Here is a 488268-nt window from a genome sequence, read left to right as displayed (position 1 = left end):
AATATCAAAAAGCTAGGGAATAAGCTGATAGCAGTGAAAAGATATTACTTTATCATGGGAAATAACAAAAACATAAAATTTTATAAGAGTAATTTGAAACTTTTGGTTATCATTTTCCTAAAATGCACCTCTAAGCTTGGTTTTTATTTTGTGATTTCTGTGTTGCTCTCATTTATTCTTGCTTTGGAAAGGAAAAGAGCATTGGAGAACGAAAAATGAAATCTCAGAATATATGATGAGGCTTTGTGAAATGGATACAAAGGCATTTGGATGTAACAACAAAAAGAGTTTTATTTGCAAAGTTATAAGGTCCTATGGTAAAAAATAATTCATCAGGACAATTGATTACAATAAATATTCAAGCACATTCTTGGATTTGAGTCAATGCTTTCTTATATTTATACTGCATTGCATTAATTGTATAAACAATATAACTGTTTCATTACATAATGGATTCTAAGACTAAAGAAATCCTTTAGAAGAGAAAACCTTTCAAATAAAAGTGTTTAAACTTTGGGTCACTTGACATGTCATTTGAAGATAATTAAGACCAATTAATTAATTAAAGTAAGTGGTAGCCGGTACCTGTGCCCACACTAGAAACATATTTAACAGCGGAAAGTTTAGAGCAGATAATTTAAAAGCTGATTTAATGAAAGCCTAAACACAATTTTCTACATTAAACACAAATAATACCCCTAAAACACATTTAATTTTTCAGAAGATTTTAGCAATTCAAAGTTAAATGAAGTAATTAACAAGCAATGAAAGAAAAACACTTTAAAAATTTAGAAAGGAAATTGAAAAATAAAGAAAATCCAAATTTCCGAATATTTAATAAACAGAATAATTAGTATCATCAAATGAACTTTGTCTATCTAAAGTACTAGCAATTTTCTCCTTAAATGAATGATATTCAAAATTCCTCTTACTTAAATGTTTTCTCCAGGCACAGAATTTAATCCAAATTATCCAGGATACATAGCTCCTATAATATTCATTATATAATATTCTACTCATATAGTTGCTTTTTGAGTGAATGAAACATTTTATGAAAGACAAAGGGAATAAATATATACAGAACAAATGAATACTGCACTGTCAAGTTATAAATAATAAAAGCAAATACTAATGACAAGGAAGTTTAGATTTTTTTTTTATGGAATGATGTTCATCAAATTAATTAATTTTGTTGTCATTAATCTACAATTACATGAAGAATATTATGTTTACTAGGGTCCCCCCTTCACCAAATCCCCCCCAAACCCCATTACAGTACTGCCCATCAGCGTAGTAAGATGCGTAGAATCACTACTTGTCTTCTCTGTGTTGCACAGCCCTCCCCATTCCCCCCCACATTATACATGCTAATCGCAATTTCTTTTTCCCCACCCTCCCTTCCCTCCCTTTCTCTGCAGTCCCTTTCCCTTTGGTAACTGCTAGTCCATTCTTAGGTTCTATGATTCTGCTGCTGTTTTGTTTCTTCAGTCTTTCTTTGTTCCTATAGTCTTTGGGTTTGAGGTGAGTCTCTTGTAAGCAGCATATAGATGGGTCTTGCTTTTTTATCCATTCTATCACTCTGTGTCTTTTGATTGGTGCATTCAGTCCATTTACATTTAGGGTGATTATTGAAAGATATGTACTTATTGTCATTGCATGCTTTAGATTCGTGGTTGCCAAGGGTTCAAGGTTAGCTTCTTTAGTATCTTACTGTCTAACTTAACTCACTTATTGAGCTATTTTAAACACTGTCTGGTCATTCTTTATTTTTCTCCCTTCTTATTCCTCCTCCTCCATTCTTTATATGTTGGTTGTTTTATTCTGTGCTCTTTTGTGCTTCCTTTAACTGCTTTTGTGGGTAGTTGATTTTATTTTTTGCCTTTAGTTAGTATTTGGTTGGTCTGCTTTCTTTACTGTGATTTTATTTTCTCTGGTGACATCTATTTAGTCTTAGGAGTGCTCCCATCTAGAGCAGTCCCTCTAAAATACCCTGTAGAGGTGGTTTGTGGGAGGCAAATTCCCTCAACTTTTGCTTGTCTGGGAATTGTTTAATCTCTCCTTCATATTTAAATGATAATCATGCTGGATACAGTATTCTTGGTTCAAGGCCCTTCTCTTTCATTGCATTAAATATATCATGCCATTCTCTTCTGGCCTGTAAGGTTTCTGTTGAGAAGTCTGATGATAGCCTGATGGGTTTTCCTTTGTAGGTGACCTTTTTCCTCTCTCTAGCTGCCTTTAAAACTCTGTCCTTTTCCTTGATCTTTGCCATTTTAATTATTATGTGTCTTGGTGTTGTCCTCCTTGGGTCCTTTCTGTTGGGAGTTCTGTACACTTCCATGGTCTGATCGATTATTTCCTCCCCCAGTTTGTGGAAGTTTTCAGCAATTATTTCTTCAAATACACTTTCTATCCCTTTTTCTCTCTCTTCTTCTTCTGGTACCCCTATAATGCAGATATTGTCCCTTTTGGATTGGTCACACAGTTCTCTTAATATTGTTTAATTCCTGGAGATCCTTTTATCTCTCTCTGCATCAGCTTCTATGCATTCCTGTTCTCTGGTTTCTATTCCATCAATGGCCTCTTACATCTTATCCATTCTGTTTATAAATCCTTCCAGAGATTGTTTCATTTCTGTAATTTCCTTCGGGACATCATCCCTTAGCTCTTGCATATTTCTCTGCAGCTCCACCAGCATGGTTATGAGCTTTATTTTTTTAATTCTTTTTCAGGAAGACTGGTTAGGTCTATTTCCTTCTCAGGGTTTGCCTCTGTGATCTTGGTCTGTATCTTCTGCCTTTTCATGGCGCTAGATATATTTGTGGGGAGCTGGCACGTGTGTTGGGTAAGAGAAAGTCCCTTCTTGCCAGTTTGTGGCCTTCCTCTCCTGGGAGAACAGCGGCCTCTAGCGGCTTGTGCTGGGCAGCTGCGTGCAGACGGGGCCTCTGATCTTGCCCTGCGGCTATGGAGTTTATTTAGCTCTGCAGTTGCTGTGGGCGTGGCCTGTCTCAGGCTGCTACTCCAATATGGCGGAGCCGCATGGGAAAGGGAACAGGCGGGAGGCTGTTTAGCCCAGTGAGGGGCCTCCGAGCTGTGCTGTGGGGGTTCTGGTGCCCAGAGTGCTCCAGGATTCCCAGCTGCTGGGCTAAGTGTCCTGAGGCACTTCCATCCAGCTGTGCGGTCCCTGTCCCTTTAAGACTTTCAAAAAGCACTCGCTTTTCTTTGTCCCAGGTGCCCCGGCTGCAGGGACCCACTCACAGGTCTTACTGTCCTGTTTCCCTAGTTTCCAGCACACCACTCACTGTGTCTGCGCTCTGGTCCGGATGGCTAGGGCTGGGTGTTCAGCAGTCCTGGGCTCCCTCTTCCTCCCTGCTCCGACTCCTTTCCTCCCACCGGGAGCTGGGGGGAGGGGCGCTCGTGTCCCGCCGGGCCTCAGCTTGTATCTTACCCTCTTCGTGAGGCGCTGGGTTCTCCTGGGTGTGGATGTGGTCTGGCTGCTGTCCTGTATATTCTGGTCTCTCTTTTAGGATTAGTTGTATTTGTTGTATTTTCAAAAATATATATGGTTTTGGGAGGAGATTTCCGCTGCTCTACTCACACCACCATCTTGGTTCTCTCTCAGAAGATTAGATTTTAAGCATGCTATCTGTGAGCTATAATAAGTGGAAATTTTATATTTTCTCCATTTCATCATGGAACTCTTTCTGGGTTCACCTAATGGTTAGTTGTACATGTATCTATACAAATGTCCTTAGGGCAAAAAATGTGACTTAACAATTTTTTTATTCACTTAAGTGTTTATCACAGTATTTTGGATGTAGAAATCACTCAATTAATATGCATTGGACTGAAGTGTAAAAGGCAAATCTTGTAGTTTTCCATTTGTATAATTAAAAAGAACAAAAACAAAAATACTTAATTGTATGAATAATTGCTTTACAATGATTATTAACCTATAGTATTGTTTAAATTCACTTACCAAAAAGAACTTTATATTCCAGATTTTGGTAGAATATATATTATAGAAATTATATATGTAGCATAACCTCAATGGATTTTAACTATATATATATGCACAGGAAAAAATGATGAGAAATACACCAAAATGTTGACACTGGCTGTCTTTAAATTAGGGAGTAATAGATGAGTTCATTTAGTCTTTCATTTTTACCTTTCCAAGTTATCTACAATGATCATGTGTTACTTTATAGCCAGAAAAAAAGTTATTTGAAAATATCTATGTAAGATCATGTGCGCTTTATAAACTATTCTTGGGAACTAGAGCCATTTGGATTTTCCATTAAAGCCTGGGGCAGCCCAGTTACCCTTGGGTATTGTTCACTGGCTAGCTGCCTCAACCTGTAACTCATTTAGGTTCCTTACCTGTTGGAACACCTTTTCTTGCCTTTTAGAATGATACTGGCATGACTGTGGGAGAAATGTATTATCCTGACTGCCTAACAGCAATGAAACTCACAGCAGCTATTTAAACTGTGATCAAAAAGCTGCTTAGTGTTGAAAGGCAAGTCAATTGGATTGTTTACAGTTTAGTACCAAAAACAAAATCATTTAACTCCAAGGTTAAAATTAATACAGAATTTGGACTAAAATATGACTTTTCTTCAAAAATTTATTTTTTACATCTTTTCAGTGCTTCCTGCTATATTCTTATATTTATCTATCTCTATCAACAGTGGACACTAGGATATAAGAGAAATTACAGAATTCTTCAGGTTGCATATATAGATAAGCCAAACTATCATTTCCTTGCATCTGAAAGAATATAAGTAAAGTTAAAACAATAAATGTGGAGAAATTACTCCTAGACTATTATCTGGAAAGGGTGCTATGAATAAATAGTTGGCTAGAATCATTTCATACTTATGCAGCTAAATGAAGTTTTCATAGAAACATATTTCAGATTTAGTCCCTATGCACCTTAAAGGAAAGTGGCCAACATTTCTGATAATCCTAAGGATTGGTATACACATACTAAAACTAATTTTCACATATCACAAAGCATTTTGTTCTCTGCAGGAGTGTAATGGGATTTGAGAGCAAGAACAGCCAGAGCTATTCACTGGCCTATAAACCAAGTCTTGTACTTGAGTTTCTATAAAGTTTACAAATATGCCATGAAAAGTCTAAGTGGTATTTTTTTGTTGCTCATGTTTTGTTTTGTTTTTTGTTTGTTTCAGAGCACAGGTTCTAGTTCTGAACTAATGGGTCATAAAAGATATAGTCAGCATTTTGTTAATTATTTTAGTTATTTGCCTTTACTATATCAATGCAACATTAAGGATACCTTTATTAGTATGGTCCTAATAGATAGATAACACTTCAAATAGATGATGGAAGACACTATTTTATCAGCCAGCTCCCTTCTCCTCTTCCACTGATTAAAGTATTTCCTCTGGCAGAGGAACTGCTCCTCCAAATCCAAACAGGGAGGTCTCAGGGGGCTGCCGGTTACAGCAACCTGGATTCCGATGCCACATAGCACATGGTCCAAGCGGGATCTATCATAGTATCTCACACTTCAGTCTCTGTATTTGGTCGATAGGGTGGGAACAGGAATAAATGGCCAGTCAAGATTGTTCTCCTGAGGCTTTGCAAGTGGGAGCTGGGATGGGGGGACCAAGGGGTGAGAGTCAAAAGGGTAAAGAGCTTTCCCCTTAGATGGTGAGTATGTATGGCTGTTAGCTGAAGCTGCAAAGCCAGGTTCTCTGTCAGAAGTCTGTACAAGAATACAAGAAGTCTGTAGAAGAATACAGAATTTGAACTGCAGGCTTTATAAGCAGGTGTTCAGAAAGTGCAACTAAACTTAATTTCTTCAGTGAAATCTTGTTTTACCAACAGATGGAAACTAAACCTCAGTGAATTCAAGTTCCTCTTTCTTTTCCTTAAGTTCTCTTCTAACTTCTAGGCAGGAGACAGTAGAAAAGGTAGCTGGACTGGGGAAAAGCAAAGGTTCTGATCACTGGTCATCTGTTGAATTTGACATCTGATTCCTCATCCTGTCTGTTTTTCAAGTGTTGACCTACATTGGTCCATGCCAAAGGTCACTTCAGGATCAATGGCTCTCCTTGTTTGTCCTTGATACCTTTTTGAAGTGGACTGAGAAGTGTTTTCCAAACACTAATCTGGGCAATGAGCACTTTGGCAAGGTTTCCAAGGCCCAGAAACATATTTATGCTACTCTAGGAATTATTCCACTGCTTCTACAGCTTAGGGAGTCAAACTGGAACTACAAAGCTGCTTCGGATTGGACTACCTTCATCACACAGCCATTCCTACGTGCTGTCGCATGCTACCCCAAGTTGTTGAGAGCCCTGGGGTCTTCTCTCCACACCTAACTCTTCCTAGCATGAGAGGCAATGGCTCTTTTCACATTGTGATTTTTCAGCTCTTTAATTCCCCCCAGACTCATTGAGAGTGTCTATTGCTGCTACTCCATAGGATTTAGTCCTTGGATATCAACTTTATTAGGTGCTTCAAAATGTTCGTTCCACTTATAGATCGGCTGTACTTGATGTTATTAAACACATTCAGTTTAAAACTAGTAAACGCAAATGTCCACTGCATGTTACTTAGCAATGGAATCATCCACTGAGGACAGGGCCTTTTTCTCAAGGGTGCACCAACTTAGCTCTCTAGTTTCTCTTGGCTTCCTTCTTCCCCCTCACTTGGGATAGCTCTCCAAGGACTCAGAGCCTGAATTCACCATGTATATATGTTTCTGAGTTGCAAGAGACTCAAAACATAGTCTGCTATAACATCTCCTTCTGTGGCAATGGACAAAAAAATGCCCATGGGTGGGAAAGAGTTACGGGGTAAATGAATGAAAGTAGTGGGGAAAAACACAGCAAGTAATTTAACATATTCCTCCACAAAGGGCTTGACATCCAGGCTGAGAAGGGGCAGACGCCACATGGGGAAGAGTGAGTCCTGATGGTACCTAACTCCTGTCCCTAGGCTCTGAGTCCCTCCTCGAGTACCTGCTCCTGCCTTCCTGAAGCTTATTTGACCAACTTTCCCTTTAATTCTGTGAGGTACACCAGGATCTTTCCTCAATGGCCTCTTTTCACTTAAGCTAGTTCAAGCTATGGATAACAACAGAATAGCTTAGCCAAAAAGGGAAATTTTTATTTCATGGTATCAGTAAAACTGGAACAGGCAAATGACAGGGAAGGCAAACATGCAGCTGGTCTTCAAGAACCCTAAAACCACTAGTAACCTTCTCCATCTCTTATCTCTGCTTTGTGATATAAGTGGGTTTCGTTTCCTCTTAACAACTAACTCTCTGCACATGGTGGGAATCAGGGCTACTGATCATTCCCAGGTTTGCCATTGATTGGTTTCCACCACCAGAAAAAGGGAGAAATTAGAGTTTTAAGTTTCTTTGAATTTGTTTCAGTAGTAGAAATGTAAAGAGAAAGAAAATTATTTAGTTCACCAATCCTTCTTCTATGTTATATGGACAATAGCTTGTGTTTAGATTTTAACTGTGTAAAAAAAAATTCCTCTCTGTAACTAAGCTCTTCAGCCTTTCTAATGTTCCTTTTTCAAATTGTATAAAGGAAAGAATTAATTTTTTTAAATTGTTTTATGTCTTTTCTCAACCTAGGTGCAGAAAAAGAAAGTAATGGGAATAAAAACAAAAAATGTTTTTAAACAGATGAAAGCTAAAAAAAAAAAATCATGTGTCAATGCCTTTGTAGTCAAAATTAAATGCTGTATGATACAACAAAAAAGGATGTTAGATTCTCAACATAGAAGAATTTCAAAGTCAAGGAAACTGAACTATAATCAATATATAACCCTCATTTTTTTACCCTGCCCAAGCATAGGGCACTTCAAAACTCATTTCAAGTATAGATTGGCTATACGTGCCATTATGAAGCATATTCACTTTAAAATACCAATAAACACAAGTGCCTAGTGTGTGTTACTGTCTTCCCTGAGGGTTTCCACCCCAGGTAAGTTCACTATGGATTTGGGGGGACTGAGAAATGACAACAGAATGTTCTTGGGGTAAAAGGGTTTACACCTGGCTTTATTCTCCCTGCAGTAGGTCAAGAACTAGAATCATGTCTACATCCAGCAATCTGCAGGTCTGCAATCCACCTCTGTCTCTGCCAAAGCAGTGGGCAGAGCTCTTTATATAGTAACTCAGTCAATAATAGCATATTGCCTACGGGTGTGGAAGCAGTAGCCTAGCAGTGGGCCAATTACATCATCAAGTAGTTTAGGGTCAGTTGAGGATCCTGGCCATAAGACTTCCATTTTCCCTACAGTTGCTTAGTGATGGAGCCATCTGTAAGTCAGCTTCTGCAATTATTTTTAATAAAAAATACTTGGAATAGGGCAAATACAAATATTTCTGGATTTGTGATCATGGAAGTTCTAAGTTACTTTCACCAAAACTCCACATCTCGTGGATGATTCCTTTCAACTTCTTGCTAAAACTTCCAGATTCACTCTTATCCTCTTCCTCTATCTCTTCCCGTCAGATTTCCAATGAAATGAAATACTGAAAGATGCTGAAAATAGATACTTTAATTTTTATAGTTCCTTCTATTTTTCCCCTGGTACTATTTCCCTCTTTACCAGGAGTGGGACAATGTTATGCAAACTGAACCCCAGTAACTTGAGTGCCTGCCATGACGACTTTTACATTGGCAACTTTCACCAGATTTGTAAGATTTTTGTGGTAAAATGAATTACAGCTGAATTCCCTTAATGTTTCAAATACACATTTAGATCAATGCTTTCCAGACTCTGAATTTCAAAAGTGAAATTTCAAAAATGTGTGGTGAACCAGCATAGGTTTGCCAACTTTTTCTCTTGCCAAGTAAGGATTTAGGGAAAATAGTGTTCTCTACTAGCAGCATCATTTCACAAAATGAAGGACATCTTCAAGGCCAAATAAATAGGACATGATCTCAAGTTTACAAAAGCCGGGAGAAGGGAGAGTTGGTCATCATTCCCAGAGACAGAGAGGAGACAGCGGCACACTGCCCTCGTCAGAACTCTCTGCACCTCAAAGGGGGACACGAAAAACACTTCAGTGAAATGAATTTACAGAGGTGTGGGCACATTTTTTACAAAATCCAACAAGGGATGGTGAGTTACCCAGAGATAGTCACAGCAGGAAACCACTCCTTCCCTGGGGCCTGACGGGGTGAGGAAAGGGAACAGCGTTTCCAGGGCCAAGTGAGAGCTGGTGATGACAGGAGCTGGACTTGGAAGAACAGCAGCCACTCCTGGAACCATGACAAGGAAGAGAAAGAGGGAGGCTGAAAATACCACCTTCACGTCCTCCAGCCTGCCTGTGTTTAATTGAAAGTCAGAGGGCAAGGGACCTGGTGTTGCAGTCTATAAGTCAGCCTCCAGGAGCACAGAACAGGTCAAAAAGGGTGGAAAATGGAGTCTGGATGTGGGTCCGCTAGAGAATATTGATATTCACTGGTGAGGGGGACTGGCAGAGGACTGAATGATTTTTTTTTTCACTTCAATGGCAGGAAAATTACAAGAGAAATTTTATTTTAAGATATAATATTGCTTGTAATTATATGCTTGATACATTTGTCAATTTGTGGCTCAGTATCTAATAATGTAACATCAAGTGGTGCTCAAATGGGCAACTTGTTTCCATACTTTGTTAACCACACTTGCCATTAAAAGTTCAGCCTCACACAGATATAATATAGAAGCAACACTCAACATTTTCATTTAGTTCAGAATATTTTTAGTGAATTCAGGAATGCCAAAATATAATAGAGACCACACCTCAAAGACTTCTACCCAAGAGGGTCCCAAACTTTGATGCACATTGATACCATCTGAGCTCTCTAAAAAAAATACACTGATACCTAGCCTACACCTCAGAAATTCTGATTTAATTGGTGTGGGTGAAATCTGGCACAGGAATTTTTAAATAAACTTTTTATTTATTTATTGAAATAAAGTTTTCAATATAAAGAAAAGTGGTAAAGATAGTAGACTTCTCAGAGACCTCATACCCCACCTCCCATTATTAACACCTTACAGTAGCACAGTGCATTGTTCACAATCTATTAACCATACTGATACATAATTTTTAACTGAAGTCTATATTTTATTCAGATTTCATTAATCTTTACCTTATGCTCCTTTTCTGTCCGGGGTGGGAATCCAGAATACCACATTACATTTAGTCAGCACATCACCGTAGGCTCCTCTTGGCCATGATAATTACACAGAATTTTCTTGATTTTGATGGCCTTGATAGTATTGAAGAGTACTGGTCAGATATTTTGCACAGCATCCCTCAACTTGGGTCTGTCTGATGTTTCTCTAGTGATTAGACTATAGTTACATGTTATGTGGGGAGGAGAAGTAAAGTGTGCTACTCTCATCGTATCACATTAGGAGGACATACTATCAGCAGGACTTTTAACTGTTAATGTTGACCCTGATCCCCTAGGTGAGATAGTTTTATCAGGTTTCTCCACTGTAAAGTTACTCTTTTTTTCCTCTTCCCATTCTGTACACTGGGAAGAAGTCAGCATGCATCGCCCACACTTAAAAAGTGGGCGGTTATGCTCTAGCTCCTGGAAGGCAAAGGATCTACACAAATTTCTGGAGTTCTTCTGTATGGGAGATTTGTCTACTTCTTCCACAATGATTTATTTATTCAATACAGGTGTCACTATAAATATCAATTTACATCAATATGGACTCGCAGATATTTATTTTATATTCTGGATTATACTACTTTATTTTCTTGCTCACATGGTTCTGTCTTTGGCCACTAGGAACCCCTTCCATTGCCTCTTCTGTCCCTTTGATATGGCCTATCATTGTGGAAATTTTTTTTCACACTTTCATACTTCAGGCTCATCTTATATATTTCCTATATAATCAGCCACTTCTGCAAGGTTCTTCATTCCTTGTATTGGAGAATTGTGTTAGAACAGATACATCCTTGCTTCTAGGCCCTTTCAGCAGGCAGAGCAATATATGTGTATGTGTGTGTGTGTGTGTGTGTGTGTGTGTGTGTGTGTGCATATTTCCATATGTAAACATCTGTATCTATAGTAAGGTAGGAATGAGTTCATACTGATGCCTCCAGTTCTAATCCATAGAACTGCTTCCTCCCCTTGCTTACCCATAAGCTCCTAGTTCAACAGTGAGAAACCTAGCTCCTACTGTCTGATCCATTTCCTTAATGTTTAATTACAGTATTCATGTATAGTGTTTGGAATTACTAACCCATCCTCCCATGGTAAACTTTATCAGCTAGAATACAGTACTTCTGTACAATTCCTTTTTCCTTTGATCTTACAGACTGTATTAATTTCCAAAGGTTTTTTTTAGGTCAGCCAATTTTGCCTCTAATCCCTGCCATGAGGTTTTTTCATGCATTTGTAACATAGTTACATTTTTTTGTCATGTCCTGTATTCCACCCTGGGATCTCTCAGCCTGTTAAATGACTTTTTTTAATTTGCATACATTATGGCTCACTCTTTGTGCTAGAGTTCTGTGGGTTTTGACAAATTCATAGTGTCAGATACCCACCACCATTACAGTATCACACAGAATGCTTTCACCACCATTATCCTCTGTATTTCACTTATTCAACCTTTCCCCCTCCCCAAACTCAAGTAAAGACTGATCTGTGTACTGTCTTTATAGTTTTGCCTTTTCAGAATATTTTATATATTAAAGTCATCCAGTATGTAGCTTTTTCAGACTGGCTTCTTTCACCTCGAAGTATGCATTTATCATTCACCCATATTCTGTGTGACTTGACAGCTCATTCTTTTTTTATTGCTAAGTAGTATTTCATTGTAGGTATGTACCAGACTTTATTTATCCATTCAGCTATTGAAGACATCTAGTTGTTTCCAGATTTTTGTTAATTATGAGTTAAAGCTGCTATAAACTTTCACATGCAGGTTTTGTGTGGACATAAAATTTCAAATCAACTGGGTAAACACCTAATTGATTTCTGGATCAAGTTAAGATTATATTTAGCTTTGTAAGAAACTGTTAAACTGTCTTGCAAAGTGGATGTATGACTTTGAGATTTTTAAGAGCTTCCCAGATTATTCTAATGTGCAATGAAGTTTAGAGACTGAAGCTCTACCCTAAAAGGCTTGAGAAGAGAGCCAGTTAGGGACAGGAGGAGCATTACCTGGGAGGGCTGCAAAAACGGAGCATTGGGACATCCTCCTCCTCGTAACTGGCTACTCATAACTCGAGACACTGACCACACAAACAGCAGTCAGGAATTTATGTGGTGGATAAATCACCAGTAAATCTGGCAGTAAATCCTGGAGCTGCACTATTACACTGACCTACCTTTGTGAGAGGTCAGGTAAATGCCCAGACTGATACATACTCTGAAACGCTACCTGAATAGGAAGATGTAAACAAAAACAAAAGTGAGTAAGAACAGTAGGTTAGTCAGACACTCTGCTTGCAAGTTACAGACTCCCAAGTCAGCTTATGGAGGAAAGGAGTAGCGGGGCTGATTTATTGCTCATGCAGTTGAAATGTGCGGGGCTAGTTTAGTCTCAGGCATACAGCAAGTAATACCAACAAATTGATCTCTTTCTTTCCTCCTCCTCCTTTTCCTCTGTCTACTCTTTCTTCTTTCTTCTTCTCTCTCTCTTTCTCTCCCTCTTCTTATCCACTCCTATCACCATCTCTCCATTCTTTTCTCTATTAACTTCATTTTAAGTGGTGTCTCTCTTTTTCTTCTTATAAGGACAGCAGTCAGATTAGACTAGGGCCCATCCTAACCACCTCTTTGAAGGCTCTATTTCTAAATATAATCACATTCTTAGGTACGGGGCCTAGGACTTCAACATACAAATTTTGGGGGGTGGGGGGGCACAAAATTCAGTCCACAACAACTATGATTTCAATAGGCAATCACTTCTTCTTGTTTTCTATAAGGAGAAAAAGATAAGGACCATTGCATATCTTTCTCATATAACTTCCCCATTTTCAAAGTTGCCTTATTAAAAACTCTTACTCTATTTTAAATAAATAACATTCACTGATTTTTTTTAAAGGAATACATCATCTCAAATGTCTAAAGGAAAAGCTAAGGGGAAGTAGCCATATTCTAGGAAAATACATGCGAAGACTATATCTCCAGCATCCTACTTGGATCCTTGTACTATACCTGTTTTTTGAATCATCATATTTGGCACCGCCAACCTCATTTAGTTTTTTTTTTTTCCTTACTTAAATGATTACTGAGAGAAGAAAGTCTAAAAAAATCACCCTGAAGAGCTCTAATATTTAAGGAAAAGGCAAAAAAGTGTAAGCCCCATTGTTATGGGTCAAACTGTGTCAAAAGTTATGTTCTAATACCCAATACCTATCTATAAGTGATCTTATTTGGAAATTGGATCTTTGCAGATGCAATCAAATTAAGATGGAGTCATTCTTAATTAGAGTGGGCCTTAATCCAAGATGACTGGCATCCTTATAAGAGAAAGTAGAGACGCGAGGAAGAGAACATCACAGACAGAGTAGAGGCCGTGCGAAGACTGAGGCAACAACTGGAGTCATGCAGCCACAGCCAAGGAACGCCGCGGGCCAGCAGAGCTGGGAGAGGCAGGAAAGACCCTCCGCCAGAGGCTGCGGACGGAGCCCTGCCCAAACCTTGGTTTTAGACTTCTAGCCCCCAGAACTGGAAGATAATAAATTTAAGCTGTCTTAAACCATCCAGTTTGTAGTATATTTTTAAGGTAATCCTTGGAAACTAACATACCCTCTAAAAAGACTGAGAAGGGGAAACCAGATAGGTAATAAACCCAGTGCTTCAGAAGTCAGAGGAAGAAAATGGGTGGAGAGTTGTTTGTATTATCACTACTCCAGATCAGTTAAATAATGTCCAGATTGTAAAGTATCCATTGAGTTTAGCATTATACAAGTTCATCGACATTTATTATTAATGTAAGAGGAACTGTTAGGCAGTTTCAGAAATAAAGAGATCTCTTCTGTCTAAAAGATTAGGGAAATTTTCATGGAAGACATGGTATTGGAATTTGAAGCATAAGTAGAATTTCAACATGCAGAGATAGAAAGTACTGCAGTTGGGAGAGGGGGTACATAAGTGAAATTATGGAGATGAAAAAATTCAGGACATGTTGAGAAAATGGGCAATAGAACACAAGATCTTTAGAAAAGAGATGTTATTTGGGGTCCTATCATGGATGTCCTTAAATGCTGAGAAGTTTGAATTCTTCTCTAGAAAATGGGACATGGCACAATATTAGGTATACATTAGGAAGGTTGTATAAAAAATGTTATATAAATACCAGATGGTAAGCAAAATGGACAAACATTAGGAGATGCAGACAAGGAAAATGAAGCCATTAAGAATGTCCAAAGTTGAGATTCTGAAGATCTGAAGTGACAATGAGAATAGAAATGTAGTTCCTATTTTTGAACCCTACTGGCTGCATTATATATGTTGTTGCACTAAACCTGAAAGCCTCCCTGTGGTAAAATTTATCACCCTAATTGTGCATTTGTACAGATTGTGACTCAGAGACATTAAGTGCCTTGCTCAAAGTCACATAGCTCATAAATAGTGGGGCTGACATTTGTATCCGGAAATTTGGTATATATTTAGGTTTTTGCCTCATCAGCTTACCCATCCTACACTTCATGTTGCAAATTTTGGTTACTCAGAAAACTTCTTGAATGCTACTGCACACTTTTCAATTTTGTACGACTCTCTCCTTAACGGGAAGAATATTATGAAAACACAAGAGTTCTCTTTGGGAAATCCACTGTGCTCTTGGCTTGCAGTTTGTCATCTACTCCTCCCCACCCCCATCTTTCCCATCTCCTAAAACACAGTGTTTCACTATCATAAGCATTTAATAGCTTTCCTTTTCCCACTGGTAGCCGCGGACATCAGGTGCATTTTGATACAGTAAAAAAAAAAAAAACCTTTTGAACTATCTATGAAGTGCTGCTACTCAGTGTACATTGGTTTTCCTTTTAAACTAAAATCACTTAGTGTTTCTCTGTCAAACACTCACTGATGACCACTTACCCTTGAGACATACATGAATGAATCAATTTTCCAAAGATACTGAATTGGAAAGAAAAGGGTACCTTGATTCCTGCTTATAAGTCTATTGTAGCAAAATAAAGGTACAAACTTTTAGAAAGGGCACTCTTCTGTGCTTGATGGCATAGGATGCAAGCTATTATATTCTTTGATGAGTTTTCAAAGAAATTCTTCTTATTAATTTTCAATTAATTTTCAACAGTAAAATGTTGTGAAGGCAAGTGTCTACTTGCGCATCTTGGGCAGTTAAGGAAATGATCAATGTCACTGCAATATAACCGGCTCCCATCATTTAAGAATCCAAACTAAACTAAAAACAGGAGAACTGGAGGATTAGGAAAGAAAAGCACAGGACCAAATAACTGCCTTTCCTCCTTCTGTTTATATAATAAATGACTCATTGTTGCCATGGCAAAGGAGCCAGTCTGTTTTTCCCATTCCTGTTTTTACCCATTATTATATCCAACACCAGAAAATGTCATATTTCACCATCATCTTTCTTGGGTTATGATGTTTATCCATCTACTCCACATTTACTACTCTCCCCAGTCTTTTTCATAAGAATAGTTATCTTCGACAAAAAGTGATTTCAGGAAGCAAAGAAGGATGGAAAGGAGGTAAGAGGAAAAGACCTCAGCGATCATTTAGCCAGGAGGGCCTGACTAATTTTGGGAAGCCCCTCAGGTCCAAAAGGATGAAACTCTAAAAATGCAGTTTAAAGGAAAGTCTACCTTGTTGATAAGCTAAACCAGCTTTAGGGGTCTATATTGCTTTTCTAAACACAGATGACCATAATCATGTGGGTCGTATTCTCTTTTGTCATTATTAGGCTGAGCTCATCAAAACATAAAGTCTCCGTTAGGGGAATTAATAATACCCCTGCTCTAAGATAGTCATATAATATATGGAATATTCTGCTCGGTCCATGATGCCACATTCTGTCAGGGACAGTAACACATTAATGTGTTTTCCAGAGATGACAACCAAGGCCTTACACCCACATTCCTCATTCCCCCATTCACCAATTCATTTGTATATTCACAAAATACTTATTAAGGGCATATTATGTGCTAAGACTTTATAGCCTTTTCTCAAAAAGTTCACATTCCAAACCAGCCATGCAAGAAGCAATTGAATGAATATTTTTAGTTTAGAAAAGAGAAGACTGAGTTTGAAGAGATGTCCCTGAGAAGACAGCAAGTTTAGGAAAGTCCCACAATCCATAGGAAGCAATCAGTAAGAGAGATAAGTGGCTTCAACTTGTTTATATGTCCTAAAGCTTAAGTGTATAAGCAAGTAGCTCAAAGGTTTTTCTTGTTAATTTCCATCCCACCAGTCATGAAGGCAAAGGGATGAGGCAGCCTGCCGTTCCTTTTATAGGTCCTTCAGTTGCAGATTATAACATTCCTGGTAAAACAACGTACAGGACAAAGTTACTATGGGACAGCTCAGGAAAGGAAGGGCTCCAGCCCTGAACAATCTAGGAAGACTCCAGCCAAGGAATAACCCAGATTCTGCCAAATATTTGAACAAGTCTCATGTGGAAGGGGGAAAAGACTAGATTTATATAAAGTTTCAAGAAACTAAATTGAAACTGAGTGGATACTATAAAAAAATTAACTTTTAGATGAATAACTTAAAAAACCTCTAGAGTTATATACTTCTCAAAGTTTAATGTGCATATGAATCACTGAGAGATCCTCTTTAATGTAAATTCTGGTTCAGGTCTGGTGCAGAGACTGGGATTCTTTCATTTCTAACAAGATCCCAGGCTGTGCTGATGCTGCTGGTCCTAGGATGATACCTCATGCTCTGGAGTTAAATGACAATGGGGCTCACTAGGACATACTGGGTTGCAGGTTGCTGGAACTACTTGAGCAGAAGCTGAATAACTATTTGTCAGGAATGCAACAGAAAGGATTTCTGTACTGCATGTGAAAGTGGGCTTGATTTTCCTTTTCAGATCTGACTGGTTTGATTCAGGGCTTTTTATAAAAGAATTAAATTTACATGTGAATTTTAAACATTAAAATACTTGCACAAAAATTATGAAGAATATAATGTGATATTTTTTCGCCATATCAATAGATGTAAAAACAGATAATCTTAGACATTAAGCAACTTGCTCAAAATTCACTCTGTCATACAAAGCATCTACTCTTAGTTAAGGTTTGAGAAAACCAACAATGAACAAAATAGACATGATCCCTGCCCTCCAAAGTCTATCTATCACAGTCTAGCTGAATAGCACATAACACACACCTATGTGATAAATCTCATTTGCTATTAGCACATTGAATTGTCAAACAAAGACTCTAGGATCAGGAAAAACTGATTACAATGATAGGCCTAGGGGAAGGGAATCCATCATGAGAAGTTTCAAGTGCCAGAGAAGAGCACTGTTGAATTTTCCGAGCAGTTTTGGCTCTGTTGGTTAGCAAGCATGACCCTGTGCACTTTGACATGCCAACTCTTGATCATCCTTCAAGAAAGGATGATATTGGCAAGAATTAAATCATCTTAACTACTACAAACAAAACAGAAACTGAAAATCCCATTTTCTCTCTTCCCCACCAGCTGACTGACCTTCCCACCCCTAACTTTATAGGATGAGACAGAAGACCTCCCATTAGACCCTCTGGAATCCTTCATGCTGCAAAAATAGTCAGACTGAGACAAGGGAGAAATAAAACTCCACCAAGATATTGTAGGCTGGTTAGCACTTATGTGTTCAGTTTCAGTATAAAGTTAACCCAGAAATTTCTCTGTCTCTTTTTTCAACAGTCCAGTCCAGCAGCACCTTACTGGACTCTTTTCAACTCCCTCAATAATTCCCAGGATGCCCTTCATCAGATACTATCCATCTTTCTAGGACTCAGAGTGCTGCTGGCCCATGATGGATTAATGTCTTATAACTTCTGCCTTATTCTTACTATAAGGTTCTGATCCTTTGATCATTTCCCAATACCATCCTTATTTTCTGTCCTTCAAACTGTCATTCCTACTATTTAAAATTTAAGCTCATACTTAATTTTATTTGAAGTATTTTTATATGTTCCCATGTCCCTTCATTATGTATCAAAGGTTGGGTTTCTGGGGAAACAGACTTCAAGATGGAGATTTGAGTACCGGTGGTTATTTGGGGAATGATCCACAGAAGACCACCTGCAAGGGAGTGAGAGAAGCAGGAGTGGACAGCTGAGAAAAGACCCCAGCAATACAGTTGCCACAGACAATTTCACAAGAAACTCTGAAGCTGATATGACCCTTATGAGATGCCCCTAATTCAGGCAAGGGCTTTGCTTCACCCACATTGATCAGTCATGGGATGTGGATTGCTCCTGAGGTGGAGGCATAATCTTGGATGAGTTGGCTTTCTTTCTCCAAAGGCCAGTCCTAGGGTTGTCCTCATCTGTGAGATGCCAGCCCTCCTGGCAGCTGGAGAAATGAGCTTGGTTTTCAAGGTACAATCTGAGCAGCATAGCACAGCATTCAATACAGTCCACCTCGTAGCTGCTTAAATCCATTTGCTTCATATAAAAAATGCATCTCATCTGGAAATAGCTCTTCCAGAATTCTGGTTGGTCTTTTCTCTCAGAAAAACTTACAAGATGAAGGTTGGTGGGATAAACTATAGCTTTCACCAGTGCAGCTAGTCTCTGAACCATGGTTGATTCTTACCATCACTTTCCTCTACTTCTTATTCTAAATTCCCTTTACTCAGCTAGCATCTCTGCTAATCCAGGTAGTTTAACTGGTGGGGGCCCAGACTATATAGTTGATAAAATTATATCCCTCAGGGTAACAGGCTAACACTTCTGAAACTATTATTCTTGTATACTGGAATTAAACAATTAAGTAAGTGTACAGCACATGGTGATAAGTAGGCTTCTCACTAAGTGGGAAGTTACAGACAACAAAGGGGAAATTACTAGAATAATCCATATGGTAATAGATTAGAGTTGGAGACTGAATACACGTTTAGCTTAATATAGATATAGATGGATACAAATAGAAATATTTATAGAAATGTGTATATAAGGGGTTAGTATATTCACATGTATTTCCTTGCTCTATCAGCTGAAAGAGCCTAGAAGCAATGACAGCCCACTAGCAATGAACACATCTAGCACCTGAATCTTGGTTTCTGATACCATTCTTCATAAAAGGAACCAAGAATCCCTAAAGCGATTCTAGGGCTGGAGCAGGAAATGTGCAAGATAGACCAGATCATCTTATAGTGCCAGAAAGCAAAGATGTGCTAAAACAAAATGCCAGTGATAAGAGCGTGAAAGGAACTAGAAGCCCAGGAGCCAATGGAAAGAGCTCCCAGTGGCCAAAGCTGGAAATATTTGAGCAACAAAATAAAGCAGTACTGAATTATGACTCAGAACATAAACTAAATATCCATGAGTCCACACTGATATAAATGATTTAATAAATAAATTAATGAGAGAGAAATGACAAATCTCCCATGTAGAAGAACTCCAAATCACTTACGTAGTTCCTCCAATCTCAAGGAGGTGGGACATAATTCCCCACTCCTTAGGTGTGGGCTCTAGTTAGTTACTTCCAAAGAGTACAATATGGAAAGGAGGATGTAACTCCAGGAGAAAATTCTGGAGTTAAAATACCTTTGAAACCAAAACAGTCAAAAGGAGAAATAAAGTTTAAGAAACCCATTTATTGCTTAAAAGCAGTTGTCCCACGTCTCACATCTCTCTCCATCAGGCCATGGCAGCAGAATAAAAAACTCCACCCAACCTCCCCAGTGCTTGCCAGCCCTTGTCATTACCTATTGATATGGAGATGGCCTACTTCTCTCTATCCTTTGGAAACACCTTTTGATATGGAGATGCAATAAAGCCAGGGGAGAGATTCTGGAAATAAGGCAATTTTACCCACAAGGTAAAAAAAAGAGTAACTGTACTGTAAAGAAAACTGATAAATGCTACCTCAGCCAACTGATCAAGTCAACACCAACACTGGTAAGTTAATGAAAATCGCACTTTACCTTTGTGATCTTCCTCAAAAAAAAAAAAAAAAAAAATGCGACTCCAGTCTAGTCATGAGAAAACCATCAGATAAATCTCAATTGAAGAACATTCTACAAAATGCTTGACTAGTACTTCTCAAAACTGGCAAGGTCATCAAAAACAAAGGAGGTTTCCATAACTGTCATGAAGAGGAGAAACTATGAAGAGGAGTTATGACAGCTAACTGTAATACAGTATCCAGGATGGCACCCTAGAACAGAAAGGGGACATGAGGGAGATATTAAGGAAATCTGAATAATGTATGGGCTTGAGGTAGTAAACATGTATCAATATTGGTTCATTAATTGTGACAAGTGAACCATACTAATGTAAGATGTTAATAAAAAGGGAAACAGGTGTTAGGTACATGGAAACTCTTCATACTACCTTCAAAATTTTTCTAAAATAAAAGTTTTTTAAAAACAAAATTCCTTTAAAGAAGAAATTATCTTTTTAGTAAAAAAAAAAATGTTTGCCATTATAATGATGGATTAACAGTCTCAGAGCATGATAGAAATCTGGACAAGGTAAACAGATGACTAAATTTGGACAGATTGTGATATTCTAAGAACCAATTAGTACTATTAAGGGCCCAGAGATGAGCAATAAAGGAAATGGGAAGAAATCAATGATACAGAGACTGGGAATTGAAGTGAGATCAGTCCCCAAAATATTTCCAGTGGTAGGAAAGGTTAAAGAAGTTTAAAAGCAGTGGGCCTAATATCTGATTTAAATATTTCTGAACCATAGTTTTGTAATTTAGCTTTGTGCTATCTCTTTCTCCATTTAAATATCTCTTCTAGACAACTGTCTTGAATAAGTAGTATTTTCAAGAATCAAGGAAAATGGGATGCTTTGGGGCACATGTTGGGTAGAGGATAGAGCACAACCACAGGCAAAATGCAGGCAAGAAAAAGAATTCCAGAAGCAGGAAATCAGAACAAGAAGTGACTCTAAGAGACACAGACCCTCTGAGAACCTTCATCTGTATATGCAGGGTGAGCAGAGAGATAATGGGTTTCCCCTAAATCTGGAGAACATGGGTGACATGTCCGGTATAATTCTGTGCGGCTATAATGTAAAGAAACACATTACCAACAGAGTATAAGTTTATAGGCCTTTTTTAAGGTGGGAATTGTGAAAGTATTTGCCACTTGGCAATTTCATGAGTGTAAAATGTCAAACTCCAGTTCACATGGACCACTTCAAACAAAAGGAAGTTGTAATTTATTTGTTACCATCTTAGTTAGAATAATAATATGCCAGCACAGGAACTTCCTTTCAATTAAGTGTTCCCGGCTTTCTGCCTTCTGGAAATAAATAAAATAGCATGGTCTCACCTCCCAGAACAAAAACAACAGCACCACTTAACGGTTAAGGCAAAACCTCCAGAGCAGATGCAATCAACCCCTTGGGCCAATTTCTAACTCTGTTCCTCTCCCCTGCTTAACATATGTGTAAAGGTTTCCAAGACACACTGTTTATCATTGATAGCAGAGTTCAGGTCTGTCAGCAGAGTAGAGCTCCCGTGGAGAGCACCTGAGATGAGAGCTTAGGGGAAACTAGTGTCAATTCAACTTCATGAAGCAATTATTAATTGCTTATACCAGTTAGATAAGGGATACATAAGTCAGTAACAGGAAACCTTTCCATCTAATAGTCACAGTAAAGCAAGCAAATGAATGGCTATTTTAAAACACAAAGACAGATTGCAAGGTGAAAAGAGCTCTGGAGATTGATTGCACAACAATGTGAATTACTCCACACTACTGAACTACTCCCTTAGAAATAGTTAAGATGGTAAATTTTATGTTAGGTGTGTTTTTTCACAATTCATTATGTCTTTTTAATTTTAAAAAGGAAAAAAAGTGTAAATAAAGTAATTAACTGACTACCTCGCCCCTTGGTAGAATAAAGAAGGGAAGACTGGCATTGGTTTAGCCCCAGGCAAGATCAGAAGCTGAAGAGATTGGAACAGAAGCAGGACCTTACCCAAGAATATCCACTTCAAGAAACGAAGCACACAAGTTAATTAAAAAATTCCACTATGGAGACTATCGAGTGCTCAGAGGGCAAATCGAAATACCAAAGGACCATAGATTAGTGTGGAGGTGCAAAGAAAAGAGGACAGAGATGGGCAAAGAACTAGCAGGGTCCAAGAAGAATTGGCAGAAACAAGTCTGTACCAGAAATAAGAGGAAAAGCTTGAGCAATTGCTGTTGACTGCTTTGGGCATCTCTAGCTCCCTTTCTAGGTTGTTAGGCAAATAATTTAGCACGTGTAAGGACAGAGTTTGGATTCCTAGATAGCAAAGGCTAATGCCGGAGAACAAATTCCAAGGATCTGCCAAATAGGAAGGAAGAGGGAGACCAGGAAACATTTCTTGGAAAAAGTGAACATTAATGTGAGCTTTAAAAGATGGATGGATTTTGTCATAATGAGATAGAGCAGACACATGGGACAGGCATTATGATTAATTTTTCCTACCTATGATGAAAATGCTGAGATATAAACAGTATAGTAAGAACAAGAGGGACCCCATCTTAAGACTAAGATTCCATTTTAAAAAGCAGGGAGTTAGGAGGTAAGATTCCTAACATATTTTATGGTAATTAGCCAACAACTGACTGTATCTTAAGGCAGGGCAAGTAGTCCTAAATTATATGTCCCCACTGCTTGAGGATAACCACTATCTTGGAGAAGAATAGGATCAATAAATTCCTTGTGTTAAGTTTACCTGACAGAATTATCTAGAGGACTGACAGTGGATGGTGACATAATGTCTCTCACCAAAGAGAGACATCATGAGACCACATGTCAAGCCTACACCATCCCCTCCACTCTTTGCCCTATTCTTGAGAGCCTTAAAAGACAGAATCCTAAGCCTTTAAGTGTGCCTCCCCTCTGAGGTTGCCTGCACTCCCCTTTCTTTAGGTGTGCACTTTTTGCCTTAAATAAAGGCATCCCTGCTCAATTTACTGTGTTTTGTCTCTGTGCTCTTCCAGGTGGTAAGCATCTTTGTTACTTTGCATTTCATTCAATTTTCTAGACTTAAGCACTTGTCTTCTCTCTGTGTGTTCTACTTCAGACAAGTAGGGAGGGCTACTGAGAGCTCTGATTTGGGCTTGCAAGTTCCTGTCACCTGAGTGACCCAGGCAGGACTGCAGCTGTATGATCATGCTCTTCAGTAGCCTACCCAAAAAACTCCTTTCTTTGCCTTTGCGAAGTTCTCAGAACATAATCTCACTCCATCCAGTGCTCTGAGGCTCCCCCAAATCCAGGGGTATTAGGGGCTTAGTTCTCATGTAGTGCAGATCCAAGCAGACACTGGACTCTGGCTTCAGGTGGCAAGGGATCTGCCCTGTGCCGAGCAGGAGTTCAGTGAGCTTCCCTTTCCAACCTCTGTTCTTCTTTGCTCTCTGCTGCCTGCAAAGCAGCTGCCATTTGCCACTACTCTCACCTTAATGAATTCCTTTCTTACCTACACTAGTCCAGCCTACTCGAGAATTCTTTCTTGTTCAGAGTCAAGAACCCTCCCCCATCCAGGCTGAGGTTCCCCTAGTGCACAGTGAGACACCTCCCCAGATGCAGCTGCCCAATAACAATATGACATGGCAAATTTTTTTAATTTCCATATGAAAAGAACAACATAAGCACTGAAACTGGGAAGGGCCAAGGATCATGGTAATATACCTAGCAGATGAATTTATTTAAAACAAAGGGGAAAAAAAGAGAATATGTGAGATAACCCTGAAAAGAAGACCTGGGCCACACTATTAGGGTCTTGCAAGCCAGACTGAAACATTAAACACAATTAAATTAGCAACAGTTTTTTAATACAATAAGGAAAGAAAATTCATAAAACACCAGTGTAAGATTTTGCAGTGACTCAGGTTAAGAAGACTGTACTCAATATGAGGTTGCATCTTGATTATTGCTGGTATTCTCAGCTGCTTATCCTTAATTCAAAGCAGGTGAATAACAAATGTTTGTTGAATTAATATTTTATGCATAATAAGGAAATATTCAATGGATGAAATAAGAGGGTCTGAGCTAATAATGATGGAAAATGGGGAACAAATAGAAAAAATATTAAGACAAAAACAATAAGATTTAGTATTAGATTAGAAGTGGAAAAAGAACATACAATTCTGAAGTTTGGAGTCTGGGTGCTTTGGCTGTAAGGAAGATGAGTCTTCCATCTCACCCTGTGTACAGAAAAGACTTTTTCCTGTAAATCTTTCTCATTAGAGGTATAAACTATGGTTGAGCTTACTGAATACCTACAGTACAGAAAGGAGCACAATAAGTTGATTATAAGTGACATGAAATTGAATTTATAAATTAACTATACTTTTTGAAATGGTCATAAACACTGTTCTTAACTAACCTAAAAAGGATTCTAAGCAAACTGTATGCTTCAATGAATGGCTAGCTTAGGTCCCAGTCAGCAGAAAATACTAAAAGAAAAAAATGACAATAGAAATACTGTCCTATAGCTCATCTCACAATTTTAGAAGCAATCCATTTTACTTTAACTACTACTAAACAGATACCTTCTAAAAGGCAAGGATACTGAAAAAAATGAAACTCAATGTTCCCAGCTCACAATGTTTCCATTTTCTGCCCTGATGGATGGTAAAATAAGCAAGATAATCTACATACAGCCTAATATTAATATCTGGTTATTTGCTACAAAGGATGTTTGCATAGATCCAACTACACTTCTCTTTGAAGTCTTAAACTAAAGCACAGGCAAAGGATGATGTTTGCTTACTTAATATTCGGTTACTTAGTAACAGTGAGTTTCTTAGTGGGATATTCACTAAGAAATCTCATTTCTTGCTTCAGAGATTTTTCTGAAGCTTTACAGTCTATGCACAAATAGACAGTGACCTATTAGCTGGAAACGGGACCTCTTCTTAGAGCTCTTTGAGCCCCTTGATACAGCCTGTGTATCTAGGAAAAGAATTGCCTGTGCCATTTGACATAAAGAGATTTTAAGTATATGACAAACATTAATTACTTCACATCTTAACCGGCAACAGCAAAATTCTAAGGCCATGAAGATCTCCCTGCCAGCAACAAAGACTTAATTGGAGTATGGAAAGAGAAGCACGTTACACATTGCATATTGCCCAGGCACCATTTTCTATCCTGGAGTGGTAATTTTGTGTTCATTTGGTCTATCCAATCCCCTGCTTTCAGGATAGTGTTCTTTCTGTCCTATCACTAAAAATTGATGGGCATCCAGAATCCTCAGCTTTCTCTGTAAGTTTGGTCCTGTGTTCCACAAACTTGATCGATTCTTTACACTTCTGAAATCAACTCTATGTTCATAGTCCTTTCTAATTTTTAGTTGAAATCTAAGGAAACTCATTCAGGAAGGTGGTAGGAAGATACATCCACAAGTCATCCAAGACGGTGGAGACCAAAATACAAGCACTTCAGACTTTAGAAGCATAGCAGTCGGCTAGTAAGAACTTGTTTTTAAATCCAAGGATTAAAAATACACAGGATAGACCATTTTTCCACAAAATGTCTAAGAAGTGATGAAAAATTATTGTAGAATTATCTGGGGTCCTAAAACACAATGTTCTTTGGGAAGAACTGCCATTTCTCATGCCTCTTTCCTCTAAATACCATTCTTGCCACAACCCAGATTGAAACTACCAGGACTGAAAGGGGAAAAGTTAAGAAAACCCACAATGCGTTAGGGAAAACAGACTCTCTACCAAGAAAACAGAAATTTAAGAAGCACAAGGGTATTTGTTCTCACCAAAAAAGAAACCTGGGATGGTCCTCATAGGACCATTTATATTATCCCCTGGGGAGGCTTCTAAATAAATTGTGTTACCACTGACAAATTTTTAAGATTTTTCTAAACTAACATCAGGACTACCAGAAAATGTACTATGTTCTTATAAAATGCTTCTCTCAGTCCTCTACCTTGCACATTGTTTTCTGTATTTCTCTTCAGGGGCATGGACAACAGAATCTCATAGCAATAAAAGTAACAATAAAAAGCTGTCACCTATTGAACACTTACCAGGTGCCAGGCATTATGCTAAGTATTTTATATACATTAAGCCTTTTAAACCTCATGGCAGTTCCTCTAAGTTGCTAGTATGAACCTTGTTTTAAATATAAAGAAACTGAGATACAAGGGAATAAAAAGAATTGAAGAATTGTTGTAAGGCTGAGAGGTGGCAAAAACAGAATTTAAATTCTTTAGCTTACACCAGATTGTTTTTATTGCTAATTAAATTGGAGGATGGACTGAGTATAAACCAGGCTATTGCCTTGGCATCTGGGCTATGAAAAATAGGTGTCTTCTTCCTTATGACCCTGCTTACCCTTAACACTGAACCCACAAGTGAGAGGGCCACAGGCATCCCATACTAATTGGAATTCCAGAAAAGCAGTTTGGAAATGTGTGTTTAAATGTTGGTTAATTTGGTTGAAATAGTGGGATGGAGGAGATGAATTAAAAGGCCAATGAATGGCCAAGTTTAACCTTCAGTTTTATACAAGATGCATAAGGAAAGAAAATGTCCCAAATACATCTGCTGGTCTGTAAACGCAATCAAGTTTATTTGTTTAAATGTGACCAAATCTCTTCCTCATTATTGGCTTCTGGTGGAAACTTTCCTTAGTTTTTCCTACTAATGTGTGTGTGTGTGTGTGTGTGTGTGTGTGTGTGTGTGTGTGTGTGTGTGTGTGTGTGTGTGTACACACACACATATATATAGATAGATAGAAATGTATATGAAATATGTGTATGTATATATAAAACTACACATAACACTCCAGCTATCCAATATTTATTTACTACACCTTCAACAACCCAGAATCTAAGAAAAAACAGAAAGTAGGCAAAATGTTCTATTTGCACCCAAAATAGATATAGTAAACATCATGTACTTTGAGTGCTACATCATCCCTGCACATGCCCACACGGAGAGTTTAAGAACTTCATTTTACTCGTTACTGTTCACAAGCTTGGTGTTTGGTAACCTGCTTGTTTTTCATTTCACTGCCCATAAGAAGTAAATAAAAAGGGAAGATGATTAGAGGTCTTGTCAGCAGCAAAAAGTGACAACTGACAGGCAAATAATTAAACTATAATGAGTGCATTTGCACATAGTAGTGCTTTGTATACTGTCTTAGAATGAATGGGTGAATGGGCAAACTTTTAAAAAAAAATCTATTATGCAATTAGTCTAACAACAGTTCATGTGAAAAGACCTGGGCATTTTACCTATCCATGTGCAGAATATGAGCCAAGAATTGGTGTTTTATTAGGTGGAATAAACTGTTCTATGCAGTGATAGTTTGATTGCAAAAAATAGAACTAACCTAACCAAGCTTCACTAAAGGCATGTGTATGTGTGTGTGTGCATACATGTGTGTCCGCATACATGTGTGTCTGTCAGTCTGTCAGGGTGGGGCAGTGATTGTTGTAAGGATTCAGAGATCTCACAGAATGAGACAGCTGACCCCATGGACACTGGAGCCAGGCCCTGAGAAGCCATGTCATTCGTAGGCAGCCATGTGGTCCACCTCCTTTTCTCAGTAGGGCTGTCTCTCCGGTGTTCCTCTGTGGAACCGCAATTACTCTTGGTTGGCTCCATGAGGATGTACTTAGTCGTGTCTCTAGTATCAGCCCCAGTGCTGGACTTTTCAGCAACTTCCCCTAAAGATAGGTCATATGTAACTCTGGAGAGGAATATGTTCCCAGCTCAGAGCAAATAACCTTTGAAGCTGAAATCAATCAAAGGGAGAAATAAAGTGGGAGAAACTTGTTTATTGCTTACAAGCAAGTCGTCTACTTCCCATCAGGATAAGCCCTCGCTCCCCCACCCCTTGGAATCACCTATTGATATGGAAATGGAAATGAACTACTTCTCACCACCCCATGGAAACACCTACTGATAGAGAGATGCACTAAGGCCAGGCAAGAGATTCTGGAAATATTGAAACTTTACCCACATTATAATTCCAAATTCCCAGGAGAGGAATCCAATTGACCCAAATAAAATCAGATATTTTACCCTCTTCCATTCAGTTGTGGCAAAGCGTGGCAGGGTCAAATGTTAGATTGTAACTACTTAGAGCAACCCTTAGGCATTTATTAATTCAACCACTGGCTTATCTATTTATATAATATGTGGTTCCTGACCACTGTGATTCTACCATTAGAGAAGAGCTAATGGTTACATTTCCTGTTTCACATTCAAAGAAATAGAATACTTTGTTTCAGTCACTTCATGAAAGATACCAAGAATCTAGACCATGTTCATAAGTGGATCACTAAGTCCATGAGAAATTTAAAAGCCATGTTTTATGAAGAATTGCTCAAGACTCTGAAGCTGCTAGTATAGAAAAGAGAAAACTCCTTTGGCTGTTCATAAAATTTCATGAGAACCTACTTTATTTCCTACACTGTTCTAGATGTTTAGGTTATAACAAAGAACAAAATGAGACCCAATTTTCCCACATAGGAAACCTGCCTCTTGAAGGAAACCCTACAGCTATCTTCAAATTTTAAAGATTTGTCATAAATATAAATATATATCTTTCTTCTATGCTGTTTTAGAAGGCAGTACTCATCAGAGAATGAAAGTTACAGAAATGAAGATAGAAGAATGAACTATCTATTCATGGTGTCTGGAGATGAGATGAAAAATTCCAGGAGAACATACCTCCTCTCCAACTATGGCAAGTGGCTATAACTATCAGGAATATTGTCAGTGAGTCTGGCAGAGGAGAAAAGTTTGCACTAAGATATTTTGAAAGTCCCTTATAATTCTAAGATTCCAAATTAGAGTTTCGTGGCATGGAATTGAGAAACATAATACCACATCTGAACCTCTGGTTTACTTCCAAGAGAGGGCTTCTCACAGGCTTATTTATGTCATTCCCCATCCTTATTCTCCTCAGATGTACTCTCTGTACAGACATTGCAGAAAGGTTCAAAGAGACCCACAGTGGCTCCAAAGGAACATTTTTATAAGTGATGTTGTGGGCTGACTGTACAAATTGGTAATAGAAACACTATAGGATCTATTGTTACTAATCTGTTTTTAGGACAATACTAAAAATGACACAGCTTCTAACTGGAAAGGAAAATAGACCTCTCTGAGTGAGTGTGTGTGTGTGTGTAAGTGTGCATGCCCAGATATGATAGTGATAATGGATGTATGTAAGTGACCTTGAAGATCATCTGCATCCACCTGAAATGCAATGGTCTCTATGGCAACAGTGAGAGGCAATAAAGGCACGAGTTCTACATGCAGACTTCAGAGCCCACCAGATATGAATTTGAGTCCTGGATTACTCATCTCTACTCTATGTTTCCTTATTTGTAAAATGCATATAATCACAACACATTCCATTAAAAGAAATAATAGTACACATAAAGCACTTAGCCCAGTGCAATACTTGGCCCATAGTGAGCATTCAACATACACTAATGATAAAATTTAAAAACAATGACCATGTGGAGAGTGTTCATTTTACATTACAAAAAAGCAGTGTGCTAATTGCTTTACATGCGTTTTTCTCATTATTCTTCCCTGTTTTATAGATACAATAATTGAGACTTAGAGGAGTTAAGTAAATTGTTCAGTCAAACAGCAAGTCCCAAGAAGTTTCCAACTACTGAAAAATGCTTCAAGTGTATTCTCTCTGCCTGGCATCTTTAATATCAGGCTTCTGTCTGAAATGGTATCTGATTGTGGTTTTAATTTGCATTTCCAAGATTGCTAATGAGTTTGCTTAAAAAATGAGCTCGAGAACATTTTCATGGTTTTGTCTTTCCTTACTGATTTATAGAAATACTGTATATTCTGAATACTAATTACATAACTATTTGCCAGATACACACATTTTCCATATATATATGACTATATGTATATGTGTAATATGTGTGTATATATACATACTCACAAGTATATATTATAAAACCTTCAAGTCTTTCCTTTTTGCTGTCTTTATTGCTATTTCCTGATAAACAGAAGTTTTTAATTAATGTAGTTACATTTACCTATCTTTCTCTTTATGGTTTGTGCTCTTTAGGTCTTGTTTAAATAATATTTTCCTACCCCAAGTCACACATATTTCTTCATATTTTCTTCTAAAAGTTTAAGTTTTACCTTCCACACTTACAGCCCAATTCCATTTTTTTCCAAAAATCTCAGCCCATTTGTTGACTATTCCACTTTTCCACTAGTTTGTGTTATATATCAAATTTGTTATTGTTGACTGATCTCTTGGTCCCTTAGTCCTGGTACAAATCACTCACTTATTATTTAATATAACATTATAATTAGACCTGCTTCTTCTTCAGTACTATTTTGGGCATTCTCAGGCCACCGATGTTCCATATAAATTTTAAAACCAGCTTTCAAGTTTTGTTGTGTCACGCTTTCAGTTACAACATACATCACTTTCAGATTTTTATTTTAATGCCATTGACTCTATAGTTCCATTTGAGTAGATACAACATCTTTAAGACAGTCTACTTATTTCACATATATGACATACCTTCTGTTAAATCTAGTATTTGTAATACATTTTAACAAAGTTTATAATTTTCTCCATAAAAATCTTTTTTTCAGATTATTCGAGGGGGTTGTGTGTGTGTGTGTGTGTGTTTGTAAGATTGCTACTGTAGATAGAATTGTATCCTTTTATTTCAAATATTTTCTAGGTTTTTGTTGCTGTAAGACAGAAATACGATAGATTTTTGTATGTAAGTTTTATCCAACAACTTCTCTAAGCTTTTTCATCAATTTTAGTAATGTATGTGTAGATAGTTGTAGGTATTCTATGTAAACAGTCATATAGATTTCTCATATTTATAATTTCTTCTCTTTGTAATTCTGACACTCTTCTTTTTCTTGTTAGTTTTGTTCTATTTATATCATTAAAAAATACCTGACAGATAACACACCCAAAGTTGCACCACTAAGTGTGGTTTGCTGCAACTTTTTGGGAGATAGCCTTTACCAAATTATAAAAATTCCCTTTATGCCTAGTTTTATATGAAGTTCTTTTTTCCCCAATCATGAACAGATATTGAAACATAGCAAGTACTTTTCCCACATATACTGAGATGATAAAAAGTGTTTTTTTCTGATCTGCTATTGTCCTGAATCTTATTGAGATTTTCCAAAGTTGAAGCACATTTATATTTCTGGAATAAACTGAACTTGATAGTGATGCATCGATGACTTGTATATATGACTGGATTTTATATGTATAATTATAAAATATACTGTTCAGGACTTTTGCACCTATGTTTTAAACATAAACCTATACTTTTTAAACACTATTCAATCCACTTTTAGGATGAAATAAGTCAGTCAGCTCTCTCTTATCTTTTTTTCTCTGGACTAACTAAATAATATAGGGAGTTGCTGTTCCTTGGAAACTGTGTTTGAGCTCACCTGTAAAACCAACAGGGACTCAATTCATTAAGGAGTCGGGGAGTAAAAGGGGAAGGTTGATAACCATATTGTTATTAATGTATTTAATTTTCTGTTTTACCTTAGGCAAATACTTTTTTCCCCTAGGAAATACAACATTCTAGACCGTTTGGGCAGAAAATTTGTATGTTGAAGCGCTGACCCCCAGGACCTCAGAATGTGACTGTATTTGGAGACAGAGCCTTCGAAGAGGTGGCTGAGTTAAAAGGAGACCAGTACGGTGGCCCTGATCCGATTGCACTGGCATCCTTGTAAGAGGAAATTTGGGCCCACAAAGCAATTTGACAGCAAGGGTGCTCTCACCCCAAGGAGACACAACAGGAGGACACAGCAAGAAGGCGGCCATCAGCAAGCCGGGGAGAGGCCTCGGAAGAAGCCAAACCAGCTCAGACCTTGAATTTGGACTTCCAGCCTCCAGAACTGCAAGAAAATGAATTTCTGTTATTTAGGCACCCCCAGCCTGTGGTATTTTGTTATGATATCCCAAACTAATACAAAGACTTACACATTTTTTGAAATATAAACTAATTGTTCAAAATATTATTTTTTTCTCTTTTCCTTTTCTATTGTCTATTTTGTTCACTCGTTATCTGCTGTCTCTTTTTTCTCTCCTATCAGACTTGCTCAAGGTTTTCCCATCTTCTTAGAGCAAACCAGGCTGCCTGGTTCACATCCTGGCTCTGCTGTTATCAATTGCATAGCCTTTGACAAACCACTTAACTTATTAGCTTCATTTTCCTCTTTTATAAGGTGGAGATCATTATAACACCTTCATCATGGCGTTGTTATGGGGGAGTTAGCATAAATAAATCACTTAAACCAGTGCTAGAAAATACTAAATATTAGTTCTTTCTGTTGATATCATTATGGTTATTTTTCCAAGTGTCATCTTCAGATATTGTTAACTTTGTGTTGTTTTGTATTATCTACAATATATCTCAAGCTTGTCTATATTATCTGTAGTTTTCCTTGTTTTTTGTTGATAGTTTGTTTTTGTTTTTAGCTTACTCTTCTCTTTTTCTAGGATCTTAAGCTAAAATCTTTGCTAATTTATTTTTCAGTATTGCTCTTTTCCATTCAGAAAATCTACTCAAACCTGTTTATTTCCTTTGTTTTAGCTAATTCCAGGAAATTTTGATGCAAAATGCTTTCAATATCATTCACCCATAGGTATGTTATAATTTCCTTTTAAATTACCATGTACTGCAAGGCTTACTTCGCACCCAGTATTTCTCTCTCAGTATGTTTCCAGAGATTTGGGGCCTTTTATCATCCTCACCTTCTATTCTAGTTTTATTGTAGTCCTTCCTGGACATACCTGTCTCCATCCACTCACTGTACCGGCTCACAGGGCCTTCTGCTCCTGGATCACACACACCACAGCTTCTTGTACTTTTCTGAGGATGCCAACTACTTCTTAAATACTCTTCTGGCTCCCAGAGGAGCCTCATCAGTGTCAGGCCTGATCACGAACGTGGTTATTACCATTAAAATAATGCTGTTGCTGGTGTGGACAGTGTCCTGTATTGAGAGTTGTGAGATGTAGGTCTTTTCTGTCTCTTCCAAGTGAACAATTTTGAGCTTTATTTTCTTCTCTGTGCCTTAATTTTCTCATTTTTAAAATTATAGTGTGGGGTACATGATCTCTCAAAATCCTGCCTGCTCTGATGCACTGAGATTCTGTGGCAGCTGCAGCGACCAACGCCTTGCTCTGTGGGCCCCCTGGGGCTGGAGGCCCCGTGTGAGACTGTATGAAACAGCCGTGTCTTTAAATCCTACAAAGCAGACTGGTCCTGGGACAAATCCCACTGATCCTCAGGTGGCTCCAAGCAAATATATGATGTTTTCAGAGTGCATTTTCTTTTTTTTTTCTTCTTTCTTGCTGTCTCTCTGAAATTCTTTCCCTCTGTCTTAGCTCAGGTTGCTATAACAAAATACCATGAACTGCGTGGTTTATAAACAGCACATATTCATTTCTCACAGTTTTAGAGGCTAGAAGTAAGAGACCAGCTACCAGAACAGTCAGGTTCCGGTGAGGGCTCTCTTCTGGGTCACAGACTGCCTTCTTCTCCTTGTGTCCCCACGTGTCAGAGAGCAGAGACCAGAACGGGGACAAGAAGCTCTCTTCTGGTTAATTAGGGCACAATCCCATTCATGAGGGTTCCACCCTCATGATCTCATCTAATCCAAATAACCCCCACAAAGGCCCCATCTCCTAATATCATGATATGGGGGGCTCTGAGTTTCAACATATCAATCTGGGGGGCACATAAACATTCAGTCCATAACACCCGCCATTTCAAATTTCTGGGTCTCTTTCCTTGTCAACGTGCCCTTCGTCTTCTCCAAATTAAGCTAGAGCCTATATCAATTCCTTGACTAATTATACTTTAGTATATAATATGAATGTTTCATTCATACTATTAAAACATTTTCTCATTCATTACATAATGTAGATCTTTGTTTTCCTGGTAAAAGAATCTCAGGCATCATTAAATAGTCTGAAAGATACTCAGTATTGGAAAGAGGTGAAAATAATTTTACAAAATATACCTCTATAATTTCTCCCACCAGGATGAGGCTTCACCCTCTATATTACCTAAGTCAAGGCCTGACTCCATGACAGCAGATTAATTTTTGCCAGGTTGGTACATAACCTATCATGAGAACCCTCACCCAAACTCCTTCTAGCCTAACCTGCCAGAGCCCACTTCTCTCTTTTCCTGCCTTAGTGTAGGTTATACAGCCATCTCCACTTCCCAGAAGCATAACTCAACTCTACTGTAATCTACTGTCTACTGCAATAATTCCAGATACTTAAAATAATCCTAGGGCCAGGAGTCAAAGGAAGTCTGTCTGATCCAGAGCTAGCATACCTGGTAAGTGTTTAATTGCATACTTGGGAACTGCATTTCCCTAAGTATATTCAGTAAACCTAATTCCATGAAATATGCATGGGCTTTGTGAAATACAGGTGAAAATACTAAGGTCTCATAAATTTGGGAAGTACTATGCTAAGGAAAATCAAACAAGTTTATTTAGAACAAGAGTCCTCAGAATCTTTCATATGCCATTATATATTGGGAATATCTAAGAAATTCCCAAGCTCTTTTAAACACATTCCTGTTTTTTCAAAGAACATTTGTGAAAGTTTGGATTAATATTTAGCAAACAATTACTCCCTCTGCCCCCATAATAGGTGGAGTATACTTCCCAACTTCATTGATGCTGAGCTTGGCCATGTGACTTGCTTTGGTTAATGGAATATTAGGGGTGTGATTGGAACCAAGTCCTTAGATGTGCATGCACAGATTAGTTTCTCTCTTGTACTTCTCTTTGTCCTGAGACCCTGTCTTGATAAGCCACTTGTACCAGAATGATGATGAATGCATAGAGATGACCTGAACCCAACCAGGAGCTTGGAACCAAGCCTAGTGACTGTGACCTTGAAGTAGAGCCTGGATCAGCTGAGCTGTGGTTAAACTGCAGACAGTAAACATGAGAAGAAATGCATATGGGGGATAAGCCACTGAGATACTGAGGTTGGCAGTCAGCAAAAGCTGACTAAATGCATCTCACTGAAGTACTCTTTCACGCAAAACAGTTTGGAAAAGCAAGCTCTGGAGTCTTTCAAAATCCCTTCTTCTATCAACATACCTACCATCACTCTCCAGTGTTTAAGAAAATTAGCACAGCCTTTTAGGTTTAGTAAAATTTTACAGTTTTCATTGCGATTCACATATTTAGAGCTCCACACATCAAAACTTGTGAGTGAGGACGTGCAGCCAAATGGGGCACTTGCAGGGCTAACAAATGGGCAGTGATGTCAGAGGGACCCAAATCTCCTAAGTCCTGGTCCTGGCACTTATCCACTACACCTTGCTACCCAACTTAATTTTTCAAAATGCTCTTCATACTTTTCTGTTTGTTTAGTTCCAAATATCTATTTTCAGATATACTTGTTGATTTAGAAATTCTATAATTACAGAATGACTTCAAAGCAATCTCCAGCTGAACAGTATGAGTGTGGGTTGCATGCCATGAACGTTAATAATACCAAGAAGCCTTCCATTTATTTTGTTGTGCAAAAATAGTCACCCAATGTCCTCTCTCCAAAATGGCCCAGTAACTTTAAAAGCTAGTCTAAAGGGATAGAGAGCTGTGGGAAATGACTAAATAGCCCTGTAAGCAGTGCTCTGATCATAAAAAGTTCAAAAATTAGGCAATCTGGATGGTAGAAAGATATAAACTAAACGAACCCAGACATAGTCCTCAAAGAGTCACAAAATTGATAATAATGGGCAAGTTATGTGCTCAAGCACTGAAACCAATAACTAGGCATGTTTTACAAAAAGTTCCTGTTGAACCTGTTTGAGGGAAGGTGGTGGTCTCTTCAGCATGTCATAGCCCTAGTGTGTGGCGCCTACTGTTGGCCAAGTGGCCCCAGACACCACATGGAGTTTCAGTATTGCAAGGCTCCTGACTCCTGATTCTCTCCACAAAGATCCTAGGAAGCATTCAAGCAATGCCTCAAATTCCTACCCATCAAATATATTTCTCCAACACGGACACTGCCGTATACGCTTATACTAGGAGTGGAAATAGTAGCATTTCTGAAAGGCACTTTGGCAACTTCATTCATTCATTTAACCATTTTTTGACAAAGAGGTATGAAGCTCCCTCTCTATGCCAGGCATTAATCTAGGGGCTGTACATAATGTCATGAACAAAGCAGACAAAACTCTTGGCCTTTTGCAGCTGACATCCTAGTGGTGGGTGAATGGGAGATAAGTTACTCAGGGCAAAAACAAGTGAGTTAAAATATCACCAGTAAGTAGAGGGTAAGAAATTCTATGGTGAAAATCTAATCATAATAGGGAAGCATAATAGGGATGTCAGAGGGACCCAGGTCTCCTAAATACTAGTCCTGGTGCTTTTCCACTCCAGAGACAGTTTTCAGTTTTAAATGAGGTGGTCAGGGAAGATCTCAATGAAAAGGGATCATTTATCCCAGGATCATGTTTATAAGTTTCTAACTACAAAAACAAAAACCAAGTAAAAACACACACTGAATGAAAACATACAAAGTGCTATTTGTGATTATCTTAAGAAGATAGGATTTGTGGTAGTTTTTTGTGTGCTGTGTTCTATACGTGCATACTTGTGTGCTTTTCATTAATTACAGTTTTTGAGAATGTACTTGGGCATCCCTATTTTTAAAAAGTCCCCCTAGGCAGTTCTGATGCACAGCCAGATATAAAACTCTTTTCTTCCCTCCTCAGATGTTGGATTATATGAACAAAAATATCCTGATAATTCTAAGCATATTGAATTCAATACTTTAAGTTACATATTTTTTAAATCTTCCTGAAACTCCCATTAGATACAAAAGAGTCATACATAAATACCTCATGTGCATTGTGAGAAATAAACGATGCAATTCAAGTAAAGAGGTTAGCATCTTGCCCAATAAATGTTTAGCTACCATCTCTGTGTTGCTCTTATTAGGAGAGGCTTCATGGAAAACAATCCATTTGATCTGGACTTTGAAAAAGGATGTGTATAAAGGTCAGATACTGGTTTTTCAAGGCAGAGGAAATACATGGCCAAAGACATGGGCAAGGAGCTCACCATGAGCAAAAGCAAGTCTTCCTTCCTTTCCGTATACATTTAGCAGACTATTATACCACACACTCCACAGGTGCTGGGACTGTGTCCACTTGTTCACTGCTTTATTCCAGAGCTTAACACAGCATGTTACACAGAAGAGGTATTTGTAGATAATTGTTGAATTCTCAAAGTATTTGTACCATAACTAAAAGGTGTCCATTTTTTTATTTGTCTTCAAGCCATTTCTATGATATCAGTCCTCATTTTAATAAGGAACTAACCAAAGCTGTGTGGAGAAAAGAAATTAACCAACATACACTCAAGCTATAAAAATAAAATGTAATAATTTGTTGGATTTGTGTATGATAACAACTCATTTGTCTGGTGTGATTAGGAAATCAGTACACTTGTTAGAATGAAATTTCCCTTTAATGCTAAAATTTTTTAATTTCAAAAAAGTTGGATGGAAATTTAAAAAATTTTTACTACAAATACCTGTGGCTTTTTAAACAATGCCTTTTGAACACAAAATGAATCTTTCCTTTAATTAATCTGTTAGTTATGGATCACAGAATGTGAAGAGCCAAAAAATACCTTTGGCTAACTTAAGCAAAGTATTTTATTGGAATGTTTCAGAGTATTCCCCCAAGTTACAGGAAATTGACAACTACTCTTGCAAAGGTCAGGGACCATGCAGCTCCAAGCATCTATGTGGACAGGAAGAATGGAGGATCTATTTAGGGCACCACCACCAGGATGAAGCAGCCCCAACAGCTGTGAGTCACTCTGTTCAACATGGAAATTCCTGCAAGAAAGCAACTGATCTAGCTTGGACCATGTGTTCAACCTTGTCCAGAAAGGGAGAGGACAACTGAAGCAATGATTGTGCTGGAACTGAGTACAACTTGGGAAGGAAAATCATAGTGCTGCTTCCATAAGAGAACAGAATGAAAGCCGGACACATGAGAAGAGGTCCAACACAAGAATTAGTGATCACTTTGAACATCAATTATAGTCCTTGTTTATAATTCTGTGATGCTCTTGGAACCTAGTCAGCTGTTTAAGGCTGCTTTTCCCTTTACTTAATGAATTCAGACTTCTGTACTTTTCAAGTTTCTCATTTTTATAATTCTTTTGTCTCTCTTTTTAAAATGATTATTTGTTTCTTGCTTTTTAAAATGATTATTTATTTCAATTTGCCTACCTTTCGTACTTTCAATTTATTCACCCTGCTATTTTCAATTTACTTATCTCCTGTACTTGGCTATGGACTAGGAAATGAGAGCACCAAGCTGCTTAGACATATATGTATAATGAGCTTTAAATGAGTTTGGGTTTATGAGTAAATGCAGGTGATAAAAACACAGACCTGGTGTTATCAACATTGTTGCTCAGAAACTTCTCTTGCTGACATTTAGTTGTTTAGCTAATTAGTGACTAGATGAGGAATTCCTCAGTAGATGGTATGCTGTGATTTTTTTTTTAAGAACACAATGTTCTTTTAAAATTATTTTTTTTCATCTTCACCACAGCACTAAAAGGAAGGGAAGGGCAAATATTTGCTCAAGTTTATAAGTATAAAAATGAAGCTGCAGAGAGCTTAAAGTACATGGATGGAAAGGCTAGTGCTAAGCCTCAGGTGTCCCAGTTTCCATTCTAGAAGTTAGTTAATAGATTCAGCTATGTCAATATCAGGAGATCTACAAATAATAGGTCAGAGGCTACTTAAAACCCAAGAGATCACTAGGGGATAGAACAAGTGTATGATACAGACAAAAGCACAGGGAAAATTCCATATGTAGCTGTTGAACATACACAAAATCCTGAGAGCAGTGTAACTAAATGGGAATGAACATGGAACAGCAAAAGTTAACTAAATGGGAATATGCATCTCACTGTGCATGTGCTTCAGCAGCAACTTGGATGAAATACTGAAAAATGTTTACCATTTTCAGGTGACACAGAACTGGGAAGGATTAACATATCACATGGCAGAAGCAAGATTCAAGCTTAAATTACTGGCTAGAATTTAACCATGATGAAATTTAACATGGATTAGATTTTTTTTTATATATTAACATCTAACAATCAAATTTGCAAACAGGGCACAGCAGAAGCCAGGCTTGATAACAGTCATGAAGATTTGGGTTTACTGCAAACAAAGAAATAATAACAATAATAATACTGATATTTACCATTTATTGAACACAATGCTGGGCATCATACTAAGTTCTTTACATGTGTTATATCAGTTTCTCCAGTAATTCTAAAACATAGGCATTATCATTAGCATTATCATCATCATTCCCATCTTATAGGAGAGAAAACTAATAATTTGGGAAGGAAAATACCCAGAGTCCAACAGCTTATCTGTGTTGAAACCAGGATTTAAACCTACCTAACTTTATGTCTTACCTAATATGCAACTGTTACTGTTTAAAAATAAGTGCCATTAGAAAAGATTGAGGGAAGTCTCCTTGCAATGCTCACATCTTAATTGGAGTACTGTGAAAAGTTTTCTGAGGATCAATAACTTTCACATTGATCTAAATATACCTTTTACAGAGATACAACCACAATTTATCCTGCAAACACTGGAAAGCATGCATACAAACTATGAATAAGGAAACAGACCAGGGTTTAAGAGATGTCTTCAAATACACAAACTGGGAACATGAATTATGCACGGTGTTGAGGAAATGGCCTAGGCATTGGATTTAGCCAGACTGGGTCCATAGCTCTTTGCACCATTTCCCCATCTGTAAAATGTTCACAATGATCCCTTCCTGCCACTACCACTGGGAGCAGTAGAAACAATGCCTGTGAGGCTCTTTGATACCACTCCGGGACCCAGAAGTGCTGAAGAGAGTATTATTACTGCTCTTTGTGGAAGGTAAAGAAAAATGGACTTTACCTTGATATTAGGAAGAACCTATTAAAATGGCAGCTGTCAGAAAGGAAATAGCTGCTTTGTGTAAAAGTGAACTGGCATCCTTGAGGGCATTTAGTCAAATTATATATGCACTTTCAGGAAATATTACACTGCATTAGATGAGTCTTTGGATTAGATGTTCTCTGACGCCCCTTTTAAAGTTGCAGTTCTGAATAAGAACAGATGTGCTTTCTTCCGTTTTACAAAGCGTGCTTGACCAACCAGCAGGGGGTGAGTGTGCATGCAGACACGCTCACCATCTTAGTCCCCACTGGACTCAAGGACACACTCTTCCCAGAACTGTGACAAAAGACTATTTGCAATCCCAGGTTGGCAGGCACTCTCTGTATTGTTAAGCAGAGGGCTTCGCCATCAGTCATGCTGAAAAAATAGACAATAGATAATAGATATAGATAGGTGATAGATACAGATAGGCAGTCTTTGCTTTTTACTTAGAGCCGCAGCTGAATGGCCCAGAGGAACAGTCAGTGGAAGAGAGGAGAATGGAAAACGAAGGGCTGCCTGACTGCATGTCAACGCCTTTGGCCACTGCACCCTTCAGCTTTTCTTCCACATGACAGTGCTGTTCATGAATCACAGCATCTGGTCTAAGTTACTTCATTTTACTACTTCACACCATGCCATTGGTGAATTGATTTTCTTCTTTTTTTTAAATGAGTGTTTGGTAGTGCCTCATATTTACATGATGTTCTGAAGACCCGAGTTGCTCTTTCCTTTACCTTTTGAACCAGATTTCATCATAGCATATTTATTGACAAAGCTAGAAAAAAAAGTGTTACTATGTTACTGAAGTCTGGAAATTCATCAGGGATAATGAAAAAACATAACTATAAACTGCCCTCAAGGATTGGAGAAGTGTTTTGGGCATTTTGTTTACAAGCCAGGGAGATGAAAATGGACCTCTTTGAAGTTCCTTCCTCACCCATTTCTTGCCAGTCGTAAGTAAGCTGATGAGAGTTTCTTCTATCATGGGATGCTGAATTTCTATTTTGGACTTCAGAAAAAGTTTCACAATGTAAAATTTATTAAGGTCAAAATAAACTCTACTCCACATGCTACTCGCTACTCCCCCTGCCTAGAAATCTCTTCCCCTCACTTGTGCCCAGAACATTCTGCACTCGCGAGAGCACCCTCTAGGCCTCTGCTTGAAGACAACGCTTCCTCGCAGCGCCTTCCCTGCCCGCCCTGCTCTAGGGCTCCGTGTCCCCTGCTTTCGTAGCGCTCTTCCTTTCTCCTTCTGTGTCTCCTCGAAATTTATAGTTATGTATTAAACTGTAAGATACCACCTCTACCTTGTTTTCTCATCTACCTCAACATTTAGCACAGTTTGGCATGGGGGCAGGTGCTCGATCAATATTTTTGGAATGAATGAGTGCATTCTAACTTTTCATGACATTAAAGAAAAATAACTTGATGTTAAATTCCTGAGATGGTAAGTCTTCTCTGAAAGTCCAACTCAGTCCCTCACTACTGCTTATTATGTTTCCAACTTTGGGCCACATTTCTTACTTGAAAAGTAGGACACTACAAAATTTTGTAAGTACATCCTTCTTGAAAACATGATTCTCTGTTTGCCATCAAAGGTCTGGTCAAAGGTCTTTTGGAAACACAGATCATTTTTTGACTGGCCACGTGGACAAAAGCAGTGACGCACAAAGGTCACGAGCAGCGCAAACACGAAGGCACAAGACCTGGCCCGGTTTCATTACTGCATCCCCTAACATTTCCGGGGACTCTGACGTTGTCAAGAGGGTGTTTTGAGAAGCAGTAAAAATTTAACTCACAAGGTGAGCATATTTTTAACTAATAGCAGTGGTTTCCGATCAATTTGCCTTGAAGGTTTGCTTTTCTGTTTTTTCCATAGCCTGACCTCAGAATCCCACTTTTTTTTTTTGTTTCAGAATAGATCCACGAGGGCAGGAACCAAGTCCACAGTGCTCTCCACCCTACCCTTAGTGCCTGCCGCACAGAAGGTGCTCAATAAGCAATCTCTGAGTCAGTGACTGGATCCTACCTTAAGCATGGTCCTCCTTGCACACAGGTAAATTAAGAATATCAAAACAATAAATTAAAAAACACTTTATATCAGCAGGGGAAGTTTGATTATAAAATAGGTAGCTCTTCCATCCAGCATTACTTGATTACCAATCACCATGAGAATTGTCCTTCTTTACTGCCATTTACAAGAATACCTTTTGAGCTCCTCTGTGTGAATTGCCTTCAAAAGCTGTTTTTCAGCCTCATTAAGGATGACTGTCTCTATTATTACTCCTATGGTGTTTACTGCCCCCAAAAGACTTATCAGATGTTTCAATTATCCACTTTATTCACCATATTTAACTTCAATTAACTTCATTTGGATATCAAGAATGTTCATTATTTAAGTTTTCACATAAACTTTACTTCCTATGACATATACTCTAAAGATTTTTCATTATAAACAATGGCAAAGTCTAAACAATTTTGAGTTATCAGTGGTAAATGATCACAACTAAAATCAGAAATTGCCCTCTTACTGGGGAAGGAAGCAAGGGATTGGACAGGGCCCACTAGAGATTTACACTATTCATTTACAATTTTATTGAGGCTGCTAATATTGCTGTATTAATAAATGTTCTTTAATATAATGGAGATGAGATCAGAGCTCCTCTGAGTTGCCGCAGTGAACAGAACTAGAACCCATGAGTGAAAGCCACAAAAGCACCGACTTTAATTCATTGTCAGAATGGACAATCATTAGCGATATCCTACTTAAAATATGCAGCTGCCAGTTCCTTGGCCTCTGGTTCCTGTGCTTTTACCGTGAGGGCCTTATCATAAATCTCAGAAATGATAATTGATTTCCTTCGTGATGGTGGTGAGATGGGGGTAGTTATTTCAACCTCCTGTGGGCTGTTTAAGAGGCTAGCATTAGAACAATAATAGTTTGAAATACAATACTATTGCTTAGGGAAGAATATGCTCAGCTAGCAGCCCAGTGGAATCGGATGAATTTCAAATAAAAACCATGAACTAGAATTTGGAGGAAAAGATGCGTGAGGGAGAATAAGAAGGGATAGCCATACAATAGCCAAGATATGGAAGCAACCTAAGTGTTCACTGACAGATGAATGGATAAAGAAGATGTGCAATACACACACACACACACACACAAAATAGAATACAATGAATGAAATCTTGCCATTTGAGACAACATGGATGGACCTAGAGGGTATTATGCCAAGTGAAATAGTTAGACAGAGAATGACAAAAACTAGTTTTCACTTATATGTGGAATCCAAAAAACAAAAATGAACAAACAAAACAGAAACAGATTCATAAATAAAGAGAACAAGTGGCAATTGCCAGAGGGGAGGGTGTGGGGCGTTGTGGGTGATGGGTGAAATAGGTGAAGGGAAGTAAAAGGTACAAACTTCCAGTTGCACACCTGAGACTAATATCATACATCAACTATACTTCAATTTAACATTTTTTCATACATTAAATTTCAAACATTAAAGAAGAAGAAGGAAAGGGACAGCCAGGCAGAGAGTGAAAAATTTCCTCCCAAATAAGCCTTTTTCGTGTTGCTGGCTGTATGCCACACTGAAGGTTTCCTGGCTGACTCTGACCTAATCTCACATCAAATATCACTGCTGTGTCCTGTGTGCACAGGTCAGGCATGGGTTTCTCCATTTCAACGGCTCCAGATCACTGAAATAATCCTCAGGAGATCAAGAAGCACTACAAGAGGAACGAGAATGAGGATGAATGTAACATTTGCTTATTGGTTTAATGCTGGGGTGCCTACGGGAACTGTTTTGACGGTGCCCAGACAGCCCAGCCCAGCCCAGTTAGAAAGAGTATGTATGTAGCAAATAACAAAACTGGGCCTATGCACATGCACTCTTGGGTCAATTGTTGTTAATGGTCTCTCTCACCTGAATCCAATTATTCCACTAGACTAACTACATTAATTTACTCTGCCTTGCTTGTTCTGGCTAGAAAGTCCAGGTTTAATGTCAAATGTCTCATTACAGCTCCTGATTTCTGCTCTGTGCTCTTTCAAAGAGAACCTGGGGATTAGTCATATGCTGCTAACAGCATAAAGTTCAAATGCCCAGGCCCATCATAATATAGTTCCGGCCTAACTTTCTAGCCCAATAACTTCTCCTCTTCCTGAATCTGTACTCCAATCATTCCGTCCCCTAAATAGACCCTGCACCATCCTCTCCAGGAGAAGATCAGACATTTATCCCCACAGACTGACCGCGTCATAGCCCTGCACACACAGACTAACTCTGCACTTTGCACTGCCCAAAGCTCTGTCTCCTCTAAGTTGGCCCACCTGGCTCTGTGGAGCCCACGTTTATAAAGAGTAGTTGCAAACTGGCAGTATGTGGGACCAAGGCCAGGCAAGTATTTCCTCTGTCACAGCTTGGGAACAAAAACTTTCTGAAATAGTTGCCACTGTTTTAACAAGTAGATTGATTATTCCACATTATTTTTTAAAAATCTGAATTTCCACGTTCTTTTGAAGTATCAGCAAATACAGCAACTGACCTTCCCTTCCTGCCATTCTTTCACCTGAGGCTTGTCTCTCCTATTTACTGAAGTTCTCAATGATCCCACATTTCACAGATGCAACTCGCTTCACTCACTTGGACCACCTAACTGGATGCTATGGGCATTGGAGTTTGCACACCACCATCCCCTTCACCAAGGACTTGTCAAATCTCACCCTCCAGTACACATGGCTCTATAGAACTATTGCTCTTCCCTGGAAGAGCCATGAGACAGCAGTGCAGAAACAAGCTGGACACCCTAATGTGGCTCAGCTTTTCTCCCAACCAAGTGTCATCTCCTTCCTCCCACACCAGAGAGAATGTAGGTCTTAGTCCTCTGTGAATTTTTTCCAACTCTCTTTTTTTCGAAGGATGCAAGACAGAACTATCACTCCTGCTCTGCCATCCATTATTTTAATAAGCTTTTTGTTTCAGAATAGTTTTTGATTCAAAAAAAAGTTGCTACGCAAAAATTTCAATCATAATACAAGCTGGTCATGGGAATGAGAGTGCAGCATGCAAAACATAGCCAATTGTTCTGTAATATCTTCCTATGTTGACAGACAGCAACTGCACTAGTTGGGGTGAGGATTTAATAAGGTACCTGTTGAACCACTATGTTGTATACTTGAAACCAATAATATTCTGTATCAACTATACTGCAATTTAAAAAAAAAGAAAAGTTGCTAAGATAAATCAGATAGTTCCCAGGTCAAGTTTTCTCTGTTATTAACAACATACATTAGTATGGTTCATTTTTTACACTGTAAACCAATATTAATACATGATTATTAACTGAAGTCCATACTTTTCTCAGATTTTCTTAGTTGTTACCTAACACCTTTTTCTGTTCTCAAGATCCTATCCAGAATACCACATTATATTTAGTCATGATGTCTCCTTAATCTCTTGGCTATAAGAATTTTTCAGACTTTCCTTGTATTCTATAATCTTAACAGATCTGAGGAGAACTGTTCAGGTATTTTATGGACTGTCCCTACACTGGGAGATGCCTCATGATTTTTATCATGATTAGACTGTGGTTATGGGTTTCATTGAGGAAGACAGCAGAGCTAAAATTCCATTCTCTTCATATCATAGCAAGAATATAAGCTTTTAACGTGGACCTCAGTCTCTTGACTGAAGTGGTATTATCAAACTTTTGCACTATAAAAGTTCCTCTTTTTTCTCCTTCCCATACTGTACACTTTAGAAGGAAGTCACTGTGTGCAGCCCACACTTCAGGAGTTATGCTCCACTTCCTTGAGGACCTACATAAATAATTTGGAATTCTCTATGGGGTATTTGTCTATTCACCCCATTTAATTATTTACTCAATCACTTATTTATATCAGCATGTCCTCATTGATATTTATTTTATATTTTGGGTTAAATCCAATACTACTTTATTTATTTTGTTACTCCAAATTTTCTACTATTGGCTATTGGGGACTCTCTTGGCTCCTGATTCCCTTTAACATATCCCATTTTTGTGGGTGGACTTTTTGGTTTGTTTCTTGATCACTTTCTTGCTTTCTGACACTTCTGGTATAGCAAGCTTAGCTTTTATTTCCTGTCCCAGTGCTAGAATCAGCCATTTCTCCTAGAAAACCTGATTCCTTATATTGGAAAATGGTGTTAGAAAAGAAGATTTGCATGTCTGTCATCCATTTTAGATATTTCATTTTTCCAGTACCTAATTTCTAATTTTCCAAGGTATTTCAATTGTCAACTTTTCTATGAAGAGTTCCATGACTACCTTGTCTAATAATTCCTTCTGTAAAAGTATTTAACACATGATCATTCTATATGTGGCAGTATATACACATATGGGTCTGTATCTATGCATACATGATAAATAGACCAGATCCATATCTCATGAAAGCAGAAATGGGTGGAGAGGTGACATACAGTCTAGGCAGCACATAGGCCAAAGCAAGAACTACTTTATTTTAGAAAATCCATTATAATGTGTACATCAAATACATTCTTTCAGCACTCAGTAGGCAAGTGGTACAAAGTTATGGTGATCAGACACACTCTGAGCAGGCAGACCTGAGGTGCCTTGCTTTCCCTGAATTAGGAGATGACTGGCACTTGCTGTATGTGTTCTTGCCAAAGTCACATATCTCTCTGAGCCTCAGTGTCTTCAGCTATGAAATGAATTTCATTAATTCATTCAGCAACTATTTTTTGAGTACTTACTACATGTCAGGTACTCTTCTTGTTGCTGGTGTGTAATGTGGGTCAGATTCCTGTCTTGTTTGGCTTATATTATGTGGTCAGGGAACAGGGGAACATAGTAAAAAATGGTAACAGTGAAAATACTATGAAGAAACCAAACAGGAAAACAACAAGAGGTATCAGGTATCAGGTAAATTTGAGCTCAATTTTAGATTATGTGTCAGGGAAATCCAAATAAGGAGGTAGCATTTTTTAAAGACCCAAGTATTAATAGAGAGCTAGTTATAAAAAGTAATGAGGGGAGAATGATGCAAGCATGGAGTATAGCAAGGGCAAGAGCTCTAAGGAAAGATGAGGTTAGAGTATTCAAATAACAGAGGGAGTGGCTGGAGCTATCTGAAGTGGGCAGAGCAGCATGCAAATAAGGCTGAAGAAGTAGATAGAGGGGACATGACTGGGGCGGCTTCTGGACCCATGTTCTGTGTGTAATGGGAAGTTGTGATAGTTATCAACACATTGACTTTCAGCTCTAAGCTCACCCTTCTTGGCCCTGCCTTGTAATACCGGAGTTGGATCTTGTGAACACCTCCCCTGTGCTAGTTGCACAAAGGTAAGCTTTGTCAGTAGAGGGCACCGAAGGACACTGCAGGGAGACGTACAGAAAAGCACTTCCTGGTTCAAGTGATTTTGTTTGTTTTGTTTTCTCTTGTTTCTGCCATACACAATTGCTAGAAGCAAGACAGACAAGCAGAGGGTGTCCTCCCAGTGAGTTTGCTGGCACCCCAAAGGGTAGTTTCCTAGTCAGTTTGGCCAGCCTCCCACAGGCAGTTTCCGAGTAAATTTCAGGGACATCTCCAAAGGTGACTCCCGAACAAGTCTTGCCAGCACCCTAGAGGGTGACTCTCGGAGGGCAACTTCCCAGAGAATGTTAGTGCCGTCCCAGCTGGCTTCCCAGAAAACTTCACTGACAATATAGCTGGTGGTTTCCTGCTTGCCAGCATCTTGGCAAACTGCATCATTCAGGGGCCCTGAGTCATATGCTGGAGGTAGCAGCCTGTTGCCCTTGTGGCACAGGTGAAGGTCTATCAGAGCTGAGGGAAATGGAAAAAAAATCTCTCTACCCACTGGGGCAGTAGCAGGAATACATGCTGAGCTCCTAACCATATAAACATGGAATCTCACACTAAAGATATATTTACATCAGTTCTTTTATCTGATAAATTATGTCTAGCTAACAGAAATGAAGAATGCCTTTGAATCAGTAAGCTTGAAGATATGTCAATAGAACTTCCCAAACTTCCCAAATAAATTCTTCCCAAAGAAAAGCACAGAGAAAAAAAGACCAAAAAAAAAAAAAAAAAAAGAACAACGTCCAAGAACTGTGGGACATTTATAGAAGGTGTAACAGATGTAATGGAAATAACAGAAGAAGAAAGAATAAAAGGAACAAAAGAAATATTTAAAGTAATTATAGCTGATAATTTTCCAAAATTAATGACAGACACTAAATCAAGATACTACACAGGATAAATACAAAAGAATCTGCACAGAGGTACAGCATATCCAAATTGTAGAATACCAAAGACAAAGCAAAAATCTTGGAAGAAGGGGGAAAAAACATTTTACTTATAGAAGAACAAAGATAAGAACTATATTGACTTCTCTTCAGAAGCCACACAAACAACAAGAAAGTGGAATGAAATATTTAAAATGTTGAAAGAAAAAAGTCACCAACCTAGAATTCTGTATCTAGCAAAATTACCCTTCAAAAGTGAAATAGACATAAAGGCTTTAGTTGACAAACAAAAATTGGTGGATTTTGCCACCAGAAGATCTGCTTTGAAAGAAATGTTAAAAATAGTTCTTCAAATAGAAGGAAAATTATACTGGTTAGAAACTCATATCTACATAAAGATAGGAAGAACATTTGAGAAGGAATAAATAAGTGAGATTGCTAAAGCAGCCTCCAGGATCTCATACAGTAAGACTTTCCCTCCAGTATCACACTAATTTATACCTCAGTATGGATTAAGCTCTGTTAAAAAGAAAAACAGAGATCCAACATGGGGTCACTTTTGCTAGGCCAAGTTGTCAAACCAGGGCTTAATGCCGAACCTAATTGCAGTTTCACCCTTCCCCAAAAATGTCGTCAGGAATTTTCTGGTCAATATGGATAAGATAATCTCACATATGCCCTCTCTATCCCCCAAAGGAATCCACTTAGTAAGATCCTTTTGTCCCCAAATGAAGGTGACCTCACCCCAAAATAATCCTTTTTCTGTTTATAACTTCCCTGTTCTGCCTTTAAAATTCTCTCCCTTTCTGTAGGCCTTTGGAGCATCTGTCTACTTGCTAGATGGGATGCTGACCAATCCATCAATCACTTAGTAAAGCCAATTCAATCTTCAAATTTACTTGGTTGAATTTTCTTTTTTAAGAATTCTTACATTTTTTCATCTCAATTTGGGATTTGGGGTTTGCAATACTTGTCAGTGTTAGTCTCAGCACTGTGGGTGCTCTAGTCAGGGAATCTTATTAACCCCACAGTTCTGGTCTTACAGTATAGATGTCACCCTGGAGGCATATGTTTACAATTTATACCTGACCCTCTACAAATAGGAGTATCATACTGTTGGCATATTTCAATCTGTTTGCCCTACAAGTTTTATAAGCCCCAAACTCTATAAACCAATGTTGTGTCAATTCTGGCCTGTTGGTGATGGTATTCTCAGCTAGGAATGACTGAAGCACTCACCTGGGCCTGTATTATTCTTAGTGAGCTCCCTAGGGGCCAGTGCTGTGGCTGGACTGGCCTCTGTGGCTCTTATTATGATCACAAGACACACTTCCAGCAGAAACCTTCAGAGATCTTTGGGGAACAAGATTTATTACTCACAAGTCCTAGAGGATATATAGCATGCCCAAGGGTCAAACAACAAGGTCATGGATAGAGAGAAAGCACAGACCTGTGACCTACCTTTGTTAGAGTCCAAAGGTAGGATGTCTAGGGTTTCATAGGTTTGTTCTTTATTGGCTAATTTAAAGCATAAGAGCAGGAATTAGGGTGAAGGAAAGGAGACTCACCCACTAAATTATGTAGGTTACCCAGTTGATCTGAAAGAGGGACCTTCATGGGTATGGGGAGCCCTTATTCGTTATCTAGTTGTTTTGCTGATATCTGTGTCATACAGCTGGCAAAATGGTTATTCCAGATGGATATCTTTTAAAAAGGATCTCTCAGCAATCAAAAGCTTAATGTCAGGCACTTACACTATAATCAGAAGTTTAATACCAGGCACTTATACTACACCCAAGTGTATCCAAGTCACATTGAAAGTAAAAGGAAGCTACTAGCCTTTGAGAACTCAAAAGTCATGCTGCCCAGAGTCACTTAACTTGGGTACAAAAGCACCATCAACTTCAGTTTTAAAACTATATGAGTAGTTTCTTTGGGTATGGATTTGGATTCTGTTATACTATTCAGTCATGAAAATGAAACTATGATATTTCAAATAGACAAAGATAAATTTATATGGAAGCAAAAGGAAATCCCCTATTAAATAGGTTTATGGCAAAAAAAAATTGATAAAACTCTAAACAAACTGATCAAGGAAAAAAGAATTTTAAAAAGGGTATCATTATATACCCTGTAGGCATTAAAGAAATAATAAGGAAACCCTACAAACAATTCTGGGTCCAATACATTTTACAATTAAGATGAAATGGAAAAACTCCTCTAAGCCATTGGAATGTCCTGTCTAATAGAAGCATCTTTGTTTACCTCTGGCCTTGGGCCAGGCCAGATTGTCTAGGCTATTTGCTTTAGGAAGGAGGTCTTCAGCCAAGCCAGGTGGTCTATGCTAACAATATGATTTGTGATGGGAGCCTTGGGACACATAGCATCGGCTCAACCTCTGGAGGGGGTGGAGACTAAAGTCAGCCACCACAGGTGGTCAGCCACATCCATGTGACCATCCCCAATAAACACTCTGTATACCAAGGCTTGAGTGAACTTCCCTGATTGACAATACTCTGGGTATTGTAACATATTGTGGCTGGGAAAAATAAATGCCCACACAATTCCACTGGGACAGGATAACTTGCAGATCTGCACGCTCTCTCTCCTGGACCCTGCCCTATTCCTTCTTCCACTGCTGACTTTAATTGAAATCCTTTCACTGTAATAACCACAACTGTGAAAATATTGCTGAGTTCTATGAGCCCTTCAAGCAAATTACTAAACCTGAGTATAGTCTTGGAGACCTCCCAAACACACAAAAGTCAAATTTTTTTTCAAAAATCAATCCTATTTTTCTATATACTAGCAATAAATTGGAAATAGAAAAAAATAATTATTATAAATATATTATATAATAATTATAAATTATAAATTATTAGTAGTATATATAATATACTTTATATATTCTCCCCAAACTGACTTACAGATTCAATATAATTCTAATCAAAATCCCAGCAGGATTTTTTGTGAAACCCTATTTGGGTAAAATTACAATACTTCCAGAGTCTCTCGCCTGGTGTTAGTACATCTCCAAATTAGCGTTTTCAAGGGGGGTGGAGAGAAGTAGTCCATCTCCATATCAATAGGTGATTACAAGGGAGAGAGAGCATATCTGAACCAGAGGTTGGGTGGGGCCCCTTTTGCAGCCAGGTCACAAGAGACATGGGCAAGCAGAAGTAGATGACTGCCTGTAGGCAATAAATGGGTTTATCATACTTTATTTCTCCCTTTGACAAATTTTGGCTTCAAAGGTAACTTGCACCAGGCTGGGAACATACTTTCTCCCTGGAGTTACATCTGGCGTAGTCAACAGGATCTCTGAACGTGAAATCTGTCTTCATGGGTGCAATGCTTGGGCAGGCTGCCCCTAGAGATGGTGGGGAGATACCTGGAAACCCTCCTGTGGATGATGGGGAGACCCCAGTGGCTGCTGCAGTGGGGAATGACAACTCATCCTTACTTCTGGCAGGGGTGGAGGGTGTAGCTTCACCCAGGAATCCCGTATCCATGGGGCTTCCACTTGGGGAGCCCCAAGTGGGAAATTGGTCTAGGGTAAAGCAACTCCTAGATGGGTGGGCCCTTCACCAGAACTAGGGAAGGGTAGAGACACCAGAAGCTGTGGAATTACCCTTCCACGAGATAGAAGACTGCTTAGAGGCCCTGAGTGGCCATGTAGCAGACGAGACTGTGGGATGTTTGTTTCTTGAGATAGTGGAAAGGATAACTGAAGAGAGAGACACACTTCAGCCTCACTTGGAGGAGCTGGGCAATGATGCCCTTATGGGATGCACTTAAGAAAGAGAGAGAGTTATTGAGAAGACAGGTCACGCTCCTGGAAGATACATTCACAGTGAGGGAGGAGGCAACAGAAGAATCTGAGTGGCAGGAGGCCATGGGGGAGGGGGAGGAAAGAGTGGTCCCTTCAGCCCTGGAGATGGTAGAGGAGATACTGAGCAAAGATGAGGTGGTGCAGCCAAGGGCCAAACTGCTGCCGAGGCCACTGCTCAAGGCATCAGCCTCTCCCATATTAAAGGCTCTGCCTGGTTGTAATTAAGAAAGTAAAAATGCAACAACAGCAGGATTCTCAGGGGAGGAGCTGCCACCTCCGCAGGTTGTGGAGTTCTCCATGCTTGGCTCCTATGCCCAGGATGAGCTGGTGGACGTGAGCACCCAGTTTCAGCAGAAGCCATTGGAACCTCTGCCTACATAGCTTTTGCAGCTCTGGGATATTGGGGTGGGAAACATTCTGTCGGGTTCTGAAATGGGTAGATTGACTTCCTTGATGACTCACCATTCTCTCCGGCAGCAGTTGCAAAGTGCCTGTCACACCTCAGGGAATCAGGCACTTCTGGATTGACTGACAGCAGCCATCAGGGCACTTTGGCCTAATCTGGGTGATTTGCCATACTTACCCACTAGCTGGAAAAATGTATGCAGAGTTCCAGCAGGTGTTACAGGAGTTGGGCATGAAAAATATGAGGAGTTGTTCACTGTAGGAATGAGAAATCTGATGCTCCATACAGTTCCCCCATCTCTCAGGTCCCTAGTGACTATTCTTGCCCCCGACATATGGAAACCCATAAGTGAGGCTACTCATACTTTAGCAGATCTGGGGGAAGTTGAAACAATACGAGCACAGAAGGAAGTACTGGCTGCAACTGAAAGGAGAGGTGCAAAGGAACCTTTGAAGGTCTCGAGGACCCAGATGGGGGTTGATTTGATAAAAGTGGGGGTGGTGAAAGAAAAATGTGATGGGTAGCCCATTAGGATCTTGTTAGAACTGTGGCACCAACTAAAGCCAGAGCAGCAGCTCCAGCCACTGAGGTCCAGGACACAGAAGCTGGAGGCAGAGCCCCATGTTCATCCTGTGTCCCTGCAAGAGTTCCTGAGGGACAGTACACAGGCTCTGCATGGGCCCTCACCCCCACAGGATGATGACTGAGCATTGCCGTCTGAGGGGAGGGTCAAGGCCCCCATCTTGGGTGATATGGAGGCCACATGTAGAATTAGCAATCCATTGGTCCCCTGTGAATGTACATGTCCTAGTGCTAGTGGACACAGGAGCTGAGTGTTCATGGCAACCCTGAGCGGTTTCCCGGGACCCCTGCTGTGATAGATGGCTATGGGGTAAGACAATTAGAGTGAAAAAAGCCCAAGTCCCACTGCGGATAGGGAGTTTACCCCCGAAGGAGTATACTGTGTACATTTCTCCCATCCCTGAATATATTTTGGGGGCTGTATCCTGTAGGAACTGCAGTTACAGACCACTGCAGGTAAGTTCAGACTGAGGGTACATGTGGTAAAGGCAGTTCTGAGGGGACATGCTAAGCACCCACCTGTAGCTCTGCCTGTACCTCAGCAGGTGACAAATAATAAGCAGTATAAATTGTGCTGGGAGACACAAGGAAATTGGAGAAACTCTATAGCAGTTGGAGAGGGTGGGCATCATAAAGCCTACTCATAGTCCTTTTAATTCCCCTTTGTGGCCAGTGAGAAAGCCAGATGGCTCCTGGTGTATGACTCTAGACTACAGGGAATTGAATAAATTCACACCCCTTTTGCATGCTGCTGTCCCCTCTATAGCAGCCCTTATGGACACCCTCAGTCATGAATTAGGGGCATATCACTACTTTGTGAAACTTGCTAATGCTTTCTTCTCTATTGACATAGCACAGGAAAGTCAGGAACAGTTTGCCTTCACATGGGAAAGTCTTCAGTGGACATTCACTTCCTTCCACAGGGATAGCTCCACAGTCCCACCATTTGTCATGGACTTGCAGCCCAGGACTTGGCCACATTGAAGAAATCGCAAACAGTGTGGCTGTATTACTACATTGATGATATCATGCTCATGTCTAATTCTCTTGCAGATTTAGAAGGGGCAGTTGCTAGACTGCTGCAACATCTACAGGAGAAAGGATGGGCTGTGAACAGCAGAAGGTTCAGGGACCTGGTTTGTCAGTATAAGTTCTTGGGGGTTGTCCGGTCAGGTAAAACTAAAGTTATCCCAGAAGCAGTCATAGACAAGTTCCAGGCTTTCTCTACCCCTACCACTGTGGCAGTATTACAAGAGTTTTTGGGTCTTTTGGGCTACTGGAGAGTGTTTATCCTGCACTTGACATAAATTCTGAAGCTCTCATACAGGTTGGCACAAAAGGGCATCAGGTGGGTCTGCAATGAAACACATTCAGCTGCTTTTACTGCTGCTAAGCAAGCAGTCAAGGCCATAAAGGCCTTGAGTGTAATGAACTCATCAAAGCCCTGTGAGCAAAATGTTCATGTAACTGAGGATGGTTATGGATGGGGCCTTAGAAGCAGCTTGAACAGACACATCAACCTATTGGATTCTGATCACAACTATGGAAAGGAGCAGAGGTCTGGTACATCTTGACAGGGAAACAACTGGCTGCTGTGTACCACACTTTGAGGGCTACAGAACCCATCACCAGAACAGCTTCAGCCAAGGTAATAACCACCTGTCCCATTATGGGGTAGGTGTGAGAGACTAGACCCAAAGGTCAAGGAGAGACATCGCACAGACACCTACTCTGGCCAAATGGGGTGTATACTTACAGCAATAAAGTCCCTTAACACCTCTCCAATAGCCCCCTCAAGTGGAGAACTCCAATGCTTATTGGGGCCTGTGACCTATACCAGTGGAAAGCAGGAAGAACTTGCTTTTGAGCCATTGGTAGCTGAGAGTCCTTACCAGGAGGGAAAAGCCCCTATACCTGAAGATGCTTGGTATACAGATGGCTCCAGTCATGCACAGCTCACAAAGTGGAGGGCTCTGGCTTTCCACCCTCAGACTGAGACAACACGAATGGAGGATGGAGAGGGAAAAAGAGCAGGCAAAGGGCTGAGTTGCAGGCAGTATGGCTCATGATCACCCAGGAGCCCTCCCCTATAGTTTTCTGCACTGACAGCTGGGCCGTCTATTGAAGCTTGACTCTGTGGCTGACATGGTTTCATGCCAACTGGATGATGGTTGGTCACCGGCCCCTTTGGAGGCAGGAGTTGTAGCAAGACTATTGGCCTCTGGTCAGACTAAGACAGTTACCGTATATCATGTGACTGGCCATTTGCCTTTGGCATCCCCAGGGAATGATGAAGCAGACACATTGGCCCAGGTGCATTGGCTAGAAGGAAAGCCTGCTTCTGATGTAGCCCAATGGTTATATCAGCATTTGTTGCACATGGGGCAAAAGACAGTGTGGGCTGTAGCCTGTTGGTGGGACTTGCTGTTGACCTTTGAAGAAATCAGCAGAGCCCGGAAGGAGTGCCTTGTGTGCTCTAAGAGGGACTTACACCAAGTCCCACAGCAACATGGGACAATAGTAAAGAGGCTGATACCCCTTGCCAGGTGGCAGATAGACCATATAGGGCCTCTGCCCATATCAGGAGGATATTGGTATGCCATGAATTGTGTGGACACAGCTACTGGACTGTTGGTTGCTTTTCCTGCACATTGTGCAGATCAGCAAACCACCAAGAAGGGCCTACAGCATCTCTTTGCAGCCTATGGCTGGCCACAAGTGATTGAGAGTGATCAAGGCACCCACTTTACTGGACATGTGTTATAAGAATGGGTGCAGCAATTAGGAATAAAGTGGAAGTTTCATGTACCATATAACCCTACTGGGGAAGGCATGATATAGGGGCACAATGGTTTGTTGAAATCTGACCAGAAGTTGGGCACTAATAGACTATGGGGCTTGTCAGTTCTCTTATGGAAGTGCTATGGCACTTGAATGAGGAGCCCCAAAAAGGAGCTTGAGCCCTGTAGACATGCTCACACACCTTGCTGCCTCTCCCATACACCTGTATGTGCAAACCAAAGAGGAGTTATTGAAGCCAGGATATGGCCAGCAGAGCAACATCCTGCTGCCAGCCCCAACTGCATTAAACCCTGGAGACTCTGATGAGTGTATGTGGCCCTGGACATTTCGACACATGGACCAGTGATGGCTGGCCCTTCTGGCACCTTGGGGAAAAGCCTGGAAGCTGGCCTCCTGTGTTCCTGGAGTAACAGCAGGGTAGCCCCCAAAAATCAGAGTAGTGTACCCAAAACATCCGGGAGGTAAGAACATCTTACAGGGACATTTCATTTTATCTTTATGGCCAGTGCGTGTACCTTCTGTAGTCCGATATATTGACTCATCTGTAACTTCCACAGGGAAGGGGGTGACAGTCTGCTATACTAGACCAGGATGAGATCCCATTCCTGCCACTGTCCCATCACAGGACCACTCTCTTGCATGCATCCTACCTGATGGATAAGATTTGCCTATGCTGGTGTCATTAAAACATGTATCTAATCACCCTTAAGGTTATTTTCTTCTATAGCCCCTGTGGCCTGGACCCTTTCCCTGACTGCAGCTGCCACATGATCATTGCTCTGAACTCCCTACCCATTCAGCTACTGGTGCCTGTGGAAGGCACGAGCTATTTACTTAATCTGCATGGTTCTTTGAACCTAGCTGGATCCTCTGGCTTGAGGATTATCATGATTTTATTGCTGTTGTTATTGTATGTTATTAGTCTAGTTACAGGGCTCCAGTTTTCTTGTACAGTGACCACTGTAGAAGATGGGTAGTGAGTAGATTGTGAGGCAAGATTTCTGAAGGGGTGGGATATGGGTAAATTTGTAGTATTTCCAGAATCTCTTGCTGGCCTTAGTCCATCTCCATATCAATAGGTGATTACGGGGAGTGGGGGGGGGAGGGGGGCAGGGGCATATCTGGACCAGAGAGGTTTGGTGGGGTCCCTTTTTACAGCTGGGTCGTGAGAGACATGGGCAAGCAGAAGTAGATGACTGCTTGTAAGTAATAAATGGGTTTCTGTCACTTTATTTCTCCCTTTGACTGGTTTCAGGTTCAAAGGTAATTTGCCCCAGGCTGGGAACATATTTTCCCCCTGGAATCACACCCAACATACTATCTGATTTTCAGACTTATTATAGATAGACCTACATTAGTCAAGACAGTGCAGTATTGGAGAAATGGTAGTCATTAAAAAAAAATCAATGGAATAGATTTTAGAGTCAAGAAACAGACCACACATATATATGTCAATTAATTTTTTTATAAATATGCAAAGGTAATTCAAGGAGAAAGATAGTTTTTCAACAGATATTACTACAACATCTGGACATCCACATGCAAAAAAAAGAAAAAGAAACAATCTTGATTCATCATAGACACTGAAAAGTAACTAGTGGTTACCAAGGCCAGGAGAGTGGCTGGGGGTATGGGGTAGGGGGAGGAGGACTGTTGAACCACTGTGATGTACATTTGATTAAAAAAATAAAAGATTTACAGATAATCAGTGCTATAAGCTGATCCAGAATGCTGTCAAAAAAAAAAAAGTATCTTGATTCATTAACTTATACCCTCCACAAAAAATTAACTTATATGGACCATAAACCTAAATCTAAAACTTAAAACTATAAAACTTCAAGAAGAAAACAGGAGAAATTCTCATAAATTTAAGCCACGCAGACTTCTAAGATGATACCAAAAGCATGATCCATCAAAGAAAAAAAAAACTGATTAATTAGATTTCATCAAAATTAAAAATTTTGCTCTTCCAAAGATGCTGTTAAGAAAATGAAAAGATAAGCTATAGACTGGATAAAATATTGATAAATCATGTAAATGATGAAGACTTGCATCAAGAATATATAACACTTTCATAATTCAATATTAAGAAATCAAACTCAATAAAGAAATGGACCAAATATTTCTATAGATACTATTAAAAAGACACAAAGGCCCAACATGGAGTCACTTCTGGAGGGCCAAGTCACCAAACCAGAACCTAATACTTAAAACCCAATACCTCCCCCAGCAATTTAATCAGCCAGGAATTTCTCGTCAGCATAATAGATAAAATACTCTGTCACAAAAGCCCTCTCCATCTTTCCTAAAAGAAGATGAGATAATCTGCATTATAAGACCTCCTGTAAGACCTCCCCCTAAGAGAAAGTGATCTTGCCTGAAACAACCCCTTCTTTTCTTTTGCATATAACTTTCCCTTCACCTTCCTATCTATAAAACCTTCCATTTTGTACAATTCTTCTGTTTTGTGCAATCCCCTATCTGCTGTCCAATTAATAAGCCAGTTAAGTCTGCAAATTTACTTGCATTAATTTTGTTTTTTAACCTAGCCAAATTTTGTTTAACACTTAACAAAATTTTTGTTCTGAATTTTGTTTTATACTTAACCAAAGGTATAGAAGCATAAAAAGATTCTCAACATCACTAGTCATTAGGAAAATGCATTTTAAAACCACAGTGAGATATTACTGAACATCTATTAGGGAGGCTAAAAATTTTAAACTGACAATTCCTTGTGCCAGTGAGTATGCAGAGCTGGGAATTTCACACATTGCTGGTTGGAATGCAAAATGGTATAGGCACTTTGGAAAACAAAATGGCAGTTTATTAGAAAGCTAAGCACACATTTACCAGTCAACCCAGAAAATCTTCTAAGTATCCAACCAAGTAAAAAGACTCATTGGTGTCTCAGACAAGAATACAGTCAGCACCTCAGTCTTATGCACTCTCATTTGGCTAAATAGTATCTCCCCAAATTCCTTGGGATGACATAATTATTTCCTAAGTTGGAAAACAACTTTATCCTCAGGAATTTTTAAAATTAAGCATAAAAATGTTGAAGAGAATCAACACCATAATACTGGTTTTGTATAAATGTGCATCTTTGATACTTCTTGTACTTACAGTGTTGGAAGAGTTTCACTGGTTAGAATTAGTGGTTGATTTAAAACATATAACTGAGCAATTGATTGAGTCTCCTATTTTATATTGAAATTTTCTTACTTATTTGCAAAAATGGAACATGTTTTTAAAAAAACTAAGTTCAACATTTTTATAGGTTAGATTGCTAATATATTCAAAACTGCACAGTCAAGGAAAACTCTGTATTCGATTAATGTAATGACTAAATGCTCCACAGGAAAACAAGTATTAACTGTTCCTAGTAATGAGTTTACCCCCAGATCCACCCATTATCTTCAGTATAAAAGACTTCAAGAAGGAAGATAAAATTACCGTCAGCTCTCATTGTTATTTTACTCACACTGTATTAGACACATGAACAAGAAATGCCATTTGGGGTTAGGAGGACAAAAGAATGATCCTTAACAGCAATTTTGCCCCATGTGCAGCCTATTACCTCGCTAAGCAAGTGCCATTCCTTTGGCAAAAAGCAGACTTCAATTCTTAGTTTACCTTTATTAAGTTATTTATTATTGACTTCAATCAAAAATACTTTAGACACAGGCGGGGGTTAGGGAGCATTTACAATTTCCATAACTTGGCAAAGGGCCTTTAATCTGTGCTGCCCAAAAGAAGTGTTTGGGGAAGAACAAGTCTCCTCTACCCCTCAAGGTTCATCTAGCTGGTCCAGGAATCAAACTGACGTGAGACAGGAGGAAAAAAATAATAAACTAAAGTTTAATTATGTACTTATGGGGAATCCACAGACACGGATTCCAAAGAGAGTCAGGAAGAATGAAGTACATATATCATCCCGAACTAAGGAGAAGGGGGTAGCGGTCTGGGACTTCAAAGGAAAAGGGAAGCAATTCACAGGAATATGAAAAAGTAAGTGTTTTGTAAATAAATGTTTGCTGGGCCACACAGAAACAGTGGGACATGGAGAGGAATTTTAACAGACTCTGCCACATTCCTCCCTGTCTACCACCCCTAGGTTATATTATGATGTACTTATCTCTGGTGATAGCTCTCTTCCAGGAGCAGGTCCTTATCGAAATTCTTTTTATACAGTTGACTGGGGAAAGGCAAATTGTCTGAGTCTTTGAGGCCTTGATTGTTTTCAACTCTGAAATAATCTGCATGTCACAGTGGCACATCTGGGGGTGGCCTGCTCTTGGCCCCTACAGGAGGGTTCCTTTATAAGCAGTTTTCATCCATTTAGGGTGACCATGTCTTAGTTGTGCCTGGGACCATCCCAATATACACCTGTTGTGCCAGCATAATGAGCAGTGCCTACGTCCACTCTCAGAAGTGACCCATTAGGAATCAATCTATAACCCACACATTTAGCTTGCTGTCCTTAGGCTGACATTTGTACAGCACAAAGTCACTATCTTTGAGGTCAGGAAACTTGGGTCTATGTAACAGCCAGTTTGTTTCTTATCTCCAGCAGTGATGCTGCGTTACAAGGACTACATGAAAATATAAGTGAAACAGCTTTGTAAACTGCCTATACAAATACGCATCACTGTAACAATGAAGCAAGTGTATGTTAGCAAAAGTAAAAATTGTAACGGACAGCAATTAAAAATGTTTAAATAATTTTTTGACCCAAGCCACACCACTCAGTTATTCACCCTTTCCTCTTCTTATTCCTTTGTTTTCTTCCTCTGAATACTTTTTGAGTCCCTCCTACGAGCCAAGTACTGTTCTAAGTGCTGTGTGAAGAAAGGATACCGAAACAAGACTAAGATGTGGCCAACACTCATTAGTCATAATTGATGTTGTGATTAATAAATCTGATCATTCATGAAATAATTATTGAGTGCTTACTATTTCATCCCTTAATACTTACAGTGTGTCCTTTTATTCATTTAGAGCTTGCATGCCCTGCAATAAAATTCTGAAAATTTTCTCAAAGTAAGTATTGCACATTTTTTGTAAGATTTATTTTTCTAGGTGTTTTAAATATGTATATATATTCCCTATTGAAAATTCTGGAAATTGTATTTCTGATTAGTTGTTTACAGGTATATAGGAAAGGGATTGCTTTTTATGTTGATCTGTATCTGTTAAACTTGATAAATAATATATTTTTTCTAATTTTTATTCTCTTGGATTTTCTAAGTAAATAATAAGGTAGACTAAAAATAATGACTTGCTTTTCTTTTTTCAGTCTTTCTACCACTTCTGTCTCTAGTACAATATGGACCAAGTGGTAAGAGTTAGCAAAATTAGCCACATTGCTGGAATTGGATTGTTGTTACTAATGTTTGCACATTTATCTGAGCCTTACAATGTGAGGTCCTTGGGATCAGGGCTGATGCCTCCTTCCTGCAGGTCAGTGATTCAGAGCTACATGTCCAAGTATCTATCACAGTCTCCAGTACATGGTCTCTTCATGCAGCTGCCCATGTATGGAAATCCTTCAATGTGTGCTGAATTGAGTTGAATGTGTCACTTCTGCAAAACTTTTCTCAGCTTATTTGAAATTTGTATTTCTAAGTGTTTTTTTGTTTGTTTTCTGTTTCCTTGTTTTACTGAGGTATATCATACTGTGAGGTAACAGAAATATACATATATGTATTGGTCTCTGTACCTAGTTCTTGGCACAGACCTCCTAAATCCCTTGGTATTTCTTGGGTAACAGGTGACTCTTTTGTTCTAACGAGTGGACACGTGCATGGCTCCTGGTTGAGGGCTGGTCACCAGAAAGACCCAGCCATGATTAGAAGCTTGGCAATTTCAGTCTCACCCCATTCTCCCAAGAGGGGAGAGGGCCTAGAAATAGTTAATAATTGATCATGCCTATGTTATGAAACTTTCATAAAAGCCCCCCAAGTGTAGCTTTTGGAGAGCTTCTAGGCTGATGAACAGGAGGAGGTACCAGGAGAGTGGTGTGCCCAGAGAAAGCATGGAAGCCCCATGCCCCTTCCCACATACCTTGCCCTATACATCTCTGCCATCTGGATGTTCCTCTGAATCCTTTGTCATATTCTTTTACAATAAACTGGTAAACAATAAGTAAACTGTTTCCCTGAGTTCTATGAAGTTCTCTTGCAAATTAATCAAACCAGAGGAAGGGGTCAGGGGAACATCCAGATTTTAACCAATCTGTCCAGCCAATATCCTGGATTTAAGATTAGCGTGTGTGGTGGGTTAGAGGCAGTTTCATGAGACTGAGCCCTTAAACTGTGGAACTGGTATTATCTCTAGGTAGATAGTGTCAGAATTGGCTTAAACTCGAGGACACCCATCTGGTGTCTCAGAATTGTTTGGTGTGAGTTCTATGCATCTGGTGTCAGAAGTGTCATGAGTGTGATAGTTGTGTGAGAGTAAAGGAGAAGCACAGGATAGAAAAGTGTACTTACTGTACGTATACCATTCGTAAACTTTCACAAACTCAGAACTGCCAGGTAACCATCACTGGATCAAGAAACAGAACATTCCAGTTTGCAAGAGCCCCCACTTCACGCTCTCCTACTGTTACCATTGCCCCAGGGGCTGAGATTCTCTGTGTCCGCCCCCCCAACCCGGACTCCTCCTCTGGTGTATTCCAGCCCCACAGCCCACCACAAGCCCTGCTCATCCTGATGCAACGCTCAAATTCTTCTTGCTTTGTTAAGCACAACATTTCAAACCCCTCACCCTGTCCTGGGCCCAGCCCTTGCCACTCAAATGGCTTCCCTGGGTTCAAATTAACAAAACACGGTTTTCTTTGCCAGCCTTTAAAACAGAAACTTTTCCCCTGCTCAGTAAATGAATGCAATCCAAAAGCTAATACTTAGACATCACTTTCCTTTTTTTGATAGTTTAAACTAAACCAAATGTGAGGCCTGACAGCAAATAGGCCTCAATTATACCAGTCAGCTCCTAGAATCGCCACGAGAGGGCAGTAGCACGAAAGTATCAGAACATTTCGGGACTCCCCACCCTCATCCCCCCACTATCCCTGCCCCTTCCGCTGCATCCAATGTTCACATCCCCGGCCTGCGTGCCTCAGGGACAGACAACCCAGGATGTCTCTGCCAGAGGCGTGGCACAGCAAACCTAATACCTTGAGGACACAGCTGGGGTTATTCTGGTTTTACACAGCATTCTTTGCCAACTTCATTGAAAACATGTTTCCATGAGACGTCATTTCATTCCACCTACTGCCAGCTAAATTTATCTCCACAGAGTTTAACAACATGGAATGATTAATTAGGGACCAAGCCATTTCCTGGGTACTTGGACATAACAGGTTCTATCACTGTGATTCACCCTCTTCGCTTCAGCCATTTGTCCCTGAACAACATGCATTTATTTATGTTTTCTGCAGTTTATTGGCCTCTCTTTCCTTCTTTCAAAGACAGACACAGTTAATCTGGGAAAGAAAAACTGTTTCCTTTCCCTTCCTTTATAAAATATTTTTAATTAAAATAGAGGAATCCCATTAAGAGCTAATTCATATCATGCTACTCCTGCTCAAATCCCTCAAGTGGCTTTTCATCTCTAAGCAAAAGTCAAAGTCCTTACAATGACCTACAGAATCTGTCTAAATCCTCTGCACATTGTCTTTATCTCCCTCCACTCTTCCCCTGAAAGCTTCATGCTAGCTTACAGGCATGCTCCACCCCAGGACCTTTGTACTTACTTGACCCTCTTCTTGGATCATCTGCCCCCACTGCCACCCCCATAACTATGTTAGTCTTCTTCCACTTCCTTCAAATATCATCTTCTAAGTAAGCCTTTCCTGGCCAGTGTATCTGAAGTGGAAACCACCATTATCCACCCATACTCACACTCACACACATCATCTCTACCTACTCCTTTATGTTTTGCCTTAGCATATCCTCTGACATACTATACATTCTACTTAATTGTGTAGTTTATTCTTTGCTTTCCTACAAAAAAGCTGCATGGGGGTGGGGTTTTGCTTATTTCATTCACTACTATAGACCAACACCTAGAATAACATCTGGTACATGGTAGTTGCTTAGCAAAAATTTATTGAAAGAATGAATAAACAAAACCAAGACTGTACCCCAAAAATAGGTCACATCATGTTTGTTCCTTCTCATTACTCACGTCTCTGCTCAATAATCATCTCCGTCCATCCTATTTAAGTAGTCCTCCCTGCAAGTCATTCTCTATACCTTCACCCCGAGTTTTCTTCAGTATTCACCATTGCCAAATTCTATTACTCAAATATTTGTTTACTTTAAAAAATTATGTCTTATCCATTTGAAGGTAAGCTCTTTGAAGTTAAATAATTTGTCCTGTTCACTGCTGTAACTCCTTAGCTTATAATTTTTTTTTATCAAAAATTATTTGACTATATATATGTGGGTGTACTTCTGAACCCTTGATCCTGTTCTACCGCTCTGAGGGACCTTTCCCCAATATTACATTGTCTTACCAAATGCATAACTTTATAATAAGCCCGAAAAGATGTAGTATGTTAATTGCTCCCAAAAATCTCGCTGGGATTTTGATTGGGATTCATTCCATCTATAGATCAGTTGGGCAGTTTGACATCTTAACAATATTGAATCCAATCCACTCAGAGATATATATTTGAGGATCCTGTAAGCAAAGAGGTCTTATGCCCTATTCCCTGGTAGCACTCTGTGAAAGTAGAAAGATCTGAAAGGGAAAGGACCTTTATGATTCCAAAGCCTCATCAAAAATGCCCTTGCACCAATGGTGACCCCAAATGTGCAGAACACACTGGTCCTAAAGAGACCAGGAAGCAGGGGCAATGCGTATCTCAGCAGTGGCTCATGATGGATAAGTACCAATGATTGGAAAGGTAGAAAACTTGCTCCTTGCCTTAAGGTCTGGGTTCTCTGTGCTGCCCTAGGTAGGAGGCATAGAGCTGAAGTTGATATAAGAAAGTAAGAATATTAGATGTTTTAGTCTGGGTTCTCCAGAGAACAGAACCAATAGATGGATCGATCAATCTACCTACCTATTTATCTCTCTCTCTCTCTCTCTCTCTCTCTATCTATCTATCTATCTATCTATCTATCTATCTAATCTATCTATCTATCTATCTATCTATCTATCTATCTATCTAATCTATCTATCTATCATCTATCTATCTATCTATCTATCTATCTATCTAATCTATCTATCTAATCTATCTATCTATCTATCTATCTATCTATCTATCTATCTATCTATCTATCTATCATCGATCTACTTACTTATTTAATTATTGAGAGAGAGACACAGAAAGAAGGTGAGGGTCAGGGGGACTTCTTTATTATAAAGAAACGGCTCACATGAATATGGGTGCCAAAAAGTCCCAACTGGAGACTGGAGATGGAGGACACCTGAAATTCTGAGAACCAGGAGAGTTCATGGTCTAAGTTCCAGTCCAAGTCTCAAGGCAGGAGAAGACCAATATCCCAACCCAAACACAGAGAGGGCAAATTCTCCCTTACTCAGTCTTTTTTGTTCTATTCAGGCATCCACCTAATTGGAAAAGGCCCACCCACACTAGGCAGAGCAATCTGCTTTACTAGGTCTACTGATTCTAATGTTAACCTCATCCAGAAACACCCTCATAGACACACCCAGAATAATGTTAAATAATAATACTTAACAAAATATCTGGGAATCCTGTGGCAAGTCAAGTTGGCACATAAAATTAACCATCACATGGAGATAATTGTACTCAAATTTCTGGAGTAAGATTCCTTCTTGTAACAACAGAATCATTTCTCTGACTCATTGTTCAAAATGACACAGATCCACAGGCAAACCCCAGAATAGAAAAGTGGAGAAGAGAAAGAAAGGAAATTATAGGAGAAGCTTTTCGCAATTTATCAAAAATGAACCCAATATTATGTTTAGTACACATGGTGTAGGGGCATCACGGGGAAGACAGTGTAGCACAGGGAAGGCAAATAGTGACTCAGAGGCATCTTACTACACTGACGGACAGTGACTGCAATGGGGTATGGGGGGGGACTCAATAATATGGTTGAATGTAATAACCACATTGTTTTTTCATATGAAACCTTTGTAAGAGTGTATATCAATGATACATTAATAAAAAAAATGAGCCCAAGCATTGTTTTTAAAACAGTACTGAAAGTAAAAGGATATGCATTTTTAAATATTAAGAGGACAGCAGAAGAAACTGGACCCCATCATATACCACTCATAAAAATTAACTTGAAATGGATCAAAGACTGAAATGTAAGAAATGAAACATAAATTCCAAGAGAAAAACACAGCGAAGAAGATCTTTGACATGGGTCTTGGCAATGATTTCTTAGATGTCAAAAGCCCAGGCAACAAAAACTAAGATAAACAAGTGGGACATTAAACTAAAGAGCTTCTGCACAGCAAAGGAAACAATAAATTAAAAAGGCAAACTACAGAATGGAACAAAACATTTGCAAACCATGTATCTGACAAGGGGTTGATATCCAAAATATATTAAGAACTCATATGACACAATAGGAAAAAAACAAATAATCCAATTTAAAAACAGGCAAAGGACCAGCATAAACATTTCACCAGAGAAGACATACAACTGGCCAACACATATATGAAAAGATGCTCAACATCACTAATCATCAGGGAAACACAAATCAAAAATCAAACAAGCAGTGAGATGTGACCTCACACCTATTAGGAGATGGCCATTACCAAGAAGACAAAATGACAAATGTCGGCAAGGATGTACAGAAAAGGGTGGTGGGAATGTAAAATGGTATAGCCAATATGGAAAGCAGTACGGAGGTTCCTCAGAAAATTAAAAATTGAACTACTATATGATTCAACAATCCCACTCATTGATAATATACTCCACTAACCCTTCACTAAGAAACTCCATATCAATTAAATTGCCATTTCATATTCAGAGTTCCTACTATGTACTAGCTGTATTTTTCCTGATTAAAATATTTCTCAATCCAAATAAAGAAATCCAAATCCAAATCAACTTCACCTGATACAACATGTGAATTTAAGCTCTTCTAATTGCTAATGCTGCCCAGAAATAGATGAGATTCAGTAGTTCTCCAAAAGCTTTTGAGCACCTGCATAATCACACGGACGCTCTCCTACATGACGGCATCTGTAATCCAAATGATTTGGCTTAGAATTCAGAAAGTCCCTAAGAACTTACTGTTTTCAGCACTTTGCAACCTACATGAGGATAATTTCAGATAATGAAAAAGTGTATCAAGATAAAAAAATAAAGAAGAGGGGGGAAAATGGGAAAACATTCCAGACTTTGCCTTCATTAGTCCTCAACCATTAACAGTCACTACAATTCAGGTACCAAGTGCTATACTGCCTCACCCATCTATGAGGACCACCTTACACTCCAACTCAACCCTCTCTTCCTTATCCTTGACAGTGACCTGGCCAGACTCCAAACTCGCACATCACTGCCTAGACCAAGAGCTATTTTATTTACACTTTTTATTTCTCAATCTATAAATGCCAAAGTTAGTTGGAGTGTATCTTTTGGTGAAGAAAAGAAGTAAAATCAGTGCAGACTTACTCCACCAAATTTAAAATCATATTTATTATAAAGCTATACACTTTTTTAAAATGTGGCACCATTTCAGGAATACCTAGGTCAAAAAAGAGCAGAAGAAAAAAATCTAGAAATAAACTAGGTGGATATAAATTTCTACTATATATTAAGAGTGATATTTGAAATTAAACCACTTATTTAACCAACTTGTTAACCAGGTGAAATACCTAGTAAAGATATAGGAAGAGATACTCTTGCATCATATCAATTTCCCAAGTCAATCATAGGTAAATTAAAGATAAATGTATTTTTAATGAACCCATAAATGCTTTAGAATATATTTTCCTTTCCTCGCAACAGAGAACTTCGTAAGAATACATAATAACCCAGATTTATAGGAGAAAGATAATGTATTTGGCTACAAAACTCAGAAAATTTTGTAGGTAGGAAAATTATATAATCAAAGTTTAAAACCACAGATTAGCGTTTGCTGGCTGGTTATATGATTTAAAAAATATATTTGCAGAATAAAAGAACGACAGTACTTAGAATCTTACTATAACAAAAACTCTTTCAAATCAATAAAAAGATGAATACCCTAAAAGAAATGTAGGGAATTCACAAAAGAGAGAGAAAAAAAAAGTATGAAAAAGAACTCAGTGTCATCAGTTTTTAAACATATGTTCAATTCAAAATAGCAATGGAGTTGGGGTTTCTTCTTCTGAGTAAGTTAGCAATTCTTTTCAAATATGAAAACATTCTGGGGGGGAAAGAGCATTCTCAAGAACTGGTGAGCAGAAAGGTGATCTGACACCATGAAGTATGTGCATACTCTTCAACCCAACTTTGCTCCTCTGGGAAAGCATCTTAAAGAACTAAGGAGCCATGTGCACAAAGATTGACTTGTACCTCGGAATCCACACAGCCCTTTCTCACCTCTTTTGGGTCTAAACTCAAATGGCTTCCTCACAGTGAGGGCTCCGTGCTGCCCTATTTATAGTTGTTGGGCCCCACATGCTACTAATCCCCCTTCCCCACTACATTTTCCCCCTATGGCACCTTTCATGGCATGTATTTTATTTATCTAGTTTTTGTTTTTCTTCTCCCACTGAAATACAAGCTTTATGTGGCAAGTATCTTTGTCTGTTTTGATCACTGTTACGGCCAGGTCCTAGAGTTTGTGGAGTCTGACACTTAGACAGTTTTGGGGTCCCCCACAAAAAAAGAGAAGTATTTTTTAACTTTGTTTTAAAGTTTAAAAGCTAAAAAATAAAACAAATATCACAAAATCTAGGAGAATATCAGTGCAGGTACATTAAACTCTCTCATAATCTCAATTATTTTGGTATTGTTCGGATTCCTAAAGATATATCCCCACAAAGCCTGGGAATAATAAATTTTTTTGTAGTCCAAAGAGAGTTCAAACAGTCATTATAGTTTGAAAATTTATTGAGATACAATTTAGTATCATAAAATTCACCCATTTAAAACATACAATTCAATGGTTTTTAGGACAGTCTCAGAGTTGTGCAAAGACCTCCACAATCAATGTAGAACCACTTCATCACCCGTGATGTCTGGGCCACACTTACCAGTTGGTTAGATATTTGGGTTGTTTCCACTTTGTTTGATGTTCTGTCTTTTGCGTTTTTTTATTGAGATGAAACTCATATACTACACAATACACCTTTTAAAAATATATAGTCCAATTACTTTTCGTATATTCAAAGAGCTGTGTAACTAGCTCTAACCCACTAATGCCAGACATTCTCATTCCACCAAAAAGAAAGGGTGCCCACTGGCAGTCATTTCTTGTTTCCCTTCCCTCAGCCACTGGCAACCATGTGTCGACACCCTATGTCTATGGATTTGTTTATTTGGGACATTTCAGATAAATGGAATGATACATGGGCTTTTGTGACTGGCTTTTTTCACTTAACACAAACTTTTCAAGGTTCACCCCTCCATGTTATGAAATGTATCAATATTTCATTTTTTCTTATGGCTGAAAAACATTCCACTGTATGGATAGACCACACTACCCATCAGTTGAGGGCCATCTGAATTGTTTCCACTTTCTGGCTATTATGAATAATACTGCCATGAACATTTGGGTACATGTCTTTGTATGATGTGTTTTCATCTTTCTTGGGTATATGCCTAGGGAATGGAATTGCTGGGTCATATGATAACTCAATATTTAACATTTTGAAGATTTGCCAAAATTTTCTACAATGGTTACATAATTTTACATTCTCACAAGCAATATGCAAGAACTCCAATTTTTCCATATTCATGTCAATACTTGTTATTTTCTTTTGGCCATCCTAGTAAAGTGATTATCTCATAGTGGTTTGGGTTTGCATTTCTCTGATGTCTCATCATGTCGGCCATCTTTTCATCTGCTTATTGACCACTTGTTCATCTTTGGAGAAATGCCTACTCAGATCCTTTGTCTATTTTTTTAACTGGGTTGTCTTTTTATTCTTAAGTGAGATAGGAAGCCATTGGAGCATAGGAGTGACATGATCTGATTTACACTTTAGAGGCTCTCTCTGACTGCTGTGTTGAGACTAGTCTCAAGGAGGAAGAGGACAAAAGCAGGGAAACCAGTTAGGAGACCAGAGCAATAACCCAGCCAAGACATGATAATGTCCATTTTTAAACCACAGTGGTAGCAGTGAGGTACGAGAAGTGTTTTCATTCTGGATACATCTTGAAGCTCCAAGTGCCAAGATTTCCTGATGGACTACATGTGGGACATGTAATAATGAGAAGTTCTGAAACACTCCAAGTCTTGTTTGTCCTGAGAAACTGGAATGATGGGAATGTCAGTAGTTTGATTTTGGAAATGCTAAGTTTGAGATGCCTATTAGGCATCCAAGTGGAGGTTGTGTTAGCAATTGGATATACACAGCTCTGGGGTTTAGAGAATCCAGGCTGGAAAAAAATGTGTAAGCTGCCTACAAAAGGTAAATACCTTTAAAAAGTCATGAGATGAGATCACCAAGTCAGTGAGTGAATAGAATAGAAAAAGTTTTTGTTGAATAAATGAAAAGTTTACTCACATATATGTGTGTGTGTATATTTTGGGGGAAGTGTATTAATCCTGTAGTTTCTCATGCCACTAATTAGCCTATAAATACATTTTGTGTGACACCTTGCATTCATCTTAGGTCAAAAGTCCCAGCTTCAAACAGTGTGTGTATCTGCCCCACAACCTTCAACTTCCCCTTATTGATAAGCTATTGATAAAACTGAAAATTTTAAGAGCCACTTTAGGAAGTGCAGAGGAAAATACTTCCCAATTACAATTATTGGACAAGACCTTTCACATTCAGCTGACAAAAAACAAACAAGAAAGTATTTTTTTAAAACCTCAAAACCATTTGAGATGCTATGTTGAAATATCAAGTACGTGATTTCTCCAGACACATCCCTTTTCAGCCCTGATGAGGTATCGCATACAGCTAGCATGAGTTCTAAATGAAAATGCTTATGTACAAACCCTTGAACCAGAGAAGTTTCCCTGGGGGGCTGTTTTCTCTTACGGGGATTTTACAGTTATGTTGGTCTTATAAAATTACTTTACACTTAACTTAGTTGGGCAACACAAAGAAATAACTAGCTCAGTTCCTTTGTAATCTAGCTGTCTAAATCCGTCTGGAAATGCTTTGTGCATGAAGAGGACACACTCCTTGGGTAGTATTTTACATCGGTGCATTCTTTTCTGTACTGCATAGAATCTTCAGAATATGTACAGCACTTTTTAAAAGTGTTCAGCATTCCTCCCTTTTCCAATACAACAAATTCTTGATTAACCATGTCCCCTATACCGACCTCCAGCCCTGAAAGTGTTAGCCACAGCAAAGTTGTAATAAGGGACTGGATTTCTTCCAGGTCTCCCGCTCCTAGACTGCTTCTCCTCACCTACAAATGTAGGTTTGAAATTAGTCACATTCACATTAAGATCATCCAAACAGAAGCACTGAGAAAATAAACTGTTGGTCTCCTTTCCAAATAAAATGCATCTCAATGTAACATACAAATGTTTTAGTTTAATAATATGCATAAAAGTATTTGTTAAAGTATGAATGACAAGTTTTATTTAGAAAGTAATCATCCTCATCATACATGTATAATGAACTCTGTAAAGCAATCTTGGAGATCTGTCACATCACATTTGGGGTTACACGTATCACTGGTCTATTCCAGTAGCATGGCCACTCAAAAGCAGATTATAATTCATGAGCTATTATATACTAGGATTTTTACAAATAAGGTACTTCAGGAGGCAAAATGGAAAAAGAAATTAAAATGCACAACTTATATTCATCTATGGAAGTAATAGTCCCCAGTTGTGAACTAATTACTATGCTTGGAAAATGCTAGCATCCTCATGAATATATTGGTTAAATTATTGTGCAAAATCTGAATTTTGCAAACTTTGAAAAGGCAGATTTTTGTGACATCTCTTAAGCATTGCCCTGAGAGCATAAGGAATGTTATTAACTAAATGAAACATTTCAGCCACGAAAGGATTCTTCTTCAAGGGGATACCTCAGAGGTAAAGACTTCTTAAGGACTCTAAGAAAAATCTGTAAGTTTCTAAGTAGAGGAAAAGAAACAACTATGAAAAGTGCTCCAGCTGAGAACTCACCCTGAGGATGGGATGAGATGTGACAGGACTGCTCCTGCCCCAAAACAGTATTCTCTTTCTATGAACTGCTGGAATGCTTTTTGCACTTTGCTTGGTAACACTCTGAACATTTTTCTGTGAATGTGTCATTTGGTTCTGAGGCATTCCCATGTAAAAACGCAGCTGCAGCACTGTGTGCTAAATGCAGGACTACATAGGTACTGGTAAGGGTTTCAGATGTGGGGAAGATGATCCCATGTCATTAATTCTTTCTGGGAAGGATTTTTATTACATTGCCTTCTTAGCACCAATGTGTAAATTTCTCAGCTACACCAAGAAAACTGATTGGTAGGAGTAGAAAGGTGGGTAACTTTGGAATGTGAAGAACCTCGGGGGGCAGGGCAGCCTAGGAGGAAGGTCCTAAGTTGGAGAGGAGGCCAGCAAACCTCACAGGAGTGTATCTGGACTCCAACGGCACTTGGGGATATGGAGGGCTGCAAAACTCTCAGAGAAAGACCTTGTCCTTGGGAAGAGGTGGAAATTTACACTTTGCGTTCTCCAAACTGTTCATACTATCTTCTTTCCAAGACCCAAAACTCAGGCAGGTACCTTGAGCGTTATAGATCAGCTACATTAGGGTTAAGCCTGCCTCAGATGGCTTGGCCTGGGAACTCAGTCACCAATTCATAATATTGTTTCTGTGGGAAAGTGTTTTCAAAGTCCACCTGTAAGCCAGTTGTTCGGAATGTGATAGAATCCTTTCATAAAATTACTTACTTGTATGCAATTTTGTATGCATATTCTTAGTTTTAGAATGTAACCAATGTGCTTTTAATCTCCAAACTATATTGTAGTATATAGGAAAAAAGATCAATCTCTCGTATAAGGAAAAGATAATGTCCAATGTTCATGTGACCAAGGTGAAACTTCTGTGTTGCACATTCATATATAGCAATACTTCCTATTCACGTTTATTACTTAAATGATACATAGGCACTGCAAAGTAAGTGTCTCTGTTTTCAGACACATAACAAATTCAACCACCTACCACTTCAATAAACCATTCCCTTATTAGAGAATAGCTAGAAATACTCTATTTGGAAGTACTTTTTATCATTTTGGAAATACAATCAAAAGGCAATGCTTTAAGGCTACACATTAAGTCTACCTTGACCTTGGCTATTTGAATTGTGCACAAGGAACAAAGCCACTTTTGCAAAAGGTAGTGTAACTATTTCTACCTTAGGAAAAGAAAAGTTATTACAAGCCAACTAGACATTTAAAATGATATCTTAAAACTTATTGCTGTTATATTATTGCAGGACAGATGATTGCTCAAAACTGCCCATTTCAGATTACCAAGAAATTCTAACTTTTTTTTTCTTTTAAGCAAGGTTACATTAGAATAAAGACTTTTAAAATTAATCTTTTCTTTTGTGTTAAAAGAAATTTATTACAGTAAGTGCAAGTGTTATGAAAAATGTTGCTTAAAATTATAAAGTGTCTACATAATTATTCTAATATAAATATTGGGAATAACAACTTTAACAATTCTATATGTACACAGAACACTGAAAACAGAAAATCATGCACAAGGCCAAAATAGAACTTTGCACATTATCCTTTTAGGTCTCACTTTTATCTTCTAGAGCCAGCAACATTCTAGGATATGAAGGGGTCTGTAATTACTCAGATTACAAACTTCAAGGTTTCCGTGTTTCAATGTATGTCAGTTATCACACATCAACAACGCTTTAACATTTCTTATATTCTGATCAAGTGGTTTTAATTCCCATAGCCCCTTTCTTAAAAGGTCTTGGACCAAAAGTTGAACTACAAAAACTGTGATTACAGAATCCAGCATGACATGTATTGTCAATGATTCATTTAAAAGTAGTAAAAAGTATTACATATAAATACCTATAGGATGTGAAAGACAAAAAGTACATCAACATGTAAATAAAATTAAGCAGCTCCCTCTACTTGCTTACTGGGCTCCGTGTCTCTATGGAAAGGAGAGGCCAGAGCCGCGAGGCAGTGAGAGCAAATCAGAGCTGCTGGGAGTGTTCCGCGGGAGGCGGGACAGGGGCGGGGCCAGCGCGAAGCAGCACAGGGAAGGAGGTTATACAGTATCACCCATTTCTCCCTATACAGCTGAAGCGGGGACGGGTTCCAGCCCAGCCTCCCTCCTTACATCCCAGTGGGGTGCTGGGGTTTTTCGGTCCCCCGAGAACTGTGAAAACAGCGTGCCTTTCAGGCAGTATGAAGGCACTGCTGTTCCCTACTGAGAACACTTCATAAATTTGAGGGACAGCCTATATATTACAGGTTTGGACATTTTGCAAATACCAGAGAGTTTGAACTATAGGCTTCAACATGAGAGTAGTTGAAGTAATTTCTACAAATGATCAGCTAATGCCCAGAGAGGTTATGTTGCTCAGCCAAGAGGAAGACAAGGAAGCCCGGTGTGATGCTTGAAGTCCTCTGCAACAGTGCTCGTCAAACTTTAACATATATACAATTCACTTGGGATTTCAACAAGACAACACTAGGTCCAGGGTAGGGCCTATGATCATGCACTTGTAATAAGCTCCTAGGAGATACTGATGCTCTCAGTCGATGGACCACACTTTGAGAAGCAAGGGTCCACACCACAAAGAGTCTACAACACAAACACCTCTGCTTCCCTGAGCCACAAGGATATCTTGCAAGTCCTGAGCGGCACTGAGACCTGCTCCAGTGTTATCTGCCTACCAGAGCACATCTCTCAGGCAAAAGGTGTGGAAGCACTGCAAAAGTGAACAGGTGTCTAAAAACTACGTAATATATTTTCTGAAGCACCATATCAACAGCCAAACAAATAATGTAATTCAACTTGAATAAATGGAGAGGTCTCTTTGCTGGGAATAAAACTAAACTTTTTCTCATGTAGTCTTCCTTGAAGTGAACATGATATTAAAGGTATAAAAAACCCCAGCATATGAAATTTCATAGTAAAAGGCCACATGTGCACATATACACATATAGTATGAATTCTAAGAAATCAAATGCATTTTCTCAGAACAAAGTGCTACCACTGCTCCCAGCTAAAATCATCTCCTCTTCCAAATACAAGGAAAAAACCTTGAATTGTAAGGAAAATGACTGCATTGCCTGCCAGCACAAGGCCACAGGCTCCCCATTTGATCTGAAACACAAGAAAAGAGGATTAAATCTTTACTTTCTTCATATTGTACTTTTGGCAAATCTGTTAGTTTCTACACTTAAAACATCCAATGAAATATTACAGAAAACTGACAAGAGGTTTAAAAATGTAATAGGAGGGAGACAGTGAACTATTCAGTAATTAGTCTAATTTTTTCAAGGTGTTTGTTAATTAAGTCTAGTATCATCCTTAACATTTTCCCCAATTAGACATATTTCTCTACTTGTTTTCAGTAGATGACTGCCTTGAATAAAATACATGCAGCAAGATTATAAAGGGTCCAATTACAACATTGGGTACTGACTATTCAGTACACATTGCCTTCTCTCATGAAAATAGGAATCAGAGAGTTATAGATTGGTTTCTTTTCTAAGCAAGGAAAGACTTTAAATAATAATCTGCACATAAATGAAAAAAGCGTTCCAGCATAGCAGATGGTTTTAGAGGTGCAGTTGGGGGTGAGAGTGCCCTCCAGTGGGGAATTTTTGTGTTCAATTTAACCAACAGCATCAGTTGAAAGGTTCTTCATGATACATGATGCATAAAAACAGAAATCACTACTGCAAAAGTTAAGAAGTACTAGTCTAAAGCACAAAAAGAATTAAGGTCATAATTTTTCATTCAAAAATGTGCAATGTTTTTTTTTATTATAAATCTTCCCTATCTTTTTTTTATTATAAATCTTTTTTATAAATAAATCTCCATTATCTAGACAGAGTTCAAAATGACATGGCATTCAAGACCCTTCCCAATTGGGCTTCACCAACCCTTCTAGCCTCAATCTCCACCAAGCACTTTTTGCTCCATCATATTGGACTGTTCATTATTCCACATACTGCATTTTCACACTTAAGGGCCATTGCTTAAACGGCCTTCCCTACTATAATCAAAACCCTATTTTCCCTTTGAGGCCCATATCAAATGCCAGTTGGAATTTCTGTTATTGGTAATCCTATGGAATTCTGATCATGCTTCAATTATGACACATTAATAGACTTATAGTGTACTTACCCATCAGGCTAGTTTCTGTACTCTTTGGGAACAGAGATGGTATCTGGCTCTTATTCCTGGTATCTTACAAATAGCAGATGTTTCAAAGACACTTACTGAATGAAGTAAGACTTGTGCATATCTGATATTCAATGCACCAAATAAGAATTTCATGAAATTAAAAAACTATGTAGTTGGTGGATTAAAAGCAAATAGTATGAAAGACAATGAACATCAAAGAATTGAATAAATTATACCCACAATGTGCATTCTGGAGACAAAAAGAGAAATTTTACAGTGATGTGAAGATGTAATCTTATTCACTATATCTTCCCTATCTTCAGTTTTCTCTCAATAGACGCCTATTGTATTGAATTGAAAATTGTGTACATGATCCTACTTGCAGGAGAAGAATTTGATATGATGTTCATTTTGGAGCTAGCAAAATATTGCTATTACAGTCTCTATGGATTGCCCTGAGATAAAGAGGCAACAATTTAAGAACAATTCCAGAAAACAGCTTACAGTAGAAAAAAAACAAGAAATCCCATGGGCTGGCTAAAAGCTATAAGAGAAACAAAACATTCTGAATACATGGCCAAGATGCTGACAGGTAGATCTAAAATGGAAGAACTGAATAACTAAAAATGCAGTTGGATTTGAGCATGATGCCTAAGCCTTGGAAATGAAATTGAGGCTCCTGACCCAAACCTTTGAAGTAAACTTGGCAACAACTGGGCAAAACAATTGAAAACAAAACTTACCACAGCCACACGAGCAAGAATAACAGGAAATCCAAAGGCGGAAACAACAATTCCAGTAGTGAAAAAATATGCCAGTTCCCGACAGGCACTACTTGCTGCATCAGAGTCATACGTCGCTCTTTTGGCAATGAAATGGGGAATGGGAGAGATGGCGTGGAATAGCAGGACAAACAAGGGCCAGTACACGCTGCCATTGTACCCAGAAGAAACCCAAAGAAAAGTGTTACAATTATATTTTAAATTAAAGATACACTACTATTTCAAAGTTATTATTATTTTAAAAGTCCAGGTCAAAAAATTATTTACCCAGTTGTCAATAGAAGTACATAAGACGATTTCTATCAAGAAAAGTAATGGTAATTAAAAATTACTAGTCCATTAACACATATATAGCTTGTATCGTGTTAATAAACAACTATTTGCTCTTCCTATAGAACAGAGTGGGTGCCTCGCACATGCTAATTCAACAGAGATCTTTCAAGTGCATGCATGTTGGAAATGTTTCAATGGCTTAAAATAAACCCCAGATTCTTTGCCCTGTCCTACAAGGCCTTACATAATCTGGTCAACTTCCATTCATTCTGTATTATTTTTCCTTCATTCCCTCAACCTGCAGCCACAACAGCCTTCTTTTCCATTCTTGAAACACTTGAGTCCGACCCTGCCTTAGGGCCTGTGTCCCGCCCTCTACTTGGAAGGCTCCTCCTCCCGACCTTCTCATTGGCTGGCTCCTTTTTATCAGGCAATCTAAACGGAGAGGTCTCCTCCAAAGCGGGCTCAACCTGACCATCTACTTCATATACACCACATCACTTTGAGCACATTGCTCTCTTAACTTTCTGCACACCACCTATTCCTATTTGATACTTTATTGCTTATGAGAACAAGCATCTGATTTGTCATAATCAACCACCATTTACCTCCAGGGTTTAGAATGAGGTGCTCCATTAATACTTAGTTAAATGAACAGAATAAATGTATTTTTAAGTATAGAAGTCATAAAAATAAGTATGCTTACTAGTAAAAACTTTAGCTGTACTCTCATCTTTATTGTAGGAGATCACAGTCATACTATAAAGCAAAAAAGTTATTTTCTTCCCAAATTTCAGCATGTTGCATTTACTAAAAATTGCCATCTTTTTTCCAATTACATTTGCTCCACAAATACTTCAAAAATATTTTTCTCCATCAGTTAGACAATTATTGTGCTTTACTCCTTGAGGAAGAAAAAAGGATAGTCTCTACTCATTTTTATATATATACCCACATCACAGTAATACGTATCACCACGATATCATGACAGCACAGATTCACCCAGCCAGCACCTCCAAGCAGAAATTGTGGCAAAGCCACACTGTAACGAAACCTCCCTGTTTCAACCACAGACCTAGCAGTGCAGGATGGTAACCAAAAAGCAAGAGGGGAAAGTGACCTTCATCAAGAGGACTCAGGATGGAAACACAGAGTTTGAAATCCTAACTTCAAACTAGATGAATTAAGATACGTTTCAAAAATCATCAAACAGCATTTTGTTGGAAGAAGCTTTTAGAGATTCTTTAGTTCAAAACTTTTTTTTTAACCTGTGAGGAAACTGAGATAAAGTGAGATACAAAGAAGAAAAAAGGTTTGGGACAGATCCGGCTGTCACCTGACATGCCCCAGACAGTTCTTCCTAGAATAATGTTGTTTTTCTGAAAAACAATCTAAAAGACTACATTCCCACTCACAGCAAGCCATCAATATTCAACTAAGAGAACGGTAAATGTAGAAACAATCTTGTTTATATACACAAGTTAAGTATGAAATGCTACAGTAAACATGTAGACCAAGGGTTGGCAAACTGTCTGTAGAGGACCAAACAGTAAATATTTTAGACTTTGCAAAACACAAATTCTCTTTGTCAGCCATTCAACTCTGCCACTGTAGTACAAAAATAGCCAAAGATAATACATAAACAAATGGGTGTGTCTGCGTTCCCATAAAACTTTAATTACAAAAACAGGCAGCAGGCTGTACTTGGCCTGTAGCCCAATTTGCTGACTCCTAATATAGTTGACAATCCTGGGTCACCATTACTGAAGTACAACATTAATTTCTATGTAGTAGCAGTAATGGGTCATTGTCTTACCTTTTAGTGATAGTGTATCACAGAGAATTAAAACAACTGAATTTAGAGTTGGCTATGGAATAATGGAAAACCCTCCGGTCAAGAGAATCAGAACATGAGTTCCACTTCCATTTCTGCCACTTACTGCTGTGCAATCTGGGTTAAGTCTGCCACTCTGTGCTCTTGGTTTCCCAGTGAGAAATGACGATAATAAATTACATCCCTAAAGCTAGACTAAAGTAATAGCTACGAAAGCTCTGGACAAATACAAGTTATTGCTTATAACTGGGTCCCTCTTCTGTTAAATGATTTCTGTGACAGTTGGTGGGTACTACAGTGATAGACTTAAACTTATCAGTGTCATGACTACTAGCTCCACTTGATCTAAGTTAGTCCCATGATCTTCCATCCAGTTGCTCAAGCCAATCACGAGACATTCAAGACCTCTCTCCCCTGCTGAACTCTGCTATCCATTAACAAAACTCAGTGGTTCTGCTGCCTAGATCTTGCCTCCCTTTCTTTCCATTCCTACTGCCCCAGCCCTAAATTTTGCTGGATTTATGTAGTCCCTTCCTTCTCCCTGACTGCACTGCTAGCACTCTCCTATCTCGTCTCACATTTCAGCCAGATGGACCTTTTTTTACCATAAACCCTCAAAAACTGTTCTTGAGCTATTTTCCCAGCTCCTATTGCTTGAAGTATAAAACTGACCTCCTTCATACAGCATACAGAGCCCTAAAGACTGACTCTACACCCTTGCCCAACCCTTCTTTCCCATCCCAGCTACAATTCATGCTCTACAATAATGAACCACATGTGATTTCGTGAACAGACTCATGCTGTCATGCTCTGGGCCTTAGCCTATGGCTTTCCTACTGCCTAAAGTCCTCTTTCCCCAAGTTTCTGTATGGCCTGCTTCCTCGTTTTCTTTACCTTTCTGCTCACATCACCCTCTCAGAGAGGTCTTCGACTGCCCTCTCCCCAACTTCTATGCCCTTTATCCTTTATTCTTCATAACACTTCAACCTCTCATAGAGCATATTTTTTAATCTGTGTACAGTCTCCCCACTGAAAATATAGACTCCAAGACAGCAGGATCTTTGTTTTCTTGTTTCTTAATCTTCAGTTCCTATAATAGTGGATAACATATGGTAAGCACTTGACCAACAGCTGCTGAATAAAGAAATTTACTCACTATTGCCTCTGCTCAGAATGCCTTCCCCTAACCCCTGACACGTCAGCCTGATAAACTCTTATTTATCCACCAAGTATCGGCTTTAAGACATCTTCTGTGCAGCGCCCCCTGCCTCTCCCAAGGAAGCTCAGATGCATGCCCAGGGAGGAGCTCATGGTATCTGCATACATCTCCACAGCAGCTATCAACCTCATGGACTGGACCATTTGCCTGCCTGTCCTGGCACAACTACACCTGTAAGCTCCTCGAGCACAGGACTGCATCTCTTCATTCTTGTATCCCCAGCTGGTTCACAGTAGGTGTTCATAAATCCTTATTAAATTAATGCTTCAATTTTAAGAAGAGTTTTCTCTGAGCAAATACAACTGACCTATGAAAGCACTGGGTTCATAATGTGGACTTCACAAATTCATTGGTTAGAGCTCGGTGCTAAAGTGAGCAAACTAACACCCTGGTAGAGACAGAGATACAAAGAGAATAGTTCTTTTTGAAATGACCACTTACCCGTAACCTTCTAAGGCACATCCCAGCATGAGAAAAGTCAGCCCAATAGCCCCACTGAAGGACAGCGCCACAAGAGCTGTGGAAAATAACACCAAGAGTTAAAAAGTTTCCAGATCAATGGTTGCCAGAGGATCAGGGGGGAGTGAAGGAAAGGGGATAACAGAGTTTTTTGGAGGGTGATGAAATGTTATGGAATCAGTAGTGATGGTTGCACAACCTTGTGAATATACCTAAAACCACAATACTACTTCAAGTACTTGCAGATTGTTTTCATGTCTTCACAGAAAATGATTCCCAACCAGCGTCTACTGAATATTTACTCCCTGCATCTGTTGGACACTAATCTCTGAAGGGACAGGAACCTATTTCTCCTTGTCATGCTACTAAGTGGGAGACAGAATATATCAGGGTTGTTTAAAAATCTTGAACATTGGATAACCACCATGGGTTCCAACCCTGACCTGCCACCAACTGGTTGTATGCCCTTGGGTAGAAGGCAAACCTCTTTAAATCTGATTTCTCACCTGTAAAATGGGGGCTTATGGGAATTAAATGAGATAATGTATGTTAAAGTGCTTGGCATAAGGAGGTGCTCAACACATGTTGATTAATGAAAGCATCTGTTCATTTTACTAATCATCCTTGATAAAGATATGAATCAAAAGCACCAGTTACAGTATTAGCCACATTTTCTTCTGAAAAAACCCACAATACTCAAAATTAGTCACTGACTAAACTAATTAACATTCTGATTGCTTCCTTTTAACTTAAGAGGTGATTTGGGTGGGCTGTTTTATAGGAAGATGCCAAGGTGTTTTTAAAAACATCTGTAGTATACAGATGTTAGGGGACAAGGAAGGACTATTAATTTTATATATTTTTTCCATTTAGTATCCATTACGTTCTAGAAGAAAAAATGCACAGAAGTAACGTTTCACATATTGTTTCATTACAGATGATCTTTTCCTTACAGGTGGTGTCTTGCCAATGGGTTTCAGCCCCAGGCAAGTTCGCTATGGATTCAGTGTGACCAAAGAAAATGACAGCAAAACATTCTTGGCGTGAGAGGGTTATACCCAACTTTATTACCAGGTGGCAGGTCAGTCACTAAAATCCCGTTCACTCAAGGTGAGTCTGCGTGCAGCAAGCCGGTCTCTGCCTCTGGGCCCCTCTGTCTGCACAGCCGTCCCACACAGCCATCCTCCAGGCCTCTCTGCAGTCGTCCCGCATAGCCGTCCTCTGGGCCTCTGTCCTCGGTGCTGCCACCACTCCAGCCTCTGCTCTGCTCTCCTGCAGCCTTGCAGCCCTGCCACCGTGTCGTGCCCAGAGCACTGGGCGGAGCTCTTTTTATAGAGTCAACAGCCATGTATTGCCCACAAGTGTGCTGTCAACCAGGGCCAGGTGAGAATCCTGGCCACAGGAACTCTCATTTTATCCACACTCCACCCCTCCAGGATTCTCTCCTCTCAATCCATGTGCCCTTAGTCTTCTGCAATGGTCCCTGTGCAAGGAAGCTCAAACATTGTTATCCAGCCTCTCCAGCAAAATGTCTTACAGACACACAGGCTGGACTCGTGACTCTGTCTCTGGCCTCTGCCTCTTTGGTCTTAATGGCTGGAACTGCTGCTCTGGTTTCAGTTGTTGCCATAGCTCCAGTAAGATCCTATTTGGGTTCCCGTCTAATTTCCTTCCATCTACTCCCGCCCATATCAAATCAACCCACATCTGGGTCCTATGTAACCCTTACAGGGCCCCTCAAATTCCTCCTGTAACAGGTCTTATTTTTTCTGGGTTCTCGTTGCTTCAGCTACTGTACGTGCCACCTCGCATTTTGTAATCGCTGCCTCAAGGCAGGCTGCACAGTCAGGAAAGACAGATTTCCCATCTCTGATCCCGACAGAACAATTCCATCCACCCCTAAGTCCCACAGCCACTGGCTCAGCCTGAGTATAGGGGCAGAGCACAGAGTGCCCCACGCCCTGGGGAGGGGGCTGCTCCTATCCTTGCGGAACTTTCAGCTGCTGGGTCTTTATTTTCTTTACAACCGCTGGGTGTGCTTTCAATACAGGAGGGGACAGTGCCTCCAGCATCACCCCTTCATCCTTCTCCAGCTCCTCCATTTCTGAGGCTGATGGCACCTTTGTCTCCACTTCCCCAAGTGCCTCCTCTGCTACAGTGCCTCGCAGCCATGCCAGCTCAGTCTTCAGAAGCTCTCTTACCTTCAGCTCAGTGCTTCACAGCTGACGCTCTCGTGCCACCTTCACCTGTGCTTCCCTCAGGAATTTGTCTTTTCCTTGATGGCCTCTTCCTCCTTCAGAGCACCTGGCAGCGCTGCTGTCTCATCTCCAATGGCACCTTGCTGCTGGTGCTCTTGGGTTGCCTCCTCTCGTATCAATGCCATCTCCTTCCTCAGGGAATCCACAGAAGTTTGCAGCTCGTGTTCTAGTGCCACCCTTTCTTGGGTCTCCTCTGTAGACCTTTTTAAGACTGTGAGAAGCAGCCAACCCACAGTCCCCACTGCCTCGCAGGCACTCTGCTTCTCAAAGGATCTGCTTACTATACCAAGGGCCACCCCTACTGCCGCAGGTGTCACCTCCACTTGCCTCCAGTCCTTGGGTGGGGCCCAGTCCTCTAGGAGGCAAGCCACCTCAGACCACATACCCATTGGGGGACGACGATACACTGTCTCCCCATTCAAAGGGGCAGCCTGCTGAAGCACCCCTCCCATAAGGGCAGCCTGTTTTTATCCTTGGTCAACAGTGAACCCTGCTGACCTTCGCCAATTGTCTTGCCAATGGGTTTCAGCTCCGGGCAAGTTCGCTATGGATTCAGTGTGACCAAAGAAAATGACAGCAAAACGTTCTTGGGGTGAAAGGGTTATACCCAACTTTATTTTCAGGTGGCAGGTCAGTCACTAAAATTCCATTCACTCAGAGTGAGTCTGCATGCAGCAAGCCAGTCTCTGCCTCTGGGCCCCTCTGTCCTCACAGCCGTCCTCTGGGCCCCTCTGTCTGCACAGCCGTTCCGCGGGCCTCTCTGCACAGTTGTCCCACACAGCTGTCCTCCAGGCCTCTCTGCACAGTCCTCCCGCACGGCTGTCCTCTGGGCCCCTGTCCTCGGGGCTGCCACCTCTCCAGCCTCTTCTCTGCTCTCCTGCAGCCTTGCAGCCCTGCCACCGTGTCGTGCCCAGAGCACTGGGCGGAGCTCTTTTTATAGAGCCAACAGCCATGTATCGCCCACAGGTGTGCAGTGAGCTAGTCAACCATGGCCAAGTGAGATCCTGGCCACAGGAACTCTCATTTTATCCACAGTTGGCGTTGCCCACTCCCTGTGCCTGACCATCTGCACCACTCCCTCCTCCAGGGGACCTTTCAAAGTCAGGAACCACAGATCTCTTTCTGTTCTCTGATACCAACCTGTCAAGGTTTACAACCACATCTCCAATGGATTCTTTTTTATTTATTTTCCTCTCTTCAGGAATCACATCCTCTGCCATCTCTTAAAGTTGGAGCTAAAAAAGGGAATTCAATTTCATTTCGTTCCACTCTACATTCTTGCTGAAAAATTGCATTTAGCTGAAAGATCCCTAGTACCACAAAGTCCTGGCCATGTCTATGCTGCAACTCAGAGCAGGTCCTAAGAACTAAGCACTTCCAACTCCAACCTGGACTTCTCTGCCTGTAGCCAACAAGGACCTCAAATTCAACATGTGTGAAACTGAAGCAGCCTCACAACCCCCTGCCAAACACAAGCTTATTCCCCTTGAAGGCTCTATCTTGAATGACCAAGACCATCATTGCCCCTGCCTTATAGACTATCAGCAAGTCAAGGGGATACCTCACTCAACCCCACTGGTCCCTTCACCCCAAAATTCATGTTAAATCCTAATGCCCAATGTGATGGGTATGTAGAGCCTTTGCGAGGTGATAAGGTCACGAGGCAGAGCCCTTATGAACGGGTGTAGTGCCCCTATGAAAAGGACTCCAGAGAACTCGGTTGCCCCTTTTGCCACTGAGAATACAGCAAGAAGCCAGCTCTCTGTGAACCAGGAAGCATGCACTCACCAGACACTGAATCTGGGGGCACCCTGATGTTGGATTTCTCAGTCCCCAGAACTGAGAAATAAGGGAGTGTTGTTTAAACCATCCAGTTTATGGTATTTTTGTTTTAGCAATCCTAAAAGACAAAGACATCCACCTATTTCTCCTGAACCCTCTGCTGCAGCTCTAGCACAGGCCCTTATTATCTCATGCCTGCCTCCTCCTGTGACTTCCAGTCCATCCTCCACACAGAAGTGATCTCCCCAATAGATAAAGCTAGTCTCACCCCTTCATAGCTGCTCTTACAGCCTGCAAGTCGTTCTCACATTCCAGGTGCACCCCTGCTCCACATCAGGTGGTGTTCCCTTCACTTGGAATAAACTGCCCTTGCCCCTCTTTACTAGGTCAAGCCTTACTGATCCTTTTAGCTTCTACTCAAGGGCAGCCTCTTCAGTGAAGCAGTCCTCTTTCTCCCTGGAGCAGAGTTAAGTAATCCCAACTGTGTAAGTTTCCTAGAGTAACTATTAACAATGTACCACAAAAGGGATGGTATGGAACAACAGAAACTAATTTTCTTACAGCTCTGGGGGCTTGATGCCTGAAATGTAGGCTCTATGGGAAGACTCCTTTCTTGCCTTTTACTAACTCCTGTGGCTGCTGGCAATGTTCGGTGCACCTTCACCTCCAGCTGCCTCATTCACTTTCTGCCTGTCTTCCTATGGGGTTCTTCCTGTTTGCCTCCAGGTCCCAATTCCCCTCTGCTTATAAGGACACTGGTCACTAGATTAAGGCTCACGTGAATCCAGTATCATTTTAACTTAATTATGTCTGCAAAGACCCTATTTCCAAATCAGATCACATTTGAGGTACTGGGGTTAGAACTTGAACATGTATTTTCGGGGTGGGGGGCACAATTCAACTCACAATACCATCAGTGGCTCCCTCTGAATCTGAACACACTTTAGACACTTAAACAGTAAGTAACAGTGTTATTTCCAACTCCGTCGCTCAACAACTTCTCACTAACCTATTTTCCCAAGTCTCAGAAATACAGTACTCTTTCAATAAAGGTTGAATTATCTGCAAAATGCTTCCTTCCATTTTATAGTCTTTTTTTTTTTACTACATCACAATTTCGAACACGTTCACATACGAACATTATTAATGGCGTGAGAGTTTCTGCACATGTGTAAATGCAGCAGTGACCAGATACTACTTGTCATCTGTTTTCTGCATTGGCTTCAAATGGCTTCCTTAGGCATTGGACAATGTCCAGGTAAACCACCTTTACGGAACTGATGTTGAAGATCGGTCAGCCAGAAAGAAAGAATGATAAAATGTGTCTGCTGCTAAAACACTTCACACACCCAAGATAAATTTCACAGTGAACCGCACATGCATGCAAATATACTGTATACATGTTTATAGCAGATACTAACTGGGAGGGAAGGTCTTTACGAAAAAATTTCAAAGATGAGAGGAACTCCAGCATAGAAACAAGTTATTGTCCTCCATTCAAAAGATGAGAAATTAGTGGTTTCCTACCAAAATAACAGGAAGTCTTCCAATAACCTCTCCCACCGCTGCCATCCCCCATTCCTCTGAGGCATAAAGATAAGGGAAGCGGTGTTCTCGGTGCACCTTTTTATCAACTGCCCCACTCAAAAGTACAGTGCACAAACCCTACTTTGTCCACAGATGAATAAACACTGAAGAAAGTAGCGGTAACAAGCCACCAAATCTACTCTCTCCACAATGACGAGAGATAAAGCATTTCTGGGCGCTTTCCGTTGACACCAGCTTGCAGTCAACTCTGCCTAATTGTTAAAAATCATTAGGAACTAGCGGATTAAGTGCCCCAGTGCGAGGAGCACTAGATACAACGGTCCCCCTGGAAGAGATGGGAAACTGCGGAGCGGCAGGAAAGGGAAGAGGCGTCAGGGTGGATGTGTCAGGACGCGGAAACCCGGGCAGCCAGGTCCAAACCCGGCATAGGTCGGGGTGGGGGGCGCTCCGAGGAATGGAGGAGCCGCGGAGGTGATGCTCCCGGGTCTCCCAGGAAGGCACGGGTCCCGGGGACGCGCGCAAGAGCCTGAAGGCCCACGGCCTCGCAAAAACGGGACGAAGGTCCCCGAAACGACCCTCTACCCGGAGGGAGCGGGCAAGCGCCTTCCCACCGCAGAGGCGGGAAGGGTAGGCGGGAAGGGTGGCCGGGCTGGGGGCGCCGTTCCCGCCCCCAAGCTGAAAGGGCAGTTCCAGGCTTAGCCCAGAGCGGAAACAGAGACCGACCGGAGGACCAACGAGCGGGGGAACCGCGGATATACCTTTAACGCCCGCCATGTCTCCGAGCTGGGGCCGCGGCTGCTTCCGGCTTCCTGCCACGGCCCTGCTCCCTCTCAAGCCCCGCCCCGGCCGGCACCGCGGGTCCCCAGCGCGCCTCTCCACGCAGAGCCCCGCCCCTACCGGGCTCGACCTCTCCAGAGCTGCCCCGTAAAGCACCGCCCCTAAATGGTCCCAATCCCAGCCCCGCCCCACAGGCCCCTCCCCTAATAACCCAGTCCCACCCCCGCCACGCAGAACCCCGCCCCTTCTCGCCCGTGACTCCACCCCCAGCTCTCAGAGCTCCGCCCCACCCCGTGATCCTGCTCCAGGGCCTGCCGGGTAAACCCACTTCCTCAGTGTAACCCGACCTGCGGCCGCGAGCCTCTGGGGAGTTTCAGAGCCCCCCCCCCCCCCTCCCCCAGGCCCTCCACCCCCGCCCCCACCCCCACCTCGGGCCCCGCCTCCGCGTAATCCCTGAACCTGCCCCATGCTCCGCCCTTCAGTCTGCGGGTTGGGACCTTGCCTCCTCCTGAACCGCCTGGTGTGTGGTCGCAGACGCTCTTCCGCCACCAAGTCAGGACGCGCCAAGCGCAGCTCAGGCGTGGCTGCGCGGTTCCTGGCTGCAAAGAATGCTGCCTGAGGGTGGAGGCCAAGAAAGTGGGGGTCGGAGAAGTAAGGGGGCAAGTTACTATCGGTGGGGAAGGAAGGCGAGAGCCGCTTACCTGCACTGTGTTCTCTGAGCCCCGCTCCCCGTGCGTGTGTGTGTGCCCGTCTGTGTTTGCTTGACTGTGGCAGAGGTGGGGATGGGGGCACCTGAGAACAGGCCTGGAGCTGACATCCCTCGCGAAGATCTTGGCGTACATTGCTTAATACCAACTTTAGCACCTTTCCAACATTAGCGTTTTCTTCTTTACACCCAAGTTTAAAGACAAAGACCATTAAGATATTTTGCGCCCAACACTTTCATGAACCTTTAAATAAAGAGCTATTTTTAAAAATGCCTTGGGGACTCAAAGTCTGCAAGTAACCAAAGTCAGTTTAGACCTCAGAGAGCCGTTTAACTCCTTGTGGGAATGGAGAGTTTTCTCATGGTGGGAACAACCTGGAAGAGACCTTAAAAGCAGTCTAGTCCAAGTGCTTCTGCAAAGAGTCTCAGAGGGTAGGACTTGCCTGCTTCATACAGCTCTTTGGAGGAGGCTCAACTACCCCTGGCTGAGAACCACTCCACTGTATGCTGCTACCCCTCTTCTCTTGCTTTTTCTTAAATTTCAACGGGACTGAAAGATAAAGGGGTTCCTGGGAACCCACGTTCCTCTGCCTACCTGAGAAGTATAAACTCTAACCACCAGTCATTCAGGATCCCTGCTCTGTTCACTTTTTCAAAACTGTGCAGTGAACATACTGTCTCAACACATGTTTACTTGTGAATTTATTTTTCTAGCTCCTCCCATTTCTCCTCATAGACGGAAAGTACACTTACTAAAAATAATGCGTTGCTAATACCGGCCTCACTGCAGACCCTTGGAGATCCAGAATTATGCTGCACTCACTCTGCTTTTGTAGCCTGCATCTATTCAGAATCTTTGAGAACATGTTTTTCTTTGAGTGTCACGTTCTTTCCAATACCTATTAAAGCACTCGGGGGAAAGCCTAAAACACTGGAAGCCTGTCCTTTTTAGTTCCCTTTCTGTAGTGCCAAGCTGCTCTCAGGAAAAAGTTAACCACTTTTTCCCCCTTATTAAGTGATGAGGATCTTCAATAGTGTCAAATCTCCCCATTTTCTTTTCCATTCCCAACCATCCAGCATGTGTCTGGAAAGCCATTTAACAGAGTTTGTTGGAGCCTTCCAAGTAAGCCTGATGCTGTCCCACAGAAGGGAAATTATTTTGGAGAAAAGTGACATTACTTCAGAGTCATAGCTTGGTTGAGCACCTACAGGTGAGGCTTAGCAGTAAGAAGCTGAAAGATGGTGAGGAATAAAACGGTGAAGTGTTTGCCCAAGGGTAATGCCTGGAAACAGGAAAATACAGAGACAGTATTTGTCTCTTAAGTTTCCTGGATCTACTCCCACTTGTGGGGGCATAGTGGGGGCTTCCCAAACAACAACAAGCAATTCTCAGACACCAGAAGGGTGTCCTACAAGACTGCCTCCCACCCCCTTTCAAGGCCAGTGACCAACCGGCTGTAAACTGAAGGTTCCCACGACCTCCTCCCTTGGACATCAGACACCAGTGACAAGTTCGGGTTGTCACCTGTGCTACTGAAAAACTGATCGGAGGTTCCCAGGCCCTCCTTCTCAGGTTCCATTAATTTACTAGAGTGGTAGTTCACAGAAGTCAGAGAAACATTTTACTCACTAGATCACCAAGTTTTTTATATAAGGCGATTAACTCAGAAACAGCCAGATGGAAGAGATGCATAAGGCACAGTATGTGGGAAGGTGCTAAGCTCCCATGCTCTCTGAGTGTGCCCCAATCCCTAAATCTCCATGTGTTCACCAACTCAGCTCACTGAACTCTGTCCTTTTGGGTTTTTATGGAGACTTCAGTACATAGGGAGGACGGATGAAATCATTGGCCATTGGCAATAGGTTCAACTTCCAACCCCTCCACCCTCCCCAGAGGTCAGAGGATAGGACTGAAAGTTCCAACCCTCTAAGCACAGGGTTGCCTCCATTGGCAACCAGCCCACATCCTAAAGTGCTTTCCAAAAGCACCATTAATACAACAGAAGACTTTATCACTCAATGCTGAGAAAATTCCAAGGGTTTAGAGAGCTATGAGCCAGGAACAGTATGAGAAATATATTTTGATCATCTGAATAATCAAATATCTGTCTTAAAAATCACTGTCTCCAAGTTCATCACAGTCTCCAACAAGTTTCCTGCCCACACCAGTTGGCCTTTCGAGTCTGCTAAACACTTTATAAAGAGAAAGCTATCTTGACAGAGGCTTCACATCTCCTGAGAAAATCTGCTATCCTCTTGACAGATGTTGCACTGAAAAATTGTTCCACTTACTCATTCCACATTACTCAAGAAAAAAAGTCACCAAAAATAGAAAGTAAAACCTTAGAAGCTGAGCCTCATCACTGATTTGCCTTCAATATCGTTTTGGATTATAAGATCTGTGTCCTCTGACAGATTGCCAAGGTATACAGGGGACTTTGGATAAATGTTTATATTCCTTCTTTGCATAGAATTCTTTTATACTATGAAGTAAGTTTTATTATCTCTATTTTACAGATGGGAAAACTAAGGGTCAGATAGTAACCAGTGAGTAGGGAAGCTGAGAGCAAGTTCAAAACTGTTCAACTCTACAGTCAACATTTGTACTATTCCCCACAAATCTTGTGCACCAGGAGGCAGGAACTGTCCTAGAAATTAGAAATAACAGCAACCCCTGATGTTTAATGGGCAACCAAATCCATTCATTAATTTTTATTTTTCCTTTACACATCTATTAGTATCTTGCATACAGTATCTGTTAAATATAGTTAACAAGATTTTGTAAGTTCACTATATATAGTATCATCTCTCCTTATCCTACAGAAAAGATCTAGCCTTGAACCACAGTTCTGGGTAAACCTCTCCATGCTTCCATCTCCTGAAGTAAGATTTACAAAACCTGCCTCCCAGAACTTCTTGAGAATTAAATGAGAAAACTAATGCATATAAAATAGCCCCTAGGGCAGTGCATGCCAGATGAACGCAGCAGCATCATATCTGCAGCGGGGTAGGCTCTCAAGTCACTGCTTAAGTTAAAATTATGATGCAACACTACTGAAATTAGTGTTAGTTTTCCTTCTTCACTCTGAACCACTTCTTTTCACATAGCTATTCCTTGTACAGAACCTACAATTCAAGTCTCTGCCATTTTATGCAGACACATCTTACCAGCCCAAGGAGATGAAAATAAGGGCCAAGGCACAAGATACTTTTGATTACTTTTCCCTACTCATGTTACCCACTCACCACAACCAGATGACCTTTCAGTGTAATTCCAGTCCCATCACTGACCCACAGTGATGATATACTTTGTCTTATGGACTATCAGTAACGATAACAATAGCTACTATTTAGTGAGTACCCACTTGATAACAGTTCATATACACAGTCCCTAACTCCTACAGTGAAGAGTTGCTGGAATTATCTCTATTTTACAGGTGGTAAAAGTAAGACAGTGTTTAAGAAATTTGCCCAATATGACAGACCTTAGGTGGAAAAACCAGGATTCAAACCCAGTCTATTGGTCACAAGCTAATACTGTACCACTATGCCCAAAGAAGTCCACTATAGTTCTTGGTTATCTTTAGGACAATCAAAACTCATTTACTTGACCTAAATTACCTGATAGATGATTCTAGCAGGGAAACTGTCCTGCTACTGTGATACCTGTTTCCAGAATTCAACTTTTGTGTTCATTCTTTATGCAATGTTTCATCAGTGGTACGAGCATCCAACTTGAACAATCTTCCAGGGACAGTACAGTGATGGTTTAAATGCTTTTGATTTGCAGCATATGCTTCTAAATGAACATGCTGCTTCTGTCCATAAAGAACCAAAATACATTCTCTATGACAAAGTCCCTGACTCCCAGGATCAATCCATTTGCCCCAGCATGCAAATGAAGTTTTGCAAATCCTTTAATATTCTTCTAGGATTCTCACTAGGATTTCTATGCTAATTCTTTTTGAAACATGGTATTCAAGTACAGTGATCAAAAATGTGTGTGTGTTTGGTGGGGGAGACAGAGAGAGACTGGCTGCAAAGAGTGTCAGTGGGGGTGGTTAAAGTATAAATACAGAAATCCTGTTAAATCACGTTTTGGTGCAAACGTATTATATGCTTGTCATATTCTTCCCCCACAACGTTCCTAAAAGTGAATCATGTTGGAAGATGTAATTCAAGCTTGTCATTATATTCCTACAAGTGCAAAAATAACTTAGGTTCTACAAATATTTTTGAGCCTTTTAATATACATTACAAATATTTTAGACCAATCACATTTTGTTGTGTAACATATTTACAAAACAAAAAATATATTACAATAAAAATGAATGAAACAGTGCATCTGATCAACAACAAGCTCTGTCACAACCAGATATTTAAAAGGAATGCAAAAACCTCTTGGTCTGTGTGTAAGAGTTTTGAGATAAATAGGGGTCCAGAATTATGTATCTGGAAAAGAGATGGGAGAGCCCCCCAATTTAAGTTAGGTAAGATTCTTTCTCATTGCTAATTACATAATGTTTAATGATGTTTCAAACTGTGAACATTGATGAATTACCCAAACATGATACAAAGATAATATAGTTCATTTCAAAATGTACGTGACATTCACATAATAGTCTTTTAATTATTATCATTATATACTGTAGTTCACACAATATCTACAGGTGTATATGAGAAAAGATACAGGTCACAGCAACATGTCTCACATTCCAGTTTTAAGTAAGACAAGCACATACTGGATCAAACATTATTTCATAATACATTAATAAATAACACCTATGGTTATGGTTACCATGAACAGTTTACAGCTGTATATTAAAAAGAGAACATTTTCTGCAAGTTTCACATTGTCAGTAAAAGGTAAAATAAATAATGAGCCTTTATAGCCAAAAAAGAGAAAGAAAGAGAGAAAATTATATATAGAACATAAAGTATTTTTGACATGCTGCTTTTCTGGTACAGTTTGCCACAAGAAAATTAAAATAGAAACAAAAATGATTGTCTTTCAAAAACAACTTTTGAAAGCTTTTCACAATATTGAGCATGAACCTTTTGAGATTAGCATGGAAATCTTTTTGTCCATCTGCTTTGCATATATATACTATGCACATTTTGTATGTGCAAAAGAGACCTGCTAAGGCCCACAGATAGCAACTAGCTTCCCCCTCAAATTAGAAACAGCCAAAACACTGAACCGAAATGCAACCAGTGTGTGGTCTACAAAGGTTGCATTCCTATCTTGCTTTCACAGACGTCCCTGTGTGAATGTTGTTCCTATAGATTCCCAACTACTTTAAAGCAATAAACCTCACTGTAATAATCCAAGGGGTTCAGTTTCACCTGGTGGGGAGAGGAACCTGGTTTCTCAAAGTGTACTCTGACAAGCCACCAACCCGGGCTGAAGGCAAGGTTTTTCTATCAGGTCTCTCACTGCAGCTCTCTTTACTGCAACTGCGCAGGTCTCGGTACCAGTGGTCAGTGTTCTATCCTCTACTGCAACCACTCAAAAACCTTGGACAGGGACTCCACACTAGACACTGGTCCTCATAAATGATAACTGCGCAAAACTGCTTTTCAGCCTGTTTCTAGCTAAGAACATCACGCAAAAGGAAGAGCATTAAGCCTTATGGCAAAATTAGAAGTTTGTTTCACATCAGGTGTAGTAGAGTTGTTGTTACGGTATTAAGACATTTTCTTTAATCAACCACAACTTTTTAAAGAGAAAGGAAGGTAGCAGTCCAAATTTCTGACCAGGAATGAAGATTTCTATATCACAGAACCCCTATTTTCTTAAGTCAGCATTTTCACTAACTTTTAGCTTATCTAGGAAGAGTTGGTGGTAATCACTAGGTTATAGTATAATCACCTCCCACAATTCAAGTTCTTTTACGTCTGTTAGTCCTCTTGACCCAAAGAAGTATACACATTATGCTAAAGACCATAGCAAATTTCCATAAAAATAAAATACTTGGTGGTCCTATTCCTGGAATCTATGTAAAGCCATTGCTCAAATTATATCTTTCCAAGAAAATTTCAAAACCATTAGTTAAAATCCATCAGGTAATCCTAGTATCATGACTTTTGCTCATTACTCCTATTCCGAGACAATGAGATGGGTGTTATGAGTTCAGAAGCCTCTATTTTCCATTTTCCCACAAAACGCTGAGTAGGCTTCCCAAAGGGCAGGCTGGAATGTTATAACTCTGCGAGGTCATCTGGCTAAGTTCCTCTTCTGCTTTGGGACTTGAGAAAACAAACATCCACATTCCTTATGAACAAGGAATTAATTCACAAGTAATTTCACAGTTTAGTACTGGATACATGTTACTGAAGTTTTTGGTTCATCTGGGAAAACCTCAGAATCGTGATATACACTAAGCATTAACACAGGTCTGCAGCAGAGATGGAAAAGCACATAAATTAGTACAAGGGCTTCTGGCCTTGATTTTCAAATTCAGACCAGGCATCATTGAGCTCCATGAAAATCATCTTTGCATACTGTTCATAGGGTTGCCCAGTAGCCTATAGAAAAAAACAACAACATATACCCACACACATTAGATACTACAGATGAAAATTTTATTTACACTAAAAGTTTCACTGCTAATATTTAGACTCTAAGTAATTAAAATGTTTCTCTATTAGGTAATTATTCTTTTTACAGCCCAATATATGTGAACCTGATTACTATGACCTCCTCAAAACTCCCTTTCCTTAGAAATTCACATATGGTTGTACTAATCAGTCAATAGGTAGAAAAATGAGAACTTATTAGGCAGCAAGAGATGTATCCATTCTCCAAAAGTATCTACCAAATGAGAAAGGCTCATGACAGCCTATCCCCAATTGATTGTCTGTATTCTAAACTGCCATTTTTCCATTTCTAAAAAGAGTTAAGTTCTTGGAGACCCATAACCTAGGTATACAGTTTGTGGATTTTTCTGGACTCCTAGTTCTCTTTCTCTTTCAATTCATTGAAATGCAGTGTTTCTCATTAGTTTTTCTATTCATATTAGCCACAAAAAGTGGCGAGAGATGAAAATCAAATACATCAAATTCAAGTGTGTGTTCCTAAGTTTGAATCATAATCTCAACATCATAGGACTGGCATAGTCCACATCACAGCAAGACAACTCACTCCTGTTGAGAGTTTTCTATGTATTATGATGTCAACTGGGCCATACAATAGCTGAAGTTTCTGACAATGTAGAACACGTATATGTGTATAAACTTCAATGAAAACATAAACTGGCATAAACAATATAGTCATGCATTTAGTTCCATTTCAGTTATTTTGTTAATTCTCACTAATTTTGCCATCTACATTCTAAAGCTTTTTCATGACAATCCTGGCTAAATATATTGCTGTTATCTCTCTAGGAGAAAAAAGTGGGTTCTTAGCCCATCCCTACTATTATAAGTCAGGACACAATTTACTTCTGATCTCTAAAAATTAGTGGTGAATCATACACCACTCTAGATAAAGCCCCCATTTTGTTATTTGCAGTATGTAGTTTGATTTCTTTTCTTCCACTTTATTAAGTATAACTATTTGTTTATATACCTGATTTTATCCAACAGAATTGACATTATCACATAAACAGCCTAATATCCAGCAAATTGAAAGTATGATGTTTTAATACACGTTCATAAACTAATGAAATGAGGACCAGACAAGCGATCCAATACGGCCAGTTACACTCACTTTATCTGGGTGCACCACCAGCACAGCCTTCCTGTACACCTTCTTCACCTGCTCTGGTGTGACCAGGTCTGCCATGCCGACTGGTTTCCACTTGGTCTCCCCAGCCCACAGCACAGTGTGCATCGTGGACAGAAGTGCTCTGATATTTCTCTCTTTGCCTTCAATCCATTCCAGAATCTGTACATGGATGGAAATTAAAACATTCAAATGTTTTCGATTCCAGACGGTCTCCCCCAGGACTCTGGAAACCCTTCCACTCCAGCAACATGGAGCATGTGGGGCTCCCTACCTACTCCAAGCTGTTTCCTTTACCTGGAATGCTCTTTCACCTCCAGCTGTTTAACTCTTCATCACCCTTCAAAAGCCTGCTCTGGAATTTTATAGTGTTCATCTTTGAGTTTGAATTTCTCCCTCTCTCCCCACCCCAGCATTAATTACTCATTCCTAAAGCAAAACTCCATAAGGACACACACCACATCAAGTTTGGTCTCTGCTGTCTGCCCCTGTCTAGTATAATGTCAGTACACAGACACTAAATATCCCTTGAAAAAAAGGAACAAATTTTTCTGGGCTACTTAAACGTGTTGCTATCATAACATGTGCCACACTTTATTATAATTGCCTGTGTGTTTGTCTTTCCCTGACTTTAGGCAGAGCTATTTGAAGAATGGCACTGTTTCTTATATATCACTATATCTCAGGAACCATATATAACTTACCTAGCTCAAAATGGAGCTAAAAATTAAAAAGTTCAAAAATTGTTAAACGATTTAATCCACTTAGTCTTTCATTCAAGCTATAGGCATTCATAGTTTGTATCTTCATAGTTAGAACAAGTGAGGGCATTAAATTGAAGGGTTTGTAGTAATGCATCAACATGTGGCACATCATAGGAGCTCAGCGCGTATTTGCTGGTGAGTGAATGGTTTTGTCAAGGTTAATGATGCCTCTTCTCCCAAAGAATTAAATAACCGGTACTAACTAAATAGCCTAGCATGGTTTAAAAGACATAAATTACTTTTTTTTATAGAAAACTGTCAAGAGTTTGCCTAATGAGCAAAGTTTATCTAGATGGAGCACAAAGTTTTTGGAAGGAAAGTCTCTGGACGTTATATAAAGTGAAAAATACATGCAAACAGAGGATCCTGTATTGTACTAAAAAAGATATCAAAGAATCTATATATTATCCTCAAAAAGGTATCAAAGAAGCTATACGTCTTTAATGAATGTTTGACTCTGTCTGGAAATATGTTATATTTAATATTTTCAAAATGTGTAAGATTGCCTGGCTGTGCTAGTCCTGATTTGGGGAATGTTTTAATGTAGTAACAGACTAGACATTCATCTTCCAGTCAGTTACAGTGTCAACATATTTAGTATTTTGTCATGCAGGAATTCAACCTGTCCTTCTGTGAAGAGGATTATAATTCTCTTGATCTTTACAAAGTATCTCACCGTCTCACACAATTCATCAACACAACCACCATTTTGCTTCCAAGCTAACCTGGGTCCATCTGTCCATACAATAACCTTATCTTTCATGAAATAACATCTATTTCAACATCTATCAAAAAAAGGAGCTAGATTAGCTGGTTTGCAAACTTAAAAAAAAATGGAGAAACATTCTTTTTCCCTAAATCACATCTTACCTAGACTTCCAGAATCAGAAACAAATAAAGGTAGATGGGCTCTGGCTAAAAGTGGAGGGCTACAGTGAGAAAGCCAGGCACCAGGAGTGCTGATGGCTCCACACACATGACCTTGTCACATGCCTTTGTCATATAGGATAATCCCACTGGGGTAGGTGCTCACTTACCTTTAATTTCTCAGGATCCATTTCCTTAGCCATTTCCTCCTTTCTCATCTCAGCTATTGTTCGAGGCCCCTTTTTGTCCTTGTGGGCATTGAAACCTTGACCAGAAAGTAGGTCTTCAAAGTCAGCTGCTTTTTGTTTCCCTTCTGCAATATAATTTTTGAAAAATAACTTTAGTTTTAACTCTTAAACATAATATTATATCATTATCTTGTAACACTTAGAGTCTTCAAAGACTTTTCATGTATTCATTCCCTTAATCCTCACACTTACCCTGTGAGTAGGGTATGAGACTGTCATGTCTATTTGACAGATGAGGAAAGTTAAGTCTTCAGAATCATATACCGTGTCCATGGCAAAAGCTATGGGCTAGATCATTAGACTAAATCCAATTCTGTAATACTGTCTCTACTGTACCATCTATTTATAGATGACAGTACTCATAATGCTGCCCCCTGCCCCCGACCCTGCTCATGTAACTAGTTAGTATCAGTGATGGGACTATGATCTGAGTCTAGTACTTGAAATCCATGGATGCCACCACTTTTCAGCTGCCAGTTTTAGGCCATCATAGGGCTCTTTTTCTCCAAGTCTAGTTATGCCCTCACAATCTTTCCAATGTTTGGAGAGCAGCCTAGCATGGGGGTAGAGAACCAGAATCCCCAAGTTTGAATTATAGCTCTGCTACTTAATAGCAATGCAACCCTAGGGCAAGTTACTTATTATCTCCATGCCTCAATTTCCTCATCTGCAAAATGGGAATGGCATTAACAGTATTATTTGCCTATTAGTTGTAAGAATTGATATGTTAATGTTTTAAAGTGGGTTGAATAGTGCCTATTTAAATGTTTGTTAAGTTAAAACAAAACAGAACCAAAACACAGCAGTCCATGTAGTGAATGCCCATCAACCAAAGTTGGTGTCTGAACTGAACTCCATTTGTCATCTCTACTGTGAGGCATTCTGAACACACACTTGCACATGTACACGCTAAAATGTACATACTCTGGGGCTAGAGATATTTTCTGTCTTGTTCTCTGCCATAATCTCCAATGTTTTTCTACACTGCAAATGCCCCATTAAATATGTGCTAATTGAAAACACCCATATCTACTCAAAACAAAAAATGGAGCTCAAAACAACAAAAAAATAAGCCACATGACTTTATGGAATTGTCCAAGGAATGCCCACTAATAACCAAGGAAAATACTAAATATTCCCAACAAAAGTACCCCTACTATGTTAGTTTGTGAGAAGGCACCCATGTCATACCCAGTAGAGTGTGGCAGTTAAGAACAGGGATTGTGCAACATGAATGGAGCTAGAAGGTATTATGCTCAGTGAAATAAGCCAGGCAGAGAAAGATAAGTACCAAATGATTTCACTCATCTGTGGAGTATAACAACAAAGCAAAAACTGAAGGAACAAAACAGCAGCAGACTCACAGAACCCAAGAATGGACTAACAGTTACCAAACGGAAAGGGACTGGGGAGGATGGGTGGGAAGGGAGGGATAAGGGGATTAAGGGGCATTATGAGTAGCACATATAATGTAGGGGGGAGCACAGGGAAGGCAGTATAGCACAGAGAAGACAAGTAGTGACTCTATAGCATCTTATTACGCTGATGGACAGTGACTGTAACAGGTTATGTGGTGGGGACTTAATAATGGGGGAAATCTAGTAACCACAATGTTACTCATGTGATTGTATATTAATGATACCATAATTTAAAAATAAATGAATAAATAAATAAATAAGAACAGGGATTGTAGAGCCAGATTGCCTGGGTTCAAATCCTGGCTCTGTCACTTAAAAGCTGTATGGACTTAGGAAATTATTGATCTTTGTCACAGGTTCTTTATCTACAGCATGGTGATAATGTGAAGATTATGTGCAGTAATACATGAGATGGCTTAAAACAGTACCTGACATATACTAAGCCCTAGAAAAAAGCAGAATTTTCTTTCCATATTCCAGAGAAAGAAAGTCCTATTTCCTCATCATGTCCCTATACATTCTTAGGTATGATCAAATCAACTGAAATATAAAATATATCTTAACAGGCCATTTAACAAATGCAAATTTAACCATCTCTGCTATGCCAAATATATTATTTTTTACTTATTATCAAGACTCCCATTCAAAAAAAAAAATCCCATCTGGAATATCCTCCAGCTTTAGCTGTTGCCCATTTTGTGTTCTTTTAACTTTCTTTTCAGAATAGAGAAAAAGAAAATATTCTCAGTAACAGAGAAAACCCAGTGATCTCAGGGACATCCACGAACCAGAGAACCAGAGCACATGCAAACATCTGAGACATAAGCTCCTCTAACCGGGATCCAAGGGCAAACATGAATGCCGTGCTTGAAAGGCTCTCAACCCTTCTCCTCTACCCTCTCTTCCAAAGAAACTACAGCTTCCAGCTCCATGCACCCCTCTACCACGTCCATTCGGGAGCCAGAGTGCCCACAGTGTGCCACGCTCTGGGCTCGGCGCAATGTGGCAAACAAGACAGAGCCCCTGCCCTCCGTCTGTCTAGGTGTGAGGAAAGACAGACAGGAGAGCCAGCAGTCACAAACTATAGACAAGTGACAGAAGTGGGTAAACCCAGGTGCTCCAGGCAGTGTTGGAGTGAGGGATCTTTTGTGTCTCTACAACTATAAGATGGACTCAGAAACCACTGGAATTGTTTTCTGTCTCTTTCTTTGGACATACATACATACAGGCAGTATGACAACACAGGCCTCCTTAGAGCCAGGCTCTGTATCATCATCCTTACCCAAATTAGTTGGTCCTTTCCCACGTTCATTCTGCCCCCCAGGCATGGCTGAGAAGCTGACATTGTAGTTGGGTCGGTTCTGGGGAGAGGAGTGGGGCATGCTGGGCTGTGGCTTAGACTGTGTCTGTTGCCAGTTGTAGCCACCTGCCTGCTGCCATCCTCCACCCATAGGCTGGGGAGATGCTTTCTGTGGTGAGCTGAGAGGTGGAAAGCCTCCACCCAATCCAGTTGGTGTGGAGGGTTTGCTGGCAAATGAAGAACTACCTACAGGAAGAAAAGGGAGAAAGAAGGTCATGCTCTTTTGAGTAGCTTCTAACTTTTGTTTCCCACGGTATTATTTGCGGTAACTTTGGTGAAAATTGCCTTGACTGACAGCACAATTAACCTTCTTGACAGTTAAAGAAACTGCAGGTATATATTTCCCTTGACTCCCACAGTGACATTTTTTGGTGTATATTAATAGCCCCATTTTATTTCTTTAGAAGAGCAAACTGCAGCTCAGAGCAGTTAAGTAATTTTCTCAAAGTCACACCGCAAGCAAGTGGCAGAAGTGGGACTCAAATCCAAGTCTTTGACTCCATGCCAGAAGAGCCCTGGCTCTTCCCACCACGCCATCCTACCCCTCCTTCCTACAGTCTAAGCCGATTGTACTGCTTCACTGGAGTAAAAACTATCAATTGACAAAAACAAGAATAAAACAAAATACATTCACTCATTAAGGTCTCCTTAAATTTCAGTGATCAGATTAATCATTGTTTGTTATAAGTACAAGCATGGTTATTGCCCAAGAATAAACAAAGATGTTTTGAAATTTCATAAACAGGTTTCAATTTCACACTACTTGCATTTCACTGCAGGACAGTAAACACAGCCAACACGCTGACAACTTTGAACATGGCAAAAGATCTTATTCAAGCTTGAAAAATGATATTAGTTTGTGCCAGCAATTTAAGCAGAATCCTGATTCTGTAATCTCCTAACTTTTAAGTTCTCACTGCATACATGCTGGGCTGTTTCCAAAATATGAAGACCAGTTGTGACTTGTGTTTAAATAGGTAAAATGGGAAACTGAAATGTGGTGATCTTTCATGCACCAAATCCAAGGTAACAGTGATAATAAAATAACTAACATCAATATAGCTCTTTACAAAGTATGTTTCATGCTCTACATGAGTTTACAAAGTATGTTTATGTATGTTTTACATACTTTAGAGTTTACAAAGTATGTTTATGTATGTTACTTCCTTCAGTCTACACAACACTATTAGGAAGTAGGCAGTATTATTGGATCCATTTTAAAGATGAGGTTATCAAGGCTCAGAGAAGTTTAATGTGCCCTTGATCACACAGCTAGTTAATGGAGCTAAAAGTTGACCATAGGTATCCTACCTCCAATGTCACGCTCATTTGCTACACCCATAATCCTAATTCTTCCCCAAATCTCTGAGCTTTCAGTACAATTCATCCCTTACTTAGTGTCTCTTCTTTCTATAAATACTTTCCCTCTATTCTGATATGGGATCCCTCTTTTCTTTCCACCCAGGCATGTTGAATTGTGGCCATTGGACTTGGAACAATCTGAGATTGAGTCTCAATTCTGTCACTCAATTATGCATTTCTTTTTGCATGCATTTATTCATTCATTCCTTCATCAGTATTTGTTGAGTACCTACTATGTACCAGATATGGTGTTGGGTACTGGGAATATAGCTGAAAACAGTCTATAGAGAATCCTTGCTCTTCTGAAGCTCAGTGAAAAACTTCCTCCTTGAGCCTCAGTTCCCTCACCTATAAAATCAAAACTACATCTATATTACAGGTATACCATAAAGACACAATGGTTCTAAGAAAGTGCTTCACAAACCCTGACTTAACTGAATTAAGAGGCATTGAATACTATAAAGTAAAGCAAGTTCATATGCCTAATACATACTGGTACATCATAAGGGCTCAATAAATGGTAATAGGAAAAGGCAATGACAGAATTCATACTCTGAAGCTTGGCACTGCCCTGCCATCTGTAACTCAGAGCATGAAGCCTCTCTACATGAGTCCAGCCCTCCCGCCAATGGCATGTCAACATACACTTTAGGCTAGGTATTTGTTCTGCACTGGGATTTTATTTTATATCTTAAGGATGCTTACTATCTTCTTCTGAATGTATTTACTTATATGTTTATTATTTTAAAACTTAGTAAACATGGGAAAGCCTAAAAATTAAAGAAAAGCTTCCATATTCCCATCATGCTGTCATTGTTCATTCATTTCTGAAGCACTATTGGGCATCTTTCACATGCTAAGCTGCAGACACAGTGGTAAAAAGGCAGATGCTGACCCTGCTCTCAAGGGGCTCATCAACATTGTAGGACTTTCTGATGTCTACTCATACATAATGTTTTCTACCCATGCTCAGCAGTTCTAATTTTTAATGCTACTGAAGCAGAGAACTGACAGAAATACAAAGCAGCAGATAAACCCAGAGGCCACTGCTCTCCTCATTAAAAGCTAAAGTAGTGGTTGTCAGTCTTGGTTGTGCACTGGAATCACCTCGGGAGCTTTTAAAACTCAACATACTCAAGCCACAGTCAGACCAATTAGATCAGAATATCTACGGCGTTGGTGTTTGTATCAGAATTGTTCAATGTGGAAATACTTTACAGTGAAGAACACAACGGTCTTTTGTCTTTTCTGAATTGCAGCTATGCAATTTGGAAGCTTAATTTTTACTCTCAAGGCAATTGACTAGAAGTAAAAAATCTGGCTTATAGCCCTTGATGGTTCCTGTTCACTGTGTGGCTTTTGCAAAATTATTTAATGTTCCTAAGTTATGTGACTTGTAACCTGAAAAACAGGGAAATTTAGGAAACCAGGTTCCTCAGCAATTGTAAAATTACTTGATTTCGAAAACAACAAAGAACTCAAACTCCTGGTAGGTTTGTTCTAGTGATATGGGTGTAGCTACTCTGAAACTATTTTTGTTGTTATATATTGATGTTGTGACCCAGGGCAATGGAAGATACACACATGCAATAGGGGAAAGCAAGGAAGAGCCCTTTGGGACTGGATGGAATCACATATACAGACGTACCCACTCATCTCCTATCTCTATTTCCTGAAAGGCAGAGCAGTGATACCCACCCCAGTACCAATGAACACACTTAGCACACAGATTTTGTCTTCTTAAATACCATTCCCTTAAAAAAGGAATGAAGATTCCTTGGAGATTGACTGATGCCAGGACTAGAGTGTAAAAATTTCAAGACAAGCCTGAAATACATTGCTGTACCATAAAGAAAGAAAGTTCTCAAAAAATGATGGACTCAAGTAAAAGGACAGCAGCTAGAACAAAGGAGCTTTCACAAACCAAATCTGACTAATGTGAACATTCAAGGAAATAATGACAGTAATGGATGATAACCCACTGACTCAATAAGGAATCCATTAGTCCATTCTGATGACAGAGAAAGAGACAGATATTCTTCCTTACAGTGAAGTGCCAATTAATATATGTAGAAAGAAGGACAGAATCAGAAAACCATGATTTTTGCAAACATCACAGCAATAACTGCTTCAGGCAAGAATCATTAATGAGGGTCAAAATCTGTGAATAAAAGCCAGATCAAAAAAAGGATACTCTCAAATAGAACTACTTAAAATAGGATAGTCTCAAATAATCTCCTCCATATTGCTCATCAATTACAAAAGCAAAAATGATAACTTCAAAATGAAGAAACCTGGCAGACACCAACTTATTTATCCAAGGGACCAAAGTTAACATCAAACCCAAACTGAGACTTTCTCAACTGGCCTGTACCTTTGAAACATCAATTTCATGAAAGACAAAGAAAAGCTGGGGAATAATTTTAGATTAAAGGTATCTAAAAAGACATAGCAGCTAAATATAAAACATGATGTTAGATTTTAAAAAAGAACTTCCTATAGAGGTCATATGTTCAGAGAGGTCTTATCTATTCCTTGGTATCTAAAATAACACCCCAACCATCCGTCACTCACCCTCCCTTCTCTGCCTTACTTTTTTCTATAGCACTTAGCCTGGGGGTGAGGCAGGCCCCAGAACCAGACCTCATGGTGCTGAAACCTTGTGACTTGAGCATGTTGCTTTGTGTCCCAGTTTCCTCATCTGCAAAGTAAGGATAGCAGTCCTTGCTTCGAAAGCTTCTTGGGAAGACTAAATGAAATGATTTATGTAAAGTTTTTATAACAGTGCCTGGCATATAACAGAGCCCTCAGTAAACATTGCTATTTTTATTATTTGAATTACATTATGTATTTATTCATTTACTGCTTGTTTCCCTTCCTAGAATCTAAGCATTAGGAAGGGAGGAATTTAGTTTTAGTTTTGTTTGTTTGGTTGGTTTTTATTAAACACAGTTAGCTCCTAGAAGGCACTTAGTAAATAGTTGTGGGATGAAAAAAATGGATAAAAAAATGAATAGTGAATGAGATTTTATTTGAAGAGAACTTCACCTGATGTTATTTTAAGATTTGAAACTTACATTAAGATACAAAGAAGGAACAGAAAAGAAAAAAGAAAAACGAAAGAAGGCCTACCCCACCCTTATTTCACAACTCTGCATGGCTCAGAGGAGGATGGGAAAAGGAAGAAGGAAAAGTATCAGGAAATGCTAGCCCAATGAACTACTCTTTAAAAAAAATGTTCCTTGGTGAAATAGTTTGAGAACCCTAGAACTGTATCCCTTTTGAGGAGCATCACCTTGAACACTGATTCTCAGAAATTTTTGTAGTAAGAAAAGTCCACTGAACCTCGTATTTTCAAAATTACCTGCTTATGGAACATTTACAGTGATTAACATATGATGAAAAACACTTCGGAAATATTATGCAGAGAGTCCATTTTCTATATGGAATTTTATAAACTGACCAGAGAGCACTGTAGTCAAAGGGGAGAAGAGGGGTAACAGTGTGAGGATCTCACTGTTAACATCACAGGAAGGCCCGTGTGCAGCTGGTTCCATGAAGCACAAATCTATCTGACCAGCCTCGTCTCTTGGTATTTTGCTACACCTTCATTACTTTTGCTGCAGTCAGACTCTGTTGTTTGCTCCTGGAAGTTCTAACTTTATTCATGCCACTAATCCTAAATTAGGTATTGGAGAACTGGATTAATAGGGGTTAATTCCAATCCAACATTTGATGCCTGTTTCCATTTTAGTAAAGCCAGTCCCAGGTTTTTGTGTATAGCTTAAGAATACACACTCCTTTAGGTCCCAGATAAGGACAATACCAGCTTATTGTAACACCAAAGACTTAGATCTGAAGCTCTGTAGCCAGATGTAAATGTTATTTATATCTTAACCTGCTAAGTTTGTACCTAGTGTCCCGAGGTCAGCAAAAGGATCCAGAGTCTGGGGTTTGTTCTGGTGGGTGGGCGTGCCCTGAGAGGATCCTGTTGGGCTGGTGGCAGCTGACCTGCTTCCCATCCCAAAACCTCCTGAAAAGAAAAAAGATCATTGAAGAGGAATTAGTTGTTCGAGGCTGAATTCTGGAATTCAGAAGTACAGAGCTACTGCTCCTCGTCTCCAACAAATTTGCAGGTATGTTAGAATTTGCTAGAACTTGTTTCTCTGACTTAAGTGAATAGTGGCCTGGAGCAGGGACGTGAACAGAGAAGGCACCTGTCATTTCCTGGCCACCCCTGTGAACATCCAGTGTTTACTTCTCATGTCATCTGACTTCATTCTTTTCTATGGGATTTGGGGTCAGGCCTTGATCTGAATTCTGGCTCTGCCACTTCTAGCTGAGTGACTTTAGCATATTGCTTAATTTCTCTGAGATTCAACATTTTCTCATTGGTTAAATAAGCATCTGCTTCAGAAAGCTAGTGTAAGAGCATATGAAATGTGTGTGTGTGCGTGCATATGTGTGTGTATAATTGGCCAGCATTGGAAACTCAATCACACAAGATGGATCTCAAGAAATACCAAATTAGCCATGACAGAGAAGGCTTATTTACTACAGACAAATTGAGCCCTAAAGTAAGTCCTTTGAGAAGAAAGAAGACTATTCAGATTATTCAGAATTTATGCTAGGCCAGAAAATTTCATATACGTTATTTCAGTTAAACTTACACAACTGTGTGGAACAAAATTATGAACCCTGTTTTATAAATAAGAAAATTGACATGCAGACTTGTAAAAATCCAAGGGCTTCTAAGCAGTTTAAGTTAAACATAGCCCCAGATTTCTCCAATTCTATAGTGATGACAGATATTCAGCAAATGAGACTTAACAAAGTTAAATAACATGAACACATTGCACTATCATGCCATCAAGGGCAATGTGGAAAGTTCTGCCAGAATGTGTCTTTAGGAAATTACATAGATGGGCTATGATAATCTGTAAGTACTCACTTCAACTTGGGTGAAGGGTTATACTTTAGCAGTTGGTTAAATGTGCACAAAAATAACCTGTTGACCTTTACCTGGTTTAGCATGCCAGTCCCAACCTCCCGAAACATCTGGTTGAATGTTCACAGCAGGTGTGCTAGAAGCTGCAAATGGAAAGAAGAAAAAAAAAATCAGGACAAGATCATTCAGAACCCACTTTTCTGAGTTCACACAGAAAAATGCTATCCTTTCCATAAGGCCTGCATGACCTACCAAGGTTCCAAGTGAGTCACTCTCCTTCTGCGCTCTCCCCACAATGGGCAACATTGACATTTTTTGTGCCTTCATCTGCGGTTACTTACATGAGGGTTGGTAGAAACCATACACTGTTTGTGTCTGTTCCTTTTTCTCACCTTTATTTTACCTCACATCCACACTTTGAATTATAACTGGGCATTTGTCTGTCTCTATTACATGGGGCAAGAATTATCTGCCTCATCTTTGTGTCCCACAGTGTAAGGCAATAAGAAAAGGTGAAAAAAAACTTAAACACAATTTGCCTTAAGTTGACATTAACATGTGTACAAGAGGCATGGTCAACTTAGACCATGTTTTGTTTTTCTAAATTTTCTGCTGTGATGTGAATTGAGAATCATGAGTCAATTAAAACACATACGGAGCACTGATTGTACACCATCCACCATGGTGTGGTCAGAGATGGGTCTGTTGTTATTCAAAACAAACTCACTGTGGCTTTAAAATAGATCATTCTGGTCCCTCTCAAAGTTCTAAACGTGGAATTTAAAAGAAATGTTCAGCTACAGATAATCAGTGAAATAGGTGAAGGGGATAGAGAGGGACAAACTTTCAGTTATAAAATAAGTAAGTCACAGGAATGTTGGGGATAGCCTTTGTCTTCTCACATGTTTGTAGGCAGAATGGGAAAGCACCTTCCCCCATGTCTGAACGCAGCATGGGAAAGCACAAGCTTGAGAACAACCGGTGCAGTCCTTGGAAGTTATCTGCCCACAAAAACATATCTTGTCCTTGAAGACGAGCCAAGACTCCTCACTCTGAAAACAGGGAGACCTTGAGGATGTGTGAAAACACTGCCACTGCTTACCAGGCAGCTTCTAAGAAAATCAATAAGGTGCTCTGGCCTGTCCCCCACTGAGATGAGAAAGATGAGTATAGCACTTAGCTGAAGTCCGAGAAAGGCAGTATGAAAATAAAAGTGCTGCGCCACATCGGGGCTGCAGCCATTGTCTGTCGGTGTTGTCTGTGTTTTTTGTTCTCTCATTTCACCCAAAGAAGATGAGCGACACGTTACATCTGGCGCCCATCATGGGGCGTCCTCTCAGAGTGAGTTGTACATATATTCAGCTCCACGCCTCCCCTTCAGACTGTTCGATTTTGACGGCAGGCACCGTCAAGTGGCGCCCGAACAGGGACCTGAAGTACGGAGGAGAACGTGAGAGCCGCCGCGGGATAACAGTGCGCCCACAAAACAGGTGAGGGACAGTGAATCATTTAACCTCTGAGAGTATCATGGGGGCCGGAAACAGCCGAGTCCTATTTGCACAGATACTTAAGCATATGCTGCGGATGCGCAGCACAAAGCCCCCTGGACTGAAGCTGTCAAAACCTTAACCCAGTTATGTAAACTGCTTGCCCTTAGAGTGTATTCATGAAAACTGAAGTACTTTTAATCAAATAAACTAAGAAGAAAGAAGGCAATTGAATATTAGAAACTCAAATCTTTGTCAGTTTGTCTGTGTATATGTTTTTATATGAAAAGTGTTGCTAACTGTAGTCATTATATCTCAGTCTGTATGTTTGTGTGTCTAAGTGTGTAAATAAAAAATATTTTCTACCTCCGGAGGGTATTAATAAAATTGATTTAAAGACAAGCGCTTGTGAAAATTGGGCATTCTAAAATTTCCAGAAAATCTAATAAAAAATATTATGCATTAATGATAATTTAAGCTTAACTGATATGGACATGTCCTTATAGTTATTAGCTGCCAAAGTTTACTTTAAGTCATTTAAGTTAATGTTACCTGTTAAATATTTCAAGAAAATGCTTAAAGAAAAGCTTGACTTTGTCTAATGTTTGGTAAAAGTTTTATAAGTAATCTGTCATGGTTGCTAAAAATAAGTAAAAAGTGTAGCAAATAAACTTTTTAATAATAATACTGTATTAATGTAAAACAGTGTATATATCTGCAAACAGCCTGGGAATTTTTGTGGTAACCAAAATTCTTAAAGTTTTGCTGTTATATAGACATATTTTGTACTTAATGAGAAATTGTGCTATAAGGCACATTTCTAAAAATGATAAAATATGTTCATAAATGTATCAATCTGAAGAATGCTAGTGTAACAGTTTACCATAGCCTATTTTTCAGTGTTCACTGAAAGTTAAAGTATCAAATAGTTTTAAGTTCTAATGAAAACTACTTAATATAATAAAGAAAATATTTCTGTATGCTAAAGATGTATGTTTTAATAAGAGAAAGTATAAAGAATGGAAATTTGTTTTGTTGAGGGTAAAAGAAAGTAATTGTTCTAAAGTACAGCTATTTATTTAAAGGGGGAGAACACCGAATGTAAAAAGAAAGTTGTAGAAAGCTTGTAGAAAAGTTGATATAGTCATGCTATGTGAAATTAAAGCAAGTGAGTCTTGATATCGAGTACACAGCAAAATTGGAGTTTTGTTTTCAGTTGGAAAGACAAAGTTTTCTTTAACTGTTAGTCTACTCTTAATATTGAAAGATTACAAAGAGTTCTCTAATTGTTTTATTAAAAGTTTCTTATGCTTAAAGTCTTAATGAATTGTCTGAGTGTTTAAGAAAATGAGATCTTAATATTTAAAAGACTAAGCTAAGTGTTGTTAACTATGTAACCTTCTACATTTGCTTTAAACTTTCTTATTATCATTCTGGTTAAATAATAAGTGTTATTTAATAACTATAATTCTAAGGGGCAGAAGATGGCGGCGTGAGTAGAGCAGCGGAAATCTCCTCCCAAAACAACATATATCTATGAAAATATAACAAAGACAACCCTTCCTAGAATAAAGACCAGAGGACACAGGACAATATCCAGACCACATCCGCACCTGAGAACCCAGCGCCTGGCGAAGGGGGTAAGATACAAGCCCCGGCCCCGCGGGAGCCGAGCGCCCCTCCCCCCAGCTCCCGGCGGGAGAAGAGCAGGCAGAGCGGGAGGAAGACGGAGCCCAGGACTGCCGAGCACCCAGCCCCCGCCATCCGGGCCAGAGTGCAGGGCGCTCGATTCTAGGAAAACAGGGCAGCAAGAACAGTGAGCAGGCACTGGAGGCTGGGCGACTGAGGGCATAAGAAAAGCACGCGACCATTTTTTTTTTTCTTTTTTGCTGTTTTCTTTTGGCAAGCGCTTTTTTGGAGTTTTAAAGGGATAGGGACCCCAATACTAGGGAAACAGGGCAGAAAGACCGGTGAGCAGAGGCCTGAGGCTGGCACCGGAGAATAAAGAAAAATGAACGACCACCTTTTTTTTTTTTTTTTAATTAAAAACTTTTTTTTTTTTAATTAAAAAATTTTTTTTTTCTTTTTTTTTGGTGGGCGTTGTTTTGTTTTGGCGGGTGCTTTTTGGAAGTCTTAAAGGGGCAGGGCGGGTCACTTAATCCAGAGGTAGGGAATCCGGGAGCTCTGGGCACCCTAACCCCTGGGCTGCAGGGAGCAGGGAGGCCCCTTACGGAGATAAATAGCCTCCCAGCAGCTCCTGCTCCAACGCGACTCCACCATTTTGGAGTAGCTGCCCGAGCCAGGCCACGCCCAGAGCAACAGCGGAGATTAACTCCATAGCAGCCGGGCAGGAAGCAGGAACCCTGTCTGCGCGCAGCTGCGCAGCACAAGCCACTAGAGGCCGCTGTTCTCCCAGGAGAGGAGGGCCACAAACCAACAAGAAAGGAAGTCCTTCCAGCCGTCACTCGTCCCAGTTCTGCAGACTATTCCTATCACCATGAAAAGGCAAAGCTACAGGCAGACAAAGATCACAGAGACAACACCAGAGAAGGAGACAGACCTAACCAGTCTCCCTGAAAAAGACTTCAAAATAAGAATCATAAACATGCTGACAGAGATGCAGAGAAATACGCAAGAGAAATGGGATGAAGTCCGGAAGGAGATCACAGATGCCAGAAAGGAGATCGCAGAAATGAAACAAACTCTGGAAGGGTTTATAAGCAGAATGGATAGGATGCAAGAGGCCATTGATGGAATTGAAATCAGAGAACAGGAACGCATAGAAGCTGACATAGAGAGAGACAAAAGGATCTCCAGGAATGAAACAATATTAAGAGAACTGTGTGACCAATCCAAAAGGAAAAATATCTGTATTATAGGGGTCCCAGAAGAAGAAGAGAGAGGAAAAGAGATGGAAAGTATCTTAGAAGAAATAATTGCTGAAAACTTCCCCACACTGGGGGAGGAAGTAATCGAACAGACCACGGAAATACACAGAACCCCCAACAGAAAGGATCCAAGAAGGGCAACACCAAGACACATAATAATTAAAATGGCAAAGATCAAGGACAAGGAAAGAGTGTTAAAGGCAGCTACAGAGAAAAAGGTCACCTATAAAGGGAAACCCATCAGGCTAACGTCAGATTTCTCAACAGAAACCCTACAGGCCAGAAGAGAATGGCATGATATATTTAATACAATGAAACAGAAGGGCCTTGAACCAAGGATACTGTATCCAGCACGACTATCATTCAAATATGACGGTGGGATTAAACAATTCCCAGACAAACAAAAGCTGAGGGAATTTGCTTTCCACAAACCACCTCTACAGAACATCTTACAGGGACTGCTCTAGATGGGAGCACTCCTAGAAAGAGCACAGCACAAAACACCCAACATATGAAGAATCGAGGAGGAGGAACAAGAAGGGAGAGAAGAAAAGAATCTCCAGACAGTGTATATAACAGCTCAATAAGCGAGCTAAGTTAGGCAGTAAGATACTAAAGAGGCTAACCTTGAACCTTTGGTAACCACGAATTTAAAGCCTGCAATGGCAATAAGTACATATCTTTCAATAGTCACCCTAAATGTTAATGGGTTGAATGCACCAATCAAAAGACACAGAGTAACAGAATGGATAAAAAAGCAAGACCCATCTATATGCTGCTTACAAGAAACTCACCTCAAACCCAAAGACATGTACAGACTAAAAGTCAAGGGATGGAAAAACATATTTCAAGCAAACAACAGTGAGAAGAAAGCAGGGGTTGCAGTACTAATATCAGACAAAATAGACTTCAAAACAAAGAAAGTAACAAGAGATAAAGAAGGACACTACATAATGATAAAGGGCTCAGTCAAACAAGAGGATATAACCATTCTAAATATATATGCACCCAACACAGGAGCACCAGCATATGTGAAACAAATACTAACAGAACTAAAGGGGGATATAGACTGCAATGCATTCATTCTAGGAGACTTCAACACACCACTCACCCCAAAGGATAGATCCACTGGGCAGAAAATAAGTAAGGACACGGAAGCACTGAACAACACAGTAGAGCAGATGGACCTAATAGACATCTATAGAACTCTACATCCAAAAGCAGCGGGATATACATTCTTCTCAAGTGCACATAGAACATTCTCCAGAATAGACCACATACTAGGCCACAAAAAGAGCCTCAGAAAATTCCAAAAGATTGAAATCCTACCAACCAACTTTTCAGACCACAAAGGCATAAAACTAGAAATAAACTGTACAAAGAAAGCAAAGAGGCTCACGAACACATGGAGGCTTAACAACACGCTCCTAAATAATCAATGGATTAATGACCAAATCAAAATGGAGATCCAGCAATATATGGAAACAAATGACAACAACAACACTAAGCCCCAACTTCTGTGGGACACAGCAAAAGCAGTCTTAAGAGGAAAGTATATAGCAATCCAAGCATATTTAAAAAAGGAAGAGCAATCCCAAATGAATGGTCTAATGTCACAATTATTGAAATTGGAAAAAGAAGAACAGATGAGGCCTAAGGTCAGCAGAAGGAGGGACGTAATAAAGATCAGAGAAGAAATAAATAAAATTGAGAAGAATAAAACAATAGCAAAAATCAATGAAACCAAGAGCTGGTTCTTCGAGAAAATAAACAAAATCGATAAGCCTCTAGCCAGACTTATTAAGAAGAAAAGAGAGTCAACACAAATCAACAGTATCAGAAACGAGAAAGGAAAAATCACGACGGACCCCACGGAAATGCAAAGAATTATTGGAGAATACTATGAAAACCTATATGCTAACAAGCTGGGAAACCTAGGAGAAATGGACAACTTCCTAGAAAAATATAACCTTCCAAGATTGACCCAGGAAGAAACAGAAAAATCTAAACAGACCAATTACCAGCAACGAAATTGAAGCGGTAATCAAAAAACTACCAAAGAACAAAACCCCCGGGCCAGATGGATTTACCTCGGAATTTTATCAGACATACAGGGAAGATATAATAGCCATTCTCCTTAAAGTTTTCCAAAAAATAGAGGAGGAGGGGATAATCCCAAACTCATTCTATGAAGCTAACATCACCCTAATACGAAAACCAGGCAAAGACCCCACCAGAAAAGAAAACTACAGACCAATATCCCTGATGAACGTAGATGCAAAAATACTCAACAAAATATTAGCAAACCGAATTCAAAAATACATCAAAAGGATCATACACCATGACCAAGTGGGATTCATCCGAGGGATGCAAGGATGGTACAACATTCGAAAGTCCATCAACATCATCCACCACATCAACAAAAAGAAAGACAAAAACCACATGATCATCTCCATAGATGCTGAAAAAGCATTTGACAAAGTTCAACATCCATTCATGTTAAAAACTCTCAGCAAAATGGGAATAGAGGGCAAGTACCTCAACATAATAAAGGCCATCTATGATAAACCCACAGCCAACATTATATTGAACAGCGAGAACCTGAAAGCATTTCCGCTGAGATCGGGAACTAGACAGGGATGCCCACTCTCTCCACTGTTATTTAACATAGTACTGGAGGTCCTAGCCACGGCAATCAGACAAAATAAAGAAATAGAAGGAATCCAGATTGGTAAAGAAGAAGTTAAACTGTCACTATTTGCAGATGACATGATACTGTACATAAAAAACCCTAAAGACTCCACCCCAAAACTACTAGAACTGATATTGGAATACAGCAAAGTTGCAGGATACAAAATCAACACACAGAAATCTGTGGCTTTCCTATATACTAACAACGAACCAACAGAAAGAGAAATCAGGAAAACAACTCCATTCACAATTGCATCCAAAAAAATAAAATACCTAGGAATAAACCTAACCAAAGAAGTGAAAGACTTATACTCTGAAAACTACAAGTCACTCTTAAGAGAAATTAAAGGGGACACTAACAGATGGAAACTCATCCCATGCTCGTGGCTAGGAAGAATTAATATCGTCAAAATGGCCATCCTGCCCAAAGCAATATACAGATTTGATGCAATCCCTATGAAACTACCAGCAACATTCTTCAATGAACTGGAACAAATAATTCAAAAATTCATATGGAAACACCAAAGACCCCGAATAGCCAAAGCAATCCTGAGAAAGAAGAATAAAGTAGGGGGGATCTCACTCCCCAACTTCAAGCTCTACTATAAAGCCATAGTAATCAAGACAATTTGGTACTGGCACAAGAGCAGAGCCACAGACCAATGGAACAGACTAGAGAATCCAGACATTAAACCAGACATATATGGTCAATTAATATTTGATAAAGGAGCCATGGACATACAATGGCGAAATGACAGTCTCTTCAACAGATGGTGCTGGCAAAACTGGACAGCTACATCTAGGAGAATGAAACTGGACCATTGTCTAACCCCATATACAAAAGTAAACTCAAAATGGATCAAAGACCTGAATGTAAGCCATGAAACCATTAAACTCTTGGAAGAAAACATAGGCAAAAACCTCTTAGACATAAACATGAGTGACCTCTTCTTGAACATATCTCCCCGGGCAAGGAAAACAACAGCAAAAATGAGTAAGTGGGACTATATTAAGCTGAAAAGCTTCTGTACAGCAAAAGACACCATCAATAGAACAAGAAGGATCCCTACAGTATGGGAGAATATATTTGAAAATGACACATCCGATAAAGGCTTGACGTCCAGAATATATAAGGAGCTCACATGCCTCAACAAACAAAAAACAAATAACCCAATTAAAAAATGGGCAGAGGAACTGAACAGACAGTTCTCCAAAAAAGAAATACAGATGGCCAACAGACACATGGAAAGATGCTCCACATCGCTAATTATCAGAGAAATGCAAATTAAAACTACAATGAGGTATCACCTCACACCAGTAAGGATGGCTGCCATCCAAAAGACAAACAACAACAAATGTTGGCGAGGCTGTGGAGAAAGGGGAACCCTCCTACACTGCTGGTGGGAATGTAAGTTAGTTCAACCATTGTGGAAAGCAGTATGGAGGTATATCAAAATGCTCAAAACAGACTTACCATTTGACCCAGGAATTGCACTCCTAGGAATTTACCCTAAGAACGCAGCAATCAAGTTTGAGAAAGACAGATGCACCCCTATGTTTATTGCAGCACTATTTACAATAGCCAAGAATTGGAAGCAACCTAAATGTCCATCAATAGATGAATGGATAAAGAAGATGTGGTACATATACACAATGGAATACTACTCAGCCATAAGAAAAGGGCAAATCCAATCATTTGCAGCAACATGGATGGAGCTGGAGGGTATTATGCTCAGTGAAACAAGCCAAGCGGAGAAAGAGAAATACCAAATGATTTCACTTATCTGTGGAATATAAGAACAAAGGAAAAACTGAAGGAACAAAACAGCAGCAGAATCACAGAACTCAAGAATGGACTAACAGGTACCAAAGGGAAAGGGACTGGGGAGGATGGGTGGGTAGGGAGGGATAATGGGGGGAGAAGTAGGGGGGTATTAAGATTAACATACATGGGGGGGTAGGAGAAAAGGGAATGCTGTACAACACAGAGAAGGCAAGTAGTGATTCTACAACATTTTGCTATGCTGATGGACAGTGACTGTAAAGGGGTTTATAGGGGAGACCTGGTATAGGGGAGAGCCTAGTAAACATAATATTCATCATGTAAGTGTAGATTAGTGATACCAAAAACAAAGCAAAAAAAAAAAAAAGGGCAGTTCCTGTGTGGTAACCTCCAATGAGTTCTACACAAGGGTATAAAGGGCATATAAAAGTGTAGGCAAAGGGTCTGTTTGTGTTTATACAGAGGATCAAAGCCTAATTGGGCTACCCCGAAAATGAACTAAGATACGATATGAAAAAGAACTTCCAACATCTGCACTCTCTGGAAGACTCATGCCAGAAGATGATCATCAAAAAACCCCAACAAAGATCCACGCACTGCTACAGGTGTAGATGCACTCATCCCACCAGTTCCTGGACTTGCCATGGGAATGAGGAAGGAGATATCTAAGCTGGCCTGTGCATACAGTAAAACAACAAATTTGACTGGATCTATACTGTTGGAACTCAACCAAGAATTTGGAGAAGTGCAAATTGTATCGCTCCAAACTCTTACAACTACAGACTATTTACTGTTAAAAGAACATATGGGATGTGAACAGTCCCCAGGAATGGGTTGTTTTAATTTGTCTGATTTCTCTCAGACTGTTCAAGTTCAGTTGGACAATATCCACCATATCATAGATAAGTTTTCACAAATGCCTAAGGTGCCTTAATGGTTTTCTTGGTTTCACTGGAGATGGCTGGTAATTACAGATATGCTTTGGTTATGTAACTATACTCCTATTATGTTAATGTGTGTGCGCAATTTAAGTAGTAGCTTAAAACCTATATACGCTGAAGTTACTCTACAAGAAGATATGTCAAAGAAATAATCAATCTTCCCATGTTTTCTTCCGCCTGCTACTTCTATAGCTTTTCTTCTTCATTCCTAATTACAACCCTTAAATAGAATTCGTGCCTCATATCAAATTTACTGAGTATCATAACTCCTCCAAGTGGTAAAGATACCTCAAGACAAATGCTGGGCATAGAAGCCACAGGGCATAAATATGCAAAGAAATAAAAAGCTAACCTTTTCAAACAATAAGGCTTCTCTCTCACTTACCAACTCTACATTTCCCTGTATGGCCCCGGAAGACGACTGGTTAGCCAGAGACGGGTAAGATTCCTCAAGGGAGGAACAACCTAAGACAGGCACAGTTGCAGGGGGGCCATCAGGTGAGAAATTGGGGATCAACAGAGGTGAGGCTTAGAACCTCACCCCCCCCTGTTCTGAGAGAAATCTTCTGCATACGTGGATGTTTTATTGCCCTGGTCTAGCTTGGATTAACACATAGTCTACAGGCACACACCTGATCATCTACATTTGCTCTCTTACAACACTAAACTATGTTTTCTACCTTTATCTTGTATCTACCTACCACTTCAGCATTTTATTAAAAATAATAATAATAAAGAGAGAAATGTGGTATCCACATATAAATCAAGTATAAAAACCAAATGAGTATTCATATTTGAACTGACTGTTTAGAGTTCATAATGCATGAGCAAAACCAAAAGTTTCTGTGATGACTGCCCTTGTACTGTTCACCATGTAACTTATTCATTATGTAAGAATTTGTTCTACATGTAAGAACTTGTTTGTTATGCCTCAGAAGATTGGAGACTGACGAAAATTAGGCTTGGGGTGGATTAATGATTGTGCATTGAGCATTAACTCCCCTATACAGAATTTTATTGTCGTTAACAACCATTTGATCAATAAATATGAGAGATGCCCTCACAAAAAAAAAAAAAAAAAAAGGACAGACTTCCAATGGTAAAATAAATAAGTAACCGGGATGTAATGTATAGCATAAGGAATATAGTCAAGATATTGTAACAGCTTGGTAGGGTGATAGCTGGAACCTAGAATTATGTATATAAATGTTCTACCACTGTGTTGTACACTTGAAACTAATGTAATGTAATACTGTGCATCAACTACCCTTCAATAAAAAATAATTATTTAAAAAAAAAAATAACTATAATTCTATTTAAGCAAGTGCCTTAAAAACTTTTGACAACTTCCCAAGACCAAATTTAAAAAGGTATTTTTACCTCTCAATTAACTCTGATATTTTCCAGAGGGCCCCTGGAACATATCAGTGGAATTTCTTCTCCTCATCAAGGAAAATATTTGACTAATTTGACTTATTTACCTGATATATATTTACCTAGAAAGCATTGTCAAAAAGAATAATGCTAAACTTTATTACTGAATGTTTTATGTTACAGAAATGTCACTCTTCCCCCTAAGATGCTTACTCCTGATGCCCAATTAAATTTACCTGTTAGCACTACTATAATTACTGATTGTGTATGTATTAATTGTACTCATGTAGCCTCTTACTGTAATTGTGCAATCAATGTAAAATAGTCTTCTAGATATAGACTTCCAAATAGTTGAGTATTTTTGTGTGATAATGAAACATATCAAGCCCTCTCTCCACACTATCAAGGTGTTTGTAGTGTGAGATGCATTCTTCCTGCTCTATATCCTGAATATAAGCGCAAAAGGCTTCTCTGAGCTCTGCCATCTGATTATCATGAAAACTTAAAACTGAGATCCTGCCGCTGTTGCAGTTGCAGCTGCATTCCTCCTGCAGGTCCCTAGAGTTGTCATTGGAATGCTAAAAGAAATACCTAAGCTGGCCTGTGCATATAGCAAAACAACAAATTTGACTGCTTCTGTATTATCTGAACTCCACCAAGAACTGGGAGAATTGCGAGCTGTGGTGCTTCAGAATCGCGCTGCTGTAGACTGTCTGCTATTAAAAGAGCATGTAGGATGTGAACAGTTTCCAGGAATGTGTTGTTTCAATTTGTCTGATTTTTCTCATACTACCCAAAATCAATTAGATGATATCCATCATATTGTCAATAAGTTTTTACAAATGCCTGAATTACCTAACTAGTTTTCTTAATTTCATTAGATATAACTAGTAATTGTAAGTCTGCCTTTATTATGTATCTGTATTCCTATTCTGTTAATGTTTGTATGCAATTTGACTAGTAGTTTGTTAAAACCTATATATATATATATATATACAAGTTATGTCTGTCTTTTGACATGTTTGATCTCAGCCATGTAATGCATATTTCACACAAAGCTAAGATACCATATAATCCACAAAGCCAAGGCACTGTGAAGTGTGCCCATAGCACCCTTAAAGCTCAATTGGAAAAAACAAAAAAGGGAGAGTTATATTCCTGGTCACCACAGAACCATTTAAATAATATCTTATTTGCAGCCAAAACTGCATCTGATATATTAAATCAGATAAAAGACATGTGCAAAGAACCCCTGAATAGTCTCTGGCACACTGTCACACCTCTCTTAACCCTAAGCATTTTATATCTTCTATTGCTGTTACTAGGGCCTTGTGTCCTTCGCAGCATGTGGAAACTCATCCAACAAGCCTTAAGAGACCTGCATCATTTGAAATTGCAGACGGCCCCCCCACTTGTAAATCATAAGTTCTAAAGTCAAGTATGGTAGCCAATGACGGGTAAGATACAGTTGAATTGTAAATACCAACCTTAGACAGGGAGTGGTCGACAGGACTATAGCCCCATGACGGGTAAAGATTTACTTCAACCATACAACCTAAGACAGGCACATACCTTGACCCAGTCTGAGTTAGGCTGGTTGTTTTATTAAAGAAAAAAGGGGGAGATGTTGGCGACGGCCTTTGTCTTCTCACATGTTTGTAGGCAAAATGGGAAAGCACCTTCCCCCATGTCTGAACGCAGCATGGGAAAGCACAAGCTTGAGAACAACCGGTGCAGTCCTTGGAAGTTACCTGCCCACAAAAACATATCTTGTCCTTGAAGACGAGCCAAGACTCCTCACTCTGAAAACAGGGAGACCTTGAGGATGTGTGAAAACACTGCCACTGCTTACCAGGCAGCTTCTAAGAAAATCAATAAGGTGCTCTGGCCTGTCCCCCACTGAGATGAGAAAGATGAGTATAGCACTTAGCTGAAGTCCGAGAAAGGCAGTATGAAAATAAAAGTGCTGCGCCACATCGGGGCTGCAGCCATTGTCTGTCGGTGTTGTCTGTGTTTTTTGTTCTCTCATTTCACCCAAAGAAGATGAGCGACACGTTACATCTGGCGCCCAACATGGGGTGTCCTCTCAGAGTGAGGTGTACATTTATTCAGCTCCACGCCTCCCCTTCAGACTGTTCGATTTCAACGGCAGACACCATCACAGGAATGAAAAGTGCAGTATAGGGAATATAGCCAATAATATTGTAATAACTTGTATGGTGACAGAGGGCAACTACACTTCTTGGGGTGAACATTTCACAATGTATATCATTGTTGAATCACTGTGTTGTACACCTGCAATCAATAAACTACTGTAAATAAACTATACTTCAATAAAAAATTTTAAGTGAAAAAAAAAAAAGAAAGAAAGAAAGAAACAGGATGCCATGAGAAAGAATTTCTTTCCAAGGCACCTCTAGGTTCTTTGCAAGAGCAAAGAGGCCAGTATGGTTGGAAGGGAGAGAGCAAGAGGGAGACAACAGGAAATGAGGTCACAGCACTGGGATGCTAGAGCACCCAGACCTACGTGGGTCATTCCAGGATTTTGGCTTCCACACCAAGCAAGATAGGGAGCCATTTTGAACACAGCCATGACATGACTTACGTTTTAAGTCAGTGAGCAAAAACAACAGCTTTAACCTATATCCCTGCATCTTTCCTCTCAGGGTAACCAATTTGCAGTCAGGATATTCTCTTAAGGGTACACTACTCAAAGGTGAAAGATGAACTTCATGGATATGGTCCTATGGATCCACTTCAAATGATTTGAGATTTAAGACCAATGGGAAATCACCCATCAAAGTTACTCCTGGACTGATTTCTCATTTTTAGTCAATGTTTCACTAATTTTACTCAACAGTTTGACCAATATTGCACAATTCATCATCCTTTTGCATTTGTAGGGCTTCCATGAAGTCAAGCTGATAATTGGCTTGCATTCTCCAGTGCTTGGGTGCCTTCAAAAATACATGTGCTCTAGATTGAGGCCAATGATGTTCAACACCTCCTACATCAGGATTGAGCTGCAGTTCTCTAGTCCAAAGCCATTTGTCCTTCACTGAAGAGCTCCAGTTTTAGTCAGTGTTACCTAAGTGATACCCTTTTGCACTTAGAAATGTGTATGTACATTTCTTTCCATACAACCTAAGTCTCTAATATAGAAATATAATGGGGCCACATATATAATTTTAAATTTTCTAGAAGTCACACTAAAAAAAATTAAAAGACCCTGGTGAAATTAATTTTAATAATATATATTTTTTAACCCAATATATTCAAAGTACTATCTGGATAAATGATCAATATAAATAGTATTAATAAAATATTTTATATTGTACTGAGTTTTTAAATCTGGTATGTATTTTATACTTAGAGTGTGTTTCAAATCAGCTAGCCACATTTCAAGTGCTCTACAGCTACATGTGGCTAATGGCCTTGTATTAGAGTAGATCTACTACATCAGGGTATTGTCTTTTAAACTTTGTTCTGTGGAATAGTAATTTTGTGGAATGCTCATATCACATTTTATTAACTTCAGACTCACATTTTTCTACATTTCAAAGATTTCTCCAACTAGGATCCATCTCCTAAACAACTAAAAATTGCAGGGCTTATTTTTATTTCTCATCAGTACATTAAATAAAGATACATCCTACAATCAATGATACTTTATAAATCTGTGTATGCATCTGTAATGCAAAAAGGAATTCCACAGTCAAATAAGTTTTAGGCAAATAAATAAGCTGAGAAAAACAAAGTTAATCAGGCTTGTTTACTGTAAGATATCCCAGAACTTTTAATATGGAAATAGGAATTGTTAATTTCCAAAAGAGAGAAGTATTATGTAGCTTTGCCAACATAACAAAACAAACACCCACAGGATGCTTTTACATCTAAGTACCAACTGAAATCTTGTGGAAAAAACTATGTTCCACCGAACACAATATAAAATACTTCCTTACCATGCACTGTAGGTGAAGGACTCCTCGTAGGCTGAAGAAAGGGGTCACTTGAAGCACTGGATGTGTTCAGAAAAGAACCCAGCAAATCTTGACCCGATGGTTTAGAAGGTGTTCCAAATGGATCAAAGGGGGCACCTAGGAAACAAAATGGAAAATGTATTCTTTGTCCTAGGAGTTCATTAATTCAGTAAGTATTGAAGAGCTGCCCCCATTGCCAGGCCCTAGGCCAAATGCATGAAAAATGGAGTTGAAGCCTGCCTCCTGGGCCACTCCGCAGACCCATAATATTCTTACAACTTCCTCCAGGGCCAACAATGGATCCCAAGGATTTCTGACCACACATGAATAAACCCCTCTTTGTGGACAAAGGAGGACGCTGGATTTATTTGGTGGATGAGCCATAAATACTATAAATGAGGACTCACTGGGCCTTTGGGCATCTTAAGAACATGAAATGTCAACCAAGCTTACAGACTAGCAGAGAAGAAAAGGTCAACACAGATGAATCAATGAGTGGCAAACCCATGGCTGGGCCATAGATGATACTCAGTGAATGAATTGTGCTCACACTGAATGAATTAGTGGACAAATACCAGGCATGGGCTGGGGGGTGGGGGTCTGCTATTAAAGAGCTCTGCTTAAATTTTGTTTTGTGTTTTTAGTGGTTTCTGGGTCACTTGAAAATTAAAAAGAGAGGAAAATGAATATGACAGAAACTGAACTCATCATGTCTCTGTCCCAGGGAACTCAAATGTTTCCAAAATACTACCTCTTAACAACTTGCTAGAAACTAGGTGCAGATTCGGTGAAATGAGGAAAAGTTTGTCAAGGAACCAACACTAGAATAAAGTGGGCAGCTGAGGTTTCCAGCAACAAGGCAACAATACTGACATTGTATCATTTTTCATGGTTTCCGTCCCCTTTCATAAAAAAATATCTCAACTGATCTTCAATCTCTCCGTCAGACAGAAGTGGTATTATCTTCACCCTATAGACAATGGAACTGAGGTTCAGAAAGCCAAGTTTCTTGCAAAATATCAACTGATAGGGCTGGAACTCATGCTCAAGTCTTCTCACTCTAAATTCCAGGAGTTTCCCAAAGGCACCATCTCACATTCCTCACAGGCATGAAACGTATGTGATGAAAACCATACAGAGCTGCATGCATATAACTGGTCTTTAATTTCTCATTATTGGGCAAGGAACAAAATTCCTTTTAGCTCCCTAGACTGAGATGTCACTTCCTAATCTATAAGTATCAAGCTAATGGGCCAACTGCTTCCTAGAATGATTGACCTACTCTAGGAATTGACCTAGAATCAAACAAGTTAATGAGAAAATCCCACTCTCAAATCCAGGTTGGTTATGTGGTTTACTGTGTGTTCAGCTAAGACATCGCTGACCCACAGTGCTCTCCTATCATCTGTTGGCAGCAGATTAGCCAATGCAGCAGCAATGATACCAGCTACGTCAGGCACTCTGTTTCATGATGTACATCCTCTACCTCATTTAATACTCATAAAACTTTATTCCTTCTATGAAATGAGAATACTGAGATTTATAGAGTAACTATAAGGGTTAATACCTCTGTTACATCTAAGTTTGAAGCCCACCAGTGGAAGATGCTAAAATCTTTTATTATTTGGTACACTTTTAATATCAATTTATGTTAAATTAGAGGCATTCTCAAATAACTAAAAGTGAATTTCCCAACACCACAAGAGCTCAAAATTTAGTTTTTACAACAATGTTGATAGATAAGTATTGTTCCCACTTTACAAAGAAGGTTAAGATTTTTAAATAAGGCTATACAGATAGTTGAGTGTCAGTCTGGGATTCAAGTCCAGACCCTTAACTCTGGACTCAGTGTTCTTGAAGGACACTTCCTCTTGAAGGACAGAATACATGAGTTCTAGATCTAGATTTGCCACTAATCAGCTGTGTATCCTTGAACAAGTCAATCAATATATCTAGGCTCAATTTCATTTATAACCTAAGGCACTGGTTTAACTAATTTTTCAAAGGCCCCTCTGGCTCTGATACTGGAACATAACTGTCTGGGACTATGATGAATTAAATCACTGAAGGTCACACAGGTATATGGTCTTAAAACATGACTGAGTACTATGCTTTCTTAGACCTTGGGGATTTTTTTTTCCAGACAGAGCTTTCATTCACTTTGGTGAGTAGGAACTGGATGGAAGGAAGTGAAGTATGGAGGAAATAGTCTGGGATTCAGGATCCCTGGGTCCACACCCTGACTCCATCAATAACTAATCTAGGAGCTTGAGCCTCAGGACCTACATTCTATGATTCTGAGACTCACTCTTAAGAAGAATGCCTCAGTGTCCCTTTATAGTTACTCTATAACTCTCAGCTGGGATACTATAAATCAAGACCAGCCCAAAGCCTTCTGCGAACTAGAGGATGAGCTTGGGAAAGAAAGTTCTCACAGGTTACCACATGCCTGAAGAGGTATTTCTCTTTACTCTTCCTAATTGATGTCATCTTGGTTAATAGTGACACGAAGAATGGGCAGTTGGTTCTTCAAAAGTTGTAAGTGACCTGTGCTTACCCAGCAACACTGTCTTGCAAATGTCAAAAAATTGTCAATGATCTGTCATATGAAAAGGTTGGGTCTGTGCAATGAGCAAAGTGAAGCTGAGTTGCTTGGGGCTCAAACTCCTTCCCTGGCACCAGCCCCTCTGCTTCTGTCAGCAGTGCTGCTGGCTTGAGTCCCTTAAATATATCCTGAGGCAACCAAGTACTTCTCTGCACAGCCAACGGGCATTCAGAAAATTACAATTACAGGAGGGCATTACAGGAAGACTTAGGGAAAGCTCTCAAATCAGATGGCCTGGTTTGGGACACTGGCCCCATCTAGTACTAGCTGTATAAATATATGCTACTAATTTGATCCTAAGTCCCCATTTCCTCAGTTAAAAAATAGGGATAATAACTGTACCTATTTTCTGGGTTTTTATAATAATTGAATTCATATTTAGTGTTACATTCCATGTTTAGCAAATTGTAAGGACCTCACAAATATTAGCTATTTTTATTAATCAAGATTAATCAGTCTATGTCTCTATGCAAAAGTACCTGAAGCTTAGGACTGAACCTCTGAAAAAAAATAAAGGTGAAGAGTTCAAATATTCACTCTTAGACTGTCCTACCAAAATGGACAAAATTTCTATTTCCTCATGTTCCCCATTTAAAGGAAGATATATAGACCTTTAAGGAACTTTCAGGAGAGCAGAAAAGTCTAGCATATTAGGACAGTTCAGTTCTACCTGGTTGGTCCAAATGTTATAATTCAAAACTGAGAGGTACAGAGCCACATAGAGAAAATTACCTTCCCCCACTTTCAGGGTTGGAGACGCAGAGGAGGTGGCAGGCCGACGTGGTGTTGACTGGGCGGACGCAGGTCCACTTGGCTGAAACACATCTTCCATCCCTGACTGTCCAGCCGGGGCAGGGCCAGCCGCACCTCCAACCCCAAACAGGTCACTCAGCAGTTCGGAATTGGTGGGAGGAGCCACCGGCGGTGAGAACTTCTTACTCACTGCGGACCCTTCCAGGCCGAGAAGGTCTGCCTCTTCAGGGGGTGCAGAGGCAGCTGGCTCCTGCTGCTTTTTGCTGGGCCTCTTGGCTCCGTGATGTCTGTCGCCATTGGCATTGCCGTGTGGACTGGAAAGGGCTAGCAGTTCATCGTCCGACTGCTCACTTTCCTGATTCACTAGGGCAGCGTGATCTTCCTCACAGAATGATTTCTCTGATTTCTGATCTGGGGAGGGCCAGTATGGCAATAAACAGTGAGTTACTGGCTATAGCTTTTTTGGGTTTTGTTACAGTGTATGTACATAATGCCCAAAAGAGAGAAGGAACAACCCTAAGCAAACAATGCTTGAGACCCGTACCAATGGAAAACTTCAAGCATTTCACATTACATTTAATCACCATTTGCAGAGCACCTGAGAGGCAGCACAGCATAGTGGTGCAGAACAGGGACTCTGGAACCAGCCAGCCTGATTTGAATCCTAGCTCTCCAACCTACTGGGTCTGTGACACTGAGAACATTACTTCCCGTTTTTACGCCTTGGTTCCGCCCTCCACAAAATGGGGGTATTGAATAAATAATACCTAACTCACGTGGCTGCTGTGAGACTTATACGAGATGATACACAGAAAGTATTCATATTGATGTTAAGTATGTAAATGGTTAAGATTATTATCTTCCAGGTGCTATGCAAGGAGCTTTGAAAAAAAATACATTATTCCCTATTCCTTTGCTGTCTCCTCTCACTGTCTTTTATCTCTTCATGCGGCTTGCAATCAAGAGCAAGGCCTTTCTCCCACAGCCCAGAGCAGAGGTGAACCATACACTTAATAAGTGAATAGAGGGAATGGGTCAGCTTAGGATGGGCCTTACCCTTACATCAACTGAAAAAAGATACTTTCAGCACAAAATGGCCAGCAAGAAAGAAGTCTTTTCTGGGGAAGGAATGGAGAAGCTTAGAAATGGACCTTTTTGAGACAGATCCTTCTATGAAGCTTTGTTACTTAGTGTCAAGTAGACCCACATTCCAAATCAAGCACAGATCCACATCCCTTATCTCTAGTTCTAAAATATAAAAAGCTATGAAAATGGAAATGTTTCCCTAAGTTTGGTGCAAACCCACATGCCAGAAAAATCTGACCAGAACTGATGTGAAAGTATTTATAGTCTTCATTTATCTTACTCTAGGTTATTTATATGTCTCACTGCAGAAACATTAATATACTTGATTACAAGTTGTCTGAGACACTACTGGGGATGCTCAATAATATGCAGTTTATGTACCATATCACCTTTCTAAAATCCAAAATATTCTGCAATTCTAAACACATCTGATTCTATGAGGTTAAGATAAGAGATTGTGTATTTGTCCTAAAACCTATAACAGGAATGATTACTAAACAATGATAACTACAGTGGCAGAGGAGAGGTAAAAGTGAAGTTTTATTAGACACCCTTATGTGAAGAGGGTAAGATATAGGAGAAACCAAAGGAGGATTGAGAAATCTACCTGCTCTCTAGACTTCATGTTTACTTTTATGAAACTTTTTATGTTATTGACTCTATTCCTCAACAGAAAATTCTGAAAGAAAACCTTTCAATTCAAAGGAATTTTATGAACAATTTTTTTCATCAAACAGAAAACTCTGTGCAGGCAGTGGAAATATTCTTAAATTGACACAGCAGAAAAAGGTCAATCAAGAGAGCTGTAAGTAGACCATCGCCAAAACCATTTTCCTACCCTTCTTAGAGAAAGTCCTTACTATTCAATTCTACATTGACCCATACAGTTAACCCCAGCAAACACTAAAGCAAGATGGCAAAAGGGTATCAATTAGAATGCCAAATGCCAATGTATTGATAGCAGCGATCTAAAGTGTTATGTTGGGAAGATATCTCCAGGTTTGGCTGAAAAGGATACTGTAATCGAGCCTTTTTCTTGCCATGGTTGTTAAAGCAAGTAGCAGAGACATATATGCAAAGTGTTTGCCTTTTCTCTGCACCAAAGGAAGCTCAGATCTGCTCTGTAGTGGTGAGAGCCCCTGGAAGAAATGCCAGATTTTATACCTTTGTTAATTTGCATGTCATCAGTGTAAAGGGAGATCCTAGAAAATACCATGTTTACTCATAAATCCAGGAAAGATGTGATCCAAAACACAGCATAGAGAGAAAAGGTAGAATTCAGCATACACAAAAAAATGGCCGCCTTCATCTGTTTAAGAGTATACCAGGAGCTCAAAGTAGAGAAGTAATTTCAAATTCCCGATTTGAAAAGGGAATGAGCCAGGAGGGTAAGAAATAAGAAGAATTGGATAACTTCTTTATTTTAGGCTGCTTCAAGGACTAGCAATCTTTGGAGAAGAACCGTGTAGCTAAGTCACCTAACCATGTAACTTAAAAGAATGGTGGGAAGTACCTTGCCAACAGAGAGAAGAAAAGAAGCCACCTTGCCCAAAATGCCTGGGGTTGTCTGGAGGGATATCAATCGGAGCCTGTCCTGCAAGACAAAAAGCCACACAGTATCAATGACACACAGGAAATAAGTCAATGTGATAAAAAAACAGAGATTTCCTCCTGAAAAAAAAAAAGTCACCTCCAGGTGACTCATACCTCCTAAAACCAGAGTATCTTGATGCTCCTGGTGAGAAGAGAAGAGGATGCTGGGATTGACATCTTTTGTGCAGTAATGTTCCCACGGTGGAGTTAAGTCTATCACTTTGTCATGGGGCTGTAGTTCTATATCCAGAGTCACCTGGAATAGCTGAGGATATTTTTCTGGTACATCACATGCATCTAACTCAGGCCTAAGTAGGGATTTAAAAGAATAAGATCAGTGGAAAAACAATGGAACCAGATGATATTCAGTACAGAAACTTTCCTAGGTTAAATCTGAGGCTTGTTTTCCAAGGAAAAATCAATTACTAACTAGGTAAGTTGCTTTAATGTTTTGAGCCTCAGTTTCCTCATCTAGAGAAAAGAGGAGAATAATGTGGATGAATCTGAAAGAATCTGGATACTGCTACACATGAGAGCATTCTAGAAAGCAGGGCTGCTCCATCCAGCTGGTGTGCACCGGCAGGGCCAAACCAGTCACTAAAACAGTGAAACAGGCCCTTAGCTGCCCCCCTGAGCTCTTGAATATCCACCCCTACCCTGACCCCGGCAATTCCCACCCATTACCCCAGCTTCAGCCACCACTCAGCTCCCTAAACTACACTGTAATAGAGCGACTAAGGATCCATATCTGGTGCAGAGGGGCCCCCAGGGCCCTGCTTTAGTGCTGTGGACTGGGGTCCATCTGAAGCGTCATTGCTCCTATCATGTTACCGATTAAACTACCATTTCTGTTGAAAAACACAAAGGGACACCAGATGGAAAGGATCACAGTATTGATACTTTGTTCCTTCTCGTTCCCTCACATGGAAGTTTAGACCTTTCTATTTGAAGTCTTTGATCTATTTGTATTCTGTGTTCAAGACAAATCATACCCAACCGCAAGCTGTAAAATACAGCCAGTCTCTCAGTGTGGCTAAGCTACGCTCCGCCATCCCGCAGCACCGATCAGGGATGCTGCAGCCCTCGCACTTGGTCCCCAGCATTTCGCAGCTGCTGGGAATGAAGAGGGTTTTGACCCAAGCAGCACTCACTTGGTGAACTTTAAAACTGTTGTTTCCAATGGTATGAATCCAGTATGAAACTGAAGCTGGAATATCTGAGTGTTGGTCACCTAAAAATACATTAGAAAAGCACATTACAATTTGTCAGTGAGAAGAGAATTAGATCAAAAGATTATATTTGGGGCAGCCATGTACCTTCAACTGTTTCAACTTCTGAATCTTTGTTTTTACTATGAGCATTAAACAACCTCCCCCTTCGGAACCAGCCCAATGTCATCCATCTCTAACCTCTCCCCTCCATGAACTCTGTTTTGGCAAGCCATTTCCTCTTCTGATGGTGTCCCATGTTCTTGCACACTGCCATACTCTGACTCGTTCCATTCGTTCTATTGAGAATGCCCCTGCTCCAACCTGGTAAGATCATCCTTAAGGCCTACCTTGGAAGGTCATTATCCTCTCTGTAGCCTCTTTGGGCCACCTCTGTCTAAAACAAACCACTCTCATTACACCATCTTACCCTGCCTCTACTATGGCAGCAGATAACTGGACATGTGTGAATTTCCCCTGCTAGACTGAGTTCCTTAGAGGCAGAGGCACAGGCCTATTCTTGTCAATCCAAAACCCGTAGGCAGTGACTAGCACAGAACATGCACTTAGCAAATATTGGATGAATTAAAATACAATTACTTATAACATTATTTGTAATATCCAAAAATGGCAATAACTCAAATGTCCACCAACTGAAGAAGAGATTAATAAAAGGTGGTATAGTCATACACTAGGATATTATTTGGCTGTATAAAGGAATGAGCTACTGATACATGGTAAAAGATGGATGAACCTCAAAAACATGCTAAGCCAGTCACAAAAGACCACATAATGCATGATTCTATTTATATGAAATGTCCAAAATAGGTAAATCTATAGAGACAGAAAGTAGAGTGGTTGCCTAACAGATGGAGGAGTGGAATGGACAGTGACTGCTAACAGGTATATGGTTTCTTCTGGGGTTGATGAAAATGTTCTGGAATTAAATAGTAGTGTTGCACAACCTTTTGAAAATATTAAAAACAACTGCACTATATACTTTAACAGGGTTAATTTTATGCTGTGTGAATTTTGTCACAGTATAAAATTGAAAAAATATAATTACTTAATCCCACATCCTCATTTAGAAATAGCCCCCACACACAGATTCACATGGGAAACTATAAAAAAGGTACAAGCTTCTAAAGAGCTAGAAGTTCTAGGACTGCCAGCTTCAGGCAATCATCATGCCAAGGACTTGGGGTAAGTCACAACCTCTCTGAGTCTCTGTGAATGTCTCTGAATCTCCCTGTAAAATGAGGGAGACAGTCATAAGTAAACTTAAAGGCTCTTTCTAATTCTAAAACTATAAGTTACTCAAGCCCAAAGTGATGTAGAGAAAAGACTCTGAAATACTTCTATTAAAGACTGAGGAACTCATGTGATGATTCTTCCTGAAACCGTACCTTAGCCTGCAGCCTGCTCCCAATGGTTGACCTCAAGTGATACATGGAAACGACCACATCTCCTTGTACAGTGATGCTCAAGGGAATGAAGATTTTTCCATCTTGGACACGGTATTCTCTTTAAACAGAGACAAAAGTATACGCTGAAAGAGAGTCCAGTCTGATTTAATCATATAGGTATAGTCCTTTGTGGCTCTGGCCAAGGGAGCTGTTTGCCCAGGCCTGGACCCAGGAACCATTTCCTACCTTGAGCAAAGGTAGTTGCAGCCAAGGCTAACTGGGTGCAAACTGGTTCTGTCATGGGATGGTGCTGGTCTGACACCAGGCTCTCTCCCCAGCCCTCCCATCTGGATTTCCAGATAAATCAAATGCTCATCCCTACTTTGTAGGTCTCGTTTTCCTCAAATACACACAACCTTGATGTACCTGCCTTTCCCTAACTTTAAATTAATAGCAAAAGCACAAACAGGGGAACAAAAATGTCCAACCAAGATCAGTAGAGAAACTGCAATGCCATGCTCTGTAAGGGTCTGGGTACGAATCCCTAATTTCACCCTATTGCAAACTAATTTCATTTTATGTTACCATCCACTCTCTTCTTTCCATACCCTCTACCACCTTCCACTGGCACCTGATTTTTATTGTTATTGTGGATTCTATACCATCTTTAATTATATCATCATTTACCTAGTTGTTCACCTAGAAACTTCATTCATCCCTGATTCTTCCATTATTCTCACTGAATGTCAGTCCTCTGTCCCTCACCACTGTCTTACCTGTCATTATAGCTAATGTTAATCCCTTAGTTTGTATCACTGTTTGAAAGAGGGCTATGACATCCCTTGACTTAGGTGTGCATTTCTATGGTTTCTACCTATGTTGAAAAAAAATTTTTGTATCAGCCATTTCACAATGATGTAGTCCTCACAGGGAGAATATGATCCAACTTTCACAAGAATTTAGCAGTTTACAAGAAGTTAAGGAAAGTATCATGACTTACTTCATTCGTTCAAAATCTGCACAGGTTGTATATATCTTGGTTTCTCCAATCAGTACATCACAGTAAGGACGACATCCATTTCTCTGTTTGTTAAAAAAAGGAACTGGACTGACAGTGATCGACTTAATCGTGAGTGGCTTGAAATGAGGATGGTAGGGTTTGTCTGCTAGGAGGTCACACATATAGCCCAGGTATCTAAACAGAAGATTGGCATTCTGTGGGTGCCGCTACACCAGACAATGAGGCAATCAATCTTTGCTATGAAGTTTCTTCTCAGAAGTGATTAATGTATAACAAAAACTTACTGTGCTAATTTTTTAAACATTAACTAGCAAAAGAGAATGCACCCAATATATATGAAAGTTTTATCTAGTGATACTGCTGTACTCCCCCCAGAAAACTAATAGAGGATATTTATTAAGTGAGAAAGCTTATGGGAACTATATACTAGCTCAGTATTTTAACTCTTTTACTATCTGATTTAGCAGATTAACTTTATCAATTAAAGACAGGTTTTAGAAAAATTTTTGAATTTATTATCAGAAGCACATTTAATCCAGAAGAAATTAGAAGAGGCAATTTAAATAAGAGAAAGGAAGAAACTATGACTAATGGGAAGATAAGCCAATTACCTAAAGGTTTTTTTTTTTTCTTTTTTAAGTACATGATACCAATTAGACCACATCTGTGCCTACCCCTCGTCTAGCTTACTTTACCTCCTGTGGGATGGCGAAAGTCCAATGCCTGGTCGCTTTGCGTATAACAACCGGACAGCGGGGCCAGGAGTAGAGTAGAGATTACAGAAAATGAACATAGCACCAACCAGAATTGACGATGCTGCCCGTCCATCCTGCCAAAGAAAATGCTTGTCATCAACATGGTCTGGTCAACCACTCACCACTGAGAATGGCTTTACTTGCAAATAAGAGTGTGGAGGAGAGGAGGAAAAAAATCCTCTCAACCAGGGGTAGCTTTCTGTTCAAAACTGTTCACTTGAAAACTCAAATCTGTCCCAGCTATATAAGTCACAAAGCCCAAGGAAAGGCTTATTCTTAGGATAAAATTGACTCTCTAATAACCTAAGAAACTCTGCAATATAAATGTGATTTGCATGTATTTACTGAAAAATATTCTTCAAAGTAAGTTTGGACTTGTAGGATCAAAATAATTGAGGTCTCTTGGTTTAAGGCCAGAGATAAAGAGTTCAAAAATTAGGTAAATACTGCTTTTTGGAATGTGCTATGTGTATATTTCACCCAAAATATGTTCCTAGATTCATAATAAAATAAAGATGCTTCACTTGATTCAACCACATTCAATGGAGGAATATTTGCAATACCATTCCTGACAGATGGTGACCCAGACTCCCCTGAATACTTTAAGTGACAGGAGCTCACTTCCCCTGATGGAGCCCAGTCCAGTTTGCAAGGATACTAAGTAGGTCGAGTTGATGTCTCTTCCTCTCAATGGACTTCATTCTTCCTTCTGTCAGGACAAAAAATAAACCTACTCCTTTCTCCCTGGGACAGCCCATCACAGACCTGAAATACCCTCCCTTTCCATCAGCTCTTCTATTTTCCTGGTTAAAAACACACCCAATCTGTGATGGTTAAGTTTATGTCAACTTGACTGGGCTAAGGGATGTTCAGATAGCTGATAAAACATTATTTCTAGGTGTATGTGCGAGGGTGTTTCCAGAAGAGATCAGCATTTGAGTCAGTAGACTGAGTAAAAAATGACCCATTCTCACCAGTGTGAGTGAGCATCAGCCGATCTGTTAAAAGGCCCGAATAGAAGAAAAAGGCTAAGGAAGGGCCCAAATCTCTAGCTTTTTTGGGCTGGGATGTCCGTCTTCTATCCTGAGACATCAGAGCTCCTGGTTCTCAGGCCTTTGAACTCAGACTGAATTATGCCACCAGATTTCCTGGTTCTCCAGCTTGCAGACTGTTAAGTTATGGGACTTCTTGGTCTCCATAACTGCATGAGCCAATTCCTATAATAAAGCGCTCTCTTTCTCTCTCCTTCTTTCTCTCTGTCTCTCCCTCTCTCCTATTGGTTCTGTTTCTCAAAAGAACCCTAATATATAATCCCTTTGTTTCTTTCTCATCTGATATCCATTTTGAGAGATTTCCTCTGAACAGTCTCCAGTTTAAAACAACAACCTTAAATGTGCTGCCCAAATGTGAAATGCAAGAGAGGAGATGCATTCTGACCCAACTAGAGAGGAAATACCATCTTAGTCTGGACACTATGCTTTTATTAATATAACCCCAGGCCAAACTGGTTTAAATTCAGGCTAAGTCACACCATAAGCTCTTACTGATTTTTCTATCCACTAAAATCCTAGTTCTTTTTCAGGTGATGTGTTAAGCTAATGAACAAATATACTCAAACTTTTAGAACCAGAATTCAGGATTTTATATTTATCCTGTGTTTATTTCACATTGTTAGTTTCTGTTAAATAGCCAAACTGTAAAAAGTTTTAAAATACAGATTCATTATATGGCCTTCCCAGGTTGGAGAAAATTGTTGTTTGAGCTCCATATCTTCATAAAAGTTGTTAATTAAAAGAGCAACCAGATGCAACCCTCTCCTGGAAGGATACTGATCCATTAACCCTTTACCTTTGCAGGCAGATGTTCAGCCACAATCCAACTAAATGATAACAACCTAGCCCAAATTTCTCTATTTAGATCATAAGAAATTGGGAAACATCTTGCAGGAATCCAATTAACTATCAATAAACTATCTCTACTGATTTGTCTTGTTGCAAGAAGTTCAGCTGGTTTGAGATGTGTGTTCATAATGAACCAATGTGGACTTTCTCCTAAGTTTAAAATCATCTGTGCAAGAATTTTTATTAGAATTTTGCCTTGAATTGCCATTAGGTTCACAGGCTTGTAACTTCTGAAGAGCAATCTACTTCATCTTTTGGAGGAACCTATTCTCTTCGCTTGCCTACACCTCTTCTTGTTTCCTCCTATTACTTAAGGAATCCACAGTTCCCTTTCCAAGTGCTTTCAGCATTCTGTCATGTAATTTAAGTCTAGAGAGTTGATTGTTTTTAAGCACCATAAGGCTCTCTTCTCACTACCTGTCAGCTTTGTCTTAATTATCACTGTTGCTCCCTTTCTAGTTTTGACATTTGTTTCCCCTGAAAAAGGAAACAATAAGGGAGTTAAGATTACAACATGTGCCTCAAGCATTTCTTGTCTTTATACCAAGGATAGTTGTCTTTTTAAGATGTTTTTCTCAATTTTGATTATTTTTACATTTAGACTTCCTGACATGTTTAAAGTGTTCATGACCCATGGATATGTTACCCCTCCTTTTACCTGCATGTCTTTTTAAGTTTTATTGGTTTTTTATTAAAAGATGATTATGTGCTTATTATTTTTAATAAAACAGCAGTATAAATAGGATTAAAATAAAAGCTTCCATCTCCTACTTCAATTCCATTTCCCAAAGACTTGGTGCAGACTTCCAACTCATGCACACCCTTCTCATTAGCCTAGAGAGTAGCCTATGGAGACATAGCCCTTTGTCTGCCTCTTCTTTTTTCTTAGTTGGTTTTTTATTCTTATGATTGTATCATGAGAACTGGAACCCTCAGGGCTCAAGCTACCTTTCCATACAAAGCTGTCAGACCTAGGCTCTGAACTTTTAGAAAGTTCTTGAGTGAACAGAAAATCACCAAGGTGCGTAAAGGCTGCTTAGTCCCTGAAAGCAATCTGTTCTATTACACCATCTGCTGTTCCTTCGAAAGGAAAACCCTTTGGCCTTTCACATTAAACTCCTACGAACACCAAGTGCCTTTCCTCTGTTGCCAAGAATTTGGTGATGTGAAACAGGAAGAAGAAAACATGCTCTTCAGCATTCTTCCTTCCTTTAGCCAACTTGCTCTCAAGAAGGAGGGGGAAAATTATCAAATAATCCTATAACAAAAAAGTACACCCCGAAGTTTATAGAAGCAATGAATAGTTTCAATACTATAGTTGCATGTTCATCTGTTCATGTATTCAATCACTTATTCAAGCCTTTAATACCTAGAGGATAATGATAAAGAAGACCCGTTCTTTCCTGCAAGATGCTCATAATCTAGTGGGAGAACAGGCAGGTCACCAGAATATGATGACGCACTGTGTTAAATGCCACAGGAGACAGACACACAATGGAAGTGTCCATATTGTGAAAATACTCAAAAGAGAAAGACTTAACCAAATGTTGAGTTTTAAACACTAGGTGAGAGGCCTCTGGAGGAAGAGCTGGAGAAAGGGACTCCAGGATGTCAATGGTCAGACAAGTCATCAGTCCCACTGGGAATTGCTGCAAAATAGTCATCTATATGACTGCTTACCAGGGCATAGGTGTCTTTTTATTTCATTTTTATTCAAACCAAAATTTAAAAATAAATATTCCAATGTGTTTACAGCAAACTTTTTTCACACAAAATTCATTGGCATTTTTGCCTGTGCACCTACAGCACTTGTTTCTACCACTTTTATAATAGCTATAGAGGCCCTATATTATGGGTACATAACTCCTCTCTCACTAGTACTCAAGCTTTAAGGCAAGAATAAATTCTTCCTCCCTCATTTTTATATCCCACACACCACAGGCTAGGTTTTCACCCCCTAAGTAGGGACTCAATAAGTGCTTATTGAATGTGAATGTTACCTGTTCACCTGTCTGTACAGGGCTGGCTGCTCTGACCAACCCAAACCACCACAAATGACAACAACAAAGGTTACTCACCAAGCAGTGCACAACACACACGTTTTTGGGATTCTGCAGTAGCCAGTTATACATGTTCCGACACACAGCAAAGAGGTTGTGCAGACTGGGGGCCTGCCTAATGGGCCAGCTGCACTCTGAGACCTACAGGAAATGCAAAAGGAAATGAATTCCCAAGCAACTTCCTCTCCATAACAGGTGTCACCCAAACAGCTGCTGGAATGTGATAGCACATTCTCTTTTCATACAGCCAGAGAGTTGGGAACAGGGTCCAAACAGCGAAAGAAGAGTTGTGTTTAATACAGGCGTGTTTTTATTTTAAAATTCTTTTTTAGTAAAGGTATGAAACACATCTTTAAAAAGGCTTTAAATTAAACTAGACCATGTAAACTACATATTGGGATTCTTTTTTTATTCTTTGAGGTTACATTAAATTTAATTTCTATTAAGTATAAAATAGTTTGACCTATTAGGTGCTTAATGTACAAAATCACATTTTTGAAGTACATTTAAATTCAACTAGATCATTTAAACTACATATTTGATATTTCTTTTTTATAGTTTGTGAGGTTACCTCAAATTTAATTTTCATTAAGTATAAATTGTTTTGAAATGCCTATTAGATTCTTAATTACAGGATTATCCTCTAAACCCTGCACTCTCCCTAGTTTTATTCCAGCTCTCATGATAGTATGAAAAGTGCTGTAGAGTGAGCCGAAGGCGCACTTGTTCAGAGCTCTGATTTCTTTCTGTTTTAATGAAGGGACCCATGACACCATGGGGGCGACCTCGGGCATTTTCACTCTTCTAATACATTCATTCAAAACATTATAGGGCACTACCTATGTTTTCGGAATTCTGTTTGGCTCTGATCTGTACAACAATCATGTAAGACAGGTATTAATATGATCCTCATTTTATAGATGAGAAAACTAACTCTCAGAGGTTATCTTGTGTAAAGTCATCCTTCTGGTCAGTACCAGCATTGCAACCAGGTCTTTTGAATATATATCATTGTGCTATAACAGTATGCTGGTTAAGATTATCACTTGCTTCAAAATACCAGACATAAGCCCCAATTGATTACATATTTACTAATTTAACTAATAAAAAATGAGGAGAAATTTTTACTTTCTTCATAAAATACAGTGAATTCTACTCACCCTACCTACCTCATAGGGTTGCAGCTATTACATGAGGATATATTTCAAGGGCTTAGCTCAGTATCTGACACAAAGTGATTAATAAATGTTAGCTATTATCATTATTATTTTATCATGGCCAATGTAAAGTCCTAAGTTAAGATAAAGCCAGCTATGTTTGAATAAAATGAATTAAACCATGTATGGCAGGAACATAGACTGAAGGGCCAAATTATACAAGGCTTTGTTAGGAGCTGGGAGATGTATTTAAGGAGATGACTCTCATTTGCAGTTTCCAAAGACCTTTCAAGATCCAGTATGGAGAATGAATGTGGATGTGGATGATATAAGCATAGTCAAGGAGACCAGTCAGGAGGTTGCCGAGGAGTCCAAATAGGACATAACATGGCTAGATGAGTGACAGTGGGGTACAAATAGACTTGGAGGATTCAAGGAATAAAGAAGCAGTAAAATACTCATACACAAGACTTGGTGACTGATCACAGCTGGCAGTGTGTGAGTGTGTGTGTGGCATGTTGTACTTAAGAGAGAGATGGGAGAAAAAAGTCAGGGATGATTCCCAGGTTTCCAGCTTTAATAGCTGAATAAAGGATGGCAGGTGCAATATACTGCAATAGGGAATTCTGGAGAAAGAATAGGTTTTATATGGACAGTTTCATCAGAAAGTGTTCTGTAACACTAACATCCCACTGACCTAAGAAAACCCAAGTATCTCAAATCCCTAATGTATAACAGCAGGGAAAGGGAGGCAGGGGCAATCTGGTTAGTTTCCCTTTTCTGGTAACCAGATAATAACCATTCAAAATAAAAATGGGAAATTATGTGTGGTCTCTGTAGAGCTGACATCTGAAACCAGACGTGTGAGTTTCTCTCACTGGGGCTGCAAAGAAAGCTCTTTCTTTTAGGTTAATTTGTGACTTTTTCTACAAGATGATTGTAGAGTACTGGCAGGGGATCTTCCAAATTACTCCTTTTCTTATACCTTTGGAAATGACAGGTGTGGTTTATTATAAAAAGTAGTTGAAATGCTTGACAAAACTACCAGACAATCCAGGGGGGTCCAGTTTGGGGCCTCTGTTAATTTAAACTTCATAACAGCTTGACCGCTATATCCAACATGATTCACTGCTAATTCTGGCCCATTCTTTACCCCCAAATAGATTCCCCACCAATGTGTTCTCAAGGAATGGAAATGATATATTGATTAAAAGAAAAGAATAATTGGGAAAATAAATTTTGTCATCAAAATGTACATTTGTACAAGCTGCTTCTTGTCTGCAATGCTTTTTCTTCCCTTGGTAAATTCCTGTTCATCCTTCAAAACCCAACATCAAGTGCTCTCTTGCTCTAACACCTACAGGCAGAAATGCTGAGTCAATTTAGAAATCTTTGTATCCACGCCTCTGTCCACTTTCACGCAGCTTTTATCTGTAGAGCAACATGGTTAAGCCCACAGGCTAGGTTTTCACCTTGGCTTTACCACTCACCACCTGACTAACCTCAGGCAAGTCACTAACCTGTCCAAGCCTCAGTTCTCTTGTGTGTAAAGTGAAAATGGGCATTAAAACATTGTTGTAAGAATTGAGTAGCACAACATAAACACAGGAAGTGCCAGGTCATTGTCAAGTGGATTCAAACAAAGTCTTGATTTCTGTCTCCCCCTTTAGACACTAAGCTCCATGAGAAGAGAGACCATAACTTTTTCACTTTTGTAACCCCAAAGTCCAGTGTCCATGTGCTAGTCAAACAGCAAGAGCTCAGTAGGTATTTGCTTAGTGACTGAATGAGTGAAGGAAAGAAGGAATAAGCCCACTTGGCAATCACTTCCTGTAATAAGATTTGTCTACATGTACAATACTTGAGGAAGGAATAGGTGAATCAGTTTGTTGCTTTTTTAGAGTGCAACCATGTAAAGTGTGGGAAATTTGTTTTCCCACACAGTATTTTTAAATCATTTAGAAACTGTATGTCACCCACACAAACACTAAATGTCAATATCTGCAATGAGTCTCAGTAAAAGTTGGCTAAATTGTTCTTGGCACAATAGGCTAATAGCTCCAGAATCATTAAATCAATCAAGTAAATAATATTAATTTAAAGTACTCCATAATTACATATTTGCTTGATATATAATTATATACCATTAAGCAAACATACAATTAGAATTTTTTAAAAGCATGTGTTCTCTCTAAAGGGGAAAAACATTAAGGCATAAACAAAACCAAAAATATTTAAAAAAGAAATTCAATCATTGCAAGCTATTTTTGTAGCTCTCTGGGGTTTGCAGCATCTTGCAGTAGGTACAATCCTTGGACATGTGACACTTCACAATGCCATATTCAGTCTCTCTGAACACCTCCTGGAGCCACTGAGTGTCATAGAACACCATATGGATGACAAGGCTGGCATGATACCACCCAGCAGGAAAAGAGACCAAAGCAGCACCAGGGCTGGATGCCATTCCATTTTCATCTCTCATCACTTCAAGTACAAAGTAAGATGGCATAAGCATCCCATTTGCTGAGCTTAAGAGCAAAAGGTGCTACGAAGAATCAGATTGGAGAGCCATATCCAGCATTTTAGGGGTCTGACACTGTTTTTGGAGGATGGGGTATTTCAGTCAATCATTTATTGTGGCATGTTATTATTACTAATGTTAATCACAATTACAACTTAGTGAATGCTTACTCTCAGCGAGACATTTCTATCAAATGTATTCCTTACAGCAAACCTACAGAAAAATTTTCTAAGTATTTATGGAATAGGTATTCTCATTATCTTTCCATTTTATACAGGAGAAACCTGAGTCTGAGATGGGGTGAAGTGACTTTCCCAGAAAGAGGAACAGTTGAGATGAGAGCCCAAAGGAACTTCTAAAGTTCAGAATTTGTATGTATTATATGAATTTCACCTCAATAGAAAATAATAAAATCTGTGTACTTTCTACTATACCACATTGTCTGGTGATTGATTATTAACTGCAATTCCACCTTACATTTGTGGGGTGGTTTTGGCTATAAGTGATGGTTATATTTTACCAAGGTGAAGATGTTTAATTCACTAAAGCCTGAATTGCTAGACTGTAGGGGTCCCTGGTTCTCTGGCTCCCAGATAAGGGATTTTTTTTCTACTTCATTTTTTCCTGTCCTTACACCAATGCACGGTGTCAGAGGGAGAGATGAAGTATAAGATGTAAAGTTGCTCTTCTAGAGCCAATGCCCTCCACTAGCCGGTGAACCAAAGCAGAAACTGGGAGCTATAGTGACCTCTTTGGTGAGCTCTAAGAAGCCCAAGCTGATAATCCATATCCCAAAATCAAGTTGTTCCCAAAACATTAGAAATGATACTAGATCATGTTGTTTAGAAATGTTCAGATGAAGGAAGATTCCAAAAGAATCAACTGGGTTTATTTTTCTTGTGCTATTAACAGGCTCCTTAGCACTCCTTTCCTGGTTGGGCAGGGGTACAAGACACTCAAAATGGCACTGGAATACATTAACTGGAACATAAGAACTTTAGGGCTAGGCTAAAGTTGATGGCCATTCATCCAAACTTCCATTTGTTGCTAGCAGCAGTGCCAAGAGATATATAAAGAGCAGTGGCTCCTGATATTCTGGAGCAGAGCTATAAACTGTGCAGAAACTGAACTAGTGACCTCCCACATACACCCTCTCATGTTTGTGTAGAGGAGGATGAAAAGGTTTGCATATAGATAGTGGTGATGGTTACACAACTTTGTGAATATATTTCATGCCACTGAATTGTACACCTACAAATGGTAACAATGATACATTTATGTTACATATATTTTACCACAATAATAAATTTAAAAGAGTGGAAGCAAATGGTTAAACTCTAAGGCCCAGCCATAGATCTAAACACATACTGGATGCTTGTCTTTTTAACTCACATTAAGAACATCTAGTTTAGATGATGAATCTCATTGGTCTCCAGGACTTTATTGTCAACATTGGTACTTTTATCTCCTCAAGGTGGATACTGGCTAAGAAGTGCCAAAAAACTGATGTTCAATGCCTCCTTTGCAGTTCTGAATAGGTATTCTAGCACCTCATTTGGAACGCAGGGCTATTGGCCATGGGTTGTTTTGAGTTGGATATGAACCCTCTGCTAAAACTAAGACTAAACACAAGTCCTATGTTAACATTCTGTTATACATGCAAATAGTAAGAAAACTGCTATTTGATTATCTCAAATGATTCTTGTCAACCCATTTGAGTTCAGGTTTCAGGACACAGAGATATAAACAGAGCTGGACTCCTGTGAATCTGTAAATATAATCTGTCTTGTGTTTGGCCTTTCCTAACACTGACATTATGGAAGATTCTGCCATGTACATTTGTTAAAATAAGATTTCATTCAGACCTAGTACTTTATTATCCTGGAAGAAGGAAGAAATGGGTCTAGTCCCCATGGACTGAAAAATGCGAACCAAGAAAAGACTTATAAGTAATGCAACAATGAAATGCAAATCAATTCACAATGTTAGTGCTACAGAGAGAAAGGACTAGGGCCTTGCAAAGTGATGAAGCCAAATAAAAAACAAAGCTAAGATGAAAATCAAAGGTTTTTGGACTGTCTTCCTGAGATGCAGCTGAGGGTTGAAGAAGCTAGGTCAGAGGGCCCAGTTCCATTCTGCACAGTTCTGGACTTTCTGGGAAGGGCTACAGATGTAGTGCAATCCTGTACTTTAGGAGAAAGAGCTGGAAAACCTGTGTCATGTGGAAATCATCCCCTTAGCAAAGTTAGGCTAACAAAAATGGGTGGGAGTATGTGGCAGGGTGGCCTTTTATGGAGGGGGAGCAGCTTGTGCAAAGAGGTAATGTGTGTCTCCCTAGGCTGGAGCGTGAGGTTTTTAGGGAATGGAGAACAGGGCAAAACTGAAGTTGGAGAAGCAGGCAGAGGCCAAGTCACAAAGAGCTTTGTAAGACACATTCTACAATTTTCACAGAGAAGACATAACCCCACTGTGTTCACCTAAGCTCATGCTTCAAGGTCCAGTTCTCACTGCTGTCTCCTTTCGCTGAGCTCCCTTGGTAGGTTTCAGAAATATTTGCATTTGTCTTTAGAATGTCTTGGGTTCTCCCTCCAACTAGGATTAAGTGCCTTGAGAACAAAAACCAAATTTTTTTTTATATCTATGTATTTAACAATTCATGGCACATTCATTCTTCTCAGAAACATTTACTAGCCATGCCAGGCACTGTTCTAGGTAGCAACTAAAGTAAACATGCTCCCTGCTCTTCTAGGGCAAATGAGAGCAGCCCTGGGCAGACGCTCAATATGAAATTCCTGGCTCCTCTGGTAAGACTGTTAAGACTGGGCACAAAATGTGCAGTTACACAAATAGAAGTCTTTCTTTAAACATCTTTTATAGAGATTGCTTTTATAAATGCTATACATAGAGACAGCTTCATATGTATGAATGCTTCTAAAATGATATTACATCTTTATTTACTTTGAAAGGGAAAATTTTCCAGACTATCACAGATCTTTCGAGATCAAATGAAATTTCTATGAAATACTGTGCAGGATGTTCCACAGTCCTTCAGTTAGGAAAATGTTGACATTAAGTGTCCAAACAAGAAAAATCAATTCAAAAGATTTGCATCCTAGTTAGAAACAGTTATCTACCCACATTTTTGTTTAATGTTAATTCGCTTGCTCTGAATTAGGCAGCAAATGGAATAAGCACTGGAAGGACAGTTAATTACATGGAATTTAAAAGAGCTGCATTTAAAATCTCCATTATAGAATGGCAATTTAGACCAGCAGCCTCAGAATGGTTTTGCTTCTCAAAGAGAGGCCCCCAAGGAAACTGGGAGCAGAACCAAAGTTGCTAGCAATACATTTTCTCACCTCCAGCCTGTTCTGCTGAACTAGAAGTGCTGGTCCAGGGTGTTTAACCAGGCCTCCAGGTGATTCGGATGCACACTAAAGTTTGAGAATCACTGGGTTACCTCTTGCATTTCCTGGGAACATTCTGAGCAAAGAGAGTCCTTAACAGAACTCTCCCCTACCTTATGAAACACTAGGGCAGGAGGAGGTTTTAGAGAGCATACAGACCTGGTAATCTCTGAGGCCCAGAGATTAGCAATGGCAACTGAAATTTGGGCCAAAATGCGTTCCAGCATCGAAGTTGAGATCCTAGATACATGGTATGGACAACCAGCTATCATTTTGCTTATTTGAAATCAAGTTTCACTTTTAAAGGGTCCAATGTGTAGAAAACCCTTGATATTTATTAATAGACCCAGATGTAGCTGTAGAACCAATTATATCTGAAGGCTAAATTAAAATGTTTGAAGATGTTCTTGAGAGAGAAAAAGCCTTAATTTAGTGAGTAAATCAAGAATCCAGAGGCCAGAAATATCAGGCTCAACATCAGATTCAAACCTAAGACAGTTCTCATAGCCTCCCAACCAGCCTGAAACTTGGAATATTTCTCTGCCTAGTTCCAAAAGCTCCTTAAGAGGATAATCCAGCTTTTCTAAATAATACTATCACACCAGCTTGTTAAGAACACATGCCTCAGGCCATTTACTAGTTGTGTGGTCTTGGGCAAGTTACCTCACTGCTCTATGCCTCAGTTTGTCCATCTACCTCAGAGAACTGTTGAGAGAATTTAATGAGATATTGCACGTAAAGTTCTCTAGTGCTCTCTAAAAGTTGTCTGCTGTTGTCATATATCAGTAATAGTATTGCCAGACCTAGCATGTGGATTGTTTATGTGCTATCCTTCCTTTATGAAAGAGGCATCTTGACTGAATGTCAGAGAGCTACTTCTCTTAATACTGGTGTGTCTGTACTGGTCTCGCCATGCTGCCTCATCGTGGCCAGGATGGTAAGGAAAGGTTAAAGGCATAGTAAGTGCTACAGGTAAGCATCCCTAACTGCCCTACATAGCAGTTAGGTCTCCAAATGGGCTTCAGAGTAATGTGTCCTAACACCTGAGCAACCAGTCACAAGTGATTTGAGGCCCCAGATTATATGGTATCTCATTGACCGATAAGCTTTCCTGCAAATATCTTCACCCAAGGAAAATCTTTACGTATCTCATAACAGCCTAATGAATATTTTGTGGCTAGAAGTGTCCAGAGTATATAGTTCTCCAGTTTTGTATGGCTTTGAGGATAGCACTTAAGGAAGACCTGTCATGTCTTCAACTATGAGATCTCAGCACTAAAATTCCTTACCCGGCTGTGAAATTTGGCAGTTCGATAAGACTTGGGTGACAGATTGTACACCGTGTAGTGGTCAAGATGTCTGGAATCCAGAAAGCTTCGAATGTCATCGACCTGATTCCTGAATCCTATGTCAACACTGTCCAGAGGAAAGGACATCACTAGGAGGGGTCACACAGAAAGAAAATAGGTTAAACATGTCTGCTGTTGTGAGGGGCGGCAACTGAAAGCTGAGCTACTGAGCATTTAGAAATATGAGAAACTTACCAATAATTCTGGAGGTAACATATGTGAAGTCTAAGTCTCCCTTCGTGTAGCTAAATGCAAGATAGGAAAGAGTGCTCATTAAAATGATCCAAATATGCCAAGATTTCTCTCTCTCTAATCTCTTGCCCATTATGACCAGGGATACCTTCTCTTCCTTCAAGGCCTTCTCTCTAACAAGGAAGACTTGTTGAGAGAAGACAGTATATACCGTCAGGAGTATAAATCTACCACTCCACCTGGGACACCCCAACACCCTTTATAGAAGCCACTCATGAACAGAATCAATCTCAGAATGGAAATCACTGTTCCCTTTTTAACACTGATTATTCCAGCCTCTTTGCCTACCTGTAAATACCTCCCATAAGTGTAAGCAATTAGGGGTAGAGGAGGAAGTGGTGGAGAAAGAACAAAGGATACTTTTTTCCTGCCTACCAGAACCTAACTGGGGATTGGAGGGAAGGGATAAATTTTACCTTCGAAAAAAAGATTAAAATGGTTACTAATATTTTGGACTTGACATTTGCATTTATGATTCAAAGCTGCATATTATAATTTAAAATAACCCTAGAACTTTCTAATACCAAAGTATAAAAAAGAATTCACATGGCATGCTTGTAAGAATTTTCATACAGTAGGATAGAAAACTTCTCTCACTAAATAAATTTTAGAAGGCTATTAGGATACAAAATCAATACTGTTTTGATTATAATCCATGAGTACTGCATACTCAGATTATTTGTATGTACATTATGTTTTAATTCTCAAACAGCCCACTGACACAAATCCTACCAAAGTATAAAAGTAAAGCTCAGAGAGGTTGATTAACTTGCCTAAGGTCACATGGTTAACAAAAGCATATACCTTAGAACCCAAGATGTGGATGCAAAACAGGCATGGCAACCACTAAGCTCTAATGTTCCAATGAGCAGAGTCCTCCCAGCCTGGGCTTGTAGTTTCTGAAGGACTCAACTTTATGGCTTCAGTGACATTGCTCAGTCGATCAAATCCCATACAATCACATCACAAAGTTGATTGTCTTTAAGCCAAACAAGCAGCAGGTGGCTAAGCAGATCCTCTGGGGGCAAAGAAGTCCATTAACTGAGAAGAATGTACCTACCTGGTAACAGACTGTATGACTCTGGAAGATGTGTCTTTAAGGGTGTCTTTCAAGTTATCCTTTAGGTTACTGAAGAGCCTTCCTGCACCTCCTTTCACCATGTCAAAGAGACCCCCCCCAAAGCTGGGCTCCATGTCTGGCGCTGAGGCACCTGTCAGTGAGAAACAGAAAAGGAGGTGAGGCATGGGCCACACAGGAAACCAGGACCCCCTGTTCCCAAAACATACACTGCTGTCTCTGGGAATCTGGGACAGACATTCCTGGAAGTTATGTCCTGCTTTCAGAACTCACTACCTCTGGGTGACAGCAGGGCTGCTGGTCTTCAGAGACCACGGGAAATCCTGGAACAGAAGCCTCCAGAGCTGCCTGTTCAGTAGCAGCCACTAGGCATAAGTGCCACCTGAGCACCTGATATGTGGCCCACCTGAACTGAGATGTGCTGCAAGTATAAAATACACACTGAAGTTCAAAGACAGTGCAGAAAAAAAAGTAAAGCATCTCATTAATGTTTTTTACATTGATGACATGTGGAAGTGACAGTATTTTGGATATACTGAATTAAATAGAGTATGCCACTAAATTCACCTCACCTATTTCATTTTACTTTTTTAGGGTGGACACTAGAAAATACTGATGAGTATGTGGCCTCTATTAGACTTCTTTAGGAAAGGGCCACTTCAGTGCCAAGGAAGAGCTGCAGGCAGCTTAGAAGTGAGTCCTGAGGCCTCCTCTACCCTTCAACAGGGTAGAGGTATTGGCTTTGTTAGAAGACCCATCCCATGCTGATCCCTCAAAGCAACAGTTCATTTCCATCAGCTTAGGCCCGAGGTTGCCTGGCAGTCATTAGTATCATCTGTCAAATATTTCAGGTTCTCCCCCTCACAGCTTCATAGAATTGTACTTTCTGGCCCTGTGTGCTTAGCTCTAGCCCAGTTTCTCAACCTTGGCCCTCCGGGGGCCAGCTACTTCCTCCTGGGGGGTGTGGGGCAGGCTGTTCCATGAACTGTAGAGTATCCAGGAGCTTCCCTGGCCCCTAGCCCCCAGATAGCACCAGGACCACCCCTCCTCACTGACCCCCAGTTGTGACAACCAAAAATGTCTCGAGAAATTGGCAAATATTCCTGGGAGACAAAATGGCCCCTATTGAGAACCACTGCTCTAGCCTCTGGTTTGTGAATGGAGGTATTGCGTGTCACTTTCAGAACAGAGCATTTCACTGTTAATGTGAGACTCTCCATAGTTCTCATTTTGCCTCTCTTTCTCTCCCTGTCTCTCATTCTCTGTCTCTACCTTCTCTCTCTCCATTTCTCTCTCTCTTTCCCTCTCTCTGCTGTAGCAACTGGCAAGGTTTGAGATTGCAGCTGCTCTGTCCAGGATTCCTGGGTTCCAGGGCCAGGAGTTGTGTGGCAGAGTTCCCAGCTGACTTTTGATGAATACTGTACCATGAATGAGGAATACCCTTTATTATAAGGCACCTGTTCCCATTTTGGAAATGTTCATTACCACAACACAGCTTAGTTTATAAAGATTGATATAAGCACCACATTATTTACATTAGCCAACTTTGGAAGCAACCTGAGTGTCCATCAATAGATGAATGGATAAAGAAGAGATGGAAAATACACACAAAGGAATATTATTCAACCATAAAAAAGAAATCCTTTCATTTGCAACAACACAGATGGACGTAAAGGATATTATGCTAAGTGAACTAAGCCAGGTGGAGAAAGACAAATACCATATGATTTCACTATAAAAAGAAAACAAAACAAAATGAACAAAATAGCAGCAGACTCATCAACACTAAGAAATGACTGGTGATTACCATGGTGGAGGAGTTGAGGTGGGTGAGTGGGGAGGGAGAGGGGGATAAAGGGGCACAAAAATTCTCAATCATAATATAAGTTGGTCACAGGGATGGTACAGCATGAAGAATATAGTCAATGATTCTGTAACATCTTCCTATGTTGACAGATAGTAACTGCACTAGTGGGAGTGAGGATTTAATAATATGGGCAACTGTTTAATCACTGTGTTGTATACTTGAAAGCAATATGAGATTGTATATGAATGATACTTCAGTTTAAAAAAAATGATTGAGACAGGAAGTAAATAGAAACCTGTGTAGAGAGGCTAATGTAAACAATGGCCAGGTGGGTGGTTCAACCTGCAATCAAGACCATGAGTCACTTGCACCTGCGTTCTGGACCAGCCTTGCTATTCCTAACTGTGTGACCTTGGGAAGTAACTCTTTCTAAGCCTCTTTCTTCCTGCCTGTAAAATCGAGATAAAATTGTGCCTACTTCATAGGGAAAGGTTAAATGAGTACATACAACGCTATTAGTATAGTAGCTACTATATGGAAGTGTCCATAGATTGTAGCTGTACTATTATTATGCTGCACCCTAGAATTCTTAGGTTGTTGATATTTTTAGTCTTTGTTTACTTTTCAAGGATACAATTACATCTCTTTTTTTAAATTTGCAATGTATACAGTGCACTTTAAAATGTTAAGAAGACAGATCTAACCATTAAGTGTCCTTACCAAAAAAAGAAAAAAAAGAAAAACTATAATCAGAACACAAGGAAATTTTTGGAGGTTGTGGTGAGAGTATTACAGGTATATGCATTTCACACTCGTCAAATTGTATACATTAAATGCATACAATTTTTTACATAACAATTATACCTCAATAAAGCTAAAACAATTAATTGAAAGAAAAAGGAAACTTAGAAGAAAAATCTGTGGATTAAAATGTCTTAAAAGACAATCAGGGGCTCTTTTGTCCCCTCCTGGCATAAGCCAGGAGCTCTATTCTCTCACTTTATTTCTAAATAAAAGCCTGTACCTTGCTCTCCTAGGAAAAAAAAAAAAAAAAAAACAATCAGCCAAGCACAATGTGCAGACCTTATTTGGAAATTAATCCAAACTATTAAAAAATTAATGATATTTATGGGGCAATTGGAATTTGAACACTTACTGAACTTGGTATTAAAAATTTATTGTTATTTCCTAGGTATAATAATGATATTATAGTTATAGTCAAACACATTCCTTAACTATTAGAATAAACACTGATACACTTATAAATGAAAAATTGTAATATTTAAGAGTTTTAAAAATAAATAATAATAATATTTATGTGATAAACTAAAATTACTAACATTTATATAGCAGTTACTATCTGCAAGGTATTATTCTCAGCATTTTACCTGTATTAACTCATTTAATCCTTAAAGCATACCTATGAGGTGGATTATTTTCTTATTCTTTTTATAGATCAGAAAACAGGCACAGAGGCTAAGGAACTTGTCTAAGGGTACACAGCTAGTAAGTAAATGGCAGAGTTGGATTTCAGCCCTAGGCAGCCCTTACAATATCATTCCAAATAATTTTTTAAATACTTATTACATATGTAGGTATCCATAAGCAATATATTAATATAGTTTTCCTTGTTTTCAAGCTGTATGTAAATGGTCTTCTCTTTTCAATTTTATTTTTTTCACTCACCATTTTTAAAATTCATCTATGCTGGTACCACATGTAACTTTAGCTTACTTAAAGTATGCATCCATTATCCCACTAAGGTTGTTTGCTGTAACAATGTGGTTATAAAAATCATTGCCTTGATTACAGAAGTCTCTAGGTTACCCTAGGAGCAGAATTTGCTAGTAGATAGGATATGCAAATCTTTAAATTCCTAGATACTGGCAAATAATTTCCCAAAGTACGTATATCAGTTTAAGCTCCTACTATAGGAGCTCCCTCACTCTATATTCTCCTGAATACTTGGTAATACTTCAAAATTTATACCAATCTGGTAAGTATGAATATCTCATTTTGGTCTTATTTTGTGACATCTTCAATTACTAGTAAGGTCGTGTATCTTTTATTGTGCTTATCGGCAAGGCAGCTGTTCTTCAAATCATACTTCAGGTACCTACTAAAACTCCTATGTGTCATCATAGGAGATGGTCTCATATGTATACCCATGAATACATGTTGACTGTTATGTACTTCCACCTTAATCACAAGAGCTATTGATGCCTAAGTTACCTTTAGGATTCTGTTTGAAAATGAGGCTATACTAGAAATTGCAAAGAATAATCAATGCTAGTAAATAAACAAATGAATGAACAAATGGACAAACATTAATAAGGTTAACCACTAACTAAGCTCTCCTATGCACCAGGAACTCTGCTTGGACTTTTATGTTAGTATAGTTTCCCATGGTGGGAGAAGGGGAGAGTATTTATTATCCCTATAGACAAAGAAATAGAGGCTCAATGAAAGGAAGCAACTCTCCTAAGATCTCAGTTAATGAGTGATAAGAGTCAGGGATTCAAACTCAGATATGTGCAATTTCAAGGCCTGCACTACTTCTACCATTTCAGACTATTCAACAGCTGCCTATCAGCTCAGAGTTCTAACAGCTGTAATTAGGATGATCCTTACCTGCTTTATACACAACCACCCCTCTCCTGTTCTTTGTTCTCCTCCCCCTCCCACCTGTATGCCTTTCATTTGGCTGCTCTCAACAGCAGGTGCCCACTCAAATAACACTCTTATAAATCACTGTGTCTGTCAGACCAACCGAACCAATCTCATTTTGCAGGCATTCTGAGCCTCTGTCACCCCCATTGCTTCACAGCCCTGAATAAAATGTCATTGACTGGTGTGAGGGGCAGCTCATCAAACTAGGGCTAGAGCAGCAAATCTGAGAACATTCTCTTGGGTTCTGTTTCCTTATGACAAAGGGCACATTATTCCCCTTTAACACATCCTCACATAAAAACCTGTGTCATGTTTTCATTTTATATGTAGTAAGGATAGAGTGGCATAAAATGTTTATCATGCTCCCATTTCCATCCCAAGTTACCACTCCAGCCTGAACACGCTTCTTATATATCACTGTTCTAAGAGATGACACCAAATTGATTATCCAGACCTCTCCCCAACTCTCATTTCATGCTAGAACAGAACTCCTCCAAGGCACCAACCTATTAAAGATATAAATATCCTTGATTAGCCAAAACTCTGACTCTCACCATCATTATGGCTGCCTGCATTGATCATTAGAGCCTCAGGACCTTGCAGAAACCAGAACCACTTGTCAGAGTCCATTTGTAACCTTCAAGTGACTGAATTATGTATCAAACTAGCCAGGACACAAAAATGAAAGGAGGGACATTATCTTATGTTGCTCTAACAGTTATTTTAGGTAGGCATTCTTGCTTTTCCCTGAGCTACATGAGGACCAGAATCATATTCTCCAAAGAATGTCTGAGCCTCAGCTAGCTGAGAGAAAGGACAGGGAGGTTTCCAAAAATGACACAACAAAGAGGGAAATCATAACTGCAGTCAAAAGGGATATGCAGAAGAAAAACAATTACTATAGTAGATCGGGGGTTGACACACAACGGCCCAAATTCAGTCCACTGCCTATTTGTGTAGAGTCTATGAAAAAGAATGGCTTTTATATTTTTAAATGACTAAAAGAAGTCAAAAGAACAATAATGTTTAATTATATGAAAATGATATGAAGGTCAAATTTCAAAGTCTATGCATGAAGTTATTAGAATACAACCATATGCATTCCTTTATGTGTTATCTATGACTGATTTCACACTATGACGGCAGAGTTAAGTAGTTGTGACAGAGACCTTATGGCCCACAAAGTCTAAAGTATTGACTATCTGGCCCTTTAGAGAGAAGTTTTCTAATGCCTGCCCTAGATGGTTGAAAAAGACTTGCAATTTTATGAACCCAGAGCCTGCCACCTCTGCCAAGTTGCTAAATACCTTGGCTAAAACAGCAACCGCTGGGAACACGCCCTGAGTTTACCAAAGTCCTCAGGGATGTGAGGGCTTTAGGGGGTGGGAGTTGGGAGGTCAGAGCTGAGAGAGCATGAGAGTGTCATCCAAAGAGAAAGATCCAGGTCTTTGCCTCCAAGAGTTCAGGTAGATTCTTATTCTATTATGTCTTATTATTTTAAAATCTAAGTCCATCAAAGACAAGCACAGAGAATGGCACTCTGCCCCCGAAGGATGTAATAAACAAGGTTTTCTTGGGATTCCTAACATTTAGGAGACTAGAAGCAGCATCCTATCTTTTCTAAGTCATGGAAATTTACCGCTGGCTATACTGCTGGCAAAACCAGACCAGTTCTCATTTGCAGAGTGACACAAATTTGTGTCTCCTGGGAAAGAATCTCTGCTTCCCACTGGACTGTTAGTTACTGTTTGCTCATGTATTTATACCAAGCTCCATTCCAAAAATATATTTGAGGTGATTCAATAGTTACTTGGAATAGACTCTATTTTTAAAAGGACTAGCACAAATGTTAAGGCTGGTCTTAATTGCCTTAGTGTAATAGGAAAAGTAGGTATGGCTACTTTTCCATAAACATCTTACTGATTTGTCAGTCATAGGCAAAACACTGTAAGAGGTATTGTTAAAGAGGAAGGAAAAAGTTAACACAGGCCTTGTCCTAGAGAGTCCATGATGCACAGTGGTCATCCCCCACATTTGTTCTTGCTGCTCATACAATAAAAGCACCCATGAGACCCTAGGCTGCACATAATTTCATTTGGTGACTCCTAAGAAGGATGTTCCCACATAAAGTATTGTCATCAGAGGAAAAGGATTGCATGCAGATTGAGCAAAAAAGAGGTTCACTAAGGTGTTGTTTAATGGCAAGAGACTATAAATGATGTACTGTTCTACAGTAAGATAACTGGTTGGATAGTTCTAACAATGCAGCCATATAATTAGCTATTAAAATCACATTGTAGAAGAGTACAGATGCTCATGACAAAGGGTTAAGTGAAAAACACACAAGATATAAAAGATGCACAGTATAATCTCATTTTTGCAAAAGAAAAATATTTGAGTTTAGAGAAGGAATCCAAACAATTTAATAAACAAAAAATTTAAAAAAACAACTCAACCTTCCTAAATGCCTACTAGGTACCAGGTACTAATCTAAATTATTTATATATAGTATCTAATCTTCACAACCACCCTATGAGGAAGATACCATTGCTATTCCCATTTCCACACAAGGAAACTGAAACAAAGACACATCAGCGGCTGCCCCTCAGATCACACAGTAAGCAAGCCAGGATTTGTACCCAGGCAGGCTGCTCCAGAGTCCAGGATCTCAGCTGTGACATTTCCAAAATAGTTACAGCATTTACATCTAGGAGAGAGAATGATGAGTGGGGTTTCTGTTGTTGGATTGTGATCTCTAAGTTTTCTATCATTTATATTCATTAGATTTACAATTAAAAATATGTTATATGAAACAAATAAACCAGCCAAGTGCTATGCTATTAAAATTTAGTATGCCCTTCCTCGCTAGATGTAGAAACCTCCCTTCTCAGTGCATAAGTCATTGCAGTTCACAGTCACACAATGGTTTCTCAGCGCAGCCTGTGAGATGTAGGTGAATTCTGCCCCTAAGCCCTGGAGAAGCCTTATATGGATTTTAACTCTAAGCAGGCTGCGAACTTGTGCAGAACATCCTCAGTGCTGGACTCTATTTCTAAGCCCCTGAGACCCTGCTTCATCATGGTAGGAACTGCCTCACATTTGGTGTAAATAATCCAGTACATTAAGAACAGGGAAGAAGAGATGGCAAAAGACTTCTGACAATAACTGAAGTTCTTAGGACATCAGCCATCCCCAGTGGCTCTCCTCTGTGCTTCCACAAAGACACTTCCACAGAGCTCACTATCCCATTTCTGGAAAGTCTTGGTCATCCAGTTCTAATAACTGTGGATCATTATTCCATAGTGCTGAGGATCAACCTATCTGAAGGACAACTAACTGATAATCCAAATTTTGACATAATGATCTGTTCATTCATGTTCCTTTTCACTAATGGGGCATTTTTTTCTGTTGTTATTCAAGTGTCACAATGCTACAAATGCCTTTCCTTGGCTTCCACAAAGTTGACGATTGCAGGATAGAAATTCCCCAAACTAAAGGGATCTTAGCCCCTGTCCCAGAAACATGCTGTTTCTTCACAACCTTTGGCAAGGCGCAAAGAACCAGTGTCATCACCATTGAAGGCTTTATCATCCTTGTTCATAATAAATTTTTCAGCTCTTGGCTTCTCACAATTAGCAAAATAGATCACATGGGAATAATAACTGGATATATCACAGAAATGCCCTCTGCCTTGACTTGCAGAATCAAAGATGTTTAAGCCTCATTCACTATTCACCCTAGTTCTGCTAAGCTTAGAGAAAAGAGGATGGGCTTTGGGGAGAGAAGTCTTAGACTGGAGAGTTAGTTTTTCCACTTAAAAACTATGTGACCTTAAGCATGATATTTTACTCCTCTAAGACCCCTCTCCTTTTATAAATTGGAACACATTCACACAAAAACTTTCTTACGTGTCTCATGGCATCAAAAGGATCAAGCGATACCATGTATATCAATGTGGTTTCTAAGTAGTGAGATTTTCTAAAAAAAAAAAACAGGAATTTTTATTTTAATTCTTAGAAAGTCCTCATGTAAATGAGTCATTGGATTCTCTATCACAGAATGCCTAGGAATTCAACTAGAAAAAAACAATTTCACAGGAAAAAAATTGACACTCCTTATGTCAAACACCAAGTTAGGCATGCGACAAAATTACCACAGTCAAAATATGGGCTTTAAGCCAGCCAAACTGGCGTGGATTCAACTTCTGCTACTAGCTGGATATACAGCCTAGAAAAGTTAAGTAATGATCTAAGTCTTGATTTTCTTATCTGTAAAATGGAAGCATTAACAGAATATCACCTAGGATTGTGATGAGGACTAACAAGATGAAGTTCTAGAAACCCTTAGTACAGTGCCTGGTATGTTGTGCACACATAATAAATGACAGCTACCAGGTGGCTCTGGGAAATGGAAAGAATAAAGCCATGAAAAATGCTGTCTTCCTGAAAAGTTAGGCAGCCTCAGCAAAAAAAGACCATGTTCAGTTTCTGGGCTGATGGGGCAGATGGGGACGTGTACAAGGACAGAATCTCTTTCTGGAGCTTCCACCGCACCACATGTAAAGTCCTCACTTTTGATAGTTCAGAAGCAGGAATGTCTAACAGAGGTGAAGCTCTGGAGTTTCTCTTCCCATCTAGAAGTGATCTGGTGCATGGTATGGGGGAACTATTATGTGCTGTTTGCAAAACTAACATTTAGGTTCACACAGATTCAGTGGTACTGGTTTTGAAATACTGAAATGTGTCTGTACTTTTGGAATATAGAATGAGCTCTTAAAACTGTAAGTCACTTGATGACATTGTGCAGCAGTGGTTCTAGACATGGACAGGTGTGGCATCTGCCCCACAGACCACGGGGACAAAGGCCTGGGGGTATGCAGCATTCACCCACAGTTCCTGGGGTTCTCAGCAGGGCCAGGCACAGGCCACCGAGCAGGTGGTGCCAATGACTCAGGCTCTGAGGGTCCAAACCATGTAGGAAGTGCATGGTAGCACCCAGGGCACCACTGTGCTAACAGATCAACAGCACGCTCAGCCCTTCTCAGGTAGAAAAAGGCACTGGTGCCCTCATCACAACCAATTTAATGGAGAAGGTGCTAGAAGGATATGATGCCATTCCCTATGTCATACTCTGGCTCATAAATGAGGATCAACTGACATGGATGCTCAAGAGAATGACCAAAATTAACAACCAAAAAAATGGAAGTTAGAATGATAAATAATTTATGCTATAAATATTATTACCTGGTAAATAGTTATATGTGAATGTGTATATTTGTTTAAAGAATAAAAGAGGGATATACTTTACATTACACACACACACACACACACACACACACACACACACACACACACTTTTCAGGACTTTGATGGGAGGAGCAGCCATGGGAGAATCACAGAATCAGGGTCTGAAAGAACATAAAAACAGGAGAATGAACTAGATGATTTCCTAAGTCCCCTCCAGTTCTAAAATTCTTTGTCACTATCACCATTGTAAAAAGGCCATCTATTAAACACATGCTCTAGACTAGGCCTTCTGCTAAGCAGTTTCCGTAAACCACTAAACTAGACCCTCACACTAAGTGCAGTGTCAGGTGGAAGTCCCACTGAGGAAACTGAGGCTTTGGTGAACTTCAGTAATCATCACGGCAGAAGGAGATGGGACCTAAGTCTGGCTGGATCCAGAGGCCCTCTCTCATCCACCTCACCTTCCTGCCTTCTTTCATCAGGACCTTGACTCTCATGCACCCATTCTCCCACCTCACTCTGCACCTTTGTCATCAGATTTGAAGCAGTCTGATTTAGAATTATTTGAGAATGGGTCTAACACATTCCCCTCAATCCCAGCAACTCTAGGTCTTCAATAAAAGGGACAATACTTCATGCTTCTTCACACCCATCTAAAACCTTAGCACAATACCTGGTACACAGTAACCACTCAATAAATGTATGTAAAACAGGGCTGCTATAGAATGCAAGAATCAGGAAGAAGATGGCAGGGACTAATACTGCCTCAGGCAAGTGGAATTCTCCAGGGGTAACAGACCAATTAGGACATACCTCAAAAGCCACAGTTTATCCCAGGGCACCTAAAGAAAATTTTGAGGCAGTACCTTCAGCATCTAATTATCAAATAAATGTATTAGCATCCAGAACCCTGATAGGCAGTCTCTGTAGTAAGTTGTGCCAAGCATAAAAATGCTGAATGAGGCTAACAAAGTCAGAATGAGGACACACCTAAATGGTAACTACACAGGGAATGCAGAAACGCTCTCAGAGTGAACCCTGGGACAAACAAAAAATCAAAACCAAAACTAACATTAACAAAAACCCTACAGCAAGCATTCAGAGGGAACAGACCAGCTTGGGTGCAGGCAACAAACAGAACCAGATGCTTTGGGTCTGCTCACACTTCTAATGTTCTGATTGCAGCACTGTGTCTCCCAGCACCAAGGAGCGTTGCCTAAGAGATGGGGATTTCATGGAACTCAACAAGAGCTTATTGTACAGAAGACTAATACTTGTTGAGAAGACCAAGGAGAAATTTTTATCTTCAGAAAAATCAGAGTAGTTAGTTAACCTTTCCCCAAAGATTCCTCTTTCCTGAAAGGATCAATGATATAAGAAAAAGAATGATAAGAGTCAAAGAATAAGAAACACAGTTAAAGTGAAGATTACATTTAGACCAAAATCGACTCTGTAGAACAACACAAGGCAAAGTGGCAGTTAACCGGCTGCTGGTGCTAAGGAAATTCTAGCGAAATGGATGTGAAACATTTTGTTTCTTTATGGATAACTGGAATCAGGCTACAGTTGCCAGTTCAAATTCTCACAAGTAAATTCTCATCTACAACAATACAGGCATTTTACTTACTCAATTCAATTCAACAAATATTTTAAGTACTTATGATATACCAGCAAAACAGATCTATGTAGAGATCTTTACTCTCCAATATTTGGGCCAAATAAAGATGTTCATCATTATGAAATAATAAGGATCAAATCAGTTTGGCAAGATCAGAACCCCCCAGTGGAACTCTGAAGAAACAGAAAGGGTTCTGCCCACACATGGCCTCTCAACTCCAGGAAGTAAGAGAATATCAAATCTTTTTTCTCCTTTCTCTAACAAAAGATCAGGGCTTAAACTGCATTAAGTAGACCATATTTCCCTCTAATGACTAGCCTTGTTGCTTGGAAAGAAAAAAACGTCCTCATTGTTATCTGACCCCGCCAATGATGTAGGACAGAGATACCAAAGACTGGCGGCTTGCTTTAAGAATACCACAAAGAAAAAAATTAAACAAAAATCTTTCAACATTTCTGTTCCATTTAATAGGGAGGGAGGAGACAACACAGGCCACTAAGCATGACGGAGAGAATTCTAACAGTTCTCCCCCCCAAAAAAACAGATACAGAATCTTAGGAAATCCCTGTTTGTTGGGCAAATACAATGCTACGAGTTCCTTAGCCCCTCTCTGTCCAACAAAACTGTATTCTCTTAGCTCCTCTAGACCAAAATTCTGTAGCTGCCACTGAAAGCAGATTTCTAAGAGAAAAATCCAAGCCTTGCTTTCCAGAGGAGCAGCAACTCTCATGGATGGATAGTGTTGGTTGCTTACAAAACTAGGGTTGATGTATATAATATTATAGACTGCACACAGCACACACATATGCCACACATACTCAAAGGAGCCTTACTACACGCCAAGTGCTGTGCTAGGAACATATAGTATCCCACAGAATAAAACTGAGAAATATTTTTGCTCTTATTTTTTACATAAGAACACTGTCTCAAAGAGGCAGATTCATTCATGCAGGGTTACTTAGCTAGGACATTACAAACATCTGTCTGATGCCAAGACCTGTGCTTTTTTCATTTCATCTAGTCTGGCTAGGTACACACAGCCACAGAGATAGAAGTCCCTCTTGGGCCATGGGTGGAAGCAACCCAGACTCATAACATTTCAGTATTTAATGGGATATTAGCAATGTATTCCTGTGCCCCAGATGGATATATCAGGAAGATAAAGTGATCTTCCCCAATCAGTCCTATGATTAACTTTTTAAAAAACAGCTTTACTAACATATATAAAATTGACATACAATAAACTTAACAATTTAAAATGTAAATACTTGATAAGTTTTGATATATACATGTGTGGATGCACACACACACACACACACACATCTTTAACTTGAAAGCTTATGTCCCTCTTGCCATACACTTGGATAGAGTACAGACTGTTGGGGAAAAGGTAAGACAAACATATGAACCACCACAAAATATTATCATTGGACCACTGAGACTAACTTGCCATGGCCATTATTTGCTAAAGCTCTGTGCTGTGCTCAATTAGCTGGGACAAGTCAGAGTGAGAACTCTGTGCATAACCAAACAAATCACAGAGCTCAAGGGAGGTATCAACAATATGTGTAATAAAGACCCCTGGGATTTTAGAGCTGGAAGTGCAACTGGTCAAGAAAACCTCATTTGTGTGTATATGTGTATCTATGTGTGTATGTGTGTGTAAAGGGGAAGTTGTAGGAAGGGGAAGGAAAGGGGGAAAGGAGGTACAAAACAAGTACAAAACACTTACATTTTTTGTTCTGTGTTTTTGTGTACATGCACACACATACATTGTATATTCTGTGCATATGTACATGGAAATAGATCACAAGCATGCAGTTTGAAATCTGCCATTCTTTCTCTAATATCTGTCATAGAACTGCACCATAATTTTTAACTGCTTTTCTCTTGCTCAGACTCACCAGTAATACTCACCAAATACTATTATTTATGTGCATATAAAGTGGACAGTTCAGAGGAGCTTATTTCCAGCTTGAGGAGAGAGAAGGATGCAGGTTGCTAGAAGAAGGAAAGAGGAAGACTTTATGGAAGAGGTGGCATTTGAACTGCAGTCTGGGTAGAAGACAGCTCAAGGGGCATACTGTTATAGTTATAACTGTACCAGGGACCATGCTAAGAGCACTGAGAGGTGGGCATTACAGCCTCCAGTAAATGGAGTAGGAAGGAGACTCCGATATGGTAATTTGTCCCAGGCACTGTCCTGGAACCAGGACTTGATGCTGTTTCCTCAGGGAATAGGGTGTGTTAGAGAGGGAGGGGAGGCAAGCCTGGGAAGGTGAGTGAGTGGTCGTCAAATCCCAGAAGGCTTGAAGGACACAAGCTGAAGAGTCACTTTTACCTGCTCTCTGTGTAACTCCCTGTGGAATTTGGTCCTCACACTGACATAATGAATGACCACAAAATGGTTATCAAAAGATTTCCAAGAAGCTGTTTGCACATCAGATTAATATTGCCTCAGACAAGTGGAATATCCCAGAGACAAAATAGCCATTAGGGCATATTTCAAAAGCCAGAATTCCATCTGAGGGCACCCAAAGGAAATTTCAAGGCAGTACCTTCAGCATATTAATTATCAGATAGATGTATTAGTAGGAATCTGATAGGCAGTCTCTCTAGTAAGTTGTGTGGAGCATAAAAATGCTCAATGAGGCTAATGAAGTCAGAGTGAGGACACATCTAAATGCTAACCAAACAAGGAATGCAGAAACACTCTCAGGGTGAACCCCAGGAAAAATAAAAATTCAAAACCAAAACAAACCAAAAGCAAAAAACCCACAGGAAGCATTCAGAGAAAGATGTGCTACTTAAGTGCAAAGAGAACCTGCAACTCGATTTCACTGGTCTCAGGGACCAAAAGTTCCGGCATGGCGTTGGCTTGTGGATACATTCTCATTAAGATCTGACCACTACTTGCTGGCATGGGAAATCAAACACAGAGCAAATTCATTCAAAGTCAATGACAGGTGCTTGGCTAGACTGAGAGACTACCTGGGGGTAGATGTGGCACACAGCAGACTGGGCTAAATCTCAAGGCACACATTTACTCACTACATAGTGGTTTGGTTCCTAGCCTCTCCTCAGACCCCCTCCACTAAAATATGACTCTCCCTGTTGCTACTTGTCCCAGAGTCTCAACTCCACAATAAGAAGACCTGGAGAGCCAGGCAAAGAGAAGCAGCACTGGAGCCCAATGACGTGATGTGAAGGACTTAGGCTTTGTGAACAAGCAGACCTGATTCATTACACTGAACCTCCCCCCTTACTGACTGTATAGCAATGGGCAGGCTAATTAATCTCTCTAATCTTCAATTTCCTCAACTGTAAAAATGTAGGCAGATAATATCTTCCTTTGATGGATGTGATGAAGTTTAAATGAGATAATGACAGATAAACATCTATCACGTGGAAGGCAATTATAAATAGTTTATAAATACTTACAAAAGTCATAAAATTTTTTCCTATGCAGAAATCATAAATATGTACCTATGCATTTCTCTCTTCATATTTGAGGAGGAGGAGATCCTACTGGGCAAACAACCATGAGAAAGAGAAAGAAACAGGCACTTAGAAATGGTCTGCATCTAGGAACTGCCAAGTTTTAGAAAGGCTACTTTCTATCTGTATAACCTTTACGCAAAGAGAGAGCCTATAATACATTCCTCATAGAATCACCACAAAGATTAGATTCACCATCTGTAAAAGCATCCTGTCTGTTACATTTACGATTTAGAAAGTGGTAATGAGGTGGAGGTGCATGGGGTGCCACTGAATTAAGTAGAACATTGTTCACAATGGATTACCAACTGGGACTTTGAAATCTTTTGCTTGTCTGAAGATTTCATCACATGGGGATTTGAACTGCACACAATGAGACATCCAGGAAATGGTCCTCAGATGCAAAGCCTCACATGTGCTCCCATGCTGCCTGGAGTGGGCTTACCAAGCAGAGGAGGGGGGTCCTTGCTTGGCTCCCATTGTTAACTAGCTACCCTGTCTGTCCTTCTGTCATAATTACGCTCTAACAATCCTGACAAGACTGTCTGGGCTTCACTATAAATCATGACAGACAGTGGAAATCCTAAAATAAAAGCAAGATTAATGACATGACCTCAATCTTGGCATGAGGCCCATTAATTGGAAATCATGGACTTAACTGAATTCTGGGCATAGCACTGCCATCAGGACTAAATTTTCTGAGACCTGTTTCTTCATTCACACAAAGATAACTGAAATGCACCAATGACAAGCTAAACATAGGGTGCTGCTGAGGAGTCAGATAACTGATTATTCTCCTAGCATACTAGTTACCCAAACGTCAGAAGAGTCTGAAGTCAGCTTTGGAGGGGTCATAGCCATTATTTCAGCCACCCTCCCTGTTTTCTACATGCTCAAAGGTGATATGTAACCTCTCTGAACTCAGTTTTGAGATAATAATTGTTAACTGAAATATGGATATTTATACAAACATATACATACCAGAAACACTCAATAAGAAGTAACTATTACCATCATCCTATCTTCACCATTATCCACTATGATAAGCAGCCTGGAAGGGGAACAGAAAAGGGCCATGTGGCTTCTTTTCTGCAGGCTGGAGAAATGGTACCACAAATGGCACAGACAAGTCACTGTACACCCAGGGCCTCCCAAGTTCAAGGTAGCTTCTGCTTCTGCTTAGCCACTGGTAGGTCCTAGTATGTCTCTTGTCTCTCCTGCACTAACTGGTCTGCGTAGGTCCACCTGCTCTTGGAATAAAGATTTGAAGGTATGAATCCTCACCTAACACTGAGAGGTGGGTATCATGGTCTCCTCTCTGGAGGAGGAAGAGGGGCTCTGAGACGGTGAGTACTGTCTCTAGGTACTGTGTCTAAGGTATGTATGAGAACCAGGATATCATGCCACCTTCTCAGGACACTTGGGGGATGTAGAGAGTGTGTTAGAGAAGGGAGGGAGGTGAGAATTGGAAAGTGAGTGGTCCTTGGATCCCAAAAGTCTTGAAGGTCAAACCAACCTTCAAAGTGGTAGGCAAAGTTATTTAGAATTATTGGGAGGAATGCAGGTATGCTCTTGTTGGGAGGGTATAGCAAGACAAAATTAATTGAGCGAGAGAACTTAGTAAGAACTGAGACAGTGTTTAATTTATATCTCTACCAAGGACCCAGCAGGATGCCTGCCAGCATAAACAGTCCAAAATAGGACACTGAATTAAATCTGTCAAGAAACCTAGAGCTCTACTACACTCTTAAACCAACTGCAATTGCTTTGAAGTGCTGCAAGCTAATAATGGCAATAGCTATCATTTATTCATCACCCTCTGATTACTGGGAACTTGGACTCTGAGTTTTATACCCATTATCTCTTTTTTCATCCTCAGTCATGCTGCCACATAAGCTTTATTATCCCCCTTTTACAGAGGAGCAAACTGAGGACCCGAGACACAAATAATGGTCACATACCCAGGGCTCTTCCCCAGGTCTGTCTGCTTCCAAAGCCCATATCCTTCTCACAGCATTTCACTGCCTCCTAACTACTTGTTAAAAGTGTAAGACATGAAAGGAAATAATCAAACCAGAGAGCACTGCTGGAAAATAGAGAAGCCATATCCTGGCCTGATGTCTGCTCTAAGATCTCAGGATGTATTTAAGACCAGACACTCGAGGGGAAAACTGCTCTACATCGGTTGCTGGGAAGGCACAAATGAATGAAAAGTACCTTCTGAGACTTTAAGAGGCAGGAGGGAAAGGCCAAGGTCCAGCTAGGCTCCCATATGTGGACCTGGTGGTCACACCAAGGATGGTGGCAGAGGCTTAAGATGTTCTCTCCATGTATGTGGAATCTAAAAAACCCAAACTCATATTTATTAATGTATATAACTGCTGAGTCACTAAGTTATAGACTTGAAACCAACATAATATTGTGTATCAACTACAGTTCAATACAAAAAATGAAATAAAAAACCCAAATTCATAAAAACAAAAAGTAAAGTGATAGTTGCCAAGGCTGGAGGGTTGAGGGGGGGTAGGACAGATGTTGTTAAAGGGCACAGACTTGCAATGAGTGGTAAATAAGCCCTAGAGATCTAATGCACAGTATAGTGAATATAGACAATAATACTATATTATAATCAACAAACTTGCTAAGAGATTACACCTTAACTGTTCCAACCACAAAAAAGACTTGATAATTATGTGACATGATGGAGGCGCTAACTATTGCTATAGTGGCAATCAGAATACAGTAAATAAATGCATCAAATCGATATATTGTACACCTGAAACTTATGTAATATTATATATGTCAAACATATTTCTACTTATAAAGAGACTCTCTTTCCTAAATTAACCTCCTCTTGCTGCCCATTGCCACCACCCTGCAGGCACGCACAGTCTGTAGGGACAGCGGCTGCTTGGACTTTGATTCTCATGTTCACCAGCTACATGCACAAGCATTGCAGGGATGCACGAGCAGCAGAGCACCGGAGAGGGGAAAGGGCGGGAGCTCAAAGAGCCAACCTGTGAGCATGCTCTTCCCCTTCCCCAAAGAACCATTCTGCAGGCTTCGCAAACCTGCTCATTGTCAAGGCCCTTTGAGGGATAAAAGCACCTGAGCACTGACAAACCTAGGGTCACAGGCTTCTGTGAGAAGGTTATGGCTGACTGAGCCAATATGTCATTATAAGCAGTGTCTGCTCTCCCCAGATGCCTGTTAGATCCCAGATGACATGATCAGAGGCTCACAGGCTCCACGATGTCAGACCCAGACCCCAACAACCACAAAGCGGGTGTCAGTGAAGGAGGGACGAGCTGAACGCAGGGGGCCTTCCATCATGAATAACGTGTCCTCTGCAAAACCCAAAGAATGGTAAAGAGGGGGCTGGGGGACACACCTCAATGGCTTGGTTTTCTTCTTTAACAGGAGAAAAAGGGGCTACAGCCAGCTTATACAGAACCTTTGTACATTTTGGAAAAGAGTGATCCTGATCTTCGTTATCTGATCTCAGTCCTCACTTGACCACTCGAGCAAGTCCATCTGTGTACAGCACAACTTTACAAGCAAATGTGCAGCCCTGGGGGAGCTAATCTTCCCTGAGCATCCCCTATGTGCCAGGTTCCAGCCACATGCTTCACCTGCACCATGTCATTTCACCTTTACTAGGACCCTGTAAAAAAGGCTAAGTTGGTCCCACCCTGCAAGGGCTGAAAGAGGCTCAGAGAGCTCACAGGAACTACCCAAGCTAAAAGGCCTGGGAAGTTCCCAGGATCAATTGTCAGGGCTGCCTCCAGAAAAAGCAGGTGCCTGGCTCCAGCAAAAAAATAGTCTGAAGTGCCTGTTTAAAAATGCTGATTTCCATAGTTGCCCTCAGTCAGAATCTCTGAAAGAGGCCTGAAGTCCACATCTTTCAAAACCCTTCAGGAGCTTCTGGCAAATAGAGAAATGCAGCCACACAGCCACAGCCTTCTGCCTACTTCCTCACTAAGGAAAAGCAGCTTTCAGTAAGGGTGAGGGCAGAGGGAGAGGGAGAGAGAGAAAGGAATGTGCTATCATATGTGAGGCCTTACAACAACCTTCCTGAAGGGGATATTATGATGCCCATTTTACAGAGGAGGAAATTGAGATTCATTAAAATGAAATAATTGGAAAAGGGTCACATATCTAACAAACAGCAGGATCAGAGCATGGACCGGCTGTGTCTGGCTCTAAATCCCACACCCTTGCTCTATCACATTCTTCAGTTCCCCTGTTTGACAGAGAGAAGGGTAGAGGTCTCAGTGCATTCGCTAATCGCCACTGATGTGCCTCTGAAAGGGCCCAAAGCCCCTGCCCAGTGTAAGTCAGACAGCAGAAATGGGTACGTCCTGGGGGACTCCCAACTCAGCAGCCAGCACACTGTGCTTCTCAGAAGTGAAAGCTGGACTCACCACGTGAGCACAGCCGTCATTCTCCTCGCAGCTCCCTACACAGGAGCCCACTGCCCCCAGCCGGAGACCAGGCATCTGGGAACATGCGTTATCTGACTCATGAGGGTAACAGAGGAGTACAAGTTCCAAGTACCAGTGTTTCCCTCTCTACGCAAAGTCTCTTCCTCTGTGAGATAAGAAGGTAAAATTAGTTTTGCCTCATGTCCCATAACACTGGGTGACTCCATGATTCAGACTCTACAAAACACGAGTATTATATTGTAATGTATGCAATTCACTACAGGGCACAGTACTGGTAGGAGCCCCACCGAACTGGACATGGAGTGGAAATTTTAACTGCCACTAAGGGTGGCATCAATCAAGCAAGGCATCCAAACCGCCATCATGACTTCTTTTTTTATTTCTTTCCAGAAAGCCCTGGTGAGGGCTATCTTGTCACAAGTGGGCCAGCTGTGAGCTCTTTCTATCCTCATTCCCTGACCTCAAACTGACTGACTACTCCCTGTGTGGATAAAATGAGAGTTCCTGTGGCCAGGATTCTCACCTGGCCCTGGTTGACTAGCTCACTGCACACCTGTGGGCAATACATGGCTGTTGACTCTACATAAAGAGTTCTGCCCAGTGCTCTGGGCATGACACAGTGGCAGGGCTGCGAGGCTGCAGGAGAGCAGAGCAGAAGCTGGAGTGGTGGCAGCACTGAGAACAGGGGCCCAGAGGATGGCTGTGTGGGACGACTGTGCAGAGAGGCCCAGAGGATGGCTGTGCAGACAGAGGGGCCCAGAGGCAAGGGGAGAGACCAGCTTGCTGCATGCAGACTCGCTCTGAGTGAACGGGATTTTTGCAACTGACTTGCCACCTGGAAATAAAGTTGGGTATAACCCTTTCACCCCAAGAATGTTTTGCTGTCAATTTCTTTGGTCACATTGAATCCATAGCAGACTTGCCCGGGGCTGAAACCCACTGGCAAGAAACCCTGGTTGCCCTTTTTTGTAACTTTTCAACATCTGCATCTTGCCTTTTTAAATCACTGTAAGCTCCTAGAAGTCAAGCTGGGTAGGTGAGACAAGACTACATACACAGTGCAGAGCACAGGGCTGTGAACACAATGGTAATAAGAGTATTCTAATATTCTGCTCATAAACATAAATAGTAACCAAGATCAACTAACATTTGATTGCCTGCTAAGTACCAGGCATTATTCTAAATGCTTTATAACCCCATGAGGTATGTATTATTACTATCTTGTATTTTGTAGATGTGGAAATAGGTATGGAGAAGCTACCTTACTTGCTGAGGTCACCCAGTTAATAAAGGCAAAATGTGACAGTCTCTCACAACCCCATCCTGAACACGTATACCTAGAGAACAGGAGAAGCACTGTCTTTTGCATCAGACAGACCTGGGGCCAAACTCCAGCTTAGCAATCTACTAGCTCTTTCTGTAGATAAATTTTTCTGTGCCTCAGTTTTTTCATCTGTAAAATGGGAAAACAACATCCACCTGGTGGGGTAATTCTGAAATTAACACCTGTAAAAGAACCTAGTGTTGTGCCTGGCTAGTCATTTACTTGTGTATTTACAAACTATGACTCAGTACAAGGCTTTGCGCCAGGTGGCAGGAAGAGAGAAGAAAGCACCATCCCTGCCCTCAAGCTGTCACAGTCCCCTAGTCAGGCCACATAAACAAAACATCTATGCATCTGTGTCACATAGGTAGGACAATGTTACACACAGGGTACCACTGGCCCCAGAGAAGAGCACCTGAGGGCAAGGAAAGCTGACTAGAGTCTGCAAGGAGGAGTGAGGTTAACAAGGCCCACGTGAACGGAGCGGGGGGGAGGCACTCAGGGCCAGGTTTTTCCACTCTATCAGTTAATTAACCCAGACCCCAGGATATCAACCATGACCCTGTGGTCATGTCTCACATTCAATCTTTGAAAATACTGTCTGTGCTACCTTCAAATTTTATCCAAAACCCATATTGTGTATAGAGCTCCCACAGAGTAGAGGAACCTGGGGGAGAAACATATATATATATATAATGAGTGTGTGTGTGTGTGTGTGCAATGAGTATGTGCATGAGTGTGTGTGTGTGTGTGTGTGTGTGTATTTACAGAGTGGAAAGGTAAACCCCAACTACTTAGAAGACAGAGAACAGAATATAGGGCAAGGAATAGAAGCTGGATTTCTTTGAATACAACTGGTTTTATAGGTTCAAATTTGGAACTATGCGAATACTTTAAATAATTACAAACATAAACTTAAAAGCAACAATCCCTAAAAAAGTGAAAGCAAAATGAAGCAAATGAACACAACTAAGTATCAAATTGATGAATAAGCACACAGAGAGAAATTACCTCAAGTGACTTTAAGGCAAAGTAACTGTCTTAAAGTGAAATATATCCAGACCAAAAAACAAAACAAACAAAACCTTACAGATTTAAACTGGGTGGTTGTGTTGGCATCATTGTTCTGTGACTACGTGTTATGGCATAAAGTGAGTAAGTAATAATATTGGTATAACTGAGAACCAGGATTTTGGGAATGGGTGAAGAGACATACAGATATAAGATATACCAATACAAAAGCTCAGTGAAATTAAGCAAAAAGCCCATGTTCCTGAATTTGAGTTGGTAGTTTCACTATGAATCCATGACATATTTTAACTTTTAAATAATTTGTTTCTAACTGACCACTGAAAAGGGCTAGATAAAAAGACCAATCTAGTAACAGTGAGTACCCATCACACCAAGACTGTGATTTTGAAACACAATTCCCCTCTAAAAATGTTTCCCTTTGACGAATGGCTGATTCTAAGATGGGGGTGGAAAATGTACAAGATGAGCCTGGTTTGTGACACCAGAAATCAAGGAAAGAGTCAATGATCCTACAGGGTATCTGAAGGGCTCAGGTGCCAGCTTAAGAGGCTCCCACTTCCCAAAGATGGGGGGTCCATTTGAGCATCAGTAAGAATGATCATCACTGTGGACTGAAACATAAACATATGTTTACATGAGTTCATAAGATAAAAGGAAGAGGACAATCATGGGAAGATGGCAGTGTGAGTAGTTCAGAGGAAATCTCCTCCCCAAAACATATATATTTATGAATATACAATAAATACAACTATTCCTAAAAGAGACACCAGTGGATGCAGCACAACAGCCAAGATACATCTACATCTGTGAGAGCTCAGCATCACACAAAGGGGGTAAGATACAAGTCGCGACCAGGTGGGACCCGAACGCTCCCCCACCCCCAAAACCCAGTGGGAAGAAAGGAGTAGGAATGGGGAGGGAGTGAAAGCCCAGGACTGCTAAACAACCAGCTCTAGAAATCCGCACCCGGAACGCAGACACAAGGTGCATGGGGCGCTGGATATTAGAGAAACGGAAAAGCAAAACCTGTGGGCAGGTCCCCACAACTGGTGCCCCTGAGACAAAAGAAAAGTGAGTGCTTTCTGCAAGTCTTAAAGAGACAGGGACTCCATAGCTGGATGAAGTTGTCCCGGCAGCTGGGAATACCGGGGAAACTTAGGCACCCTAAATGGAGGCAGTGCAGCTCTGAAGCCCCTCACAGGACTAGGCAGCCTGCCAGTCATTCCTCCAACTGGTGCAGACCCTGACACACGGGCCCAGTAGCAGGAGAGTGGGAGCGTGCGCCAGGTGCGGAAGTGCTAGAAGGAAGCAAGAGCAGATCCATGCACCACAGGAGAGGCTTGTGCTAGCCCGCAGCGGTGCGACCAAACAGCCTGGGCGTGGCTCGCGCGCACCAGCGGCAGTAAAGCCAGAGCCCGGTAGAAGCCTGCGCGGAAGAGCCCCGCGTGCACCGGCAGCAGAGCCAGAGGGAGCAGGCATGCTCCCAGGAGCCGACCGGAATCCCAGCCCAACGCACAGCCACCCGGGCCAGACCCAAAGGTCGGTGCTGCCACACAGCTGCCCGGCAGGGTCGCCGCTAGCACGAAGGAGCACACCTGGCATGCCTGCCACTCCCCGAAGGGCTCCGTGCTGCTCTGAGGGACACCGCACCCACAGCAGCTTAGGAGATTAACCCGGTGGCTGCTCCAGGAGTGCAGGTAGCCATCACAGGCAGCGGAGAAGGGCAAGGCATCCAGCAAGCAGGAAAGGACTTTCTTCTCGCAGCTAAAACACCTGCAACCTGCCTACAGCCACTGCTATCACCATGAAAAGGCAAAAAAATCTGGTCCACTCCAAGATAGTTACACCTGAGAAAGGATCTAAAGAGGCAGACCTAACCAGTCTCCCTGAAAAAGAATTCAAAATAAAAATCATAAACATGCTGACAGAACTGCAGAGAAATATGCAAGAGCTAAGGGATGAAGTCTGGAGGGAGATTACAGATGTCCAGAGAAAGATTACAGAAGTGAAACAAACTCTGGAGGGATTCATAAGCAGAATGGATAAGATACAAGAGGCCATTGATGGAATAGAAACCAGAGAACAGGAACACATAGAAGCTGATGCAGAGAGAGAGAAAAGGATCTCCAGGAATGAAACAATATTAAGAGAACTGTGTGACCAATCCAAAAGGAACAATATCCGCATTATAGGGGTACCAGAGGAAGAAGAGAAAGAAAAAGGGATAGAAAGTGTCTTTGAAGAAATAATTGCTGAGAACTTCCCCAAACTGGGGGAGGAAACAGTTGCTCAGACTACGGAGGCACACAGAACTCCCAAGAGATGGCATCCAAAGAGGTCAACACCAAGACACATAATAATTAAAATGGCAAAGATCAAGGACAGGGACAGAGTATTAAAAGCAGCCAGAGAGAGGGAAAACCATCAGGCTATCATCAGACTTCTCAACAGAAACCTTACAGGCCAGAAGAGAATGGCATGATATATTTAATGCAATGAAACAGAAGGGCCTTGAACCAAGGATACTATATCCAGCACGATTATCATTTAAATATGAAGGAGGGATTAAACAATTCCCAGACAAGCAAAAGTTGAGGGAATTTGCCTCCTAAAAACCACCTCTACAGGGTATCATCTTAGAGGGACTGCTCTAGATGGGAGCACTCCTAAAAAGAGCACAGAACAAAACACCCAACATATAAAGAATGGAGGAGGAGGAAAAAGAAGGGAAAGAAATAATCATCAGACTGTGTTTATAACAGCTCAATAAGTGAGTGACGTCAGACAGTAAGGTAGTAAACAAGCTAACCTTGAACCTTTGGTAACCACAAATCTAAAGCCTGCAATGGCAATAAGTACATATCTTTCAATAATCACCCTAAATGTAAATGGACTGAATGCACCAATCAAAAGAGACAGAGTAATAGAATGGATAAAAAAGCAAGACCCATCTATATGCTGCTTACAAGAGACTCACCTCAAACCCAAAGACTTGCACAGATTAAAAGTCAAGGGTTGGAGAAAGATATTTCATGCAAACAACAGAGAGAAAAAAGCAGGTGATGCAATACTAGTATCAGACAAAATGGACTTCAAAATAAAGAAGTGACAAGAGATAAAGAAGGACATTACATAATGATAAAGGGCTCAGTCCAACAAGAGGATATAACCATTATAAACATATATGCACCCTAAACAGGAGCACCAATATATGTGAAACAAATACTAACAGAACTAAAGGAGGAAATACAATGCAATGCATTCATTTTGGGACACTTTACCACATCACTCACCCCAAAGGACAGATCCACCAGACAGAAAATAAGTAAGGACACAGAGGCACTGAACAACACGCTAGAACAAATGGACCTAATAGACATCTATAGAACTCTACATCCAAAAGCAACAGGATACACATTCTTCTTAAGTGCACATGGAACATTCTCCAGACTAGACAACATACTAGGCCACAAAAAGAACCTCAGTAAATTTCAAAAGATTGAAATCCTACCAGCCAACTTTTCAGACCACAAAGGTATAAAACTAGAAATAAATTGTACAAAGAAAGCAAAAAGGCTCACAAACACATGGAGGCTTAACAACATGCTCCTAAATAATCAATGGATCAATGACCAAATTAAAATGGAGATCCAGCAATATATGGAAACAAATGACAACAATAATACAAAGCCCCAACTTCTGTGGGACGCAGCAAAAGCAGTCTTAAGAGGAAAGTATATAGCAATCCAGGCATATTTAAAGAAGGAAGAAGAGTCCCAAATGAATAGTCTAATGTCACAATTATAGAAATTGGAAAAAGAAGAACAAATGAGGCCTAAGGTCAGCAGACGGAGGGACATAATAAAGATCAGAGAAGAAATTTAAAAAATTGAGAAGAATAAAACAATAGCAAAAATCAATGAAACCAAGAGCTGGTTCTTCGAGAAAATAAACAAAATAGATAAGCCTCTAGCCAGACTTATTAAGAAGAAAAGAAAGTCAACACAAATCAACAGAATCAGAAATGAGAAAGGAAAAATCATGATGGACCCCACAGAAATATGAAGAATTATTAGAGAATACTATGAAAACCTATATGCTAACAAGCTGGAAAACCTAGGAGAAATGGACAACTTCCTAGAAAAATACAACCTTCCAAGACTGACCCAGAAAGAAACAGAAAATCTAAACAGACCAATTACCAGCAACGAAATTGAAACAGTAATCGAAAAACTACCCAAGAACAAAACCCCCGGGCCAGATGGATTTACCTCGGAATTTTATCAAACATACAGAGAAGACATTACACCCATTCTCCTTAAAGTTTTCCAAAAAATAGAAGAGGAGGGAATACTCCCAAACTCATTCTATGAAGCCAACATCACCCTAATACCAAAACCAGGAAAAGACCCCACCAAAAAAGAAAACTACAGACCAATATCCCTGATGAACGTAGATGCAAAAATACTTAACAAAATATTAGCAAACCAAATTCAAAAATACATCAAGAGGATCATACACCATGACCAAGTGGGATTCATCCCAGGGATGCAAGGATGATACAACATTCGAAAATCCATCAACATCATCCACCACATCAACAAAAAGAAGGACAAAAACCACATGATCATCTCCATAGATGCTGAAAAAGCATTCGACAAAATTCAACATCCATTCATGATAAAAACTCTCAACAAAATGGGCATAGAGGGCAAGTACCTCAACATAATAAAGGCCATATATGGTAAACCCACAGCTAACATCATACTGAACAGCGAGAGGCTGAAAGCTTTTCCTCTGAGATCGGGAACAAGACAGGGATGCCCACTCTCCCCACTGGTATTCAACGTGGTACTGGACGTCCTAGCCACGGCAATCAGACAAAACAAAGAAATACAAGGAATCCAGATTGGTAAAGAAGAAGTCAAACTGTCACTATTTGCAGATGACATGATATTGTACATAAAAAACCCTAAAGACTCCACTCCAAAACTACTAGAACTAATATCAGAATTCAGCAAAGTTGCAGGATACAAAATTAACACACAGAAATCTGTGGCTTTCCTATACACTAACAATGAACTAATAGAAAGAGAAATTAGGAAAACAATTCCATTCACAATAGCATCAAAAAGAATAAAATACCTAGGAATAAACCTAACCAAGGAAGTGAAAGACCTATATCCTGAAAACTACAAGACACTCTTAAGAGAAATTAAAGAGGTCACTAACAAATGGGAACTCATCCCATGCTCCTGGCTAGGAAGAATTAATATCGTCAAAATGGCCATCCTGCCCAAAGCAATATACAGATTTGATGCAATCCCTATCAAATTACCAACAGCATTCTTCAAGGAACTGGAACAAATAGTTCAAAAATTCATATGGGACTGCCAAAGAACCCGAATAGCCAAAGCAATCCTGAGAAGGAAGAATAAAGTGGGGGGGATCTTGCTCCCCAACTTCAAGCTCTACTACAAAGCAACAGTAATCAAGACAATTTGGTACTGGCACAAGAACAGAGCCACAGACCAGTAGAACAGAATAGAGACTCCAGACATTAACCCAAACATATATGGCCAATTAATATTTGATAAAGGAGCCAAGGACATACAATGGGGAAATGACAGTCTCTTCAACAGATGGTGCTGGCAAAACTGGACAGCTACATGTAAGAGAATGAAACTGGATCACTGTCTAACCCCATACACAAAAGTGAATTCGAAATGGATCAAAGACCTGAATGTAAGTCATGAAATCATAAAACTCTTAGAAAAAAACATAGGCAAAAATCTCATGGACATAAACATGAGTGACTTCTTCATGAACATATCTCCCCGGGCAAGGGAAACAAAGGCAAAAATGAACAAGTGGGACTATATCAAGCTAAAAAGCTTCTGTACAGCAAAGGACACCATCAATAGAACAAAAAGGTATCCTACAGTATGGGAGAACATATTCATAAATGACAGATCTGATAAAGGATTGACATCCAAAATATATAAAGAGCTCACACGCCTCAACAAACAAAAAGCAAATAATCCAATTAAAAAATGGGCAGAAGAGCTGAATAGACAGTTCTCTAAAGAAGAAATCCAGATGGCCAACAGGCACATGAAAAGATGCTCCATCGCTAATCATCAGAGAAATGCAAATGAAAACCACAATGAGGTATCACCTCACACCAGTAAGGATCGCCATCATCGAAAAGACAAACAACAACAAATGTTGGTGAGGTTGTGGAGAAAGGGGAACCCTCCTACACTGCTGGTGGAAATGTAAACTAGTTCAACCATTGTGTAAAGCAGTATGGAGGTTCCTCAGAATGCTCAAAATAGAAATACCATTTGACCCAGGAATTCCACTTCTAGGAATTTACCCTAAGAATGCAGCACTCCAGTTTGAAAAAGACAGATGCACCCCTATGTTTATCGCTGCACTGTTTACAATAGCCAAGATATGGAAGCAACCTAAATGTCCATCAGTAGATGAATGGATAAAGAAGATGTGGTACATATACACAATGGAATATTACGCAGCCATAAGAAAAAAACAGATCCTACCATTCACAACAACATGGATGGAGCTAGAGGGTATTATGCTCAGTGAAATAAGCCAAGCGTAAAAGGACAAGTACCAAATGATTTCACTCACATGTGGAGTATAAGAACAAAGGAAAACTGAAGGAACAAAACAGCAGCAGAATCACAGAACCCAAGAATGGATTAATAGTTACCAAAGGGAAAGGGACTGGGGACGATGGGTGGGAAGGGAGGGATAAGGGCGGGGAAAAAGAAAGAGGGCATTACGATTAGCATGTATAGTGCGTGGGGGGCACGGGGAGGGCTGTGCAACACAGAGAAGACAAGTAGTGATTTTACAGCATCTTACTATGCAGATGGACAGTGACTGTGAAGGGGTATGTGGGGGGGACTTGGTGAAGAGGGGAACCTAGTAAACATAATGTTCTTTCTGTAATTGTAGATTAATGATACCAAAAAAAAATGCCATATGAAGGGGAAAAAAAAAAGAATAAAAGGAAGAAAAAAAAGAAATTTTATTAGTCCTCCTTGGAGAAGGCTAAGGAACCAGTTTTTTTTTTTTATTTTTACAAACTGATACATAAAGGGAAAGAATCAAGCCTTTCCTTACCTTACTATTTGGACTGTATTTCAGGGTAACCAAATCTCTTTGTAGAAGTATTTCAGCTAACAAATAAAGAAGGAATGAGCGAATTCACCATTTGTAACTAGGCAGTGATCACAGAAACAGAAACAACCATGCATTATGTAGCCCAAAGGAAGTACAAACACTATAAGACAGTTGGAAAAATCTAATCTGAATCTAAACCAGATCAAGCCTCTAGATCTAACTACCAGGGAACACAGGGGAAAGAGGAATAGGTTAAATGACATCACAGGGATGCAGTCAACAAAACCCAGATGTTGGGGGAAATCTACAGTGCAAATAACCTGATTTTTTTCAACAAAGATATTGAAAGGTGACAAAAAAAGAGATGGAGAGCGTAGAAGATTAAGAAAATTAAAAGACATGTCAACCAATTTTAGTACATGAACATTACCTGGATCCTTATTCAAACAAACTTTAAAAATGAAAAAATAAGACTCCCACTTAAAAGAATTAGGAAAATTTGAACAGCCTAGATATTTGATGATATCAAGGAATTACTATGAATATTCTAGATGTGGTGAGGATATTGTGATGATGCTTTTAAAAGAAGCCCTTATAGTTTAGAGACATGTTGAAATATTTAAAGATAGAATGATAGTATTGCTAGGACTTGCTTCACAATAATCCAGAGGGCAGGTACAGGTATAAAAGAAATGAGATTAATCATTAATAGATAATTTTTGAAGTTAGGTGATGAGGACACAGGTTTCTGCTTTGTCCTTATGTTGTTTTCTCTTCCTACTTTTACATATATTTGAGATTAGAAAGTTATACATATTTACATATTACATACATTACATTCCACAATATATAATGTATATATTTTATATGCATACATACATGCAGATATAATCCACCTTTTTTCAGTACCTATGGTGCTCCCAACAGTAGATCTAAGTCACATCACTTCTCACCTGAATTACTGCAGTAGTCTCTTAACTGGTGTTATTGCCTGCGCTCTTGCCTTCATGCAGTCTATTAAATAGAGAACAACAACCTGTTGTTTTAAGAAGGCAAGTCGTGTTACTCTTCACGTAAAGTCATCTCATGGTTTCCCATCCCACTTACAGTAAAAATCAAAGTTCTGGCCAAGGCCTACAAGGCTCTATGGGAGATGAGCTCCGCAGCTCTCTCCCTCCTCTCTCCTACCTCTGTCCCCTGTCTCTTCACCACCTCAGGGCCCTGGCACCTACTACCCCACTCTTCTGCCTGATACCCACATGGCTTATTTCCTCACTTCCTACAGGCCTCTGCTCAAGGGTTCCTTCCTCAGAGAGCCTCTCCAGCTCAGCCCCTAGCATGCCAAAACCTCAACCTCTTTATTCTAGTCTATTTTCTGTCCCAACTTTCCTTCTGTCTCCACCTACTAGAAAAAGAACTCCATAAAAGGACACACACAGTTTGTTTGGTGCACTGTTGTTTCCAAAGGGTCTGGCTCAATAAATATTGTTGATTTTGACCTTATGCTCTGAACTAGAAACTAGTCAGCAATACTTCACAGAGATTACTGAACAAAGGGGCGGTGGAGTAGGTAGAACCAAATTATGGTGCATTTGCATGCCCTGTTACAACACCTGAATTTTAACTTGTAGATATTACAGATGTATAACAAACTGTATATAACAGGCCTTCAAATTTTAGTTACAGTCATTCTTCCCACTTCATTATTATATTAAAAGAAACACATGTAATTTTTGATGTTTATTACAAGATCAATCATCTTCTAATTGAAGAAGCTGAACATCTATACTTTTGGTTAACCACTTAAGACATTTGTTTCCTCCTGGATTAGAATAAAATGTCCCTGCATAAAGAGATACTGACACACACAAAGGCAGTCTTTTTCCCACAAGGTTCTTTGCATAAAAAAGCCCCAAGGGAATTAGCAACTTGGAGTTGGAGTGGTTATTAGGAATCTGTTCAAGAATCAACTAATCTCTTTGTTCACTGACCACAAAAGCCCTAGAGGCAGAAAGGGTTTTACCGCAAAAACGGATGGATACAAAGTCACCTTGTCTCCTTCCCCTGTTCCTGCAGGCAAACACCAAAACCATCCTATTTTCTATACACCCCCTACTGACTAGTACCTTAGAGTTCAGGCCACTTCCATCCCCAGACTCCTAATTGTCCTGCTAACTAATCTCTCCACTGCCAGCCCGAAACACTTGCCGTCCTCTCCAGAGGGATGTCCTCAAAACGAAAACTTTATCTTATGACTCTCCTTCTTAGAAATTTATAGGTGCTCCAGGTCAGACGGTTTACAAACACTTGAATGACCTGGGAACTGCTCACCTCTACCAGCTCACCTGCTGTACTCCTCCCGGTGCCTCCAGTTCCAGTCTCAGGAACCACCTATAGTTCTAGTAGCCCAGGCTTTCCGTTTCCTCTGGAGCTCTGCACTTGCTTTCCTAAGTTTCCTTTACTGTCACATGAGTATTTTGGCTGTCTCCTCTCCAGCAATAATTCTGCATGTTACATGTGTTACATTCTGTGCTTTATCCCAAGAAAGGCCGTTCTAAAAGAACTCTCATTATTTACCACCTTGCTGGAGGCTGTTAGGCCTAAGGGTTTTGTAAGCTATGTTCTCCTAGTTCTTGTGCCAAACATGATTACATCTCACACTTGAAGTTTTCATGTCTGCCTAGCAATTTTCTCAAATATAATCTCATCTTGAAGTCTTCTTGATCTTTTGATACAGTTGTTATGGCCCTCTCCCAAAGCAGGGACAGTTAAATTAATCTAACAACAAAATTGCCATCTTTTTCTCAATTATCTAGTCCAAGAGATTCAAAATTTATCTTCAAAAGAATTTCTTATCATGAGTGGAGCAGATATGGACATAGCTGAAGCTTTGGTTACTTTGTGAAATTGTTTTATTTATTTCTATTCAAATTTATGCTCCTTTAAAAGGTCATGCAAACCACCTACAAATCCTTAAAAATGATCCTCTAGACTCTGCTTTCAATATATAATCAAATACCAGGTAATATTAAAGACTGCAGCTTAGGAAAAAATCAAATAGTCATAAGGAATTCTGGACTCAGAGACATGATAGAAAGCATTACTGGGGTTAGTGTGGAACAGAATCTGCAGTTATTTCCTTAAAATGTTTAAAACAATACTCATGAGGGAAAAATCCCTAAGCCATTGTCCTAAACGTGGCACTAATGCTTTTAAAGATTTTTAAAGCTACTATGTCGTTCAGGAATTATGACTCTAAGTATAATAACAACTGAGGCTGGTGTCCTGATTCTGTCACCTGCTGGCTGTGTTGCAACGTTGGGCAAGTTATTTACCTCTTTTGAGTCTCAGTCTCCTCAGCCATAAAGGAAGATACTCCTTTCATAAGGCGGATGTAAACATGAAGCAAAAGGACGTTTTCAGAGTCCCATGGAAGCACTCTGTAAACTACAAATAAGGCATCGATGGTTTGTGCTTGCAGCCAAAGCCAAAGAGCACCGTGATCAGAAGATAAAGCTCTTCCCAGAATTCCAGGTCTCCAACTAAGAGTCCATTTATTTCACCAAACTGTTATTTTTATTGTTGTTGGAAGTACATCAAAAGGATTTCTACTGAGCTGGGCAAATAAATAAGTTCAGAATGTACTATTCATTCTATAATTAATGATCAGATTTGTTTTCTTTTACTTGTTTTTCTCTTTTTTAAGAACCTCTTGGTATGTTATAAACCTTAATATGAATAGCTTGAATTAACATTAGATTAAGAACCCAAGTGTCCAAACTGGAACCGTGTAGAAAATCTGCAAGCAAACAATGGACTATTGTCAGTTGATGCACATCTGTGAGGCTTTAGTCACTGTAAATAAAAGAATCTGCCATTGTTTTCAGAGCAACTCAGCCCCTCTGCCAGCAGAGCACCCTTTCAGAACCCTTCAACTTTCTAAAAATTCCAGGTTGGAGACTCAGATTAATCATATGATTTCCAACCTTTTAAGTGCTTGAATGGATTTTAAGAGCTATGGGTGACCTAAATATTTTTATAAATCAATGCTAATATCAAAAACATCACTGTTTTCTTATGTTCAAAGACCCTGGGAGATCTTAAAAGAATTCTGAAAGGAGCATTGTCAGTGAAAGCTTCCAAAGGTGAGTTTAATGACGTGAAGAACACCTCATTAAGGAAGTTGATCACTCTTCCAAAGATACCTAAGCAAAGTACAATTTGACAAGCCAGAAGCCATTTATGCCAGCATCATTAGGACTTGTCCAAAAATAGCCATTGATTCTCCACTGGCGGTAGGGGGTCATCACTGGCAATGAGCTTCTATAACATACAAACTCTAGAATATACAAGGCTCAAACATGATTTTAGTTTCTTTCTTGCCTCTTTTTCATTTTCAAAGGAACCTGGCTGCATGATTTATTCCTTCCCATTTCAGAAAACCCTTCTGTAAATGCTACCCATTCAGAAAGGTGTCCTCTCCCACTAGCTTCAAAGCAGCCCCCATCACCATTCCACAATTCAACAAATATTTGTTATTCTGAAATATCCAGGTTTCAAGTACCCCTCCTCTGGGCTATATATCTTGGTTTTAAGTTGGAAAAAAGACTTGAATATAGAGACATGGTTTCCTCATAGAATGCCTCATTGTTAATATTTGTATGCATAACCCATTTGCCATACTGATAAGAGAAAAAGGCAAAACAAATGTCAAAAAGCAAATAAGAGCCTACAAATGTCTGTGGTCAGTCAGCCTATGTTCTCTTACCAGGCACAGCATGGCTGGCAAACTTATGCCTGGCAGCAAGTCTCAGGATACCCTGAGAAACTCTAGAACATGAGGAAACAGACCTCAGGCCCACAAAAGTAGTACACATGAAGCAGGGGGAAATGAGGATTTCCGACTTGGCATCAGATCAACGTGAAGTGAAATCCCAACTCTATGGTATGTAATAAATCCTGTGATATCTCTGCACCTCATTTCCTCATGCAAAATAAAATATTCCAAAAAGCACTACTGATAGCAAAAAGGAGTGAAGGAACAACAGTCTTTACCAATTCGGTCACCAAATATTTTTTCTGACCTGAGCTCAGACTCAGCAAACAGGATATAAGACCCATTGCTTCAATTTGGGGCTCGTAACCTATTTAAAACAGTGCTTCCTGCTCAAGTTATAATTAGAAGTGTCTGATTATTATGAGAAACATGAGAGGGCTTTATGAAGTGTTAATGAGCAACTCCAATTTGTCTGGCATCAAAGTGCAGAGGACAATGACCTCAGGTCACTAGCACACTATGATAAATGGGTGGCCGTATCACCACGTATTTGCTGTGACCTTGGGGAATTTACTTCATCTCTATAGAAAACTTGATATGTAAATTGGAGATTAATAATAGTGCCTGCCTCTTATGATTTCTCTGAGAATTAAATAAGATAATGCATGTTAAATATTTAACACATGCACAGCAAATAAATAGTAAGCCCCAAATAAATAACAACTATTTTTACCATTGTGACTTTTTCATCAAGGATTCTGAACTTCAGTCTTTCATGAAGTCCTAAGAACTTATCTTGACTCCATTGGGACTTTCTGCTTTGCCATTTTTCCTAGAAATAGAATTTTATAAGCCTAGGAGGCCAGTGGCTTTAGAATACCAACCTGCGACTTGTTTTTCTTGTTTTCAGAGGAAGATGTGGCAGAGAGGGCTGTTTGTCAAACCAATGCCCATTCTCCCCTTTTCCTTCCTGAGGAATGTTTTTTAGCTGGTTACAGGGCTTCTTAAAGTAAAAGACTACATTTCCCATGCTTCCCTTAAGTAAGGGAATCACCATGTGATAAAGTTCCAACTAAAAGGATATCAGTGGAAGTCAGAAAGCAACTTCCATAGTGTTTCTTGGATGGAAGAGGTATGCTGGAAAACAAACGTGTTGGCTGGCCATCTTTTAAATAATGAGGAAGAGAGTAACAGCCTAAGGAGCACAAAGCAACAAAGCAGAAGCAGCCCAGGGCCCTAGTTATTTCACAGAGCAGAGCTGCCATTTCAAATCAGTCTTTCATATGAGCAAGAAATAACCTTCCATCTGTTTAAGCCATAGTTATATGGCCTTTGTTACATGCAGCTAAACCTGTAGCCTCATAAACATTTTAGACACTGTGGAGAAAGCAAAAAGAGAGGCACAAAGTGGTGTAGGGTTACAACATGTCCCTCACACACTGTATGCATGCAGTATTTTCACCATAAGCATCTTTGCCATGGACATCTTTGCTACAAAAATTTTTGCTGCAAACATTTTTACTGCATAGCTAATTGACTCTACAGAAATTTTACCATAAATGATAAAATCATGAAAAATAAAAGACATTCATTAAAAAGTACATAATGAATCATGAAAAATAAGTAACAAAATTAAAAAAGACTATTGCAAAATACAAAATATTTAAAAACATTTAAATGAGTGTAGTAAATTCATGGCAATATTGTGCAAATAACATTATTCACTGAAAACCTTTTTTTTGTGGTTTATACCTAAGCACTTGTCTTCAAAATCTTTTCACTCATCATGTTATACATTTTTTTGCTTGTGGATTCATCTCCTCACTTGACATTGCACTTTTTCTTTTTTTCTCTAAAATTTATTCCTTCATTAAGAAAGGTCTCAGTTTCCAAATCCCAGGATGCATATTTGTGACTAAGCTTTGTATTGCATTGTGAAAACCTTCTACACTTCTTTGTTGTTGGCGTATTGTCACATGTTAGTTGTTAGACATTCCAAAGTTCTTTGGGAAATGTGGGCTCAAAACTCTGCACCACTACGTAGATCATTATGAGAGCTAAGATTTATATAATATAAAAATGGGAGCACTACATCAATGGAGAAATAAAACCAAACTGACAACCAGTTTGACAAAGCCAAAATGTCAAACCAAACTGTCACCAGTTTTTTTATCTTTTACTGCAAAATTGCTTTATGGCCAATTAGTTATCTGGCAAAAATGCTTGTGGCAAAGATGCCTATGGGATCTACACATAGTAGTTTCTCATAATTACTTGCAGAATTAAATATCCTCTCTAGCACTCCAGGTAATAAACCCAGTTTGGAGTACTGAAATCAGTTTCAAAAATGAGGGACAGAGGCCAGCTGGAGAGTGCCCACAGGAGAATGACTGGGACAATGGAAGGTCAAATAAACCCATCTCATGAGAAAGACTGTAAGAACCAGAAGGAGGAAGGTAAGCCAGAGAACAAGATGAGGTATCAAGTAACTCAAAGGTGGTAAGTTGAAGAGGGCCCCTCTCTTTGCACTCTAGTTTCCCCATCTGCAACAGATAAAAACAGAAAATCATTAAAACCCCTTCTAGCTCTAACATGAGGGATCTATAGATTCAGAGGAATTTATATTTCACCATAGAACAGAAGTCTGAGATAAGACCTCAGACAGTGGAGGGCAGAACATTAAACAACAACTTCCTAGCAATGTTGCTTGTCCAGCAATAGAATGGCTGCCTTCCAAAGTCCAGAGCGACCTGACTGGAAGGGTTCAGTCAGGACCTAAACAGTTTCCTAGAGGAAGTGCTGAGTTTGGGGAGGACCCGGGAGTTGAAACAGACTCAGTTCTTTCTTATAGACTGGTCAGGAAAGTGGACTTTATAGTAGATAGTCTTGGATTTTAATCTAGTTCTACCACTTACTTGGTTACATGATTCTGAACAAGTTATTCACCTTTTGGGTCTCAAGTTTCCTGATTTTTTTTTTAATGTAGATAGTAAGACATAACTTGAGCATATTGTATTAAAAGAGATAACATACATTAAGTACACAGCACAGTGTTAGGCCCTTAGCTGCTTATAGTTAGCTTTAGAAATGAAGGAGAAAGAGAAAAATGTGAGGAACTCAGAAGATGAGAGTTGCCATCCTAGTGAAAGCATCAGCAGGTAGAGGATGGAATTTGTGGACCAAGCAAGTAATTGCACAGCCAAAATAAACCAGATCTTGCCACATAAATGCTGTGAAGTGCAGGCAGGACCAATAGCCACTCAAAGAGTAGGAAAGGAAGGACAGATGACAGTTGGTGGCTCATCAGAAACTGAGAAAGGACACTTATTCAGACCTCATGCACCTACCCAATATTGATTGATTATCTATGAGCAATTACAAGATGAGAAAAGCCACAGAAGTTAAATACATAGTATAATTAGGGCACAGAGAAGAAAGATCTGACCCTGATTGAGAGGGTCAGATTAGAGTTTCCAGAGAAAAATGATAGCTAACTCAAGAATTGCATTATTGAGGCAAAGGGTATTGGGGTGAAAGGTAGGGAAACAGCTCAAGCTGATGATGTGTTTGAAGGAGGGCAGAGAACCATAAAGCCTCTCCCACTTCTCTAAAATTCCCCCATTCTGAATAACCAGTAAGACTGCTGAGCTCTTTCCAATTCTAAGGTTCTTCAACCATAACTTCAGATTAAGAAGCAAAATAAAATAGATGCCCTACATATTTGAATTAATTGCATTTTTAAAAGAATAGTGCTGAGTGTGGATGTCGTTATAAAAGATCAACATGAGGGCTCCTTGTGCTGGTGAAACTGTTCAGTACCTTAACTGTAGTGGCAGATTCACAAACCCACACAAGTGATAAATAATATAGAACTTACACATGGGGTGAGGGGAAGGTGGGAAAGAGAGATGAGTATAAATAAAACCAGGGAAATACGAGGTAAAATACATCAGTGTCAATATCTTGGCTGTGATATTATACAAGCTTTGTAAAATATTACCTCTAGGAGAAAATGGGCAATGTTTACAAGGATCTCTCCATATTATTTCTTACAACTGCATGTAAAGCTATAATTATTTCAATAAAAATTTCAGTTATAAAAGGAGCTACAGAAAAAGAATGTTCTTATATAAAATTGTTGTTATGAAATATAAATACATTATTGAAATTTTAGCCAAACCCATAAGAAATAAAATGTTAAAATTATTACTATCCAACTACCCAAATATTTTTATAATATTTTATCTAGCATCATCATTTTTAGACTAGTACATAACCTTACAATGATTTTCCTGTATATAAATATATGTGTGCGTTTATATACCTTAATTCAGCATAGTTTGTTTTCATTACTTAACAAATTTTATATTTCAAAGAGCTTCCCACTATAGTAAAAATTCACTGAACAATTGTTTTTGATGGCTATTTAGTAGTTCCATTTGGCATTTCATAATTACCTGAACCAAATCTCTATTTTGAAACATTTTAGGCTATTTTAAAATTTTTCCTGTTATTCTTAAATAAATGACATTTGGCTGGTTGCCAACATTACTCCAATTAAAAAGAACAAGTCCATGAATACTAAAATGTTAGAAAGGATCTTAGAAACCATCTGATCAAACAATTCCCCTAAAACAAATATAACCCCCAACACAAATCACTGTATAGTTATGGAAACTACGTGCGTATTCTCACATAAGGAAGTAAAGACAATGTAAAATTTCAAAAGCTATTTTTTAAAAAACAAAAAAGTATGAGCCACCGACCTTGCTCTAAGTCATTTTTGACCTTGTAGAACCAAGTAGAAAAGACATAAATAAATTATAGAGGAAAAAAAGTTAAAGACTTTGGAACATGCTAGATACAGTTCATATTCCCATTCTGACATTGGGAAAGCAAAATTTTACTATTTTAATTTTTATTTCTTCATCCATAAACGTATCTTCCTCCTAGCAAGCCCTCAAAAGGTATCTGTTTTCTGAGTGAATGACTGAAGTTCCTGGCACAGATAGGTACTCAACTGCTCACTGCTACTCAAACATTCAATGTTCTTCCGTGTTTCTAGCCAGCTGCTCATTGGAATGTCCTCCCTCATCCCCTTCTCCTCCTCAGATTACCCCCCCTGCACTTCAGAGTGAGCACTAGTGTCCCTCTTCAGAGAAGACTTCATCAACCCCCTAACTCACTTCTTCCCATATTATCTACCCCCTACTTTGCTGTAGCTGCATAGACACCTGTCTGCACTGAGGTTAGAAGGGCAGTTTGCTGGTCAGTTCTGCTCCTTTTTCATCTCTGAGTAGGACTTTGCCAACTAGGTTGACACAATGAGACAGGCTCCTCACACCATGACTCTGGCTTCAGCTATTGGATGAGAGGTGCACACATATCACCTAGTAAGCCAGCTGGAGTCTCTCCTGGAATTTAGAGTTTGGCATTCAGAGACAGGTGATCAGGGAAGACAGATTGCTTAAATTAATCACATGTAAACTTGGGACCTTTGGCAAAGCCATGTACACAGAGAAGACAAGAAAGCTGATGTACAGAGAGAGAATGGAGGATGGAGGAAATGCACAGGAGAGGCCAAAACAAAAACCACAAAGCAATGGACAGGAACTACCTGGGAGCCCTCAGCTCTGTGTTCCACACCCATGTGCAGCTGGGCTCCACTCCCTGGCCCTGCAACCCAGGAAGCACTCCATGATTTTATAACAATTCCTCTCCTTTGGTCTTCATTAAGATGTTCTGAAATAAGTTTTCATTACTTGTATCCGAAGATAATTTGCTAAGACATGGGTAAAGACTCCAACACTTTGTTTCTCCATCTGTTTATCATTCTATTTCTTCCTCTGAAAATATTCTTTCCAACTTTATCTGAAATTTTAAATCCTACCCATCCCTCAGAATTGACCCTAAATACAACCTAAGCAAAGAGGAGTCTGTTTCTGCCTTCTCTAAACTCTGTTGGAGAACATAATTTCTCTGCTTGGTACACGTACATGAGAGTTATTTGTGTACTTCCTTATCCCTGTTTAAATCACCTCCTCTCTCCAGGCTTCAGCTTCCTCACTCTAGAGATGAGACTGGTGGGTGTCAAATGACACAGCCCGGGTTCTGCAGTCATGCACAGGACATCACTGCTGAGAGAAGAGCGGTGAGCAGTGCCAAGGAAGCAGCATCCCGGCCTCCCAATCTGACTTCAACCAGAGTTGTTCTGCTTTCGTGTATTTCATATATTGGGAACCTGGGTAAGGCTTTATGGAGAAAAGGAATCTAGTAGTAATCAAATTTGCAAATCCTAAACTAGATCATCTAAAAGGCTCCAAGCTTCCAGTTAGTAGTGAAATAAAAATAACAGAAAACAACTACAATTTTATTGAGCTAGACACTGTTCTAAATACATTTGTCAACATTTTAATCATCACAACAATCATGAGATAGATATCCTTAACCTCATCCTAAAATGAGGACCCAAATCACATAAATTACAAGTGGTAGCAAACAAAAAATACAGATTCGGATCTGAGTTTGTAACCATAATACTATCTTCTAGGGTCCTTTAGTTAGGGCAAATTCCATGGGCTTCTGTTTCTTTTTCTTTTTATCTCACAGCACAGTACTTGGGCTAATAGTCACTTTTAATAGTGCTTGCTGAATGAATAAATGCTTGAATGAACAAAGGAAATCTATCTTGGATTCTGTGGAAACTGAGACACAAACTCAAACTTTCCAGGACTCCAGCTGCCTCCAGCCAAACAAAACCATCTTATAACTTTGACTTTTCCACACCATCTCCCTGAAAAGCAAAGGACCTTCTTGCTCCCAGGAATAATTCCTTTTAGGTTTGGTTCAGTTTGTAGTGTGACAAATACCATCAGCTTGATAGGTCCACAGACACATACTTTACCAAGTTTTATATCTTCAACTTATAATCAACATAGTCATTCCCATTGTATCAGGATTTCTCAGCCTTCCCATTACTGACATTTGGGACAGATGATGATTTGCTGTGGGAGCTGTTCCCTGCACTGTACGATATTTAAGAGCAACCCAGCCTCTTCCCAGTAGACACCAGCAACAACTCCCCCCCACCGAAATCATGACAACCAAAAATGATTCTAGACATGGCCAAAGGTTCCATGGGGGTGGGGAGAGCATAAAATAGCCCCTCATTGAGGACCACTGCTTTACATGAACTAGGTTTTATAGAAATATTGGGAAAAAAATAAAGATTAAAAACAGGCAATGCCTAATCATGCTTAGAGCACCAATGCTAGTTTCCTTCTTCCTTGGGAAGTTCCCGGGTTTTATCCTCTACCCTCAAAAATCTCTTTAATCTGAGCTGCTCTGAGCACTCCATAATGTATCAAGCCTGTTGGCTGCCTCAACTGAGAGTGCTGGTGACAAATTTCTTACATATTTATGAGGACTATACGGTGACCACAAATTGCCTTAAAGCTTATGGACAATTCCAGAAGGTATATAACAAAGAAAATACTCAGAAACTTGTAAAATGAAGAGAGAAAAATGATCCACCTTGAAGAAACCCTAGGATAATAAAATATTGCCAACATGGCCTTACTTTGTTTCAACCTCTTGATACAGCCAATACTTATCAAGCATCTATTATGGAGAATGATTTAGGCATTTTTCTATACCTTATCCCATTTGATTTTCCTAACAATTTGATAAGAAAGGCATTATCTGTTTTGCAGAAGGGCTCAAGGGAGTAAAATGACTTGCCTAAGGTCAAAAAGCAAGTCAGTGATGTCAAAACTTGAATCTCAACAACCACTGGCTCAACTCCAATGCTCTCTCCACTGCCGCATTGCAGTATTCTACAAGAAAACTAGTAGCCACAATCAACAGAGCCAAGAAGGTAATAGAAAATCTTTTCATTCGTACTGTACACATAGATAAGAAACAAAAGGATATATTCCAAAATGTTAACAATGATCATCCATAGAAAACAAATTTGTTGGTTATTTTTATTTTTTCTTCATGCCTTTTTGCATTGTCTAAGTTGTTTTGCCCCCAATATGTATTACCTATGTAATAAAAAGTCATTAAAACCCATTTCCAGCAACAAAAATAACTCATGGAAGGTTCAACATTTACAGCCAGTTCAAGTGAACATCACCACTAGTTCTCACTTAGGAGACTGCCAAAACTGAAAAAGTTTGATAATACTCAGCTTTGGCAAGGACGTGGGAAAGTAAATAGTCTCATACACTGTTAACAGAAATTTAAGTTTAGACAAGGTTCTTAGACAGCAATCTGGCATATGTGAAGTGCATAGGCTCTTTTCCTAGCCATTCCACTTCTAAGAATTTATCCCAAAGATATTTACTACCCCTCAATAGAAGAATTCAAGGCAGCCAACATAGAAAAAAACATATATCTCTAGGTACTAATGTAGAAAGTTATCCAACCCATTATGTTAAGTAAAAATCAAGTTATATAACAACATGTGTAGAAGGATTCCAAGATATCCAGGTATATATTATATATGAATGTGTGTATACACATGTATTAATGTGCAGGAATCTGCATGTGTCTATATAGTTCTGTATGAGCTTGAATATGCATAGAAAATTCTGCAAGCATACTCAGATAAACCATTAATATTAATTACATCTGGAGGGAAGTTAAAGAAAAGTTGGGGAGAAAGGAAATGAACTTTTATTTTCATTTTACCACCTTCTGAATTGTTTTAAATTTTCTTTTCATGAACGTGAATATTTGTTATTAACAAAACACGTGGTTTTTTGTTTGTTTTGGTTTTAAGAGACAAGACGCCCGGTTCTCATGCAATGGCTTGAAAACAAAGCAACATAACGAAATAGAACTGTCTTCTGTTACAACTGCAAACGCTCACAAAACAAGGCAGTGTGTGAAACTCTCCCGGGCTCTGTGTGCCAGGGAGACGCATAATGGAGACAGGGCTCTCCTGGCACACTGAGAGACAAAGCTAGGCTCCTGCCCTGGTAGGGGATTTAATAGCTGGATTTTAAGACCAACAATAAAAGTGAAATCCTGATACACTTTTTGAGGCAACCTAAGCCAACTTCCAAAGCAGTCGAAACCCAATTTTTCCTATTCCATTCCTCCAGCTTGTCTCCTCCTAAAGTACTTGAAAAACCTTGGCCACAGGGTGTCCAAGATGTCAACACACCTCCTTTGCAAAGCTCTGCCATACTCTAATACAGCAGAAGACCCGGACCCTGAGGCTAGCCAGGCTACATATCAGCTCATTAAACTTCACAGAGATTCTCATCTCTAAAACATTTTGTTAATGCCACCTACACTGGATAACTATAGGAACTGAATATTAAAGGGTATAAAAAAACATGTTGCCAACACAAAGATGCTGTGAAAATGTTAGCTCATTTGAACCTTGAAAAAAGAAGGCTAACTTTAATGTCAGACAATACAGCTGCTGACATCATCTATGGTGTAAAAATCTTGTCTACAATCTGAAATACCTATGAAGCCAACTCCAATTCTTTCTTGATGCAAGCAATCAAAATGATCTCTTAAAAACACAACTCAGACTTCATTTGTTGTCATTCCTCCTGGCTCACTAAGTGCCAGTTATATAAATTATATATATTTTCTGCAAAGCTTTGCCCCTCTTTTGGGTCTTTGCATTTGTTGTACCTACTACTTGAAATGCTTTATACCCAGCTCTTCCTTTTCTCCATTTTGTTTTGTTTTTTTCTGTTTGCTTCTGTTTCTTCAGGTGTCAGCTCAAATGTTATCTCCACAGAAAGGCCTTTCCTGGTCACACTGTAAATTAGGCCTCCCTCCTCCATCTCCACTTTAGTTACTCTCCTTCATTCTAGTCCCTCCGTGGCATTCAGCATACCACATAATTCTTAATCTTTGCTTACTGGTTTCTGGTATGTCTTCTGGACTATAATGGAAATCCACAAGTATCGAAGTCTTATCTGTGTCATCCTCCCCCATACCCCCATGCCTAGAACACAGCTACATAGTAGGCAGACAGGAGACATTTATGAAATCAATGAATGAAGAATTATCAACTGCAAAGTACTTTCATCTTCATTCTCACATTTCACCTTGCCTGTGAGACAGGCACAGTCAGTGTGATTTTTCTCATTTGAGTTACCTGCTCAAGGTCACAGATTGTAACTGACAAAGCCAGAGCTTCTGTCTGAGGCTTCTGACTCATGGTTCCCTAATGTCCCCACTGCTCAAGAGTGTCCACAAATTTGGACTTGGAAGGGTTCAAAATAGAGCAATTTATCTAGGCTTTAGCAATTAGGAGGGGAAGAGAAAGATCTGCTTTCCTGTGGGGGTGAGGTAGGAGAAGCAGGAGATGGAAATGGTAACTTATCTTGAACTCACTAGCAACAAAGTAATAAGTAAAATTCTTTCCTTCATCTGCATGAAAGGCAGCTACCTCTGGGATGGGATGGAGGCTTACAAAACCTCTCATCATTAAGTCACAGAGCACAACACTGCTAATTGAAACGGCAAGTGAAATTTTAGGTAGATCAGATGCAATTACCCAAATTGGAAAGTGACACCAGTGTTCACACCTATTGAACCACATGCAGCAGGCTGGAATCTAAGTCACACACACACACACACATACACACACACACACACACACACACACACACACACACACACGCCCCAGAACTACACTCATCCACACACCTTCCTACAGCATGAAGTTCCAAGTCTCCCAAATATGCTAACTCACTGACTAGGAAGAAGGAAGGAGCCCTACACAGCAGAGGGGCAGCGGAGAGAGAAGGGCACAGAGGAGTAGCAGAGGCAAAGGAGGAGAGAGGGGGACAAGTAACTTGAAGAGGGAGGGAAAGGAGAAATAGGAGGAAGAAAGAAGGGAGGAAAGGAGGGCTACAGAAGCAGGAGAAAGTGAAAGAGGAATAAGGGGCAGGGAGAAATAAGGACGCTATCCTGATAAAATTTTTGCTGCAGTGCCCAAGTGCCCAAATGCTGATATAAGGCAGTCCTTGAGAATTCCGAGGGTCAGGGGATTTTCATGTACTTGTCTGTTTCCATAGAGACTGAGAAATCCTCCTTAATAATCATCTTCCAAGTTTCTCTGGTATTTGGGCTTCCTGTGCCTCTACCACCAGGTGAAGAACCAGAGCTGAGAGCCCACCCAAGTGAGAATGGGCATCAGGCAGGCAGGCTACCCTACACCATCCTGGCCTCCAGCCTCAGGCCTGGACTCAGCCCAGTTCTAGCGTCTCCACTGATGACCTTACTCCTCCCCCACAGGAACCAGGCCCTGCTCTGGACTTCTGCCTCTTCCGCAGCACTTCCCAGGAGATGTGCATGGCCTAAGGGGCAAAAAGCTGAACGCCTGGTGAAACCCTGTGCCGACTGGCAGCATATTCAGCCCTTCCACAAGTATGCTTGTGGTGCATCTGCAGGACAGAAAGCCAAGTGGTCATATTTTCCACATCTAGCCAAGATGGGAGATACAATCTCCTCTGGTGCCACCCAAGCTACCCATCTCTAGCTCCCCCTATACTTCCCACCCAGCTCCTGTCAGTTGCCAGTCTGTCCATTCTCCTGCACAATGCTTTCAAGACCTGCCCCTTTCTTCCACAGTTGGCCCGGCACTGTCCAGCCTTGGTTTCTCATTGTTCCTCAAGTCATCAACGTCACTGCCGTTGACTCGCTCCCCCTGACCTCCAGGCACATGCTGTCTCTCAGTTCTCCCCTGCCCTCCCTAAATCAGAAAGTTTCAGCAATCTGTGTTTTCAACCAGCATTTCAGGTAAATCTGATGCAGCCAGCACACAGCCGGGAACTGCAGATGGGCTCCAGTCTTTACACAGCTACAAATTACACCAGGATCCGCACACTATGTCTTTCTCCCTGGGGCTGCAGAAGGACCCTTGTGGGCCCTGGGCACTTCTGTCTTCATGTGCTCATTCCTCCATTTAAAAACATTATAAATTTTTTTTTGCTGCATTGGTATAAAGATGAATTCCTTACGTTATACTCATTTGTTTTATTCTGGTTTTTGAAAATAAATTAAAGTTAAAACATTTTTGAGGGCCTTAAAATGATGGTGGTCCCTAGGCACTATGACTGTTGAATAAGTTGGCCCTGCCTCGCACCAGCTCTCAAACCTTCAGCCCCCTCCCAATTCCTGCAAAATAAAGTCCAACTTCCCCAGCAGGCTGACCTTGATCTGGGTTCAGTCCATCTTCCCAGAGCCATCCAGTACAACACTTCACACCTGTATGGGTTCCAGCTTCCAGGCCTAAATGCCATTTTCTCAAACACACCATGCACAGCGATGCCACTGAGCCTTAGCCCTCAGCCCCAAACAATACTCCTTCCTTTCTCCACTTACTGACTTCTGGTTCAAACAGCACTTTCTCTGTGGCCTTACCTAGTCCTCCAGGTTGAAATTATGGCTCCTCCTTCTGCACACCCATCCGCTTTCTGTGACTATTATTACACCACTTCTTCACCCTGCCTTTTGCCAAATAACTCCAATTCTACCATGTGCTTCTTTAACAGCATAGCATTTCTAAAATCAGGAAGTGGTTTATACCATATGCCAAACAAACCTGCCAACCCCCAGGTAGAGTACTACGCTGCAACATGCTGAAAGTAATACCCTGCACGTGCAAACTCAACATGATGCAGAAGGCACTGGGGCATCGGATTGCTTCCTTGCTGGGGTTACTTGCATTGTTCACACCACACACAGTTGAATTTTAATTTCTATTTCTAGTACTTTTTAAAATTACACCTTGATGTATTATTGAAGTAAAAAATATTTGGGGTCTAGACTATGGCTTGTGACATGTCAGGTAAAGCAATTAAAGGTAGTGGAAATCGCCAGATCTCCTGGCATAAGTCATGAAATTTCCTAATTCCTTGGACCATGAGGGACTTTTTCCTCAGACATTGAGCTGCTCTGTCAAAAGCTTCCAAGTAAATTTCAAGAGTTGTTTAATATACAATAACTATAATTTAGTTTTTTCTTGAGTTATAAGTTTTGCCAACAAGGAAATGCACAATCTAAACTTCAGGATTCTTCAATCCATCTCAAAATGATATAGTCTTTCTCATAGGAGTCCAAGATGGTGAGTATAGGTTATAAAAAGCAGTAAGTCACCATAAAGCTTACACACAGCTGCAGATGGCCAAAGAATATTTAATATAAAACCTGAAAATACTAAGATTCAAACTTTGTGGTACTAATGAAGAATCACACAGATCAACAGATAAATGTCATCTCTTTTTAGTTTTTTAAATGTATATATTTAATGACCTACTGAAAAAGTTACCTTGATGATGAATCATACAATAGATTGAATTTTTTGGTAAAAAAAAAAAAAAGCAGTCTTTTGGTGACTTTATTAGTTCTTTACTTTTGCACATTAGAAAACTCTTGGGCATCTGGGGCTATATATGTTAATCACTTTTCTTTCTCCTCTATTGTCCTTGCATATGAAAAGTGCTCATTATTGAATTGGTCTTTTCTGCCAACAATTTCATTTCTTTCAAGTCTAGCTTCATTTCTGTTCAAATCTAGCTGTATGCTTATTTTTAGGTTTGGATGGGCATATTTCACTATAAATGTTCTTTTTAAAATTCAAAATCCATTCCTGCTTTCATTCATTCAACAAGTATTTATCAGGCTTCTAATAAATGCCAAGCAGTGACAAGAATACAAAGGTGAGCAAGACACAGCCTTGCTCTGAACTTTACTTACAGTCTAGAGGGAGAGAAAGGCCAGGCAACATATCACAACTCAATGTGGTGAGAGTTGTGACAGGCTGGAGAAGCATGGATAATGGCCATCTCATGCACCCTGTAGGGTAAGGATAGTGAAGACAAGTCCTGCAGAATAAGTAGGAGGTAATCTGAAAAAGTGGACATGTAGATGGCTATGGAAGCCAAGGGAACAGTGTATACAGAAGCATAGAGATGAAGGTGGAGGGAGGTGGACTGGCCAGTGGAGAAGGAACAAGAAGTTCTATTGGGCTGGCTTGCAGAGGTACCATGATGGGCTTCTAATATCCACATAAAAATACTCTGGACTTTATCCTGACAGTAGTGAGGACTCATTTTCATTGACAAGATATTGTTCCATAAATTTATAAAGCTGCACCAATTATATTGTTCTCTCAGTGTCATATTATGATTCAATCAGTCTTATTCAATATTGCTTTTTCTCTGTCTCCTTCATTTCCATCATTTTAAAACTCTTTGTGTTATATTTAAGCCAAGAGAGAGAGAGAGATGAGTCTTACTTCAAAAGACTCAAAGTGAAAAACAACTGTACTCATTTCAGTTATCTCAGACACTCCTATTTCTCCTTACTTCCCAGGAAGAAACAAATAGAAACATTCACCACCAAATTTTTCACTTGCAATCTTATGGGCATTTCCCTATGGCAATTTACTCAATACTGTACAGAATGAGAACAGCCTGTATAACCTAAAGAAACTTGCTTAACCTCTCTGTGCTCTGTGCCCAGTTTATTCAACTGTAAGAGGAAAGTAATTATCATCTACCTTAAAGAATTCTTATGAGGGTTAAATAAGAGAACATATATATGGTGTTTAGCATAATGCCTGAATTGTAATCACTAGATTGTAGCTATTTTTATCACTAAGCATTATTGTACAATGAATATAAACAAATGGTTAAAACCTTAAATTTGTGTTTATTACAATTTTAATCATATATATATATATATATATATATATATATACATATACACACACAAACACACACACACACTTTCAATAGGGATTATCTCTGAGGCAAGGGCCTAAAGAATCAGGGAGGAAAGAAGGTACATTTTTATATTTTTCATTTTATTCCTTTCTGTAAACTTTAATTCTTTTTTAAACAAGGGCATGGAAATTTTTATAATAAAAATTGATGAAATACCTTGTTACATAAAAAAATAAATAGCTGTTCCTCAAAGCTTAGGATAATTATATATATATAGATAGATAGATAGATAGATTTTTTTTTTAAGGTGAAGAACTGACTTTGATTAGCCTAGAAGAGAACTGAGCTAAGAGGAAAAACAAGATCTGTTGTCTAATTTTCAAAGTGTTGCCATGTGGATGAAGGAGTGGGTTTATTTTGTTTCCAGAGGGCTAAAAGGCCTAAATAAGAGAAAGAACTCTGTACTGATAAGAACAATCAAAAGGAACTGCCTCAGAAGGTGGCAACGGCTCTTATATCCTGGGCTCATGGCTTTCAGAGGCTTCATTCAAGGGATTCCCCTTCTAAGTCTATGAAACCTGGCAATCTCCCAGAGTTTGAAATTTGACAGAGTTGCATCCTGAAATAATTACCCAGAAAGATTCAAACTTTAAATACATATTGAATAAGTTGGATAAATCAATTTTGCCTTCAACCTACAATTGATGATATTCCTAAATAAGAAATATTAGTACTTATATGCATATAATATTTCAATAAAGTATGAAATTATCCAAAAAGTGTTTCATAATGTTAAAGCCCACATCAAAATATGGGAGCTGTGTTTAAATACTATCTAGAACAGTAATTGTTAAAGATAATTTTTGCTTCCAATCAGATTCAAACTGAATAGGAAAGTATTTTAGCATTCTTCATTATCTTTATACTTCTAAATTCCATTAAAAGCTGGAAAGATTTTACTTGGAGTACTGTTTTATGGCTTGTCATTATCAACTTGGTAAGTAAAGCCTAATGTTGGAACACTTTAGTGACTCAAAATTAGGAGTTCTACTTTTTTAGGTTCTATTTTTTGTGAAGGTGAAATGCATGTAAGAAAAATATGGGGTTTCTGAGCTAATGCTGCAGTGCCATTTGAGATATGAGAGGATGACCTGTGAATGACAGTCTTCCTAGAGAATAATTCGAATGAAGAGAAAGTTAGCCACAGCAGGCAGGGAACTCTGCAAAACACATCAAGTTGTGGGGCTGCTCTGGAATCTACCACTTGAGAGTCTGTTGACTTAGAAAGTCTTTACACTTCTCCGAACATCTGTCCTTTCATCTAAAAACACAGGGAAATCAAAGTAGATAATACTGTCTCCATTTCAACAATCAGTCGATATTATGCCTATACACAAAGATGGTATAGTTCAATGGGGGAAAACTTAGACCTTGGAGTCAGAGACCCAGATCTTGCTGTCACTAGTACCTTTTTTACCTTGAACAAGTATCCTACCATCTCTAAGAATAAATTTCCTCATCTGACTGGAAGGGCAAAGTAAAGAAAAACTGCAAATGTATTCTCATGTTGTTTTAAGCCTCAAACTGAAGATCTATGGTAAAAACATAGATCTATTTTAATTCTCCTTTTAAAAACAGGGAACATGCTTAAAATTTTTCTAGATTTTACAGCTAGTAACAGTAGGGCAGAGGTTTGATCACAAGTATCCTGCATAACGGAATTCTGGAGCAATGTTCTATCATAAATAGCTATACAAATGTAGGGTACTATTAAAAGTAAGTTTTAAATTTTCTAGATGGATCTTGGGATATTTTTTCCATTCATAAACATTTCTGTTAGAGCAAAAGCCCTATGAATCACCTCTCCTGTCCAGCATGTTACAGTACAATCAGTTGAGAGCTGATTACTGCTGCTTTAGAAATGATCTATGAGTTTAATTAAATGTCTTAAACAAATGGATATATTTACACTGCAAGAAGCCATTCTTTGAGGATCTTAGAAGAACTATAATTAGACAAGACAGATATAGTTGCACTAGTAAATGAAACTTGCTACCCACTAAAAGAAACTCCACTCTCAGGGCCTAATCCCTCATTCAAACCAAACAAACAGCATCCTCCTGAATTGCATTCTTAATTGCCAATATGCATCAACACAGATATAAGATACATGGTATTACTACAACAAAGCCACAAAGTGGGGGGCGGGGAATCCCTGCCACTTCTTCATAGAGTGCTAGTTTGTTCAAGCTAAAGAATTAACTCCTAGCAATAGTGCTTTAAAGAACAATATTCTTAATAAAAATGCTTTCCTGTTACAACAGTTTATCAACACAATTCATTCTTCTTTGAATCTATTGAGTAAGGTTTAGTGAAAAAGACGATCCTCAAAAATCCAGGATTTACCATAGGCTGCTCTATATTTGAATTACTACCCTACAAATGACAGCCCTCTAGAGGCCAGGAATGTCTCATTCATTATGCATTGTATTCCCCACAGTGCATAGCAAGGTGCCTGGCTTCTAACAGGCTCTAGAAATATATGTTCAATTTATTCTAGAATGTAACATACTTTAAAAACAAATTCTAATTCTTAAAATGAATGTCCCCATGAGAAGTGAAAAATACATAAAATTTCATATTTCTTTCATTTCCCTGAAGTAGAGCTTCTCCACACTCATTTGGAAACACTTCATTTTCATTTCAGTTATTTGTTTACAAGCCCACTCTATTCCCAAAATGATTATGGTGGTATCATTTGGAGTATATAAATCTTTCTTTTTGAGATTTAAGGAGATTTTATCCAGTCAAAAGATGGTTAGGGTTTTATATACGACAGATTTAGAAAAATCATAAATCCAATAACCAAATACAACATCAATACCAAAGTCCTTGAAACCATCAGTCCCTTGGGAATAATTTTAGCTTTAATTTAAAATGGTCCTGAGTGAACATTCCACCAATACCTTATTTAACTTCAATAACAGCTTGTATGGATAAAATTTGTTTTCAGGCTAGGATACTTGAATATCTGTGGACAATACTACATCACATTTATGAGATAAGGAAAATAGAAAATTGTAGCCCAGGAGAGCCATACATGGTTAAAAGAAACAAGTATCTGTTCGCAAAGTACAGGAATTAAATTCAGTTTGATTTCATTACTTTCCAAACAACCAAGATGAATCTTTCCTCTGTTGTCCAATATTAAAGTTACCAATGTAGAACAAACCACTGAGCATTTCAATTATAAATTACCTCCATGTAAACAATCCTCTGATCCTGATTCCTTGAAAAGGTAAGGACACAGCTATACTAATACATGAATATATTGAATGGCTGTTTTGCTAGGCAAATCACTTTAAAAAATGTTCAAGAGAGAACTCCAACTTGCTAAAATACAAAAGACAGTTGCAAGCCCAGATACAAAGTCTAGAGGCGTTCCCACTTCTTGCATGCAAAGGTTTATGAAATACACTCAGTGCAAAAGGTAAAAAAGATAAATGAGATCAAAGCCAACAACAGATGAAATAGTTCATTGTGCAAATCATAAAAGCTGTGTAAAAGGGCTCTAGATCCCAGGTATTGTCCAAGAAAGGTAAAAGCATTAACGCTAGCAGACAGCAGAGTTGAGAAGCAGAGCTTTACAGAATTGCAAATAACATCAGCATTACGAGAATAATAATTGGAATAAATACCGTCCGCAAGCTGCAAAAACAATAACGTACTTGCTCCTTCACCTCTCCCCCTCATCCAGCTGGGTAGTGAAAGCAGCTGCCTCTCCCAGCCCTCCTTCCCAGCCGCTCCTCGCGCCACTACCACCCCCGCCCCGCTCCCGTCCACCCCTCGGCTCCCTTTTTCCTCCCCTCCCTCCCCGCCCCCAGATGGTGTGTTCAGCAGCTAGCCAGATTAGGAGGCGCTCGCTACAGTCACTGGGCCTCCGGTCTGATCTAACGTTTCCCAGCTTGCTGAACTAGGGAAATTAGAGACGCGACACCCGGTAGTATTAGATGCCGTCGCCGGCATCCCGGCCTCCCCAAGTCCAGGGCTGGGGTGGGAGCCGCGGGCTGGAGGGCCGGGCCGCAGCTGGAGGGCCGCGCGGAGTTCAGCTCCCGCCAGCCGCGCTACCTGAGCTGTCCGTGGTGCTGGCGCGGTCCTGAGGCTGCTGGGCGGGACTCCGCGCTGCCGCCGCCGCCCCGGCATTCACTCTCTGCTTGCCGCCACCCCCGCCGCTCCCCGCACTTAAGTCCCGGTTACTGTCCACCAGCTGCAAAGATTCATAACCATCGCTGCTGGTCTTTTTCCGGTAGTTCCCGAGGAGGCTCATGGGCAAGCCCAAAGATGAGGGGGAAAAATCAACCTGGGAGACGAAACGGGAGGTGAAAGGTGGAAAGGGCTAAAGAAGGAATTTTTTTAAATGTAAAAAAGGAAGAAAAAAAAAGTCAGCTGCCCGACATGACGCAAAGAGGAGGGAAATAGGAAGCGGCCACCGGAGAGGAGCTTCTCGGGGCGCGGCGAAGCCACCGCCCTGGGCAGAGCGCGGCTCGGGGCGCCCAGCGCGAGGGAGGGAGGGAGGGAGGGCGGCGGCGGCGGGCGCGCGCGTCCCCGGTGCCGCCGCCACGGAGCCGCCGGCCCTGCCGAGCTCCGGGCCGCCGGCCAGCCACCCTCCGGCTGAGGAGTGCCCGGAAGCAATCCTGTAGGTGTCGCCGCGTCGCCCCGCCGCGCAGCAGGGCAGCTCCAAGCGCGGCTGGCCCACGGGGAGGGAAGAAATAGCGAGCGAGGGAGGGGAGATTCGCAGAGAGAGGCCTGAAGGCGGAAAATGGGGCGTGGTGGTAGGGGGCGGGGACTACTACGACCTGGGTAGAGGGTGTTTTCGCCCGTGAGGTAAGGAAGAAAGGGCTTGGGTGTCTGTCCGGTGAGCTTTGGGGACCAGGGGGTCTCTTGGTAAGATCCAGACAAGCCCATTTCGTATAACTTAACCTAATTTGCTGATAGCTTCTGCAAGTCAAAGCTACTCCAACGGTTACCGTCCTGAAGGACTGACTTCTAACTCAGCTGAACAGAAAAAGAACGCATGTTAATGCTAGGGCAGAAAGAAACAGCAGTATTTTGCACATTTCCCAGAACGGGGATGATCCCTAAGTAAGATACCAAAGAACTGGCTTATTCTAACGCCAGGAGGCAGTTAGGGTCCATTCCACCTAGTGAGTAGATATAACTACTTAGTAACTGTTTGTTAAGCGAATTAATTGGCGTGTTTGTGTGTGAGGGGTGCAGGGGAGAGGCAAGGTTGAATCAGGTGCAGTTTCAGTTCTGACATCATTTACCTTGGGACCTAGAGAAAGGACTATACCACTCAGCTGGCTTAAGGGGACGGTTGGGAAGCCATCTAAACATGGATTTTCTTCCCATTCTCTAGCCCCTCCCTTTTTTCTTTGATAATTCTGGGTAAAGAAAGCAGTCAGTCATTATTAGACGAGAATTTATCAGAAGTTAATGAAGCTTAACGGGTGAGGGCCCTTTTTTTCAGAAGCCCCCTTCAAGGCTGTGTACCTAATTTTATATTCGTTATTTTGTATTCTCTTTCTTAAAGAGGACCCCAACATTGTAAAGTTTCAAGTCTTCCAAAACCTAGATCTAACTCTGTGAAAAAATACATTTACCAAATGCTCATTTTCACCTGAAATAGTAAGATTGCAGAAGTAGGTCTCATTCTTATCATTTCAGGTGAAGACCAGGTGAAATCTTGAGTAAACAAATGATCCTTTTCCTTATTTAGGATTTGGAATGACTAAGTGAGGAGCTTTTCAAAAGCCATTTGACAGTTTCATCACCAAATCAACAAGAAAAAAATGCACGCATGTAAATTTGCCTAAGCCCATTCACAAAGCCAACCTTACCTCCCCTTCCCACCTTCATAGCTTTCGGCTTCTTACTGTTAGTATTTTGATCACTTAAGAACACAAAAGCAAACTGTAGCATCAAAGAGGTTTCAGTCCAAATCATTTGGGACCCAGAGTTTTCTGGAAGCTATAGTTCTACATAGGTCTATATGAAATAAACTAATTGGATTCAGAGACACTTCCTGTTCAAGGATCACTCAAACGCAAATTCTTGCAGGAAGACGAATCAGTAGAGGCCAAGAATGCTGTCTTCTAAAAATCCCTCCAGTCCCTCTGGGAAAACCTAACTTCCCTGATCAGTTGTTTTCCTAACTGCATTATCTGATGAAGGTGTGGTCTGACCTGTGAATCACAAGTCATGGTTAATGCTCATTTACAAAAAGATCAAATGACTTGAGTGGTGGCAGTTAAAACTAATAAAATTTTAAACATAAATTGTATACTTTCAATTTTCCAAATCCATCAGCATGAGCTATCTTAGTTACTGGACTTAAGTAATACTCTGTAGAATCTAGTAAGTAAATCTTTCCCAATAACATTTTAAATAATCTTTTCCTGTACGTTTCCTTCTCTCTTAATTCATTACTGAGCCCCAAGGAGAATAAATAACTAGTGTCCATCATGTGCCTTGACAAATTCTGGATTTATAATCACTGGATTAAGACAATTTAGAAAAGACCGCTTTTGAAAAGTGAAATTGTTATTTTCAAAACAAGCACTCAGGTATTTTTGTTCAACTGTTATCAGAGTTGCAGACATACTACTGGAAGAAAGTATAGATGAAACATACGCCTTTGTATTTTTGAATATCTATCTCCCCAGTTTGCAAATTTAAAGAAAAACATTAATGGGCTATAGGGACCATTTAATTTTTTATTCTTTATACTTAATATAACATAAATAAAATCAAGCAGAATAGCTACTAATAACCCTACAAAATTAAGGATATGAAGAACAAATTAAAGCAGGAAGATACAGAAACTAGATTAATTTACAACAGCCTGAATACTAGTTTGGGGGTTAAATTGGAATATACACAAATTTCAACACTAAAATTTTCTTTATTGTCCTAAAAATCAAATTCATAAATAGTTCACTTACCCATGAAGATCTCACTTTTCTACTCTATAAAATAGAGCATAAAAGAACCATCATTATATAGTTGAAGTAAGAATTCAGTTAGTATCTAACAAATATAGAATGAGTATGTAACAAATATTCTCCATTATTACTATTATTGGTCTGGCTTGGATACAGCTCTATCCTCAGTGCCTGGCAGTGCCTCAGTGCCTCCCCATGGGAGCAACTCAATAAAGGTTAAGTATTCTTTTTTCCAGGACTATACTAATGGAAACTTGTCTCTGTGATTCCGAATGAGTACTTGTGCTTAAGGAAGAGAGGTGGCTACTGGCAAAATCCAAGGTGAACATTTAGAGCCAAACTCTCCTGTTTTTGTAGGATTAATATTGCTCCATAATTGCTTTAACTCAAGAATGTGACATCACATGTTGGGTAGAGCCAAAAGATTAGATATCATCTTTGGGGGAGAGCTTTCTTTCCCTCTGCCTCTCACATTGCTCACTTCAGTCACTTTTATTAAGCTGGTGAAGATTATCCACACTGAGGAATGTCCAGGAGCCGGCTCTGTTCCTCCCATCCCCTCCCCCCAAAAATGCTCTCTCATCACTATGATGTCACACTACTTTTGTGGTGGTTTTAAGTGAAGATGAGTATATGCCTATCTGGGATTATGATCTGTGTTTTTTTATTTCCAGGAACTATAATACATTTGTCAAGATTGAGATTGTGGAAACATATTCCTAGGATTGAATCCTAGTTCCACGGACTCAGCTTAATGACCTTGGGCAGGCTACTTACTTAGCCTCTCTGCCTTACTTTTCTCCTCTGTAAAATGAGCTTCGTAGTAGTACCATCAGAATATGGCTGTAGTAGGAATTATATCGGTACCTAGCACCTAGTAAGTGCTTAATAAATGCTATCTGCTTTCACTATTGTTGTTCTACTATTTTTACATGGATAAGTCACTTTTTTCCAAAACACAATTTCCTATCTGTAAAATTAGGCTAAAATCTGCTCTGCCTACTTAAGATATTTATTGTCATTATAATGTATGATAATTTTAAAGCATAACATATAATGTGAAGTGACTGTTCTGCCTTGAGGTTTTAGGTGTTTCCATGCATGTCTTTCCTAGTAGATTTTGGATTCCTTAAGGACAAAAATCCACGTTTTGCTCATGTCTGTATCCCCCATGATACCCAGAAGAACATGTCATACTCATTAGAGTAAATATCAACTGAATTAATAAATTAGTGAATAAATTAAAATGTACTAGTATCACCTAGTCTCATGATTTTTTTCTAAACTACATGTTGCAGTTTACTAGTGGATTATAAAATAAACTAGCAATTAATGAACATTATTTTAATAAAAATAAAATCAGAAAATATCAGTTTTCGGCACATGGTAAAATATTGTTTTTTGAAATACTGTTTTGACTTTGTGTGGTGTGTGTTTCTGCTAATAATGCATTTTTCACTGTAGGTCCATTATAAACGTTTGACTATCTATGTATGGCAGAACCTCCAGTACTGAGAGGTCCTATAGTTCCCAATTGTGAATGCCCTAAGCACTGTGACATCTGTATTCACTTGGATAATCGGACAACAAGGAATTCTGGAAGTAAATGAGGGCTGACCTTCTGTTCTCTCTGTTGCAAAACGTATTATGATCAGGTTCCTAAAATGCACTTCTTCCATTTTCTGCCCTAAGTAATATGAATCAATGACTAGTATTGAAACTTATTTGGCAACATGCCTCGCATACATAATTCAGATTATCTCCTTATTGAATGAAGCCTGAGGATATAGATGGTGCAACACACTCAAGCTGGGGGCCAATAGGCCATATCTGGCCCCAGACATGTTTTGTTTGCCCTGTACTTTAAAAAAAAAAATGTTTTTTTTCGCTTAGATGCCTTCAGAGAAGGGACACAGGTTCCAGTTTGAGTGCCACAGTTCCCCACCACTTCTCATTGTAGGAGACCCAGCATGCCCCACTCATTCCTCTGTCAGCCAGCACTTGCAGGCTTTTGAATTTGCAACCGGTAGTGGCAAAAGCTGGAGGAGTAACAGCACCAAGACAGATGCCAAAGCCACATCTTCATGCCACCATCCAGAAAAAACAGCAATGGACTGGGAATCCTCTCCTGACTCTGTTATTAATTAGTGCAGTGAGCTTCCTAATCATTCCCTTCTCTTAGAAATAAAATTGAAGGTGTTGCATTACAGAATTCACTCTAGCTCTCAAATATTCCTATCCCTCTTAAAATTTTAGTTGTCATTTCCCTCTTTCTCCTCCAAATGAAGCCCAGAGGGGAAAACCATGACCATGTAAGTTTTCCATTTGCTAAGTCTCAGTTGATTAAGGTTTTGCTATAGAACACATACAACAACAGTGGCAGCTGTCAAAGTTACACATAGAGCAATACAGAAGAGATATGAAGAAGTACACTGGAAAAACTGAGTGAGCTGGTATTTAATGGAAGAAAATCAACTACGCCTACAATATTCCTTAGAAATGAGGCTTTTTCCTAGTGCCTAATGGGTGTGCTGAGTCTCCCAGAAGAGAGAACAAGTTTTCCAGACAGGGCATATTTTTTAAAATAATCCAATACCCTGAAACCTTTGCCTCCTAGAAACTTTAGTAGTAATAAAAAAAATAACTACCATTGATGACTTACCATATGTTAGGTATCTCACCTTCCCAGCAATCTGCAAAGGTGTTACCTCTATTTTAAATCAAACTTGGAGAGAGTAAGTAATTTGCCCAAGATCACACAGTTAGTTGTCAGTTAGGATTCAAACTCCTGTCTTTTTAATGCTTTGGCCACTGCACCAGTGTGAAGAGGCAATTCCAGTGGTCCATGTGAAAGCTGGAGGACATTTGTGTCATTCCTTGTATCCAACCTAAGTGTGGCCAGTGAAAAATGGTTTGGGCATCTTACGGAAGTTACGCCTGCTTTACTGCCCACACGGTAGGCTCTGCTCAATGAAACCTAAGTTTTCCTTTAATGTGGTTTCCCAATAGGCAAACTTTTTGTAATCATGCTCCTGAAAAACTGATTATTGGCTATTATTTGGCCTAGTTTTAAGTCACTAGAAGTAAACAAAAGTAAGCTCACTTTCAAAGAAGATTGGCCTCTATAGTGTTCACACATGTGTATGTGTATAAATATATGTGTATATTGATTAAAAAGACACCAAGTCATGGTGAAAAAACCACCAGCTTTGAAAGAAAAAATACAACTTTGAGTTTGAGTTCTGGATATGCCACATGCAAGTTTTCTATAATCTGTTTACAACTTATTCCCTTTCTATAAAGTTGAGGAGACTACTTTGTCCTCCCTCCTAGGAAGAATTAAATGAAATAAAGTACATGAAACCATGGAATACACACTAAAGCCCTGCTCAAATACTGCATCTCATCAAATCTAAGAAATCATCCATTTTATATATCACAGCAGTAAGAAAAATACACTATTGATGAAGTATAACACACATGACATACTTTCAATTTTAAGATGCTTCAAGGTTGCATGTTAAATTGATGTAACAAACGTTACTATTATTTAATCTAAGGTTAACCTGAGAATATTATTTGTATATTTATAATCACATATTTTAAGCAACTCTGGCAGGTAAAGACAATATTCACCCCATTTTGCCAGGCCTACCACGGTGCTCAGTAAGTATCTGCTAACTGAATGAAAACGCAAACAATTGTTTGGAAGGCCATCTTTAGCTTACAGAAAAATTCACCATGGATTTCCTTGGTAAGCTTACTTAAAACACAGTTCCATTTGCTAATGTTCAACTTACCCTTGACTTTTTAAGGACATACTCAGGTCCATAATGTTATACCTACATTACCCTTTCAAGAGTAGCTCATGGAAGCCCCTATCTCCTTCATCCATCATCTTACAAGCAGGGAACTTTCATCTTCTCAAATGGAAAGATACTGATAGGCTATACCATAAACTGGCCTGTGTTTAATTGCTCTCCATCTTGGGGAAAACAGACTGAAAATTTCTGTGAGGTAAATAGTTCCCCACAGTCAGGTGCAAATCTACACTGAAGCAATAGTTTCCCTAAATCCTGGATATTCCCATGTTTGGTCCTGAGATCATAATATGCAATTTTTATGCTCAAGATACTCAAAATGTAGATGTTTATTCTAGGTAACACCTTTGTGCCTAAAGGCTCTGAGACCTAGAGCATGTGGCAAATCCTGTATGATGGAGATGAGAAGGCAGTATGGCCCAGACACAGGGAGAGCCAACACCTGGAGTGTCAGGTCTAGAGGCAGAGTCTCCAGGGCACCAAACCACTGCTACCCACATAAGCACATCGAACTGGATGAAGGAACTAGCACTCCCTGAGTGCTAAATTAAAGGCCCAGATTTTTCTTATTTTTACCCATTTAAATGTGGAAGGTCTTTTGAGGAGTATTACCATTCCCATTTCATACCCATAAAGACCACAGCTCTGAAACACAGCTGAGCATGGTCTAAGGAGTGATTGTTATTGATCCCTAATATTCCTCTCCATCTTCTATGCTAATCTTTAGCTGGGCACAGGGCCATACAGGATAAAGAATATATTTCTCTAGTCTTCTTTCATGTCTTGGACTTGCCACATGCTCAGTTTCCTCATCAATAAAATGTAGCATCTAAATAGGGCAGCTATTAGAATTGCAGGATACAAAGTACATAAATTGTTGAGCACAGTGCCTGGCTTACAGTGAGAGTTCAATGAATGTCACCTATTTTGTTATTTCTTGTCATTGTCCTTAACTGATATATAGTTGAGTCTATTATGCCTGACTCCAAAGCTAATAATCTTCCCCACCTCAAACTGGCATCCAGAGACTGCCTTTCTAGGCAGACCTATCTCAGAGCTGCAGAGCCCTGCCTATGTCATCAATGAAATCCCCAGAAGAGCTGCCCCTTCTTTTGACTATAATTGTCTTTCTTTGATCTATCCATATAATCTTAATGCAGTCTGCAACATTCTAAGCCATCGAAGTTGATACAGAACTAAAGCCAAGTGTCAGTGTTTATGACACAGTGGTTCTGAGTCTATTTATTTCAATATGGCCAAATGAAAAAGTCTCTCTCTCTATTTATGCTAAAAGTAAGAAACTTGGGTAATAAGTCAGGCCATCTTTATTTTATTGTTTTATCCTTTTATTTTCAATTATGGAAATTTTGAAACATATACAAAAGTAGAGAAAATTATACAATGGACCCCATTATACCCATCATTCAGTATCAATTACCAATTCACAGCCATGCGTGCTTTATATGTATAAACTCCTAACTACTTTAAAGGAGGTTCCAGACTCTGTATCATTTCATCAGTAAATATCTCAGTGTGCAGCACTTTAATTTTTGAAAAATAACTATCTGATTTCATCTGTAGTAGAAGCAGGGCAAGTTGCCATTATAGCTGTCTCCTGAGAGACTAAAGCTATCTGCCAGATTCCTTTCAGGATGCTGCCAGAGGATCATGAAAACTAGTTGTGAGTCCTGCAACCTAATAAAAAACTTGTTTTTTAGTCAAGATAAATGTCTGAAATACTTAGCATAGTGCCTGGAACATAGCAACTTACATTGGTTTCCTTTGAGTCATGGAGTAAACCACATTGTCAAGGAATATTTAATACCTGAGAATAACTATAACATAATTTTAAGGGAAATTAACAGAAAATAAATCTAATTCTAAAATGTGAATCATATTCTTCTAAAAAACTATATATAGAGACAAAACAATGGAAGGAAGTACACTTTATTATCTCTTGACAGTGGTATTAGGAATGATTTAAAGAACATTTACTTTTGTATGTTCTGGAAGATTGTTTACAAATATAGCTACAATCATTCACTCACCACTTCCCACCTCCACACCTTGCCATCCATGCCATTTTGCAATATTACTTCACATTTCCCCTCACTTAATAAGAGTTTACTTCCTCACTCCTTGAATCTGAGCTGGCCTTGTAACTTGCTTTGAATAGAGGGTATTATGGACTGAACGTTTACCTCCCCTGCAAATTCATATGTTGTTACCCTAAGCCCTAATGTAATGGTATTTGGAGGTGGGGACTCTGGGAGGTAATTAGGTATAGATGAGGTCACGAGGGGACTAATATCCTTATAAGTAAAGGAAGAGGTACCAGAGCTCTCTTTCACTGTCATGTGAGGACAAGCAAGAAGGTAGCCTTCTCAATGCCAGGAAGAAGGCCTTCAATAGGAACTGAATCTATTGGTACTTGATCTCAGACTTCCCAGCCTCCAGAACTATAAGGAGTAAATGTCTGCTGTTTAAGCCATCCAATCTGTGGCATAGACTAAGACAGAGGGGAAGTGACATTGCTCCAGCTTCGAGCCTACCCCAACAGGCCTTGCGGATTTCAGCTTGCTCTCCTGGCTTCCCTTCTTTCCTAGAACAATGACCCTATACCAGTCTGCCATAGGATGGGAGGCCACATGCAGGAGCTGGCCCAGGCATCCTAGACATGTGAGTGAGCCACACTGACAATGGCCAAGCTTGATCCAGATCAGAAGAACTGCCAGCTGGGCCCACCCACTGGCCAAAAGAATTGTGAGCTGAATAAATGTATATTGCCTTAAGTCATAAGTTTTAGGGTAGTTCTTTATGCAGCAAACCTAACTGATAAATATGGGTTTTTCAGAGTTTTGGCAATGAAAAATATAACATTCATTTAAAAAACAAAACCAGCTTTCTTTGTAAAGAAGAAAGGGAAGGAGGGAAGAAAGGAGAGAGACAAAACATAGATCTGGGTTCAAATTCTGACCCTACATCCAGTTGCTGTATTAGTCAAGCTACGCAAACATATTGAAATTTTCTAATATTACCTATGTCATAGTGTTGCTTTATACACTGAAGTTGATAACATTTACAGCATCTAGTAGAGTAGCTTAATGGGGATTTAGTACCTTCCACACCCTTTCCTTCCTTATATTCATAGCAATGACTTTATTTTTATGGAAATAACTCTGCTTTATCCCATTCAAGCATGCAATGCTATAGTTCATTTTTCTTAATTCATTTTAATCTCCTTTCCCAGATAGAACAAGCCAAGTCACTGAAAATCCATGTAATTAAGTCCTGATGCACCCTTTTCTTTGGTGAAAATGCTAAATAATAAAGTGCTATAACTGCATTAATAGCTAACTTTTCCTGAACATTTTATAATGAAAATTCACACATGCCAAACAGTTGAATTTCACAGTACCAACACATCTAATACCTAGATTCAACAATTGAAAACATTTTACCAGTATTCTTAATCCAGATACTTAACGGTTTTTTTCTTTTTGCTTAACTTATTGCAAATGAATTGAGACATATAACCTTACCTCTCCATTCTTCATCATATATCTCCCAATAAGGACATTCTCCTACACAGTCACAAAATTAATAATAATTCCTAATGTCATCATGTTAGGTAGAAAGATAAACATGAGCAGCCAGGGAAGGAGAATATAAGGTTCAAGGAAAAAACCATCCAGGTAGGAGGTCCCACTTGAAGACAACAAGGGTCTTGCAGGGAGATACTCCTTGCCTATCGGGACCAGGCCAGACTGGTCCCAAACAGATCATAACCACAGGTGCAATAGAACAAAACTAAGAACCACCCAAACCACACCTCATCATAATCTCATTAAAATAAAATTGCTGTTTTGCTCCTACCACCCCCCACCCCCCCTGTGGGCTTTTCTGTGTACATTTTGGTAAAAGACATGCTCACCAAGAGGAATGGGTGTATAACTAGAACTTTCAATCAAATGACCTCACCTTATCAATCAAAGAGGCCCCTCCCAGTTAGGACATGATAAATAAACCCTCCCCTAAAAGATAGGGACCTTTGTCTACCTTGACTCTGGCCCACTCCTCCCTTGGAGTGTATTCAAATAAAATTTTCACTCTACTTCACTACTGTGTCTCTGCCTCTCAGTTCTTTGTTTTGGTGGGGACAAGGATCAAGGAGAACAAACTCAGCCCATAACAGTCTAGTATCCAGTCTATATTCGAATATCATCAGTTGTCCCAAAAATGTCTTTTATAACAGCTGACATTTTAACAATAGTTTTCATTGACATAGCTGTGATGCTCACAGTATTTTTAAGTGGATATTATTATTCCCACTTAGAGTTGAGGAAATTAAGTTCAGAATGCTAATTTGCCTTGTCAAAGATCACACAGGTAGGGAGTTTGTGGCAAAGTCATTATTTAAACTTATTTAATGTTTAACTCTTTTCAACAGATCAGGCTGACATGTGAACAAATGCATTAAAAAAAATTTTTAATCAATATTCTAAAGTAATAAACCTTTTAGAAGAAAGCATAAAATAATATCTTCATGACATTGGGGTAAGCAAATATTTCTTAAACAGGACCCAAAATTTAATTACTATAAAGCTAAAGTTAATAAAGTGTACTACATTAAAGACACATTTAAGTAGTACATTTAATGTACTATATCAAAAGATACCATTAAGAGAGTAAAAGTCAAGTGTGAGATTTTTTCCAAACGATTCACATCCAGAATACATAAAACAAAAGAAATCTGCAAATCAGTAAGAAAAGACAACCCAGTAGAAAATCTCATAGAAGTCATAATCAGGACTTTTACAAAAAACTATATCCAATAAACTTCTAGAAAGATGTTTGACCTCAGATTCATTATGGAAATTCAAATTAAAACCACAATGATAGATCACTATACCAGAAATGTTAAAATTTAAAAGACAGTATCAAATGTTGGTAAAGATGTGGAGCTACTAGAAATCTCATATACTACTGATTGGAGTATAATACTTAGTACAATCACTTTGTAAAACTGTTTGGCAGTATCTACTAAAAGCTTAATGTACATATATGAAATGACCTAGTAATTTCACTCTTAGTACTGTGTGTAACCAATCAAAATACATACAGATGTTCACCAAAAGTGCATAAAAGATTATATGCTGAATTATCCATTTATACAAAATTTAAAAACAAGCAAAACTAATCTACAGCATTAGATCTCAACTTAGTTACTCTTAGCAGAGGTAGGAGGATGGGTAGTGAGTACAAGATGGTTTCTGGTTTACTAGTAATGTCCTGTTGCTTGATTTGGAGAAATTAATCAATCTGTACACTTAAAAGTTGTGTGTACTTTTCCATATACTTAATTTAACAGTTTGCTTTAAAATTCAATATTTTCAGGGCAGAAGCATAGTCATAAATCAATATGAAGAATTCTGAGGCCAGAGTTTGAGACAATTCCAAATATGCCCTATTTGTGTGATGTTTATTTTTATATATTGCCAACTTGACCTTTTCACAGTACTGACATTAGTTATAAATTTCTCATGTTAGAGTTAAGCTTCCTGATTTTGTTTTCCTTCAAACTTTTAACCCTTTCTTAGGAATTCAGAGGAAACTCGCAACATATTTGGAAGATAAAAATGGAATCAAGGAAGCTGAAACCTAAGCTATCAAGCTGAGTTATGATGTAGAATTCCCTAAAGACTCTGGATTTGATAGTACACCCACCTCTGAGTGATGAAGTAAGAGATGGGGGCAATTAGATCCCCATGCAGCTGGGCAGGTGCCATACCCCAGCCCCAGAAGTAAACTAGAGGTTTACTCTGTGGAGAGAGCATCAAGAAGCTTACTGGACAGGAGAACACCAAGTGGAATTTAAGGCTGAGGTATTAAAATAAATGTTGACATTCTGAATGCTAAGACCTCCAGCATTTTCCCAGCACTTCATGGGATGGGGTGCCATGCACTTAAATTAAAAGGCAGAGAAAAAGAGGCAGGCAGATGGGGAAGTACTTATTCTTCATTCAATCTATGAAGCTAATAAACTGAGTCTGTTACTCAAAGACTAAAAAAGATAAAAGGAATAAAAGGAAACATACAGTACTTCCAATTTACCCCAACCTTCCATTCACTTTTACTTTTACTCACTCATTCATTCCATCACTTATTGATTTATGTATATCACATGAGCCAGAAATAACAAATAGCTTTCAAAACATTTTTTGGGTGGGCATTCTCACACTGTGACAGTTTCTGTTTTCTGCTTTGACCTAAAGAGGCAAAATAGCATAGAGAAGAATAAGTTAGGGGTAAAAGAAATCTGTCGGAATCCTGGATCCACTGCCTACTAGTTGTCTGACTTTTAGTAGATTATTTCATGATTCTGATCCTCAATGCCTTCAATAAAATGGGCATATTAATAACTACCTCTTGGGATTATTGCTAGTTTTAAATGGGACAATATATGCTAAGCACTTAACATAATGTTAGCAGATAGTAAAAGTAAGTAAGCAATTTTACTGGTTTTTAAATGTATTAAGAACCTACTTTCTATATGTAAGATTTTAAATTATATGCGTCACCTCACTAGAGTTACATCAAGATGAACACATTCCTCCCATCATTTCTGTTGTGGTTGTCTACATTTAGCAAACAAGATGAAGGAGATATTCACTGGTTTCCCAAGTGGCTTGGGTTGGGGGATGCCTTGAGCATCATTTTTGTGATAGGCATAGTGCTGATACCTGGATCAGATACTGCCACATCCCAAACCTAAAATATAGCACAGTAAACACTGTAAGGTGGGTGGGGAAGAGCTACGGGGGTTTAGAGAAGGGAAAATAGTTGGGAACACCAGGAGGAGGTAAGGATTATTTCCTAAGCACCTTTCACCCCGTGACTGAGGACAGTGCTGGCAGAGCGTATAATGCATATGATCAGGCCAGAGCCTCTCATTTAGGTGACAATGCAGAGAAGACTTCGGGGAATATACTCTGTGAAAAGTATCTTAACAAAGAGCAAATTTTCATTGACCGAAGAGGGAATTGGGGAGGAGCACTTCTTATACTCCCAGCAATGGAAGAGTCCACCAGGTCCAGAGGAAAACAAAATTGACCAACTGGTATTTTCACTCCTTGCCTTAAGGGGAAGGGGAAGAACTTTGGTTTTTCACATGCACTAAATAGAACCTTTTATTTAAAAGCCTGAAATACTGAAATTGTTTTGCATCTCAGTGAACACTGCAGATAAAGCACTCTGCTACTATGGGACTTCATTTAATATCTAACAGTCTGACCAACTTTTTCTCCAAGCTTGGAAAAAAAAAGTCCTAAAAGGCTTAAATAGAAAGGAATGAGGTACCTATGCTACATGGCTAAACCTTGAAAATATTATACTAAAAATAAAAGAAGTCAAACACAAAAGACCACATATTATATTATTCCATTTATGTGAAATGTACAGAAAAGACAGATCCATAGAGGCAGAAAGTGAATTAGTAAGTTCCCAGAAGCTGGGGGGAAAGGGTAAAAGGAGAGTGACTACTAATGGGCACCAGGTTTCTCTTTGGGTGATAAAAATATTATGTAATTAGATAGCAGTGATGGTTGCACAGTCTTGTGAATATACTAAAAACCACTTAATTGTATACTTTAAAGGGGTGATTTTCCAGTATATCGATTATATCTCAATTTTAAAAAAAGAAAAAAAGCACACTGGAATTTCATTAGAAAAGTTTCAGCTTAATTTTTTTTAAGCCATGTAATTCTTTCCTTAGAGAAAATCTTACTCGATAAGAAAAAACATCTCCAAAGAACTCTAGTACTCAAAAAAGCCCACTTTGGAAACCTCTTTTATAAAACCCACGTCTCTCATTTTTACAGATGGGAGAAATTAAGAACACAACGTGAATGACCAAGTCAAGCTGCCCCAGTGACTGCACTGTTGAGGTAGGGCAGGGACATGGGGCAAGCTTCATCATTAATTTTTCCTGCCTATGAAGAAAAATGCTAAGACTGGGAGAGTATAGTCAGAACAGGAGGGACTCCATCTTAAGGCTAAGATTCCATTTAAAAAACCCAGGGGTTAGGAGGTAAGATTCCTAACATATTTTATGGTAATCAGCCAACAACCACCCCTATCTGAGGGCAGGACAAGCAGTCCTAAATGATATGTCCCCACTGCTTGAGGGTAACCACTAGCTTGGAGAAGAACAGAATCAATAAATTCCTCGTGTTAAGTTTATCTTCCTGAATATCTAGAGGACAGACTACGGATATTGACATAATGTCTCTCACTGGAGATTGACATCATGAGACCACATGTCAAGCCTAAAGCCCCCCCACCCCCATCCTTTGCCTCATCCTTGAAATCCTTAAGACAGAATTCTAAGCCTTTACGCAAACACTGTCTCTGAGGTTGCCTGTACTCCTCTTTTTGCAAGTTTGTACTCTGCCTTAAATAAAGCCTTCTCACTGCTCAATTTATTTCATTTTGTCTCTGCACCCTTCCAGTGGTGTCTTTGTTACTTTGCTATTTCATTCAATTTCCTGGACTTAAGCACAAGTCTTCTCTGTCTGTTCTACTCCAGACAAGTAGGAAAGGGTTCCTAATATCTCTGACTTGGGCTTGCAAGTTCCTATCACCTGGGTGACCTGGACAGGACTCCAGCTCTAGGATCATGATCTTTAGCAGCCCGCCTGAAAATCTCCTTTCTTTCCTTTGGGAAGTTCTCAGAACATAATCTTACTCCATCCAGTGCTCTGCAGCTCCCCCAAATCCTGGGGTACTAGGGCCTTAGTTCCCACACCGTGCAGATTCAAGCATGCACTGGATGCCAGGTGACCCTGGCTTTAGAACTTGGCAAGAGATTTGCCCATTGCTGAGCAGGAGTTCAGTGAGCTTCCCTTTCCTTCCTCTGTTCTCACTTGCTCCCTGCTGCTTGCAGGGCTGCTGCCATTCACTGCTACTCTCACTTTAATGAATTCCTTCCTTACCTACACTCATCCAATCTGTTGAAGTCAAGAAGTCTCCCCTATCCAGGCTGGGGTTTCACCTGGTGCTCAGGGAGAAACCTCCCAGATGCAGCTACCCAACAACACTGTTAAGTAGGAACATTTCAGGCCTTTCTAATTCCAGGACAATGGAGTATTCATTCCACCTGGTTTCCTCATCTCTTTAAAGGTCTAAAATAATCCTTTGATTCACTACAATAAACAAGAAAGTTTATCTAAAAAGAAAGAAGGAGAGAGAGAGAGAGAGAGGGAGGGAAGGAGGGAAGGAGGGAAGGAGGGAAGGAGAGAGAAAGCAAGAAAGGAAGCAAGCAATCAAGAAAGAAAGCCAATTTATACATTGGCTTATCATTTACTTATCCTGGAATTTGAATGATCTTCCTAAATTATAAACACTGTCCTGTTAAAAGTAGAGCTTAAATGATTAAAGTGTTACTTTCTAGATGTTTTAATAACGGAGGAACTGGTCATTATTATGAAATGTGACCATAGCAGTATGTTGCAGAAATGTGGAAAACATGTGGGCAGTCATGTGGAAAAAAAAGAAAATATTATCTCAACAAGGTAATGCAAATATATGGATATTGTAGGGACCAATAGCAGGCCACCCCCAGATGTGCCATTGTGACATGCAGACTTATTTCAGAGTTGAGAACAATCAAGGCCCAAAAGACTCAGAAAGAAACTCTGACCGGAACTTGCCCACCTTGTTAGTCTCTGAGGAGGGATCCGAACACAGCTTGCTCTTTAGGTTTTCTTTTCCCTCTCTCTGTCCTTCCCTCTCTTCTTTCCTTCCCCCTCTACCATTCCTCCACTTTACAGTAGGTATTGAGGGCCAATGATGTGCCACAATTTAATCTATTAATTCAAGTGTGGGAAATGACCTGAAAGGGAAAACACACGATGCTCTGGAAGTCTGTTACTAGGCGGGGCATGAACTGAAGTCAGAAAACCTTCCAGAGGAAGCTACTATTTGAAAGAGGAGAACAGAGTCAGGCAAGTAGGAAGGTAAATATATTCCAGAAGCATAATGGGAACTCAAAATCTAGGCTTTGAGAAAATAAAATGAATCCAGGATGCGTTAATGACTCGCTACCGATTCCAAAATGTATGTGTCAGCATATACGTGTATGCCTGTGTGCTTATGTTTATCTTATGTATATCTTATGTGCTTATGTATATCTGTGTGTATGCGTGTGTGTGTGTAAATAAAACTTCACCACGTCCTCAGTAGGCTGGGTCTTGTTGGAGCAGGAGGGAGAGAGGAGATACTGCCCAGTTTCTTTCTCCTTACTGCTCTTCCACCCCAATTAGGGCAAATCCCCTCCCCCTCAACCGCCTCTGTTGAGAGCCTCCTTTTAACACTGGTTCTCAGATTTTCCCATTTATTTCACAGCAGCAGGAGTCAACAGCTGGGTTCAACTTCTGTACCATTACCCCCATCCCCAGTTTGGAAAAGTATTCTAAATTTAAGCCACATAGCACAAACTAAAAATGGCTTAGAGAGGGGAAAAAATGTACCTTGTGCTGGGCTCTTGTTAGATTTCACAGGCATGAATTACCCTTTTATCTAAGCATATATAGTCAAATGATTCTTGGGTGATAAAATAACCACCACCAAGTTTGCATGAGATCAACGGGTCTGCTTTTAAAGGACCAGGGAAGAGGCTGAAGAGGACAGAAAAAGAGTAGGGAGTTAAGTGCTGACTCATGCAAGATGCATTCGGGGTTCTGAGAGTGCCATCCAGCTCCAATGTAAGTACATGCTGGATTTTTCCTTAGGCCATTTCTTGATAAACCAGTTAGAAATTAAGATAGAACCAAGAGTCAGAAGGCCAGGGTGTCAGTTCCTGTTATATGAGACACCCCACCAAACCTCAAGTAATTTACCTTTTCAAAGCTTCAGTTTCCTCAACCCTAATTATTTTAAGGATTGGAGGCTGAACCTGATCAGTAGTTCTTAAGCTTTTTTGTCCTTGGCACATTTATTTTTTTTGCATTTAATGGTAAAGCATTATTTAAAATTTTTTTTATTTAAATGCAACAGATATACTGAAAATCAAATCAGGTGTTCAGCTCAATGGATTTTCACAAACTGAATTTACCTAAAAAAACAGCATCCAGATCAAGTAACAGAACATTACCAGCACTGGAGCACAGAAACATATCTGAAAAGACTAAAAAATAAGTGCTTGTTTGTTTGATTTTAATAGGTAATTGGGCAAAACATGAAAAATATTTCCACAATTGGGTAATGCACCTATCACTAGGTCACTCTTCAGTTTTATGTCACATCTGAGTAGAGCAAGTTATTGCCCTGACCTAATTCCCAGCACTGCCCTAATGTATGTTGGAGAAGGAAGGAGGAGCACTAGTTCATAAGTGCTCAAAAAATAGGGGATGAAAAAGTGAAAACAGAATAAATGGGAAAATCTGAGAACCAGAATGCAACTGAACTTGCATCTCAGAGTCTGAGGACTTGAGGACATACCTACTCAGCTACAGTAAAAAGTTTGAATCAAGTTTTCTAAAACTTTTTGTAACTCAATCATTCAAATTACTGTTTTTTAACTGAAGTATAGTTGACATACAATATTGTATTCATTTCAGGCGTACAACACAGTGATGTGACAGTTATATACAAAATGTTCACCATGATAAGCATAGTTACCATCTGTCACCATGCACAGTTATTACAATATTATTGACTATATTCCCTATGGTGTACTTTATATCCCATGACTTATTTATTTTATAACTGGAAGTGTGTACCTCTTAATTTCCTTCACCTATTTCACCCGTGCTGCCACTTTCTTACCTTCTGAAAAATTTATTTTGTAAACGTTATAATCATTTGAATTTGGGAGGTGAGAGTTGACAATTCCAAATCATAAAATCACAAAAGTGTTAAACATTTGAATGAAGGACCAAACTCAGGAAGGTGAAAAAGTCTTTTAGTATACATATTCTCTAGAACAAAACAGCACAAATGTGTAACCCTTCAGAGAAAATATAGGAAAAGAAGATACGGACAAGCTTTTAATGAGCAAGAAACAGTAACTAGATATCAACTGCACACTTTATTATGTATATAAGATGTTTAAAATGTCACTGATACCTGTTTGTTTGCTCTGCTGTTTTTACTTTTCAATATAGTTCACATTTTTAAAAAAATAACCATGGTCTGGTTCAACTTTCAGCTATAACTTACAGAGTGGAATGTAGCAGACAACAGTTCTGCAGAGGGTAATTAAGAAAAGCCAGATGAAATCCATAAAGATCTGTCTGAAGTAATAGGGGGGCTACTAATCAGTCAGGATTTGAGGACCCAGATCTTGGAGAGATGGGAGGCTCACAGAGGTAAGCCCAACTTTCTGAAAGTCAATTTTCCCTGTTGGGTATTTGCTGATTCTTGGCATGGGGTAAGAAGCTGAAAAGCCAGGCAGAGATTAGCTGCTAAGAGGTAGAGAAAAATATACAACTTTAGATACTCCTATGGGGCTTGAGAAACCAAAGTGGAATTCAGGATTAAAAAGGCATATCCTAGAGGAGCTCAGAGAAATGAGCCTGACATGAGCTCTCTCCTTGAAGTACTGCTAACTGAACTGACAGGCAAGGGATTCAGAAGCAAAGGAGAAAGGAGATGAAAAGCAGGATGAACTTTTTCTGCAGAGTAGAGCTTTTGGTGAACTCACAGTACTAAGACAAAAACTGGAATTTAAGACCTGCTAAGGGAAACATCTCAAATTCTCAATCTCGGAGTATTGCTGGGAGCCTAGGATTGGGGAAACCCAGAGTAGGTCAAATCTTGTAAGTTGGCAAAACAGACTTAACTAGACAGAATGCTTGATTGGAATGAGGTGACCTTCTTTCTACTGTGGTTAAAGAATAGGGTAAGTACTCTCATAAGGGAGAGGACATCATCCAGAGCATCTTCATACACAATGTTGGACATGTAATAAAAAAAATTTCCATACATTTGAAGAAAGAGGACCAAGTAGAAAAACAGAAAATATAAACAGACTCACAAGTGACCCATACATTGGAGTTGTTAGACATGGTCTTTAAAATGACTGCAATTAATATATTTGAGGAAATAGATGACAAAATGAAGAATATATTTTTAAATAATCTAATGAGAATTCTAAAACTGAAAAATTCTAAATGAGGTTAAGAAATTAACAGATTGTGTAATAATAAATTAGACACAGCAAAGAGAGCTAGCTAGAGATAAGAGAGCAAAAAATAATCACATTGAAAAAGGGAAGTATAGGGTAAGAGTACAGATAATAAAGCAAGGAATACAGGGAACAGAGTAAAAGTTCTAACATAAAAGCAATTAAAATCCCAAAGAGAGAGGAGAGAATGGAGCATAAATACATGAAAACATAATGGCAGAAAATTAGAATCACATCATCAAACTACACAGACTCAAAATGGCTGAAAAACTCCAAAGCAGGATAAAGACAAGGAAAAATCACATTTAGAAAAACTGCAGAAAATCAAATATTTAAAGAAAACTCTTAAAAGTAGCCAAAGAAGAACGATACAATATCAAATAGCAACAATAAGACTGACAGCAAATTTTCTAAGAAAGGATGAAAGCCAGAGACAGTGGAATGACATCTTTAAAGTGCTGGGAGTGGGGAGGACTGGAGAGAGGTGGGATCTGCCTTCCCAGAATGCTCTACATCCAATGAAAATACCTTCAAAAACAAAGACAAAACTAATTCATTTCCAGACAGAAAAATTGAGACTATTCTTTTACAGCAGATAGCCACTAGAAGAAATACAAAAGGATTTTTTTTTAATGCAGAAGGAAAAGATCCCAGAGGAAATAGAGAGAAATTCAGAAAGTAATGAAAAGCAATGGATAGAATAAGTATGTGAATAAATACAAATACAAATTAATTATAAAAAACAATAATATTGCTTCATGGAGGTTTAAATATATGTATAATTTAAATGATTGTAATACTGACACAAGATACAGCAGGTTGGGGAGGGGGCATTGAGAAGGGAAGGAGACAGGGAAAATAGAATTATAATGTTCTAGAGCCTAACACTATCTGGAATGTGATTAAAGTAAAAGTAGCATTAGGGAAACCATATATACACAAAAAGAAAAGTAAAGTGGTAAAGCAGAAACAAATATGTAACATGATAGTAGAGAGGAAAAAGGGAGAGTTAAAAGTAATGCTTAATTAATCCAAAAGAAAGCAAACAAGGAAAGGCAGTGGTATATAAAACAGGTGGGACACACATAGGAAACAAAAAGGAACATGGTAGCTATAGATCTTAATAGGTCAATAGTTATATTAAATGCTTTAAATACCCTAACCAAAGACCAAACTGGACTAGACTTTTTAAACTCATTAACATGCTGCTTATAAAAGTTACAGATTGAATATAAGGGCATAGAAAAATTGAAGTATAAAGATGGGAAAGGATATACTATGTTAGTGTTAGCCCACAGAAAGATGGTATGGCTCCATCAATATTAGAAAAGTATACTTGAAGGCAGGAAGCACTACCTAGAGATAAGGGGAGACATTTCACAATACAGATACAATTCTAAATTTACATAGTACACACCTAAAAACATAGCTTCTAACTTGAATAATGCAAAAGTTAGCAAACATTAGAAGAGAAACATGCAAATACAAAATCATAATGGAAGAGGTTAATGCTCTCTCAGGAAACAACAGAATGAGAAAAAAAATAGTGAGGCCTTAGAAGATCTATACTACAATATTTTAAAAACTGACATAATCAACATATATAGAATATGGAATCAGATAACCTCAGTATGCACATTCTTTTAAAGTAGACATACAACATACATATATTAAAATTGACATTATGCCGAGGCCCAAAGCAAATCACAACAAATTTCAAAGAACTCAGATCATCCATAATATGTTCTCTGACTACAGTAAAAGTAGGCTAGAAACAAACAGTGAAAAAAAGGGCAAATAGAAAAAAGTACATTTCTATATGACCCTGTGTGTCAAAAATAATAACAACAATGGAAATTTTTAATATTTTAAACTAAATGACAGTAAAAATTGACATAGGATGTGGCTATGCTTAGAGGAAATTGATGGCCTTAAATGAAAATAGTTTTTAAAAGAAAACTGAAAATCAATGATATAAGCTTCCATCTCAGGAAACTAGAAAAAACTACAGAAAATTAGAACCAAAGAGTATAAAAAAGTAAAAAATAACAGTGAAAGTAAGAAGTCATAAGATAGAAAACAATGTATGATCCAAAAAAAAACAAAACAAATTAAAAAGCTAGTTCCTTGCAAAGATTAATAAAATTCACAAAAATTTTGGCAATATGCATCAAAAAAATGAGAATTATCAGTAGAAAAAATTTAAAAAAAGATCAATACCAGGAATAAAAAACAGGGACAAGACCACCCAACCTACAGATATGAAAAAGATCATAACAGGATATTTTAAAAATCCTTATGCCAACAAATGAAAATTCAGATAAGACAAATTCCTAGAAAAACATAATTTAACAAAATACAAAAACAAATAGAAAATCTGAATAATTCTATACCTATTAAAATTAATGAATCCATACTTTAAAATCTTCCCACAACAAAATTTCTAGGCCCAAATTGTTTCACCCATGAATTCTTCTAAACCTTTAAAGAATAATTCCAATGTTACCAGAAAATAGAATAAAGAGGAAATACTTCCTAACTTGTTTTATAAGGTCAGCAAACCCTTGACATCCAAACCTGACAAGGGTACCACAACAATAGAAAAGTACAGATTAATCTTTCTCATAAACAAAATTCTTCCTCAACAAAATATTAGCAAGTCAAGTCCAGCAACATACACAAAGGATTATATATTGCAACTAAATTGAGTTTATTCCAGAAATGCAGTGAGTTTAACACTAAAAAAATCAGAGTCATTCACCATACTATACTAACAGAATAAAATAGAACAATTAATTACATGATCACCACAATACAAAAAACATTTCATAAAGCTCAGCACTGACTCATAATAAAAACTTAGCACACTAGGAATAGAAAACAATTTTCTTAATCTGATAATTTGGTACTGGCACAAGAGCAGACCCATAGACCAGTGGAACAGACTAGAGAGCCCAGATATAAACCCAACCATATAAGGTCAATATATGATAAAGGAGTCATGGACATGCAATGGGGAAATGACAGCCTCTTCAACAACTGGTGTTGGCAAAACTGGACAGCTACACGGAAGAGAATGAAACTGGATTATTGTTTAACCCCATACACAAAATTAAACTCAAAATGGATCAAAGACCTGAATATAAGTCATGAAACCATAAAACTCTTAGAAAAAAACATAGGTAAAAATCTCCTGAACATAAACATGAGCAACTTCTTCCTAAATGCATCTCCTCGAGCAAGGGAAACAAAAGCAAAAAATGAACACATGGGACTACATCAAACTAAAAAGCTTCTGTACAGCAAAGGATACCATCAAGGCATCCTCTACAGTATGGGAGAATATATTTGTAAACGACATATCCGACAAGGGGTTAACGTCGAAAATACATAAAGAACTCACATGCTTCAACAAACAAAAAGCAAATAACCCAATTAAAAAATGGGAGGAGGATATGAAGAGACTATTCTCCAAAGAAGAAATTCAGATGGCCAACAGACACATGAAAAGATGCTCCACATCACTAATCATCAGGGAAATGCAAATTAAAAACACAATGAGGTAAAACCTCACACCAGTTAGGATGGCCAGCATCGAAAAGACTAAGAGCAACAAATGCTGGCAAGGATACAGAGAAAAGGGAACCCTCCTTCACTGTCGGTGAGAATATAAGCTAGTTCAACCATTGTGGAAAGCAATATGGAGGTTCCTCAAAAAACTAATAGAAATACCATTTGACCCAGGAATCCCCTTCTTGGAATTTACCCAAAGAATACAACTTCTCAGATTCAAAAACACATATGCAACCCTTTGTTTATCGCAGCACTTTTTACAATAGCCAAGATATGGAAGCAACCTAAGTGTCCATCAGTAGATGAATGGATAAAGAAGATGTGGTATATATACACAATGGAATACTATTCAGCCATAAGAAAGAACCAAATCCTACCATTTGCAACAACATGGATGGAGCTGGAGGATATTATGCTCAGTGAAATAAGCCAGGTGGAGAAAGACAAGTGCCAAATGATTTCCCTCATTTGTGGAGTATAACAATGAAGCAAAACTGAAGGAACAAAACAGCAGCAGACTCACAGACTCCAAGAATGAACTTGTGGTTACCAAAGGGGAGGGGTGAGGAGGGAGGGGAGGGAGGAAGGGAGATGGGAATTAAGGGGTATTATGTTTAGTACACATGCTGTGAGGGATCACAGGGAAGACAGTGTAGCACAAAGAAGGCAAACAGTGAATCTGTGGCACCTTACTGTACTAATGGACAGTGACTGCAATGGGGTATGGATGGGGACTTGATAATATGGGTAAATGTAATCACATAGTTTTTTCATGTGTAACCTTCACAAGAGTGTATATCAGTAATACCTTAATAAAAAAATGTTTTTAAAAAGTCTACAATTAAATTTAGTAACTGGATTTAGCTTGGTCACTGAAATACGGTCAACAAATAAAAATCAACTGTATTCTATAACCTTCCGACAATTAGAAAATGAAATTTTTAAATGCCAGTTACAATAAGTAACTTAGAAAAATCAATGATAATTGACATCACTTTTTGGAAGATTTGTAACACCTATAGCCCATTATTTCTGCCCTTAAAGAGTGCAGTTTATGCTCAGTTCAAACTCATTATTGTAAATTGTTCTTATTTTTTTAAGGAACCAGAAATATAGAGAATTGAATATATAACTTCCCAAAGTTTTAAGTTGGCTCACATTATTTTGAATCATTAAGGTCAAAATAAAGTCACTTGGTATACTTCAGTAACACAAATATATGTAAATATAAAAATATTTTGTACTTCCATATTGAGTATTTCAAAATGGAATTTAAAGATAAAAGACCTACTTAACACAAAATTGAACAAAAAATATATATAATATACAGACTGCCATGTAAAAGAGAAATGAAAGAAAAGTTATTGATAATAAAATAATGTGGATTTCAAAATGCAAGTGCTCAAGTAGGACTATATTTAGTAGAGGATGTAATAAAGTAAAGACACATGTGCTTGTACATAGATTAAATGAGCCAGGTGTGTTGTGTTGGTCTCATATAAAAGCAGTGTTGCTTTGGGAAAAGGATTTTCTGAGCAAAATCAAGTACAATCTTTCCTCTATATACATAGTACTTTTCATCCTGGAAATTTCAGCGTGTATTTAAAACCAGCCTATGTTCTAGGCTCAGAAAAGTATAGAGGTTTTCCATAAATCTTTAGCAAAACATTTGAAAGTTGCACAGGACACAAGATAATTCTGAATGGGATAGTCCAGAACATTGTAGAACAGCTAGCATTTCCAGTTTCTGCAAAGTGAATGCTTCTATAGCCCCCTGTATATTTCCAGTGTGTCCCCAGGAAGCAGTACTGTGTCCATTTAAGAACCACTGGCAGAGACCAGGTGTAAACCCAGCTCTATCACATGCTAGCCATGAAAATTGAGAAGTCATTCAGCCATTCACAGTTCACCCCAGCCAATATGTCATTTCCTCAACTTACTCTGTCACAACAATGACAAAATCCCTTGAAAGAATTTGAGTTTTCTCTACATGTATCAAAGTAGTCATGGTGGCTAAGAAAAATCACAACATTTTTGGATTTCCTTACACTCATTTTATTTTGAGTTACAGTTTAGCGAATGTACATCATAGCCTGGTTAATATTTAGGGGCTAAAAGTCTGGATCCCACCATATGAAAACTCCTAATTAGATACTGCAATAACTTTCAGTGAAAAATCACTTTCTTTCAGTAACCATTGGCATAGGCAATGCTCTGAACCTAGTTTTACCACATTAAAATGTTTTGCATAACTCTGTTTGCTGATAAAATGTCATTTGTTATTTGGAATATAGAAAAATAACAGCAAAATTGAAAAGAGAACTATTTGCCCTTAACTCTTGTAGAAAAAAAATTTCCACTCAACTTTTCAAATTCTCCACTCCTATTCTTTCATATCTTGGCTTCAAAGACATTGTTGCGTAAAATACTCAGAGAACTTCCTAAATAAGAGAAAAATATGAAGCTGAACTTAAAGAGTTAAAATGCCCATTTTCCAAATAACCACAATCCAGAAAATTAGTCAAAAGCGATCATTTCCCTTTTTATAAATAACTTAATTCAAATAACAAATGATATTGAAAATTTCATTAAAAACTTTGCAATTTTACCATGGTACTTATTCTCAAGCCCTTCTCTACCATGTGAATGGTTTCGGAGGTAAAATTACCTGGATTTGAATCCTAGATCTGCCACTTACTACCTATATGTCCAAGTACAAAATTCATAATCCATTTCTTTACATGTAAAATACCCACTACCTTGTAGTGTTGTGACAATATATAAAGCACCTCACAGAGAGCTTTTCACATACTAGTTGTTCATTAAATAGGAGCTATGGGTATTATTATAATTAGCTCTTATGTTTGCCAAAACCTACTTATTAACTCATTCAACTATTTTCTTCTTAGTTGCCTCATACATTATTTTTTTTTTCTGGCTTGCAAAACATTTTGAGACATGCTGGGTAAATGTTATGTAATGCCTTTTGTATTTAAAAGCCTCATTGGACTGTCTTAAGATATACCAAAAAGAAGAAAAAGAAAGAGAGGCATTTATTAAACCACAACTCAACATTTCCTGAATAGTTATCATATGACAGTTTATAAAAATTCAGTTTCTACCTAACAATACCCTGATGATTTATTTACCCCTGTCAACCTCTTTAAATTTTACTTGGTTCTTGGTTTTAGTCTTTGCAAGGAGAGTTGGCTTCTGAACAAGTCATAACATTTTAGCAGTTTTTCTATGGTGCTTTTCAGCACAAAGACTCTAAGTTTTAGATATTTATATTTCATATTGAGGTCACTAACTGGTATTTTGAAACCTACAAATAGCTCTCATGGTCTGGTTACCATAGTCACACCTTCTCCTCAACACACACACACACACACACACACACACACCTCATACGTTCAGCTGATGTCTGTCAATATACAGCCCATCTCCCAGTCCTGAAAAGATTCTTTGATCACTAAAGAAATTGAGGGACCTTAGATATACAATAATTCAGAACCTGTTTGGGGGTCCTAGAACTCTTTGAAAATCTGAGGATAACTATTGACATTCTCCTCATATATGTGTATATATATATATATATATATATATATATATATACACACACACACACACACATATATACACACACATGTATATACACACACATATATACATATATATATACATATGTATATATAAACATACATAAATACACATATAAACATATATAAACAAACAGGCAAATAAAACTGCAATTCATGGACTCCTGGAAAACCAATTAATAAGCTACAATATATTTCAGTGCTTTTCAAACTCTTTTGACTGGGATTCACAGTAAGAAATACCTGAGATCAATATAGCCCAAACTTTTATACATAAACAAACACAAAAATATAAAACAGAAGTTTCAGGAAACAATATGTACCCTTACTAGGTGAAATGGTTTCTGACATTTTTTACTCTATTTCATCTTTCTAAAATGTTGCTTGAGACTCAGTAAGTTGTTTCCTTACCACCCACAATCTGAAGAACAGTGACACAGTCTAACATTTCCCCACTTCAGAGATAAGGAAACAGATGCAAAGAAATAAATGGTCTTGTCCTAAGTCACTAGTAAGTTAAGGAAAACAAACCCAAACCTAAATATCCATTGCCAACCAAAGACTCTTTCCAGAATAAAGTGAAACAAAAATTCTAAATACCAACTCACTTAAACAGAAGCTGGGGATATGAAGTTTTAAATATGTTGATACACTGAGAAACTGGAAGTGTTTCAATTCCAAACAATGGTGAATATTATCCTCAACCTGAGTCTTCAATTCAGGCAGTCTTAACCTTTTATAAATTATGTCCATGGCCTAGCATGACATGGCATTTAAGTAAATTTTTTTCTTTCCAGAAACCCTTTCTCTGGCCACTGAAAACAACACAGGAAAAGCCAACATTCTACTTGAGCTCATTTTTAATACTTTGATTACACACGCACACACAGGTTTTATTTGTCTATGAGAGGCTGGCTTACCAGTGGATAGGCCCTCTTTCCACTTATGACGCCCATGCATTGCTGCTTTCTTCTCAGCTAAGGCTGCTTCAAATTTAAACATCAAAACCACATAGATCAAAACGTGGATGTGAATGACCCAGAATCTATGTAAGATGTTACTATTACCAATACCAGCTACCCAGGCCCCTTTTAAAGCCTCAATTATACAAAGTGAGATTGCTTAAGAGTCTTCATTACAAACAGCTTGGTAGAGCAATACCAGTCCCCCCACTGGCATCAGGCTGCCTGGAATTTTGGGTTATTTTGTTTTGTTTTCTTAATATGGAATAAAACATCAGTGCCCATCACGGTGAGAATCTCATAGGAATCCAGAGAGAACGGCAGGAAACCGGTCTGGAGAAGGCCAAGTCCTGCGGCCTTGAGCGTAGAAAGGCGACTTGGGTCGTGTGTGGTCTCACGGATCACCCAAACCACCTAACTCGGACGTGAAGCAGGGTCTAGGGTCGTGTGCCACCTGCCCGGGCGCTGCGTGCCAGCCTCCACCAGCTCATCCCTGCCCAGACGCCCAAGGACAGAGTTCTGGGGCCTCCTTGAAGCAGAGCGCGCAGAAAGCTGAGGGCGGGGTGCAGACTGCTGCGCAGCAGCTCCGGGGTGAGAACAGTGAAGGCCCCGGGGAAAGGGAGGGCCGGCAAACCCTAAAATTAACGCTTGGGAAGCCGGCGCTGGGCACCGCGGTGCGGAGATGGCGTCCTCTGCCTTTCCCCAGGAGCCCAGCCCTCTGCGCCTTCCGCGGGCACCAGGACCAGGCGCACGACTAACGCTGCAGGAAGGGCTCCGGGCTGCAAACAGGATCGCGGAGCACGTGCAGCCTCCTGAGACCTTGGGGTCTTTCGCTCCTCCCCTAACTGCGGCAGAAAATTTAAGGAGCCTCAGAATTCAAAACCCCAGCATCCTCCAGAATCCTTGTTGTTGAAATTAAAATTTGATTGGCTCATTTTAGTGAGCCCTGCCCTTTCTAAAATCTTCATTTAAGTCCGTTTCTCTCCTCCCCCCGTGCCTCAAAGGAACTGGGGGTGCGGGAGTGGGGTGTTAAAGTACCAGGAACCTAGAAGGTGGAGACTTGCAGAGCCAGGGGAGTTTGTATCCGAACATCTCTCTGGCAGATAAACGGTTCTGAAGGTCAGTGACAGCTCCCCACTGGGTACTCCTGAAAGGGTTAATGTGCACTAAGGTATTCTCAGTCAACGTTTTTCTTGAGACCCTTAACTGTAACCGTCCAAAATATTTCAGATACTTCAATTCCAACAGTGCATTGAAAACCTACATATTAACTATTGTGAACACTCCCAAACCAACTATCAAAATCCCGGGAGCTATTATAAGGAAATCTATGGAATGGAAATTTGTGTCACTCGGCTAAGATTAAATGAAGAATGCAAAAATAGTGCTATATTTAGTAGCACAAAAATGGAAAACTGAATGACACAATGTTGGGAAACCAGAAGCCAGTCATTAAAAAGAAAAGTCATGTTTATTATATAACTAGAATTTTTAAATGATACACAGTAACTTTAGATCAGTCACTAATACAAACTAAACATGTCCACGGAGTGACATCTCATCCCTAGCATCTTTTAGCCTCCCCTCTGTAAACGGCCCCTTACCTTTATTATCAGAATCTTTCATTCTTTTTCCTCCCTCTGCTGCAAATGAGCAGGAAAGTCCGGCTGATTCTGCAACCCTGACTTTTGATTTGTCATTCACAGTCAGTGGTCTCAGGGTGAAGTCCCTCAGCGGAGGAGCACCCAGGCTCTGATAATTACATGCAAGTCAGTGTGCAGGGGTTATAATTTTGCTTATGCTGGAGCGGAAAGGATGGGGATGAACGGGACGTAAACACAAATTCCAAAACGTGGCATGGAACTGGATCTGGAGCCTAGCCTTTCCTTCCCTTAGGTTAAGGAACCAATTTTTTAGCACCTCCTTATCTCTGGAGAAATTTGGTTCAAGTTAAAAAGGGAATGTCTGTGCCATGCCCCAAGCTTATTCTCAAATGGAAACTTTAACTTTGGAGGGGGATTAAGACTCCTGTGCTTTGTTTCCTTTTACATATTCATTCATTCAACAAATACTTATTTTACCTCTCCGTAAGACTGGACTCTGTGTTCAGTACTGGGGATACAACAGTAAAGGGGACCAGCCCTAGTTCTCAAGCTGCTCACATGCTGTTAACAATACAGGGGCATAAAATGCAATACTATGACCTATGTCTGTTGCAGAGTTATAGGTTATTGATCTCATTTCACCCAGGCAAAAGTTGATACTCAAGGCTTTATTGATTGGTTTTAACCCACTGGAATGGCTGAGCCAGATAACGTTATAAAGAAGCCAGACCATGAGACCCCTCTTAAGGAAGGCAAGGAAGATTCAAGCAAATCTTTCAATTATCCAACTCAAGTTTATTTTCAGTCATTACATAGCTGAGATTCATTCCTTCATTCCTTTATTCATTTGTGCCAGGCACAATTCCAACTGTTTGGGAGTCAGTGGTGCAAAAAATAGATCAAGTGCCTGTTCTCATGGTTATTACATTTTGGTGGGAGGATTCAGACGGACAGTGAACAAATAAATATAAACATAATAAATGGCAATAAATGCCATGAAGAAAAATGAGGCATGGTAATGACATAACAGAGGAGTCATTTTGGGTAAGGTGTCCAGAGGAGGTAACGTTTGACTTATTTTATGGAAAAGGGGTCAGGGTCACCACAGTCTCTTGCAGACATCTTCACTTGGAAATTGTTTTTGAAGTTTTGAACCCTCACAACCTCTAGGCTATAAGTTCACTCACTGAAGGGTTATTTTCATTCCCCGTTGTAGAGCCGGATAAACTGATATCCAAAAAGATTAACCAACCCAATCCAGGGCCTCACTAAATTGAGAGAAGAACAATCAAAAGAGGTACACATACCTGTTGCTCTCATCTCCAGAAATTACTGGGTTAAATACAATGTTGACATGGGAAATTTGCTTGAGTCAGAGTGGAGATAAGAGGCTTGAAGACTAGGTCTACCATTATTAAATGAGTGGTATAGGGCAGGTCACTTAACCTCTCTGGCACCAGTTTCCTTATCTGTAAAGTGGGGCTAATCATACCTGTGCTGTGTATGTGCCCGGCTGTTCAGAAGATCAAAAAAGGAGAATAGATGTGGTACTTTGTAAACTAAGCACTATATAATATAAGGTATACTGTGATTACCACCATGTTTGGGCACGTGTAAGAGAACTAATTGCTAGTGTTTGCCTGCTCATTACTGCAGCCCAAGAGTCAAATATAGCTCTAGTGTGAAAGCTTGTTGTGGCCCCTAGAGGTCCTGGAGTTGATGTCAAACTGCCATATTTTAAAGACTCCCTGAAAGTTTTGGGAAATTTTAGGTATTTGGTTTTTGTTCCCATATTTCTTTGGCAGAAAGAGGTTTGTTCCCATATTTCAATGGAGAAAATCTGCCTTTGTTGGCATTCTTCATTGACCAACAAATGAACTATGTTGCCCCGCAAACCACATCAAAGAAATGGGCATCTCTACCTCCCAGGACTAAGTCCAAGGCAGCCAAAATGTGCCCAGTTAGGAGCACGTTTAGGGACAGAGAGGGTGAGAGAAAAAGTAGGTGGTGAGAAGCCATCATTCATGCATTGTCTGATATAATAAATGTTCACTATGCCAGGCACTGCTCTGAACACTGAAAATGACACAGCGCTAAATAAAGCATTCTGTCCTCAAGGAGCTTGTGGTCTCCGGGCAAGAGGTTTCCTCCACAAGGCATGATGATTTGCTGAATTAGGCAGAGGAATGTCAGGGCCTGCCTGGCTTTGAATTGTAGGGCAAGGTGGCTCTAAAGCAGGAGAGACTGGGTTCAAATACGGGCTCTGCCATTTACTGGCCCCTAGAATAAGCTGGGACTCATTCCTGCACCTCTCTACATCTTTATTTCCTGATCTGTACAATGAAGATAATCATGGTACTTACTTCTTAGGGTTGGGTGAGGCTCAGAACTGTTAATACAAGTAAAGTACTTGTTACAAAGCCTGATACATAAAGTAAGGGCTCCATAAATGCTATATGACTAATGTTTTTCCCTTGTGACCTAGGTCAAGTTTACCCCTCAGTTTCCTTATGAAATGTAGAAAATAATAACTATCTTGTAGAGCTACTGTGAGAATTACATGTCAGGAAAAACATAAAGCACTCAGCATAAAAGAATAGCTCACCCCCTCCAGCCCTTTTTAATCAAGCATGCATCCCAGGTACAAAGCCTAAGGCTGGAAGGAGTGAGGTAGTGGGAGAAGGATTACCATTTATATTAAAAAAGAAGCAATTTCAGGGTTATTTCTAGGGGTACCTGCATTTTACCCAACACTATTTTGAAAAGTTTCAAACATACAAAAAGTTGGAAGAATCTCACAGTGAATATCTTCAAGTACATTTTGCTGAATATGCATTATTACATATCTATTATCTTTCCCTTTGTCCTTAACTGATTCTTTTTCTTAAAAAATTAAGTTGAAAGCGGTTTGAAGTCCTCATCAAATTAAAAGAGCCTTTACTTTCCCTCCTGTCATAATATTCATAGAAGCTTAGCCCTCCTGGTGTTGTGCCCACTCCATGCAGTGCTAGGTGAACTCTCAGAAGCCTTGTCTTGCCCTACACTAAACCTCAAGGCAACACCCAATTGTGGGACAAGAATAGACTCAAGCATTGGAACTTTCCAGAACAAGGCAGTATCTCTGGCAAAATCCCTGCTTCAAATAAACTGGTACCAAGAGCCATTATAAACACCCATTAATGTAAATGATGCTCAATTTCAATAACTGGGTGTTGGGAAAGCTTCAGGGAGGCTCCACTGGCCACCAAGTCCCTTCACAGCTCTGAACAGTCCTTGTCTTGTTAGATTCCATGTCTGAGTCACCAGACCAGTGAGTCATGCCCAGCAAGGGAGGCCATCTTGAGAGCAAAACCAAAAAGAATTTTCAAGAACAATGAGTGAGACCCTGAATTGAAAGAGAATAAGGCCTTTTATTGTCCTAGCAAAACAAAAACAAAAGAGAAAACACTCTGTTAATACTGTGGGTTCAGCTTCCCAGCTGTAAATTTTACTCTGAAGAAAAGCTGAGCATAGAAAGATTTTACATTCCCTTGGAAATCTGATAGCAAAAGAGACATGGAGAATATCTTCCAATTAGGCTAATTTAATGACCTTTCAATGACTTGCTTGGACCCAGTTCTAGCCTAACCGGTCATTCCCCAAACATGCCGAGGTGGGGTGATGGAAGGGTGGCTTCAGCTGCACCACCACATTTGGTCTTCCTCCATCCAGCCAAGCCTCTGTGCAGTTTGCTCAGAGCATCCAAGTGCCCATAAAAGAGATGAAAGAGAAAAATTGCTGACTGGCAGGGAAAGGGTAGGGGTTTGTGATTAGGGTCACTGCCAAGGAGGGTAGCATAAGAAAAGCTGGGTAGGCTCCCGTGAAGCCAAGCCACAGGCAAGGGGAAGAGAATTAACATATGGGGTATCTACTGTGTGCCAGGCAATCTTCTTCTAATCATCATCATACATTGGAGAACTTACTGTTTGCCTGGCATTGTCTTTAAAGCTCGGACTTTCACAGCACACAGCCTGAGTTTGATCCTAGCTTATTGTTGTGCAACTTTGAAAACATTACTTAACCTTTCTGTGCTTCAGTTTTTTCATTTGTGAAATAGAAATTATAAAACAGGGTTATTATAAGAATTAAAAATATGCACAGGTTTAGGACAGTGGCTGGAGTGCACAGAAGCAGTGCCTCCATGTGAACTCCTGCCGTTTTTAAGATGAGAAAAATGAGGCAGAAAGAGGAGAGGTGACTTGCCAAAGAACACCTAGCTAAAAAGTAACAGAACCAGGGTACTTCCTGTCATTTGCTTTGATGCCATCTTCCTTTTATGGAGAGCTTGGAAGCCCATGGGGGGGGTACCTAGGAAGTTCCTCATGTCACAAGCTAGCAAATCCAAGAGTTGAAATTTAAAACCCTCATTTGCTCACTTTAAAGCCTTGGCCCATCCATCCCACTAGCCCAGTGGTTCTCACACCTTAAAATATATCAGAATTAGAGATTGTTAATTGTTAAACACAGATTTCTGGGCCCCACTTCCAGAGTTTCTGATTTGGTAGCTTTGAGGTGGAGGCCAAGAATTTGCATTTCTAACAATTTACTGCAGATACTGATGCAGATGGTCTGGAACCCCCACTTGGAGAACTGATGTCCAGTCATGCACCCTGTATGCAGAAGGTGGTAGGGGAAGGAATAGGCCTAAAGACTGTAAGGCGATGAGGTTCTCCTACTCTGTTAATGTATGGGTAACTTCACAGAGCCTAGCACATATGCCTTGTATTTACATAGTCCTTTCCTATTTGTGATCTCATTTGATCTTGCCAATCCCTAGGCAGTGATTGTTATCGCCATTTAATGTGATTTGTTTTTAGGGGCATATGGCCAGAAAGTGGCAGTGAGGGACTAAACCATGGATTACCCAACAAGTGTTCTATCCTCTTCTCCAAATACCTTGTCCTGAAGAGCACATCTGCTGACAGAGACTGACTCTAGGTCTAATCTGTGTCTTCCCAGGACACAGGAAAGGGCTCTTTGCCCCAATGGGGTTTGGGGGAAGTAATTTCTAGGGGAGAAAGTCAGGGCCAGTTGTCTACCACCATTTCAAGAGCTAGGAAAGTCTGTTACTCACAAAATACTTCCACCAACTATTCAGTCCCTTTTCTATAACTTAACTTTGATATTTGACTAAAATATGGTTTCTCTGGAAAGGATGGAAGCATCTGGGGGGGTTCCCAGTTCCTACTGGGAACAGCTTATTCACATTCTCATTCTGAACAGTTTGCATGGCTTGGTATTTTTTTAAGTTATCAAGACATATAAGCCAACAAATATCCAGAATATTTAAGGAACTTCTATAAATGGGTAAGAAAAAGACAAACCACCAAGTAAAAAAAAAAAGGTTGGGAGGAGACACGAACAGGCCTTATTCACACATGGACAGTATTCATGTGAAAAGATCTTCAGCTTCATTATTCGTCAAGGAAATTCAATATAACATAACCATGCAGTACCATTTCATATCCAGCGAATTGGCAAGCACTAAAAAGTCTGACAGTGCGTAGTATTTCCAAGGAATTAAGGAATCAAGAAGCTCAGATACTGTTAGTGGGAACTAAACTAACACAAATGTATGGAGGTCAACTCTTTCAAAATGAAAAAAGCATATACCTTTTAATTCAGTAATTGTCCCTCTAAGTATTTATCCTATACTTAGAGTCACAAGTGTTCAGACAGTAAATTTCAGATGCATTCTCTTTGGAGATATATAGAGAGAGTGATATAGATAGATGATATAGATAGATATAGATATAGATAAAGATACAGAGATAGAGAGAGAGATAGAGATAGAGATATATATCTCCCAGAGGATTCATTCATTACAAACATATTTATTGAATGCCAGCTATATTCAGGACACAGTGGTGGGCTGAAAAGATACTAGGAGTCTCCATTTGCTATGCTACTTCTCACCCGCAGCTTCCTGGTGAAAAAAAAAAGAGTGGGGGAAAGAAAGATACTGTGCAGAAGACCTTCTGGTCAGTCCAGAAGCGATAGCTGCCCCCATAGAGCTTCTATAGAGCCATGTTCTATTCTCACACTCATTGAGCTTTCCAGCCCCACAACTAACCATATTTGGGGTGTGGTCATATAATGGAAGATCTGGACTAATATTAATAAAAATAACAACTACTACCTTATGAGCCACTATGTACCAGGTACTTTCTATACATTAGCTCATGTAATCATCACAGTAATATTATGACATAGGGATTATCATCCCTATTTAACATATGATATATAGCTGAGTTTTAAAAGATTTAGCACCCTGCCCAAGATCACACAGCTTATTTATTACCTATGCCACTTATTATTGGCAGATTCAAATCATAGTCTGTCTGGCACCAAACCATGTGATTCTAAATGCCTAAAGTGATGTTGACACCATAAGAAATTCAGGCCACCTTAAAAAAAAAATCCACCTTTACATGTAAAATTGAGATATGGATTTCTTTCCTTGCATGATATTTATTAATTAATTCTTCCCTCCACAAGCATAGATTTTGGAACATGATTATTTTGTGCAGGGAGATGAGGCAGAAAAGATACTGTATGGGTAGCTAAGTCTGAGTCTGCCACTCACCAGTCATATAACCTCTGCAAGTTACTTTGTCTCTTGCTTTACATTCCTCATCTATACAACCGGGGCCATAAATACCATTTGCCCTCCCTGCTTTCCCCGTGTTGTCAAGATCTAAGCAAGATCTTGTAGTTAATTTATTCTGTAAACTGTAAAGTATCATATAACATAAGACATTACAGTGGCCTTATTCCCAGGTTGTACGGGGGAAGAGGAAGTAGAGAAATATAGTGAGCAGCCAAGATGCTACCTAAGAAAAGAGAGCTGTGGGTCGCAAAGGACCCTGAGAAGCCATGGATGAATTCTAGGACAGGGACGAACAAGAAGAGAGGAAAGGAAATTACAAACATGGTCTTAAAAATTATAAAACTAGAAAACTTATTCCTCAATTTACTACAAATGAAATATCCATTTATTCTTTTGTAAACATTCCCACAACATCTGGAATAACACTATGCAGATACTTATCACTCAGGGAATACTTGTTGCAATTACCAATCTCTTCAACTACTCAGGCAAGCAAAAAAGGGGGTGGTCAGCCCTCAGACCTACCAAGTTTAAGCACAGTTCTTGATGCTAGTGGGGAAGGAATTTAGCTAGTGGATTAACTAAAAGCAATAACACATCCTTTGAAAGCCAGCAAGATGACAATGCTAAGCCGCAGAGTCTCCCTAGCCACCAACAATAGAAAAGCTTATTTCTAACACAATAAATAAATATTTGAAGGATAATTATTGCTGATTTGTGTCAGATTTATTTTTAGAATGCTTACTATGTGCCAGCACCTTATAAATTATTAATTCACTTGACTCTAATTCATTTAATCCTCAAAGCAACCCTGGGTGAAGGTGGGGGTGGCAACTGTATCAATGACAGGGCCCTGGTGCAGTGTAGCTTCTGCCCTGAATCAGGTCGGCCATCTTAGAAATCAAGTTATGTCAACCTCTCAGAAGAATCCTCAGATGATATAAATAGATGAAAAGGACAAGATAGGACACACACACACTCAGAAGCAAACAGGTATCTACAAAGTACCAAGCCGTGACTTGGTCTGGTGGGGGATTCAAAGACAGAGTGGATGAGAACCAACCCCCATGGAAACTAGAATACCAAATGAACAAAAACAAAAGCCTATTGGTGACAAAATACTAAAAGAGGGGTTACAGGTGGCAGGAACCCCAGGAAAGGCTTCATGGAGGAGACAGCATTTGTGCTAGTCCTGATGGATAGGCAAGAATTGGCAAGGCTGAGAGACGGGCCTTCGCAGAGAGAGAGAAGGCAGTGAGCCCGCATGCAGATCATGTCATTTCCCTGCTTAGGACACTGTAGTAGCTTCCTAACTCAGAATAGAATCCAAAACTCTCCTCCTGTCCTACCCAGACCTGAGCCAGGCCCTGCCTCCCTCGCTTTCCCATTGCTAAACTCAGGCACCCTTGGAACCTTTCCAGCTGTTATTCCCTCTGGCAGGAGAGCTCTCCCCTGGCTCCATGCTGGAGTAACTCCTAATCAGTCTCCGGGTCTCAGCTTAAGTTCTTGCCTCAGAGAGGCCTTCCCTGTCCACACTTCGGGTAAGCCAGGGCCCCTCACTTCTTCTCCTCTCCCAGCAGACTCTGTCTCCCTGCCAAGCGCACACAGCAGTCTATAATGGAGATTTTTAACTGTTTTCTGTGTATAATGTCTGTTTCTCCCTCTAACAGTGGTTCCAGGGGTTGCGGCCTTCCCTGTCTTGTTCAACTCAGGGGAACTGGATAAAAATTGTGGAATGAATGAACGGTGTGAGCTAGTGACTGAATAAATGTGAATTAAGGCCCTGGATGGAATGTTTTGGGGAAATAGTTTGTTGTGACTGGAGCTTAGGAGATAACGGAGTCAGCGCACACAGGTTGGGAAGGGGAGGGCGAGTGCAGAGGGGGAGGACCTTGAAAGCAGCCCTGAGTCCGGATTCATTCCCCCAAAGGGTGCTGCATTGCAGGAGCAGCCTCAGGTGTTGGGGGGACGCAAACCTGAGTAGACTGTGTCCCCGGGGCACCTTGAATTCCTTCTGTCCAGAGCCAAACAGACAGACAGGGGCTTTTGCGGGAAATAAACAAGCTGGGCCAACGGGAGGTGCTGAAGGGACCGAGGGGCAGGGGAAAGCGAGGGGACTGTGCCGAGACCCGGGCCTGAGCTTCGCTGACAGGCCCCGAGGGAGGTCGGGGACTGCTGGTGTACCCGCGGCCGAGGTCCAGGGCGGAGGGTCGCCCGGCCTGGCCGTCCGTCCAGGCCGCGCAGCCCGCGGGAGCCAGCGGCCGAGAACGCAGCCCTCGATGCCGCCTCCGGCTGCCGGAGCCGCCGCGACCCCCGCGGTCAGAGGCCGGCGCCCGCCGCGCGCGGTAACAGGTGCCCGGCCGCGCCCACACTCACCCTGCGCCGCCTTGCGAGCCGAACGCGTCCTCCACAGCCGCCGGGTCGCCTTCCACGGCCGCAGCGAAGAGAACAGCCTCCGGCTCTTCTTGCCGCCCTTCTCAGTTGCTCCCATCTGTGCGCCCGCGCCCCTCCCCGCCGCCCGCCGCCCGCCGCCGCCGCCCGAGGGTCGCCTCCCGCTTCCCCGGCCGCCGCGCGTCTGCAGGTGCCGGGCTGTCGCCGAGCAGACGCGGCCGCGGGGGAGGAGCCTGCGGCCGGGGGGGACCGGGGCTCACGCCCAGACCGCGGGGTGCCGCCCGGCGGAGGCGGGCACGCTACTACCCCGCTCTAGTCCCGGAGGCTCGGCGTTGCCGGTGGCTGCTGTAGGCACCTTCATCAGGCCATGCCGACGAGGGCCCAGGTCCTGCTAGGCGTCATTAATTAACACAGAAGCCCCAAGGGAAGGGATGCGAGCTGGGCTTTATCCCCAAATCACCAGTGTACAAGCGCAGCTCCGAGAGGCTACGTAATCTGCCCAGAGAGCACCTAACTGCTACATGTTGGCAATTCTCAAGTCCTGAACTCTAACAGTATTTTTTTCATACCTCACTACTGCCACAGAATGATCCCACAATATGTTAGATTTTAGGTCTGACAGATATTACTATTTTCCTCACGCAACAGATTATGAATCACTCGTGGTTTTTTTTTAGAACTTTCTATGTCCAGACACTTTTACATACATGACATCAAACCTCACAGCTCCCCTATGGGATGGTAAACATTATCCCATTTCACAGATGAGAAAACTAAAATGGCAGAACTGACGTTGCCCCCGCCCCCATCACTTTGTCTCTGTGGTGGTTTTGCTTTAATTGGGAGTATCTGAGAGGAAGATCAAACCAAGATCTCTTAAGACTTGCCTGGCTGCAATAATAATAATAGCCAGTATTTATGGAATGCTTTTCATGTGCCAGGTTTTACATATATTATCTTATTTAATCCTCCCAATGACGCACATGGGAGGGAAATTATCAATGTCCACACTGAACAAATAGGGAAACCAAGAATCAGAGGGGTTGGGTTACGCATTTAAAACCTTAATAAAGTTTAGATGTTAAGTTGAATCATGAAACATACAATACCTTCATCCACCAGGTGATCAAAATTAAAATCACCAGTGGAGACAGATGAAAATCAGTATCTGCAGACATGTTACTCTGAGAAAGACACATCATCTTTGTCATATTTTGGCCAAGAATGCACAACCTGAATCTAATCACATGGAAATCTAAGATAAACCCCAAAAAAGAACTGCACTATTAAAAGTCGGGGTGAGGGATGGGGAGTGGGTACTATATTCTTAAAAGTGTCAATGTCATAAAAGACAAGAAAGGCTGTGGAGATGTTCTAAGTTGAAGGAGGTGAGAGACATGGCAACTAAATCTATTAGTTGACCCAAAGTCTGGACCATGTGTTGAAGTTTTTTAACAGCTTTAAAGGACACTCCTGGGTCAATTTTCAAAAAAAATGAAATGTGAATAGTAGGAATGTAAAATGACATGGCCACTCTGGATAAGAATTTAGCAGTTTTTTATAAAACTAAACACACTACTACTTTAAGCCCAGCAATTGCATGCTCGGGTACTTACCCAGAAAAAAATGAAAACTTACGATGTCCACACAAAAACGTATACATGAATGTTCATAGCAGCTTTGTTTGTAATAGTCCCACAGTGGAAACAACCCAGATGTCCTTTAGTGGGTGAATGGTTAAACAACTGGTGGTACATCCATACTATGCAATAATACTGAGCAATACAAGTAACAAGCTATTGATACAGGCAACAAACTGTATGAATCTCCAGAGAATTATGTTCAGTAAGAAAAGCTAATACGCAAAGGTTTCTCACTGTATTATTGCATATATATAACATTCCTGAAATGGCAAAATGATAGAGATAGAGGGCAGATAGTGGTTGCCAAGGAGGAGGGAAATAAGTGTGGCTATAAAAGCACACTGTACCAAGAGAGATCCTGTGCTGATGGAGATGTTCTATATCTTGACTGTATCAATGTCAACATACTAGTGATATTAAACTATAGTTTTGCACAATGTTATCATGATGAGGAAGTGTGTAAAAGAGTACATGGGATCTCTGTATTATTTTTATAATAGCAAGTGAATTTATAATTACTTTTTTAAAAGAATTTTAATTTTTTTAAGTTACATATCTGCAGTTTCGTATAGTTCACTCCAATATCTAAAATATGATTGAGCCAAGATTCAACCTAGACCCCTATCTTCATGGCTACACTCAACTTTCTCCTGACCCCTGGCTCACTGCCTGAGGCCCAGGATCATCTGCTGGGTCTCAGGAACGAGGCCCCGAGGACTCAGAAAGGTGGCGGGGCACGGAGACCCAGGTCAGTCAGGGAGAGCTAAATCACTCTCCTGTGGGGAATGAGGCCCTTAGTGATCTACATAAGTGACACTCCAAAAGTAAATATGGGGCAGCCCTATTTGATCCTTTCTCTAATCCAGAAAAGTAGATATAAATATGAAATGAAGAAGGGAAGTAGGAGAGACTGGGAAGTGAATGGAAATTGAGAGGTATCCTCTTTCTCTCTGTCAGCAATAAGCTGAGTTTTCTTCTACACCAACCTTCATTCTCCATGGCATCCAGACCAAGTCTCAAGAAAAAGGCCTTAAGAAGTGATCTAATTTAAAAAGCTACTCAGGAGTAGTGGCCACATGCCACCAACTAGTACCCTGAACAAGGGATACCCCCTGTTCCTGGGACTTCTTACTTAGCCATAGGATTAGGACTCATGGAGTCTAGTCCTGATCACTCAGATCATCAGGAAAATATCAGTTATGTCCCTTCCCCTCCTGGCTTACTGTTTTAATCACCACCACCATTCCCACTCCCATTAATAGAGGTGATTTAACCAGACGACCTAGAAGTTTCCTTTCAGGGTCTCCTTTCATCTTTCCCTATGTCCTGATGCTCCCTGACTGGTTTTAGAATACTGGTGTTTGTAGCCCCAGTGGGCCTGGCTCAGAGACTGGTCTTTTATTCCAATGTCCAGGCATGTCCACGCGATTGAAGTAGCAACTTGGAGGGGCCCACTTTCTCTCTGTTCAGACTTCACTGGTCAGGGCAGGATGGGAGAACCATTCTTTGGCTTGCCCTTTTAGTCCAAACATCATGTGACTTCATGGCACTCCCCCAGCTCAGAGTTGAAACAGGGCTGGAAGCCTCTGGTTCCCACAGTCACAGCCCTGCCCCAGGCATGGCCAGCAGGGAGCCTTCTGTGCAGTTAGTTGCTGGATTCCATAGGAAAAGAATGCAGCCCAGATCTTCCAAGCGGAACCACCCAAGTGTCCTTAGGCACATTCATGAGCACTAGCAATATGGAATTTCTTTTCAAATGTCAAAAGTACGAAACAAATAAGCCTACTTACTTGTACATCTGGATTACTGAGCATAAGGGAAAAAAACCCTTGGATTCCATTCATGTCATTGTGTTTACAAAGCTAAGTCCAGAAATATGAAAATGACATTCCTCAAAGTCAGTGGGATACAAGATTCTTGTGTGTGTGTGTGTGTGTGTGTGTGTGTGTGTGCGTGCGCACACACACGCACGTGTGTATGAGGGGAGAGGGACTAATAGAGAGAACCTAGGCTTTCCAGCCAGGCAACGCTGGGTGAATCTGAGCTCTGCCTCTTGCCAACTGCATGACTTCACCCACCTTGCTTAACTTCTCTAAGTCTCAGTTTTACCATCTGTAAAATGGAGGCAGTAAATAGCATCTACCTCATAGGGTTGTGATAAGATTTAATACATATAAGGGATCAAATAGGCTCAATAAGTGGTAGTTTATTATAATGCTATGTTCATTTTAAAGACAGTGAATGGCAACTTATAAATACATAAGTGTGTGTGTGTGTGTGTGTGTGTGTGTGTGTGTGTGTGTGTGTGTATCTAAAGAGAGAGAAGTGGGAAGGTCTTGCTTTTTGGTAAAGGTCCCATCCTTCCAACTTCATGATTTAATTTTGTCTCTGTTCTATTATGACCGAGAGGTCCTGTTATCTGTCCTCCCTTACAGAAAGTTCCAGACATGAACTAAAACTGTATAACCTAAAGGCAACTTGGATGCATTTGGAACCACTGGAACCAATAGTGTTGTTCCACATCACCCCAATGGCAATGCCAATAGGACTATTATTAGCGCAGGAAACAATTAAGAATAGTCTCCATGGTAAACTTGTTTTTCAATCTGAAGGTCTCCCAGTTTACAAGACTATGATACAGTCAAGGTTTAGAGAACAATACCTACATAAAGCCTTCCAACCGCAACATCTCCAGCAGTGGGACTTGGTGTGAGAGCAGGGGAAACTGCTCACAGTAAATGTTTTTCTGGGCTTCTAAGAGATTTTTTTCAATTATCTATTGCTACATAATAAACCACCCCAAAGTTTAATGGCTTAGAACAGCAACAATCATTTATTAACTAATGATTTTGCAATTTAGTCAGGTCTCATAAGGGCCAGCTCATCTCTGCTCCACACAATGTCAGTGGGGGTTGCTCAGGGCTTGAAGATCGACACCTAAGATGGCTCACTCACAGAGTTAACACAAAGTTAAGATGGTGCTGGCTGTCAGCTGGGAGCTCAGCCAAGAGCCTTGATTCTTCTCCACATGGTTACTTGGACTGCCTCATAGCATATTGGCTGTGTTCCAAAAGGAAGGAAGCTGAAACTGTGAAGCTTCTTAGAGCCTTGGCTCAAAAGTCCCCAGACGCCTTGACTCAAGAGTACCCAAAAAGCACTTCCTGAACATTCTATTGGTCAAATCAGTCACAGGCTCAGCCGTTGCAGAGGAGTTATAAGCTCCACTTCTTGGTGGGAGGAGTGGCATATCCATACAAGGAGGGCAGAATAATTTGAGGTCATCTTCAGGGATGAGCTAGCACAGGCCTCTACCAGCCAAGGAAATCCCAACTAGCAGGTGAATGTCCAGGGTCTCATAATTAGGGGTCAGCTCCCCCCAAGGAAATGGGGGTTCCACAGGAGGCCCACTAAGTGGGGAACCAGCACAGAAAGAGGGAACTCATTCAAGGTAAAAACCATATTATCACTGATTGTCTTGCAACGAAGGGGTGACGTGGGAAAAAATGAAAAGAAAGAAAAAGCCAGCATGGAGTTTATGTGCCTACTTCATGCAGTATGAAATTATTGTAATGCATCTTGTTATTAGTACTAATTCAGGTCTTCAAAAATGCTGATTCATTTTTAAATTGAACCAAAAATATAAATGATGTTTACTGAGAAAGGCAGTTTGGCATAGCTATTAAAAGCACTGACTCTGGTGCAACACCATCCTGACTTGACAGCTTATTGGCAGAGTGATGTTATAAAGTTGGATTAATATCTCCGTGCATCATTTTCTTATCTGTAAATGAAGATTATAGTGCCCATCTCCTAGATCTATTATGAGGACTGAATGAGTTGTTATATGTAAATACTCAGAAGAGCATAGTACCTGGAAATCCATAAGTGTGAGCTATTGTTTTGATAATATTCCATGCTGGACACACACTAAGAACTGTACAAATATGACTTATTTATTTACAATTCTTTATAACCATCAACTAATCACCTATTGTGTGTCAGATACTATCTTAGACTCTTGGGATTCAAGAGGAATGAATCAGATAATGATTCCTGTTCTATGGAGTTCACATTCTGTGGGGTCTGGGGGAGACAGACAATAATCAAGAGGTAAAATAAGAAAGTAAGCATTGAAGTTAGACAGAAGATATGAGAGTATGTATTTAAAAAAATAGAGCAGAGTAGGGGACTAGAAAGTGGTGTTTGGGGGAAGAGGAACAGGGTAGGTTTCAGCTTCTTCCAGAGATGTTCAGTGTTTTCTAACCTGTAACAATGTACAGCCCAATATAACCTAGAAACCCCTGCTTCCAAGGAGCATTTCCAGAAATCCTCCTTCCCAAGGGTCCCCATAGTAGTTTAGGGGCAGTGGAGAAGAGTGACTAAAGGCACAGAGTTGGTCACTTCTGAGCAAGTTACTAACCTCTCTTTGCCTTACTTTCCTCCTCTGTAAAATTGGGAGTGTCTCAGATGGATACGTTAAAGATGAAATGTGACATTACATTTGTCAAACATCTAGACTTCTCTAGCATAAAGCACATGTTCAAATTAGGTTGTCATTTTCAATAAGGTGCTGAGAAGGGGGTTGAGGAAAGAAGGGGAAGGACCCTCAAATCAATCTCCTTCCCTCAGCCCCTGCCAGCCTTTCCCATGGCCCTGTCCTTCTCCACCTTGAAAGCTTCCCAATTAAGAGACTATAGATTATTCTAGACTTCTCTAGCATAAGCATATGTTCAAATCATGCTAATCCTCACCTTCCCCTTTTAAGTGACACAGAAGACGCTGTAACAAAAGGCTTGGTACTCAACTCTCTTCTTTTGTGAGGAGATTGGAAATCTATCAAAAGCCAAGGACACTTTCTGGAAATATTTTCTCCAAGACTCAGAGTCTAAGTGGATGTGTTGTTGGATGGGGAATGAAATACAGGGCAAGAATCATCTGTAGTCACTTAGTTGGGAGCTTTCAAGGTGGAGAAGGACAGGGCCATGGGAAAGGCTGGCAGGGGCTGAGGGAAGGCAATTGATTTAAGGGTCCTTCCCCTTCTTTCCTCAACCCCCTTCTCAGCACCTTATTGAAAATGACAACCTAATTGTGTGATTATAAATGATTTGTTTCTCTTCATGTCTCTCTGTTTTCCATTTTCAAGCTTTCTTTGAGTGAATCTTACTTGTGTAATAAGACGGAAAATTAAGTGTCAAGTTTTCGGCCACTGCAAAAGAGAACTGCTGGGGAGGCTTTCAAGTGGGAGGTGATAGGGAATGGAATGAGGTAGGCTCTGCTAGGGACTCAGCCACAGCCGTGTGGGATAGCAGTGGCCGTTTCAAACCAGCCTCACTGACTGGGCCTGCAGTCCTCACCTCTTTTGTTCTGGGGAGAGTGCCTTTGCAATAGTTAGCTCATGGTGTGATTCCTTCAGGGAAAGCCTGCAGTTTTTAAGATTTAGAAGGTGTGCACGCTCCTTCTAAAGGAGTTTTTAGGGGGTTGAGGTCTAATTATAGTTAATATTGGAGTTATCACCTCCCCTCTCTTTGTTGGGTATCACTGTTACCATGGTATTAATTTAGTTTTGTGACAGAGATGGCTGGTGGGCATCAATATCCATGTTTCTATTCTTCCTGGCACACAGGTAAACTACTTCTCCAACTTAACTTGCGGCTGGTCATGGTCATGTGACTGGGTCTGGCTAAGGGAAGGGGGAGAAATGATGTACCTCATTTAGGTAACTTTCATGAGACCCTTCAAGCTGTCTTCACACATCAGCTGCTGGAGTCAGAAGATCCGGTGCCGGCGAACTTTGAAGTCCTGAACAATGGTAGAAATACCATTTGGAGGGAGCCTGGGTCCCTGAATGACTACATGAAACAAATCCTCCCTGCCTTTTCCATCAATCACATTGGGCTGCAATGTGAGCAAGAAACACCATTGCTATGTCTAGCTACTCAGATCTGCAGTTGTCAGAGCAGTTAGAATGCTCTTACTAATACACCCAGAGAGGCTACATGCTGGGGGAGTATCCCTGACATGATGCCAGATGGGCATTTCCATGGGAAGATTACCCAGAGCTGCATGTCAACATATCTCAAAGGGCCATAAAAACCAAGTAGAACCATTTGAAGTGAACTCTGAGGACAAATTTCTCTGAATTATATTTGCTGGTTTATGTTTCCCTCTTCTACAAATAACCACCTCTGCTTCTTATCAACGGTGGGTTATAAATGATGATGGACAGAATTGAATCAGGCAGGTAGAGTGAAAGTTGTTGAACAGTGGATAAGGATCTTGACAATAGGAATATTTGAGCAATCTTGCTTCTATAGGCTTGGCTTGGAATATTGAGTTGCTGTCTCCTATGATACTGGCATGCCTCCATGCATGCTAGCACTATTAGAACATATAATGTAGGGAAGGAGGAATGACTATACTCACTGAGAGGAAAAGTCTCCCTAAGAAAATGATGTTGATTTTGAGACTGGCAGGATGCCCAGGAGTTGTCCAGGAGAGGAGTATTCAAGGTATAGAATACAAACACTACTGTAGGAGGACTACTATTACTACTAACAATAACTAAAACTTTTATAATACTTATTATGTGCCAGGTAGGTAGTTATCTAAGTACTTTACACATATTACTTCATTTAATCCTTCTAGCAACCTTATAAGGTACATACTATTATTTTCATTTTACAAATGAAAGCCTGAGACACAGAAATGTTAATTAGTTGCTTATGAATAGCAGAGGAAGGATTTGGACTCCAGCAATCAGGCTCCAGAGTCAGTGCTCTTATCACAATAGTCTTAATGGGACCTGACGCATTCTAGGCAGAAACAGAGAAGACCCATATGGCTGAAGTTTGGTGAGCAATGCAGAAAGTGCACAAAGTGAAGCAAGAAAGATACGGATTTAGGATTTCTTTTATGGACGGGGTTGGGGGAAACTATGGCATGTGCTAAGAGGCCAATGAAGTCTCCTAAAATTCTGTAAGCCTTCTTGGTCTTGTTTCCTCCACATGAATTTGGACACCATGCACTTGGGGAGCCATGACCACTGGCTGACAGGAGGTAGTCCTGCCCCATTAGCAGCTCGCACAGCCTCTCAGCCATTAACTCTTTCCTAAGGAGTTTAGCAAGGAGCTCTCCTCTGGCACATGTGCCTGGCAGCCACCTGGGCATCCTACGAATGGGTTCAATGTTCCTGCTTCCCCAAGAGGTGAGTTTTGCTGACGCTGCCTCTGACTCCTCAGACAGCTTGTTACAGCTTCCAGAGGAGCCCAGGGTATGACTACACCTGTAAGCAGAATTGTTACCCTGTTTGCCCTCCTCACACAATTCACTTCTTGCAGGCATGTGCAGGAAATGCAAGCGAAAGCAAAGCTTCTAGAGCTACATTGCCCAATATAGTATCCACTGGACACACGTGGATAGTTAAATTTAATTTAAAAAATTAAATAATTTAAAAATCATTTCCTCAGTTGAACCAGCCATATTTCAAGTGCTCAATAGCCACACATGGCTAATGGCTACTATGTTAGCACAGTTATAGAACATTGCTACCAGTGCAGAAAGTTGCACTGGACAGCGCTCCTCTAGAAATACGCTTCATGCTGCATGGGCTCATCTCAAGATTTATAACTATGGCAGAACCCTGGGTGCATTTTATTCCAAAGCCCATTCTTATACACTATGCTTCATTCCCAATCGTAGATTATTCTTTCATTCAACTAATAGATATTCAACATCTATTGTTGTTGGACTCTGTACTAGATGTTCAAATAAGCTGAACTATTATTTTGCTAAAAAGTCTAATGACTAGAGCCAAAAGTGTTTGAAATATGAACATACTGGATTATCCCTTCCTTTGTGGGCTTATGGGGTGGGCACTCAAATCTCAGGCAGGGTATTCTCTGAGCCTCATGACACTGTTGTGGGATTCTGTGAGGCAATGTCTGAAAAACGCTTAGCAGACACTCAGTAACTGACAACCATTATCATTTACATCATCAGCATCATCCAGGTGGGCAGGGAACATGGTGGGAAGAGAGCCCAGCCTTATCCATATGGGACATAAGTACCTACTATAGGCCTTCCTTATTTTGATAATAGGTTTATCTTCTTCATAGCATGTAGTCACAGGTCTTAGTTCTGCTTTGGGCTTCTTGTTATAACTCTTCAATATCTGAAGAATGTGCCCTCTTGTCCCCTCCCCACAGCCACATGCAGGTCCTTCAACTTCACACTTTCCTGCTGCCCCTTCTAAGCCCTTTTACACTATCCTCTGAATATTGTCTTCTTTCACAATATCTTTCTAAAAAAGTAGAGACCAGAACCTTCCCAAGTACTTCAGGTATTGCCCAAGTGCTATATATTCAATTTCTACCAAGACACATGGCCATGAGGGATTTGTTAAAAAATGTCTCAAATATGTTCTAAACTCACTTAAAAAGATTATCTATGAAGGTCTTACTTCTGCAACTGAACTTTGAAACTTAAATATAAGACTTAGTTAATATCCATTACATATATACACATACATACACACACACACACATGCACATTTTTTACATATATGGTATCATAGTTACGTATTTTCATATTTTTCACTAACATTATATCTGGAAATATTTCTAATGCTGAGTACAATGATATGATGACCTTTATTAATCTATACAGAATACTTCATTTCTACTATTGGAGCTAAAGTTGTATCAGTTGTTTTTTTGGGGGGGGGTGTTGAGGGCTTTTTAACATCAGGTTGGGCTAGTGTAGAGTCACCTAAAATCTTAATTTTTTTCATAACAATTGTGATGAAGCCAAGTTCCTCCCATGCTATACTTGTACAACTGAATTTTTTAAACCTAAATGTAGGATTTGGCATTCATTTCCATTAAATTGCATTTTGTTGTTTTGATCTAGACTCAAGGTATTTTGAAATCTTGATTCTTTTATCCAGAGAGTGATCTGTCCAAGCTGTAAATCTGATCAATGTAATTTTACTTCCATCTAAGTCACTGAAGCACCCAAGGCCAAGAAGAGGTTTTTATATGATCAAACAGGTATGACCTTGCTCTATATATGTGGATCTGCTTCCCTTTCCACCGATGTTTGTGGGAGTCTTGTTCTGAGACTATGTGGTCTACTAGATCCTGACCCTTTACTTTCCCACTTCCTTCATTTTACATTTCCCTGTTTAAACTTGAACCAAAAGAGGATCAATCAGGTAAAAGAGAAATTGTATCAGTTTACTTTACTACTCTTTAGCAGATTTGGTGACAAAAATTCAACACAGAAGTTTGAAACAACAGAGAGAAAATAGGACTTTGGGGTCCACTAAATGTACAACTGGAAACGAAATACAGATCAGAAACTTGTTTGGTGAATCTACTACTTCTTAGTCCCCAGTCTGGAGGACATGAAAGAGAAGTGTCATGCACTCTCTGTAAACAATCAACAAACAAGGAAGAGGAGGAGGAGCATCCTGTACATGTCACTTTCTCTGAACCTCTAGTCTGGAGTTTGTGGAGTCATTTATGTTTTCATTAATGTCAAACTCTTCCAGGCTCATGACAGGATTGCATCTCTCCACTTTTCATAGCCTTCCCCAGAAGCAGACACTATTAACTATTTGATATATACTTTTCCAGGCCTTTCTCCTATATGTCCACATATGAATAAATATGAATTTAAAAAATAACAAGAAAATATTTAGAAATATTAACCAAATTCCTCCCTTGTTGCAACTCTCCAAGTCAAACAGCTTGGCTCTTTTGTGCTTGTTGACACAGCGGGAGAAGGAAGAGAAAAAAGAAGTATAGGGGCTGTGAGGGTTTCCACTGGCTTTGGTTCTAAAACCCTTGGAATGAGGATGAATCCTATTATTTATATATATATATATATATAGTGACTTTCCTACCCTTTGACATTCCCCTGGAAGGTGGAGAGCAGGGAGACTGAAAGAAAATGGTGAAAATATACATTTTGGAGGATTCTAAAGGGAGGGGCTCAGCAGCCTGTCTTTGAGGCAGCATCCTGAGATAGACAGTTTCTCAGACATTCCAGTGCCCTTGTAGGGAACAGGCACAGCAAAATGAGTCCTAGGCCTGAAGAAGGGTTTCTGTGTCCATGAACAGGGTGGAGAAGTAGAAGAGAGAACTTCTGGGGCTGAAAGGACAGAAAAACCGGTATGAACTGGATGACCAAGAAGCAGACAAGAAGATGGATATCTTGTCAGATTCCTGTGTTAACAGATGACCTCCAGTATCAGGTGGACCAACTACTGTCACCCTCGCCTAGTTCCTTGTAATTCAGATGCAGTCCTGGAGAAAAAGAATAAGAAATTTCAAATTCATTGAGACTGTATATACGAGGTTGATGTGGTGGGGATCAAAACAGAAATTAGACTGAATTATAGAAAAATAAGAAAAGTTCTATTTCTTGTACACCGGAGTTAGAGACATACTACCCACCACACACACATGATTTTGTTTACATAAATGGTTATCATAATCTACATGTTGTTCATATTTTTCATTAACAATATAGCTGGAAAGATTTCCAATGCATAGTATTACATATATGTAAAGAATGTGATTTGTTAGTTATTACTTAACCATATCTTTAGTATAAGATGTATGTAGGTTATTTCCAGTTTTTCCTGTTTCAACCAAGATTTCTGTGTATATTCTTATGTATGTAGCTTTGTGTTTGTATTTCTTTAGGATAGATTCCTTGAAATTATAGGATCAAAGGACATGTGAATTTTGAATTTTGATACATACTGGCAATTTGCCCTCCAAAGTGACTCTATCAATTTGTATATTCTGTGACAGTTTTCCTTTGCTTTATAACCTCACAATCCTGATTATTATTAATTTTAATTTTTGAGAGTATGTTAAAAAGTGATTTACATTGTTCTTTGTAGTTTTATTTCCTAATTGAGAGGTTTAACAACTTACATGTATTTATTTGCCATTTGTATCTGGTGACTTATCTGTTCCTGTTAATATCTTTTAACCCTGTGTTCTATTGAGTTTCTCTCTTACTGATTTGTAGTGTCTCTTTATACATTATGGATATCAGTAATCTATTATATATACTATGAAATTTTCCTCCAAGTTAGTTGCTTTTCTTTTAGTTCTTTAGAGAATTTCCCTGAACTTAAAATTAAAGTCTTTATTGTAGTCAAAACTGTTGATCTTTTATAAATGTCTTAATTATGAATGGCTTTTTACTTCAGCATTATAAAACTAAATCTTTTACATTTTCTTTTAATACTATCATAGATTCAAATGCTTAAGTTGCTTTAAAGCATATTTTTTAAAATTTTCAATGGATTTTGTTTACCAAATGTTTTCCTCCTATCAGGCCCGTGGCAGGTTGGCCTACACCCTACGGGAGCACTTGCTCCAAATGTGCAGTGTGATAAGGGTGAAAGTTGAAATGGTACAAAATGCTACAGGAACACTCACAGAAGTTAAAAAAAAGGCTACATGGGCAAGTTGATGTCAGCTATACTATGAAAGACAAAGAAGGGTTTGACAAACAGGAAAGTGAGTAAGAAACACTCCAGGAAGATGGAATAGCAAACACAAAAACACAGAGGCCCCAAAAGAGCAAGGCATGTTTGAAGAATGTGGCTGTATCTTAGTTTGAAATAGCTTGAGTATACAACTCCTGGGCATGTGGCAAGAGATATAACTGGAATGTTAGGACCACATTGTGAAGGGCCTTGAAAAATGCGCACTATTTAATGAACTTCCGAGTCATCATTGGGACCAGGATCCACTGAATAATCACAGATTATCTGAGAGTGGGGAAATGGATGAAGATATAAATGAAACAAGATTGGCCAAGAGTTGATAAGTATTGAAGGTGGATGGTGGTTATACAGAATACATTAAGCCATTATCTCTCTCCACCAATACATACATTTGGAAATTTTCATGATACAAATTTGAAACAACAAATAAAAATCATCTTATGCAAGGACATTCTTTGATATAAGATTGGAAGGTTTTTGTTGTAATTCTCATTGTTAATAGCATTGTCAAGTTAAAAAAAACAGGTTATAGTTTAGTAAACTACAGTTGCATTTATGGTAAGTAGAGAGAAACCCACAAAACCAGGCACCAAAATATTAAGATGGTTCACCCTCTATGTGAAAGAATTAAGGGCATCATTTTATATTTTTCTCTACTACTGTGTGAATGTTATATATTGAATTGTATTCTTTCTAAAAATCAGAAAAACAGATTTTCACTTAACAAAAAAGTAAAAAATCTAATTATAGAAGAATTATTGATATGTCCACATGTAACTCTACTAAAAATAGTATTTAGGAAGAAAATATGTTAATTTAGGCAAATTTTTTTCCTACAATGCCAACAAAAATAAGGGATGAAATCTGTAAGAAATAGCATTATAACTATATGTAAGGGAAATGCATACACATATGGAAAGAAATTGGAAGGATAATACCAAACTACCAACAATGGCTATACTTGAGTAAAGGGACTATATTAATTTATATCCCATCCCATTTTTCCTTACTAAGCACATATCATTTCTATGACTTAAAAAATGTAAAATGAAAAACCAAAACAGTAAACCCTCGTAGCCTTCCTTAAACTTTTGACTCCAGAAAATATATAATCAAAGATTAAGCAACAAGGCATTAAAAAAAAAAAAACTTCAGGTTAATTGTAAAATATGAAATTTCCTTCCTCTTCCTAGTTTTCACTATTTGGTACATCCCATCTTAGGAGTCTGAGAGTTCAGACTTCTAAAAGACAAAACTAACTGCCAAACCAGATTTCTAGTAGATCTAAAAAGGTATTAAATAATCTTGTTAATATATCACCATAAAAATCCTAATAAATAATCTCATTTTTCTCATATACAACACTTAATAATATAATTGAATTAATTTATAGTTGTACATAACTTAAATGCAAATGTTCAATAGAGAACACACCCTCTTTTCAAATATTCATGGAGAGTTACAAAACTTGAAAAAAATTTAAGAGTTCCATAAAGTAGACATAATACAAAAAAATTTTGATCACACTGCAATTCTAGGATATCAAAATTTGAAAAATCAAAAGCCCCTCCATATAGACATGTTTAAAAAAAGCAGCCTTTATTGAGACTATACAAAACAGAATTGAAGAATTTCTAAAAGCATTATAAAGAAAACTGTTACATTTCAAAATTTGTGAGATATTATTATGACAATAATCAGAGGGAAATTCACTGCCTTAAATCATATAAATATGACACTGAATATAAATGAATTAAATTCTCAACTCAAAAGGCTAGAAAAAGCCAAACAGACCCAAAAGAAAGAGATAATAAAGGTAAAAATATAAATCAATGTATTATAATATAGTCATGTAATTAAAACTTCTTAGAAAAAAGTCATTGAAAGAAATATAGCCAAGTTTTGAAAATGGAGAAAATTTAAGAATTCTTATTTAGTGGAGAAACAAGAGAGCATTCTTTCTAAGTCCAGGAATAAGATAAGGAAAGCCATTGTCTCTACTACTATTAAACAGTGTTTTGGAAATATTAGCCAGTTCAATCAGACAAGAGAAAACAATTACAATTAAGAAGAGGAAAATGCAAGTAAATCTATTTCTACATACAGATGTTATGTGTGGAAGACCCAAGAGAATCAATGTTATAACAAAGACATTATTAAAGAATTCCTTAATATAGTGGAATATAAAACTGGCATACAAAAATCAATTGCCAACTGCCAGTGAATTGCTACTGCTCTTCAAGAGGATAAGCAGCTAGCCCCAGAAGTTAAATCAACAATACCACTAAGCACACTACTGAACAGGCAATTTTTTTAAAAAAGAAAAATTTCCTAATTACTGAAGAACATAATTAATTGACTTACATGAAACTAAAAGTAGAACCCAGATAAAGCAAACAGGTAAATATCTTAATGTTAATAGGAAGTGAGATTTTCAGTGTAAGAAAGATATAAAATAAAAAAGTATGGGAAAATTCTGTAATGTTTAAATTTGAATTAGAAATATCAGTATGAGCTTAAAATTTTAAATATATACTTCTTAATTCTGTCTAAAAATCACCACAATAAAAATGAGCACACCTGGTGCCAAGATCTTAGTGATTTCCAGACACCATACTCCAGAGCTCTGTGGAGAAATGGCTAATTCCAGGTCTTGGAAGGGAAAGTACAAGATGACTCTGAGATCTTATGCCAAAAAATCAAGAAAGTGTTCAAATACTGTCAGAGCCATATCAAAAAGAAATAAGAACAACTTGGGAGAGGATCCTACCTGCCAAACTTGGAACAATTTGAATATGAGAAACAATAATTATTAGTGCTAAAAAAGGAATTCAGCAAGGTATTAGGATACAAGATCAATATACAAAAATCAATTACATATCTGTACACTAGCAATGAACCATCTGAAGATGAAATTAAGGAAACAATTCCATTTACAATTGCATCAGATGACCAAAACACTTACGAATACATTTTTAAAATAGCAGAAGACTTATACACTAAAAATTACAAAACATCATTGAAATAAATTGAAGAATTAAATGGAAAGACATCAAATGTTCATGGATTGGAAGACTTGATGTTGTTAAGATGGCAATACTCCCCAAATGGATCTACAGATTCAACATAATCCTTATCAAAATTCCAGATGTCTTTTTTGCAGAAATTGACAAAGACAAGCTGACTCAACAATTCATATGGAAATGCAAAGAACCCAGAAGAACCAAAACATTCTTAAAAGAGAAGAACAGAATTGGAGGACTCATATTTTTTACTTCAATATGTACTACAAAGCTACAGTATCAAAACTGTATGATACTGGCATAGGGATAGACAGATCAATGGGATAGAATTGAGAGAAATAAAACCACATATCTATGGCCAGGTGATTTCTGCCAAGGTACCAAGACAATTCAATGGAACTGGAATAGCCATTCCAAAAAATGGTGCTGGGACACTGGCATATCCACATGCAAAAGAATTGTTGGATTCCCTACTTCACACCATATACAAAAATTAACTCAAAATAGATCAAAGACCTACATGTAATAACTATAAAATTCTTTTAAGAAAACATAGGGGTAAATCTTTGTGACTATGGATTAGGTAATGGTTTCTTAGATAAGATACCAAAACAACAAAAGAAAAAAATAGGTAAACTGGACTTTATCAAAATAAAAAACTATGTGCCTCAAAGGACACTATCAAAAAAGTGAAAAACAATAATGGGAGAAAATATTGCCAATCTTATATCTGATAGAAAACTAGTACCTGCTATCTATAAAGAACACTTACAACTCAATCATGAAAAGACAGTAACACAGTTTTATAATAGGCGAAGGATCCAAATAGACATTTCTCTGCAAATTAAAACTACAATGAGGTATCACCTCACACCAGTAAGGATGGCTGCCATCCAAAAGACAAACAACAACAAATGTTGGCGAGGCTGTGGAGAAAGGGGAACCCTCCTACACTGCTGGTGGGAATGTAAACTTGTTCAACCATTGTGGAAAGCAGTATGGAGGTACATCAAAATGCTCAAAACAGACTTACCATTTGACCCAGGAATTGCACTCCTAGGAATTTACCCTAAGAATGCAGCAACCAAATAGACATTTCTCCAAAAAGGATATACAAATGGCTAATAAGGAAATACGAAAAGATGCTGAGTATTATGGAAATGTAAATCAAAATCAAAATGAGATATCACATCACATCCACAAGATAGCTATAATCAGAAAGACACAATAGCAAGTATTAGCCAGGATGTGAAGAAATTGGAATGCACATTCATTGCTGGTGGGAATGTAAAATAAGGCACTTTGGAAAAACAGTTTGGTTGTTCCTCAAAAAGTTAAACATAGGGAGCGTTACCATATGACCCAGTAATTCAACTCTTAGGTATACACAAAAGAGAATTAAGAACATTATGTCCACACAAAATGTGTATTAAAATGTTCATAGCATTGTTATTTATAATAGTCCAAAAGTGAAAATTTATGAAGAGTTTATGACTTGATGAATGAACAAACTAGTATATCCATACAGTAGAATATTATTTGGCCATGAAAAAAATGAAGTACTAATACATGCTACATGAACCTTGAAAACATGCTAAGTGAAAAAGCCAGTCATAAATGGCCACTTGTATGATTTTGCTTACATGAAATGTCCAGAACAGGCAAATCCATAGAAAGTAGATTAATGGATTCCAGGGGCTGCAGAGAAGGAGGAATTATGAGATCAATAAATCAATACTTCTGTAAACTTAAAAAAAAGATTTCCCAACTTAGTATCTACAGAAAAGTTAAAAGAATACTACCCTTGGTGCCCTTCACCCAGAGTCAGCAACTATAAGCATCTTTTGTCCCATTTGCTTGATAATTGAAGGTGAGCTTGGCTGGATATAAATCCTTAGTTCACACTTTCTTTCCTCAAAACTATTGCTCCATTGTTTTGATTTGTATATTAAATCACTTGATCTGATTGCCTGGAGGCCCAAAGGTATTTTCCTGTACATAGAATATGTGTTAAAATTGACTATTCTGAGTCAACTCACAGTTTCACAATTTATACTTTCAATATGTAGATTCAGGATTTCATTCATTTATTTTTTAGTAACTTTTTATGGTATTACAGCTTTAAATGTTGGTTTTGACTTACTGTTTTGTTTTTCTTCCTTTGAGAATTCAATTATAGATGTGTTAGATCTTCTTTGTCTTTTATAACTATTATTTTCTTTCTGAGCTTTTCATTTTTTCTTGTTTACTTCTCTTGGAAATTTTCATTTCACTCTTCCAAGTGCCACTTGTGTATTCTGTTGGATCTTTTCTTCTTTGTGTATCTTGTTAATTTAGATCTAATTTTTGGGTCATTGCCTTCTCTTTCTTTTCTGAGTCAATTCTCATTTCACATATTTTGTTTTGTGCCCACTTCACTTCTGCATTTGTGAATTTATGATTTGTAGGTTTTTTTTCATACCTATTAGTGCTTGTCTAACTATTTGATTCATGTTGGAGTATTGTGTTACAGTTTCTTCTACTTCAAGGTTGGGTCTTGAGTGTTTCCATCAGCTGAGGAACTTCCTCATTTTATTTCCTTTCTAACATAACTTTGTATGGATGTTGGCTATCCTTTTCTGTTCCTTTTCAAGACGGATTTTCTTGGATTAGGTGTTCCTGCAGATGGGGTTAAAGGATTTGAGTGGTTTACTAGTTTTTTAGTTCAAGAGTGCCCTCTTCAGTTGAAACAGTGAAATGGAATTCCTTTAGTGAAGAGCATGTATTCTTTTAGGGGTTTGGGAGGAAGGTTAGAAGAGTTCAGTACGTCTTCAATTTCATGAAACTATTTTATTTCTATAGGACCCTTAATTTCCACCAACTTCTTTATTCTTCCTTTTTCATCACCAAATCTCCAAGAGATCCCTACTCCAAGTTCCCTTATTCTCTCCCAGAATAAGGGAAGCCATGCCTTTTCAACACTTAATGCCTTTAGACCCATGTACTTTAAACCCTTTCAATGAGTGCTCTAATCTAGCATAGCTAGTCTCAGTATTTCTCCACTTAGTGTGGGACTCTGTGCAACCCCATTGCCCTCTCCTTTTCCCAAATAATTCCTGCCTAACTCTCCACTTTCACATGGGCTCCATAGATAGTGCTACTGATTTCAGATATGTATTTCCTCACTCAAATGAAATAGGAGTTTGAAGTCTTGTTTCCTGGTTATGTGGTATATATACTTGTGTTATGTAGCAAGTTGTGATTTTATGTGCTATCCTTGATCAATACGGTTTCTGGAAGATGTGTAGAAATAGTAAGATTTAGGCATCTGTCATTATCCTCAGTCCTCACTATCTAACCTCAATTGATCAATGCCAACATTTGTAAATTTCTAGATAAGAATTTCATACAAGCAGTAGAATTGGGCTGTTTTATTTGCTTTGTAACAGGGGAAATACAGTAGTTTTTTTAATACAGATTAAGTATGAAAGATGCTTCATTCAGGTCTTTAAGCAGTATTAGCCTACACTCCCTTCTCCCTGACCCTGTTGAACTGATAGAAGCCTTCTCTACTGAAATGAGTGCATATGATCACTGTGTCCAGAATAATTGTTATGTCCTGGTGCTATGTCCAAAGTAGTCTGAGCTGATTGGTGCACCCAGGATGGTTGATGTATATGACAGTCAGTGGATGCAGATTAGTCAGTGTATGTGGGCCATTACTGGGAAGAAAGTGGCTGATCTGTCCTCACTGACCAGAATATTCATTTATTTGCATCGCTGGACTTCCTTGTCAGGAAATCTTATTCTCTTATTAGGGTGCATGGCCCTAGAATGGGGAAGTGCAAGGTGCTAACACCTGATGGGATATGAGATCTTTCCATGGGAAACCTTCTAAGCTTGTTAAGGATCCTGGTTAGGTAAAAAAAAAAAAGGTGGCCTCAAGAGGGACTCCACACTGCTTTAATCCTAGTAACTTCCAAGTGGCAGGGCTCTCCACCCCAATTCCTGTAAGTCCTACCCAAGCCCAAAGGTACCTTGATTGCAGAGCCCTTAATTGTGGTCCCTTTGGTTCTTTGGGTAGTAGAGTCAGAATGAGGAAGAACAGCTGAATAATCATAAGTAAGCACTGTGGTTGAAGTCTTTATTCTACCACTTACTAGGCAGGTGGTCTTGTATAAATCATCTGTGAGCCTCAGGCTCATTATCTGTAGCCAGTGTACATCATCTTTGCCTATTGCCTGGCACCACAGAATACACCCTCAATAAATCTTAACTGTTATATTCTATTACATATGCATGCATATGTCTACACACACACACACACACACACACATACACATAAAAACACACATATATAGCTTAGGAAGGTTTCCTCAAGTATGGGTATGGTGTTCATGGAATTATTGGGTGCTTACATATTCACTGGCTGAAATGAATATGAGAAAAATCACTCAATTGAACTCTGGGGTAAGACACTCAAGTGATTTATTTGAATAGGTGGTATTCTCTGATAAAGCAGAATTCTATAAAACTGTGCATTTTGGGGGAATGGGATCAAAGCTAGAAAATCCTGCCCTTCAAACTCATTTCCCCTTCCATATCCTATCTCCTTACTTCATAGCCATCTATCTAGCTACTAAGATCCTAATTCCTACCTCCTGTATCTCTCTCTCTGATCCAGAAGTCCCAAATTAGCTCCAAAGGATATGCTATTTGGCCTACAGAATGTTTGTCAAAAATTTTAATCACATTTAAAAGAAAGATTCCACATAAAAACATAGATTTCTGGCTTCTCTTAACAAATTGAATGATTGGACAGCATGGGCAAAATTCCTAGTAACAATTGGCCAGAGCTGAGCAGTGACTCCCCTTTTAGAAAAAGCAGTACTTTTCAGGTCTCCACAGCCCCCACCACTTCCTGCCTTACATTCACCCCCATTTCACTGATTTTTGGTCCTGATTTCTCTCCTTGAGATACTTCTTTTTTATTCCTACCATCACTTTTTGTTGAACTTTACTACCACTTCTTAGTTCACAGACTTGTAGTATAAATTTATTATGCAAATCTGTTGAGTCACTTTATGACATAGTCTGTACTGTCTACTGTGAGCAAAGTTATGATCAGGTCAGTACAATTTCCCATACAACTCAATCTTACCTTTATCTCCCCAGTCCTGCCTCATTCTGCTCTGGCCAGCTCCTGGGATACATGCTCATACTGCTACCCACATACCATACCCTCTGTTTGGGTTCTCTTTCCTGCATCACTCAGTTAAAATACTAACTCTTCCTTGGTCTCTACTTGGCCAGTCAAGACAGTCACTATCTCTGTATTCTCTCAATTACAATCCAGTGATCAATGCCAACAGTTAAGTGTGGAGTTATCTAATCATATGTCCATCCCCTCCAGGAAACTGTGAGGAAGTCAAGGGCAGAAACTGGGTCTTATTCATCTTTGCACCCTAAAGCCTAATAGTGCTTGATAAGGGAATCAAAGTTATAAACAGATGACATGACTATAATGTCCATTTCTATCAGTCATCTCGGGCTAACTTATGCTGTTGTGTGCAGCTCCACCCAAACCTCAGTGGCTTATAAAAGCAAAGTTTTATTTTTCATACATACTACAAATCCACCATGATTTGGCCACATCCCTACCCTATGTCTTCACTTTAGGATTCCAGTTGAAAAGAAGCCCGTTGAGTGCCAGTCTCATTGAAAAGGGATTGGTGACCATGCTCTGGCTTCTAAGGCTTCTGCTCAGAAGCAGCAGGCTTCATTGCTGCTCACATGTCACTAGCTAAGCAAATCATATGCTGCAGCATGAAGCCAATGGGGCAGAGATATAAAATCCTCCTCAAAAGGTGAATGGCTTGAACTTTAATACAGTCTACCACACTGCCATCATATCCAGGTTCACCTTTCAGGGACCTGGAAACCTGTAGAACATGTTCCTCAGGCTCCTATGTCAGCTGGCATCTGGTTGGGTTCAGCGAATGGAAGCCCCTGCAGGAGACAGTTGAGGTTGGGAGAAGCAAGGGCATTCTCCCCACTCCCTATCACACGGGGCTTCTGCAGAGGCTGTGTTTCCTCCGTGGCTCTAGTTTCCACCACCACCACCTGCTGGGGTTTCTACTTCTGCTTTGAGTAACCTTGGACACTATGACTTGAGAGTCATACTCTGATCCAGTCTCTTACTCCATAAAATAGGGGAATCTGCTCACCTCATCCAGGTGTTTCAAGAATTAAAGAATATCCATGAAAATATGTAAAGAATAAAGTGCTGAAAAAATAAGGACCTTGAAGGTATACAAAGAGAGGCAACATAGTACAACAAAAAAGAAAATGAGACTGAAGATCATAGCACTTGGGTTCAGGATCTTGCTCGGCCACCGACTGTCACCTTACCCAGGTACACAGTGTTCTTTATGTTCCCCATCTGCAAACTGGAGATAACACTGTTGATAAACGGAGTGGTTGCACAAAGGCATAAATGAGAATATCTAGAAAATGTATACTATAAAAACATGTAAAAAGCTATACAACAAATATTAAATGAATTCACTAGTTATAAGCCAAAAAAAGAACTTTTATTTCTATCAAATTAAAAAGTGAATCAATCTTCAAGCAAGATAATCAAAATAATTAGTAATACAATTAACACGGGAGCATTAGAGATTAGACTACAGGTTTACACTTTGAATTAAGCACATACACCAAAATCAAGAGGGCTGACTACTTTCACGCTGAAGGAAAGCGCTGACTCACAGTAAACACATGCCATTTAGGAAACTGAGCTAACATTTCAAAGGACAGTAAGCCAAAGACATCGGCATTGGGTTAGCAAACTGATTTGAGCTTGAGAGCAATCACAGTGAAATGCCATTGTAATCCAACAATTTTCCCAGGTATCTGTTCATCTCAAGACCAAGAATATATAAAAATCAGTAGTACAAATTCTCATAAAACTAGAAAAAGCCCTCTAAGCCCTATCACCTTAGAGCTCACACAAAGACTGAGTTTTTGTTTTTCTTCCCTTTGCTCCTTTCTAAATTAAATTAAAAAGTTTGTTTTCACTTAGTACATTTCTGACTTTATGGCCAAAGCAAGAAAAGGTTTTATGAAATGGAGTTACACACGCACAGACCTCAGGAAGAAACTTCAAGGTGCTTTGCTCCTTTGAAGTTTTAAACAGGATATCTTGTATTTCAAGAATGATACCGTGCTTCCTAGAATAGCCTAATTATTACCAAAGAAGGAATGCATATCCATGCCATACAAGGGCTTTTGGAAATGTTTTACCATCTCTCTCTCTCTCTCTTTCTCACACACACACACATGCACACACACACTGATCAAATTGGCAGAATTCCCTGAAGCATACAAATAATGACAATTATTTTGGCACAAATTGTGCAATTTGTTAAAACCAACATAATGTATGGCATTTATGAAAAATTGTAATTATAATACATCCCAAAAGATGCAGGAAGCAGATTTTTCTTCATAGTTGAAATATAGCTTCGTGATTTCCCACCTGTGGGTCTTGGACACTTCTCATCTGGAAACCAGACTGTGTCAGATATACACAGAAGGATGATAACTTACAACCAGACCACATTCCCATATTAAAATAAGCTTCTGTTACTGGGTTCTTCTTAGACACCAAATAGACAAGACAGTTACTAAAAATTAAGGAGAATTCAAAGAAAACAATTCATACTATGAACATGACTCTGCCTTGTAAATTACCTCTCTGGCAAAATTAACTGCAGCAAGAAAGGATGCTGTCTTTTAAATGAAAGATAATTAATGAAATTCATCAGGTAGATACAAATGCCTCCTGGGATCTTATAACAGAGCAGAGTACAGATAAGACATACATATGCCCTCTGTATATACAGTGTGTAACTACCACCAGGACCCTCTGAGCTCCCATTTCCTATCTCAGTACCTGAGCACTGACAGCAAAGATTCCAGGCAGGAGCAAATACATTGTTTCACCTCTTAATGAGAAGGGAGAGCTCAAACAAGGAAAAGATATGGCTCTTTTGAACTTCCTGATTTATCCCTATAGGTATGTGAAAACACAAGTTTAAGTAAACAGGGTTATTTCAGTTTTTAAATACAAGGAAGCAACATAATTCAGATACCTATTACATAGGGTAATTGTTGAGGATTTAATTAGGCAATGCATGTAATTCACAGAGCATGAAGTACCATAGCAACTACTAAGAATGCCTATACCTTCATATATTCGGAAATTTACAGTCTTTATACTTTGAGCCCCAGCAGGCTGGTAAACTGTTCAGACAAATAGCTAAAGTCAAACATTGAACTCTGGTTCCAGTAAAAGCTGTATTTATGGGTTTGCACAAGCATCTTTCTATCTAAAATTAACTTATCTCAACAGGTTTAAATGGTAGAAAAAGTCAGAGGAGATCCTCTAAGAATCGTCCTCTCTCCCACTGCTACACTTACCTTTCTCCTTCCTACCAAACAGATGGGCACATCCCTAGTGAATGTGGAGTTCATCTGAGCTTGGCTGCTGGAGGGCAGCAGGGAGTGACCCTGGGGAAAGCAGACAAACAGGAAGCCAGCCTCCCTTGGTTACCGCCAGAATTGTCCATGACAAGCAGTGCCACCACATCAGATGGCAGCAGAAAGGACGAATCTGGCAGACTCTTGTTAATGTGGAATGTAATAGAGGGACGATGGTACAAAACTCAAGGGTTACCCTGTGTTAGGGCCTCAGTCACCATCTGCTTACCTGCCAGCACTTTAGGAAGGAATCAGCTTATTATCAGGCCTTGCTTGGGGATGGGGAGCAAGGGAGTGATCTGTTCTGATGTCAGTGAAGTAAGCAGTGTGTGTATAGCTCCCAGGAGCCCAGGTCTATGTGTGAGCACCGTGACTGGGTGGCTCAAGGGTAAAGGTCCCTTCAGGGGCACACCACCATGAACAACAAAAGGGTAGTGAAGACCACAAGCCTGCCTCCTCCACAGATTAGCTGGGACCCTAGACAAGGCTACTTTAGCAGCCTTTCATTTTATTTGTAAATGAGTAGTTACGGAGGAGGATCAAGAGCTCAGACTCTCCTCTAGCAGCTCCCTTTGCTAAAGCAAATGGTGGGCAGTGGGGGAGGGAGTAGTCTCATACAGAATTGAATGTCACCATAGTCACCATAGTGAAGTCTGCTAGTTTTTGACGTGAGGCCACTTGGAAATACTAGCAAAACCAAGCAAGCTCAGCAGCCTGGGTTGCTTGGGACAGAACATCAGTAGTTAAAATCCAGGGGCAAGGTCAGGCTGCAGAATCAGGCAAACCTGGGTGTGGGTCCTGGCTATTCCTTTTATTGGCAGCAGGAGCCTGGGCAAGATGCTTCACACCTCTGGCGCTTGCGGTCTTTGTGAATAAACATAGGATCATGCCTATACCAAGGATGCTTGAAAGATGAAAGAGATGTTTAGAAAGATCTTAAAACTGCACGGTATTCACTCAGTAAGCCTTCAATAAATAGTACCTATTTTATGTTTGCCTTAGTGTTAGAGGGTGTTAAACACAGCAGGGTTTCAAGTTCTATGTAACTGGGAAGACTGGTAGGATAATGTAAGAAAAATGCATTCAGAGCTGTCTAGAATCACAAACTGGGAGGACAGGTACTTAGAAACCATCTACACTGCTCTTTTTGCAAACTATGAAGGAACCCCATGTATGGTAGAAGGAGGAGAAAAAAAAAAATATTCCCTTTACTTTGTCAAAATATTTTCAAAAAAACTTTAATTTTTCATAAAATCATTGGAGGAAAAACTAGAGAGTTTGTTGAAGAAAACCAGAAACAGAATTTTTAGGTCACTGAGCACAAACATCTTCCATAGGACAATGGCAAAGATGTTTGTCTTACAGCAGTGTCACCTCGCAAAGGATACTCAATTGCTGGGCAATGGCAGGAACAGAAATGCTGCTGAGACACACTGAGTGACTGTGACACTGACTATGATCTGTTTTGCTGGAAGAAAGGAGACAGGGAAAGGTGGCGAAGTAGAGTAGGAAATCAGACCATTTCTCATTTCCCATACCTCTCCCGAAAACTCCAAAGAGTGATTATACTAGAAAGTCTGCTAAACACAAAGGGAAGTGAAGAGGTTTGAAGGGTTTTTTGCTTCCAAAAAGCACGCACTTTCCTCTGTTGAGTAATCCATATAAAAACCTTAACTCCCCAGTTGTCCTAGTTTGTGGAAATAGTCTCCATGGCAGTACTACTCTAAATTGTGCAATTTTCCTCATATCAGACTTGTTTTTCTCTATGCCTGGTTACCTGGGAAACCTGAGCTGTACCTCCGTCTTTGATTTCACCCTATCGCCCCATCAACCGGTACTCAAACACGGCTCTTCTGAAGCACTCAGAGTCAAGATCATGCACTGATGTTTTATAGGCCTGAACTGGGCATTTCAATTGCATAAACCTAAAAAAGTAAACAATCTCATTTCACTGTGATGCAGAGGATGAGGAGACCCAGCTATGTTTCTACTAAGGTAGCCAAAGAACATTCACATGAAGGGACAAAGGGAGATGAATTGGCAAGAGTTGGGGCAGTATTTGAAAGGAAGACGCACTTGTTATCACACAGAATACAGGTGCCAGTGAATTGACTGGAGATTTGCTCAGATGTCTTCAGAAAATAAATAATGTATTTCAGCACCACTGAAGTGCTGAAATAGGTTTTTCTTATTCTCACTAGTGTGAAAAGTTAGATGGAAGTCACTCCCAGGAATAGTAAAAGACCTTCCCTGAGGACAATCATGACGCAAGAAGAGGGACATTTATTTTTAAGGCAACAGGAATAAATTTCATTGTCCTTTTCAGAGGAGAGCAAGAATTATACAAGGTGGCCCACAAGTCTGGAAACCAGGCAAATCCTTAATAAATGGTTTACGGGTATTACATTATAATAAATGACAAAGTAGTATTATCTATACTTCTAGACTTAATGGCCACTCCATAGAAAGCATCTTTGGAATAGGAAAAAAAAAATCAAGAATTTGTTTTCCCATAACTGTAAAGCTGTCATACTCAGTATGGACACAGCCAGTACAATGGTTTCCTCTACCCTATAGGATCCATCCACCTCCATTGCCAACTGTTTCTAATATTCTTGGGTCCCTTATAGGAGAAAGACACTATCAGCATCAATATTTAGCAGCATTTTCAAAATACATTTTTTTTACTTGAATAAAAAGCTAAACTACTTTTTTAGCCTAGTAATTCCATGTGGTCTTACAACTTCTATACATAACATAGAATCTTTTAACATTTATGTAGGTAACTATTTCTTTTTTTTTTTTTTTTTTTGGTTTCCCAAAAAAGTTTTGATGATTTTATCTTTCCACAACAAAAGGGAGAGGTATCAACCCATGAGAGTCAGACCAGCAGTTTAAGTAGACCCTCCACGTATTCAGTGCCTGGTGCATGAGTGACTCAACATCGTCCCCTAGCTCACAGCTCTCAAAAAGGAATTTGAGAGGGATAAAAGCAGTAAGTATGCATATTACATTATAGCCTAGGAAGGGAGAATACGTGTAAAAAAAAAAAAAGTCTAATAAAAATAGAAGCCAAATCCTTTCATTCTAGGATGTCTGAAGGAGAGAGAGTCTATGGAGCATGGACGCAGAAAACAAGGTGTTACTCCTGACCAAAAAAATGGATTGTAGACAGTCACTTCAGGCCAGAGGAGCAGCCACTGAGAGCAGTTGGCTTCATCCCACAGTCACCAGGAAGGCACAGACCAGAGTTTGGAACAGGCCTGGGCTGCAGCCCTTGGCATTCTCAGGCCTCCTGGTACGATGGTTCAATAGCCTTTGGGAGATGGGGGAACCAGAGGCCACCACTACCACATAACAAGGCTACTACAGAAACACCGTGACTGTCAGAAATCAGCTAGAGTTTGCATTATACACCCTGTGAAATCCAGCCTGTACTTGCTTTCTTATGAAGGGCTTGAGACATATGCAAAGACATCTTAAACATGTGTACATGTGCATGATCCTCCCTTTGCAAGGCAGAGAAGAGCCTCTTCATTAACGCTACTCATTAGTTTCCATATCATATCAGATCACCATTTAAACTAGAAAAGGTGCTGCAGGCTATCTCAGCTAGCTTCTAATTTGGACATGGCACCAATACTACACATACAGCTGAATAAAGGACGGTATCTTCCTGATTCTTCCATTGGGCCGCCTCAGTATGCTTCTTTGGACTGAATAGGTGTGATCTTGTTCGAGAAAAGCGAGTAAACATAAGGCCAGATTTTGTTAGTCTCCGTCCCAGAAAATTGGTGGAGCACTCCTCGGCTCCTGAAAAACAAAGTCAAACATGTAAGGAAGGCATTTTGTGAAGCATTATCTCACGGTCTATATCACACACTGCTAAGCCCCATCACATGTGTGGACACTCCCACTAGTAGACCTAAATAAAGCCATAGTTTTTGCAATTCTGGCATGCTTGCCATGATGCCACCTTTTCTTCTCCCCTTTAAACATGTCAGAGAATATCATTATATGGACAATCTGGAATTTGCTTCAATATACATTTTTGACAAGCAAAAATCATCATCAAACTTTGGTACTCCAAAACCCTGATTACTTACAGTGGATTGTGAGACACAGGATATATCATAATACAACCAGGAGAACTTCTAATCTAATGGCTGCTAAATTATTTAGGGGCTACATGGCCAGAAACTGATTATAGTAGAGGCTATAAACTATGTGCTGAATGCCGTCCACACGTGGGTTTTGTTTGGCTTGCATGCTGTTAAAAATTTTTTTAATTTGTTACCAATATAAAAAATAGGGACTATTTTCTCCACACGGATAGCCAGATTTCTGCTTCTCTTGAAAAACAGAGATCACTGGCCCCCTTGGGTCTGAGTGCCCCTGTGGTGATAACCGGCTGGAGCAGCATAGTAGCTGTCCGGTTCAGCGGCCACCCCACTGCCCAGCCTGACACAGCCCCCACCAGGCTGGATGCTCATTTCCACAACCTGCGCGGCCCATGGAGCCACCTAAATTTGCAACCTGTAGTTCATAGCTTTAGCTTTTGTTAAACTCCCTCCAGACACATCTAGGGAAAGTCCCATCTAATCTCTCTAAATCAGATATTTACATGGGGGAGTGTCAAAGTGCAAACCATTATTTCTGCCTTTTAAAAAGAAAAATGAAAATATTTCTAGATGCAATTTTACAACCACACAGAAGTGATCAGGTTCCAATCTTTGTGTTACAAGAATTTCAGCATGGAAGTACTGGACTTTACCTCCCATGTATAACTCCAGTATTTCATCTGACTTCTGGGGAGATATTGGGCCTTTAGGATTTATCTAGCTTAAAGAAACACTAGCCCATCTCTGCCCAATGCCCTTCACATTAGGAGCCACACCTTTCTAATTGGCAGTCTACCATAAAAATATTGACACACACTCACTTGTATAATTCAATGACTGGCTTTGCCACATCCTTGTACTGTCTTAGCCTGGCAGCAACTGCTTCAGGTTTATCATCTTCCTGCTGGACTAATGGTTCACCAGTGATGTCATCAATCCCCTACAAGTATCAGAGGAACCAGTTACTATGGCCAGCAGCTGGGCCATCCCACAGATAAAAACTTTCCTGTGCAAAACCAGGTATTCAGCTCTGATGCCTACCACATGATGAATTAGGCCCAGGTGAGAATGCTAATGGTGAAGGTAGTTGAAAAAGAAATAATACTCTTAATAGTATATCAACCTAACTTCATGAGGTTTGACATTAAATCTTGATTGATTTCTCAGATCTTTCCAAACATTTTCCAGTGCCACTGAGAAATGATACTTTCACTTCAGCTTAAAATTGTACGCTGCCTCCTCTAACAACAAACAACATTTAGACAATGTCAATCTGGCCCCTAAATAGTCCTAAAACTGCCTTTTTCCATAATCCCTGAGTTATTGATATGGAAAATAAAATGTCTCAAAGAACCAGCTAGTTTACATAGGAATATCACTAATCTAGAAGAGGGTATCTCAGTCCTTTCTCTGCTAGCTTTCAAATTCTATCATGTAGGTTTTCTGAGATTAACCTCAGGTTATTTTACTAGATCAAATAATGACTTATCTAAAGGTAGGTTAAAATAGGCGTGAATCATAAATGCCCATGATAATCAAGAACAAACATTCTGAGAACTGAAAAATTGCATTTAAAAAAACCTGATTTTCAATGTATTTTAATCTCCTCAGGAACCATATCTACCAATAAATAGCAAAATGGACAGATAAGAATCTTGCTTCCTATGTCCATGACTATTATCCACTAGGGGAGACAGTTACAAGAAATAAATCTCTCAAAAAGCAGGCTAGAGCAGAACCAAAAGGCTCGGGCAACTCAACTGGATAATCAGAAACCAGCTATAAATCTGAAATGCACTAAAATTCCATTACAGTTCAGGGCCCTGGGTATATAACTTATATTTATGATTTATTGGTTAGCCACATAATTACCACATGTGTGTTCCATGGCTGTTACCCTGACCCAATAGGAGAGATGGGGATGGGAAAAGGCTGTATATCACCTATATTTCTTCCTCCTTTTTTTTTTACTTTTAGCTGCAAAGCTTAGAAGTGTGAAACTTCTTTTTCCAGGACTTCAGAGCACCAGCAAATCCAGCAACTGCTTCCAGAAAGAACAGAATGATACTAGGGCAACAGTATCCCTCTTTCTGGGAGAGCTCAGCCACACAGCAGCTAGTTCACTTGGCCCAGACTAGCACTTTCACTGCTGTCTCTGGAAGTAGCACTGTAATTGCAGGTGTTCTTTTAGGGATACTCCAATCTTTGGAAAGCCACTCAGTTTTAAAGCTTCTCAAATTTTGTAAGAACCTTTGCATCAGCAGTCCAGACAGTGCCAAAATGTGAAGCATTTGTGGACTTCATTGCATATTCAGAACTCTCTTTCCCTCCCCATCCATTTTTTCCTCCTAAGCTAGCTTCTTGGGAGGGAAAAGAGGAAGGGACCCAATAAAGGAATTCCAGTATTTACATTTAAAAAAGAAGACTCCAAAAGGTGACTAGTGTTTAACCCAAATGAACAGAGTCACTGGAACTTCACTGTACCAGGGCACCCAGGAGCTGGGAAGGCATCCTTACCCTCTTTAAGTTAGTTTTCTGCAGTAATCACTGACTGTCTATATTTGAGTCTAACCTAGTCTATAGACATTAATTCAACAAAATGCAATTGTCACCCCTTGTCATCTTCCACACTTGGATTGAAAACAAGTAATACTATCTACCACCAAATAACTAGACTTAAGAATTATCATATTAAACTAATTCATGTCTTTGCCAAAAAGAATAGTAACTCTTGAAATGAATTTAATTTTAAAAGTTTCATTAAACATATACCTGTACATGTCTTTATTTTATGTAAATGTGTAGCTGTTTCATTTTGAACTTTTTTTATTCCTTTAGCTCTCCTGAATCCTTTTACCTCCTTACTCCCACCAGTCACATGATCCTAGTTCTTAATTCAGTCCCAGCCCCATCCAGTTTGCCAGCCTAGCATATATTTTATATCTTTATCTTTACTTTTACAGAGAGAGCACATATAAATACAAAAAATGATATATGTAAAAAGGGATGGTTACTGTTCTACAAAAAAGGAATCACTGCACTATTGGCTTTCATATTCAACACCTAGAGGAACTATTTCTCCAGGTCAAAGAGTATAGCACTAGGTCATTCTTTTTACTGACTACATAATATCCCAAGTTGTAGATATTCTCAAATCTATTTAATCATTCCCTATAGATGAACAGTCATTTTGTTTTCAGATTTTGTTTTGTTTTTCCCAATACAAAGAACACTGAAACAAGCATCACTGTGTATATGAACTTATCTGCTAGTGCTTTCATTTCCATAGCCTCTACTCCCAGAGGTGGGGTAAATGAAACAGGTATTTAAAAAATTTAATGAACATTGCAAAGTTGCTTTTTAAAGAAATATTACTATTTTATATACCCAGTAAAGGTAAGAGTACCAATTTTCCCCAAACCCCCACCAGCGATAGATGTTATAAACTTTAATTTGCATTCCTTGACTACTAGTGAATAAGAATCTTTAAATATTTATCAGCCATGTAGATTTGCTCTGTTTTGAATAATCTATTGATATCCTTTACCCACTTTTCAACTGAAATGTTTTGCTTCTTTCTTGTCAATCTGTGAAAGTACTCAGTATATTCTTACTGGTACATGAGGTGGATTGAAGTCCAGGTTATACACCCTTCCACTCGGAGGGTGAATCCAACGTCGGCTGAGACGATCTTTGAGTGTTTCAAATGGAATGTTCAAAGTGATCACTAGATCCAGGTCACACATTTTGTCCAGGGCTTCAGCCTGAATTAATGTCCTAGGAAAACCTAAATGTCAAAAACAAAACACATCAGATGTAAGACATTTCCCAATTCTAACTAGTCACTGAAATATTTTCAGTGACAGAATAATCAAATCTGCACATATACCACCCAAAAAGAAGCTTTAATCAGGAATTTAATCTACCTCCATAAATTTAATGTTAGAAGAAAATATGCTACTTTATATCCTAGCTTCGGCATTGGAATATTCAAAGATTAAGGAGTCATGTGATAAAAGCACAAAGTGCACTAAACTGAAAATCACAAGACTAGTCCCAGCTTTGCTCTTAACTGTGTGACCTTGGGCAAGTTACATGATCTTCATTTCCTCTTCTGTTAAACAAGTAAAGGGACAAAAATTATATTTGTGTCTTTTTAACTTCAACAGTTTATGAATATATTATTTTTAGGCTACCAAAAATTTTTGTATGTATATATATGAATATGTATACATATATTTTATATATACACATTCACATATGTATATACAAAATAATACAGTTTTTAAGAGTGTAAATCAACTAAAGTAGGATCCTTCACTTGAACCTTCATCTTAGTCTGTACCTAACAAGGTGGGCAAAAGTCCAATCCCAAAATGAACTGGTGCTTTTAAAATTATTTGAATACTGCAAAAGTTACCAATTTACCCTAGTTTTGTAAATGTGGGAAAATAAATAGCAACACTGAAATTTGGGTTCAAGGGCATCTCTTCCCTTTTTTAAGCATAAACTCTAGGTGACCTCAGGAGTTAGGTGACCCCAAATTTTATCTTTTCCCCATAATCAACCAGCTCTAAATACAATCTAGGTTGGCTTAGCTGGTCTACACAATAGTACCTTTTTCCTAAATAGGTCACTCCATTGAAAACCTTACTGTGTCTAGTAACACTTTCTAAAAGTGTGCTTTAAATTATAGTTAAGTAAAACAGCTAGCTGGATGGAGAGCTGGAAGTAAAGTATAATAAGAAGTATAACATTCAGAAGAGAAATTTTTAAATCACTTCAGATTAAGGATACCAGCCCACCTCCATGCTCCCATCACTGGAGGTATCAAGATAACAACATAAACATGGATCCTCCTGACCCTAAGACAGTTCCATTCAAAGAACTCCTTTTCCCACTGCAGGAAGTCAGCTGTTCAAATATGAATGTGCTACACTCTGTTGAAATCCTAAAGTGCTATGAATGCCAACCTGACTTCAGAGTGCTTGCTGGGCTGAATGTGACAAAATGCACCCAAAAGCTCTCTGCCCCTGCTTCAGGTACCTGCTATTGCCAGCCACTGCTGAAAGCTTTCTGCTGCTCCCTTCACAGCCTCCCCATTGCCTGTGTGCAAGGCCAGGGCCTTCTTGGCAAAGCCCATCCTTCCCAGACTCTTTATCCATTGTCTTTCCAATAGAAAAACAGGGCCCTCTTCCCTCCCTTCCATACTGCAAGACTTTGGGCTTGTAGGATAAGATTCCTGATTTTCCTGGGTCCTGCATGTTTCCCAGTTGTGATCCAACTCACCTATTCCCACTTCAACTTTGAGCTGCACATGACACCATTCTTCCTGTCTGTATCTTCCCTACTGTATTATTCTTTTGTTCAGTGGCAAGTAAAATGATGCTGAAAGATAACATTGGCTGCATCAACTTACTTTCAGTATTGCTCTCTGAAGGCCTCACTAGCTATCTTCTATTCTTAATGTGCCAAAGATATCTCTGCCTCAGGGCCTTTGCACTTGCTATCTTCTGCCTAAAATGTTTTTCCTACAGATCTCTGAATATATGCTTATCATTTGAGTATGTACATATATGTAACTTCCTCAGAGAAGCTCTTGAACTAGTGTATTTAAAGCAGCCCTGTTCTCCTCCCATTATCTATCCTATTACTTTTTATTTCTATTACTTATTACTATTACTATATTACTTCTGACTATATTTATTCTCTATCCCTACCTCACTCCTTGAGAAAGGAACTTTGTGTGCCTTGATCACTGGCATACCCTTTAGCTCCTACAAAATTGACACAGATGAGCAATTTAGTATATGGCCTTGAAGCTTAAACTTTGCATTTAAGGTTACAAGTTCCATCAGAAATTATACATTTCCTATGCCTTACAAAATTCAATATGTGATCTGCAAACCAATAGAGTAAGTACAGAAATGAGAAAAAGCATTTAGGAATTTTATAGTAATTTCAAATAATTTTAAGTCTGCTGAATCTAAAATTTGGGCTTAAGTTTTTTATTTTCTTTTAATTTTTCTAGAAATTAGTTTTTGTTGCATTTGACAAAAGGATTGTTCTGCAATGGATTGGGAGAAAAGTAAAATTAGACTTGCCCTACAGTTAGTTTTCTCCAGGCTTCCCTTGGAACTTATTTTCTTATTTCTTCAATAAGGGAAATCATCCAATGGACCCAGTATCTAACTTGTGATTTTGTTTACTACAGAAAGGATATAGATTCAGTTGCATCTCTTCCCCAAAAGACAGAAAGAGAATCAAACCTGGGGCACGTTTCAACTTTATTCTTGTGATGGGAAAACAAAAGCAAATTCAAACAAAGGGAGGAAAGGCTTCTCTTGTAGGGCATACTTCAGTCCCCTGGCTAACATGTTCACAACCCACGGTAAATATGTTCCCACGAAGTGAAAGGTTTATCCCAACATTACAGGGAGCACAGAAGAAGATGTTTTCATATTCTCATACACTGCCCTTTGTGGCCCATCTTGCATCTGGACTGTCTTCACAGAGAAATGGGTATTTGTTATCTTGCAGTCCAGGTATGCCTCTTACGCCAACAGCCACCCAGTATCCTCTCTCTCCTCCCACACTGACTCTCTGGCTAAGCACCCCTTCATAAAAAGGCATCCACAAGTTGAGAAATTATGCTGTATGTTCATGGTGGTTTTCTTTGCAGTGGGAAGATGAGTGGTTTCTTTCTACCCTTCTATAGGTTTCTTTATAAATAGAGCATGTAATATTTTCAGAATGCAAAAAATACATATATTACCTTGAAATAAAGACCTGCTGACGACATTTTTTTCCAAATCTCAACATAATTTCTGTTAGATCAGGTTTTGACTACTTGATTTTTGGAAAAGTGAAAGGTCATATTGTATATGCCCAAGATCAAGTGTGCAATGGACACCTTGGCCTTAGCCATAGAAGGTAGCAATGTATGGCACACAGTGGGCAAATATTTAAGAGTAACTCTAGGGTAGTTGTCTTCTAGTTTTCCATTGAGTTACCATAGTTACCTGACCAACTGCCTTATATTAGAAGTTTAATTCTGTGAAATTATAGGACTCCTTTGAGCTCTGTAAATTCCGTTTGCAACCTATTATGGAATGTCTTGATTGTTTTAATATCAATTTAGTAGGCAATTTTGCTTCTCTTTTGATTATTAAGTTCAAAAACAAACTGAATTTGAGAACTGTGGCTCCATAGCACCTGGGTGTATCTTGGAGCCCCAAAATGTGATAGCTACCAAGTAGATAATAATGTGACAATATCTGGGTCACCAAGGAGTAAGATTGGAGTGGGCTCTCAGGGCTCATTTCAATCTATGGCTACATAGTTTGGTGGGGTGGGGAAGAAGTCTCAGAGGAGTCCAGATAAAATCACACCTCCTTTATCTTTTCTCCCAAATTCCCTTTCAAATACTATCCACACCCTCCACCAGATCCTTTCCTCCACCTCCCTCTCCCCAGTAGCTCAGTATATATAGGTGGGGCTGAGGATGCTAGCAGAAGAACTCTGGTTGCAAGCCAAGGCACTTTGTTAAGTCCATTAGTCAACTTTAGCCTAACTTCCCCTACGCTGTGCACCAAAGTCTGGCCCAGAAGATAAGTTTCCTGAAATGTAATTTAAGACATGTGTGACTCCCAGTGTCATCCCTCCGGTGTTATGCCTGGCACATTCTACATGGAAACTGCAGCAAAGTGATGGCAGTGAGCCTTCCACAGAAAGGCATTCCCTTGTTGGTCACCAGGTCCTACCTTTCCCTGTACAACATAGTCTTCACTAAAGCTTCAAGATGACAACTAGAATTAGAAAGATGCCTGCAGCCAAAACAACCCCAAGATCAATCCCTAAGCTCTTCCCCAAATCCCTTTTCAAGGAAAAGCCATTTTCTAAAAGGAGTGGCTTCCAAAGTGATCCTCCCTGGAGTACAGACAAAAAGAAAGTAATAGAATGTCAATATGTTTCTCTGCTCATTCTTTTTAAGGTTTGGTTTTGGAGGACACATTTCATAAGGTATATCTTAATAAAATTATATGTGTACATAATTTTTAACAAATATCCACATATTAAAGACGTCAACCCAACATTTTTACTGATAAGCGTGCACAAGAATTTTAGAGATCACCCCTCTAAAGACCTGAGTTCTCAGCCACAGTCCCTGGCCCTGGGTTCTAGCATCACTGGCCACTACCGTGACAAGAAAACGTTCCTTATCCTTTGGATAGAAGTTGGGAGCTGGAAAAAAAGAACTATAAAAAAGAGGGAGCTCTACAAAACCGAAAGTTTCTGTGATGACTGCCCTTGTACTGTTCACCATGTAACTTATTCACTATGTAAGAATTTGTTCTCCATGTAAGAACTTGTTCGTTATGCTTCAGAAGACTGGAGACTGACGAAAATTAGGCTTGGGGTGGATTAATGATTGTGCATTGAGCATTGACTCCCCTATACAGAATTTTATTGTTGTTAACAACCATTTGATCAATAAATATGAGAGATGCCCTCACAACAACAACAAAAAAGTACACACTTCCAATTGTAAAATAAATAAGTAACCGGGATGTAATGTATAGCATAAGGAATATAGTCAAAATATTGTAACAACTTGGTATGGTGATAGCTGGTACCTAGAATTATCATATATATAAATGTTGAATCACTGTGTTGTACACCTGAAACTAATGTAATGTAATACTGTGTGTCAACTACCCTTCAATAAAAAATAATTATCTACAAAAAAAAGGAGCTCTAAAAGAGGCTATAACAGTTCCTTTAACAAATTAAAACTCAAATTTTATTGGCTAAAATTTCCTTATCTAATGAGGGTAGGAACCATTCTGCTCAGCTCCCCAACTGTTTCTGAACTCTGGGGCCCTCTGGAGGAATTGGTAGAAAATGCAACTGTGTACAAAAACAAGCTTAACTCAGAAGGAATTTTGAGGTGGCTTGAAAGTCTTCTTTTAGGACAATGGCTTTATCAAATCCTCCCATCCTAAAAAGAAGTTGAAAGAACTATGGAAAATACAGAAGCCTATGCATAGGTAATTAATGTAAGCTAAAATGGAAGAGTTCTGTTTTAAGATGCTAATATTGTTGGACTGTGACTATTTCAATGTTTAAAAGTGCCAAACAGAGAAACAAGTCATTCAACAACTTTAAAGTTCTCCAAATATGATGGGGCATATCAAAATTACCAGAGATTTAAAAGAGAAAGGGAAATAAAAGGTTATGGATGCCCAGATTCCATCCCAGTCTTCTTAGAATGGAAGGAGCAGGAGCAGGACTTAGGTATTTTTAAAAAGGTATCCAGGTGATTCTAATACTTGCCATGATTAATTTAAGAACCCTTCAATTTCCCGTGACAGCAACAGTGGAAGTACAATACTAAGTACTTGTTATTTACCCCATCTTGTGGGAAAGATTTAACAACACTTCTAAGCAGGTACAAACTACTTTGAAGATTGAGTTTTCTTTATCTCAGTTCATGGGAAGAGATAAACAGACACAAATTTTCTGGATTTACAAAACACCTAACTCAAATCTCCTGTTTATGCCATTCCTGTCCAAGATCTTACCTCTAAAAAAAGTGGGGTGGCAGGGGAGAAAGTATGGCATATTAGGAGAGCAGTGGATCAGAAGTCAAAGATCTGGGTGCCAGCTGTGACTGCAAAAGTGAAGAGAAGCAGTTAAGCCAGAAACACTCAGGAGTCAATATAACATGTGTGGACACAAGCTTTGGAATCAGACACAAGCAGATTTCCACTCCAGCTCTAACGAACGGTAACTGTGAGAACTTCCAATAGTTTTATAATCTCTCTGACCCTTAGCTTTCCCAGATATAAAATAAGTACATCAATTTGCCAGGGCTGCCATAACAGAGTACCAGAGAACAGGTGGTTTAAACAACAGAAATTTATATTCTCTTCGTCCTGGAGGCAAAAACTCTGAGATCAAGACAGTTGGTGTATGGTTGGTTCTTCTGAGGCTTCTGACCTTAGCTTGCACAAGGCTGTCTTCTCCCTTTGCCTTCCATAAGGTCTGTATCTACATTTCCTTTTTTATAAGGACACCAGTCATATTAGATTAGGGCCCGCCATAATGATCTCATTCTAACTTAATTATCCCTTTAAAGATCTTATTTCCAAATAGAGTCACATTCTGAGGTACTAGGAATTAGCGCTTCAACATAGGAATTTGGGGAGGACAAAACTCAGCCCATTACAAAGGGTAAATACTGCATAGGGCAGTTTTGAGGATTAAAAGACAATCTCTGTAAAACGTTTAAGACACAAGGGGTTAAGCACATAGCAAGCACTTGGTAAATGGCTGCTGTTGCTCTACTAGGTAGACCTCTCCTAGGAGCTCAGCTGGTTTCCAATTCAATCAAAAGGCAGCAGGAAAGAAAGGTCTTCATCCACCAACTTGCTTCAATTTAATTCCTTTTCTGAGATTTTTCTAGGAGTTTTGGGTGTCGTTGGAGCTCCGCACTTTCTGCCACAATTACAGCTCAGCACTTGTAATTGTTGGTCACACAGATGGCACATTCTGGTCCCCACCCACGCACAAGGGAGCTCAGCCCAGCACAGCTCAGATCCCAGGAACAGCCTAGCTGCCACTGCCAAAGCCTCCCACTCGGGGTGATCTGTTTGCCCTTTCATCACCTACCTCATTTTTAAGTAGTAAAGCTCCTTACATCTGCTTTCTTCATCCAGTTCAAAAACTTATCATGATGAGCTTTAATCTGAGTTAAAGTTAAATAGATGGGTAAATTCAGCACAAACACTCAGCCTTAAGCTGCTAATAGCACAAGTGTACTTTGAGGCAGCAGTGGGATACAACTTCCAAGGAACTAATCCACACACAGACTGTAAACTGTTGACACAGAATCCAAAGCAAGAAAGGTGATAGCTCTGCGGTCTTCCTTTAGCTTCAGGGAGCACCTCTGTTTTAGAAGCATTCGCACAGCCACGGCAAACTCTGCTTGGGGAGAACCTAGACTTACTGGCTTCCAAAGTCCATGTGCCAGTAATAATTCAGCAAACATAGTTTTTGTACTGCATATATTATAGCCCACTGTTTACAAAGCATTTACGTAAATTTACTTATCTCTTATTCTTCCCATCAACCCTATGAGGTGGGCAAAGCTGGAATGATCACCCTCAGTTTAACACACGAGTAAATTTGGATTTGGTGAGGGCAACAAAAGAACTTGGATTTAATATCAGGGCTCTGGTCTTCCAGTGCTCTTCTTCTCCTCTGCTACTGCTCCAGGGTATAAAAAAATAATCACTGAAAGAATCCTATATGTCACCCCATCTATCTCTCTGGGACCAAAAGAGCAGAGCATCGAGGTAGCATCTTCATTATCACAGTTACTATTTGTTGAGCATCCCTGATATGCCACATATACTATACGTACAATAAAAGCCAAAATGGCAGTGGCTGAGAGAAGCCCACTCCTGCCCCCTCTCCCCCCTCATTTCCCTGCCTGTCACTCCGAGCCAGCCACACTGACATTTTGGCTCTCCAACAGGCAGGCCCGCTCCCACCTCAGACATTTACAGCTCACGTTCCCTCTGCTCAGAACACTCTTGCTCAGCGTTGCCATGTGTACACTCAGCTTTCCCAGGTCTCAAGTCGTGCCTTGTCAGTGAAGACTTCTCTAACCATCCTATTAAACTGTGCCTGCACCCCACCCCCAGAACTCTTATTCACCCTCCATTCTTTTTCTTCTCTTCCTCTTCATGATCGTCAACATCATTTGTGGTATGGTTTACTTTATTGTTTGAGTGTTTCTATCCCCATCAGAATGTAAGCTAAATGAGGACATAACTTAAATAAAATGTTATTTACTGCTATATCCTTACTGCCTAGAACAGTGCCTGACAAATAGTAAACACTGAAAAAATATTTGTTGAATGAATAAATAAGTATCTCAAAAGTCACAATAATTCTGCAAGGTGCACATCATCCCTGTTTTAAAATTATAAAAACTGAGGCTCAGAAAAAAGTGACTTGCCCAAGACTACCCTTGAATAACCAAAGAACCTAGATTTCAACCAAGGACTATCTGACTCTGGATTCACACCATACTACCTTCCTCCTGAATAGAAAACTTCAGACTGAGAAATGCCTGCTCCTGGTGACTAAGCAACCAACTTACCAAATGACAAGGAATCCAAATCCTATGTGGTTTCAGGGATACCGCCTGGTCTAGTGCTGCAGGCACAGACATGCCAGATTCTCTCCACACAAACACAGAACAAATGTTCTTTCTGTGCCTTGCTTTTTTCTTTTAGTATATCTTGGGGATTTTTTCTGCACAGTACGTATTGCTCTCACTCTAACAACTGCAGTGCTCTCCAGGGTTTGGATGTGCCATAACTTAACTACCACCACCCCGCCTCCCACTCCGATGTACATCTAAGTGCTTTCCAATCATACTGCAATTGCATGACTTGACACACAATAGGAAAAAATCGCTTAGCAAGTAGGAATACAGGCTCCGGAGACAAAATGCCTGGGTTTGAGGTTCAGTTATGCCACTTACTCACTTTGTGCCCTTGGTTACCCACCTGTTTTTATAAAATGAGGATAATACCTAATTCAAAAAGCTGTGAGGAATATGTAAATTACTAAATGTAAATCCCAGAGTAGTGGCTGACACAGGTAAACTCCTGGGGGCATGGGGGTTGGGACAAATGGGGCAAAGAGTCAATACTGGGAAAAAAATGGTTTGGTAACAGAAAAACACAAAGGATAACAAAGTTAGCTTTTACAGAAGTCTGAGAGAAGCAGTGGGGAATCAGAATAGTTCCACTGCCACACTCACCCACTGTGATGCTTTCATGTGGGAGAATGAGCCTCCTTAGTCACAGAGAAGACAGACAGAAAGTAGCACCCTAAAGAGAGACCCAAGTTTTCTCTAAGGCAGAAGGCAGGGAGCATTCTGCGGAGTTACAATGTGTGTAGAAGGAAAGAGGATTCTAGAGGAAACAGTGGGGGGTGAAGAATTAGGGGAAAGAGGGAAGGAATAAAAAAGAGAAGAGGATAAAAAAGAAAATAGGACACTGAGGAATGATGTACTAATAACAAGGCATCACAGAGATGAAAGGTACAGTTGGGACTGACCAGCAATGAATAGCATAACTTTCTGGGCTGATGGGGTGTCCTAGTGCCTGAAGTGGTTACAAAGGTCTTGGGGATGAGCTGGGGCCCCCAACGAAGTTTGGGTGCAATGTCACAGGCCTGGAGGGTCACAGGTCCTGGAGAGGGGCTGTCACTCTGGCTAGACATATGGTCAAAGGCCCCACGAAGCAAGTAGCAATATTTATCTGTCTACAGGACTCTTAAAATATAGTTTATTCTTCAGTCTACAGATCCTAACAGATACAATATGAAGTGATGCCCTGAAAGGTGGCATGGTGGCTCCAGTATTCCTTGAATTGATTAACAGCAGTGTCTCAAGTTGGGCTGAGCAAATCATCAAAGTAATTCAGGTGTAATTCTCACACCAATCAGAGGGCAAGAACAGGATGTCAGCAGAAGTGCAACGTGACCAGCACATTTTAAACGACTGTTAGCAGAGTGACATTATCCAGCCATACATATTTTTTTTAATGAATATATTGTCAGAGGAGCAAATATGAAAACTAATGAAAACTGATTATCAAGCAAGAATGTTCCTGTATCAGGACATGAAATGATCATATTACTCTGGGAAGAAAAAATGTGGGTATTTTGCTGTTAAATAAATTTAGTTGACATTGATATCCAGTGATCCAAATTTTCTCCTAGAGATATACTCTTGGTATGAGATTCAATTCCTTGATACTCCAAACTGCTAGGGTACTGGAATTTAAGAATAAACAAATAATTAGCAGATGCATAGAATGCTAAAACTTGCTTTGTGGAAATCTTGTAACAGAAAATATGTATCTAAATCAGAATAGCCACTCTGAACAGGAAATTGTTTAAATGCATGCTTAATAGGATTATCTTCTCTTAATTAGGTGACTTAGACCAGGAAGGCTATGGTTACTTTGGTGGGCCCAAGGAAAAGTTGCCACTTCAGCTGTGGATGTGCATTCTTCCTTAAATATGCTTGCTCCTATCCCCTATGAAATCACAAGCCCCTTGAGGGTCAGGGTTATGTTTACTCCTGAAGTGCCCAGGCTGCAGTCAGATTCCATGTGGATATGGTATTCCTGGTGGGCAGGGACTACTGCCCCAGTGGACTAGGTGCACACCCAAATACTGTCAACGGGTGGCAGCATTAATAATTTTTCCATTAGAACTGCAATGAAATTATGATATGCTTTTATCTCTACTAAAAGTAATCCTCAAAGATGAAGTTTCTAAATAATTAACAAGCAGTATTCCAGCTTCCTTAGAGAGCCTATTCCAAGTGAATATATTCCATTAATTGTTAAGGAAACCCAATAGGTAAGGTGAGATAAAGATCACATTTAAGCACAGAAAACTTACTTGCCTTGCTTTAACTACAGTTAAATAGTTAGGAGACTATTTTGTTGTATGGTTCTCACCAGAAACGTGGAACCTACCCCATGCTTCTATACTAGGCTATCCCTACTCCTTGTCTCCTAACCCAGCCTAGAAAAGCTGCAATGTTTCATTGAATCAAAAAGCCAATCCCTGTTGAAAGCAGAAATTTTATATAGTTAAATTTCTCCCAAAATTTGTCATTCTATATCATTAATTATTTGTGCCCACAGGTTGTTTTTTAGACTCCCAAAAAATTCTCATTAGATGTAGGGAGATGTTGCTAAATTCCTGACTGGTATTGCATTCCCAGTTCTGGCCACTGGGCCTTGGCACCTGCTCCTGCTCCTCTCGGCCATGCCAAGAGCCTGGGGAGGGCAGCTAAAGCAGGAGGTGCCAGAGCAACAAGCTGAGGCGGTAGAGGGGAATAGGGAACTAGGCCACTTCTGTTTTAGTAATTCGGAGTGCACTCACTCCAGTGGAAAGGGCACAGAGTCCACGACCACGTGCCCAGGCAGAAAAGCAAGCCCTCTACTTGATGGAAATAAAAAGGCAGTTCCGAAGGGCAACTTCCATCATCTGCCTGGGATTTGCAGACTGTGAAAAAGCCATGCAACATCAGGCCCCTTCTTACCTCCATTAAGATCTGGGGCCAACATGGTTGCTTCTGACCACATCTCTTCCCAGTTGTTGGGAAAGCAAGAATCAGTGGCCTACAAATGCAAGCCATAGTTCATCACAATTAATCATTGAATGAATGATTAAAGCTGAAAGCAGGCGGTTGGTCATCCATAGTCTTCCCTAACTCTGGGCATTCAAACCATTCATAACCACCAACCAGAAGCCTTAGTAGCAAGCTAAAATTAATCACCATCAAAATCTGTTTTATGAAGGCTTTTCTTCTCTCTCATATCTTATAATGACCTTATCTGTCTACACATTATTTATTTGTGTGTGTATCTAAGACCTCCGATATTCCACTTCATCCAGATTTTGACAGACAGTAAAAAGAAGCCGCAGCAGCTGTGCTCCAGATGTTGGCAAACAGAGCTTAGGCTACGTCATACCATTTTGTGTGTTCCACATTTCCCACTGTGCTGAGAGCTCTAGGACTTACTTTCTGCTCACTGAAACCCAGAGACACTTGGAACTCTTCTATCATATATCCTAGAGCTAAGGAGCTTTGTAATAAGTGGATCCTATTCTCAAAGGGCTCATATGTGCACAGTAAATTATTTTAAAACCTAGATATGCTATAATCACAACTTAGTGGTCCACTGATAAATAAAAGAGAGATACCCCAGGAAATCTGGTTTTAAACCACAACCATGGATCTTCAAAGTGGCTTAGTGAAATAAAAGATGAGTTCTTATTCAGGAGGCATTCTTGGGGAAATTCCCAAATAGCGATGAGATCTTCTGGCATCAGTACAATGATTTTTCCTGCTTAAGGAGATAGCTGAAACTACTTGCTTATGACCCTTGTTCTTAGACAAGTTATACCAAAATCACTGAGCCCTTTTCCCAGTAAGGGAAGAGGAACAGTGCTTTAAGGAAGGAGCTGTGATCTGCAAATTCCTTGTTTAAAGGCTCTTCCATTTAAGACTGCTTGTCTATTCTTTGAACATAAGCCTCTATAAACAAAGTAGGGAAAAACTGGTCCCACTGTACCTCAATTGAGACAAAAGGAAACTATAAACGATTTCACTATAGGCCTGTATTTTTGCCCCAAGGGAAACAACAGAGGCCAAGTATCCCCTACACAGGCTTGGCTGCAGGCAAGGCCTCTCTGTTAAGGGACACGTATTTATAAGTCTTTTCCATGTATCAGACACAGTTGTTTTATACTGTTTTCATAAAAATGGTATCACTAGAGAACATGCAAGCTATATGGAAAAATTGGCAATACAACCATGAACAAAACAGAATAATCTTTGCTTTGTGGGGCCTACACTGGGGGTGGGGTTTAAAGAAGCTGCGAAATGCCAAACATGAAGATAAATATATAATATCACATGATTATAATAAAAGAAGAGTGACATGAGCATGGTACAGGAAGGACTCACTGAGGAGAGAATATTTCAGTAGAGATCTGAATGCAGCAAATCCACATGAATATCTGGAGGCAGAGAACTGCAGAAGAGGGTGTAGGAAGTGTAATGGTCCTGCAACATGAGGGTAGTTATGAAATGTACGATATAGTTAAGGAATATAAACAAAGTTTTGCTTTCCCCTGCCCTCAAGATAAAAGGTCTGAATGTGTTTGAAGGCAAAAGAAAATACAGAAGAAAAAAACTGACATATGACAAAGACAAAGAATATTCAATATATCTAAGTGGCATCCTTGATATAGAAAAGCTGAACAAATGGACAAAAATATTTAATACAGGAGAACTTCTCTGAAAGGAAAGAAATGAACTGCAGATCAAAAGAACACACTATACATAGGAGAGGAAAGAGGAAAAAAATAAATTGAGATATTCTATTTACTTTGAACATGAAGAAACAATTCTTCAGGATGTCTACACTGGGAAAGAAGAGAAAAATGATATTCTCCTATATGAGGAGAAAGTCAGACTGGCCTTAGGTTTCTACAGAATAATCCAAGCTGGAAGAAGATAAAACAATGACTGTGAAAGTCTGAAGGACACAAGGATCACTCGAGAATATCACCTGAACTGTGGAACAATAATGAGACATCCTCAAATATGAAAACTCATGAAATACAGCAACTCATGAGCCCTTCTGCAAAGTAGGGAGGAAGGGAGGCGGGAAGAAGGGAGAAAAGGAAGAAGAGAGCGAGGAAAAACATTCAACAAAATCCAAAATTCATAAACCAAGGTGAGGAATGGAAAAGTGTTAAAAAGTAGTACAGATTTATTCAGATATAACTCATGTACCATACAATTCCATAATAATGTACAACTAATGGTTTCTAGGGTATTAGAAACATAAATAAAACAAATATAATCAAGAGAAGTGGTGGTGGGTAGGAAAAGCAGTGCATGAAATTCATTTAAAGTTTCTAGATGTAAGACAAAAATATAAGGAAATCAAGTTTACAGAAGAACATGTATAATACATTTTAACAAAAGCCAACAAAAATCCAAAAATCAGGAGGGAGGAAGGGAGATGGGGTAGGGGAAAGTGTAAGTATATTAATCTTACTGTCCACTGCAGAGAGACAACATCTCCTGTCTAAATTTGAAATGTGAAATTAAAAATAACAAATATATAAATCTAATGACTTTCACAACCTTAAAGAGCAATCATAGGAATGAATATCACAGGTGATGAAGAAAGATTTATCTAAAATTCAGTTATAATTCCTTCAAGTTCACTTTAGCTTTTGTTCTTCTTAAATTTAAGTAAAATGAAATACTTCTTAAAATTTTGTGAAGTATGAAGCCATTCTGATACATTTTGTAATATAATGAGTTATAAGAAATACATATTTGATCATTTTTATGACTAAATATGTATTTCCCAGGTATATTTGGTCTTCTTCCACAGTTTCTGGAAATACTGCAGTCTTAAAGGTGAAACGGGTGTTTTGTCATGTTAATGAGAGACTTTTGGTTCCCCCCCTCAAGGGCAGGGCTGGAGGTTGAATCAGCCAATGGCTAATAATTTGGTCAGTCATGACTGCGCAATGATGCCCTCATGAAACCTCCGAGAAGAGCTCCATGTCTCTCTCTCTGCCCTGCTCTGCCTGCTCTGCTTGGTTGGATCCTGCTTTTTGGTCGGAGAGCGCTTCTGTGACTAGGGAACCAGAACATCTCCACTTGCCACCAAGCCGGGTCCCACGCTCCATGAGGACAGAAGCTCCTTCATTTGGGACCTTGCCCTGTGTCTCTCTTCATCTGGCTGTTAACTTGTATTCTTTATAAAACTGGTAAACCTAAGTGTTTTCCTGAGTTCTGTGAACCGCTCTAGCAAATTAATTGAACCTAAGGGGGGAGGTCGTGGGAACCTCCAATCTGTACCTGGTAAGTCAGAAACACAGGTACCTGCCTGAGGCTTGTGACTGGCATCTGGAGTGCAGGGTGGAGGGCAGTGTTGTACAATGGGGCTCTTAACCTGGGAATCTGGTGCTGTCTCTAGGCAGACATCATCAGAATTGAGTTAAGTTCTCCAATACCCTGCTGGTGTTCAAGAATTGCTTGGTTTAAGTATGTGTGGGAAAAACCCCTCCCACATATTTATATACATTGGAATCAGGTCCAGGTACCTGAATAAAGTATATACTTCATTATATTACTTCATAAGTATACTACTACTATTACTGCTGTGTATAATATTGTTACTGTTATACATATATGTAGGGAAGAAATATACCATTGCATTTAGTGTCAGAGATGTTACACATTTCTATGTACACATATGTACATGGGGAGGTATCTATAATGACAGTTTTCAAATGTTAACTCTTGTTTCCTAGCTAGTGAGACTTCAGATGATCTGTTGATTTTCTTTACATTTGCCCATATGGCTTGAATGTTTTATAGTGATCATATCATTTTATTAAAACAGTATAAAAAAGATAAAATTAAATCCTTTGTATTTTCCCACATCTTATTCTCCTGATAATCCTAATCAACTTGTTGATCTTTTCAAAATCCAATTTTCTTATTAGTGATATGCCATTCAACAGTTTCCTATTATTTTGGGGTTTTTGTCTAGGTAAGGTTTAATGGAAGATGAGTGATTGTTAAGTTATGCTTTCCCCAGGTGCACCTGATGAGGGACAAATATGACCATCCTTATTTATTAACACATTTTTTTGTTAAGTTTCTCAGCAGTTTACTACTGAAATAATAAGTTCTAACACCTATATCAGTATGTGTGTGTGTGTACACACACATATATGCTTAACATTGATAATAAAAACACCATTTGGCCACCTACTGAGTTTCAGAATTCCACTAAGAGTTTTACATTTGTTACCAATGCCTATGCCATACATACTCCTATTTTATGGATGAGGAAAAATAATCTAAGAAAGGTAACTGCTTGCTCAAGACTCCACAGCTCATAAATTACAAATTGATATTCCAGTCTGACTCGTTAGTCCATGCTTTTCCACCACATTATTGTTTTCTTAGTGTGGTGCTTTGTGCATAGTAAATACACAATTATTTTATTATTAAACTAGCAAATTATACTTCAGATGCTTTGGATGAAACTTTGTAATAAATCTGCTCAATTCATCCAAGTCCCAAGATACCTGTTTCATAAATTAGGGAAGTAGGCTCTCCTAACATCTAAAATTTGGATTTGAAAAGTTTCATCCTGTGCCTTACTTTATAGATGACTAATTAAGTAGCAATAATAAATGGGCTGAGTGCATCTAAAAGTATATGACAAGTTATGTCCAATAGAGAGAAATCATCGATTAATATCTGAAGTACATATACAGTCAAAATTCTTTAATCTAATTAATTTTTTTTTTGAGAGGGCATCTCTCATATTTATTGATCAAATGGTTGTTAACAACAATAAAATTCTGTATAAGGGACTCAATGCACAATCATTAATCAACCCAAGCCTAATTCTCAAGTCTCCAATCTTCTGAAGCATAACGAACAAGTTCTTACATGGTGAACAAATTCTTACATAGTGAATAAGTTCTTACATGGTGAACAGTGCAAGGGCAGTCATCACAGAAACCTTCGGTTTTGCTCATGCATTATGAACTATAAACAATCAGGTCAAATATGAATATTTGTTTGATTTTTATACTTGATTTATATGTGAATCCCACATTTCTCCCTTATTATTATTATTATTTTTTAATAAAATGCTGAAGTGGTATAATCTAATTAATTTTTAAATGTTAGTTGGGAAAAGCTTAAAAATAAGTTAATCACTCAAATTCCAAGTTTTAAACTTCATTTTAACCTCCTTCTAACTTCTTTGATCCTTATTCAGCTCCCTACTTTTGAATTTAATGAAGTATTTAGCTTTCACCCCCACCCGCTTTTCCAGCCTCATCTGCTCTTATTTTTCAGAGCTGGGATTATCCAACTACCTGTGGTTTCCAGAACACATCTGTGGTTTAATGCCTCTTTATCTTTTGCACATGTTTCCTCCATCTAGAATGTGTTTCTATTTCCACTCTTTCAAAGCTTAACTCTTGACACCATCATCTCCAAGAAATCTCCCTAATAGCTGCCTCTCCAACCCCTCAAACAGGGAAATAGGTAGGTTACTTCTCCTCTACACTCCTCTTGTGTTTCACCCCCTTCACTAGTGCTCCCAAGATCCTATAGTGCAATTGTTTACGCAGCATGTGCTCCTCCTGGACTATGAGGTCAGGTAGTGTGCTATTCCTTCTTTATAAATGCCAAATTCATCAGGACACACAAAGGACATATATTTAATTTGTTTTTTGATCTCTGAACCAAGTTTTTTCAGGGTGTGCTCAAATATCTGCATAAAGTTTTCCATATGGCCCTTAATGCTTATATGTTAAAATCTATGTCAACACAAGCAAACTCAAGGTTGTCTACTATATTAAGATTGTTCCTCAGCCTGAGCCAACAGATCAATCAGAAGAAAGTCATGAGAAGTGGACATGGGACAGCTCTCAGGAGAGAATCTAATAAAGAAGAGAAGAAAACCAGTGTTTTTCAGTCAGATACTCAGCTCATATTGACAGGGATGCTGGAAAGTAGGAGAAATCATAGGATAAAAAACAAGTTCTTACAGTTTAGATTTAAATCATAAAAATCAAAGACAACCTTTACTGCCCACAAAGCTGAGTCACTACTGGATTCTAAATGCCAAGAGGGCCAAATCCTGCCCGCTCTGTTGCTCTACTGTGGTGTCTAGACAGTGCCTGGCACACAGTTGGTGCTCAATAAATACTTACTTAAAGGAAATTTTATGAATACTTAGAACCAAAGGGAATTTGCATAATCACCTGAGACCATTAACAAAGGGCCTGCAATAGCTTTAATGGAATCAAAGCTAGATATAAGGTCTGATCAGGCTCTGTACTTTGGATAAGATATATCATAAGACAGGAGTGAGCTAAATTTCAAGTCAGGTGTTACCAAGATGATTTTTTTTATAACCTAACTCTACTGAGTAGTGGTCTTTCCTGTGTAACTCAGTCAATACTGATGTTTAGAAAACTGTTCCCCAGTCTTACTGAAAGTAGATACAGACACTTACTTCTTCTCTTTGCTTATCTTCCCCTTGGTGAAGTCACAGTATATATTCAAACTGAGAATAATTATATGTCTACAAATCCTTTCACTTAAGACTATCCAAATAACTTAATAATCATGTTAGGAGTATAACCAAACATAGGTCTCAAGTTTCAAAATATCTTCTTCCAAGATGATAAAATATGTCATTTGTTTCAAAACACAAACTTAAAGATGTTCCATTTTGGTGAAGACTCTTACGGCTATACGGCTATAACAATTTTTTTAAATCAACCAAATCCAATAAATAGTTGCCGATCCTCCACAAAACCCAACATACATTAAACAGATACCTTGATCAAACTCCACCTTCAAAGTTCCAAAATAATAATAATAATAATGTGCCTACAATGAAAATGAACAAAACATTTATTTAAGAGCTGCTACCCAAATTGTTTCCTCAAATGAGAATTTTGGATACAGGAAAAAAAAAAAAGCATTTGTCAGATGTATTTATATTGTTTTGGGGCATGTATGGGATCTCTAGGAATGTGGCATTAAGACTACTCTACACACACTAATCTTTGTTCATGAAGAATATCAGTCCTTACTTGTAAAATCTTTACACTTACCTCCTGGAACACAGACACCGTCTCACCTATACCACGGGGGGCTGTCTTCCACTCCTCCTTCATCAGAAGCTTCTTGACAAGCTTGCCCTACCTCTGCTAGCCCACTCCGAAATGTTTTTTCCCTCCATTTTTTTTCACTGCCACTATTCCAGTAGGAAGTCAGTCACTTTATTCACTTTGGAAATACCCAAGACCTCACTGTTATTTCAGCCTTTGGGTAGATATGACGTCGGTTGAGAGCTACAATGAGGAGCAAGTCATGCATGTGTCAAGAACAATTCTAATGAGGTACCAACGGTTTTGATTGTTCAATCCCTGCTTGGCAGGCAAGAAAACCACCACAGCAACCTAGTAGAATTCTATCAATTCTTTAACCATTCTTTAGGAATCACTCCACTTGCTTTAACTCTTCCATTCAAGGTATCACAGTGCAGATCATTGCCTTAACAATGAATGATCTAAGATACAAACATTATCTGACAATATTTATTCAGAACTAAATATCTGAAAGTAAATTTGTACGATAATTTACTACCTTCTTACACATACACGTACACACACAGAAGCACACACATGGGAAGGGAGAGAGAAAAAGCCCGATTCTTTTTTTTCCAAAGAGAATGTCTTCCGTGATCTTCTAAAGAAACCTATTAAACATTTTATTCTTGAAATTTAGCCTATATTCACAAGGACTATAGAAAAAAATTTGCTCTTGGCATTTCTAAATAGATGTACTTCAGAAGATCCGTGATCACTGGCTTTTTCTGTAGGCATGTGCTGCCCAGTGGGATGTGACAACACTCTTCAGAGGTCTGATTCAGAAAGAAAAATATGGAGGGGTAAGGTCAGAGCAGTCAACATACCAGTCCAATAGGGTAAAATGCATTTCCAAAACCAGGACAAAATACACTAGCCCCAGCATCTGTGGCCTGGTTTCTCAAGCATCCACCTTGTACTTGGTTAACAGTGGCTCTGAGTAAACATGTACCTTGAAAGATCTCACGTCTGAGATCACTTAATTCTCAGGGGGAAAAAACACACACAAACCCTGCACACATTCAAGCGGCTCTGACTTCTGCTTAAAACAAATCCCAGAATTATCTAAGGAAAATATCAGTTAGCATTCAACACTGCTCACAATGAAACAAATGGACACTACCGCCACAGACCAAATGAGGACTCCTGTTCTAAAGGTATCTTTATCTCCAATGAAAAGCTTTATATTCCTCTTAGAATTCCAGAAGTTAATGCTTTTTATAAAACCAAACTTTGAAAACATATTTAAATATTTTGGTACCTAAAAGCATATGGCAGGCAGACAATTCTATCTTGCTACTTGGGGATATGTTAGGATTAAGCTGAGAACTTACAGGTTACTATTTAAAGTGCATTAGCAATCAAGTTTAGACATTAAAAACTATTATTAACACACTCCCTACTGGCTCCACCCCACTGCCAACCTCCCCCACCCCTTTTTTTTTTACAAATGAAGAATTTGTATTTGTTTTAAAGGGTTGGTTTTTACTCCCTAGGTACTGTTTCACCTAGTAAGCAGTAAATACCCTCTCTGTGAAACTTAAAAACAAACAAACAAAAAACCCATGGTTATAACAAAATTAGAAGGCTTGTGCAATGCATTCCCCTGGTAGAACATTTGTCTTAAAAATTGAAGAAAAACTCTTTAAAAAACGGCTCTCATGTATTAAACTTCCAAGGAAATTAGAGAGAAAGAAAGAAAAAAGAGAAGGAAAGAAAGCCATACACACACGTGTTTCTTACCCAGCTGGAAAGCACACCATGGAGGCAAGGTAGTGTCACACTATTTTTAGCAAGGACATGGCTGACCAAACCAAAGAGCACCCACCACCCCGCCCACCGGCCCCCCTTGGTGTTCCCTTGGCTTGCATCCACTCTCCTTCTTTCCACCCACCACTTGCAGGATGCCTCTCTACAGCCATATGGACCAAGATGATGAGTCATCTGTCATCCAGAATTCTCTTCTTGACCTTCCCACATTTGATTGCCTTTAGCACACTCAACAGGCACCACTCTACAGAGCACGTGCCCTGGGACATAAGGAGTTTAAAACTGAACCCAGAACTAGGCATTCCTGACACTCCTCACTTTGCCAAATGGATTTATTCCAGAGCTTTAAAAAAAAAAGAAATCATGACTAAAAAAGTGACCAGATGGGTTTTCAAGGAGAAAGATACAAAATTAACTCAGTTAAGAGACTGACGTACTTTACTAAAAACAGGCCCTTGATGTAAAAGAACTTCAGTTACTCACCCTGAGAGGAAAAGTTATGGCAAAAGCAAAGCACTGAAAAGGTTAATAAAACATTCCATACCTGAACCTGACTTTTCAACTTTGCAAGGCTAAATATTTTTAAAACTATTTTTGAACTTAACACTTCAGTCACATACACAGAAAAAATTCAGGACCTGCACATCATGTATGACAAATAATAACAAAATCTCATCCTTATATAGCACTACTCTATGGCAAACATCCTTGTAAGCACTCTATGTATATCCACTTGCTCCATCCTTCCAAACCCCTTTTTAAATCTCTGTTTTCCAGGAGGAATAAAATGCACAGAGAGGTAAGGTGACATGCCCAAGGTTACACACACTGCTGGTAAATAGCAGAGCTGGGATTTAAACAGGCAGCCTGGTGCTAGCTGGAGTGAGTGGTTATATACTAACAACCTTTCCAAAAGGAGTTTAATACAGATGATCATTTTCAAGTTTACTAAAACTACCCAAGGTTGATTTACAAGGTGAGAAGCCTCACAATTAAAGAATTTAAACTAGAAAAATTGCTGTTAGGTGGTAGCAAAGCCAAATTTTAACAGTCATAGAAAATACTAACACAACAAATATTGGAGGGCTAACTTTTGTGAGTTAAATGTGTTGAGTCTGGAGAAATTACCATGGCTAGTGACAGCCAAGAAACTCAAAAAGACAGTATAAGAAAACCCCAGGGCTGTAGTACCCAGCATCAGTCAATTCTTCACAATAGTCAATTCTTCCTCCTCAATCCATTTTCTCCCAAACAGCGCCTCCTTTTCATTTTCATTTCACTGCCATTGCTAATTAAATTCAGGCCTTCAATATCCCTTTCCAATCATTCTAAGAATCCCTTAGTTGGCTTCAAGTTACCACCAACTCCCTGCACTAGCACCTACTTCCTCCCTTTGTTCACAGAATAGTCCTTCTGAGACACAAATCTGATCATGTTGTACCCTACTTAACAAGTCTCATGGTCCCTACAGCCAACAACTTCCAGTTCCCTCTTTGTACAGGATCAAACACCACCTACTTCAGGACTTCACCTGCCTCTCTCTGCTTGCAGGCCCAGGAAAGTACCAGGTTAAGCCATTCCTCTCCTATTAACTCACATCGTCCCTCTGCTGAAAAACCTGTCTTCCCAATCCCCATCCATCAACCTGCAGAACATCTCTATTCATCTCTTTTTCCAGAAAGTTATTCCAATCCCTTTTCCAAAAAAAAAAGAAACACACCCATAATTGTGTCCTTTTGTCCTCAGGGTACCACATATATGTGCTTCTGTTATACTGTCAATAACAGTATTTTATATCCCTAGCTTCCCTACACTGATATAAACCCCTTAAACAGTAGGGACAGTGTCTTACAATTTTACCAACAGTACCTACTAGTTTCTGACACACAACAGGAACTTTACTCACTGTTGCCTAATGAATAAACACATGCCTTCCACAGGCCATTACTGCCTTTCTCTTAACAAAGGTTTTAAATTCAGTCTACTGGGTCCCTCCAGTCCTGTTAGGACACAGTTCCAAACTTTTTAAATAGAAAGTGTTCCAGAAAGTTATGAGCTCCTTTAGAATCAACTTTTTGTACACCTACGAAGTAAGGAGTATATGTTGAATGGCAGTTCACAAGAATGCTCTATAGAACAAATCCTAGAGGTTTTCAGTGGGTGTTGGGAATGAGGTAGGAGATTCTATGTTCAAATAAGTTTAGAAAATGCCTCATAATGTCACCTGTGAAGAATTACATTATCATATTAAAGGTTTGATAAAATCCTGAAGTAAAGGAAACTGGTGAACTTTGGCACTACCTAACTTTGTCAGTAACTGAATCCTATTTTGCCTCAGTTTCCTCATCTATTAAATGATAACAGTATATATTTAATATTATTATTTATATTATTCATATTATATAATTATAACATAAACATAATAATGAGTTATAAAATTTGTATTATTCATATTATAACATTCACGTTATTTGTAGGGATTGAATGAGGTAATGAGTATCAAGGGATCAGAACAATCCTTGGCACACAATCACCTAGCAGTTTTTCATATTTAAGCTGACATTTTCTAAACATATTTGGCCACAAAGTCTGTCTTCTTATCTATTACTAACATTGCACATTACACACTTTGAGAAACACTGATTTAGAGTAAATACTCCACAATATTACTCATTTTGAAGATTCCTGGCTCCAGACTTAAGAAGAAATAAATGCAATCTCTCAGTTAAATGTAGGACAATTCCTCTGGCTTCTCTGTGGCTGGCAAACATCAAGGTTTCCACTGTCACAACTTCCCGAGGCTTCAGTTTCACCAAATTAAGACAGGAATGAGTGTACTGTGTGAACTAAAGAAAAACTGCACTGCAAGGCAAAGAAGTTTCTTCTGGATAAATCTCACTGTCTGCATTTTGTGTTTCTAGGAAGCAGTATGTTCAAGTTTCTGTTTTCATTGCACCAAGGAATATTGCTATTTAAGAATGAGACAAAGAATCCACCCAGTCCATTTTTGTCCTTTAATAAATTAGAAGATTTATACCAGGCAAACTTAAAGTAGAAGATTCTTAATTTCAGCTTCCTAGAGTAGAAAATTGTGTAATATTTTGTGTGTGAGCATTTGTATTTTGTGTGTGAGCATCTGTATTTTGTGTGTGAGCATTTTCCTAGATGAAACTTCATAGCTGTCATCAGGGGTTCCAAACGTCTAACAATTTTAGTAACCACAACCACTAAGGATATTTTTTAATCAGGTCCAGGTATTATTTACATACTAAAAATAAAAAATTATCAAAGGGTATATTAATTTGTTTTATATCCTTCCAAAGATAGTTTATGCATGTTTTTCTAAGTGTATATAGTAATATTAAACCATCCTTCCATTTTACCATAAACAATAATATATGATACACACTATACTGCAACTAGCTTTTTTCACTTAGCAGTTTATCTCAGAGATCTATCCATATCAACACATAAGTACAGATTACTTGGTTAATGAACATATCAAAATTTAAGGCTTCTCTATGATAGCTACTTAGGTTATCAGTGTCTTGCTATTTAAAAATAATACTAAAAATAGACATCCTTGAAGATCTATCTTATGCAAAAAATCCAGCATGGAACTGGTGACTCAAAAAATATGCAGATTATTAAACTGCCCTACAAAGGTTGCCATTTTATACTTTCAACAATATTTATTTCTTACACACTCAATAAAAGATTTTCAGATTTTTCTCTGTTACCCAAGAAATGAAAAATGGCAACTCATGGTTTTAATTTGTGTGGCCTATTATGAATGAAAGAACTTCTGACTTAGGATGAGTTCTGAGAACTGAGTGACGGAAACAGAAGTCACCCTCAAATCTAGAACAGTAACAGGATTCAGTAAAGGTTTCCTTCAAGTCAATGTCTCTAGGGATGATAGTCTAGAGACAGAAGAATTAAAAGGCTTCACCATGGTGGGTTTCTATCATGTTGCCAAATAGGAATATGCCTAAATAAATGAATGAAAGTTTAGGAAAAAAACGTAATTAGCCATAACCACCTGTTCACAGAAATCAGCTTACCCTCAGGTTCAACTCACCATCCAGTAGCCAGTGCTGGCCACGCCTGTTCTCCAGCTCCGACATCATCAGACGTGTGATCACATGATCTGGAACCAAAAGGCCTTTCTCTATGTACTGCTTTGCCATATCACCAACTTCTGTTAAAAAGACAGGAAAAAGAGACACCCAAAAAGACTTCAAAAAAAAGCTTATAAACACCTTCCTGAGAGTTTTGCCTTTTCTCCCATTCCCCCCTGTTGGTATGGGTGAAGTTATAGGTAAATATTTCTAGAGTGGCTTTTAAAAATTCAAAAATGGTAGCACTGTCTCCCATTTCTTTCCTGAAAAATTGTAAAAGCAACCATTAAAGATATACACAGACAAAAATAAAAATTAAACAAATTAGGCAAGGAGAAAATAAGAATAAGAAACACTAAAGAGGGGTGGTACACAGAAAGTTGGGGAAAAGTCCTGACTACTTCTTAGAGGCAAGCCACAAATTGATACTGAGACTTCCAACAGTTTATACTAACAAGGAAAAATGATCAACTACATGGTTCATGGTTTACAGAAGACTAAGGGAAGCTGCAAAGCACAACCATTCCTTAAAGACCAAAGGGAAAAACTAGTCTTCTAGATAGAATGCTGGAAAATATAAACAACAGGTCTATTTCTTTTCATGAGCCTCTATATAAGCAGATGGTACCTTGATGATGCACTTATAAAAGCAACTCAGTATTTATTAGTAGAATGCCAAGTTAATAAAAGGATAGGAATTTAAAAAAAAACATTTTCAGAGGAAAGGAATGCTGCTATCTGAATTCAAAGTAAGAATTTCTCATATGTGGAAATTGAATTGGGTTCAGCAGAACAAATTACCAGTTAAAATCTGTTAAATTTCTAGGAACTGAAATTTTTTCAACCAGGATGAAGTCCTCTACTATCCAGGGAACTGATAATGAACCATTGAGCCACTTCTCATCAGGCCAATTAAGTTCTTATAAAAATGTAAAGCAGAATTATATTACAGGAGATAAGCTCAAGCATTATTTTGCCCCCACCTTCACCTTGAATTTAAGGTAGAGCCTTTCCTTCTCTAGGAGTCTACACTCTAACAATGGGCTGTGAAGAGCCCTGTATCACTTAATTAATACCACTTGGCAAGAAGCTCAAAGTTAAGCCCAATGATGAGGATTCAGTAACATGCTACAAAAAGCAGAACACAAAAGACAACCACATTAGTTAATGTGGCTAAACATGAATTTGAACAAAACACAAGTATTTATTTATTGCATACTATGGAATAGGTAATATTCTACAAATGCAGCAATGAATAAAAGTTGCAGGTTATTGAAATTTAAGCAGCATTACTTCAGATTGACACTAACAGTTGTTAACTGAGAATTGTACACACCATGTCCCAGGCACGGTACTTAAAGCATTTTATATTTGTTATTTCATTTAATCCCCACAAGATCCTCACCTTCACATAGAAGGTAACATCCATACTTTGTATGAAAGCTTTATTGAGATAAAATTCTAACACCATAACATTCACCATTTTTAAAATGTGCAACTCAGTGGTTTTTAATACATTGTCAATGTTGTGCAACTATTGCCACTATCTCATTTCAGGACATTTTTATTACCCAAAAAGAAACCCTGTCATTCCCTATTCCCTCCTCCATCTCACCTTGGCAACTACTTATCTACTTTCTGTCTTTATAGATTTGCCTATTCGGCACATTTCATGTAAACAGAAACATACAACGTGTAGTATTTTGTGTTTGGCTTCCTTCACTTAGCATAATGTTTTCGAGGCTCAGCCATATAGGACCATATATCACTACTTCATTTTCATGACTAAATATTATTAGTCTATTGTGTGGATATGCCATATTTTGCATATACATATATCACTTATCATGTGTACTGTTTCTGTTTTGGAGCTATTAGGAATAACGCTACAAAGGACATTCATATACAGGTTTTTGTGTGAACATATGCTTTCCATTCTCTTGGGCGATACCTGTACGTTAAGTATGTTTACATCTGAAAATCACTGTGAGATAGTATGCTTGCAGTAACTGGCAGGTCTGGTGCTGTCCTACTCTACAGTGGTTGTCAGTTTGACCCCAGAGCCTTTCTCTTAGTCCCATCCACCAAACTTTAAGGTAGATGGAAACAACAAACATACCTCTTCCAACATGAGAGACCAAGATGGAACTGGCTCCAAACATCCCTCGAGGAACAGTGCAAGAGTAGGAAATGTCTTATTTGGAAATGAGAAGACCCAGAGAAGGATATGATAACAATTTACCCATAACCTGACACTTGACACATGGACAAGGCATTATATTATTCAATCCCCAGGGCTCAGAATTAGGACTATAATGGGAATTACAGATGGACAGAAAAGGTTTCTTAAGGAAATATTTGGAGACTCAAAGACTGCCTACGAAGGGATATTGTAGAGGGGTTTTGAAAACTGGATTGGGCTACATTAATGTTTAAGGTCCCTTCAGATGGGATTTGTGATGTAGGGATACCTTTGGACTCGGTGGTTTAATGAAGGATAGTATCCAAAATGATGCCCTTAAGGCCTCTGAGTATCTGCTGTGTGGCTCAATACATACCTACCTCTGACACCTCAAGCTTACTGTGACCAAAGTCACACCTTCCCTCCCACTCTGCTCTTGGCCTGGTATTTCTTGCCTCTGTCAACAACATTGCTTCCCTCAGATACTGCCTAGGATTAGATTAAATGCTCTTATCTTGATTTTCTTGACTTTTCCCATTCTTTCTATCTAACTGAACATGAAGTTCTTTTATTCTTTTATTTCTGCTTCTACAGTGTCCAAGACAACTGATCAAAACACAATAGTGCAATAGTAACTGTGGTGAACAAACAAGAGCAAACTGTGAGGATGGCTACAAAACAAGCTATGACAAGTTCTGTCATTGTGAGAAGAGAAAAGCACAGTCATGGCCTGGGACTGCTGTGGTAGTTAATGTGAGCGCAGTTACCAGAAAGCACAGTAAGAGGAAGGGAGCAGTGAGCTATACACCAAAACCTAATGTATAAATTTTTACATAGTAAAGAGGAGACAACTGGCCAAAGAATCAACAGACTGATCATCAATCTCATCACTAAGATCAAAGTCAGTCCTTTATCCTTACCAATCCTTGACCTGAAACAAAACCAAAAGACTGGTTTTGGGGTCTTCTGCACATCTGTCAACCAAAGAATAATTGTATTACCTAACCAGTCAATTCTCGATTCTTAGCTTACTTCACTTTTCAGCAGCATTTGAGATGGCTTCTTTGCATAAACACAACAGCTGGAGTGATCCTTTTAAACTTGAAATGTGAGCCCTTTGTAATCCTCCAGTGGCTTCCCATCTCAGAGTAGGAGCCAAAGTCTTCACCTTGGTCTACAAGGTGACCAAGTGTGATCAGGCCCTAGTTCTCTGACCCCATCACCTACTTTCCTCTTTAGTGCCCTCTCCATTCCAGTACACCATCCTCTTTATAGTTTTGTGAAGATCATAAGTATGTGCCCACTTCAGGGAATTTTGATTTGTTGCTCTACCTACCAGCAGCATTCCTTACCCTAGAATTTCACATGGGTCAAATCCTCACATTCATCACTGATTAAGGATCACCTAAGATAGGTCTTCCACCCTATCTAAATAAGTAGTACAAGGACAAACAAAAGTCCCCACCACCCACTAGGTCCCTTCAGATGGGATTTGTGATGTAGGGATACCTTTGGACTCAGTAGTTTAATGAAGGATAGTATCCTACTTCGCACTGTTTTCTAGAACTCCAGACATTACTTTTTACTTATAACATATTTGTTAATTGACTTTGTCTCCCCCAGCCAGAGTATTATTATTAACTCTTTGAGAAAAAATGAAATATTTTATTCAATGCCATATCCTCAGTGCTTATAATATAGTCTGGCATGTGTCATATGCTCCACATAAATTTGTTACATGAATGAATGAATGAAAAAAAAACCGGGAAGATGGCGGCGTGAGTAGAGCAGCGGAAATCTCCTCCCAAAACGACATATATCTATGAAAATATAACAAAGACAACCCTTCCTAGAATAAAGACCAGAGGACACAGGACAATATCCAGACCACATCCGCACCTGAGAGAACCCAGCGCCTCGCGAAGGGGGTAAGATACACGCCCCGGCCCCGCGGGAGCCGAGCGCCCCTCCCCCCAGCTCCCGGCGGGAGAAGAGCAGGCAGAGCGGGAGGGAGACGGAGCCCAGGACTGCCGAACACCCAGCCCCAGCCATCCGGGCCAGAGTGCAGGGCGCTCGATACTAGGAAAACAGGGCAGCAAGAACAGTGAGCAGGCACTGGAGGCTGGGCGACAGAGGACATAAGAAAAGCGCGCGACCATTTTTTTTTTGCTTTTTTGCTGTTTTGTTTTGGCGGGTGCTTTTTGGAAGTCTTAAAGGGATAGGGACCCCAATACTAGGGAAACAGGGCAGAAAGACCGGTGAGCAGAGGCCTGAGGATGGCACCAGAGAATAAAGAAAAACGAACGACCACCTTTTTTTTTTTCTTTAATTAAAAAATTTTTTTTTTTTTTAATTTAAAAAATTTTTTTTTCTTTTTTTTTTAGGTGGGCGTTGTTTTGTTTTGGCGGGTGCTTTTTGGAAGTCTTAAAGGGGCAGGGCGGGTCACTTAATCCAGAGGTAGGGAATCCGGGGATCTCTGGGCACCCTAACCCCTGGGCTGCAGGGAGCAGGGAGGCCCCTTACGGAGATAAATAGCCTCCCAGCAGCTCCTGCTCCAACGCGACTCCACCATTTTGGAGCAGCTGCCCGAGCTAGGCCACGCCCACAGCAACAGCAGAGATTAACTCCATAGCAGCCGAGCAGGAAGCAGAAACCCTGTCTGCGCGCAGCTGCGCAGCACAAGCCACTAGAGGCCGCTGTTCTCCCAGGAGAGGAGGGCCACAAACCAACAAGAAGGGAAGTCCTTCCAGCCGTCACTCATCCCAGTTCTGCAGACTATTCCTATCACCATGAAAAGGCAAAGCTACAGGCCAACAAAGATCACAGAGACAACACCAGAGAAGGAGACAGACCTAACCAGTCTTCCTGACAAAGAATTCAAAATAAGAATCATAAACATGCTGACAGAGATGCAGAGAAATACGCAAGAGAAATGGGATGAAGTCCGGAAGGAGATCACAGATGCCAGAAAGGAGATCGCAGAAATGAAACAAACTCTGGAAGGGTTTATAAGCAGAATGGATAGAATGCAAGAGGCCATTGATGGAATTGAAATCAGAGAACAGGAACGCATAGAAGCTGACATAGAGAGAGACAAAAGGATCTCCAGGAATGAAACAATATTAAGAGAACTGTGTGACCAATCCAAAAGGAACAATATCCGTATTATAGGGGTCCCAGAAGAAGAAGAGAGAGGAAAAGAGATGGAAAGTATCTTAGAAGAAATAATTGCTGAAAACTTCCCCACACTGGGGGAGGAAGTAATCAAACAGACCACGGAAATACACAGAACCCCCAACAGAAAGGATCCAAGAAGGGCAACACCAAGACACATAATAATTAAAATGGCAAAGATCAAGGACAAGGAAAGAGTGTTAAAGGCAGCTACAGAGAAAAAGGTCACCTATAAAGGGAAACCCATCAGGCTAACGTCAGATTTCTCAACAGAAACCCTACAGGCCAGAAGAGAATGGCATGATATATTTAATACAATGAAACAGAAGGGCCTTGAACCAAGGATACTGTATCCAGCACGACTATCATTCAAATATGACGGTGGGATTAAACAATTCCCAGACAAACAAAAGCTGAGGGAATTTGCTTTCCACAAACCACCTCTACAGAACATCTTACAGGGACTGCTCTAGATGGGAGCACTCCTAGAAAGAGCACAGCACAAAACACCCAACATATGAAGAATCGAGGAGGAGGAACAAGAAGGGAGAGAAGAAAAGAATCTCCAGACAGTGTATATAACAGCTCAATAAGCGAGCTAAGTTAGGCAGTAAGATACTAAAGAGGCTAACCTTGAACCTTTGGTAACCACGAATTTAAAGCCTGCAATGGCAATAAGTACATATCTTTCAATAGTCACCCTAAATGTTAATGGGTTGAATTCACCAATCAAAAGACACAGAGTAACCGAATGGATAAAAAAGCAAGACCCATCTATATGCTGCTTACAAGAAACTCACCTCAAACCCAAAGACATGTACAGACCGAAAGTCAAGGGATGGAAAAACGTATTTCAAGCAAACAACAGCGAGAAGAAAGCAGGGGTTGCAGTACTAATATCAGACAAAATAGACTTCAAAACAAAGAAAGTAACAAGAGATAAAGAAGGACACTACATAATGATAAAGGGCTCAGTCAAACAAGAGGATATAACCATTCTAAATATATATGCACCCAACACAGGAGCACCAGCATATGTGAAACAAATACTAACAGAACTAAAGGGGGATATAGGCTGCAATGCATTCATTCTAGGAGACTTCAACACACCATTCACCCCAGAGGATAGATCCACTGGGCAGAAAATAAGTAAGGACACGGAAGCACTGAACAACACAGTAGAGCAGATGGACCTAATAGACATCTATAGAACTCTACATCCAAAAGCAGCGGGATATACATTCTTCTCAAGTGCACATGGAACATTCTCCAGAATAGACCACATACTAGGCCACAAAAAGAGCCTCAGAAAATTCCAAAAGATTGAAATCCTACCAACCAACTTTTCAGACAACAAATGCATAAAACTAGAAATAAACTGTACAAAGAAAGCAAAGAGGCTCACAAACACATGGAGGCTTAACAACACGCTCCTAAATAATCAATGGATTAATGACCAAATCAAAATGGAGATCCAGCAATATATGGAAACAAATGACAACAACAACACTAAGCCCCAACTTCTGTGGGACACAGCAAAAGCAGTCTTAAGAGGAAAGTATATAGCAATCCAAGCATATTTAAAAAAGGAAGAGCAATCCCAAATGAATGGTCTAATGTCACAATTATCGAAATTGGAAAAAGAAGAACAGATGAGGCCTAAGGTCAGCAGAAGGAGGGACGTAATAAAGATCAGAGAAGAAATAAATAAAATTGAGAAGAATAAAACAATAGCAAAAATCAATGAAACCAAGAGCTGGTTCTTCGAGAAAATAAACAAAATACATAAGCCTCTAGCCAGACTTATTATGAAGAAAAGAGAGTCAACACAAATCAACAGTATCAGAAACAAGAAAGGAAAAATCACGACGGACCCCACGGAAATGCAAAGAATTATTGGAGAATACTATGAAAACCTATATGCTAACAAGCTGGGAAACCTAGGAGAAATGGACAACTTCCTAGAAAAATATAACCTTCCAAGATTGACCCAGGAAGAAACAGAAAATCTAAACAGACCAATTACCAGCAACGAAATTGAAGCGGTAATCAAAAAACTACCAAAGAACAAAACCCCCGGGCCAGATGGATTTACCTCGGAATTTTATCAGACATACAGGGAAGACATAATACCCATTCTCCTTAAAGTTTTCCAAAAAATAGAGGAGGAGGGGATACTCCCAAACTCATTCTATGAAGCTAACATCACCCTAATACCAAAACCAGGCAAAGACCCCACCAAAAAAGAAAACTACAGACCAATATCCCTGATGAACGTAGATGCAAAAATACTCAACAAAATATTAGCAAACCGAATTCAAAAATACATCAAAAGGATCATACACCATGACCAAGTGGGATTCATCCCAGGGATGCAAGGATGGTACAACATTCGAAAGTCCATCAACATCATCCACCACATCAACAAAAAGAAAGACAAAAACCACATGATCATCTCCATAGATGCTGAAAAAGCATTTGACAAAGTTCAACATCCATTCATGTTAAAAACTGTCAGCAAAATGGGAATAGAGGGCAAGTACCTCAACATAATAAAGGCCATCTATGATAAACCCACAGCCAACATTACATTGAACAGCGAGAAGCTGAAAGAAAGCATTTCCTCTGAGATCGGGAACTAGACAGGGATGCCCACTCTCTCCACTGTTATTTAACATAGTACTGGAGGTCCTAGCCACGGCAATCAGACAAAATAAAGAAATACAAGGAATCCAGATTGGTAAAGAAGAAGTTAAACTGTCACTATTTGCAGATGACATGATACTGTACATAAAAAACCCTAAAGACTCCACCCCAAAACTACTAGAACTGATATCGGAATACAGCAAAGTTGCAGGATACAAAATCAACACACAGAAATCTGTGGCTTTCCTATATACTAACAATGAACCAACAGAAAGAGAAATCAGGAAAACAACTCCATTCACAATTGCATCAAAAAAAAAAAATACCTAGGAATAAACCTAACCAAAGAAGTGAAAGACTTATACTCTGAAAACTACAAGTCACTCTTAAGAGAAATTAAAGGGGACACTAACAGATGGAAACTCATCCCATGCTTGTGGCTAGGAAAAATTAATATCGTTAAAATGGCCATCCTGCCCAAAGCAATATACAGATTTGATGCAATCCCTATGAAACTACCAGCAACATTCTTCAATGAACTGGAACAAATAATTCAAAAATTCATATGAAAACACCAAAGACCCCGAATAGCCAAAGCAATCCTGAGAAAGAAGAATAAAGTAGGGGGGATCTCACTCCCCAACTTCAAGCTCTACTATAAAGCCATAGTAATCAAGACAATTTGGTACTGGCACAAGAGCAGAGCCACAGACCAATGGAACAGACTAGAGAATCCAGACATTAACCCAGACATATATGGTGAATTAATATTTGATAAAGGAGCCATGGACATACAATGGCGAAATGACAGTCTCTTCAACAGATGGTGCTGGCAAAACTGGACAGCTACATCTAGGAGAATGAAACTGGACCATTGTCTAACCCCATATACAAAAGTAAACTCAAAATGGATCAAAGACCTGAATGTAAGCCATGAAACCATTAAACTCTTGGAAGAAAACATAGGCAAAAACCTCTTAGACATAAACATGAGTGACCTCTTCTTGAACATATCTCCCCGGGCAAGGAAAACAACAGCAAAAATGAGTAAGTGGGACTATATTAAGCTGAAAAGCTTCTGTACAGCAAAAGACACCATCAATAGAACAAGAAGGATCCCTACAGTATGGGAGAATATATTTGAAAATGACACATCCGATAAAGGCTTGACGTCCAGAATATATAAGGAGCTCACATGCCTCAACAAACAAAAAACAAATAACCCAATTAAAAAATGGGCAGAGGAACTGAACAGACAGTTCTCCAAAAAAGAAATACAGATGGCCAACAGACACATGAAAAGATGCTCCACATCGCTAATTATCAGAGAAATGCAAATTAAAACTACAATGAGGTATCACCTCACACCAGTAAGGATGGCTGCCATCCAAAAGACAAACAACAACAAATGTTGGCGAGGCTGTGGAGAAAGGGGAACCCTCCTACACTGCTGGTGGGAATGTAAGTTAGTTCAACCATTGTGGAAAGCAGTATGGAGGTACATCAAAATGCTCAAAACAGACTTACCATTTGACCCAGGAATTGCACTCCTAGGAATTTACCCTAAGAACGCAGCAATCAAGTTTGAGAAAGACAGATGCACCCCTATGTTTATTGCAGCACTATTTACAATAGCCAAGAATTGGAAGCAACCTAAATGTCCATCAATAGATGAATGGATAAAGAAGATGTGGTACATATACACAATGGAATACTACTCAGCCATAAGAAAAGGGCAAATCCAATCATTTGCAGCAACATGGATGGAGCTGGAGGGTATTATGCTCAGTGAAACAAGCCAAGCAGAGAAAGAGAAATACCAAATGATTTCACTTATCTGTGGAATATAAGAACAAAGGAAAAACTGAAGGAACAAAACAGCAGCAGAATCACAGAACTCAAGAATGGACTAACAGGTACCAAAGGGAAAGGGACTGGGGAGGATGGGTGGGTAGGGAGGGATAAGGGGGGGAGAAGTAGGGGGGTATTAAGATCAACATGCATGGGGGGGTAGGAGAAAAGGGAGGGCTGTACAACACAGAGAAGGCAAGTAGTGATTCTACAACATTTTGCTATGCTGATGGACAGTGACTGTAAAGGGGTTTAAGGGGAGACCTGGTATAGGGGAGAGCCTAGTAAACATAATATTCGTCATGTAAGTGTAGATTAGTGATAACAAAAAGAAAGCAAAAAAAAAAAAAAAAGGGCAGTTCCTGTGTGGTAACCTCCAACGAGTTCTACACAAGGGTATAAAGGGCATATAAAAGTGTAGGCAAAGGGTCTGTTTGTGTTTATACAGAGGATCAAAGCCTAATTGGGCTACCCCGAAAATGAACTAAGATACGATATGAAAAAGAACTTCCAACATCTGCACTCTCTGGAAGACTCATGCCAGAAGATGATCATCAAAAAACCCCAACAAAGATCCACGCACTGCTACAGCTGTAGATGCACTCATCCCACCAGTTCCTGGACTTGCCATGGGAATGAGGAAGGAGATATCTAAGCTGGCCTGTGCATACAGTAAAACAAAAAATTGGACTGGATCTATACTGTTGGAACTCAACCAAGAATTTGGAGAAGTGCAAATTGTAGCGCTCCAAAGTCTTACAACTACAGACTATTTACTGTTAAAAGAACATATGGCATGTGAACAGTCCCCAGAAATGGGTTGTTTTAATTTGTCTGATTTCTCTCAGACTGTTCAAGTTCAGTTGGACAATATCCACCATATCATAGATAAGTTTTCACAAATGCCTAAGGTGCCTAACTGGTTTTCTTGGTTTCACTGGAGATGGCTGGTAATTACAGATATGCTTTGGTTATGTAACTATACTCCTATTATGTTAATGTGTGTGCGCAATTTAAGTAGTAGCTTAAAACCTATATATGCTGAAGTACTCTACAAGAAGATATGTCAAAGAAATAATCAATCTTTCCATGTTTTCTTCCGCCTGCTACTTCTATAGCTTTTCTTCTTCCTTCCTAATTACAACCCTTAAATAGAATTCGTGCCTCATATCAAATTTACCGAGTATCATAATTCTTCCAAGTGGTAAAGATACCTCAAGACAAATGCTGGGCATAGAAGCCACAGGGCATAAATCTGCAAAGAAGTAAAAAGCTAACCTTTTCAAATAATAAGGCTTCCCTCTCACTTACCAACTTCACATTTCCCTGTATGGCCCCGGAAGATGACTGGTTAGCCAGAGACGGGTAAGATTCCTCAAGGGAGGAACAACCTAAGACAGGCACAGTCGCAGGGGGGCCATCAGGTGAGAAATTGGGGATCAACAGAGGTGAGGCTTAGAACCTCACCCCCCCTGTTCTGAGAGAAATCTTCTGCATACGTGGATGTTTTATTGCCCTCGTCTAGCTTGGATTAACACATAGTCTACAGGCACACACCTGATCATCTACATTTGCTCTCTTACAACACTAAACTATGTTTTCTACCTTTATCTTGTATCTACCTACCACTTCAGCATTTTATTAAAAATAATAATAATAAAGAGAGAAATGTGGTATCCACATATAAATCAAGTATAAAAACCAAATGAGTATTCATATTTGAACTGACTGTTTAGAGTTCATAATGCATGAGCAAAACCGAAAGTTGCTGTGATGACTGCCCTTGTACTGTTCACTATGTAACTTATTCATTATGTAAGAATTTGTTCTACATGTAAGAACTTGTTTGTTATGCCTCAGAAGATTGGAGACTGACAAAAATTAGGCTTGGGGTGGATTAATGATTGTGCATTGAGCATTGACTCCCCTATACAGAATTTTATTGTCGTTAACAACCATTTGATCAATAAATATGAGAGATGCCCTCACACAAAAAAAAAAAAAAGAAAAAAAAAAAAGGACAGACTTCCAATGGTAAAATAAATAAGTAACCGGGATGTAATGTATAGCATAAGGAATATAGTCAAGATATTGTAACAGCTTGGTAGGGTGATAGCTGGAACCTAGAATTATGTATATAAATGTTTTATCACTGTGTTGTACACTTGAAACTAATGTAATGTAATACTGTGCGTCAACTACCCTTCAATAAAAAATAATTATTTAAAAAAAAAAGAAAAAACAACCTGAAGATGATAGATAATTCTTCCCCCTGCTGGCAATGATCCCAAGATTAAGTATGGCACAACCTTGCCAGATACAACTTTTCCAGGAAAGCTATGAAACAAAGTATCATCAGTACTACTTGAGATGGCCATGTTAAGTTTCACAGCTCAGTCATATTTCTTCAGCATTTCAAACCATGAACAGGGATGAACCAGGTTGGGCAGGGGAAGGGAGGAGATGGAAACACCATGAGCCAATGGTACACAGGTTTGGGGCTGCTTGGCATACCTGGAGGAACTTCAACTGTGACGTGAAGAAAAAAGCATGCCACGGAAGATAGACAGGACAAGGGGTATGGACTTACTGGGATTTTTTTTTTTTAATAGGTAGTTTTGGAAATGCCATTCCCACAGCCAACACTACCTACTTAATTTGCAGAGTCCAGCACAAAATGAAAATATGAAGCCTCCTTGTTCAAAAATTAAAAATCTCAAGACGGCAACAACAGAGCATTAAACTAAGCATATGGCCTTGTGTAACAGGTCACACCCCTACAGCACTGTGACACTTGGATGGGGCTGGTGTGGCGGAAACAAAGGAGGCTGGGACTGTGATCCAGGTGTGAAACAAAGGCCTGCACTGAAGCTGGCACCACATCAGAAGACTTGCTGCCCCTTGAGAGAGCACCTTGAGCTAGCCCAACATAGACTGTGCAAGTCCAAATTTAAACAACTGTGGAAGACTTCCGGAATCATCTTAATCCAGTTTTCTAATTAAGAGGAAAATGTAAGTGCAACATACTTTTCCAACTATTTTTGGCAGTCTTGGCTCTTCTCTTTAACAGGTCAGCAAACATGTCCTCTAAGCTGATACAAAATAAAATTTCCACCCCATCTTTCAATCTCCACCATGAAAACCTGGAAAGGTCAACAACCAGAACAAAATGGAGGTTACAATGTATCTGCATCTGAAACCTCACTATAACAGCAAATTGAAAGAAAACACTGGTCAGAAGACAGAGGCCCTTTCCACTAAACAGGATAGTCATATGCCTTTGTCAATTTTCTTGGAAGAGAAAGCAATATCATTCCTGTTAATGGTAGCATGTTTGGATGAAACACACACACACCTGGCTCCAGTTTCTCAAGCAGTGATCCAAAGGAAGGCTGTGGACACACAGACATTGTCTTACACGGGTTTTGCATCCTTACTGTGTTCACGCACAGACACACACACGCACAAGCTCGAGTAGTTCAAAAACCATCGTGAAGATTTCAAAAATGTAGAGTATCAAAAACTGGCCAAGAACATTGCATTTTTTAAGCTTCACAACAACCAAAAAGAAAATCCATCACGTGTTTATGAGATTGAAGAGAATATGAATTATTAAAGCCATATTTGGAAAAAACTTACTGCAGACAGGGAAAAACTGTCACAAAATAAAATCTGCATATATGACATATTACAAAATTATGTCTATATATTACAAAATTATGTATACACATAGATATGTATTACCATCTTTAAAGTTAAATATTTTAGGAGAAAATCAATGTTTCACCTATTTTGCCACAATATAAATGTGGCAATGCATCTTAACAACCTGTTTCATTCAATTACTACTAAATATAAATTAAAATAGATATGATCTTGGTAACCTCAAGAAACATGTTTTTTCAATTTCTAACCAGATCAGATAATACACAAATTTTCAGAATCTAAGACTACCTGTTGTGTTTTTAAGATAACATCAAGCTTAAAAATTAAAGACAATACAGAACTTAAGCCTACCTATTAGGTTGGCCATCTCTCCAAAAATCATGCTTTCAGGATATTAAAAGGTATTTTTATTGGCCACAATTCTTTCACATTGAAGTTTGCCACTTTCACATTACAGACTGACATGTGACATAGATCACTGTATTCAGGAGAGCAAATATGACAAAACTTTGTCAGCTGCTCAAGGAAGAGGATATTGGAACCCATGCTGTGAATTATCTTAAGACTGGTTAAAAGAAAATATCTTTTCCTAAATAACTAGGAGAGCCAATTAAGCAAGTGACATTTCTTTAGAAAAACCATGAGAACACACACATGCATGCCCGCACACATTCAGTCACAAAATCCATTCTGTAGCCACCCTAAATACTAAGGACAACTGGCTTAAACACTCCAGAGACTGAATGACTTCTAAATAGAAACAAACCCAACATGGGAAAGACAGATTACCATCATGAAATGGAGGTGTGGGGAAGGGAAGTACACTTCTCACTGAGGGGTAATTGGAATGTAAGGTATGGTTGGTTGTGTAGTTCAAAAGCCCTTTGAAGCCACAAAACACTCAAGTCAGCTGATATTTATTGAGCACATACTATGTGCCAGGCCCTATATTAACCTACTATGAGGCCTGTCCCAGAGTTAGAGCCTAAACACTGGGTTTGGGTGCTAACCCACCATAAGTTTTAAACAACAAAATTTCACACAATTTTACTCTGAATCAGACAGAAAAATTAATCATCAGTAATTACCACAATTAACTTATACAGGCTCTTACATTGCCAATAAAGTTCCATATAAATATAAAACAGAAATAACTTATTGGTCACAAAATGAATGAAAGCATTTGGTCAAACATTGACTCTGCCAGTTAAGTCCTCTCTGACCACTGAAGAATTATCCCTAAAATACTAGTCCTAAGTTGCAGAAAGCCAACCAGGCTCCTTTAGTCTCTCAATACTGGAGACAAAAAGATTTGTTTTAACAAAAGTGGGATTAAGACTTCAAGACAAACAACTTTAGTTTAATAAAATGCACCAATGGAATGGAAGTCTTGTGGGTTCAAATCTCAACCACTATTGATATTTTAAGCAAAGGCAAGTGAGGTCTTTTTATTTTACTTGCATGTATTTATCATCTCTTTCCCTTTATTATACACTTTTTTCAATAATTAACCCAGGGAGCAAAGCATAAGGACAAGCATGTTTTGTGACACTGGCCTCCAGTCAGTTGTGCAATGACCCTGCCAGCACCCTACAAGAGATCTCCCATTTTACCCCTGGACCATCTCGGTCACTCTAACTACTCAAAACCACAGGTGAAAATTCTCTTCCCCAGGAACATGTCACTTATCCACACAAAACTTTCTGTGCAACTACTACATGCCAGGCACCATGAAAGACTCTATAGATACAAATGTAAGAATGCCCTCAAGAAACTCATTAACAAAGAGAGGAGTCGACAGGCCCATGAACAGTTATTTAAAAAGCACATGCTCTGGTTCCAAATGTAAGAAACTTGGCAGTCACCACTCTGTTGTAACAGGTAAGAAGCTGAACAGACTGAAAAATAAACAGCTCTTCTTGGAACCTGTAAGGGAGTGGGGGACACAGGGCAAATCACTGCTCGTAAGGCTAGAGAGACAGGCAAGCAAATACAGGGAGTTGCAGCTTAGTTCAACAAAGACTCACAAATGGCAACCACCTCAGGGACCAGCCCAGGGTAGGGAGACATGAACTGTAATTGATGAATTGCTAGAAGCTCAGTGTGGATGAAAACTTCAGGGGTACCCTGTCCTAAAGGGTCCTCACAATATTATGAGATTTATCTCCAGGGGCTCAACCAGGTTCCCAAAGTAATAAAATATTAGGAGGAAAACTCCCTCAGGCTTCCATAAAGGGAGGGGGAAAAAATAATTTTGAAATACAGCACTCTGTTCTTAGCAATCCATGATACACGCAAAGATGGAAGACAGTGGTTTAACCAAAGGACTCCACATTTAACCTTAAGTTTATTTAACCTTGAAAAATAAAACAGCTTCAAAGAGAGGGTTCATAAATTAGACTACTGGAATTCGAAATGTCATTTTGCCTCCATTATGAATCTCAAACTGATTTTTCTTCCTCTTTAAGGCTAGGCTTCAAAAGATAGAATTTAATTCTTAGTAGCTTCCTCTGAACACTGTTCTCCCCTACATCTCACAACCTCACACTAGTTTCCCACCCTGCAGCCAGAGGGGTCCAAGCTGGACATCTGATCATGTCGTACTTCTGCTTAAAATGCTTCAGTGGGGTTCTGCTGCCCGTTCAGTGGCTTCCATGTCACTCCAAGATATGGCCTCTGTCTACGTCAGTAGCCTCATAGTTTTTCTCCCTTTATCCATTACAACCCATCTCTGCTCTCCATCCCCGGGTCTTTCTTCCCCCCATCAGCTTCCCCAGATGAGATCAACTCCCCTTTATATGCTATACGGCATCCTGTCCTCCCACCTTGCAATAATCATCACATGTGTATTTTATTTCTCATGTCAGTCCTCACTGCTATACAAGAAGGGTTCGTGTCTGCTTCGAACACCACTACCTCTGATGAACCTATTACCTAATACAAAGCAGATGTCAGATACGTACTTGAAGACTGACTGGTCCTCCCAAGTCCACTCATTCTCTAGAGGACCAGGGCTAACTGAATCTTTTGCAGCAGCGGCAGCTACTCATGAGAGAACAACCAGATCTATGCATAAGCACTTCAACTACTAACCTGCCTGCACACAAGATTAACAATTTACATTGGAATTTATCTTTCCCAGTTAGGACTTTCATGTTCAGTCACAAAGAAATGTCAAACACAACTATATGGAAGCTGTCGTACATGAAGCTGACTGACCTTGCTATTACAATTTAGTCATTCACTCAAAAATCTGCTGAGCAACTACTCTGTGCCAGGCTATGGCACATTTTGCTACATATCCAGAAAACAATGAAGGGAAAATCTGCAGTTATCTGTTATATGCTTCTGATGGCTTGGCCAGACATCAAACGGTCGATAACCTGGCCTATTTCAAAACAAAGTCAAGTTCTAAGAATAGTCTCCTATCTTTTACTGGTGCATTCCAGAAATAAAAATAAAGAAGGCTTAATTTTATGTGGGGTTTTGTTTTATTTTGCTTAAAGAATCTGTCCATTTACATAAGGGTCTAAAACAAAGTTAAACAGTATTCCTCAAAGTACTGCTGAAGGATATATACATATATGGCGAAAGTACATAGTAAAGCAAGAGAACAGTTACTACAAGATGCAGTTGGGGTAATGGAAGGATGGCATGGGGATTTCCAGGGTACTGGTAATGTTCCAACTCTAAGGCTGAGTGGTGGATACACAACTGCTATCCTTTCAAACATACACCCTCTACATATCCTGTAAAGTGAGGGCAAAGTGGATACAGAAGTCTGAGTCAGACAAATGCCCACAAAGTAGCAAATTCCCAAGATGCCTGGCTAAATCACCAGAGGCGGATACTCATGTTCTTTTCACTGTTCAAGCTAGAAATGCTGACATTGAAAGACCCCTGTAAAAAAAGCTTGATTCCTTCCGTAGGCTGCCTAGAACTAGAAACACTGCCCACTCCTGGAATCATCTCTTCTCCAGAGGGTTATTAAGAGTGCCAACACACACACACACACACACACAAACGCACGCACGTGCATGCCCTGCCTCCCAGGCATGGTCAAAAATGAACTGTAGCTTTGTGATTCTGCAAACTACAGGTTCCTTATGTCCCCACACAGAAGAATATCTTGGCATTGAAGTAGTTACTTGAAAAAAATAAAATGAAGAAAAACTTTATTCTACAAACTGTTTATCTTTGATATCAGTTTAACAAATCTCTGCAAGAAAATAAGCTTTAAAAAAAAACCTTGGTTAAGAAGTAGATAACAAAGTCCTTCAGAAGCAGAAACTATGTAAGAAACTCCTAAAGTTAAGTTATTTTGGCATTCAACTCAAATGACTCATTTCAGATGTCCAGTATCCACCCTTCAGTTGCCCTTACTCAAAGCTAGGCTTCCCTTTCTTTCACACTAAAAAGACACATATAGTAATCCCCTCTTCTGTATCCCACTAGTACCTGGGCTGAAGCTTTAATCCAGATGCTGCTGCTATACAGATTGGACAAAAGAGACCCCTTTTGGAAGCTGCTCGTTCCTCCAGGCTGACTCAGCTGTATGCCAGGAACACAGCTTGGGGAACAGAAGCAAGATGGGACTGCAAGACCCACACACATTCCTCAACCAGGTCCCCCCACCCTCCCACCCCATGCAGGTTACAGTCTGTGCAACCATATATGGTTGTACGTCTACCTACATTTCACTCATCTTATTGAATGGAGGTTGTTTACAAATCCTCCATACCAGATTAATTCCCCTTGAGACCAGAGATTATCTTACATCAATGATCAGTAAGAGCCACTCTACTTGAGATGAAGAACTATTTTATCTTTAAACTCTCCATTCTCCTGCTACCAAGGCCCTAAAAATTATTAGATGAACTTTCTTCTCACTACACCCCCGACTATGTGATGTTAAGGCAATTAAGATCTAGAAAAGCCTTCTCAGTCGCACAGTAAGAATTATGTGCAGCAATATTTCCTTTAAATATTATCTTACAGTCTAATTCTTAGTAAGCTTTGTATAATTGATTAAAATAAATTACTTAAGGAAAACATTTTGTTACCTATGGACATTTTGTACACAAATGGACATTTTTTACTTGTTGCCAATGGTTCTCACAACTATTGTGCTTTAGTCTATTCAACCTGGAAGGATCCTTACCACAAGTGCACAAAGATCATGACCATAGGTTGCACTTGGATCCCAAGCTTGACCTCTTCACAAGAAAGACTCTGTTCCTATGAGTGGATGCTTGCTCCTGTAGCAACCCAGCATTCTCAAACACCCATAGAAATGTGTTGAGTCAACTGACAAATCTCTGAGATTAAGACTCCAAAATATTCTTTAACAGAAGCAGCAGCAAGTTTAGCATGAAGGAAACAATCTATCATTTTCAAATTAACATGTAGGCACTTGGAAGTCACCTCAAGTGAGAGGTTATACTAGGCTAGATCACCAAGATCTGCTGCCTCGACTGGGTATGACAGATAAGCTATACCCTAACAGTTTCCTGATAAATCACATTAAGATGATTCTGTCTCTAAGGAAGACAACAAAGATAGGTTTATAACTTCTTTAATACAAATAATACAAAACTGTGAAACTATAAAATAAGACTCTAATCCTATTTCTTTTTTCCTTTGGATATCACCAGTCTAAGATCTCCATGGGATCAAGTCATTCACATCTCTTGACTTCACATAGAGTACACCTGTCTTAAAAGCCTTTCCTTTGTCATTTATTTGTAGAGTACAATAACTAGTCCATGATGAGGATAATTATTATTGGTGTTTTAACCAAAAGAAATAGTAGCTAAAATTATGTGAATCTATGATCTCTATGGTCATTTCCTAGGTCAAAAGAAGGTTAATAGTAAAACAAACTTTTTAACTTAGATTTGAACCCAAATTTATATAAAGTTCAAATGTATATCTCTTTACCATTAATTGTGAGATGAAAAATGAAAATATATCTTATGTGATCTCTTTTATTATTGAGGCATAATTGCTATATAACATTAATTCCAGGCATAAAACATGATTCTATATTTATATATATTGAAAAATGATCACTACAATAAGTCAAGTTGATATCCATTATCATACATAGTTTCAAAACTTTTGATGAGAACTTCTAAGATTTACTCTTAGCATTTTTCAAATATGCAATATAGTATTAACTATAGTCACCATGCTGTACATTACATCCCCATGACTTATTTACTTTATAACTAAAAGTCTGTAACTTCTGACCCCCTGCTCCCATCCCCCAGCCCCTGCCTTTGGCAATCATTAATCTGATCTCTGTATCTGTGAGCCCAGGGTCTTTTTTGTAGTCATTTTGTTTCTAGATTCTACATTTAAGTGAAATAATACAGTTGATTTATTAATATCTGCATTTTTATCATGGGACAAAACCCTTTAAAAAATACTGTAATGGTTTTATAATGAGGCAAAGAGCCAAAATGATGAAAGGGCTTACCACAAGGCTGGGAACCAGTGTCCTGGCTCTCAGTTCTGCTTCTAAGTCATTGCCCAAAGGACTGAGCACAGCAATGTACTTCACTTGTCATGGCCTCAAGTTTTCTCATCTGCATGCAGGAGTTGGACCGTCTACCTCTGTCATCTCAGAGATGGAGTTTCAGCCCCTGTATCTGGCCTTGTGGCTCTGCGTGAGGATTAGAGCACTGGCTTCTGCAGGATGCCTCAAACCACAACAGCATGCTCTCACCACTGAGATTCCACCTCTGAAGTGAGGAGAGGGACCTCAGAGACTAAGGATAGTCTCCCTGCTTTCAAGGGCAGCCAAGGCACCAATTATTACATCCACTCTCAATGTGAGGCAGGGAGTCTGGCCCAGAGCTGAGGCTTGGACCATCCATTAGTGTTCTATCATACTTGCCTAGATGACTTCCGGGCAATAAGGGCCAATGCTCTGTTTGGCCTCTTTGCTCTTTTCTCTCTAGCCAGGCTAGACATTTACATCCACTTAGTCTAATTTTGTACCCTGGGTGCAGAAATGTGTTGGCACTGGATCTATTTCTATAATAGCCAAGATAAAAATATGCATGGACAAAAGCCCTAACTTTGGATAGACCAGCATTACTGAGAAAGAAAGTGATCCAATATCTGAGCGCAGAGGATATCCAACAGATACTTTATCCTTATGCTTTCTCATCCCACCACCGGATCAATTATTATTTGGCCCTCCATGCTGTTTCAAAGAATAAAATAGTACAGTAACCTCATTTTAAGAATTCAAATAAATTATGAAAGAAAAAGATATGGAAGTTTCATAAGCCCAAAAATTTTGGATGTCCTATCTCAGTATTTTCTTGGCCCAGAATAGGAACACATGCATTTATAACACACCATGAACATCTGGCATAATACCACAGGCTGTCTTATGTAAGCAGCAAAGGAGAAAAAAGCAGATCAGGATGGAGGCAACAGAAGTTGGGCAAGGAATCAAATGGGAAAAGGCAAGTAATCTGAAAGGTTTGCCAAAATCATGGATGAATTTTAGATTCAGAGTGTTTAACCACCTCCTTACACTCACATGCTGCAAGTCTACCCTGGTATTCACCACACCAGGCACTTTCAGCCCTGAGGAAGAGGATTATAGTTGAAATCTCACGAGCTCTCTAGATTTTCTCTGTCTCCCCTGTAAACTTAATACAACCCAATTACTAGCCCCATTCAGAGGACAGGGAGGAATTTCACTTTTAAACAAAGCCATATAAAAATGAGTTCCTTCCCACTACGGAAGGCTCTGGATGTGGATCTGGCTATGCCAGACATCTTGTCGGCTGCCTCTCTGTGCAGGATCTTGGCTGTTGATCAGCATAAGGAAAGCTGCTGTTTCCTCCAGTGCCATCTGCTCAAACAGAATGGACTGCTACTGGTGTCCATGGGGGACTCTTCTCTCTCTCTCTCCCCCTGCCTGCCTTTCTCTCCCTTCCTCTGTTATAGCTTTCTGGAGAACTACAGCAAGGACACCAAGGCTGTGACACACTCACTGCCTTCCAGGGCTGGTAGCAGACAGTCCTGAGAACAATGGAAAAGGGGAGAAGGGGAACAATAGATGCCAGCACTCTCTCCTGACAGGGTTCCCAGTAGGGTAGTAAGGTCCACTGAGTAGGCCAACATGGATTATCCTTTCACACCCAACAAGAACAACAGTAAGAATACCAGAGGCAACCACTATGGAAAACACTATGGAGATTCCTCAGAAAACTAAAAACAGAACTATCACAGGATCCAGCAATCTCACTTCTGGGTATATATCTGAAGAAAAGTAAAACACTAACTTAAAAAGATATCTGAACCCCGTGTTCATTGCAGCTTTATTTACAATAGCCAAGACATGGAAGCAACCTACGTGTCCATTGATGGATGACTGCATAAAGAAACTGTGGTATGTATACACAGTGGAATACTATCCAGCCATAAAAAGAAAGAAATCTTACTATTTGCAACAACATAGACAGACCCTGAGGACATTATGCTAAGTGAAATAAGTCAGACTGAAAAAGACACCTACCATCTGATCTCACTGATATGTGGAATGTAAAAACAAAAACCAGTTCACAGATAACAGAAATCATGTTGGTGGTTGTTGGGGTAGAAGGTGCAGTGGGGAGGGGCAAAATGTGTAAAGGTGGTCAAAAGCACACACGTCCAGTTGTAAAATAAGTCAAGGAATGTAATGTGCAGCATGGCGGTAAGAGTTAATAATACTGTATTGTGTATTTGAAAGATAAGAGAGTAGATTTTAAAAGTTCTCATCAGAAGGAAAAAAATTCCATAACCATGTATAGTATCAGATGTTTTACTGAGGTGATCATTTTGCAATATAAGCAAATATCAAATCACTGCATTGTTTTCTCCTGACACCAATATAATATGGTATGTCATTTACACCTTAATAAAAAGTAAATAAAATAAAAGCAGGTCAATTAAAAATAAATAAATAGAGTGTAATGGGGAAAAAGTCATCAGAGGCAACAAACATTAAGTACTGACCAGTGTTGTCAGACTGCCATCAAGATCACTATTCTGTTTTTTTTGAAAACTAAAAAGTATTTTGTATAAAAAAAGGGTCTTTATACACAAAAAGGGAGAATACTGTAAATTTTAAAATGTGTGCTAGTTTTATTTGTTTGTACATAAATACAGTAGTGCCAGGTCAAACTAAGTCCTACTGTTAAAAAAATGATTAAAGACAATCTAGGTGATACAAACAAACTTTAGTTAAGACTTCACAAAATGAACAGTCTCCTTTCTGAGAACTGTGAAATGGGGCAGAGGGCAGGAAGGTTTTATGGGATAAAGAAAACAGAGAGAAATAGAAAATATCTATCTGATTGGCTAGGACCACATAGTCAACCTTGTTTAGAGTGGGAAGGCCCAGAGTTGGCTTTGTGTTTGGGGCTGGGTGACTGGAGAGACTGTGTTTCTGGATGAGCAGAGCATTTACAGGACAGGAACATGAACTAAATTTCAGAATGCTGATGTGGCACCCTAGGCAGGAGCTGTTCTACCTTGGGCCTAGAAACTTATTTCAACACTATCATGGGTCATATGGAAAAAAACTTAAGCTTGTGCCAAGCCTTATTCTAATCCCTTATGTGCATTATCTCATTTAATTTTTACAACACTAAGAGGCAGTACCACTACTGTTCTTGTTTGCAGCTGAGGGAAGCAATACAAACTGCTTGGGTAAGTTGCAGCTGGCTGGCACATCCCAGACCCGGCACTCTTACCTGCCGGGCTACAGCACCCAAGCCCTGCCCCAAAGCCTTCCTCTTCCTCCAGCAATTGCTCTCTTCTGCCCAATACCTCCCACACTGGAATCCTTTGTTCAACCAACTGCCCTCTCCTCTTCTGAACTGAAAACACCTCAATGGCAAGTCTTGTTCAGCTGAGAGACTTAAAATTAAGCCTCAGGGAGTAAAGGATTCCTTCAATAGTTTTTAAGTAGAATAAGTGAATAAATAAAGATGGGATTTTTTTTAAAAGGAAGAAGAAAAAGCAAAGTAAGATGTAGAAAGAAAAAAATAAACCCTGACACTTAAGGCTCTGTCCCAGGGCACAGGGACACCAACTCTTAATAACACTTCTCTCTTTCTTAGAGATATTTAGGAACACTTGAGGAGAAATAAGAAACTTTACCTAAAAACTTAATCAGGTTTTAAACACACACACACATACACATACACACTAAAGTTTTAAAGCACCTATCTATGCTTTGTTCCAGGTCCTTCATTCAGGGACAACAATTTAAAGAGTCTTTAGCTCAGTTAAAGTAAGGCTTGGGTTTATTTTGGGGTTTGATGGTGAAGAGGTAAATAAGCTGTTCTGGATAAGTAACAGGTATTGGAGGATTGGAAGCTAGGAGAGAAAAAGAGCAAATTCTCCAGAAGGGAAAAGATCCAGAAGGTAACACATTGAACTCTAAGCCAGGAAAAGGGCAGGCAGAGCTAGAGGCATGTGTAGGGAGTGGCTGACAGGTTTTAGGACAGCAGTGCCCGATGTGCCATGTCAAGATGATGCCTGTACCAGACACTAATCCTCATCACCCTCACACCTTCTATACAACCACCTTACAGTAGGGGTCCTTTGGGAAAGGGAAATAAAGGTAGTGTCCAGCATGGGGTGAGGGAATGCAGAAAAGGCAGCCCTTAGGAGAAAAGACGGAAAAGCAGAAGTGAAGTGTGCCAAGGAAGCATGGGATCTGAGAGAAGCAATTAGGGGGAGCGGCCAGTACTACAGACAGTAAAGTGGAATGCTGTGTGCCCACCAAGTAGGTAATGAGGGCCCGAGGCTTCTAATTCAATAGATACTGCTGGAGGACCAGTCAAGTGCCACAGAACGTTTCAACACTAATGACCAGGATTTGTGGTTTGCAAATCTCTTTAAAACTCAGTCCAACCTGGCCCAGAAGCAGTAGTAGTGAGGAGGAAGAGAATAAAGCATTAGATTTCATCTTGCGACTCTAGAAGTCTTACCTAGCTAACTAATCTAAACATGAGCTGGTAAATTACCCGTAGGAATCAATAACTATACCCATTAAACCAAGGATCGCTTTCAGGGCGGGACAATTGATTTCTACAGTTGCCTGTATTCCAGTATGAGTTCCTACATATCACAGCATGTTCCCCTCATAAATCAAACTGCCGCTAGAGTACTGGCCCCTTGATTTCACCTCTAAGTTTATCCTATACTCAAGTCTCTACACCTTCTTTCTGGTACATATTGCTATTTCAAACAGCATATACACAAAATGGAGTGCTGTACCAGATATACTAACTTTAGACCACTTTCATACTTTCTCCACCTGCCAGATGAAAAAAGGAAAACAAAGCAAGCATATACATAGTTCAGCTGCTGCCACAGATATTCTCTAAAAATTGGTACAAAAAAGGTGGTATATACATTCTTTTGAGACAAGAATTTGCCATTCCTTTTTTTTTTTTTTAATGCTAAGCCAGGAGATACCTGGAGTCTCTAAAAATGGTCAAACACATGCTGTAGGGCTACCTCGCCAGAGTACAGCAACAATGTCTGGCAGCAGCCAACAAAATTAAGGTTATGCTTTAAACTCACTTCACTTGCTACATATATATCTGGATTCCACTTCTTTATAATCTAAAAACAAAATGATAAAATCTTTAATTTAAACCTAATCAAAGCCAAACTGCTAGGGTGATTATTAGTTTATTTAGCTCTGTGTATTTTACACAGAGCATCAACACCCAGTTTATATGCCTTTTAAGAGCAACTATTTCTATTGTTTGTGCAGAAAGCAACACTGGATAAATCTGTATCAAAAAGAAAAAGACCAAAAAAAGAGAGACTATAGTAGGGATGACGCCCTGCAGATAGCTGCCTTGTCTTCTGTAATGGACTGTTAAGAACAAAGCTGTAAAAAAATGGATTCTGTAACGTTTGCCTTTAACTGGCCACAAACTATGAAACAGATTTCCAAGACATGTTTATAATCATGTCTATATGACTAAAGGCAAAGTGGAGCAGAACCAGAATTAGAGATTCTATCATCTTAATTTAACTTCTAGAAACACTCTTTCCCACCCTCAACAGGTTCCTGGCTTCTGTCACTTACATCTCACGCCGACTAACAGCAGTCCTAGCTATGGCTCAACCACCATCTGCAGCTGTCCTTCACAATCCTGGCCATCAAGAAGAAGCAATGCTTCAGTGCTGTTTGGTTTGGCTAGGTTCCTCTAGACATAAGCTAAGTGCACACATTTTTATTCTCTGGGGTTTGAGATCCAGCAGTGTCTGAAAAACGACATTCAAAACCTAAAACTGACCTTAATTATGAGATTTGGACTGCATGCCAAGAAAGCCTAACAGAAATATCTACCCTGGAAAAAAAAAAAACTCTTCCACAAGGCTCTTAAAATTTATTTCCTCTACAAAACTAACATCATTGCAAACAACAAACACTGACACACTGACCTGCAACTAGGGTTAGATGAGTGAGGCACTCACCTTGGTCAAAAAACTGAAGAGGGCACAAAAAAAACAAACTCTACTAATCAAAATGAACAGTATTTTAAATGCAATATTTTAAAATATCAAAATGCAAAAAAAAATCCATGGTGAAAATATACACAAATTTTAAATGAAATTAGGATTCTACCAAGCACTTGCACAACTCACCCATTTTATCTCAGTCTCAATAGTCTTTATTTTAAGTGGTAGCATTTTATGTATTTTACTGCATTGGACTACTATTTATCTTGATTACTGAGTTTTGGGGCACCCCCTTAAATTTTCACGCAAGGAGAGTGCCTCACTTACCTCACCCTAGCCTCACCCATGACAACACATATTAACTTAATACTCAAGAGGAAACCCTATGAGGTGGCTCTACCATTACTCTCCTTTATAAATGAGTGAACACAAACAGGTTAGCTACTTTGCCCAAGTTCATAGAGCTAGGGTTGCTAAGTCAGATTCCAAACCCAGCAATGTGGCTTAGAGTCCACACTCCCTAAAGACGACACTACCTTTCAGAGCTTTGCATCACTAAGGCATTGAGCATAAATCTATATAGTCCAGGATTTTAGAAAATAATACATAGAAAACAATCTAAATAAACTATGATTAATGACAATTGGGGCAAATTTAGTCACAATTTGTTCATCGCTGATTGATAGCCTGCAATATTGAGTCTAAGTGTTAATTCCACCAAACTTTTAAAACTTTTCTAATTTGTCCATAACTCATTAGGAATTTTAACCCTCAGGGTGAGCCAAGGAGGAGAGAAGATATCCGACCCCTCACTCAAACGACATGACTCCTGATTTGGGTAGCCTGGAGTAGCTGGTGTCTGTACTTAGGTTCTGAGATGACCCTGATATACATCTTTAAATTCTAAATACTGTTGGATTTATGAGGCTAAAAGAGCTACAGTGTGCATTTCAGAACAACATTCAGAAACACTCCCAAACAATGTGTTCATTTAGAGAGTAGAATTTAGAAGCCCACTATGACTTCAATGGTCCCATCACATTCAGCCAGTTGTTAATGGTGGCAGCCATCACAGTTTCAAAGGATCAGAGTGAAACCAGGCTGAAAAAGAATCTAGAAATGATATCATGGGAAGAAAACGGTTGAGGGAACGAGGGCTATTTTTCTTGGGGGAAAAAAGGATAATTAAAATCAGTGAAGTAGCGCTTAGCAACTATTTTCAATTATCTGAAGAGCTAGTAGATTTAATTTATGTGACACCAAAAGACTGAAGCTGGACAAGCAGATGACAGTTTATGGATGACAGTTTCAAGGAGCTGGCTTTCATGTCATTATAAGAGAAAAAATCGTACAACAATTAGTCCTGTCCAGCAATGAAAGAGCCTCCAGAGGAGGTGAGTCAGCTGTCAGCTGCTATAGAAGGGATCCAGCACAGAATGGCCACTGGACAGAAGGACTGAAAATCCCTCCCAATTCTAAGACATTAAGAAATGGAACAAAAAATTAAACTTATCATATTCATTGTTATGCATGGTGTTTAGTTCTAAGAACCCTAGAAAACTGAAACAAAACTATGAGCTCAATGTAAAGAAGGTCTTGCACTTTTCATCTTACTCCAGGTTAGAGTCTTAATTTTTTTAAAAACTAAACCACTAAACAAATGCAAGTTAAAAAATCCATCTCCCTTTTAGAAAAACTCAATTATGTTCTGAAATGGTATTTATAGTTACCATTTAAGAAAACTGGGAAACTGTACTCATAAATACAATCAGTATTTTATACCTCGCTGCAAACTACACTGGCTATTCTTACCAAGATCTAAAGGGATCATGTAGAAGAAAACTATACAAAAGAATATGAGTTAGAATCTAGGAAAACAAAGCAAAGAAAAAGTCCAGTCAGACATATCAGCAGCCCAGTACATTAAAAGATCTTGAGGATATCTATCCAATCAGACAAACAGGTAAAGTTAGAAAAACTTCCCCACCTTAATGATGATACATTTTTTAAATGGGTTCAGGGAGTCTTCCAAAAGAGTTATATACATAACTTTAAGTATTTTTATTTGGACAAGAATAGAAGACAAGTTTGAAGGATAACAGAACAACAAAACTAATAGAGTTTAAAAACTGTGAGCAAATGCTTTTACTCTCTGCTGAATGACTGAGTGGTGAGCACATTCACCTAAACCCCACTGGATTGTGCCAGTGATTCCATTCAAAGCACCACATTCACTGGGAAAGATTTCAAATGAAATAAAAGCTTTATGTCTCTAGTAAGAAGGAAACAAATCACAAGAGAAACCTCCTACTTCCTAGGCATTTTATATAAATGACCCCATCTGACCCTCCCAATACCCCTGTGATGCAGGGTTTTTTACAAAGGAGGAAATAAAGTTAATTAAATTATCCCAAAGTATACAAAGCCAGTAAGGGGTTGAGCTGAAGTATGCCTGACCCCAAAGCCCAACTACATTTCCTCCGTGCTACAACCAATTCCTGTGCCTACCACTTGCTATGCTGAAGCCCACTGTCTACTTCCACCTGGAACTTCTCGCAGGTTTGTTAAACTCATTCTCCCCAACCCTGGACTGCCCTCCTTTTGTTAAATGGGACCACTTTTCCCCACAACCCAAGTCAAACCCTGCAAAGGGCTGCAGTTGGCTCTGCCCTTCCCACAGTTCCCGTTCAGACAATCACACTAGGTACTGCTGTCACCATCTCAACTTCTCCCAAATCCCCTTCCTTTCATTACTTTTACCCTATCCCTGATCAAAACTGTTGTGACACTTAGCTGTGTGCCACTATAATCTCTCCACTACAATCCACTATATACTGTGCTATGAAAAACTATGATCGTGCCACTAAAGGAGTTTGAGGAAGGCAGTGACTCCCCATAGCCTTCCTATTCATAAACTCAATCTGGAATTACATGTAAGCCCAAAGGGATATTTCTAGCTTCCTTGCCTATAATTCTTCCACCTCTAGGTTTCAGACAAAATTCCCTTAATCTTAATCACCTACTCTCAGATGGGTCCCTCCATCGAGAACCCCCTGCTTCCACTTTTCTACCTGCCAGTATTTACCCACGCTTCAAGACTCAGCTCTCATGCCATCTCTCCCATAGCTTTCATTTACTCTTTCACACAGAAGTGTAACAACTATATGTTAGACACTGAAGATACAAAACTGAACTCAATAAAAATTTATACAAGTAAATTCTCTCTTCAGTGTTCTTATATTTTTTAATTTTTTTCTTTCCTTTTTTTATAGCACTCAGTATAATCTGCCTTAAAACACAACTGAGTGTATGTTTTACCTTTCCAATTCCTTAAAGGAATTTTTATTCCAATTAACAGGATGCTAAGGGAATACATTGATTTAACAGGTAACTGCTGACACTTAAAATCTACCCATTTATTTGTGGATACTGTAACAAACTCTTAACTGTTCTTCCTAGTTTTGCTCTAAACCCTTCCAATCCAATTTCCCAATAGCCTGAGTAATCTATTAAAAATTGGAATCAGACTGTCAGTCCCATATTTAAAAATGATGGCCTCATCTTGGAGTGGCAATGGTTTATTAGTATGACATGAAAAGTACAAGCAAAAAAAAGAAAAAAATAGATTAGCTGGACTTCATCAAAATTAAAAACTTTTGTGCTTCCAAGGATACTATCAAGAATAAGAAAGAGATAACCAGAGAATGGGAGAAAATATATGCAAATAATTTATCTAGTAAGGGACTTGTATTCAGAATACATAACTCAACAATAAAGGGACAAATGAGCCCACTTAAAAATGGGCAAAGGATTTGAATACACATTTCTCCAGAAAAGATAAACAAATGGCTAATAGCACATTAACACCATTAGCCCTTATGGAAATGCACATCAAAATCACAATGAGTTACCACTTCACACCCAGGAGAGTGACCAAAATAAAAAGGAAAGACAAGTGTTGACAAGGAGGTAAAGACATTGGAACCCTTATTAGTTGTGGGTGGGAATGTAAAATGGTGCAGCTGCTTTGAAAAACAGTTGGCAGTTCCTCAAAATCTTAGGTAGGCATAGTGTCACCACAGAATTCACCAATTCACTCCTAGGTATACAACCAAGAGAGATGAAAATATAAATCCACAAAAAGATATGTATACTAATGTTCACAACAGGGAATAAGCCAAGTGTTCATCAACTCATGAATAAACAAAAATGGTATGTCCATACAATAGATTATCAGGCAATAAAAAGGAATGAAGTACTGATACATACAACACAGTTGAAGCTTGACAATGGTGACAGAAGTCAGATACAGAAAGTCATGTCCTGTATATGTCCATTTATTTGAAATATCCAGAAAACACAAATCCATAAAAACAGAAAGTAGATTAGTGATTGTCAGGGACTGGAGACAGGGGAGATAGGGAATAACTGCTAATGGATACAGGGTTTCTTTCTGGAGTAATAAAAATATTATGATGTTAGATTGTGGTGATGGTTGCACAACTCTATAAAATATACTAGAAATCATTGACTTATACATGTAAAAGGATACATTTTATTGTATGCACGTTACATCTCAGTAAGGCTGTTAAAATAGATTAACAAAACAACCACAAAAAAATGTAGTCACACAGTAATCAAGACAATTTGGTACTGGCACAAGAGCAGACCCACAGACCAGTGGAACAGACTAGAGACTCCAAACATTAACCCAAACATATATGGTCAATTAATATATGATAAAGGAGCCATGGACATACAATGGGGAAATGACAGTCTCTTTAACAGATGGTGCTGGCAAAACTGGACAGCTACATGTAAGAGAATGAAACTGGATCACTGTCTAACCCCATACACAAAAGTAAATTTGAAATGGATCAAAGACCTGAATGTAAGTCATGAAACCATAAAACTCTTAAAAAAACATAGGCAAAAATCTCTTAGACATAAACATGAGCAACTTCTTCATGAACATATCTCCCTGGGCAAGGGAAACAAAAGCAAAAATGAACAAATGGGACTACATCAAGCTGAAAAGCTTCTGTACAGCAAAGGACACCATCAATAGAACAAAAAGGTATCCTACAGTATGGGAGAATATATTCATAAATGACAGATCCGATAAAGACTTGACATCCAAAATATATAAAGAACTCATGTACCTCAACAAACAAAAAGCAAATAATCCAATTAAAAAATGGGCAGAGGAGCTGACAGTTCTCTAAAGAAGAAAGTCAGATGGCCAACAGACACATGAAAAGATGTTCCACATCGCTAATCATCAGATAAATGCAAATTAAAACCACAATGAGATATCACCTCATACCAGTAAGGATTGCCACCATCCAAAAGACAAACAACAACAGATGTTGGTGAGGTTGTGGAGAAAGGGGAACCCTCCTACACTGCTGGTGGGAACGTAAATTAGTTCAACCATTGTGGAAAGCAGTATGGAGGTTCCTCAAAATGCTCAAAATAGAAATACCATTTGACCCAGGAATTCCACTCCAGGAATTTACCCTAAGAATGCAGCAGCCCAGTTTGAAAAAGACAGATGCACCCCTATGTTTATCGCAGCACTATTTACAATAGCCAAGAAATGGAAGCAACCTGTGTCCATCAGTAGATGAATGGATAAAGATGTTGTACATATACACAATGGAATATTATTCAGCCATAAGAAGAAAACAGATCCTACCATTTGCAACAACATGGATGGAGCTAGAGGGTATTATGCTCAGTGAAATAAGCCAGACAGAGAAAGACAAGTACCAAATGATTTCACTCATATGTGGAGTATAATAACAAAGAAAAACTGAAGGAACAAAATGGCAGCAGACTCACAGAACCCAAGAATGGACTAACAGTTACCAAAGGGAAAGGGACTGGGGAGAAAGGGAGGGAAGGGAGGGATAAGGGTGGGGAAAAAGAAAGGGAGCATTACTATTAGCATGTATAATGTGGGGGGTGGTGCATGGGGAGGGTTGTACAACACAGAAGACAAGTAGTGATTCTACAGCATCTTACTACGCAGATGGACAGTGACTGTAATGGAGTTTGGGCGGGGGGGACTTGGTGAAGGGGGAAGCCTAGTAAACATAATGTTCTTCATGTAATTGTAGATTAATGTTCCCCCCCCCCAAAAAAAAAAAAACATGTAGTCATTTTTGAAGCCCCAGTTCCTGGTCATGCTCAAGGCCGTATGCCTACTTTACCAGTCTTCTCTCCTACCATCAACTCGTCACTCACAGTGCTCCACAGATACCTGCCTCCTCTCTGCTCCACTGACTCCTCCTCTCTACTCCTACAATAGGGGCTCTCCACATGCTGTTCTCTGTTCCCAAATCGTCACAAACTTGACTCCTTCCCTCATTCAGAGCTCATCTTAAACCTCATCTCTTCAAAGAGGCCTTCTCTGACCTTCCAAACTAATCTTCCCAGCCTCTCTCCATCATTGCACTGTCATACTTTCTTCACCGTGAGGCACAAGGCATACAAGGTTACCTTGATTATTCTGCCCTTGTTTATATCATGACTCCTCTCTGCCCTAACAGACTACCAAACATTTATTAACACTGAACTGACACTAATGAATTTACTATTCAGATGGTAAGAGACTATAACTGAAGTTACAAAATAGATTGTCTTACAGGGAGGTGACAATGAATTCGTAGTAGGGGGTACAGGTTAATGAATGAGTATAGATGGGTACAAGAGAAATTTCAAGAAAAAAAATTATGTGTAGCTGCAAAAGCCATGGAAAAGCTTCATGGCAGACTGAAAACAGACTTTGAGAGATAAACAGAAGTGTGATAGGCATTACAGGAGAAAGATGCACCTGAACAATGTCCACCACCACCTTGTCGGTGACTTCAACACTTCACCCACACACATACACCCCACCGTGACTCATGGAAACATAATGTGAACTTGAACCGTAGACTGTAAGAGCCTCAGGGGTATTTTTGCATGCCTCCACATACCTAAAGCAGCCATAGAAACATTTGTCAAATGACTAATGAAATAACAAGTTCAGGTATTATCCAGAAGTCTTACCATTACAATGAAAAGCAATTTTCTACTTCCTCATAATTACATATGATCTCTATTTTAGACCTTTTTTTGTCCTTTTCTTGGGAAGGAGGAGGAAATCAATGTTTCCTTAAGATTTTTTTTTTTTTTCATTTTAAGGACAGAACAACCACAAGCCACACACCTCTAGCCTCCCCTTAAAAGAACCTGCTGAATCTCATTGTACTTGTAGGGAACTAAGTTGCCATGATTCCTTGCCATTCACTGTCCCACTGCGGCAAATTATGAGACCTGAAGTGCATATATCACTAGTTACTAGGCGACCTGGATGGAAGCAGGACCTAATGGGAAGTTTAACCCTAGCTATGGAATCCCAGGTTTCAATGCTAACGTCTCTACATAACTAGATATGTGATCTAAAGCAAGTAACGCAACCTCTCTGAGACCAATTTTTTGTTCATAAAATGATGTATTAACAACTGCTCTATAGATTTGTCTGTGGACTAGAGGACAATACGCATACATTAGCCAGTACAGGGCCAAGCACATGATTGACCCTCTGTAAATGTTAAGTTACAGTGAGAAAATCACAAGAATGGCCAGGCTCACACGTTGCTGGTCCAGAAGAAGGTGCTGAAAGAGAAAATAGTTGATTTCTAGCTTCCTAGGTATTTAATGAGCAGGAGTGACTTTGCTTTATTTCAATACTATCAGTCACTCTGGCTAGGCATGGGATGCTTGCTGTTGTTTAACTAGTACAAATACTCCAAGAACTTGGAAGTGAGACTGTTAAAATATAACATCAGCAGACTAACTGGACTTCATGAAGCTGTACAAATGAGACCTTTGATACCATATCTTAAAGGCCAACCTGGGAACTAAACATCAAGTGATGGCGGGTAGGGGGACAGTAATCCAAAGTCTGTCCTACCTGCTCATGCTTTTTTAAAAAAAGCTCATTTGCTGAACGATAACATGTGGGTGAGCTATCTGACCTATTGTGAAAGCATACTATCTAAAACTTTACAAGAAAAACAAATTTTTCAAGTCCTTAAATCTTCTCACAACATGGATTTCACAAAGTGCTGAAGAGCAGACTAGTATAATATAAGAGCATTTAACTAACAATTTACTTAGTATATTTTAAAGGAAATGGGCAACTCAATATGCCCTTTATAATAGGTGGGTTTATTGCTAACAGCCTGGTACCCAATTTACTAGTTTCATAATCAGTTATCACTTGAGTTCTAGGAATCTTGAGGCAGAAGTTTAAAGGATTCATAAACTATGATGCCACTGTATTTGTATATATCTTAAAGGCAGTACAAGAATGAGGACTCAAATGATAATATGCAAGGTATGATCAAACCACAAAAGCAATAATCTCACGTGGACCACAAACAAGCTCTAGCTGAAGAGTTCCAAGTACGTTGTAGCAATAATCACCCCATCGCCTCACTCAGTAGCTGAATTTTTCAAAAGTCAGCTCAGGAATCATATCCTCTAAAAAGGTTCCCCTAACCCCACGTCCTCCTAAATGCTGTTTAGGCCACACTTCCCAATGTCCTGCAGGGCTTATGTGGTAAATCATCATACTTGTTTGTCTGTCTGCCTCTCCCAATAGACTTATTGGGAGCTTCTTCAGGGAACAGACCTTGTCTCACCTCTTTGTGTCACAGAAGCCAACATTTCCTGGCACTCTAACAGTCGTTGAAAGACATATTTACCAGAACATTCAGTGCACTGTGCTTTGTATACCAAAGGACTGCTACTAACTTAAATTCCCATCAACAGGGACTAAAGTGGTTCTCAAACTGTGGTCTAAGGACCCTTGCAGGGTCTGTGAGTCCCTTCCTTCTTTAACTACATATCTGTGTGAAGCCAGATATTCTTGCAACATTTTAGCCAAAACAATATAGCATACAGACTGAATGAAGAACCAGATATGAGAATCTAGATTTCTAGAAAAGATAGAGATTTTTAAGTATGCAAGATCATTATTCTCATTCGATTTTTGTTGAGGAAAATAGTTATTTTTCATAAAAATGTGCCATGTTAATAAGTAATGGGTATATTATTGTTACTTTTAATGAATTGATAAATATTTTTTTAATTAGTTTTAATTTCTAAATGGTTAGCATCTATCAGTGTAACCCATATAAACAAAGGTTCTTTGGTGTTCTCAGTGAGTTTTTTAATGTGTTAAACGGTCTTAAGACCAAAACATTTGAGAATGGCTGGTTAAAGAAATGATGGTACAAAGTTTCTTATACCATAAACTGAGAGTACAATAAAAGAAAATATGACTTTTTTTGGATGGGGCAGATACCAGCTAGTTTTTTACTAGCTGGTATCTGTCCCATATGTCTAAGATACATTGCAAAATTTAAAAAGAAGTACAAAACAAAGTATAAATTCATGCTTTTTTTAAAAAGAGTCACTGCTATATATACATACACATATGATACATATGTATACACAAATTCTTAGGATAAACATCCAAGAAAAGTAAAAAGTAGGTATCCCCTATGAAGTAGCTGGGGAACCAGTGGTCAGAGATGGGAGAAAGACTTTACACTCCATTCCTAATGTATCATTTGAAGATTTTACCATCTGCACTCATTACATTTTTTAAAAAATCAAAAATGGAATAAAAATTATATTCAAATAGTACAATGGCATTAAACTCACATTAAAGAACAGACTGAAATGGCATTGAAAAACATTAAATGATTCATTGTGAAATAAAGCAAGCAATTTTCAAAACAGTAATACATAATATATTCTTGAAAAGCAGCCTGGAAGGATATACTATATATCAAAGTATTAACAATATTTTTTCTTTCCTGTTAGTGGGATTATAAATGTTTGTCTTCTTTATTTTTCTTGGCTTCTAAAACTTTGGTAAGTTATACATACAATTTCTAAAATCACAAAAATAAAGAGTTTAAATGCATATATATAAATGTATGGGTATCTAGGTCTATACTTAAATATTTAGTAAGCCAAAAGGTACATAAATAAAGTAGCACCTATTAGCTACTTTTACACCAAGACCTTGACTGGATGTGGGTAAGCTAAGTTTAAAACTCCCTTCTTCCCCTGTAGTGTAAAAACTATTCTAGTCAGTCATCTTATTCCTTCTAACCTACCCCAAAGAAAGCATATTTGCCCAGTGATCTACAGACAGTGAGGTTCATAAGGATATTATTAAGCAGCAAATAACTGTTCCAACACCAGATTGGTTAGACTCCCTCCAGCTCAACCCTAAGGCACATTCACACAAGGTTCTCAAGCGAAAATCCTAGGACTCACATGGACTGCTTTCTCTCCACCTCACCTCACCACCAATTCATGATCCAATTGGTTCTGCCTTGGTACATATCTAAAGCCCTTCATTTCTCCTTTCCTTCACTACTACCACCCAGTCCAAGCCATGGCCCACTCTCCTCATCCCACACTGGTCTCCCTGGTACCACACTTGCTCACCCGGAGTCACTTCACACAGCATCATCAAAGGTCAACTTTAAGAAGGTAAATCCATTCATTTCACTGTCATATTTAAAGCTCTTCAATAGCTTTCCAGTGCCCTCAGAAGGAAATCCAATCTTTCCCAGGACACTGTAGGCTCTACCTGCTCATCTCTCTCACCTGACCTCCTGCCACATCCTCCTTGCTCACTAACCTACAAACTTGCTGCCTTTCTGTCTGTTCCTCAAACAAGCTATGCTTATTCTCACCTTAGAGCTTCTCCCTGGGACACTCTGTTCCTAGATCATGACATATTCATTCCTATAGTTATTCACCTCCCAAAGAGTTCTTCCCTAACCACACCACCTAGGATAGCAACCTCAGCCCTCATTACTAACTCATCACCTATTCATTTTCTTTCTAACAGGCACCTTCATCAAATACCATGCTGTTTATTCCATATGGGCTTACATTCTGTCCCCTCAGCCCCATATCCCCTTGCCTTGCTGTGGACTTTCACTTCTAAGAAGAAAAGCATATTTGAGTAGGTACTCAAAAAATATCTGCTGAATGAATGAATTATTATGTAAAAATTAAAAATGTTTTTGAAGAAGTCTTAAGAACACAGTTAAATGCTCACAATATATATCTAAGTGGGAGGGAGAAAGGTTTCGATTTAATGTAATGCCTAATTAGTTTGTTGGAGGTAGCAGGACAAATATACAGAAAATAAAAAATAGTAACTTGTTTGAATTTTCAAGTGCACTGTAGTATTATGGGAAATATTGCTTGCCTCTCAGTTTCTTCTAGTTTCACATTTTCCAAATGTTCTACAAGGCATGACTTTTATCAGAAAAAAAAACTACTTTTGAAAAATAAGGACACTGGAAGAATGCTCAGATTGAGCTGTGCATATAACTAAGGCAGACTTATACTGTCACAGACACCTTATTCAAATCACAAAGAGTTCTCTTCAGCTATGCATGAAAATTCTCAGTAAGAGGATATGGAGTGGACCTGTCACCTAGAGATTACCTCAAAACTAGTAAGACCCTTGACCTGGGCTATAACCCAAATCTCACCAAGCTAGGAAAAAATGGAACATAGCATATTCTAGAAACACTGTAAATAAGCCAAGAATCTGTATGATCTACAAAATAGGTTAACTATTTAAAGTTGTTTTAGATATACCGTTGAACTGTCTCTCAAGTCTCCCTAATACAATCTCTCTATTCTCCAATTCTCAGAAGTTTTCTCTCTTACATAAGAAAAGACACACATTTATACTTAATGAGTACCAAAAAAAAAACCCTGAGCCCTCTGAACTAGGTCATCTTTTCAGGGAAGAGAGGCTCAGCCCATAGTCTAATTTGAAATGCTAGTCCCATCTGTAAACCCCAAGAGCTGCAGTTAATATTAATTAAGAGCAGAAATAGGTTTGTTCTTGAATATCTTCCCTCTCAACTCTGGGATGCTTCAAAATGGAAAACTTGAAACAGTAGTCCAGTACAGAATAATGTGATTTTTTTTTAATTGCCACTATTTATCCAACCCATAAACAGAAATCTCACGTCCTTCAGAAGGAGGTTTCAGTCACCTATCCCTCAACAAAAAAAGCTATGATTAAATACAAGAAGTTTTCATGGGATTCACTTGAGTGCAGCTGTGTGTGTGCATGTGTGCTCATACTATGTACTCATATGCATGTGCACACACACACACACAGAGAAAAGCTAATCCTCCTTATGACAGAAGGTAGGACCCACCTCCTGGCAATAGAAGAGAAACCTCCCTTCTATTTACTCACACAATGTGCTAAGGAAAACGTGAGCCAAAAACTTGCTGGCAGGTCTTCAACTAAGGTATTTGCTAAGTCTCAGCCTGCAGAGCCCCAGGCAGAGGAGGCAGAGCCACTGGGTGACAGCTATCATGAGGTTAATCTCACATCCATAGTAAGTACAAACTTTTACCATAAATCAGAGCTAATTAAACAGGATGGACTTAATTGCTAGAGGCTGTTTGACTCCTTCAGGGGCAGATTGTAGACAGAATCCATGACCTGTGCCCTCGACGTACACTTGTTGAACTCCTTTTATGTATTAAGTAGTTTGACAGTTTCCTGTCCTCTGAGTCTCTCATGGGAACTGGAACATGGTAAAGGTAGCAGAGACAAGGGGCACAAGATTCTCTTAAGTACTGCTATAGCCCCCTGTACCTAGACCACTGCTAGGCACACCACAGGTACTCAGTAGGTATCTACTGGATGAATCAGACAGACACTTGCCACTGTTATGTGACAGCATCGACAGACTTAACAAACTATGTGTAGAGAAAAGAGAGAAATTCTGCCAGGGGACGTGTGGGAAGCCTTTCTAGAAAGCAACGCTTTAACTCTTCCCTGGAGAAGCTTTGCACCAGGCAGCGGGTGCAGGAAAGCCATTAAGACAAGAGTATGACCCAGTGGAGGCTACAGCAGAAGGGCTGAGCTATTTTCCAATTCAAATTCCTACCACGGTTTTAATTTCTTAATGTTTTTTTGTGCTTCATCATCTCCTTCAAACCTTCAATTTTAGGGGTATGTACAGAGGGCTGTTGTGTTTCTCTACCAGGAAATTAGCTAAAAGCAAACAGCAGGTAATAGAAAAATAAACACTGTGGAATGTTTTCTTATTTACCAGGCAGTGAGCTTGTAAGACTTCTGAGCGGGAAAAATAATCCGAGAATACCCTCCAAGTCCACTAGAAACAGGCCATTTTCAAAACAACTTGCTGTTCTTTCTCTGTCTTCTTACCCTGATAAACAGTTTAAATTGGTTTGTGCAAAAACTGTTTGATTCTCAATAGAAAAAAAGGATAATTTAAACATTTCACATCACTTCTTACTCCAGAGTGAAACACTGGGGGGAAACGGAGTCATCTGAAATAGAACAGAAACTAAAAATTAAAACAAAGTTAAAATTTTTAAAAATGAGAATAAGGGAAAATAGCAAGCAAAAGGTTTTCAAAATCTCTAAGAAACTGCAGAAATAAGCCAGTTCCCATCACTTTCTCTTTAAAAACGGGAAGGGCCACTAATCCAGTCCCAGGCTGGTAGGAGTGAAGCACTTCATAGCAGAAGGAAACCAAGTCACCGAGTCAGATACAGAGAATGCTAAGAAATGGGCTGGCTCCCGCCCTAGCATTTTCTCCCCTCATTATGCCTCCACCATGAAGAAGGCTGACCTAATCACAAACCTTAGGGTCAAAGCCTTTCCTCTCACTCTGCTCTCCAACCCACCTCGCATCACCCGGCCCCCGACTCGCATTGCCCCGCCCCGCCCCGCCACTGCATTCCAAACACAGAAAGAATAAAATACATTCAAATGTGGTATGAAAATAAAAATACACCCAACTGAAGTAACAACACCCACAGGAGAAAATTCCAGGTGCAGGCTGGTACACAGAACTCATCCTTCTGAAATGGGATGGGAGGAGAGTATTCTTGAAAATTAAAAAAAAAAAAAAAAAAGCTTGCTTTTACAACCTGCTTAAGAGACAATGAATAAAACTCTGCGTTTCAGAAACTTAATTCCTAACTTTTAAGCTTTCTGTTTTCCAGTACAGACCTCCACCCACCTTTTCAAGCTAATCTGTGGAAGATCCCTGGATAATTAGCCCATACTGGGCAATAACCACCTTGGACACTGATGAGAACAGTAGTGATAGTAAACCACCCCGTCTGCAACAAGTTTTCATAAAGCAGTTGCTAATTATGAGCACATGCATCGCAGAAAGACTGCGTACCTTGCAGCAGCACAACAGCTGGCCTTTTAATGACAATTCTGGTGTGAACTGGTGTGAACGTGGGGTGGCAGAAGAGGGAAGGGCCATACTGAAAAGACTAAGAGATAAGGACATTTACATCCGCAAATTCACCACGCAAAGGAGGCATTCTCAAGAAGCCATTTCCAGAGAAGCTGGATTCAAAAAGTAATTCATCAGATGCAGTCTCCCACTAAGTCGTCTCCCAACGGCCAGCCGGGCTTGGGAAGAAGGGGTAGTTAGTGGAGAAAGTTTACCTTAGAAGGCGGCAGCGAACAGACAGGCCTTTCAAAACCACCCAGGGCACTGCCTGGAGGCCCAAGGCGGCGCGGAATAGCGCGCGGCTGCGAGCCCCGCGGCGCCACAGGTTCCCCAGCGCGCAGCCCCGCCCGACTCCCACAGGTGGGCGGCGCTCGGCTGGGGGGTCTCCGGCGGGAGAAGGGGGCGCCACGGTTCAGCAGGGACTCCGGGGAGAGGTGGGAGAGGGCAAAGGAGCGCGAACCGCTTTGCCTTAAGGAAAGAGGTGAGATGGAAGCTCGGGGTTTTCGGCTGCCCGGTTCTCGCTCGCTCAGCCCGGGGGTTACCGCTTTTCCCCCGGGCCGCAGGAGCCCGGGCAGAGAGAGCCCCGTGCACCTCCCACCCTCCTCCCACCGAGCCTCGGCCTCCTGCCCGGGCGCGGTTAAGCCGCACGCCGCGGGCCACCGGCTGCATGCGCCCGTGCACGTAGCAGCCTGCACGACCACACGCGGGCGGGGGAAGGACGCCCGGGCACCGGGGAGACCTGGCCCCTCTCGGGCCGCTGGTCTCCCCGGCCTAAGCCACTGCCGCCCCAGCTCACCCCCGCGCCTCGCCTCCGCACCCCCTCACCCGTGTTGGCCTTGATGTTCTCCCGCAGGAAGTGGCCGCTGGAGAGATGCTGGAGGCCGAAGTTCTGGGCGATCCTCTGGCACACGGTGCCCTTGCCCGAGCCGGGGGGCCCAAGGATGACCGCGCGCAGGAGTTTGGAAGCCATTGCCTTCGCGAGGCGGGGTGGAGGACTGCCAGACAGGCCACCCCGACAGCGGCCTCGGAGAGCCCCGGGAACTTTGTTTCTTCTGCCCTGACCCCGTCGGCTCGCGCGGGGCCTCGCCGGCCTCCTCTGCAGGGGAAAGAGAGACTTTCAGCCAGCCCCTCCCCTCGGGCCCGCGCCGGGGCGGCTCGGAGGCGGAGAGAGGCGCCACGCTACACCTCCCCGCCCCCCTCGCCCCACGCAGGGACTCCGAGAACTCCCGAGTCCCACCCCAGGCGTGGTCGGTCTTCGGGGCTCAGGGGCCGGCCCGGTCAGCCCCGCCTCGACCCCTTCCTCTGTCTCACCCCCACGCCGCGCGTGAGGATGGGGCCGGGCGGCCCGGCACCCCCACGCCAGTCTCTACCGAGAAGGGGACACCGGCACAGGCGGCGACTCCGTGCGCGGCCCCTGTCGCCCACGCACCGGGCGGCCCCGGGGCTGAGCCCCGGCCCAGGTCCTCGCACGTGGGCAGCGTTTGGTCCGCGCCTCCGCCCCTCCCCGGAGGCTGTCACATCGCCCGGAGTCGCAGCGCTGCCGCCGCCCGCGAGAACCGCCCTACGCCCCGCTCCGCCGCGGGTGGGCCGATGTCCGCCCCCCGCCGCGAGGAGCCGCAGTCCGGCGCCTTCTACCCAGGCAGTCAAATAAACACACACCTCGGCGGGGACGCGGCTCTCGGGGAAGCTTCCAGCCCGGATCCCGCTGGGCGGCGCCGCCTCCGCCCGCCCGCCCCGGCTCCAAGCCCCAGCCGGCTGCACGGGACTCGCGCCTTACGTAAGCCAGGAGACTGGCTCCGCGGGAGCCGCCGGACAGCGCCCCCTCCCCTTCCCACCGCCAGGCTCCCACTCCGCCTGCCTGGGCCGCGTGCTGCCCGAGAGCCGGTGCGGGATGCGGGCGCAACGGGCGCAAAGCACAGAAACCCTGTTTTTGTGGTCGCCTAGGAACCCAGTCTGTTAAGGGAAGGAAAAATACAACTTGTTGAGCGCCTACTGTGCGTCAAGTTCAAGACTGGTCGATTTCCTTACGCAGCAACCGTTCCAGGTAGGTTATTCACAGATGAGGGCCGCTTAGAGTATGGTCATTCATTCAACAAATTCTTACTGAGCGCTTAATACGTGCCAGACACTGTTTCAGGCGTTTGGCATAAAGCCATGAACCAAAAAGATGGAATCCTGCCTCATGGAAGTTAACATTCCAGCAGGCTCCCTGGGAAAGAAGGACTGGGTGGGAAGGAGGGTCAAAGATGATCATTCATCTGCACTGAGGACCTTCTGCCCATCTGATTCCAAGAATTCAGGGCCCAGGATGTTGACACTATACTTACAACTCACGAAGTCCAAATGGGTGCTATATCCTCCCTCCCCTCCCCTGCGTATCTCAATTCATATTCTCTTATATCTCTTCCCACCCCACACACAGCCTTCATGTCCCACTGGACTAGTGTGATTCCTGCTTGCTCTTAATCTCCAACTTCTGCTAGGCCATCTTCGTTGCAGCCGCCAGAGATATTGCTGAAGTGAAAATCAATTTCTATTATTTCCCCATCTCATATATTATCGTTCCTTCAGGATAAAGTAAAAAAAAACCTTCAACAGGACCACACAGGTGCCTTCCATAAACCCTTGCATTCCACTGGCTCTGCTCCTCTGCCGGTCTTTCACAGGCTTCCTGCCTTTGGGGAAATCCCTTGCAGGGTTCTGAGCACCAAAACCCATGACTCACAAACGTGGAGGGACAGTGTGGGGAAGAGCCTCCTCTAAACTCTTGGCTGCTCTCTCTGTGTTGGGGACTGGGTAGGAAACAGCCTGACATAGTAATATTCCTACCCACTAACCCCCACCAATGCCACCCCCACCCCCACCCCTGCAGCCCCACTCCTCCACACACAGCCAGCCAGCCAGTCTAGTCTATGGCTACCTGGGAGGACACCCAGGCCAGCATTTGTTCCATAGGCTCATACCCCTGTCTAAAATATCTCAGAATGTGCTGAGACCCCTTCAGCCCTTCATTTAAGAACAAAGAGGGAAAAGAGCGTGGGGTGGGAGTGGGGGATGTGATTTAAATCTCCCTTCTTCTCCCTGCCATATGCTCTATAACATATAACAGATACTTTGTGGTCATTCTCAAACCTGAGCATGCATCAGAATCACTCAGCTTGTTAAAACACACTGCTGAGCCCCACCCCCACAGTTTCTGATTCTGTGGGTCAGGGTAGACATTTCTTACAAGTTCACAGGTAAAACTGAGGCTGTTGATCAGGAGACCACATTTTGGAAACCACTGCTCTAGTGAAATAGCATTGAGGCATGGGATATGCGTGGTCTCTTGATTCCTCTGCCTGCTGTTGAGACCTTTAGCCCTTAACCTCTTCTCTTTCTAAAATGAGAAGATTGGATTTAGGACATCCTAGAGATCCCTTTGTATCTATTGAGATTTAGTTCTGTAAATTCCCACAGGAAATACAGCTTCTAACCTTCACAAACTAGGTGAACTATATCTTACTTTGCCCTGTCACCCACTTCTTTTGCCTATTTTTGAAATGTGTTTACCAACATCACCTTATAATGTCATGGAGCAGTGTTAGCCAATCACAGGGTCCTAGAACTCCATGCTTTAGGGGTTTAGGAACTTATTATGAAACTGAAAGAGAAATTTTGAGATAAGTAATGTCATAAGTTAAACTCAGCCATTACTGAAACCTAGCATTTAGTAAAAGAACCTTCAGTAGACCTTACCCATCCGTGTCCAGCCACCTCAGGGTCCCACAGCTCAGTCGCTGATTGGAGGCAGTAGAACTGGAATAAATGGGTTTGGAGTCAAACACATCTGGTGTTAAACTTCAACAGCATCACTCACATTCTGCAAGCCTCTTGATCTCTGTGAGCCTTAGTTTGCTTATCTGTAAAAGGCAAACAGTAACTTATCTCTTTGGTTTGTGGGGAGGCTTAAATGAGATAATGTATATGTAGTATTTAGCATAGTGCTGGGCATATAATAGATATTCAATCATAAACATCATCATGATTGTTAATCCTGGAACAATTATTAGCCTCTCTGAGCTCAGTTCCCAAATTGTGAAGACTAAATGAGCTAATGTGACAAGTTCCTAGCAGGTTCCCTGGCCCTTCTAGGATACTCTGTAAATGGTAGCTTTTCATGTAATAACTTCTTCTATCTCCTTTGCCTAGGGTTTTAAACCCATCTTTATTTTTATCACAGTCTGCAAAATAATATGCATCTATATGTTTGTCTCCCTGTAAATAAACTGTGATCTCTAAGAGTAAAAGCCAAATTGTGTTCATCTTTCTTTCCTCAAAAATGCATTGCACTTTGCCCATAATAAGTATTCTGATAATGTTGGCAAATCTCCCTCTGCCTCCTAACAAAATCAATATTAAGGCATGTTGTATCTCTGCAACTTCACTAGATAACAAAGTCTACATTTGATCACACTTTACACATTCATTCATTAGATCCTTACACCCCTGCAAGTTAGATAGAGATTCTTGTTCTTATTTTACTGATGAAAAAACTAAGGTCCTGAGAGGTTAGCTGAACTGCCCAAGGTCACAGAGCTAGCTGGTGGTAGACTCAGCATGGACTCAAACCCAAATTTTCTCATTTCAAGTGCAATGCTCTTGTTTACTACAGTCATTTCCATACTACTTTTGAAATTTTGTCATAACCTTACACCATCTTGGCTCTTATCTACTTATCATGTTTCTTTATATCAAATCAATTTATTTAAATAATTTATTTGAAAAAGGAACTGCATATAACTAACTGTAATAAAATGATACAGGAAAAAATAAGGCTACCAAATTCCAGCTGAAATCTACTGCCTGCCTGTTGAGTTTCTGAGTTTTATCTTTGTTTAAAAAAAAGTGAGGGGGTTATTTACCATGTGTTGGAGAGAGATTTAAGGCATACGGCATCTAACATTCTGTTTATCTGTAATCACAGTTTAAAATAGAAAGGGAATAATTTTCTTAATATTCAGTTTAATATTATCTAAAGCTAGATCCACATGCCATCTAGAATCATCTTTGGCACCAAATCAAATTATTTCTTGTGTCATCAGGGATGCATGTCACATACTCTAATGAACTTCAGAGTATACATTTGAAATGAAATTTAATATAACCAGGATTTTTTAAAAGATGTGATCACCCCAATCACAGTTCACAGATATGATGCTGAACCCACTTCAAAATTATCCTCTCTTCTTCCAGCCATCACCTCTCTATCACGGTCTTTCTATAATCATGTCAGGCTTCCTTCTGTTGTATTTGATGGGGAATGTACACTTCTTGAACAAAATGGTTTTTGTTCATCATGGCCTCCACAGAGCTAGATATAGAGTCGGGACATGGAGAGCAGATATTATTGAATGACTCACTGATGAATGTGTTACCTAAACCCCAAATCCAGATTCACATGCCCGTTGCATAGGCCAATCTCTGAGTCATCAGGCTTGAAGCAGAGAAAGTTTTCTTATCAAAAGGGCAGCCCAACAAGAAGATAGGGGTCCTTTCCCAAATCTGCCTTACCAGATTGGGCCTAGGAATGGATTATATACTATTGGCAAAGGAATGGGTGGGGCGGGGGGAGGGTGGTTAGGACAGAAACTGGAAGGGCCTTGACACTTCTCAGAATTATACACCAATCCCATCTTCCTGGTGCCACCTGAGGGGACTTGGTGTGGTTCAGGTTGGCTCCACCTCTTGTATCAGCTCTGCAACAAAGACATGATCAACCAACATCCCCTCCCCCTTCCTATAACCAGCTTCAGGGAAGAAGATAAAGGACAAGACAGGTTAATGATCCTTGCAAGTTCTTGCGGTGTATAAACTTACTGTGAAGGGAGAGCTTAGTGAAGATGTAAGTATATAAATAAATACACATCTGGGTTCAAATTAATGAGTGGGTAAAAATTATTTCTCCCTTCTGAGAAGCTGATCTGGACAGACAGATGAAAGGCTAGTGATTTGGACTTGCCAAGACTCAGAAAAGAAAGCTGGAAAATAATGGGAAAAAGGGACAAAACATGGATTTCAGGATCCCTGCCCCTTTCTCCTTGTAGGCACTCATTAAATATTCAAGAATCCAGACAATTGTATTGAGAGAAGAATGAATGGTGGATAAAGGACTCACATGGCCTTATTTATGACAATAGAGCACTCTTACAAGTAAAAGAATCATCTTATCCCCAAATATTACCAGCTCACATTGTTATTAACCTATAACATCTTAAAGCTATTGAAAAGATGCAGCAGAATTTATTTTACAAGCCTGCTCTCTCAGACCAAAAAAACAAAAAGTTCCCAAACATTTAAAAAAAGAACTGGGAGGAAAAAAAATCCACATTCTTCATATTATGTTTACCTGGCATGACCTACTGTTCTCCATGAGCAACAAATTATTTACAAATTGCTCCTGGAATAACAGCCTATGATAGAGGTGCTCTCTCAGGACATGGTTTTAAACTGCCACCTTTGGTCTTTTCACCCATGAAACACTAGAAAGCAAGGTAACAATCTGTTATACTCTACCCACCAGATATAATGATATAATGATGATGTCTTGCTCAGAACTTTGCTCTGGTTTGTACCTCTGGTGGTGGGGATGGACAGAACTGTCATTCCTACTTTTCACCCCACCTTCCTAACCAAAATTGATAGCAGAGTTCCTTCTAGAAGTTACTGTGGGGCTAGTAGGCCTGTCGAGAGATCAAATGCCGCTGGGTGTGTCTTTCCTCTGTGCAATATTAACTGCCAGGGGAGTGCGACTTTCTTCCTGCTCTAACTGGATGAATACTAGAAGTGAATACTGAGTTTATTCTGCCCAAGTCTAGGGCATCAGGGCTGGGCAGGTAAAGACAATCCCATTGAACCAGTAAGTGGCAGAGTTGGGATTTGAACTCAGGCATCAGGATCAAAACACATAACCACTACACTATACTCAGTCTCCCCAGGACTTGAGTGAAGAGGTTCCTAAGACTCAGTCAGGAGGGTTCTGCACCTGATTGATGGTCTCCTGAGAAATACTAACAAACAGCAAGGAGAAAAGTCACTCATGTCCAGACTGGCTTGGCTCCCTCAATAGTTGGGTGAGACAACTAGGGTCCTTTGAAAGGTTCTTCCCACTAGGCCCTCCCTCTCAGGAATCTCCACAGGCTTTGAATTACATCTTCCCTCCTGCAGCTGCCAGTCCATCTGTCAGCCTCCTGCTGCTACCTGTTGTCAAATTATTGCTATGTCTCAGGTTTTGGTCTTGCCACCAAACCCCTCTGACCTAACACTTGGCTCACTGTTGATCTGGTTCCTAAAAGGCAGTCCCTCTTTGTTATTCACCCCATGACCACTGGCCAGCCTACAAACTCCAGGGTCAACTCCCAGCTGTCCACCCCAGTTCTCACTACCACCTCTCCACCACACCAGTCCCAAACTTGGCCCCCAGCCCAGGTCATAGACCCCACTTGTGTGAGAGATCACTATAGACAAGTCATTCTGATAAACAAACCAAGAAGTAGAAAGGGAGCATAATTTAAACTTTTGCAGAGTTGTGCAAGACCCAGAAGAGAAACAAAGATCAGAAAAGTGACGACCCATTGTAAGACAGACTGATTAAATAATGTTTCTGAGTGAACTCCAAGTACAGAAAGGCAATTCAGCACCAGGAATAAAAGGATGAGCTCTAGAGATAGGTTGACAAGTTCAGTCATTGGCTCTACTGCTCACCATGTGTGTGACATCTTCAATGCCTTTGTCTGTGCTTCCCTTTTTCCACCTAAAATATGGGAATAGTAGTATTCCTTTCTCATAGGCTATTATGGGCTGAAATGAGTGAATGTAAAGACTTGGAAAAATGGGCATATAAAAGTGTAGGCAAAGGGTCTGTTTGTGTTTATACAGAGGATCAAAGCCTAATTTGGCTACCCCGAAAATGAACTAAGATACGATATGAAAAAGAACTTCCAACATCAGCACTCTCGGGAAGACTCATGACAGAAGATGATCAGCAAAAAAAAAACTCCAACAAAGATCCACGCACTGCCACAGGTGTAGATGCACTCATCCCACCAGTTCCTGGACTTGCCATGGGAATGATGAAGGAGATATCTAAGCTGGCCTATGCATACAGTAAAACAAAAAATTGGACTGGATCTATACTGTTGGAATTCAACCAAGAATTAGGAGAAGTGCAAATTGTAGCACTCCAAAATCTTACAACCACAGACTATTTATTGTTAAAAGAACATATGGGATATGAACAGTCCCCAGGAATGGGTTGTTCTAGTTTATCTGAATTCTCTCAGACTGTTTAAGTTTAGTCGGACAATATCCACCATATCATAGATAAGTTTTCACAAATGCCTAAGGTGCCTAACTGGTTTTCTTGGTTTCACTGGAAATGGCTGGTAATTACAGGTATGCTTTGGTTAGGTAACTATACTCCTATTATGTTAATGTGTGTGCACAATTTAATTAGTAGTTTAAAACCTATCCATGCTGAAGTTACTCTACAAGAAGATATGTCAAAGAAATAATCAATCTTCCCTGGTTTTCTTCTGCCTGCTACTTCTATAGCTTTTCTTCTTCCTACCTAATCACAACCTTTAAATAGAACTCGTGCCACATGTCGAATTTACCGAGTATCATAATTCTTCCAAGTGGTAAAGACACCTCAAGACAAATGCTGGGCATAGAAGCCACAGGGCATAAATATGCAAAGAAGTAAAAAGCTAACCTTTTCAAACAATAAGGCTTCTCTCTCACTTACCAACTTAACATTTCCCTGTATGGCCCCGGAAGATGACTGGTTAGCCAGAGACGGGTAAGATTCCTCAAGGGAGGAACAACCTAAGACAGGCACGGTCGCAGGGGGCCATCAGGTGAGAAAATGGGGAGCAGCAGAGGTGAGGCTTAGAACCTCCCCCCTCATGTTCTGAGAGAAATCTTCTGCATACATGGATGTTTATTGCCCTCGTCTAGCTCGGATTAACACATAGTCTACAGGCACACACCTGATCATCTACATTTGCGCTCTTACAACACTAAACTATGTTTTCTACCTTTATCTCGTATCTACCTACCACTTCAGCATTTTATTAAAAATAATAATAGAGAAATGTGGTATCCACATATAAATCAAGTTTAAAAATCAAATGAATATTCATATTTGAACTGACTGTGTATAGTTTATAATGCATGAACAAAACCGAAAGCTTCTGTGATGACTGCCCTTGCACTGTTCACCATGTAACTTATTCACTATGTAAGAATTTGTACTCCATGTAACAATTTGTTCGTTATGCATCAGAAGATTGGAGACTGATGAAAATTAGGCTTGGGGTGGATTAATGATTGTGCATTGAGTATTGACCCCCCTATACAGAAATTTATTGTTGTTAACAACTATTTGATCAATAAATATGAGAGATGCCCTCACAAAATATATATATATATATATAAAAACACACTTCCAATTGTAAAATAAATAAGTAACCGGGATGTAATGTATAGCATAAGGAATATAGTCAAAATATTGTAACAACTTGGTATGGTGATAGCTGGTACCTAGAATTATCATGTATATAAATGTTGAATCACTGTGTTGTACACCTGAAACTAATGTAATGTAATACTGTTGTCAACTACCCTTCAATAAAAATAAAAAATAAAAAAAGACTTGGAAAAATGTTTGGCATGTATTAAGCATTACATAAGTGTAAGTTACATTATTACTGGTTCTTCAACCATCAAAAGGCTCAGTGTACTTCATGGCACTAACGGCAGGTTCTTGGAAGAATTAAACTCTCCCAGACAAATTTATTCCATTACCAGCGCTATCTTCTGAGGACACTCATGTTAATTGTTTATATAATTTGTTTCCACATTAGGACTTTCAAATATTGAAAATAGCCATCTTGTCCCATCTGAAACTTTTCTTCTTTGTTAAATATTTGAAATTACTCAGCCATCTCATGTGTAAGTAATGTGGTATCTGCTAGAGACTAGCACACCAATCTGGGTTTCACTGCTTAAGTAAGAAATAGCAGAAAGCTCTCCTGTTTACCCCCAAATGATTTATAGACAGATAATATGTGGAGAGAATTTTCCCTTCTTACTGGAATATAATGATAATGACAATAATAGCTAATATGTATTGCATATTACCACCTACTAGACCTCATTTTGAACTGCCCAAATTCCTGGCAGTTCTTAGATGATCTACAGAGGATCCCCAACCAGGATCATATGGGACTTTCTACACAGTAGATTATATTTCTATCCATGAAATATTCTAATTTCCCTTCATGAAATAACCCCTCCCATCTTGTTATTCTGTCAGGAATGGTCACATGACTGACTTTGGTGAATGAAAGCAGAAGCTCTGAGGGCCAGGGTCCCCATTGTACCTTTCCTCTTTGTCACAGTAGCCAGCAAATGGCTTGGATCCCAGTGAATATGCCTCCACCTTCCTAGAAAAGACTGAACCATCATGGATATGTAACATGAGCAAGAAATACATTTTTATTATTATAAGCCACAAAGATTTTTTAGGTCATTTGCTATCATAGCATAGGCTAGCCTATCTGACTCTTACAGCCTCAGCCTTGGATGCTAAATGTAGTAGATTTTATTGATTATATTCATAATCAGTGTAGTAAGCTTTATTGATTAAATTCATATAACATGGTTGAGAAATCCTTCACACTCTGGGTCTCCTTTGGAGAATATGTTTCTCCTACTGTGAGATATACAGCAACACATAAAACATTCCAGATGTAGTCTCAAGAAGTCTCCTTTTCTGGACACTTTATTACTTCTATACCAGGTAATATATTTTTATTTTTTTTCTTTCAGTTTTATTGAGATATAATTGACATATGACACTGTGTAAGCTTAAGGTATACAGCATATTGACTTGGCTTACATATATTGTAAAATTACTACTACAATAAATTTAGTTAACATCCATCATCCGTATAGGTATAAAATAGAAGTATTATTCCTTGTGATGAGAACTTTTAGGACCTACTCTCTTAGTAACTTTCAAATACACCATAAAGCAGTATCAACTGTACAACAGACCCAGAATTGCTAGAGGTTAGGGAGTAAAGGAATAAAAGAAAAGGCAGGAGAGATGGCAGGAGCCAGATCACAGAAGAATTTCTGTGCAGTCATGACCGTTTAGATTTTACCTTAAGGAATGGAGAACCATTGAATTATACAAGTACAAGAGTGGTGTGATTAATTTTGAATTTTGGAAAGAGAAATTTGTCTTCTTTGTAGACCTACCATAATAGAATGGTTTGAGTCTAATGTAAAGCAAACTTAAATGTAAATAATATTTTAGGAGAGACAGTGTCAGGGGAGATAGAGAGAACAGAGGAATATAAGAATTATCTAAGAAATAGCATAAATTGGTTAGATATAGGAGAAAAAAAGTAAGGATGATGCTCAGGTGTCTGGCTTTTATGGCTGAGAGAAAGTGGCCCCCCTCACTGAGCCAGATGGACAGGGGGAGGAGGGACTGGTGACCAGGTAGACAAATTCTTTTCACATATATTATACCAGGGGTTTTGAAGGGTCAAAGTACCTCCTACAATATTTTGAAACATGTAATCCTAACCTATTTTGACATTGTTAAAATTGTACACCATAAATGTAAAAAGTGACAACAGGTATAATTTCTAGCCATACTATAAGACTGACATTTTGAAATAAAACTTATGTCATTAGTTTAAATGTATTGGAATCTAAATACCATAGTAAATTAATAGTTATTATCATCCTCTTGAAGATTACATGAACAAGCTCTTCTATGCCAGATTTTTAGATCAATCCTTTTTTACCTTGTACCAAACATCTCCATCTCACCTCCCTTCAATTTCAATAGAATAATGTAATATGTTTTTATTTTTGGAAGTCTTCTCTTGATCACCCTAAGGTTTCTGGCAACAAAAAATGTATATAGATGGAAATTAATTTTGATAATTTCCTGTGCCTTAAACTCCATTTTTTTAAGAATTCAAATTCTAGGAATTAAGTTATCATTATAATTATTAGTTATACACTACTGATCAAAATGACCAATGCATTACTAATTTTAATCAAAATTATTAAATAAAAATAGTTTTATTTAAACTGCCACTTTTACTAAGGTAAATTATGATTTTAAAAATTAGTTCACATGAATATTGCTGCTAGACTGAGATAGCAATTGGCATTAATTCACTCTTTTCCTTTTTTATAGATAGAAATATTGAGAAAGTTTGTTTACATAAATCATAGGATGGGAATAGGAGTTTTGTTGCAGCAATATCATTCAATTCTTTGAACTCCTTCCAAGTTATATTCTAAAACCACAGAGTGATCTATCATTAAAATGCATTTTTTTAGTCATTTGTTAGCTGAAACATAATACTTCCCTCAATTCTATCGCAAGCAAAGAATTAGAAAGCACCCAACTTGCAAAAGCATTTGTTATCCAGTCATGAAAGCCATTCATTTTATGGATTCCTGGGAAGTTTATCAAAAAGGCTTTCTCAAGAATTATCAAATGATTATTAAATCATACCTGTAACTTTTCCACCTAGAGGCATTTTGATTAACCTGATAGGTTCAGAAAGGATTAGAAAAAGAAAATGCTATTAATTTTTAAAATACTTTGAGTATTAACAATTTGACAAGGAATTTTTCTCCCTTAAATCATTTGATTTCAATATGTTTTATTCCAAAATCTCAGTGCTGTGTTTTTAACTCATTAGATTTCTGGAGAATATCCACCTAACACCTAACTGGCAAAGTCATCCTTCACTGTCAAACCAAGAGGACAAATCAGATTTTTTTCTTTGTCAGAAAAGATCTGACTACATTTCTTTATTTAAACAAACATGTTAAGAAACATCCCCATGACAACCATGACTTCTGAATTCAGAGAGAAGACCTTGCTGAGAATTTGCTCCTGAATGAAATAAAGTGTATAAAGTAGTATTCTATTTAAGATTTTTATCAATATTATTTACTTAAATCTTTATTAAAATCTTTAAATATTTTTAACAATATTACCACTATTTGTTAATTTGTTTATTTGTTGTCATAAGACTCTCCATCAGTAGTGTGATAGATTATTTAACAATAGGGGATGGAAAGACTGAGACTGTTAAATAAAATTTGTCATCATGTCCCTGGTCTACTCTACAGCATAACTGGATTCAAATATCCCAACAAGGACCAAAGTAGTCCATTCAGAAGCCACCTTGTATTCTTCATAGGACATGCATAAGTCTGGGAAAAACATAAGCCCCACTTTGGGTGCAGGCTGCCTAGATTAGAAGAGGGTTAGCCAATCCTAGTATTTTGAGTTTTCTCTTTAGAACCTTGGAGATTTTTATGCCCAGTGAAAGGTATACAGTAAGATGGGGACAAGTATAGTTATTTTATCAAATGGGATAAAGGTCATTATGAAAGGGGAGTTGAGAAAGGAAAACTGGCATAACACCTTAACACTCAGCATTTCCTTAAAGAAATCCTTTCTAGCAGAATTACTAAGGAAATCAAGACTCAGAAAACAATTCCCTTAAAAAATTATCTGCCCATCATGTATCTTGGAAAGTCTGCATCTGTCTTTGAAAACCATTTGATTGATACCATTTATACCATTTGATCTTCACTACAGCTCTGTGAGTTTGATGCTTATAACAGCTATTAATATGGTTGTAATTTAAAAGATGATGAAACTAAGGGGCAAAGACATTCTGCCCATTACCCAAGGACACATGAACCCAGTAGAATCAACATCCTGAGTCCTTTCAGCAACGTCCCCTGCTTCGGCTGTAGCTAAGGAGACCAATGCACCGCCACCAGCACCATGTACCTTTCTACCTGCCCCCTCACAGAATGCTGGACTAAATGACACTCAGGTTTCTATCAATTTCTTATTGAGACTCAATTAGCATATTTTATCTCTGGTTCAAGCTAATTTTTCCCAACATTTTATTAAGAAAAAAAATGTAATACATGTAAACTGAAGAAACTTTTATATTCCTACCTGTATGCCCATCACCTAGATTCTACCATTAATATTTTACTGTATCTGCCAGGCTAATTTTTAAACAAATCTACACTTCTCCTATAATTTTCCCTTCTATACAACAGGAAAATACCAAAATACTTTCATCTAATATATTCTCAAGGACTAAGTCTTCTGTCCCACAGAGAACTATAAATATAAATTTTCTCATGTCCACTGGTTCAGGTCACTCATTTAGTCCAGTGGTACCAAACCTGGAAGTAAGTTAGTGACCTGCAGAGCGTTTAAAACATCAGTGCCCCAGCCCTATCCCAGATCAACTGAGTAAGAATCTCTGAGAGTAGATACAGAATTGTAGCATCCCGTTAGCCTTCAAGTAATTAATTAATGAGTACCAACTATGTGTCAGGCAACTCCAGGCACTGGAGTAAATAGGGAAGTCCCTCCCTCAGAGAGCTCCATCCTCTTGCCTCACCACAGAATTCCTTTCTGCAAAGTGGGTCCCAGCCCCATTCATCTAACTCTGCTTCCCTCTCAGCCATCCGGATCTTTGTTCAGGCCCCTGAATATTCTTCTTCCCCTTCTCTGACTAGAGAGCGCCTACTTATGCCTCAAGGCCAGGTTACATGGTGCCTCTTCTGGAGGCCCAACTGGCCCTATAGCTCAGTTACTAGCTTCCTACTCAGGAGTCCTACTGCTAGCTCTTCATATCATTGTTACCATAAGCTCTAGCACATAGAGCTAGGGTTTCTGGGCTTTTTGTGTGGAATTCCACTAACTGTAAGAGTTAGAGACTATTGTACTTGACCTGATATCCCCATCATATAGGAAAGTGCCTGGAACATGGCACCATTTCAAATTTTAAAACAAATAGCCTGTTGATACTACATTGAATGTAAGGCAATCATTGCCTCCGTGGGTCATATGTCCTGAGGCTCATTCTAAGTTCCTTCCAGATGGTTTGTTTGATGGATTAAGGAATGCTTTTCTTTGCCCACAGCGACAGAAGCTAGACTTTGCAGTGGTTGGACCCAAGATAATAAAGGGCTTGGTGAGCTTAACAATTGGGTTTTTGGATTTTTTAAGTCCTCCATTGAAAACTTTAGAATTCTTTCCCCCGCCAATGGAGTTTTATAACGGGGAATGTCCTAGAGAAGATATGCCATAAAAGAGACCACTAGCCTTAACAAAAATAGCATAAGCTTTGAAGTAAGATGGAACCAAGGACAAAGGGTCACCTCTACCCCTTCTATCTATTTGACTTAGGTAGTTTACTTAACCTCTCTGAACCTCAGTTTTTTTACCTGTAAAATTCAGACAAATATTCTTGCCCCTTTCTCTCCACATTAGACTTTGAGCTTCATGAAGAATAACATTAACAGCTAACATTTACTGAATGTTTATCACGTGCTAGGCACCTTGCTTACCCTTTACAATTCAACACAAACCGTTCAAGGTACAATTCTTATCCCTCTTTCATAGATCATGAAACCAAGACACATTAAGTGAATTGTCAATGATTACACAGCTAGTAAAGAGTGGATTCAAATCCAGACAATCTGGCTCCAAGAGCTCAATCTTATCCATGCCCCAGGACCTTATTCATCCTGTATCTTCTGCTCCTAGAATAGGGACTGACATATGGATGCTAAAAATAACTGTTGTCTCAATCAATCAATACCTTCTTGCAGCATTGTCCTAAGGAGGAATGGAGTAGTTGTTTATTGAGTGTCTACCATGTTTCAGGGTCTTTTATGTATCTTATCTGGCTTAATCCTCCCTAGGAATTGTGCACTCTATTAAATCCATTTTAATGATAGCAACACAGAGGAGGAAACTGAACTGAAAGAGGTAACTTGCCCAAAGACACACTCCCTAACTCACAGCCTCTAAGCCTTCTCATTCCCAAAGCCTGCACTGTTTCCTCTTTACCTGCTGTCTTTAAACATTTTGCTCATTCCATACCTTTTTATGTTGACATCAAGAATTTCTAACTATTCATTTCAGTAATTGCAAGGTCTACAATTTTCCAAGTATTATAAATATTGACATTTTAAAACCATTGCACCACCTTTTTGGGAAAGAGTTAAAAATTCCTAAATTTTTTTATTCCCAGTGCTACTACCACAATTTACAAATCAAAGGCAATATGCCTGATGTAATAAAGTGAAAAAGACAAAGTTACAACATAAAAAAGGGCTCTAACATACATCTAACTGACACTACATTGCATTAATCACTGATTGTACTTTTTGCAAACTGTGGCTGTGACAGTCTTGAACAAGAAAGATTTCCCGTTTAAGCTACAGTCACTTTCTGGCTATGGATGATCATCATTCCTTTGGTGGCAGATCTTTGTAGTTCCTCTAATGCATTTGGGTCAATTGTCTCAAAGTAAACTGCAACTCCCCTGACAGCTCCTTATTATCTCTCCCACTAAAAATTGTAGCTCTTTTCTGCTGTTTTTAGAACCTTCCACTAATCCCCCACTTCTGTCACCATATCCATAACCACTACCATAGGTTCTGTTTAAGCTTCCTCCACCGAAACTACCCCCCTTCATTTGATTGCTGTTGTCCACTAATTTCCAAAATCATTATAATTCCCACCACCACCAGAGTTACCACTGCCAAAATTTTCTCCTTCATTGTAATCCTTTTATCCTGCACCACAACCACCATATTCTTCATCTTGGTTTTTCCGTATCTTGGTTCATCACCCCTCAGCTACTATGACCAGTTGCACTTGCACATTACCTCCCAAGTTGCAACAGTACCTCTAAATCAACTATATCCACCATTATGTCCTTCATACTTATCTGCTACCACCACATCCATCACCTGGCCTCCTCTCCCAGTGAAGTTTCCTCCATGACCCATAAAGTTGCCAGATCCTTTCCATGACCTCTTTGTGATCCAGCAGACTAAACTTCTTGTTTAGAAAGAGCCTCTTTCACTCTCAATTATACCCATTAACGATGTAATATTTCTGAACAATTTTATCAACTATCATGATCATCAAAAATTACAAAAGCAAATCTTCTCTTTCTCCACTCTGCTTGTCTTCCATAACTTCTATGGTTTCAATCTTCCCAGACTTTTCCAAGTAGTCTCTCAAATTATATTCTTGTATATCTTCTGTAATATCACAAGCAAAAAATTTTTCTCCACTCTTAGATGGGCACCTAGCTTTAGGGAATCCTCTCTAGAGACAGTCTCTTTGGTTTCAGTACATGCCCATCAACCTGGTCAAGACACATTGTTGCATTTACCTCTTCAACATAAGGATGTCACAAAACCAAAGCCCCTGGAACATTTTGGTTGGGGGATCCCTTCACCACGCAAATGAGGTGTGTGCCTCTTTTCTCAAAATGTTCTCTAAAACCATCATCTGTAGTTTCAAACCTCATACCACCAATAGACAGTTTTCTCATCTGTTCTGGCTCCTTGTCCTAGTAGCAGTTGGAGTCTGGCTGGAGGCCACCAGGTAGAGGTTTTACTTTTATTTTGAGACCAGCCTGGGCTTCTCCAGTTGGTGTTCAATATTAGAAAGTTACTAATAAATATTAGAAAGAGTTGTATCACTTTGTGAGATAACCAGTGGAATTTAAAACTAAAAGTGAGTTCATAACCACACTATTTTAAAAATACATGAACAAGTCTACAATGGCTGAAAATGTTCCCTTTTCTTCTTGAACTCATATTCTCTTTCCCCTCTCCCTCGAAATTATATTCTACCATGATTTTTTAAATGTATGAAAGTCATTTGGTGATCACTCTTATACATAGCTCTTTTAAAAATATATATATTGAAATTGTGATAAAGAATTATTACATGTAAAAAGCAAATTTGATTGGAAAACCATCTTTCAATGAGCTGGTTGTGCTTCTGTATTTTTGTTTCTTCAGTCATTTCAGGAATACATGAATTAATATAAGCTATTGCTGGAATAGAGAAAGCTGCATTTCAATTCTATTCCTATTTTTTTGTTTTTTTGTATGTAAGAACTGAGAAACCTGTTCATATAAATAAGTAGATGGGAATGAGAGGAGTTTTATTATAGCAATGTTACTAAGTGCTTTGAATTTCTGAGCTATATGTGAAGAATCACATAATTATATGTCATCAAAAATAATTTTAGTAATCTATCAACTATCAATTTGATTAGGTTCCACTTCAGTTTAATTAAAAACAAAGAATTAGAAATCATCTGACTTGAAAAAAGAACTGATATCCATTCACTAGAGTCATTCACATCTCATCACCTTCTTTGAATTGTCTCTCCATTTGGGTAGTTTTATGCCCTAAAGAAATGCACCAAAATAATTTGACATGGGTGGGTTGCACATCTTTCTTTTCTTGAAGTGGAAAGAGGGCTGATCATGAAAGACAATGTGGGAAAAGAAGACCTACACCTTCTTCAGTTCACTTTCTTGGTAAATCAGTTTGGGATCAGCACATATGGAAGTTTAAGATCTGAAAATTGATTTCTTTAAAACTCTTCATGCTTATGTCCCCTTGGAAGTCTTCCTAACTTGCAGGTGTACACACACCCCAGTTTTAAGACCATTGTCTCTCTACACCATATCTGGAGTTGACAAGATTAGAAATAAGCGACGTTTAGTACATAAAGTAGACATACTATAACATCTAGCTATGCGTAATTTTATTTTTAAATAATTCATTACTCAGAGTAGGGAGGAATTGGAAGCTGGAACTAGATCCATCCAGTGGAGAAGACCAGGCCCTGGGGGAATGGTGTGCAAATACAGATTCAGGTGGAAGAAAGTAGGCCTGACCATAAAAAGTGTCCATAAAGACTAACAAGAATAGGGGCACAATTAGGACAAAGAAACAGATGTCCCACCAGGTAAAAAGGGTATAAACAATGAGGACTCTGGAGTGGTGGTGGTCAATTCTGGAAAGGTTTACCAAAACGCACAGGGAAAATGAAAAAAGTCTTAATTAGAAGGTCACAATTTGAGACACATCTCTGCAACCTACTTTCTGACCACATAAACTAACTCCTCACCCCATTTTTTGAAGGTAGAATGGTGATCTTGCATAGTTGTAGTTTGGAATACGTAAGATGGTAGCACAGTGCCTGCCATACAGTAAGAGCTCAAATAAATGGTAGCCATTTGAATGGAAAATTCCAGAACTACCCATGTCTCCCAAACTTACCTACATCACAGTCACCCTCATATCATTCTTCCTCTCCTTGTTGGAAGAGAAGTTCCTCTACCCATACAAATTGGTTCACCACTGCTCTGAATCCCATCATCTCAATTATTTCCTCTTTTATGTTTTCCTATTCTCTACTGTTTTCCTATTCTGATTATAAATGCCAGTTCATCTCTCATATCTTGAGCCCTCTCTCCTTCCCTTCTTGAAAGAATTGTGTTCATTCCATGTCTCTTCTTCATCTACCTCCCATGCCTTAACCTACTGCAAGCTGACTTTTGTCCCAACCACCCCATGAAATTCCTCTTGTCAAGATGACCAGTCAGTCACCCTCTCTCTACCATATTTATGGAAGGCCTATTTTGTGCCAGGCACTGGCAATACAGCCACAAACAAAACAAAATCCCTGTGCTTCTGAACTTCCCATTCTAGGAAGGGAGACAGTTAACAAATAAATATTACAATGTCAAGTAAAGCTTCATGCCATGATGAGAAATTTGTCTGGATAAGGTGCTAGAGAGAGACTGGGGTGCTATTTTAGACAGTGATCAAGGAAGTTCTCTTTGAAAAGATGGCATTCGAGCAGAGATCTGACCAAAATTAAAGTGTAAGATGTACAAATATCGAGGGAGTAACAGGAGTTTAAGAAGTGGGGCAAAGAGCCAAGCAAGAAGGGAAAACGGACTCCTTAAATCCACCACACGACATCTCACAGCATTAAGCTTATCTGACTCAGTAGCATTTACCAATGGTTGATTTCTCCCTCCATCCTGAAAACCCTTGTCTATTGGCTTTCACCATGCCATTTTCTCATTTTCCTGCTTTTTCTGTCTGTCCCGTCTCACTTTTGTTCTTGAGCTCCTCACCCTCTACCTAATTCTTTTTTTAACCTCATTGAGGAATTATTGACAGATATAATTGTATATATTTAAAGTGTACAAGGCAATGACGATTTGATGTACATATACATTATGAAATGATTACCAAGATCAAGATAATTAATGCAGCATCACCTCATATAGTTAACCTTCTTCTGTGTGTGTGGTGAGAATGCATAAGTCTACTCTCTGCACTTTTCAGTGATGCATTAGCTACAGTCACCATGCTGTACATTAGATGCTCAGAACTTATTCTTCTTATAACTAAAAATGTGTACCCTGGGATCTCCATCATCCCCCCCAGCCTCAGGAAACCACCGTTTATTCTTTGTTTCTATGAAATTGACTTTTTTTTTTTTTTTAGGATTCTACATATAAGTGATACCATACCCTATTTGTCTTTCTCTGCCTGGCTGATTTCACTCAGCAATAATGCCCTTCCATTTCATCCAAGCTGTAGCAAATAGCACCTAGTTCTTAAATATGGGTAATGTTTTCCTATGGTTTTATCTCTGATCTGTTTTTCTAATCCCTCTAGTCTCTTGCTGAGACAGGGACCATGGGCTTAGACAGAGTAGGGTGAGGGCCTCCAGAAAAAGCAAGGCAAGGTATTTACAGTCAAAGCAATGTACGGATGTAAAGTCCCTATCGAAACTGTGTTCAGCATTATGCAAAATCAAGGTCACACTAATTCTCTAGGTTAAGGATACTAGACTAGGAATATAGACATCTTCAGTGAGATCAGTTAAAGGACAAAAGGCCAGGAGCAACTTGGCCTGGAATGTTTGAGTTCTGCAAGGGTATCTCAGCATAACCTATGACTTCACTGTAAACAACCCTAACAGACAGACAACCCAGCCCACCTTGAGGGCAGGGCAAGTGATACAAGTCCAACCCTAAGCCCTCAATTCCCAAAAATCCTCACTTGCCTATAAATTCCCTAGAGAACGCACCAATCAGGCTCTCTTGTCCCCTCCTGGTGTGATCCAGGAGCTCAGTCCTCTCACTGTATCTCTCAGTAAAAGCCTGTACCCTGGTTCTCCTACCTTGGGTGTTTGCTAAGCTCATTCTTCGACTCAGCAAACAAGAACCCCGGCATCATTGCTAAGAAACCTCAGCTGTGATTTTGACTTCAACTACCACTCACACGTTGATAAAGCCAAGGTTTGTATTAACCCGTACTTCTTTCCTGAACCCCAGACTCACATATCTAACAGTTATGGACACCTCTACTAGGAACTATCCCAGGAATTTCAGACTCAATATGTCTAAGATGAGCTCATCACCTTCTCTCTTAAAGCAGCTTCTTGTACTGTCTTAACATAGTGCAAAATACCATCTACCTAGCTGCCAGAAACCTAAATGTCTCCACGATTCTTCCTACTTCCTTTCTCTCCATGCATGAAGAGTCAGAGGACCAGTCTATTCTATTCTATTATCTAGTTATCTGTGCTCACTGACACTGCCTAATGCAGATCCTCTCCCACCATTTCTTGCCATTTCTTACCAACTTGCCAGTTTCCCAGCTGATCTCCATACTTCCAGTCTCTTACCCCTTTCATTCTTTTCTGCACCAACTCTAGAAGGATCTTTGTGAGATGTATATCCAATCTTGTCACCTCTGCAGTAAAAATTTTCCCCATTTTTATTAGGATAAAACCCAAATTTCTCAGCAAGGGGCATACAGTCCTTCAAGATCAGGCTCCTGCTTACCTCTCCAACCTCATATTCCATTATTCCACACAGGCACCAAATTTCTGCTACTCTGAATCCATTACAATTACAATTTCAGTATATCATGTTCTCACTGATCTCCATGCCTTTGCATATGCTGTATCTCCAGTACAGTCTGAGCTGGCAAATTTCTCTTCAACCTTAAAGTCACAGCTTAATTTTACTAGCCTCTTCACACTACCTGTCCTCCCAGGTGTTGCCATATCAGGTGCTTCTCCTCTGTGCATCCTTGGATACATCTCTGTCATTCCTTTATCATTCTAAGTCTATTTATTTTTCTTCCCCTTACTTCTAAGCTCCTTGAAGCCAGGGCCTATGTCTTCTCATCTTTGTCTCCAGAGTATAGCGTGGGCTCTAGCTCACAGGAAGCACTCAATAGATGTTCTTTGGAAGGCATGGAAGGAAAAAGAAATAGCCAGACACAACTGTGTTGAGGAGGAATGCAAAAGCTAGGAACAGGATGAGGCCAGACACAGTGGGAGAGCAGACCACGTCCTAAGGCCCCTTCCACCCTTGAGCTCTGATGAGTCTCTGGGATGGGAAAATGCAAAAAGAATAATGAAAAAGGACCTCTGCTGTGATTCATCTCATTCATCTTGCTGCCCCTTTCCTCTGGTCTACAAAGAGAAGAAAGATATATTCAGACCCTGAAAGAGGAATAGGCTGATGATTTTACAGGTGCCATCATTTAACCATTTGTCTATTAAAGCCCAGCAATGCAAACCCATCTTTCTTTGCTTCATTTTCCCTATTTCCTGCCTTTTCATGAAGGAAAAAGAAAGGAACAAAAGACTTACTGGAGGAATATGTGGTTCTTTAATTTGGGCCTCTTTTGTATCCTCCAGTAACCTAGCAAACTGGTAATTCTTATTCCTTGCTGAATTACAAAGGATATATTATCCCTGCCCATTCTACTGCAGGAGAATAATGGTGTGGGGAAGGAAGAGAAAGGGACATTATTTTTCCAGGCCTCTTTCCCAACAAAGAGGAAAAAGCTACTGCCAAAGGGCTACTATGTGTTTTGCTAGGCATTGCATCTTGATCTCTGGTAATATGTAAAATCCTCAGGTGAACCTAGAAATGAATAAATGAGAACATAGATACAAAATTCTTTTATGCAGTATTATTTGAACTGGCAAAAGACAGAAACACTAGAAATCATTTGGATATTTAATATAGGGGGACATATAAGTAAAATACAATCTTTTCAAACTATGGATATTATGCATAAAAAGACTAAGTTAAATCTATATATATTTACCTAGAGGGATTTGAATGAAACACAGATGAAAGGAGCAAGTTATTTTTATGAGTTTGTATAGTCCTATTTTAAAACAGTATGACAAAAATCTCTAAATGTGATATACATATATACATACACACACATACATACATGTACAGTGTGTGTGTGTATAGAGATGTATTTACACACACACATAGATAAGGGTGTGAAGAGATACACATCAAAATGTTCACGTCTGTTATGGTGGGGGTAGGGAAAGATTAGGCAGAAGAGGATATCTTTGACTATTTGACACAATGGTGTAGTTTGGTTCGTTGCCTCAGGCTGGCATTACTTTAGTATTTCAAAATGAAAACCCAAAGTTTAAAAGTACCCCCCCACACACTTTAAAGATAAAAGTCCTCAAGGGGTGCTTTAAGTCTAAAAACCATTCTAACAAGTAGGATCCCTTTGATGTCTCCTAAAGGCTCCTCTGGTTGGCTTGTTATAATAGCACACCTGGAGAATAAAGAGAAAAACGGTGGCTAAAACCCTCTCGCTGGACTACATAAATCTTTCCTTAAATAGACCAGCCTGCTGTGTGACAGCACAGAGGGCTGTGGAGGCCCAGGCTCTGGAAAGGTCCATCAGAACTCTGTGTTCTAGAGGAGAAAAGTAGAAAAAGGCAGCCTGATTGCTTCCTGGCTCCTAGCCAAAGGAGCTGCTAGTGGTGGGAGTGGAATTTTTCCATGGCAAAGGAAGAGGAAAAATCAGATCACATTTCCTACCGGCAGAGCCCTATTTATTCAGGAAGATCTTTGGGCCCTTGCTGTTCGTAACAGGAGCATGTTCACTGGGTCATGCCCTGATTTTCACCGTTACAAACCTTTTTTCTTTCTTTCTTTCTCCCTTCCTTTCTTTCTTGCCTTCAGGTTTGAAGGTGTTTCCCCCTAAAATGCAAACACCTTAGAGAATTGCATGTGTGACCATTATTAGATTAAGTGCAAAAGGAAATCAGGACAAAAGGAATGTGAAGAACTCTTGGCTCAGCAAGGAAAGTTACATCCCCCAGAACCAGACAGTTCTCTCTTTTACCTCATAAAACAAACTACATCAGCAGCTTTTGGGGGACTTGAGAGCCGACTCCTATCCTTTATCTTGTCTCCCGTTCTCTCCCAGGCAGGGTACTTAGATTGAAATCACAGACATTCAGAAACCATTTTTGTAAAATTTCACTTGGGAGCAAATTCTGTAGTAAATGTGGAATCACAGAATCACATACTTGGAAGGGACCTAACAGCCTTCGTCTCCTACCTCCACTGATACACTGGTAATACCTGACACTGTTTTCTGATGCCTTACTATCAGCTACATGCTCTGTCATTTCCTATAAGCCCTATCACATCCCTTGGAGGAAGGGGCTTCATTTTCCTCAGTTTACAGATGAAGAAACAGGCTAAGTAACTTTCCCAAATCACATGGCTGTGGATTATTTTAACCAGGCAATCAGCCTCCAGATTCTACGCTCTTTGCCCCAGGTACACTGCCTTTCTTCATGCTGCCACTAAGAAGTGACTGCAATCTCTGCTTGGACACCTCCAATAATGGAAGGGTCACTCTATTTTTAGAGGTAGCCCATTGCTAATTATGAGGAAATTCTTTTTTTTTTTATGCTTGCTGTCATTTGGACTGAAGATATTGGCCATGTTTATACCTTCCAGTGTTGTGCAGAAGATCTCTAATCTTCAGATCTTTGTTATTTGTTCTCAGTTCTTCCAACTGTTCGCTCCTGTTTCTTACCATCCTGGTCCTATTTCTTTCTATATTTCTTTCTCTATATATGCCCCTGTTTGCCAGCTTCCAAACTTAATTGTCATGGCCAGAATTGAAAACAGTTATTACCCAATTGTAAAGTCCATGATGGCAGAGAACATACATATCTTGCTCATCACGTAGAACAAGACTCTCCCCCCATCCTGGATACCTTCAGGTAGACTGGGTAGAGGAGTCCAGTTTATAGTGAGCTTTATTGGCCTTCCCCTACTCCAGCACTGACAGCTCACCCAGAGTTTGCTAGAATCACTAAGACTGCCTAAAAGTCCTGGCATGTAGCCAGGCAGGTCTTCCCCAAACTGTTTATGTAAAATAGCCTTGTTTTATTTATTTGTTTGTTTGAGTGTTTGTTTGTTTTGTCACTAGAGATGGTGTGCTATAGTGAAAGAGCATAATCTTTGACCACATACAAATGTATCTGGACTTGACCATTCCCGGCAGCATAACCTTGGATCAATCTTTTAGCCCCTCTGAGCCTCTATTTTCAATATCTGTAAAATTGAGGTAATAACACTATTTTCACAGAAATTTTTTGAGGATTAAATGAAATACCAGGTGCAAGGGACCTCACACACAAGAAATGCTTGATAAATCCTTAATTTACTCAAAATAAATTTCTATCTTAGGTTCTTACACTATATATGCAACTTAATCATTCAACGGCATTACATTCAGTCTGAAAAGCAGAGGCAAAGAAACATATATGAAACTCCTGCTGCCTGTATGAAGAAAACAAGACCTAGGAATGAAAACAACTGAAACAGTAAACTTTCAAGGCTGTCCTGCAGCAGACCACTCAGGCAGAGTCTCCTTGGCGGAGTGCCAGGCCCACAACAAGCAGCACACAACCTGCAGTTTTGAAACTGATGGCACAGAGAGCCATTGGGTGGGGCAGGTGATATAGTGATGTCTCCAGGCCAGGCTTCCACTGTGTCAGGGAGATAAATTCAAGGCACAAAGCACCAGAAGCCAGGAAAGAATCAAGGGTGAGATTTGGGGGATTTGATCCATTCACTTTTCAATAGATTTTACAGAGCACCTAGTATATGCCAGGTGCTGTGCTCAGCTGCTGCCCAGGCAGGAGAGAGGAAGACACACTGGCTGCCCACCAGCAGCTCAAAGTCTAGGAGGGAAGCTAAGAATACAAGTGTTCACAGGGCAATGGTGTAAGTGTGCAAATGGTATGTGCAAGTCTAGTGGAGCCACAAAGGACTGGAGAAGACATCAAAGAAATGACCTCTTGATTCTAAAATCTTCCATTTGAGCAAGAGGCAAGATGTTATGCTTAAAAGTCGCTGAGCTGAGACTTAGGAGACAGAGGCTCTAATCCATTCATGCTTCTCTTTGACTTTGCACAGGCATTTTCCCCTCTTTGGGCCTTAATGTCCCAATTGACGTAAATGTTTCTTAAAGTTCAGTCAGTGACCTAAGCTCTCAGGATGTCTAAGTTTCCTCGTCTGTAAAATGGAGGTAGTAATAATACCTACCCCATAGGATTAGTATTTGTAAAAATTCCTAGATCAATGCCTGATTCACAATAAGCTTAAATAAAATAAATATAATTATCCTAATTGTTTGTCACCAGGTCCCTATTTTAAACCTCTTAGTGAAAGGAACTGAAGCACTTTTTAAGGGCCCTAGGAGCCCCAGCAGTGAATCCTGATTATGAGACCATGCAGCTCAGCCCCTCCTTGTTGCAGTCCTCTGCTAACGCTCAGGCCCCTGACTTCGCTCCTGGTTCTCCGTGACTCTCCCTGACGCTATTCCCATCATAATCCCTGTGATTTCTTTATCCGTGTGGATGATTCTTTTAGTGTCCTGGTCTCTTCATGCCTTCACTTCTCATGTCCTCTGTCCTCCTGGGTTGCTTTTGTGCATGGGTCACACTCTGAATATTGTCATTTTGACTTTTGACAGGATGAAGTTTGTTTTTATATTTACTTAGGGAGTTCCCACTTATTCCTAGTTTATACAGAACTACGTATAAAATATAGATTTTTAAATATGTCTCCAGTTTTTCTGATAAAGGGACTAAATCAATCATAAAGTAGTAGCCTGAAATAATACAGCTAATTACAAATTAAGTGAATTAATTCCATGCCTAAAAGAAACATTTTATTTTAGCTGTTTCTTAGTTGGAAGTTGGGGTCCTTGGATATTAAACAGGTAGTATCTGTTAATAGTAAATGAAAGGGTGGGGTTGGGACAGCCTTGTACTGAGTAGCCCAAAAAGAATCTATGCCTCTGGATAGAAGATGCTCCTCTAATTTTGGCCCTGGCTTGCTGCAGTCTGAGAACCTGGGATTGTGCTGCTCCCTGAATCTGCTAGGAGCCCTGGGCCACATTCACATTCCAGCCTTCTCGAATACTGACCTACTGACACAGCGTCTGCAACTGCATAGGACTCCAAATTTCTCATTGGTACCTGAATTCTTAACTGGGCTGAGAGGTCTTCTCTGAACCTCCATCTACTCACTTGAGTCCCCACAATCCACTTAGCCCTTTGCCAGAGTCCCAGCGCTGTCACTAGTTCTGAGTCCTGGGACAAGTAACCTATTCATTTCTGAATCTCCATTTTCTTTATCTTAGTTCAATGTATTTTATTATTTTAAAGTACTTAAGGCTTCTTGCTTCTCTTTCTCAGTGATCAGTGGCATAAATTAAGACAAAAAAAGAGTCTTTTTCTGTGTAACTTTCAAGAGGGATTGAAATTGCAACTTCTGCCACATTAAGAGAATGATGCCATAGTGAAATAACCAACCTAAAAATGAAAGAAAGAAAGAGAGAGAGAGAGGGAGGGAGGGAAGAAAGGAAGGAAAGGAAGGAAGGAAGGAAGGAAGGAAGGAAGGAAGGAAGGAAGGAAGGAAGGAAGGCAGGAAGGAAGGAAGGAAGGAAGGAAGGAAGGTAGGAAGGGAAAGAAGAAAGTAAAAGAGAGAAAAGGTGGGAGGAAGGGAGGAAGGAAGGGAGGGAGAGAGAAGAGGAGGGGAGAGAAGAGGCAAGGAAGAAAATATCCATTTTCTGAATCTCCTCAGGGCTGTCCTGAGGACAAAATGTAGTGTGATAGATGCCTACAGGTATGGATATAGACTAAGATCTAGATAGAGCTACACAGATACCTAAGAAACATTAGTTCTCTTCTCTTTTCTGCCTGCCTCTCCCTCATCTCAGCTTTGGGCGCCATGTCACTGCTTCGGGCATCCTTGAGTCTCCCTGAAAGCCTGAGTTTCCCTCCCTCACAGACACTCTTGTGTCTACCAGCCCCATGCAGGCCCCTCTCCCTACATCTTCCTCCCCAGCCTGGGCCACTGAGGTCCATGCTTGCACCATGGCTGAGCCAACACAGCTCCCAAAAGTTCTGTCTAGATAATCTTCCCTCCTTCCTGTTTTCTTTCCAACCCCCAGACCATACTCCCCACACATCCTTAGTACTCAAGAGTTCCGTCTGCAGGCCAGCAGCAATATCGTATGGGAACCTTCTAGAAATACAGAATGTGATGCTGCACCCCAGACCTACTGAATTAGTTACCACATTTTAATATGATCCCCAGGTGATTCCACTTATCTTCTTTGGGCACCGTTATTTGCTCTTTCTTCTGTGCTTCCATCTACCCACCGCTCACTTACCTATCCATGCATCCATGCCTCCATCCATCCTTCAATCTGCAAACACTTAGTAAAGGCTTTTCATGGCAAGACACTCACTTTATTGATGAAGATAAAAAAGATAAACCCTACACAGTCCTTTTCCTCAGAAAGCTCACAATCTTGTGGAAAAGGCAACTCATTTATAAACAATTATAAAATATTTATGAGTGCTATTTATTCAGTAGTCACAAATGTTTACTTTTTGCTAGGAAAAGGGTTTGGATGGGAGGCTAGGGAGCATAAAGGAGGCACATCCCACTCAGCCAACAAGATCACAAAGAAACTAGAGACATTGACTGCTAAACTATGATAATCCTTTAAGTCTCAGCCTAGCACATTCCTCCTCCAGGAAGCCTCCTTTGATGTCCCTCTACTGGGTTAAGGTTTTCTGCTCTATGCTCTATTCCACAGGCATCAGCCTACCAAAATATCAAGGAGACTCATTCCTGACCTTGGGAACAGTATGTATAAGAGTCTACAGGCTAAAAATATCATGGAGCATGTGGTATATATATTAATATACCCACTGCATTGCAGTGATTTCTTTACATGTCTGTCTCCCATACTCATATGTGAGTTCCTAAGGGCAGGGGCTATGACTTGTTCATCTCTGTATTTCAGGAACCTATAGTGCCTAGCATGTAGTAGGTGTTCAATAAGTACACAAATGGGACAACTACTAGAAGATAGGTTTGGGAGGGATTTCTTTTGGGTTACTTCATTGTCCATTAAACATCTACTCCCTTGTGGGATAAGACCACTCAGGGAAAACAGGGTGGTTTTTTTAAATTAAGGTATCATTGATTCACAATCTTATGCTCAGGTTTCACATGAGCAACAATTTGGTTACTACATTCCCCCCTATTATCAAGTCCCCAGGACATGCCCCATTGCAGTCACTGTCCATCAGCATAGTAAGATGCTATAGAGTCACTACTTGTCTTCTCTGTGCTGTACTGCCTTCCCAGTGCACACCCCCACATTATGTGTGCTAATCATAATGCCCCTTAATCCCCTTATCCCACCCTTCCCCCCAACCCTACCCAACCCCTTTCCCTTTGGTAACTGCTAGTCCATTCTTGGCTTCTGTAAGTCTGCTCCTGTTTTGTTAAACAGGGTGTTTTTTATATTTAAAGGGAAAATGACAGATTATGACAGGCATACTTGTCCTCTGTGGGCTAAAATTATCATTAACATTTTTTATCTTATTCATTGGTACCAGTCAAACTGATGGGAAGGAGAAGATTCAGAAATGGCTGAAGAGTAAAGCATGAACAAACATTTTCAGTTTTGTTGCCTCTCCAGTTTTAGGTCCAAGAGCACATATGTCCTTCCCTAGAGACACATGTATGAGACTTAGTTACAGTTCCTGTGTTATAGTGCTTCTGCATGCAGCACTGAGGCAGGTGCCTCTTCTACTCACTGCTGAGAAGGGAGCCTGAGGTCAGCTAGCTTGTTCTGGGTACATGAACTGAAGTTGAGAAAGCCTTAACTCCCATTTCTTTTTAAAAATTCTGTTGAAACACATAGTCTACAGGCACACACCTGATCATCTACATTTGCTCTCTTACAACACTAAACTCTGTTTTCTACCTTTATCTCGTATCTACCTACCACTTCAGCATTTTATTAAAAATAATAATAATAAAGAGAGAAATGTGGTATCCACATATAAATCAAGTTTAAAAATCAAATGAATATTCATATTTGAACTGACTGTTTATAGTTCATAATGCATGAACAAAACCGAAAGCTTCTGTGATGACTGCCCTTGTACTGTTCACCATGTAACTTATTCACTATGTAAGAATTTGTACTCCATGTAAGAACTTGTTCGTTATGCATCAGAAGATTGGAGACTGACGAAAATTAGGCTTGGGGTGGATTAATGATTGTGCATTGAGTATTGACTCCCCTATACAGAATTTTATTGTTGTTAACAACTATTTGATCAATAAATATGAGAGATGCACTCACACACACACACACACACACACACAAAATATATATATATATATATATATATATAAACACACTTCCAATTGTAAAATAAATAAGTCACCGGGATGTAATGTATAGCATAAGGAATATAGTCAAAACATGGTAACAACTTGGTATGGTGATAGCTGGTACCTAGAATTATCATGTATATAAATGTTGAATCACTGTGTTGTACACCTGAAACTAATGTAATACTGTGTGTCAACTACCCTTCAATAAAAAATAAAAAATAAAAAATAAAAAATAAAAAATAAATTCTGTTGAGACTGTGGACTTCAGAATCAAACAGACATTAAAAGCCTTCTAGTCGACCAGTTTCCAGCTTGTGTCCCTTGGCTCTATTAGAGTTATTGCAAGAGGCCTGTGACTTTATACAGGCACCCCACACTGGGGGCAGACTGAATTACAGTTACTCCTTGTGCAAACAGGTACTATTTTTCAAATCATACCATTTTTTATGCATATAGTACATAAACAGATCTATGGTATATAACAAATGTAAAATATACCTGTGGTATTGATATTTCATTGGAGGGGGGTAATTATGAAAAGTGCTCATTCCTGGGCAGTAATGAAAAAAATTAAGAAAGATCAGTCTAGCCTTATGTTCCTCAAGAGAAAAGACTCACAGCACAAAGGGTCCAAGGAAATCATTTTGTCTTTTCTTTGCTGCTCATTTTCTTTGGGAGTGAAGTGAAGGAGATCTGCCTGGGACCTCTGAGGCCCTTTTCAGGTCTGACAGTCAATGCCCCCAAGAATCTGGTGCCCGCCAAGATGACACCTAAGTGCTCACCCAGAGCCTCTGCCCCTTTCATAAGTGAATTTCATTCCCACCTGCTGGCCTTTATTTACTCATATTATTCCCCTCCCACCCAGTCCCAGAACTTCTGTCTTCTCCCCTGTTTGAGGCTCCACCTCCTTCCCATGAAACTTCTCTTCATAACATCCCTGCCCCCAAGCCAGGAAGTGCTGGCTAGGGTGTGAGTGAGTTTGAGTGATGAATGGTTCCTCAGAGCCCTCGGAGATGAGATTTCCAGCTGGCCCCCAGCACAGAGCTTGACGAGAAATAAACTCCTAGTAAGCATTTGCTGAGTGAAGGATGAATGGATGAATGGCTGAATGGATGGATGATATTTCTGTATCTCTCTCCTTTTTCCTCCCCACTTCCTTTCATAATGATCAAAGCAGAAAAAAAAAAAAACGCTCACTGGACAAGGAGGGTCCGCCTAGTTTGGGTTTCTGCAGAAGCACATCATGAGACAAGGATTGGAATGTGGGTTGTCTATTTGGGAGTGACCCTGGGGAACACTGGTAGAGGAGTGGAGAAGTGAGATAGGGAAAGAACAGAGAGAAATAAAAGTTGTGACATTAATTCAGTCACATTATGGACAACCAGAGTTTAATTGAAATGGAGAATTCCGGGAGCTAGTGTAGTTACTCAACAAGAGAGGACGAAGCTGGGGTACTTACCCACCAAATCCCCCTGGACAGTGGCTGAGAGCTGTTCCCCAGGGGCATTAACACCTGGTAGCTCCAGCCTTGCAGCAGGTGAAGGCATGGTGGTCATCAGCATCTAGAGAATGTCCTCTGGCAAAAAGACCTGGGCACTGGCAGTTGATAATCAGGCCAGATACCACAGAAGCTGTTAAGGCCAAAGGGTATGGGAGAGCCCCTACAGCATCTGCTATAGGGATACAAGTGAGGACTGAGGGGGAAAAGACTGCCTGATCCCTTTCCTTTCCTCCTTCCCCATGTCGTAATACAATCCATCCCAAACAGATAAAAGGACCATCTTGTGTTTGTAAAACACCTTGCCTTCTTAAAGATGTCTTTCCCTTTTCTGTCACATCAACGCTAAGGGGAAACCTCTGCGAGGTTGCACAAGTCCATCCCTGGATAGGGTTCCCAGAGTTATGAAATGTCCCGCCTGAGGGGCAGGAGGGCAGGAGCGCTGGTGGCTGCGTGTTACTACTTGCCTCCCTTTGACAGATGAAGAGACCTTAAATGCCCTTCCATTAGGGACAGAATGAATGAGAAGATAAGCACTTCCTCAGGGGCCAGAACTCTTCTCACTGCTCCAGAGGTGTTGTGTTTAGGATGTTGTGGTCCTGTTATGGGGGGCTCTACTTCTCTGGCTCCCTCCTGTCTGGCGGAACTCAAAACCCAAGCCACCTGTCCCAGGCTGCCCTGTGTGTGGGCAAGGAAACAGTCAAGCTTGGCGAAGGGCCCTCTGACACTCCGACCCTCTCAGAACTGGGGAGAAAAGGCTGCTGAGTTTTAGACTTGATTCTGCCACTAACTTCCTGCAAGGCTGTAGCCAAGTCATTTGGCCTCTTGACCCTCATTTGCCTGTGTATGAAATGGTCAAGTCTCCTGCAGACACTGAAAAATAAGAAAGTGTTTTGTCAGACTGAAATGTGCTATAAAGTTGTAAGATATTATCACTGTTGTCGGTAATAATGTCTTCATTCACTGAACTCTGAACTTGTGTCAGAACCACACCACACCACGTGCACTATCCTCCATCATTACATTTCAGACAACTTGCTGGTCCCTGCAGCATTTCTCCATGCCTAGGCACGGAGGGTTCATCTGCCTCTGCTCGTGTTTACTCCTCGTTACCTCCTTCCTACCCATCTTCCAGAACTCTGCTCAGAGACACTCCTTCCAGGCTTTCATTCCCCACCACCACCCTCTGCACCCTAAGCAGAATGTCCCACCTCTGTGTGCCTAGGGCTCCCTGTACTCCCCTCTGTTATTTGCTGCCCTCTGTCCCTTCTGCCAAAATGGAAACTCCTGCAAAGCAGGGAGACTCTATTAGTCGCCGTAATGAAATACCACACACTGGATGGCTTAAGGAGCAGAAATCAATTGTCTCACAATTCTGGTGTCCACAGGGCTGGTTTCTTCTGTGGCTTCTCTCCCCTTGGCTTGCAGTTTGCTACTTCCTTGTTGTGCCTTTACATGGTTTTCCCTCTATCTATTGTGTCTCTGTCCTAATCTCTTTTTTAGAAGGACACCAGTCATATTGGATTAGAATGTACTCTAAGGACTCCACTTTAACGTAATAACCTCTTGGAAGAATCTCTCTTTAAATACCTTTACATTCTGAGGTACATGGATTTAGGGTTTCAGCATATGAATTCTGGGGGACACAGTCCAACCCAAAACAGGGATCCTGTTTTTATGTCCCTGTGCACGACTCTGTGCTGACACACAGAAAGTGTGCAGGAAGTGCTTGTCCAGTCAATGAATGAAGAAATGAACAGCTATGAGTTCCGTATGTTTTCTCAGTCAGAACAGAAGCAACTTGAGTACACTGAAAGAACACTAGACTTGGAATTGGGGGATGTGGATCATTCTTCTTTGCTTCATGTTAGTGTAAGAGGAGATCCTTTCAGCAGCAGCATCAAAATATGCCCCTTCACCTGGATCTAACATTCTGTTCCTCTCCTAAAGCCACCAGAGACCTGGAGTGCTTATTTTTCACAATATCTAGAGCACTTGCCAAATCCTAGGCTCCTACAGTTTCAACCTGAGAAAAATGCTATTTGTTGCTCAGAAATGTGTTGTTGGCCTCCTTTTGCCTGCTGCATTCTCTTCCAGTGAGAAACCGTGTTTCCCTGCAGGGTGAGTGGTTCTGTAGCCACTTAGTGATCACTGGAGAATCTATTGTTTTTACTATTGTAGTTTGATTAGTCATTAGTGTTTATTTAGCCTAAATATTTCAAACGTGACACATGAATTACAGCATTTTGGAATTAGAAGGAGGCTTAGAAATCATAGACTTTGGAGTTTTAGACTTGCATTGGAACACTGCCTCCTTGGGCAAGCTATGGTTTTCTCATCTGTCAAACAAAGATAGTAATATTTCACAGACTAATTCTGAGTATTAAACAGGATCACAAGTATATATAGTCTTGGACATTAGAGGACTGAATAATTGTTAGTCTTCTTCCCCTATTTTATAGATGAGCCAATCAAGGCCCAGGGGAGTAGAAAGCCTAAGTCACATTAAATTACCATTCTTTAAAACAAGACCGAGTTTGAGCCTTGATGTCTTCTTAAAAAAATTTTTTTTATTGTGGTAAGAACATTTAACATGAGATCTATGTGTACAACATATTATTGTTGACTATAGCACAATGTTTTACAGCAGATTGCTAGAATTTATTCACCTTGCTTAACTAAAACTTTATGTCCATTGATTAGCAATTCCCTTTCCCTCTGTCCCCAGCACCTGGCAACCACTATTCCACTCTTTGATTCTATGAATCTGACTATTTTAGACATCTCCATATAATTGGAGTCAGGCAGTATTTGTCTTTCTGTAAATGACTTATTTCACTTAGCCTGAGATCATCTTGCCTCATCCATGTTGTCACATATTGCAGCATTTCCTTTTTTAAAGGCTGAATAGTAAGTATTCCGTTGTATGTGTCCCTGATGTCTTGATTTCAAATCCCAAACTACTTCTTTCAACCTCCATGCTGGATTTCTAATTTTTCCTACACAATGAGCAGGTATCTCAGTTGACAAGTCACAGAGCAAAGAACACAAACATCTGAAAAAGAAATGTACCATCTTTGTGTAAGAGGCTGGTGTCCAGCACTCAAGGATCTCATGAGCAAGCAGAGACAGCTTCCCCAGGAATGTTCTGCCACCCAAGTTAGTCTAGTAGTGATGAAAGTTTAAAATTCAGGCCTATGAGTAAAATCATGCAAAATGTGTTTCCCATCATAAATTCACTTCTGCACCCCTGCCCTCACCAATGCCCTCTAAAATTTCTTTAGACAGAGAATTAGAGCTCCCACTGCAGGTCAGCAGCCTCCTCATTCGATTCCCAGCCCGTTTCCAATTCGTCCTCATGGACAACATAAGAAATCTCTTTCTAGAGCATAGATCTGATCTTGTCATCTCTGCTCACAAACTAAATGGCTCCCGACTTCTACAGGGAGAAGTACAGACTTTTATTTTTGCTCAAATGTACATCGTGGTGGTTCAGTAGTCCCCCTTCCTCTCTTCCCTCGCCCTTGGTAACCACTAGTCACTTTTCAGTGTCTATGAGTCTAATGCTGTTTTGTCCCTTCTGTTTTGCTTTATTTTGACATGAAATACAGACCTTTTAACACAGGAAAAACTGGAGTATATCTTAAAATGCATGCACACATCTGGCCATATCATATGTATGTTAGTTTGTGAGGGCTACCATAACAAAATACCACATACTGGGTGGTTTAAAGAACAGAAATTTATGTTTTCAGAATTCTGGAGGCTGGAAGTCTGAGACCAAGGCATCAGGAGGGTTGGTTTCTCCCAACGCGCCTCTCCTTGGCTTGCAGATGGCTGCCTTCCTGCTGTGTCCTTGCATGGCCCTTCCTCTGTGCGTGCATGTCTCTGATGTCTCCGTGTGTACCCAAATTTCCTCTCATACAGACACAAGAAGGACCCACTCTGATGGCCTATTTTTAAAAAAATCACACCTTTAAAAGCCCTACCTCCCATTATGCTCACATGCTGAGATAACAGGGGCAGGCGTTCAATATATGAAGCGTAGGGGAACACAATTTAGCCCATAACAATATGCATGCATCAGATATGTTCTAAAACTACAAGTTCTAAAGAAAGTTTGTTAAAGAGGTTTTATAAATTAAATTATTTGGTTAATTTTTATATCTCAGATGTAAATTCTCTTTGACGGGAAAACTAAGAATTTGGTATTACTACATGGATAACTGGCTTGAAGTGGACTTGGAGTACCACCACAGTGGAACATTCAGAATTATTGATGCTGTTAGGTCTCAATAGGAGACCTCAACAAGATTGTGGTTTGTTCTCAGCAAGATTGTGACTTACCATTTGACCCAGGAATTCCACTTCTAGGAATTTACCCTAAGAATGCAGCAGCCCAGTTTGAAAAAGACAGATGCACCCCTATGTTTATCACAGCACTATTTACAATAGCCAAGAAATAGAAGCAACCTAAGTGTCCATCAGTAGATGAATGGATAAAGAAGATGTGGTACATATACACAATGGAATACTGTTCAGCCATAAGAAGAAAACAAATCCTACCATTTGCAACAACATGGATGGAGCTAGAGGGTATTATGCTCAGTCAAATAAGCCAGGCGGAGAAAGACAAATAGCAAATGATTTCACTCATATGTGGAGTATAAGAACAAAAAAAAACTGAAGGAGCAAAACAGCAGCAGAATCACAGAACCCAAGAATGGACTAACAGTTACCAAAGGGAAAGGGATTGGGGAGGATGGGTGGGAAGGGAGGGATTGGGGGAGAAGGGGGCATTATGATTAGCATGTATAATGAGGAGGGCACGGGGAGGGCTGTGCAACACAGAGAAGACAAGTAGTGATTCTACAGCATCTTACTACGCTGATGGACAGTGCCTGCAATGGGGTATGTGGGAGGAACTTGGTAATTGGGGGAGTCTAGTAAACATAATGCTCCTCATGTAATTGTAGATTAATGATACCAAAAAAAAAAAGATTGTGACTTACAATTGCATCTTATTTAACTTTGTATCCCCAGCTCAATGTCTAACAAGCATTCAGTCATTGCTTTTTTTTTTAATGCAATGAGATCACCCAAAGCCCTGACCCTTCCACACCTGTTTCCCGTTTCCTTGAGCATCATTCTTTTCCCCAAACAGATCTCTCCTCTTTTGTCGTGTTGTCTCATTCTTGACTGCCCCATCTCCCTGAAAGCCAACATCATCATCAACAGTGTGTTGCAGATAAACTCTCCCTCCTTTATTCTCTCATTGCACAGTGTATGCCTTACTACTTAGTAGATACCAGAATGTATTGTAAAGGTCAATTCTCCTGTCTGCCTGACTAGATTTTATACTTCTTGAGGGCAAGAAAAATGTTCCATCACACAGTAGGCACTTACTAAACGGTACCTAGATGATTCTGTCTGTAATTCTGTCTGTGGTGGTCATACACATGGATGGACCCAAAGAGTGAGTCTGCCTTAATCCCATGTTTTTCCCAGATCCAGAAACATCCATAAGCCCAGCCTGACTCCAAACCAAATTGAGGAAAGAGGCCCTTCTGTGATGAGGCTCCAGGCCACTCAGGTCTACCCTCAAAGAGTCCAAGACAAAACACAGCTTTGGAAGTCAACTATTCCACCTTCCTCAGCCCACTCTCCTTCCTCTAAGCCACTCTGCCATCTGACCCAAGTGCTAGGAACTTCTCAGGCCAGGTCTCATGCTGCACTAAAGAATGAACATGAATGATCTGTCTTTGAGAAATGCATACTACATTTGATAAATGGGGGGAGAAGGGGGATGTTTTGTTATGCACATGACTGGAAAACACAAAATTTGCTAATAATTGTCTCTCAGAGGGAGTATTATGAATGATTTTTACTTAATTCTACAGAATAGGTTGCATTGCCTAAATTTTCTACAAAGAGTATGTTTGACTCTAGAAGTGAAAATAAAATTAAGTTACACATTATGAATAGAATAAAGCCCTATCATAGTTTCCTAGGTGGGATCCATAAAATGCAAAATTGCATAAAATGTAGGGCTTTGGTATTGTGAGGTTACTGAAATGACCAGGGCAAACCACAGCAGCTAGCCAGACGGTATTTGGGGATCAGTTGCTGCTTTCCAAATCTGCCTTGTCCTGGCTGTGGTTTGGCACTTCCTACAGCAGCAGTTCACCAGTTGGCTGACCTGCACATTATCAGCCCAACTCTAGGGACACAAGGCACCCTTTGCAAAATGTAGCTAGCTGCCTGCCTTCCTATGCATACCTCCTCAGAGGAAAAATGGGGAGATATTTTGGGAAGGGGCAGCAGGATCAGTCACCTCATATCTGAATTTGTGTTACCTTGGAAGTTATAGTCAACACATAGATTTCCCTTCAACACTCAGATCTTCCTTCAAGAAGGAAGTTGCTGCTTGGCTGAAAGGACTGCAGGTAGCTGACAGGTTCTATTTGTTAGCACCTTCAGGATCTGCCTCAGTTTTTGAGCTGGGACCATGGTCTTTCAGCAGCCTCCAAACAACACCTAAGCATGGTGGGCATATGAGGGCCTGGCTGTTTTTGCCCAGTGTGGGACTCTTGTAATTGGCAATCTTTGTTCCAGAGTTTATGGATGGGTGGCCCAAAACCTTCTCAGATCTACATCATGGCCTGAGGCTCTTCCTGCATAATTCTTCTTCTTCTTCTTCTTAATCTTCTACAGGCATTATCCTCAACAGATCTCTTGAATTCCAGCTTAGTGGACCCTACTGACAGTTTGAAACATGCACACACACACACACACACACACACACACACAGAGGTAAAGAACCAGTGAGTATGACTAAGCCATATTAGCCAAATGCTAAGTACCTACTCTGTGCAGGAACATTGTTCCTACCCTCAACAAAGCCCTGACTAATAGAGCAGACAGAGAGGAAAATAAGCCAGCAAAACACAGTGATATCTTTGTGTATACATGCATGCTTCTAAATGTTTAAGTAAATAGAAACATCTAATGGGTTCCCAATGTTCTCACCTGTTGTTTTCTTCAGTTGAGTGAACATTCCTTCTGAAATCTTTATTATTTTGCTTTGCAAAGGTCTTTTTTGCTACTGACATGACAGTTAAACTCGAATACACATCCCAACTGGGGGATTTTAATAAATTCTAAGTTGAGGATTTGAATTAATGAGCTCCTGAATGAGAGTTGATTATATTGTCCTTAGTATTCCAGTTGCTGGTGTTTTATTGGTTTGGGCCCTGAAATGATTGATAATCATCAGATCTAATTAGAACAGTAATGACTGAAGTCCAGAAATAATCAGACTTAAGCCATAGTCACATTTAAAGCCGATTATAATAATAAGCCTCTAACCATACATTGAAGCATGAGCTCGCTAATTGTACCTGCAACCTCAGAAACCACAGCAAGTGACTGCTGACAGGAGAACCAAGAACGTGAGAGAGGAGCTCCTGTTCTGTAGCATCACAGCTGGGTTTTCTGTGTTCTAAGAAACTCTTAAAGGATTCGTTGCCACCCTCAGGGAGTTCACAGCAAGGTAGTAGTTGAGACACATCACTTTTCTGAATCACTCATAAAAGGGCCTGAATTGTATCATTGACACAGAAGTATCCAAATATGATCAGCTTTTGGACACCATCATGCGTGTGTGTGTGTGTGTGTGTGTGTATTTTTTAAAATCTTGGTCCTTATTTTTAGGGCTGTGTTGAAGTCCAGCACCTCCTCAAGATTTCTGGGTGTTTTTCCTCAGTGGGTGGCTGGAAGCCTCCTTCTGTGGCTTCTCAGCCTCCCTGCCACCAACTTGGTTCCTCTTTGACTACCCTGTACACCATCAAGTCTCCTGAGACTGCTCCCCTCTCATCCCCTCTGCACTCTGCATGTCCTTACTCTTTCCCCTTCATTCTCTATAGTAGTACCACCACCAGGCTGTTGTAAGTTATGTTTATTGACTATATAGAATAACAGGGCAGCACAAATAGGAGTCAACTGAAGAACTTCTCCAAATCAATGATTAAAAAAAGAAAAACAATTTTTAAAAATGGAGAAAAGTCTTGATTTCAAAACAGACATTTCACAAAAGATATGTAAATCACTAGTAAGCACATGAAATGGTATTCATCAGTGTTTGTGTAAATATCATGTAAATTTGTGTGAATACCTCATTCTTCATCAGGGAAATGAAAATTAAAACCATGAGATACCGTGTTTCTCCAACCAGAATGGCTAAGCATTAAAGGAATGGCAAAATACCAAGTGTTAGCAAAGACGTGGAGCACCTGGAACTTGCATACATTGCTGGAGGAGAACATATCAGCCCTATAACCCAAGAATTCCACTTGTAAGTATATACCTAGGAGAAATGAATATATGTCCAAAAAAGACTTGTACAAGAATGTTCAGAGCATCTTCAGTCATAATAGTGAAACCTGGGAAAAAAACCAAATGTCTGCCAACAAGAAAATGAATAAAGAAATTGATATTTTGTACATAAAAACATGAGAAGTGGGGTGGGGCGGAAGATGGCGGCGTGAGTAGAGCAGCGGAAATCTCCTCCCAAAACAACATATATCTATGAAAATATAACAAAGACAACCCTTCCTAGAATAAAGACCAGAGGACACAGGACAATATCCAGACCACATCCGGACCTGAGAGAACCCAGCGCCTCGCGAAGGGGGTAAGATACAAGCCCCGGCCCCGCGGGAGCCGAGCGCCCCTCCCCCCAGCTCCCGGCGGGAGAAGAGCAGGCAGAGCGGGAGGGAGACGGAGCCCAGGACTGCCGAACACCCAGCCCCCGCCATCCGGGACAGAGTGCAGGGCCCTCGATACTGGGAAAAAAGGGCTGCAAGAACAGTGAGCAGGCACTGGAGGCTGGGCGACAGAGGACATAAGAAAAGCGCGCGACCATTTTTTTTTTTGCTTTTTTGCTGCTTTGTTTTGGCGAGCGCTTTTTGGAAGTCTTAAAGGGACAGGGACCCCAATATTAGGGAAACAGGGCAGAAAGACCGGTGAGCAGAGGCCTGAGGCTGGCACTGGAGAATAAAGAAAAACGAACGACCACCTTTTTTTTTTTAATTAAAAATTTTTTTTTTTTTTTTTATTAAAAAAATTTTTTTTTCTTGTTTTTTTTTGTGGTCGTTGTTTTGTTTTGGCGGGTGCTTTTTGGAAGTCTTAAAGGGGCAGGGCGGGCCACTTAATCCAGAGGTAGGGAATCCGGGATCTCTGGGCACCCTAACCCCTGGGCTGCAGGGAGCAGGGAGGCCCCTTACGGAGATAAATAGCCTCCCAGCAGCTCCTGCTCCAACGCGACTCCACCATTTTGGAGTAGCTGCCCGAGCCAGGCCACGCCCACAGCAACAGCGGAGATTAACTCCATAGCAGCCGGGCAGGAAGCAGAAACCCTGTCTGCGCGCAGCTGCGCAGCACAAGCCACTAGAGGCCGCTGTTCTCCCAGGAGAGGAGGGCCACAAACCAACAAGAAAGGAAGTCCTTCCAGCCGTCACTCGTCCCAGTTCTGCAGACTATTCCTATCACCATGAAAAGGCAAAGCTACAGGCAGACAAAGATCACAGAGACAACACCAGAGAAGGAGACAGACCTAACCAGTCTTCCTGACAAAGAATTCAAAATAAGAATCATAAACATGCTGACAGAGATGCAGAGAAACACGCAAGAAAAATGGGATGAAGTCCGGAAAGAGATCACAGATGCCAGAAAGGAGATCGCAGAAATGAAACAAACTCTGGAAGGGTTTATAAGCAGAATGGATAGAATGCAAGAGGCCATTGATGGAATTGAAATCAGAGAACAGGAACGCATAGAAGCTGACATAGAGAGAGACAAAAGGATCTCCAGGAATGAAACAATATTAAGAGAACTGTGTGACCAATCTAAAAGGAGCAATATCCGTATTATAGGGGTCCCAGAAGAAGAAGAGAGAGGCAAAGAGATGGAAAGTATCTTAGAAGAAATAATTGCTGAAAACTTCCCCACACTGGGGGAGGAAGTAATCGAACAGACCACGGAAATACACAGAACCCCCAACAGAAAGGATCCAAGAAGGGCAACACCAAGACACATAATAATTAAAATGGCAAAGATCAAGGACAAGGAAAGAGTGTTAAAGGCAGCTACAGAGAAAAAGGTCACCTATAAAGGGAAACCCATCAGGCTAACGTCAGATTTCTCAACAGAAACCCTACAGGCCAGAAGAGAATGGCATGATATATTTAATACAATGAAACAGAAGGGCCTTGAACCAAGGATACTGTATCCAGCACGACTATCATTCAAATATGACGGTGGGATTAAACAATTCCCAGACAAACAAAAGCTGAGGGAATTTGCTTTCCACAAACCACCTCTACAGAACATCTTACAGGGACTGCTCTAGATGGGAGCACTCCTAGAAAGAGCACAGCACAAAACACCCAACATATGAAGAATCGAGGAGGAGGAACAAGAAGGGAGAGAAGAAAAGAATCTCCAGACAGTGTATATAACAGCTCAATAAGCGAGCTAAGTTAGGCAGTAAGATACTAAAGAGGCTAACCTTGAACCTTTGGTAACCACGAATTTAAAGCCTGCAATGGCAATAAGTACATATCTTTCAATAGTCACCCTAAATGTTAATGGGTTGAATGCACCAATCAAAAGACACAGAGTAACAGAATGGATAAAAAGCAAGACCCATCTATATGCTGCTTACAAGAAACTCACCTCAAACCCAAAGACATGTACAGACTGAAAGTCAAGGGATGGAAAAACGTATTTCAAGCAAACAACAGCGAGAAGAAAGCAGGGGTTGCAGTACTAATATCAGACAAAATAGACTTCAAAACAAAGAAAGTAACAAGAGATAAAGAAGGACACTACATAATGATAAAGGGCTCAGTCAAACAAGAGGATATAACCATTCTAAATATATATGCACCCAACACAGGAGCACCAGCATATGTGAAACAAATACTAACAGAACTAAAGGGGGATATAGACTGCAATGCATTCATTCTAGGAGACTTCAACACACCACTCACCCCAAAGGATAGATCCACTGGGCAGAAAATAAGTAAGGACACGGAAGCACTGAACAACACAGTAGAGCAGATGGACCTAATAGACATCTATAGAACTCTACATCCAAAAGCAGCGGGATATACATTCTTCTCAAGTGCACATGGAACATTCTCCAGAATAGACCACATACTAGGCCACAAAAAGAGCCTCAGAAAATTCCAAAAGATTGAAATCCTACCAACCAACTTTTCAGACCACAAAGGCATAAAACTAGAAATAAACTGTACAAAGAAAGCAAAGAGGCTCACGAACACATGGAGGCTTAACAACACGCTCCTAAATAATCAATGGATCAATGACCAAATCAAAATGGAGATCCAGCAATATATGGAAACAAATGACAACAACAACACTAAGCCCCAACTTCTGTGGGACACAGCAAAAGCAGTCTTAAGAGGAAAGTATATAGCAATCCAAGCATATTTAAAAAAGGAAGAGCAATCCCAAATGAATGGTCTAATGTCACAATTATCGAAATTGGAAAAAGAAGAACAGATGAGGCCTAAGGTCAGCAGAAGGAGGGACATAATAAAGATCAGAGAAGAAATAAATAAAATTGAGAAGAATAAAACAATAGCAAAAATCAATGAAACCAAGAGCTGGTTCTTCGAGAAAATAAACAAAATAGATAAGCCTCTAGCCAGACTTATTAAGAAGAAAAGAGAGTCAACACAAATCAACAGTATCAGAAACGAGAAAGGAAAAATCACGACGGACCCCACGGAAATGCAAAGAATTATTGGAGAATACTATGAAAACCTATATGCTAACAAGCTGGGAAACCTAGGAGAAATGGACAACTTCCTAGAAAAATATAACCTTCCAAGATTGACCCAGGAAGAAACAGAAAATCTAAACAGACCAATTACCAGCAACGAAATTGAAGCGGTAATCAAAAAACTACCAAAGAACAAAACCCCCGGGCCAGATGGATTTACCTCGGAATTTTATCAGACATACAGGGAAGACATAATACCCATTCTCCTTAAAGTTTTCCAAAAAATAGAGGAGGAGGGGATACTCCCAAACTCATTCTATGAAGCTAACATCACCCTAATACCAAAACCAGGCAAAGACCCCACCAAAAAAGAAAACTACAGACCAATATCCCTGATGAACGTAGATGCAAAAATACTCAACAAAATATTAGCAAACTGAATTCAAAAATACATCAAAAGGATCATACACCATGACCAAGTGGGATTCATTCCAGGGATGCAAGGATGGTACAACATTCGAAAGTCCATCAACATCATCCACCACATCAACAAAAAGAAAGACAAAAACCACATGATCATCTCCATAGATGCTGAAAAAGCATTTGACAAAGTTCAACATCCATTCATGTTAAAAACTCTCAGCAAAATGGGAATAGAGGGCAAGTACCTCAACATAATAAAGGCCATCTATGATAAACCCACAGCCAACATTATATTGAACAGCGAGAAGCTGAAAGCATTTCCTCTGAGATCGGGAACTAGACAGGGATGCCCACTCTCTCCACTGTTATTTAACATAGTACTGGAGGTCCTAGCCACGGCAATCAGACAAAATAAAGAAATACAAGGAATCCAGATTGGTAAAGAAGAAGTTAAACTGTCACTATTTGCAGATGACATGATACTGTACATAAAAAACCCTAAAGACTCCACCCCAAAACTACTAGAACTGATATCGGAATACAGCAAAGTTGCAGGATACAAAATCAACACACAGAAATCTGTGGCTTTCCTATATACTAACAATGAACCAACAGAAAGAGAAATCAGGAAAACAACTCCATTCACAATTGCATCCAAAAAAATAAAATACCTAGGAATAAACCTAACCAAAGAAGTGAAAGACTTATACTCTGAAAACTACAAGTCACTCTTAAGAGAAATTAAAGGGGACACTAACAGATGGAAACTCATCCCATGCTCGTGGCTAGGAAGAATTAATATCGTTAAAATGGCCATCCTGCCCAAAGCAATATACAGATTTGATGCAATCCCTATGAAACTACCAGCAACATTCTTCAATGAACTGGAACAAATAATTCAAAAATTCATATGGAAACACCAAAGACCCCGAATAGCCAAAGCAATCCTGAGAAAGAAGAATAAAGTAGGGGGGATCTCACTCCCCAATTTCAAGCTCTACTATAAAGCCATAGTAATCAAGACAATTTGGTACTGGCACAAGAACAGAGCCACAGACCAATGGAACAGACTAGAGAATCCAGACATTAACCCAGACATATATGGTCAATTAATATTTGATAAAGGAGCCATGGACATACAATGGCGAAATGACAGTCTCTTCAACAGGTGGTGCTGGCAAAACTGGACAGCTACATGTAGGAGAATGAAACTGGACCATTGTCTAACCCCATATACAAAAGTAAACTCAAAATGGATCAAAGACCTGAATGTAAGCCATGAAACCATTAAACTCTTGGAAGAAAACATAGGCGAAAACCTCTTAGACATAAACATGAGTGACCTCTTCTTGAACATATCTCCCCGGGCAAGGAAAACAACAGCAAAAATGAGTAAGTGGGACTATATTAAGCTGAAAAGCTTCTGTACAGCAAAAGACACCATCAATAGAACAAGAAGGATCCCTACAGTATGGGAGAATATATTTGAAAATGACACATCCGATAAAGGCTTGACGTCCAGAATATATAAGGAGCTCTCACGCCTCAACAAACAAAAAACAAATAACCCAATTAAAAAATGGGCAGAGGAACTGAACAGACAGTTCTCCAAAAAAGAAATACAGATGGCCAACAGACACATGAAAAGATGCTCCACATCGCTAATTATCAGAGAAATGCAAATTAAAACTACAATGAGGTATCACCTCACACCAGTAAGGATGGCTGCCATCCAAAAGACAAACAACAACAAATGTTGGCGAGGCTGTGGAGAAAGGGGAACCCTCCTACACTGCTGGTGGGAATGTAAGTTAGTTCAACCATTGTGGAAAGCAGTATGGAGGTACATCAAAATGCTCAAAACAGACTTACCATTTGACCCAGGAATTCCACTCCCAGGAATTTACCCTAAGAATGCAGCAATCAAGTTTGAGAAAGACAGATGCACCCCTATGTTTATTGCAGCACTATTTACAATAGCCAAGAATTGGAAGCAACCTAAATGTCCATCAATAGATGAATGGATAAAGAAGATGTGGTACATATACACAATGGAATACTACTCAGCTATAAGAAAAGGGCAAATCCAATCATTTGCAGCAACATGGATGGAGCTGGAGGGTATTATGCTCAGTGAAACAAGCCAAGCGGAGAAAGAGAAATACCAAATGATTTCACTTATCTGTGGAATATAAGAACAAAGGAAAAACTGAAGGAACAAAACAGCAGCAGAATCACAGAACTCAAGAATGGACTAACAGGTACCAAAGGGAAAGGGACTGGGGAGGATGGGTGGGTAGGGAGGGATAAGGGGGGGAGAAGTAGGGGGTTATTAAGATTAACATGCATGGGGGGGTAGGAGAAAAGGGAGGGCTGTACAACACAGAGAAGGCAAGTAGTGATTCTACAACATTTAGCTATGCTGATGGACAGTGACTGTAAAGGGGTTTATAGGGGAGACCTGGTATAGGGGAGAGCCTAGTAAGCATAATATTCGTCATGTAAGTGTAGATTAGTGATAGCAAAAAAAAAAAAAAAAAAAAGGGCAGTTCCTGTGTGGTAACCTCCAACGAGTTCTACACAAGGGTATAAAGGGCATATAAAAGTGTAGGCAAAGGGTCTGTTTGTGTTTATACAGAGGATCAAAGCCTAATTGGGCTACCCCGAAAATGAACTAAGATACGATATGAAAAAGAACTTCCAACATCTGCACCCTCTGGAAGACTCATGCCAGAAGATGATCATCAAAAAACCCCAACAAAGATCCACGCACTGCTACAGCTGTAGATGCACTCATCCCACCAGTTCCTGGACCTGCCATGGGAATGAGGAAGGAGATATCTAAGCTGGCCTGTGCATATAGTAAAACAACAAAATTGGACTGGATCTATACTGTTGGAACTCAACCAAGAATTTGGAGAAGTGCAAATTGTAGCGCTCCAAAGTCTTACAACTACAAACTATTTATTGTTAAAAGAACATATGGCATGTGAACAGTCCCCAGGAATGGGTTGTTTTAATTTGTCTGATTTCTCTCAGACTGTTCAAGTTCATTTGGACAATATCCACCATATCATAGATAAGTTTTCACAAATGCCTAAGGTGCCTAACTGGTTTTCTTGGTTTCACTGGAGATGGCTGGTAATTACAGATATGCTTTGGTTATGTAACTATACTCCTATTATGTTAATGTGTGTGTGCAATTTAAGTAGTAGCTTAAAACCTATACATGCTGAAGTTACTCTACAAGAAGATATATCAAAGAAATAATCAATCTTCCCAAGTTTTCTTCCGCCTGCTACTTCTATAGCTTTTCTTCTTCCTTCCTAATTACAACCCTTAAATAGAATTCGTGCCTCATATCAAATTTACCGAGTATCATAATTCTTCCAAGTGGTAAAGATACCTCAAGACAAATGCTGGGCATAGAAGCCACAGGGCATAAATATGCAAAGAAGTAAAAAGCTAACTTTTTCAAACAATAAGGCTTCTCTCTCACTTACCAACTTCACATTTCCCTGTATGGCCCCGGAAGATGACTGGTTAGCCAGAGACGGGTAAGATTCCTCAAGGGAGGAACAAACTAAGACAGGCACAGTCGCAGGGGGGCCATCAGGTGAGAAATTGGGGATCAACAGAGGTGAGGCTTAGAACCTCACCCCCCCGTTCTGAGAGAAATCTTCTGCATACGTGGATGTTTTATTGCCCTGGTCTAGCTTGGATTAACACATAGTCTACAGGCACACACCTGATCATCTACATGTGCTCTCTTACAACACTAAACTATGTTTTCTACCTTTATCTTGTATCTACCTACCACTTCAGCATTTTATTAAAAATAATAATAATAAAGAGAGAAATGTGGTATCCACATATAAATCAAGTATAAAAACCAAATGAGTATTCATATTTGAACTGACTGTTTAGAGTTCATAATGCATGAGCAAAACCGAAAGTTGCTGTGATGACTGCCCTTGTACTGTTCACTATGTAACTTATTCATTATGTAAGAATTTGTTCTACATGTAAAAACTTGTTTGTTATGCCTCAGAAGATTGGAGACTGACAAAAATTAGGCTTGGGGTGGAATAATGATTGTGCATTGAGCATTGACTCCCCTATACAGAATTTTATTGTCGTTAACAACCATTTGATCAATAAATATGAGAGATGCCCTCACAAAAAAAAAAAAAAAAGGACAGACTTCCAATGGTAAAATAAATTAGTAACCGGGATGTAAGGTATAGCATAAGGAATATAGTCAAGATATTGTAACAGCCTGGTAGGGTGATAGCTGGAACCTAGAATTATGTATATAAATGTTCTACCACTGTGTTGTACACTTGAAACTCATGTAATGTAATACTGTGTGTCAACTACCCTTCAATAAAAAATAATTATTAAAAAAAAAAAAAAAAAAAAAAACATGAGAAGTAACACCTGATACATACATCAACACTGATTGATCTCAAATATATTGAGCAAGACACAAATGAGTATACACTGTTCGATTCCATTTTTAAATTTCATATGAAATTCAGAAACACTCAGAACTAACCTATTGTGACAGAAATCAGAACATCTGTTACTTAGGGTTGGGGTAGGACAAACTGGCAAGAAAGGGACACTTTTTTAGTAATGGAAAAGGTCTCTGTTTTAATTAAGGTACTGGTTACAAGAGGATAAACAATTTTCAAAACTCATTGAACTCTATACCTGAGATCCGTGCAGTACCTGAGATCATTACTGTAAGTAAATGGTAATTTTTAAAAATCCTGATGCCTGGGCCACACCCTAGTCCAATTAAATCAGAGTTTCTGGGGATAGAATCTAGGCACCAGTATTTTTTTTTTTAAGCTTCTGTGCAGGAGGTTTTTCAAAAAAATAGAAATATCATTTGATCCAGTAATTCCACTCCAAGAAACAAAATCAAGAAAACAAAATCACTAAATGAAAGAAATATATGCACCCTCTGTTTATCATAACATAATTTACAATAGCCAAGATATGGAAGCACCCTAAGTGTCCATCAATATGTGAATGGATAAAAAAGTGGTACATATATATAATTGAATATTACTCTGACTTAAAAAAAAAAGAAATCTTGTAATTTGTGACTATATGGGCGGACCTAGAGGGTATTATACTAAGTGAAATAAGTCAGAGAGAGAAAGACAGATACCATTTGATTCCATTTATATGTGGAATCTAAAAAAAAAACCAAACAAATGAAACAGAAATAGGCTCATAAACACAGAGAATAGACTGGTGGTTGCCAGAGGGGAGGGCAGGTGGGAGAATAGGTGAAATAGGTGAAGGTGATTAAGAGGGACAAACTTTAAATTATAAAATAGGTTGGTCATGGGATGAAAGTACAGCATAGGAAATATAGTCAACAATATCATAATATTTTTGTATTGTTGACAGATGGTAACTACACTATCATGGTGAGCATTTAGTAACATATAATTGTCAAATCGCTATGTTGTACACCTGAAACCAATAAAATATTGTATATCAACTATATTTCAATTAAAAAAAATAAAGCTCCCCAGTAGGGGCCTTATCTTCTGCAATTAAAAAGTCCACCATGGTGTTTCCATTCAAAAAAGAAAAAACAAAAGCAAAAGACTTTCTCTTTGTGTCTTTCAAAGGAGCCAAAGCAAACCAAAGCCAAATCTTTAAAAAATACGTTTTCTCTCACTCCATTCATACTTTTTTAAGGGATCAGCATTGACAATGAAAAAGGAAGGAAAGGAACTAACATTTATTAAGTACCTACTGTGTGCCAGGTACTGTATTCTGCACTTCATACTTATCATCTAATTTTTGGAACAATTGATTTGGTAATTACTACCTCCATTTTGAACGAGAGTCCAGAAAGATAGTTAATGTACCCCAACTTTTAAAATACATGACTGAGAATAAATTTCAAGTGTGACTAGCAAGGTTTTATATTATGCTTACATAGACAATTTTTAGGAAGAAAATCTTATACATAGTAATTTGAAAAAAACTACATTAAAAAAATCAAGCCTTGATTCATAGTTGTTATAAGGCAGTAGTTTTTCAATAGTTTGTTTTGCAGAAATCATACCTCTAAAATCTGGGATTTTATTTCCTACCACACAGAAGGAGTGTTGTGAGGGGGCAAACAGTATCTGGCTTTTACCACAGTGAGTCCTAGATTCCACATCTCAGCTGACCATTGAAGGGCAGGCTATTTTCTCATAGAAACAGCATTATCATTGGTGGTTACATTCCTGAGCTATGTTCTCAGCACCAAAGGAAAAATTAGAGATAAAAACAAATATATACCTTTGTAAACATTTTCAATAATCAAACTGTGCTTGCCAGCCTATAAAATGATCACTATCTTTCCAAAGGTTCCCAGGGCACTCTTATTAACTGTTCATACAGCATATATAACATACAAATGTACAGTATCACAAAATGAATCCAAAATGTATAATATAATCATAACATATATTAATTAAAAATGTAAATAATTGTTTGGCTTGTATTTTTAGAATTTTAGGAGGGTTTCTAAAGATGATTTAAATGAACCATAACTCTGCAGGCTAGCTATTCACTTACCAAGAAAGGTTAATTGATCAGTACAATACTATAGATATAATGTACCTGAACATCTTTAAGGTTTTGGAAATATCTTGGTAGGAGGATGGAAGGAGGACATTAAAACATGTGTACAAGACAAATATCAATAAGAATCATTGCAGCAAAACCTTACTAAGTGTCACGCATTGCTTTAAACACTTATCTATATTATTTCATTTAATCCCCACAACAATTTTTGTAAAGAAGTCACTGTTCTTACAATTATTTTAAGATAAAGTGTTAAGATTCAGGGAAATTATATAACTTGTCTGAGGATGCACAATTAGGAAATGACAAGATGAAGATAAAGGCCAAGCTGTTGACTGCAATGTCTTTGCCTCCCCAAATGATAATGACTCACCTTCTTGAGCACATACTCTGCTAGGCACTATTCTAAGTGCATTGAAGTGTTCAATCATTCAGTCCTTACAATAGTCCCATGAGTTGGGTACTATAATTATCCTTATTTGATAGTATGGGAAAAAGAAGCACAGATAAGTTGATGTGGGACTGACAAGCTGAAAAACCATTCTTAAAGAGTCCCAGTTGCTGATTACAAGCAACCAGAGAGAAGGTCTCCAGTGGTATGCCACAAGGATCTGTCCCTGCCCTGAGCTTTTTGATCACAATTTACTTGGATAAAGACTGTAATCTACTGCCCAAGTTGACTTTGAATTTGGTGGGGTACATTATACTGGATGGCAGAAAATCAGGAGGCAAAAATATCTTAGTGGTCTGGAATAATGAGCTGAATCTAAGAACACGTAACTGTGAGAGAACTAAGCATAAAGTCCTAACCAGTTCAAAAAATAGATCAATTGGGAGCTAAATGAATTAACAGTGACACATGCCAAAGAGTTGTGTAGAGTTTAACTGACTTAAAGTGGGGCTTGAGTAATGGATGAAAACTGAGTGGTACCACTAGATATCCACACCCACCCCTGCATGTGCAGTTGCACACACATATATCATTTGAAAAATTAAAAATAAGGATGCCTTTGAGAGTAATGCTATGAAACAAGTAATGGATCTGGGCAAAGACAGAATCACTAGACAGAAAACTTCCTGGCATAGATTTTCCTTTAATCTGGTTAAATGTATTATCATATCTAAAAAAGAAAGTATGAACATCAGTAGGATGGTTGGCTAGCAATTGAAGCAAAGATGTAGGTAAGTCACAAAGGGGAAAATGATCCTAGATGCATTAACACAAGCACTTAGTTCTTATGACATGTTTATCTCTGCACAGGAGATAAATGTGGAAAACTACTGTAGCCGGAGGTCAACATTACTCTTTACAGAACATTCCAGTCTTCAAGGAAGAATTAAAGGATATTCTCCTCTACCCTGAGAGGAGGAGTATTTGATATTATCAAGAGAAGAATATTTTGGACTATAATGTTACAGTCTAGAGGGATGAGAGGATTGACTGAGATGCAATGAGAAAAGAATTTAAAATCTATTGTGATTCTTGCATCTAAAAAATTACAAAGGGAACCCTTGTGCACTGTTAGTGGGAATATAAACTGGTACAGTCACTAAGGAAAACAGCATGGAGGTGCCTCAAGAAATTAAAAATAGAACTACCATATGATCCAGCAATTCCATTTCTAGGTATATATCCAAAGGAAATAAAATCACTGCCTCAAAGAAACATCTCTACCCCCATGTTCATTGCAGCATTATTCACAAAAGCCTTTGTTCCATTATTCATGGAATGTCATACAGTGGAATATTATTCAGCCTTAAAAAAAAAAGATCCTGTCATTTGCAATAAATAACATGGATGAATCTGGAAGGCATTATGCTAAGTGAAATAAGCCAGACAGAAAAGGACAAATCCTGCATGGTGTCACTTACATCTGGAATTTACAGGGGAAAAAAATGTTGGAACAGATTAAAATGGTGTTTTACAGGGACTAGGGGATGGAGAAAATAAGGAGAGGCTGGTAAAAGGGTACAGACTTTCAGTTATTAGGTGAGTAAGGTCTGATGATTTAATTTATACCATGGTGACTATAGTTGTACTGTACTGTATAACTGAAATTTACTAAGACATTAGAACTTCAGTGTTCTTACCAAAAAAGAAAAAGAAAAAGAACATAAAGGTGTAAGGTGATGGATGTATTAACTCAATCTTGGGAATACTTTGACAATGTAAATGTATGTCAAATCATCACATTTTAAATATTAAAGTTAATTTAGTTAATATATTTTAATGTATTATTATTTAATTAATATCAAATAATAAAATGCATTACTATTTTATCTGTCTATTATACCTCGATATGGCTAAAAAAAAAATTCTTAACTGCAAAGAATCTACAAAAAAAGCTACCAGAACTAATAAATGTTTAACAAGGTGGTAGGATACAAGGTCAATATACAAAACCAATTGTATTTCTATAAACTATCAATAAATAATTTTTAAATAAATTACATTAATTCCATTCATAATAGCATCAAAAGAATACAATACTTAGGAATGAATTTAACAAGAGAAATGCAAATCTGTATGCTAAAATCTATACAACATCGCAGAGTTAAATTAAAGAATACTTATCAAAATGGGGGAGATCTACAATGTCCATAGATTGGAAGATTCAATACTGTAAAGATAGCAATTCCTCCAAATTAATGTATAGATTCAATGTAATGCCTATCTTCCCAATGGGCTTGTCTGTGTGTGTGTGTGTGTGTGTGTGTGTGTGTGCAGAAACTGACAAGCTGTTTTTAAAATTTATATGGAAGTACAAAGAATCTAGAATATCAAAACAATTTTGAAAAGAAGTACAAAGTCAGAAGACATTACTTGATTTTAAAACTCACTACAAAGCTACAATAATCAAGAAACAATAGACATTTAGATGGATGGAAGAGAACAGAGAGTCCAATAACAGACCTTCATATAGAAGATATGGTCAATTGATTTTCAAGAAAGGTGCCGAGTAATTCAATGGGGAAAGGACTGTTCTTTCCACAATAGGTACTTGGATACCTGCAAAAAGATTAAACTTGACCCTTACCTTACACTATATGTATCAACTTAAAGAAAACATAGGAGAAAATCTTTGCAGCCTTGGATTCAGAAAAAATTCTTACATACGACACACAAAAAATATGAACAAATGAAGACAAAACAACAAACTGGACTTAATCAAAATTAAAACTTTTGCTCTTCAAAAGACACAATTAAGAAAATGAAAATGTTTACAAAATATACACCTGATAAAGGACTGGAATCCAAAATTAATAAACAACTTTCATAATTCATCAATAAAAAGACAAACAACCCAATAAGAAATGAGGCAAAAATTTGAATAATCACCTCATCAAAGATACCTAAATGGCTAAAAAGTACATGAGAAGATGCTTAATATCATTAGTCAACAGAGAAAGACAATTAAAACCAAAATGAGACACCACTACACACTTACTAGAATAGCTGAAACAAAAATAAAACTGATGAAGTATTGGTGAGGATATGGAGAAACACACTGCTAGAGAGAATGGAAAGATGAGACAACCACTTTGGAAAACTGGCACTTTAAAAAAGTTAAGCATACACTTGTCATTCGATGTACCAAATCAACTCCTAAGTATCTACCCAAAAGAAATGAAAATGTATGTCCACACAAATATTCATAGCAGTATTATTCATAGCCCCCAAAGTGGAAACAGTGTGTATCAACTGGCAAATCGATGAACAAGATATATATTTACAAAGTGGAATATTACTCACAATAAAAGTGTTATACTAAAAGGAAGGAGGTAGACACAAAAGACTACATATTGTATAACTCCATTTTAAAGAAAATTCTAGAAAAGTAAAACATGTAGAGACAGAAAGATCAGTGGCTGCCTTGGGCTGGGGGTGAGAGCAGAAATGGATTGCAAACAGGTGCAAAGGAACTTTTTGTGGTGATGGTTGTATAATTGTATAAACTTGCTAAAACTCAGCAAAGCTCACACTTAAAATGGGTGAATTTTATAGTATCTAAATTAAACCTCAACAAAGATGTTTTAACCACAACAAAGCAGAAAGCTATTAAGTTTTCATGGAATGCTTTTCGGCTCACCTCTGAAATATCTGGTGCCTAAGTAACTCATTGGTAAAATTATCATCGAGCTCCTGTCTCCACACACTCAGAAGGCCTCTTAGAAGACCAGAAGTGGATGACTTGGCAAGCACCTCTCACCTTGGGAGAGGGACCTTCTTTCTCTTGGTGGAGGTTAGAAGGAGGAAATGGACACACAGGAGCAATGCAGAGGAGCAGCATCAGCATGGTGAATACCTTAAAATCGCATCCTAGTCATTCATCCTTCTACTAAATATTTCTGGTCTCTCCTGTGCCAAATAAGTGGTGTGGCTGTAAAATAATGAACATTATGGACAGGGTCCTTGCTTTCATGGACCTTATATTCTAGTAATGTGAAACAGATGATAGATGGGAGGATAGACAGAGGGAGAGGTAGATACAGATAGAGAGATGACAGATAGATAGAAGAAAGAAGAAACTTAGGGTGTTTCCCCTAAGTACTGTGAGGAGAGTTGAAAGGGTGATGTCAGAGAATGACTGAGCCACAAGAGGGAGCCAGTCAAGCAAAGATCAGAGGGAGGAGCAGCTCAGGTACTTTTTTTGCTGTCCTTTACCCCTTGAGACCCTCTATTTATTCCCTCTTTACTGAGCTTCAAATTCTGTCAGTATGTATAATCCCTCCCTAGACTCCCTCGATCACCTTAACTCTGCCATACTGGTGGGTAAAATCACAACCCCAGTTAAATCCAACCTTCCACCTACATTGGCCTCACTTTAAACTTGTCACCAGGAACTTAAGGTCCTTCCTGTTTCCCAGCTGACACCCTCCAGCTCCCTGATCCATTCCCTCTCCTACATTCTCCATTCCTGCGTTCACTTTCCTCTAAAGGGCTTTTGTTTCCCACCTGTTACCCTCCTCCCCATTCGTACTCTGAGCTGATGACTGCTACTTTCCTCACTGAGGAAACTGAAGAATCAAAAGGGAACTTGCACTCCCTCTTGCCACATCCACTCAGCCATCCAGGTGTACCCCGTGAGACCCTGCCTCACCTCCTGACAGTAAGGACGCACACTCAGGGCTCCTTTGTAAAAACTGCTGCTTGTGCATTAATTTCACCCTCTTGCAGACTCAAGAACACCAGACCAGCAAATCCCCCTCTCTATCCTACATCATGAATTCTTCCTCTCCTGGATCATTGCCATCAGCGTACAAATAAATCTTCCAAGCACTTTGAAGACAAAGAAACAAAAAAATCTCCCCTTGACTTATTCCTCTCATATGGGTTACCATCTTATTTCCCCAGAACCCTCTGTAGCCAGTAGTCTATACTGGCTGCCTCTCATTCCTCTTCTATTCTCTAAAATTCTCTCCAGTCTGGCCTTTGTGTCACCACTGACTTAAAGCTGTTCTTTTCAAGGCCAACAAAACAAGCACAACTAAAACTTTACTGTAAGGAAAAATGAAATGAGACAGCCTAAGCTAAAGGAGAGGGAGGGACGGGTGGGGGAGAAAATTCCGAATTCTACCAGCTGGATTTACTACCTGTATCATAAGAATTCCTTAGATAATCTGTTTTCTTTCCATTCCATTCAAACCATACTTCCTTTCCACATAGTTTGCTTATTTTCTCTGGAATCTACTGTTTCTCAGCTTCTTAAAACAGTCTGAATATCTGATTACCCTGCTTACCATTTAGGGGAAAGGAGAGTAAAACAAGATCATAGCAGTGAGTGAGGGGCTTTCATTTATATTTTATCTCTGGTAAGTGTGAAACCTCAGAAACCTAAATGTCTCTTTAACCTAATCAGGAATAATTTTGAAATTCTGAGAATTGCTCCCAGACAATATCCCCCTATGATGAATGTAGTTGTCACTTGTAATTTTGCAGCTATCCCTCTTTATAAATTGCCTTGCTGGGAATTTTATATATTAACCTCAGGTGGCTTAGAAAGTCTGGCTATAGTATTTTGCTTACTGATCTTAGCAAGGATAACTTTGACTTAGCTTAATGAGATGGCCTCAACAATTTTTGTGAGCAAGATGGTTCATATTGGAAACAACACCAAAAGAGGTAGAGATTTGACATTTGTCCTGGTCAGCTGGTTAATACAGGGAATCTCAATGGATAGTGCAGATCAGTTTTTAGCAAAATGCAAGACACAACCCATTAGTGGGTTATGAAATTCATTTGGTGGATTGACCAACTTTTAAAAGATGAAATAGGATAGAAAATATTAGAGTACATTACACATAGTCAGGGTATGACATAGTTCATGAGACTCTGGCTTCAGTTATGAAGAGGTGTGTCCTGGATCACAAAATTAAAATTTTAAAAATTAAAGTCACTGGTCTACACCCATTCATAATGCAATAGCCAGAAGAGCTGAATGCACTCATCAAACTTAGAGGACAATTGGAAAATTCCCACATCATTTTCAGCACCAGACATTACTAGGCATGAGCAGAAAAGAGAAATCCAGAGTACTTTAGAGGGAGGTTTTCCTACACAAGACCAGGTGAAGAGCTTGAAATTAGTCTCTAAATTAAATTGCCATCATATAGGCTTTACACTTTACAAACCACTCTCACAAACTTGATCTTATGTGAGTCTCTTGTCCATCCTTTGCAGCAGTCAAGGGAGGAAGGTGGCAGTATCTAAGACAGGTTTCAGTGATCCACCCAGTTTAGGTCAGGGGCCCAGCCAGCATGTGAGAGGAAGGATCTAGCCCTGCAGCCCCAGGGAGTGAGTTGGCAAGAGTGAAAGCCATGTGTGGGACCCAGCCAAGTAAACTGGGGTTCAGGGCAGAACTCCCAGTTCCAGGAAAGAAAATGGAAAGGATGAACAGGAACTGGGGCAGAGGCCTGGATATTAAACAAGGTATGCTAGGTCCATCTCCAGCACATCTGATTCCAAACTCACACCTGCAGAATTCCAGAACTCCATGACTGGTTTTGAAGAAGAAGCAGAAGAATATCACATGGATAAGGGACCAGGTGAAAAGGTTATCAACCATTTACAGAGACATGAAGAGACAGTGAGGAATGACAAATTAATTGATCAGACTGGCAGGAATAGGGTTACCAGATAAAATACAGGCTTCCTACTGAAATTTGGATTTCAGATAAACAATGAATACATTTTAGTATAAGTATGTCCCGTTTGGGGGACATATTTATATTAAAAAGTGTTGTTTATCTGAATTCTAAATTTAACTGGGCACTCTGTATTTCTGTTTACTAAATCTAGCAACCCTGCCTTGGCAGAGCAAGATCACAAAGAGTCTTAAGTGTTATGCTTGGCAGATAATCAGTGCCATGAAAGATTTTAAGCAGGGGAATAATATAATCAGTCTTGCACTTTAGAATCATTGTAGTAGTCCTTTGGAGACCAAAACAGAGTTCAGAAAGACCGGAACTAAGAGACCAGCCAGCTATTTAAATAGCCCCGACTGGATGGGACTTGAATAACTTTGCTCACTCCTTAATTCTACCTAATGCTAGTGAGATTCCCAGATTTACTTGGGCTCTAGAGACCAAACTATTCTATCAAGAGTTGCTCTTTGTTTCAATTGCCATGCCCAAGCCCTGTGTCAATCAAACACTTTTTGAAGGAGATATAAAGATATGTGTATACATCCATCTCCCATAGTAAGCTCAATGTCTTGTTCATCATTGCATCCCGGTAGGCAATCAATAAACAGTTGTTGTATGAGTTCCTTAAGGTCAAGTCTATATTTTCATTATCTTTGTTTCTTTAGCACCTGACCCAGGGCTGAGAATAAGTTTCTCAGAAAATAGTTCTATATTAAATGGCCTAATTAATTAACAACCAGAAGGGCTTCTTATTAACTATATTTCTCCAACATTATTTCAAAGGTAAAGCTTGGCACATTTTTCACATAAATGCAAAAGAAGCCTGCCTCATATGGACCAGAAAACTGTTTTCAAAAGCTACAGAATTATACTGATTAGGTGGAGCTTTAAAGGTAATCTTCCTCATATATGAAAATGTGAGGTTTTTCTGTTCTTGTTTTATGGCATTTTCTTAACTGCTTCCACAAGCTTTGTCATTGCCTTGTATTAATAAATCTGGATCTTAATTAAATACTTCTCAGGTAGATCATCATAAAGTGGAACAAACCAAGTGTTTGTCTTCAGCCTACCAGTTATCAGTAGTATACTTCTGTATGCACTTTTCCAGGGCTGAAGGGTGAGCTTCTTTAAGGCAAGACTTATTCTTATTTATCTTCATAGTCATGGAACTTTCACTAATGGGTTCATTAAATTTCAAGAGCATGAAGCCAAAAGGGAAAGAATAATTCTAGGAAGTGCACAGGGTAAATAAAAATACAAATTATTACAGCCACCTACAATTGAAAATTATGTTCCAAGTATCATGCTAGGTGCTTTACACATAGTTTATTAAATTTTTATTGAATTTCAAACCTAAAAACTCCTCTTTGAGCTAGGTGATATTATGCTCATTTTATGAGTAAAGAAACAGAATCAGAACTTACAAGTAACACAGCAAGTAGATTGGCAGAATTGAGATTAGGACCTGATTCCAAAGTCCATGTGCTCACACATCAGAAATTGTCACTTTCAAGTGTGTTTTGGAGAGCTGGAAGAACATTGTTGGAGTGTCTGTAGGAACCTTTTAATCAGTAACTATATGGTACCCCAGAGGACTAAAGTTTGATCTTCTTTGTAATGATGTGTGAGAGCAGATGTGTGGAAGACAACAGATATGGAAGTATTCCCATATTTTTTGAGCTATGTTCCTTTTTTCTTCAGTATTGAACTTAAGGGAACACATGACTTTACTTGCACATTTGCAACTTTTAGATTAAATTTACATGTAATTAAATTAAATCTATATATTAAATTACATATACTTATATTTACATATAATTAGGCCTCACCTCCACCTTCCTGGAAGGTGATACTGTTATATTTTAAATTATTACCACACTGTTATTATCTGGGATGTACATGGACTTAGATGTTATGATCAATAGTACCAACTTCATCTGCCCCATCCAAAGGAATAGGTGGGCTTCATGTTCAGATATACAATGGAACCTCATGGGTCTGGATGGGTATGAACCCAACTGTGACAATCCAGACCCTCCTCTGAGCTGTAAATATGGTGACATATATGTTATTCTCTAATCTTTTAAAGTTGCAAATGTGCAATTTCTGTCCAGATGCTGACATCTTTTCAGCAGTCCTATTCAGCCTCTTCAACTGCCAAACTCCTCACCGGGTTCCAGGAAGAATCAGAGTCTCATTAAGAAGCTGCCTCTGACCCCTATGTTTATCGCTGCACTGTTTACAATAGCCAAGATATGGAAGCAACCTAAATGTCCATCAGTAGATGATTGGATAAAGAAGATGTGGTACATATACACAATGGAATATTACGCAGCCCTACCTAAGAAAAAAACAAATCCTACCATTTGCAACAACATGGATGGAACTAGAGGGTATTATGCTCAGTCAAATAAGCCAGGCGGAGAAAGACAAGTACCAAATGATCTCACTCACATGTGGAGTATAAGAACAAAGGAAAAACTGAAGGAGCAAAACAGCAGCAGAATCACAGAACCCAAGAATGGACTAACGGTTACCAAAGGGAAAGGGACTGGGGAGGATGGGTGGGAAGGGAGGGATAAGGGCAGGGAAAAAGAAAGGGGGCATTACGATTAGCATGTATAATGTGGGGGGGCCATAGGGAGGGATGTGCAACACAGAGAAGGCAAGTAGTGAGTCTACAGCATCTTACTATGCTGATGGACAGTGACTGTAATGGGGTTTGTGGGGGGGGACTTGGTGAAGGGGGAAGTCTAGTAACCATAATGTTCTTCATGTAATTGTAGATTAATGATAACAAAATGAATTTTAAAAAAAAGAATGCTGCCTCTGATAATTTGATTCCAGGCTAAGCAGGGTTAAATCACAGCTTAGAACCACCAATCTTTTGGAGTCTGTGAAAGCAAAAGTCAAAGAGCAAGTGTTGGCATAACTAATTACATGTATTAAAAGGAACTTGAAGCAGAGGAACTAAACATGTAAAAAGTGGGGAGAAAGTACTTGGCTAAAAAAATTGAGAAAGCAAATCATGTTTTGCTTGGCTCTGTAAATCAGAAGCCCACCAAAAATGGTTTGCAAAGGTGTAAGAATCGAAAAGCATCTCCAGTGTTCTGTCTTCACCAGAAACATGGAAGGAATTGCCTAGTGATACGGTCAGGGTGGAATTATGGAAAAAATCCTCAGCAGACCTTCATTTGCTTATCCATTGCTAGGCAGGGTGCTGAACATGGGAGATATAATATGAATATGGCATGAACCTGGCCTTCAAAGCTTACCCTCTAGTTCAGGGAGATACATTAATTGTTCTGTGTATTGAAGGGTGGAAGCACCATGAAATAAACATAAAAAGTACACTAGTAGGTGCACAAAGGGGAAGTGGTTAACTCTGTGATTCTAATGAAAACAATTAATAACAATCATGTAGGGTTGTTAAGTGAGATGACAAATTCTCCCAGGGAAAGGTGAAGTGTCATCTGAATTAACAGATAGATTTGAGTTAAAACACAAGGAACGGGGTTTTGATGAAACAATGAGTTCACACCAGTCCTTAGACCGATCGGCCACGCTACCACAGCCGCACACCAGTCCTAAGAAGGGAATGATCTGGTAAGTGTTCTCCATCTTTAATTTCTAGGATATCAATTTTACACAGCAGAATTACTAAGCAACTCTCCCTTCCATGCCCATCCCCCACTCTCCATCTCCACCCCTCTAATAGTGGTATCAGGTGCGCAGGGCTCTGTCAGAACTCCACTCTAATTTAAATGTGTGACCTGGAACAACTCCCACCACTACACAGGGCCTCGGTTTCTTCGCCTGTCAGGTGAGGAACCGCAGTAGATTCTGAAGTCTATTTCTGCTCAGAATTATGAAACAAGAGACAAGAAACCTTAGAGGAAACTCAGGAGAAACAAAAGTGAAAGTGCCCAAAGGAAATACAGTAGTAAACAAAAGCACAGAATTTTGTATCTCACTGAAAAACGTGGCCGAATTCCCAAATTCTTTTTTTTTTTTTCCGGCAACCGTGAATATGAGACTTGGGAAAGAATGAAACGTCTGTCACGCCCTCTGAATGTGAATAAGATCCGTGCAACACGAATTCACCGTGCTTCATGCAACTGTCTTAACAGTGCTCCCTGATCCTGAACAACCATTTATTAGAAATTTTTCCAAAATCAATCAATCCGTTATGAACGGTCTATCCCCACATAACAAACCCCCACTGACCACCACAGAAGGCTGTGTCCCGTTTCGGGAAAAAAAAAAGGCTGCAAGCGTTAAGGATTCGAACCAGTATTTGATTCTGCCTGGCACTGCCACGCGGCTGTCATAAACTATTTTAAAACTTAGGAAATACGGTAGCCTTTAAACTTTATTATGTCCTCCCTGTGGTACCGAGACTTCTCTAAACTTAACCCAGAACCGTGCACCGGCCCGTCAGCGCGAGCTTCTAGGGTGGACCAGCAAGTGGACCAAGTTGACAGCCTCGCGCAGTGTTTGCTCTGGGTCTGGGACAGGAACAGGCGACTGCCACGGCCAGAGGGTGCCATCTCATCACTGGGCGTCGTAGGTGGAAGGATGCTCCCAGGCCACCGCAGGAGCCTCCCTTCTTGGAGTAGAGGTGGTTAGGGCGCGCGCGCGCGCGCACACACACGCACACACACACACACACACGCATGCACGCACGCACGCATATCCTTCCCTTGGAGTTGTGTCTCGTCTCCCTTTTGTTTTTCTCCCTTCCCGGTCATGAGACCCGGAAGTTTCTTTTTTTTTTTAAACCTGTCTCTCTCTTTTCCAACCCCCCCTCCCCATCTATCACATGGCAGAGATAGAATAAAAACAGAAAAATGGCGACGGTCACGTTGTGGCGAGCCTTGCTGCGTCATTAGATAATCCTCATGCAAATAGCGGGAAGAACAAAGGAAAGGGGGGCTCAGGACCCCCGGGGGCGCAGGTGGGTGTGGGGGCGACGGGCCCGGCGCTGGGCGCGCGCGGGGCCGGGCGCCTGCGGGAGGCGAGCGGCAGAACGGGGCTCCGTGCCGCCGAGTGTCTGCACCCGTGTGCGCGCCCGTGCGCCGCCGCGGAGCGCCGGCCGCTGCGCTGCAGACACGGCCTGGCGGCGCGCCGGAGCCCACCCGGGGCGAGGGAAGCCGCGCGGGGGAAGAGAGACGTTCCGGCGAGGCTGGCCGCGGCGCGCGCGCATACGCACACGCAGCCGCGGGGCTCGGCCCGCTCAGCGCCCGCACGGGGGGAGGGCCGAGGGCGGGCCGGGCGGCGGCGGCGGCGGGGGTGAGGGCGCGCGGCTGCCCGGCGCTGGGCGCCTGCCTCCAGCACCCGAGGGGGACCGCACGCAGCTCGCCACCTCCGGGTAGGCAGCGGGGCGCAGGGGCGGCGGCGTGGGGCGGGCCTGGAGCTCCGCACTCCCGCATGGACTTCGAGCGTGTTGCCCGGCTGGGTTTGCTGTTGGGGTGCGGGGGAGGGGGGTGGTTTTTTTTCCTGCGGGGTGGTGGGGAGCGACCTCGCCCAGGGCGTCTTCCCTTTGGCCCTCGCTCGGTGTGCGGGGCGGCGCAGGGTGGAGGAGGGCGCGGTAGCCCCCCGGCGCCCCGCTCCGGCCCCCTGGAGGGGGAACGGCACGGAGGGGCGGGGCCGAGTGTGTGTGTAAATGTTGCGCACTCGCTTTTCCCCCACCCCCGCCTTCTTCCAGGGTGCTGGCGTGGGTCCCTCACCGTCCGGCGGGGACTGTAAATAGAGCCTAGATGTTGTTTACATGAAGGATCCGGCGGGAGGAGTCTGCGAGGAGGAGGCGGAGGACGAGGAGGGAGGAGAGAGGAAGACCGGAGTCCCCGCGGCGGCGGCGGTCCGGGGTGAGGGTGAGCCCCTTGCGGCGTCCGGGCACGGGCGCTTCCGCGAGGCCGGGGCGCTGGACCCTGGGGTAGGAGGGAGAAGGGGCGCGGGGCGGGGAGAAGGGGTTTGTCAGAGTGGCGTTCGGAGCTTGCAACCTGCCACGCAGATTCTCCCGGCTGGAGGGGAGGGGGTACGCAGGGAAGGCGGGGAAGCCTCGATTTCTCTGCACGTTCGTTCTTCATCCCCGGGCTTTTCCCGCTTCTCTCCGGGTTCACCTGTATATTTCTGACAATCGGCTTGCAGTTTTTTATGTGGCACTGGAGGCTGTTTCTTTTATTAGAAACATTATGGGGCTGGGGGAGGGAGTGTGGGGGGATCCTTTGCTGTAATTTACGCCGGTCCGGTCGGTTTTCAGGAACGGGGAGGGACTTGGCGGCACCGCCTGCTCCTGGCCGCAGCTGACCCCAGGGCTTCTCCCAGCCTTCCCGGGCCAAGAAAATCTTTTTCCTCACTCAACTATCCGCATGCCAGCTGCCACCTTCTTGGAAAAGGACCACACCTGTGCTTGCTCCCGCTTCGGAGGAGAGGGAAGCTGAGAAACCAGGCAGTCTTATGTTCCCCCAGAGCTCTTAGCTAATCCCATCCCAGAATTGGCCAGAAAGTGCTTCTTTCACCTGCTGGTAGCGCTGGGCACATCCATGAGCCCTCCGCGGCAAGTTGTGGTCTACGTATGTGTTGGGATTTTCTCTTCTGGAATTTTCCCCTTCTCTCTCGATTTGCACTCCAACAGCCAGCAACTAACTGCTTGGTTTAAACTGACGGAGCGGTGACCTCCTTAGGTCCAGTGCCCGTTATTTATCCCCCTCTGGGTCTTCTAATGGAATCGTCTGCTCTCCCCTCACAGTCCTTTCATTCTTGCCGTAAGAGCTGAGCCTAGACCAGGCCTGAGCAGCCAGACTTTGGCTTTCTTTGCGGGGCCCCACCCTGGCCCTTCTTAGTTCTCCAGAGCCAAACACGCCTCTTGCAGAAGGCACACCCAGCCCCAAATCTAACCATTCCAAAAGGGAGGAGAAAACAGTGGAAGAGAAAGGACCCAAGGGTCTCCTTTCCATCCTGAATATCCCCTACAGCATTTTGCCTTTTCAAGCCTTCTAGATGTATAATCCTTTTATTCTTCGTACCAGCTCCATCTCCTACTCTCTTTGCTCCTGGTCCTATGATAGATATTTGGGGAGGTGGGGGTGAGGGGTGGTGGAGGTTGTCACCCATCTTCCCTAGGGCGAGGCATTTTCCTTCTCTTTTAATTTTTGAGATGCTTAACAAGTAAAACATGTAAATGTGTTTGAATGCTTATTTGAACTTTTTTTCCTGCTGGTTAATGAATAACTGGGACTCAAAATGCAGGGATGGAAAAGAGCTGAGAAGTGAATGTTCCCCCTTGATTCCCCCATGTGAGCACCCCTGGAGCTGCTGGAGAAAACCCTTCTGTAAAAGCCAGCAGTCTCCCTTCCATGACATCACTACCTAAGCTTTTCCAACTTTATCTTCAGAACAGGAAGAAGGCTCAAAATAGAACTATTTTAGGAATCCAGCTCTTTTAGAAGATCAACTTTTAAATCAGCCACAGGAGGAGCACTGAACTTTGACATAAGGAGAGAAAGCTGTAGTATTTGTAATTGGTTCCTTTGGGGAAGAGTGGAGGGATGCTTTCCATGTATATTCAGAAAGCTTTTTTCTCAAGATAACTCGGTTACCTGGACCGATGAATGATTAATAGGATGGTGCGATTTGTTTATTCAATTATTCATACGTTGTGGTATGTCAACAATAACAAGCACTTTTCAGAATGAATGAAAGAAGGGCTCCTGGGATGTGCTTTGGAGAGTCAGCTAGAGACAGGAGGCTGTGGTGGGGAGGCTAAGAGGGAGCACTTGAGGGAGGTGAAGAAGCTGAGGATGCAGTGACAGCTGCTGTGAATATGGGAGAACAGAGGCTCACTACAAACACTAACTGTAAATTTTGCAGGGTAACTGATATCCTGGGCTAAGCAGAATGAGCCAGCTTTACCACCTTTCTTTGGAAATTAACTTCATATCTTTGAATCTCAGTGTTTCCATTCTTTCCTTCCATTCTTTTAGCTCAGATGTACCTTTCTGTCTGAGCTAAAAGAAATTGTTCAGTTTTTGGGAAGGGCAGCTTAGTAAATGATCATCACTTAAGTATTGACAATTCAAGGATTCCTAGTGAGGCAGAAATACGTAATGTGAGCATCTGGTGGGTGCTTTAGAAGGACTTCCTGGTTAAAGGGGTAACATCTTTTAATCTGGTTCAAGTTTAAAAGAATCCAGATGACAGACAGGATTGTCTGTACCTGCATTAATGTCGTAGCCAACTAGCGACAAGTGGATATTCAGCACCTGAAATTTGGCTACAATGATGAGCTGAATTGTAAATTTTATATAATTCTTAAAATTGATTATTCAGTTATTGGAAAACAGTATGTTTGGAAACAATAAGTATATGCATCTACTATTTAAACTGTATATTTTATGAAACAAATATAGATGAAAATTTCTGATAAAATTTAGCTGTAAGCGTAAAATATGCTCTAGATTTCAGAGATGATACAAAAAATGATGAATAATTTTTATATTGCTTGTTCAAGTGATAAGTATTTTGGATGTATGGATATGTGAGTTAAGTATATTGTTAATGTTGGTATGTTGTATTTAAAATTTTTTAAAAACATGGCTACTGCAATATTTAAAATTACACTTGTAGCTTGCATTTTACTTCTATCAAACAGTGCTGGCCTATAATCACTCCTTTTAGTCCATGAATTAATTTCTTAAGAAGTAAATAAATGAAATACGGTTACTTCATGCTGATCAACTATCTGCTTTCCTCTGCTGTTCGCAATATGGAGATTTGGGGACCCTCAAAATTACTAGTACAGTATGTGAGACCGAATAGTGACTGTTTTGCAGATTTCTATGCAGGAGGTGTGCCCAGTTCAGGAAGATCAATTAAAAATGCAGGATACTGGGAAGCCTAGTAGGGGTGTCATGAGGAAATTTGGGCACCCAAACATCTGACTACAACTGGTTTTGTAAAAGGCTCCTGAGCATTTCAAGATACGTCAGAGAGTAGTGTGTGGCCCAGCAACAATTGTGACACCTGGTGGCATCTTAGTAATTCCTCTCAGCTCACCTTTATTTCTCTTCCTCTTTCATTTACTTTCTTCCCCACCCGCTCCCCATCATAGTTCCATTGGTGGTAATTAGGCCCACAAGGTTGCTGACCCTTTTCCTCCAAACAAAAAAAGTATAGTGCTGCTCTGAATATAGACAGCACGCCCGTCTTTGGGGTTTGGTTTTGTTTAATGAGATTTGGTAATGTCACCCTAAGGGACTTAGGGGCCATTTAGTACTGTCCTATCTCCTCATTTTATAAATGACAAACTGTCAAGTACCTTGCCTAAGACCATACAGACAGAGGCTGGAATTAAACATATACTTTTGTTAGTAACTTACTTAGAGAATCCCTGAGAAATGAGTTTGGTTCATCAAATTAATTAATCAAATATTTGTTGAGCTTACACTTTGTGGTAAGGACTATGATTAGTGTTGTGAAGAGACATGCAGAAAACAATCTTTCTAACTTAGGAACAATATTACTGTTGATCTGAGAAGCTAAAAGGTAAATCATGCCAAATTAAATTACAGTATAAGATACAGCACTTACAAGTGCAGTACCAATGTAGCATATGTTGCAACTAGAAATGTGTTTATTTTGAAAATGTAGGAATAGAAGTTCTGAGATCACTGGACTCTGCAGAAAAAAGGAGTGTGTTGTGTTTCTGGAACAGCCCAATGCTCTAGAATTGGAGATCAGTGCAAGGCTGTGGTATTGCACCCGTTAGCTGTCCATCAAGGGAATTAAAAAATCTAAGACCCAGCATTTTAAAATGGCAGTGCTGCAGTAATGAGGAAATCATACATTAATTGGAGACAGACAGGATTTTTAAAGATGCGTAGCCAGGGGTGGCTCATTTGATTACAGGCATACCTCACTTGATGGCGGTCTGCAGATAATGCGTTTTTAACAATTGAAGGTTTGTGGAGAGAAAAAAAAACTGTGTCAAACTTCATTCAAACTGCATTTAACTGTGTGGCAAATTTCATTGATGTCTTATTTTAAGAAATGGCCACAGCCACTCCAACCTTCAGCAACCCACCACCCTGATCTGTCAGCAGCCAGAATGGGGGCAAGACCCTCCACCAGCAAAAGCATTAGGACTCATTGAAAACTCAGATGGTGGTTAGCATTTCTTGGCAATGAAGTATTTTGTAATTAAAGTGTGTTCATTGTTTTTAGACATAATGCTGTTGCACACTAAAGAGGCTACACAATTAAGAGAGCATGGTGTAAATATAACTTTTATGTACACTGGGAAACCAAAAAATTCGTTTCACTCAGTTGATTGCAATACTCACTTTATTGCAATACTTGCTTTACTGCAGTGGCTTGGAACCAAACCCATGATATTTCCAAGGTATGCTTGTAGTTATTTTTAAAGGATTTAATACAGAGGTGAAATTAGTAAAACTGACTTCTGACCAGACTATAAAATCCAAAATCTGAGGGAAAAAATAGAATCTAGAGCAAAATTAGAAAGCAAAATAACTGTGGGATAGACAGTTGGACTAAAAGTATGCATGCAAGAATGCATGTGTGAGGAGGAAAGGCCCACATAATAGCATTTATGGGCTGGTCCATTTATATGTGAACTTCTAGTCTCCTGGAGCCTTTTTTGGGCTAAAATCCCAGTCAGCAGGAGTGAGACAGCTCGTTCCTTTGTCTCTTTACCTTATTTATGTACACACCTCTGTTGTAGGCTTTTATCTCCAGGTGGACCTGCTAAGGTTATGTAGTATAAGACTAGTTGGAGGCCAGTGCTCAAAGTAGGTAAAATAATGATACCCCTTTATAATTACCCCCCCTTACTGCTTCTCTGTGAGAATCGGTAGATTTGGCCCCGAGCAGTGGTCCTTGGTTTTTTCTTACCTTCATAACCAATTTCTTTTCTCCTTAAAAAACTGTAGCCCTTCACTCGAGTTTTCCAACTGATCTTTGGCATAAGTTAGTTTTTAAACACTCTTAATATAGTACAGCTTTGCCATAAAATGCAAGCATACATTCTGTGTACTTCTGACAAAGCAGGAGTTGACATTTTGAGCATCTTTGTTGGCAGTATATTTTTGTAACATCACAGGTTGGTCAAATTTGTACATTTTATAATGTCACTCTGCTGGATTATGGTTTCCTCGTTGGAAAAAACACTTTAGTGAAAGACTGGTTGATTTAAATTAACTTAGTTTAAAAGTACTTTCAAATATTGCTAGCCACTTGTTTTGTGGTACCGCTAATTAATTATTCAGTATATAGTCAAATACTTCAAGTTTTGAAATCATTGTATTTTCATTTTCAGTGCATAGGTAAGAAGGCTGTGGCAAATTCTGTATCATGTGCCTTCGTATTCCAAAAGATTTAAAAGCAAGTTTTTAAGTACACCAGATAATTTTCTAGTTAATTTCTAGTATTTCTATTTTAAATTCCTCTAGTTTAATTTAATATCTCTAGTTAATTTCTAAAACTTGATGTGTGCATCCCAAAGAAATTGTTCTCAGTTGTATCGTTTTTGTCACAGAATAACCAAGTTGAAAATCTCCGGAGGAAAGCACTTAGATCACTATTCTCTTTTTCCTTCTTTTACTATGCAGTAGCATGAGTGCCTGCAGTCACTTGTTTTAAAATTTAAAATTAAAACAATTTGATTTTTATAAGAAAAAAACTCTTGAAAAAAATGTTCCTGATTTGTATTTTTCAAATGCACCTTTATGCAGAATAATTTCCAAGAAGAAATAAAACATACTTTTGAAACAATCTAATAGTACTTTCAAAGTACAATTCTGAAAGCCCTTCTTCTTCTTCCTTGAAACTGCTTTAGGATTATTGAGAGAATATTCATTCAAGTAACTATTCACAAAATAATTATTTTTTGCCCCTAATTTAGACAGAAACAAATGAAATGAGAAAAATAAGTAAAGGAAATATACTTACTGTACCAAATATGTTTAGTTGTGTAGGTTCTGGTCATGGCTCATAGAGTGAATTCCAGCTCTGTAGTAGTACAGACATGACATTTGTCTTTATGTACTTAATGTTTAGACACTGAGTTGCACCAGTTGTCATCCTCCAGTAAGCATCTTTTCCAAAGCTGACAACTTGTGGCCAGGAAGTAATATGTGGTTATCTTTTTACCCTTTTTGATGGATTAGCTATCAAAAATTTTATTCTCAAATATCACAGTTATCTTTGTTCATGTAACAGATGTTTATAATTTGGGTGAAAATGTTCAACTATTTCCAGGAACCTAAGATTACTGGATTCAACTTTCTTTTTGGAGTCTTCATTGCCCTCTCGTGTTTCAACTGTGTATTACATCCGTGGGCTAAGTCCTCGGCAGGGACCTCCCTAACTTTTTTGCATTACCAGTGGCTTGTTTCATGGTTCCTCTAATTATTTAAATAGTATATAGTCAGATAGTTAAAGTTTCAAAATGACCATATTTTTAAATCTGTAGGTAAGAGGGTTGTGACAAATTATTTGTATGTGCATTTATACTCCATGAGATTTAAAACAAGTTATTAAGTATAGCAGATAATTTTCCAGATAATATTTGATGTGTGTGTCATGAAGAAATGGTTAAGAAGTATCTTAACTTTCAGGTGTTTTGGCACTTTAGAGAATATTGTTTTATGTGTAGGTGGATTATTTCATTGGCTATAACTTCTCTGAAGATAAGGCCAGTTTCTTAATACACAAAGTTAATAGTTGGCCTAGATTCACGGTACTCTTCTATTTTCTGACTTCTGCTGTAAAGAATTGATCCACCTATCTGACATATTTGGAGTGCAGTGCTAATATCTAATTTGCATATGATGAATCTTTGAAACTGAGCAAGTGCCTAATTGAAAACATAATTATTTTTAAAGTATCTGTCAAGTTCCACTCATACAGAAATGATAACCTGAGAATGTATGACTGACATGGAAGAAGCTGAGTGAGTCATGGTTTTAATAATTGGTATTATGAAGCCTGAATTCCTATTTCACAGCCTTTTTTTTGTACTTTTTATTGAAGTAAGAGTTATCCCTGAAGTGACTTCAGAGTACACCTCAAAGGCACAGGTAATTTTAAAGCAAGTGACATGTGTATGTTGTTTTTTGGGGGAAGATGTTCCGAAGTTTGTCAGTGATTCTTCTACCACCATAACTGTAGAATTGACGTTAACTATAGTGAAAAACACGTAATCCTCATCAGTGTCATCAATTTGAGTACATCCTTAGTACTCAGAGCAAGAACAATAAAATCATTTTTTTGATAATGTGCATTTCTTCTTAAAGCATAAAACCCTCACTGATTTCTGCTTCATGATCTAAGATACTGAAAAAACTAAAATCTTACACAAAAAGTAGATGTTTTCAGAAATCCTTTTTTTTGGGTGAATTGAATATCCAGTTGATGGATTTGAGCCCAGGTTCATCATAACTTAGGGTATGATCTCTTAGGTTTTTATTTTCTATCCTATCTGTAAAATGGGCTAATGATAACCTATTTCCAGAATCCTTTTCTGCTGAATTAGTCATTAATTATTCATAATTCATAATGAACCCATGGGTCCTTATGAAAAACAACAAAGCACATAGAAAATTATTGAATGTTAGGCATATGTGGACTATTATTGCCATGTTTGTTTATGAGCACTTTGAGGACTAGGGCAATGCCTTACTTCATTTCCTGAACATCTAGAAAAGATCTTAGAACATAGTAGTCCCTCAGTAAACATCTATTGCACAAATAATTGAGATGAGGCAACGGAGTTAGCAAATCCATGCATGGAAGAGAGAACACTGTGAAATACAGCTGGAGGGCCTGCTGCGTATATTTGGTGTATGACCAGAGTGAAAGCCTAATCACGTGGCAGTTCACCAGTAGTCTGTGTAAATCATGTGTTCATCTTAAACCCTAATACAGTTCAACTTGGCCTTTCACTATTTCAGCCTCACCACTTGCTGGGCCATGACCCTACTTATTCTTCAGCTTCCCCATACCTCAAACCAGAAGGGGATCTTTAGTTCTTCACTTCATGGGGAGACTTCGGAGGGGGTCATGCAGACACCCCAAAAGGGTGCCTCCGGCCGACACTGACTGACAGGCTGCCCTGGCTCAGTTATCACAGTGCTGATGCTGTCCGTTCTAAAGGTACAGTACTGTGATAACTGAAGGATGGTGGCCATCTTGCCTTCCACCGAAGAACCCCATCGTGCCCAGGAGGGAAGACGGAAGATGAAAGAGGCCTCTGAAGCGGTGACGGGGACTCACACCCTCTCACCCTTTTCCTGCGTTGTACCTCTCCTAGAGCATAGGAATGTCATGCCGTGTGTTTGCGCTGCTTTGAAACGTGGGGGTAATGAGTCATTTGCGCAGCATCATGAAGATGTGTGCTGAGTGGACATATATTAAGATCTTTGGAACCTTTTGGATATTACATAAGTGCTAAGTGTGAATTCGTATTTCTGGTGTGGTATTCAGAGAAATTTTTATCAACAGAAATGGTAACCTGGTTAGAATAGCTTGAACTTGTCAGTATTCGATGCTGGAAATGAAATTCAACTTAACTGGGGGAAAAGAACCTACCTATTGAACAGTATTGATATAATTTCATGAATAAAATTATATCTTTGCATTTAAGGAATGGATAGGGACATGTCATGTTTCTTTCAGGACCATAAAAGATACTCAGAATTTAATCAAGTTAGAAAAACACTTGTTGATCACCCACGTTTATTGCTGCTGCCCCCTTTACATGAAAATAACACGTAAATTTTTTCTATCAAGTACTTAGGGGCCACTCTTGAAATGACATCTAGAACAAATTGATTTTGGGGATATGAAGTTATAAATATCAACCCAACATAAGGTTTGCATGAAAGGCTAGGACATTTCACAGAACACTCATCTTCAGCCTGCATCCCACTCTAGAGTGCTTTGGGGTTTGGGGTGGGTTTTAGAGAACCCAGGGTTTCCAGCACTTCCCTCCTCCCTGAAGACTCCTAAGGAAACTACATGTGGAACAGCAGCGAGTGAGCACCCCTATTAGGTGTTAGATCAGCAGTCTGCTGCAAGACTCAGGTAATTTCATGTAGTGTAGGCTCATTATCTTAAACAGAGGCATCTTCCCTCTTGCCAGGCTCATGTCTCTATCTGGGAACCTTACCCTCTGGTGGAAAGCTGACTGGTGCGGTTACCCAAAGCAGTGACTCATAGGCTTGGGTGAGAACAGCCTGCTGAGGTCAGGACCTGCGCCCCACAGGGCAAGAAGAGCCAAGGAAGGCAGGCCTGTATGTGCGATCTGATATGCAGAGGCCTTACCCACTAATGAACAACCCGGTTGATGTCTCAGTCTTGACCATCTGTATTATCAAATCCTTCACAGAACGAGGCAGAAAGGGAACTGGAAGCAAGTACAGAGGCAAGGCTTTGCCTCCTCATTCAGAGATTCAGTTTGCTCATTCCCAGTGCAGTCCTCAGACGTTCCTGGCCTCTCTGGGCCTTTGCTGGTTCACAGAATTGTCTTCACTCACTCACTTCCCTCCCCTTCTCCACCTGAACTGGGACCATTCCCAGAGTGACCCCTTGAGCCTTACCTCCTTGGCCCTGAATTGTTTACTACACATGGGCTACATATGGCCCAATGCCTTCACATGCCCTCATGCAATCAGGGTTTCTCTAAATTGCAGGCTAGACTGTTTTTGACTAACTATAGGGAGAGCTAGTTCTGCCCAGTTGCATATTCCACTCCTGGTCCTGAAATTCCTTGGAGTTTTCTGCTGCTTAAACAGAAAAAGAGTTTCCGACAAACTGTGGAAGAACCTCTTAAAGGAAAGTTTTGGGATTGGTGAATTCTCAAGAACTTGAAACACTCCTAAAATTTTAGTGTTTACGGCAGGTGGAAAAAAATGCTTCAGGGAGGTTGTGCAATTGTTGGCCTCGGTGAGGATTTCACCACCTTCCTTGATCTTCCTGTTTTCCCGTTACTAGTTTTATTTTTAAAAAAGTCGGTTTTATGCTTAGCAGACCTTGATACCAGGATCCACACCCAAGCGGGATGTGAATGTGGGGTGTTGCAGAGCTGAGTGTGGGGCGTAGTTTGAAATCAGCTCTGCATTCCTACATACGGAGCCCTACTGGGTCCCATTTCCTGTCAACAGGAAGGCCTGCAGCTTACCTAGGCCTAGAGGTCCTGGCATCTTTGAGGCAGTTCATAGGTGTAAGGTGTCCCAACAGTTCAAGTGAGAAATGGTGCAGGAGAAATCCGGTGGGATTTTGCCAGTGCTTTGATTAAAACACACACACACAGTGTGTGTTTGGTTGGTGTATTCACTGCATTATTCACTTTACCTGTGAGACTGAAAGAGTGAAATTAAACATAGAAAAACCATGTGATCCTGCAATTCCATTACTGGTCATAGACCCAAATGAAGGGATCCAAGCAGGTATTTGTACACCTGTTTTCACAGCAGCATTACTCACGACAGCCAAAAGGTAAAAGCAGCCCAAGTGTCTACCGATGGATAAACAGATAAATAAAATGTGTACCCATAAAACGGAATATTGTTTAGCCTCAAAAAGGAAGAAAATTTGATACATTTAAAGTCTCTTAGTATGTACACTGTTAGTTATCTTTTCAGGGTTTCTAACATCGCATAGTTTTAAAATTTCTTAAAATATAAAGAAAATAAAGCATAATAACAGTACTAAAAGCAGAAAGAGAAAAAGACCTCAACAAGATGTCAGATGTTAGGGCATCTCTTGCTGGCTTTATACCTTTTCTGGTGAAATTGGGCAACTCACTGGACCGCTTCAGGCTCCAATTGACTCATTTGCCCACCTCTCTGGAGTTGTAAAGATAAAATTTCATATATGTATGTGTATATATGTAGATATTACGCATATGTACATGTATGTATATAACCATTTTGATGACTAAAGCAACATTTAAATCTGGTATATTATTCTCAAAATGTAGAAATACAATGTCTGAAATTGAAGAATAGCATTAGTGTTTTAAAACAAGTCAAAGTTAAAAAACCTCACTAGCCTTGTAACTCATGTATTACAAGCCTCAGGAGCATTCAGAAGGAGCATTCTATAGCTTGCCCCGATCATGAAAGACTTTTCCAGTTGTTACTATATGTTTAAATTTGAAAATAAGGAAAGTGAAAGCAGAGAGACTAGAAATAGCAATAACTACTCAGGGATCACATATTTTATTAGCCATGAGTAAAAAGCATTCATTTGTGCTCCATATCGACTTCATCACAAAACCCTCCTTTGGGTCATGCTTTGGAAATGATATAGATTAGTTGTAGGAACTGTCCCTATTGGATCCCATGCAGTATTCTACCTTGATCACACCACACAAAGTTGGAGCAGAAAGCGAGCTCTTGTCTCTGCCATGCCAATTTCAAATATTTTGCTATGCCTAGTACATTTCTGGCTTCTCTGAACAACCAGCCAGTTGTAAAAGGGCCACGTATTTGTCTATTAAACTGATTTATTTCTTCCAGATAATTGTGTTTTTTGAGACAACAATCTTGTGTTTCTATGCTTTACAGGATTTTTTCTCCCCTAAGAATTGTTTTTGTAAAACTCTGTGTTCATATTTACAATCTATCCTCATCAAACAGTTCATTCTCACCATTACTTGTTCACTTAATCTTTTACCATGCAAATTCTTTGTTAAGCATGAGCCAAGAGTAAAGGAGGCACCAAAAAACTTTGTTTTTTTCTTCCATATCCAAAAACATGATGATTATGAAGATTCCCAAGGGAAGAGAATTGTGTGTGTACAAGAATATGTGCCTGGAACATTCTCAGCTGGAGTTCTTTAAGTTGTTTGAAAGGGCTTTGGGTTATAATACATGCCTCTAATGTTACATATGTTAATACACATAATTGAAATGGAGTAAAATAAGCTGATTATATCTTTATGCATTTGGACTATCCCTGTACTTTTATTTTCTATGAGATTATGAGGACATGGATAATGGTGTTAAAAGTGGAAAGGTGGAGAACAGCACCAATTTAGTCAGTGGGAAATTTGTTTTCATTCTCTGCTACTATCTTTGTAAATTCCAGACATACTACTTAGACTCCTGTTGCTTGGTTTTTATTTTGTTTTGTTTTCACTTTGGAATATCTCTGGACCAGGAGTATCTTAAGAGTCAGTGGGATGGCTGCCTGGAGCGCTTAGCTGAGAAGACTTGAGGCCATGCAAAAGCTCCACAGAAAAATGCTGTGACCACCTGTCCATGCCTACCTGTGCTAAGTTATCAGTGTCTCCCATGGGAATCAGACTGAGAGGCAGTGGTGCATTTGCTGGCCCCTTTCTAGGTAATACAGCATTTTTAGACAGAGATATAGGTTCTCTGGGAAGACAAAAATCCTCGACATTATATTGATAACGACTAGGTTTCTCAGAAGCTGTGTCACTGGGAATATAGACATCTTTTTTAATGGGGAGGGCAAAGTGGACTTCTACTTAAAAATCTACCAACAAAGTATCATGTTATGTCTAGACATAAATATTCCCCATTTTGTTACTTGCTGATTTCTTGGGAAAAGTGCTTATTCACCTACCAGATCTCAATTATTCTAATATCATTATTATAATTCCATAAAATTTGCCATTCTTCAGTGAATACATTTGGGGCACTCCCACATAATTTTTATATATATAGAATTTTGTTTAGGGAATTGGATCAAATAGCTAGAAGAGGCCTTCCTATTTTCCTTTTTTTTTAATTGGCAGGATTATTTGCTTGAGATGGTAAGTATTTGATGGCTCACATGTCAGCCTAAATCAAATCTTCAGAGTAGAAGAGTTTCCCACATAATTGAAGAACCTAAGGAGGTTCACAGAGGGTCCCCCAGCCACTCAGCTAGTAAGTGGTGGGGCAAGGTTTAGTTCTGTACAGAAAACATAATGAAGTAAGTTAATATAAGTTAATCCAGTTTTGCTCCTGAATGTTGATTAGTAGGTGAGGATTTGCAAAGGAATTTGGCTCAGCATATATAAAAGTGCTTTAAAAATTACACACCACCATACACACTACCTTCCCCCATCTACTCTGGCATTCTGGCACCTTCTCAGCTATAACTACCTTTTTAAAGGGAAAAGTTGATCTTGGCACTGCTTTGTTTTAAAACCCTCTGACGGCTTCCTTTACTCTTGGATTAAAGACTACTGTCCTTAACATGACCTGTGAGGTGCTAGGCAATCTGGTTCTCACCTACCTCTATTCCCATCTCTTGTACCCAGTTGACTGGCCCATCCTTTGGCCTGGGAGTCTAGCCTTTCTCCATAAGGTGCTTTTCCTTCTGTGTGGGGCACTCCTACCACCCATTTACCCTGGTTATTGGTTACCTTCAGTCTCTGGTTAAATGTCAATTCCTCAGAGACCCTTTTCATGGCACCCCCAAATATGTCTAGTCACATGGCACTCTGCTTTTTCTTCAGAGCACTTGTCATAATTGAATTACATGGATGATAGGGTATATGTGTGTGCATTTAATGTCTCATTAGATTGTGAGTTCCATGAGGGCAGGGGCCATGGCTCATCCATTGCTATGTGCACAGTGCCTGGCCGTGTGGCTTGCAGTATAAATCTAACATGGGATGCCAAGTGGGATCTTTCCTGTTTTCCAGGAATGGATGAGAAGAGTCCACAGCTAAAAACAAGGTGTCTAAAGTCCCCCCTTTTTCATGGTCAGAGCACTGCAGCTCTGTGGCCAGCATTTTCCTGCAGAACTTTTTCAAAAGGTGTCATTTCAGCAGAACCAACTTGCAAATCGCCCTCATCTCTCACACCCATGCAAACAGGGCTGGAGGAAAGAGAGGTGTCACTGTGAAGGAGCCTCCCACAGGGAAGGGGAGAATTCACTTTGGAGATCATCTTTTGCCTGAAAATTGGTGAGCTGCTATCCTAGAAAGAGCTCCCTAGGCCCAGACTGCAAAGTTATGAGAAGGAGTGGGGAGAAAGGGAAGATAAATGCCAAATTTGATGGAACAAGGATGTAAGGTTCCTTGAACACAGTAGTCTCAAGAGGATCCATAGAATGTGGCCTGGGACTTAAACTTCCCGGCTGTACCCCACAGGAGAGCACCCCCTGTAACCCATGAATGGACCCTGGCAGTACCTCTCAAGAAAGTTAACAGATGTGCCCCTAGGAGGATGTGGATGGTATCCCAGTGGATGAGCCTCTGGCTAGTCCACCAAAGTGAGTGGTTCACGTGGGGACCCTCTTCCAAACTTTTTGGAGAAGGAAGCTGGCTTTCATGCAGAGCTTCCTTGAAAGATGTCACTTCTGTAGAACCAACTCTCAAATTTACTGTGGGTAGTCCTTAAAGGAACTAACCAGAAGAGCTCAGGGAGAAGGGGAGAGGTTGGTGCAAGGGAGAGACCACACCATTCCTCCACCCCAAGCCCCTGGAGCGTCAAGACTTGGCTCAGCTGGAGAGAAGCAGAGCTTTGTATTGGATATGAGATTAACATCATTGAAATGAAACGCGTAGTCATTAAAATTGGTTAAGAGGTTAATTTGAAGTTCTCACTAAAGAAGAAAGAGGAAGTTACACGCAGCATAAAATAAAACCAGAAATAATTTCATGTTCGAAAAAATTCCAGTTTTATTTGTTAAATTTATTCATTAAAATTACTATTAAAAGGATAAAAGAACTATAAACAATCCCTTCAGATAAAAGGCTGCATGTCAGTCCCTCACCTGCTGATTCTAACATGCTGGAGTGGAAATATTAATTCATTCCTAACACTGCAGTGGCCTGTTGACTCCCACTTCCGTCCTCCCTTTTCCAGAAAGCAGAGGGACATAGAGACAGACAGCAGAATTCAGTAAGGAAATTTTCCCATAGTTCATCTCCTGACACATAACCTGTGCCTAAAGGAAACACAGGTTAGGTAGATAGTTTTTCCATGACAGCTGTAGGTTATTCAGTGGTATGAGAGGCCAAGACACCCACATCTTTGTTCTTTTTTATGACCAATAGATTCACTAAGAATGTCCTAATGTACAACCAGCTGACTTAAAAAGCAAAGAAGCTTTTAAATACATTTATATGGCAGTCCCACCTAGAAATCAAATTGTAAGTGACTAACAGGAATCTGCTTATTCGTTATTATCCCCACCAGCACACTATCGAGGATGGGAACCCTAGAGATCATTTGCTCTAGCTTTTTCAAACTGGGGGTTTGAAATCAGTTAAATGTGCCTTGCCAGCATTTAAAAACAAAAATAGAAAATACCAGAAGTGCATAGTATGTCATAAGGCTACTACTACTTCGTGAAACTTTGCAGTTGCCTGCGTGAGTGTGAGTTTGTATACTGGGGCACAAATGTACTTTTCTTTCCCCCTGGGTTTCAGTTAAGTTCATAAGTGACTGATCTAGAGGTTAGATTCTAGATCATCTTACTAAATTGTAAATTTTGGAACTAAATCCCAGAATGGTGAAGACATTTGAGATCACTGCGAACAGAGTAGGAACTTGGGTGGGCACCTCAGTGTCCTGGTTAATATATTTCCCCCTCTTTTTTTTTTAAGTCTTACTCTCCTAGTTTTATTGTATTGCACTGAAGGAACAGGAGGAAGGCTATACAATATTCTCTCTCATTCAGTTTTGAAAATCTATAGGATGTGCAAATTCTTAATGCCTTTTCCACCAGCTTACAATAGAGGTATAAGAACCAGTTCCTTAATAAGTAACATCTTACAAGTAAAAATACATTTAGGTTAGCTTTAAATGCATTCTTACGAGTAATTCAGGATATGTTTTTATATCATGTTCTCTTAGGCCTAAAGAATTAAAGCAAGTATATTACTCTGATGGAAAATGGGAAATCTCATTCATGCAATATACAGAAATAATATTCAAGTTGAAGGGAAAAAATCTCACTCTTCTTGTTTTTGTAAGTGTAGCCATATATAATCTACATGATAGATGAGGAGACCCGTGGAGTTTCCTGGAAGTGAGGTAGTTTCAGTTCATCAGAAGCACCTGCAGCTAATTTATAATTAAATGGCATTCAGTAAAACCAAAATGGGCTCTGCAAGTTCCTATAAACAAAAACTTCCAGTGGACTAAGGATGGTCAATAATTAATACAATCATTCAAGGGATTATAGCTATTCCTTAAGGAGTACAAGTTCAAACCTGCTAACACCACAGGTAATTGTTTTAAATTTATATGTATTTCCATTTAATTCTTTATCCAAGTCAAATATATGAAAACAGCCTTTTCACAAGCAAAAAATGTGAAAGCATTTAAAAAGTAGTCTTTTTTTTTTTAAAGTAACTGCTCAGATCCCGTAGGCTACTCTTGGAAACAGGATCTTGCTGGATAGATTCCTTTTCTTTGGTGGCTTTTTGCAATGCGTGTAGCTGGACTGATTCTTCTGTGTGTTCTAAGAGCTAAGCAAAACATATCATGCCATATAGGTAGTGAGAAAAGCTAGAAGATAAAAAGTAATTTGCACCATCCTCCTTTTGGACAGTGTACTAGGTATCGGCATTCATTATAGTTGTAGGGTCATAGAGTCCTGGTCCACTCACTTACTGGTCTACTCATATACGTCCAAATATATGCCAAGAGGGGCATATTGAGACCCAGTTGTAAGCCACTCTGCTGCACAGAGAAGCATGACAAAGAAGAAAGCGTGGATGAGGTACTCTGGAAGTACAAGAAGATTCAGGGTATACCACTGGTCTGTAGGATTCTCATAATCAATCTTCAGTTCATCAAATGCTATAACATACCAGATGGCGAAGAAGATGAGTGCTCACCACCAGCATGTAGCAGAAGGCCAAGAACTGAACACCATGGCCAAGAAGGAGGAGCAGGGAGCTGCGCTGGTGCCAACAGAGAAAGGCTATTTCCCGCTGTTCTCACTACCCCAGAGAGGAATAACCATAATAGCCAATATTTAGTGAGTGATTATTAGGTGCCAACCCGTGCATTAAATATGTCATCTTATTCATAGGGAATAGGGTAAGTTGGCTTTGTGTTTATTTTCATGTAAATGTTCATGGTTAAAGAGTGACATATCACTGCTGCAGTACATAGCTAGATTAAATACAGAAGTTGTGAGTAAACGTTTAAAATTTTTACAGCAATTTGACAGTAATTTTAGGTCTGTTAGATCAAGTAATAAAAACATTGGCTTGCACTTTGTCTTCAAATTGTTTTTCTAGCAGTTTTTATTGCATTTTATAAAAGTATGAGTCCATGACGGCTTGGAAGTAAGAACAAACTGGTACTTCACCACAGATAGTTTGAGAGGTACTGGCTTAGATCCAGCAAAGCCAACACCCTCATTCATTGGTGCCTCTTTATGCTGGCTTAGATCCAGCAAAGCCAACACCCTCATTCATTGGTGCCTCTTTATGCCTTTCCAAGTGTCAGTGGTCACAGCTACCTCGGAAAGGGACAGGTTGCTGGATACAAGACTCCTAACAGCAGAGAAGGGGTTACTCTGTTATCTAGAGCAAGTGGGGGACTTCCAATTGTGGAACTAGCCCGCCTTGTCTTGGGGGTGGCTAGTGCAAAAGCACTAACCCGAATAAATATCCCAAAGCTTTCCTTCAGAACTTGGACTGATGGGGATATGAAGTCTGCCTTACCCCTCTGAGAAAGCAGAAACCCCTCCTTCCTTTTAAAGCTGTCCCCACAAGAAAAGGATTCTGTGTTTCCCTAGACACAGAACATATTAAATTCTCTTTTCCCAAGACTCCCAGTTAGAGTGGCAGGAGGCAAAGTGACGATGCTAAAGAGGTCTCTGGGAAAATGGGGCTGATAAAAGGGAGCCTATGCATCTCCTGGTCCTGGAGACTCTGTGGAGGGAGGCACACTTCCTAAATCCTTTTGGGCTGGTTTTTGGCTAACTCCTCAGATTGCATGAAGAACTGTTTTGAGTGAATCAGTGTGTTGTTTGTATCTTCTGGAATTCTGAAGACTGCAGCCAAGGAGTTAGCAAGGCTGAGAGCACCGGGCTGAGCAGTTAATCAGTTGAACGCTTCCTTATGTTTTCCTGGTTTTGTCTCCCAACAAGGAACTTTAGGCCATCTCCTAGCAACACATGACTGGAATGTTCTCTCCTGAGGAATACTGCTTGTTTGTTTTTTTTTCATTCTGAGCACACTGAAAATCTGAAAATTCAGATGAATTTGTTTGGACAGTGATAATCATGTAAGCTAATTTTACCTGCTGTATACCCAGTATTTTACATATGTTACTCCTAAGTGTTGCAACAACCCTGGTCAAATTGTGGGGGAAGCTAAGGCTTATAAAAGTTAGGTCGCTTACCTGATGTAACTCAGTTCAAGCCCAGTTTCTGCATTTCTGTATTTCATACAGATTCTTATCAACATCCTTGTACAAATTGGACAATGCAAGAACCCCAAAGTCATGACATTTTCATTGGTTTCTTCCTCCCAGCTGAAAAAATATCTGGATTCACTTCCATTTAGTTTTAATTTTGAATATACATCAGCTATTCAATAATTGAGAAGTGGTATGATGCATTTAACTGTAGATCCTGCAAGCTCAGAAGTCCCCCATGGTAATAATAGCTAACAATAAGATTTTCTACTGAACCTGTCCATGTGGTAATTTTTACCTGCATTTTTTTTTGCTTAATGCTCTCACAGAAACCACCTCTCCCTTCCTATCTCTATTACTGCGTAATTTTTTCATAACACTTTTACATAGTATGTTCACCTCAGCATACTTCAATTTACTGTGTTCATTGCTACATTTCCCCCACTAGAATGTAAGCCCCGTGAGCGCTGTCTTGTCTTTTTAAGTTCAGTGATGTAAGTCCCCAGCAAGTAGAACTAGACCTGGCACATAAGAGGTGCTCTCATATTTATTGAGTGAGTGAATGAATGAACAGTCCTTATAGGTAAATATCACTATTATCCCCATTTCACAGATTAGGAAACATCTGAGGTTTGTGGTATTAAATAAGGTGCTTGAATTGGAGGCAGTATTTTTTTTTACTTTAAAATGAGTTTTTAAATGTTAACGGTACTAATAGCTTCCTTTCTTTACTATTTTGTTGGAATGAAAAATTTAATACAGAAAGAGGTTGGTTTGGCACTTCCGGTACCCTCCTTAGAGTAGATAAACAGTATGCATTTGTTAAATATATATTAGGCCTCTCATCTACAGTAGTGACTGTAGCTAGTATTAAGGTAAATAAGATACCTTTCTCTTTTATTGTAGTGCCCTAAGATCTATAAAGCACTGAAGGAAAGGGTTTGTGTAAATGACTTGCTAACCCAAGACTTCTCTTGGAGCAGCCACGGGCCTCTGATGAGCTAGAAGTTCAGAGCTGTGAAGGGCCTGAGAGATGTCTAGGCCTGCTCACCTCTCCCCCGAGTGCAGGTGCTGGGACACGGGCCCTCCTTCACTGGACGGCTGCACTGTCATGGGGTGACCACATGTCAGAAAATTGTATTGAGCTGAAGTGCATCCTGAGGTAACTTCTGCCCACTGGTCTGAGTTCTGCTCTCCAGGGAATGATGGAGTGAATGAAATCGTCCTTTCACATAGCAGCCCTTCACATACTGGTTTATTTGTACTCATTCTTGGGTTTCTCTTGTCCCAGGCCCTCAGATACTCCTCAGGGGGCATTCTTCCCACCATCTCCCCATCCCGCTTGCCCTCCTTGGCATGCCCAGTTCAGCTTGTTCGTGTCCAATCTAAATGTGTCATCCAGTGCTCCAGGGGTGGCCCTGGGGTTCATCCCTCAGTCATGCCACCTCGTTGGCTCATTGACACCCCCAAAGTCCTTTAGTGTGAACAATTGTAAAACTCAAATGGGAAGAAAGGACTGCACAGATGGAACCAAGGATTATTGAAGATATAACAAAGCATAATGGTGTCTGTGGACACTGTCCTTCATTTCTCTGACTCCTGCTACATCCATGACAGTTGTGATAAGAACCACCATTTTATTGTACCCAGACTATGTATAAGAAAGACTCTGTACATATACCACCTAGACCCTGTACGTATACTACCTATTTAACTTCCTAAACAACTATATTCATAGATATTATTAAACTCTATGTTAAACTTGAAAGAGATTAGGAAAGATTAACTAATATGCTTATGATCACATTGCTTATATTGGTGGAAGATGAATATGAATCTGTATTTAACTGACCCCAAGTCCCAAGCTTGGTAAGATGCATTTCCATGAACTACAAAGAGGATATGCTCAGATATCTAAGGCTCCTCCTATTTTATTTTCTCTGAAAAACATGCAAAGGGACATACGTTAAAGAAGTTATGATTGCTTATTCCTATTCTCCAAAGAAGGAAAGGATCCAGAGTATTGGTTCCTACGCTGTACCAGCTTTTTCATATCTGTTTATCCTATTTAGTCCTCAAGACAATTCTATGAGAAGAGCACTGTTGTCATTACTATTTTACAAGTAAGGAATCTGGCTCAGAGACAGTAAAGCCAGGTTACCTGCACAGCTACCTGAGTCTGGAGCCAGCCTGCCTTCTACCACACTATGCCACTTGTCAGCGGTTTTCAACTCAGCCATAACTGCCTCCCTCCCAGAGGGTCCCTGGCTAGACTGTTAGGCACCGTGATAGTCTCCCCTCTCCTGCCCAGTATTTCCAAACTTAGTGACTTACTAAATTACCTAAGCAGAAAAGGAGAAAAAAACCCTCACCAAATTAGGTAAGTGTTCATTCATTATTAAAGGCTTCCTATATACATAAGTTTGGGCCAGGGATCAGCCGTGGAAACAAAGTAAAAAGCAGGCTGAAGTTATTAGGGCTCAGCTCAGATGCATGGCCCATAACGTTCCCTTCCTCTCCAGTTGTATGAGCCTCTACGTGAATTCATGGTGAGTGCAGAAGTTGCTGTCAAGACCTGATCTTCTAGTGATGCTCACTTGGGGGCCTTGGACCTACCACCCTTCAGACTGAATTTTACTTGCCAAATCATAGGTTCAGAAATTTAGGAACCACTACAAGGAATCTTACTAAATCACATTACCAGTCTTTGTATTTGCATAGAATGTTCACAAAATACTTCTTCCTACTTACATTATTTGTTCCTCCCAGCATCTGGTAACACAGCCTGGCCAAGAGTACATTGCCCTGCTTTACAAATGGGGAAATCAAAATCTCAGATTAAGAGACCTGCTCAGAGCCTTGTAGTCTCTAAGGGGCAGAGCCCAAACAGTCCTTTCTAGCTATGAATCCTGCACTTGAACTCTGTTGTCACTTTTCCCTGTGCTCCTCTGCACTGTCTGCCAAACTTCTTGTACTTTCTGCCCTTGCCATTGGCGTATTATCAGTGAATAGCCACCAGCTCAGAAAGAACTGAGCTAGATCAAGCTGGAACTGCTCTTTTCTCAAGCTTCACTTCCCGAGCCATCTGCTCACCCTGCCTTTCCATAAAACATGCAATGGTTTGCCGAAGGAGGTTGTCATCAATCTTCGCTGCCACTTGCCAGGTCCAGTTGACTGCAGAACCAAGCTGCCAGAAGTGTTCTTTTCCCCCAGACAAGTACCTGTGTATTAATACTAATGGCACACATCATTTGAAAAACATATGACTTCACTTAATTTCTCTAGGGTAGGCTATAAATAGAAATTGCCCTGGAGCCAAGGCTTTCCCTTGGGTTGGCTCAGCCAACAACCTCCGACCTAAAGCTTGTTCCGCCCTTGACCAAAGGGCGCAAGCAGTGGTCTGCACGCAGCCCAGCTCAGAGGAAAGCCTGCTGGCTATCACCGTTATCCCGTCCTTATCTCCCAGCTCTGGCAGACTGCTAATCTAGCCACCCTTCCTAAAATGTTGTCATTTCAAAAATGTTACATGAATAGAACCACAGAGTATGTAAGATTTTGGAGTTGGCTTTTTCTACGCAGCGTAATTCCCTGGAGACTCATCCAAGTTGTATGATAGGTTTTTGTTTTTATTATCTAAAGTCCATACCCTAACATTTATGAATTTTTCATTTAGTCTTAATTAATTTTTTAAAAATACCATTTAGTTTTTTGTTTTGTTATTAACTGAACTCTGTAGCCAGGGTTACAAAGGCCAGCGATACCACTTCCTAGCCAGGGGACCTTGCAGATTGTTTCATCTTTCTGAGACTCCATGTCCTCACCTTTAGAATGAGCATAATAATTAGGCTTTTGTATTAGTTGGACTTTTTAAATAAAGTTTCAAGGAGGAGAAGCATCCATATTCCCTTCATTAATGGAGGTTTATTATAAAGATTCAAGACAATGTCTTCATTAGTCACAGAAATATCTCCAAGTCCCAGTGCTTCAAGGACTGGGACAAACAGCATGCTTTATACATAATTTGGAGGGAAAAGACATCAGATTCAGTGACCCGCCTTTACTGTCTTTCATACTGTCCAGGAGAAAGGATCTGATTGGGTTCATTGGCTGTTTCCAGTATGGAGAAGACGTAATGAGCTCACGTTGAAACCCTTTAAGCTATTCTCTCTTGTGGCCCTCTTATAGGTACACTAGGGGAATCTATAAACCTCTCTGTCTGGCCGTCAGTCAGAACCAAACAGAGATGGAGGTTGCCTTGGAAGGTAATGCCAATGTGGTTGGAAGTATTTGGGTTGAGGCTGGTGGCCACATAGCAGAAATGGGATTAAAAGCAGAGAGTAAACTGAACCCTGGTTTAGTTCTTTGTACACGAAGGACAGAATTTATTTTATTCAACAGTAAAAAATGAAAAGTCCTCATTCATTCAGTGGTCTCAGAAGGGGACTGTGGGTTTGAAAAGTCCTTACAGCTTAATGTGGCCCCATCAGGGACAGCTATTTCACAAGGTTGTTAAGAGGTACAAAACTCAGTGGCCAGGAACAACTGTAGCCAGCTATAAAGCCCTGTACAAACACTAGTGATTTCACAAAATCACTGATTTAACATTAATTCAATCTCATCAAAGTAGCTTTTTGGTTATATGCCACTGGGAAGGAAGTTTCTGTGTGTGTGTGATTTTTTTTAAACAAGTCTAGTTTGTCATAACTAGGGAGGTTAAACAGGAATATTAAAAAATATATATATATATATACACACACACACACACATACATTTGCTTGTGTTTCTGAAAGAGGACAGTAGAGTTCAGTGCAGAGCTGGAAACACACCCCTTGGTTCCTGTGAAATGTCTGTGGGTAGGAATACAGACTCAAACGATAGCTCCTGGGGTTCTTGTAAGAGTCACAAAATGGCCATCAGGTAGGAGCAAAGGTCAGTCACCAGGCACAGCCAGGGTTCTGGGCTGTCATACAGGATCTAAAACAAACATAAATCATTGAAAGCTTACAAGTTCTGGCTCCTTCTTCAGACTCCACATTTGAGATGCAGAGAGGAACTAAACTCCATCTTTATGTATTTAACAATTTCTTCCCTTTTTTGTCTTTCAAAATATGACCTTTTCCTTTCAGGTGCAGACTAGGGAGAGGAGAGGCTCTCCCACCCGGGATGGGCCAGTTCCCCTTGAAGGCTGTAAATAGCTTGTTCTGCTTGGCAGGGGTCCTCCTGCTCTTGGTAATGAGTAACTCCTGCTGGCTACCGCTGACCCCACGCTGAAGTGAGGCCTTCGGGAGCACAGAGGGAGGTCTGTGTGTTCCTGGGCTTCTCAGTTCTGAGCAGCCCAGCCCTGCCTGGCATCACTGGGCACCGACACCTTAGGGAAGCCTGAGACCAGACCACAGATACTCATTTTCCATGATGAATCCTACCATCTTAATTTTGTGGATCTCTGATAGGAATAGGAGCAGTATGATAACATCTTTGCATATCTCTACCCACTCCAAACCCCAAGTCCTGTGTGCTCCTTCACTTTTTGTGTTTTTTTTAATCCCAATAATTGCCATATTTTCTGGTCTTTTGTGTTTTTCTATCAACACCACTAAAATGTGAGCTCCTTCAGGGCAGGGACTATGTCTTTTTTGTTGGTATCCCCTGCTCTTAGCAAAATGCCTAGCATATAGTAGGTGCTCTATAAATATTTATTGACTAAATACGGAAGAACCAACTGTATCCATAGGCAGGTGAACAGGATCCATAGGAAGGGGAAGGCCTTGGTTTGGGGTGGGTAGAGATATGCAAAGATATTATCTTACTGCTCCTATTCCTATCAGAGATCCACAAAATTAAGATGGTAGGATTCATCATGGAAAATGAGTTATCTGTGGTCTGGTCTCAGGTTGGTCCAGGTCACATGAGAAACTAGGTGTGTGTGTTTGTGTGTGTGTGTGTGTGTGTGTCTGGTGGGTAAGGAGGCTATGGTGGACAATAATGGGTTCCCAGAGATGTCCTCATCTTAATCCCTGGAACCTATGAATATGCTATGTTACACAGCAATGGGAAATTATAGTTGCAGGTGGGATTAGAGTTACTAATCTGCTCAAATGGAGAGATTATTGTGGATTATCTAGGTGGTCAGTGTAATCACAGGGTTCTTATAAGGGGGAGGCAGAAGACTCAGTATCAGAGGAGACCTGATGGCAGAGGCAGAGGTTGGAGTGACATGGCCACAAGCCAACAGATGCAGGCAGCCTCTAGAAGATGCAAAGGGCCAGGAACTGATTTTGTCAGCCTCCTGCTGATACCTGCATTGAGCCCTGTAAGGCCCATTCAGACTTCTGACTTCCAGAACTGTTTGATAATAAATTTGTATTTTTCAAGCTACTAGGTTTGTGGTAATTCATTACAGCAGCAATTGGAAACTAATACAGAGGCTAGGCTTGGGGTGGGAGACCTCAGGAAAGAACCTAACGGAGATCCTGAACCTGGAAAAGGAGATGGCCATGTGGGAGCAACTCCGTCAGCACCAAAGAGACCTTCCTGGGTGAATCACCCTAGATCTAAATTGGTTGGCAGTAAGATCAGAACTGGTTAATTGCAATATGTGCTGCCTCTAGCTTCCCCAGTAGACTGCCTCAAATAGTGGGGAGAAACCACTGTAGAGTGTTGTGTGAAGGAGTCAGTCCGACCTGCCACCTACAGTTGTATGATCTTAAGCAAGTTATGTAGCCTCTCTAAGTCACAGTTTTCTTATCTGTAAACTGGGGATAAGTCTGTTTCTTAATTAGGAGATGTGTTATGAGGATCAAATAAGATAACACATTTAACATGCTTAACATAATGCCTGTTACATAGTAAACAATAATTGTCTTCTGTTTCTAAAAATATAGATACAATTTTAGGAATCTTTTTACCAACAGTGTTTGAGGTATCCCTGTACACCTCACTGGCTAGGTCTCATGCAGAGACTGGTGTGATCTGGGGACTAAAGTCAGAGAAGAGCAGCCAGCGTGGTTAAAGGACCCCAAATCAGGTAATAGTAAATTATTTTCCAAATGAATGGGAGGTTTGACAGGAAGCTATTTGAAATATTTTCAGGTCCGGCTACATAATTTGTGGGGTTCATCGCAAAATGAAAAGGTGGGTTACCCTGTTCAAAATATTATTAAGAATTTCAAGATGACAACAGAGCATTAAACCAGGCACAGGGATCTGTTGCATAGTTCACACACCCTCGAAACTGGCCCTGAATATTATCACATGAGAAGTGGTAGACTCATTTGGCAAGGCAGTGGTGACAGCAGCAGTGAGAAGTTCCAGCCCATGAACAATGATGACAGTGGGGATCATAATCAGAATGAAGAAAACAAGACATAGAAAGATGGTGGGAAAGAAAAGACAATGAGACAAAATTCTGAGCAGCAGCGAGAGGAAAGCTATTGTCCCTGGACCAGCAGAGTGCTCCCTGCAGTACAGCAACACTCTCTGCCACTCCACGCTGTTCCCATCAGCTCACAGAGCTATGTGCAGAATGTCAAACAGATTGGCACCTTTGCCTCCATGGAACAGTCTGGAGCCACCTGTACCTCCCTGGAATCTGGCAGGGCACAGGACTTCTACCTCATCAAAGAAGGAATTAAGCCTGGGTGGGAGGATGATGCAAATAAAAATGTCGGCAAGTAGATTATATGGCTGTGGATGGGCTTGGCATCCTGTTGCTGCGAGAATCTCATTTTCACCATATTGAGGGAACAGTTCATGGCAGGGAGGAGATCTGCAGTCCTGTGTTTTCTGTGTGATTTCAGGAGGACATCATTTCCATAGAGAATAAGACTGGCAGTGACCAAGCAACCTAGCCCAAATCCAGACCTGCGTGTGTTTATCTGCAGTGGATGAGAAGTCTCCAGCCAGTCCTTCCATCTGCTCACTGAAGGAATATGAGTTGCATGCTCCCCTTTTGCACTCATTCCTGGAGGGCGCATTTGGCTAGAGACCCCCCAGTATTACTGACTTTATAAAGCCGAAAAATGGAAAATGTGACTTTGGCATAGACAAACTGTTTTTTAATGGGGTTCTGTGGAGGGGAGTTCAGCCTGTCATTTCACTCTGTGCTGTCCAGATGCCTCTTGGGCATTCTGTTGGGCTCTTCTCATGCTGTGCAAAAGGCATCACGACTGCATGTACAGCCTAGAGCTGTCTCGGAGCTGTCCCCTGAGAATTGTCAGTACCATGAATGTGTGTGCATCCAGGAAAAGCTTCTTGTTGGAGAGTCCTGGAATAGCTGTAAGCACTCTCTTCTAGCTCTGTCATTAAGTTAATGGGACATTTTGTTTATTTCTCGCCCCTCCTGCCCCAAGCCCATCACTTTCTGAAAATGTGAAACTGATTTTGTGTAGTTTCCTAAATGGTCCTTCCACTTTCCCCCATGTGGCACTGTCGTTAGGCACTGCTCATTTTAATCCAGTAGGTCACACTGGTTCCACTGAAACAGCTTAGAAGTATGCCTTGGCAAATTAACCTGGAGCAGAATCCAGTTTGATGGGGAGTTAGATTATAATATAATGTTTCAAGGAGGGACTGAGGAGCTGAGGGCAGTGTCTGAAATCATTTTCCTTGAAGAGCAGGACTCTGTGTCAAGCCTTTTTTGTGCGATTTTCATGCCCCTCATTGAGGGAGGCAAGTGGAAACCTGAGTGTTGCCACACATGAACATTTAACATGGTAAATCCTATGACCCTGAAATTGGGACATCTGAGGAAAAGGTAACCTTGATGGATGGCTTCATTTGCCTGGTTGTGTTTGTCTGCAGGGGTTGCAAAATCTACTTTCATTCCTCCTCGCCAGGTATGTATATGAGCAACTGTGAGCTGATCCAGGATGCCCAGACAGAAACCTCTTCAATATGCAAGTATGCCCAATGCAGGCATGCTTTACTAATGACCAGTCATTCACCTGGGATTCACACAGGTAATGATTAAATAAGAGTCCAAAAGCAACATCCTAGGAGCACTCTCTTATTTGACTCGTGTGAATGTCTTAAATTAAGGCCTTTTTTAAAAGCCGTATCCTTGAAGGTTAGAAAGATCCTTACCACCTGGTTTCAAAGAAATCATGTAAGAGTTAACAGGCATTTCCTTATCGTGTTTGTATCACTCTCTTCCTATTTTTCAACTTCTGAAAACCGCCTAATTACCACTGTTTGGGGATACTTTTTCCTAAAAGAACAGAGGAGTACAGGAACCAAAATTGTTTCCATTCAGGTGAAGTTATTGGATAAGAAGTGATTTAAACTCCAAAAATTAGAAAAATGAATTCTGGTGCCCAATCATGAAGAACTAAGACAAATACAGGAGCAACATTGGCTAAAATGGGGAGCAATAGCTGCCTCCAAGATTGGTTTAGATCCCAGGGAAGTGTTTGCTTTTGCCTAAATTCAGATTTGCCATGAAAATTCCAAAGAAAATAGACATTTGGATCTGCCTTCCTATTATGTATGTTGGATGGGTGTATATGCATATAATGTGTTCATGCGTGTGGGTCTTGTCAGGCTGAGTGGTTAGGTTTATTGTCTGTATTTTTCCTTTTTTGTCTCATTTGGTCAAAATTTTTCAATCTCTTACATTTTCTAGCCCTGCTTCCCCTTCTTTGTCATTCCACATTTGAAAGCTATCTTTCCCATCAAAAATATGCTGTGTGCCAATATGCAGAGAAGACACATAATGATTCTATAGCATCTTACTACGCTAATGGACAGTGACTGTAATGGGGCATGTGGGGGGGACTCGATAATAGGGGGAGTCTAGTAACCATAATGTTCAAGTAATTGTACATTAATGATATATATTTTTTAATGCTGTGTGCGAGTTAGAACAAGGGGCTATCCCTGTTAGGCAGCACCTTACCCCAGTGTGTTCTCCCAGATATTCTGCCTGACAGCTTTAAATGGGAGACTGAATGGTCAGTTTATCCAAACCACTTATTTTTTTCCAAACTAGCTTGAGGGGGATTTTCATTTATTTTGATCCCATGGGCCTCTGGTATGCTGAACATGGTATCACCTGTTGTAGAAACGAAAGGGAAAACGGTTTGCTGGGGGTTGGGGAGTCAGAGTCCACTTTGCATCGTCAGGGCTGTCTTCCCATGACCCTTTGGCTGGGTTTTGCATTTGTAATCGGTCCCCGCTCCCTTCTAGTGCTTTTCTTTCTATCCTGCTCATGTGCGCTCTTTCTCTGGGACACTGGCAATAGTTTTATACCCAGAGAGAAACTTGTGCTCCATGATGCTTCAAGAATTAATTTCCAAGTATTTTCCAGTGGAGAAGGAGCAGAGCCTGTGACAAGAGGGATCACACTTTCAGAGCAATTGTCTACTGCAGTTATAGGTGGAAATATCAAGGAACAAAAAGAAGGATAGACTTGATGCCAACAGAGAGAACTAGAACTAAGGGGAAGAATCTACAGATGTAACATAAAGGAGAACTTTGTAATAGAACAGAGAGGAAAAACTTTGGCATTTCTGTCCCCAGCGCTGTTCAAGAAGAGAGCGGGCTGCCACTTTGCAGTTACTTTATACTGGAGGGCAGAGAGTGCCTAATCACTGAAAGTGTTCAGAACCTGAGAAATAAAAAATTATATTTAATGACTTCTAAAATTTGTTCCAGTTGAGACTTGATAATTTTATCAAATATTTTAAGAAAGGGGATTTTCAGAGTCCTCAAACTTTTCCCAAAAATTCAATGCAATTTTTGAATAATGTAGAATACACAAATTCACACACATAGATACACACACACACACACACACACACACACACACACACACACACACACACACACACACACACACACACACACACAACTCCTTCCTGCCATCACAGGTTTTGATATATTTTCCCTGTTGTAATTATTCCACTTACATATAATTTTTCTGTTTATGTATTTTCATGATTATGTAATATTCCATTGAATGAACATAGTATAATTTATTATTCCTTGGTGACGCAGTTATTGGGTGGCTCTTCCCAATGTTTAATTATTCTGAAGAGTAATGCTCTAGATATTTTTGCATATGCAGCTTCTCTTCACTCTTGAAATATTTTATTAGAATAATTAGAGTTCATTTTGTTATAAATTACACAGCTCATTGAAGCAGCTTAAGTAAAAAAGATTTTGTTTGATAAGCATTTAGGACAAAGAAATAAAGTGTGAGACACATAGGAATTGGAAAGTTGTCCAACACTACCCATCTCTCCTCCTGGTCTCCTATTTTCTTTTGACTGCCTTCCTCTGCTTATCCCTGGTTCCCTCATACCTTCAGCTCACTTGGGGCTTTGACTTGATTTAAGCCAGAGACCCCCAGTCTATATCAAAAGAATTCAGAGATAACCACTATCTGATCAGAATTTCCGTATCTCGTACCAGATTCCTGAGTAAGAGTCTGAGTAGCCAGGCTCCCCTGAATTTGTGACCTGTGCTCTCTGACTAGGGTGGGTAGGGGTGGGATGGCAGTGGGAACAGGGCTCTGAAGTCTGCCTAGATTCAGATGAAACTCTACCACTGCTAGCCATGAAGCCTTGAGTTAGTCACTTAGCTTCTGTGTTTCTATTTGCTCATCTATAAAATGAGGATAACACTGGCACCTACTGCACGAGGTTACTGGGAACATGAAATAAAATAATCCTTGTCAAGGAGTATAAGAAAGGCAAATTAGAAATGATTCTATAGCATCTTACTATGCTGATGGATAATGACTGTAATGGGTTTGTAGGGGGGACTTGATAATAGGGGGAGTCTAGTAACCATAAAGTTGTTCAAGTAATTGTACATTAATGATACCAAAAAAAAAATTACAGAAGACCCAAATAAATGGACAGATATATCATGCTTATAAAATAAATAAAAATAAAAAAACAAACCTAAAAAAAGAAAGGTACATTAGAAATCTTCAAAGTGTGTTTTTGTTCTTAGTGTTCGAAAAAAAATTTGTGTTATGGAAAAATATGCATAACATGAAATTTACCATTTTAACCATTTAAAGTATACGATTCAGTGGCATTTAGTGCATTCATATTGTGCAACCATCATCTCTCATCCAAATCCAGAACTTATTCATCATCACAACCTCATAGCTCTTGTTTTTAAATTATCATCATTATGATTATTTCAAATATGGCTTCCTGGACTCACCCTTTGAAAGGGGTGAGGGGGACTCTACCCAAAGGAAGGATCATAGAGGGCAGGCATGCTAAGGGCCTGCTGAAAATACATACTTTTATAATTCTTTAATCCTTACAGAGCACTTTCACACATGATTTTATGCAGTCCTCCCAAGGAAGGGCTTCTTGAAGTAGGAAGGGTTTATAATCCTGATCTTACAAGACAGGACACTGATTTTAGGAAATCTGACTTGCCCACCATCTCCCATCTTATTATAGAGTCTGGACTCAAGGTCAAGTCTTTTCATTCCAAGTTCATGCCTTTTCCCTGACATCTCAGAGATGCGATTACTCAGCCAAGTATACCCATTTGTTTATAGTTCCTATTATATACTCTATTCCAGATGTGAGTAAGTGAGAAGAATTCTCAAATTGATGGGTTCAAATTGTAGGTGGACTCTATCTGGGAAGTACAGATAAAACTTAAAAACAGTAGCTACAGGATGGGAGACTGAAAGTTCTAGAGGTGAATAGGGAGGATGATTATCAGGTCTGCAAGTGGTCCAACAGCTGGCTTAGTTTACCAGTTTCCTAACATCTGGGAGACACAATAACAACTGTTGTGCAGTGTGGCAGTTCTGTAAAAACTAGAGTGAAGGGATTGTCTAATGGACCTCTTAACTTTTATCTTGAAAAAATTCTGAAATATTTGATAGAAACAAATGGCACCACTAAGAGGACTTTTAGAATGAGATAGAGAAAAAAGATACCATTAGAATTAAAATGGGTGAGTTCCTGGTGGTGGTTTATGGTTTGTACAGAGAAACATATTTTGTCTGATTGGTTTGATTATTATTATTTTTTTATTGCCTAAAGTCTTCACTTTATACAAAAACCACAGGAAGAAAGCTTGTGTGGACTTAAGCTACCCCACAGCACCTTTCTAACTAGATTAATGATTCCTATTAGGCAATCCTCCCATTAAATTAATGGCTACTTTTTTGGATTAGACACTCACCTTCCATTTGGCACTCCGTTGCATTTCCTTGTCACATGTTCTGAAAGAAAATCACTTAGGATAGCTCAGCACCTTAGTGTGAGGAGCTTTTATTATGTCTGTTCTGATCATTCCTTTTGTGTAAAATTTATAGATTCTCCTATGCCTTTTAATATCAAGTTATATATCTTCTCTTTAGCTTTCAACCTGACCCCACCCCATCTGTGCCACCCTGACCCCCCACCCCATCTACATCACTCAGTTTTCCTCAGCGGTACAATGTCAGTTACAGTGATTTCCTCCTAACTCTCAAATATGTTGTGTTCAGCCAGTCGCCATGTCTCCACCTGGGCTGTACTTGCTCTTCCCTTTATCCACGTGGAAACCCTTTCCTCTTTATCCACCCTGAACATTTTCATCCTTCCCTGCCATAAAAATCTGACTTATTCCCTAAAACTTTCCCAACAGTTTCAACCCATAGATATTTCATCCTTCCGTGAGTTCTGCATAGCTAATAAATTACTGCTACCATTTACTGAGCACCTATTAAGTCCCAGACCCATTCTCTCTATTCCTCATTGTAGTCACACAAGGCAATTATTGTCATGTGAGGTTCAGAAAGGTTAGATAATTTGTCCAAGGTCACACAACCTAAACTGCTAAACTGAGGACTGAACTTAGAGGTAACTGATTCTAAAGCTCTTACTCTTTCCAGTAGTCTCTTAACTATATACTACCTAGAAGTATTTAAGTGTTTTGTGTGTGATTGTCTTCTCACCTGAATTAGTTTTTAAAAACAGGGACTGTGTATTTTAAGAATTGCATTCAAGTGCTAGTTACAGGGATCCAGAGTGAGGATGGCTGCAATAAGATGGAAGTTGGGTTTTCTCTCACTTGAAAGGAGTCGAGAGAGAGCAGGCCAGGACTGATAATGTGGACCCGAGAAGAGCATCATGGTCCTAGCCCCTTTTAGCTTTTCCCTCTGCCATCCTCATGATGTGGGCTTTAGCGTGTTTGCCTGATGGTCTCACGAAGTCCAGCCGTCATATTTGTGTTCCAAGCAAGGTGGAGGAAAGGATGAAGGGCAAAGAGTAGACCTCCTAGTCCAATTTTAAAGACCTTTTCCAGAAGCCTCATCTTAACAATTTATGTTATCTCATTGACCACCACATCTGCAAGGAAGGCTGGGAAATGTTTCATAGCTGAGTACACTCATTCATCCATCAAGAAAGGTATTCTGTTCCTGAGAAAAAAAACAGATGTTTAACAGGTTAACCATGGTCTCTGCCAGGGAGACCCAAGTCCCAGAATTCTTTTGCTTTTTCCTAGCACCTTAAAGGTGCCTGATAAAAACTGGTGGGAAGTCTAATTAGAGAAACAGAGAGTGGGAAGAGGTAATTTAGAAAACTAATAAATGAAGAAACTGTAGAGACAGTCACCACATGTGATTTCTAATTTATAAGTAGTTTATAAGAAAATAAATGTCCACTGTCTTGTCCCTAAATAATCCTGCCGTCACTCAGGCTTCCTGTATGGCATGCTTATAAAATTAACGTCCAGATTAGGAAAATGAGGCCAAGTCATTTGAAATTATTTTGAATAGGCTCAATGTTTCTTTCAGCCTTTATTCTTTGCATACTTTTTATTTCCATTAGCGAAATTGGAATCATAAAATGTTCTGTTTTGCAAAAGGACTCACTACAAACAACTACTCCTGACAAAATGACCAGTACTCAGGAAATATCTGATGAGCACTTAGAGAAAAAGAGTAGATTACATTTCAATAGAAATTAGTACTATGCATTTCTGGAATTTCCCTGAGTTTCTTATTTTGATTTGCAAAATAAATTCAACCACTTGAAAGAAACATCTATGAAGTGTTTCCCCAGCCCCCAGACTGACACTGAGAGAGGGACTTTGAGATTAAAAAAACATTTTTGTAATTTGTAATTATGATACAGTTTCAAATTTAGACAAAATTTATAAGAATAATATATGGAACTCCTGTATACCCTTCACACAACATCACCATTTGGCAGCCTTTTGCTTTGTCATTCTCTCTATTTCTGCCGCACGTGTGTATCATTTTCTCTGAAACTTTTGAGAGTAAATTGGAGATGTCATATGTTAGAAGACTCCTAAATTTATCAGAATATTTGCTGAGAAAAGGACATTCTCACACATAACCACAGCAAAATGATCAAAGCAAATTCAACACTGATACACTACTATTACCTATTAATACATGGTACATGTGCAAATTCCATTAATTGACCCCAAAATGTCCTTTATATCTGTTCCGTTTTCCCAGGCCAGTCCAGTCTCAGATCATGCATTGCATTTAGTTGTCATGTCTCTTTAATCTGAAACAGTGTCTCAGGCTTTCTTTGACTTTCTCTAACTTGACTTTTTTTTTTTTCGGAAAACAGGACAGTTACTTGTTAGAATGTCTTGCAATGTGGGTTTGTCTGACCTGCCTCATGATTATGTTCAGGTCATACATTTTGGATGACCTCTTTACAGAAATGGTATTGCATCCTCAGTGCATCATACGAGGAGGCCCATGATGTTGGTTTTAATGCTGGTGATGTTGGCTTGGATTGCTGGTTAAGATGGAGTCTGTTTCTCCACTGTAACGGTACTGTTTTCTTTTATAAATAATAAATGATGGTAAGAAGGTCTTTTGAAACTCTATAAATATTCTCTTCCTTATTCATCTAGTAGTTTTAACAACCATGGTTGATGTCCTCATTCTATCATCCCTTCTGTTTTTATTGGTTGACATTCTACTGTAAAAGCAGCTTTCTCTCCTGAACGAGAGATTCTGGTCCTGTGTGGCTATGTGCTTCTGAGATCTGACCTTATTCTGCTAGGGCTGCCTGACAGGATACCATAGACGGGGTGACGTGAACACCAGAAATGTATTTCTTACAGTTCTAGAGGCTGAGAATTCCAAAATCAGGTTTCAGGACAGTTCAGTTTCTGGTGAGAGGTCTCTCCCTGGCTTATAGATGGCTGCCTTCTCCGCGTCCTCACGCGGCTCAGAGAGACGGTATGCTGATGCTTCTTCCTCTTTCTGTGAGAATACGACTCCTGTCATGGGGCTCATCCCTTCATCTAAACCTAATTATTTCCCAAAGGCCCCACCTCCTAATACCATCACCCTGGGGGTTAGGGCTTCCACATATAAATTTGGGAGGGACATGTTTATTCCATAATAGATTTTATAAAGGACAAAAGCACCCCCCACTGTAAGGTGATGGCTTCTCCCTTGGACTGGGTACCTGTGATACTGAGCATTAAAGCCCATGCATGGTAAAAGTAATTCCTTTCTCTGTCCTCGATAATAGGACTCTTAATTTTATTCTTATTTTAACTGTCAATTAGGGAATTTTGCCACTCTCTCCTCATTTAATAGTAAAGTATGTTTTTTATTTTTTGCTCTCAGACAAATATGGATTTAAACTCCACACTTCTGGTTGTGTTTGTGATATTAGGCACTTTCTTTGGACTTCAGTCTCTGCCCATAAAATAAGGATGATAACCCCTACTTCAAAAATGTTGACAGGAGCAAATGAGATGATGTATGTGAAAGCAGGTAACGTGGTGTCTAATATTAGACAGCAATTAATGTGTTTCCTATCTTTAATTTAAAATTCAAATTTTTAGTTACAGTTTTGCAAGTTTCTTGGTTTGCTTGACCATCATCAAGACATTATTACATGATCTTCTTAGATATGAAGTCTGAATCAGAAAGAGAAGGGTTTTGTGGTATCTGCCAACTTTTAGTGATTTGTGTGATTATCGCCAGTTCTGTTCCTTCTTTCTTTCTTTCCTTTCATTTGACATACATTTAATGGCATTTGCTGTAAGCCATCTAGTGTAGGCACCAGGGGTAGAGCAGCAGATGACCCTGCTCTTTCTTGACCTAACATCAATTATATTCTAATCAAAGAAGACAGGTGGTAAATACAGAAACAAACTTTGTAATCATATAGGGTAAGTTCTATGAAGAAAAATAAAGCTAGGAATGGGAATAAGGATTGTGAGGGGGTTGCTCTTTTACTTAGAGAAGAACTCGCTGATAAGGTGACAAGTGAGCAGAGACCTGAAGGAGATGAGAGAGCTCGTCATTAGAGTGTCTGAGGAAAAAGCATTCAAGGCAGAGGACATATTTCAAAGAGATGAAATTGAGGGTATAGACTGACATACTGAGAGAGCACCTGAGGGAATCATCAAGGAAGCCAAGGCAGTTCTGTGGGGCACTGTACCCCCTCTGTGGGCAAGCAAGAACACAATGGTCAGGTGGTTGATGGGGGCCGTGGCAGCTGTAGGTTGTGTGGCTCACACCTCTTTTCAAGAAAGAACCTGCTTCAAGGACTGTAGAGAGCCAACAGTGTCCAGCTGTAGCACCTTCTAGATCCACCCCAGCATCCAAGTGCAGCACTTTCTCCCAGGTAGTCCTCAGCCAGTGGCCGAGCATGATAGAGACACCAGGGCATGGCCACTGCTACGCAGCATGGGACTCTCTTAAGCACAGTCTTTGTGCCAAAACTCCCTGGGAAGCTCCCCGTGACATTCCTAGAGCTATACCACAGGAGGCTCTACCTACCCAAGTATCCTTCCTTCTTCTGTTTAAGCAAGTAGCAGACCTGCATCACTAGTTAAAGCCTTTCCCTGCTCGCCACTACACCCTCTCTGCCTTTTACCTTGCACAGGTGATACCCCTCGCTAACTTACTTGCACTCTTAACCCAGCCTGGTGTCTGTCTGCTTCCTGGAGAGCCCAGACTGACCTGGGGCAAAACAAAAATGCCCTTGAGGAAGTTGTACTGTGCCTCTCCTACCTTTAAAAGTCAGGTGCAGAGTCATGAAGAGGGAAAGAGGTGGTCCATGGGAGTGTCAAGGAATGATCAAAGTTTCCAGGTAATCATCATTAGCCCTACTCCAAGCCCTCTCAAATAGTATACAATCTGAGTGAAATCTACTTATTAAAAATGCCATCAGTTTCAAAAATTGTTCCTCTAGATACTTATTTCAGTCGGACTGCTTCCCCTGAGCATTTCTTATACAGAAATTCTGGGGCTACCAATGGAGTTCCAAACTCTTAACCTGAGGAATGAGAGGCCCACTGCTTAGTCACCTAACTAGAATCCAAAGGGGTAGCATGCATGGAGAGAGAGAGGGGAAGCTGGCACTCATTTCCATTTGTGGAAGTCAAACAATGGGAATCTGAGTTCTCTGGTGAGATTTTCTAGGCCTCCAACTGAGATGACCATCTCTGTCTTCCACCCCAGGCTCTGTCCAAAGGCCACTGCCTGTGTGAGGCTCGCCATGCCCATTGACACTGCCACCAGAAACAGTTCTCAGAATTGAGAGAACCTTGCTGTAATCATGAGCTGAGGTTATAGTTTGGGGTTCGATAAAGAAATGGATCCAAAGATTGTCCAGTGAAATCTCTTAAAATCCCATTAGGAAAGCAAACACAACTGGGAAGGAAGTGGCACTGGGGTGGGTCACCTGGAAGGCACGTAGGAAAGGGTATAGCCCAGGATTTCAGAGTAAGTACCCTTTATGTGCCAGGCATGTACATGTACTTATATTTCTAGAAATACTCTGTGATGCTGGAATTGTACTTTAAGATAATGCCTTTTTATGGCTTAGAAAAATGTGGTTTAGAAGGTTAAATGATTTTTCCCAAGGTCATAGTTCTAATAGCAAAGCTAGGAATTCAAACCAGGTTTACTGACTCCAAATGTAGTGATATTTTTTTTCATGATTTCATTGCCAGCCTACCTTATCAATATACCTATATCAATAATAAGAATATTTTGCCCTGTGGCCATACCTCCTGACTTAGTTGCTTAGACAAAATTATGTCAACTTTTAGTCAGATCATAGTTGGAAGGCACTATAGTGGACATTTGCTGGTTGTTGACATATCTACTTCCATTTTCCTTTTCTTTTAGTAAACATTCTGATTTCTTCTTGGGGAACCCCTCTCCTACTTGCAGTTCATGAGTTTTGGTTGGGCTCTAACTCTGACTTAAGGAATGGGGCCTGTGACTCCACCTCAATTAATCAGGTCACTTCTATTGGTATTGGTCTATAATCAGTGAGGACCAATTAGTCTTTTGCCAGAAATTCTGGGAGAAAAGACAAATGACCCAATTATCAGTGGGCAAAGGATTTGAATAGATGCTATAGACTAAATCTCGTGTCCCCCTAAAATTCATATGTTGAAACCTTTTCCCTCAATGTGATGATATTTGGAAGTGAAGCCTTTGTGAGGTGATGAGGTTATGGGAGCAGAACACCTATGAATGGGATTAGAGTCCTTAAAAAAGGGAACTCAGAGAGCTCCACTGTGCTTTTGCCATATGAGGACAGTGTAAAGACTGTTGTCTCTAAACAAGGAAGCATACTCTTACCAGACACCAGATCTGCTAGTGCCTTGATCTTGAACTTCCCAATTTCCAGAACTATAAGAAACAATTTTCTGTAGTTTATGAACCACCCAGTCTATGGTATTCTATTAAGCCTAGACTTAAGACTATAGACATTTCTCCACAGCTGGTATAACAGATGTTTTGGCTGCTTTGGAAAACAATCTGGCAGTGCCTCAAACAATTAAACGTAGAGTTACAATGTGACCAGCAATTGTGCTCCTAGATATAAACCCAAGAGAAATTAAAAGATATGTCTACAAAAAACCTTGTGTAGGAATGCTCATGGTCATGAATATACACTGGGGAAAAGACAGCCTCTTCAATAACTGGTGTTGTGAAAACTGGACACCTACATGCAAGAAAATGAATACATAAAAGTAAAACTCAAAATGGATCAAAGACCTGAATGTAAGACATGAAACCACAAAACTCTTAGAAGAAAACATAGGCAAAAATCTCTTGAACCCAAGTATGAATAATTTTTTCCTGGACACGTCTCCTCAGGCAAGGGAAACAAAATAAAAAATGAACAAGTAGGACTACATCAAACTAAAAAGCTTCTGTACAGCAAAGGACACCATCAACAGAACAAAAAGCAATCTATAGTATGGAAGAATATATTCATAAGTGATTTATCCGATAAGGGATTAACATCCAAAATATATTAAGAATTTATACTCTTCAACACCAAAACAACAAATAGCCCAGTCAAAAAGTTGGAGTAGGACCTGAACAGACATTTTTCCGAAGAAGAAATACAAATGGCCAACAGGCACATGAAAAGTTGCCCCACATTGCTAATCATCAGGGAAATGCAAATCAAAACCACAACCACAATGAGGTATCATCTCACACCAGTTAGCTTGTTCCTTTTATTGCTGAGTAGTATTCCTTTGTATGCATATATCACAATTTGCTTATCTATTTCCTGTTGATGGACATTTGAGTTGTTTTCCATGTTTAGTTATTATGAAAACAACCTCTATGAACATTCTTTTTTCTTTTTTTTATTGAAATACCATTTGTATACAAACATTGGTTTCAAATACACAACACAGTGGTTCAACAGTTTCTCCTAGCTGTCTATATTGTGCTTATTTATTTATGTGTGCTTAGTTGCTTCTTAATGTGTGGTGCCCACGGACCCTAAAAATTTATTTATGTGAATACGTTGAGGTCCAGGATGAAGACGACTTGCAAAATGGATTTGTATTTGTCACTTTGAATCCCTAAAGGCTTCACCAGCATGGCACCAATTTAAATTAAGTTGATGGCTTGTGTTTTGGATTGCCAAGTGCTTAGAACTGCAATACCACCAACAAGTGATTGCAAATTTTCAAGAAATTGTTTCCCCATTGTATTTTCAGCAGTTTTTTACATTTGGGGAAAATGTAGATTTTGCATTCCCAGTTCTACTGATGGCCTTCTTTTGGTGCTTTATTCCTTGGGAAGATAGAGGCTCAAATCGGCTAGATTAGCAAATGCTGTCAGGGCAAACAGCTTCACTACTCGGTATATCTTAGATTTTATCTGACTAATTAGTGCTTGGATACTTTTTAATATAGTTTTATTTTTTATAATTTTAATATCTGATACTCTTTATATTCAGTCCAGCATTCTTAGTTGTCAGTTTCTCTCATCAGGTGGCTCGGGTGAGCTGCTCTAACCTAGCCTCGCTCTTAGACTGGTGTCCTCTGAAGTCTCACAGGTGCTATCTCTGGTTTTCTTCTCTTTTCTGTTGCTTAAGTCTATAGCCAGAGAATTCAGTAGGATGGTCGTTTTTCTCCACTTGGTCAGGACCTGGTGGTATGCCTCAGCCAACTCAGGCCCACCACAGTTCTCATCAGCACTTACAGACTACTTTGAATCCCTGCTACATTCTTGATTCAGTGTCTTCATCTCCACTTCTACTGTGAGGTCACCTTGACCTCCCCATGCAGACCTATTATCTCCCCACTGAGCCATGTTCTGTGTCCTCTACAGAAGATTCAGGAAGGTCTGAGTCCCTGACCTCTGCATAGGAGCTTATGAGGCTCATTGGGCCCTCTTTTTACCCTCTTCTCTATTCTGTCCTCTTTCCTCATCTGGGTCCACTCTGTTGTGGTGCTGGATCACCTTAAGCAGTGATTTCCTTCTCCAGCCTCATTTGGAAGCCCTCTGGCCTTAGCTTTTCCTTTAGCCAATCTCAAATACCTTCCCTCTCTGTAATCAAGAAACTTCTCCCTGCAATCCACTGGAGCAGGAAAAAGATTCAAACATCCCCCTTCTTGAGTATTGTAACCTTGTTCTATCCTGGGATGGCATGCTCAATGGTCTAGTCATCATAGGTGGACAAAGTTGTCTCACTATACTAAAAAGGAAACTCCATGATCCAGTCTACCAGGATTAACCATTGATAGGTCAATGGTAGTAAAAGGAATGTGGAAAATCTCTTCTCTCTCACCCTTTTTTCTGACTTTCTAAATAACTATTTTGATTAGAAATCCTAATTTGGATATCAGAAGCTGATTTTTAACCCTTTCTTTATTAATTCCTGCTTTAATAGTGCTAATCTCACCCTCCACACACCATCCTCAAGTAAATGGATACTTCAGGCCAACTAAGGAAAAAATCATATGCATGAAAATGCAAAAGAGAAAAGCATATTATGTCTCATAAATATCCAAGTTACAGATATATACATATATATTATCTTTTAATCAAGAGCACTTGTATTATGTATTTCTGGGTAATAAATTAAGCCAGTATTTAGTGGTTTGAAACAGTGAACATATATTTCACAGTTTCTATAGGTAATGAATTTTGTAAGTGACTTAGGTTGGTGTAGAGAAAATTAAAGTTCCTGTGGCCAGGATTCTCACCTGACCCTGGTCAGCTTGCCCACTGCACATGTGTGGGAAATATGTTATTATTGACTCTATATAAAGAGCTCTGCCCAGTGCTCTGGGATGCACAGCTGCAGGAGAGCAGGGGCTGGAGTGGTGGCAGTGCCCAGGGCAGAGACTGAGACAGCTGTGGTGTAGGGAGAGGCCTGGAGGCAGAGACCAGCTTGCTGCATGCAGACTGCCTCAGAGGATGGGATTCTAGCACTTGACCTGCCACAAGAGTAAAGCTTGATATAAACTCTTTTACCCCCAGTGTTCCACTGTTGTGATTTGGTCTCAGCAAACCCAGAGTGAACTTAGCTGGGACTGAAAACTCTGGCAAGACAATTGGCCTAGTTGACAGGATTCACTGATGGAATTAGCTACCCGCCCCTATGGATGGGGAGATACCTGAGTGTCCCCCACCAAGCATATGGTCCAAGGTGGTGGTCCTTCTAGTGGAATGGGCCCCTCCCCAGGACTGGGAGGAAATGGAGGTGACACCTGGGGCAGTGGTGGAGGCCTCCCTGAAATAGGGAAATCCTTAAAGAAATGGAGTGCCCATGTGTCAGCAGCAGCTGTGGATTAATTTGAAAAAGGTAGGAGCAGATAGAGAAAAATTGGGTAGGAAGTTAAATAAAATCTTATTGGAGCTGTGGCAACAACTGAAGCCAGACCAATGGTTTCAGCAGCTGAGGACCAATAAATGGAAGCCAGAGACAAAGACACAAGACCAACCTGTGTGTCTGTAAGACTTTCTGCTGGAGAAGTTGAAGAAGCCATCCAAGGCGGGAGAAGGTGGGTATGGTAAGGCTCGCCTACGGTCCTTTTGTTTCCCCTGTGTGGCCAGTGGAAGTGCATGTGACCACGGATTGCAGAGAACGAGTGGAGTCATGCTCCCACTGCATGCCGCCATCCGCTCTCTTGCAGCCCTGATGGACAAGATTTGCCTATGTTGGTATCACTGAAACATGTGTCTTATCACCCTTAAGGTTAATCTCCCCTAATGTCTGTGTGGATTGGGCACACACCCTAGCAAAAACTGCTGCTTGCTGGATGTGCATGGAAAGTGCAAGTCATGAACTCATCTGAGTAGACCTGGGTTGAATACAGCTGGAATGAGCACATGGTAGCAATCCATCTCCTCAGGCTTCAGTGTTATTTCTGTTATCTGTATCATAATTTTTATTATTTGTATATTGATGTAGCCTCTGTTGTTATTGTGGAATTTGATTACAATGTTCTAGCTTTCTCACACAGGGACCATCACAGAAGATTGAGGGTGATAGATTGTAAGGCAAGAATCCTGGAGGGGTGGGGTGTAGAGAAAATGAAATTTCCTATGACCATGATTCTCACCTGACCCTGGGCTGCTTGCCCACTGCACATGTGTAGGCAATACGTTATTAATAGCTCTACAGAGCTCTGCCTAGTGCATTGGGTTGCATGGCTGCAGCAGAGCAGGGGCTGGAGTGGTGGCACTGCCAAGGGCAGAGACTGAGACAGCTTTGGGGGTGGAGCCGTCCAGAGGCAGAGACTGGCTTGCTGCATGCAGACTGCACTGGATGCAGATGGGATTACAGCACTTGACCTGCCACCACAAGAAAAGCTTGGTATAAACTCTTTCACCCTCAATGTTCCATCATTGTGATTCAGTCTCAGCAAACCCAGAGTGAACTTGCCCAGAACTGGAACCTCTGTCAAGATAGTTATTCCGGTTCAGGGTCTCTCAAGAGGTTATAAACCAGATGAGTTGGGGAGTTTGGGGGATGGCTGCAATCATCTGAAGGCTTGACTGAGCCTGAAGAATCAACTTCCAAGCGCACTCACAGGGCTGTTAGCAGGATGTGTCAGTTCCTTGATTTGGCTGGAGGCCTCAGTTTCTCGTACATGAGCATCTCCTCATTACATGACAACTGGCTTACCTCAGAGTAAGTAATCTGAGACAAGAGGGTGAGCAGGAAGCCTTCATGTCTATTTTTTTCTTGTTTCTGAAGTCACACTGCCACTTCTGCTTTATTCAGTAGAAATGGATCACTAAGTCCAGCTCACACCCAAGGGAAGGAAAATTAGGCCCCACCTCTTTAATGTAGTAGCCAAGAATCTGTGGACATTAAAAATGAACACAGCAATTAAAACCATTTGTTGCTCCCTTCCTACGTGCCAGAGTGCAAAAACAAACAACAAAACAGAGATTCCTTGCAAAATGAAGATCAAAGTCCAGTGGGTGCATGAACATGAAAATAGGCAATTACAGTACACTGAGATATGGGTACTAGCTTCCTCTCATGTGACAAGAGGACATTGGTGCTTGGGGGAAAAAGTCAATACGTATGAGAATGCTTTTGTTTAAGTGTAGTTTAGCAAAAGTGATCAAGAGCTGAGATCCAAGAGGCAGAATGCCTTTATTCAAATCCTAGCTCTGCCACTTAGTGGCTATGTGACCATGGGCCATTAACTCATTTTCTCTGTGCCTCAGTTTCCTCACCAGCAAAATAAGAGAATAACAGTACTTAATTTATAGATCCCTGTAAGGATTAAATGAGTTAGCATATGGAAAAAGTTTAAAAGGTGCCTGGAATATAACAAGGGTTATTTATCACCGTTGTAAAGTGCAACCTTCAGATATGAAATGTAGTAAGTAGTATTCTAATTTCTTAGGTACATATCCTTATGTCTGTCTTATCAAAAAATGAAATTAACTTTTTAAAAATCTAATGTTTACTGACATAGTTGTGCTTTTTTTCTCTTTAAGGATATGATACATGTAGTAAAATGTGACCATCACTCTTCAGTCACCTCCACCTCACTCATCAATTCCACTTCCTTCCCCAGAGGAAACCACTTTAACAGTTTCATGAATGTTAGAAATTTAGCAATTTTTCTACCTATTTAAAAGCTAGTTATTTTTAATGCTTTAATATAAATGGGATCATATGACACATATCTGCTAATTTGTTTTTTACCGTTAATTTTACTGTTGACTATTTAGCAGATCTTTTTCATGTTAGTGACCATAGCTTTACAGCATTCCTTTTAATTACCTTATTAAATTTTGTAGGATAGATATACCACTGATTCTTGAATCATTCTTATATTGATGAGCACCCAGGTTGTTTGCCAGTTTATTATTATTTTAAACAACTGTACAATAACCCAAGCATTTAAATGGAACTTCTAACCTTCAAAGACTTCATGAATTTAAGTGTTTTTGATTAAGACCTCATTGAACATATACAGCTCTAAAGAAAAACTCTATGGAATATTTCAACCTTTTACCTTGACATCCATTAGCTTGAATTTCTCCAAGGTGACTTCAAACTGTTTCTCTGATTTTATCTTTTTGTGCTTTTGCACAATCTCTATATCTAAACAAATTGTCCTACTCAATGTTACTGGAATACACCATACACATTTCTGCTTTCAGGCCTTTGACTAGGAAAGGCTTTCCTGGTCCCCTCAGCTTTTCTTTCCTATCATTCTGTAGTGGGAGACCATTCCAAAGGGTGGCTTCCTGGTTTCCTACCCCTGATCACAATTGTGTGGACCAGGATCTGGCACCAAGCTGTGCTAACCACAATCTGCCCTGTAAGATTTAGTTAGGGCTAAAAGTGAGGGTCAGTCTTTTTCTAGGCAGCCAGACTTGGGTCACCATTAGAACCATGAGATTGTTATCTGATTCATAGGAGCCAGAAACTCAGCAAAAGCTGGCTAGCACAGACAGAAAAGACTGACTACAGAGAGAAGAGAGACAGCATCTTGGTGTTTTCCTACGATAGCGAGCTGGATTTTCTTCTTACAGGGACCGTTACACTCCTGCCTTGGATTCTGTCAGATACCAGGCTTTGCTAGAGCTTGTTTGTCCTTTTTACACTCATAAAAGTAGGTCCCATTGTATCTCCTCTCCAGGTGGAGCCTCAGTTACTCTGATCTGTGAGGGCTGCTTTGACCACCCCAGTCCCCAGCCTGCGTATATTGTCCTTAGGTCCACTCAGTTGGAACTCACACCATTCATTTTGGCCACTTTGTTTCAAAATTATGATAATCTAACATTATTGTACAAAGAGGAATTCTAGATAAGGAAGATAAAGATCAGTATTTTTTCCTTTAAAAATTTTTAATCTTGGATGGACCTAAGGCAGATGACAAAAATTACCTTGCTTATTAAATTGAGTGCATTACTATTTAGTCATTTCTGGATGATTCAGAGTAAACATTATGAAGATCAAATAATTTATACACAGGCTATTGCAGCAAATCTACAGGTTCAACTAACATAATGAGCACCTGCTACTAAAACAAATAAGATAATTATTTTATTTGAAAAGCAAAATATGATTTCAAATATGAATTCCCCCTTTAAGGATGAAAACTCTCAAAGAAAAGCTATGAAGCAAACCACCTAGGTCTAAAGATATTTTCAAATATGTTATACTATAAAACATTTCAGTCTGTGCAGATAGGAAAGTTAAGTTTATAACATAGTGAACTACTCACAGAGCCTTAATGATTGGTCAGTTAGATCGCCAAATAAGATTTCATTTCACCAAGCTCAGCCCTGCATGGTAAGAAACAGGTTTTGGTCTGTTGCTTCCTCACACTTGTATGAAGAGATAAAATCTCTTTTGCTAGATAGCCCATACTCATTGATCACGGCTATGTTAGTATGGTAAAACTAACATATTTGGTTGTTCACCACCAACAAGGTTGGTGAAACAGATTTAGTTGTGGGGTGTCCTAAGGTGGGTGTGGCTGGGGTCCTATCAAGTCTTTGTAAATTATATTTACTGCTAAACTTACGATGATTTTATTTTGTTTTTTTGCCTTTTTTTTTGGTTTTGGTTTAGTGCTAAGCCCATTGTTTCTACCTATAAAACCAATGTAATTTTTTGTTTTCTTTTTAATTGAATAGGTTTTTCAGATTAGTCATACTCACCTAAGAATGTATAAGACATACACGTGCATTCTGAAGAATAAAAATAAAGGTCTCATTCTGTCTAACCTCCCCCAGGTTAAGAAAAGAACATTGTTTTGTCAAAGAAATTCCCTGTGTGGGCCTCCTTAATTGCTCACTCCTCCCTACACCACAGAGGTAATCAATGTCCTGATTTTTAGGATAATCATCCTCTTGGTTTTCTTTAATTTTATGACCAATGTGCATCCCTTTACAAAAGAATGTTTAGTTTTATTTTAGACTTAGCATAAATGGAATCATATTTTCTTCTGGGACTTGTTTCTTTCAACATTGTGATTGTGTTATCTATGTTGATGGGTGTATCTGTTAGTCTATTATTTTCATTGGTGTACAGCAGTCCCTTTTATAAATATGCAATAATTAATTATATATTCTCCCCTGGTGGACATTTGGGTTGCTTCCATCTTTTTATTATGAAAATGCTGCTATAAACATTTGCGTGTAGGTTTCCTGTGTCCCAGTTTCTAGTCTAGGGTATGTAACTGGAAACAGAATTGCAGTATAGGATACATACATGTTCAGTCTTACTAGGTAATGCCCAAGTGCTTGAACAAATTTATGCTCTTATCCAGTGTGTATGAGTTCCCATTGTTCCACAGCATTTTCTGCATTTGGAATGATCAGACTTATTTGTATCAATCTGGTGGGTAAGTAAAAATATCTCAATGTGGCTTTATTTTTCATTTCTCTCCTTATTCATAAGGTTGAACATCTTTTCATATATTTCACAGCTTTTTGAGTTTCCCCTTTTTGTGAAGTATCTCTTTTAGTCTCTTGCCCATTTTTCCTATTTTGTGTTTATCTGTTATTAATTCACAAGTGTACTTTGTATATTTTTATACTACTCTCTTATCACTTAAGTGTGTTGCAGATATGCATCTCCTCCCAGTTGATAGTAGTATTTTATGAAATCTTTTGATGAATTAATTTTCTCCATTTTAATGTAGTCCAATTTTCTAATCTTGTGTGGTTTGTAAGTTTTATGTCTTAAGAAAACTCCTTACCCCGCAGTCATGAACATTTGCTCCTGTTATTTTCTAAAGTGTTTATAGTTTTGCCTTTTACATTAGATTTTTAATTCACCTGGAAATTATTTTTATTCATGGTATGAAATAAAGGTCCAATTTCATTTTTGTAATTATGAATACCCAAACATCCCAGAACCATTTACCAAAAGGTCCACCATTTATCCTTTACTCAGAAGTACCTCTTGCTATATATATTTGTGGATTTAGGTTTGGGCTATCTTTTCAAATTCATTGATTTATTCTTCTACCTTTGGATCCAAACCATACTATCTTAATTATTATGACTTCATAAATTTTAATATCTGGATGGCAAGTACCCTATCTCATTCTTCTTTTTCAAGAGTGTCTTGGTTATTTTTGGACCTCTGCACTTTCACATAAATTTTAGAATCAACTTGTCAAGTTCTACCAAAAAAAGCCTGTTGGGATTTTGATTAGAATTGCAATTGAATCTATAGATCAATTTGGGGAGCATTCACATCTTTAAAGCTAACTCTTCTAATCCATGACCATAGTATATCTCCATTTATTCAGATCCTCTTTAACAATATTTGATAAGGTTTCATCATTTTCTTGCATGTATTTTGTTAATTTATTCCTGGATTATTTGTGGGTTTTTTAAAAAAGTTTGAGTCCTTCCACAAATTTCACAGATGCTATGAGTTCTTAATTTTCATTTATGGGTTGGTATTTAGAAATCAATTGTTTTGTAAATGTATTATTTCTCTAAGGCTGTTGTAATAAATTGCTGCAAACTTAGTAGTATAAAACAACAGAAATTTTTTATCTCACAGTTCTACAGTTCAGAAGTCCAAAAAGGATCTCAATGGGGCTAAAATTAAATGTTGGAAAGGCTGTGTTCCTTTCTGGAGGCTCTAAGGGAGAATCTGTTTGCTTGCCCTTCCTAGCTTCTAGAGATGCCCACGTGCCTTGGCACATGCACTCTGGCTCCATCTTCAAAGCCAGCGACAGCAGGTGTTCTTACAGTGTGACACTTACTTTTTTGACACCCTCTTTTGCTTTTAAAGACTTGCAATTACATTGGGTCCACTCAGATAATCTGCTCATGTCAAATCCTTAATCACATCTGCAAGGTCACCATTGAGATCTAAGGCATCATATTCACAGGTTTCAGGGATTAAGAGCTAAGCATCTTTGTGGGGGTAGGGCACCGTTCTGCCCACCACAGTAATACAGAGTTTGTCTCCTGAAATCATAAAGAGATTAGATATCTCTTTATGAATTATCATTTATGTATAAGTTCTTTCAGATTTTCTTCATATACCATCAAATCATTTGCAAATAATGACAGTTTTGTTGTTTCCAATGAGTGTATATGTGTTGTATTTTTTTCCTACATGTAATACCAAGATAAAACAAACAGAATGGCTTTAAAAAACCCAATAATACTGGCTAGGATCTCCAGCATAACATTCAATAGAAGTGGTTATATCAGGCAATTTTGTTTTGTTTCTAATTTCAAAGGAATACTTGCAGCATTTCACCATTAAGAACAGTGTTTGCTGTAGATTTTTTCCTCCTGAAATTGAGATAATTATAAGATTTTTTTCCTTTAGTGTGTTAAGAACATTAATTACATTTGTTGATTTTCTAATGTTAAACCAGCCTTCCTTTCTGCAAAAAACCAAACTTGGTCATGCATTTTTGTACACACTAATAAGTGATAAGGGCTTTTATTTTATTTTCTTGTATGTATTATCCTTATTAGGCTATGTTAGCTAGGTTATACTTGTCTCATAAAATTAATCACACATGAGTACCTACTTTTTCTATTCTCTGCAATAGTTCTGTTTTTGACTATGTCAGGAATTCCATATATTGCTTAATTTCAATAACCTTCAGTTTCTCATCTATAAGAAGGAATATAATTACATTTTTGCTAATGACCCAGTCAATTAAAAACCCTATACCATGACCAATAAATATCATCTTGCATTTTAAATTGATGTTGATAACAGTTGCAACTATCCTATTTTCTTTGCAAAAAAATTCAACACCAATTATGTAATGGTGTTGAATGAAAATGTAACATATTTTAAAAACATCATTTACATCCAAGTAGGTTATTCTTAAGATCTCACTTGTATGTTGGCAAGGATATAGAGAAAAGGGAACCCTCCTGCACTGCTGATGGGAATGTAAATTGGTGCACCCACTGTGAAGAGCAGTATGGAGGTTCCTCAAAAAACTGAAAATAGAAATACCACTTGTAGGAATTTACCCAAAAAAACAAAATCCCTGATTTGAAAAATACATGTGTTTATTGCCACATTATTTACAATAGCCAAGTAATGGCAGCAACCTAAGTGTCCATCAATAGATGAATGGATAAAGAAGAGGTGGTACATATACACAATGGAATATTATCCATCCTTAAGAAAAAAAAATCCTGCTATTTGCAACAACATGGATGGATCTAGAGGGTATTATGGTGAAATAAGCCAGGGAGAGAAAGGCAAACACCATATGATTTCACTTTGTGGAATATTAAAAAAGAAAACAAAAATAAAATAGCAGTAGACTCACAGACACTGAGAAGTGACAGTATAGAGAATATAGCCAATGATTCTCTAACATCTTCCTATGTTGACAGATAGTAAACATACTAGAGCAGGTGAGGATTTAATAATATGGGTAACTGTTAAACTACTGTGTTGTACATTTGAAACCAATGTAAGAGTATATCAATGATACTTCAATTAAAAAATAAAGATCTCTCTTGGAAAGAGATGGTTTTTGTTTCACCAGATGCCTTTTCTGAAGCAGCAAAGCAGGGCAACAATAGGGACCAATAATTTGTGTTTCTAGAGTTCAGGTTCAATAGCCTGAACCAATAGTGGCACACTAAAAATTGCAATATGGGAAAATAGGAGATGATGCTTTGACTTCATGAATGTTGTGTAGGATTATCAAACCAGAATTAATATATTCTACCTAGCTGCCCAGAATTTCAAGTTTTTTCTAGCAATTTGTATTTGTTCCCACATTCAAGATATCAGAGGTGGAGAAGACGTAGAGAAGACCATGGAATTAGAGAAGAGGATTACCCTATTTCAGTGTGTCTGGCTGACCTAGAAAACGAGACATTTCATTATTTGATCTGGTCTCTCTACCACCGGAAAAAACCCATCATATTGGATAAGGTTTTGTGCTTGAATTGTGTTATTTTAACTCTACCATAATCATTGCAGAAACCACTGTCTACAACTCACTAAATAATAAAATTTTACTCGTGATTGCCCCTTATAGTTTCGATTCCTTTGATCTTCACATCTATTTGTTTGGCAGTTCTGGTCACTAACTCAGACATGTGGTATACTTGGTCAGCCTTGAAACTTCATAAATAAGCTATCCAGCCATCTGCAAGACTGTCATTAAAGTCTCTTGTGTTCTCACAGATTGCGAGTTGTCTATTCTGAAAGATGAGCTACAAATCTATTCTGAGCCTGAATAAAATAACTGACCAGTCTCAGGGCAGCGCTGTCCTGGCACTCATGAGTCTTGCAGTTCCCATGCAAAACACCAAACACTGTACCTCAAAAAGTAAGCTTACTTGGAACCTGGTGGAAGATACCATCTTGGAGAGGCACTGTTTTCTTTTTTGTTTCTTTTTCTGGGGGGCATATTTTGTGTGATTAAGAAGTACTATTAATTTATGAGAATAAGACAAATACCCTGCAAATATATGGGCTTGGCATTGCTAAATTTAGCCTTTTACATGCATGCATTGGGTTTAGGAGTTGTTTTCTTTTGTTCAACTTGTTTTAGCTGGATAGGGAGAGGGCATGGAGGAAGGATTTGCAGAGATTACTGCAAAAGGAATTTTATTCAGAAAAAGGGAGAAAATACACCCATCTTGTAATTACCAGTATTTAAAGTTGAAAAGTGTGACAGATTCTGTTCCTTTCACGTTAAGTAGCGAAGTGACCTTGGGTAAGTCATTTAACGTCTACATTTCCTCATCTGCAAAATGAAAGCTTTGGTCTATGCACAGCTATTTAAATCCCTCTAAATATTCATTCATTCGCTATTTTTTCAGTACCTACTATGCACCCTCAGTGCTAGTAACACTGATCCTTAAAGAACTCAACATTGTTTCAGCGCCTTTAAGCATCACTCCCCATCCTTTAAAAGCAGCTCCTGAATTCTCTAAATAAACCGGATTATTTTCTGGCCGAAAATATACACACGGAATCCAACACGTGGAGTTGTATTCACCCGGAGCCAACATAGAGCGGGTGTGCCAACGAGCTAGTGGGGTGTGTGTGTGTGTGTGTGTGTGTGTGTGTGTGTGTGTGTGTGTGTGAAGGGCAACCTCTGTATTTTAAGTGCCTACCCAATCACCAGTGGGGTGTGTGTGTGTGTGTGTGAAGGGCAACCTCTGTATTTTAAGTGCCTACCCAATCACCAGTGGGGTGTGTGTGTGTGTGTGTGTGTGTGAAGGGCAACCTCTGTATTTTAAGTGCCTACCCAATCACCAGTGTGTGTGTGTGTGTGTGTGTGTGTGTGTGTGTGTGTGTGTGTGTGTGAAGGGCAACCTCTGTATTTTAAGTGCCTACCCAATCACCAGTGTGTGTGTGTGTGTGTGTGTGTGTGTGTGTGTGTGTGTGTGTGTGTGAAGGGCAACCTCTGTATTTTAAGTGCCTACCCAATCACCCGGATAAATACGATTTAAAGGACGTTTGGGGTCAAAGCGGGATACCCAGCCACCCCTTTCTCGGCTGGGGACACCTGGGAAACATTTCTGGGCTGCGTCCCAGTAACGCGGCAGTTCCGCTGCAAGAATTGTGCAATGAGGTGGGTCGGGCGGGCGTCCGGGGTTGGAAAGGCGTGGGGGAGGTTTCCACAGTGCCAACTCCTACCCTCCCTGCCCCCCAGGGAACGGGCCAAGGCGCGGCCAGGACGGCGGGTTCCGAGGGCCCCCGAACCCGGGCCGGGAAAGCCTCGCTTCGCGGCGGGGACGCGGTGGAGAGTGCGCGGCTGCCGTCCGCGGGTCTTGGGCGGACGCCGCCGCCACGCGCTTCTTGGAACTCCGGAAAGGGCCGGCGGGAGAGCGGGAACGGCGGCCCCAGGCGACGCGGGGACACCCGGTCGCGGCTGGGAACTCCGGGCTCGTACTTTCGGTTAGGGCTCCGGGGCTTCCAGCGGCGCCGCGCCTCCGCCCCCGCCGGCGCGGCTCGCCCTTTCGGAAGGTGACGCATCTGGCCGGCCGCGCCGAAGTCTGCGCGGAAAGGAACCTCCCGCCCCCGCCGCTCGCCGGTGGCCTGAGCCCCGCGCTGCTCACGCCCCGAACGCGTGCCAGCGGGCGGCAAGGGCCGGAGACGCGCCGCCAGAGAAGCGCTCCCCGAGCGGCCCCTGGGCGCAGGCTCGATGCTGAACGTTTGGTCGTACTCATGCTCAGGTCACTCTCCCGGTGACGCCCATACTATTATTAGCTTCACTTAGAGGTGAGCAAACAGGCTCCCAAAAAATCGAGTTAGTTGCTGGAAGTCAAATACAAGACAGGGCTGCGGATCGAAGCCAGGTTTGTCTCGACACAGCTGTCTCATACTTCTCTTGATCAGCCACTTCTCGACTTTAACTCAAGTGAGCAGCGAACAAGTAACAACAGGTGGAACTAGTAAACTGAGAACTGGAGTCGCCCTCCCCGGGCTGCGAAGGCAATTTGCTTCTAGTTGGTGCTCACTCATTTATTTGCCCAAGTGTGCGTTAAAAATATTTTTTCCATGTGTATCATGAAGTGGAAAAGGTTGGAAAGCATTTCACAGACCTTGTGCCTCTATTTTCAAACTATGTTGGGATCAGGGACACTGTCATAAAGGGTTATGGGGGATTAAATAACAGTATTCACCTGGGTGCTAGCGCCCTCGGGCCCCTCAATACGTGTTAATTTCCTCTTCTTTTTGCAGCGCTGGCGGGAATCTGAACACTCACCCAGCTTAACACTGGAGGGGAGACCTAGTCATTTTAGGTCAACACTCTTTCTAAAGATGTGAGGTGTAATCCACTGTACGAGAAAATCATTTACCCCCATCACCATCTAATCAGTGACAGACACGGTGTTAAGGGCCCTGTCTCGTGGTCCCATGCAAGGGCTTTTGTCACTTTAACCTTTATTTTCCAGAAGCTTCAGAACTGCCCTGAGAGCAGAACGTGACTTCCTTAGAGATCTGAGTGGTGATGGGGGCGGGGACCTCCAGGAAGGCGAGAGGAAGTCGAGTCACTGGTCTTAAAGCCTGTCTATTGGCCTGTGAAGGGGATATCCAGCGACGCAGGCACGGAGCCAGCCGACAGGCCTGAGCCTCTTTTGCTGGCTCTGACTGGGGCGCCTTTTGGCAAGTACGGGAATAGCTGCAGTCCAGTAAAATGAGAGAGAGAGAGAGTGTGTGTGTGTGTGTGTGTGTGTGTGCGGTGTGTGTGTGTTGTCCGCCTTGGCATGTTGGGAATATGAATGGCCTCTCAGTAGAGTTGTGTGTGTGTGTGTGTGTGTGTGCGGTGTGTGTGTGTGTCCGCCTTGGCATGTTGGGAATATGAATGGCCTCTCAGTAGAGTTGTGTGTGTGTGTGTGTGTGTTGTGTGTGTGTGTGTATGTGTTGTGTGTGTGTGTGTGTGTGTGTTGTGTGTGTGTGTACGCCTTGGCATGTTGGGAATATGAATGGCCTCTCAGTAGAGTTGTAGCTCCGAAAGGAAGTGGGAACCTGAAAGGAAGGCCTCTCTCTTTTAAAAACAAAACCTTTTTTAAATCACAAAAGTAATCAGTATTCATTGTAGAAGAGTTGCCACCCCAGAAAAATCATATTGACGGTAACATTTTATGGAATCAGACTGAACCTACTGCTTTTATCCTTGACAACTGCCTTGCCAATGGGTTTCAGCCCCTGGCAAGTTCACTATGGATTCAGTGAGACAGAAGAATGACAATGGAATGTTCTTGGGGTGGTGGGGGAAGGGTTTATTCCCACGGTGGCAGGTCAATCACTAGAATCCCATCCACTCAGAGCAAGTCTGTATGCAGCAAGCTGGTCTCTGCCTCTGGGCCTCTAGGCCCTCGCAGCTGTCTCAGTCTGTCCTCAGCACTGCCACCACTCCAGTCTATGCTCTCCTGCAGGCATATGGCCATGCCACTGTGTCGCCCAGAGCACTGGGCGGAGCTCTTTATATAGAGTCAATAGCAACGTATTGCCCACATGTGTGCAGTGAGCTAGGCAACCAGGGCCAGGTGAGAATACTGGCCATAGGAACCTTCACTTTATACACAGCAACCTTTTCTCTTTGAATACAAAATTATGACATGCCAGTAAATAGTTTCCATACCTTTTTTGATGTATGGCTATTTAATGTGTGTTTTTAAATGGCTATTTAGTATTCCATTATGCACTTATTTAGCCAAAGCTAAATTGAAGGCCTTAAAATTGTGTCCAGGATTATGCTATTCAAACAGCAGTGATGTATGATCCTTGCAGCTAAATCTTTGAGCACATTCTCAGTTATTTACGTAGGTAAATTTCCTAGAAGTGGTATGTCTGGGTCCAGGAAAAAAGATTGCCCTACAGTGACTTATTAAACTTGGTGTTCCCCCAAGTAGTTTCCCCAGATTCTCTATACCATTTATTCAGCAAGAATTTATTGAGCACCATCACCTGCCAGACATGCCTGTATACAGAGGTGAGTACTTTGTAGCACAGGGTGCCATAGATGAGAGAAAGCTTTGGGTAGCTAGATGCCTAGTTTGAGGAGGGTCATAAGAACCAATAGACTTTTTAGGTGAGAGGAAGTGAGTGGGGAGCATTAAAAAGGATAGATGGAACAATGAGAGTGTCAAGAGGAATTTCCTTTATAGAAGCATGGTGACCTAAAAGCCTGGCATGTGTTCATATATTTGGAGAAATTGTGAGTTGTCTTGTATGCTGACACTGAGAGTAGAGCTGGGAAGGCAAGGCAGAGAAATAGCCTATTATGTCATATCAAGAAGGTTTGGACCTCATTCACATAGCAAAAGAAGACTGATTTATGGACACTCCAAGGTCATGATGAAACTGGATCCCACTACTTAGTCCACTGAAGAGCACTGTCTTCAGTGGACCCCCAAAATCATTCCTGAGAAGAGAAAACAAAAATTTGCAAAAGAGATATCCCAAAAGAAGATTGAAATGAAAACTGGAGAGTATCAACCAAATTCAGGAGTAGTAAATACCATATCCATCACAGTTAAGAGCATGCTGTAGTTATCATTAGTAAGTTTGGTCTTAGAAACCTTCTTTCTCCACTTTAAAGAGAATGGCTTTAATACTGGTGCATGCCCAGAGATTACTTCAGTTTCATATCAGGAAAACAAATCCAAGGCTTCCAGTAAGTCTAAAAACATGTAACACAGATTTTAGTATGTGTAAATGCATTATAAATCATAAAGTAGTATTCAATGAAAGACATATTTCTGGTAAGTGGCTTAATAAAAACTACATATAGACAAGAGGCCAAAAACTCAAATGCCTGCTGTGACTAGGTAGGTCATTAACTTACAAAAGTTCTGGAAAATTATCAGGTATTATCTCTTTAAAAATGTTTCCTCTCCTTCATTTTTGCTAGCTCCTTAGAGAATTCTGATTACATGTATATTAGACTTCTTATTCCATTGTCCAAATTTGCAATCTCTCATATTTTGTATATGCATTTGGATAGTTTTTTTAGATCTGACTTCCAGTTCACTAATTTGTTCTTCAGCTGTATCCAATCTCCTTTTGAACTTTGGTTTTCAATTTCTATCATTTTGTTTTTGCACTCCTAGAAGTTCTGTTGGGCAATTCTTTATGGTCTCTTGTTTCTTGCCCATATCTACAGGCTTTTATTTTTTGAAAGAAAGGTTTTAAAGGTTAGCCAATCTCATCCCTGGCCTCTAGCCCTCCATCAGCAGGAAGCAAAAGGGATCCCTGGTATAACCAGAGCTTTAGATAAGAACATTCCTTCCCTACTCCTCACATACCATTGTCAGGAGTGAAGTGAAAGGCCTAAGACTCTGTATGCTCTTGGGACTCCTCCCCAAAACTTTACCCATACTCACAGATTTACTACCACTATCTGCCATGAGATGTCATATCCCATTATACCTGTGTCCCTATTTATATTAGTCACATGAGAAGCCCAGAAGCCTCATACCCAAAGCTAATTTCCATGTGGCTCTAAGGATAGTGAGATATCCTCTAGTAATGTTCTCCATATCGGTCTTGTAGGTGTTTTTTTCACCACCTGCCATGCTATATATTTTATTAACTTGTCTCTCTCTCTCCTAAAATGTAACCTCCTTGAGAACGAAGGTATTTATTTTGTTAGCTGTTTAGTTCTCAGAGCTTCAGATATTACCTTGCAAATAGAAGGTATTCAAAAAAAATCTGTTGAGTGCACTCATATTAAAATTTCTTATTTTATATTCTGTATTTTTTCATTCAATGTCTATGGTTTTACAAGTCTGGTTTTTGTTATCTGTTGCTGCTAGCTTTTATTCAACTTCAACTTCACCTTACGTATGTGTTTTTTGGATTTTGACTCTGAACTCATACTCCTTGGATTTCATCTATAGAAATTCTTGGAGACAGAAGTTGCTTTCATTCAGAGATCATTTGTACAGTTGATCCTTGAACAAAGCAGGAACTAGAGGTGCAGATGCTGCACAAAAATCCACATATAAAATTTTACCCCGCCCCAAACTTAATTACCAATAGCTGTCTGTAAATTTTATGGTAGTAAATGATAAAATAGACTAATATATACATAATATTTCATGCATTCATGACATACTAACTTTCAATACTTCTAAGCTACTCCGTTCATCTGCAAGGTTTTTCAAATCGTCACAAATCTCAAAAAAAAAAAAACTTCCAATATGTTTGTTGAAAAAAATCTGCATGTAAGTGGATCTATGCAGTTCAAACCCATGTTGCTCAAGGGACAATTGTATTTACTTTTACTAGTTGCCTGGGGAAACCACTTACCAAGGACCAAATTAATCTCTGCTTGTTTTTGTTTGTTTTAACTACAAAAATACGGTGAATTGGGCTGCAAATCAAATTATCAAAAGCTAAATCTCTTGATAATTTATAATCATACTATCCTTGGCACTTGGAGATACACACACACACACACACACATACATACACACACACATACATATACATATACATACCTCCTCTATCAAATATCAAGTTGCCTTGTCCCTTTCTATGCAGCAGGTTTATTTCCTGTTCATTACTGTACTGAAAATGTGGTCCCCTTAGGATTTCTAGTTTTATTAGATTTCCTCATCTTGGGTAGATTTTATCCTGAGCTGATTTCTAAAATCCCAGTTAATCTTCTTAGATCTTCATATTTCTCAAGAGTACCTTGATTTTTATGTGAAATTGCAGTTTTTAAATGTTGTCAACCAATTCAAATTTATTTTTTTTTAAGTGCTGGACAAAAATATTACCATGGGTCACATTTGAACTTCAGTCTACTAGTTTATAATTTCTTTTCTAAACAGACTAAGCAATCAACCCATCAGTCATCCCATGTGTGTTTTATATAAACAATGCAAAATACATTCTGCTCTAATACATCTATTAGATAGAATAACCACAGATTTGGAGAGAAAAGCCCAATTTCAAATTTCTGCCTCTTTTTCTCTATAGATGTGCTTACCAGATCCTGTGTGTAGATTTTTTGTTCAGGAAATATGGTCAGTGTATCTACAATATAAGGATATACAGGGCATAATCCCTGCTCTCAAAAAGTTTGCATTCTATGTGGTATAGAATGTGTGAGATGGGTTGAAGTATCAAGAGATTTAAAGGAAGAAGAGCAAGTAGGAAGTCACTGCATCAGTCTAGGTCTGCTTTAGGAACTGTAGGTTCTAAAACATCCCCTGCAAGGAGGAAAAGAGGATGGCATGAGTAGGGTGGTGGAAATCTCCTCCCCAAACCATATATATTTTAAAAATACAGCAAATGCATCTATTCCTAAAAGAGTGACCAGAAGTTACAGTACACCAGCCAGTCTACATCTGCGAGAACCCAACATCTCTGGAAAAGGGTAAAGTACAAAGCGGCGACCCAATGGGACCCAAGCACTCCCCCACCCCAGCTCACCAGCAGGAGGAAAAGAATCAGAGTGGGGAGGGAGTGGAAGCACAGGACTACTAAATAACCAGCCCTAGTGATCTGCCCCAGGAGCACAGACACACATTGCATGGTGCTCTGCATATTAGAGGAGTGGAAAAGCAAAATCTGAGATTAAGACTGCAAACAGGTTTCCACAGCCAGCTGCCCTGGGACAAAAGAAAAGCAGGTGCTTTAAAAGTCTTAAAGGGACAAGGGCTTAACAGCTGGACAAAATCGTCCTGACACACTCAGCCCAGCAGAATGGGAACTTTAAGGAGCTTTAGACACTCTATAGTCCTGGTTGGCAACACAGCTCAGAGGCCCCTCACCGTGATAAGCAGCCTGCCATTCCTTCCTCCCTGCCAGCACCTGCGAGCAAGCCAGCTGTCCCTGCCATTGCTGCAGACCAACCAGAGAGCAGCCCCGCCTACAGCAACCACAAAGCTTAACACAGAAGCTTCTCCCTGTGCACAGCAGTGCGGCTAATCAGCCCAGATGCAGAAGCTGCTCTCTGTGCACAGTTGACCAGAACAGACAGTGGACAGAGGCACAGAGACTGGGAGGCACAAAGGAGCTTTGTTCTTGTGGCAGAACACACACTGTTAAACTGCAAGCCCTGCCAGCTCCCTAGGCCATCCCAAGGGCTGCCCCACCCATGGCAGCTTAGGGGATTAACCCAGAGGCTGCTCCCTGTGTATGGTTGACTGGCACAGACATGGAGACAGGTGCAGAGACCAGAAGGCATGAAGGGGCCTTGTCCTTGTGACAGACACGTGCACTGCTGGCCTGCAACTCCCGCCAGTGCCATAGGCCATCCCAAGAGCTGCCCCCCCATGGCAGCCTAGGGGATTAACCAAGAGGCTGCTCCCAGTGCCCGGTTAACCAGCACAGACAGCAGAGATAGGCAAGGTGACTGGCAAGCACAAAGGGACTTTGTTTTCCCAGCTGAAACATGTGCCCTTGCCAGCGACCATTCCCATAACCATGAAAAGGCAGAAGAACCTTCTCCAATTCAAAAATCCCTCAAACACCAGAGAGAGGGCTTGGTGAGACTGAAATTACCAATTTCCCTGAAAAAGAATTCACAATAAAAATCATATGCATGCTGATGGAGCTACAGAAGAATATTCAAGAGCTAAGAGATGAATTCAGGAGGGAAATAACAGATATAAAAAACAAACAAAGGAAGGATTTAAGAGGAGACTGGATGTGGTGGAAGAGACTGTTAATGTAATAGAAATCAGAGAACAGGAACATAGAGAAGCTGAGGCAGAGAGAGAAAGAACTTTCTCTAGGAATGAAATAACATTAAGAGAATTGTGTGACCAATCCAAATGAAACAATATTTGCATTACAGGGGTACCAGAAAAAAAAAGAAAGAAAGAGAAAAGGGGATAGAAAGTATATTTGAAGAAATAATTGCTGAAAAATTCCCCAATCTGGGGAAGGAAATAGTCTCTCAGGCCATGGAAGTCCACAGATCTCCCAACACAAGGGACCCAAGGAGGACAACACCAAGACATATAATAATTAAAATGGAAAATATCAAAGATAAGGACATAGTGTTAAAAGCAACCAGAGAGAGAAAAAAGATCACCTACAAAGGACAACATATCAGGCTATCAGACTTCTCAGCAGACACCTTACAGGCCAGAAGGGAATGACATGATATATTCAATGCAATGAAACAGAAGGACCTCAAACAAATAATACTATATCCAGCAAGATTATCATTTAAATTTGAAGGAGGCATTAAACAATTCCCAGATAAACAGAAGTTGAGGGAATTTACCTCCCACAAACCAAAAATTTACCTCTATATTGTATTTTAAAGGGACTGCTCTAGATGGAAGTATGCCTAAAGGTAAATAGCTGTCACCAGAGAAAATAAAACCACAGCAAAGAAAGTAGACCAACTAAATACTAACTAAATGCAAAGTTAAATCAGCTATCCACAAAGTCAGTCAAGGGAGACACAAAGAGTACAGAATAAAACACCTAACATATACAGAGCAGAGGAGGAAGAAAAAGAAGGGAGAGAAATAAAGAATCATCAGACTGTGTTTATAATAGCCTAATAAGTGACTTACATTAGATGGTTAGATAGTAAAGAAGCTCCCCTTGAACCTTTGGTAACCATGAATTGAAAGACTGCAATGGCAATAAGTACATATCTATCAATAATGACCCTAAAGGTAAATGGACTGAATGCACCAATTAAAACACACAGGGTTACAGGATGGATAAAAAAGCAAGACCCATCTATATGCTCCCTACAATAGACTCACTTCAAACCCAAAGACATACAAGACTAAAAGTGAAGGGATGGTAAAATATATTTCATGCAGACAATAGGGAGAAAAAAGCAGGTGTTGCAATACTTGTATCAGACAAAATAGATTTCAAAACAAAGAAAGTAACAAGAGACAAAGAAGGATATTACATAGTGATAAAGGGGTCAGTCCAACAAGAGGATACAACCATTGTAAATGTGCACCTACATATATGAAAGAAATACTAACAATTAAAGGAGGAAAGAGAATGCAATGCATTCATTTTAGGAGACTTCAACACACCACTCCAAAGGACAGATCAAACAGAAAGAAAATAAGTAAGGATACATAGGCACTGAACAACACATTAGAACAGATGGACCTAACAGACATCTGTAGAACATTCCACCCAAAAGCAGCAGGATACACATTCTTCTCAAGTGCACATGGAACATTTTCTAGAATAGACCACATACTAGGCCAAAAAAAGAACATCAGCAAATTCAAAAAGATTGAAATTGTACCAACCAACTTCTCAGATCACAAAGGTATAAAACTAGAAATAAAAAGAAAATAAAAAGGCTCACAAATATATGGAAGCTTAACAACATGCTCCTAAGTAATCAATGGATCAATGACCAAATTAAAACAGATCAAGCAATATATGGAGAAAAATGAAAACAACAGCACAACGACTGTGGGACTCAGTGAAGGCAGTTCTCTGAGGAAAGTATATAGCAGTCCAGGCCCATTTAAAGAAGGAAGAACAATCCCAAATGAATAGTCTAAATTTACAATTATTGAAACTGGATAAAGAAGAACAAATGAGGCCCAAAGTCAGTAGAAGGAGGATCATAATAAAAATCAGAGATGAAATAAATAAAATTGAGAAGAATAAAACATTAGAAAAAATTAGTGAAACCAAGAGCTGGGTCTCTGAGAAAATAAACAAAAAAGATAAACCCCTAGCCAGACTTACCAAGAAAAAAAAGGGAATCTGCACATATAAACAGAATCAGAAATGAGAAAGGAAAAATCACTACAAACAACACAGAAATACAAAGAATTATTGGAGAATACTATGAAAAATTATATGGTAAAAACCTGTATAACCTAGAAGAAATGAACAACTTTCTAGAAAAATACAAACTTCCAAGACTGACCCAGGAAGAAGCAGAAAATCTAAACAGACCAATTACCAGCAATTAAATTGAATCAGTAATCAAAAAACTACTCAAGAACAAAACTCCCAGACCAAATGGATTCACCACTTAATTTTATCAGACATTTAGGGAAGACATAATACCCATTCTTCTTAAAGTTTTCCAAAAAATAGAAGAGGGAATATGTCCAAACTCACTCAATGAAGCCAGCATCACTCTAATACCACAACCAGGCAAATTCACCACAAAAAAAGAAAACTACAGACCAATATCCCTGATGAACATAGATGCAAAAATACTCAACAAAATATTAGCAAACAGAATTCAAAAATACATCAAGAGGATTATACACCATGACCAAGTGGGATTCATCCCAGGGATTCAAGGATGGTACAAAATTTAAAAAATCCATAAACATCATCCACTGTATCAATAAAAAGAAGGACTGAAATCACATGATCACCTCCATAGATGCTGAAAAAGCATTTGACAAGATGCAACACCCATTCGTGATAAAAACTCTTAGCAAAATGGTAATAGAGGTCAAGTACCTCAACATAATAAAGGCCATATATGACAAAGCCACAGCCAACATCATACTTAACAGCGAGAAGCTGAAAACTTTTCCCCTAAGATGGGGAACAAGACAAGGATGCCCACTCTCCCCGCTTTTATTCAACATAGTACTGGAGGTCCTAGCCACAGCAATCAGAAAACACAAAGAAATAAAAGGCACCCAGATTGGCAAGGAAGAAGACAAACTGTCACTGTTTGCAGATGACATGATATTGTACATAAAAATCCCTAAAGAATCCACTCCAAAACTACTACAACTAATATCTGAATTCAGCAAAGTTGCAGGATACAAAATTAATACACAGAAATCTGTGGCTTTCCTACACACTAATGATGAACTCACAGAAAGAGAAATGAGGAATACAGTTCTATTCACAATTGCATCAAAAAGAGTAAAATACCTAGAAATAAACCTAACCAAGGAAGTGAAAGACCTATACCCTGAAAACTACAAGACACTCTTAAGAGAAATTAAAGAGGACACTAATTAATGGAAATTCATGCCATGCTCTTGGCTAGGAAGAATTAATATTGTCAAATGGCCATCCTGCCTAAAGCAATATACAGATTCAATGCAATCCCTATCAAAACACCAACAGCATTCTTCAAGAACTGGAAGAAATAGTTCTAAAATTCATATGAAACCATGAAAGACCCCAAATAACCAAAGTAATCCTGAGAAGGAAGAATAAAGCAGGAGGGATCTCGCTTCCCAACTTCAAGCTCTACTACAAAGCCACAGTAATCAATACAATTTAGTATTGACTCAAGAACAGACCCACAGACCAGTGAAACAGAATAGAAAGTCCAGATATTAACCAAATCATATATAGCCAATTAATATATGATAAAGGATCCATGGATATACAATAGGGAAATGACAGCCTCTTCAACAGCTGGTGCTGGAAAAACTGGACAGCTACATGTAAGAGAATGAAACTGGATTACTGTTTAACTCCATACACAAATGTAAACTCCAAATGGATCAAAGACCTGAATGTAAGTCATGAAACCATAAAACTCTTAGAAGAAAACATAGGCAATACTCTCTTGAATATAAACATGAACAACTTCTTCATGAATATATCTCCCTGGGCAAGGGAAACAAAAGCAAAAATGAACATGTGGGACTACATCAAGCTGAAAAGCTTCTGTACAGCAAAGGACACCATCAATAGAACAAAAAGGCATCCTACAGTGTGGGAGAATATATTCATGAATGACATATCTGATAAGGGGTTGACATCCAAAATATATAAAGAGTTCACACACCTCAACAAACAAAAAACAAATAATCCAATTAAAAAAAAGGACAAAGAATCTGATCAGACACTTGTCCTAAGAAGAAATTCAGATAGCCAACAGGCACATGAAAAGATGCTCCACATTGCTAATCATCAGAGAAATGCAAATTAAAACCACAATGAGATATCACCTCACACCAGTTAGGATGGCCAACATCCAAAAGACAAACAACAACAAATGTTGGCAAGATGTGGGGAAAGAAGAACCCTCCTACACTGCTGGTGAGAATTTAAACTAGTTCAACCATTGTGGAAAGCAGTATGGAGGTTCCTCAAAAAACTAAAAATAGAAATACCATTTGACCCAGGAATTCCACTCCTGGGAATTTACCCTAAGAATGCAGGAGCCCAGTTTGAATAAGATATATGCACCCCTATGTTTATTGCAGCACTATTTACGATAGCCAAGAAATGGAAGCAACCTAAGTGTCCATCAGTAGATGCATGAATAAAGAAGAGGTGGTACATATACACAATGGAATATTATTCAGCCAGAAGAAGAAAACAATCCTACCATTGGCAACAACATGGATGGAGCTAGAGGGTATAATGCTCAGTGAAATAAGGCAGGTGGAGAAAGACAAGTAGCAAATGATTTCACTCATCTGTGCAGTATAACCACAAAGCAAAAGCAAAAACTGCAGGAGCAAAACAGCAGCAGACTCACAGAAGCCAAGAATGGACTAACAGTTACCAAAGGGAAAGGGACTGGGGAGGATGGGTGGGAAGGGAGGGATAAGGGGAATAAGGGGCATTATGATTAGCATACATAATGTAGGGGGCACAGGGAAAGCAGTATAGCGCAGAGAAGACATGTAGTGACTCTATAGCATCTCACTGTGCTGATGGACACTGACTGTTATGGGGTATGTGACGGAGACTTGATAATGGGGGGAATCTAGTAACCACAATGTTGCTCATGTGATTGTATATTAATAATACCTAAATTAAAAAAAGGAACTGTAACTGGGGCAGGGTGATGGCGCTAGAAGGAAAGGGACAGATAGCTGCTATTTCAAGGAAGATGTGACCAGAGTTGGTAGGTGAATGAAAATGTGGTGAGAATAAGGGAGAAATTGTATCTGCGCTTATGTAATTGGGAAAATTCTAACACTCTAGCATCATGTTTCAGGACTGTCCATAGGGTGCTTTCAGTGATTATTTTGAAGGAAATTTGAGAAGGCCCAACTTTTCTTTTGGTTTCATTTCTTATAAACCAAAGAGAAAGTAATAGATTTTCTCATTTATAAAAGCTCAACAAATGTGATCAATTTTTATGTAGTAAGAAGGAAAAAAAATCCAACTATAGAGGAAACATTATGGCTGATATATTCATGTATATTATCCTGTTTGTACCTTCTCATCATTCAAGTACTGCCTTTCTCCTTTAATAAACAAAAAAAGTGCACAGACACATCAAGATTTTATATATCTATAGGCTTCTCATGTTGGAAATCTTCATTGAAATAGACTGTCAATATTTTCCTAAATCAATACTATTAGCTCCACTTATGGCATTTCACTTGTGTCTGATGATTTGAAGTGACTATAGGGAAACTGATGACATTAAGTAAGATAGATTATGGATCACATTCAACTTTCATCTCTCTGTGGTCTTGGCAGGCAGAACTCCTATTATTGCTAATGGGAGCTGTGAGCAAAAGTCCTTTGTGTATTTAAGAGTTTACCATTAAAAATCTATCAATCTCCTAATCCTTGCAGTAGGTTGCAAATGGACTTTAACTTTAGGTGTAATTGGTTAATTGGTTGGACAATGGCCTGATTGTAAATAACTAACACCCAACAAGTTTTTTTTTCCCATATTCTGCCTCTTTTTAGTTCCAGAATGAAGGGGCATTTATCAACGGCTTAGAGTAAAGACAACAATAGAAGAATTTGATTGCTTATGTACACTCAAGACAATCTGGGTAGGGTTATATTTGTAGTACTTTAGGCATTACCAAGCATATTTACATGTATGGTGTCACATTTGAATCTCACTGCAATTCTTTCATGATTGGTTAGTGTCTTAGTTTACAGGGCTATAACAAAGTAGATTGGTTGGTTTATAAACAGTAGAAATTTATTTCTCACTGCTCTGGAGGCTGAAAATCTGGGATCAGGATGCCAGCATGGTCAGATTCTGATGAGAAGCCTCTTTTGGCTACATGCTGTAGGGGCCGGCCTACGGCCGAGGCTGAGTCCCACTATGGCTGAACACCGCTTCCACTCTAGTTGACCAATGCCCTAAGATGGCGCACGCTTCCTGGGCACCACCCTGCCTGGTTCAGTGGCATTAGCATAAGGAAGTTGCTCCTATAGGCTTGCATGATCTTGATCACCATAGGCCAGCTTCCTTTATATAAGGCATAAGCAGGAAAGAGAAGCATTCTCACTCTCTCTCTCTCTCTCTCACTCACTCACTCTCTCAATCTCTGTCTCCCTCTCTCCCCTCATTCTTCTTCTCATTCGCTCCCCCCGGCTGTTGCTTCTTCTCACTCACCTTCTCCCAGCCTTCCGAGCAACAATAAACAACTGAAGTGAACCAGGTCTGCGTACGTATCGCTGTCGTCACCGCCACAAGGGGCGAACGCGGTATCTGGTGCCGAAACCCGGGAGTTTTTCTCCAACCACCCAGAGGTGAAACTGACGGACGCGGACGCCATAGAGCTTCTTACCCTGAAGCAGTAACTGTGGACCTCATTTGGAAGGATTGCTCGGGAAGGCGCCTCAGAGAAGGGTGAGTGGACCAACAGGCAAAGCAAATGTAGGAGTAGGAAAGGAGATAGCAAGCGGCTGTGGTGGGGATTTCTGTTTCGTCTGTCCGTCATAGTGTTTTTTGTTGTACTGTTTTGTTTTGTCAAAAATGTTATGAAAAGTTAGGGCGCCAGTGAAAGTTCGCGGGATAGCGACGAAGCAAGGAAAGTTCGCGGGAAAGCGACGAAGCAAGGCAAGTTCGCGGTATAGCGACGAATGCAGGATAGCGATAAGAGTACCCTTTACCCATAAACTTAGAAGTAGCCTTTTATCCTTTAATCGCTAACATGGGATCTGAAGTGTCTAGAATTAGAGTAGAAGAGCCTTTGAGAGCACTCCTGAGGGCCAACGGAACCTCATTAAAAACAAAAACCGCAAGGGCTTTCCTCCACACGGTGGAGAAGCATGCTCCGTGGTTCCTAGATGCGGGAAGAATCACTACCCCCGTGTGGGAAAAGTTAGGCGAGGATCTGCGCAACGCAGATCGCAGGGAGCAGCTCCTGGCTGGGACGCTCCCAATATGGGGGCTGGTTAAGAGCTGCCTAAAGGAGAATAAACCTAGTTGTAGAGAAGCCATAAGGGAGGGAGAGGAGATTCTTGAGGAAGTGAAAGAGGAAAGAGCCTCTGCGAGAGCATCTGAAAGTGGATCTACACGGGGGGGTCCTCTGATGAGGAAGAGGACCAAGAATTATCAGGAGAAGGGTTAGAGGCTAGGGCTGCTCAGAGAGGACATCGGCCCACATTGTACCCCTCTCTGAGCCAACTGAGAATAAGCAGAGAGGAAGGAGAGACTAGCTCAGCCCCTCTCCCCAATAAGAGCAGTAAGGTAGAAGAGATTGTGCCAACCGCCTCAAATTATCCATTTTGCTCTCCAACCTATAGAGCAGAGCCACCCCTTTACCAGAGTTACTCATATTGTGGTGGCCAGGGGTGCCAAGAACAATTGGGCAAGAATAGATGGAGGGAATGGCTAACCATGGAGGGGAATGCAGCCTTCCCAGTAATAGAAGATCCAAACACCCAGCAAAGATACCATCAAGCCCTAGATTTTAAGCTTGTTAAAAGCCTAAAGGAAGCTGCCATCATCTATGGAGTGCAAGCAGCGGTTCACTGTGGCCATAGTGGAGTCATTAGCCACTCAGAATCTAACACCAGATGATTGGGCTAATGTAGCCAGAGCATGCCTTACTGGAGGTCAGTACCTGCTATTCAAAACTGCGTGGGCAGAGCTTTCTCAAGACACTGCCCGGCACAACGCTGCCACAGGGAACAATCAGTAGAACCTGGAGATGCTAATGGGCACAGGACCTTACCTAGGACAGCATAATCAGATAAATTACCCGCCTGCTGTGTATATGCAAATAGCTACAGCAGCTGTCAAGGCCTGGAAAACACTCCAGGGCATTGGTGATTTACAGGGTCAATTATCTAAAGTACTCCAAGGACCAAATGAGCCTTATGCAGACTTCTTGGCAAGGTTGATGCAAACTGCAGGCCGTATATTTGGAGATGTTGACACAGCAATGCCCCTAGTAAAACAGTTGGCCTATGAGCAAGCAAATAGATGGTGTAAGGAGGCTATCAGGCCTTGGAAAAATAAAGATTTAAATGTGTACCTCAAAGTTTGCAGGGACATCAATGACACTGTAGTGCAAGGACAGGTAATGGCTGCAGCCATAACTCAGGGACTGCAAAATGCACGCAGCAGGGCTACCCCTTCCGGGGCATGCTTCTATTGCAAGCAGATGGGTCATTTAAAGCGAGATTGCCTGAAATTATGGCGATCAGAGGAGCCCGTGTGGGTTCCTCAGTGGCCCCTTACCAGAGAGAAAAAAGAAGCAGCCCACACATTAGTGCAAGAGCAAATTGCTGCAGGGCATCTTCAAAGTTCTACTTCCCCATGGAATACACCCATATTTGTCATAAGAAAGAAATCAGGAAAATGGAGATTGCTACATGATCTAAGAGCTGTAAATAATCAGATGATTCTCATGGGATCAGTGCAATTAGGGTTACCATTGCCTATGGCCCTGCCATAAGATTGGTAATCAATTGTAATAGATATCAAAGATTGTTTCTTTTCCATCCCTCTTCATTCTGAGGACTGTAAAAAGTTTGCCTTCACTGTACCAGCCATCAACCATGATTGCCCAGATGAGCGGTATGAGTGGAAAGTGTTGCCACAAGGCATGGCAAATAGCCCTACTATGTGCCAGTTGTATGTGCATGAGGCCCTGGCAGAAGTTAGAAAAAAGTTCCCTGATGTAATTATCTATCATTATATGGATGATATTCTCTTATGTCATGAAAAGAATAGTAAAGTAGAAGAAGCCCTCTGCTTCTTGCAAGCACACTTTAAGATATGGGGCCTGGAACTAGCACCAGAGAAAATACAGGCAACTTGCACCAAACAGTATTTAGGAATTAAATTGGAAGATACTATTGCTAGGCCATTAAAAATAACCATAAGAACAGATCAATTAAAAACCCTTATTGATTTTCAAAAACTACTTGGAGATATAAATTGGGTAAGGCCATTCCTAAAGCTTACAGATGAAGAGCTCAGTCCATTATATGAGACACTGAAGGGCGATTCTGATTTATCATCTCCGCGCTCTCTCAGTAAGCAAGCCAAGGAAGCCTTGAGCCTAGTCCAGTCCCGCTTGCAGCTTGCCCAGGTAGATAGAATAGATTATGGCAAATTGCTATTCCTTATAGTGATACCCAGTAATAATAGCCCAACAGGGGTACTTTGGCAGGAAGGGCCAATTCTCTGGGTATATCTGGCCCACTCTCCAGGAAAAACATTAAGATGGTATCCTCAGAGTATAGCTGATTTGATCATCAAGGGAATCAGGACAGCTATAAAAACATTTGGGATTCCCCCAAACATAATAATAACGCCTTATACTGCTGAGCAGATTGAATGTCTTACTGCATGCTGTGATGCATGGGCTGTTGCTTACACCATCACCAATGCTTCCTTTGACAACCACTACCCAAAACATCCTTGGCTACAGTTCTGCCTCTCTAATCCCGTCATCTTTCCTAAAAACACGAGATGTAATCCCATACCCAAAGCTAAGGTGGTGTTCACTGATGGGTCAAAGAATGGCATTGGGACTGTGGTCACTGGTGACCAATCTTGGACATTCAATTTTCCAACCACTTCAGCCCAACAAACAGAGCTGTTGGCTATAGCACAAGCCTTTACGCTTTTCTCACAGGAACCTTTTAACCTTTTAGCAGATAGTCAGTATGTAGTGACTGCTGTGTTCATCTTAGAGAATGTAAGTTATATTAGCCAGTCTTCCCCCGTTGCCAACATTTTTAGAAAGCTACAACAACTAATATGGACTCGATCAGAACCTTTCTTTATCGGACACATAAGAGCTCACACTTCCCTCCCAGGACCCATTGCTGAGGGAAACAGACGTGCCGATGCCCTGACCCGTGAGTTTAACATCTTAGCTCTATTTGACCCTGTAGAACAAGCTGCTCAAATTCACAAACAATTCCATGTCAATGCACATACCCTTCGCCTAAAATATAATATTACTAGAGACCAAGCAAGAGCCATAGTAGTCAGTTGCAAATGGTGTGTCACACTCCTACCCTCCATCTCAGAAGGAGTTAATCCAAAGGGGCTACTCCCCAATCACATTTGGCAAATAGATGTTACCCATATTCCAGAATTCGGTAAGATGAAATATGTCCATGTGTCTGTAGACACCTGCTCAGGCATCATTTTTGCCTCTTGCCATACAGGAGAAAAATCTGGAGATGTCATATCTCACTGCCTCCAGGCATTTTCAGCCTGGGGAAAGCCCAAACATTTAAAAACTGACAATGGGCCAGCATATACATCCCAATCGCTCCTCAGCTTTTTAAAATCAATGGATATCACCCACACCATGGGCATTCCCTATAACCCTCGAGGGCAAGGTGTGGTAGAGCGTGCCAACCTGACCCTTAAAAATGCTCTCTATAAACAAAAAGGGGGAATACGGGCAGACTTCAGATCCCCCAGAGACAAACTTAACATCATATTGTTCATTTTAAATTTTTTGACATTGGACAAAGATGGCCACAGTGCAGCAGAGCGGCATAATCGCCGTTCCAGGCCTAAAGACATGCCCACAGTTATGTGGAAGGATGTATTGGAAGGATCATGGAAAGGCCCGGATCCAGTGTTAATCTGGAACCGAGGCTCTGTTTGTGTTTTCCCACAGGACCGAAACAATCCCATCTGGGTGCCTGAACGCCTGACACGGAGAGTGGCAAGACCAGAACCGGAAGTGCGAGATGCCGATGCCACTGATGCTCATCCTGCTACTGATTCTTCAGCAGGCGATAGCGGAACCCAGAGAACTATGGGGTCTGGTGAAGGCTTGGCCTATTCCACTCCCGGTGACTGAAACTGCACATACCTTTCCTGCCTTTTTCTCTACCTATAGTACACTTAATCTCCCATATCTGCCCTTTGACAGCTCTATGTGTTGCTGGCATTTCTTTTCATAACCTCTCTAAAGCTGCCAATCTGTCCAGGGAATTAGGCAAGATGTTATCCACCAATTGGTCCAGTGAGTTTGACATGCTCACCACTCAGCTATGGCAAGAAATATTGAATGTTAGTTCCCAAAAGGTAGAGGCGCTGTCTGTAACTCAGTTTGCTGAAGCCATGCTAAATGCCACCAAAGCCTGGTCAGGCATGGGTGTTCTGTTCCATGCAATGGCAACATCGGAGAGTGCGGATGGCTCTGGTGCAGGCCATGGCAGCTATAGAAGAAGGCATCTCCCCTAGGGTGTAGCACAATATGTTGGACCAGTAGTCAAAGACGGGTAAGATCAGGAGGTACGCATACCAACCTAAGACAGGGCGCAGACCTTAGCTGTCTGTTGCCCTATGACGGGTAAGGATGCTGCACCTCCCTGACAACCTAAGACAGGCATGGTCCCCGAGCCTCATTGTGTTAAAAAACAAAAAAGGGGGAGATGTAGGGGCCAGCCTACGGCCGAGGCTGAGTCCCACTATGGCTGAACACCGCCCTTCCACTGTAGTTGACCAATGCCCTAAGATGGCGCACGCTTCCTGGGCACCACCCTGCCTGGTTCGGTGGCATTAGCATAAGGAAGTTGCTCCTATAGGCTTGCATGATCTTGATCACCATAGGCCAGCTTCCTTTATATAAGGCATAAGCAGGAAAGAGAAGCATTCTCACTCTCTCTCTCCCACTCTCTCAATCTCTGTCTCCCTCTCTCCCCTCATTCTTCTTCTCATTCGCTCCCCCCGGCTGTTGCTTCTTCTCACTCACCTTCTCCCGGCCTTCCGAGCAACAATAAACAACTGAAGTGAACCAGGTCTGCGTACGTATCGCTGTCGTCACCGCCACAAGGGGCGAACGCGGTACATGCTACCATCTTTTCATCATATCCTCATGGAGTGGAAAGGGGACAAGAGAACTGTCTGGGGTCCCTTTTATAAGGGCACTAATTGCATTCCTGAGGGCAACACCCTCATGACCTAATTGCTTCCCAAAGGCCCTGCCTCCTGTACCATCATATTGGGGGTTAGGATCTCAATGTATGAATTGGAAGGGGGACACAAACATTCAGTTCTTTGCAGCCTGGCATGCCTGTATACCAATGTAGAGACTACTGTAAGAGTGGCTTGAAGTTTCTTGTCCAGGGTCACAAAGCCCACTCATATGAAGACCAGGACTAGAACATAAATCTATGACAACAAGTCCGGTGCTTTCTCAAGGACCCCAAACTGCTTCTCAGCCATTCAGTTTAACAAATGTTCAGTCAGGGCCCATTGCATTTGTGACTTCATGGGGCTCCAAGGGGGACAAAGGTGTACAACATGGCCACTATTCTCAAGGTACTTGAGTTTATTTCATCAAAGGTTGTGTACATTTGTTTTGCCAATGTATTGTTCAGCCCCTGGCAAGTTCGCTATGAATTCAGTGTGACCAAAGAAATGAGAGTAGAATGTTTCTCTGGAGTGAAAGGGTTTATTACCCAGCTTGTTCTCTCAGCAGTAGGTCGAGTGAGCACTAGTATCTCTGCCTCCACCCAGAGCACTGGGCCGAGCTCTCTATATTGTGCAGTAATATAGCTTATTGCTTACGGGTCTAGAAGCAGTAGCCTAGCAACAGGCCAGGTGCATCATCAAGTGGTTTAAATTCAGTGAGGATCCCAGCCATAGGAACCCCAACTTCCCCACACTCCACCCCTCCAGGATTCTCACCTTACAATCTACGTACTTTCAATCTTCCGCAATGGTCCCTGTGCAAGAAAGCTGGAGCACTGTAACCAGATTCCACAACAGAAACAGAGACTAACAACAACTTAGAGATAATCACAAAAATTAAGATACAACAAGATTTTGATATAGGTAACAAAAATTAGAATAATCCTCAAGCCAGAGGAGGTTCCCAATCCACAAAGACCTTAAGGGTGATAAGACACATGTTTTAATAACACCAACATAGGCAAATCTTGTCCATCAGATAGGATGCATGCAAGAGAGTGATCCTGTGTTAGGACTGTAGCAGGAAGGGGATCCTGTCCAGGTCTAGTATACCATACTTTACTCCTCTCCCTGTGGGGGTTACTGAAGGGTTTATATACAGTGCTACTGGAGGTGCATGCACTGGCCATAACAATAAAACAAAACTCCCTGTTAAGATGCTTGTACCTTCTGGCCATTCAGGATATACTACTGTGATCTTTGGGGGCCACTCTGCTGTTATTCCAGGAATACACATGAGGCCAGCTTCCAGGCCTTGTCCCCAAGGTGCCAGGAGAGCCAGCTGTCATTGTTCCAGATGTTGAAATGTCCAAGACCACGTCCACTCAATGGAGTCTTCAGTGTTCAGTGCAGTTGGTGCTGGCACTAAGATATTATTATGGTGGCCAAGCCTTGGCTTCAGGGATTCTTCCTTGGTTTATACTTGCAGTTGTGTAGGGGAGGCAGCCATATGTGTTAACATGTCTATGGGGCTCAGGGCTCCCTTTTGGGGTCTCTCATTCTAACACCGTAGCATGGTCCATAAGCAAACTGACCATCCCTGCAGGCTATTGGTATCTGGCTTTAGTCTGGATTTTAATAAGCCATTGTGCCTCTCTATCATGCCTGCTGTGGAAGGATTCTATGGCACATGAAACATCCATTTGATTCCCAGCTGTTGCACCCATTCTTGCAGTGTATGTCCAGTAAAAGGGGTGCCCTTTAAATTCTTCTTGTGAGTAGCATACCTTATTTCTTTCCATGTTCTCATTGCTTCAGCCTCTCCTAAGCCTGTTACTGTATGTATCACCTCACTTATGGTATGCCCTAAGTGGAGGCCCATAAAGACCCAAAGAGGGATGTGGGAGCTGTTTAAAGCACAATATTTCTCATCCCAGTAGTGAAAGGCTCTTCATCTGGGCCATGATTCTCTGAACTATAGATGGCATTTCTTATGCCTAGCTCTCGTAACACCTGTTGGAGCTCAGCATACATCTGCCATCTAGCAGGAGAGGATGGTAGATCACCCTGACTGGGCCACACAGCACGAAGTGCAGCCATAAGCCAGTCAAGGAGGGAGTGATTCCTGGGATATGATGTGTACTTCGTAACCACTACCTCAAGGCAGGCTGAACTGTCAGGGAAGCCAGCTCTCCCATCTCTGATCCTGACAGAACAATTCCATCCACCCCTAAGTCCCACAGATGCAGGAGCCAAGCTAATATTGACTCCGAGGGCTTCTGCCTAAACTGGGAGCCCAAATCCACCAGCTCAGCCTGAGAATAGAGGCAGAGCATAGGGTGCTCCATGACCTGGGGAAGAGGCTTCACCTCTCCTTTGGGAACTCTTGGCTGCTGGGTCTTTATTTTCTTTACAACCACTGGTGTGCTTTCAATAGAGGAGGGGTCAGTGCCTCTGGCACCACCCCTTCATCCTTCCCCAGTCCTCCATTTCTGGGGCTAATGGCACCTTTCTCTCTCCTCCCCCGAGTGCCTCCTCTGCTACTTCCTTTACCTTTTCTACTGTGCCTCGCAGCAATGCTAGCTCAGTCTTCAGCAGCTCTCTTACCTTCACCTCAATGCTTCACAGCTGGCGTTCTCGTGCCACCTCCGCCTGTGCTTCCCTCAGGAGTTCATCTTTTTCTTGATGGCCTTTTCCTCCTTCAGAGCACCTGGCAGTGCTGCTGTCTCGTTCTGTAAGGAATCTTTTACCTCTTCAACAGCACCTTGCTGCCGGCATTCTTATGCTGTCTCCTCTCACATGAATGCCATTTCCTTCTTCAGTGAATCCACAGCAGTTTGCAGCTCGTGTTTTCATGCCACCATTTCTTGGGTCTTTTTCAGGAGCGTGTTCTCTTCTGTAGACTTTTTTTAATACTGTGAGAAGCAGCCAACCTACAGTCCCCACTGCTTCATGAGCACTCTGTCTCTCAAAAGACCTACTTACAATACCAAGGGCTAACCCTACTGCCTCAGGTATCACCTCCACTTGTCTCCAGTCCTGGGGTGGGGCCCAGACCTCTAGAAGGCCAGCCACTTCAGACCACTTACCCATTGGGGGACAGTTCACTGTCTCCCCATTCATAGGGGCAGCCCACTGAAGCACCCCTCCCATAAGGCAGCCTGTATTTTTTCTTGGTCAACAATGAACCCTGCCAACTTCGCCTGTTGTTTTGCCAATGGGTTTCAGCCCCCAGCAAGTTTGCTATGGATTCAGTGTGACCAAAGAAATGACAGTAGAATGCTTCTTTGGGGTGAAAGGGTTTATTAACCAGCTTGCTCTCCCAGTGGTAGGTCAAGCACTAGTGTCTCTGCCTCTGCCCAGAGCACTGGGCCGAGCTCTCTACATAGTGCAATAATAGCTTATTGTCTATGGGTGTGGAAGCAGTAGCCTAGCAACAGGCCAGTTACATCATCAAGTGGTTTAAGTTCAGTAAGGATCCTGGCCATAGGAACCCCCAACTACCCCACAACATATAACATGGCTATAGCATGAATTGGAGTTTCATGAAGTATTTTAGGTATATAGAGAAAGGAGAAGTCACAGTGGGCTGCTTATTGGGGAAACTGGCATGGAGGAAGCCTGTGGGTGTTTATGGATACTCTGCAACTAATAAAGTAACTAAAGAGCTAACCTTTTTGAGCCCATAGTTTGTGTCTGGCACTGTGCTGGGCACTGCTCAAACCTTCTCTCATTTAGACCTCATTGTAATCCTCTGTGATCATTGTTATACTCTCTACTTTGCTGATAATAAAATCAGTACTCCAAGAGGTGGAAGGAATAATTCTCCAAGGCACACAGTAATGGCAGAGCCAATGTTGAACATATGGAGACACCAATGTGCCACCTCTTAACCCCTACTGTGCACAATTTTATATTAAGTATATTTTAAAATCTGACCTTTTAGAAATGTATACAAAACTGTGTCCAGTCCCCCAGAGCAAAAACAAAAACAGAGTGCCTCTCTCCCTTAACATGTGGGCAGTCCAGTGGGATAAAACACAGAGAGGTATCTATTATGTTCCAAGCTCCCACTTTATAAAAGAAAGTTCAGGCCCACAAAAAATACACTTAGGCTTTGAAATGATTGTGAAAAGGGCAAATAACTCCATCAAACAGTTTGCCAAGCTTAGGAAAGCAAGAAAAAATATAAATATGTAGGGCATTCAAGGATCAGTACAGTAAGGGCTGCTTTAAAACTTTTTAAAAGCCCCAGTCTTTGTGGTCTAATACCTGGGGGACAAGGTGTCTCAGGTTGAGATGCCACAGCTTTGTTCCCCAAACCACTGAGGGAGGTGATCATCCAGGAGAAAATTTGTCTTCCAGGACAAGTTTCTAAAGCCATTAATATGGTTTGACAGCACTTTTTAGAACTTGGATTCAATGTACTTTTTTGTACATACATATTTTTATACTCACCATTTTAAAGTTTTTTCCCTAATGCTCTATGTTTTGTGCAACAGATTTTGTCCACCCTGTGGCAGTTGGCCAGCTTATGGTACTGATGGGTGCACACTTCTCCACAGCTTTTGCCAGCTATACAATGACTTGTTGCCAAGTTGCTAAGGGTACAACACAGAGGAGAAAGAATTCTAGCAATTGGGAGAGAAGTGGACAACATTAATTCACTGAGCTCAAAGGAGGAGCAAAGAAGACTGGAAAATTAGGTGGAGGATTGACAGACAAGAATTTCAATTAGGGTTATTTGTTCTATTGTGGTGAAATATATATAACACAAAATATGTTATTTTAACCATTTTTAAGTGTACTTTACTGGCATTCATATTCACAATGTTGTATAACCACTAACACTACCTATTTCCAAATTTCCATTATCCCAAACAGAAACTCTGTGCCCATCAAGCAATAGCTTCCCACTACTCCTTACTCCAGCCCATGATAAATACTAATCCACTTTCTGTCCCTATGAATTTGCAAATTCTAGATATTTCCTATATTCCTATATTTCATATAATATTTGGCCTTTTATTTCTGACTTATTTCAACATTCATCCATGTTGTAGCATGTGTCCCAACTTCATTCCTTTGTATGTCTGAATATTATTCTACTGTATGTATACTCTACATTTTGTTTATTCATTTGTTGATAGACACTGGATTGTTTTCACATCTTGTCTATTGGGAATAATGCTGCAATGAATATTGGTACATAAGTCTTTGAGTCTTTTTTAAAAATTATTTTGAGTATATACTTGGAGTGGAATGGCTGGGTCATGTGATAATTCTGTGTTTAACTTTTTGAGGAACTGCCAAACTGTCTTTCAGGGTCTGCACCATTTTACATTCCTACCAGCAGTATATGAGGGTTCCACTGTGTCCATGTTGAAATGGTGAAGAATGGAACCCATTCTTTCCAACACTTGTTATTTCCATTTTCTCCATATAGCCACCCTTGTAGGTATGAAGTGGTATCTCATTGTGGTTTTGAGTTGCATTTCCTAATACCCAATGATATTGAGCATTTTTTATGCACTTATTCAGCTTTTGTATACCTTCTTTGGATAAATGTCTATTCAACTACTTTGTTCAGTTTTTTAATTGGATTTCCTTTAATTAAGTTGTAGAAGTTCTTATATATTTTGGATATTAAACACTTATCAGATATGATTTGTAAATATTTTCTTCCTTTCTGTGGGTTTTTCCACTTTCTTTTTAATATTAGCAACATTTTATTTCAATTCTTTTGCTGCTCATAAATAACTCTGAAAAAGCTGATATGCAAAAAGCTAACACAGCTGTTATCTAAAAGCAGTGCAGAGGCCACCGAGACTGTATCTGTGACAAGAGGCACTGCTCAAAGTCTTCCCCATGCTGGGGGCCAAGGCAGGAAGAGGGGGTAGAGCTCTGCCATCAGGGCTGGCAGCTCCAGCCAAGAGCCCAGGGTCCCCTCCTCCCTCACCTCCCCCTGTAGTAGATCAGAATCTGACAAGGAGACATCTTGGAATTCCCAAGAGTTCCTGAATGTTTGGGTATGTTAGGCGAAAATGCTGGGGTTTCAAGTGGCCCTCAGGGCCCTTAACCAGCACCCTCTTCTCCTTCTAGAGAGCCAAGCTCCTAGCTAGCCAGGGCCTGCTTGGGTTCTGGGGTGGAGGCAGCCTCCCCAGCAGCCTTCTCACTCCCACCTGCACAAGCCTTTCTGGTGTTACTGGTCTCATGCAGTATCAGGTGCTGCTGAAGTCTAGCCATTGCTCTGAGGCAGACAATGAAGGGTGACAGGAAGAGGTCCCAGGACCCTGGCTGGGGTGATCCCTGGGCTGCCTGTAAGTTTATGTTGATTTCCAGACTGGTGCACTGCAGTGAGGGGTGGGCAGAGCAAGGTGCTGGCAGCCTCAGCCCTGTAGCATGTATGTGGGTGGGGAGCAGAGGGAGGGACAAAGAGTACTGAGGAGAGGGACAGGTCCAAGTGAGAGTCAGAGGAACTTGCCCTGAAGGTGGTCAACCGTGGTCCACCTAAAACAGAACTCTGCTCCCTAGGCGACTCCTTGGGTCTGTCTAGCAGGATGGCCACCGCAGGCATGGGCAGGCCAGGCTGAACCTGGGGTCAAAGTGTTAAAAGAATGATGGTGGGGGCGGACTGGGTGCCAACAGGGCATGGTGAGTGTTTGGGGTGTGTGCTGCCAATGCCCAGCCATCAGAAAGCAGAGCAGCGCTCCTTGGAGTGGCCCATGAGGTCCAGATTGGGCAGGCAGGACACTAGCTCATGGGCAGGAGCAGCCACATCTCTTCCTCTGGGGGAAAAAGGTGGGAAGGAAGGTGGTCTGGATCATATCCTTGTTCAAGAAACTAGCTGTAGTCCCAGGTTTCAGGGGTGCTGTCCACCATGTGCCAGAACTTGAAGCAAGTGGAATGTTCATTCCTCGGTTTCTCCAGCTCAGGCTGCAGCATGATGTCTTTCTCAGTCCAACCATCAGAGAGCTATTGGCACATGGTGTCATTGTCCAGGTCCTTCATGATAGCATGGGTCACCTGCCACATTTAAGTGATGTGATCACACTGACAGACTTCACCATCTTGATAACAGAGTTGGATTTCTTATCTAGACAGATGGTAAACTTTCCTTTGCACTGGTAGACTAGCAGCCCATTTGAACCCTGGAACTCAGAGATGTCTCCTATTGTCATGTTTTCTGGGCACTGGGACTTCTTTCTCTCCAGTGGGAAACTTGGAATGGATGTCTTTGAAGTAAATCCTGATAACCAGATATATTAAACCCTTGTCATCATGGCTGGAAACGGGCATGTAGGGCCAAATGACCAGGTTTTGGTGGATATGTGTTGCGCGCCCCGTCCTCGCCGGCAAGAACAGCACGCAACAACAGCAGGATTCTTCTGCAGAAAGCTTTAATCTTCAGCTCTTTTGTGATACAATCATCAGGGGAAGGACCCAAAGGGAAAGACTGGGCTAGCTATATAGTTCTCATGCTCCAAGCTGATTGCGCGCTGCCTGTGATGCTTCATTAGCATAGCTGCTACGATACGCCAATTGGTTAGCAGGTGAAGGTCTAATTAGCATGTGGTATGCGGCCAGGAAGTGGCGGGATTATCCAGAAGTAGTCTTTGTTTTGCCTACAACTTTTTCTCAAGCTGGGCGCCATTTTTGGGTGCGGCAGGTATGGCTACCAACATCTCCCCCTTTTTTGTTTTGTTGAAACTCAGGGCGGAACTTGTCAGCTGAGGTGGAGATAGAGGCCTGATCTCCAGAAACATTTGATGTCCTATTAGTGGAGAAGGGTATGCGGACACTGACCCTTATGCAATCAGGCATGTCTCACAGAGGGGCCCATGACCTCTTGCAGTGCAGTGCCTCGCACCCTCTAGCTGACGTTGGGACCGCCCGGTAAAAAGGGTCTGGGCCTGTGCAATGACCCTCTTGCACCGAATTTCGTATGAGAAGCTTCGGGTAAGCGAACAGGTACCCTAACCTGGTGCAATGCCACAAGGGCTCAGGGTGCAAGGGCTACCTTAACCTAAAGTTGCGCTTCTTTCTTGAGTATGTTGAGCCATACTTGGGGAGAGGCGCCCATTTCTACTGCCATCAAGGCTTGAGCAATTACCACCTTATCTCGCCGTTGTTGGGCTTTGAGCTTGCACAACAACCAGAGTAGGAGCATGAGACCTCCAAGCATGAATACACCCATCCCAGCAATGCCCGCCCACTCTTTAACATGGGAGAGAGCTCTGTGGAACCAGGAAGAGAGTCCTTCTGCCACGGAGATGTCTATTCTGGTGGAGTTGATGTGGATTATCTCTCGCCGTAGCTCTTCTAGTGCTCCTTCAAAATCTTGGGACCAGTTTCCTGAAAGATACCGAGATAGGCCTCGGGACAGATTAGCTGCTCGCGTAAAGTTTTCATATTGAACGCTGGTAATGCAGAGAGCACGAAATTTTTGCTCACAACCTAATTGGGCTAATTGCCACAGCACATCGATTTGTTCTTCTACAAGGTCAACTCGCTGATTGAGGACCATTATTCCCCCCTTTAGCTTGCCATCAAGCGTGGATTGCCGTTCAAGGGCAGAGGTCACTGATTCTGCAAGATCATTGAGTTCAGTAGCTGTTTTTATAGAGGTGTCCAAGGCAATGGCGGCTGCAGTGGCAGCCACTGCAGCCACAGACATGATGGTTACTATGACGGCAGTGATGCTAAAGTCGCGTTTTTCGCGGAACAAGGTCATGGAGTCAGGAGCATCAACTGGGACAGGGACCCAACGAGGAATGCGGGCTACTAAGGCATTGGTATACTTACGTGCATCCCAACATTGTGATAAAAAGCAGGTGGAACTGGAACACAGATCAAAACTATAATTGGACAGGATAAACAGGAATGGGGGATGGAGACAAACAGGGGTAGGCGGGATAGTCTGAGAGACAGTGTTATTAATAATTTGATAGAGGCGGTAAGCGCAGAGGTTGCCCATGCTCATTGCTCCAACGTAACGCTGAACCATGCTAGCGCTATATGGGGCTATGTTTCCTGCCAACTTTGTGAGGAGGGAGACATTCCCTACGCTACTGTTCCCTCCCAGGAGAAAACTAAGGGGAGAAAGGTCAGTGCATGACCCGTTAGCTCCACATAGCATCCATTTATGGAATGGGTTAAGCGATATGTCCTGTGAGATGCTAGATTCTCCCTGGGTTCTCCACAGGGTTTCTCTAGACATATCTGGCGATAAAGAGAAGTACTGTGCTTCGTCAACCCACGTAGTTACTCGGGACTGACACTCCGTCCAGGGCCATGGTTCTCTTTCATAGTCTCCCAAACACTGGGGGGCATATCTGGGCTGGTAGGGTCTATGGCAATACGGTGACTGGGTCGTCTTTTCAGACTGGCCACAGGACTTGGCTGTATTATAGCAACGGGTCATGTTAAGAGTATGGGGCTGGACAAAAGTACCATTGATCCAAATAACTTCAAGGGTAAGGTCGGCATAAATGAATGCAGTTCTGGAAGAGGAGGCGTCAGAATACCGGTCATGGGGATCATACCAGCCATATGTTTTCCGTGTGAGGGGAATGCAGTTTGTACAATTCACACCAGTGGTGAAACATAACGTCCCTTTGGTAGCAAAGGTCCGGTTTTCTCCCAAAGGCGCTGTCACTGTGTCTAGGGCTAAATATGGCAGGTTAATGTTCGAGCTAGTAGTGAAAAAACGTGGAAACACTGCTGCATTGTAGCGGACTGGCATAGGCTTAGGGAAGGCAGACAATATTCCCCATCTCAGTACTCCCTGAATCGGGGTTCCCAGCGACGAGAGCAGGATCAGTAGGCACAGAGAGGTCATCTCCTTTGTCCAGGACCTTCCTTGTCAGGCGCTCTGGGATCCAGAAGGGGTTTTCTTCACCCTGGGGGAAAACACATACAGCTCCCCTGGATCTTATTATAATTGGATCCGGGCCTTTCCATCGGTTAGATAATACATCCTTCCATTTTACCAGTTCTTGTGGGTCTTTTGGCCACTGATTATGGCGGTCCGCCGCTGTATGGCCTTGAGCATCCAGGTTCAAAAAATTGAGTGTGAAGAGTGCTAGGGCTATAGCTGTTTTGGGTGTGGGGGGTATGTCCTCAATTCCCCCTTTTTGTTTAATTAGATAGGATTTGAGAGTGCGGTTCGCGCGCTCCACAATCCCTTGACCCTGTGGGTTGTAAGGAAGACCAGTGATATGTTTAATTCCCATGTGATGACAAAATTGAGCAAATTTGGCAGAAGTATAGGCGGGACCATTGTCCGTTTTGAGGATTTGGGGTAACCCCCATGCGCTCCAAGCCTCAAGACAGTGGTGAATGACATGGGAAACTTTCTCTCCAGACAATGGGGAGGCAAATATGACTCCCGAACAAGTATCTACAGATACATGTACATATTTCAGCTTCCCAAAGGAAGAAATATGTGTTACGTCCATTTGCCAAACCTGTAAAGGCTTAATACCTCTAGGATTGATCCCAACATGAGGTGTGGGAAGAAAACTGCAGCAGTGTTGGCAGCTAAGAACAATGTTCCTAGCTTCGGCTCTGGTTATGCTAAACCGCTTGCGCAATGTTTCAGCAGTGACATGGAATTGTGAGTGGAATTTTGAAGCTGTGGCGACAGGGTCTAGCAGAGGGAAAGCTATGCTTCTAGTTGCAAGATCTGCTAAGTGGTTGCCTTGGGTCATAGGCCCGGGAAGGCCTGAATGTGCTCTAATGTGAGTCATATATAAAGGAGAGCGTCTAAGGAGTAATTGTGATTGTATTTGTTTGAACAGGGTAGCTACTGAACTAGATGCTTTGATCAGTCCTGCTACTTCTAGGGAATTAACTGCATTAACAACATAACTAGAGTCTGACACAATATTTAAAGGCTCATGAAAGGTTTGTAGTACTTCCAAAACTATATGGCATTCTACTATCTGTGGAGTATTGGGTGTATAGTTTTTTGTTAAAACTTCGCCATCATGGACATAGGCACCTGTACCTGTCTTGGACCCATCTGTGTAGACTGTCTTTCCATGTGGCAACGGGGTTAAGCTAGTGACTCGAGGGAACACCAGGGGATGATTTCTAGCAAAATTGATGAGGGGATGTTTTGGGAAATGATTATCAAAGGTTCCTGAGAAGCTATAAGCAAGTATGGCCCAATCATCATTCATAGCACATAATGTTTGTATCTGCTCCATATTGTAAGGGGTTATGATTGTTGCTGGAGCTTTCCCAAAATATGTAAATGAGTTTTTTACTCCCCTCAGAGCGAGATTGGCTATGGCAGCTGGGTAGTATTCTATCGTTCTAGCCTGAGAGGCTTGGGGATGGATCCAGAGCAGTGGCCCTCGTTGCCACAAGACTGCAGTTGGCAGTCCCGGAGTAGGAAGGATGCATAATTCAAAGGGTTCATTTAATTGTATCCTATTCAATTGTGCTGTCATTAAGGCCTGTTCTACCTTATGGATAGCCTGCACTGCCTCAGGTGTAAGGGAGCGCGGAGATGTTAGTTGTGAGTCTCCTTCTAGGATTTTAAACAGTGGTTTCAAGTCAGTGGTAGGTATCTTTAAAAATGGCCGCAACCAATTAATGTCTCCTAGGAGTTTCTGGAAATCATTCAAAGTTCGCAGCTGATCATGTCTTATCTCAAGCTTTTGGGGGCAAATTACATCTGTATAAATGGTGGCTCCTAGGAATTTGCTAACACTAGATTTTTGAACTTTCTCACTGGCTATATTCAGTCCCCAAGTCTCTAGGGATTTAGTGAGCTTTACATAGGCCTCTTCTACCTCTGCTGATTGTGGGGAGCAGAGAAGGATATCATCCATATAGTGAATGATTTTCAGTTTGGGGTAGTTTTCGCGAATTGGTGCTAGCGCTTGCTGAACATACAGTTGACATATGGTGGGGCTATTTGCCATCCCTTGAGGGAGGACTTTCCACTGAAATCTGGCGTCTGGTTGCTCATGGTTAATAGCTGGCAGGGTGAAAGCAAACCTTTCTCTATCTTTGGTGTTTAGGTGTATGGAGAAGAAACAATCTTTGATGTCTATTATGATTACTTTCCATTCTTTGGGTAGAGCAGAGAGAAGTGGCAGTCCTCGCTGGACAGGTCCAAATAGCCTCATTTGAGCATTTACTGCTCTCAAGTCATGAAGCAATCTCCATGATCCTGACCTTTTTCTGATTATAAATATGGGCGTATTCCATGGAGATACAGAGGGTTCTAAATGTCCTAATTGGAGCTGTTCTTGTACTAAATGGTGAGCTGCTTCTAATTTCTCAGAGGATAGGGGCCACTGAGGAACCCATATGGCCTCCTCTGTAAGCCAAGGTATGGGCATGGCGTCTTCAATGGCCCCTACGAAAAACCCAGGCCATGACGGTCATTTTTTACTTTGGGAAGGATAGGCTCTGTGCGTCCCTGTTGGTGTTTCCCTAGTCCTTTACCAGGAATATATCCCATATCCATCATCATGCCTTGGGCAGGGGTGGAGTATTCATTAATAAGTTTAAGGCCTAGGCCCTGCATAACATCTCTCCCCCACAAATTGACTGGCAGTGGGAGCACATAAGGGGTAACTGTACCTTTTTGCCCTTCAGGCGCCTGCCATCTCAATGGTTTGGCACTAATGGTAGGACTAGACTCATATCCTAAACCTTGTAAAGAGTGTGAGGACTGTGTTATAGGCCATTTGGAGGGCCACCAGGTTGCAGAGATAATACTTTTATCTGCTCCAGTGTCTAGGATTCCTTCAAAACTTTTTCCCTCTATTTTAAGGGTCAATTTTGGTCTGTCTGCTAAATCTAATACTATAAAGGCTGAGTTATAATTAGAGGAACCAAAGCCCTTTTCTCCTCTCTCCGTGGTGGTAGCTGGATAATTGGCATGGAGACTAGGCAACACTAAGAGTTGGGCTATGCGGTCTCCTGGGGATATAGGGTAGATTCCTCTGGGGGCTGAACACATGATTTTTACCTGTCCTTCATAGTCTTGATCAATAACCCCGGGGTGGACTACAAGGCCTTTCAAGGTAGCAGAAGAGCGCCCCAAGAGCAACCCTACTGTATCTGGTGGTAAGGGGCCTTTAAAGTCTGAGGGGATGGGTTGAACTCCCATCTGTGGAGTTAACACTATTCTGGTGGTGGCACGGATGTCCAATCCCGCGGAACCTGGAGTGGCTCTCCTCGGGGGGCTTGGTTGCTCCCAAATGATACTTGTGTGCTGGTTGCCCCATATATTTGCGGGCCCTGGCGGCGGGGGCCCCTCTGGGAGTTTTTTGGCGACTCTAAGGGTTTCCCTTCTATGTCTTTAACAGATCGGCATTCATTGGCCCAATGTCTGCCTTTTTTGCACTTAGGGCACAATCCAGGGGTCTTTTGGGTTGTGTGCTCTAAAGTTGGGCTTCTACATTCTCTCCTTATATGTCCTAATTTCCCACATTGAAAACACTTAACATTCCTATTAAGGTTCTTAGCTTGTCTATGACTCTGCAATATAGCGGCAGCTAGGCCTGCATTGGTGAGGGGCCCTCCTACCTCCCTGCAAGCTTTCAACCAAGCAGTCAATCCTTTCTGCTTCCAGGGGGTAATTGCCTGTCTGCATTCTCTGGTGCACTGTTCAAACACTAGTTGTTGGATGAGGGGCATGGCCTGTTCTTGATCTCCAAACACTCGGCCTGCAGCTTCCATCATGCGAGCAACAAAGTCTGAAAATGGCTCGCTTGGCCCTTGAATAATCTTCGTCAAATTGCCTGAAACCTCCCCTTTGTTAGTGAGAGCCTTCCACGCTTTGGCTGCGCATGCATTTATCTGCGCATACACTTGTACGGGGAAGGCAGTCTGGTTAGCAACCCACTGTCCTTGACCTGTTAACATGTCAAAATTCCACACGGGCTGTCCCTCAGCAGCATTGGTGCGTGCTTGTGTCAGGCTAAGATCATGCCACAATGCTTTCCATTCTATATACTGCCCCATGCTAGAAAGACAGGCTTTTGCTACGTACTGCCAGTCCGAGGGCGTCATAGCTGTTTCTGCCAGCCTCTCAATTTGTGCTAGGGTGTAATTAGCACTGACTCCATAGGTCCGAACGGCCTCTGCTAGGTCTTTGACTTCTTTATAGGTTAGGGGCTGACGGGCACGTGCTCCATTGTCTTCGATTACGGGGAACATCTGTCTAATTGCCCTTAAATCCTCCGGAGCACAGAAGGAATGTGCGCCGCTCGCATAGGGCGGCGGGGCTAAGGGCGATGAGGAGCGTCTCACTTTCATTTTCCCTTTAGTTTGCGTCTCCGTATTGCTGGCCTCTGTACCTTTGCACTTAGCAGTTCTAGAGACTCTGGTCTCTTCCTCCTGTTCCGAGGACATTAATTCATATTCTGATTCCCTATTGGAAAGTTGGAGTTCCCTCAACTCTTTCCAGGGGTATTTGCTATTTTCTCCGAGGCGGTCGTCACCTGCTTCTCGGGGCTCTTTCGCTTTTGCCCTGGACGGGCTCTCTCCCTCATTCTGGGGCTTTTTAACTTTCGTTTTAGCGGCCCCTTTTCGGCCGCGAGCTAGCTCTGTCTCCCGTTCCGTTTCTGACATACTTTCTTGGATGTCTGACAAGGCTCTCTGACCTGCTTTTATCACCTTTTCACACTTTTCATCCTGCAGGCAAGCTCTAATCAGTTTCCATAGTGGTCTAGTGCCTCCTCTCAAGTGTCCCTCTTCTTCCTCTCTATCAAGATCTTTCCCTAACTTGTCCCAGCTCGGGATGGAGAGGGACCCTGAACAGATAAACCAGGGGGCAACACGGTCTACTTCTTTTACAAATGATCCTAAAACTTTGGTGGAGACCTTCAAATTTCACTCTTTGAGAACTGCCTGTAATGCTGAGACTAACGATGGTGCGTTTCCCATGGTGCCTCTTTATTTACAGAGAACCATCAGCCACCACCCTTAAAAGCGCGTCTCTCGGAACTTACCTCTCCGGGCTTTCTTCTGTCCTGCAGTTCTGAATCCTCTCCAGATGTCTGAAGGGTCCTCCCTGTGCCGGTGATGTTCTGGTTCCCGGGTTTCGGCACCACTTGTCGCGCGCCCCGTCCTCGCCGGCAAGAACAGCACGCAACAACAGCAGGATTCTTCTGCAGAAAGCTTTAATCTTCAGCTCTTTTGTGATACAATCATCAGGGGAAGGACCCAAAGGGAAAGACTGGGCTAGCTATATAGTTCTCATGCTCCAAGCTGATTGCGCGCTGCCTGTGATGCTTCATTAGCATAGCTGCTACGATACGCCAATTGGTTAGCAGGTGAAGGTCTAATTAGCATGTGGTATGTGGCCAGGAAGTGGCGGGATTATCCAGAAGTAGTCTTTGTTTTGCCTACAACTTTTTCTCAAGCTGGGCGCCATTTTTGGGTGCGGCAGGTATGGCTACCAACAGATATGAGTCAAAACGAAGGTGGGCTGGCCAATGGGGAAGCCCAGGATGTGATGGTGACATGGACCTGCTGGGTATTATGGCTGATGATCTACTTGTCAGTGAGTCACAGTGGGTACTTGAGGTCCAAGCTTTCTAAAGTGATGGCATGGGTCCAGGGCTGGATAGCTGGGCAGGTTATAGAGGAGCCAGACTGAGAAGAGCACCACATGGCTCAACGTGCAAAGCTGAGACCTGTGGTGGGAGCTGCTGCCCAGGCCAAGACAATTGGGCCCCCTCCTTTCACTTTCATAATAATGTCTTTGATGCACAAAAGTTTTAAATTTTGGAGAAGTCCAACTGAACTATTTTTTTCCTTTTATTGTTCACACTTTTGGTATCATATCTAAAAATCAATTGCCAAACTCAAGGCTACCAAGATTTATCCCTGTATTTTCTTCTAAGAGTTTTATGGTTCCATTTTGAGTTGATTTTTTTGTAGATGTGGGGTAGGTGTCCAACTTTATTCTTTTGCATGTGGAAATCCAGCTGTGTTACCACCATCTGTTGAAGAAGCTAATCTTTCCCCATTTAATGGATTTGACACCCTTGTGGAAAATCGACTGGCCATAGATGTATTGGTTTATTTCTGGACTCTCAATTGTATACCATTTATCTATATGTCTATCCTTATGCCAGTATCACACTGTTTTGGTTACTGTAGCTTTATGAGTTTTGAAAGCAGGAGGTGTGAGTCCTCCAACTTTGATCTTCTTTTTAAAGAGTGTTTTAGCTGTTCCGGAGCCCTGGCAATCCCTATGAACCTGAGGATAGGTTTTTTTTTCATTTCTGCAGAAAGAGGCTATTGGAATTTTGATAGAGATTGTATTGAATCTGTAAATCCCTTTCGGTAATATTGCCATTTTAATAATATTAAGTCTTCTAATATATGAACATGGGTGTCTTTTCATTTATTTAGGTCTTCTTTAATTTATTTCAATGGTATTTTAGAGTTTTCCAATGTACAATATTTCACTTTCTTGGTTAAACGTATCTTAGGAATTTTACACTTTTTGATGTTATTTTAATGTTAGTGGAATTGCTTTATTTCCTTTTTGAATTATTCATTGATGGCGTATAGAAATACAATTGTTTTTTGCATTGATCTTGTAACCTGCAACTTTGCTGAATTTATTTATTAGCTCTAGTAGCTGTCTTGTGGATTAATGGGATTTCCTATACATAGGATCATGGCATCTGCAAACAGAGATAGTTTTAATTCTTTCCAACTTGTTTGCCCTTTATTTATTTTTCTTCTTTTATTTGCTTTGGCTAGAACTTCTAGTATGGTGTTGAATAGGTGGTGAAACACAGGCATCCTTGTCTTCTTTCTGCTCTTAGGGGGAAAGCTTTCAGTCTTTTACTATTAAGTATCATACTCGTGCATTTTTCATAAATTTCCTTTATCATGTCAGAAAAGTTCCCTTCATTACTAGTTTTCTGAGTGTTTTTATCATGAAAGGGGTTGGATGTTGTCAAATGCCTTTTCTGTAACAAATGAGATGAACATGGTTTTATGTTTGTTTGTTTTAACTTTGCTCTATTAATGTGGTTTATAACATTGATTGATTTTCCTTTGTTGAATCACTCTTGCATTCCTGAGATAAATCTCACCTGGTCATGTTATATAATCTTTTCAGTATGCTGTTGGACTTACTTTGCTAGTATTTTGTTGAGGATTTTTGCATCTATAAGGGATATTGACCTGTAATTTTCTTTTCTTATCATGTCTTTATCTGCCTTTGGTATCTGTGTAATGCTGAATTTAGGAAGTATTCCCTCCATCATGATTAAGTGCCTCAACTTTGGAGCAGATGGTGTGAATTTTAATTCTACTACTGCCACCAAAATCTTTCTAATAAGTTATTTCATTATTTATCATCTCTGAACTTCAGTTTTCCATCTGTAAAATAAGAGTGTTGGGAGGATTAATTGGATCATTCATTGTGGAGCCAGTGGTATGCTGGTAAATGTTTAACAATCTACCTCAGAGGAGGTTGGGGTGGGAGACCCTAATCTGTAGGATTTGCCAATCTCCATGATGTAACTTATTCCTGCTGTGGCTGATTTTAAGATGCCATTGGGAAGTCATCAGATGTGGAGTTAAGAAGACAGGGACAATATCTGCTCTCCTGAGCCAATGGGAGCTGATGCCAGCAAATCACCTTTTTAAACAAAGTATGAAGTACATACATAATAGGTGATCAATAAATAATTATCATCATTTTTCAGTTGCCTTTAATAAAAAGAATAAAATAAAATGAAAATGGGATGATTCCTAAAATGTCAGGATACATAATTTCCCTCTATATTGTCTTACGTTCAAAAATATTTCATATTCTAGGTACTTTGAAATGTTATCCTCAGACTGTCTATCCGCTGTGGGAATCACATTTCCTATCCCCTTTCCATCTCTAGATCTTGCATCACTGTTTACAGCAAACCTAATCACATGGAGGTTGGTCCTTGCCCACAAGTCCATCTGCCTGCTGGCAACTGACCACACCTGGAGGAACTTGTTGTCCTAATTGCTTAACATATTAACCTTGAAGCCTGCAGGAAAGCGATCATCCAGCATCAGCTCCCTGATTGCTAAGGTATTCTGCTTGGTT

General features: G+C 40.1%; 3 protein-coding genes and 2 pseudogenes across 13 annotated transcripts; 1 reads left to right on the top strand and 4 right to left on the bottom strand.

Moving 5' to 3' along the window:
• Window positions 1-71730: 71730 nt before the first annotated feature.
• On the bottom strand, window positions 71731-87567 carry LEPROT (leptin receptor overlapping transcript). Of its 2 annotated transcripts, none has more exons than XM_036911322.2 (4): window positions 87420-87567; window positions 81056-81131; window positions 77250-77436; window positions 71731-75477 (listed from the first exon to the last, which is right to left on the bottom strand). In XM_036911322.2, the coding sequence occupies exons 1-4, from the start codon at window positions 87433-87435 to the stop codon at window positions 75361-75363; spliced, it is 396 nt and encodes a 131-aa protein (XP_036767217.1). In that variant the 5' UTR covers window positions 87436-87567; the 3' UTR covers window positions 71731-75360. The 2 variants fall into 2 exon arrangements, with proteins under 2 accessions (XP_036767217.1, XP_036767218.1); XM_036911323.2 differs by lacking the exon at window positions 87420-87567 and adding an exon at window positions 83275-83513.
• A 4807-nt stretch (window positions 87568-92374) lies between these two features.
• DNAJC6 (DnaJ heat shock protein family (Hsp40) member C6) lies at window positions 92375-237337 on the bottom strand. Of its 4 annotated transcripts, none has more exons than XM_036911318.2 (19): window positions 237185-237337; window positions 146116-146266; window positions 144999-145048; window positions 144744-144892; window positions 136388-136510; window positions 132349-132482; window positions 131633-131827; window positions 130633-130750; window positions 129170-129249; window positions 128133-128326; window positions 127939-128019; window positions 125319-125750; window positions 121964-122098; window positions 106912-106980; window positions 105803-105922; window positions 100450-100713; window positions 97672-97814; window positions 95856-96032; window positions 92375-94672 (listed from the first exon to the last, which is right to left on the bottom strand). In XM_036911318.2, the coding sequence occupies exons 1-19, from the start codon at window positions 237297-237299 to the stop codon at window positions 94571-94573; spliced, it is 2832 nt and encodes a 943-aa protein (XP_036767213.2). In that variant the 5' UTR covers window positions 237300-237337; the 3' UTR covers window positions 92375-94570. The 4 variants fall into 4 exon arrangements, with proteins under 4 accessions (XP_036767213.2, XP_036767215.2, XP_036767212.2 ...); XM_036911320.2 differs by lacking the exon at window positions 237185-237337 and adding an exon at window positions 228160-228348; XM_036911317.2 differs by lacking the exon at window positions 237185-237337 and adding an exon at window positions 198539-198977.
• Window positions 237338-248756: 11419 nt separating this feature from the next.
• On the bottom strand, window positions 248757-336485 carry AK4 (adenylate kinase 4). 7 transcript variants are annotated; one of them, XM_036911310.2, is made up of 7 exons: window positions 335939-336071; window positions 335453-335723; window positions 294223-294342; window positions 269654-269826; window positions 266861-266979; window positions 265571-265731; window positions 248757-249149 (listed from the first exon to the last, which is right to left on the bottom strand). In XM_036911310.2, the coding sequence occupies exons 2-6, from the start codon at window positions 335595-335597 to the stop codon at window positions 265617-265619; spliced, it is 672 nt and encodes a 223-aa protein (XP_036767205.1). In that variant the 5' UTR covers window positions 335598-335723; window positions 335939-336071; the 3' UTR covers window positions 248757-249149; window positions 265571-265616. The 7 variants fall into 7 exon arrangements, with proteins under 7 accessions (XP_036767205.1, XP_036767204.1, XP_036767203.1 ...); XM_036911309.2 differs by lacking the exons at window positions 248757-249149; window positions 335939-336071 and adding an exon at window positions 336287-336463 and having other exon boundaries at window positions 257846-265731; XM_036911308.2 differs by lacking the exon at window positions 248757-249149 and having other exon boundaries at window positions 257846-265731; window positions 336057-336182.
• A 14766-nt stretch (window positions 336486-351251) lies between these two features.
• On the bottom strand, window positions 351252-356467 carry LOC118925389 (heterogeneous nuclear ribonucleoprotein A3-like; annotated as a pseudogene).
• A 66463-nt stretch (window positions 356468-422930) lies between these two features.
• LOC118925472 (eukaryotic translation initiation factor 4E type 2-like) lies at window positions 422931-427673 on the top strand (annotated as a pseudogene).
• Window positions 427674-488268: the final 60595 nt, after the last annotated feature.

This window comes from Manis pentadactyla, chromosome 4 (assembly GCF_030020395.1).
Source record: "Manis pentadactyla isolate mManPen7 chromosome 4, mManPen7.hap1, whole genome shotgun sequence".
Lineage (NCBI taxonomy): Eukaryota > Metazoa > Chordata > Mammalia > Pholidota > Manidae > Manis > Manis pentadactyla.
The sequence above is the reverse complement of the archived record's forward strand: the minus strand, read 5'-3'. Positions and strand labels throughout refer to the sequence as shown.

Excerpts from the sequence above, each read along its gene's own strand:
- LEPROT (XM_036911322.2), bottom strand. Across the intron at positions 77,437-81,055 it reads TGTGCCTTAGAAGGTTACGG|CGTGTACTGGCCCTTGTTTG; the intron begins GTAAGTGGTCAT and ends GTACAATGGCAG. Across the intron at positions 75,478-77,249 it reads TTCTTGCTCGTGTGGCTGTG|ATCAAATGGGGAGCCTGTGG; the intron begins GTAAGTTTTGTT and ends CTTGTGTTTCAG.
- DNAJC6 (XM_036911317.2), bottom strand. The coding sequence starts at position 198,737 with ATGAGCCTCCTCGGGAACTACCGGAAAAAGACCAGCAGCGATGGTTAT. Across the intron at positions 128,327-129,169 it reads ACAGTTTTAAAGTTCACCAA|GCCTGAGTTAGATGCATGTG; the intron begins GTGAGTGCTGCT and ends ATCCCTACTTAG. Across the intron at positions 106,981-121,963 it reads TCCTTCACCTACAGTGCATG|CTTCTAGCACACCTGCTGTG; the intron begins GTAAGGAAGTAT and ends TTCCATTTGCAG.
- AK4 (XM_036911309.2), bottom strand. The coding sequence starts at position 335,597 with ATGGCTTCCAAACTCCTGCGCGCGGTCATCCTTGGGCCCCCCGGCTCG. Across the intron at positions 269,827-294,222 it reads CCAGCACTGGCTACTGGATG|GTTTTCCTAGGACATTAATT; the intron begins GTGAGTTGAACC and ends TTTGACATTTAG. Across the intron at positions 265,732-266,860 it reads CCAGTCATTGAATTATACAA|GAGCCGAGGAGTGCTCCACC; the intron begins GTGAGTGTGTGT and ends TTTGTTTTTCAG.